The sequence below is a fragment of the Aedes aegypti genome, chromosome 3 (assembly GCF_002204515.2).
Source record: "Aedes aegypti strain LVP_AGWG chromosome 3, AaegL5.0 Primary Assembly, whole genome shotgun sequence".
Lineage (NCBI taxonomy): Eukaryota > Metazoa > Arthropoda > Insecta > Diptera > Culicidae > Aedes > Aedes aegypti.
Genome location: NC_035109.1, coordinates 123,403,483 through 123,980,198, shown reverse-complemented (window position 1 = coordinate 123,980,198; position 576,716 = coordinate 123,403,483). Strand labels below are relative to the sequence as shown.

Genomic DNA, 576,716 nt, shown 5'->3' with positions numbered 1-576,716 from the left:
TATTGCAACAATAGTGACAATGATTTCTATTGCAAATTGCTGCGCTTAAAGATTATTCTAGAATTTATTTTCATTGTTACAAAACACGAAAACATATTTGAGAATCAACACAGAAAGACAGCGGTTAAATGGCTTCAGAGTAATGTTGTAATGTTTTTCAATTTATTTAACTTTGTAAAAGATAAAAAATTGGAAAAGTGTAGCAGTTATAGCCATATCGGTTCCCTATTTGACCATATGTAAAATATTAATAACTTTCACATGTTAAACCTTCTCGAATGTTTTAACATCAATATATAACCACTATATTATTGCGAAACACACAAAACCTATCGAAATGTGAAAACATTCGGATAACCATGTATGGAGAAATAGGGAACTACTATGGCCACAATTGGCACACCCACCTTACATAAATTCTTCAACTCGATTTTTTTTAATCAAAAATGTGTTTTCAAAAAACTTATATAATTTGCAAAACCCCCTCCAGAACCAAATCCTGATTGCGCTACTGAGGTAAATACATAATAGTGTTTTCAAAATATTATTAGACAACTTGTTTAAAAGTGAATGTATGCTTAAAAAATCATATATCTGTTCATCAATTAAAACAAAAGATAAAAAATAGTCCAACTTTCACCGAATAAGAAGGCTGTTTTGTACAATCTTATATAAAAATAGAAACTTCTTGGGCTCGATGGGGGTACATTTATCGGTATGAGCTGGGGTCGTGGGTTCGAACTTCAATCGCCGAGGATCTTTTTGAAAAGTATTTTTTCCTTTTCGATCCTTGTTTAACCCCATTCCTTCGAATTTTCGTTGGACCCGTTGGCAAAACCTAACGGACACCATCTTTGGAAAGCACCTCTAAGAAGGTCACGTTTGAATATTTTGAAACATGGCTGCCACCGCGGACCAAAGGAATGGTGAATTTCTTAATTCACAACTTCCTTCCTTCCAAAAAATGGAATTAAAAACTGTGACTTATTGTGGCAAAATGGTAAGTAAACGTTTCTATGAAATGCGCCCTTTTCCGTTCGCGTTAATATGAGCTGTTAGTTCGACGCTGTAGACAAATTTTCCGAACAGTAAATCGAAGGTTCCTCTAGCCAGGCTGTGAGATTCAAGCGAGGTAACAAAGGGTACTTCCGAATTTGGAGGATTTGGCAGAAAATTTTGTACACCATTAGGGGAATAAATGTTTCATTCCAAATCGTAAAGAAAGGAAATGTTCGCGTTTTGCCGGAAACTCCTAAAAATCGCGTAGTTTTTCCCAAACGTCGTGAAGAGAAGGGGCATACATTTGTGATTTATGACAACTAAACTGAACTTATTAAGTTGTTCGCATGTCAAGTACCCATCAATTCATGAAATATATGTTCACGCCCTTGCTGAGACGTAAAGAACGAATCTTCAAGCATTAAAATTCACTATAATAATGAGGAAAAAACTGATTATAATGTGTATTAGAGTAGTGAATCATAGCACGTATAAATCAACAGCATGGAAAACAGAAAATTTAAGCACAAGCATCAAACATACCTGCTCGCCAACCTCGACAGCAACAGTATTGAATGGCTGACGGATGGCGTAGCGTTGTTTTGCCTCGTTTTTTTTTTGCACTCTCGATCGCTCAAATAAATTAGATGAGCCTCGACGCGGGCCCACATTGGTATAGGATTGATGGCGAGGAACCACGTAGTTGAAGGTCAAACAGATTTTCGTTAAAGCCAGACATCACACGGTGTGACCGGCAAGCGAATTTACCGTGGCGGTAGCCCTCACTGGGGCCTTCCTTAGCCAAGTGGTTAGAGCCCGCGGTAAAACAAAGCAAAGCCATGCTGAAGGTGTCTGGGTTCGATTCCCGGTCGTTCCAAGATCTTTTCGTAATGGAAATTTACTTGACTTCCCTGGGTATAGAGTATTATCGTACCTGCGGATGCAAAAACGGCATCTTTGGTAAAGAAAGCTTACAGGTAATAACTGTGAAGCTGAAAAGCAGGCTCTTTCCCATTTGAGACGTAATGTCAAAAAGAATCCCTCACTATTGGTGGTGCTTGATAGCTCACTGGGTGAGCGGGAGATGAGATGGGCTGTCGAAGGCATTAACAGCCGTTCCAAACCTCAACATCGAAGCAGTGGAAAAACAGCTTACCGAAAAACTTTTTGTCGTTTCTGCATGATTTGACTAAACCATGTGTGGGATTTGGGGGATATCTTGCTGATGACTTCGTCGGAGATGGTTTCGCTCTCTGAACTATTGCTACGTGCCGCTTCTGGTGGCGATTATTTCTCATTTCCTTTTGGGCTCGTGCGCGCGGGCTATCGAACGTCAATCTGCTACGCTTCGGAGGCACGTCTTGTTTGGAAGCGTAGTTCAACATTGGGTTTAAATTACTCTTGGTTTCGTTAAAAGAGCATTGTTGGTTGAACTTAATTAGAAACGAATTAAGCGGAGCCCATCCCAGGTGCAATTTGCTATAGTTGTAGACAATTTTGACTATTATTTTGATACTGCAAGGCACCTTAACCCTTTGTCTGCGTTCTGGGCTCAACATGACCCAGTAACACTTAAAAAGGCATTCGTCTGGCCCACTAAAATTTCAAATACCGATTTTTCACACTTTTCAAAACGCCATATATCAAATATTAAATGGAGAATTCCTACTAAACATGCCAGTTAAAAATCAACTTGCATATTTTTTTTCATGTCCCTAAAACAAAACCCAGTCAAGCACTCCTCATCTTACTCCATTGTAACTTTTTTGGCACAGACGTAAGGTTAACGTTAACGTTAACATTTCTCCTTCGGTCCATCGGTTCTGAAGGGCAATAGAATCCTCGGAAATGGTCACACAATGCGGGTCATCTATCAACCCAAAGCCCTGAGATTTTTTCCGCCATCCGCCAAACTCGTTAAGATGAGGGGGGGGGTCTCTTCTAGTGATGTGATGGTTATTGTATTGTGTCTCTTTCGATTCATTACCGGGTGGGCATCCACTACTTGCCTACCTAAGCCAACCCCACGACTAATGCGGGAAGGGGTTGGGAATGAAAAAAAGCTTAGCGCGGATTGAAATATTGCCTCAATTTGCTATTCGGTGTTACATTGTGTTCTCTTCGTACGATTTTGTCATGTTTCCAGCAAAAAACTCGTTCATGTGATACGAGATGCCCGTGTCTTGATGATGGCAACGATCGGGAACAATGTGTGTTGATTTGGATTCCGGTAATTTATTAGATGATGGGGTGTCGATCACAGCTCGAAAGTTGGCAGACTGCCGAAGTAGCATTTTGTGTCTACACTTTTGTTCGGAGATAACAATCAAAATTACTCAACATGCGAAGATACAAATGAGTTTGTACAGATAGTTCAAAAAGTTTCACGTATAGAAAGCGCTTTTATTAGATACCTATTTTCGATTGATTTGAATTGTTCTAGACTTTTTACAATACGTAGATTTTACACTTCAATCGTTTATTATTTTGTTGAAAGATTTCATTTCCTTTTTGCGTTGATGACTATATGACTTGGAAGAAGACTGTAAAGACCTCATAATAAGTTTGAAGTTTTGAAACATGAAAATAAATAAACAAGAAAATAATTTACAACTCTCAAATTTCGACCTTATATTACGACAATAAGCCATTAAATTACACCTTTTCGTAATTAGCTGGTGTTTGAAGTTCAAATTGATCAATTTCATGATCTTTTTAGTACTATCTGGTCCAATTCTTATTGAAATATTGGCTGTTCAGATTGAGCAGCATTTATCGTTAACAGCAGGAGCGTGGTTGCGCTTGTATGAACCATTTAAACAAATGATAGCGCATTGTTGTCTTCTCGTTTATTCTGGTGAACAGAAAGTCGTTGACAGTCAAAAAGTCATCCTCAGAGGTGACTGTATCCTCTCGACATGACTGCATGGTGGCAGACGTTCCCTGCTCCAAGTAATATGAGACATTGGCTTTTGCTTCGTAAGTTCCATCTTGTCTAAACGTCCTTTTATTTTGCACCAATAGAACGGCCGAAAGCTTTTGCTAATTGCATAATTAAAATGCCATTATGGAAAGTGAAAGCATTTATCTATTTAGCTTCCCCATTTTAGGAATAGCTCACATGGCACGCCATAGCTGAGATGCTTCCACTGTTGCTGTTCAAGTTCATTTTAAGTACTTGGCGGAAGATGACTCTATACATAGCTTCATTAGTATCGCGGACTTCTTCTATATCATCGAACGAATCCTGTAAATATGTTTTCCCAATGAAATTTGTTTATATCATCTCGTTTGAATCCCATAAACCCCACGTGGTATATAAACCAAGCGCATTGGTAAACCAAAGTTGTAATCGAGTATCGATAGTGGAGGTGTTGAAGTTCTACGAATAAATCTGCTATCAACCGTGCCCGTATGCTTGTGTGGAAGTTCAATTTTCCAAAAATAATACAAACCCTTAACGAGTGCACGTGTCACCCACAACAAAATATTTAATTATATTTGGTTAAACATGATTCAACAGCAATACGGAACATATGATACCAGATGCAAATAATGAAGCAGAATCTGCAAAAATGTATTTAAAAAGGAACGAAAAGAAATTTCAAAAAGAAATTCAAACATAAAATTTCTCGATTGAACCCTGACTCTTAGTCCTCTTGGAAATAATTTAAAATTTTGAAGAACCTAAAAAGCCATTTCCAGCATTGAAAAAGGAAAACAAATTGTTACTAATTGCGAAAAAGCTCAAAAACTTGATACCTATGCAGTTTGAAAGCTCGAACAATTTTCATGCTAGATAAAAAATTAACTTTCAAAAATCACATTGAGGGTATTCAAGCCAAATGTAACAAATATGTAAAATGTCTGTATCCACTTAATAACAGAAAATCGAAACTTTGTCTTAAGAACAAGCTTTTGATCTTCAAACAAATTTCCAGGCCAGCCATGTTGTATGCTGTACCAATATGGACCATCTGTTATAATACTAGGAAGAAAGCTCTGCAGAGGATTCAAATTAACATTTGGAAAATAATCGAGAATAGAACTAATGAGTTACATAGACTATCCAATTTTGAAACATGGGAACAAATGTCATATAAAATGGTTAAAAATGTAAAACAAAAATCGTGGAAATCTTGTATTACCACTATAAATGCGAAAACAAGCTTTGTCGGACGACAACATACATTTATCAAACCTATCATCTATAAAACAAACAAAACACCCGTACAAACTCGCCCAATCAGTCATTCCCCAGCTGAATCTCCTTCAATTAGCTTATTTGGCAGATGGTCATGAAACGGACATGCACCAAAGAATGGTGGCCATATATTGGTTTTTGTTCTTACAAACATTTTTTTTTTCGACACATACTGATGAGGTGGGCCGATGAAAGGTGACGGCAAGAGGGTGGTAGTGTCAAAAATCGTCCATTCATTATTCAATACGCATGGGTTTCCATTATCGATGGGAACAGAGAAAAAACGGTAATTTTACTGGGAATTGTCGGCGTCATACAACGATTACAGTCATCGCAATTAAGCTGCTATTCGTAGCCAAATAAATCGGCTCGAACAGGTGAACAAAAGAACTTGCTCTTTGGTTGTTTGCTGGAATAATGAGTGGGCTTTATTTGATGTAAGTAAATTAACTGACTGATTAACGAAACAATAAGGATACATTTTTGAAAGATATTTGATTTGACGGATCTGTCGTACTGTTAACCGGAGGTAAATTGATCACTAGTTTAAGCTGTTTGAAATGTTTTGAGTCAAGCCGTATAAAGAGTTTAAAGCTGGTTTAAAACATATTAAGCCATTATTAGCCGTTTTAAGCTGTTTATGTCGTTTTAGCCATGTTTAGCCAATTTAGCCAATATAATTTTAGCCGTGTAAGTTATTTTGAGCTGGCTTAAACGGCTTAAAATAGCTTGAAATGGATCACAATGGAACTTAATGGCTTTAAATGGCTTAATGTGGCTGAAACTGGCTTACCCAACTAATGATTCAGAGCCAGAAATAAGCATGCATGTTTGATTATTGGTTAATAATGGTTATAACAGCAGAATAAAAAATTTACCTTATAAGGAGCTGAGAAAATGCTATTTATATACAAACTTAAGTCAATGTTCAGCGTTATGCATTGAAATGAACAAAAGTTAAATCACCATTTATTATGCACTTCCCAAGTTCCTCATTTGACTTGTTAATATTGTTTTACTAATGAGCTGAACAAGAAATGTTTCGTCTTATTAAAAAGTTAATATTCCACAAAGCAAATGTATATGTATACATGGATATTCGGAAGACGAAGTAACGTTTTACTTGCTTCGTACTTCAACTATTTCCACAGGTTTAACATAAGCATGATTAAGAGCTGAATGAGTATTTTATAAAATCCCAATTCAGCTTCGGTATATTATAAAAAAAAAAACAGTTGATTCAAAAGAGGCCAAAATTGAGATTAATAATAAAGTTGTTCAGCAATAAATAAGCCTTGCAAAAGAGGTCACACTATATCGTAATTTTCGGAAAGAGGGCAAAAATTTCGAATTTCGTGTTGAGTTTTGAATGCATTTCAAACTTTATATTACAAATATAGAAAAAGTTATCAGATACAATCAAAACTGATGCTTTATTTAAACTTGTCAAATAGCTTTTAGAAAATAAACATGGTCAGCCTCCAGAAATACAGGATTATTTTGAAAAACCAATATAAACATTTGAGCTAAATATTCCGAGTAGGAGCGAAGTCCTGACAAGCAAAACGTAATGTTGACTTGATTGACATAAAAGCTGAAGACAATATCAAAATTTTGTTTCTGGACCTTCTGAACCGCAGCAAAATTTGATGTTCACAGATGTAATTAATAGGTCGCAGCTATTGGTCCAATCTTACAAAATCTAAATTTAACATGCCAATGTTGTTCTGATACTTAAACTTAGATCATTTCCATAGCTCTTAGGCGGCATCCACAAATTACGTAACGCTCTAGGGGGAGGGGGGGAGTAGGCTCAAGTGTTACGGCTCATACAAAAATTTAAAAAAAATCATACAAAAAGCGTTACGGACGGGGGGAGGGGGTCGAAAATTTTCAATTTTAGCGTTACGTAATAAATGGACGCTGCCTTACCTCTTATGCTTCTTCTTCTTCTTCTTCTTCTTCTTGGCATTAACGTCCTCACTGGGATAGAGCCGGCTACTCAGCTTAGTGTTCTTATGAGCACTTCCACAGTTATTAACTGAGAGCTTTTTTACCTAAGTTGCCATTTTCGCATTCGTATATCGTGTGGCAGGTACGATGATACTCTATGCCCAGGGAAGTCAAGGAAACTTCAATTACGAAAAGATCCTGGACCGACCGGGAATCGAACCCAGACACCTTCAGCATGGCTTTGTTTTGTAGCCGCGGATTCTTACCACTCGGCTAAGGAAGGCCCCTATGTCTTATGCCTACCAAGTTAATATCACTTTTAGCTATCCATATAATAATTTGCTATTACTAAGCTCTTTTCGCCTGCTTGGGATGTTGTTCCGTGCAAGAAAAACAAAGATCTCATGAAAAGGGCCCCTTTCATCACATTTTGGGATTCCACAAACTAACGTATTAAATTTGAGTTTTGAACGAGATGGACGGTCCAAACATATGAGGGGCCCAAATTCAAAGTAGTGTAAGTGACATTTTCGGTTGTGAGCTATATACATTGAATAATTCGACTGTTTTCAGCTTACCAATAGTGTTTTGATGTGATTTTTTTCTCAAAAGAGAAAAAATATAACAATTCGTAGAAGAATGGTTCGTTTTTTGGCTTCTATATAATTTCTAAATTCTAAATATAATTCTAAACATTTCTGAAAATCTTTTAAGTCTTTTTTCTCCAATGCTACTTTTGATTATATTTAATACAAGTTTTCAGTTTGTCTGTGGTTGCCACATTCTCTGAAAAAAAACTAGTATTCACAGTTCTGACAAGAATGAATGCCTATTTGGCACCCCCTCCCCCAAATCCGGGCCTGTGCATCAAGATATTCAGGTGCATTATCTTCAGAACCCTTAAATGATATAGATATATTGATACAGAGGACTATTTCCTTAATGTTTAGTAGGTATACGAAAAATTCAAATCATTAAACTAATTATCTGATAAAATATATAATTTATAAAATAAATGAATATCAATTTGAGTTCATGAATCATTCAAATATAAATTTTGAACAAACTGAAACTAATCATGAAATTAGATATAACGTTTCAAACTTATTTTACTTTGTGTAAAAAAACTTTAATTTTGGCCTTCATTTGCATAACTTTCCTCACTATGCACTAAAAATAGCCGACTGAACTCAGCTTGGAACTCTACAACAGCTGAATAATATGCTTGTTCAGTTGTTGATTAGCGTTAAATGTGTTGATTAGACATTGTCGAATAGAGGCTCAAACATGATCAATAAGCAGCTATGAGATGATTATATTTTGCACTGGATTATACATTCATCAATTCTAGGATAGAGCAGATGGCAAGACATACCGCAGACGATTGGAAGGTCTCTAGTTCGTATCCAGTTTCCAGGCGTTTTTTAACATGGTTGTTATACCATGATAAAATTGTGTGCGCAACATTATTGTACCTAGTTTTTAACTTATTTGTTTTTAACTATTTTTTCACAAACCGCGTAAAAGCTGAACTAACTCGGTGAGCCGCGTTGGATAAATGTACGACTCGTGCTGAAAAAATCATCATTTTGCATCTTGTTGCATAAATAACTATTGCTCTATCGCTCGATATTTCCATTGGCTGATAACCTCTTCGACTCATAGAAGTTCAACTGTATAATAAGCATGGTTTATTCAGAAAGAACGATTAAAGATGGCTGTTAGGGTTTCTATTGGTTATGAATATTTCATAAATATTTATTCATATACTTTAGCCTTAGTTTTTAGCATAAGAACAGTATTTATAACGCCGACTAACACAATGCCTGATCACAGGAAGAAACTGTTTCAGTGCTTAAGTAAGAATGTGATAAATAAGTTCCAACCGGAGGCCGAAGTTTGAGGAAACTTTATAAAACTTGGAAATAAATTCATATTTGGGACTTTTTTCACCACCCACCAAAGACTGGCTCAAGCGGTCGAGACACACAGTTTGGTAAACTATGCTTTATAGTCATTTTAAGATGTTTAAGTCGTTTTCAACCGTTTTAAGCTGTGTTAAGTCTTTTAAAGCCATTTTAAGCTGTGTTAAGGTGAAGATGAATCGAAGCCAAACCTCAAATTTTCAAGAGCACAAATCTGGAGAACCGAACACCCGTTTAAGCTGAAAACTTAATAGATTGGTCACCTCCAGGGAGCTTGGTCACCTCCGGATGCTTGGTTCTCTAAATCCGTGCTCTTGAAAATTTGAGGTTTGGCTTCGATTTATCTTCACCTTAAGCCGTTTTATGCCATTTCAAGTTGTTTAAAGCAGACTTTAGCTGACTTATAGGGTTTTTTTTCACCATCGCATAGGTCTTTATTTTTTTTTAATTATATGGGTGTTGATGGCTTAAGCCGAGGTAAAGAAATTGACCCTTCGCCGTTTTAATATATTATATGCAAATTTAATCCATTTTAAGCCGCTTAAGTTATGCTTATTTGTTTCAAACAGTTTTATGCCGTTTCAAGTCATTTTAAGTCTTTTAAATCCGTTTTAAGCTGTTCTAAGCCGTTATAAGTCATTAAATGCCGTTTTAAATCATTAAAGGCTTTTTAAGTCGTTTTAAACTGTTTCAAGCTATTTTAACCATTTTAAGCGTTCTGAGCCATTTTAAGCTGTTTTGAGCTATCTTAAGGTTTTATTTGGGGTCAGTCATTTATCAAAAATGGAACAATAGTTTTCTTCCTAACAGATACAAATTAAAGAAAAATTAATACGTCAGTTTCTTTGTTTTGTCAATTATGATCAGGCTTGGGAACTATGTCGAATTGACAAAAAAACGGTTGACAGGTATACTCTTGAAAAGGCCTAATAAAAGAGCCGAAACGTCGGGAAAAGCATAACATACTGTTTTGATTTTTTCCTCTACTGAGAAAGCCAAAATAAACATAGTTTAAATCTCAAACATCCCTGCTGAATTCATCTGCAATAAAATACGTATAAAACGTTTTGAAACTCACAACTGCCGTTGAACTATGACAACTCTATGTCTGTTTCAAACTATAGACACTTCCATAATGGGTTATGAGTATTATATTATAGTCAATTTATGGACCAATTAATTTGTCATAGTGATTAGGACACCAAACAAGGAATAATTCCAATCGACTGTTAAGTAATAATATAAAAAAATGCTTGATTTTCATTATCAAAGGCATCCAACTACAAGGGGCGCTGTAATCAAAAATTTGTTTGAAATCGATATTTATTTCTAATAGTCTGCAGCAGAAACAGGTCGCATAACATGCAAAATTACTTCGCCCAAGACAAAGCACTGCAGGACAACCTAAATCTCATCTCATCGAGTGCATCCATTCGATAGCCACTCAGTTTACCAGACTTTGCGCCCTCCTCGACTTTGTATCAACTTTTCGCACTTCCAATCCCCTATCGTTCTGTCATAGCAGGAGATACGTCAACAGCAGGAACGCTTCAATCGTGATGATGGGCCAAGGTCAACAAACCGTGAAAATTATTCCGGAGCATACACGACTTACTTTGCCCACCGGTTCACTTTCAGCAGTGTGTACTTACCGTTTTGATACATTTTATGGACAATTATAAAAAACAAATAAATGAATGATCACCTTCAATAGTCTTAACTTAATAATTGTTGAAATTTGAAGCAAGATTTATAAGACCTACACTGCCCATACTCGCAAAACAGTCCCATGTTTGTAGGAAATCCCTTAGAACATGGGACTGTTATGCGAATATGGGCAGTACAGATCCAAGGTCTAAAGCGACAGGTTTCGAAATATTCCTGTTCCAAAATTCAGCACTATCCAGCATTTGAATCTGACGGTATAATTTCAGCGGAAAACAAACCTATCGTCGACAACAGCAAACACTTCATTTGATAACGTTTTCACCACAGACAAACAAACGTAACGATGACGAAATATGCACCGACCCCGCTTCATCCTATCATTTCAAATGCCCAAGGTTTCATATTTCGAAACCAGAGGTGCGCGCATCGTTTTCCTTCGTGATGAACGTTCAGCACTAGCGCCATATGCAGGCTTTGTTGCTTCTTCTTCGGCTGTGTCACTGGGCGTTGCGTGCTAGTCCGTTGTCGAGTGTGGTGCTTCCTTCAAAGATAATTTTTTCCACTGAAAGTGTCAGTGTATTTTTTTTTCTTTCTGACAGATCGTCCCATTTAAGACAGAGACTGCTTCTCATATTAGTGTTCTTATGAGCATTTCCACAGTTATGAGAGCTTTTTGCCGATTGGTTAATTATTGCATGGGTATATCGTGTGGCTGGTACGAAGATGATCTATACCTTAGGAAGTCAAAAAAATTCGAATTCGGAAAGATCCTCGACCAGTGGGATTCGAACCCACGACCACCAGCTAGATCTTGCTGGATAGCTACACATTTATCGCTATGGTTTCCAAATATTTATTGCAACATGGCCACTAAAATGATAATTGTGAGATGTGGGTAATGGATTTTAGAGAATATTTTCTTTCTAAATTTTAAGTGTTAAATCCGTTTGTCTGTGTTTTAATGGTGCCGAACCGAACACTGGAGACTGATTGCAGACACATTTATCGTCATCGTCGCCGTTATTGTCTCTGTCGACACGAGAAGCGGGAAAAAAGTTTACTCAATAATCCTTGCTGGAAGTTTTTGTTTATCGAAAGCTATTATAGGAATACACATCTCTTCGCCCTGGTATGAACGGGACACTAAGAGATGGTTGATAGCTGAAGGATTATGCTATTGATGGCACTTGAATGGATCTCTCTGCATTGGAAAAGCAGCAAACAGCATCCAGTGCTAATGAAACTTCACACAGATCACAACCAGAAGTGACGGTAAAACAGTATTAAGGCTTCTTCTCAGATTATGTTTAGTTGAAGAGAAGCCATGTGTAAGGAGTGTATCGAAAAGTGGTCGCAAACATCAAATCTTAAAGCTAGGTACCGGGTACCCCCTATGGTTTGACCAGTTTTTTTTAGCACATTGACGTATGGCTTGTTCTTCACCTGACTAGGAACATCGGAAGGGTGCCCCAAGGGAATGCCGGATGGGCATCCCATGAAAAAGGGGTAAGGAAGGATGGGCAATAGATGGCTGATAATGCAATAGATGGTTTTTTTTCAGTGGTAGTAAAAATGAAATCCCGAAAGCACCATGGAATATAAACTAAACACAAAAAGTTATGTATTCACATTACGCTTAATTTTGTATCACTACTTTTTCGATCCGGTTTCCTAAATACTTGTAATTTGCGTTTTTTATTATTTTCCTTACGTTTTGACAGTTCTCGACTACCATTCTTCCATGAACTTGTGTTGGAAGTTTGAGAAATTTGAGAATCAAGCGTAGCGCAAACATGGAATACAAACATCAGTATCGCCGCTCGGCGGTCAGTGAGGGAAACTGAATGTTCGAAAGGTTGTTGTCTGTACTTTTTGCCGCTGGCGCCAACTGTTAGCGTTTAAGAACGAAATAAACAGTCGTTACTCTATTTAAATGTTTTTCCAAAAATACTATTAAAAGTGGCTTCCTCCTAGCCTTTGCAGACTTTGGAAGCCGACTAGCAGAAGGCTAGGACGGATCTGTTACAAAAGATAACACCATTTATAAAAGAGGTTAATTCGCCTTCGCTGGGCCAACGATTTCTGCAAGCCGAAAACAGAAGAGATGGTTGTTGTTGGTTGTTGGATGGGTCTTACCCCTGAACTCAGAATCTTTCAGGGAGCCCACCGGTCGTGTAAACATGATGATTCTTGCAGGCTGGTTGAAATGATGGCACGGTTGTGAATGGAGTTTCGATAGTTGGATGGGACTTACCACTGAAGGAGGGGTCTTCGGGAAACCCATCAGTCGTTGGGTTCGGGTTGTAGAATCGTTACGTACGAGAGTAGAGTCTAGTTTCCTTAAGAAAGCAAATTAGGGCCGCCAATGAAGCGGATACTTCCGGGTATGTTAGTTGTTCTTCTGTGGTGTTCGTACAGAGGGCAGTGGCAAGTTGTGTGTTCTGTTGAGTTGTGTACACAGCAAAGATCCCATTCTTGACGTAAAATCCTGCCATCAAAATTGTATATCCGATCCTAAGGCGTGAAAAAACTTGCTGGTCGTGGATCGAGGAGAGCTCTTCCCAGCTAGAGGTATCTCCCTGTGGCTGTGGCATTTGGTGCATTTGGTGTCCCGTACCAGCAAATAAGTCTGCTGCCATATTTCCTTGAATACCACAATGCACAGGGACCCAGGTAAAGGTGACTGTCCCAGGTGTATCGACGGGTGGGACGACCGATCAGACTGTAAGGATGATAGAATGCTGGCGGAATCGGTGAGGATGAGGATTGGATCTCTCACTGGTGAGATGGCTGTATACAAGATGGACGCTGCTTCGGCAGAGAAAACCGAACATTCAGTTGGCAGACTTTGACAGAGTATCAGATCGGCGCTGGAGATACCGATACCTACTCCACGCTGGGAAAGAGAGCCGTCTGTGTAACGGTTTATGTGTTCTGGGTTTTTAGTTCGCACACAGCAAAAAATTCTCAAATTTACATGGCACGTAATTTTTTATGATAACCATGTATTGAGGATTTTGCCCTCCAATAGACTCACACCTAAATAATTTTGTCACACCAAAATATTCTCCCACCATGTTTGCCATATATTGGATGGCGTCGTAGCTAACAAAACCAACAAGTAACGCACATGTAACGCATTATGTTGGATTGTACATTGAATGCAAGGTGCGTGCTTCTATGAAAGTGCCATATAAACTGACGTGTGAGTTTTTATTTTTCCTCGTTGAAGATGTGCACGATAATCTATTCCTCAACTAAACGAACAATAAAACGAGTTGCAACTGAACATTCAACGATAATTAATGTAAACTGTCTCATTGCATTCGATAATGCTTGCAAACTTGAGTGAAACTGAAACATTTCATGATCTTCCATCCAACATTCGCCAATGTTGCATGCTTTCTTGCATCTTGAAAGTGAAATTGCAAACAAGAATTCTCGGTTTACATGATTCTACGCTGAATATTCTTTCAAAAATAATGCACATGGATGGATCGACGGCTTGTCATTCCATGTGCATTATTTATGATTGAATATTCAGCGTGAAAATCATGTAAACCGTGCCGTTTTGCATGCAACATTCTTCGAGAGAAGACGTTTCGCGTTCAATATTAAGGCTTTTGGTAACAATGTTGTATATAATAGATGTGTTTTTAGGTTTTATCATTGAATAATACATGAGAAATGGCTTTGCATGATTGAGGCTAATATTACGTTACGTGTAAATCTAAGATATTTTTGGTGTGCAGGAGTTCCAGTATGGACGTTCTAAGCACCGTGGATTCGTTGCCACTACGGAAAGTCTGTTTAACTGCTCGTCTATGTTTGGAGAGAGTAGCTTCCAACCGCTCGCTCCATGCCAGTGGACTCTAGCCACAGGGGGAATTGGCAATCTCTATCGTTTCCAGCTGTTTTGAAGCGTAAGCAGATGCTTTGCTCGATGGCGGAACGGAAAAATACCAGCGTCTGTACATGCAGCGTTGGGGGGATTAAAAAAAATTGAAGTAAGCCGGAAATAGAGCGAACGTACCTGTTGAAAATCGGTGAGAGGATTTCTAGGAGGTTTTTTTTTGGCTGAAGCAGGTTATATCGAGACCACAAAGTAGACTGTTTTCTACGATAACTTGAGCTACTCTGAAGCGCGTAGAGCGATTATTGAACCTATGTGGCTTGGATATCGTTTAACCCGTATAGGCCTGAGTGAAAGAAAAAATACTAAAACTCTCACCGCTCAGCGAATACTTAACGGATTTCAATTATTTTTTGTCAGTATACTCGTACACATATCTAGTTTCTAAAAGTGGTCAAAGGATCTCTGGAATGTTCCTGCGGTCGAAGTGATTGCGATGGATCACTGGGTCAGGTCTGGTGACAAGGGTTCTGTGCTTCTTGGCCCCTGGCAAATTTCAAGTCACAGATAATTTCCAGAATCGGCTATAATGTGGATCAAGGAGTTTTAAGAAAAAGGCATGAGCGTAAACCTTCTGATAATCGATTAAATTGAATAATTATGTCAACTGCATTTGATAGATCCTACAAATGACCATTTTCGGGTCCCTGGGATGACTCAAATTTATGATAAAGTGCTCAATTTGTATCTTAACATCTGTGTCAAGCTTATGGGAACCCATTTTAGTGAACTATTATGTCCGATCTAAACTTTCAGAGATTTCAAACGGTTTAGTACCTAACAAATCTAGAGCCGGTTCTTCAGGGCATTAAGTCCGATTGGCCGCATTTGGTACACTCTAAACAGTGCAAAACTATTTATTTATAATGTTGAATATCAGAACTTAATGAATTATGCAAATTAAAATGATTGCCATTAAGAATAATTAAAGATAACTTGGCAGGTCCCAAAAATCACCTTTTCTAGTATGACCAATAGCTACCAGCAAGATGTCGTCAGCATATACAAAAATGTGAATATCTGGTATCAAACTTTCAAACACTTCATTCATCGCTACTAGGAACAGCGTTACTACGATGATCGAGCCTTGTGGGACTCCAGTTTCCTCAGCAAAGACGCTAGAGCTGTGGTTCTCTAGTGCAACCCAGGATGATCGATGTAGAAAAAAGTTTTCAAGGAAGGCAATTAAATTCCGGGAGAAACCCCAATTCGTCAGTTATTTTAGTAACAAAGGCGTCCATGTTCTATTGAATACCTTGGAGATATCCAGCGAAACGAGGTCATGCCAGAGGCGGCCGCACCTTTTAACCGCCGGTTAACCATCCTCTCGACCTCCTTCGAGAGGCATTTGGTGGAACGGCATCTTATGTAGATGGCTCGGTAAAACCTTAGTTTATCTTCTTCCTCCGGATGATCGTTGGGGAGCCTTTTTAATGCTCCCAGGGCTTTCCGGCGTGCTCCAACAGTGGATCGGGTGTCATCAGACTACCAGCGGAGAGCTCTCCTTCCTGGTCTGCGGCTGCTTTATGGGATGGTTGGAGCTGCCTTTAGAATGACATAGACATAGGAAGCAGGTCCTTCTAACTCGAGAAGGTGATTGATGTTTGATCGGTAGATTTTCCAGTCCGCGCGATCGTAACACCACCTGGGGCGAATGGTGATCGGCGGTAAGGTGACCGCTGCAAAAATATGAATTGAGTAATGATCGCTACCATGCACGTCGGCGAAAGCTTGCCATAGGAACTTGTAAGCTTTGGAGCGACTTTCCATGGATAAAGCAATGGACCAAGAGACACAGCCGTTGTAGAAGGTTGGTGTCCGAATCTTCTAGGGCGTTGAGTATAGCTGTTCCGCGTGGATCTGCCCTATCTCCACCCCTGATTTGGCCACAATTTGTCGCACGTTCCTGTTTTTCTTCATTGTCTATCTGTATTTTCCGCCGAGAGAGCGGTTCATAGCGGTAGTTGACGCACGATTCACCTCCTGCAGGGCAACAACCCAAGGGGAACTGACGTGTGTCACAAGCGCTTTTTTTTCCCTTCTCAGCAATGGGGGGATAATCTGCTCAACAGACTCCGGACCGAGGTCCGGGAGTGTGGGGTTGGGGACCATTTACTACATGCAAGCAGTAAACAGTACAACACCCCCGACCCACTAAACCATTTCCATTGCCGCCAAACCCTTCATCTCTCCGGGACCACCAAGAAGGCATTGCTTCGGAGAGGGGCTATTGCACATCGCATCTTCCAGGTTAGCTGCGTAGCCATGCAGCAACGAACATCGATGACACGCTTAGGGGGGTCCACCAAGGTAGCATGCTGAAAGCGGGCAGGGTCGACCACTAAGCCCGCGCCCAGCTGCACCGCAGGTATCAAAAACTGATACTGCGGACTTCACAATTTGACCTACTGAAGGCTCAGGCCCTATCAGCTAGCACCAGCTGGGATTGCTGACGAAGGGGCCTCCACCTGCCCCTAACAACCAGAGGCTCGTATCCACCCAGTAGGCCGGCGCCACGACAGCAGCGCTACCAGGATGTTCTCTCCGCGGCCACTTAATCGCTGTAAGGGTCGATTTCGACCGTAGGGCACCGGTATGACCTACGTAGCCAACTGCGAACCCTTGGACCACCTGTTGTTTAGCGTCTGCACTAGTCACTCCTCGAGTCCACACGCCACCTCCTTTGGAGTTCCGAGACGATGTGGGTGATAGCCGATGAAACGGCATTCCAGCCAAACTCGTCTTCACACATCCTCTGGACCAAATTGTCCGGAGTTGTGTCCCCACCGCATGTGGCAAACATGCGGTCACGCATTGTGCGGAAACGCGGGCACACGAACAAAACGTGTTCCGCCGTTTCCTCTAAACCTGCACAAACTGGACATTCGGGAGAACCCGCATGACCGAAACGGTGTAGATACTGTCTAAAGCATCCATGGCCCGAAAGGACCTGTGTTAGTTGGAATGTTAGTTCCCCATGGCGCCTATTGACCCAGATATCTAACCTCGGAATCAACCTGTGAGTCCACACTCCCTTGATGAAACTGTCCCACGCACGCTGCCATTTGACCATAGAGGCCAGTCTGGCAGTCCTGCGTATGCCTCTTGTGCCACGCCTTTCGAAGCACTCTATGTCTTCCATGATAAGGATACCAATAGGCACCATACCGGTGATGACGCAGAGTGCATCGTGTGACACGGAACGGTATGCGCTCGCAACCCTCAGGCACATTAGCCTATAAGTACTCTCTAGCTTGCTACGGTAGCTAACGGTACTCAAAGCCGTGCCCCAAGCCGGGCCACCATACCTCAGTATGGACGAGGCGACACTGGCCAGAAGCTTACGCTTACTGGCGTACACCGCAGAGCTATTGGACATCATCCGGGACAGTGCCACAATAGCTGTGGAGGCTCTCTTGCAGGCATAATCGACATGGCTACCGAAGGTAAGCTTGTCGTCGATCATCACCCCCAAGTGTTTGACGGAGCGCTTCGAAGTGATTGTACAGTCGCCTACACTGATCACCGCTTGCTGCACCGACACTCGGTTGTTGACAACAACAGCCTCAGTTTTGTGGTGAGCCAATTCCAGTTTCCTGGAGCTCATCCACTCCTCCACAATTGCGATCGAGTGGGCTGCAGTCAATTCCACTTCTTCGATCGATTCACCGTAGACCTCCAGCGTAATATCGTCGGCAAAGCCAACGATGACCACACCCGCCAGGAATTTTAATCTCAACACCTCGTCGTACATGACATTCCATAACACCGGACCCAGGATGGAACCTTGCGGGACTCCTGAGGTTATGTGAAAGCACTTCCGATCCACCTCTGTGTCATAGACTATCACCCGATTCTGGAAGTAATTTCCGAGAATCTTGTACAGGTACTCGGGTATCCCCCAGACGCAGGAGCGCATCAGCAATAGCCGCCCAACTGGCACTATTAAATGCGTTTCTTACATCCAGAGTCACTACTGCGCAGTAGCGAATACCCCTCCTCTTACGCTGGAGTGCTATCTCAGCGGTTCTCTTAACCGTCAGAATAGCGTCTACACGGTGGACCTTCCTTTCCGGAAGCCGAACTGGTTACTTGAGAGATCATTTACACCCTCGGTGTACCTCGACAGTCTGTTGAGGATGATCTTCTCGAGCACTTTCCCCACCGTGTCAATCAAGCATATTGGTCTATACGCCGACGGGTCACCGGGTGGTTTCCCCGCCTTTGGCAATAGTACCAGGCTCTGCCTCTTCCACGCATCTGGAAATGCTCCCTCGTCCAGGCATATCTGCATAGCAGATCTGAACATACCGGGAGCCTCCAAGATTGCGACTTTGAGGGCCAGGTTTGGAACTCCGTCTGGACCTGGTGCCTTCCCCATGCTTAGGGATTTTGCAATCCCTACAAGTTCCTCATCGGTTACTCTATCCTCATCGCCAGCCCCAATCCCCGGCTGTCCTACAAAAGGAGGCCATGGGCTAGGGTTGTGGCGCGGAAAAAGCCCCTCGATGATCCCCTCCAGCATCTGTGGAGATTGCTCCGTAGGAGCAATTGCACCTCTTGTCTTCGCCATAACGATCCTGTAGGCATCACCCCACGGGTTCGCGTTGGCACTCTGACAGAGTCCCTCGAAGCAGGCCTTTTTGCTTGCCCTTATCTCGGACTTCAGCGCGACTTTGGCAGCGGTGAACACCGCCCGTCGTTCTTCACGCTCCTGCTCGGTACGTGCTCGCTGCATCCGTCTCCTGGCCCGTAGGCAGGCACGGCGCAGGTTCGCAATAGCTTGAGTCCACCAGTATGTCGGTGGTCTCCCATTCCTAGGGTGGACATTTCTAGGCATGGTCGCATCGCATGCACACGTAAGCACCGCTACCAGTTCGTCCCTGCCTAGGCCGAGTAGGTTACGCTCACGGCGGAGCGCCTCCCTAAGTACTTCATCATTGAAGTACGATGTCTTCCACCTACGAGGGCTTGGCCTTGACCTTGTGTCAAAAGCTCTAGGTTGCTCAGATTGTGATATAAACCATTAATGTTCCACTGAAAGCAGAACTTGGTGGGATCTGGTAGAGTTGGTGTGGGGAACCGGGATCAGAAAGTTTTTAGACTGGGATGATGAAGATGATGTATCTTTGCTGCCCTCAGAATAATAGTTAGGGCGACGATCATTTCCTATGGTAGTGGAACGATTTAGCGAGTCTCTCCCAGGGAGATCTCTGGAGATCTTAACGGCGCCGGCAGGACTGGGTTTGCTGAGGGAATTTCATCGGAACTAGATGAAAGGAACTTTGAATAATCCTTGCTTTCTGGGTTCAAACGCTCGGGGCGCTCAAACTATGAGGTGTCGAGGTATCGGTGGTGGTCACCCAGAAGCAATGAAACTGCCCAACTAACCATAAGCACTAATAATAAGCCCTTAATCAGCATCATAAATGCGTACATGCATTATAATAGCACCACAAATGCTTACACACCTTATAACAGCACTTCCGCTGCATAGAAACCCTATTACAGCATCATTAATGCTTCTAAGCCTGATGCATACGGGCATTAAATAAGCACTATATTGGCTCTATATTCGCATACAGGGCCTGTTTAAATGCCATCCAGTGTTTTGACAGATATACCTCGTGCTTTGTGTTTACATATAGTGGTGAGAGGGAGTCAAACATAAGTCTTCTCACTACTACAATTGCAGGTTTAATGACGGGGAAAAGTGGTGGTTTAAATTGGTCACTTTTCTTTCCAATACTATTCATCTTATGTGGGCGAAGGAGCAAAGGAGCAGAACTTCAACAACTCAACAATACAGGTGTCGCAGGTTCGAGACGCAAAATGAGGAATTTCATCATCATAAAACAAGGATCAATATGTGGCAATTTCAAGTCCTCAAAAGGATGAAAACCACAAAATGAATAAGTCTGATACGGAGAAGTACTATCTCAATCTTTTTATTACATTTTGCATGCTATTCGAGGTTTCCGTTTTCATCCATTTATTTATTTACCTCGTGTACCAGCTGCTTGGCCGCATACGCGAAAGCTCTCTGGCTGTGTACGCGAAAGCACAAAATATTCGACGAAAAACCTGGCGAAAACAACTGACGTTTCTCACGTGGTCTTATATCAGCACTAGTGATGCCGAGAAGCACGGTTATATCTTCGCATTATAATGGCACGCTATTTCGCCTTTTCTGGCATTATAATAGCATCATATGCGTATATAAAACTGACAAGCATCAAATGATTACCTTATATGCGCATATAATGCTGTTACCGTGCCGCATTATCGTGCTTACCCAAGTAACCAGTAAGCAGGTTGGAGTGCCCAGGGTGCCCGGCTCAACTCAGTATTTTAAGATTGTTTTAGGGACATACCTCCTTGAGTACCAAAATGGCCTCTAATATGGCACCTTACTCCCAGGGTTGCCACATATACAGATTTATCTGTATTTCACAGATTTTCTCGAATATTTAGTGACCAAGAATCTGTATATACAGATTACAGATTTTTTGTTAAAATACAAATATGCTGATTCTGTATACAGAATTTGGCCAAAATTATACAGATTTGAATATATTTTTGAGTAAAATGAAAATTTTTATTTTTTTAAAACGTTATATTTTAACCTTTGATGTGACAATTCCGCATTGTAGTTACAAATGATTCGTATTTTCATGAATTTCTTACATAATTTCAACTTCTAGCTCAATTTTGAAGCATACAGATTTAAAATACAGATATACATATTGTTCTAGGATACAGAAATATAGATAATTGAAAGAAAACATACAGATCTAAATGTGGCTACCCTGCTTACTCCCCCTTCACTTTCCGCTCCCTCCTCCTACGCTTCTCACAGTATTTTCGAGTGCGATCACAAAAAATGATTGTTTGAAGTTCGTTTAGAGCCTTGCGAAGAAGATCAGCTCGCCGCTCGGAAAAATACCCCTAGTTATCGTCATCGCCACCGCAAATCTCATCTGGCGAGGAGCTGTTAAAGGATTTCAACCTGTGCGCCGTCAAAACTCAGTAGATCATATCTGTATCCCTATTACTGGCGGACCGAAGCTCAATCGACAAAATGTGAGAATCTATTACAAATGGTCGATAGGACAGAAGGTCGAAAGGACAAAAGGTCGAAGAACAAAAAAAAGGGACAAAAGGTCGAAAATCTTTTTTTTTCAAAGAAGGAAAAATTCCCCTCCAAGTAAATCGTTTTAGACTTTTTGTCCATTCGACCTTCTGTCATTCGACCTTTTGTCCTTTCGACGTTTTGTCTTTCGACCTTTTGTCCATAAATCGGGTACAAAAGAGTTAATTGTGCAATATTTCATAATTTGTATACCACATACTTGCTATAATCTTTTAATTCATCTCGTAGCATAAAACAATATCTGATGTGTTATGTATAGTTGACAATGTGACAATTTGAGAATCCCCATTTTATGCATCCCTTGCCAATACATCAGTTCCATATACCCTATCTCCAAGATCAGAAAGCAAAGAATACGAAAAGAAGGAGCATTATCTGCTATTCGAAGGATATCATACCTACTGCCTTCGTCTGATTTGGTTCATTCCATTTACACCTTCTAGATGGTAAGAACTTCTAGTGAGAGGATGAGCATCGATACAGGCTCCTGAGCTGCTGTTTCGAGGAGCTTACATTCCAGTGTCTGGTTTGAGAAATCAGAAAATCTTGAACCAAGCTTTGGCAATCAACTAATAACTTCCCGATAATGCTATCTATCGATGACATCATCCAAGCTGGCAAAGGCATCGGCCCTTTTCAAGGTCATCAAAGGAATAAAGTGACAAATATTTTGTATTTTATTTTTCACTTCATTCACAACAACCAGTCCAAAATAACAGCACACCCACCGGAGATTTGGTCTTTTGTAATGTTTTCTACTTCAACCCCTCTACCGGCAGCTTCATTTTAACCGCTAAAAAAATATTCAAATCGCGGTACCTTTTTTGATTTTTGATATTTTTACACCATTTTTTTACAAGATCTCAAAAATCTCTTCTAGTTTAAGAATCCGTGTCGATATTAATCGTTGTTGATCTAGTTTTGAAGATATTTCGATGTTCCTTGGGGGACCGACATTCTCCTTATAAAATGTCTTTGGCGGCCATTTTGTTTTTGGTCAGTTTATCAAAAAATAAAATAAAATTTGGACCACAGACAAACAGACGTAACATTTAGAACAAATCGCGATCACAATCAAAGTTGAGAAGACATGTATGCCCAATGCTAAAATCGGTGTGTTTGGCCGACGGGCCAACAGATGGCGGTAGTGTGATAACGTCAAACGCGAACAAAAACGATGCGAGCGCTGCAGGTGGCAACGTAGCTGTTCAATATTCTATAATTGAATAAATTGGCAAACTAAGTATGGTAACCGTCCTTATTATTCAGCATAACTAAAGCTAATAACACAATTTCAAGATGATAGTTCAGACGACCGATCATGCTTACAAACTAACTAACAAACGTACCTACAAAACCATAATAACAATGACGAAACATTCTGAATTTATAAATATGAATAGAACGGTAACAATTTTGATTACAGCCTTTCTATTCGCGGCATTTATTTCCGACAAAACAAAACAAAAAACATTTTTATCACTCTGAAAATATGTTTTCACAAAATATTTTTACGCGGCCCAGCAACAACTGCCGAAACTAATTTTAATCAGCCGAATGAAAAACCGGGGAACGAGGTAAACGTGACACAAAATTCAAAACGCAGCCGCCCGCGAGCACGGCTTGCCTGCACCTTTCAATACTTCCAGCCACTTATCCCTTAATCCCATAATTATCCATTTGGATAACCTTTCAGAATTTTAAAAATGCTCTTAAAAATTTAGAATGCCAGCTTAATTTAACAAAGATTTTCACAGTCAAATAGTCGGCAAAAAAATGTCATGAAATCTCAGAAAATAAAAGTCGAGTAACAGTAAATCTTGCTTCTTTACTAAGCAACCTGGTTATTTCTTAACTAAATCTCGGTTAACATAAAAAAAACATGATTTGCACAGCCGAGTTAATGAAAAACACTAAGCGTGTACCGTTTTGACTCATATTCCGAACACTTAAGGCCAACACTGACTTCAAATGCATCTAATGGGCATAAATAAGCTGATATTTGTGAAAATTTTGATTTCGTGGTGAAGTCTAACGGTTAGCTGTAGGAAGGGCTGATAAAAATGTTTATTTAAACTTGTTCGGTATTGTTTAATCATAAATGCATAGAATAATGTTTTGATTCAAATGCCTAACACTGTGTTCATTCTGTCTCATATTCCGAACAGCACGCATAAATCGTATTCAAATGAATAATTCCGCAAATAAGTTTATCTGAGCTACTTTTACTGACTTCGAACTAAAGAATCATCACTATCCCGAACGTATAAAATATATTTGAAGATGTTAAAACTGAATTGCAATTGGCTGCCATTTCCTGGTTATTTGATGACATATTTCAGCGAAACATTTAAAAAAAATCGCCATATAAAAACCGAGTGTTCGGAATATGAGACTGATCGGAATTTGAGACAAAATGGTATAATGCAAAAGTTTTACATCAAACGTCCTTTTATTCAAACAAAAGTGTCAAAGTCCAGATAGCCGTAACGGTAATCGCGCAGCTATTCAGTAAGACCAAGCTGAGGGTGGTGGGTTCAATTCACACTGGTCGAGGATCTTTTTGGGTTGAACATTTTCTCACCTTCCCAGGGCATAGAGTATCTTTGTACCTGCCACATGATATACGCATGCAAAAATGGTTAATAGGCAAAGAAAGCTCTCAGTTGAGAACTGTGGAAGTTCCTATACGAATACTAAGGCATGCAAGCTCTGTTCCAGTCGGGGTGTAACACAAGAAAAAAAAAATGAAAAAAGTGTGTCTGTGTAGTGAGTTATTACTCCATAGCTACCCAGGCTGATTACCGAGAATCGTTTTTGCAATGCTTCTCGCTTGTCACTGATAGCCGGCCATAATACCATTAACTATACCATCACAATTCAGAATTTAATTCCCAGATAACCGACCGCTCAACCATGATGGAAGCAAGCGTATCGTTTTAGATTCTGCCCTCTCTCTAATGAACGGAAAATGGGAAACTGATATGATTTGGAACCATATCTATCCATCGGTTATGCTATAGCTTGACATACTATCGACGGGTGCCATTTCATAAAGTGTACAGGACAGCATCGTCATCGTTGTGGAAAAACCATTTAGCACGCAATCATTCTGATCTAAATGACACTGCGTAAATGTAATTGTTTTTTTTTCTCTGGTGTTACGTCCCAACCGAGATAGAGCTTGCTTGCAGTTAAACTTTCAAGAACTATGGCATTTAATGGCTGTTTCAATCATTTGCTGACTGACCTAAGGTAGCACAACGAGGAGAATGAGCATATTCTATTAATTTTGAGGATATTCTTTAAACTAAGTTGATTCGGTAGCATCTCTGCTAGTTGCCGTGCACTTTTTGAGTTTTCTCCTGGAAGGAAGACACCGATATGGAATTTCTGTACGTCAAAGTGAGCCGAGATTCTTCTATCACTAACTGTCTCTATGAGCCGGGATCTTAAGCAATGGACAAACATTATAGAAACGCGTAATTAATCAAAACATATTTTCGAGCCTTCCTTAGCCGAGTGGTTAGAGTACGCGGCTACAAAGCAAAGCCATGCTAAAAAAATGTATGAGTTTGATTCCCGATCGGTCCAGGATTTTTTCGTAATGTAAATTTCCTTGATTTACCTTGGCATAGAGTGTCACCGTACCTGCCACACGATATACAAATGCGAAAATGGCAACATTGGCAAAGAAAGCTCTCAGTTAATAATTTGGAAGTGCTCATAAAAACATAGTTGAAAAGCAGGTTCTGTCTCAGTGAGGACGTATTGTCAATTAGAAGAAAAAAAATTGTTCCATTGTATTATCATCTTCTTCTATCTGGCATTACATCCCAACTGGGACAGAGCCCGCTTCTCAGATTAGTGTTCTTATGAGCACTTCCACAGTTATTAACTGAGAGCTTTCATTGCCGATTGACCATTTTTGCATGTGTATATCGTGTGGCAGGTACGAACATACTCTATGCCCTGGGAATCGAGAAAATTTTCCATTACGAAAAGATCCTCGACCAGCATTGGCGTAGGAACAGGGGGGGGGGGGGCAGGGGGGCCAGCCCCCCCCCCCCCCAGAGTCTTCCAGGCCCCCTCCAGAATTTTGAATGAAAATATATATGAAAAAAAAATGTTTACATAATTCTACAGTGAAGTAAAATCTTCTGAATCTATTGATAAACATTCTTCAGTAGTTACGTTCTTTTATTTTGTTCAATAATAGTGGGAAAACCTAGCTTGTCGTTCACAGCATTAGTGTGGAGGTTCTGAATTCGTTGAATTGTGCGACCATCGAAAAATTAATCGTCCTGTTGTCGTTCGACATCTCCGTTTCAAAATACTGTGATACTAAAAAGCGTCAGTATCCTAGAAAATCGGTTCCTTAAATTCGTATTTTCTGAGTAGGGCAAACCATACTATTTCAAATATGCTAGCATAGTGCAGCCTTTTAACTGAATTACGATTTCCTGTGTTCTTGGAGGATGTCCTGATCGAGGTGTCTGGTGATGATGATTGTCCCCATAAGATTTCTTTAAATAAATTCATTGATAAAAAAGGTCTCGGCAAAGAAATTAATAGGCAAAATTACTAAAGGAACTTCTAAGACGTAAAATAGCTGCAATTATTGTCGAAAACCAAGGCCTAATTCAAAACATATCTCGTCAAAAAATTTCAAACTTACATAAGGCTTCAAAAAAAAGTGAAAAAATCGGTCATAATTTTTGATTCCAGCAATATGTTCTTTCTCTGTTTTCGCTTCATTTTTTTAAATAATTTCGTATGAATGAACTTTTTAATTTATCTCTAAACTACGTTTTACCAAGTAAGTTTTCCACAGTCTCAAGAATTTTAGTGATCAAATTCGTTAATGTATATCCAAGAGTGGTTTATACCTTTTGCTTCAAATCTTTTAGAAAGTAGTCAAATAATATTGAGATTTGATACCTTGATAAAGTTCAAACTGTGCCCTAACATTTTTTTCTAAATAATCGTTGATTCTGTCAAACTCCTTCACATAGGGGAATTTACGTATTCCTGGCAGTCCAAACCGATGTCACGCTTCTTTTGCAATTTTCTCGAACACAGCAGACAAATTACGTTTTTGCCTGTTTACATGTATGCGCTGCTCAATCATCTATCAATTCACACCGATTGACTTGTTAAAACCTTCTTGGAAACTTATTTATAACGCTTCGAACAACCAATATCCGTGTGACTAATGTCGGCAACCTATTCTCTTCGGCAGATTTTCCATAAGAACTGTAGGCAAATCTCCAAATCAGTCGCACTTTGAGGCGTGTTCATTTGAATTGATGGCATCTATGGTGAAATTGTTCGTCCAGTCTCGGCAATCTCGTCAACGGGAAGCTGACAAAACAAAGAAACATCTGAATGTTTTCATTGATGTGTTTTGAAGAAAAAATTCTGTGTATCTGGCATTTGAAATATGGTTGCCGATAATAGTTCAATGGTGCCGAAGCCGTAAATGACCCCAGTTTTCCCAAAAAAGTTATAAAAAACTTTTTCGCAAAGTTCATTATAAGTCCTTCAGAAATATTTTTAAAATGCATTGTAAATTGCGTTACAAATTCTCCTTTGTTTGTTTTTTTTTTTTGTAAATTCTACTTCAAATCCCCAGATTCTACAGGAATTATAAAAAAAAATATATACGAAAAGTATTTTTGGAATGTCTTTTGGCTTCGAATCTCCAGAAGAAATTTATTGAAAAATCCCAGGCATATTTTTACTTCCAAAATTAGCAATTTAGCAGAATTACTGGGCAGGCATTAATTAAGAAATTTGTAAAGATCTTCCTTAAAACAATGTTTCAGAAATTGTTTTATAAATTCTACAAAAAATATATATTCTGGAATTGAATTCTTGTACATTTTCAAGGCGGAATTCCTAGAGGGTTTTGGCTTAATTATGAAGATTCTGATGGAGCTCCTTGAGAAATTTGTTTTTTTTTTTTTAAGGTGAAGATGAATCGAAGCCAAACCTCAAATTTTCAAGAGCACGAATCTAGAGAACCATTCAGCGGTTTAAGCTGAAAACTTAATCGATTGGTCACCACCAGCGTGTGACCAATCGATTAAGTTTTTAGCTTAAACCGCTGTCTGGTTCTCTAGATTCGTGCTCTTGAAAATTTGATGTTTGGCTTCGATGCATCTTCACCTTAATATGATTTGAGCGATTTCAATTATCCTGCATTTTATTGTTTATTTATCCAGCCCATTGATTCACCTCTAGAGAAAAAATATAGATAATCACTTATCTCTGGTTTTATCGATCTGATTTAAAATATTGTTGTTTCTCCTTCTTTCACATGACGTATTCTTAGGCACCTTCGTACAAAAATTCGTACTCCAAAAAGCAACATTTTAAAGAACCTAAAAGAGAATTCCATTTCCAGGAGTTTTAAAATTTTTCAGAGTTCTGATACGTATGGCTCCTAATTTCTGAAAATCCATCAGGAATTCCTCAAAGAATTTTCAAAGTTATGCAAAAATTTACTCCAAGTTTTAAGTTATGAATTTTGTTATGAAACATTTTTGCAGAGTTCTTGATAAAAACCGCCAATATTTTCACCTTAAATTTTTACAGTTCTACCACAATAGTTAAAAGTTTTTAGATTAATCTGCCATATTAAAGCTTCGAGAGTTCTGTTTGATCTTCCGACCTTGACGCTTGCTTCTGCGGGAGCGGGTGACGAGGGCAGGATCAAACATGTCGCGCGTCGGTCGAGTAAAGTGAAAAAGTGCCGCGATCGGTTAGTTCTATTTGATCTTCCGACCTTGACGCTTGCTTTTGCGGGAGCGGGTGACGAGGGCAGGATCAAACATATCGCGCGTCGGTCGAATGAAGTGAAAAAGTTCCGCGATCGCCGAGCAAACGAGTTAAGCTGAATGTGGGTTGTTGCTGCTCAGTCAAGGATGACGGATCAATTGGTGAGCTCGTTTCATGCTACTATTTCTAATCTATAAAATATGTATGACTGCACATTTAATCGATACAACGGTAGGACGTAAATATGATTTTTCAACAAACTATGAATGGTTCGTCACTGTGAGTGTCGACATAAACTCTAATTCATGAATTATTTATGTTTAACATTTTTTTTGTTTTCAAATCACCCCTTTCTTTTTATCTTTATTTTTGTAATTATAAAAAAAAACTTTGAATGGTTCGACACTACAAGTGTAGACTTGCGAAAGGTTCACTTTATTCAACAAACTTTGAATGGTTCTCCACTGTAAGTGTCGGCATAAGAATAAGAGTGTTCTATGATGTTCCAGCCAATCGAGTTTTTGTTTCTTTTCAAATAAGTAAAATATAATAACACATGCTTTCGTCCTGACAGCTGTAGGAATGTTACATTTAGATATTTGTTCAACAAACTTTGAATGGTTCGTCACCTCAAGTGTCGGCTTAATTTTCCTTTACATAGAAATTGTTCATATCAAATGAAAATATTATATTTTCATAAAAGCATATTTCTATTTGACAAAAAACTATTTATCGTGGTCTAATCACTTATCAAAGTGAATCCTTTGACCCAACGATCCTCCCCATTAACAAACATCCTTCCCAGAAACCTTTGTGGGGATGCAGAGGCAAACACGGTCTCCAAATAGCAAAGGTTACACACTAACATTCCTTCCCCCAATCCCACCTGACTGCAAGGACGTGGCCGGCGCCGTTATTGACCCTGTATAAATAGAGGCACTGAATTATGCACACTGAAGAAGATTATGGCCAATCCCAGTCGAACTTCTAGTTGATTCTTTGTGCATTTTCACTGACTTCGGTCAATCACGGAATAGCAACCATTGATATGTGTAGTCAGTCTAAGCTAAGCTAATCTGCCATATTAAAGCTTCGGAGTTCATGCGAAACATTTTCTAAAATGTAAGATACAAACACCTTCATAAAAATTACATCTGTTTTAACATAAACCATTGTCTATTATAAAGACGATAAAAATTAACAAGATTTTTTGTAGTTAATCCTACAAAAAACGCCAAAGCTTTTTCTGTGAGTAACATCGTCAGGACGTCAGAAAGTTCCAAAAATTCTACGATTAATTCTTGAGTTTCCCGATAAGAGTTCAATATTTTTCCAAATTCAATTCGAACTTTAATAATAAAAAAAGATAAATCTCTGAACAAATTTCTTGAAAATTTTTTGAATATTCGCACGGAATAGTTTATGAAAGAATAGCTAAACCCATTCCACTAACAACTTTGAAATGATTGAATTGAAAAAAAATATGGGTAAGGAATTCGGGAATTATTATCATATTGATTTTTAGATAAATCTAAAGACACACTTAGACAATTTTCTTTGAAAAAATGCAGATAGATTTGTTGAAAACTTCTCTGAGAAATCACTAAGAACATTTTCCCAGTTAAATCTTATTTCATTATTTATGAAAACCTTGTGGAATATTAGGAGAAATCAAGAGAGAATCAATAATTTTTGCTGTGAATGTTTCAAGCAATCCTCTACAGGATGTCGACTCAATTTGGAAAATAAAATTCCCTGACCTTCCCCGACCTTCCAGTAATTTTTCAGCAACATTTCAGAGTACTGAATTTGGTTTGAAGACGAAATAAAAATACAGTTGTCGGGCTCAGCGCTATATTTTGTTTAGCGCTATATTTTGTTTGTTTGACATATCGCAGTACACTTTCTACGACATTCTAGATTTTGATGTATTACTTCAAGTTTTGAGCAACTACAAGGAAAATTAAGGTCTTTATTTGGACCGTAAAAGGTCGTATAAAGAAAAAGCTTTCGCTCAGTTTAGCAAAGGCTTTCACTTTACTCGAATACAACTGTTAGATAATTTTCTAGAGCGTGTTTTAAAGCTAGTATGATTAAACTGATCACTTGAGTGTTTTCTTTCAAAGCTTGAAGATTCGTATGAAACAAAAAATAGTGAAACCTGAGTAGATACCCAGAAAATCCTGAGTCATCTACTTACTAATCATACTCAGGAAGATTTTTTCAAGAGTCTCAATTTTTTTCACTCAAAATGAATTCATTTTTTTCGAATAGGTACTTCAAATTATTTTTCGAATATTTGTTACAATTTATTTATTTTAATAAAAATTTTGGACTTTCCATATGAATTATGCCTTGGTTTTCTTCCCCGAAGAATTCATCTAAAGATGCTTTAAAAAATCATTCAGGGATTTATTATTGTTCTAATAAAAACTTGTCGTGCCTCCAGCAATGCTGTGAAGAACTACTCCAAGAATTCAATCATCGATTAGCCATATTTAGAGAATTTCTGGATTCTTAAAAATCTTGGAGCAGAGGAAAAGCACTAAAATTTCGACTCACAAGAATTCGGTAAACCTTCGGTAAATGTTACAATTTTAATTTCACCGGAAAAGGCCGATAAAATTGTCAATAAAATTAAATTTATGATAGCGGGGATGATCCAGACATAACAAATCGCAAAGAATCGCAGATTGATCACTTAAGGAGAATTTCAGAAGAATCTCCAGAATATCTGGGGAATTTTTTGTGTTCATTCTGCGATTCTAAACATCAGTATAGGAAAGCTCCTAATGAAAATCCTAAAGTAGCGCTTGGAACCTTATTCATCACATTTTCAAAATTAGAAATTCCGAGGATTTTTTTATAGATAGCAAAATATAGTTTACTTTACCATACATAACAGCGCTTTATCAATAGTTAATAGCTAAGATTTATTACCCATTTCGTCCAACAAATTTATCGTATTCAATAATTTGCAGATAATCAACTCGTTTGATGTTGTAATATAATATTGATAGATAATTTTCCCTGACCTGTAGTGAAATTCCCTGACTTTCCAGGTTTTTCCAGGTAGTCGACACCCTGACTTTAAGAATTTCAGAGAGATTTTTGAACACAATTTTGGTATTTATTGTAATATTTCTTGGAGAAATGTTTAAAACTCTGATGTCTTCTTTTGAGAAATTTGATACAGTTTCTTCGAAAAATTCCAGATTATAAAGCCCAAAGAAACTCCGGGAAAAATCTGTTTAATAATAACTACTTATTCCGTGGGGGTCCCAGCAAAAACTGAGTGAAAACTGGTAAAGGCGTTCTTGCACTGGAAAAGTACGGAAATAGTTCATGAAGAGATCCCCGATACTTGAAAAGTTTGTGCAAGAGCTTCAAGATATTCTTCGTGAGTTATTTGGAAAAATTCTTGAAGGATTTTTTTACTGGATTAGACAAAGAATTGATATTTTCCGTAATTATTATTATTATTATTACTATTATTATTATTAATATTTATTTAGGACACTTTACCAAACGTGTGGAATTCGTGTCGAATTTTCCGTAATGAAAATTGCAATTTACAAGCATTACTGATATTCAGAGATAAAAGCTGATATGAGACAAAAACACAAACAGATAAAATCAACGCAAATTTTTGCTAACTACGAAATTTGCGAAAATCGGTAAATCAAGAATTTTCTAGGCCCCCCCTAGGCCCCCTCCAGGAAAAAAATCCTAGCTACGCCAATGTCGACCAGCGGGATTCGAACCCACGACCCTCAGCATGGTCATGCTGAATAGCTGCGCGTTTACCACTACGGCTATCTGGGCCCCTTCATTGTATTATCAATGCGCTGTACAAATGTATGAAAAACTATATAAAATTGTCATTTTTAGGGTGTCCAATTTTGTAGCTGTTAGCGCACACAGTTTTTTTAAAATTCCTATTCGAATGGAGGAATGACCGGGAAGCTTAACTTTCTCCGTTATGACTTTCCATACAAACAATTAGCATAAAATGGTTTATTTGCTGCCCCAAGAGTAAAACCCCGACAAAAACAAGAACCGCAGTTTATGCAAAAACGTCGATTAGGACGACCCGGGACGGAAGCCACCCGAGAGTGAAATCCATTCTTCTCGGATGGAATCCGGTCGGGTCGTTGTTTACCGTACACTTACGATATGAATAAGATAATGTACCTTCTAATAGACAAACAAAAGCTCACACACACGGGAAATGAGTTGGACCTTCTTGGCAAGCAGTTTTTGGTCTCTATATGAGAAGGGGAAGGTCTGAACTTCAAGGTATAGCTCTCGCTTAACAGACCAAGGAATGGAAAGGAAATCCTGTGCAGTCTGGATGTGGCGTCGGAGAAATAAACGGAGATTGGGATTGGGATCATTTAAGGCTGTTTTTGCTTGTTTTACACATAAATCTGTCTTCGGCGGTGATGCCGTGGACACGATTTCCTAGGAACTGTCATCTAACGGTAGCGTTTTTCCGGAGAATATTAATCGATGTTTGTTCAAAGAAAAAGCTGTGTGATGTCACGAAGTTCTAGTATGTTTGTCATTTGGGCAATGTTATTCGAAACGATTTTCTTAATATATCGCAATGAGTTTTTGAAATAATGTTATCTAGAACATTTTGCGCTGATAACTCATCAAAGTTTCAAAATTTGCTAGATTCACTTTCGTTCAATCGAATATGATCAAATTTTCAGGCAAAATAACAAATGAGTTATCATTATATTTAGAAAATTTTGAATTCTTTGATGTCCATTTGGGCGATTCAAAATTTAACAATGTTTTAAAATCCAATCTCCCATATGGTCGGCGTTAAGTCAAAGGGGACCAAGTACAAAACTTTGGAAAATTGGATTATTCTCTCATTAGATGTGAAATTACCTTACCTCCGTTTCACTTTGATCAGATTTGATGAATGCTGATAAATTGCGAGAGATGTGTAACAAATTTACTTTGGATGATCAATACAAATCGATAAAAGTGTGCAGTCAGAGTGGACCAAGTGCTTATTACCATATCAGCGAAAATGATCAGCGCGCTGTGGATTGCGAGGAAATGAAAAACATTTCAAGAGATTTGCCAGATTTTTCGACATCGAATGATTCTTCTACTAATCTATCAATAGAAATTTATAAATACTACTTAATTCGATGTATTTGATTTTGATTTTCGACCATTTACCATATTTGGATGGGTGGTCAGAAATTGCAACAATTTCTGTGCAGACAGAGTGGACCAAGGTTTGAAAAGCAAAAAACTGATTGATTAATGCATTTTTTTGAGTCACTTTCAGAGTCCGATAGAAGTTTATGGTAGTTCTATGGTGTATGTATGGAACGTGCTAGAACCCGCTTATTGGTCGGTATTCAAGATTTTCACTTGGTCCACTTTGACTGAACACATTTTTGAATATTTCTGGCCTTCAATACCCTGAACCCTGCAAAACCTTAATTTTCAAGCTATTGTTATGCCACTGATTTCTGTATTGACTATATGGATTATTGAAGAATTTACGATACTGGTGTCGAAGTGTCTTGATAATCTGCTTATCTAAGAGATATGCACCCAGTTTGACCATGCAAGCATTGAATGATTGTTATTTTCCAATATATTGTTCAGTCAGAGTGAACCAGCTCACTGAACGGTGATCCTCAACAACTACCGAAAAGCTAAACATCACATATGATTTGCAATTGGATTAGATGGACAAATTGATGTGAAGATTTGCGAAATAGTTACACGTCTTCTCAGTGAGAATCGAACTCACGACTCCCTGATCTCTACACACTCCGAAAAAATCATGCGATTTTACGTCTTTTGGATGCACATAAAAGAAGTGAGCCAAATGACGTGAATTTGTGTGACATTTCAAATACGATGGTGTCTGATTCTGGAAATGACAATCATAGCGGCATCGTTTTCATGTCCTTCATCATGTAAAATTACAGTTTTCTTTCAATGCATCTTTCAGAACCCATTTTTACGTTATTTCATCACTTACATCATGTGTCATTCAGTCATAATGTGAAATACGTCCAGAGTGATTTTCATTATTTTTAAGAGTGAAGTTAGGGCGCGTTACCCCTACGCCATGAGAGGACTCATGAACGCAGAGAACCACTAGAAATCAGGGATTCTCACTGAGAAGACGTGTAACTTTTTCGCAAATCTTCACATCAATTTGTCCATCTAATCCAATTGCAAATTATATGTAATGTTTAGCTTTTCGGTAGTTGTTAAACTTGAACTCGGCTGGTTAGCCGTAAACCACGATTCATAATTAAAAACAAGTATGGTGATCTTTAATTCAGTCAGAGTGGACCAAGTACACATAGTCCATCCAAAAAGCGTTCTATCAGAGGTTTGCATTATGATTTTTTATGATTATCACTACACATTATATTGTTTGAAAGTAACACAAAGATGTGTAGAAATATCGAACCAAAATTTAAACGAGTTCAAAAATTACAGAGCTCTAAACTTTAAACCCATTTTTCTCAAGATATGAAAAATGTCACTTGGTCCACTCTGACTTGACGCCGACCATATGTTCCTTATCATCCTTACGATAAAAAAGTGTTCTGTGAAATTTTCAGCTATTTAGCTGGTGATTTAAAGGTGGTCCGAAGACGATGAAGGTTTATATGGAAATTAATATGGAGAAATTTTAAAAAAAGTGCATACGCGATAGCACTGTAACTTATCAACCCATAGGGAAACGCATTCTTCAAATTTCAATGAACACAGATAAAAATACTTAAATTTCAATGTAGTGTAAAAAGAAGAAGATTGTAAAAGTAAATCAAATGCATCTATTGTTACAGCATCACGTTGAATTTTCAGCTAAAGACGCTTGAATATTACATGATCGTGTTAATTTGAAGTGCATTCGATTGAAAAATAAACGAATTGTCGTTGACATTTCAGTTTATTTTGATGCTCCAAATATGTGCATGTAAATAAACTGAAATTTAAAACATATTTTTAGCTGTGAAGGATATTGCTGAGGAAATAAATTCCCCTTGAGCTAGCTTCGTTTGGATTTTTTGTAAATGTTTGCAGGGCTCTATTCCCATATGAAACTGAATAATACCAAACAAACTCATGAATATATCTCATCTCCTATCCGTTGGATTTAATTGATCTCTTCAGCAAATTTCATTATTAGGGTTTGAAGAATGAGCTTTTACTATAGGATAAAAATTTTGTACTTACACTCAAGTGCTAACGTGTTTGGAACATTTGGAACTTTTTTAAATTTTGAACAGCCCTACTGTACACCATATTTGAGACGGGACTGATGCTGTAGCCTTCTGTAGCCGGTGCAGGGCCGAATATGGGGGCCCTAGAGGAAAAACATGTTTCTATTAGAGACGAACTAGCTGATACTTTTATTCTTATTCCTTTGAAGCAAGTCATGCTAAGTACGATATGCAAGGTTACACCACCAGTTATATACCAAATACAACAAAGTATTGAAGTGTCAAAAGTGTACCTGACCTGGACTCTTGAGAAAAATGTCCAAAATTATCTTGTAATATTACTAAGAACTCTGTAAGAAATCCATAATGCAAAATCCTGCCCACGAATTTTTTAAAATAATTATACGAATTTCGTGCTAATCTCTGTTAAGTTATGTAATCCTGCTAAGGATTCTCTGCGAACTCTCTCTAACATTTTGTGAGAATCCTGCCCAAGTTTTGCTTAAAAATCATGTCAAGAATTCAGTAAGAATCATTTCAAAGATTCAATGAACCTAATACTGCCATAACCCTTCGCAATGCTTTATGTAAACATCTTTCTCAGTTGTGTAAAATTCATGTGAAAAAATGTGTGATCCAATGATTCAGGACAATTGTGAAGGTCGCACACAATGATTCCAAAAGTTCAATTTTCTAACGAATTTATTTGTCAAAACTCGTAATTTAATTAAACGAATTCTTGATGACATTACCTACCTTGATACCTTGATGACTACAGCGTAGCGTCACGCCATTGCCGGGCCTATTGTAGAGCTCCATCTTTGTCGGTCTTGGGCGAAACTTCTTCAGTTGCCCCGAACATATAGGGTGGCCAGGTCCTCTTCCACTGCGTACAGCCAGCGTGTTCGTGGTCTTCCCCGAAGCCACCGTAATCTACCTGTTTCCCTGCTGAAAATTATTTTCGCAATTCTTTCTTCTGACATTCGCACTAAGCAACCAGCCCACTGAAGTCTGTCGTATTTTACACGCTTGATAATATTCGAATCTTTGGACACTTGATACAACTCGTGATTCATGCATCTGCGTCACACACCATTTTCAAGTTTCCCACCGAGTATTGTTCGCAGCACTTAATGCTCGAAAACACCGAGAGCTTTCCGGTCTGTCTCTTTCAACGTCCACGCTTCGTGCCCGTAGAGAGCCACCGGAAGAATCAATGTTTTATACAGTGCGAATTTTGTTTCCGCTTGCAAGCTGCGGGACCTAGGCTGGTTACGTAGTCCGTAAAAGGCCCTATTCACAGCTGCAACACGTCTTTTCACTTCGCGGGAAACATCGGTGTAAGATGTCACAAGTGTTCCAAGGTAAACAAATTGTTCAACAGCTTCAAACACTACCTCAGCACCTACTTCACCATGCCTGACTCTATCTCAAGCTGCAACCATGTTCTTACATTTTGGTAGAATTAATGGTCAGGCCTATCCTCGCTCTCTCTCTCTCTTCAGAGACACGAAGGCCTCTTCCACTGACTTGCGATCGATTCCAATTAGGTCTATATCGTCCGCAAAGCCAAGGAGCATGTGTCATATTGTAATAATAATGCCATTTTTCTGCACACCAGATCTCCTATTAGCACCCTCGAGTGAAATGTTGAACAGTAAATTCGAAAGTGCGTCTCCCTGCTTCGATCCATCTAACGTCACGAACAAGGTTGACACTGCGTTCCGAACACTTGATTTCGAACCATCCAGCGTAGCACGTATCAGCCTAATTAGTTTCGCCGGAAAACCATTTTCAGGCATTATCTGCCAAAGCTCATTTCTTTTCACTGAGTCGTATGCCGCCTTGAAATCAATAAACTGATGGTGAGTCTGCAAGTTATACTCCCAGAATTTGTCTAGCAGGGTGTCTACTCGTTTAGCAAAATGAAATTCCCTGATATTTCCAGGTTTTTTCCAGGTTTTATAAAAATAATTCCAGGTTCAAGAAATACTGTAATTTTATATGTCTAAAACAAATTAATGAACGGAACTTTCAAGTGCATCAGTATGTGTCTTCTTGAAAGTATTTTTTGTACAGATTATGTACCATTAATTTCCATCGGTCGTTTGGATAACTTAGACAGCTTCATGGGCGCTAAATTAAACTTTATTTGGATATGTGGAAATATATCTGCAATCTAAATTAACACAAATAATTCGTAAAACTTTTGGATCCCGGATCCATTTTTTTATGATAGAAACACGGATTATCAAGCCCCTGGGTAATCGCGTTCGACCGTATAACATTTGACTGTGGTAATATGATTAAATTATAAATGTTTGCATTTCATTCGAAAAAGTTCTAAATTAGTCATGATTGTTACGAAATTTCGAATTGATTGTTGTTCAAGTTCCAGTTTACTTTTCGAATTTTTTTTTTCTGATGTTAATTTTAAAAATGAATGAGTTTCTTGAAAATATGAAATTTAGAAACCTCTTTCCAGGAAAAAAGAGATTAAAAAGTAACCAAAAAGAGACCGAAAAGAGACAAAACAGTAATCAAAAACCGAAACCTAAAAGGAACCAGGACAAAATGGTTTAATCAGACCAGACATTTCTCTGAAAATATTTTTAAAACTTTTTTTCAAATATTCTTTTTTTTGCGACATTACGATGACATACCAGCAGATGTGCCAGTAAAGGACAAACATTCATTGATGTATTACGACGACATAACGAAAGGGATGGATTCATATCTATATTTAAGATATTCACTCTCCAAAAATTTTCCTAAGAAATTCCTCCAAATATTTGGTTTTTTATATCTCAAAATAGAACCAAGATTTTTCCAAACATTATCACAAAAAATACCACAAGGCTTTCATCAGAAATTTCTTCACATATTTCAAATATTTTTTGTAAAAAACCCTTAGTCCTCGAGGATTTTATCCGGTGATTCTCCAATTAGTTTTTTCTAGAACATCCTCCAGGACTCCCGTTTAAAACATGTTGTAATATTCAACTATAAATTTCTCCAGATGCCTCCAAGCATTTCTCAGGATTTTCTACAAAATTGTTCTTTAGAATTTTTATTAGATTTTGACTACAAATTTCTCTGAGGATACCTTCAGGATTGCTCCTAGGATTTCTTCTCGGAAATTCTTCTATTAATTCTAAGATATTTTTCAAGGAAGTTTTCAAAACCTTTTTCTCAAGCATTCTTCCAGGAGTTTTCACCAAGGAAATTTGAATGTAATTTCACAGAAAGCTGAGAAATTAAAAAAAAATCCTTGACGTAAATTTATGGGTATCTTCTGTTACAGTTACTTATGTAATTTCTTAGGCCACCCTTGATTAAAGAGGATTTTCAGGAAGACTTACTCTTGAATAACTTTTAGAAGATTTCCAAGATTATTGCTACGATTAGGGTTCCTAGTACCGTTCTCTTTTGACGAGTATCGGTTCTACGGTACTGTCACTCTCAGTACCGGTAGTACCGGTAAAATACCGGTACTGGAAGATTTTTTGAAATCAATATAAAGCCTACAGTATTGGACACAAAAAATTGCAACTTTTTCAAATTCGTCAATAAACACAATTTTTATTCATTTTTAAGAATTATCACACTAACAAAATATGGTGTTAAATGATGAGTTAGCCGTTCTTACTTTATAACTCCGAAAGGATTCAAATACGACGTCCATCGGTTTCGGGTTTTCTAGATCCCCTCTCCACATTCTGTCACGTTTTTCCAAATACATAATACATACACTGTAACACTTCAGTAGACTCCTCCCCTTCCCTAAATGATGGACGCCATTTTTGAATGACCCCTCATGAAATACTAAAAAAATATGTTGAAATTCTAGTTTTGTCTGACTTGATGAACCACATTCATTCAAATCTGTCCTTTAACCATCCACAGTTTACCATTTTCTAGGAAACACGCAGAAAATTCTTGCATGATTGACATAACTTTTCCGATAGTTGCTTTAACATGCCAGGATACAATTGTTACAAGCATATTTTCGGTGGTTCTAAACTGACAGCATGGTTTGCCCATTCACTTTTGCGTTTGTTTCTGTCTTCCATCTCATGATTATTTCAATTATATTATTGTTGAATTAGCTTTCCGCACATTTTTACCTTGAAACGTTATGAGCTGTACCGCGAAAAACCGCTGTTTACCAACAAGCGATGTTGGACTAGATGTAAGTTAATGCGCTCTCACTCTCAAGATAGTGGTTTGAATTCCTGCTCCCATTTTAATTTACATTTTGTCGCGTTTTTGCAATGTCGATAAAGAAGATTCGTGACGGTTTTGACAACACAACATCAACATCAATATCTATGATTGATTCAATTATTTTGTGTAGTTGAACCAATCATACCAAATAGTTAAACCAACCATAGATATTGTTGAATCAATTTTAATGTATGGTTGACTGAAATCCAATGTCAAATATGATTGATCTACCAGCAAATATGATTAACTGGACAATTCTTTTTTCTCAGTGAAGTCTTAAAAGTTGCAGATGTTTTGTGTAATAAGGTATGTGGTGCGGAAAACGTTCAAAATTAATCATTTATTGACTTTTTTCATTAATAAATTAGGATTTGAAAGTGCAACGCGTGTTCAGTTCAATGATTAACTGTCATACGTGTCCATCCGGATCTTTCTCGAATTGTTGCATCGTGAAATGTCAACACATATTTCGCTTAAAACACAATTGTAATACACCGAATTAATGTAATTAATCCGAACAGTTGCCATAATTGAAGCATTTTTAAATGCTTCAATATTCTGCAACCTTTATTATTTTTGTGCCTATTTGTCTAGAAGGCTCGATATTCACAATCAGCAGGTTTATTTGTATTTAAAAATCGATAATTTGTTAATCCTGTTGGTAAGAATGTAAGAATAGGATCTTCTGAATCATTTCTGTCAATAACTTCACCCTCCATTTTTTTAAATGTTCCAAAACATGTTTTTAGCGGAAACAAGAAGCAAATAATGAGCGTGCTTCTAACGTTTTTATGTACGGAGATAAACCATACTTAGTGCTTAAAAGATGATAATTAGAATAAGCAATTATGTAATACGTTCGTTGATCGACCTGAGAGATTCGCCATCAACCCAAATTATGTACCATTTATTGTGAAGGAATTTATTTACTTTCGGTACCGGTACTCCCGGTACCAAAACCCTAGCTACGATAATAAAATAAAAAGAAAAATCATAATATCTCGCAGGATATTGCGCAGGATCTCCTGGAACACAGGACGAAATTACTAGAAAATTGTGTAGGAATAATCATTCCTACAGTCGAAGGATTTCATAGAAAAAATTGCTGTGGTGTTAAATTGTGTGGAACCTTAAAAGAACTTTTCAATATTCCATGGGGATTTTTCGAGAAATTCATTGAAAAATGTTTGGATGAACTCCAGTGATCCTTGGATGAAATGCTGGAGAAATTCCTAGAAAAAAACTCTAAAGAAACTTAATAATGAAACACAGGTCGAATTGAGGAAATTATTTGAAATGTTCTCAATATATTGACTCGAATAACGCCTCGATGAGCTTTTGGATCTATTCTTTGGAATAACCGTAGACGAAATGGCGTTGAAATTCTTGTCAAGTTTTCTTGGGAGAAATTCTGTGGGAAACTTTGGATATCTCTTTGATTAACGACTGTAGAATTCGGTTGGATAGTTAGTGAAAAAATATCTGGAGGAAGTCCTAAGATAGTATTTGTTCAAAGTACTGCCTGAGAAAAAATTCTAGAGGTATCAACGTTGAAATGTTCAAGGATTTCCTGAAGCAAATTATGGAGGAATTGCTGTAAGCATCCTATGAAAAAAATGCTGAAGCAATTTCTTGAAGAATTCATAATAAAATCTCTGGAGAAACCACAAGGATATTTCCTGAGGCTGTTCTCGAGAAATACGAGAAGAAATTTTGCATCTCAGTCATCTGCAAGCAAGATAAGGAAAGAAAAGAGACTTTAGATACTATTTTGATTCAAATAGAGACTTCAGACACCTTTTATCAAAAATAGAGACTTTTTAGAGACTTGCAAAAAAATGGTAAGGTACCGTGGGGCAAGTGGGTAATGGATTTCGCATAGTTGGAATTCTTCAAATTCTAGAGACCTTAAATTAAAACAAATGAGGTCATGCATATTTTTTAGCTTGACTCCCACCAAATATAAGCAGTATACTGAAATTGATTTTTATGTAAAATTGGAGAAAAAAGTACAGAAAAAGTTTTTGAAAAACGTCTCCTTACTTTTCATTTGCCCCACAGGTGGGGCAAGTGAAAAGTTTATCGTTTTGACCAATAAATTCAAAAACTAACAGTTACATTCACGATTTCTATTATCTTTAACATTTGTTAAGGCGTCCCAATGAACAATAACATAAGTAACATGTAAACAAAGAAAATTTTTTTCTTGTTACTTGAATTTTGTTTTGTTCAGTTATGTTTGTTGAAATGATTCGACAAGATTATAACTGCAACATTTCCAATGTTAGTTCTTACATCATGGGACAGCAATTGCATTCCTGCTCTGTAGAATTTTCAACGCTCATTATTTGTTTTTAAGAAAATCGGATATGACGTCGGATAACTCTTCAAGAGAAATCAAACGAAATCCTTCAATAAAGTATTTAGTAACTTTTTATGTGGATACACCTATACCCCATTTTTTATGTTTTGAACTAGCTTTACATAGACATTCCACAAGATTTCCGTATGTTCTCTTGTATTGGAACTTTTCAAACAACGTCTTCCTTTTAATCGGCAGTCCGTAGTAAACATATTAATATCGTAATATTTGGCAACCTTTTTTAGAGAAGTTTCATGATTTGGCCATGATAATAGCATTTAACGCTTTGAGTATAGTGTTTCTTGAATTATCAGCACGTTCTGTTGTTGTATGATAATTGCGAACCTTTTATACTTATAGCTACCTAAAGAGAAAACACAAAATTAAATCTATAATGAGAAACTTTTCACTTGCCCCACGTGATAAGAAAATTGACAGTGTTTCAATTAAGTTATTTTTAGGTCTATGTCGAATTAATTCGAAAACTTTTTTTATTGCAGTTTAAAACTGTCAGAGGGGATAACTTAGAAGTGGTACAGAAAATTATTTTCCGCTACTTTTTTCTACTGAAAATATTAAAATAAGATTGCACGTCGCCAACTTGTTAAGAGATTTCTGAGATTTTTCAGCCATTATTACATAATAGAGCGAAATATTGTTAATCTGTCAATGTTCTCAATGGCCTCAAAGGTTTACGCATGAGTTTAAAACGTTAATTCACGTATTCAGTAAAATATACCAATTATTTTCACTTACCCCATTTACCCACTTGCCCCGCGGTACCTTATCTAAAAAGAAACCAGCCGTAGATATGTTAATCCTTTACCGAATAAATTTAGATACATTAAAAACATCAATCATGTTTTGATTAGCTGATGAAATTCCATACTCGAAAGAATTCTCACTGAACAGCTCATACAGTTTTTGGAGAGCGGCGCAGCCGAATTTTTTTCGAATGAAGATAGTTTTCTGGCAATTAATGATAGCTCTGGGTTATAACGCAAAAATCCTTTGTCGTGAACATATTCTATCATGAATTACTGCTTCAAAATAATTTCCCTGATTGTGATCGAAATTCCCTGAGAATTCCAGGTTTTTTCCAGGTTGAATAAAATTCCCTGATAATTCCAGGTTTTCCAGGTTTTTCCAGGTAGTAGACACCCTGTCTAGGATCATTCGTAAGCTAAACATCTGGTCCGTTGTCGAACGGCTCTCATGAAAATCAGCTCTGTAATTGGCACACTCCAGTCTGTGCCTTTTCTTGTAGATAGGGCGGATGAGGCCATCCGGCTGGTTGGCAATTCTTCGTCCTCCCATACTTTCAGAAGTACTCGGTGGATCGATTGGTAAAGCTGCTCGCTTCCGTGCTTGAGAAGCTCGACCGGGATCTCGTCCTTCCCAGCAGCCTTACAGTTCTTCAGTTCGTTGATAGCCTTTTTAACCTCTCCTATGATCGGTGGGTCCACAGCTTAATCGTCATCATCTATGTTCATCATGTTCCTCGCTACATTTCCATTTTCACAGTTCAATAATTGCTGAAAGTGCTCCTTCCTCCTGGCAGCTACAGCCATTTTATCGGTCAGCAAATTCCCTTCTCGATCATTGCACATGGCGGGCACAGGTACGGTATTGTGCCGCGCACCATTGACCGTTGCGTAGAATCTCCGCATATCATTCCGGTTCATGCTTTCTTGAGCGTCAGCTACCACACTTTCTTCGTGCTGCCTTTTCTTTCTGCGGTGGATTCGTTTTTCTTCGGCTCTCGCTGCCCTGTACCGCTCTCTGTTCTGTCGGGTACCGGCCACAATCATACGGCTTCTGGCGACATTCTTCATGTCTGTCACCTTCTGGCACTCTTCATCGAACCAGTCGTTTCGTCTTCGTCGTAGACCAGTGCCGATCACTTCCAGCGTCGTTGTTGTCACAGCTTCGTGGTTAGGGTCCCATAGGCTGTCGACATCTCCAGTAACGTTGATTCTTCCCAACTGCTCGTCTAGTTGCTGACGGTACTGTGCAGCTACCTCATCAGTCGAAAAGCGTTGTATATTGAAGCGCAGCGTTCTGTTTGTTGTGGAACTCGTGACGCTGGATAACTGCGCCTGAATTTTAGCTACAACGAGATAACGATCCGAGTCGGGCCTCGGAAGGTCCTGACATCCATGACATCTGAGAAATGTCGCCCATCAACCAGCACGTGGTCTATTTGGGAGCAAGCATCGCACTCGGGTGTCGCCAGGTGTGTTTGCGGATATTCTTTCGTGCGAAGTAGGTACTGCTGATTGCCATCCCTCTAGCAGCAGCGAAGGTTACTAGCCGCAGGCCATTATCATTGGTAACGGAATGGAGGCTTTCCGTTCCAATGATGGGTCGGAAGAAATCTTCTTTCCCGATCTGCGCATTTGCGTCGCCGATGAATCTTCGTAGGCCTTATCCAGGCTCTCATAGAACTCATCCTTCATGTCATCGGGCTTATCGTTCTTTAACGCATATATGCTGATCAAGCTGTAGTTGAAGAACTTGCCCCTCATTCTCAACACACAGATTCGGTCGCTTACCGGTTTCCACCGAATAATTCGCTTCATCTGCTTCCTAATCACTATGAAGCCAACTCCACGTTCTGCTCTGTCGCCATCGCTGTAGTAGATGTGGTACTTGAATGAAGTGTTTGCGATGGGGTCCACCGCTCGGAATTCACGTTCTCCGGTTCTCGGCCAGCGTAATTTCTGGATAGCTGCCACATTCACGCCGACATTCCGCAGTTCACGAGCCAGGAGCCCAACACGCGCGGGTTCATTCAAAGTTCTCACGTTCCAAGATCCAATTTTCCAATCGTTGTCCTTTATTCGTTGCCGGGTCTGTTGCCGTAAAATCAATCCGTTTGCTCTACTTTTGCCTCTCTTGGTTGGTGAAGAGTCTTCGATAGGCCACCTAACCAGGGTTGCGCTACCTACATCGTACTAGAGGGGCTGCCTCTTCGGTGCTGACACGATACAGCATTGACCGCTTGTTCTTTACATGATGACCACGGTCATAGCCATCACAACCATCCGCCTTTATCAGGGCTTTGGACCTGTAGCTCTGGTTCTCAATAGTTCCAAGTTCTTTCAGACATGCTACTATGGTGAGTCGTCATGCGCTAGTGGTGTTCCATGTGTGATAAATTTTGAAAAAGATTTATTAAATAAGTCGCCTCTTAAGTCACAATTTCAAAAAAACATGCCTCAACATAACAATGAAAAATTTAAACAATCCTGATTCGCTTTGAAATATTCTTCAATATTAGGGATGATTCCCGTACATTGATTTCAACATTAAACATTAAATTTTGTAAAATTACGTACTGAATTTCTAAGTCACCTTCCTTTATTTTTTTATAACAGTTAAACATAGTTTAAGCGTAAATCAAATTTGTGGTGTTAAACTGAAAGTTAATGTTGAGCATAAAAAAGGAAATATTCAAAAAAAAAAAACTTAAGGACTGTTCATTTTATAAAGTGGACACTTTGACTAAGCTTTATCTTTTTTATTTATTGATAAAATCGTTATTGGTTTTCTGTGCATCGTTTAACTATTACTCTTCAATGTTATGAAAATATAAAATCTTACAAAATGGTTTTGGATAAAAACTTAACAGTTTTTCCAAAAACTCCTAAGAAAAACTGTTCATCGAAGTTAAGCATTATTTTTCGCGTAACAAAAATTCTCATTTTCATGAACAAATTGTGTGTTTACTATTCTACTAAAGGTAGAGCTTAAGAAAAATTAATAATATTCCACCATTCTCTGACACTAGGTTACTCTAGTAATCTATCCTTTATGGCTAAATTTGCTGATACACCATCCTTTTGCTCTCAGCAAAAAAGTAAAGTTAAAAGCGTGATGAAAATTCATTTAGATTACTAAAGAAACTATATTTGTATAAAAGAGAGTCAAATCGTGAGCTTCAACCTGATTCTTAGGTATAAATTTTACTCTTTATGGTCGTTTTTATGAAAAATGCTCATACTTTCAAAATCATGTACGCATATTTATCGATCTACAGCTAATTGTAAGCGTTTTTCTCAAAATATATTCATAGGTAATCACAGAATAACACATTAGGAAAATAATACACGGAAAATAAATCCGTTTTTATTACAGCAGTGTTCCCAATTTAAGGTGAAGATGAATCGAAGCCAAATTTAAAATTTTAGAGAGCACGGATCTGAAGAACCAAATATCCGTTTAAGTTGAAAACTTAATCGATTGGTCAGTAGCTGGTGGTGACCAATTGATTAGGTTTTCAGCTCAAACGGATGTTTGGTTCTTCAGATCCGTGCTCTCGAAAATTTGAAGTTTGGCTTCGATTCATCTTCACCTTAAATGATTGTCATTGTGCTTTGAGAGGTCTTCAAAAAATAAAGTATATGTTTTTTAATGGTGCATAAAATATGACGCAGGGACTTTATAAGCAATGTAAGAAGGCGTTTGTTATTTTTAATATCAATCTATATTAGTACTTCCGTGAGAACGTACTTTGAGCTTAAAAATTCTGCTCATATCAGTTTCATTTAAATTCAAAATATGTTTGTGTAAAAAAAATCATTGGAAAATGATTATATGATATCTGGAAAATTGTTGCTCTAAAATAACTTTTTTTTTTTTCAGCAGGCTTCTGATTGATTATTCTCTCGAAGAACAAGCTTCTTATTAGCCTTTTAATAAAAATTGATTTTGATAACCTTAAAAAATCGACTGTTTTAAACGTTGTGTCTCTTAAGTGTGAAATTAAATTGCTTTGGTGGCTTTTTTATTATAACAATATTGAATAATATTAGTCGGACAATGTACAGAAAACCGATTGTTATTTCATGGATAAAATAAAAAGACCTTGTACATGTGTCCACTTTATAAAATTAACAGTCCTTAATATGAATTACATATAAAAACTTTTTGAAAAGACAAAGCAAAAATTCTATTGAGCATGATTGACGTTGATAGCCTTCCCACATCTTTACTCTTCCACAATACAGTTGTTATGGAAGCGATGTAGGTACGATAGGCAAACAGTTTCAACACTAAATAAATCGCACTCGCTCTTCAAGTGTGTGTAATTAACTTGAGATGGATGGATATGGGTTATGAAAGGGGTCCGCGTGGTCTGTTGGGATTTGAATTCTAAACTTGTAACCAACTCAGTTATTGAGTCACCAAGTGGCTCGGTAGCTTAGTTGGTAAAGCGCTCGTCTAGCATACAAGAGTCCTGGGTTCAAATCCCAGCTGAGCACGTGGATTTTTTTCATAATTTCACCCATAATTTGTCCATCTTTACCACGCGTAATGAGTTAATTAATTTATCTAAACCTGTTTTTTCCTAAGTAAGAACATATTCTACACTGACTGACTACAGTCTGTTTTTTTATGTGTCAAAAATGATTAATTTACTGAAGATGATTTAGCACTAATCAATTTTAAATCACCTTACAATATTCATTCTGAAATCCAAACCCAATAAGAGTAAGTGTTGGGGGCTCCAGAACAGTTGCAATATTATTTTAGTAAGTTACACACACTAGTATCACTGAAAGAATGATCTTGAATGAACAGTGAACAAATTTCGTAGCGGATTCTGCGCTTGTTTCTAATTGCTATTTATTTTTGAATAATGCAATTTTCTAATTTAACATGTCACTATTTACGAAACTAAACTTCTTTATGATATATTGAAGAAACACACATTTTTAATGATATTCTCTGAATACAAAATAAATGTTTAAAAGCTTTTAAATATTTTTTTATTGAATTTTAAGCAAAGGATTTGACGAATTCGTTTCCATTTATTGCAAGACTCTTGGCAAAACAAGTAAAAATGTTTTCAGGAGACTATGTTAGGACTATCTAGTTCAACTTTCATTGATATTTACCAAATATTTTAATGTACTTCAAATATATGAATAATTAACTCGCAACATGATGTTGTTTGGTGGGTACCGATTTTAATTTCATATAGTAGTGGTCCAAATTGCAAATGACTAGTATCCCAAATACCCATGCTGTTAAAGTTGCAAAGTTATACATAGTGACGATCCGATGTATCGCATCATTTGCATCAACTGGTTCCTTATTTTTGCTCGTGACTAATCAAATCGATATGTTAAACTGAATTTATATATGAAGGGTAAGTGTACCAGTTATGGCCATAGTGATTCCTTATTTGGCCATACAGGATAACTTGAATGTCTCCAAATTTTAAAAGGTTTTGTGTGTTTTCGCAGTAAAATAAAAGATATATCTTGATGTTAAAACATTCGAAAAGATTAAAAATGTAAAGGTTATGTAAATTTCACGTATGGCCAAATAGGGAACCACTATGGCCATAACTGGTACACTTTCCCTATCCAATAAAGTAATAAGTAATAATTATCAAAAACGTTAAAAATCATTTAAAAAATTACACCAATGTAACAATAAAACAAAATATGTTTAGGAATCCTTTCGATATATCGAAACAAAAAAAAAGTATGGGAGAAAGTCACACGACTTACCAAAGGTAAAAAAATGTTTTCCAACATTTTTTATCACTATAATAATGCTTGTATATTGAATGATTCGACATATCGAAACCTCTCTAGTTATGCATGTAAAAGACATACATGAAGCTTGAATTACTGTATAACTACAATTAAAGTTGATTTAAAGTGGGACAAGGCCCCTCTAGAGCCAAATAGATGTTATATTGTATAACATTCTAAATCCGCTTTAACTTTAGTTACACAGTAATGGTAGCTTTATGCACAGCGTTTATACGCATGAATTACAGCATAAGCAGCATGGTTACTTGGAAATTTGACGAAAACTTTAATCTTCTACAAACTCGCAACATGAAAACAAAACTGACTGCCCAAATTGGTGGTTTGCCAAGGGCGCCATTAGAACACGCTACGGCTCTGTCTGTGCCTCCCTCCCTGCTATAGACTATTAAAAAGCGTTTCCATTAGCCTTACATGGTTTTGAAATTGAAATATTTGAACATCCTGAAATAATACCTTCGATTAAATTAAACATAAGAATAAAACTGTCAATAACAACTTTATAAGATTTTTTCCAAGCTGTGGAACTATTGTCTTATACAGAACACCTTCTTTTAACGAATAAAACTTCCAGAGCTTGCAACAGTTGTCAATTTATTCCGGCAATTACACTGATGAGCCGTATTCTCTTTCGAGCTCCCCAAAATCATTTCAGTTCCTTTTTAATAATATTCAAGCCACGTTTTGATTGCTGGATGAACTTTCCACTAAGAAGATATTCCGCGCCCAGAAAAACAAGCAAGTATAGTGAAGCAAGGTACCTTATCTTCACAATTGCTAATTGATTATATTCTCATTCTACTTCACCGCAATCTGGTCCAGGATAGACGGTGAATATCCAAAACCTGCTTCCTATGGAAAATGGGATGGGAAAAGAACTAAAGGAAAATCTTCCCAATTTTCCATTCGCTTTCGAAGGCACCGGAAAAAATAACTAGGTGATCTAGGATCACGTGCAGCCGCAGCAATCGGAGCCAGCAGCTGGCGGTTATGAGAAGATGAAAGATGATTTATAGGGATAAAAGTCAACAGGATTTTCCTCGGAAACACCAGTTTCTTTCACCAGATGTTCGCTATTGAGGCATGGGGTACGGAATGGAAACATAAATTTGAATCAGTAAACTTTGGTTTGCAATCCGAGACTTGAATTTTCAATTGTAACTCTGTTTTGTTAGCTTCAATTATAAATAAATTCAAGATTTCGATATTTTTTCTTACTTCACACAAACCCAAAGAGATAGATGGATATTTATTAGTACGTTACATATAGCAAGCCGTGGCAAAATTTCAAAAGCAAAAAATCTCCTTTTGACTGAACCGTGTATCTATGAGACAACTTTCAGCAATAACCAAGCACAAAACACCCGAGGAGGAAAAAATAACTCGTAATAACCTATGCATACCATATTTTGGTATCATACCACATGTTCCCGTGGACACGATTCGGTAGGGAATAATTAATACGAAGAGAGATACGTTCGAATTCACGGTTTATTTTAGACTGATACTTACAACGTAAGTGTGTCCTATTTATACTCCGCTATTCCCTATAGAGCTTGTATGGAACATTCTAGTATCCTATTGTTGCATACAATAATGCATTGTGGGTTAACTGTTATACAATAAAGGCTATTGCGGAATCTTCTGGAACTGACAGAGAATGATACAATGCGAAGGTAAACAATAACAATGCTTTTCAATGTTGTGATCTGGAATGATCGAAATAGTAAGTAAATGCTCTGATGAAACCCTAATGTTTTACTTATGTATTGTTGTTTTCTTTCAGGTATGATGGATGAATGAATGATAGGAAACGGGTAAGTAAAGTGTTAAGCAGAATAGTGCGGATCTCAAAAGTACGATTTGGGGCCTCAGTATGAGGCATGTTCGTCTGCCGGCGCGATGTAATGAAAACACCCCGGCAGCTTGCTGATAGCCTCAACACCACATTTAGGAATTGTTCAGTTGTCAATACCTCATTTTTGTATTATAATGGTATTGTAAAAAAAATGTTTAAAACAATCAAAAATACTTAATTTTGGTATTCGATAGCTGTTGAGGACTGCTGAAGGTATTGAACTACTATTGAAAAATTTCACTTTTACATGAAAATTCATCATGTATTATTTAGGTATTACAATACCTGATCTAATTATTAGCTTGGTGTTTGTTGAATATGCAGAAGATATTATTTGAGGTATTTTACCTCTTATGCAGGGCTCATCCCTCATTCAGGTTGTAAGTATTGGAAATTATCTGGTATGGAATACCTCAGTTTGGTATTCTGTTGTAATTTTCTTCTGCTCGGGCAGGGTATCAAATGCAGTCAAGCCAGAAAATGGATATATCTAAGACCATCGATGAAAAGCTTATTAGACACCGACGCGTCACACTCTCATTCCATCATTCTTCGGCTATCGCCTAATTCATCAATCACCCGGAGCCATTCACGGAGCATTCATTCCGAGTAGCAGGTGGAAAAAGCTGGCTTCTTTAGATTCATTGAACGTTCGGTATTGGATAAGGCTTCACCTGAATGGTCAACGTTTTAAGATGCCTTAGAATAAGCTCACTGATGCCGAAAATGATGAATGGGATACAGTCGACGTTGTGTACTGTTTCGATTTTTATACTATGGTTGATGTTACTATTGTACACAGCGAGGTAGGTGGATTGACCAGGTGCACTAGGACCTGGAGAGCGTGGGTCATAGTTGAGTGTGGAGAGAATCGAGTGAATTGGCGAAAAATTGTTGGCGAGGTAATTGATGTAGAACCAAATAAATAATAATTTACTAAAGAGCAATAATTCGAGTTTTACATTTATTACAAAACAGCTATACTGCCCTTCTACGCCTACTTGTTCTATGTTCTATGTAAACCTTGTGGACCGTGGGACAAATATGCGTAGAACGGCAGTATAGTGTAGGACTGTTTTCAGATATATAACTTTCTAAGTGAAAATTGGTTTCCCCAAAGAATGCATATTACCCCTCTATACCAACAGTTACAAGTAAGAATGCATCCCAATTTTTCACGGCCTTGCTATCAGACACAATGAGATATTGCAATAGATAACAAGCACCCGGCTTTTTCGTGTATTCACAACAGCACAACGGCTCAAGCAGATTGCTAGTGTCGGCAAACAAAAAAGAAGAATATGTAGCATAACATCATTATTTTTGCGGTCCAGTTGATCCAATTTTGATTACACGCCGGGATTATGGTCCGGTTTCGTTTCAATCGCAAATGTTGTATGTACGGCTGGGCACGTGGATTTCACGAATAAATCGCAATCGCTTAATCGCCCCATCAAAATGTTTACCTTTTTTCCAGCTGCTGCCAGCGGCGATGATTAAGTTATGAAATCAAACAGAATTATTGCACACGGCAATGGCGGCGATACTGGAAGCCCAGTGTGTGAAATTTGCTCTCACAATGTGTTGGGGGAGAGCTGATCAATGGTTTCCATTGTGGATAATCCAAAAAATCATAATCGCCTTAATTGGATGTAGTTCTAAACTGTTTCAATCTTTCATCATACATTATCAAATATTGTTTTTGCAATTTCTCATCGTAATAGGCTGTTTTTCATCACGCCAATTTGTCATGAAACGGCCTACTTTCCTGCACTGAAGTAGCAGTGCGGGAATAGTCATTACCTAACTGAAACCAGTGCTGTAATGATTCATTACGCAACGCTTTCTCATTACGTAACTGTTTTGGGTTGCGTAATGAATCATAACACAACAATTTTTCAGAAATTGTGAAATAATGGTGAATGCATTCCGACATAATTTCTGATACCCTCAAGTGGTCTTTTACGAAATTGCAAAAAATGTTGTACGTAACTCGTTGCAGAACTCGATTTTTACAGCACTCGTCGTAATTATCCTACTCGGCAAGCCTCGTAGGATAATTTTACGACTCGTGCTGTAAAAATCATCATTCTGCAACTTGTTCCGTAAACTACTATTCCAGTTCATGGCACAAATTTGATCAGGACTGAAACAATCCACGTAAGCTGAAACACTATGTTATCATAACGTTGATTTACTTTGAGAATACATTGAATCGACTTTTTTAGCCTCCTCTGATTACTGATTGGAAAAAATGAATTTTTAAGATAATCTTGAGTAAATAAACATTTTCTAAAAAGTATTTTATTCCACAAATCTCTCATAGGAACGTTCTATTTTTTTTTTTGTAATAGGTTGATCGTGGAAATATGTACATATTCTGGATAACTAATTTATTTAGACCAAGGCATTTTAGGATTATAAAATAGTTTAATTCTAAAAACATTTTTTAAAAATTCAGATATGATGCAAAAGATTGCTAGAAAGGCCTTCAAAAATTATTCCATAAATTCTTCCAGCTATTTTTCAAGGGATGCAAAGAAAAACTTCTGCAAAATTTTCTTACGAAATCGTTTAGCACCCTTAGCTGTGGTAGTTGACACAGATATTACTCTGTATTTTTTCCCCAGGAATCAATCAATATATGTTTCCACCAAGTCTTCCACCAATTTCTGCAATTGCTACTCTAGGAAATCCTCCAAAGATTCGTACAGGGGTCCTCCCTAACGCTACAAACGTACGCTGATATGTCCAATCATACTTTCATTTATTTTGAAACGAATTGTTTAAACAATTATCCACAATAATTCCCATCAATTGCATCATAAACTACACTGTTAAGTACTCTACATGAATTTTTACAATAATTCGACTTTGAGTTTCTGATGAAGTTACTCCAGAGATTGTTTTAACAATTTCTCCAACATTTCATAAAAGGATTAATCCGGGATTCAAAAATTTATTCAATATTTCACATCAGTTGCTACCGCAGCAAAACTACTAACAGTTCATTAGATCATTTCTACACACTTTTTCAGGGATTCCGTCCGATGTTTCCAATAAATTTCATCAAAAAATCTTGCAGGATTAATCTAAATCAATCTTAAGATTCGATTGCCTTTTTCTCAACTATCTCAGCAATATGTCTATGAAATGCTCCACAAAATCTTCAGGAGTCTAAATAGTTAAGAGTTTTTCTATGTAGCCATCTTGTAAAAACGCCTGAAAAAAAAAGTCTTCTTTGGGAAACTTCTCAAAGAACTTTTGAAGAAAAGTTAAGAAAAATCACTTGAGTAATTCCTACAGGTATCCGTAGAAAAATTCCTGGTTGAAATTTTGAAGGAATCCTAAACGACAATTATGCAGGAGATGCTATAGAAAACACAGCAAAATTACGGGAATCCCGAAGGAAGTTCCCGAAAAATCTATGGGTACATTCTTGGAAGACATAGAACTTTATTGAAAGCTTTATTTATTTTCAAAAGAATTCTCAACGGAATCATCAAGATAATTATTGTGGTTTACATTTAAAAAAATCCTGATTTAATTTCTCAAGGCATCTAATACGAAATGTAGGAATTCCTTAGGGTGGCCGTAAAAATCACTGATTGTATTTCTGATAAAACATTCCGAGAATCATCTGAATGCCTGAATTATTTTTCTGGTGAGAGTCCTGGACTGAATAATGCAAAAACACGGACAGTATTTAAAACAGTGATTATTAGGCTAGAAATTTCAAAAAAGTCTTAGTAGTATTTTCCGAGAAAATATTCCATCAGATTATATCTCTTATCTTACCACACTTTTATTTCCTGATCTTTGTTGATTTTTTGGTTTCTGTTTGGTCTCGTTTTTTGTTCAAACAAGTCCTCTCTTAAATTCTTATGCTTAAGATACTCAGTCACTACCAGTAATGGAGCTATAGAAAAGTACACAAAGTTCCAAAGGGTACGCCATCATAAAACGGATATGGGTACTAGAGGGTTAACGTGAAAAAAGTAGAATTTTAACGTATACACCTATAGGTGACACTTTTTGATCAATCTTCAAAAAATTAAAATTTTTACGCGCTGAAGTGGTAAAGGTTGTTAACCTTTACGTTACCGGCCTCCGACAAGGCATTTTCAGACAGCTGCCATTTCGTCAATCTCCATTCCATTTTTTTGAAACTACCCTCAGTTTACTTTAAAAAGGTTTCAGTTATTTGTCATAAATGGAAAATTCTGTATTCGGAACCATGCCGGAGATATTCCGGGTTGTACTGGGGTCACGAGGGTGCCAAATTTGGAAAATGTGATTATTTTTGTATTTATTTCAGCTACAACACTAAAGTTTTTATGTAAAACGTGAAATAATGGTCGATTGTCATCATTTCAACATAATTTGAATAAGTGGACCGTTCCGGAACATCGTAGCCGGTTCCGCCAGGGCCAGTTTGGGGTCATTTCCGTTTCATGTCCAAAACATACCGTGCGACGTCTCAATCTTCATGGATTCGGGAGAACATGTCAATAAAGGAAGAATTAACTAAATTTCAATAGATTTGGCCACTCCAGAGCACCTGACACAGGTTCCACCAGGGTCTCTTTGAGGACATTTTCGTTTTTTGTCGGAAACATACCGTGCGACGACTCAATCTTCATGAATTCGAAAGAACTTGTCAATAAAAGAAGAAAAACACGATACAAACAGATGTGGCCACTCCAGATGTCCTTGCACAGGTTCCACGAGGGCTTCTTGGAAAACACTTCCGTTTTATGTCCAAAAACATACCGTGCGACATCTCCATCTTCATGAACTCTGAAGAACTTGTCAACACATGAAAAATAAACATGGTGATGGAAGATTTGGCCACTTAAGAGCTTCTGGCACTGGTTTCACGAAGACCTCTTTGAGGACATTTCTGCTTTTTGTCCAAAACATAGCGTGCGACGTCTCAATCTTTGTGAATTGGAGAGTATATGTGGGCTTCGTGGCCGTGCGTTAGTGTTACCAAGCATTTAGCCGCATCGAGTCAAGGAGTGTGGGTTCGATTCCCGCTTCAGTCCGGAAAACTTTTCGTCAGGAATGTATTTCGACTGTGCCACTGGGCGTTGCATGCTAGTCCGTTGTCTAGTGTGATGCTTTCTTCAAAGGACAAATCGTCCACTGAAAGCATTAAAATGTGGGTGTCTTTAAATGTACAATGTCAATAGAAAAAGAATCATTATATTATCAACTGATGTGGCCACTCCATAGGTCCAAGCACAGGTTCCGCAGGGGCATCCTTGGGAACATTTCTGTTTTATATCCAAAACGTTGCACAATAGGTTTTGGACATGAAACTGAAATGTCCCCTAAAAGACCTTGGCAGAACCACACAGTTCGAACGAAACATGTAAATTTCTGAGGTATATAATGCACATAATTGGAGCGTGGAATATCATGGATATTTACATGATATGTCATGTAAACTTCAATTATATGTCATGTAATCTAGCAGGATCCTGAGTGATTACATGACATATAACACATTTTTACATGATTTCAAACTGAAATTTACATGACGTCATGTTAACATCGCATAAATAAAGTTTACATGACGTGTAATCTTCATTATTTTTAACTGTGCAGTACCAGGTGCTTAGGAGTGACCTAATCAGTTGATACTTAGTTCATACTTTAGTAATTGACATGTTCTTTCGAATTCACGAAAATTTACACGTCACACGGTTTGCTTTGGGTATAAAACAGAAATGTCCCCAAGGATGCCCTTGCGAAACTTGTGCTTGGAGCTATGGAATGGCCACATCAGTTGATAATAAGTTGATTCTTTTTCTATTGACATGTACTTTCCAAATCAAACAGATTTAGACGTCGCACGCTATATTTTGGACAAAAAGCGGAAATGTTTTCAAAGAGGTCCTCATGGAACCAGTTCCAGAAGCTCTTAAGTGGCCAAATCTTCCATTACAGTGTTTATTTTGTATGTATTGACAAGTTCTTCAGAATTCATGAAGATTGAGATGTCGCACGGTATGTTTTTGGACATAAAACAGAAATGTGCTCCAAGAAGCCCTCGTAGAATCTGTGCCAGGACATCTGGAGTGGCCACATCTGTTTATAGCGAGGTTTTTCTTCTTTTATTGACATGTTCTCTCGAATACACGAAGATTGAGACGTCACACGGTATGTTTCCGATAAAAAAACGGAAATGTCCTCAAAGAGGCCCTGGTGGAACCTGTGTCAAATGATCTTCTTCTTCTTCTTTCTGGCGTTACGTCCCTACTGGGACAGAGCCTGCTTCTCAGCTTAGTGTTCTTATGAGCACTTCCACAGTTATTAACTGAGAGCTTACTATGCCAATGACCATTTTTGCATGCGTATGTCGTGTGGCAGGTACGAAGATACTCTATGCCCTGGGAAGTCGAGAAAATTTCCAACCCGAAAAGATCCTCGACCGGTGGGATTCGAACCCAGACAACCAGAAATCGCATGAAAGTTCACGTTACAACTCGTTTATTCATACTAATTACATCAAACCCGCAAAACACCGTGGATAAACTCGTCAGTTTGATGAGTTTCCTCGCATAAAACACTTCTTTTCTGAGTTCATTTATACATTTTGTTTCGTCTCGTACACTCGTACAAAGTAAGTCGCATCAATCCGTAGCAGCTGTCAAATCAACATTTGTTATCATAAGTTAAGTCGCATTAGATCACAGGTTGATTCGGTAGAGTATTTATACACTCGCATTGTGTGTTATTATTCATCACATAATATATGCACGCATATCGCCTCCACTTTTGTACGTAGAAGGCCTTTTCGCGACATCTTTTAAGTGAAATTTTGCACATATAAAGCCTCCAGGTGATTTCGTTATACGTACATTTTGGTTGTCTGGGAACCCATGACCCTCAGCTTGGTCTTGCTGAATAGCTGCGCGTTTACCGCTACGGCTATCTGGGCCTCTGTCAAATGATCTGGAGTTGCCAAATCTATTGATATTTAGTTAATTCTTCCTTTTTTGACATGTTCTTTCTAATTCACGAAGAATGATACGTCGTACGGTATGTTTCCGACAAAAAACGGAAATGTCCTCAAAGAGGCCCTGGCGGAACCTCTGTCAGGTGCTCGGGAGTGGCCAAATCTATTGAAATTTAGTTAATTCTTCCTTTATTGACATGTTCTCCCGAATTCATGAAGATTGAGACGTCGCACGGTATGTTTTGGACATGAAACGGAAATGACCCCAAACTGGCCCTGGCGGAACCAGCTACGATGTTCCGGAACAGTCCACTTATTCAAATTATGTTGAAATGATGACAATCGACCATTATTTCACGTTTTACATAAAAACTTTAGTTTTGTAGCTGAAATAAATAAAAAAAAAGCACATTTCCCGAATTTGGCACCCTCGTGACCCCAGTACAACCTGGAATATCTCTGGCATGGTTCCGAATACAGAATTTTCCATTTATGACAAATAACTGAGGGTAGTTTCAAAAAAATCGAATGGAAATTGACGAAATAGCAGCTGCTTGAAAATGCCTTGTCGGAGGCCGGTAACGTAAAGGTTAAGCATCATTTTACTATGAGCATAATCATTATATTTAAATAATTTATTAAATTAAATTAATTATTGAACCTTTTTTAACATTTGTTTAATACCTCACACTTTTCTTGAAAACTTTATTGCGAGGCATCTACTTGCACCCCTCTGCATGCTAAAGGTATCGAGTGAAAGGAAATTATCAGAGTTCTTTATTAATAATTCATATAAGAACATTTAACCTCTTTAACCTGTTCATAGTATTTTTAAACATTCAGAATATTCCTTCAGAATTTACCCAGAAATCTTTAAAAATCCATTCAGCAAAATTACTTCATTTTTTTTTTCAGATAATCCTCCATGGATTTGCCCGGGATTTTAAAAAAATATGCTTTTCAGACATTTTTAAATTATCTTGAGAAGTTATGACAAGTAAATTTTTGAGAAGTTTCCTTTGGATTCTGCAGATTTCTCTTCAGTAATATTCTAATAGATATTCATGGATTAATTATGGGTGGTAAATGACCGGACAATGCGTTCCATTTGTACTTCGAGTACCTGTAGGTATAAAATAGACCCCATTTGTGGTCCTAAGCCTCTTGCCCAGTAAATCCTATCCCTACCTCTCCGTGGTGCGCTAGCTTTCGCCAACGGGTCCAACGAAAAATCGAAGGCACGGCTCCAAACAACTGAAGCACTGAAAAGTACTGTTTTAGTAGCACTGAAAAGTACTGTTTTATTGCTTTAGGTAGTTTTTAAGAAAACTTCCAAGAGCAGAGAGAATTCGTGTACGCACAGCACTAAGGTACGATGCGCACTGATGCGAAACGTCTTAATGCTAATTGTCCCACCCCCAAAGAAATTCATCGACTACAGTGCCATCTATAATCGAAATTGTAATTGATACTTCAAGCTTGTGGAGCCCCTTAGAGTTTACAGATTGCACTCAAATTTTTACAGTAGCTTTTTGAAGTCCAAGAAGGCAAATTTGGGGGAGGTGTGCCCTGAAATTTTTGTATTTCGATCAGTGTTGATAGACTCACACTCAAAATCTCAATCAGTACGCTCTCCCGTGAGAGCAAACTCATTAGAGATCTGCTTCGCAAATCTCACGCTTGAGATGTTGATGCAAAATCAACTCAATCAACTCAAACCGTAAAAAAATGATTCAGTCGCAAAACCCGGCAAAAACTCGTGAAACCCGAATGTTGTTGTTTACGTTAGAAAGGATTAACATAATTTTACCAGACTAACAAGAAATTATTGCCGTGTGTGAGTAAACTGTGGAAATACGAGACAATGAGTTAAAAAGGTGAGCCATATCATCCATGATTTTTTGACTGCTGAGTTGCATGATTGACAACTCACGCATGAAAAATCTCAAGCGTGAGTTGTGAGAAATTGAGTTTTTCACAACACTGATTTCGATCATTATGGGCTTCTCTAACCAACATCACTTGAAAATTTTAATTATCTGCTTGTCCCAGCCGTTTTAACCGTTTTCTTTTTAAGTTTTCCAGTCTTATTAAATCTGACACCAAAACTACCATTCTCATTACAGAAATAACAGAGTCCATCGCAGTATGAATATAGTATGATCTCGAATACGATGGACATAGTAAATTGAGAGGCTAGTTTTATTTGTTATGTGTTAAGTAGAACGTAAATACATTTCAAATTACTTACATTATCCTCACGCCCATAAGGCAAACGAATTCACACCGAATTGCACAATGGGTCTCAATTTCAAACTTCTCTCTGGTTCCATATCCTCTCGTGAGTTACAAACCGCTTTTTCGATACTAGAGATTATACAGATGATTTTGTTGTAGATATAGGAATCGATTTGAATACTGATATTGCTTTTAGTTATTGCTTATAAACGTTTTCCGAACAAATATTCCTTAAAATGACTGTAACCGATTTTAAACACTAGTCGATACCAAACTACAAAACTCATCATGGGAATATGGTATATACCTACGGTTCTACGTACGCAATGCACTTCAGTCACCAGTGAGCAATATGATAACGCTTTGATGCAGCATCAAAAGCGTGGTGAAAACCACGTGTTTACTGACAGTAACACGTGTCTGCAGCATGTCACCGTAGAGGACCGGTAAGATGCATGGAAATACGCTCTATCACTATGTCCTTCCTTTGGCGTTGCAGGCAATTTGTGTTTCTGACATACAATCATGGGTGACATTTATGACGAGATAACACAGCCGTCTGAAAGCAACGATTTGCTCATATGGGCTTAGTGGTTTCATTAGTAATCGAGCAAACGAGGTATTTCATGTACCGAAGTTTTGAACATGGGTTGGGACATATTTCAGACTATTTTTAATTAACATTCAGAAAACACAATTCATTTCTTATATGTGAGTGTTTCTCACACTTACTTTTCATTTGCGATTGGCAAATGATATGTAAGAGTGAAAAACACCTTAATATAAGAAATGAATTGTATGTAATTGGAATGGCAGGTGAATTGAATTCATCTGCTGAAGAGTTTACAATAGATTTAACCTAACCTAAGCAATTGGATATAATATGTAGGATTGTGCTACTTTTCCCCGAATGTCGTTTCCCCGAATGTTGGTTCCCCGAACGCCAGTTCCCCGAATGACCCGTTTCCCAGAATGCCATTTCCTCGAATGCCATTTCCCCGAATGCCATTTCCCCGAATGACCCGTTTCCCCGAAAAGAGTAGCAGCTCAAAAAGGTACTATGATAGTTTTCAGTGGCAGGATGGTGAATTAGAAAGAACGATACGCAACCAAAAGAAGGAGGTATTTTGTCGACTATACACATGTTGCCAAAAATGCTGAGGACGGTAAAACTCGTAAGAACCGCCAATCAAATAAAGAAGGGTGCATATCAGATGACCAGTACATTCACCCCGCTGAAATGTATAAAGTTATGAAAAATATGAGTGCCAAAAAATTTTCGGGGAAGTGGGCTATTCGGGGAAACGGGATATTCGGGGAACTGGCATTCGGGTAAATGGCGTTCGGGGAAACGACATTCGGGGAACCGACATTCGGGGGAAAGTAGCACAACCAATATGTAGATCGTTGGTACTGTAACAGGGTGGGAGCTTCAGAATCATTTTCGAAGTTTGGTTTCGAATCCTTTGCAGAGCTTTCTTTCTGGTATAACCAGGGCGGGTAATCGTCATCGTCAAATGAAAAAAGTCGTCGACGAAACTAAAAAAAGAATCGTCATCGTCGCTCAATGAGCGTTGGATGACGATTTGCTGCAGTGGTCCGCCACAAAGGCTCGGCGTCATGACGAACTAAACAACTAAACCTCCTTCGTTATGGTCGAATCTTCGTTCGGGAGCTCTGAGCCGACTAAAAATATGAACCGTGGCGTCGATAGATTATGAGCCTTTTATGAAAAAAATAAAACAAAAACAAAACAACAAAACTTGTCCGGAATTGAACAAACGATCTCTTAATTGTCAACATCACGCGCTTCCCAACAGAGCTATTGTTGAATCTTGAGGAGTGCGGGTTAAATTGCCAATACAAGCAATTCTGGGATGGCATTCGCCGTTTTGTGCATAGCAAGCGAATATACAATAAACGCCTCCTTCGTTTGAGAAAGGGGAGCGAACGGAATGAAGCCAAAGTGGTTCGTAGACGATTTTGGGTTGACGTTCGTCGTGCATTCTTTCGTCGATGACGAGACGACGACCTGCCAGAGTTATTATACTGGATGACGATGTCTTTTTTTATTTCGTCATCGCACTGTGACGAATCTGACGATTTCCTGCCCTGGGTATAACTAGTCCTTGGTACAGCATACATCATGATCGGCCTGAAAGTTCGTTTAAAGACCAAAAGCTTGTTCTTAGACAAAGATTCGATTTTTGTGATAATAAGTGGATGCAAACATTTTATATATTTGTTACATTTGCTTGAATGGCCTCAATGTGATTTTTGAAAGTTGAATTCTTATCTAGCATGAGCCCAAGATACTTAACTTCATCTGACCAATTTATTGGAACCCCTCTCATCGTGACAACATGTCTACTTGAAGGTTTCAAATAAAGAGCTTTTAGTTTATGTGGGAATATTATTAGTTGAGTTTTGGAAGCATTAGGAGAAATCTTCCATTTTTGCAAGTATGAAGAAAAAATATCCAAACTATTTTGCAATCGACTACAGATGAAACGCAGGCTTCGTCCTTTGGCGGAGAGGCCAGTGTCATCTGCAAACAAAGATTTTTGACATCTTTGGGGTAATTCAAGTAAGTCAGATGTGAAAATATTGTATACTATTGGTCCCAAAATGCTGTCTTGAGGAACACCATCTCTTACAAGAAGTCTTTCAGACTTGGAAGTCTGATAATTGACATGAAATGTACGATTTGGCAGATGGCCTCTGATTCTTCGAACAATGTATGTCGGAAAATATTTTTTTATTTGACTGTCGAATGCTTCTTCTATGTCTAGAAGAGCAAGGCCAGTTGAATAGCCTTCAGATTTGTAGGAACGGTTCAAATTTGTTACACGTAAAAGTTGATTAGTGGTCGAATGTCCATAGCGGAATCCGAACTGTTCATTGGCAAAAATTTAATTTTCGTTGATGTGGACCTTCATTCTGTTCAAAATGACCTTTTCAAAAAGTTTACTGATGGAGGAAAGCAAACTGATTGAACGATAGCAAGAAGCTTCTGCTTGTCTGGTTTTAAAATTGGTACAATCTTAGCATGTTTCCATTTGTCAGGAAAATATGCTAATTGAAAACATTTGTTTAATATATCAACTAAGAATGATAAGCTATTTGCTGGAAGTTTCTTGATGAGGATGTAGAAAATTCCGTCATCGCCAGGAGCTTTCACATTTTTGAATTTTTTTAACCCACCGTCGGTCGCTCTAGTGTACTGAGTACACGCACTTTGCGAAAAGTCGAAAAACATGTTGAAAATCCCTTCAAATTGATCCGGGTGTTGGTCCTATTCCAAGATCTACTCTTCTTCTTGCTTGTAGAGAAGAAATTTTTAGAAAAAATGAACGAAAAGTATTCGAAAACAACGTGTTTTTAACCTAAGTTTTTACGCGTGTACTCAGTACACCAGTGCGACCGCTCGTGTAACTTTTTTTTACCGGGCCCGTCACACGAGCGGTCGCATCGTGTACTGAGTACACGCGGAGCAATTTTGATTGTACATCCAAAGCTAGGCAAGATAGATTATGGATGTCTTCGACAAATTTCTTCAGTCCAACGGTACCAATTGGTTAGTGGACAGAAAACACTTTGGAAACATCCTCATCTTCCTGTGGCCATCGGATTGTGCCCCGGGGGAACCGATGTAGTGGACATTTCGCAATGCAACATCTCGTACACAAATATCTCTGGATCTAGATTTTTTAGCAAGATGGTGTCTTCGGCAAAGTTGTTCAGTAGGTCAAGGGCTAACATGTGATAGGCTGCTTGTTTTGACATTCTGCCACCAGATGGTGCTAGTGAGCATTTAATTTTTCAAACACCGATAACTCAAGATCCAGATTACCTAGAAAGATAATGTCTTCGACAAAGTTGTTTAGTAGGTCAAGGACTAACATATGATAAGCTACCTAACAAGAAAAACTGCCACAAGATGGCGCTAGTGAGCATGCAATATTTCAATCACGAATATCTCAGGATCCCGATATTTTAGAAAGATGGTGTTTTCAGCAAAGTTGTTCAATAGTTCAAGGGCTACCATGTGATGATCTTCTTGATTCAGAATTCTTTCAATAGATGGCGCTAGTGAGCATGATATTTTGCGAATACAGATATCTCAGGATCCTGGTTATCTATAAAGTTGACGTCTTCGACAAAAGTGTTGAATAAAGCCTGTCCACGATAAATTTCGGACACTGATGGCGGGTGTACCACAGAAAGTTCGAGAATTTTACAGAAAGAAGGATTAACATCCTTGTCAACTGTTTATTTTGTAGATATAACTCTTTTATTCTGAAATAAACAATTGTTTTTGTTGAATTATGAGTAACTTTTTTTTGCTGCCATTATTTGGGTGTCCGAAATTTAACGTGGACAGGCTTTAGGTCAAGGTCTAGCATGTAATAAGCCACCCAACTTGAAATTCTACCAACAGATGGCGTATTTTGATCGCGAATATCTCAGGATAACGATATTTTAGCAAGATGGTGATTTCGGCAAAGATGTTTAGTAGATTAAGGACTAAACATGTGATGTGCCGTTTGATTCAAATTTCTTCCACAAAACGACGCTGAAGATGCAATTTTTTCGAACGCAGATAAATTTGGATCCTGATCGCTTAGAAAAATGATCCTGAGATATTTTCATTACTAAGAAATATTACCCCTTCGGCAAGGTTGTTCTAAGATGAAGGCCTAAATGCAAGGAACCTCAAGTTTTAAAATTCTTTCAACTGGTGGCGCTATTCAGCATGCATATTTTGATTGCTAATATCTGAGGATTCCGATTACATCCAAATATAAACTTCTCGGCTCAAAAGTTCAGTAAGTCAACTTGTGATGGGTCACACTTGTTTGGGAATTCTTCCACTAGATGGTGCCACTGAGTATGCTAAATTTTTAACCCAAATATCTAGGATCGTGATTGCTTAATCATGAAAATGACGTCTTCAACTAAGTTGTTTATTCTGTCCACGACTGAAGCATGTTTACCATGTAATAAACCGTGTGATTCGAAAACGGTGCTCTTCAGCATGAAAATCCCATCAGAATATACTTCAGAATTTCAAGGCCGCCTAATGAGCCTATGCATGCAATAAAACGTTTGACTTTTTCTGTGCGCGCTGTTTTAGAGTTGCCCGTGAGAGAGAGCGAGACAGCTCCAACACACGGCGCACAGTAAAAGTGAAAAGAACAAAAGAATTTATGGCACGTACAGAGGCTCATGGGCGCCAGAAAGCTGTTACACAAAAACAAAGATGGATGTGTGTTAGTGCAAAGTGATATGAGATACTCGGTCTCTCATGGCGACTCACGGGATGGCACGCACACTACAACATTGTTCGAATCACCTCGAATGTGATAGTTATTGCCTGTGTTGTTTACAAATCAATTCAAAGTGCTCTTTGTGCTAGTATAACCATATTATGATTATACTAGCACAAAGAGCACTTTGAATTTATTTGTAAACAACCAGTAAGTGAAATTATCGGTCACGGCGATAATCATAAGCCTATCTCTCAAGCTGATTTTCCGGAGGAAAAAGACGTGCCATAATATCAAACCGACCAGTACTGCGAGAGTGTGCTCTCACGAATTTAGATTATCACCAGCAACGAGAAGTTTGCGTCCTACTTTTCTACTAAATATAAAAATAATATTGTTCAATTTGAATCTAGAACTTGAAGTAGAATGAGCCCTATATGTTTAATTTTATTTTGTGCTTATCTATTAATTTACTGGTAGCGAAATGTTTTAACATTTGACAAAACGTGTATGTAAATAATCAGTATCATAAGATGTTCAAAAAATTAAATGCTCACTGGCGCAGGGTTACATAATTCAAAATATAATTGCCAATAACATGTGAGCACTTTCTTTACCTAATAATTTTGATGAAGACGTCAAGTTTTAAAATAATCGGGAACTTGAGAAATCTGAAATCTAGCAGCCCATTGCACTTTAAATTGAATGTGGAAGAATTTTGAGTAGGTATATTTTACACTTAACACGTTGGTCCATGATATACAGAACAACTTCATCAAAGACATCATCTTTGTAATCTAATTTTATTTTCCTAACCAGGATCCTGAAATAATTCAATTCGAAAATTTTGTTTTGTGGAAGAATTCTGAATCAAACTGCATATCACATGTTTAGTACTTGACCTACTAAACATCTTTGCTGAAAACACCATCTTGCTAAAATATCATTATCTTAAGATATTCGCGATCAAAATACAGCATGATCACTACAACAGAACAGAATCACTACAACACAACAGAAAAAAAGTTTCATCGGGATTCAAACTCGTGCCTTCTGTGTGGTAACCTAGAATATTAACGCTACGTCATCTTCACTTCTTGAATGAATGATAAACTTGGAACAAATCATGTGCACCCTGTCTATCGGGGGTTTGTTGGCGATAACGCTATTTTCTGAACAACTAAAGCACACCAAGTCCACCTCAGTTGTTCTCACAGTTTCTGATCCAATTGATTCGTCATTTCATTACGGCTCCTGTGTGGATTAATTAACATATTATGTAACAAGCTAATGTAAGTATTTACTTCATGCCAAAATGTGATTTTCTGATAAACAGTACTTAGTGCGGTGTGGCTGGATGAAATTTCAAAGAAAATAGATCAACGCCAGCGAAACAATTTTTCATTTTAATTAGTCAATTGCTGTCCAATTTCACTGGCCTCTGTTTCTATGAGTTGCTTGGAATGGATAATTTGTAAGAATATAGAAGGACATTGAGAAAATCTTGCTTTATATCAGAGAAATGAATTCCCTCTTTATGGTTCACTCTGGCTGAACAAAATTATAGTTCTACATGTCCTTCCAGAGAAAATTTGTGATCTAGGATTACAAGGGACTTTTCAAATTACTCGATATTTTCATGGTTCTCTGGAGTAAAAAACTCAATTTGGAAAAAAATGGCACTTGGTGCGGTTTAGCAGAACCCCGACCATATGGTCGGCGTTAAGTCAGAGGGGACCAAGTACAAAATCTGTAAAAATTGGATTATTCTTTCAGTAGATGCGAAATTACCTTACCTCCATTTCACTTTGATCAGATTTGATGAATGCTGTAAATTGCGAGAGATATGTAATAAATTTACTTTGGATGATCAATAAAAATCGATAAAAGCGTGCAGTCAGAGTGGACCAAGTGCTTATTGCCATAACAGCAAAAATGATCAGCGCGCTGAGGAATGCAAGAAAATGAAACCATTTCAAGAGATTTGTCAGATTTGTCGACATCGAATGATTCTTCTACTCATCTATCTATATAAATTTATAAATATTACTTAATTTGATGCATTTGGTGTTGATTTTTGGCCATTTGTCAATCTTGATGGGTGGTCAGAAATTGCAACAATTTCTGTGCAGACAGAGCGGACCAAGTGTTTAAAAGCAATAAATTGAATGATTAGAGCTTTTTTTGAGTCGATTCCCAATTCCGATAGAAGTTCAGGGTAGTTCTATGACATATGTATGGCATGTCCTAGAACTCGCTTATTAGACAAGTATATTTTGGTCGGTACTCAAGATTTTCACTTGGTCCACTCTGACTGAACGCACATCTGAATATTTCTGGTCTCCAATGCCCTGACCCTGCAAAACCAAGCTATCAAAATGCCACTAATTTCGGGATTGACGATATGGATTATTGAAGAATTTAAGATACTGGTGTCGAAGGGTCTTGATAATCTGTTTATCTTAGAGGTATGCACCCAGTTTGACCATGCAAGCATTATATGATTGTTATTTTCCTAGAAATTGTTCAGTCAGAGTGAACCAACTCACTGAACGGTGGTCTTTAGTTCAGTCAGAGTGAACCAAGTACACATAGTCCATCAAAAAATCGTTCTATTTGATGTTTAGATTACGATTTTTCATGATTATCATTTCACATAATATTGCTTGAAAGTAGTACAAAGATGTGTAGAGATATTGAACCAAAATTTTAACGAGGCCAAAAATTACAGAGCGATAGACTTTAAGTCCATTTTTCTCAAAATATGAAAAATGTCACTTGGTCCACTCTGACTTAACGCCGACCATATGGTGGTAGAATTTCAAGTTGGGTGGCATAGTACATACTAGACCATGACCTATTCAACACTTTTGTCGAAGACGTCAACTTTATAGGTAACCAGGATCCTGAGATATCTGTGTTCGCAAAATATCATGCTCACTAGCGCCATCTATTGAAAGAACTCCGAATCAAGGAGATCATCACATGGTAGCCCTTGAACTACTAAACAACTTTGCTGAAAACACCATCTTTCTAAAAAATCGGGATCCTGAGATATTTGTGATTAAAATATTGCATGCTCACTAGCGCCATCTTGTGGCACTTTTTCTTGTTAGGTAGCTTATCATATGTTAGTCCTTGACCTACTAAATAACTTTGTCGAAGACATCATCTTTCTAGGTGATCAGGATCTTGAGATATCGGTGTTTGAAAAATTAAATGCTCACTAGCACCATCTGGTGGCAGAATGTCAAAACAAGCAGCCTATCACATGTTAGCCCTTGACCTACTGAACAACTTTGCCGAAGACACCATCTTGCTAAAAAATCTAGATCCTGAGATATTTGTGTACGAGATGTTGCATTGCGAAATGTCCACTACATCGGTTCCCCCGGGGCACAATCCGATGGCCACAGGAAGATGAGGATGTTTCCAAAGTGTTTTCTGTCCACTAACCAATTGGTACCGTTGGACTGAAGAAATTTGTCGAAGACATCCATAATCTATCTTGCCTAGCTTTGGATGTACAATCAAAATTGCTCCGCGTGTACTCAGTACACGATGCGACCGCTGGTGTAACTTTTTTTTGAGCGACTGACGGAAGGTTAATAATAGTTCTCACTTCTTTTAATTCAGTCTCCCAGGAATGTTCGAAAACGTTCTCTTGATTAAGAACGTTTTCGAAATCCTAAGTTACTTGATTTTCTATTGGACTAGTAAGTCCTAAATTAAAAATGTGCGCGCTTTCAAACTGCAAGTTTTTGAGCTTTTTCACAATTAGTTTGTTTTCCTCTTTCAATGCCGATATTGGCTTCTGAGGTATTTTCAAAATTTTAGGTCATTTTCTGAAGGGCTTAGAGCCAGGGTCCAATTGAGAAATTTTATTTTCAAATTTTTGTTACTTAATTGTGTAAATCGTTTTTAGATTTCTTTCTGCAGGTCCTGCCATGTTATTTTCATAGCAGGATCGCGAGTGCGTGACAACTGCCTTCTCATCACGTTTAAGAGACGCATCAAGAGTTTGAGATCATCGTCGATTCAAATTTTACTTCACATTTTAGAATTGCAATGCTCCTGTCTTCAACAATGGAATTTGTTAAAGTTCCAAGAGCATTGTCAATATCAAGTTTTGTTTGTAAAGAATTGTTAACATCAAGATTAGAGTCCATATATGATTCATATATATTCCAGTCGGCTCGAAAATAATTGAAGTGTAGCTGGTTGGATTGAGAATCGCTTCATGGCAGGTGGTCAATAAATGTGTTTATGTATTGTATGTGTGAAGGTTCGGTAAAACAGTAAGTTTAAACAGCCAAGAGTACCCATTTCCTTGATCTTTGTTTAGTAATTTATTGTTAAATTGACACTTCTATTGAGCTGTTCGGTAATCCAATCCGCATGGTTATTAAATTAATTAACTCATTACGCGTGGTAAAGATGGACAAATTATGGGTGAAATTATGAAAAAAATCCACGTGCTCGGCTGGGATTTGAACCCAGGACTCTTGTATGCTAGTCGAGTGCTTTACCAACTAAGCTACCGAGTCACTTGGTGACCCAATAACTGAGTTGGTTACAAGAATAGAATTCAAAGCCCTACAGCTCAATATAAGTGTCAATTTATATAAGAGTGTTACTGCCTTAATTAATTTAATTAATTTAATTTATTATTGTTTTGTTTGAGTTTTGAAAATGTTGTTCATTGTAAATATGTTCTGCAAATTAAATTTGAAATGGTGTACATGTCCTTTTTCTGTAGTTTTAAACGTACTCTTATAATCCCTCCCCTAAATTTAATATAAAAAAGTGAAGTAAACGATGCAGCTTCTCATCCCAATGACCTTCAATTGCAAGCCTGAAACAAAAAAGAACGCCATCTATAGATTAATCCACATCGTAGCAAAAACAGCCTATAGACCTCACATGATCGCCTCCATGTAAGGCTGCGTGTTGAATAGCGTGAAACCTTGACAACATAATGCATCCCATTTCAACTTGATTTATTATTCATAAACTATTTCCTTCGAAAGCGACTCTCCCGGCAAACCTGGAAGGGTGCTAAAACAGCAATGGTTTGGCTATGCTGCGCACGTGGAATTAAAATTGGTACCATCGCTCACCGTCGTCATCATCATCCAGGTGAAGGTGGCCAACGCAACGTGGGTTGGGTATCCGGTGTATAGCTTACGTGATTTCCACTCTCAGAAATAACAAACCCCGTTGAAGCTTTGGAGCTTGGGGTATGCGAAATATCAAAAAAATCTAAAAATACTGCGGAAATGAAATTTTGCGGAATATCATGGAATATGAAGCGGCGATTTTTTTTTTCTTATTTCGTTTCGTTCCATTAAAAAAAAAACAGTGGAATTTTTAAATAGATGACACAGGTCTCTGCACCTAAAGACAAAGCCTGCGTGTCATCTGTAGTAGATTGCAAAAAAGTTTGGATATATTTTTCTTTATACTTGGAAGAATGTGAGATTTCTCCTGTAGCTTCCAAAACTCAATTCATAATATTCCCTTAAAAAGCAAATGCTTTTTAAATCCTTCAAGTTGGTTTGTTGTCACGATAAGAGGGGTTCCAATAAATTGGTCAGATGAAGTTAAGTATCTAGGGCTCATGCTAGATAAAAACTCAAAATTTAAAAAATCATATTGAGGGCATTCAAGCTAAATGTAAGAAATATATAAAATGTCTGTATCCACTTATTAACAGAAAATCGAAAATTTATGTTAAGAACAAGCTTGTGATCTTCAAACAAATTTTCAGGCCAGCCATGTTGTATGCTGTACCAATATGGACTAGCTGTTTTAATACCAGAAAGGAAGCTCTGCAAAGAATTCAAAATAAAATTTTGTCAAAGGTTCAGAAGCTTTCCCCTAATGCTCCTTGATCCTCCCTGATTCCACTAATGAGTTACATAGAATATTCAATGTTGAAACATTGGAACAAATGACGAATATAGTAATTAATTATTTGAGACAAAAATCGTTGCAATCTTCTATTGCCACGATAAATGCATACAATATCTAGGTTAAGTTAAGTTAATTGACCATTTTAATTTCATTCCAAAAAAATTCTGTGCCATATTGGATTTTGTTTCGAACTACACTTAAATTTCCCAATTTTTTTCGTTCCGTAATTATTAGTTTAAGAAATTCGTTGTAACATTTTGATTCGCATCTACATGGACAAATGCATATCGCATACCCTTATTTGAAACAGCATCATGCACTGACGTATTCACACTCTCCTGATTGGAGTGGAATGTATTCCGAATAAAAGGACAGAATACATTGTGGTGAGCTGAGATTCCGGAAACTGGGATGGAATTGAGAGAATTTCAAATCAATCTAGTCCAGTAGGATCGTTGGAAAGAAATTTAACGAGCCGGTGTCGAATTCGTCTTGATGACTAGAGTTAGAAAGCTTGGTAATATAGGACTCAAATAGTAATTGCAATTGGTGGTGTCTCTTGAAAGGCATCGTTCTGCCGGCAGAATGTCAGCTAAAACTTGTGCTTCTGTGTAGGAGGCAGAGTCATTACGTATCCTACGAGGTGGTACAGCTTATGAATAAAATACACACCTGCAGCCAAGGCAACGCTTGAGACACATCCCGCTTGTTATAGGCAAGCTATGGGAGGATAATGAAGACGTGAAATAGATTCAATCACAGACAGTCAGATAGTGATTTTTGAAAGTGAGTTCAATTCACCTGTAAACAAAATATTTTCTCCAGCAAATGAAACTTAGAATGTTGTTAACAAAATGTTAATATAAGCATCTTTTAATTTATCAAATTAGGATGAAAGTGTAGATATAAGATATGAATGTAATAGAATGTAGATATAAGATATGAATGTAATGTTCGAAAGAATACTGATGAGAGATAAAAACACAGACTCTCAGATTAAGATTGTCATAGGAATGAAAACATGTCTTTTGCTCTGGAAGAAGTGCCTCGTCCATTAACTTCTTTTCATAGAAAAATTACCCAAAGAAATAAAATGTTTAACACCGAAACATAAAGTCCACATACCTGTGTCGACCAGGGTTTCCGCTCCCTGCAGCAACTGTAAGCCAGTGCGCGTCGATAACTGTCTATTAACGCTGAGAGACTTCCAGCACTCTAGAGAACATGGAAACCGAAAGCTAGTGAAAACTGCTTCCGTTATTTTGCTTTAGCATCCGGGTCCGTAACCGTAAACCACCAGGAGTCGACTACTCTTAAACGACCGTGTGAGAAAGTTTGTTTCATCAATACTAGGGCGACACATTTTTTCAATTTCTTTTATTAGTATCGTCTCAAGCATTGTATCTATTTCTTATATTCATGTCATGTGTTCTGTGTTTGGAACCACCAGTATCCTGATTTGGATACACTTAACATTTTGTTAACAACATATTACCAGTAAAATTAGTAATATATCAGGGAGGGAGCTTCATTTTTGAAATTTCAATTTGAATCTTTTGTAGAGCTTTCTTTCTGGTATAACAGCTAGTCGTTTTTGGTACAGCACACAACATGGCCGGCCTAAAATAAGTTAGAAGATCAAAAGCTGGGTTTTTAAGACAAATTTTCGATTTGTGTTATTAGAAGATCAATCTGATTCGGTTTGCGTTGTACAAGTAGGAAAAAATATTCGTGTTCAGTTGAGGATGGTGAGTTTGTTTCATGTTTATGATAACACATTTTTTGTTCGGGCAACGTTACGACTCTCGTGTCGTGGCAACGACTTCTCGTGTGGCCTTATTGAAGTTCAAGATCTTTAACATAATCCAGCAAATCCGGAAATATGGACCACTATTGGCGAAACACTTGAACAGAAGATGCTGCCTCTATTTTTTGATAGGAAAATTTGCCTACAGCAAGGAATAAATTGCTAATTTAAAAGCAATTCTCAACATTAATCATTACAATTTTAAAGATTGAGTTTGCTAAAAAAACCTTTTTAAAAAAAAAAAAAAAAAACAGTAAGGAACATTGAATGCATATAGTATAGAATCACGCTTTTTCTGAACTAATTTTCAAATCATCAGAAAATCTGAGTTATGTATTGAATGTATTCTTAGGGATTTTAAGTTAAATTCATGAAAAAAAATCCAATAAATGATTTTTTTTTATTTTGATTTCTAAATTTACTACTGTCATTGATATTTGTTATTTTGTCGATTTGCAGCAAGTGAAAATCACCGCCATAATAGTTTCGAATGTTGCGATTAATAAAATTTAATAAATATTTGATTCCCGTTTTAAATGTACTCCATTATGGAAAGTGAATGAAAGATTTGTTTAGTGGAAGTGTTGGCAACGCAATATGAAACCCAAAACACAAATGCTTGCTGCAGAATTACAATGAAAAAGGTGAGCACCTTCTCTTTACAAGTGTATTTGTGTGAGGCAATGAAATGCGGCATAAGATCGGAGATTTTTTTTGAGAATATTAATCTCATGTATATAGTCATGACCTGAAGCATTTTTCTTCGTATAAATTATACATAAAATCAGGTGATGAGCAATTATATTTCATCGATGCTGCAATTATCAATAATATCATAACAATATGTTAATGACTTTAGAAGAAGCCGTTTTGTGATGACGCACCAAAAGGCCTTAATGAGGTTTGAACCATTTTTAATCTGAACGATGTGCAAATTAGCGGGGTACAAATTAGAAAGTGTTCAGATTAAATGTGGTCAAATCAACGGGGGTACCCAATACAAACAAAAATTGTCGAACTTTTTTTTTTTAATTTTCATCCAGCATAATTATAATTTACCAGCGCACTCCTTGATTTCATTGAGCTTGACAGTGCCACGGATCAACATTTGACGGTACACTGGCATTGTACTGTAGCTGTCATGATCAGGGTTGGGAAAAAATCTGAAATTCACTCTACAGTAGCCAAGCAAAGCCAATCACAGTCAGCGAAGCCAGTGAAACTCACGCCCATCGCTGCTGTAGGCAAAATGCCTTGAAAATAGCAAAACACCCATTGCTAAGGGCAACCCAAAACTACTGTAGAAAAATGTTCTATTTCCCGCTGCATTTCCCGCATTTAGAGCCTTCAATGACACTCATGATTTTGAAAATTCGTGCACCCAACATAGGCTACTTGATGAGATTCACGTTTTTGAACTACTGTACTGGAGAGCCACGTGATTTTCGCGAAAATTCAAGCCTACTACTATTACCATTCCCAGCACTGGTCATGATGCTCCCGGGTTGTGTGCAAGTGACAGTAGTGCTTCGCTCAGAGATGACAACCAGTTTGCTATGATCAACTTTATTTTTATTCTCCAACGCAGTGGATTCTGTATCCTACAAGCTTGAACAACGAGGGAATTTCTAAAGGCCTGCTAGGATGGTTTCCAGCAGTGTTCATGTAACGCTTAAGGATGGTTTGTGTACCGAAAGGAGTTAACAGAAGTTTTCGGTTTTCGTAACTAGCAATACGTTCGTAAACTCTAGTGATATCCTTTAGTAATCTCTGAAAATACCGTGAAAATCCTTTGAATATCTCCGGAGACGATTTAGAATATTTTCAAATGTCTCCTACAACCAGTGATGCATTCGAACGCGTTCAGTTCAAAATGCATCACTGCCTACAACAATCCCGAGGGAAGCTTGTGGAAATTTATTAGAAACTCTGGGCACCTCTTTGATCCGATGGGAACGTCCAATTACAGTATGAAACTCCATAGAAACACCTCGGAAATCCCCTGAGAAGCTTTTTTGAATCCCTGAGATCATCTACTAATTACTTTGGAACCCCTGTAGACTTTTTGTGGATTTCTGGAACCCTCAGTTGATATTTCACAAACACAAAATAATGAATTTCGCGTATGAAAATAATGATTTCGTTTCATTTTGAATATCGTGTTGAGTTGCACGATATACAGAATCGGACATGTAAAAAGCACCATAACCAAAATTAAGGAAATTTGTAGTTCGTCACATAAAAATGGAAAGAATCGGTTGAGAAACGGCAGAAATATAGCTATCTGAAGTTGGCCATTTTGTTTGGGAAAACGGCTTTGGTGCATTTTATATGTTCAATACTGTTATGATCATATTTTGTTACGTAAGTGGCAGTGAATTTTTTTAAATTTAATTATGCTGAGACACGTTTAACGATGAAATGTTTACTGAAACTATTTTGCCATCGGAAAATTTTGAGATGCAACACGTCATTAAAAAACTAATGACTTTTGCCACCCGGAAGTCACCCTAAGACCGGGTTAGCATTTTCTAGTTCTACTCTACTCCACTCCGGACCAGCAACATAGTAAAGATTCCCGCCGAAGCAGCGGAAAGAAATAAACATAAACAACATCATTTCCACCTTAACGATACCGGCAAATACCAGGTAGGTACTCGACGGGCTTATGGTCGTGCCTTCGCGTTGAGGGAACGTGATTTGGCACCTCGCTAGGAAATCACGCAGCATCCGGCCTTTCGCCGGCACAGCCATCATCATCACATCACATCACCCAGCCAGCAGCCGCCAGTCTACTGCTTCCTTTATTTGAGAGGACGTCATTTGCATCTTGGTGGAATAAAATTAAGCCAGTGCCGTGGAAATCTCACGTTCACATCCCTTCACTAAAGGCGCTCGACTGAATCGTTCGTTCTTCATATGTATGTCGGAAGTTGTGAATGTAACTCGCTGTACTGCTGCACTATGGGCCAGAAATCAAAATTTTGCAACAAAACATTTTTTATTAAACAGGTTTTAAGATAAAAATAATATATTTTTGTTGTTTTGGACAATTAAATAAAATAAGGGATCGTTCATAAAAATGTTCATATCTCGTAAAATTCGATAATTAGAGCTAAAGTATGTTCTAAAAATTTACATGTAGTGAATTTATCTACGTTTTTGCCGAAAACACTATTACTCTATAATAAGTAAAAATTGTGTGCGACTGCTAGGGGGAATAATTAAATAAAGAATTAATATCCCGAAAAAGGATCTTTATATCCCGAACAACGTCTCTGAACACATCATACTCCTAATATCAACATTTAATCAATATATTTTCTACTTTTGTTCGATTTCTGGCACACAGTGTGCTGCCCTGGAAAGTTGAACAATGGCGGCGCAAGCATGCCTGCACACAAATCATCAACTGAGTGATAAACGTGAAGTGTGCCGGAATAAATTTGCACACGTTCTCCGTTCGTTTTCTCTGTCCCGGCTGCTGGTCTGCGGGTTTGATCCCCACAACCCAGCAGGTTCCGACAAGAAAAGTGTGACTGCGGTTTTGTTATACCCACACATTCATAAAACCATTCCATGACTCCTGGGGCTGCTGGGAGAACCCATAAAGTCAACAAAGGCCACCGAAAGGATGTTTTGAATTTCGCTTCTCGACGACGAGACGCCGCTGACGAGCACTGTGCCTAGATGACGGAAATTTGTCACCAAGTTTGGTTTTCGAGCGTTGGCAGCGTTTGGCAGCTGGTGCTTTCCGAAATTGGATGAATTGCTAAATAAATTTCACACATTTTCGTATTGCAGCTGATAGCTTCACGTCTATGAATACGTTGAAAAGGCTTTGTTTTGAGTGGAGCAGTGACTCTTGTAGTGCTTGATGAGGCTAAGAGCCTCATGCTGTACTTGAGCTAGCTATATTTGTCATATGTATTGTATGTACACCTGCAGGCTACATAGCACAATGAATACTGCTTCACAAGTCAGCACTAAAAATTAATCTTTTGAACACAACGGAGTGTAAGCAGAAGTTATCATCAGGCATGATATCAAATCAAGTTACTAGCACTACAAAATGTGCATAGAACATGGAATTGTACTGTTCATGCATTTTCCATGTAAAACCAACCTGTTATTGATACCGTTTTGATTCATATTACGGACAGCTTTTTATTCCGGACACTCTTCTTTGTAAGGGAAACATTTCACACGAAATGTTTCAATTTTTGCCGTTCAAAAGTTCGCACTATCGAAGCTAGTTTTAATAAGCATTTTTCATAAATATCGATGAAAATTTTCAATGCCCAACTGCCTTAGACGTCTGTTTAGTGGTTTGGCGATTTCAATCGATTATTTGACTTTTCTATTTATGATTTTCATGAGCTGTCTGGAATTCGAATCAAAGTGTCCGGAAATCAAGGCAAAAGTAAGGTAGCGTCCGGAATAAGAATCATGGGAAGTCCACACATTTCCATTTATTTAAAATTATTCATTTTGCGGAATCAAAGTCTTCACCCACCATTCGAAAGCTAAAGGTTTTCAAGGCTCGATAACGCAAAGGAATCATACAAACTGATTTATTGTAAATGGTTTTTGATATGTAACACTTCACTGAGGCCTTAAGTGTCCGTAATATGAATCAAAACGGTATATGTGTTTTATTCAGTAAGGCACAAAAGCTTCAAAATCCTAGCTTATAATCGATTTGCACTGTTTGGAACTTGCTAGAAGCTTTCCCAACAATTGAGGTGAATATAAACGACGTCACACCAATAAATTTTCAAAAGCACAAATCAATCGTGTGCTAGAATAAGGGCGTAAGTCGCATAATCGATTTCTCTTCATCGATCCTCTCTTTTGTTAATAAAAGTGACAGGTGAGGTATTTTAATACAAGTCTCTAAAAACTCCCTATTTCTGATTCTAAATATCTAACTAGGAATTTCCACAGGGATTACGCAAAAAAATCGAAATCCTATTCCAGGATTGCTTTCAGAAGTTTTCCCTCGATTTTTCCACGAATATAAGTTTTCATTTTCCCAAAGCCTTTCCTTTGGAATGACCACAGAAGCTTCCTTATGACTTTTACTTTTGGAATTACTTTCGGAATTTCCTCTGTAATTTTCTTTAAAATTTCTTAAGGAATTTGCTGTGGAGTTTCCTTCGGAATTTCATTTGGAATTTTCTTCGGAATTTCCTTCGAAATTTCTTTTGGAGTTTCATTCGGAATTTTCTTTGGAGTTTCATTCGGAATTCCCTTTGCAATACATTTGGAATTTCCCTTGGAATTTTTTTTTGAGCTTCCTTCGCAATTTTATCTGGATTTTTAAATTTTAATTTTTTTTCGGGATTTCCTTTGGGGTTTCCTTCGGAATATCTTTAGAAGTTTCCTTCAGAACTTGTTACTCCTGAACAATCCCTGGACTGAGTGACGTGGCCAGAGGGGCACGATCACACGCTATCCCCTAGCTTCTGGTCTAAGCCACGGAAGCTGTCTGGGGTGGGCTACACCCGCCTCTTTTCTCGGGGTCGGCTAATTGACAATAGGGGGTACTGGGGAAAGCTGATCAGGTCGCAAAATCACTTAACACGGTCTTTTCACTTTTTAACGTTTATTCTACTCACGCTGTGTTGGGTGTATGTGTGTGGGAGTGTGTTACGTTGGGCCGGCCTTGACTGGAACTGATGGGATGAACGGGCAATGCTGTTAGGGTATCGTCGGCGGGGGAGGGCACAACCATGTGGTTCTCTTGGGACACAAGGCGATGAATCTCCTCTACAGGAACTAGCACGCAGAACTTGATGATGGCTCCCGGTGAATATTTTAGCGGAACACTGTTGTCCGTGAGGAGGACAATGATAGTAGCCTACGGTTGATTTCCGCGCTGGGGCTTAGTGGTTAGGCCAAAACGTGGCACAAACCAAATGGGTCCTGTTGTAGGGGCAGAGGGTCTTAGAGGGGCCATGTGGGAGATTTCACTGTTGAATGGTTGGTTACCTGAATCTTCTTGATAACAAGTGCAGAACTTGGAAGATGCCTTAGCTTATTTTTAAGCTTAACCGAACTTATCACTTGTATTAGGGATAACTGAGGGATAACTTTAGGATTTTGAGATGTTGACTGCTTGAGCTCACGTTTGATAAAGAATTGCTTCCTAGCTTTTTGATCTCCATGAACCCTCTAGACCCCTTCATACACCCACTACTATACCCAAATCTTATATCCAGTTTCAATGTATTTTGTATGTGGTGTATAAATGTAAGTGTTATACAAAATTCGTTTCCTGTTCTTCAAAACGACCGTTTAATTGCAGAGTACGAGAAGCCTCCTATTCATTGATTGAATCCATTCAGAGTCTTGAGAAAATATATAATTAACTACATATAATACGGTATTGTGAAATTCTTATTGGATTTATGCTTATGGCTACTATTGGACATCACAAACAATAAGTTTGGTTCGTAATGTGCTAAAATACAACTATTGCTCATATCGTTCATTGCGAACAGTAGTATAGTGAGTTACCCTACCACTCACTCTCCTTGCTTCGTTAGGCCATATAGGGTAAACTACCTAAATGGTAACAAACTTACTTTGGAGTTTCCTTCGGGATTTCTTTAGGTTTCCTTCGTAATTTACTTTGGAGTCCTCTGGAATTGTATATAGCATTTCATTTGGAATTACATTCGTAATTTCTTGTGAAACTTTCTTTGGATTTTCTTGAAGCTTAGATTTTTTTTGTATTTTCTACGGAATTTCCTGTAGGGTTTCCTTTGGAATTCCATTTGAAATGCTTGTAATTTTCTTCGGAATTCATTTGGAATTTTCTTTTGGATTTTTTGTTGAGCTGACTTTGCAATTTCATTTAGAATTTTCGTCGTAATTTCTTTCGGGATTTCCTTTCTAATTTTCTTCGGAATTTGCTTTGGACTTTCTTTCGGAAATTCCTTTGGAGTTTCCTTCGGAATTTCTTTAGAAGTTTCCTTCGGAACTCACTTTGGAGTTTATTTAGGTTTCTTTCGAAATTTACTTTGGAGTTTCTTTCAGAATTTCCTATGGAATAAACTTCTTGTCAAATTTTCTTTGGAATTTCAAGGAGCTTTATTTTTTTTTTTTTTTTTTGAATTTTCTTTGCATCTTCTTTTAGAGGAATACACTTTGGAGTTTCATTTGCAATTCCCTTTGGAATTTCCCTTGGATTTTTTTTTTGGAGCTTCCTTCTCAATTTCATTTGGAATTTCTTTCAGGATTTCCTTTATAATTTTCTCAGGAATTTCCCTTGGGTTTTGTCTCGGAATTTTCTTTGGAATTTCCTTATGAATTTCTTTAGAAGTTTCTTTAGGAAATTACTTTGGAGTTTCTTCCGGAATTTCCTTTGGAGCTTCCTTTGGAATTGTAGATAGAATATCATTTGTAATCACATTCGAAATTTATTGTAAAATTATATTTAGAATGTCTTGAAGCTTGGATTTTTTTTGAATTTTCTTCGGGATTTCCTGTGGAGTATCTTTTTGAATTTCTTTTTCATTTTTGTAATTTTCTTTGGAATTTTCTTCAAATTTCCTATGGAGTTACATTCGGAATTTCCTTTGGAATTTTATTTGGATTTTTTTTCGGGATTTCCTTTATAATTTACTTTGGAATTTCCCTTTGAGTTTCGGAATTTCCTTTGAAGCTTCCTTTGGAATTTCTTTAGAAATTTCCTTCGGAACTTATTTTGGAGTTTATTTTGGAATTTCCGTTGTTGTTTCCTTCGCAATTTATCTAGGTTTCCTTCGAAATTTACTTTGGAGTTTCTTTTGGAATTACCTTTGGAGCTTCCTTTGGAATTGTATATAGAATTTCATTGGAAATCACATTCGAAATTTCTTGTGAAATTTTCTCTATAATTTCTTGAAGCTTGGAATTTTTTTCTGAATTTCCGCTGTAAGTTTCTTCGGAATTTCCTGTGCAGTTTCCTTCGGAATTCAATTTGATTTTTTTTTGTGATTTTCTTGGGAATTTCCTTCGAGATTTGCTTCGGGATTTTTTTAAAAATTCCCTTTGGTGTATCATTCGGAATTTCAATTAGAATTCATTTGGAATTTCCCTTAGAATTTTTCTGGAGCTTCCTTCAAAATTTCATTTGCAATTTCCTTTGGAGTTGCATAAAGAATTTCATTTGAATATTGCATATATAATTTCATTTGAAATAACATTCGGAATTTCTTGTAAAATTTTCTTTGGAATTTCTTCCGGAATTTCCTGTGGAGTTTTCTTAGGAATTTTTGTAATTATCCTTTGAAATTTTCTTTGGTGTTTCATTTGGGGTTTCTTCTGGAATTTTGTTGAAGCTTTCTTCGGAATTTAATTTGGACTTTTCTTCAGAATTTTTTTTTTTGAATTTTCTTTGGAATTTCCTTTGGAATTTCTTCCGGAATTTCCTTAAGGAAGTTGTTTAAGGTAGTTTCTTCAGGAGTTTCATTCGGAATTTCCTTAGGAATTTTATTTGGTTTCTTTTATGGTTCCTTCTGAATTGCATTTGGATTTTTCTTCAGAATTGACTCTGGAATTTTTTTCGCGTAATTCTTTCCTTTGTAGTTTTCTTCGGATCCTTAGGAATTAATTTCTTCCGGTATTTCTTGTGGAATTTCCTTCGGAAGGTATTTTCAGGAAATTACTACAGGGAATTCTTTCGATAAGTTGCTTCGGAAAATTCATTCGAAAAGTTTCTTCGGAATTTCCTTTGGATTTTTTTTTTAATTTGGAGTTTCTTCAGGAGCTTTCTTGGGAATATCATTTGGATTTTTTTCAGAATTTTCTTTTGAATTTCCTTCGGGTCTCCTTTGTAATTTCCTTCGGGAATTGCTTTGTGATTTTCTTGTAGAATTTCCTTCGGGAAGTTGTTTAAGGAAGTTCCCTCGGGAATTTTTTTCGGTTAGATCCGGAAAAATCCTTCAAAAAATTTCTTTGGATTTTTTTGAGTTTTCTTTGGAATTTATTGTGGAATTTCCTGTGGAGTTTCCTTTGGAATTGCCTTTAAAAGTTTTGTAATTTTCTTCGAAATTTCATTTTAAATTTTCTTCGACTTTTCCTTGGGATTTTCATTTGGAATTTACTTTAGGGTTTTTTTGGAATATACTTGGGAGTTTCCTTTCGGATTTGACTTTGTAATTTACATCGGAATTTCCTCAGAATTTTCTTTGGAATTTTCTACGGAGATTCCTTTCCATCGAATTTTTTTTGGAATTTCCTTCGGAATTTTCTTTGATATTTATTTTGTAATTTTCTTCGAAATTTCACACTGGCGCCCTGGTGCATAGAATGGTATTCCGAATTCCGATTCTTAAATAATAAAATTGTTTTCCGGATTGTAATTTAACCGTGAAAACTCAATAACATCAATGGCGATTAATTGTTTCAACTAACATATACACGAAAAACCACATACAATTTCGAATCCTTGAAAAAGGCCCAAAAAGTAACGTAACGTTTGAAAAGAAGCCATACAGTTGTTTGAAATCGCCAAACTAAACTGAAAAGCCAGTAAAATTTTCCAAAACAACCATACAGTCGATTTATCAGTAAGATGTCCTGATCGGAAATGTTGGACTAAGATCTGACGAAATTGTTAGAAAAATTACGTGATAAACTCTTGGAAGACTTGGGTTTACTTGAAAAATTTAGAATTACCTCTGGAAGTATTTTTGAAAAATGAATACAGGATTCTCTGAGGTTATTTCTGGAATCAAACTGAGAGAGTCTCGTACGAAATTCACAAAGGTCGTAAAACCAAAATGCAAGTATATGATTTCCTTTAGAGATTTTTCCATTAAAGCAGAAAGATTCCTACATGAGTTCTTAAAAGAAAACTCCTCAAGGGTTTCTGTTCTTGAGTTTTCGAAGAAATTCGTTAATACCTCTAAATTATTCCATGGATGTTTTCAGGAAATATATTTCAAATTCTTCATCATTTGAGGTTTTACATACATACTACAGCAAGTATTTCAGCTATTTCTACAAATATTTCTACAAGGATTCTGTTCAATGTTTTTCATGGAATGCTTCTGGGAAACCCTACATGATTTAATCTAGAGATACATTGATTTTTTTCAATAATTATCTTATAAAATCATCCACAAAAACCTCTCTGATGTTAGGAAGATTTGCAGAGATCCTCGCAAAGGTCCATCAAGAGTTTTCTATCAGAGATTACTTTAAGATAGGTTTTAGCAATACTTTCTGGACTTTTCCATGGATTTCAACTCATGTCTAGCTATGTTTTCTAAAAAAAATCCTAATAAAATTTTAATCTACTGATTCCTTTTTGGATCGTTTTTGTTGTTTTTTAGAATCTTGGATGGTTTTTAGGTCCCCGTTCGGTCTCTTTTCTATTCCAGTTGATCTCTTTTTTTCCAAGCATAAGGTCCCTAAAGATTATATTTCAAAGGTATTTAGTCGATATCAGTTCGGATCCAAATAATACTTGCCGAAATATCATGAGTAAAACTTTTCGTTATTCAAGAAATAAATATGCTTAGAAATATGTCTGGCCAAATATTTTGAAAAAAGGAAAACTTAATACATCATTGTCTCGTTCTATGGTCTCTCCCTTTTTTTCTTTCGATAACAGATCTCTTTTTTTTTTTTTTTCAAGCAAAAAATCCTGTTTTAAGACCCTCATTCGCTATCAGCTCTGCCACCAAGCACATCGATATGCATAAAAGCGATGTGAATGATTGGCGAAATTCAATGAGATGCTCAAAACCCTGCGACCGTCCTACCAGCTGCCCTGTTTGACCATATTGCTCTGCCTACCCCTATTGTAAAATATATTGATCAGTGTTAATTAAATGTGATTAATATTTAATAAAGCTAAAGCTAATATGTCTGTATTTTTAGTAGTAAAATCATATCCGAAGAAATATCCAATAGGATTCTACTAAAAAACCGGTAATCCAAATGCATATACTAAAACGCTATACAATGCCCCTAATAAGATTGAATTATACTAAGTCAGTTTTACCGGCAGGTATACGAATCCTAGGCCCAACCAGCCAAATAGCGATTTAGTGTGGCATGCTCTTCGTGACGCAAAAATAAAAAATGAATTTTGGCGAATGGTGGATCGCGAAGATGCGTCGATCATTGTTCACGAAGAAGATCCATCGCAACACTGGTGGAAAATTGTAAAATTATGGTATTTTCCGAGGTGTTTGATTGATTTTGTAATGGCTTGGCCGATGTGAAGTGAAAAAAATCTGGCGTAGTCATTGTATTAGTGTTGTCGTGTGAGTGGAGTGAAGTGAGAGGTTTCTTCATCTGAAATTTGAATGATGTTGTTTTAACCCGTGTGGGCCTGAGTGAAAGCAAAGCAAATGTTTTTTTGTCGGTGTATCTATTTCTATAAGTGGACAGAGGAACGCGGAAATATTCCTGTGGTCGGAGTTATTCGGGTGGATCACTGGATCAGGTCGGGTGAGTAGGGTACTGTGCGTTGGTGCCCCTGGAGGTAGGCAAATTTCAAGTCACACACGCAAACAAATTTTGTTGTATAATCTACTGAATCCCTGGTAGAACTAAGAACTGCACCAACGATTTTTAACCGACTACAAAAATCTGTTAAGTTTACTATAATCTGGTAAAAATCACTGAGCAATGCAGTTAATTTGACTATGTCCATAGTAGCATCCACTACAAAGCATTGTATTTCATTCCGTGACACCCACCGTACAACACAGTGTAGTCAAAAGTATGATGCTAAACTTCTCAAATCAAGAATGTCTCTAGTCGAAAATACTTCAGTATTTTTGCTGTCACTCAGGCCTATACGGGTTAGTGGGGTTCAATGGTGTTGAATGAATTTTTGTCAGTTGGCATATGAAGTTCGATCGGTGAAACTCTAATTTAGCGCCAGCCGTTCAAAGTTTGCATGAGATTTACTATGGGAAAATTTACTTTTGCAAGCAAAAATCGCCAGAGGTCGCATTGATTCCTATGAAAGATTATGAACATATACATCAATGGACATTATTACTATGAAGAATATTGTCGAAGACTGCAAAGTAATCCGATGCTCGTAAAAAAGTTATCGAGCATTGACTTCTCGAAAATTTTGCCCGATTTTATTATTATTGATATTCTTTTACGTGTTAACCCCTCTACCGGCCGCTTCATTTTTGTCCGCAAGAAAAAAAATCAAATCGCGATAAGTTTTTTGTTTCTCGGTATTTTTGCACCATTTTTTCACAAGGTCTCAAAAAACTCTTCTAGTTTTAGAATCTGTGCCAATATTGATCATTGGTCATCTGGATCCAGAGATATTCCAAAATTCCTTGGGGGACCGACGCGTAACCATAACCCACGTATATATCTCAGGCTACAGAATTTTTAACGTATTCAAATATTCACTATGCGGTACAATACATAAATGAGAGCATGTTGTGAAAACATGAAACAATTTAGTGCAGCCGTCTTTGAGTGATGAGTATTTACGTTGTTGGTACTACGCTGGCTAAATAAAGATCTTAAAAACTTCATAAAACATCATATCGTAATTTTCAGTTATCTCCAAGAATTCTTAACCAATTTGTATAATTTTTTCATAGTAGCTCTTTATTACATGCCATTATATAGCCCATATTTCATTTTTTCGATAAATTGACGTAAAACAAAATGAAAAATGTTGGTCCCCCAAGGAACATTGGAATATCTTTAAAACCAGATCACCAATCATCAATATCGACACGAATTCTCAAACTAGAAGAGTTTTTTGAGAACTTGTGAAAAAATGGTGCAAAAATACCAACAAACAAAAAAGTTATCGTGATTTGAACTTGTTTCTTGTGGTAAAAAACGAAGCTGCCGGTAGAAGGGTTAATCAACGTCACCTTGCTTATCTATTTTCATTGATTAAAATGGTTCACAAGTATCGGATTGTTTCACGGTCTTTGACAATGTTCTTCGTCGTATGAATACCTATCGAGGTCTTTGTTCCGAATTTTTATAAGGGTCCAAGGGCGACCTCTGACGATTTTTCTTTGAAAAATTAAGTTTTCCCATGCTATTTTTTCATCAATAAAAGTTTTCATCGGGATCTAATCATAAAGGACGATGGTGGATTTCCATTTACCCAAATTATGATAAAAAAAATTTATCTTTGTGGGATTGCTGTCAACTGTATGACCCAAGTAACACACATGTCTCATACAAATCTAAATTACTCCTTTATGCCTAGTGAAAATGTTTCATGGTGATAAAACAGATATTTATACTTGTTTATACTTGACTGAAAAAGCGCAGAATGTGGAACTTGTGCAACATGTTTTTTTTGTCAAAATTATGTAAGGACTGTTCATTTTGTAATGTGGACACCTTGTTTATGCTTTACCTTTTTTATTTATTGATAAAATCTTAATCGGGTTTCTGTGCCTCTTCCAGCTATTATTCTTCAATGCTTTGAGAATTTAAAATCTTACAAAATGCTTTTGGTTGAAAAACTATATAGTTTTTTTTTCAAAAACTCCTAAGAAAACCTGTTCATCAAAGCTAAGCAATATTTTTTGCATAACAAAAATCCTTATTTTCATGAACCAATTGTGTGTTGGTGTCCTTTTTAATTCTAATATAGGTAGAGCTTTAAAAAATAACAATACTCCGCCACTCGCTGACACTACATCGCTCTAGAAATTTATCTTTTATGACCAAATTTGCTGAAACACCACCATTTTACTCACAGAAAAAAGTAAAGTAGAAAGCTTGTTTAAAAGTGGTTAAGATTACTAAAGAAACTATATTTAAAAAAAATGAAAGTCAAATCGTGAGTTTTAACCGTGTTTTTTTAGTTTAAATTTAACTCTTTATGGTCGTTTTATTGAAAAATCTCATACTTTTAAAATCATGTACGCATATTTATCGATATACAGCTAATTTTAAACGTTTTTCTCCAAATATTTTGATTGGAAATCTCAGAATAATATATTATGAAAATAATAACTGGAAAATAAATTCGATTTTATCACAGCAGTGTTGCCAATTTTGATGATTGTCATTGTGCTTTGAGAGGTCTTCTGAAAATAATACATTTGTTCTTCTATTGTACTTTAAATGTGCGATGGGGAATAAATAAGCATTTTTTCGAAGGCATAGGTTATTTTTCATAATAATACTTTATTTGTACTTCCGTCAGGACGTACTTTGGAAATGAAAGTTATACTCATATAAGTTACCTTTCAATTTAAAATATTTTTCTCCAAAAAAATCGGTGCAAAAATAATTTCATGATATTTGGTAATTTGTTGCTTCAAAAATGACTTGATATTTTTCAGCAAGCTATTGATTGGTTATGCTTTCGAAGAACAAACCTTTTTCGAAAATAAAAAAATAGATTGTAAAATTTTCCAGAAAATTTCTAACAATCATTGATTTTGATAACCAATTTTTTTTTTTTGTGTTCTGTGTTATTTGACAACACTATCATCCTAATTTGGTAAAACAAATTTAAGATTTAATTAACATTTTGTTAACAACATATTACATTTCATTTGCCGTAGCAGTTCAGTTTTTTTACAGGTGAGTTGATTTCACCTGCTTATAAGAGAAAAAAAAAACATTTTTAATATACTTAACCTAACTTAACCTAAACATATAACGCATTAATCGTGGCAATAGAAGATTGTAACGATTTTTGCCTGAAATTATTAATGAATGTATTTGACATTTGTTCCAATGTTTCAACATTGGATATTCTATGTAACTCATTGGTACTATACCAGGGAGGAAGCCTCAGAATCATTTTCAAAATTTTATTTTGAATTCTCTGCAGAGCTTTCTTCCTGGTATTACAACAGCTAGTCCATATTGGTACAGCATACAACATGGCTGGCCTGAAAATTTGTTTGAATATCAACAGCTTGTTCTTAAGACAAAGTTTTGATTTTCTATTAATAAGGGGATAGAGACATTTTACATATTTATTACATTTGGCTTGAATGCCCTCAATGTGATTTTTGAAAGTTAAATTCTTATCTAGCATGAGCCCTAGATACTTAACTTCATCTGACCAATTTATTGGAACCCCTCTCATCGTGACAACATGTCTACTTGAAGGTTTCAAATAAAGAGCTTTTGGTTTATGTGGGAATATTATAAGTTGAGTTTTGGAAGCATTAGGAGAAATCTTCCATTTTTGCAAGTATGAAGAAAAAATATTCAAACTTTTTTGCAATCGACTACAGATGACACGCAGGCTTCGTCCTTTGGCGGAGAGGCCTGTGTCATCTGCAAACAAAGATTTTTGACATCCCTGAGGTAGCTCAGGTAAGTCAGATGTGAAAATATTGTATAATATTGGTCCCAAAATGCTGCCTTGAGGAACACCAGCTCTTACAGGAAGTCTTTCAGATCTGGAGTTCTGATAATTAACCTGAAGTGTACGATTTAACAGATAACTTTGAATTATTCTAACAATGTATGTTGGAAAATTAAAGATTTTTAATTTTACAATCAAACCTTCATGCCAAACACTGTCGAATGCTTTTTCTATGTCTAGAAGAGCAAGACCAGTAGAATAGCCTTCAGATTTGTTGGAACGGATCAAATTTGTTACACGTAAAAGTTGATGAGTGGTCGAATGTCCATGGCGGAATCCGAACTGTTCATTGGCAAAAATTGAATTTTCGTTGATGTGGGCCATCATTCTGTTCAAAATAACCTTTTCAAAAAGTTTACTGATGGAGGAAAGCAAACTGATTGGACGATAGCTAGAAGCTTCTGCAGGATTTTTGTCTGGTTTTAAAATTGGAACAACCTTAGCATTTTTCCATTTGTCAGGAAAATATGCTAATTGAAAACATTTGTTAAATATATCAACTAAAAATGATAAGCTACTTTCTGGAAGTTTCTTGATGAGGATATAAAAAATTCCATCATCGCCAGGAGCTTTCATGTTTTTGAATTTTTTAATAATAGTTCTCACTTCTTCCAAATCAGTCTCCCAGGCATTTTCGAAAACGTTCTCTTGATTGAGAATATTTTCGAACTCCTGAGTAACTTCATTTTCAATTGGACTAGTAAGTCCTAAATTAAAATTGTGCGCACTTTCAAACTGCATAGCAAGTTTTTGAGCTTTTTCGCAATTAGTTAGTAATAATTTGTTTTCCTCTTTCAATGCCGGTATTGGCTTCTGAGGATTTTTCAAGATTTTCGATAATTTCCAAAAGGGCTTAGAGCCAGGGTCCAATTGAGAAATTTTATTTTCAAAATTTTTGTTTCTTAATTGAGCAAAACGTTTCTTGATTTCTTTCTGCAAATCCTGCCATATAATTTTCATAGCAGGATCGCGAGTGCGTTGAAATTGCCTTCTCCTCACGTTTTTAAGACGGATCAAGAGTTTAAGATCATCGTCTATAATCACGGATTCAAATTTTACTTCACATTTTGGAATTGCAATGCTTCTGGCTTCAACAATGGAATTTGTTAAAGTTTCAAGAGCATTGTCAATATCAAGTTTAGTTTCTAAAGAAATGTTAACATCAAGATTGGAATCAACATACGTTTTATATATATTCCAGTCGGCTCGTAAATAATTGAAAGTGGAGCTGATAGGATTGAGAATCGCTTCTTGGGATATTTGAAATGTAACAGGGACATGATCAGAATCAAAATCAGCATGAGTAATCAGTTGGCTACAAAGATGACTAGAGTCGGTTAAGACCAAATCAATCGTAGATGGATTTCTAGAAGAGGAAAAACATGTGGGGCTATCAGGGTATTGAATTGAGAAATATCCTGAAGAGCACTCATCAAATAAAATTCTGCCGTTGGAATTACTTTGAGAATTATTCCATGACCGATGTTTGGCATTAAAGTCACCAATGACAAAAAATTTTGACTTATTGCGAGTCAATTTACGCAAATCAGTTTGGAGCAAATTAACTTGCTGCCCAGAGCATTGAAAAGGCAAATAGGCAGCTATGAAAGTATATTTACCAAACTGTGTTTCTACAGAAACACCTAAAGTTTCAAAAACTTTAGTTTCAAATGATGAAAACAGTTGATGTTTTATACGCCTATGAATGATGATTGCAACTCCCCCACATGCCCCATCAAGTCGATCATTACGATAAACAAAAAAGTTAGGATCTCTTTTGAGTTTAGATCCAGGTTTTAAATACGTTTCGGTAATAACTGCTATATGCACGTTATTAACCGTAAGAAAATTAAACAGCTCGTCCTCTTTACCATTCAGAGAACGAGCATTCCAATTTAAAATATTTAAATTATTATTTGGATCCATTAGAAAAACGTAATCCAATAACAATTTGATTTGTAAATTTTACACCTACTTGGACTGCTTCAGTCATAGTGGTGGCTTTGAACATTGCATCAATCATTAGATTCAATTGTTCAGTTAGAAAATTAAAATCAGAGGCAGACATGTCATGTGATTTCCCATTGGAATTTCCGGTAGACGAAGAAGCGGAGTTACCTGTGGCGGTAGGGTTTTTTCCATTTGATTTGAAACAAGTAGAATGGGTACCCATGGATCGAACAGGGGAGGAGTTCGAATTTCCTGCTACGATATCGGCAAAGGATTTACCGTGGGTAGATACATTCGAAATAGAAAGATTCGAACGGCTACCCGACGGATTAAAATTAGTTTGTGAATGAGCATGATTATGATCTTCCTGATGGGTATGATTCATGATCAAGCGATCGTTAACTGAAAAATGAGCATTGTTCGATACTCTACCAGGCAAATTCCGGAAACGACCGTTATCGTAACGGATATTATCTTTCATCTGCCTGGCACGAGCCTCAATGACCTTTTTGCGTGAAGGACAATTCCAAAAATTGGACTTATGGTTAGCCCCGCAATTACAACATATGAATTTGGTGGTATCTTCCTTCACTGGACAGACGTCTTTGGCGTGAGAAGAACCTCCGCAAATCATGCATTTAGCATCCATGCGACAATTTTTTGTACCATGACCCCACTTTTGGCACCGACGGCACTGAGTGGGGTTCTGGTAATTTCCTCCAGGTTTCTGGAAATGTTCCCATGTCACACGGACATCAAACAAAAGTTTTGCTTTTTCTAAAGCTTTAATATTATTTAGTTCTTTTTTGTTAAAGTGAACTAAATAAAATTCTTGAGAAAGCCCTTTCCGAACAATGCCAGCTTGGGTTCTCTTTTTCATAATGATTACTTGGACTGGGGAAAATCCAAGTAAATCATTTATTCCATTTTTGATCTCTTCAGGTGATTTATAGTCACTTGAAAGACCTTTCAAGACAACTTTGAACAAACGTTCAGTTTTGTCGTCATAAGTAAAAAATTTGTGCTTCTTCTCTTCAAGATGTTTGAGAAGAAGCTCACGATCTTTAAGAGTTTCCGGCAAAACGCGACAGTCTCCTTTCTTTGCGATTTGGAAGGAAACCTTGATTCCCCTAATGGAGTTCAAGATCTCCTGCCTAAATCCCCCAAATTCGGAACAACTGACCACGATAGGCGGCACTCTTTGCTTCCTCACTTGTATCAAAGAGCCTGGGCTAGAGGCTGCTTCGATTTGGTGTTCGGAAAATTTGTCTAGAGCATCGAACTGATTGCTCATTTCGATACAATTATTCATTTCACCCTTGGAAGAAAGTTCGCATTCCGGGGAAGCGTCCTTTCTTCCATTCTTGCCACGTGTAGTGACAGTTTTAAAACCCACTTTTTTGGAAGGAAGTAGTGAATTCAGAGATTCACCCTTCCTTTTGTTTGTTGTTGATACCATGTTTAATTAATAAACGAAAGAAGACGTGACCTTCGAAAGGTTTTTTCCCAAGACGGTGTCCAAGAAGGATTACCACCGCTAGCTTTCGCCAACGGGTCCAACGAAAAATCGAAGGCACGGGTCCAAACAAGGATCGTAAAGGGATCAATAGTAGAAAAAATAGTACCGAAAAGTACTGTATTAGTAGCACTGAAAAGTACCGTTTTTAATTTTAGCACTGAAAAGTACTGTTTTTGTAGCACTGAAAAGTACTGTTTTATTGCTTTAGGTAGTTTTTAAGAAAACTTCCAAGAGCAGAGAGAATTCGTGTACGCACAGCACGAAGGTACGATGCGCACTGATTTTGATAACCAAAAAATCAACCGTTGAAAGCGTTGTGCCTTACTCGTCTGGAATTTATTAATTGTGGTGGCTTTTTTATCATCACAATATTGTACAACATTAAACGAATGATGTATGTATGTATGTATGTAGATAGCCACCATCCCTAGCTTGAGTCTTGCTCTGCATGCGGTTCCACTGGATAGCAAGGTCAATTTTCATTATTAATTTGTATTCATGATACCGTTGTATGAAGGGCCAAAAGGGGTGTGGCGGACCCGTAAGCAGAGACACTTACGCGAAACCCGCGGGTAAAAAGAGAATCTCCTTCCAACGGTACAATCCAACAATTAGCATAATGAGAATCGCAGTGCTTGTTCAGCTTTCCACGAGATGGTTTGTTATAAGAAGGGCGCGTCAAATCCATTGCAACTGTTGGAGATATGCACCCATCTACGAGGATGTTAAGGCACATTCTCCTAGACTCCGGTTGGCACTCCACTCCATCGTCCAGCTGCAACTTCAATGATGCCCTGATGCACCCCCCCCCCAATTCCCAACATATTATGAATTGGCATATATATAATGAAATGTATATAAAAATGGTAATAATGTTCATGTATGATTTATATAGATGTTCAATTAAATTCAATGAATGTGATAAATTCAACCTCATTCAGCACCATCTAAAATAAGGACAAAATACATTTAGTAGAGATGAACAAAGTGCTGAAAGATGAAGAGCAATGATTAAGGTAAGTATCTCCGATATGCCGACATCACGATGCTCCAAAAAGTTAACCCAATAGAATTGGATTCCTGTAACAAATATGATGTTATATAATTCAATGTAGTAAAACTGTCTCACTCGAAGCTTATTGAGCCTTTTCACTTAAACTTATGTCATAGTACAATTAAAAGAGTGAATATCCCATTATAAAATTTTACTCCAATTAAAACTTTGCTGCATCCGAAGCTGAAAAATAAATCCATCTAATATGGTAGAACATTATAACAAAGACTATCTCCAGTAGCCACGCTTGATCCTATTTTCGATTAGAAAACATCAATAAAGCTAGGAAATGTAGAAATGTAGTAGGATTAAATGATAATTAAAGACAACATGATCATTTGAAATATGACTTCCAAACTCAGATGTAATATGAGTCGCTACATAAATTATATTACGCTAAAGTTCAACCTTTTCGATCTCGTTCAACCTCTCTTGTCATGATTTTTGTGTGAGAATCTAACATGCTTTACCATAATTCGTGCATGATATCTATAATACAACATAATATTGTATAATATGATAAAAACTTATATGATATAATGCAATACACAATGTAATGTGATCTAATATAATATAATATAATATAATACAATATAATATAATATAATATAACATAATATAATATAACATAATATAATATAATATAATATAATATAATATAATATAATATAATATAATATAATATAATATAATATAACATAATATAATATAATATAATATAATATAATATAATACAATATAATATAATATAATATAATATAATATAATATAATATAACATAATATAATATAATATAATATAATATAATATAATATAACATAATATAATATAATATAATATAGTATAACACACTATAATATAATAAAATAAAATTTAATATAATATATGTTATTATATTCCTTGGACGATGACTGCGAATTCTTATGGTGCCCCTTAGAGGTGTCCTCAATGTGTCAACTGGAAACATAATGCATTAACTCTTTTGTTTTCTCTTCTCTAATGTGTATCCATCAATTAAATGAGACATCTAGAAAATCTAGTCTGAAACTTGTTATGGGTCGAATTTTGGTAATATTACCCTATTATTTAATTAATGTGTAGTTGTTCTTCGAGATAATAAGAGAGTTAAATCCTAGTAAATTAAAAGAAAAAAATAAACCACATGGCATGAAAACATTCTATAAAGCTGCAAGATAAAAGGGCGATAATTTGCTCATTGTCGATAATTTTACGTGTCTCTACGATGCTCCTGGAAAATAAATTCCTGTGTATAACAATACCATACAGAGTAAAAAATATTCATCGATCTCTAATAAAACCTAAATAGTCAAAATATAGCGGAAAACGACATTAAAATCCATATATTTGTAGCCTAGAAAAAAAAATGTTGCATTCTATTTTCGCCTTGACCCCGATAACAACGAGTTACAACTGTTAACTAAACTATTTACTAAGAAGCTTATTTTAAATAACCATGGCGAAAGATTCAGTGTCAAAGAATTTTAACACTTGAGCGGGATGAAACACGTGGTGGAGCATTCAGAAGCGTGTCCCGCTCGAGTGTCAAAATCCTCAGATCGATTGAAATCAGTGTTCACCGGTCGTTAGTCTATTATAACGCGTTACACATACACCCAAACCTGCCATGAGATTGGTATCATTGGTATGTGTATCAATCGATCCGAAATGAATGACGCCTCATTTATCTGTTCTAATGGACCGATGCACGAATTCACTATCTGACGTTTGAGCGGTGCCGTGTTATTTACGTGACCATGACAACGAGTGAATTCGGCACCGCTCAAACGTCAAATTAGTGAACTCGTGCATTGGTCCATACAAGAATTCATTCCTACCCATCCGTCCGGCACTCAAGCGTTGTCGTTGCAACCAGAAGACAAATCCGGAGTTCCTCGCGATTTAGGCGATACTAACAAAATGTATAAAATTGAAGAAAATGTTTATGAAATTGTAGCTTGATGGTATATTAGTTGATCTTAAGCTCTTAGCCATGTCCGTTTTCATGATTATGAGTAATTGACGATTCTGAAATTGTAAACAAAATACGGCGACACTACAAACAAAAATAAATAAGGCGATAATGGTTGATGAAAGAAAATAAAAATGTAAACACGCGTGAAGTAACAGGCGATATGGAAATGATATCGATTAGAAGGCATATATGATTTGGCGATACTGACATTCTCTAATACTTTTTCAACGAAACTCAATAAGATTGATGAGAACGAAATAGCAAGAAAAATAGAAAAAAGTTATGTGTGGTATTCATAGGGGATTTAAATCAGGTTTATGAATTGCGAATTATAAATTGACAAGGTTAAAATTGGAGTAAAATCAATTGCACTTGATAATTTTCTCATTGTTACACACTTAGATTTTATTACCGAAGTCGGTAAAATTTTACTGGGTTTTTGAACAGCAGAGTTAAGTCGGTAATTTTTTATGGGTACCGAAAACTCCGCAAACTAGAATATGTTCAGCTGTCAAAAAAGTACCGATGAGGTCAGTAAAAAGTTGTCCAATACTTTGCTGTCTTTTTCGGTAAAGTTTTTTTCTGTTTACTTTAGTTCGCTGATTTTTACAGTTTTTTCAACGGCCCAATCCCTTCAGGATATCCCCAATCTGATCATAATTTTATTGATTTCCACTCTATTTTCATTTTTCGCCTCTGTCGATTGCTCGTGGTTGGAGTCTGGTGTTCAATTGAAACGCATCCCAAACACCGTTTTTACGGCGTCTGGCCTGTTGGAAGTTCACCTAATAATGCAGTCCGATTTAGGCTCTAACAAGTTGGGTCACCGCGAATAGAACTAAAAGCTATGACGAATATCAAATATCTTTCCACCAGAATCGGAGCGGCCTTTCGGAAGTTTGAAATGAAGGGTTTATTATGCTGGAATGACCTGTTAGTGTTGTATTCAATATGGACATACCACGGAAAGGTAACAAATCCTTGCAAGAACAGATGTGCTATCTAAGCTCCTGCTAGTTCGATCAATGCGGTGCGGGTTTCGATGCGCAACGGCTGACCGTTACAATTCTGGTCCGTCGAAAGATATTCCAATACTTACCATGAGCAGCGGCCTGGCAGGATGGAAATATTGAAAAAAAATATCATGGAGAGACATTCTTTAGCAAGAGCTTCTTACTAAAAAAACATTTTCTGCTGGCAGATAACAAACGTGGTTAGGTAATTGTTTTCGTTGCAGTTTAACGAAAACTCGGTACAATTCATTCGATGCTGATAAGTCAGTACTAACATTCTACTGACTTTTCGGCAATCTGTAATTTTACGGTGCTATCAGCACCAGAGTTTACTGTATTCTGTAAATAATGTAAAATGTTACCGAAAAACCAGTACTTTTATTAAGAGAAGCTGGAATCTCAGTACTTTTTATGATTTACTGATCAAAGACCGTAAAATAATTTACCGAACAGCGATGTCGTTTTTAAGTGTGTATTGTTTCGCCCTAATCACGAGTCTCTCTCGAAATATTCTTCTAATGAACTCACTGAGTGCTAGGAACAGCGACGCATACATGAACAAAAACTCGCTCACCACATACGATCCAATTACCGAATTTACAGCGGATAGACAACTACATGCAAAGTCAATGAAAAGCAACCAAAATCACTGTCGTATACTCCACATCGAACGAGAATGATCCGGTGCATGAAAATAATCAAAATATCAAGCATCTCAATTGAAAGGTGTCATAATTCCTGAAACTAAGATATTAAACAAAAACACACACACAAATCTAGTCTACAAATTAACTAGGGTAGATGTACCAATAGTGGAGGTACTAAGCACGATTGAACTTCATTTAAACACCCAAATTCAAGATGCTCAATTAATGTACATGTTAATGTTGTAACGGGAAGTAACGACTATGGAATTAATGAGAAAAATGATTTCATCGCATGATCCACGGCATGTCAGTGAAAAATTATACCTCCATTATTGATACACTGTTCCTTTAGTTGAGGTAAATTTTTAATTTGTGTTCCTATAGTTGCGGTATCCGTTGTTTTCTTATGGAATCCTCCACTATAGGAACACTTTACCGCAACTATTGGTACAAGCAAGTAAAGTTTTAGCAATTTTAGTGATATTGCATCAGTTTAAAAGCAATTTGAACGCTCTTTTCAACTATTCCGTGTGTTATCAAGCCAATACGTCGATAGTCCATTTTACGAGACGTTTTTGAACAGCTGATCGCTTATTTTATGAATGAAATTATGACAGGAGGCGGTGTCGTAACGTGTGAAAGTAACAGCAATATCATCAGTGTTGCCGTTTCGTAAAATGGACTATTGGCATTGTCGGTTCTGTGGTTTATGGAATAAAATCAGTGAAAACGGCACTACCGCAACTATAGGAACACCCACAACTAAGGGAACATTTACCCTACACAATACAGACAAAGCATCCAGGAAAGATCTCACCAAGTTTGAAGTTGATGTGACGTCGATGGTCCATCGTAGCTGCAATCCAATCCGTACAAAATTGGCACTCGTGTGACATTTGGTTTGGTATATTTTTTCCGCTTCGAATTGAATGCACTTCTAGAAACACACGCACACATGAATGTACACTTCCCCTTTCTCCGGCAAAACACTTCCGATCTTTGCTATTCGGATTTGTTCACAATTTCGCCCTTGCGTCCGCACAATGGCATGCAAAAAAAAAACACTTTTTTTATCGAGTAAAAATAGCACTTCCCGAATGATTTCTCCACACAATCACCAAATTCACTGAGTGCGAACCCGCACGTCTGAAGACTATAACATTTGTATATTTGAACACAACGTCAACCGCAAACACGAACCACGTCTTGGCTCGACGCGCACTCAACTCGGACTCTGTACAACATTAAACGAATGATGTACAAAAAACTGATTGAGATTTCATCAATAAATTAAAAAGATATTGTATGTACAAGGTAGGGGCCCAGATAGCCGTAGCGGTAAACGCGCAGCTATTCAGCAAGCTGAGGGTCGTGGGTTCGAATTCCACCAGTCGAGGATCTTTTCGGGTTGGAAATTTTCTCCACTTCCCAGTGCATAGAGTATCTTCGTACCTGCCACACGATATACGTATGCAAAAATGATCATTGGCACAGTAAGCTCTCAGTTAATAACTGTGGAAGTGCTCATAAGAACATTAAGCTGAGAAGCAGGCTCTGTCCCAGTGAGAACGTAATGCCAGAAAGAAGAAGAAGATGTACATGGTGTCCACTTTATAAAATGAACAGTTCTTATTATATAAGTTTAGATATACATAACTATGTTATACATTGTTCAACAAAACATAAACGTTACAAAATGCTGAGAACATTTTATATTGCAGATGTTTTGAAATGTTGGAAATTAAAAATGAACAAGAGCAGACATTGACAAGTCTTATTTTCTAACTGCAGGATTACGATTGTAGTCATTTGCTGTTCACCTATAAATTTATATGCGAATCAAAATTTATGGTGGAAAATGCAATTATGCTTAGAAAAAAACAGTTCGCCTTTATAAATCGTTCAATTAACATTGTGTGACATCAAAACAAGTAAATATATAAGAATAGAGACCATCAGATTCAACATACAAATACGTTATTTCGTATTCAATTACATATATAAGATTCAACATGTAAAACACGTCAATATTATTAAACTATTATAATTACTTTCAAGTTTTGAAAACAAAAATATTATGATTTTGGTTTTTCGCATATTTACTTATATCACAAAATCAAAAAAAAATATGGTGCACTGCAGAGCGAATGTTTCGGGAAAAGACCAAAATCGCGTTTAATTGTCATTGTTCATTGAAGACAGTGCAAAGTATTTCGGGACAGCCAGTCTGTTTGATAAATATTGTTCACAGTATAACACAGGTTTTATGAATTGCTCCACTATGTCAGCATAAATAATGATATTGAACGCAATATTTATCAGTTTCCGGGTATTTCATGCACTCGAAGAAAGTGAATAGAGTGACAGTAACATTTAAAATAGGATTCACTTTGTTAGAGATTGAAAAAAAATGTTTTCTTGCGAGGCGACATACATAAAATTAGACACATTGTCAAGAATATAATACAATTTTCACAATTCAATTGCTTTCAATGGATTTGTGGGAAATATATTTCAGGAGAAGGCGTTATAACAGTTGATATGAAGAAAACAACTTTAGAAACCCACATGAGACATTTATACTTCTAGGGGCAGATTTACCTCCTCACAAAAAGGTTTAAAATCTTTGTAATATCATGTAAGTACCGCAAAACCGGACTTGAAAAAATATATTTTTTCAAAACATTTGCTTGTATGTTGTTAATAAACACCATAGAGAAAAGATCTTGGCCGGCAGTGTGTATCAAAAGTATTACATGTCGCTTTTGCTGCACTTGTTTTATAGAATACTGAAATAACTTATATTAGACTCAAAATAAACATGAAAACATATTTTGTTTATTCAGAACATGTTTGAAAAGATCATGTATTACGATTTATTCTTCTTCTTCTTCTTTTTCTCGGCATTAACGTTTTCATAGGGATAAAGCCTGCTTCTCAGCTTAGTGTTTTTATGAGCACTTCCACAGTTATTAACTTTGAGAGCTTTCTTTGCCAAAGTTGCCATTTTCGCATTCGTATATCATGTTGCAGGTACGATGATACTCTATGCCCAGGGAAGTCAAGGATATTTACATTACGAAAAGATCCTGAATCGACCGGGAATCGAACTCAGATACCTTCAGCCATGCTTTGTAGCCGCGGACTCTAACCACTCGGCTAAGGAAGGCCCCTATATATGTGATATGAATATGACACCTTTGGACCGAAATATGACATAAAATCAAACATATGTTTTGATAAACACGAAAGACGCTCATAGAACATAATATGGTTGTAATAAAGTAAACATAAATAGAACATTTGCAGCAAATGGATGTTTTGTATTACAAAACAAAATGTAAGCCTTTGCAGAACTTTCTCACCCAAGTTCAACATTGAGAGGTGCAACAAAACAAGAAAAACCCATCGGCCGAAACGTCGAGAATGTAAAAAGCATCGTTTTTCGACTTCCAGATTGAGAAAACCATCCGAAAGTATTATTCAAGATCCAGTAGAAATTGCCATTACCATATTTTCAATAACAATGCCTCCAACTAGCACCAATTTGTCACTTTGGTTTCATATTGGAGCAGGTCTGTGGAAGTGGAAATAGTGAATGACATTATTGATTTTAGTGCACGGCTTTCCGAATCACTTGTATCCAGTAGGAATCCAAAACAGTCAACGCATTATGCATCCAACAACACAACTTCTCAGAAAAAAAAAGAATCCCATCAAATCAAAAACATTTCCTCCGAAGCACGTTTCACAAACATGATCCATCAGAACGCTATTGTCGATGTTGAACCAAATCGTGGCTTCCTTATATAAATGGAAAAAAGGATTTTTCACTTGCAAGATATGATACGGAGACATGACGATTGGCGACATCGTGAAAGTTTATATGGAACAAAGTTTATCTGCTGAGAGCAGTTTGGATCTCGATCATAAGAAATGTTATTACGGAATTTATGATTCGCGTGAAACAGTTTATATTGATGTGGAAAAGTATGATTTGTGCCATAAAACGGGTATTTGATCTTTGATTATGTCGCTTTAGTTTATCGATGCACTTCAAACAGAGTCATATCACCAATTAATCTTAATTCGATTAGAAAGCCAATTGGAAGCATCTTTTGCATTACACACGACCAACACGTGTTCAAGCGTTCCAGTTTGTTTGTCTACGTGCTCTTTCCCAGACAGTGTATTAATCAGGTTCTGCGTGGATTCTATCGCCTTTCCGGCATCTTCCGTATCGGAGGAGCACAACTGTGAAAAACGGACAGCGATATTATCTTGGCGTGATCTTTCAAACAAATCATCGACCATGTCTGTTCACGAAAACAAAGCGCCACAAATACAACATGCCGTCTCGTCTTTGCCATCGGATCGGAAAGGGAGTCACGATGCTCTGTGGTGTGCACATCTGGGAAGATGTTTGCTTATTTGTTTGTTTGTTGTAATTTTTATCGGCTGCTGCTGAGCGACGGAGGTGTGGAATGTGTGCAAAAAAGAATTAAACGTTTTTTTTTCTATCTGGCTGCAATCGAAAATCCGGTGCACGATACGATATACAGTTGTTGCGGAGATATGCGGTAGCTGACAGCGCGCTTACGATTTTTTTTGAGTTCGAATGCTAAAAAATGTGGGTTTAAAAGTTATTCCCATTTTAATAGTGTTTCGTCATAAACATTTATGGTTGGGAATGTTGAGATTTCTTGATTTGAACTTGATATCACTTTCCTCTTGGGGGCCCAGATAGCCGTAGCGGTAAACGCGCAGCTATTCAGCATGACCATGCTGAGGGTCGTGGGTTCAAATCCCGCTGGTCGAGGATCTTTTCGTAAAGGAAATTTTCTCGATTCCCAGGGCATAGAGTATCTTTGTACCTGCCACACGATATACACATGCAAAAATGGTCAATCGGCAAAGAAAGCTCTCAGTTAATAACTGTGGAAGTGCTCATAAAAACACTAATCTGAGAAGCAGGCTTTGTCCCAGTTGGGACGTAACGCCAGAAAGAAGGAGAAGAAGAAGATCACTTTCCTCTTATAAATTTATTTTTTCTCGTAATCCTCTATCACCAGAAACACTAGATTGTATATATAAATCTATTCTCAATTTTTTCGAAGAATTTTATTCAGAAACAATTTGAAAGTTTATTTTGAAGACATTTCTCCTGAAATCCAACCAGGAACATTAACAAAAATTGAATTCCTCGAAAGTGGATATGAGTAACTGACACTGAAGAATACTTCAAGTGGTAGTCGAAATACGCGTATCTGTCAAAGATAAGCATTTAGGGCGGAATTAAAAGGTACAAGGTACTCCAATTTACTTTGAGGTGTCTCTGAATAAATTTGCTGAAAACAGAGCTTCTCTATTTTGAGATAAATCATTCGTCAAGATATCACTTTAGTCCAATGGTTCTTACTTTCGATAGGAATAGCTACTACTAAATATATGTTGAAACTTCAATTACGCCTGAATAGCTGCTTTTATTCAAAATAATTCTTAAATAATTGAGATCTAACCCTTTAAAGTTTATCGTTTTGTATGGAAAATGCAGAAATTACGCACAAACAAATTAGGCTGATACAAATATTAAATTTGTTTTATGTCCGAGAGCACTTGAAAGGTACGAGGGGGGGGGGGATAAAAATAAATAAGGAACAAAAAATAAAAATAAAAAAAAAGTTTTTTTTTTCGAATTTTTATTTTTAACGATAGTTGTTAAACTTTTTTCAAACGTCCTCTGGGTTATTATTTTACTTGTTTTTACTTTTAAAATTGAAAAAACCTAACTGATGTCAAAAAATGATGAATCTCTTTTTTTCTCCCCTTCAAAATTTTCGGAATTTCGAAGGGGGGGGGGGGTGACATAAAAGACAATTAATATTTGTATCAGCCTTATTTCAAAGAAAAAAATATGAAAAGCTTATTATGAATTCAGCTTTGTAATACTCTTTGGCAGCCTACCCTTTCAAATAGACGATAAAACCAGAAAAAAAACTACGCTATCCATGGAACAACCGTAGGCAACGGAAAACAATTCTCTTATATTTCCACACAACGATAACATCCTTTTTGGCGCGGTAACTCTGTCTATATTCTTAAAAACCATCCCGCGCGGCAAACATTACACAGAGGCCCTGTCGTGAAACCGAAGAAGATTTCATTTTAATGCCCCGTGTTGCTGCTCTGGGTTTGATTTTCCAAGCAAGTTGTGCAGAGGCCATCAGGGGCCAAAGCTGGGAGCTCGAGTCGTCTTATTCTGCTGATAAGATGATGATGGTTTCAGAAATTGTGTACCATCAATAAACGGTTCGTTTGTTTACAGAGTTTGCAAATTTGCGTAAATCAACCGGGGCCAGGCCCCGGAACGAGGCGTACTTCAATGGGATGCCGTGCTTCAATCGGCGCAAAGCAACCTCAGTAAGTAATAACAAGACGGTGTTTGGTTCTGTTTACGGTTCATTCATAGCGAACCGCGAAGAGCATGTTTATATTCTTAGACACCATCCAAACACTGCCAAATCATCATTTTTCATTACTTCGGAAAATCTATTACCCTTCCAGCTGTAAAGCATTTCAATTAATTTCGATAGCACAATTGTTTGCATTTCTAAATTAATGAAAAAATGAAAAGCATTTACATAATTCTATGAATTTATGAATTCTTAATGGAAAGTTCATGACATAGAAAGCTTAAAAAAGAAAAGGAAAAATAATACACAAGGGCGTAAGCTTTCAAATTATCCTGGAAGCTCTGCCCTTGTGTATGTCACAAACTTACAGGATAATGAGCTCCACTGCGCATGTTTCACCTTTACCTATAAAAATGATGGCAAAGGAGCTTTGATTTTCGAACAGATTGCCATTTTTTTAACTGTAATAATTTTATGGAAAATCTACCTTATCCAACATATTTGATCCTATTTCGAAATGTTTCACTAATCTGGTTGATTTGATTTAATTAGAGCGAAGACAAGGGATTGTGATCTATTCTCAATCCTATCAGCTCCACTTTCATTTATTTTCGAGCCGACTGCAAATAAAACATACATCGATAGTAATCTCAAAACATAAATTATTCCATTGTTGAAGCAAGTGGCATTGTAATACCAAAACGTGAAGTATAATTCGAATCGGTGAATATAGACAATGATCTTAAACTCTTGATCCGTCTGAAAAACGTGAGGAGAAGGCAATTTAACGCATTCGCGATCGTGCTATGAAAATCATATGGCAGGATTTGCAGAAAGAAATTGAAAAACGATTTTCACAATTAGAAAAATAAAATTTTATAAATAAAATTTCTCAATTGGACCCTGGCTCTAAGCCTTTTTGGAAATTATCTACAATTTTGAAAAAAAAAACTCAGAATCCAATACCAGCATTGAAAGTGGAAAACAGATTATTACTAACTGAATGCGAAAAAGCTCAAAAACTTATGCAGTTTTAAAGCGCGCACAATTTTAATTTAGGACTTATTAGTCAAATAGAAAATCAAGTTACCCAGGACTTGGAAAACATTCTCAATCAAGATAACAATTTCGAAAATTCCTGGGAGACTGATTTGGAAGAATAAATTATTATTTAAAAATATAAAAATAGGAAAGCCCCTGGCGATGATGAAAATTTCTATATCCCCATCAAGAAACTTCTACAAAGTAGTTTATCATTCTTAGTTGATGTACTTAACACATGTTTTCAGATGGCATGTATTCTTGACAAATGGAAAAATGCTAAGGTTGTATCAATTTTGAAATCAGGCAAAAATCCTTCAGAAGCTTCTAGATATTGTCTAATAAGTTTGCTTCCCTCCATCAGTAAACTTTTTAAAAAGGTAATTTTCAACAGAATGATGGCCCACATCAATGAAAATTCAATTTTTACCAATGAACAGTTCGGATTTCGCCATAGACATTCGACCACTCATCAACTTTTACGTGTAACCAATTTGATTCGTTCCAACAAATCCGAAGGCTATTCTACTGGTATTGCTCTTCTAGGCATAGAACAAGCATTCGACAGTGTTTGACATTTTCCAACATACATTGTTAGAATAATTCAAAGTTATCTGTCAAATCGTACACTTCAAGTTAATTATCAGAACTCCAGATCTGAAAGACTTCCTGTGAGAGCTGGTGTTCCCCAAGGCAGCATTTTGGGATCAATGTTGTACAATATTTTCACATCTGACTTACCTGAGTTACCTCAGGGATGACAAAAATCCTTGTTTGCGGATGACACAGGCCTCTCCGCCAAAGGACGAAGTCTGCGTGTCATCTGTAGTCGATTGCAAAGAAGTTTGGATATATTTTCTTCATACTTGCAGAAATGGAAGATTTCTCCTAATGCTTCCAAAACTCAACTAATAATATTCCCACATAAACCATAAGCTCTTTATTTGAAACCTTCAAGTAGACATGTTGTCACGATGAGAGGGGTTCCAATAAATTGGTCAGATGAAGTTAAATATCTAGGGCTCATGCTAGCTAGGAACAAGCTATTGATCTTCAAACAAATTTTCAGGCCAGCCATGTTGTATGTTGTACCAATATGGACTAGCTGTTTTAATACCAGGAAGAAAGCTCTGCAGAGGATTCGAAATAAAATATTGAAAATGATTCTTAAGCTTCCTCCCTAGCAAAGTAACAGTGAGTTAAACGGATTTTCCGATTTTAAAACATTGGAACAAATGCCAAATAAAATGATTAGTAATTTTCTATTTCCACGATTAATGCGTTATATATTTAGGTCATGTTGGACTAGGTAAATTGTGAGCATTTTTGTCTCCTATAAGCAGGTGAAATCTACTCATCTGTAAAAATTCTGAACTGCTACGGCAAATGAAATGTAATATACTGTTAACCATATCTTAATAAAATCTTAATTTTGTTTTACCAAATTACAATGATAGTGTTGTCTAGCACAGAACACCTAGATATAAGAAATGAATGTAATATTTGGAATGATAATAATAAAGAATTAAATAAAAACTGAATGAATACGGTAATTTTTGCAACACTCATAGTCGGTTTGAATGATTAGTACACTCAAATTTTGATAAAAATGCATAATCGTGTGGAAAATGACCACAATATTTCACAATTTACCATAGTTTTGCGAGAAGCTTCAACTTTTTAGAATATTAAAATTAACACCAAATTCCTGATCAAAATTTAATGTGTTTTTATGCAAACGGTGAGTACAATCTATTATTGGTACAGAAGTATTGATATTTTGTCTCGACACGAATCCACCCTTCTCGTGTAAAATGTTATTGACTCTCAAACTCTCAAATGAAATTTTAAAAATCATAACTTGGACAATTATATACCGATTTTGAATCTTTTGGTCTCAAACAAACTGATGTATTATGTTTCAGAATAAATGTGGTTGGCCACTTGTTTCCGGAGTTATTCCGGATTCAAATGGGGTATATTCGTTCCGGAAGTGATGGTTCACGTAGATTTTTCAAGATTAGCGATAAGAAAATTATTCATTGGGTGGTTTTTATAATTCAAAAGCTGCCAGAAGGCCGAGTGACATTGTTTCTCGTAGGTTCTGGCCATTTCGGATACCCGTTCACCTGGCGCCGGTTCCTGAATGTACCCAAAGAGGACATTTTCTGAAACTTAATGAATAGTACCGTGTAACGACACATAATTCATGATTTTTTATCCTAAACATCATAGATATAATGCCAAGGAGCAATTTGAGGTTCTGACCACTTCCGGATACCCCGGAACCGGTTCCGGCAGAGCCTCAGAGGGACACTTTAGTAATCTTATTCACTCATATCGTGTGACGCACACAAGAGTAACTTGGGTAAATCATTGCCAAAATTATTTTTTTCTCTGAATTAGGATTAATTTCTAACCATTTCAGGACAATTATCCACATATCAGTGGGTACCTACCTTGATACCTTGATGGCTACAGCGTAGCATCACGCCATTGCCGGGCGTATTGTAGAGCTCCATCTTCGTCGGTCTTGGACGAAACTTCTCCAGTTGCCCCGAACGTTTAGGGTCGCCAGGTCCTCTTCCACTGCGTACAGCCAGCGTATTCGTGGTCTTCCTCGAAGCCGCCGGCCTCTACCTGGTTCCCTGCTGAATATTATTTTCGCAATTCTTCCTTCCGACATTCGCACTAAGTGACCAGCCCACTGAAGTCTGCCGTATTTTACACGATTGATAATATTCGCATCTTTGTACACTTGATACAACTCGTGATTCATGCGTCTGCGCCACACACCATTTTCGAGTTTCCCACCGAGTATTGTCCGCAGCATTTTACGCTCGAAAACACCGAGAGCTTTCTGGTCTGACTCTTTCAACGTCCACGCTTCGTGCCCGTAGAGAGCCACCGGAAGAATCAATGTTTTATACAGGGCGAATTTAGTTTCGGTTTGCAAGCTGCGGGACCTAAGCTGGTTACGTAGTCCGTAAAAGGCCCTATTCGCAGCCGCAACACGTCTTTTCACTTCGCGGGAAACGTCGTTGTCACATGTCACAAGTGTTCCAAGGTAAACAAATTCTTCAACAACTTCAAACACATCCCCATCAAACACTACCTCAGCACTTACACCACCATGCCTGACTCTATCTCTACCTGCAACCATGTACTTCGTCTTGGTAGAGTTGATGGTCAGGCCTATCCTCGCTGTCTCCCTCTTCAGAGGCACGAAGGCCTCTTCCACTGACCTGCGATCGATTCCAATCAGGTCTATATCGTCCGCAAAGCCAAGGAGTATGTGCGACCTTGTGATAATAGTGCCATTTCTTTGCACGCCAGATCTCCTAATAGCACCCTCAAGTGCAATGTTTAACAGTAAATTCGAAAGTGCGTCTCCCTGCTTCAATCCGTCTAACGTCACGAACGAGGTTGACACCTCGTCTGCGATCCGAACACTTGATTTCGAACCATCCAGCGTAGCACGTATCAGCCTAATTAGTTTCGCCGGAAAACCATTTTCGAACATTATCTGCCAAAGCTCATTTCTTTTCACTGAGTCGTACGCCGCCTTGAAATCAATAAACAGATGGTGAGTCTGCAAGTTATACTCCCGGAATTTGTCTAGGATCATTCGCAAGCTAAACATCTGGTCCGTTGTCGAACGGCCCTCACGAAAACCAGCTTGGTATTCGCCGACGAAGGACTCCTCGATCGGTCTCAGTCTGTTAAACAGGATGCGCGACAGAATTTTGTACGCCGAATTCAGCAGGGTAATTCCTCTGTAATTGGCACACTCCAGTCTGTGCCCTTTCTTGTAGATAGGGCGGATGAGGCCATCCAACCAGCCGGTGGGCAATTCTTCGTCCTCCCATACCTTCAGAAGTACTCGGTGGATCGACTGGTAAAGTCGCTAGCGCATGACGGCTCACCATAGTAGCATGTCCGAAAGAACTTGAAACTATTGAGAACCAGAGCTACAGGTCCAAAGCCCTGATAAAGGTGGATGAAGAAATACAACTTTTGTATGTTCAGCAAAGTTGTAGCAAATGATGAGTATAAAAACTTTGTAGAACATAGTAGGCCAATAAAACTAAAAAATAAAACACTTAGGAGCAAAAAACGATTTTTTATTAAAAATACTTAATTATCTCGGCTCTGAAGCAAAACTGAGAAAAAGTTTGTTCGGCAAAGTTGTTTCTATGATCATTTGCTACAACTTTGCTGAACATACCAACTTTCGATTCGTTAAAATAAAAAAAGTTGGCGTATGCGTCACTCTTGCGATCACCGCAAACAAATTTTGTTCCATACATTTTGTAGTACTATAAATTCTGAACATATTCTCGGAATAAAATATGGCTCTAAAATCAATAAATCTTGACGAAAACCTCATGTCCGCCTAAATTAGCTTCCTGGACCAGTGTGCAATGCAATATTGCATTTGGAATTAATGAAATCAAATTTCTTTTTAATGTAATAATAAAATTGACTGGTATGTTTTATTTGAAACGCTTTCTCCATGCCTTTTGAAAAAAAATGTATGTATGCCTCATTTGTACAAAAAATCTGAACGGATTATTTTGACCATCGATATTTTTTAAATGTGAATCGCATCAACAAAACAAGGAGTCAGCCTAAGCCCATCAGTCTTCAAATTTTAATGAAAAAGTAGACGAATATTCATTAGGATGCTTCCATAATTAGGTGTAAATAATTTAGATAAAAATTTTACAGCCGGACAACTCCTATTCCCATGAATATAAAATCATGACATTTATTGGTTAATTCATACAATTTTCACATACAACTTTCAAGTCCATTGAGAATCCTTTAGATACCCGTCATTTCTGATAGTTGGGATCATTAAACTCGATGAAAAGGACTTCCATGCGTATAATACTGCTGATTTTTTTTCAAACAATGGCGTGAATAAACGTTGTTGACTTTTATTGGACCGAGTGTCGTGAAGATATTCTTGCGTTGAAGAATGTTTATTTCTATGAAAATAATGTAAAATTCAAGAATCATTTACGGTACGATATTGACAAACATTCAAAAACAGCCTGAAAGTTTTCTTGGTTGCCTTAAATACATACTTATTTGGCTTTACATCAATTATCTTGATAAAGCCTCGCCAACAATATTTCGCCAATTTCCTCGGTTCATGGCCGCTTCTCTCCATCCTCGACTGTGACCCACGCTCTCCAGGTCCTGGTGCACCTGGTCAATCCACCTAGCTCGCTGCGCCCCACGCCTTCTTGTTCCGACCGGATTCGAAGCGAACACTATCTTTACAAGGTTGTTGTCCGGCATTCTTGCAACATGCCCTGCCCAGCGTATCCTTCCAGCTTTGGCTACCTTCACGATACTGGGTTCGCCGTAGAGTTGAGCGAGCTCGTGGATCATCCTTCGCCGCCACACGCCGTTTTCCTGTACGCCGCCAAAGATCGTCCTTAGCACTCGGCGTTCGAAAACCCCAAGAGCTTGCTAGTCCTCCTCGAGCATAGTCCACGCCTCATGCCCATAGAGGACTACCGGTCTTATGAGCGTTTTGTACATCGTGCATTTGGTGCGGGGGTGAATCTTTCTTGACCGCAGTTTCTTCTGGAGCCCATAGTAGGCACGACTTCCGCTGATGATGCGCCTTCGTATTTCCCGACTAACATTGTTGTCAGCCGTCAACAAAGATCCGAGGTAGACGAAGTCGTCCACCACCTAGAAAGTATCCCCGTCTATCGTCTATCTGTCGCGCTCAGTTCCGCCAACCAGCATGTACTTTGTTTTCGACGCATTCACCATTAGCCCGACTCTTGTTGCTTCGCGTTTTAGGCGGGTGAACAAATCTGCCACCGTTTTAAATTTTCTCCCAATAATATCCATGTCGTCCGCGAAGCAAACAAATTGTCCGGATATCGTGAAAATCGTGCCTCGACTGTTAATTACGGCTCTCCGCATAACACCTTCAAGCGCAATATTGAACAACAGGCACGAAAGTCCATCGCCCTGTCGTAGTCCCCGCCGAGACTCGAACGAACTGGAGTGTTCGCCCGAGATCTTCACGCAGTTTTGCACACCGTCCATCGTTGCTCTGATCAATCTTGTGAGCTTCCCGGGAAAGCTGTTCTCGTCCATGATTTTCCATAGCTCTATGCGGTCGATACTATCATATGCCGCCTTGAAATCGTTGAACAAATGGTGCGTAGGGACCTGGTACTCACGGCATTTCTGGAGGATTTGCCGCACGGAAAAGATCTGGTCCGTTGTCGAGCGGCCGTCGATGAAACCTGCTTGATAACTTCCCACAAACTCGTTTGCTATAGGTGATAGACGACGGAAGAGAATCTGGGATAGCACTTTATAGGCGGCGTTTAGGATGGTGATTGCACGATAATTTTCACACTCCAGTTTGTCGCCCTTTTTGTAGATAGGGCATATAACACCTTGCTTCCACTCCTCCGGTAGCTGTTCCGTTTCCCAGATTCTGACTATCAGCCGATGCAAACAAGCGGCCAACCTGTCCGGGCCCATCTTGATGAGTTCGGCTCCGATACCATCCTTGCCATAGTGCTGCTGATAGAACGTCCGCGTTTCTTGATAACGGTACAGCAACTCCATCTCTTGGCATTCCACCTCTTCCAGGCGGCGCTTTTTGTCCCGGAATAGGCGGTTTTGCTGTTTCCGCTTCAGTCTGTACCGTTCCACGTTTTGCCACGTATGTACCATGCTGCAGCATTGCAGCCCGCGCTACATTCTTCTCCTCTAAAACCTCCTGGCACTCCTCATCGAACCAATCGTTTCTTGAGCTCCGTTCCACATATCCGACAACGCTTTCGGCAGCGTCGTTAATGGCTGCTTTGTCTGTCCTCCAGCAGTCCTCAAGATGGGCCCTATCGAGCTCGCCCTCATCCGGCAACGCTGCCTCAAGATGCTGCGCGTACGCATTGGCGACATCCGGTTGTTTCAGCCACTCGAGATTGTACCGGGGCGGGCGTCGGTACCGTTCATTGTTGATGACGGATAGTTTTGGGCGCAGTTTCACCATCACCAGGTAGTGGTCGGAGTCAATGTTGGCGCCACGATAGGTTCTGACGTCGGTTATGTCGGAGAAGTGCCGTCCATCGATCAAAACGTGGTCGATTTGCGATTCTGTCTGCTGAGGTGATCTCCAGGTGTACCGATACGGGAGGCTGTGCTGGAAATAGGTGCTACGAATGGCCATGTTCTTGGAGGCGGCAAAATCTATCAGTCGTAGGCCGTTCTCGTTCGTCAGCCGGTGGGCGCTGAACTTTCCAATCGTCGGTCTGAACTCCTCCTCCTGGCCAACCTGAGCGTTCAAATCTCCTATGATGATTATTGATTATTGATCGGCCAGCACCCGATCACGCGCCTTTGCATATCACCCATCACTATGAAAGCTGTTCCCAGCTCGCGTGTGTTGCCGCAGCTCTGGTAGATGGTATGATTACCTCTATACGTTCGCACCAATGCTCCTGTCCAGCACACCTCCTGCAGCGCTACGATGTCGAAACCGCGGGTCTTCAGTACATCGGAGAGTATGCGAGTACTTCCAATGAAGTTGAGAGATTTGCAGTTCCACGTACCGAGTTTCCAATCGCTAGTCCATTTTCGTCGCTGTGGTCTTTGCCGATTGTTCCGGTCCGTATTCTCTCGTTGACGTTCCTGTGCTGATGTGTTTTTACAGTTGGCTTGCAGGGCCTGACACCAACCCCCTTGATTTCCGGAGGACCATTCCCCCTAAATGTTCGGAGGGCCATAGTGCGCAGTTTAGCTTAGAGTCCTTCTCTGGCACTCGGACGATGATCAGCCGCCCCTGACATGGGGAACAGACGCTGTTGTGAGCCGCTCCTAACGTGGAGTACAGACGCTCCAGGTTTGCAAAAGCAAACCCCCCCCTTCCCTGTCAGCATACGACCAAAGTTCCCGCTGGGGGTTGGTTACCCGATCTTCCCCAAGGTTACTCGTACCCCGGCCAGTACCACGAGGAGGTAGGGATAGGAGTTGCTGGGCAGGAGGCTAAGGACCGCACAAAGGGGTCTATTTTATTCCTGCAGGTACGCGAGGTACCAATGGTACGCCATGCCCAGCCATTTACCGCGCCTGCCTAAAATACATCTCCAAACTAGATTTCACCAACAAAACTCGTACTTTTGAGCTCATTTTGTTGAAATAATTCAGTAGCGGTAAGACATTTCCGTGAAATTCTAGATTTTTCTATTATTTCCAGATATATAGTGTTTTTTTTTTTTTTTTAATTTGGAAAGCATATCATGTTGAAAGTGTCTGAGTTCGATTCCCGCTCGGTCCAGGATCTTTTCGCAATGTAAATTTCCTTGACTTCCCATAGAGTATCATCGAACTTACCTCATACGAATGTGAAAATGGCAACTTAGGCAAAGAAAGCTCTCAGTTAATAACTGTAGAAGTGCTCATTGAACACTAAGCTGAGAGGCAGGCTCTGTCCCAGTGAGGACGTAATTTCAAGAAGAAGAAGAAGAATTTCAAAAGACATGGTGTTTTGAACCATGGCACCATTGCGTACAAAGCATTACAAAGCATTTCTGTTTATTTCAAAAATTTGCAAAATCTGATTTGGCGAGGTCATGTGCAAAAACTGTGATATACGTTTTTTATAAAATTAACAATTTTGCTTGAGTCAGTTATTCAAATAAAGAAATATGTTTAAATTATAATTTTCTCGGACATCACATTCAAAAAAGGCATTAGGAACATACACTTCAATATATTTAATACGTTATTGAAAAGCGGGCAAACATATTCGAAAAAATATGATAAAAAATTGATAATTTCAAAAGGCTTAAGATTTCAAGTGCGGAATTATGTGAAAGAGTGTTATGCTGTAACTGATAGATAACAAATGTAAGTTTCACACTGTGGTCGAAACTTTGCCGGATATTGCCGTATAAGGTAAATTTTTCAATACTGAAGTTTACGAAAAATTACTAAAAGTTTGTTGTGCAAAATTGCCTTAAAAATAAATAAATAAAATTTTTTTTTTGGAAAATTTTATGCAGAAGCTCTTTTTGTAAACAAAAAGTTCAGTGGAAAATATAAGTTCATTTTGGAAAAAATGTCACATGGAAACAATAATTCTGATTATATAAAATAAAACAATGAAAAAAACATTGAAGACACTGCTTTTTTGAACTCTTTTAACATTTTCTCAAAGTAATATGACGTCTTTTCAATATAGCCACAACATGCGGCATACTGTAAGCTATGTTTAAAAATAGAGGGGGGTCAAATATCTTAATTTTTCAAATTCGAAATTATGGCCACGAATTTGTTCTAGGTGTTCCTCTGTGCGACGGCTCAAAATTCATGATTTCTTCATCCTGAACACCTTTGCTATAATACCAACGACCTTTAGAAGAAATTATTTTATTTATGAAAATAAAAAAAATAAACGAACGTATTAAGAACACAACTGTTTTTTTTTTTCAGATATTGTTTTGGGGATGTTAACTTTAAATCCTTCATTATCATCTGTAGAAAAAATCCTTTGACATTTTCAAAACGTATGATGACAAAATTTAATTGCTCAAAAATGTGTATATTTGCTTTGTTTTGTAGTTTATAAACCAGCATCAAAGGATTGCAAATGATATAGAAGTTCAACAGTTTAAAATTGCTTTATTATGTAAATCTTAGGGACTTCTGACACCAGTTTAACTGATATACTATAAAAAAATATCGTGACATGTCTGTAGATTCATACACCAAGTCTTTTCATCAGTTTTCGGCTCTTCCAATCTAGTGAGGCAGATAATTAATTGAAGAATTTGGAACATGGCAAAACCAGAAAATACCTGCATTATTGTCAGGATTAGCCCGACATTTTTTGTAAAATATATAAGAGTTAATGAAAATCATGAAAAGATTTTTGAAAGTACATTTAAACTTATTTTAGTTGATATAGGCGTTCAGAGATGCTGGAAAGTATTTTATGGTGGGACGCCGAAGGGAATATCTGTCAGACTTTATAAACGAATCAGTTGAAGAATTAATTTGTTTCTTTATGAGGAGAACGTCCAAGCATTTTGGAAATAACTGGATTGAAATTTATATAAAACAATAAGTTGTTTACAGTATTATTTTCTTCTTTACAAGTATTTAAGTGCAATACAGGGTATATTTATGGAAGCTTGTAATTAGGTTCTTGTAAGGACCACAGCGAAGTTTAGATGTCATAAAATTATTTCAGAAATACCTGCTAGGATTTCTCCTTCGATTACTTCATCACTTGTTTGCCAAAAATCGCTCTTGGACTTATCGATATGAATCCGAAGCTATTTCAATGGATTCAATAAAGATGGTTTTCATAGTGAAACTTCCATGAGTCGATAGAATTGCAAAGAGTGCATTGAAGCCTCATCAGAACTATTTCTGGAGTAAACGCATGTTACCACAACTTCATATTGATCCATGACATCATAGCTGTGAAGTTCAGGATGAAAAATCATGAATTTTAGTCCTTAGCATTATATCTATGATGTTCAGGATAAAAATTTGATCATTTTGAGTCGTCGCACGCTACTATTCTTCAAGTTTCAGAAAATGTTCTTTTTGGGTACATTCAGGAACCGGTGCCAGGTGACCTAGTATCCGAAATGGCCAGAATCAACAAGAAACAATGTAATTCGACCTTCTGACAACTTTTTACTTATAGAGAGCACACAATAAGTAATTTTCCTATCGCTAATCTTGAAAAATCTACGTGAACCATCACTTCCGGAACGATTATACCGCATTTGAATCCGGAATAAATCTGGAACCAAGTGGCCAATCCCATTTCTTCTGGAACATAATAAATCATATATTCATATATTCATAATCTGGAACATAATAAATAACACAGCGTAACAAAAATGACATTTTTGCGTGTCTCAAGGATCAAATTATGTGTCTCTAGTAGATTTTGGGTCGCTGAATCTGATGCCATTCTCAGAATTACTCCAGCACGTCACAATTTTTTGCTACAGGTCGCCAAAGTTGCATGAAACACTGGTTTTATTGATGTTTACATGAAATTTAAAGTATGATTTATCGAACTTTGTTGTAATATAATCTACCAAACATGCTAAATAGGACTTGAACTTTCAATTAAGATACAATTTGGCTGAAATTTCACGATTAAATTTAGTTAAAATCGATTTTTTTTCAACATGCTGTTGCAGTCTTCATATAAAATTCTTCGTTTCTCTTATATGGCAAAATACAATACTTTCCTGAACCACCAAAAAATAACATTTTTCCATCAACAATATTATAAACTTTGTTGATAATAATTGTTTTATACATTAAGTTTGAGTTCTGTGACAAATTAAGCAAATACATTGCCGTACAAGCTGGCAAACTTGCATGCAAGCTGGCTGAAACAGTCAAATTTAGCATTTTCAACAGTCAATAACTCAAAAACTAGACGGGCTATGATATTTTTGAAAACGTCAATGGACTTAGCAACCTTTAATTTAGTAAAAAGCGGTTTTTTGGTGCTTGAGACAAAAACGTGTTCCGCAGTGTAATTGAAGAGTATGCGGTTTGTTTGAGACCAAAAGATCCAAAATCGGTCTATAATTGGCCAAGTTATAATTTTTCAAAATCCCTTTTTAATGAAAAGTTAGACGTTGGGGGTTGGAGAGTTAATAAACTAAAAAAAACGTTATTTTGTGTCAGTCAGCGAAGTTTTGCCCCACACTAGATTTGAACTCTTGCCACACCGGGCAAAAGTTCGTTTAAGATAATCAGTTTTAAAACCATTCTTACTGAAAATGGGTAAATATTTTGACACAAGTTTGTACAGCAACATTGTAGCCAATATGTTGAAAGTCCAATGTGTGGTACCGTTTTAATTCATATTACGGACAGCTTTGTATTCCGGACACTACTTTGTATGGGAAACATTTCACACGAATGAGTCATACTTCACTGAGGTCTTAAGTGTCCGTAATATGAATCAAAACGGTATTTATTTCTTTTCAAGAATTTTAGTTTTCTGGAAATATTGACTACACCATTAAGGTTGCAATTTTGCCATACTACATATTAGAGATCATCCAAAAATGACGTCGATCATTTGGGGAAGGGGTGGGGTGGTCTAGGAAAGTGTGACAGTACATGTATAAGCTATTGGAAAAAAGCGTGACAGAGGGGACAGGGGGGGTCTAGAAATCCCTGGACTGGAAAAACGATGGACGTCATATTTGAATCATCCCTTATATCACCTCTAAAAATGCAAGAAAAGCATACTTAGACAAAGTATTACTTGCTGAAATACTTACCACGTTTAATGTTCCCGATCTTGATATTTCCATTCCAAACGCACACCGATCCTTTGACGATGGTTCTGATAACAAATTTCCCGAAATTCAATGAGGGTTAATTCACATGGAACAGGGTTGGTCCAATTCTGACCTTTTGGAGAAGTTGGTTCAAACATGTCTAGCGATGTCCCGGTAGGAGCTATCACAAAACTCTCTGAGAGAAAAATGTGCGCGCTGAATCGCGCTTTCACGAAAACATAAAACTTTTCATGCCGTTCATCGTGCTGAAAAGATATGGCCAAAAAAACTGTTACTAGGTCCGAATTGGACCATGTTCCCCTACGACAATTCATTTATACGATAGCATGGATTCTATCCCGTTAGGCCGAATGTCATTAGACTTAATTCCATTAGGCCGAAAGGGTCGTTAGGCCGAATGGGTCATTAGGCCGAAAATGGCCGATAGTTCTAATGAACCGTAAGGTCGTATGGGTAATTAACAGGGAGAGGTCAGTATAATTTGCATCACTTAGAAGCCGCTGGATCAATTTTCAGGTCGAATGGAATGTTAGTTGTTAGATCAGGAGAGTTTGCATTACCTAGAAATAATCACTATGACATATAACTAGAAAGAACAGCCTTTGATTAAAAGAAGGAAAACACACTAATGAATGTGTTATCCATTTGAAATTGTTGTAAATGGTCAAATGTTATTTCGGCCTAACGACCTGCACCCGATAGCATGACATAGACTGACTAAACATTAGGGTGGTTCAAATTTTAAAAATGTTTAAAAATCCAATCTCCCATATCTTCCTTACCATCTTTACCATAAAAATAGTGTTCTGTAAAATTTTCAGCTTTCTAGGTGGTGATTTGAAGGTGACCCAAAGACAAAGTAGGTTTATATGGAAATTACTATGGAGAAATTTAGAAAAATGTTCCAAACACGTATGTACAGCAATGTAAGTACAAACTTATTATCTCAAAGTGAAAACTCATTCTTCAAACCATAGTGATGAGTTTATTATTAGGGTAGATTGCCAATTGTTACACACCACCCAACTATTGCACACTTGACAATATTTGGGGAAAATTAAACTGAAGGCAATGAATTGAAATCCTAATATTTATGCTAAACATTAATGAATACTTCATCCCAGCTACCAACAGTTTGTTTCTCATTAAAAAGTTCAAAACTATGCACGTAAAGCGAAATTAAACTATCGTGTTCAGCGCTATTCAATTAGCACCCAAATTGTTACGCCATGACTCAAATATTTCCCGTAATGAAATAGCTTCTACCGAAGTCAAATCTAGGTGGATTTCAATTTTTTTTCAACGAAAATGGAGATTTATGTTATGGTTTCATAATGCGATGAGATCTTGCGTTTTCTTTGTAAATATTAAAGCGTTCAATAAATGGCGCACTGCCAGCAGCTGTAGCCTAATTTATTGGCTATGGAGTAAACGCCGCGATGTATGCAATGCCCATTGTTGCAGAAAATAAACAAAACTGACAGAACAAAATGCAGTTTTGCACTCCAACTTGGGGTTCATTCAAATATTACGTAACGCAAAATATGCCAATTTTAGACCCCCTCCCTCCCCCACGTAACAGCTTTTGTATGGAAATTTTTAAATTTTTGTATGAACCGTAACACTATGTCAGACCCCCTCCCTCCCCTGTTGCGTTACGTAATATTTGAACAATCCCTTGCTCTTTCTTTGATAAAATCATTATTTCATCGAATTATCATGCAAACTTTTCGTTATCCATTACTTGTTTTGTTTGGAAAGTCGTCGACACTTACATTAGCGAGTCAACTCCATGCAAAAAGCAAAAATATATATGTGTGCAATAATTGGGCTCAAAGTGTGTAATAATGGGATGCGGATGTTTTTGAAGTGTGCAACAATTGGGTTTTGGCAAAGATTAAGGAATGTGGAAAAAAGTCAATCAAATCAATTAAAAAGCACAAAAATCAATGGAAAATCTGATTGCCGAATATATTTCCTAGTTTTGAGCGAAATTCAGTTTAGGTTTAAGGGATTCTGACGTATTTTACAGCCAAATTATTGACGTTTCTTCCATAACCGTGCAATTATTGGCAATTTACCCTATATTCCAGTACTAGCGTATTTGGAACACTTCTCAAAATTTCTTCATAATAATTGCCATATAAACCTACATGAACCATTTTTCATATTAATGCAAAAGTACGAAATGAATAAAAAAAATCTCTCTCATTAATATGATAGTGCTGGTGAATGTTTTTTCAAATATTGATTAACTTGAGTAAAACCTTTGAAGTGAAATCGTAACTAAATCATTACCATAAAATTATTTTAAGTTGACCTTTGTTACTGCTTCACCTTCGGGTCACACTTATATACTTCCACGAGAGTCCTACTTGACGACGGACGTCAACAATTGGCAAGCATACACGAGAGGATAATATTGTTAACGTGACGTTTTTTTCCGCGCTCCCGAAAGAGTTTGGTGTGCGGAAAACATCGCTTCGCTTGGTCCTCTCAGTTTTCTCCAGCAGCATCCCCAAAAGCAACCGGTGTAAATATCTTTGGACCACTGGAGAGGATTCATCGACTGCGAGTGAGAGCCTCAATAAAACGAGTAAATACCTATTAGGAGAGATCCTTTCGGTGAGTTTTGATGATGTCAGGATGCTGTTCGAATGTGTATGGTATGCTGCGTGGAAAGCTAAATGGCACATTAAGTCAAATTTCTTCTCCTTCAATCGATCTTTGAGAATAGTGCTTGGTAACTCCAGCTCTGCTACGGCAAATTAAATGTAATATGTTGATAACAAAATGTTAATAAAAGCCTAATTTAGTTTTATTGAATTGGGATGGAAGTGTTGCCTAACACAGAACACCTAGATATGAATGTAATTATTAAAATGATACTAATGATGGAATAAAAAATGCATAGTAAACCAGATGAACAAAAAAAGTGGATTAGATTCCAATCTACGTTTTTGTTTCTCTATTGAGATTCTGCTTAGATGATTCGAATACATTAAAAAGAGGTATGGTAACCAGTTGTTGCACAAAATCCCATCCCTTTTTTTCTTACCTTTATGTATCGAATGGCTATTGCAGTATCGAAAAATTTGTTCAACGCTTTGTACCTACCTTACCTTGATACCTTGATGGCTACAGCGCAGTGTCACACGATTGCCGGGCGTATTGTAGAACTCCATCTTCGTCGGTTTTGGGTGAAACTTCTCCAGTTGCCCCGAACGTTTAGGGTCGCCAGGTCCTCTTCCACTGCATACAGCCAGCGTATTCGTGGTCTTCCCCGAAGCCGCCGACCTCTATCTGGTTCCCTGCTTAATATTATTTTCGCAATTATTTCTTCCTACATTCGCACTAAGTGACCAGCCCACTGAAGTCTGCCGTATTTTACACGCTTGATAATATTCGCATCTTTGTACACTTGATACAATTCGTGATTCATGCGTCTGCGCCACACACCATTTTCGAGTTTCCCACCAAGTATTGTCCGCAGCACTTTACGCTCGAAAACACCGAGAGCTTTCCGGTCTGACTCTTTCAACATCCTCGCTTCGTGCCCGTAGAGAGCCACCGGAAGAATCAATGTTTTATACAGGGCGAATTTTGTTTCCGTTTGCAAGCTGCGAGACCTAGGCTGGTTACGTAGTCCGTAAAAGGCCCTATTCGCAGCCGCAACACGTCTTTTCACTTCGCGGGAAACGTCGTTGTCACATGTCACAAGTGTTCCAAGGTAAACAAATTCTTCAACAATTTCAAACACATCCCCATCAAACACTACCTCAGCACCACCATGCCTGACTCTATCTCTACCTGCAACCTGGGAGGGAGGCACCGATACTACACACGAAATATGGCATGATTTTTTTTCAAACTGCAAGAAAACTCCAGCTTGCTAACGACAATCAAGGCAGACTTGATGAAAATCGCTAGTTTTCTTTTGTTGTGTACCTTCGAACTTTTCGGACAAACATGGAAAAAGGGCCAAAGTTTTCTATGCATTCTATTTTCGTTTTTATTAGAAAAAGTAAAATGATGCGTATTCGAATACCTTATATTCAATCAGAATCAAAGGTGCTATCGTGACATTACTTTTGAATAGGCATGAATAGCTTTTCAATCGATTTTTTGTCACATGTGATGAAATGCAAAAATATGGTTTGATCAATTACGCGCTTTTTCCATGTTTGTCCATTGTTTAAGAGCCGGGCTCACCGTGACAGTTCGTGACAGTAGAATCTCGGCTCACTATGACGTACAGAAATTTCGTATCGGTTTCTCCCTCCCAGCCTGCAACCATGTACTTCGTCTTTGTAGAATTAATGGTCAGGCCTCTCCTCGTCTTTGTAGAATTAATGGTCTGTCTCCCTCTTCAGAGGCACGAAGGCCTCTTCCACTGACCTGCGATTGATTCCAATTAGGTCTATATCGTCCGCAAAGCCAAGGAGCATGTGCGACCTTGTGATAATAGTGCCATTTCTCTGCACGCCAGATCTCCTAATAGCACCCTTGAGTGCAATGTTGAAAAGTAAATTCGAAAGTGCGTCTCCCTGCTTCAATCCGTCTAACGTCACGAACAAGGTTGACACCTCGTCTGCGATCCGAACACTTGATTTTGAACCATTCAGCGTAGCACGTATCAGCCTAATTAGTTTCACCGGAAAACCATTTTCAGACATTATCTGCCAAAGCTCATTTTTTTCCACTGAGTCGTACGCCGCCTTGAAATCAATAAACAGATGGTGAGTCTGCAAGTTATACTTCCGGAATTTGTCTAGGATCATTCGCAAGCTAAACATCTGGTCTGTTGTCGAACGGCCATCACAAAAACCAGCTTGGTATGCGCCGACGAAGGACTCATCGAGCGGTCGCAATCTGTTAAACAGGATGCGCGACAGAACTTTGTACGCCGAATTCAGCAGGGTGATTCCTCTGTAATTGGCACACTCCAGTCTGTGCCCTTTCTTGTAGATAGGGCAGATGAGGCCATCCAACCAGCCGGTGGGCAATTCTTCGTCCTCCCATATCTTCAGAAGTACTCGGTGGATCGACTGGTAAAGCTGCTCGCTTCCATGATTGAGAAGCTCGACCGGGATCTCGTCCTTCCCAGCAGCCTTACAGTTATTCAGCTCGCTGATAGCCTTTTTAACCTCTCCTATGGTCGGTGGGTCCACAGCTTGATCGTCGTCATCAATGTTCATCCTGTTCCTCGCTACATTTCCATTTCCACCGTTCAACAATCGCTGAAAGTGCTCCTTCCACCTGGCAGCCACCGCCGTTTTATCGGTCAGCAAATTCCCTTCTCGATCATTGCACATGGCGGGCACTGGTAAAATATTGTGCCGCGCACCATTGACCGTTTCATAGAATCTCCGCATATCATTCCGGTTCATGCTTTCTTGAGCGTCAGCTACCACACTTTCTTCATGCTGCCTTCTCTTTCTGCGGTGGATTCGTTTTTCTTCGGCTCTCGCTGCCCTGTACCGCTCTCTGTTCTGTCGGATACCGGCCACAAGCATACGGCTTCTGGCGACATTCTTCATGTCTGTCACACTCCGGCACTCTTCATCGAACCAGTCGTTTCGTCTTCGTCGTTGACCAGTGCCGATCAATTCCCGCGCCGTTGTTGTCACAGCTTCGTGGATAGGGTCCCACAGGCTGTTGACATCTCCAGCAACGTTGATTCTTCTCAACTGCTCGTCTAGTTGCTGACGGTGCTGCGCAGCTACCGCATCAGTCGACAAGCGTTGTATATTGAAGCGCAGCGTTCTGTTTGTTGTGGAATTCGTGACGCTGGATAACCGCGCCCGAAGCTACAACGAGATAATGATCCGAGTCGATATTAGGGCCTCGGAAGGTCCTGACATCCATGACATCTGAGAAATGTCGCCCATCAACCAGCACGTGGTCTATTTGGAAGCAGGCATAGCCACTCGGTTGTCGCCAGGTGTGTTTGCGGATCTTTCGTGCGGGGGGAGGGGGGGGGGAATCAAACCCATGACCATCCGCATATGAAGCGAGCGTGCAGCCAACTACGCCACGTCGTAAAGTTAATTTAGCACAATTATCTTCAAGATTAAATTTATGAAAACATTGTAGAACATCAAATTTGTCTTGACTCGAAACTAGTCTAAGTTAACCCTAATGAGCATGTTTCAGACTGCGGAAATGAGTGCAACCTAATGATTTTCAGTGTCAAAAAGGTGCAAAATTTTATATAAAACCTTCAATAACTCGAAAACAATACAAAAAAAACACTAGAACAATTGAAAATTGTACAAAATCATCCAACCAAGTAATGATGAAAGAAGTAATTTTTTGGGGGTCCACGAAAAACTCCACTAATGTACATGAAAATATAAAGATATGCAAAAGTTGTCTTAAGCAAAGTTGCTTCTTTTAATATTTCCTACAACTTTCCCGAATAAAGTTTATTTTTAAATTCATTAATACGAAAATTTAAATTTCGTACTCATTTATTTATTTATTTATTTATTTTTTAACTAAAAATTTTAAAAGAGGGAAAAACCCCTTTGAGTGATTTCCTTTTGAAATTCTTCTCAAAAAGGCACAAAACCTCTTTATCTTTTCAAAGTAACATTACAAAATAATAATAATAATAAAATATAAATCTATAGGCTCAGGCGGCATTTATCCATTACGCAGCCAAAAATCTTGAAAAAAGGGCCATGACTCGAAAACTACTTGATGCCATCCTTTAATAAGTTTGTTGAAAATGTTTCCATCAAACCTGAAAAAAGAAAAAAAAAAAGAAAGAAGCAGAATCATACGTAATATAAAGCATCATTTAAAAATCTATAAAGTATTTTTAACGAGGGTAAGAATTTACTTCCCAGAATATCACGAACAGATTGAGGGAGCAAACGATGATATATTTTCAAATTTCTAAAGAAAACAATTCTAGGTATAGCAAAACGCGTACAATGAAAAACAATATGGTCAATATCCTCATAAGCAACACCACAATCACACAAATTAGAATCATTGATATTGATACGATATAAATAACTATTACAAATATAATGATTGGATATAAGCCTTGACAATGTACAAATAAAATTTCTTCCGACAGCAAAATTTTTAAACCAACTAATTCGACAAACATTAGGTAAAATTGAATGACACCATCGTCCTTTATCACTAAAGTCCCATGAAAGCTGCCAATTATTTAAAGAATATTGTTTTAAATCTGCAAAATATTCAGACGAAGAAATTTGTCTGTTGAACATACTGCCACAACGAACCCCTAATTTTGCTAAAGAATCAGCTTGCTCATTACCATAAATATTAGAATGAGCAGGAACCCAAATAAATTTAATAATGTAACCCTGAGAATTCAAATGATATAATTCTTTTTTCAGCAACAACATAATGTGATGAGTTTTAGAATTGAAATTAACGGAATTGAGTGCTTTCAAACAACTTAAACTGTCTGAACATATAATAAAAATATTTGGAGAACATTTTTTAATCAAAGAACAAGTAAAATACAAGGCAGTTAGTTCAGCTATGAAAACTGAGCAAGGAGATTGTAATTTGAAAAAATAAGCAGAATAATAATTATAAACTCCAAAACCAGCAACATTTTGGATTAATGATCCATCAGAAAAGTTCATGTGAATCTAATCCAATAAATTTACGCCGAAAAAATAAAGGAGCGAAGCGAAAATACTCAACACTAGGAATTTGTTTTAATTCTTCATATAACGATAAATCGATAATTGGATGGAACGAGTGAACATTAATATCAAAATTATGATAATTGAATGTAGAAATCTTTTCTAGTTTACAAAAGAAAAACATCCATATTCAATAATAGATCTAATGGTCGTTTTGTAAAGTGTAATTAAATCAGTAGGATGAGCCCCCCACCAAGTACCTGTTATAGTTCTAAGGAAATTTATTCTTTTTGCACAAATTATCTGGATATATTGAATATGTTTTTTCCACAATAATTTTGAATCAAACCATATTTCTAGATATTTATAATCATCAACTTGTTCAATTTCGTGACCATTAAGATATAAATTTATTTTAACAATAGAACGCTTACGAGAAAATAAAATAAATTTAGTTTTAGAAACAGTAAAAGAAAAACCATTATTGTTTGCCCAAATTAAATTTCGTTCTCATTTATTAGGTGGATTAATCACCAGATTAACACTTTCACAAAATAGCAATTATTTAATGGAAAAACTTTCCCGAAGACACCATAGTAAGAAAGAAAAAGTTGCAAAAATGAATCTCCATATAGTGTTAAGAATCACAAACGGGTAGTCCAAGCATTCAAGAGGAATCTCATGTGGCAAACAAACTGAATCTACTAAAAAATTTCGAGCAAAATTGGAAAATCCTTCGGACGTACGTACGTACAATGTCCAAAAACCACCTAGTCGCGATGGACGGCAAAATACGGTATTATGTAAACGGAAGCTCAACACCCAGGTTTCCTCTTTATGGATGATGAGACGTATGTAAAAGCAGACTTCCAGCAGCCTCCGGGGCTCCAGTTTGTCACTGCTCACCATAAATTCGATGTCACTGAGGACGTTAGAATGCAGAAGATGTCAAAGTTTGCCAAAAAATATATGATTTGGCAAGCAATTTGTTCGTGTGCAAAGCAGAGTGTGACAACTGGAATGGTCAATGGGCAGGTGTACCAGAAGGAATGCCTCCAAAAGCATCTACTTCCTCTTCTGAGGTCACACAATGGTGCTACGATTTTTTGGCCGGATTTGTCCTCGTACCATTACTTGAAAGAGGTTTTGAAAGAGAATCTCAACCCCCGAACGCACCGGAACTGCGGCCAGTTGAAAAGTACTGGACCATGATGAAGCGGGCTCTTCGGATGCATCCTAAGTAAGTGAAATCGGAGGTAGATATGAAGAAAAAATGACTGCACGGTAAAAAATGGTCCAAGTGTTGTACAGTACCATCTGACTAGCTTGGAGAGAAAAATCGTGCATTTGGATATGGAATTAAAATTGAATAAAACAAACATGGGAAAATATTGATAACATGTTTTACATGTTTTAAGTTTTACTCCCTGAAAGTTCAAAAATGATTTGTTGAACGTTCGTATTTTGCCAAATATTAGTGTGTGTCACAAGCAAGAACAAATAAGGTTTGAAGGGATACTGATTTGGCAATGTGTATGGACCCCTTCACCCACGGGTATACTTATAAGCATAGCATGAATAAGGGTGGTGAAGACTTGCTAACCAATTTATAATTTATAAGTTAAGAATAAAAAAATGGTTTTGACTGATTTCAAATGCTTGTTCTGACTTATTCTTGTTTATTTTGCAGACTTTCAAAGGACTGTTGTCACTTACACCTCAAGGCGAAGATGCTCCCGGAGCATCACAACTCCATAGGCCTATTCACATGACGTCTCAAATCAGCTGATCGGGAAGCACTTTGACAGTTCTTCTATGAAAATGACAGGCCCGTGTTAGCACCGGCCCTCCACCGATGTAAACAAATGCATAGACGGATCTGTCACATGAAAAGGCCTATTATTGAGTTGAGAGACCTTCTTCCTGAGAGCACGGTCTCATCCCGCCACCAACCAGCTGTTCTCCCACAAGTTTACTTCCAGCTGATGTGCAGCCTGATTGCGTCTATCCTGACACGAGCAAAGCCCATTCATCTGAGAGAACAGCCACCAGCAGAGCATTATCCTCGCCGAAGCCCGAACAGTTGCCGTCAGGACTCGGTGCGATTTGGTCGTGTTTTTTCGTGCACTGAACCCGCGGAAGGTTGTCACGGTCTGTGCTAGGTCAGTGCTATCTAGCACACGAGCAACAACATCAACAGCAGCAGCAGCATCCTTATAGCCCCTCATTGAGTTGCAGCCAGGCAGGCAGCAGTAGCCTCTAGCAGCTGTTGTCGAGCTCCATTGAGCATCATCGGAGAAGCAGCACATCTTGTACGAAGTAATGAGTTTTGGGTCGGTTGAAGGGAACGAAGGCTATCAAATGATCCACCTGCGGGGTCCATTTCCCCACCCTTCAAACCGATGTTGACAAATAGTGGTGAAGCTTGTCTGACTACTACAGTGCACCTTCAGTGAGTCCACAGATCGTTCACCAACGTGCGGAACGTAAATTTTCGAATGGATGAATAAGGAAAAAAGGATAATTGCGGCACATTTCGTTGAATAGATGCTGGTGGACTCCCCGGATACTGTTGCCCTCGCAGGCCTCCTCCGTTTCCCTCGTGGGATTTTGTGATTGCAACATCCAAGGATCAAAGTGAATGTAGACGCTACACTAAGAAAAACAGATAAGCGGGATACACAACAGTGACGAAGGCACGAGAGAAAGCATTACCATAATTTTTCCTTCAGCTGTCTGTGCGGATTTCTACGTTATTTATTAGTCGAAGCGAGTGCAGTGTTTTGGTTGCGATGGTTAGTTCCTGGGAATGGGTCTACCGTGGCTAACAAGGCCAGTAGAATGTAGCCATCGGCTAGTGTTTCACACAGTGTAGCATCAACGTAAAAGGGAGGGTGGCCTCTGGCCAGCCTAACGAAGCTACGAATCCCGTTGTTTGACTGAAGACCGTGCTTTGGCCTGGTGAGTTGGGAGTGCAAATGACGGAGTGACGATAACGCAATTTAGCGCCGGGGTCGAATAGGGTCGGGTCGGGACGGACAGGAGGTCGGTCGTATGTGTCTATGTGCAAGCTTCAGCCTCAGAGAAACGGATCCGGAAGCTGGTAAATAAGCGAAGACGAGCTGAAAGCACCGGATAAAGTGTGTGCTTCCCGTGTCTCCCGGGTGGGGAATTGTTGGCTAAGCGTACCAAGCTGAAACCAAGTGGAAAATATGCGCTGATGCTATTGGTTTCTACTGGTGCTGCAGAAGCGGGAACTTACTACTGTTGGGAAAAGGGAGTGGTGTAAAAATTGTTTGATAAGAATAATATTGGGGCGAGTCAGGCGAATAACAGTGCTTTTGGAGCGGAAATCGAGAAGTGGTGACACGTTGTGATAAGTGCAGTTACGTTTTATTGCCTGGAATAATTGGATCGCATTGGCTATCGGATTAAGGTAGGTTGCTTTAAAGAATAAGATGACACATTTCCTTACACTCGGATGCAATGTCATGGGGCTTAGCACCAAGGAATATGTTCAAAATATATCTTGTATGTCTGATATAGAAGTCCCAATCTTTCTTTTTATAATTCACTTCAATGAAAATTGTAGATGAGGATTTTTGGACTGGTCTCGTTCTTATAGTATGATTATAGACGCAATAGTGCGTTACGGAGACGAAAACATTTATGAAGAATATAAAAGACATTTACAAATCTTTTCAACATTTGCGTCCCTGATCTATTTTTACAACCAAATTTTCGTGATCGTTCGGCTCTAATTTCTATAATTTTCAGCCGATTTCAATGAAATTTTGACACAGCACCACAACACTATTCAAATTTTGTGACCTGTACTTGGAATACCAGTAGTTCGGTCGGTTCCAGAATTATACAGATGACCGTGACATATGTCATTGACATGTGACATTGAGACATTATTTTGTACGGATCAAACAAAACTACAGTGTTTGTTACTATATCATAAACCATTGATATATACTGACTCTATCAACTCATTTGGAATAATTTTGACCAGTTCCGGATTCCCTGAGACAGGTTCCTGGGGCATCAGTTGGGGATTTTTAATTGATCAGTACAAACCATGTCGGGTTGGTCGCATGTCGTCCTGCTTAGTCGCGCTTAGTCGACGACTTTTTTCGAGAAGCTTTTCTCAGATTTTTTTCTTACCGCGCTGTAGGTTATCAATTGTAAATTACAAGCTGTAACAACGCCCTGGAGTAATTTTAAATAATTTCAAATGGATCAGGTGTATAAGTACAAACACGCTCTGGACTATTTTGACTTTATTCCACATAGACCCATGCAAAACCTGAAGCATTTCAATGCCCTGAAGACCTTGTCTCAAATAAATCAGCTGCACCCTGTAGGAGATCCATCGAAAATTACAAGCTTTATCTATGTCCTGGAGTAATTTGATCATGTTCAGCTGCATCCTAACGCCCTGTATGACATCAATTGCAAATTCTTCAGATACACATAATGTGAATTTGTTTGATATAAAGGGATATGATATGATCAATTGCTTGTCTAATTCGAGCCATACTGGTGGAGTGACATTTTATGTAAAAAATAATATTAAATGAGTTGTGCATTCTAATGAATCGTATAGTGGAAATTGGTTTTTGACCATTTATGTATCTGTTGGAGTTATGAAAGGTATGTATGGTGTTTTATATCATTCACCTAAAGCTGATGATGCAACGTTTCTCATGTACCTTGAAGAGGAATGGTTGCCCAGGGTACTTGAACATAATGGTAGAATCACAGTCATTGGTGACTTTAACATCAACTGGTTAGAAAATATGGATAGAAGAGAATTTAAAAATCTAATGGACTCATTATCACTGCATCAGTTTATAAGTTTTCCTACAAGAGTAAACCATAGAAGTAATACAATGATTGACCTTTTGTTTAGTATTTACGATATACCACAAGTGACGGAATTACCATCAGACAAAATATCTGACCATGCAACAATAAGTGTTTTAGTGAGTAGCATAGCTGACAAATCGACACCTATTAGAACTAAAATCAGAAATTGGAAAAAACATTCTAAAGTACGTTTGCAATCCGAGCTCCGTTGGAAATTGAGAGATTTTCATCAATGTAGTAATATTGATGAGTCTGCAAACATGTTGGCTGAAGCGTTAGAAGTTACTGTAAATAATATGGTAGAGCTGAAAGAGATTACTGTTACTGAGACAGCACCGTGGCCCACGAGTTCATTACATGGAATGAAATTGTGTAGGGACGAAGCTCATTTTAAATTTAGAACATCGCGTAGTCAAGAAGATTGGAAAGAATACCAGAGAAAAAGAAATAATTATGTCAATGCAATTCGTTATGCTAAGAAGACGGCTATACAACAGGAGCTAAGAGCAAGTCAAAGTGACTCTAAAAAGTTATGGAAATCTTTGAAAATATTAATAAACCCAGCTAAAGGCACGGATAATGGTGTAAAATTTTCAGATATTGATGAAGATCTTGGTGACAAAGCAAAAGCTGATAAGTTAAATGAATACTTTATTGATAGTGTCAAGAAGATTCACGACAGTATTGTAGAGTGTGGATCCAGTGATACTGGAAACGACAGTCTAAATCCAAATTATAGGTGGTCTACTTTTAAACCAATCGATATGTCATGACTGAGAAATACAGTACTTAATCTGAAAAATGTGGTGGAATCAATAACGTCAGTACATCAGTATTAATTGATGCATTCGAAGCAATCAAACAAGAGTTCCCATCGGGATGGAAAAAATCATTAGTTTTACCACTTCCAAAAGTTCCCAATTCTCAAAAACCCGAAGACAGAAGACCAATAAACATGTTACCAGTATATAAAAAGGTTTTGGAGGTGTTAGTAAAGGAAGACTTGATGGATTTTGTGAACAAATATGACATTTTGTTGCCAGAGCAATCAGGTTTCAGAAAACAACATTCTTGTGAAACGGCTTTGAATTTGCTACTATTCAAATGGAAAAAAGCTCTAGAGGATAAGAAAGTTATTATGACGATATTTTTAGATTTAAAAAGAGCCTTTGAAACAATTGACAGGAAAAAAATGATCAATACTCTAGGAAAACTAGGAATTGGTGGAAAGGTTATTGAATGGTTTAGAAGTTATTTGACTATGAGAATGCAGTGTACTTTATATAGAGGACAAGAATCGGAGTGCAGAAGAGTTGACCCAGGGCTTCCACAAGGTAGCGTGCTAGTAACGTTGGGTAATTTAAATTTGTTTGCTGATGATACAGTATTGTTTGTTATTGCAGACAGCATTGAAGCAGCATATGCGGTAATGAGGGTTGAACTAAATAAGTTAACGAAATGCTTGAAGATCAAGAAGTTAAAGTTAAATGTAACCAAAACTAAGTATATGGTAATAACAAACAAATCTAGGAACGAATATTTGGATACATTGTCTATTGATGGTGAGGTTGTGGAGCAAGTAAAACTGGTGAAATACTTAGGAATAATAGTTGACGAGAAACTTAATTTCAACGAACATATTGACTACATAATACGTAAAGCAGCATCAAAGTATGGGATGTTATGTAAAATCAACAAATATCTGACATTCGATAACAAAATTATGATATATAAAACTTTAATCGCCCCACATTTCGAATACTGCGCTTCGATACTGTTTCTGGCTTCAAAACGACAAATGAGAAGGATGCAAACTGTGCAGAACCGGACAATGAGTTTAATATTAGGATGTGACCGAAAGACTTCAAGTCAACTAATGAGAGAAGTTCTACAATGGATGTCAGTATCAGAGAAAATAACCTTCCGAACACTCACACTTGTTTTTAAGATAAGAAATGGATTGACACCGGCATATTTGACAGAGAACGTGCAATATGGATCAGACGTGCATCGATATGCGACACGAAGAGCAAATGACTTTCAACTACCAAATTTGACAATGACGGGAACACAAAATTCATTATTTTTCAAAGGATTTAGACTTTTCAACTCACTTCCAGATGAAGTAAAGTATGAGACTAATGAGAATCGATTCAAGCGGAAATGTAATCCATTAATAAAAAACCTGATGGAAACTTAAGAAAACAAGACGATGGACATACGCGGGAGCCAGACGAATAAAAAAATGGATAGAAGACGATGCAACATGAGGACACAACGAATAAAATATCAAATTGATAAACCAAATCTTGTAAGCCTCCCCTTTGCAAAAAGCGTATGGGGTGGATGAGGAGTTCGAAAGTTAAAACTCCTATGGGACCATCAAGAAAATTAAAAAAAAAAAATGCAAATTCTAAACGATACCTTAGACCTAGACAAATTTTAACTTATCCTATATAGATCGAATGCATCTTAACGCCCTGATTCAATTAATTCCGACTCCCTGAAATACGGTATGACCTTATTTCACGTAGATTAGGCCCATCTTAACGCTCTGAAGGATACCAATTGAAAATTCGAAGCTTCTATGACGCATTAGAGTCATTCGACAGTATATTATGTAGATCAGGTGCCGCTTATCATCAATGAAAAATTCCATGCTGTAACAAGGCCCTGGAGTAATTTAACATTATCCATCGTAGATCTATTGTATATTGCCCCCTTCATGATATCAACGGAAATTGTTAAGCTATAATAACGTCCTGTGGTAATTTGGTTATGTCTCATTTAGGTCAGCCCTGTAGTACATTAATTTAAAATTCCAGGTAGCATCGACGTCCTGGAAAAATTTGACTTTATTATTTGTAGATCGGGGGCATCTTATCGCCCTGTAGGATATCAATTGAAAATTCCTAGTTTTATGAACGCCTTGGAGCAATATGACCTTAGTCCACATAGATCAGGTGCACCTTAACGCTCTGTTGAGCATCAATCGAAGTTTTCGAGCTGTACAACCCTTTGTCACCAATCAATTCTGATATCCTGGTATCCAGTAGTACATAAACCACCTTTTCGTATGGAGAGTAAAATTATGTTGAAATTTACTTACTTAATTATGAGTGAAACAATATTGATCGAAGTTTGAAGCTAGAAAAATCTTCATTTCATATGTTCTAAAGACAATCAGTTCATATCTTTGTTCATTTTAAAAATTCATTATCAAGAAGCTCCAAAATCATTATTTTAAGGTTTTTTCAAATTTAATGAAACAAGTAAAAATTAAATTTTAATATATTCAAATCAAGAGCAATTGTCCAATGTTTTTGCACAGTCACTTCAAAAGCGAAATTTTTTTATTATGCGATATACTCGAAAATCTCTTGTTTTAATCTTAAAATAACGTACAAACTTTCTAGATTTCCTGCTTTAAGAAATTTTAATCAGGAGCTAATTTTCCGATTTTTTATTTTTTTTTTCAATAGAACCATATATTCCTCCAAGCATGATTCATGTATTACTCAACGTTTGAAACCAATAAAATATTCTTAACATCAAAAGCCATAAAACTCCAAAATAATTATTTATGCAACAAGATGCTAAATGATGATTTTTTCAGCACGAGTTGTACACGTTGTTGTTGTCTAACGAGCTGTCTTGGTAGTGTCATTCTCAAAACACACCCAAGCCGTTCCCATAGAAGACGTTAGCCACAAGGAAGGACGTTTCAAGTAATACTGTTTCATATGGTATGCCCTCTTCAACATCTGATCCAATTTCTCTCGCCGTTCCCTTACGGTACCTATCCATGTAGTATTCATTGCTTTCTTCTCCATGCTCCCTCTTACTTCGAGCAAAATAGACCGATATGCCGATAAACATGTATGTTGTCTAACGAGGCTCACAGAGTTGGATAAATACAACGAGTGCTGAAAAAATCTAGTGCCTTTCTTCTCAAACATCATATTTTGTACAAAATCTCATAAGTGACACATGAATATACATATTGGTTCCCGTGTATTGAGAATGTATTAAAGTGTTTGAGACAATTCCCTTATGAAACGCCCGGCTCCATCCCATCACCCCGAATGCCATCACCCTGAATGCCACTACCCAGAATGTGTCACTACCCCGAAAGCCATCACCCCGAATAGTATGAGATACAGTACAGTATCTTGTTTTGCGGGCAAAAATGCGTCTGTAATGAAAACTGGTAATTAATGACGTGTTAAGTTCGTCGATAAAATGTTCAACATATATTTTTCCTTCTTTTATATGTCAACAAAACTTAGTATGTAGAAGTTATTTGCTGAAAAACTAGCTGCATTTTTATCTTCCAATATTTGAAAAATACATTGTTGAGTCAAACTCGTTAAATACTCATAAGAAATGTTACAATTTCCTCCCCACTCTATATCTAGAATAAGTCTCAAAATGTTATGCATTCAGGGTAATGGCTTTCGGGGTAATGGTGTTCGGGGTAGTGTCATAGAGTCGAAACGCCCTCATGAACGCCTGGGGGAACAAGCGCCCTCTAGGCTATAGCAATGCCCCTTCAAAAGAGGACGACTACCCTAGTAACACACATGTTGTAATCGAGGTGGAATAACTATTATACGACCAGATGTAGTCATATAGCAGTTGATATGCCTTAATAATAACATGTGTGTGACTCGGAACACCGCTAGCGCATGACTGCTCACCATAGTAGCATGTCCGAAAGAACTTGAAACTATTGAGAACCAGAGCTACAGGTCCAAAGCCCTGATAAAGGTGGATGGTTGTGATGGCTATGACCGTGGTCATCATGTCAAGAACAAACGGACGATGCTGTATCGTGTCAGCATCGAGGAGGCAGCCCCTCTAGCACGATGTAGGTAGCGCAACCCTGGTTAGGTGGCCTATCGAAGACTCTTCACCAACCAAGAAAGGCAAAAGTAGAGCAAACGGATTGATATTACGGCAACAGACCCGGCATCGAATAAAGGACAACGATTGGAAAGTTGGATCTTGGAACGTGAGAACTTTGAATGAACCCGCGCGTGTTGGGCTCCTGGCTCGTGAACTGCGGAATGTCGGCGTGAAAGTGGCAACTATCCAGGAAATACGCTGGCCGAGAACCGGAGAACGCGAATTCTGAGCGGTGGACCCCATCGCCAACACTTCATTCAAGTACCTCATCTACTAGGGAGTGTATCGAAAAGTAGTCGCAAACATTCAAAACGGTGTATCTCAAAGCATAGATTATCTTTTCAAATGCTTTTTCCACGCAAATCTTCATTATGTCATCAAGTTTTGGATCAACTAAAACAATATTGAATAATATGCAGTCTTAATATAAATAAAATAAGATTTATAAAGCATAGAAAATAAAATCTTGCACAAAATTACATTTTTGAAGTGTCTTCTGAAGATTCGATGATTTGTTTTGAACAAAATTTATATCAAACAAAATGGGATGAGAAGCTTAATCTATCGGAAAATATGTTTACTACATATAGCACGTGAAACGGATTTCAAAAAAATAAATTATTGCTCTAAAAAACTCAATTATTGAAATAAGGTCGGTTTTTGAAAGTCACTTTTGTATAATCAACTTTTGAAGCGCTGCCATATACAGCGGTAATTCTATAGAGTACCATTTTTTACTTACGTTACTTCATAAATATGCAAATTAACTTTTCCAATCAAAAACAATTTTTTTATTCGTTCCAATCGTTCGATATTACCATTAACGTAGAGAAAGAAAAAATAAAAAAAAACGAGGTCCGACATTTTTTTATTTTTGTGTTTGCTCTCAAATGCTTGTTTATGTATTTTTCAATAAATAGTTTACACCATGTCTTGAGAGTTGTGACACAGAATATATAAGCATAAACAAAAGCCATTTTTTAAGGGGGGTCCGTAGCCTTGAGGTTACGCTTTCGCTTCATAAGCGGAAGGTCATGGATTCAATTCCCAGCCCCTCCAAAAAATAACACGTCCAGCCACCAGAAGACGCCGCACGGAGGACCGTGCATAGGGGAGCACATCCATCCTCCGTCAGTATCAGATGGTGACTGAGACAAATTGAGCCACTTCGCAGGCAGCTAGCCTCAAACGACTCAGGAACACGGCAAAACGAACCACCGCAAGAGCAATGGACTATGGCTCATGGAAATCGATTGGACCAACAGCAGAGCACTCTCCTACCTGCTCGGTGTGAGAGTAAAAAGAGCAGAAGAGAGTGAAAGCAGATGTAAATATAGATTAGTTAAAAATAGAACTGTATCGGTAAGGAAGATACAGATAAAACTGATTCCGGCAGAGCAGTGGCCACGAGCACGGAGTGCCTTAATAAAAAAAAAAACATTTTTTCTCAAAATTTAACACATTTTTTAACACATCAATATTTTCAGAGGTGTGCAAGATTTTCGTCGTCATCTGTTAGTAATTTGAAAAATTATCATACAAAATGCCACTTTATTGAAACAATATCACCGCATCATAATTTTTAAAACAATTGTAAAGCATTTCTGATCAAAAAATTGTTTGTGGGTTCAACCCAATATTTTTGAAACGGTTTTGAATGTTTGCGACTACTTTTCGATACACTCCTTACAGCGGTGGCGACAGAGCAGAACGTGGAGTTGGCTTCATAGTGATTGGAAAGCAGATGAAGCGAGTTATTCGGTGGAAACCGGTAAGCGACCGAATCTGTGTGTTGAGAATGAAGGGCAAGTTCTTCAACTACAGCCTGATCAGCATATACGCGCCAACGAACGATAAGCCCGATGACATGAAGGATGAGTTCTATGAGAGCCTGGATAAGGCCTACGAAGAGTGCCCAAAACAAGACGTCAAGATAGTCATCGGCGATGCAAATGCGCAGATCGGGAAAGTAGATTTCTTCCGACCCGTCATTGGAACGGAAAGCCTTCATTCCGTTACCAATGATAATGGCCTGCGGCTAGTAACCTTCACTGCTGCTAGAGGGATGGCAATCAGCAGTACCTACTTCGCACGAAAGAATATCCGCAAACACACCTGGCGACAACCGAGTGGCGATGCCTGCTCCCAAATAGACCACGTGCTGGTTGATGGGCGAAATTTCTCAGATGTTATGGATGTCAGGACCTTCCAAGGCCCTAATATCGACTCGGATCATTATCTCGTTGTAGCTTCGGGCGCGGTTATCCAGCGTCACGAATTCCACAACAAACAGAACGCTGCGCTTCAATATACAACGCTTGTCGACTGATGGGGTAGCTGCGCAATACCGTCAGCAACTAGACGAGCAGTTGGGAAGAATCAACGTTGCTGGAGACGTCGACAGCCTGTGGGACCCTATCCACGAAGCTGTGCCAACAACGACACGGGATGTGATCGGCACTGGTCAACGACGAAGACGAAACGACTGGTTCGATGAAGAGTGCCAGAGAGTGACAGACATGAAGAATGTCGCCAGAAGCCGTATGCTTGTGGCCGGTACCCGACAGAACAGAGAGCAGAGAGCTGAAGCACAAGAAAGCATGAACCGGAATGATATGCGGAGATTCTATGAAACGGTCAATGGTGCGCGGCACAATACCGTACCAGTGCCCGCCATGTGAAATGATCGAGAAGGGAATTTTCTGAACGATAAAATGGTGGTGGCTGCCAGGTGGAAGAAGCACTTTCAGCAATTGAAGGAGAGGTTAAAAAGGCTATCAGTGAGCTGAAGAACTGTAAGGCTGCTGGGAAGGACGAGATCCCGGTCGAGCTTCTTAAGCACGGAAGTGAGCAGCTGTACCAGTCGATCCACCGAGTACTTCTGAAGGTATGGGAGGGCGAAGAATTGCCCACCGGCTGTTTGGATGGCCTTATCCGCCCTATCTACAAGAAAGGGCACAGATTGGAGTGTGCCAATTACAGAAAAATTACCCTGCTGAATTCAGCGTACAAAATTCTGCCGCGCATCCTGTTTAACAGACATTCGTCGGCGAATACCAAGCTGGTTTTCGTGAGGGCCTTTCGACAACGGACCAGATGTTTAGCTTGCGAATGATGCTAGACGAATTCCGGGAGTATAACTTGCAGACTCACCATCTGTTTATTGATTTCAAGGCCACGTATGACTTAGTGAAAAGAAATGAGCTTTGGCAGATGATGTCTGAATATGGTTTTCCGGCGAAACTAATTAGGCTGATACGTGCTACGCTGGATGGTTCGAAATCAAGTGTTCGGTTCGCAGACGAGGTGTCAAACTCGTTCGTGACGTTAGACGGATCGAAGCAGAAGGACGCACTTTCGAATTTATTTTTCAACATTGCACTTAAGGGTGCTATTAGGAGATCTGTCGGACAGAGAAATTGCACTATTATCACAAGGTCGCACATGCTACTTGGCTTTGCGGACGATATAGACCTAATTGGAATCGATCGCAGGTCAGTGGAAGAGGCTCGTGCCTCTGAAAAGGGAGACAGCGAGGATAGGCCTGACCATTAATTCTACCAAAACGAAGTACATGATTGCAGGTAGAGATGGAGTCAGGCATGGTGGTGCTGAGGTAGTGTTTGATGGGGATGTGTTTGAAGTTGTTGAAGAATTTGTTTACCTAGGAACGCTTGTGACATGTGACAACGACGTTTCCCGCGAAGCGAAAAGACTTGTTGCGGCTACGAATAGGGCCTTTTACGGACTATGTAACCAGCTTAAGGTGGAGATCAATCGAAGCCAAACTTCAAATTTTCAAGAGCACAGATCTGGAGAACTAAACACCAGTTTGAGCTGAAAACTTAATCGATTGGCCACCACCAGCGAGTGACCAATCGATAAAGTTTTCAGCTTAAACGGATGTTTAATTCTCCTGATCCGTGCTCTTGAAAATTTGATATTTCGCTTCGATTCATCTTCACGTTAAGTCTCGCAGCTTGCAAACGGAAACAAAATTCGCCCTGTATAAAACATTGATTCTTCCAGTGGCTCTCTACGGACACGAAGCGTGGACGTTGAAAGAGTCAGACCAAAAAGCTCTCGGTGTTTTCGAGCGTAAAGTGCTGCGGACAATACTTGGTGGGAAACTCGAAAATGGTGTGTGGCGCAGACGCATGAATCACGAGTTGTATCAAGTGTACAAAGATGCGAATATTATCAAGCGTGTAAAATACGGCAGACTTCTGTGGGCTGGTCACTTAGTGCGAATGTCGGATGAAAGAATTGCGAAAATAATATTAAGCAGGGAACCAGGTAGAGGTCGGCGGCTTCGGGGAAGACCACGAATACACTGGCTGTACGCAGTGGAAGAAGACCGGGCGACCCTAAACGTTCGGGGCAACTGGAGAAGTTTCGCTCAAGACCGACGAAGATGGAGCTCTACAATACGCCCGGCAATGGCATGACGCAATGCTGTAGCCATCAAGGTATCAAGGTAGGCATTATGCGCCTTCCGGTCTGCGAACTCTATAACCCGTACAGGCACATAGTTAAGTTGTACTACGTTCTGAGTTCAGTTAGCTCACTAAATAATCTTCAAGAGATCTCCAAATCCAAGTTTGCTTGTACAACCGAAAGCCTTCGCTCAAAGGAGTTATGTTATAAACGAAAGTTCAAATCTTTTGCTACATTGTAAAGTTGGAAAAATCATAGTTTAAGCTTAGTTATCAAAATATTGAAATCATCAACAATAAAACCAGTATTTTATAAAAATTTAGCTATATGTAGTTCAAAACTGTAACGTACTGGAATATTTCTGGAACCGGACTCAGATTCAGCAATCCTAAAATTACAGGACACGCAATATTTGATCCCCAAAAATGGCATTTTTTTTCCGCCATGTTGTTATAGAGGGTACAATTTCGACCTCTTAAACCTGAAGAAGAAAAAAAAATATCAATCCAATCCCGAATCGGACCCATTTCGCATCGGGCCATGGTTATTCACCTCTGATATCACCCGAACCGAATCGTTATTGGGAAACAATTAGGTACGAACAACTAAATTTAATTTCATCTCACGTACTTCCACTTAACCAGCAGCGAAGCCAGAGTTCACCGACGAGTGAATGATTTTATCGTATCTAATTGCCTCCCTCTCGTGGAGGTTGATTTGGAAAAATATAGAACGATTAGGTGCTATTTGTTCAACCGTAGCATATTTGTACAGGGTTATGGAATGGCTTTTCTGAAAGAACCACGTTGTAATTTGTTGAAATGTTTTTGCCTTTTTTGTGCAAAAATGGTGCGCGTTGGAAACAGTAAAAGTACTCGTAAAAACAGTAAGCTCAGAAGCATGATCTGACCCATTTGGAACGTAACACCTTCTTCTCTTCTCTCTGGCGTTACGTCCCCACTGGGACAGAGCCTGCTTCTCAGCTTAGTGTTCTTATGAGCACTTCCACCGTTATTAACTGAGAGCTTTCTTTGCCGATTGACCATTTTTGCATGTGTATATCGTGTGGCAGGTACGAAGATACTCTATGCCCTGGGAAGTCGAGAAAATTTCCAACCTGAAAAGATCCTCGACCGGTGGGATTCGAACCCACGACCCTCAGCTTAGTCATACTGAATAGCTGTGCGTTTACCACTACGGCTATCTGGGCTCCAGAACGTAACACAACGAAGAACAAAAATTAGTCAATTACACAATTACTCAATTTCATAGCTTTTCATAAATGCCTAATTCATCTCTCATTTAAATCCCATTTTGATCTCATAAATTTAAAATCTCAAATACCTCCGAGCACCCACATCGCAATTCATTTATCAATTCGAAAGGTGAAATGTGAAAGTTGTTTCAAATTTGCAAGTTTGCTCAATGTTTGATGTTTTGCCATTCACAATAAATCAATGAACTGGAATGGAGCCCTCAATAGTCAAAAACACCCAAAAAAAATCCAATTTATCAATAAACAACGTTTTTCACTCGGAAAACCGTTTCTCCTTTCATTCACAGAAAAGTTTACGCTTCGATAATTGAGTTTCCCAGAGCATAATTCAGTCAACAAACCCCGGAGCACTCCCAATCGTTCACAGAACTGCAACCCCCGTGCGCCTGTGTTTATAGAAACTAACTAACGTACCACGCCGAAATCGAAACCAAAACCCAATTATTGCACAGCGTCTGCCGCGGAAACCGCCACCCATCAAAGGCTGACATTTTCATCGTGCTAATTAATTATTCATGGGGACCGTTTGGCCGCTGTTAATTTGACCAAAGCGCACGTTTCCTCGTCACAAGTCCGACGATGCGCTGCGTTCCCCGAGCAGAGTGAAATTTTGAAAGTATATTTAGATTGAATTTTGAATCTATGTTGATTTATAGTTTTAATTTGATACAATTTCTTAGAATGTTATAGAAACGACAAGATAGCACAAGTTATTTTAATCTCCTAGAGGTTTCCTTATTTTTCTAAGTATGTTTGAAACACACTTCAATTCCATAATTTTCCGGCATTTGGAACTATATCTCTTCCTTCTTCTTATTATTATTTTTCTTACCTCTACATTTTCTTTCCTATTTTTTCTTCTCTTATTTATTAAACTTTCAAGGCTTGACTCTTTTTTTAATTTATAATGTTTGTCTTCGGTTTGCCAATCCATAACCTTGCTCACTAGATCAACTGGTACCAGTTCTATTGCATTTACGTCAAGAGACTGTGCTGATCACTCCTAAAGCTAAATACAGTAATGTCCCGATTTTGTCAGCCCGATTTTGACTGGATTGGTCATGAAATTTCCTACAGAGAGTCCCATTTGAAATGACATTTCTTCTCAACTGCGTACTGCGATCAGAAAAATATGATTTTCTGGACCATTTCTAGAGAGAAATTTTCCACGCATCGAGATAGGCGAATCATTTTCTTGTCACTAGCCACGGTGTACTATATTAAGAAGGTGATATATTCCGAAAACTGACAGCTACTTGACGACGTCATTTCTATCCACCTTGAACAAATTTGCGGTACGATAGGAGTGACGTCACATGTTTACAATCAAACTTGATATTTACATCACTAGATAACCTGCCTTGTTAATTTTTATGCCGTGGTCAGTAGCAAACCTGGGAGGGAGGCACAGATGCTACACGCAAAATCTGACCCAAAGTTTTTTCAAACTGCAAGAAACTCCAGCTTGTCAACGACAATCAAGGCAGACTTGATGAAAATCGCTTGTTTACTTTTGTAGTGTACCTTCGATCTTTTCGAACAAAAATGAAAACAGGGCCAAAGTTCTCTGTGCATTTCATTTTTGTTTTTGTTGCAAAAGGAAAATGATGCGTATTTGAAAACTTCATATTCAATCAGTATAAAAGGTATTAATGTGACATTTCTTTTAAATGGAATATCAATTAATTTTTCGTCACCACGCGCATGATATAAGCGCGTATTCGTCCATTGTTTAAGATCCGGGCTCACAGTGACATTTCGTGACAGCAGAATCTCGGCTCACCTTGACGTACATAAATTGAGTATCGGTTTCTCCCACCAAACTAGGTTAGGACGTGACAGGTCAAAATACAAAACGAAACCAATTGCCTGTCAAAAAAGACCACTTCGCATTGGTCGTTTTGGCAAAGGACTACTTTCACATCGTTGCGTTGAATTGCAACAGGGCACTTTGTTGCTAGTCCGGCCTAGCAACACGGCCACATAAATTGGATTGTTTATTAAAAGTTTGGATTTTTTTTTATGAAATCGTTTCGATTGAATCAATCTAAATTGGATGTTGAGTTTATCACATATGCTCCTACAATGCTAAAATATATAACAATATTTAATTTAGAGCAATACAATTAATTGTGTTTCCATTTTCTCCAGAAATATAATCGATTTTGAAAATTTACCTGATTTTTTAAAAAGATAGCCTCCTGTATTGCACTAAACGAATGAAGCGTGCAAAAAGCAATCAATTAATGAGCCTTGATTTTTTAATTTGTACACCAGATTTGCTCAAAAAGGATACTGGTAGCACTGGCTTTTGTATCGTCAAGGTTATCGACTGAAAAACAATGGGGAAGTTTTTGTTGAGCTGTCACGTTCTGTCCTAGCCTTCAAGTAGCAAACCAGCCTTGAAGTTGACAGCTCGGTTTGAAGCAATGATTTTCAATCAAGCAACCCACATTGATGCGTTGCGTCAAATGCATGCATTCATTAACCCATATCCGCCCAGCGTCCTAAAAATAGGACAGAAGCCCCGAACGCCCAGCGTCCTATAAATAGGACAGTACTTGTAGTGCAAATATCTTGAAAATAAAGAGGTTTAGAAGAAAACTGTCTTCTGCAAAGTTGATCACAGGACTGCTGACTTCCACTTGGTAACTATTTTAATTCAGAATTAACTCACTAGGTGGCGCACAGACGCCAACAAATGCCGCATTTATAAGCAACATATGAAACAACTTTCCAGCGTACAAATATTTGCTTCGTTTATATCTCAGTCCAGCGATGAGATACAAAATTGGTGTCTTCGACAAAGTTGAACAACTCAATAATACCTATTCGCATAGAACCTTACAAATTTGGAAAACACTCCCAAGATGGCGCTAGTGAGCCAAAACTTTATTTGCTTATATTTTAGTCCAGTTATGAGATACAAAAATGGTGTCTTCGACAAAGTTGAACAACTAAATAATACCTATTCGCATAGAACCTTACAAATTCGGAAAACACTCCCAAGATGGCACTAGTGAGCCAAAACTTTATTTGCTTATATCTTAGCCCAGTTATGAGATGCAAAAATGGTGTCTTCGACAAAGTTGAACAACTAAATAATACATATTCGCATAGAACCTTACAAATTTGGAAAACACTCCCAAGATGGCGCTAGTGAGCCAAAACTTTATTTGCTTATATCTTACTCCAGTTATGAGATACTAAATTTGTGTCTTCGATAAAGTTGACCAACTAAATGAGAACTATTCGCCTAAAACCTTATTTGTTCGGAAAACACTCAAAAGATGGCGCTAATGGTCGAACATTTTGATTGTTTATATCTCAGTTCAGTGATGATATACAACAATACAATATGGTGTCTTCGACAAATGTGTTTAACTGAATGAGATCTAGTCACCCGAAAACTTATTAGTTGGCACTAGATTGCGCTAGTGAGCAGAGATTTTATTTGCTTGTATCTCAGTCCAGTTATTAGATACAAAATTGATGTCTTCGACAAAGTTGATCAACTAAATGAGACATATTCGCCTAAAACCTTTTTAGTTCGTAATACACTCAAAAGATGACGCTAGCGATCGAACATTTTGATTGTTCATATCTCAGTTCAGTGATTAGATACAACATTGGTGTCTTCGACAAATGTGTTCAACTGAATGAGATTTATTCGCCCGAAAACTTATTAGTGCGGAATACATTCACTAGATTGCGCTAGTGGGCAAATATTGTATTTGCTTGTATCTCAGTTCTGTTATGAAATACAAAATTGTTGTCTCCGACAATGTTGAACAACTAAATGATACTTAGTCACATAAAACCTTATAACACTCACAAGATGGCGCTAGTGGGCAAATATTTTATTTCCTAATATCTCAGTCAAGTGATTAGATACAAAGTTTGTGTCATGGACAATGTTGAACAACTAAATGAATCCTATTCGCCTAAAACCATATTAGTTCGGAAAACACTCACAAGGTGGCGCTAGTGGTCAAGTGGTCAGTCCAGCGATGAGACTGAAAAAAATCGAACTCTCGAAATTGGTATCTTTGACAAAAGTGTTCAACTAAATGGGATCTATTCGCCTAGAAACATAGTAGTTTGGAAAATTTTCCCAAGGTGGCGCTAGTAGACAAACATATTATTTGCTTTTATCTCAATCTAGAGATTGGAAACGAAGTTAGTGTTTTTGACAAAGTTGGAGAACTGAATGAGACCTATTCGCCTGGAAACTTATTACTTCGGAAATCACCTAAATGGCACTACTAGGCACACATTTTATTCGCTTATATATCAGTCCACTGATTAAATCCAAAGAAAACTATTCGCCTAAAACCTTCTTAGTTCGAAAGTCATTCTCATGATTGAAGTCCAGTGATGAAAAATTTGGTATCTTCGAAAACGATGATTAACTAAAGGAGATATTTTCGCAAAAAACATATTAGCTGGGAATTGCTATTATGTGCGAAACATCAAGGAAACAACCAATAAGAAATTGGTCTGCCTAGATCAAAACAATGGATACTTACTATCGATTCGAGCAACAATCGCTTATTTCGGATGCAATGCTCCTTACATTTTTAGATGAACCTTGACACCATTTAGATCTTTTGATCTTTTGAAGGGAGTGAAGAAGGAAAAAACCGACAAATTGACTTATCCATCCATGAACTGAACTTCAAGGGTGAAGGGCGGCTGCCAAACAAGAGTAAAATTGAATAGCCGCCAACCTAAGTCCAGAAACAGTTTTATGACTTAAACGTGGAAAAGTAAAAATTATTATTCGCAAAATTACAGGTAATAAATGCGCTTGAAAAATATTGTTCACAAGCAGTTATTTACTACGCGCTACTGCAGTGCGTTGTTGCCAATTTAATCAGAAAATTCTACTTAATTCCCAATATGATTTTTTCGAGAAAATTGATTACGCCTACACCATTGTTTGGTCGTAGTTTTGTATGGTTGTTTACTTTTTAGAACCAGCGACGCGTTGAACTTGCTGAACTCACTCGGACCAAGAATTGTGACATTTGAGCGGGCACGCTTCAGTATGCTCCCCAGGTATTCTGGCCAGCTCTAGTGTCAAAAATCTTGGACCGCGTGGATGGTTCTATCGGTGAATAAGACTATATGCATCAGTGATGCAGTAACATCAACGTTATAGCCGAATAATGTTGGCTTCAAATATTCACATCTGTAAAGCATGTAATAGTTGGAGTCCAATATTTGACTGTCATTGGACTCAAGGACTAGCTTTTGATCAGCACTAACGAAATTCTGATATTGCCAAATATATATTTCGATCACTGTCAGATCCGAGTCCCATTGTATACTAATAACTTTACCCAGAAAAAATATTTTGATAGTTATGTTTCCATTATCAGCTGGCAAGTTTTGTATAATCTTTTAAAAGACTTTTCTGAAACATCTGTAGGTTTTTTTCTAAATCAAAATATTTGATGTAAGATTTTATTTTGTTTTTGGTATAAATGGTTTAAGTGTGCATAATTGTACATGTACATGTATGGAAATGTATGTATGTCTGTATCTTACTTACGTGGTAGAGCAGAAAATTGAATGGAAGTCACTAAATGATTTAGTTCTGGCATGCACCTTTCGCCTCTGAAATTTTTATTCATTATGTTGCAATTTCTTTATCAGGATACGTCCATTAATTACGTCACGCAAAGTTTTGCCATATTCATCCTCCTCAATTTTCCTCTGTTTAACACTTTTTGTATGGATTCCAATTTTTATATGGGTAGTCACGTTTCATTGTAACCCCCTCCTTCCTCTTCTGTACGTGACATAATTTATGAATTACCCCTCACCAGCAGTTTTTTTCCAACTTGTTTACATTGTAATGGGTCGAACTGCATGAAAATATATTTGATTAATCTCGAAATAAACTTATAGAACAGCTAGATATGGACGACACACTTTCAAGATTTTTTTTGGATCCCCACCATAGACTTGAAATTTTTTGGTGAAATAAGGTTTAATTTATGGGAATACGACTATGAATAACAAAAACGGAGCTGAATTCCAATTGTGAGATACCTTGGGCGTTAACGGGTTAAAAACGCTAATGCTGTTCTAAACTTTGAAAATGGACCAATGCACGAGTTCACTATTTGACGTTTGAGCGGTGCCGTGCTATTTACGTGACCATGGCAACGAGTGAATTTGGCACCGCTCAAACGTCAAATTAATGAACTCATGCATCGTTCCATTCTCAAAATTGACGCACCTGATACGTGCTCAATGAGCTACGGAAAATAGCTGAAATAATTGCAGAGGAACTCGTGGGAAAATCAGATGATGAACTCTGGAGGAATTCTTGAACGAACTACGGAAAATAGCAAAAGGAACTATGGAGAAAATCCAAAGGAATTCCCGGTGGAGCTCTGGAGCACCTTGGGAGGAAATGCTGAACAAAATCCAGAAGGTTTGCTGAAAGAACACCAAAGGAATTTCTGGAAGAAGTCAAAATGAATTTCTGTAGGAATTACCGTTGAAGCAACAAATTAAATCCCGAAAGAACTATGAAGGGACTTCCGGACGAAATATTGAAAGAACTCTGGATAAAATCCTAGAGAAACTCCACAGGAATTCCTAAAGGAACTCCTGAGGCGTTCCTGGCGAAACTTCGGATGCGTTTCTGTCGGAACTCTAGGGTAATTTCATGAGGATCTCCTGAGAAATTCCAAAAAAAAAATATGGAGGAAATCCCGGAGGAACTCTAGAAAAAAACCAGGAGGATCTCCAAAGGAACTCCTGGAGGAGTTCTGAGGAATTTCTGAAGGAAATCCGAGGATTTTTCGGAGGAACTATGAAAGAATTTCAGGAGAATCCATGGAGGAAATCCTAATGATCCCGGTGGAGCTCCGAAGGAATTCCCAGCAAACACTTCTGCAAAAATCCTGAAGGAACTCCAGAGGAATGTATAGAGGAACTCTGAAGGATTTCTTGCGGAAACTCCGAAGCTAATCCTGGAGGAACTCTGAAAAAATTCATGGAGGCATGCACGGAGCAAATCTGAAGAAATTTACGGAGGAACTATAGAGAAAAATTGCCTGGGAATTCTTGTGAAAAATTCCCGGAGGAGTTTCGGAAGGAAATGCTCGCATGAATTGCTATGAGAAATCTCTTGAGCAATTCCTGGAGAATATCCCCTGTGGAATTCCCGTAGGAAATCCCCGGAGGTGTTCTTGGGGAATATACCCGAAGGAATTCCTTGTGGAAACTCTAAAAAAAGTTCCTGGGAGAAATCTCCAGAGGAGTTCCTGAAGCAAATATTTGAAAGAATATTTCGTAATTTTAATTGTCTCAGTATGTCTAACAATAAAGGGCCCAAATAGCCGTAGCGGTCAACGCGCAGCTATTCAGCATGACCATGCTGAGGGTCGTGGGCACGAATCCCGCCGGTCGAGGATCTTTTCGTAAAGGAAATTTTCTCGATTCCCTGGGCATAGAGTATCTTCGTACCTGCCACACGATATACACATGCATAAATGGTCAATCGGCAAAGAAAGCTCTCAGTTAATAACTGTGGAAGTGCTCATAAGAACACTAAGCTGAGAAGCAGGCTCTGTCCCAATTGGGACGTAACGCCAGAAAAGAAGAAAAAAGATGTCTAAGAATAAACTTCAAATTATTTAATGCAGCTATAGAAAAAATGTAGATGAAATTCATGGAAGGATATTACTACTTTTATTTCAAGAAATCACTTTAAATATACTGGAGAGCTCTAAAAACAGAGGATTTCTGGAATTAGCACACTTTTCAATACATTATTCGGAAAAGTTTTTGGTATATTGTTACAATTCTCGAAAACTAATGGTAGATATTTGTGAAGAAATCGCTGAAAAATCTCTTTCTCTTTTAACATTTCAATAGTCGCGCTGTTGAATTTTGTACAACACAGGGGAAAAAGCATCGCTTTTCGTTCACAAGATCAGCGTGGCGCTTCTGACGGTGGTCAACCACGCGACGACTGAAAGGTTAAAAAAGATTATCATAAAAAAAGCTGTTGCAAGATTTTTTTCGATTTATTATTGAAAGATTTATCATAAGTGCAGTAATAATTTCAGTTCTTTGAAAAGCAATAGTTTTTTAGCGTTTTTTTTTTTGGTAAGAACTCTTCTCAAATTTCTTATACCTAAACTTTTGTTTTTTATTTATTTTTATTAATTTCATGTCGTCAATCAGAAGTAGACCATTTATTTTTAAGCCCCCTTTTTCGTCCATTTTACACTCGGGTTGCTTCCGACTGTGACTGTATTATTGTTTTGATTTCCCTCCCTGTTTCCCACGCAGCACCGAGAGTTTGCTTTTACTTCATTTGGTTTTTCCACCACATCTCCATCGGTTCGCTCCATCATCATCATGTCGTCGTTTTCACTCGGGTTGATCATCTCATGCTATGCATCATTTTGTGATTGGTTGGTTCGGGAAATTGAAGTGAAGCCGTGCGACGTAACACCACCTCCACCACCACGTTTGGAACGACCTGCAGTCAGAATGAATGACCTTTTTTTTGATGTCGTAGTCTGTCCAAGGATGCCAAATATAAAGGTTTGTCACAGATTTACACAGATTTTTCCTGTTCTTACCTACAGATATCAATGATAACAGATCAAAACATTCTGAGGATTTTTAAGATTCTTTGAATTTATATAATGCAGTTTTTCTCAAATACTTTAAAATATTTAGGTAGGAAATATTAATCATTTAACAAATTCAACAGAAGCATCTTTTTGATGCTTACAAATTTAATACAGTTTATTTTTCTCGACACAGATTTTTACTGAGAAATTAGGATGTGGACTAAAAATGAAAATAAATTTACGAAAATCACAGAAGGAAAACGAAATATATGTGGCAACACTGAGTCTGTCGATGATGTTCGGAAAAGGAAACTGGAAGTGTGAGAATGGCAGACGGGGTGCGGGGACTATTGCGCAATAATTGAAAATAATTAAATTTGATGTCCGCAAACGCAGAAGCGTGCCGTAGCAACACGTTTTTTATGTGTTAGGATTAGGTGCGCTTCGGATTGAAAGAAAAACTTAGCCAATAAGCTGGTGGAAAATTGGAATTCCATAGCTGCGATGGTGGGAAGGTTTCATACATGGCTACATTATGACCACCACAAAGCAATAATGTTTTTTCATCATCAACTTTGTAACGAAGAATTTTATTCAATATAATTTTTATTTAATTAACCCTCTAATACCCAAATTTTCATTTTCGATCTAAATATCATTTTTAGTTACCTAAAATCGTTCAAAACACGTTTTGGGTAATGATTTATTTTTATTTGCAAATCTATGAATTTTGTTTTTTGATTTTTATAATTTTTATTTTTGAACATCCCTATCGTTTTTAATTTTTTCCTGAAGCCTCTTCTAGTTACTGATTTTCGGCAATAATTACTGATTTTTGGCAAGTTTTTACGGGACTTTAAAAATTAATAAATTTTTAACCCGTTAACGCCCAAGGTATCTCACAATTGGAAATCAGCTTTGTTTTGTTATTTATAGTCATATTCCCATAAATTAAACCTTATTTCACCAAAAAATTTCAAGTCTATGGTGGGGATCCAAAAAAATTCTTGAAAGTGTGTCATCCATATCTAGCTGTTCTACAAGTTTATTTTCGAGATTAATCAAATATATTTTCATGCTCTTCGACCCATTGAGGGGCCCAGATAGCCGTAGCGGTAAACGCGCAGCTATTCAGCATGACCAAGCTGAGGGTCGTGGGTTCGAATCCCACCGGTCGAGGATCTTTTCGGGTTGGAAATTTTCTCGACTTCCCAGGGCATAGAGTATCTTCGTACCTGCCACACGATATACACATGCAAAAATGGTCATTGGCATAGTAAGCTCTCAGTAAATAACTGTGGAAGTGCTCATAAGAACACTAAGCTGAGAAGCAGGCTTTGTCCCTATGGGGACGTAACGCCAGAAAGAAGAAGAAGAAGACCCATTACAATGTAAACAAGTTGAGAAAAAAACTGCAGGTTAGGGGTAATTCATAAATTACGTCACGTACAGAAGAGGAAGGAGGGCGTTACAAGAAACGTGACTACCCATATAAAAATTGGAATCTATACAAAAAGTGTGATACAGAGGTAAATTGAGGAGGATGAATATGGAAAAAACTTTGCGTGAAGTAATTTATGGACGTACCTTGATGAATAAATTGCAACATAATGAATAAAAATTTCAGAAGCGAAAGATGCATGCCAGAACTAAATCGATTAGTGACTTCAATTCAATTTTCTACTCTACCACGTAAGTAAGATACAGACATAGGGTAAGTGTTCCCTTAGTTGTGAGTGATCCTATAGTAGCGGTAGTGCCGTTTCCACTGATTTTATTACATTAGCCATAGACCCGACACTGCCAATCGACGTATTGGCTTGTTGATACACGGAATAGTTGAAAAGAGCGTTCAAATTGCTTTTAAACTGATGAAATATCACTAATTAGGTAAAACTTTTTTTACTTGTACCAATAGTTGCGGTAAAATGTTCTTATAATGGAGGATCCCATTAGAAAACAACGGATACCGCAACTATAGGAACACAAATTTAAAATATACCTCAACTAAAGGAACAGTGTATCAATAGTGGAGGTATTATTTTTCACTGACATGCCGTGGATTACTGCAATGAAATCATTTTTCTCATTAAGTCAATGGTCTTTACTTCCCGTTACAACATTAACATGTACATTAATTGCGCTTCTTGAATTTAGACGGTTAAATAAAGTTCTACCGTGTTTAGTACCTCCACTATTGATACAACTACCCTACATACATTTCCATACATGTACATGTACAACTATGCACACTTACACAATTTATACCAAAAACAAAATAAAATCCTACGTCAAATATTCTGATTAAAAAAAAATAAAACCTACAGATGTTTCAGAATAGTCTTCAAGATTCTATTAAACTTGCCAGCTGATAAAGAAGACATAACTATCAAAATATGTTTTCTGGGTCAAGTTATTAGTATACAATGTGGCTCGGATCTGACAGCGATCGAAATATATGTTTGGCAATATCAGAATTTCATTACTCTATACATTACTTCAGTTCATATGACAGTCAAGGACTCCAACTGTTACATGTTTTACAGACGTGAATAATTGAAGCCAACATTATTCGTCTATGACGTTGAAGTTACTGCATCACTGATGCATATGGTCTGAGGTGTCGGCCAGGGTAGACACTGACACGTTAATGCTTCCAGTGGGCATTTATGCCCTTTGAAGGAAGCACCACACTAGACAACGGACTAGCATGCAACACCCAGTGGCACAGTCGGAAAACATTCCTCACGAAAAGTTTACCGGCCTGAGGCGGGAATCGAACTCACACTCCCTAGCACGATGCGGCTAAATGCCTGGTGACACTAACCGCACGGCTACGAAGCCCACACGAATAAAATGTGTAAATGTAGTGCCATTTACGTGATTTCCGAAGTAACAAGTTTCCAGGTGAACAGGTCTTATTTAGTTCTTCAACTTTGTCAAAAACACTAACTTTGTATCCCTTGAATGGATTGAGATATAAGCAAATAAGTTTTCTCAACTACTATGTTTCTGGGCGAATAGATCCCATTTAGTTGAACACTTTTGTCGAAGACACCAATTACGAATTACGAATTGCAAAAAAAAAATTAAATATATGAACACTAGCACCACCATGTGAGTGTTTTCCGAACTAATGTGATTTTAGGCGAATATGATTCATTTAGTTGTTCAACATTGTCCAAGGCACAAACTTTTTATCTAATCGATTGACTGAGATATTAACAAATAAAATCTTTGCCCACTAGCGCCATCTTGTGAGTGTTAGAAGGTTTTATGTGACTAAGAATCATTTAGTTGTTCAACATTGTCGAACGCATCAATTTTGTATCTCATTACAGAACTGAGATACAAGCAAATACAATATTTGCCCACTAGCGCCATCTAGTGAATGTTTTCCGAGCTAATAAGATTTCGGGCGAAAAGATCTCATTCAGTTGAACACATTTGTCGAAGACACCAACGTTGTATATCATCACTGAACTGAGATATAAACAATCAAAATATTCGACCATTAGCGCCATCTTTTGAGTGTTTCCCGAACAAATAAGGAATAGTTCTCATTTAGTTGATCAACTTTGTCGAAGACACCATTTTTGTATCTCATAGCTGGACTAAGATATAAGCAAATAACGTTTTGGCTCACTAGCGCCATCTTGGGAGTGTTTTCCGAATTTATAAGGTTCTATGCGAATAGATATTATTTAGTTGTTCAACTTTGTCGAAGACACCAATTTTGTATCTCATCGCTGGACTGAGATATAAACGAAGCAAATATTTGTACGCTGGAAAGTTGTTTCATATGTTGCTTATAAATGCGACATTTCTTGGCGTCTGTGCGCCACCTGGTGAGTTAATTATGAATTAAAATAGTTACCAAGTGGATGTCAACAGTCCTGTGATCAACTTTGCAGAAGACAGTTTTATCCTAAACCTCTTTATTTTCAAGATATTTGCACTACAAGTACTGTCCTATTTATAGGACGCTGGGCGTTCGGGGCTTCTGTCCTATTTTTAGGACGCTGGGCGGATATGGGTTAATATTTTTCTGGAAATATTTTTATTTTCCGTGTAATTAACGGAAAAACAGGTTTGAAATTATTTAAATGCCGTACAGCTTATTCATATTACACGTTAAATAAACCTTAAGCATTTGTAGGTTATATAAGAATACAATTTTTCGAACAATTTTCAAAAATACAAAAAAGCTTCAAAAGTCATAAAAAAAACTTTCTCATATGCGTGTAATGAGTCAAGGTTTAAGCCGAAAATAAAATCATTTTGATTTCCGAGCTACAAAAAAATACACAAAATTCCAAGTGTAGCCCGTCTAAAGGCGGGTTTGGGTATTAGAGGGTTAAAGGTTGACTGGAGACATTATATATAAAAATAAATAACAATCTTCAGAAATTCAGAACATTCATGAAAGAACATCAACTTTCTAGCTAATCAGGTTCTCGATTTACAGCAGATTGAAGGAAATTTGTTACTAGCGCCACATAGCGGATAAATTCCCAATTAGATTTGTTACTGCCAGATAGCCCTTGATCTGCTCCACAACTTTGGCGAAGACACCAACCTTCTAGCTTATCGGGGTCTTGGGATATCCGTTGAATGGATAATTAAGCTAATTTTGGTACCCCAAGACAGTCCGGAATAACTCCAGAACCAGTTGGACAATATGAGCAAGTTTTCCGAACCATGAACTACAAGAGTTGGTAAGTTCTGAAAATATCAACAAAATTCATCGAGAAACAAAAATATTATGCATATTTCGAATTCAGAGTTTTAATGTTTCAATGTTTTCCGATCAAAAGTTCCCGAAGGCGTTCTTCGAAGGCCTTGTAATTACCATTTTTAAAATATATATAAAACTTGCTTGCTTGCTTTTTTGGTGAGTTACTCTACTGAGGCCGAAGTGCCTAAATCAAAACGTTAAGTTGATGGCGCTTATATCACGGTGCGAATTCTAATGCACATTAAATTAATTGCAAAATGCCAAATGGTAGAAAAATCGCTCAAATAGTCTGGGACTTAGCAACTAAATTAAACTCTACGCGAGCATTTCCACCACAAGTAAGCCACGCAAGGGATACTTATAAAACCATTCATCATTCATCGGCAGACCCACCCGCCCTACCGCACAATGACAGAACCCCAACAGGTGGTGGTTGATTTTCCGGTTACAGTATAGGGAGAGCCAGAAGTGCATGCAAAATCGTCGTGAAAACCGAACGACAGCACAGGAAAAACGTCAGGAATAACTTATTTTACGAGCCAAACACGTGCGCGCATCGGATCACAAATATTAATTAGCAAGTACGTGATGGAACGAAACACTTAGACCAAAAAAATGGTGATTTTTTTTTGTATCCATGGTTAAGGTCGTCACGGACTGCAGCCTACAACTTGAAAGAACATTGTTTTTGTTTGGAGGAAAATCCAAACATCAATCTTCTTCTTGTTCTTCTTCTTCTTGGCATTAACGTCCTCACTGGGACAGAGCCTGCTTCTCAGCTTAGTGTTCTTATGAGCACTTCCACAGTTATTAGCTGAGAACTTTCTTTGCCAAAGTTGCCATTTTCGCATTCGTATATCGTGTGGCAGGTACGATGATACTCTATGCCCAGGGAAGTCAAGGAAATTTCCATTACGAAAAGATGCTGGACCGACCGGGAATCGAACCCGAACACCTTCAGCATGGCTTTGCTTTGTAGCCGCGGACTATAACCACTCCGCTAAGGAAGGCCCTCCAAACATCAATAACTTTTAATAATCCAAAACCAATCTTTGATGCAACCTCCTCACTCAAATACACACAGTTGTCATTAATGCAATTAATCTTATAAAAAGAGGTAGCTTTTCGTAAAATAGAAAATTTGCGATAGTTTAAAAGTTTGAGTTTAAGAAAAGCAAATTTCTGCAACACTGTCGAATGGAAATTTGGTCGAAGGGCTTTAGAAAATTTCATCGAAAAAATATTGTGTGATTGTTGATTCAAAACTCGTACGGTTCAAGAGGTATACCCGAACTATAATTTTTGCACAACGGATGAAAATTTGATCTAAAATTTATTTTGGGTAAACAGACTTTTTATAAGAAGTTAATAACGAAACTATCTAAACGATAATTGTTACCGGCACTTCGCATCGCGGTTAGTGTTTGTACTTGTGTTTATATAGGATAAATTATTCTTGACATTTTTATAACGAGACGGGACTTTTTTATTTCATCCAATTTGTAGATGTTCAAAGGTGATTATTATAAATGTTTTGTGACATAGTACTATTGCTCAACGTTTTATGTTAAAATGTTCTGGTGTATTTATTATTCTTTCAAAATATCACCATTTTTTGGAAAAATTCCTTCTAAAATTTTTCGTTGCTCAGTTATTAAAATACTTGTTGTTGAATTTATTATTCTTTCAAAATGTCATCATTCTTTCTATATTACTGCTTTTTTTTAATTTTTTTAACCTAACTTAACCTAAACATAAAACGCATTAATCGTGGCAATTGAAGATTGCTACGATTTTTGCCTGAAATTATTAATTATTTTATTTGACATTTGTTCCAATGTTTCAATATTGGATATTCTATGTAACTCATTGGTACTATACCAGGGAGGAAGCTTCAGAATCATTTTCAAAATTTTATTTTGAATTCTCTGCAGAGCTTTTTTCCTGGTATTACAACAGCTAGTCCATATTGGTACAGCATACAACATGGCTGGCCTGAAAATTTGTTTGAATATCAAAAGCTTGTTCTTAAGACAAAGTTTTGATTTTCTATTAATAAGGGGATAGATACATTTTACATATTTGTTACATTTGGCTTGAATGCCCTCAATATGATTTTTGAATGTTAAATTCTTATCTAGCATGAGCCCTAGATGCTTAACTTCATCTGACCAATTTATTAGAACCCCTCACATCGTGACAGAATGTCTACTTGAAGGTTTCAAATAAAGAGCTTTTGGTTTATGTGGGAATATTATAAGTTGAGTTTTGGAAGCATTAGGAGAAATCTTCCATTTTTGCAAGTATAATTATATTGAGTGGTTAAAACAGAACATATCAACGCTATAATGAAATGTTTTACTAGAATATATAGATCTACGGGCATCTCCGTCCATTCCTACAGCATGATGGAATATACTAATTTCCTTTAAAATAATTGTTCGTCATCAAAATTCAGCCCAAACATATGAACACAATTCCTTTTGACCGTACAATTATGGCATTTGCTCACAGTGCAGCGAAAACAACACAATCAAAGGAGCCGTGTTTTTACGACGAGCGTCGCGCACACATTGATGCGCACAAGCTTTTTTTTCTCAGTACGACGGATTGAACTTTGTTTACATTCTCAATTGTACGCGACGGTTGAGGAAATTTCGTAAAATTTAGTTATTTATTGAAGTTTTACGGCGTGTGATTGGAATCAGAGTTGGGAAAAGTTCTGAAATTCACACTACAGTAGGCATACGCAGCAAATCACAGTCAGCGGAGCCAGTGAAACTCACGCCTATTGCTGCTGTAGGTAAAATGCCTTGAAAACAGCAAAACACCCGTCGTTAAGGGCAACCCAAAACTACTGTAGAAAAATGTTCTATTTCCCGCATTTACAGCCTTCAATGACACTACTGATTTAGAAAGTTCATGTACCCAACATAGTCTACTTGATGAGATTCACAATTTTGAACTACTGTATTAGAAGAGCCACGTGATTTTCGCCAAAACTCAAGCCTACTACTATTACCATTCCCAACTCTGATTGGAATGAAATCCTTCAGTGAAGAAGTACGAAGATTTTCCATAGTCAAAATAAGTGCCCGGCGAAGTAAGTCGACCACGGTGGCGGGAAGAAACTTGTGTTGGAAAGTGGTGTGGCTCAGTCGATCGCTAAGCATTTCTCTCAAATCGTGTTCGTCCATGCGATTTCGGTGAAAAAGTGAAAAGTGGATAAATGAACTGAAGTTATTTACCGAAATACAGTAGTTTTATTGCATTTTTGGTGTACAAGTATACAAACCATAACAGCTTTCACAAAATTACACTTAGATAATGAATCTATGTTGCAGGTAAGTTTGAATATCCGCCGTAGTGGAACATTTAAAGTTTGATACGACGAATAGTAGCGCTTATGACGAAGTAGAACAAAACCCTACTCAGAGTGGAAGGGAGTAACGAAAGTAATGAAATAACAAGATGGATAGAATCGCTAGCGAGAGACGAGAGAAATGAATAGAAGTTGAATTTTTTTTTTTAACAGAGGGCCATATGTGTGAACCACACAATCGAAACGACATTAAAAAATATGCTAGAATTGTTGAATTAGATGTCGTTAGAATTTCTACATGATGATTGCCGTTGACAGAATATGCAAGCTCATCTTTAGACTCCCTCCAGAAAAATTCTAGCTATGCCAATGTATGAGCCAACAAATCGAAATAATGTATTAGTCGTATTATTCTGTAGGATGAATTTTCTGATCATTTAAACATATATGTAAATGGAATTTTATTTTTGATATGAAGTAGGTTACAGCTATATTAAACTGTTACGAATGTTTAAGGGATAGATTTCCAAATAGAAATATAATAATTTCTGGATATAATTCAAGCGTATGCGCTAGTATAGTGGTTGTTAAGAAGATTTCATTTTAGGAGAAATAGTGAACTTCTCCACAGAATAATTGACATATAAACTATAATAGCGTGTGCATAGTTTAATTTCTTTCGACTCGCTTCAATTTTTAGGTGGATGGCATTTACCATAATTGACAACATTTAACCATCAGTCTAGTGTGCAGCATTTGGTCACAGTTCAATCAAACAGTGTACTACGAGCATTTTTCCCATTAGATCAAAAATATACCACATTTTTGTTTGTCTGCACCTAGATATAGATAGAAGGTCCACCAAGGGGCAAATGTCCGAAGTATGAGGACCAGTAAAATATAACACCTGGACCCTGTGCCCGGTGAGTGAGGGTAACATAAAATTCGGTAATCGCTTTGGCACCGTACCAGAATAAAATCCAAACCAGACACGCGTTCCCGAGTGGAAAACGTTCAAAGGGAGGCTGTGGTCTGGCCAGAATCGTATAAGCCAACGCCGCCGGCAGCAGCACTATATAATCCGGCCACATCCTCCGAGTTGCGGTCGGTCGGGAGCAGCAGACACTAATCATTGCACCGGGGGGCAGTTCTACTGTGGTGTAGCCGAGCCTCTCTGCATGTGCCTTTTTCGTCGTTGGTCGTGACTGTAGGGGGAGATGCCCCAGTACCGGACAGCTAATCCGATAATTTCATTATTCCAAAAACGTTGGTTGCATGCGTTCTAATTACCCATTTATTTATTTTTTTAATTATTAGCTTTGCACGTTTAAATCAATCAATTTAAAAACATAAACACGATTATTGACAATGCACTTTGATTTTAATTCTACTAGGATTAGCCTCCAATACTGAACACAACTTGAAAATGCCTTGAATTCTCTAATATTATCCATCAAAGAATGGGTTTACTCCAGGAATACTAATTATTTAATTCAAAGCAATTGCAACATTGATATGACAGTTTTACTCAACCTGGAAGATGCCAGGCCTGTGATAGACACAACTATCATCCTAATTTGATAAAACTTAATAAGGCTTTCATTAACATTCTGTTAACAACAGATTACATTATTTTTTGCTGTAGAAGTTCAGAATTTTTACAGATGAGTTGATTTCATCTGTTTATGAGAGAAAAAAACGCTTCCAATTAACTTAACCTAACTCAACTTATATTAATAACGCATTAAAATGAAGATGAATCGAAGCCAAACTTCAAATTTTCAAGAGCACGGATCTGGAGAACCAAACACTCGTTTTGAGCTGAAAATCTGATCGATTGGTCACCACCAGTGACCAATCGATTAAGTTTTCAGCTTAAATGGATGTTTGGTTCCCCAGATCCGTGCTCTTGAAAATTTGAAGTTTGGCTTCGATTCATCTTCACCTTAATCGTGTCAATAATAGATTGCAATGTTTTCTCTCTAAAATTATTAATAATTTTATTTGACATTTGTTCCAATATTTCAACATTGGATATTCTATGGAGCTCATCAGTACTATACCAGGTAGAGAGTTTCAGGATCATTTTCAAAATTTTAATTTGAATACTCTGCAGAGCTTTCACCCTAGTATTACAACAGCTAGTCCATATTGGTACAGCATACAACATGGCTGGCCTGAAAGATTGTTTGAAGACCAAACACTTGTTCTTAAGATGAAGTTCCGATTTTCTGCTAATAAGTGGATTAAAAATTTTATATTTTTGTAATATTCAACTTGAACGCTCTCAATGTGATTTTTTTAAGTTAAATTTTTATCTAGCATAATTAACTTCAACTGACCAATTTATTGGAACCCCTTTCATCGTGACAACACTTTTACTTGAAGGTTTTAATTAAAGAGCTTTTAGTTTATGTGGGAATATTCTAAATTGAACTATGAGTGCATAGCGGGAAATCTTCCGTTTTTGCAAATATGAAGAAAAAATATTCAAACTTTTTTGCAGATGACACGCAGACTTCGTCCTTTGGTGGAGAGGCTTGTGTTATCCGCAAAAATTTTTGACATTCTTGATTTTTCGACGATAATCAATATTGTGTGCTGTCCGATACTGAGGCATCCCCCCCTAAATGTTGATATACTCTCGTACCCACATCAACTAGCGTGGTGAACTTGCTGAACGATCCAAAGACTGGCAGGTCATATATGTTGTTTTTTTTCCTTTCCTTGAAAGGTGTCGGAAATTTGGACGTCGACGGGCTGCCTGTTTCTGGCAGCGATTGGATGATTTTCACTTTTTTTCGACCTTTTTAGAGTGCTGAAGTGGCTTTGGCTGTGTTTCTGAAGTGTATGACCGTTCATATCTCCATATGTCTGCTCGACTATGCTTGGGGAGCTATAACCTAATATACTTTAAGATTTAGGACAATGTGTTTCTGAGGCAATCCACTATATTGAAAAAGCAGACGATAGCTGTTCAGTATATCATAATTTATCAAGTTATAACTAGTAATGAGCATTGTATTAAGTGCTGTTACCGTCAAATGGGGTGCAGTTGATCACTTCAAAGCGATTCTGTTTTTTTATCCCTAGTAGGATGCATGTATTATCATTCTAATATTTTTGAAACCTGTACTGGTTAGGTGTTTATCGAATTAAACGAAGGATTTTTTTACGTAATGTTATCATAATAACAAAACCATTTTTCAAAAATCAAACAGTGAATTTTTGATTCCGGGGTGAAGTTGATCATTAAATGCGATAGGTTTCACAAAATAAAGAGATGTGCCATTTACTAAAGTTGGAGTCACTGATTTTGATTTATGTTCTAATTTGCCATAAAGGCATAACTGTCCCATATGGAATTAGTAGGCATTGAAAAAACAGCACTCAAAGTTTGAAGTTTTGCATTTCCGCCCAAATGTTTATAATTTTCTAGTAAATTTTTGAATGCAATATTCATTTAGCTGCACGTCACAGAATACTCAATTTGCTGATAATGATCAGTAAAAAATATAAAGTTGAACATAATTCCAGTTTTGCAGTTGCTATTGGGGTTCAAAGTTCATATAGAGACTGTTATGCCTTTATTTTTCAATATGGGACTGCACCAACTTCATATTTTTCCACAACATTTTCAAACAAAGTGTATACATTTTCATATGCCTAGTGAAGTGCATATTAAAACATGAATGTTGTGATGAAAAAAGGTGTTAGTTCGAAAATCAATATGGGACAGTTATGCTTTTATGGGCAGTAAAAATCTTACAAGTTTTTGGTAAATCGGTCAATTTTAGAATAGAATGTTGTAAATTACAGAATGCCCCACAAAACGCCTAAAAGTATGCCATTTTCTTTGAAATTAGCAATCCCCTAACAAAAAGAACAATGAATTATCATTACGCAAATTTACAACTGGGTTTACAGAACTTGTATCTAATGTATGAAATAGTTTTTTCAATTGGTGTCTTCACGAAGCCTTAAAAATAGTCGAATGTTCGGAGTAGAACGCTTCAACAGTTAGTCAAACATTTCTTAAAAACATGTTTTTTACATGGTATAATTATCTTGTATGGCGAACCAAATATATATAACTATCAAGAGCAGCTATCAGGTTATGCGATATCGCAGAAATTGTGATATTTAAAAACGGATTATAGCTCTCTTGGCAGTTTATACATGTGGGTACAGGAATGATCAACTTCTCCCCACTGATCAACTACACCCCGAATTACGGTACGCTACTTTTCTCCGAATATCGATTTCCCGAATTTTTTTTTCTCTGAATACCACTTTCCCGTATACCTGTTTTCACCGACTACCCTATTTCTCCGAACAGTTTTTGTCTGTCATAATTATTATCACTTCATACATTTCAGGATGATGAACGAACTGGTCATCTGATATGCACATTTTTTTGATTGGCGGTTTTTTCAAGTATCACCTTCGTGAGCATCTTTGGCGTTTTGTGTTTAGTCGGGCGACTACCAAATATCTTCTTCTTTTTTAATCATTTTTCATACTGGTTGAAAATGAAATGTGGTTTTCGATGAAATGGCATTCGGGAAACCGGGAAAATCGGAGAACTGGTGAAAGGGGAAATGACATTCGTAGCACAATCCTATTATATATTTGGTTTCGTAAGACAGAAGTGAACAATCAAAGGTCTTCTCTGAAATCCTTGAGATGTTTGCATTCCACGACCTGGTTGCGATGTCGCACCCGTTCAAGATGCGTTCCTGCTGGCAGCTTCTCTGTTAGCTCTTGTATGAGCATCGGGTTCGCCAGATGAGTGGTTAACCCAGTAGCCTCGAGATGATCGGCTAGCTGTTGGACTACCACTCTGAATCCAATAAAACTCACTAAACGATCCGCTTTTGGTTGTGCTGCATTGCGAACCATCGACAGCAACACGTTGAAAAATTGCTCAGGTCGCTCATATAGCGTCTCGATGATCTTCGAAACCGATTTCGGTAGAAGCAATCTGCTCCTAACTGCCTCCAGCACCTCGCCTTTCAGGCATTCTTTTTGCCGTGCCAGGTTTTCCACGTTAGAAAAGCCGCACGCCTTCGTCGCCGTCTCATAGCTGCTGATAAACATCGGCCATTCCTCCAGATTGCCAGAAAACGTTGGCAACCTTCTGGACAGGGACTGCCGAGCAGAGAACTGCCCCTTTGTCGGCAACCGATGCCGATTTTGTCGACCGGAAGAGCCGATAGCAGTTAGGTCCAAGCTTGGTTGGACAGTCTACGGACCAACTGGCATTAGTAGTGTGGAAGGAGGAATAGTCGGTCACCATACATGCAAGGCCGTAGCAAACCAGGACCTTCACGACCTGCTCAAAAGCCACTATTCGCTGGAGGAGTCCGGCATTTCCGTGGCATTGCTTCCTTAGTCGGAAGGGGACCGAAGAGCGAAGGAGCTATTGAAAAAGACGACGAAGAAAATCGGCGACCGGTTCCAAAACGGGCTTGCTGTGGAAAGAAGACGATGCTGAGTTTTCCGACAGCTTCTTCTTCTTCTTCTTTCTGGCGTTACGTCCCAACTGAGACTAAGCCTGCTTCTCAGCTTAGTGTTCTTATGAGCACTTCCACAGTTTTTAACTGAGAGCTTTCTATGCCAATTGACCATTTTTGCATGTGTATATCGTGTGGCAGGTACGAAGATACTCTATGCCCTGGGAAGTCGAGAAAATTTCCAACCCGAAAAGATCCTCGACCGGTGGGATTCGACCCTCAGCTTGGTCTTGCTGAATAGCTGCGCGTTTACCGCTACGGCTATCTGGGCCCCCGACAGCTACCCGATGGCAATCAAGCGGCTTTCGTGCTTGGAAAATCATCTGAGAAAGGAAACCGAGCTTTACGCCAAAGTTCGCACCATGGTAGCCGAATATCAGGTGAAAGGGTACGCACACGAAGCGACATCGTCGGAGCTGATGGCTTTCGACTGCAATAAGGTGTGGTAGGGTTTCGTTCTACTTCATCATAAGTGCTATTATTCGTCGTATTAAAATTAAAATGCTACACTACGGTGGACATTCAAACTTACCTGCAACAAAGATTCATTTTCCAAGTGTAATTTAGTTAAAGCTGTTATGTTTCGTACAATTATACCCAAAAATGCAATAAAACTACTGTATTTCGATAAATAGCTTCAGTTTAGTTATCCACTTTGCACTTTTTCACCGAAGTCGCATGGACGAATACGATTTGAGAGAAATGCTTGGCGATCGACTGAGTCACACCACTTTATGATACAAGTTTCTTCCCTCCTCTCTGTGTGACTTCGCCGGGCACTTATTTTCACTACGGAAAAGCTTTGTACTTCTTCACTAAAGGATTTCATTCCAATCACACGCCGTAAAACTTCTATTATTCATGAAATATATTGAAATTTCCGCAACGACCGCGTATAATTGAGAATGTAAACAAAGTTCTATTCGTCGCACTGAGAAAGAAAAGCTTGAGCGCATTAAGGCTCCCCCAGACCTAAGCGACTTTTTACGGCGACAGCGACAAAAAATCGTCGCGATTTCGTTGTTGTGTAGCTGCAAACACTCTTCTATGGAACCATCTTGACTGACACGACGCGAATCGCTGCGAAATCGCGTAGCTGTGGCTTAGACGCGCTCATCAAACAGTGCATGCAGCGAAACATCTGCGAAATCGCGACGATTTTTTGTCGCTGTCGCCGTAAAAAGTCGCTTAGGTCTGGGGGAGCCTTTAATGTGTGCGCGGTGGTCGGGTGTAAAAAACGGCTCCTTTGATTGTGTTGCTTTTGCAGCACTGTGAGTAGCTGTAATGATTGTTTGTTCAAAAGGAATTGTTCTTATATGTTTGGGCTGAGTTTTGATGGCGAACAATTCATTTTAGAGGAAATTCATATATTTCATCATGCTGAATGAATGGGGGAAGATGCCCGTAGATCATTATAGTCTAGTAAAATTTTTTATAATAGGGTCTTTTGACCACTCACTATTGTAGTGATAATGCTGCATATGGAAAATTATTTATGATTTAATTGAAACATTTTGTGGATGAAAATATTTGAGAGTGTATTAACGCTAGAATGTCTCGCCGTTAAGCTACGATTACAACGAGCTTTCACTTTTTGGCTAGAGGCAGGCTAGTTGTGTAGATGTATGAGCTTGTAACTTTCACACGCATACTCGTATTTGCCGTGCGTAGAAATGAGATGGAATGTACATAACCGCCGTTATGTCAATGTACATGTATGATTTCTTCGCATCTTCGTCAGCGGTTGGAAGTTGAGGCTGACCGGTTGAAGAGAAGCGTGTACTGGGGATTCTTTGATCGATTTTCTTGGCGAATGGATGTACTGTTCATCGTCCGCTAAAGATTCGGCCGAGATCGGTTACTACAACTATATCACAGTGAGCCGTTAGTTGTGAGACGAATCTGGAAACTGATTGCGACAGAAGTGAAAACAATACGACGAATTGAGAATACGGCAAGTTGAAATTTAAGGTGAAACATCTCGGAGTTCAAAGATGGCCGTCACAATGGCCGACTTGTGACCCTACTCGCGTTTTCAAAGGCACAAAACTGGATAAATAGTACGCAAACGACCCTGATCTTCTTATTTTAAGCTTTCTGCTAGTGCACCCAGGGGCCCAGATAGCCGTAGCGGTAAACGCGCAGCTATTCAGCAAGACCAAGCTGAGGGTCGTGGGTTCGAATCCCACCGGTCGAGGATCTTTTCGGGTTGGAAATTTTCTCGACTTCCCAGGGCATAGAGTATCTTCGTACCTGCCACACGATATACACATGCAAAAATGGTCAATTGGCATAGAAAGCTCTCAGTTTATAACTGTGGAAGTGCTCATAAGAACACTAAGCTGAGAAGCAGGCTTTGTCCCAGTTGGGACGTAACGCCAGAAAGAAGAAGAAGAAGCTAGTGCACAAATCCAAAATAAAAAGTACACTGTTGTTGGATGCTTCCTTCGTGAGATTAGTGACTTTAAAATTTCAGTGCAATCTTAGAAGTTGGATTCCAAACTGTTTCACCTTAATTGCATTATTTCCAATAAGATGATCATGATTTATCAAAATCTTATTGTACAATGCGCCGTTTCGGGGAAAGAATTGTTTGGCATCGGTTTGTATCAGCATCACTGCAATACTGGAAAAAGTTTAATACGATGGATAGTATCACATCACCCTATGTGCCGCTGAATATTGTATTCAACCCAAGGAAGAAGAAGTTTCGCTGGTATGGGACGCCAGCGCCGAAGTTGCTAAAGGGTCCGGACATGCTGACTGCTCCACCGGCGATGATAAGCAAGCTTGGAGAGCGAGAAGTCGGATTCGGTGCGGACATAAACGAGATGTACCATCAGCTGCAGATCCGAGAAGAAGATAAGCGAAAGCAGAGATTACTGTTCCAGAACGATCCGTCGGAGAAGCCGATGGTGTACGTGACGGACGTGGCGACGGTTGGCGTAAGGTTCAGCGAGGACAAGGAGTCTGGTTCTGAACGTGTGTTGGGAATCGTGTGGAACCCATTTAGCGACGAGTTTCCGTTTTCGACCAAGCTTAGAGAAGATTTGGAGCCGTTCCAGTTCGACGCGAAGTTGCCGACGAAGAGAATAGTAATGAGCTTCTTCGACCCGCTAGGACTGTTGACTAGCTTCACGTTCTACCTGAAGCTGCTAATCCAGGACTTGTGGCGTAGTGGTTGCAGCTGGAACCAACCAATCGAATATGAGTGTGCAGAGAAGTGGAAACACTGGATCCGAAGACTACCAGAAATCGAAAAGGTTCTGATCCCCCGCTATTATTTCCGTGGCGGGCAATGTCTAGATTACAGAAATTTGTAGCTGTACGTTTTTGTGGACGCAAGTGAGGACGCAGACGGCTGACCGACCATTGTATTCGATCGTTATGTCGAGATCGAAGGTTGCACCGCTAAATAAAATCTCGATTTTTAATTTAAAGCTGCATGCGGCATTATTGGGAGTGAGACTAGCGAACCAGTAGCGTAGCTAGGGGGGTGCGGTGGGTGCGGTCCGCACCGGGCCCCAAATTCATAGGGGCCCCCAAATTGTGATAAGAATTTCGTTTAATATTATGATATGGATTTCTAGAAAATTAACACGTAAACAAGAAGATAAAAATTCAGTTTGAAGGTGACCTTGATCGGCAATGTGTACACGGCAACGCGGATCTACTCAAATCAGAATTGTTTCAACGCAAAACCGTAGTCCGTAGTTGAGCCCAATAATCCAATTTTGGCTAAATTTCCAAGATTTCCATTAGTTATTTTGCCTTTAAAGCCAAAAGAAAAATTAACTTAAATTTGGTTTGATTCTACGCAAAATTAAGTTCATTCAACCCAAGCTTGAGAATAATGAATTTTACCCAAATTTGACTTATTGGGCCACACTACCCCCATTGAGTAGGTGCAGCTCTCTCTGTTTTTAACAACATTTGTGGGGAAGAGAGAGAATACCGAGAGATTTTGGGTTGAGAGAATAATCGATATACTTAATTTTGGGTAAAGTCAACTCAAAAATTAGGTAAACTGATTTTTCCGTGTAGGGGCCCCATGATCAATGTCATTAGTGATAAGAGTAGCCTAAATACCTATTGAAAATTCATTCTCGATAACTCGGTTTAATTTTGTAATTAAGATGGATCTACCTAACTGTGCGGCTCCCATTATTGTATCTGGAACTGATTTGGAAGTATGTTATAGACCATGTTCTTAAACTATCCGATTTTCATTTCAATCATAGTTGAACAAATAAATCAATTACCATCTTTGGAACATGGTTTGTACACAATGAAGACTGGTAGTAAATATCATTTTAGAAGTTTAGTCTCTATTTTAGGAAAAAATTGTCTTTAAAATCATTTTTTTCCTTATTTTGCTTGCAGTAAAACTTGCTTCAAGAAATTGCAGAGATATCTTCGGAGAATTTTACACAATTTTTCAACGGGTTTTTCAGGATTTTTTTTAAATTCCTCGAGGAAAAATTCAAGAAATTCTTCTAGAAAATCCATGAGCACTACAACGTTTTTCTTGACTATTTTGATTTTCCCAGTTGTAACAACAGAAGATCTTCCAGAGTTTCCTAAAAGTGTAATTTTAAGAAAAAAAAAACAAGTATTCTACAATTCGTAAAGAAATTCACTTGGAGATTTTTTCAGGAAGATCTTCAAGAGTTCCTATGCCAGTTCCTCCAATTTTCTTTTCAGGAATGATATAGATTCTTTAAGGCATTCACCCACATTTTCCCTAGGAATTGCTCCCAAAATACCTCCCGGAATTATCCGAGGGTATATGATTGATACATCTCCAGGAATTCCTCTTTTTTACCTGAGATTCCTCATGAAGCTTCTTCAGAAATTTCTTTAAAGATTTCTTTAACAGTTCTTCCAAACAATTTCTCATGTATTTTTTCAAGTAAAATCTTCATGACTTCTTCAAATGTTCATCTGACGTTCTACACTATAGCTAATACTACAGTAAATAGCCCAAGAGTTCTCTCAGAGATTTTTGTGGGAGTTCATCAAAGGTTACTTTCAAACTACATCGAGTTTCATCAGATGATACTTTGAGATTTACTTCTGAAATATCTCCCGGATTTTTGAAAATTTTCATCGATAATTTCTGTAAAAAAATCGTTGATTTCTTTCTGGAAATATTCCTGAGAAAATGACTGGGGAATTCTTTGAAGAAATCTTTAGAAAATTTATCTATAATTTCCAGAATAATTCCTGAAGGATTCTTAGCAACAATCACTGGAATAATTCCTGAAGGAATTCTCTGGTAGAAATCTGAACGATAATTTTGAAGGAAATTCTAGAAAATCCCTTGAGAAAATAATAGTTGAAATCTCAAAGATGTTGTAAACGAGAATCTTGATGGACATTTAAGAAAAATGTTGGTAACATCATTGGATGCATTCCTTGCGCACTTATGATTTTCTGAAATAATTTTTGAAGAAATTCGTGATGCAATCTCTGAGGTAACTTCTATAGTTAAATTTTTGAAAATCTAAAACGAAATCTTTAGGAAGTCCGTGAAAATCACAAAATGAACTCATGAAGAAATCATTGGAGTTCATTGGGTAATTTATTTTGAGCAAACCTTGGGCAAATTTATCGACCTAATTAATTAATTCATCAAGAACAGACAAGATAAATCTCGACTCAGAAACACAAAATTGAGAAAATGTCCAAACTTTTTTAGAATAACTTATTGAAGCTAAATCATTGCTTTCTAGTGCTACTTCACCAGCTAATATTTCTTCTTCCATGTCAATTCACTGGAATTCCTCTCGAATTTCACTTTTCAGTAAGCTAATGTGTTTCTGAACAAGAGTTATGCAAAGAAGAACTGTAGGCTCATTAATTGACATTTTTGCCATTAAACTACTACAAAACATAACAACATAAGTTCCATCTCTTTAGTCATAATTCTACAGAAGATATTTGTTCAATGTTTATTTCAACAGTTGGTTGCACATTAGCCTCTCAAATTTAGACGGCATTCACCTTAATTTTGAGGGCCCCTAAATCGAACTCCGCACCGGGCCCCAAAAACCCTAGCTACGCCACTGTAGCGAACTCCGTTAGAGAGTTCCTTTCACTAGAAGTGAAGCAGCACGTTATGTGATCCGACTCGAGGACAGTATTGTCAGTGATTCACTCCGACAACCGTTGATACAAACAGTTCGTGGCGTTCCAGATTGGTGAGGGTCATAAACTGACGAGGCTTTCCGAGTGGCAATGGGTGGCGACGAAATTCAACATGGCTGACGCCTTGACGAAGTGGAAGAAAGCGCATAGCCTGCGTTCCGATGAACCATGATTTCGTGCCCCAGACTTCCTCTATCAGGCGGAGGACTGTTAACCAAAGCAATAGAGCGTAACGATGTTTAATAGACCCGCTGCGGTTTTCGAAGTGGAAACGTGCGTCTACAGGTTCGTTTCGAACTGCAGAAGAAAGCGAGATGGGTTGGAGATCGAAACCGTTCCGGCATCAACAAGTGTAAGGAAGGTAATGAAGAAGAACGTGCGGTTCATCACCGTATCATAGAACGTGAAGAGTACCAGAAAGCGGAAACGTAGGGGAACTGGGGTAATATGCCCATAAGGGGCAAAACGCTCCACCCTCGATTTGGACAAACGATGCTTTTAAATGCTTTTTTCCACCCTATATCATAGAAAATGGGTAAAAATACTTCTATTTCTATATTTTTATGCGTTTTTCTCAAGAAAATCGTCAAAAACATATAAAAACGTTTTTTTGCTGTTTTCGTTGCAATTTTGTGCGATTTTCAAGGTCATTTTTAGGTCGATAAATAACCAAATTTTTGAAACTATCGCTGAGAGTCAACTTGTGCACTGTCATAGTTTGTATAGAGCTCAATTATTGAACAATAACATCTGAACAAACTCCCGGATGTATGCAGCCTTTAAACAAGCATGATTGTGTGCGTACGTTTACAGAACGGCTAACGCCGGACTGAAGCGGGGCATTTTACCCCGCAAAACAATACATATGCAGTTAAGCAAGCCTTTCTTTTTTAAATTGATTTATAAACCCCAGAAAATCTGAAATGGATAGCTGTTTCTACTATACACATGTTTGTTTATCCGACCATAATCGAAAAACAGCATAAAATAATGTTTTTCACATCTTTAATCGCTGTTTTCCTTAACGTGGGCATACTACCCCCAGTCCCCCTACCTCTGAAAGTTGGCTCAAGACGATAGTTTCGATGATCAGATCCGGACGATAAGCACGAACCAGCAGCAACCGTGCCGGCAGCAGTACCAAGTGGAGATGTCCAACAGCCCTTACACTGTGAGTCTCTTCCTGGATGCTAATGATGTACTGCGTATGGAAGGAAGCATGGCACAAGGATTGTCACTGCCGTTTGAGTTGCGGTTTCCGATCATTTTGCCCGGTGACAGACAAGCTGCTTGATTTTTATCATCAGCGAGTAGCACACGGAAACGCTGAAACTGCCGTGAACGATAATCGGCAGCGTTTCTACATCCAGAACCTACGAGCGGAGATGAAGCGGGTTGGGAAAGCCTGCATCTGGTGTAAGGTGCAGAAGTGTCGGTCAAAGAATCCGAGAATGGCTCCTTCGCCGGAGTCACGCGTCACGCCGAATCTACCACCATTCAGTCATACTGTCTGACAACAATGGCTGTTTACCTTGAGATCGCTCACAGCCTGATGACTCAAGCGTGTTCGATAGCCATACGTCGGTTCGTGTGCCGTCGATGGCAGATACATTGTGGGCTCGGTCGATATCCGAGTATCTGCCATCGATCAACCAGCGAGCGAAATGGCACTCCGAGTCGCCACCATTAACCTGTAGCGACCTGGTGACATTATCGGCAACCTGGCGACCTGGATCTGTGGCATCGTGACTACGGTCTACCCAGGAACGGATGGCCGAATCCGGCAGGCGAGGGGTAAGTTTAGGAGGCCTGTGACGAAGCTGGCTGTGCTCGAGGTGCAGGAGAGTAAATCCCGCGCAGCTGAGGAACCTTTACCAGAATTACGGGTAGAGGGTTTTTTGACACAGCTGCGTACCATCCCACGGTAAGGCAACATAAGTTTCTCGAAGAGACACGACAACCGCACATCCATTCACCCTGGGCGAAACATAGGCAGCATAGCTGTCAGTGAACATGTACACGGAGAAAACAGAAAACCCATATTTGAGTATTTTTAACTTATTTTTGAGTTATTTTTCTTTTCCTATTTCATTCGCTCCTTTTATTGTTGTCAGAGAGCGAAAAGCAACACAACCCAAAAACCGAACCTTTGTGCGTATCCTCAAATTTGAGTAAGTAGCCTATTACTAGAAGTGGAGTTATTTGATCTACCGTTTGTGAGAATAGAACTTAGCCAGTAGGTGTTTTTTAGAATGGCTGCAAATGAAAACAACTTCTACCTCATCAACTCAAAATTAGGTTAACGCACAAACCCCTCGAATTGTGTGGAATGAACTTACTTTTGAGTACTTCATTTTCTCCGTGTAGGTAAATAAAAACAAAAATATGCGGCAGAAGAAATCAAAAACAAAATGGTAAAAACTATTTAAAGTGTTAGATCGATTTTGTTGAAAGTCGTTGAGTGGAATTATTAGAATAGAATTTACTATTTTTAACGGTATTTTCTGGGAATATATATGAGGGTCCTGATTGATTTATTAGGAATACGCAGTAAGTGGAATGAACATTCATCAGCATTGAGACTAATTAGTTGAAACCATAATTTTCGTTATCGTTAGAAAGCCAGAAATCACGCCGTAGCAATCAACCTGTTAAAAAAGGAGGAAAAACTTTTAATGTTAGTAGCTAAATAAGTGAAATATCCGTAAAAGAATATTGATTTTGTTGTATGTTTTGTTTACTTGTTTAATAAATGTAGTTTCAAGCTGTTGCTTATTCGAACTTCAACAGCACTGCTCTGGAAATTCAGTTTGCATTGGGATGGCCAATAATAATTGTGCCGTTCCTTTGATCGCTCGTGTTGTGAATGATTAAGGCAAAGGCTGTCGGATCTCAAAAAAAAACGTATCGACTACCGTGATTGCTTACAACACTGGTCTCCACAGATATTAGCACAGAGGTCTACATAGAAGTTTTAACAAAATTCACTTTGAAAGTCTACACAGAACCCTTCTTAACGGTCCTAAAAAAGGTCTCCATAACAACCTTTGTTTAAAAGCAGTATAAGGCATTTAATCTTCCTAAAATAAACATCTGTTAGAATCATTAAGTCAATTGAAAACACTAAGCTGTGAAATAGGCCCAGTATTAGTGAAGAAGAATTCACCCAGTTCAATGTGAATAAGTAAATTGTTGATTAAATAATCAGTCCGATTCTACACTGCATTAAATGTTCTGCAGATAAAGGAATCACACTCATTTAGATATCATCTCTAAATGGATGTAATTTCTATCTCTACCAGACACGTCTAGTTCAGTTCCAAAAAAAGGCGAACAGACGGCATGCTTCTGCCGGTGCCCGCGTGGCAATTTTAAACTAAAACCGGGAAACATTCGGCATAATGCCAGCCAGAAAATTAGCCCTAGCATTTGTGTCCGTATTTGAATAACTGTCCTATATGAAAAAAGATGGACATTGGGATACTAAGTCGGGCACAGTTTTTAACTTTTCTCAGCTGAGTTGTTGATTCGAAGTAAAAATTGGATTTTTTATGTTAAAAACCTTTAGATGAGTTACAATATAAGACAGTTATGCTCTTATGGAAAAAATCGTCGTCAATTGAAACATTGCTGAGTAGATGTGTATGTTCTTCCGAACAAACCAAACAAACCATGTCGTGAGCCCGGTTTCAGTTGGCAAAGGGATTTTTCTTTCGTTTGTTCATATTTTCCACTGTAGTTGGTGTTGATTATGTTATTTCCTGCTAAAAACAGAGCAACAAACCGGCACGGCACATAACGTCTGTAGCTATTCCTATACAGCATCGTCCAATACCATGTGCAACAAGTCTCTGCTGAGTAGAACCGTCGTCGTCTTTACAGCCGCGTCAGACCGAATCGAAAGGGGAGATTTGTTTACAAGACTTGAACTTGAGCTGCCATTGCACTGACTAACTCTGAGAGGCAGTAGCACCCGGTCCAAGATTAATTATACGTAGATATACACCATTTATCTGTGCAGTTTGGTAGGTAACTAAGTCGCAGGAGGGTGCATGGGAGCGATATGTGGCGATCTCTGATTGTGATGTAAGATGCCGTTCGTCTTCGCTAAGTGAGATGTAAGGCGTAGTGACCGGCGGCTGTTGGTTGGTAGACCAGAATGAATACAGGATGTAAAAGATACCGTGTTAAAGAGCACTTGATGTAGAGCATTTCACGGTCAATGAGTGTGAACCATGTCAACCGGAAAGATCGAGGAAGTAGTGACAGATCTATTTGTGACCGGTGTGGACGCTTGGTTCTGCGAATGAACTAGACGACCAATTTAGGTTGGCTTTGCTTGGTTAATTTTGCTTTTGCTTAGATTGTTCTCTGTTAGACAGTTTTTGTGTAAGGCTATCAGATTTTGAGATAAATAGTTTTGAATTTCTCGTCAAAAATTACACTTTAGTTAAACCGTTATTACTTATGAACTCGTGATTGGAAAAATTATTCAAAAATATATGTTAAAATTTAAGTTACATCTTATGTTTTGTGAAAATTTAATTCGAATCGATCCATAAATAACTGAGATCTATCTTACCAAAGTTGGTTATTTTGTATGGAAAATCGAAAATGTTGCAAATGTTTTGTCCAATACTGTAGATATTCGAATTCATGTTTAATATATACTTTGCTTCGCATGAAAAATAAAACACATTTTGTTGAAATATATTGTGAATGAATCGATATGAAATCTTTAAAAGTAAAAATCAAGATAATCAAACAGTGATTAAACCAGGATGTGTAATGTGTGGCTTCTATTAGTAATCACCTCAAGGACTTGACATTATTACACCAGTACACACAGCAAATTTGAATCTCTGTTACGCTTTTTTAATACAGTTTTTTTTTTTTTTTTTTATCTTTATTAAGGAGACTTTCAGCCAGTGGCTGGTTCGTCTCCGTTTTTAATACAGTTTAATTTTCTATGAAAATTATCACTCGATGAATCAAATGATTACTTGGTGATTTTAAGTTATTAAAGTGTGCTGTGGACTTACATATATGACAATTTACGGAAACTGAGACTCTCGGCAGTACAACAAACAAAAGTGATCCCTCTGTGTTTTGTTCTTAAAGAGCAGATTTTGAGCCCTTGATACATCGGCTGATAAGTATCGATTGGTCTTAACATATTTAAATTTAATTAAATATGAATTTTCTATTGAAATAATTTTCCAAAATATAATAATTATTTAGACAAAATGTTGCCTATCTCAATCATCATCAATGCCCAACCGCTGTATAGTTGAAATCCGTGATGACCTATTATGGTTTTGTATATTTTTGGTATAATTTTGTATGAAATTTACTGTTTTCGAAACAGGTCTTTGACCTAGTCGTAACCAAAATTTTATTTTCGATTTAAATATTATTTTTCGTTATCGAAAATTGTTCTTACAAGGGAAGGTCACGATGGTGTTACACGGAGTTTTTTGTTAGATTCTACATGTCGAAATATGAAAAACCCCAAAGCCTTTCGGGTGATGGACCAGTGGTGTAGACAGGAGGCGCTCTAAAAGGGGCAATTTTGTACGTATATTATATTATTAGGCTAATTGGAAATTCGCCAAAAATTTTTTTAGTAATTGTTGTGATGGTAATGAACAGAATTAGTATTGATGTATGTTTAAAATGTATTTTTTCCATGCCATAGGCACAATTAGGATGGGTTTCTTGTTGGTATACTATTTCAATAAAACCAAATTTGTTTTGGTGTCCATATTCCAAGTTAGTTACGCCAATGGCATAAAATTACATTAAAAACATACATTAATGTCAATTTTGTTCATTACTATCGTAATAAATACTGAGAAAAATCTTTTTGACAAATTTTCAATTGACTCAATAATATTGTATTCGTTCAAAATCGACCCTTTCTGAGCTCCTCCTTGCTACACCACTGGTCCATCACCCGAAAGGCTTTGGGGTTTTTCATATTTCAAGACGTAGAGTCTAACAAAAATAGTCTGGTTGAAAACCCCGTGTAACACCATCGTGACCTTCCCTTGTTAATACGATTTGGGTAACGAATTATTATTCTTCGCAAATTATTGAAATTCATTTTTTTTTTGTTTCCTTATTTTTATTTTTGAACATCTTCTTCTTTTTCTTATTCTTCTTGGCATTACGTCCCCAATGGGACAGAGCCTACTCCTCAGCTTATTGTTCTCATGAGCACTTTCATAATTATGAACTGAGAGCTTTCTTTGCCAAAGTTGTCATTTGCGCATTCGCATATCATGTGGCAGGTACGATGATACTCTATGTCCAGGGAAGTCAAGGAAGTTTTCATTACAAAAAGATCCTGAACCGACCGGGAATCGAATCCAGGCACCTATGGCATGGCTTTGCTTCGTAGTCACGGACTCTAATCACTCAGCTAACATTTAATTATTTATATGACTTTTTGATAAAATAAAAAGCTGAATTTTGGCAAATCGATTAAACTAGAGACGATCTATCCACCAAAAATAGCACATGCCGTTTTTATCGAAAAATGTACGTTTTATTCCATAGTCAAATCTACTGGTACATTACAACTATTGGTACCGGTACCCTATATGAAAATTTTGTTTGAAGAATATTTTTTCTGTGTAACTAACGGCTAAACAGGTTTGAAATTATTTTCATCCATCAGGCTTTTCTTCTGTGGTAGGTTGATTGCAGAAAAATATAAAAAAAAACATTTTTTGTATTATTTTTTATTTTTCTATTTTGTATTATTACAAGCTACGAACAAATACACAAAATTCAATAGAGTATCCCGTCTAACGGCGGGGTTGAGTAGATGGTTAATAGTCTTTAAGGAATATGTTTTACATAAAAACTTCAGTGTTTTAACTGCAATAAATAAAAAAAAATATCACATTTCCAGAATTTGGCACCCTCGTGATCCCAGTACAACCCGGAATATCTCCGGCATGGTTCCGGATTCAGCATTGTCCATTTATGAGAAAAAATTGAAACCTTTTAAAGTAAACTGACGGTGGTTTAACAAAAATCGAATGAAAATTGACGAAATGACAGCTATTTGAAAATACCTTGTCGGACGTAAACGTAAAGGTTTAACAAAATAAAGGAATAATCAAGAGTTTTCTACATCAATCGAAAGACCCACTTGTCGAAGGAAAATATAGGTTTGAAAAAAAAACACGATTTTAATTTGTATTTTGCCTACGCTGCGAAGCTAGTGCTACTATGAAAACAGATATTAGAAATAGTGAAACCATAGGTACATTTTTTCACCACAAAAATATTCAAATCACGATAACTTCTTGATTCTCATTATTTTTGTACCATTTTTTGACATGATTCATTTTCAAAATCTGTGTCGGTAATGTCTATTGTCATCTTGTTTTGAGGATATTTTAATATTCCTTAGGGGATCGACATTCGCAATTTTTATTTTTGCCGCCATTTGGTTCATAGTCAATTTATCAAAAAAAATGTTAGCTGAACAATGTCGCGTAATAATCATATTAATCAGTTGAGTTGTCTTCAAGATATCTTAAATTCTCATTACTCAAAAGCGGTTGGACCATTTTTTTGTGATTTTTTCACAACAGCCTCTCATCAAAATATTCTTTTGAAAAGCAAATAACCGAATCACAGAGAAATAATGTAGTCAAAATTGGTCCCCCAATGAATTTCCGAATATCTCTGGATCCAGAAGATCAATGGTTAAAATCGACACAGATTCGCAAAGAATAATAAAAGTTTTTTAAGAACTTGTGAAAAATGGTGCAAACATATAGAAAAACAAAAAAGTCATTGCGTTTTGAATATTTTTGTGATGAAAAATTCATGCTTAAACGAGAGGGTTTAAATGCAAAAATATATGTTATTATATATTTTTCATTTTTTTTTCTAAAAAATCAATTCATTTCATCACAAATATATTCAAAATGCAATATTTTTTCAAGGGGCCTTCCTAAGCCGAGTAGTCAGAGTCGGCAGCTACAAAGCAAAGCCATGCCGGATGTGTCTAGGTTCGATTCCTGGCCGATCCAGTACTTTTTGTAGTGGAAATTTCCTTGACTTCCCTGGGCATAGACTATCATCGTACCTGTCACATATACGAATGCGATAAATGGCTATTTTGACAAAGAAAGCTCTCAGTTAATAACTGTGGAAGCTGAGAAGCAGGCTCTGTCCTAATGAGAACGTAAGGCCAAGACGAAGAAGATTTTTTTTTCACGAAACTAATATAAAAAGCTTTCAGATGACGTAGAAATAATGCCATTGGCTTTACTTTTGGATATTATAAGAATATTTGTTCTTAGTTGTGCAGCTATTAAAAGTCAAGGAAATTTCCATCACGAAAAGATCCAGGACCGATCGGGAATCTAACCTGAAGGTGTCTCAGCATGGCTTTGCTTTGCAGCCGCAGACTCTAACCACTCGACTAAGAAAGGCCACCTATTCAGACTTAGTTTTATGCATCATGTAAAGAATATGTCAAATCCAATTTCATTGATCTCTATGTCATTCTGTAAAATGACAAATAGGTACACATGTTTTCTGCCACCGCTTTCAATCAAAACAATGTTCAAAACCATACATTTACCAAACCAGATCTGCAGTCGATGTCGATTCATTACATTACAGCAGGATTGTCGCTGCTGGTGGCCACTGTATAGTCATGTCAGCAACAAACTCCAAATCAATTAGCTGTATCCAATTTCAATCCCCCAGCCAGCGTCAGTGTCAATTAGTTTCTCCTTGCGGTTGAATGAATCGACGTTAGCCGGCGCTGCCGCTCAGCTTTTGCGGTTTCCATCCAACAGCGTTGGATTTAATCTGATCTGCCTGTTCACATCCGCGTGTACAAATCGACGGGTCTAGTCTACTGGTTCATCATCAGCTGCCATAACGCATCGACTGGCGCTAGTGGTCAATCATCCTTAAAATACCGGTACGGATTTGGGATCCACCAGCTCACGGAGGTCCAGTTTCTAAAAAGGTGGCGAAAATCCGATTTTTAACCATGTTTTGAGTTGAAAATCAAAGCCAAACACTCATCCACAATATCAGATAATTAAAGACACATAGGGTGTGCGCATTGTACCTTTGTGCTGTGCGTACACGAATTCTCTCTGCTCTTGGAAGTTTGTTAAAAACTATCTAAAGGTATAAAACAATACTTCTCAGTAATTTTTTTTTTCTACTATTAATCCCTTTACGATCCTTGTTTGAACCCGTGCCTTCGATTTTTCGTTGGACCCGTTGGCGGAAGCTAGCGGTGGTAATTCTTCTTGGACACTGTCTTGGGAAAAAAACCTCTTAGGAGGTCCCATCTTCTTTCGTTTATTCACTAAACATGGTTGCAACTACAAACAAAAGGAAGGGTGAATCTTTGAATTCACAACTTCCTTCCAAAAAAGTGGGATTTAAATCTGTCACTAAACGTAGCAGAAAGGAAGAAAGGACGTTTCTCCGGAATGCGAACTTTCTTCCAAGGGTTAAATGGATAATGTTAGCAATTGCATCGAAATGAGCAATCAGTTCAAATTTTCCGAACACCAAATCGAAGCAGTCTCTAGCCCATGCTGTTAGAGTCAAATGAAGAAGCAAAGAGTGCCGCCTATCGTAATTAGTTGTTCCGAATTTGGTGGATTTAGGCAGGAGATTTTGAACTCCATTACGGGAATCAAGGTTTCCTTCCAAATCGCAAAGAAAGGATACAATATGGCCCATAAAATTTGAGAAAATTGTTTGAACGTGAATATAGCATCCACAACCGTTATTTTCATTGTTTTGTGAGTGAATGAAATTTATGATTACTGTAGTATATTCCGACATAACTTCGACATATCCAGGACAATTTTTGTCATATTTTTCTAACTATCCTTAATAATGTAATAAAGCAAAAAAGATTAAAGGTTTTGTCCGCTTAGATTTAGAAACAGTGTCTGATTGTCATATACTCTGTTGATAAAATTTTCACCTTCGAAAATCACACTTTATCGTTGAAAATTTTAGTTAGTTTGGTATCAGAGGATGAACGAGTTCTTAGAGAATGTGTTTTTTTTTTGTTAAAATTCAATGAAAAATATATACGGAGGTCTATGACAGTTTTTTGAGGATAAAATTTGTTCCTTCGGTTAGAGACAACTTGTATCAATACTAGCTCATAGGTTTTGAGCAAAACAGAGCCGCTTATCACACTAAAATGAAGGTTCAACTACGACTCTCCAAAAAGTGCTGTATGTTTTCGAAAATATGTGTACCCAGGTATGAACCAATTCTATTATTTGATATGGGAGAATGCTGGAGACAAGGTCTGTGAAGAATTTCTCGCCATCATTGATATTTTAGAAGCTTTCATCACAAAGATATTGAACTCGACTAACGCATGATTAAATTTGAATTTAATTAAATTTTTAAACTCATGATCCGTCTTTAAAACGGGAGGAGCAGACAATTCCAACGCACTCTCGATTCAGCTATGAAAATAATATGGTAGGTTCTGCAAAAAGAAAACAAACGGTTTTTTCAATATAGAAACAAAAAAATAAAATTTCCCAATTGGATCATGGCTCTAAGCCCTTTTCAAAATTATCCAGTATTTTTAAAATACCTTAGAAGCCATTAACCCGTATAGGCCTGAGTGAAAGCAAAAGTTCTAAAACCCTCACCGCTCAGCGAATTCTTAATGGATTCAATTTTTTTTTTGATAGTATACTGGCACACATATCTAGTTTCTAGAAGTGGACAGAGGAACGCGGAAATATTCCTGTGGTCGGAGTTATTCAGATGGATCACTGGGTCAGGTCGGGTGAAAAGGGTATGTAATGTGTGTTTGTACCCCTGGAGGTAGGCAAATTTCAAGACACAGATAATTTCCGGAATCTGTTATAATGTGGCCACTACATGACGGAATTTGAAGGAAATCGCATCAGTGTAAACCTTTTGAGCAACGATTGAATTGCATAACTATGAGTTTTGCATTTGATTAATGCTACAAATGACCATTTGTGGGTCCCGGGACGCCTCAAACTTACGGTAAAATGGCCAATTTGTATCTGAACATCTGTGCCAAGCTTGATTTCTACTTTTCGAGCATCGAAACGGTTTAGTATCCAACAAATTTATAGCCGGCTCTTCCTGGCATTACGTCCGAATGGCCACATCCGGTATATCTTAAACGGTTCAAAACTCTTCATTTATAATGTTGAATATTAGATCTCAATGATTTATGCAAATTAAAATGATTGTCATTGCAAATAAATAAAGGTAACTTGGCATGTCCCAAAAAATAGCCTTTTTTTACTCGACTTGACACTGTGACCCACCGGAATAACTCCGGCCACAGTTTCTCTGGCCACTTTTAGAAACCAGATATGTGGGCCAGTGAACTGACAAAAATTCATTTGAATCCGTTAAGAATTCGCTGAGCAGTGAGGGTTTTAGTATTTTTGCATTCACTCAGGCCTGTACGGGTTAAAAGAAACATTAAAAGAGGAAAACAAATTATCACTAACTTATTGTGAACAAGCTCAAAAACTTGCTATGCAATTTGGAAGCGCATAATTTTAGTTGCGGACTCTTTATTCCAATTGAAATTCAAGCAATTCAGGACTTTGAAAGTATTCTCAATTAAGAGAACGTTTTCGAAAATTCCTGGGATTTGGAAGAAGTGAGAAATATTATTCAAAATTTCAAGAATATGAAAACTTCTGGTGATGATGGATTTTTTTACATTCTCATCAAGAACTTCCAGAGCGTAGAATGTCACTTTTAGCTGATATATAACAAATGTTTCAATTGGCATATTTTCCTGATAAATTAAAAAATGCCAAAACTGTACCAATTTTGAAACCAAGAAAAAATCATGCAGAAGCTTTTACCCATCGTTCTACCAGCTTGTTTTTCTCCATCAGTAAACTTTTTGAAAATGTCATTTTAAACAGAATGATGGTACTACTGAACAACTTTTCCGAAAGCGCCATCTTTCTAGGTAGTCAGACTACTGATCTATGCGCAAAACAAAAATGACCACCGCATGTCAGCCCTTGAGCTACTGAACAACTCTTCCGAAGACATCAACCTTCCAAAACATCAGGATCAAGAGATATCATATGTTACAAATATTTGCATTCTTATCCCTCATCGTTCATATAGTGTAAATCAGAAAAAGCGCCCCTACCGGCCAAGTTCTCAACTAAAAAGATGATCCTCTTAATTAAAAATATGATCATACTTTGCACTGAAACTACTGCTATCGAGATATTCAACAACACCCCCAAAGTGATGGAATCCCATAAGCCCTGGGTCTCCTATAACGCTCTAGTGTGTCTTATAGGAGTACGCGTTATAGGAATGCGTTTAATAGAAGATCCGACTGTACAAAAAAAAACAGAGAACTTTAGAGTCACAAAAAAAACAAAGCTATTTCGACATTTTTTAAAATATTTTTCCGTCCTTAAAAATGTAAAAAAAACTTGGTGTAGTAACATTTTTTTAAACAACCCTTTTTTTTAAATATTGGATTTACAATGAATAAATTAAGAAATCGAAAAAAACATATGATAAAAAATCTGATCAATGTATCCTCGGGTAAAATTTTGTAACATTTTCACTTTACTTTTAAAACAATTGATGACAAATTTAGAGGCCTATCTTGTAAATCGAGCAGATATATGTGACTCATCTGTGATCACTGTCGATGAAAGTAAGCATGGATATTTCAGATATCATACGTCGACTCTCATAGAAATCCAGTCACATAGAGTGACAACTGTCAAAAAATTTGAGTGACAGAGCCGAGTCGAGAGATTTTTTCGGTCGACAGTAACTCCAGTCAAGTCATTTTGATCGACTCGACATACAAAATAGACCCATTAATTAATTTATGAATATCGCATATGATTTAGACATATCAAACCCAATCAATTGTATGAAATCGGCACAAAATTTGACATAATGATATCATTATGCGCAAGCAAACAAAAATGAAAATAACATTTTATTAAGGTCTTATGCAAATAGAAATCAGTTCAAAATTAGTTTGCGTTTTGAGTCTCAAATTTCAATGAAATTCTTCTTACTTTTCAAATAAGGTACCGTGGGGCAAGTGGATAATGGAATTCGCATAGTTGAGATTCTTCAAATTCTAGAGACTTTAAATTGAAACAAATGAGGTCGTGTATATTTTTTAGCTTGACTCCCACCAAATATAAGCAGCATGCTGAAATTGATTTTTATGAAAATTTTAAGAAAAAAATACAGAAAAAGTTTTTGAAAAATGTCTCCTTACTTTTCTCTTGCCCCAAAAGTGGGACAAGTGAAAAGCTTACCGTTTTGAACAATAAATTCAAAAACAAACAGTTATATTCACGATTTCTATTAGCTTCAACATTTGTTAAGGCTTCCCAATGAACAATAACATGAATAACATGTAAACAAAAAAATTTTATTCTTTTCACTTGAATTTTCTTCTGTTCAGTTATGTTAGTTGAAATGATTCAACAACATTATAACTAGTTCTTACATTATAGGGCAGCAATTGCATTTCTGCTCTGTAAAATTTCCACCGCTCGTTAATTGTTTTTGAGAAAGTCGGATATGACGTCGGATAAATCTTCGGGAGAAATCAAACGGAATCCTTCAATAACGTATTTAGAATTTTTTTTATGTGGATAGACCTATACCCCATTTTTATGTTTTGAACTAGCTTTACATAGACATTCCACGAGATTTCCGTGTGTTCTCTAATATTGCAGCCTTTCAGTCAACGTCTTCCTTTTAATTGGCTGCCCGAAGTAGACATAGTAATATTGTAATGTTTGGCAACATCTTTTAGAGAAGTTCCATGATTTCTAATAGCTTTCAACGCTTGAGTATAGTGTTTCTTGAATTATCAGCAAGTTATGTTTTTCTATGATAATTGCGAATCATGTTTACTTATGGCTACTTGAAGAGAAAACACAAATTCAATCTCTAATGATAAACTTTTCACTTGCCCCACCTGATAAGAAAATTGACGGTGTTTAAATTTAGTTACTTTTAGGTCTACGTCGAATTAATTCTAAAACTTTTTTTATTGCAGTTTGAAACTGTCACAGAGGACAACTAAGAAGTGGTACAGGAAATTATTTTCCGCAACTTTTTTCCTGAAAATATTAAAATAAGATTGTACGCCGCCAACTTGTTACGGAGTAACAGTTAACAGGTTAACAATTTTTCGCTCTATTATGCAATAATGGCTGAAAAATCTCAGAAATCTCTTACCTATCGTAATGTTCTCAATGGCCTCAAAGGTTTACGCATGAGTTCAAGACGTTAATTCACATATTGAGTAAAATATATCAAATGTTTTCACTTACCTCATTTGCCCACTTGCCCCGCGGTACCTTACAAAGTTATATTTGTGGTAGCTAGAGTTGGATGATTTTAGTTCTGGTTTGTTGTCAATAAATTCTATGTTATTTGTTCTTATTTGAGTATGCATCGACAAGTGGTGCGTGCTTATTTTTGAGAGTGTCTGAGTAATGCCAGCGATAACCTCATACTTAATATATTCAATTCAGAATGTATATATAACTTAATATATTCAATTCAGAATGTATGACTGACAGCCGAACAGGCCGAACGGAATGATGCGGTCGCGTGATACAAAAAGCCAGTTTTGTACAGATTATTTTGGCAGACAGATGTGTCAGTTTTATGTTTTTCTCCATTTGCTTAACTTTTTGAACTCTTATTCGCCAGCTTGGGCATCACCAGAGCGAATTCAATATAACAGTTGTTCTTTGTAGTACCTTGTCCGTATTCCAATCTGCTTTATCGATTAAATCTGATCCGACGATTCCTGTGATGTTGTTTTTTTATCAGTCCAGAGAGAAGTCCATTATTCCTCATCGTTGGTCGATCGTCCTGTTATCCGGGTTCATTACAGCATGTTCGCTCAGAAGAGGGTCAGTTGTCAGTCCGCTTTCAGACGGCCATGGTGTTCGACGGTTGAAGCTCGTGTTGTTTTCAAGCAGACTGACGAAGAGTTTTTTGTTGAGGGGGCTGGGAATCAAACCCATGACGATCCGCTTATGAAGCGAACGTGTAGCCTACTAAGCCACGTAAAAAACTGTAATTTTCCAGCATACATTCTTAGAATAATCCAAAGTTATCTGTCAAATCGTACACTTCGGGTTAATTATCAGAACTCCAAGTCATAAAGACTTCATATAAGAGCTGGTCTGCCGTTATACGCATAATTGTCCCATGTTCCAAAACATGCAATCGAGAAAAACGCGTTCAAAGGATTTAACACATTTAGTCCTCGTATTGACCAGGTGTGTGGTAAATAAAATTAAAACTTTACAATAGTACAAGCGTGTTTATTAGAGTCAAGAGTTTGTATTATAGGAATAAAGTTAATTTAGCTACAAAATTCAAAGGGGGACTGTTATGCCTAGAAATATGGGGTTTTTGGTGAATTTCTACGCATAACAGTCCCACTGAAGTAGTGACCAATTATGTGCTAAGCATACTGCTGAAGATGACCATTCTTACGTAATGATTGTACTGAATGTAGAGGACTTTTATCCTCAAGACTATGTTAAGGCACCTTATGGAGGCTCAAGTGACATATACCTAACGGAACCACGTGTGGGGATGTGAAGAAATACGATTTTATAATTTGGAATGGAAAGCAAAGTTTTCTGTATGTGTGATAATGAGAAAATGTGTGAGTTTCTATATCGACTCTTCCAGCTGCAGGCTTGACAGAAACTCATCTGCGAGTTCAAGATTATTCTGCGAACTCAAAATTCACGACACAAATCTTCAAACGATTTGACATTTTTTTATACTTTGTTTGCAAAATCATGATATTTGATACATCCCAAATTAAGTTTTAAAACCACCAACATATTTACCACTTGCACCGAAGAGCCAATTATCCGGAATAACCCAGTATGTGACCAGATCATCCAAAACTTTTTGAACTATTCTTCATTTGACTTGACTTCATCAAGTTTGATATGTCGCAAGATTGGTCTCATGACCGCCAATATAATGGCCACTTCCTCAGGGGAACAGGGTATCCAAAACAACCTGGCATGTTATCAAGTCATCCAAAAACCTTTGAATTACCCTTCTTTAGCCTTGTTTTGGGAATTTATGAAGTTTGATGTTGCCTGCTAGGTTCCAGAACCGAAAGTTTAGAGGCCATTTCCCCCAGGGAACCGGGAATTCGGAACAATCCGACATGTGGTCAAGTTATTCAAATACATTTGAGCCACCTTTAGACTTGATTTGCAAATTCATGAACATTGATATGTCGCAAGCCAGGTTTCAGATTCGTCAATATAATGGCCAATTCTACCAGTGAACCGATATTCCTAACAACCCAGCATGTGATCAAGCCATCCAAGAACGGACGAACTATTTTTATCTAAATCATGAAGTTGATTTCTCGCAAGCCATGGACTCGAAATTGAAGTGATTGCTGATTCTTCAAGTGGGATTATTTCAGTACTCCCCGTGATGAATCCAAAATTACAGAGAATTTCTGATCGATGATAGTTCCAAACACTAGAAGAATTTTGTGATTGACCCTGAAAATTCAAATGGAATTCATTAAAAAACGGATGGGAAATAATATTTTGATATTGAAAATTTCAATCAAATTTGACGTCAGGCTCGCAAGAATGATGAATGCATCCCGATAATACAAACACATAAAACAGGTTGTGTTCCACATGGGATGCAAAGCCAACATAAGAAGATGTTCAAAACGATTTTCCTGAACACCAGATAATTCAAAACTGACAACTGAAGGTTTTGTTCGAGATCTGCGCAGCGAATTGTATGGTGTGACAGTTTGCGTAGAAATACAGTAGTGGGACAGTTATGCGTGGAAATTCAACAATGGGACAAATTGACTTGGCTTGCTTTTCTTAAAACTATACGTAAAAATAAACTGTTTGATGACCAAAAATCAAAATGCACAAAGAGTAAAATGAGACAATTATGTGTATAACGGCAGTGGTGTTCCTCACGACAGAATTTTGGAACCAATATTATCCCATATTTACCTCACGGATGTCAAAAATCTTCGTTTGCTGATGACACAGGCCACTCTGCTTAAAAAACGAAGCCTGCGTGTCTTCTTCTTCTTTCTGGCGTTACGTCCCAACTGGGACAAAGCCTGCTTCTCAGATTAGTGTTCTTATGAGCACTTCCACAGTTATTAACTGAGAGCTTTTTTTGCCGATTGACCATTTTTTGCATGTGTATATCGTGTAGCAGGTACGAAGATACTCTATGCCCTGGGAATCGAGAAAATTTTCTTTACGAAAAGATCCTCGACCAGCGGAATTCAACCTCACGACCCTCAGCATGGTCATGCTGAATAGCTGCGCGTTTACCGCTACGGCTATCTGGGCCCCATTAGCCTGCGTTTCATCTGTAGTGAATTGCAAAAAAAAGCATGGATATTTTTTCTTCATACTTGCAAAAAAAGGAATGCTTTCAAAACTCAACATATGATATTCACACATAAACCTATTTTTTCTAAATCTGGACCACTTTGCGGTTGTGCACGTGTGCAAGTTAAAATAATGATCAGTGCGTTTTCCCGCCCGATTAACTCACCTAGGGATGCGGTTTTCCCTGGGCAGAAAATACTATAGCGGGATTATACACACTTCAAAACGTTCGGAACGCGTGCGTGAAAGGGTCATCGAAAGATTTACGATACACACTGGAAATTTAAGCGGAAAATGGGGGATCGGTTTGGCTGACTGATTTATTTGGAAACCATTCATGAATGCATGAAGTGCGTACGTTTAAGTGGCGAAACGCCCTGTCCGCGAAAAAACATCTCCGATTTTCCTCATCTCATCGCACGATAGAGGAAGATGGATCAAAATGTCAACTTAGAGACTATTTATTTTAAAAAGTTTTCATCTTGTTTATTTTGACTCATTGCAATCTATTGATGAAATCTTAATTGGTTTTCTGTACATCGTTCAAAATCATAATGTTGGGAATATAAGATCCAATAAAAAAACTTTTGGCTGAAGAACTAGATAAATTTTCCATCAATCCCTAAGAAAACCCGTTGTACAAAATAATGTGTTCATCCTTCTTTTGCAATGTGGCCTAATTTGCAATGAATGGATTGTGTTTATAATCCCACCCGTACTGTAAATATTACAAACTTCTTTAAAATGTTAACTGGACCAGTTTACTCCATTAATGCATTTCGAACCACTTTTCTCTACCTTCCTGTTTGTTAGGTCAAGATGAAAAATCCAGACTCTTCTGCCATATGAAACGAAAGCAACGTCAATTTAAAACATCAATGATGATGTAGCCGGGGAGGGTCGCTACGTCAATCGTGCGTCTCTTGTCGGTTCGGTAGACGTCGGCGTCGGAACACGGTGTCTCTGGTAGAACAACATTAATATAAAAAAATCAGTATCGCTAAAACATCCACCAAATGAAAGCATAGGCTTTCCCCTTTCATTTGAGACCTGTTTGGAAATGTTCTATCGGGGGGTCCTGAACATTTTTTTCAAAACAGTACAATGCCGTTTTTTCAGTACTGATTTTTTAATTATGGTTCACACAGTCATTTTCTTTCATGCTTATCTAGGTAGCCATGAGAAATTTAACTACGAATAGTTAACCAATTAATAAAAAGGATTTAGATTTAGCATTGTACCATTCTATTTAAACCAATTACTTAAATACACGACATATCGATAAAGTAAATACGGATAATAAGTATGGCTTACAAATGCTCACTATTGTACATTACTACAGCTCAAAGAAGCTGTCGATCATATGCTTCGGAGTTCTCCGGAACCTTAACATGATTCCAAGCAAATTGAAAATCGAAATGCACGGTTTCACTGGCTTGTTTCCCGTATTTGCTCAAACCAACTTTTATGTACCTGATCAGAATGATCAAGCGCCTGAAATACATTTTTTCATTTAAAAGAGATAATTTACAGAACAGTACGATAAATTACAATTGCTAGCAAACTTAGATCCCATTACACTTCCAAAACATGCCGATTTTTCAAAAGCTTCTTACAGTTTCATCTGGTGAATCCACATTTGTTGTGGCGTTGGCAACTGATGATCCTCACCTGTGATAAAAGAATTATTTTAAGGTCATCTTTATGAATCCTGCTGATACTTACCCATTCCTCGACATTATTTGGATCAATGTATTATACTTTTTTGTCAATTGGATTTACAACACCTAGTGTCATATGCAAGGAAGGTGGTGGGCAATTTGTTTATCGGGTGATCCATCGAGCAGTGGATAGTAAATACAATTGAAGAACTGCTCCGGCAGTTTATGGTCCGAGCCGAGACTTTTCCATTTCGCGGACGCGTATTTGACAAAGTATTCGTGGATGACCAGCTAAATTGGATAATTCTTTTTTGTGTGGTACAGTATGGGCAAGGAAATGTTGAACTACCTTCCATTATTACGAAAAACAGATTGACGATGTTCAAATCTCCAACAATGGAGCACCAAAACTTATTCAAAAGCAACAGTGTCTTCCACATTTTCTCAATATTGCCATATTTTTCTGGAACGCCAGAAGCAACAGTATTTTTACGCCAGTATCCTTACATCGGCCTTGAGTCCCGATGACGTCGGAATTATAATCGAAAATCGACAGTAAATGATTAAAGGACCATTCTCCATTGCTTGCAGATCGAGCTGCCCAGGCCAACCCCCCATTTTTGTACGTTACATAATCAACTAACCCCTTCTTCTTCTTAGCATTAACGTCCTCACTGGGACAAAGCCTGTTTCTCAGCTTAGTGTTCTTATGAGCACTTCCACAGTTATTAACTGAGAGCTTTCATTGCCAATGTTGCCATTTTCGCATTCGTATCTCGTGTGGCAGGTACGATGATACTCTATGCCCAGGGAAGTCAAGGAACTTTCCTTTACGAATAGATCCTGGACCGACCGGGAATCGAACCCAGACACCTTCAGCATGGCTTTGCTTTGTAACCGCGGACTCTAACCACTCGGCTAAGGAAGGCCCCTGAACGCATTTATATGCATTTACATTTACGTTATTACAGTTTTTGCATTATCGTTAAAATCATAGTGCAAATGTGTTACCTCTAAAAACCCCTGAACTGATTGGCTAGGTCTGCTGATTTTGAAAGCGATGTTTGGGGCGATTGTAACATCCAGACCCCTTAGACAGCTGCTCAACTGCAACGCTCATCTGGAGCTCAAATCATTTTTTTTTTAATCAGAAAAAAGTCATCAGCGAACAAATGGGTTTTTTAGGTTGCACAGATGTTGAATAAGATTCTCAGTTGGGTGGTAAACCGTGTAGATTCGACAACCAATCAATTCAATTGGCACTTCCTTTTTGCATTACTGTGTCTACCACGTTTTTCCTTTAGTTTTGGTGAGATACCTGTTCTCACATCATTACATGCTTAGAGTGGTAGGTTTTAAATTGTATTTATATTTATACAGTGCTATATTCAAAAGTTTGAACTGGTTACTGAACGAATAAACGTGCAAGGTCGACATATTTTTGTAGGACAATACCAGACTGTAATCCTGATGTCGTGAAGAATGTGCTGTTCAATAATATCAACCACTATTGCTGATAACGGTTGCAGACACAAATTCTTTAAACACAATACGTAAATCTTCGAACGATTGTTCTCATGGCTTTTCGGTTTCATGTTTCAGGTCTCCTGACAGAGTGTAGGGTAAATATATATATTTATTATTAGGTGTGAAATTGGGATATATTTATTGTAATTATTAACAGGCATACCTCTAATCAGCAAACCAAAATGTTGACCCAAAACAATGAATTTATAAACTTATCACGCGACACAAGCACCAATTTTTCGCTATACCACCTTAGAACGCGACAACTTAAGCAATGAAGCATTATAACGCAGCGCCGATTTCCCTACCATTGATGCCAATGTAGTTGTTTTTTGCAATCTGTGAAACCATTGGTAATGTAATGATCCATGAGTAAATGTTTTCAAACGCTTTGGTTATTACTAATCGTAAAACGCAATATCTTATGAAAATATATTTGAATTTTAAGACGGTAGCATACAACTGAATCAAAATAATGGTTATTTATTGGAAATTTTTCAAATCTCTAAACATTTTTTTTTATTCAAAATTTTGAATACTATTTACAACCATTTTAGTTTTGCATAAATGAATAAATTTTGATTAAAGATATACAATTTTACTATTTACTGAATTTATAATCAACTGAACAGCAACACTGGAAATCTAAACAAACATTTAAAAAGGGCACATCGACATAGGTAAACAATGTCTTTGTAAGACGCTGTTGAGCCCAATTCAACTCGATCACGCTTACCAATACAACGCTTATAATACTAATCAGGAAGAGCCCATACTAATCTTTCTGATAGTGGTGTTAGTTTGTATGGGCGAACTAAAAAGGGCTCAACAGCAACGTTTCTGAAAAAAGGCTCAAGACCTCTCCAGCCCTTTTCAAATGTTTGTCCAGAAATATTTGTCATGGCCTTCTACGGTTCTATTGAGTTGTCATCATATGGTACAAGCGATTCATTGTATCATACTATTGGTGGAAGAAGATCACCTATGGTACGTAACTCTTACTAAAATAAAAAAAAAATGTTCAGGACCCCCGATAGAACATTTTCAAACCGGTCTCAAATGAAAGGGGAAAGCCTAAGCTTTCATTTGGTGGGTGTTTCATCGATACTGATTTTTTTATATTAATGTTTTCTACCAGAGACACCGTGGGAAGGATGCAAAATAGATGATCGATCGTTAAACCTTGTCATATCTCTGAATGGGAACCTCTCACTTTCAGTAAGAGCCAAACTGTAGGGGAAGATCTCCCAGTACGGGGCAGCTTCCAATACCGAATATCGTCTAAAACCGCAGAAATCATGGTCCAATCAAGATGGGTATTAGACGAAAAGAAAGCTATTTTAAAGAGCAATTTTTATACATCTTTTTCCTGGCAATAACGTCCTCACTGGGACATAGCCTACTTCTTAGCTTAGTGTTTTTATGAGTACTTCCACAATTATTAACTGAGAGCTTTCTTTGCCAAAGTTGCAATTTTCGCATCCGTATTTCGTGTCGCAGATACGATGATGCTCTATACCTAAGGAAGTCAAGGAAATTTCCATTACGAAAAGATCCTGGACCGACCGGGAATTGAACCCAGACACCTTCAGCATGGCTTTGCTTTGTAGCCGCGGACTCTAACTATTCGGCTGAGAAAGGCCCCTGATTTTTAATCATCCTTTTGAAAAAACATAGATATTTGAAAAACGAGAGAAAACTAAACTAAATTAATATGGGTGTTTCCATAACAAATCTCCACAAAAAGCACAATCGTATAATCGACTACCACGGATATTAATTTGGTACTAACACATAAAAATAAAATGCAAAATTTCGAGTTTATACACTAAGATTTTTTTTTTCACCCATGCCGTGCAAAAAAATTCCGTGCAAAAAAAACCGTGGTAATTCTGGAATTTGTGTTAAAATAAACCGTGGTAATTCTAGAATCAGTGGAAAAAGTACCGTGTTAATTCTGAAATCCGTGTGAATAGGAAAAAAAGCCGTGTTAATTCCGAAATCCGTGTAAATAAGTAAAAAAACCGTGTTATTTCCGAATTTTGTGCAAAAAAAGTACCGTGTTAATTCCGAAAGGCGTGTAAAAATAAAGCGTGCAAAAAAAACCGTGTAAAAAAAGACTTTAGTGTATTTTCAAATTGATTCATTTCAAAAATGAAAATATTCATCATAAATAGATAACAGGATAGCACGAATCCATTATTTTTGGAATTATAAATATATCGTTGTAGATGTCCGGTACAAGGGAATCTTCCCCTACATAGTTCGCTTTTCCTGATGGTTGAGAGCGCGCTGACAGCTTCTGCTTAACCGAAACCAGACACCGCCGATTGGCGGTTAGAGGCGAGCAGCAGACAGCGCCGAGAGCGGCTGGAGGAAGCGAATCAGTTTTAATGACCGAAACATATTTCTTTCGACTTGCTTTTTCTGAAGCGATGACGATGGTGGGTGTTTAGTGGGGTGGTGGTGTGCGCGCGTATGGCACTGAAATTAAGCAGAGTTATGCAAGTTGAAGTGCACAATTTCGGCGAGACCACAGGAAATATGAGCCACTCGTGCCCCATGTAATTGAGAGCAATATCGTGCTGCTGCTGGCACTCATAGAAATGCGACCTCGCCGTGGCGATGAGGGACCATGAAAAAGTTAAAATCGCATTTGGCGGAAATGATGACTGTTTCGTCAAGTTTTATTTGATCAAATATTGCATGTAGCTTTTCCGGTATGACTAGTTGGCATAGAAGACCTTCCTTAGCTCAGTTTGCAATCGCTGATTTCGGTTGAATGGATTAGTTTAACCCTAAATAGTCGTAACAGGACATGTTTAGCAATTCAACAAGACAATGCTGAGGATAAATTATTATTATTATGCTTTATGATAGACACTTTACCACGCTGAGGATAAAGAATTCAAATTCAGATACGATCGAGGATCTGAAGGACAGTGCCGTAGCGTACGGTTGGCCAGGTTGGCACCCGCCAAGGGCGCCAGACTTCAGGGAGCGCCAAAATGGGATTTCTGTAGGTATATTTTAAGTAAGGGTGTTCAAAAACTATAGGGAACGAATATTGCGTCATTCTCCCCTTATTATTTAGTACCTCAATTCATAATCAACTAAATATTTTAAGAGCAATTCTGAAGGTATTACAGTGAAACCTCCATGAGTCGATATTGAAGGGACTATCGACTCATGGAAATATCGAGTCATGGAACAGCAATCCTTTGGAAAGCTGCTTCTACGGACCATCATAGTAACCATGGAATTTTGTTTTTAGTATGGTTCCATGAGTCGATATCGAGTCATGGAATATCTACTCATGGAGGTATCACTGTAAATGATTCGTCAATATTTTTTCTTAATTATAGTGATTTTAATCTCATAGGGCTGGTTCATCAGTGTAATTCGTCAATAGAGAATTTCCCGAGAGCCGAACCTATCAATAAAAAATGATCCATTATTTTCGAAAATAGTTCTGCATAGTAATTAAAAATCAGCTTATGCACGGTACCTGCTTTAAAACACCAGTATCTATAAAACAGACACAATACAAATATGTACAGTATGGCCCATGTTAGAGACCTCCTTATATATTTTTCATTAAATTTGAACAAAAAATAAAGGCATATCAAACCCATAAGATGCAAATAATCTCTAAACAATGATCCTGGCAAAGTATTTTACTGTGACCATGAAAAACACGTTCTCTAATAACTCCTCTGTCTTCTGATACCAAACAAACTAAAATTTTCAACAATTAAGAGTGATTTTTGAAGATGGAAAATTTATCACGAGAGTATACGACAGTCAGACGCTGTTATTAAGTTTTAGCGGACAAAACCTGTAAACTTATTTGCTATTTAGGACAGTTAGAAAATTATGATAAAAATTTTTCTAATTAGCTAAGTTATGTCAAAATATATTACAGTAATCACAAATTGCATTCACTCACGAAAACAATGCAAATAACTCTTGTGGATAGTAAATTCACGTTCAAACAATTTCGCATTTTTTTATGGGTCATATCTGTAGATTCTATCAACTGGTAGCTCGAATAGCAGGATTCTACAGAATTGTTGGTAGGATTCTCTTAAAATCCGTAACATAATTCTTACAAAATAATCTTGGGCAGATATGTAATAAACAATATTTAAAAACTCATATCATTAAATAATATCAGACGGGTTCCGGAATGAATTTTGAGTAGGATTTGTTAGTATTACTGAACAGTGGTCTCACATTATCTCAGGCTTTATTGGACAATAATCTAAAAGAAAGTTTTAATTCAATTCTGAACGCAATTAAAACGTATAGAAACATCAGGTAACTGTACATACTACATTGTTGATTATTGACAACATAAGCTATTTATTTCTATCTTGTCATTTTTTTTCAATTAAACTTCTAGAAAGTATTCTGGTAAGATTTTCTTTGAAATATTTTTTTATCTCTTTAAGTATTGCCTGAAAATAAAACTTCCTTTAAATTTCTACACAAATTATTTGCGCTACTTTGAAAAATATTATTTAAATTATTGTACAATTCAAGGAAAAAAAATCGGAAAAAAATTATATTCTGCAAATACTCCAAGGTTTTTTAAGTCTACAAAATATGGCTTATAAATTAAAATAACGTGGTTTTTTAGAAGCTTTATTCTATTAGAAAATGTTTTCAAGTTTACTATAACATATTTGAAATATGTTGTATGCCAGCTTCAATAAGTTTTAGTAATGTAAACTAAAATTTAAGCATTACTTGAGCTTTATCATGACACTTTTTGAGAATTACGATTTACGATTCTTCACCCTAGGCTTTTAAAAAGATATAAATCTTCGAGCTGTTTAGTGGAACACCTATACCGTCAAGCTACCATTCACCGAGCATTTAAGAAAAATCTGCACTTCAAAATATTATATTTTTTTTTTCAAATCATGTAAAGCGAACTAGAATTCCACTACAAAGCGTGCAATAACACCTCAATTTGGGGACAAATCTAAAATTAGTGATGTACACTCCCGTGCAAAAGTTTGGGTTCACCCCCTAAAAAACATACAAAAGTGTTCTGTCCATATATCTGTGAATATACGTCCAATTGAAACTCTTTAAGCCGCATTCGAAAGGCAAAGAGTTATCCTTTTTTTTCTTCTTTGTCGGGTGTTGAATCACTGCGCCCAACTAACTTGAACTATTGTGATATCCCCTTTACTGTATGTATAGTACATACATCATCCAGTGACATGTATGTCACTAAATGATCTATGTACTTCTGAGCTCATGCACACCTTATTATTGAGAAATAATGGTCCTAAGCTGCAGTGTGAGAATTCCCCCAGTCTGGTGCAATTAGCTTAATAAAGCATATAACATTCAGTGCGCATCGTACCTTCGTGCTGTGCGTACACGAATTCTCTCTGCTCTTGGAAGTTTTCTTAAAAACTACCTAAAGCAATAAATCAGTACTTTTCAGTGCTACATAACCAGTACTTTTCAGTGCTAAAATTAAAAACAGTACTTTTCAGTGCTACTAAAACAGTACTTTTCGGTACTACTTCTTCTACTATTGATCCCTTTACGATCCTTGTTTGGACCCGTGCCTTCGATTTTTCGTTGGACCCGTTGGCGAAAGCTAGCGGTGGTAATCCTTCTTGGACACCGTCTTGGGAAAAAACCTTTCGAAGGTCACGTCTTCTTTCGTTTATTCACTAAACATGGTATCAACAACAAACAAAAGGAAGGGTGAATCTCTGAATTCACTACTTCCTTCCAAAAAAGTGGGTTTTAAAACTGTCACTACACGTGGCAAGAATGGAAGAAAGAACGCTTCCCCGGAATGCGAACTTTCTTCCAAGGGTGAAATGAATAATTGTATCGAAATGAGCAATCAGTTCGATGCTCTAGACAAATTTTCCGAACACCAAATCGAAGCAGCCTCTAGCCCAGGCTCTTTGATTCAAGTGAGGAAGCAAAGAGTGCCGCCTATCGTGGTCAGTTGTTCCGAATTTGAGGGATTTAGGCAGGAGATCTTGAACTCCATTAGGGAAATCAAGGTTTCCTTCCAAATCGCAAAGAAAGGAGACTGTCGCGTTTTGCCGGAAACTCTTAAAGATCGTGAACTTCTTCTCAGATATCTTGAAGAGAAGAAGCACAAATTTTTTACTTATGACGACAAAACTGAACGTTTGTTCAAAGTTGTCTTGAAAGGTCTCTCAAGTGACTATAAGTCACCTGAAGAGATCAAAAATGGAATAAATGATTTACTTGGATTTTCCCCAGTCCAAGTAATCATTATGAAAAAGAGAACCCAATCTGGCATTGTTCGGATTGGACTTTCTCGATAATATTATTTAGTTCACTTTAACAAAAAAGAACTAAATAATATTAAAGCTATAGAAAAAGCAAAACTTATGTTCGATGTCCGTGTGACTTGGGAACATTTCCAGAAACCTGGAGGAAATTACCAGAACCCCACTCAGTGCCGTCGGTGCCAAAAGTGGGGTCATGGTACAAAAAATTGTCGCATGGATGCTAAATGCATGATTTGCGGAGGTTCTTCTCACGCCAAAGACGTCTGTCCAGTGAAGGAAGATGCCACCAAATTCATATGCTGTAATTGCGGGGCTAACCATAAGTCCAATTTTTGGAATTGTCCTTCAAGCAAAAGGGTCATTGAGGCTCGTGCCAGGCAGATGAAAGATAATATCCGTTACGATAACGGTCGTTTCCGGAATTTGCCTGGTAGAGTATCGAACAATGCTCATTTTTCAGTTAACGATCGCTTGATCATGAATCATACCCATCAGGTAAATCATAATCATGCTCATTCACAAACTAATTTTAATCCGTCGGGTAGCCGTTCGAATCTTTTAATTTCGAATGTATCTACCCACGGTAAATCCTTTACCGATATCGTAGCAGGAAATTTGAACTCCGCCCCTGTTCGATCCATGGATACTCATTCTACTTGTTTCAAATCAAATGGAAAAAACCCTACCGCCACAGGTAATTCCGCTTCTTCGTCTACCGGAAATTCCAATGGGAAATCACATGACATGTCTGCCTCTGATTTTAATTTTCTAACTGAACAATTGAATCTAATGATTGATGCAATGTTCAAAGCCACCACTATGACTGAAGCAGTCCAAGTAGGTGTAAAATTTACAAATCAAATTGTTATTGGATTACGTTTTTCTAATGGATCCAAATAATAATTTAAATATTTTAAATTGGAATGCTCGTTCTCTGAATGGTAAAGAGGACGAGCTGTTTAATTTTCTTACGGTTAATAACGTGCATATAGCAGTTATTACCGAAACGTATTTAAAACCTGGATCTAAACTCAAAAGAGATCCTAAATTTTTTGTTTATCGTAATGATCGACTTGATGGGGCATGTGGGGGAGTTGCAATCATCATTCATAGGCGTATAAAACATCAACTGTTTTCATCATTTGAAACTAAAGTTTTTGAAACTTTAGGTGTTTCTGTTGAAACACAGTTTGGTAAATATACTTTCATAGCTGCCTATTTGCCTTTTCAATGCTCTGGGCAGCAAGTTAATTTGCTCCAAACTGACTTGCGAAAATTGACTCGCAATAAGTCAAAATTTTTTGTCATTGGTGACTTTAATGCCAAACATCGGTCATGGAATAATTCTCAAAGTAATTCCAACGGCAGAATTTTATTTGATGAGTGCTCTTCAGGATATTTCTCAATTCAATACCCTGATAGCCCTACATGTTTTTCCTCTTCTAGAAATCCATCTACGATTGACTTGGTCTTAACCGACTCTAGTCATCTTTGTAGCCAATTAGTTACTCATGCTGATTTTGATTCTGATCATGTCCCTGTTACATTTCAAATATCCCAAGAAGCGATTCTAAATCCTATCAGCTCCACTTTCAATTATTTACGAGCCGACTGGAATATATATAAAACGTATGTTGACTCTAATCTTGATGTTAACATTTCTTTAGAAACTAAACTTGATATTGACAATGCTCTTGAAACTTTAACAAATTCCATTGTTGAAGCCCGGAGCATTGCAATTCCAAAATGTGAAGTAAAATTTGAATCCGTGATTATAGACGATGATCTTAAACTCTTGATCCGTCTTAAAAACGTGAGGAGAAGGCAATTTCAACGTACTCGCGATCCTGCTATGAAAATTATATGGCAGGATTTGCAGAAAGAAATCAAAAAGCGTTTTGCTCAATTAAGAAACAAAAATTTTGAAAATAAAATTTCTCAATTGGACCCTGGCTCTAAGCCCTTTTGGAAATTATCTAAAATCTTGAAAAAACCTCAGAAGCCAATACCGGCATTGAAAGAGGAAAATAAATTATTACTAACTAATTGCGAAAAAGCTCAAAAACTTGCTATGCAGTTTGAAAGTGCGCACAATTTTAATTTAGGACTTACTAGTCCAATTGAAAATGAAGTTACTCAGGAGTTCGAAAATATTCTTAATCAAGAGAACGTTTTCGAAAATGCCTGGGAGACTGATTTGGAAGAAGTGAGAACTATCATTAAAAAATTCAAAAATATGAAAGCTCCTGGCGATGATGGAATTTTCTACATCCTCATCAAGAAACTTCCAGAAAGTAGCTTATCATTTCTAGTTGATATATTTAACAAATGTTTTCAATTAGCATATTTTCCTGACAAATGGAAAAATGCTAAGGTTGTTCCAATTTTAAAACCAGACAAAAATCCTGCAGAAGCTTCTAGCTATCGTCCAATCAGTTTGCTTTCCTCCATCAGTAAACTTTTTGAAAAGGTTATTTTGAACAGAATGATGGCCCACATCAACGAAAATTCAATTTTTGCCAATGAACAGTTCGGATTCCGCCATGGACATTCGACCACTCATCAACTTTTACGTGTAACAAATTTGATCCGTTCCAACTAATCTGAAGGTTATTCTACTGGTCTTGCTCTTCTAGACATAGAAAAAGCATTCGACAGTGTTTGGCATGAAGGTTTGATCGTAAAATTAAAAAACTTTAATTTTCCAACATACATTGTTAGAATAATTCAAAGTTATCTGTCAAATCGTACACTTCAGGTTAATTATCAGAACTCCAGATCTGAAAGACTTCCTGTAAGAGCTGGTGTTCCTCAAGGCAGCATTTTGGGACCAATATTATACAATATTTTCACATCTGATTTACCTGAGCTACCTCAGGGATGTCAAAAATCTTTGTTTGCGGATGACACAGGCCTCTCCGCCAAAGGACGAAGCCTGCGTGTCATCTGTAGTCGATTGCAAAAAAGTTTGGATATTTTTTCTTCATACTTGCAAAAATGGAAGATTTCTCCTAATGCTTCCAAAACTCAACTAATAATATTCCCACATAAACCAAAAGCTCTTTATTTGAAACCTTCAAGTAGACATGTTGTCACGATGAGAGGGGTTCCAATAAATTGGCCAGATGAAGTTAAGTATCTAGGGCTCATGCTTGATAAGAATTTAACTTTCAAAAATCACATTGAGGGCATTCAAGCCAAATGTAATAAATATGTAAAATGTCTCTATCCCCTTATTAATAGAAAATCAAAACTTTGTCTTAAGAACAAGCTTTTGATATTCAAACAAATTTTCAGGCCAGCCATGTTGTATGCTGTACCAATATGGACTAGCTGTTGTAATACCAGGAAGAAAGCTCTGCAGAGAATTCAAAATAAAATTTTGAAAATGATTCTGAGGCTTCCTCCCTGGTATAGTACCAATGAGTTACATAGAATATCCAATGTTGAAACATTGGAACAAATTTCAAATACAATCATTAATAATTTCAAGCAAAAATCGTTGCAATCTTCTATTGCCACGATTAATGAGTTATATGTTTAGGTTAAGTTAGGTTAAGTATATTTAAAGCGTTTTTTTTTTCTCTTATAAGCAGGTGAAATTAACTCACCTGTAAAAAATCTGAACTGCTACGGCAAATGAAATGTTATATGTTGTTAACAAAATGTTAATAAAATCTTAAATTTGTTTTACCAAATTAGGATGATAGTGTTGTCTTATAACACAGAACACCTAGATATAAGAAATGAATGTAATGTTTGGAATGATACTAATAAAGAAATTAAAAAAAAAAAAAAAAAAAGCATATAACATTGCTGGGGGTTGCGATCCTTATATCGGCAGGCTCTAAGAAGGGCTTACCAAATATCCTGGACCTACGATGGATTTGTGCACTGCAATAGCAGATGAGGTGTTCTGATGTTTCTCGCTCATCGTCACAGAAGCGACAGTTGGAGTTTTGAACAACACCGATCTTTTGTAAATGGTATCTGCTGGGGCAGTGTCCTGTTACTAGACCAGTGTATAAACAGAGATCCCTTTTGCTGATACCTAATAGTGGTTGGGTTTTCTTTGGGTTTATATTTACAAGCCTTTTTGACTGACTCGTATTAGGAGATGCATCCCAGTTTGATGAGGTCTGGCTAACCAGCCAGTTGTTCAGGTCCATTTTTAAGAAACTGTCTGATACTCCGAAGAATGGCTCGGGGCCAGTGAACCTATTAGCAGATCCGTTTCTGGCCAGCTCATCAGCAATTTCGTTTCCCTCTAGACCCGCATGTCCTGGGATCCAATATAGGTTAACTCGATTGCAGAGAGCTAGTTTTTTCAAAGCTAGAATGCATTCCCACACTAGTTTTGAGTTATACGTGTAAGTGTTAAGCGCCTGAAGAGCCGCTTGGCTGTCGGAGAGAATACATATACTTGCGTGTCTGTATTTCCTCTTCAGGCGTAGTAACGCACATTCTAAGATAGCATATATTTCTGCCTGAAATACTGTAGACCACTGTCCTAAGTGAATTGAGGTTTTTGTTCGGGGTCCGTAGACTCCAGAACCTGCCAGATTATTCATTTTGGAACCATCTGTGTAGAATTTAATAGACCCTGGAGGGATGTTGGGTCCACCTTCTTCCCATTCTTGACGAGAAGACATGATCACCTTATAGGGTATGTCATAGTTGACTACCATTTCAATCCTGTCACTACACTTTTCTACAATTGGATTTATAGAAAATTCATTTAATATACTGAGGTGACCCGTAAGATCACCTGATAGTAAGGTTTTTGTTCGTTTCAGCCTCAACGCACTTTTCTCAGCGTCCAGCTTTATGAATTGATCCAGCCGGGGCAGATTAAGCATCGCGTCTAAGGCAGAGGTGGGTGTACTGCGTGCTGCACCAGTAATTGCTATACAGGCAATACGTTGGATTTTGTTTAATTTTGCCCTTGCCGTAGCCTCTTTTGTTTTAGGCCACCAGATAAGAGAAGCATAAGTTGTTCTAGGACGAACAATGGTTTTATAGATCCACATAATCATACTTGGTTTCAAGCCCCATTTCTTACCAACTGCTCTGAAGCATACCCAGAGTGAATTGAGGCCTTTTTGCACCACTGTTTGAAGATGTGAATTCCAATTGAGCTTGGAGTCTAGTATGACACCAAGATATTTGGCTTCCTTTGAGCAAGTCAGTTGTGTTTCGTTTAGGAGAAGGGTTCTCAATTGTACCTTCCTACGTTTTGTGGTTTTGGAAGGATTTATTCCTAGTTGCTCTCGTTGACACCAGGAAAAGGTATGATCAAGAGCTAGCTGCATCCTTTCGAATATAACATTATTAACGAGTTATTCTTACTTCGTATGTATTTTTCCAAAAACTTTTTTTGAATTTTGTATACTCAATTTTTACTTAAAGTTGTGACATTTTTTTAAAAACACACTGAAAAATCATATCTAATTTCCTCAGCTTTGGATCGACCAAAATTTTAAATCGGACGTTAAAATGAATAATGTGAATTTTTGGCGTTTCTTCTAAGAATGTTAAAAAATCGCATTATCAAACAGAATACACATGATTTTGACTACATAAACTAGATTTTTCAAACTCAAACAGACTTTGTGACAAAAACGACTGAATTTCATCAGTTTTATTTTGTTGACAAAAGAATAATTTGTGAAAATTATATGCATATTCTGTTGGAATTTGTAGATGTGCACGGTGAATGGAAACCGCACGGTGACTGGTGTCCTCACGGTAAATAAATTAAAAAAAATCGAATATAGTACAGAACCAAACTCTAGTAGAAATGAATGGCATAATACTAGATTCGAGTTTTAATTCATTTTTTAAAAAAGAATTCTTGAAAAATTGTTGTTTCATGTAAACTTGCAAAAAAAGACCTTTGAATAAGGGGCGCTTAAATGGCGGTTCGCCAAGGGCGCAGAGCCGTAGCTGCTGAAGGGGTATTTTTATTGAGCAATTCTCGCTGAAACCAGTCTGTCATCGACACCCATCGTTAGAATTCCAGTTTTATATCACCAATCGCTTTCGATAAAACTTAAGGGTGATCCTTTCGGTTTTCTCAAATTAGTGAACCCCTCGTACGCCAGCTAGCTAAACAGTTTGCGGAAAAGTCAATTTTTTTTATCAATATTGGGTATTTCATCGCGTGATATGTCTCATATTTCCCTTGGAACACATAGCAAAGTTAGTGGCACACGCTCAAAAAAGAGTTCTGGAAAACGTGAACTGTAAAAAATACACCATGAACTACCACAAACGATCATATAAACATGATCTAGTTCACGGTGCATTTTTGCTTGTTGACGAGTTCACGTCTGCTGTTCACGGATACGAGAACGGATTTTTTTCTGTGCCTAATATAGAGAAAAGATGGCCGCCATTTTGAATTTTGTTTGAAAAATCCTTCTTTACCATTAGCGCACCGCTCGTTTTGATTTTTGAGATCACCATCAGAAAGCTGAGGAAAAACTGCGTAAGATAGGCTACAGAAACTAGGTGAGCAATGGTATTTACCCTATGAAATGAACGATTTTTTAAATCATGTTCTACGATTTTGACGTATATGACGAGTGCAATCAATGCAAACATCATTTTTTGTACAACAAAGAAACAAGTTTTCAATCGTTGCCGTATTGTTTGATTCAGATGAAGAATAAGAGTATTATTTTGAGTGAAAAATCCTGTCGGTCATATTATATTTTGACGTCATCTTGATTTTTAGTAGCATAATAAGTTTTCATTTTTCAAATAAAATTAAAGATGGCGGCAAAATTCAAAATGGCCCCCAAAATGATTTTAACTTCATATGAAAACCATATCCTTTCTATAAACGATGCCACTAAGTTTGCTATGTGTTTCGAGGGAAATATGAGACATATCACGCGGTGAAATATCCAATATTTATCAAAAAATTGGCTTATTCGCAAATTGTTTAGCTAGCTGGCGTACGAGGGGTCATCCAATTTGAGAAAACCAAAAGGACCACCCTTGAGTTTTATCGAAAACTAGCGATCAGTGACATAAAATTGGAATTCTAGCGATGGGTGCCGATAGCGGCCTGGTTTCAGCGCGAATTCCTCATTAACAACTACCAAAAAATTAAACATAACGGAGTATATGTAACTTGTATTAAATAGACAAATTTATGTGAAATTTGCGAAAAAGTGACTCAGGGAGTCGTGAGTTCAATTCTTACACAGAAGACGTGTAACTTTTTCGCAAATCCACTAGATAAAGCGCGTTACCTCAACACCACGAGAGGACTCATGGGCGCAGAAATTAACCTGAATTCAATTTCAACTCAATAATAACGGTTGTTTTTTTGCAAAACGTACCTCTTTTAGTATTTTTATGTAAAATTATCACATTAAAGAAAAAAAAATCGGAAAGAAACAGTTGGCTCTCTGTCTGTGCCAAAAAAAAAGTTTTGACCAATATGCGATAACTTCTGCTCAAAAATAAATAGTTAACAAAGGGGTTATCTTAAAACCACGTTGACATATAGGGGGTGGTGGTTGTAGGCAAAGACCACAGTCCATACAAATTCCATTTTGCATGAGCAAAACACCACGATGGGAAAGGGATGATTTGATGATCAAAATGAAAAAAAAAAATCTACATAGTTTATGGATAGTCCCAAATCAGGATCTTCAAAATTATAAGACCAATTTGCGAAAAAATAAGATCGAATATGGCCACAATAACCAGCAATTACTGAACAAGTAGCAAGTTGTAATTCATAGATACCCTCTAACCGGGGTCGTAATAGAATCGGTCTAAAAAAATTAAGTCTTTAATTATGCTTTTGAAAAAATCACCGTCTTGTTGTGAAAATACTAACTGAGAAACTCGGCAAAGCGACAGAATGGATTAAGAACTTTCCAAAATTGCCAGATAAGTTACCATGTTCTGCCAATAGATGACAACACTGCTTAATTCTCGTCAAAATAGTCAATTACTCTGCGGAAAACTTTTTTGTCTTAAGCACCAAAAAATCACTATTAAATCAATTTAGAGCAGCTGAACCCATTACCGTTTTCAAAAAAAAAATCATAGCACGTCTGGTTTTCAAGATATTGGCCTTTAAAAATTTAGAATTTGACTGTACTTTTGTGGATATCTCAAGATCCTGACCATTTAGAAAGATTGAGTCTTCAGCCAAGTTAGCTACTGCAGAACTTTGCTAAAGACATCTTTATAAATGGTCAGGATCCTGAGATATCCACAAAATAAAAGTATCATGCACATTGCCTGGTGGCCAAGGTTTGTACTTATATCGACGATGAAATGTGAAATTTTGCTATAAACATACAATTTTTCTATTGCGGATTTTTTAGCATTTTATTCACTTAGATAGAAGGTTTTATATTTATTTATATTAATCTACATCAATCAACATGATAAAAGCGCACCAACATTATATGGCCAATTCACTCGGTTCATGGTCGCCTCTCTTCATCCTTGACGACCCACGCTCCCCAGGTCCTGGTGCACCTGGTCAATCCACCCTTGGTTCCACCTAGCCCGCTGCACCTCATATCTTTTTGTTCCAACCGGATTCGAAGAAGCGAGCACCGTCTATACATGGCTTTTGTTCGGCATTCTTGCAAAATGCCCTGCCCAACGTGTCCTTCCAGCTCTAACCACCTTCTGGTTATTGGGTTCGCTGTTGAGTTAGGCGAGCTCGTGGTTCTGCAGATGATGCGCCTTCATATTTCACGACTAACGTTGTTATCGGCCGTCAGCAAGGATTAGAAGTAGAAGAACATGTCAACCACCTTGACGTATCCCCGTCTACCGTGACACTGCTTCCTAGGCGGGCCTAGGCACGCACTGTTCCGCCTACGTTAATGTACTTTGTTATCAACGCATTCACGATGGTGACACTTGGTGCTTCACGTTTCAGACGGGTGAATAAATCTGTCACCATTTCAAATTTTCGGCCAATAACACCCATGTCGTCCGCGAAGCAGACGAATTGTCCGGATCTCGTGAAAATCGTGCACAAAAGTCCATCGCCCTGACGTAGTCCCCGCCGAGACTCGAACCAGACCAGAACCACATAGCAAAATTATAACACATTCCTATCAGCAGCAGTTAAAAATAACAGAAGTTAATAAAACTTTGTTGTCAAGCTGGCTTTGTTCTCAACTTGTTATATTTTTAGTAACACATTTATAACAACATTAGTTATATTTTTGATATCCCGACCAGAACCACATAACAAGAATACAACACATTTTTTTCAGCAGCAGTTAAAAATAACAGAAGTTGATAAAATGTTGTTATCAAGATGGCTTTGTTCTCAACTTTGCATATTTTTAGTAACACATTTATAACAACATTTGTTATATTTTTTGACATCGCATTTATAAGTTTGTTGCAAATAACATCCGATGTCATAAACAGTAACATAGTTTGCAATAATTTTGTTATTTTGTAACATCCTTGAAACACATTCTGTTATAATTTTGATATAACTTTATAGTTGAGATCGATGAAATGTTGTTAGATTTTTTGTTATTTTAACTACTATCGGTACATGTTTCATAACAACTGGTGATATAAAAAGATCATATCAGGGGAACACATTCTGTTATAATCTTGTTTCTTCCGTCTGGTCGGGATCGCATTTATAAGTTTGCTGCAAATAAGATCCGATGTCATAAACAGTAACATAGTTTGCAATAATTGTGTTATATTGTAACATCCTTGCAACACATTCTTAATAATTTTGATATAATTGTAGCAGGGTTTGTAATATTTAAGTTTAATTTGGTGCAAATTTTGTTAGATTTTTTGTTATTTTAACTACTAACGGTACATGTTTTATAACAACTGTTGATCTAAAAAAAAATCATATCAGGGGAACACATTCTGTTATAATCTTGTCTCTTCCTCTTTGGTCGGGAACGAACTGGAGTGTTCGCCAGAGATCTTCACGCAGTTTTGCACACCGTCCATCGTTGCTCTAATCAATCTTGTGAGCTTCCCGGGAAAGCTGTTGTCGTCCATGATCTTCCATAACTCTACACGATCAATACTGTCGTATGCCGCTTTATAATCGATGAACAGATGGTGCATAGGGACATGGTACTCATGGTTGTGCTACTTTTCCCCGAATGTCGGTTCCCCGAATGTCGTTTCCCCGAACGCCATTTACCCGAATGCCAGTTCCCCGAATATCCCGTTTCCCCGAATAGCCCACTTCCCCGAAAATTTTTTGGCACTCATATTTTTCATAACTATACATTTCAGCGGGGTGAATGTACTGGTCATCTGATATGCACCCTTCTTTATTTGATTGGCGGTTCTTACGAGTTTTACCGTTCTCAGCATTTTTGGCAACATGTGTATAGTCGAGAATGACAAAATACCTCCTTCTTTTGGTTGCGTATCGTTCTTTCTAATTCACCATCCTACCACTGAAAACTATCATAGCACCTTTTTGAGCTGCTACACTTTTCGGGGAAACGAGTCATTCGGGGAAATGGCATTCGGGGAAACGGGTCATTCGGGGAACTGACGTTCGGGGATCCGACATTCGGGGAAACGACATTCGGGGAAAAGTAGCACAATCGGTTCTCATGGCATTTATGCCTCACGGAAAAGATCTGGTTTAATGTCGAGCGACCGTTGATGAAACCTGTTTGATAATTTCACACGAACTCGTTTGCTATAGGTGATAGACGACGGAAAATAATCTGGAATAGCACTTTATAGGCGGCGTGATTGCAAGATAATTTTCACACTCCAGTTCATCGCCCTTATTGTAGATGGGGCATATAACGTCTTCCTTCCTCTTTAGCTGTGTCGTCTCCCAGATTCAGAGTATCAGCCGATGCAGACAAGCGGTCAACCTGTCCGGACTCATCTTGATGAGTTCGGCTCCGATACCATCCTTGCCAGCGGCCTTGTTGTTCTTGAGCTGTTGAATGGCATCCTTAACTTCCCCCATCGTGGGAACTGGTTGGTTTCCACTGTCCGCTGTGCTGACGTAGCCATCGCCTTCGCTGTCCTGACCTTCTGTGCCTGTGTTCTCTGCGCCATTCAGGTGTTCATTGTAGTGCTGCTTCCACCTTTCGATAACCTCGCGTCCGTCTGTCAAGATGCTCCCGTCCATAGCCCGGCACATTTCAGCTCGCGGCACGATGCCCTTGCGGGATGTGTTGAGCTTCTGATAGAACTTCCGCGTTTCCACCTTCCATTCCACCTCTTCCAGGAGGCACTTTTTGTCCCGGAATAGGCGGGTTTGCTGTTTCCGCTTCAGTTTGTATCATACCATGCTGCAGCACATTACGCCCAGGTGTTTCAGCTTTCGTTGTGATGCTATGGCATGCCTCCCGATAGTGATCTCACCGTGAATGACTACTTTGCAGTTGCTAATTAGTAGCACCTCCGTTTTGTGGTGGGCTATCTTCAGCTTGACTCCCTTCATCCAATCTTTGACCAGACCAATTGCCTCCGTTGCCAACATTTCTATTTGCTCCACAGCGTTGGTCCCAGTATGAAACCTTGTGGGACTTCAGCCGTTATTCTCAACTCCTTCGGGCGCACGTCAGTTTCATACCTCAGAACACGGTTTTGGAAGTAGCTCTTCAAAATCTGGCACAAGTAGTCGGGAACCCGCATTCTGTGCAGCGCTGTGGCAATGGCCTCCCAGCTAGCGCTGTTGAACGCGTTCTTCACATCTATCGTGACCACGGTACAGCAACGAACTCTTCTACGTTTTTGTTTCAATGCTTTCTCGGCCCTCTCCAGCACTGCCAAAATTGCGTCCACCGTCGACCGTACTTTCCGGAATCCAAACTGCCTTTCTGATAGCTGCTGAGGATAACCTGTTCCTGAGTTTACCGAGTGTATCCAGTAATCATATAGGCCTGTATGATCCTGGATCCCCGGGCGGTTTTTCAGACTTCGTCAACTGTACCAGTTTCTAAATTTTCCATATTTCTAAAAATTCCATATTTCGTCCTGGCATTTGTGCATAACTTTTCTTACCATATCTGGATACGCAAGGGCCGAGTGCCACGTTGGGGATTCCGTCTGGACCCGGGGCCTCCTCGTTCGAGATCTGACGAGCTTCGTCATTTCCTACATCTTCATTACCTTATCGTGTGGCCGGTCAAATGTAGGGTCTTGCTTTGGGAATAGACCCTCTACGATGACTCTCAGTTTGTTAGCACATGTTTCGATCGGCGTCGACGGGTTCTTGATTTTCGCCATTTTCACTCGGTGCACATCCCTCCAAGGATTAGCATCAGCTGCTCGGCACAGCTCTTTGAAGCAGTTAGACTTGCTCAGCTTAATTTCAAGTTTGGAAGCCGTTCTGGCTTGCTGGGACACAGTTCTCCTCTCTTCTCGGAATTCCTCGTGTCTCACTCTCTGATATCGTCTCCTGGCTTTAAGACAAGCGGCGTGCAGAGTGCAAAATGCTTCGTTCCACCAGTATACGGGCCGTCGGTTGTTTGATGGCTTCCGTTTTCTTGGCATTGTTATGTCACACGCCCTGACCATCGCCCTTGTCAGCTCCACCGCATCGAGATCCGGGATATCGCTGTCTGCACGAAGTGCTTCGACGAAAAGGTCCTTGTCGAAGGCCTTCGTCTTCCACTGCTGTACGATAGTCATGTTTCTCGGCGTTACCGCGCAGTCCCATTGGCCAATGGTATAGCGGATTGCCTTATGATCGCTGTGGGTACACTCCTCACTTACCCTCCAGTTCATGTTGCCCGCCAGTGATAGGCTAAACCATGTAAGATCGATGCTCGATGCTCGTCAGTCTTTCCTAAATGTGCTAACCTCCAGCAGCCTTGAACCTCTTGCATTAGTTACCCTGCTACCCCACTACACGCATTGAAGTCTCCTCCAATTAGTACTGGCTTCCGACCGACAAGCTCATCAGTTAATTCCTCTAACACCTGCCTGAATTCGTCGAGCAGCTGCCTACGTAGACACCATTGACTTCCGCGATCACGAATCCTTCTTTGGTGCTAGAAACCACTTTTTGGATGGGGAACCTACTCATCACCTGTATCACTGCTATTCCCGCGCTGTCTGCCACCCAATTGGCATTATCGATACGGCTCAGCTATAATCGCAACGTCGCAATTTGCTTCCGTTGTTGACTGCCACAACCCTAGTAGCACACATGTTATAGTTGAGGCAAAATAACTCTTTTATGAGATCTGGTAACATAAGAGTTATTCTGCCACTATTATAACATGTGTGCTACTAGGGAACAGTTGCTGTGCAGTGTCGCAATGATTCAAGTTGATCTGCGTTACTTCCACTACTGTCGTGATGCGATTGCCTTCTTATACAGGACACTTAAAACCGCCCGTTACATGGGCGCTTGATGTAAGAAGTCCATGCCCTTGAAGCACCTCATCGGTAGCCTCTAGGCTCGGGAGACGAGTCTCAGCGGGCAAATCCAATTTTCACCTTTTCCTCCTCCACTAGTTTGTTGGCTGCGGCCACTGCTAGCCGAATCGTCGCTAACTGTGTGCCATCGTACGAATTTGAAAGTCATGTCCAATATCTGCAACTCCTGTTGCAGATCATCATTGAATGTGATCTCGTCCAGGTATCTGCACTCAACCACTGCCTCCTGAGTCAAGGCTTTTACGCTTGCTTCGTTGGCCAACGACTCAACAATCAACACCTGGTAGACCGAGCTTTTCATCACTGGATCGTTCTTCAGCTCTAAGAGCATTTCTCCTCTCTGAGTACGCCTCGTTCTGACCACGTTCTCTACGAGGTTTTTTAGCTTCGGATCATCTCTGACCTAACGAAGAATCGCTGCGTACGTAGTCAATATCTGGATGAAATAAAAGGAATGGTTAATATCTAGCTGAAGGAAACATCTACTGTAATGTATTACTTCATGATTTGCAATCGGATGTGTATGGACCAGTGTGGCCTTAGCAGACTAGCTTTTCAACAAAACATGCCCAGTCCTCACTGCGGTAGAACTGAAAAGACGCTTTCTAAGCGTAGTTCGAATGCGAGTACGACAGCTGCCCAATCTCATCAGAATAGATCTAAAGGCTCAGGTTGGCAAGGAAGAGAATTTCCCACTGACAGCCCACCAGGTGACGAATAAGAATGGCTCATGACTAATTGATTTATTCGCTTCCAAGAACATGGTCATTCCAGCACAGTCTTCCGCAATTATCCACCTGGATATCACCAGACAGAATTACAAACCAGATTGATGTACGGTACCTTGACGTTATCGATATCAGGAAAAAAAAGACTGCGTGCAAAACTATCCGTTATTAACGGAATAAAAATGATCTTGATGAAGCTGCTTTAGAGGACTGCTGGAGTATAGCGAAAGCAGCCACGATACAATTAAGAGTAACGTAGAGGACGTAGTTCGACGAGGAATTGCAACGCGTGTGGTCATGATACAGAAAGGAACCGACAGAACGCTGAAAAGTGTAGACAAAAGTATGAGCAGATGAAACAGGGATAAGGACTAAAGGCGGAAGCAACACTTCAATGAACACCTGAATAGTACTAAGAGTGCAGACAATAAGGTTTAAAATAATGAAGGCCTTCGTTAGTACTGTGTATGATGGGAGCCAACCAGTCCTCTCATTGAGCTCTTTGAGGGAGTTTAAGTTTGCCACTCATCAGCTCAATAACAATAACAGCCCCAGTCAACATTTTGGCTGGTATATTTTTTGTTATACATCATTATACATGAATCAAATCACTCGTATAAAATGCATGAAAACGCTATATACACACCAAAGTGGAGGCTATATACGCACTTCCCACGAATTTTTCAGACTTTCCATGGTCAACAATACGATGCCACAAAATTCCGATAAAAATTAAAAAAAAAGTTTCCAGCGAGACTCGAAGACCAGACCTTTGGATTCCTAACCCAGTACCATACCACTACACCACAGACCACTTCATGTATGAGGTGTGATTATTTGCCAATATGGAAGGAAGTTTGCTTTGTTGTTCTTTGAAGCCCACCGTCAGAAGAAACCAACCTCGGGTGGTAAATTTCGCTAAGTTATTGCGATTTCATTTGATGCAAGTCTGCATTGATATATGATCTGTCAGTTTATACAACTTGACGCGATTCTAGATTATACTATTTACAGCATGGTTTGTTGTCAACAAAGTTTGTCGACAATGAATCGTAGTGGAGAATTATATACAATTTGTGTTAACATTTATTCATTTTGATTTGGAATATTGTGCGATTCTGATTTTTGACGTATGAATATGAGATTTTTGCCTCACATTCTTATACGATACGTGGTTCACTGGGAGCTGGTATGGATGGTATCGGAGCTTGAATTATAAAGATGGCCGAAGAAGATAAAAACTGTACAGATGGTGTTAACGCCGTACATAGATATCGACCATACTCAGAGCCCTAAGGTGCAGCAAACATCAACGACGACAGGATATGCACGTTATGTCTACTCGATAGCGTAAATAGGATCTTCGTAAGATTTGCGAGAACACTTGTTAAGATTACGATTGTAATGCAGTTCAAAACTTTATTTACACTATATACATTTAATTGATTTATCACACAATTCGCTGCACCTGTCCCGGTCTGTGGGCGAGAGGTGGGACGGTCACGCGGGCACGCGCGGGGTGCACAGAATGACTGTGCTAGACGAAACTGATCTCTATCTATCGGCAGTCAACTACACTGAGGCAAAAAAACTTAATAATTTCTTAAGGAAAAATTATGATTTGGCGCCACAACGATTATTGTTAAAATTTTTAAGTTTTACTTATGATTTTGGTGAAAAATTTCGTTACTAAATTTCATAAGTCAATCAATGAAAATCGATAAAAAACGCAATGATAATTGATTGAGTAAAATGATCAACAGTTAATAATGCTTACCTTTCATTTCAGGCATGCTCAAAACTAGACATGTTTTGTTAACAAGTGACCTGCTTTCGATTAACTTGTACCCAACATCGAAAGAGGAGCAGTTCTTTTAGCGATTGTTATGAAAATTATTTCAAGTAGTGGTTCTTAAATTATTCAAAGCTCTCACTTATGAAACTTATGATCCCAATATCGAAATGGTTAAGCGTTCAGTGAAACCATAATTTGGCGGGTTCATAAGTCATGAATTATGGAAAACCTAAGTATTTTGCCTCAGTGTACAGAACTGATGAGGCCTTCTTGCTATTGCTGGCTACTGTTGAAGAGCATGGAGAGACAGTATAGAAGAGAGAATACTACACTGTCCCGTATACTGTTGATGGATTCGGCAGGCTAGATGTAGGTATTGCTTTCCTCAACATCACACTACAATGCTGTCTGGCCTGTACCAGACCGAATATAGCTTCTATTGCGAAGGGCCGTGGAAAGAGTTACAAAACGAAGATGATTGTTTCACCTCTTTGCGATCTGGTGCTTAATAGTGAGGCTGATCACCAGAAATAGCTACAACGAATGCGTGGATTCGTCTACAGGCGACATCTGCTTGCATAGTGGATTGGATGGTTGAGCATGGTGGTCAAAATTTGAATGTCTGAACGTTGTTCACCTTTGGCGTGAATAGATGGACTTGTAAGATTCAAAAATATTATACGTGAACCCTCTCCGCTTATAACACTCGATGTCTTCTCCCAGGATGATGCAAATCGGAGTCATCCCTATGATCACACATTCTGCCTCCGACGATATTGTTCTATAAGCGCTTGCTACATGACCATAAGCCGGAGCGTGCTCTGTGTAGCTTGTCCCGATTGCGATTGGTTTGCAGAGCTGCACCGCAGGCCGGAACTCCGTAGCTGTGATGGTAAATCCACCAAAATGGCTTTGGTGAGTGATTTTGACGGATAGCGCCGACAATTTTTGTCGCATATGATTCATCGAATGTAGCGCGGTTGTTGCACCATGGCCAGATTCATTTCATTTCGCGTGCACGGAAAGAAATATCAATTGTGATTTAAAAAAAAAACAGTAGCGGAAAATCAACTGATGATCATTGTCGTTCTACTATTATCAAACGTTTTAATAAAAATAAAATGCATTTAAAAGTGCGCAGCAATGGTAAATCGGTCTGATGTATTCTGCGCAGTTCATATTTATTTTCCACACGTTCTCCTATAATTGTTTTTAATCCACTTCGATACCGTCAATCCGCCCCCAAACTGGATGGTGTACACTCAGCTCAACGCAATTTATAATTAAGTATTGAGTTGTATATATTAGTATATATTAGTTGTAGTGCTAGAGGACATCTTGAAAATCCACTGAGATTCTTTCAGCAACCCTTCTGAAATTATTATATGTAGTTATTTCTTTGATCGCTCTGATTTTTCCAATAACCTATTGGGACTTCCTATTGGATTATCCCGGAAACCCATCTTGGGTTATTATGGAAATCCTTTCAGGATTCTGCTGTAAAATTCTGGAATTCTGCCGAAAATGATTTAATGATTGCTGAAGTGGAATGGAATCTATTTTAATAATCTGAGTTTCATCTGGGTTCGGGGATTCTCACAAAATTTCTCGGAATTTCTTCTGGAAATCCAATCGACATTATTATTTAAATACTGATATTTTCATCGTAATCCTTCAGTATTTCTTCCGTGAAACTCTTTGAAAGTTCTTCAAAAATCACTCTGAGATTCTTTCCGAAAAATGTCTAAGATTATACCTATTATTCTGGAATACTCTCGGAAAGACGCCTGAGACTATAATAAAAACATCTATTATTTCACTTCATTTTCTTCCGTGCAAATTCTTGGAATTCTTTCGAAAATTCCTCTGGAATTCTTTTGTAAATCCCAATGGAATTCTCCCAGAAGTCCCTGTGGAATACTTCCGAAAATCCTGCTAAGAAGCTTCCAGATGTCGGGGATTTTTTTTAAATCTTTATTTATGGAAATCATCCGAAAATTCCTCTGTAATTGTTTGGAAATCCTCCTCATATTCTTACACAAATCCTTCTTATATTCTTACAGATTTATTGCTATTGATTTTATTGTTTCTGCCTGAGATAATTTTGTATATCCAGAATTTTTCCGAAAATTCCTTCGTGATTCTTTAGAATTTTTTTTCTAAGATTCTTTGAGAAAAAAAACTCTGTGATTCTTCTGGAAATCCAAAAGGAAGTGTTCTTGATTTTTTTCGTGATTTATCAGTGATTTTCCTTGGATTTTTTTTTTAAATCCTTGGCGGAATTTTCTGAAAATCCCTCATGAGTTCAAATGGAAATCCTCCGAGAAAACTACCGGACAGCCACTGGGACTTTAAAAAAATACCTACGAGATTCTTTGATTACTGATTTCTTTTTCTGAGCGTCTTTTGAAAGTGACTTTTAAATGGTTCTGGAAATTCCATTTGAAATTATTCCGTAAATCTTTCTGGAGCCCTTTTGGACATCGTAATTATTCTGGAAAATATTCATGAAATCTTCTGGATGTCTGTGACTTTTCTTTGAATCTTTCAGAGATTCTTGCGAAATAACTTCTGGGATTATTTTGGATATCACTGTAAAAAACATTCCAAATCCATTCGAAATTCTCCTGAGATTGTTTCAGATATTTACGAGAATCCTTGAAATAATTCCTTTAGAAATCTCCCTGATAATATTTTAGTGATTTCTCTGTGGTTCTTCTGTAAATCGACCAAATCCCAAATCCGGCAATCCTCCTTTAATTCCAAAGCAATTTCCAGAAGAATTTGCAGAAGGATATTTTTAAGAATCCTGGATATTTTTCCCTAAGAAATGTCATTTCTGGAAAAATACCAGTACAATTTACGGTTCCGTAGAATTATTGAATGCTTATTATTCAAGCAGAATTCCAGTCGTGTTTACGGATAAATCTCGGCAGGTTTTACAGAAGAATCCCAGCAGAATTTCTTGAAAAATTCCAGTAAAATTTCTGGAAGAATCTTCGAAAGATGTTTTGAAGCCATCCAGCAGAAAGAAATCTGGGGGTATTTCAGAAGAATTTCGAAACAATAACAGAGTTTTCTTGAAAAAATCAGGATGCTCCCAGATCCTAGAGGTAATTCGGGAAGAATTTCTGCAAGAATCCTCAACAGAAGGATTTGAAGGATCCTCAGAAAGATTTTTGAAAGAATCCCAAAAGGCTTTCCGAAGGAATGCAGAAAGATATCCGGAAGATTTCATACAGGATTTTTGGAAAAGTCCCAGAAAAATTTCAAGAATATTGACGTAAAAATCTCAGTGGCATTTCTAGAATAATTTCAGAAAGATTTTCGTAAGCATTCTCGAAAGTATTCTAAAAGGATTCCGAAAGCATCTCAGGTGATTTCCGGAAGTATACCAGAGGTATTCTCATAATAATCCCAGAAGTATTTCCGAAAAAAACCAGAATTATTTTCGGAGGAATTCTCGAAGAATTTCTATTAGAGTCGTTGTACATTTTTTAGCAAAATCCTCTAAAAATATATCCTCCCTATTGCATCAGGATTTTTGGTACAATCTTCCATTGAATTTCCGAAAGAATCATCGAGAAATTCGAAGAATTCAATTTCCAGGATATCAAAAGTAATCCTTAAGAAGATAAACGAAAAATCACATACAGATTTCTGCAAAAATTCCAATAAGATGTCCAGAAGAATCACATATCCGAAAGAATCTCAAAAATAGTACCGGAATGCTAACGATTTTTTTAGATGAATCCAAAAGCGATATCTGGAAATACTCTGTGATTTCCAGAAGAACTTAGAAAAAAAAAAGATCTCAAGATTTCCAGAAGAATCCCAGAGAGGTTTTGAAGGATTCATAAGTGATTTAAGGAAGAATTCCAAGGGGAAAATTCCAAAGAATTCTAGAGTAATTTCTGGACCAATGTTTTTTTTTATATGCTGCATCAATATTTAATCTAGGTATGTTGAACAGCTCAAGAAAAGCAAAAATTTCTGCTCAAGAAATGGTCAAGAAATTTTCTACAGTGAGCTCCATTTCAATTGACATTTCTTTTCAACTGCGTACTGCGATAAAAGAAAAATGCTCTTCTTGAGCATTTCTTGCAAGAAATTTGCCACGATTACTTTTCTGTTGAAGTGCGTACTTCCCATTACAAGTAATTATTTATAATAAATAAGTATGTATGGAACAGTAACAATTTTAATTTATCGCCATAATTGAACGACAATTTTAATTAGAATGTGCATCCACCACATCATCCCTCTCAGAAGTATTTTGATTCTCAATTTTTTTTTGCGGTGATTCAGAATTGTAATAACATACTAGTTTAATTGCATGTAGTGTCATTCAATATTTAAAATAAGATTCGTTAAGCATGTTGATCCTTCGACATGAACCAACGAGCATTGCTTGAAGTTATGAGATTTTTTTCGATTACTTTGATTACTGATTTATTTGTCTGAGAATCTTCTAAAAGTTGCTTTCAACTGGTTCTGGAAATTCCTTTTGAAATTATTCCGTGAATCTTTCTGCAGTTCTTCTGGACATCGGAATTATTCTGGTAAATATTCATGAAATCTTCTGGATGTCTGTGAATTTCCTTCAAATCTTTCAAAGATTCTTGCAAAATAACTTCTGGGATTCTTTTGAAAATCACTGTAATTTGGATATAGAATTCTTATGGGATTGTTTCAGATATTTACGAAAATCCTCCATGCAGAAATGATTCTTCTGTAAATCGACCTGGAGTTCTTTCGGAAATTCTTCTATAATCCCAAAACAATTCCCAGAAAAAAAAAATCAGAAGGATATTTTTAAGAATTCAAAGAATCTCAATGAAATCTCTGAAAAAATACCAGAACGGTTTACGGTTGAATCTCACTAAAACTTCCGGTAGAATTCTTGAACGATATCCGGAAGAATGACAGTAGTATTTTTGGATGAATCTCAGCAGGTTCTACGGCACAATCCCAGCAAAATTTTATGAAAAATTCCTGCAAAATGTCTGGAAGCATTTTGATAGATATTTTGAAGTCTTCCAGCAGGATAACAGAAAGTAATCTAGGGGTATCTCAGAAAAAAAAATCCGAAAGAATGCTAGGGAGATACTCGAAAGAATAGAGAGTTTTATGAAAAATTTAGGATGCTTTTGGATCCTAGAGGTAATCCGGGAAGAATTTCTGCATGAATCTTCAAAAAATCTAGCAGGAAGGATTTGAAGGATCCTCAGAAAGATTTTCGAAAGAATGCCAGAAGGTTTTCCGAAAGAATAGAAAGTTATCTGAAAAAAATCTAACAGTATTTTTGGAAGAGTCCCAGAAGTATACCAGAGTCATTCTCATAAGAATACCAGAGGTATTGCTGTTTGCGTTTAACGTGCAAACCTTGGTTAACTGAGCATCAAATGTGGCAACACGAAGCAATAAAAGGATACTTAGCAACCATGATCCAAATCACCTACGGCGCAGTAACGATTCTTTCTTCGTTTTTGCTTCGATGCCTTCTCAGCCCTCTCCAGGACCGTCCGAATTGCGTCTACCGTCGACTTTCCCTTCCACATTTTGAACTGCCTTTCTGATGGTCCGTTCTCGCACTGCGTACATTTAGCCACCCTGTTTAGGATGACCCGTTCCAAGAGTTTGCCCAGTGTATCTAGCAAGCATGTAGGCCTATATGATGATGGATCACCGGGTGGTTTTCCTGGCTTCGGTAGCAGCTTCTGGATCTTCCATATTTTTGGGAAGTGATCTCCGTCCAGGCATTTCTGTATCACCTTCCAGAACATTTCCGGGTACGCTAGGATCCCAGCTTAAAGTGCCACTTTACGACATCTACGTTCCTTGCTCTCTGGTAAAGCTTCCTGACTTTAAGGCATGCAGCGCGAAGGGCGTTGAGTGCCTCGTTCCTCCAGTACGCAGAACGTTGATTGTTGCGGGACTCCCGTTTACATGGCATTGTTGTATCACATGCCCTCGCCATCGCTGTTATCAGCCCTGCCACATTCAAGTTCAGGGCATCACTGTCGGTGTCAAGTTCCTCATCGAAGAGCTCTTAATTGAAAGCCTTTCACTGCCGGTCGACAATTGTGTTCTTCTGCACTGCCATAGTGTTCCGCTGGGCAATCCTGTAGCATATCGCCTGGTGATCGCTATGGGTTTACCTTTCGCTTACCCTTCAGTTCATGTTGCCCGCCAGTGATGGGCTACAAAATGTTAAGGCCGACGATTGACCATGTACAAAACGTTCTTATTACCGGTAGTCCTTTACGGTCATAAAACGGGGATTATGCTCGAAGATGACCTGTAAGAACTTGGGGTTTCCCAATGCCGAAAGTTTTGGACCATCGCGCAATGAAAACCGTGGTGTGGCAGTGGAAAATGAACCACGAGCTTGTCCAATTCTACGGTGAATCCAGTATTAAAAAATGGCGAAAGCTGGAATGATACGATGAGTAGGAAATGTTCTAAGAATACCTAAGGTGGTGTCCGCTTCAATTCCGGTTGGTTCATAAAATTATATTGTGAAATTGATATCTGTTCAGAATCTCTCAACCAGAAGTCCAAGGACCCCTGGCTATGAGCTGTTGCTGAAAAGATCATTTTTCAGCGAGTACATTTTCCGTGGAAACCAAGGTCAGCAAACAGGATGTAGAGGTTTAGATGTTAAGTAAATAAATGAATTAAATCGCCAACAATTACATTTACTGCTCAGCCACCCTTAGATCTAGGTGTTAGCTCTTCCTTAATTATGCAAAATAATTAACAAAAGTACTTAATATGTACCCCATATATAAGTCCATTAAACAGGATGCACTTCTTCAAAATGGAATTAAAATGTTGCTCTCAAACAAAGTATTCGCCAAAACCGCACGCTCCTCGTATAAATTTCACTCCCCGAACCCGACAAAACCATCTATATAGATAGATTTAATTCCACACCCATAAATCAGCGTCAGACGTTTTGCAACCGTAATATTTTGGCGCGCGCGTCCGCTCGTGTGCGTGTGCTTCCTGTTGTTGCCGCCGCGCGATGGAAATTTGCTGAAATTTTCAAATCGTTGGGCAGAGGTACGATTTTGATGGTTTAACATTCTGGTGAAATGGGATGTTTTTGGAAAGGTTGAAATGACGTTTGAAAGAAGTATCCATACCTACTAATGAATTCAAATTTCTAGTTGATCTCACTCTTCTTTAAATTTGATGAAAATAATTAACATTCAGTTAATTGAGTAATCCTAGAAATGGAGACCCTGCTAGTAGGATCGCTTGCCAGCGTTTCCGTATATTTAGCTTCACGTACGCCCATAAACTATTGGCAGCCCTCGGACCCCACTCCAGTTGTAGGGAAGAGGGAAGCCCTTTCGTCGTTGAACCACACGTGTGTAATAAATCTGAAATTTTCATCATTGCACTGAACAATTTGCAATACCGCGCCGTAAGTGATTTGCAACATGCACCGAATCGCATTCGCAACACTCCACTCGGAAGTAGATTTATAGCTCGACGAACAGACCAGCAGCTTTTTACTTGTACCTGGGTACCTATACTGTCCATAGAAGCATTACTGTCTCATGTGGACACAAAATGGTATTAAGCAAAAATCACTCAAAGATTGACGATTGTCTATTCTTACAAATGTTAATAGCTTTCTAGTTCAATTCTTAACCCCGGGGGTCCAGATAGCCGAAGCGGTAAACGCGCAGCTATTCAGCAAGACCAAGCTAAGGATCGTGGGTTCGAATCCCACCGGTCGAGGATCTTTTCGGGTTGGAAATTTTCTCGACTTCCCAGGGCATAGAGTATCTTCGTACTTGCCACACGATATACGCATGCAAAAAAATGGTCATTGGCACAGTAAGCTCTCAGTTAATAACTGTGGAAGTGCTTATAAGAACACTACGCTGAGAAGCAGGCTCTGTCCCAGTGGGGACGTAATGCCAGAAAGAAGAAGAAGAAGACAATTATGAACACCATGTTGATTTCGCACCACCACACAGATAGCTCAACTTACCTCAGAAGATATGATATAAACTTAAACGCAATTTACGTTTTGCCGTTACTTTTTTGGTTGAAAGTTATATAGAGACTGCTATGCCTTTATTTTCTACATGGGACTTAACCAACTCGATGAATGTTGCAATCAGTAAGATGTTAGTTAAAAAATCCATATAGAACAGTTATGCTTTTATGGATACTATATTTCATAGCAACCACATTTCCAATGGAATTCTGTGCATTGCATGGTGCTTCGTCGTTACGCCGCGATAGGCACTAGCTACAATTGGAAAATAGTATTGAATTCTATGGGTTTCAGGTGTTCGGTGTCACGGTTCTACAAATAGTTCTGAGAAACATATTAATTGTTTCAATCCTCAGGGACGATGACTACTGCAAGTAAGCACCCAAGTAACTGTAAACACGAGTAATAAGCCCCAAATCAGCATCAGAAATACATCTTCTTCATCTTCTTTCTGGCGTTACGACGCATTTGGGACAGAGTCTGCTACTCAGTTTGAAGTTATTATAAACACTTTCACAGTTATTAATTGATAGCTTTCTTTCAGTTTTGTGCCATTCTGTTATATAATTTCTAGTAGGATGCATGTTTTATCATCCAAATACTTTTAAAACCTGTACTGCTTGCATTTTTATCGAATTATACAAACATAATTTTGACGACATGTTAGTTTTTGATTCCAGGGTGAAGTTGATCAATTACCGCAATAGGTTTATTAAAATAAAGCGATATACTATTCAAAAGCGTACCACTTATTGATAATTCAGTCAATATTAGAGTTGAATGTTGTGAACTACAGAATACACCACATTAAACGCTTAAAGGTATGCAATTTTCCTCTAAATTAGCAACTCGCTCACAAAAAAGACTTGTTTTTCTTCTCTCTGAAAATGAATATTTATCCACAATGCAAATTCAAAACTGGGTTCACAGAACATATCTGGAATGTATGAAACAGTTGATTCAAATGGCCGATTGTATGGAAAAAAACCCTTCAACAGTTCATCAAACATTTCATAAAAAATCTGTTTTAACTTGGTATATATTTTGGAGTGGTTCAGAAAATCGTTTTTGCTCCACACCACTCATTCGATTAAAGATCAAATTCTGAGTGTCCTCCCAAAATTTGAGCTCATTTGGATGAAAACAGAGACTGCACAAGCTCTTGAAAGTTTATATGGGAATTACTATGGGAAAAGCAAGCAATTCATTCAATCGGTCATAGTGTTTGCCCATGTGCTCTTGGGGATTACAGCTACGTTGAAACTGTGAGATACATTCATCAGTTGCAACTTTGCCGAATACTGTTTTCAAATCGGACGCCTCAGTAATTAGTACACGGTTCCCCACACTGCTGCCTCACGTTTCAGGGGGATGTAGAGGTCTGCCACCTTTTCAAATGATCGGCCGACAATGTCCATATCATCCGCGAAGCAAACAAATTGACTGGATCTCGTAAAAATCGTACCCTGGCTGTTGAGCCCGGCTCTCCGCATAACACCTTCTAGCGCAATATTGAAAAACAGTCACGAAAGTCCATCACCTTGTCGTAGTCCCCGGCGGGATCCAAACGAATTGGAATGTTCGTCTGAAACCTTCGCACAATTTTGCACACTCTTCATCGTCGGTCTCATCAGTCTCGTGAGCTTCCCGGGAAAGCTGTTCTCGTCCATGAATGTTCATAGCTGTACGCGGTTGATACTATCGTATGCCGCCTTAAAATCAATGAAGAGGTGATGCGTTGGTACCTGGTATTCACGACATTTTTGGAGAATTTGCCGTACAGTAAAGATCTGGTCCGTTGTCGATCGGCCGTCAACGAAGCCGGCTTGATAATTTCCCACGAACTCGCTTACTATGGGTGACAGACGACGGAAGATAATCTGGGATAATACTTTGTAGGCCGCATTTAGTATGGTGATCGCTATCACAATCTAACTTGTCGCCTTTCTTGGAGATGGGGCATATCACCCCTTCCTTCCACTCCTCCGGAAGCTGTTCTGTTTCCCAGATTCTGCCTATCAGCCGGTGCAAACAAATGTCCAGTCTCTCCGGGCCCATCTCTGTGAGTTCAGCTCCGATACCATCCTTACCAGCAGCTTTATTGTTCTTGAGCTGGTGAATGGCATCCTCAACCTCCCTCAAAGTGGGGGCTGGTTGGTTTCCATCCTCCGCAGTACCGACGAAAGCATTTCCTCCATTGTCCCGATCTTCATTGCCTGTGCTTTCAGCGCAATTCAGATGTTCATCGAAGTGCTGCTTCCACGGCGTTTCGATCACTTCACGCTCGTCCGTCAAAATGCTTCCATCCTTATCCCTGCACATCTCGGCTCGCGCCACGAAGCCGTTGCGGGATGCGTGGGCTTCTGATGGAACTTGCGTGTTTCTTGAGACTGGCACAGTTGTTCCATCTCTTCTAGGCGGCGTTTTTTCTCCCGATAGAGGCGGGTCTGCTGTTGCCGTTTCCGTCTTTAACGCTCCACGTTCTGCCGGGTCCCTTGCTGCAGCATGACCGCCCGCGCTGCGTTCTTCTCGTCCAGAATCTGCCTAAATTCCTCGGACGGATTTCACGCCAACTCGACACGCGATTGGCAGCACCCCTTCAGAATTCAATGAAACTTTCTGGATGTCAAAAGTATGGGAAACTAAGATACTTTGCATATTTTGTATTTTCAAAATCGATCTAGACTAACATTTGAAAAGGGTCAAAGTTTTTTTTTACTTTTTTTATAAACCCGTATAACTCGAAAACGGTAAGACCTACAAAAACGTGTTGTATGGGGGACTGTCGTGAAATTTCCTGAAGTTTTAGAAAAAAATATTGAAAAAATAAAAAAAACATTTTCTACACCGAAAAAACAATGATTCAAAACTTTAAAGTCGATTTAAAAAAACGGCCATTTCAGATTTTGTTCATCCTTAAGCAAAAAGTTTCGTTATTAAATTTACTAAAAGTCGTCCATACATTGCAAATTGGGCATATCTTAAGGAAAAAAGTTTCTCTAACAACGAATTTTTTCAGCCCAATTTTTTTTTTTGATTTTTTTTTTTATTTCGCTTTAAATAGTCTAGTATGCTCATATTTTGAAGTGATAAATGAGTTTTAATCACAAAATAGATTATATTTGTTTTATTAGGAGTAGTTAAAAGAAATAAAACGGAATTATACAGAGTTTTTTTTAATTAAAAACAATTGATCTCGCACCAAATCGCTTATGAGAAAATGAACTCCGTCTAACAATTCGATGGGTTTTTAATGGTTGGAAAGATATCACAATAATATTTTGTTTCTTATTTGGTAAAAGCCAATCTTAACAGGTGTCTGGAAAGGGTCAATATTATGCTCATAAAAAAAAGTCGTGGTTTTTTTTATCATGCATCATTATTTTTATTATTGCTATATATCCTAAAACGTAGTATCTGCATATGAATATTTACATTATTTTTTGGGCTTTACTGAATAAATTGAATATTTTTGGTTCATCCTCTGAATTGGTATACCGTTTGGCTGCAATTTGTGTATCACTAATAGGCATAAAACAATGATATTTTTGGGTACCAGGGACAGTTTTAACCTTATCAAACAATTCCATCTATTCCTCTGACATTTTAACATACTGTTCATTAGATATATAACAGAAATTTAATTTGGTGATACATGTATCAGTTTGTTTCACTGCCCAGTCGAATAGTTCTCGCGGAGTTGCGATTGTGTTGCCATAGTCTTTTACAAGACTTGCTCTTTTTGCCATTCGCTTGAGAGTGCCACCAATAGCGTCACAGGGGCCTTTGCCGTGGGATGTGGCAAAAAACTGCCATTCTGCTACCAATCCACATATTTTCTTTAAATTACATAAGCTGGTATTTTTTTTTTATGATGAGCTGCAGCTCCATCTGACATAAAAATAACTTTTGAAAAATTTAGTTTTTGTTTAACAAAATTTATCAATTTTGAAATAAATAGCTGAACTGCTACTGTATCATGGGTCAACACTTCTGATATTATAATTAAACTAACGTTTTCCAATTTATTATCTTTTTTATGGTAAATCTCGAATGGGTGTATCGTTGCTTGGGAATTATTCCAGTGATATCCTTGAGCAGCTTTTTGTATGATAAAACTATAATTTTCAGAAAAAACCGCCAATTACCAGTATTTCACCTTGTTTTAAGGAGTTTTTTTTTTTGTTTCGTAGAAAAAAAGACTGTTCTTTGCAAATAAAATCATAAGTTATTAGCTTATCAACTTTCTCCACGTAATACGTAACAAATTCTTCAACAGGCTTTATTATAGTTTCTAAATTACAGCGATCGGTGGTGAGCCATTGCTGAAAAACTACATCTTTTTTGTCGCTTTCCTCTAAAAGCGAGATTAGTTCTCCTGTAATATTTTCTTTGGAATTACACTTTTCACATTCTCGAAAAAAACAATCAGTCGTTCTTACTAAAACATCGCATAACAGTTTTTCACAAATTTCTGCCTGAGAGACAATACCTGTTAAGCATTAATTTAACATTTTCGTGGTATGAGCACACACATACATTGTGAATTCCTGTGCTATCGAGAAGCCTACAATGTTTAGGCCTCAACATAGTAAACAAAGTAAAACCAATTTCTACATTTTGGCATCTTTCTTCAAAAATCATGTACGCCTCTTTGAGAGACATCATCAATAGACGCTTTTGAACTTGTTCTTTACTACCATTTCGGTACTCAGAAACAAAGTCATTAACTCCTGGCATAGGCCTACTAATATCATCACTATCAAAGAAATCAATAACAACCTGTTTATCTGTTTCACTGATTCCATGCCCACTTCGAGCCCTTGTGGTACATAGAATGCCCTGTTCATTCACAAGTTGTTTCACCTGGTGCCTCGAACTCCTCGACAATTTTGTTGATCGACCACGACTTAGGAAGAACCGATAATATTTTCAACTGGTCATTTCTGTCAATACCAGGTGAGTTGAATTTTTCTTTCAACTGATTGATGATTTCCTCGAATGCCTCCACCTTGTCGACGTCCATTGCATCCATGCCTAGTATGTCATGACGTACAGCTTTGGTGATCTCCACTGACTTTTTAATTCGATAGTCCAAGCTTCTCATGTTTCTCGACGAGATTGGGGATAAATTCAAAGTTTCAATAATACTGTTGAATTTTTCCACGTTGTAGGGGCCTAGTAATTCATCCGCTGATGGGATGGATGGCAAAGATGAACAGGACGGGACTGCTTCTGAAATATACAATAATGTCGAATTAATATATTGATATGGGTTCTATGTAAACAATCATTGTCGTTTAATGTGCTGCAAAGTAAATTTATCTTACCTAGCATTTAATTGGAGGCCTGCCGCTTGTTGGTGGTTGTGGATTTTGATTCACTTCGCCTCCACCCGAACGTCGTTTTTTCTTAGGCGGACTTCTGTGGAGCCTGATCACTAAGCGACATGACTCACAAATATGCATAGTTTCAACAAGCTGATGACTATATCCCATAGCACGTATGTGTTCGATCATTGTTGGTGACAAGTTTCGCAACTGGCTACGCCTGCACTTAGGATTGTTTATACCGGCGCAACATCTCGAAATTTTAATGCGCGATAAATCTTGTTGACTCTTTAACTTCTTTTCACAAATGACTTAGATAAAATGAAAAAAAAATTATTGACATCAAGCTTAAATAGTTATATGCATAGGTAGAACGACAATTATAAGTTAAATACCTATCTTTCTATACACTCACGCGGTGATTGTTGAGTAACTCAGGTCATTAACGGACATTGTAGGTAGATAACAATACAAACATTATTTCTTATTCATCTGGCTTGTAACGCAGGTACGTTTAGTAGTATTTTCTAGAAGAAAATTTAATGGGGTATGGATCAGGTTGTTCCTTTTCAATGTTTGCAATCTTTCGAACCATGAAAATCCGTCGGATTGTTAGACGGAGTTCATTTTCTCATAGGCAGAGGCGAAATCCATAGATTGCCTTCATTTAAAAAACATAATCACTGCATAATTCCGTTTTTTAACTATTCTCAATAAAAAATACAATTTATTTCTGATTCAAACTCATTTATCACTTGAAAACACGATCATATTTGACGGTTTAGAACAAAATCTTTGAAAAAAAATTCAGTTTTGGACTTGAAAAATTCGTTGTTAGAAAAACTTTTTTCCCTTAGATATGCCCAATTTGCAATGTATGGACGACTTTTAATAAATTTAATTACGAAACTTTTTGCTTAAGGATGATCAAAATCTGAAACGCCATTTTTTTTAAATCGACTCTTAAGTTTTGAATCATATTGTTTTCAGTGTAGAAAATGTGTTTTTATTTTTTCAACATTTTTTTCTAAAACGTCAGGAAATTTCACGACAGCCCCCCACACAACACTTTTTTGTAGGTCTTACCGTTTTCGAGTTATACGGGTTTATAAAAAAAGTAAAAAAAAACTTTGACCCTTTCCAAATGTTAGTCAAGATCGATTTTGAAAAAACAATGTATGTAAAGTATCTTAGTTTCACATAGTCTTCACACCCAGAAAGATTCATTGAATTCTGAAGGGGTGCTGCCAATCCCTTTGTCGAGTTGGCGTGAAATCCGTCCTCGTCAAACCAATCATTCCGTCGACTCCGTCCCACGTACCCGACGTTGCTCTTAGCTGTATTGTTTATGGCTGCCTTTACTGTTCTCCAGCAGTCCTCAAGAGGGGCTTCATCCAGCTCACCCTCTTCCAGTAATGCAGCCTCGTACCGAGCTTCCAATCCGTTGCTTGATTGTTTTACGGCTGGCTTGCAGGGCCTGACACCAACATCCTAGATTTCCGGATTACCATTCCCCCTAAATGTAAGGATGCCCTTAGTTCGCAGTTTAGCTTAGAGTTCTTCTCTGGCACTCGGACGATGATCAGCCGCCCCTGACATGGGGAACAGACGCTGTTGTGAGCCGCTCCTAACATGGAGTACAGACGGTCCAGATATGCTGAAGCAAAAGCTGAAGCAAACTCCCCTTCTCTGTCAGCATATGACCAAAGTTCCCACCGGGGTTTGTTACCAGATCATCCCTAAGGTTACTCTTACCCCGGCCAGTACCACGAGGAGGTAGGGATAGGAGTTTTTGGGCAAGAGGCTGAGGACCACCATAGGCGTACATAGCCATCAGACTTCAGGGGGGGTCATGAAAGATCAGTTAAAACGGGAATTACTTGAGAATAGGATGATATATTGAAAGTAAAGGACAGAGATCAACTATAGTTTGAATAGGTAACATTATGTGTTGTTTTGTATTTATTAAATCTTTTTTTCATATTTTCGATTTAACTATCACTGAAAAGGAGCCATGTCTTGCCATTTTAATTTTGACTGCTACCCTATTAAAATCTAATGATTTCGGTATATTTTTCCAAGATAACGTTTTTTTTTCTCAATCAGATGATATAGGAAGCCGGATCCTCTACTTGGCACTTTTGATTCACTTCGGCAGTGGGGTTTTTGAAAGCTACAGAGCTCATATTTGGCCAAAATATGCGTCGTACTGAAGCGCTTTTTAGTGCAAAGTTTCAGACAATTCGGCCGAGAAAAACTCCTCATGCGAAAGTGAAACATGAAAGTGCTCAAGTGATTCTGCAACCTACATAGAACTCAAATAAAATACAAAGATTTAAAATGAAACTAGGAATCAAGTTCACCAATGCTAATTCTGTTTCAACTAAAATTTAAACAGAAAATGAGTATAAAACTATAATCAACCCTTGAGCATGAGCATAGCTGACCTTACAATCCGTAGTTGCTACTCATCGGGGAAGGGTAGGAATGTTAGTTAGACAACTATTGTTACTAGAGACCGAAGAATCTGTAAGTTGTAGTCATGAAGAGAAAATTGATTTAGTGAAAATTGATAATTGAAAAGGAATAGAATTGATTGAAAATTGATAAGGTAAAGATCTGGGAGTCACCTTTAGATGGTGATGCGATGATATCGCTGCTCGAAATAAGCAAGGTGGATGGTACATTCAATTTAATAATGTACTATTACGATAACTTGTCAACATTTAGACCGCTACACAAAATTGAAGAATAAACAGTCTCAAACTAGAAATGTACGACTAAGTAATATATAACAACAAATTTCTATCATAGGCTTGGAAACCGTTTGGTCATTGAAGCAAACAATCCATTAACAGTATACCGTGCGGGATCTAAATCCGTACACCTAAGAAATAATTCTGAATCTGTCCACTTTTGTATGAAGTTACAATTTTACACCAGTTACACCTACTATTTGAGCCTGCCAAATAGACGAAATAAGTGAAAAACCAATTCTCAGGGAGGTATCAAAGGTATCATTGAACCCTACTGTTAATTCTACAGAAAATCAGCGGAAAACATGTCAAAACAGCAATAGTTGATCCCAAAATCTCGAAGCTTGTTATGAAATTTGGAATCATGCGAATTGACAACATTGGTAAAGAAAGCTCTCAGTTAATAACTGTGGAAGTGTTCATAAGATCACTAGGCTGAGAAGCCGGATCTGTCCCAGTGGTAACGTTAATGCCAAGAAGAATAAGAAGAGGTCATTCACTGAACTTTAGCAACTCCTAGAGTTTATTGAATTTTATGTGATATTTCTAAAATATTGGGAAATCTTATAATCCTTATGATGTATATTTAGAAAGTTCTTCAATGTAATCAACTTCCTCTAAGAGGAGTATACACAACACGCATGTTCCTTCAAATCATTTATAAAGTTTAGATCTGAAAGGATGACGACCGTAAATCTGAAGGCTTATATTTCAGAGAAACCCAGCTATGTCAGTCTATTATCTAGTGTGGAAAAAATCGCCGAAAATAATCATTTACGTGTCGATGTTTCACATTTCATTGATTAGAGTATATTAAATTACTTCCCGTCTAGACACAAGAATTGCAAAATTAAATGATCCTTTGAAACAGTTAGTTTTTCGAAAATTTTAGTACGACTCTCGATTTATCAATATGTATCCAACATCCACCGCAAACAAACCGGAAGCCGCAAGACTAACTTTTCGGAAAAGTGATTTTCCGGGTTTTAGTTCACGTACACCGAAGGGCATGTTTCAGCATGTATGTAAATGTGTTTTTCTGTGACTGGAATATATTGTCGAAGCCGGTCGCTGTCGGTGATGCAGTAAAACTAAATTTACATTGGGATTTTTTCTCTAACTTACCCCATACTCCAACCTTCAAACAGAGTTTGCTCTTGAGCGCTGTCTGTTTACTGTTCTTTGAATGCTGAATATTTCGTGAGCATAAACAGTCATGGTAAAAGCGTTTTGGGCTCGGGTGTCATGGCTTCAAAGAGATTATTCACGTTGTTTGACTATTTTAGGTTTATTGTGATTTTCACACCATTCTCGAGAATCGTGCTCTACTCCCTTTAGAATGCAACGCCATTGATAACAAGTAGAAAACTGCAAGAAAATCAGCCCGAAAAAGCAACGTGGCATCGTTAGCATACGGGCTCGAATGCTATAGGGTTGAAGAACCCATTTTGATCATAGTGCGAATTATAGTCATAGTCGAATTATAGTCATCGCGCACCGTTTCGGCTCATATTCCGAACACTTAAGGCCAACAGTGACTTCAAAAGCATCTGATAGGCATAAATTAGCTGATATTTGTGAAAATTTTAATTTCTTCGCAAAGTCTAACCGTTAGCTGTTGGGTGTACTGATAAAAATGTTTATTTAAACTTGTTTAGTATTGTTGTTACGTAAAAGTATGAAACAACATTTTGACTCAAATGCCGAACACTGCGTTCATTCTGTCTCATATTCCAAACACCTTGATTCAAATTCCGAACAAATCGTATTCAAATGAATAATTTCGCAAACAAATTTATCTGAGCTAGTTTATGTGGTCTCAAGCTAGAGAATCATCACTACTCCTGAGCTATAAAATTGATTGGAAGACGTTAAAATTGAATTGCAATTGACTGCCATTTCCTGATTATTTGTTGACATATTTCAGCGAAACATTTCAACTTTGTCGCCATACAAAAACCGAGTGTTCGGAATATGAGTCTGTTCGGAATTTGTACCTATATTAAAAAACTATATTTTCTTACTTGTTTTTAATTATGAATCGAGTGTAGTGTGCTATTTCAATACCTAAAAAATAATGCGCTCTCGGCTAGGCATCGGATATATATATAGAAAGCGTTTTGTTTGGATGGGCATCTAATTCTTCCGAAAGAGGTGCACTTTGCGAAAAAGGACCACGTGATTATTGAGCTGAAATCAAATTCAGGTTAACTTCTGCGTTCATGAGTCCTCTCATGGCGTAGAGGTAACGCGCCCTAACTAGATATCAGGGAGTCGTGAGTTCGATTCTCACTGAGAAGACGTGTAACTTTTCCGCAAAACTTCACATCAATTTGTCCATTGAATCAAATTGCAAACTATAAAGCCTGTCCACGATAAATTTCGGACACGGATGGCGGGTGTACCACAGAAAGTTCGAGAATTTTACAGAAAGAAGGATTAAAATCCTTGTCAACTGTTTATTTTGTAGATATAACTCTTTTATTCTGAAATAAACAATTGTTTTTGTTGAATTATGAGTAACTTTTTTTTGCTGCCATTATTTGGGTGTCCGAAATTTAACGTGGACAGGCTTTATGTAATGTATAGCTTTTCGGTAGTTGTTATATTTTCTTAGTCTGACAAAAAACCGGTGCTTCCACCCTACGACAGGAAGAGTGATTCTCATCAAGCGGGTGTTTACCGACGAAGTTGAGGCTAAAAGCACACGACCAAAAACGACATGGATGTGGCCAGTGAAAAGTAGTTCCAAGATCACATGCGTCAAGTTTACGGAAGCTGGGGGATAAAAAAAACCCGTATGACGATAACGAGCAGCATGTTCGGTTTCAAAATGTGGCAACACAGCATGGCATCTCCTCGGAAAACTCGGAACATAATGCATCAAGTGGTATCCGGTTTATTCTTGGGAACTTGTTGGATACAAACTTAAGTCAACTTCAATGTACAAAAGTAGGGAAAAAAGTTTATTATCAAGTTTGTGTACCGAGCTAAGCGACATAATGAGTTGGTTTGCTTACTTTTCTGGAAGTCAGCTTGCACGTTAAGTGTAGTGACATAGTCGAGATTCGTACATATGTGTATGATGTAGTCTGATGCAAAGGGATGCTAATGTAATAAAATAGATTTCAAGAATATTGTAGACTTGTGAATATGAATGAGCTACGGAATAGTTGGTCAATAAAAACAATTAATCAACGGTGTTTTAGATTTATTTATTTATTTATCATTAATTAGGCCCAAGTAAAATGAAGCAAATGTCAAAACTGAAAAAGCAGTTTTCTGTTTCTAAATAGCAAAATCGGAGAAAATAAAAACACTAATTTTTTATTTTAGAAAAAAAAACAGCTGTGTGTTTCTATTTTTTTTATTTTGGAAATTTTAACGCTGAGAACTGCTTTTTCAGTTTTGAATTTTGCTTCATATTTACTTAATCAACGGGCTACGTAAAGCCCAAATGATAAAACTTAAATCTAATTGAACACGTTTAAAAATATCCAACAAATGAAAATGTCATCACTGATAGCTTCCACAAACAATAATATAAAAATGGGCCAAACTAGGCAGCTCTCGAAACAAACGAACTTAATCTCCTACGGAGCAAATGGTGAGACAAATTGAAGTCAAACCAAGTAGTAACTCTGTTGAAAACTCGCTGCGTGTCATTGATAGCACCGTGAATGTGTAATTTGCCCGCTGTAGCGGCAGTCGCAACATGGAACTGTTCCTGAGAGCACGACGTTAGACAATTATGTTGATTTTATACAAAATGTACGGATAATCAATACACCTCTGAAGTACGCCCGACAGCAGTATCGCTCTTGGCGTATCTCGACGAACCGAATGTGACTCTAGATTAGACCTGTTCATATTAAAAAAAAATTCTGGAAATCTACCGGTCAAGCAGTATACGGAATTCTCATGCTAAGAACAATGTCTGGTCAAATTTTCAGCTCATTTTATAAAGATTTCAGTATGCTTCAAGTTGAAAATGTGTTTTTGGGCTTATTTCAAGGTTTGAAAAATCATAACTAGCATGTGGAAAATCATAACCACTTGCTATTACCACTATTTGAAAGCAATTTCTATTCTGTTAAAGTTTGTCGAACACGCTAACAAGATTAAATTGAGTTTTAACATTGTTTGATCCTAATTTGTACTCCGCTGTACCCAGAAATTACAGTTTTCTCAATATACATGGTATATAAAACATGTATTGGTATTATTTTTTCAGGCCCTAGTCAACGGGAATCAAACATAATACATTTATGAATTCATTGACCATCAACAGATTACATGTTGCTTAAGGCAATAAATTACACAGCGTAACAAAAATGACATTTTTGCGTGTCTCAAGAATCAAATTATGTGCCTTTAGTAGATTTAGGGCTGCTGAATCTGATGCCGTTCTCAGAAATATTCCAGCACGTCACAATTTTTAGCTGCAGTTCGCCAAAGTCGTATAAAACACTGGTTTCATTGATGTTTACATAAAATTTAAAGTATGATTTATCAAAAAATATTATGATCTAATCTACCAAGCATGCAAAATAGGACTACAACTTTCATTTCAGATATAATTTGATCAAAATTGCACGATTAAATTGAGGTAGGGTCGATGTACCAATAGCCGCATAGCTAAGAACAAATATTCGTATAAAATCGAAAAATATCGCTAGCGTCATTATTTTTACATAATCTGAAAGCTTTTTATCTTGGTTTTGTGGGAAAAATATGAATACTAGGAAAACTCATATGTTTGTATTTTTTTATCGCTTGTGCCACTATAGGAATACATGTGCCTATAGTAGCACTATTTCTAATTTCTGTTCCTATAGTAGCACTAGCATCACGGCGTTGGCAAAATACGTATCAAAACCGTATTTTTACAAAACTTTTATATTTTTCCTGCAAAATGTGGATCAAAAGCTTTCGTTTGATGTAAAAAAAAGTTCTTGATTCATTAATTATTTCGTATAATAAAAAAAAAAGTTTCTTTCAGTAGTGCTACTATAGGAACAATAGGTTTACTCTAGGCGCAAGGGAGCTCAATTTTTAAGCAAAACTAATTATTTCGATCATTTTTTGAACAAAATCAAGCTGTGTATGGTACTTAGCCAAATAGCTCCTGACCTTCATGTCAAAAAATATTTTGAAGAAGTTTATAGCAAACCGGCCGTAAAAAGCCACTAGTGCGACTATAGGGGACTGTCCACTAAGGGAACACTGACCCTATAATCGATTTTTTCAACATGATTTCAGTCTCCATACGAAATTCTTCGGTTTTATTATATGGCAAAATACAAAACTTTTCTAAACCAACAAAAAATAACTTTTGAGCATCGGAAGTATTATGTACATTGATGATGATTATTGTTATACACGTGAAGTTTGAGTTCTGAGGCAAATTAAGCAAATTAATTGCCATACAAGCTGTCAAACTTGCATGCAAGTTGGCTGAAACAGTCAAATTTAGCATTTTCAACAGCCAATATCTCAAAAACTAGACGTGCTCTGATATTTCTGTAAATGACATTGGATTCAGTAACCATTAATTAAGTAAAAAGCGGTATTTTGGTGCTTGAGACAAAATCGTGTTCTGCATTGTTACAATAAATGCCCAAAGATCGAGCACCGCATCGCAACCTGATGATAGTTAAATCATGCATGACACATGTACCGGAAACAAATGAATTGAACAAGTTAGCATTGCTTTTTCTTTCCGAGTGATTGTTTTGATCGCATTTCACTGATCATTTAGAACGATTTGAAAACAATCATTATCATCGACTGAGAAAAGGCAGTGCTAACGTGTTCATTTTTTGTATTCATTGAAGCTCACGGTGGTGCTCTTGGCTCACCCACAGTGGATTTACAAATCAGCTTCATAATTACCTATTTTTTACAATTTATTTTCGTAAGATAAATAATTACTTTGAACGGGATTGACTTTTAGATATGCATTGTCGTCATGTCTAGAAATTAAAAATCCGAAATTTTCATGCAGGCATGTTGTTCAGTGAAAACAATTCCCGAAAAAAGAGATTTTCAAGAACCTCGAGATACAAACCTCAACCAAACTATGTTAAAACTAGCTCCAATCATAAAATTGTGTTCGGCAAAAGTTTGTAGAATTGGATAAACCACTATGTAGAAGTATTTCCGATAAATTTTGATGTTTCGTTCGGTAGTTATGATTTTTCAAAGCTGAAAATAGCCCAAAAACACATAATTGGTTTGAAGCACAACTAAATTTACTCTAAATTGAGTGAAATTTTGGCCAGAAGTTCATTTTGCAATGAAAAATCAAAATATTGGTTGACTGGGGAGTTTCCAGACATTTTTGAAAATATGAATAGGTCTACTCTAGATGGATCAATTGGCAACGACTTTCGTAGCTAGGCAGACGAAAAGGATCCGACCGAGTTTATCGTCGCAGCGCATAAGTCATAAGTACGGACTCGCCTGAAAAAGTATTGCAATACTCAGTTGAATATTGAATCACCCTGAAAAGTTTGGCATCACCTCAAAACAGGAACATTCATGATGCTATATTTCGAGATGCTGATGATCTATAATGGTGCGTTCTTCAGCAAAGTTGTTAAGCGGATCAAGGACATCCGGAAGGCAAACGGTTTGGTTGGCAATTTTGCCGCTAGGTGGCACTAGTGAGCATTTCAAGCAAGTTCTATCTTGTGATCCATATGAGATAAAAATTTCGAGTCTTCGGCAAAGTTCTTCAGAAAGTTAAGGGCATCCTGAAAACAGATTGATGTATGTATTTTTGCTATTACGTTGCATATAAGCCTACTTTATATCAAGCTAATGCACAACATAACTAATTTTGGTGTTGAAAAGTAGCACTTTTCAGTTCTGTTTTGAGTGTAACCAACTTTGCGTCTCTCCATACTCATCATATTACACTAAACAGTTCGGAGATTTATCGTCTCTTTTAGGACATATAGGAAGGAATCCCTGTCATGGCAGTGAAAATGGCTTTCTCACATATACAAACACATTTCTGGAAGTTCACATTATTTCTCAAAATATTTCACTTACCTACACTAAGTTCACTCCCAAATTGCTAACGGGACATCAGAACACTATTACCTTACGATTTCCGTAGTTTTAACACTAGTAGCTGGTGGAAATTTCATGAACCGTGCTAATTTTCAACACGGACGTTTAACTTTGCTACAAATGTTTACACTTATCCGCCTGCGAATGGAGAACACTTTTCGCCGAATTTTGCCACTTTCGTTAAACGTAGAACCTCCAACACAGTTTACTTTCACTACTTGTTAATTCAGACACGAATGCCACTCAGATATGTGGTAAAGTGTCTCTAATAAAGCATAATAATAATAATAACTTGTTAATTAAATAACAATTGCTGGTTGATGAAAACAACTTAAGATTTCACCAAACCGTGCTTAAAACAATCACTTGGTCACAGCATTTCGTTTTTTTTTTATTTTTCTAATTTTACGCCGGCTGCTCGCTTGCAGGGCTGTCAGATACATTGATGGCTGCGTACGACATCAAGCAATCTTATTTAGTCGAAGGGGAAAAGACTCAAATTGAAATAGCGATTGCTGGCAACAACGTCTTATCAATTATAATTTCACAATTACCAACAAATAGGAGAATATTTTTTGTGTACCACTACTTTTATCAGTCGAGGAACGCCAACTACTGGCAACATGGTGTAGGCCTTGCCATCCGGGAAGGTATTCCGTTCGAACGCATCCAAACCGATACCTCTCTGCATCTCGTTGCTGCTCGCCTTCACGCGCCGATCCAGGCAACTGTTGTGTCGATATACGTTCCGCCGAGTTCAGCTCAGTGCCAGACCGCACTGGATGAATTGTTCGACCAGCTGGAAGGTCCGATTTTACTCCTCGGGGACTTCAACGCTCATCACATCGCATGGGGATCGCACCAATCAAGCGCGCTTGGGCGATTCATAGCTGAAACAACCCTGACAAAGCAAATGGTGATCCTGAATGATGGCTTAGCTACCCGCATCGACCCGGCTTCGGGCAACACTTCGGCGATCGATGTGTCCATCTGCTCAGAGAGTCTGGCTCGAAGGTTCACCTGGCGAACCTTATCAGACACAAACAACAGTGACCACTTCCCAATTGCGGTGTCCATACCGGGGTGGTCAAATCAGCAAAAAAACGCGACGAAAATGGCTGTACGATCAGGCTGATTGGGAGTTATACGAACGGCTGATAGCAGAAACCATCCGCCCAGAGGTTGAGTGGAATGTAGGAAGCTTCACTGAAAATCTAATTGCAGCAGCGTCTAAGTCCATCCCACGAACTAGTGGCCGAATCGGACCGAAAGCAGTACCGTGGTGGTGCCCCGAGGCCAAGGCGGCAATTCGTCGGCGACGAAAGTGTCTTCGGTCGCTCTGACGTCTACAGCAGGTCAACCCAGATCAACCCGAAGCGTTAGCGGAATTCCAAGTAGCAAGAGCTGCGGCACGAAAGGCAATCAAAGAAGCGAAGGAGCAATCGTGGGAAAGCTTCGTTGGGAAGATCTCCCCGCAGAGCACGACGTCTGAACTGTGGCGCACGGTTAACACACTGCGTGGAAATCGGCAGAACGCCCAGTTGTTCTCAAACGGACAAATGGATTCACGGACAACCCCGAAGAAGTAGCGGAAGAACTTGCGACGTACTACGGTGAACGATCGGCGACGACTAGCTACCCTCCATCGTTTCAGATGGTGAAAATGGCAGCTGAGAGAGTGTCCATAGATGTTTCACCTAATACCGGCGACGTGTACAACACTGACATTACCCCTGCTGAACTTCTGTGGGCTCTCGACAAAGGGCGAGGTGCTTCAACAGGTACCGATATGATAGGGTATCCGCATCTTCAATGACTTCCTATATCCGTGAAAATGATTCTGCTTGAGCTCCTCAACAAAATCTGGCACAGTGGTGAATTTCCTTCTAGCTGGCGAAACGCTCTGATCATTCCCATCCCAAAACCGTATTGTCAAGATTCTGGGCCGGCTGCCTTTCGTCCAATCTCGCTTACCAGCTGCATGGCAAAGCTTCTGGAGCGAATCGTCAATCGTAGCCTCATAAGCGAACTAGAATCGAATGGGCGCCTCGACAAGCGTCAACACGCTTTCCGTGCGGGGCATGGCACCGATACATACTTCGCCGAACTAGAGAGATCACTACCAACAGTCGATGAGCACTGCTTGGTAGCATCCTTGGACCTATCGAAAGCTTACGATACAACCTGGCGATATGGTATCCTACGCACACTCAAGTCGTGGCGTATTCGAGGTCGCTGCAGAGCTTCCTCTTGGAGCGAAAGTTCCAAGTCTCAGTAGGTGGACATATGTCTGATGAACACGAGCTGGAAAACGGAGTGCCACAAGGTTCTGTGCTCTCAGTGACTTTGTTCCTCGTTGCAATGCAGCCCATCTTCCGGGTATTGCCGAAAGGAGTCGATGTTCTCTTATACGCCGACGACATTCTCCTTATTGTGCGTGAAAAGAAAACATTAAAACTAAACCGAAAATTACAGGGCGCTGTGAAGACTGTAGATAACTGGGCGAAGAGTGTCGGTTTTGCTATATCCGCGGTGAAATCGCACATCTTTTACTGCAGTCCAAATGCGCGCCGAGAGCCGGCACGCGAAATCACCATTGACCGAGTCCCCGTACCGAAGACCAACCGTCTAAGGGTTCTTGGTATCACCCTAGATCGAACGTTGACGTTCAAGCCTCACTGACAAGCAGTGAAAAAAGCATGTGAATCTCGGTTACGAATCCTCCAAATGATTGGATCTAAACTTCCTCGGGGCAACCGATCAACCCTCCTACAAGTTGGGTCGGCCCTTGTCTCCGCGAAATTGACCTATGGCATAGGACTGTTGAGTCGAGGAGGACCAGTAACTCTGCAGATTCTTGCCCCGGCGTATAACAAGATGGTCCGGTTTGCCTCCGGAGCGTTTGTGACCAGTCCGATAAACGCGGTCATGGCTGAATCTGGTACACTACCTTTCGAACTATTGGCAGCACAATCTACAGCCCGAGTGGCCATTCGTATAGTGTCAAAAAGCCGAAACAACAGCAATCTACCGCTAATCCAGCGAACATCAAATCGTATACTCGACCTCACGGGAACAGCTATCCCTGCTATTGATCAACTTCTTAGACAAAGCGATCGGGTGTGGCACGCACGAAAACCATCAGTCGGAAAGAGTGCAGCCTGTTGTACAACAACTACTATCGACCCGTTTTCACCAATCAACCGTTGTATACACCGACGGCTCTAAGTTCGAAAACACAGTTGGTGCTGCTTTTCACACCGCAGGTCTGGCTGGTACCTACAGCCTACCTGAACAATGCAGTGTCTTCTCTGCGGAGGCGTACGCTATTAAAATGGCACTTTCAATCCCTAATATAGGCAGAGAAATGGTGATTCTAACGGATTCTGCGAGCTGTCTACAGGCCCTGGAGACAGGTAAATCTAGGCACCCGTGGATCCAAGAAATAGAAAGAGTAGCGAGTACCAAACCGGTCCGATTCTGCTGGATCCCTGGACATTCAGGCATCAGTGGAAATAGCGAAGCCGACCGCCTAGCCAACGATGCTAGAAGACAGCCGGCCATCGACATTCCTCTTCCAAGTGAGGACGCACTACGAGCCGTTAAACAAACAATACGACGCCAATGGAATGACTAATGGCGCGATATTTGAGAAGTGAAGCTTAGGGAAATTAAACAGGACACACTACGGTGGGCAGATCACGGTAGCGCAGCCGATCAGCGTGTGCTGACACGGCTAAGGATTGGCCATACGAGGCAAACTCATACTTTTCTGTTGAAAAAGGAACCGCCACCAACCTGCGTATGCTGCGGAACAATTATAGATGTGAGACACTTAATTTTGCAGTGCAGACGATACGACAAGGAGAGACAGGAGAACAACATCAGCACGACAAGCCTGAGTGACGCCCTAGCAAACGAAGGAAATAACGTGAAGAAGTTGTTGAAATTCTTGCATGAAGCAGGATTGTATAAACAATTAGGGTAAGTGTACCAGTTATGGAAATAATGGTTCCCTATTTCGCCATAAGTGATTACTTTCATGTCTTAAAATTTTGAAAATTTTTTGTGTTGTAGTAGTTAGATTTAAGATAGATCTTGATTTTAAAACATTCAAAAAGATTTAAAATGTGAAAGTTATCAAAATTTCACATAAGGCCAAATAGGGAACCACTATGGCCATAACTGGTACACTTTCCCTATAACATGTAATAACAAATTCAATCTGACACGAATGCACCCTTCTGGTGTAAAGTGTCATAAATACACAAACAAACAAAACTACTTTTATACAGTTATTAATGGATCCAAAGGAGTTTCACCTTAATACGCCTGTATCTCACGGTTTTTGAACATGGTCATGCATGCTTCTGCTTCTGCAACAATTGGGCGATTAGCATCCGAGTAAAGGGAGATCAGAGAGCCATTCTGATTTAAAAGCAGCTCACCCAGTGTTTGTAAAGGTTGCTGTAGGGTAAAATATCCGGAACCTAACTTCACGTTTCTTCACGTTTCGTGCAGGCAGCTTGGTACATGAGGATTACCTTAAAAAAGTCGAAAATTGTATGCGGCGTTTAGCCTAGTCCTCGTCGAAATCAGATCAATAGAATCTCGATTGAAGCGTGAAAATTTGTGACTGTCATAATTAAGATCAGGCTGTTGTGTCACAGCCTACCTGATTGAAAACTACAGAGTCTATGCATCGAATGGAAGGCCATGTGGATACTCTTAAAATAGGATTGTGCAGTTAGAAATAATTCAATAGAACGGCATTTTTCGTAGTAGCAAAAAATGTTGTATGCAACTCGTTGCAAAACTCGATTTTTTCAGCACTCGTTGTATTTATCCAACTTGGCGAGCATCGTTGGATAAATGTACAACTCGTGCTGAAAAAATCATCATTTTGCATCTTGTTTCATAAATAACTATTTTAAGGTGAAGATGAATCGAAGCCAAACTTCAAATTTTCAAGAGCACAAATCTGAAGAACCGAACACCCGTTTGAGCTGAAAACCTAATCGATTGGTCACCACCAGCTGGAGACCAATCGATTAAGTTTTCAGCTTAAACGGATGTTTGGTTCCCCAGATTTGTGCTCTTGAAAATTTGAAGTTTGGTTTCGATTCATCTTCACCTTAACTTCACACAAGTTCTATCTCATAATTTTGATAAGAAAGAATGTTCAAGTTTTTGGCAAAGTTGTTAGAAGGTCAAGGCTAGGCATGGGCCATGCTGTAAGAGGACCTGCAAGCACTTGGAGTGTCCGAATGAAGGGTGTTTAGGACTTGGCGGTGTGCAGGAGAACGGTGTGCGGCTGCTTGTGTGGGACAAAATTTAGATTCTCGCTCCAGTCCACTTTTTGGATTGCATCTAGGTCCCATAACAACTGTTCAAAATTTCAGCTCAATCGGAGAAACTATAATTTAGCGCCAGCCGTTCAAAGTTTGTATGGAATTTACTATGGGAAAACTTACTTTTACCAAAAAAAAATCGCCATAGGTCGCTCTATAAAAAATCTGAACACAGAGATCGATAGGTATTTTTACAATAAAGAATATTGCCGAAGACCGCTAAATAATCCGACACTTGTGAAAATAATTATTCAATGAAAACCTATTGGCAAGGCGACGTCGATTAACACGTAAAGGAATAACAATAATGACAAAATTGGGCAAAATTTCCGAATATTCTATGCTTAATAACTTTTTTCACAAACATCGGATTGCTTTGCGGTCTTCGGTAATGTTGTTCATCGTAGAAATACCTATCGAGATTTGTGTTCAGAATTTTTATAGAGGACAATGGGCGATCTTTGGCGATTTTTCTTTGAAAAAGTAAGTTTTCCCATACTAAGTCCCATACAATATTTGAACGGCTGGCGCAAAATATAATGTCTCCGATCGAGCTGAAATTTTGCACAGTTGTTATGGGACCTAAATTCAATCCAAAAAGTGGACTGAGGCGAAAATCTAAATTTTTCATATAACCGTGTCCCAGGTGGCTGCGGTGGGCTTCATGGCCGTGCGGTTAGCGGTGTCAGTCGTTTAGGCGTATTGTGCCAAAAAGCGTGGGTTCGATTCCAACTCCAGTCGGTGGGAACTTTTCGTCAAACGAAAAATTCATCACTGGACTACTGGGTGTTCCGTGTTTTCCGGTACCTAATGTTTTTGATTGTTCAGTCTGTGCAGCCTTTAGCTGAAGACGGTGTAAATTGTATTAAAAAAATGAACCACGACCACGCTAGGCTCTACGGCGAACCCAGTATCCAGAGCAAGATGGCTTGATCAGCTGCTACAAGATCTGGAGAGCGTGGGTCAAAATCGAAGTTGGACGGAAACAGCCATGGACCAAGTAAATTGGCGTAACATCAATAACGAAGTTTTACCAAATTAATTGATGTAACATCAACTAAATAAATAACATAATACACAACTAGCTTAAAATTTTTCATTCAAGATGTTCACTATCGCCATCTAGTGACCAAATTACGAGCTAAACTGTTTGTTTTTCGGATTACCTTGTATTCAAGCAATGCATGTCGGAATTTTTTTTCCTACGATATTGGAGTCCTTTACTTTGGTGACCTCCAATATGGAATAGACCAACTGACAATGCGTTTCGATGAGTTTGCAATCACGTATACGATCAGGAGCAATGTACAATGCGGAGAGAAATGAGCTTCGCTCACCAAATTTCATCGAAGTCCAAACCTAGGCGCTTGTCTGGGCACATCTCAGCTGGCGTCGAAGAACCCTTGATATTTGCCATAACTACATGATACGCATCAGCGTTATGTCTAACACTTCTGCTCTAGTAGATACTTTAAAGGTCATTGTCGATCTTGCATCGAAATCAATCAAGAACGCAATGCCTGATAAAGAGTATTGGTATTACTGACGACAATCAGCGGACTTTTGTTACGCAGTGTACGAAAGCTCCACTTGGGTTGTATCAGTCATTAGTCAGCATTTATCATTGCAATTTTTTATGCTATAGATTTATTTGAGCGATCCCAACCATAGCCACTGCCCTAACCATCTTAGGATGAAAAAGTCCAGCAGCGAAAAAATCTGATCGGTGTTTAGTAAATGTCGCCAAATGAGGAGAAGCGGTCTCTCAATACTTTCATTATTATTAATTTATAGTTGTAATAAGCATAAAGTCTGTGCGGTTGATTTAAAGTACTGGAATAAATTATCTGTAACGTTATTCACAGCTATCTATCAATCAAACAGCCAACTACATATAACGTTTATTCGGGAAACGTTCAAAACGAAAAGTACATTTTCTCCAATACAACTTTTCCATCTACCTTTGCAATAAAGCAGTGAAGTTCAGCCCATTATCTCAGCTTGTTTAGCTGATTACGTAGATATCCTTTCATCTAGAAAAGCTCATCTCTCTCATATCCACGTGCCAGCAGCATCGTAATCCCACAAAACAAGCAAACGATGTATACATCCCGTCTAGTAAAATACCTCACTCGTTACGTAGAAAAATAAATGCATACGTAATGAAGCGCATAATTGTCACCTTTTCATACCGAATCGTCAGATCTGAGATGCTCACAGCAGCCCAAGAAAAGGAGAAACCCATTCCTGTCCTTCTCCGGTATCCTTCTTCGACACTCAGTCTCATTAATATAAATGGCCTCGGCAAGCAGGCAACCGAACGAGTTATGCAGCAATTGGCAATCTTGAAGAAAGTAAACTGTTACACTTGAAAAGCTCACATCAGACCTGTCATATCCATACATTTATGGTAACGATCTGGTCCTGGTCTTGTCGGCCGCCGTTCCGACTGCAGCAGGAGAGAAATTCCGGATTCAAGGTGCGACCTTGGTACGGGTTGGAATCTGCATATTAAAACCTGGTCGTCGTCAGCCAGGCTGCAATCGCTCATCATAAATTCTATGCAAACGATTGCACCATATACGTACGTGTGCCATACATCAAAGTCTCTGGTGAATCAACATCGAGCTTCGTACAATGGGAGATGGATTCCGGTGGGTTGTGTTGCATTGGATGTTTTCTTGTTGTCATAGAATCTAAGTAGGGAAAAAAGTGTTTTTGTTGAAAATAAAGCAAACAAAGCCTAACAAGAGTAGACTGGAGATACATTTTAATTCAACAAGTGATTTTAGTTATTTTTCAACATATTTAAACATATTGTGCTAGGCAAAACTATCATCTCTGTTTAGAGAAAAATAATGAAGATTTTATCAGTGCGCATCGTATCTTCGTACTGTGCATACACAAATTCTTTGTGCACTTGGAAGTTTTTGAAACTACCTAAAGCAATAAATCAGTTCTTCTCAGTGCTACAAAAACAGTACTTTTCAGTGCTAAAATAAAAAACGATACTTTTCAGTACTATTTCTTCTACAGTCACCTCACCACATTTTGATCGAAGGTACCATATGGAGAGAAAATTGGGAACACAAATCAACAGGAACACATCGATCATTCCGCATTCCTCACTCCTCATCTTATCTGTTTATCATTCTTCCTTCTTCACTCCTCATTCCTCACTTCTCGCTACTCATTCCTCATTCCTAACTCCTCGTTCTTCATTCCTCAATCCATATTCCTCACTTTTCAGACATCATTCCTCTTTCCTCATTCTTCACACCTCACTTCTCCTTCCTCACTTCTCACTCTTCACACCTCACTCCATATACCACTCACCATTCCATACACTTCTCATTACTCATTCCTCATTCCTTTTTCCTCACTCCTCATTCCTCACTTCTCACTCTTCACATCTCACTCCTCAATCCATATTCCTCGCTCCTCATATGTTGCGCATTATAGCGCGATTTGAATTTGAACATTCTATAACATTATTAAAGTTATTTAGCATCCCTAGAAAATGTGGAACACACTTGACTGTCATATAGCCAAGAATAATAGGCTCACGCTTAGAAGTAAAACTGAATAGCTGTAGTGAGTAGGTGACTGTAAGAACAACATTGTTCCCCGAAAAAAAAAACCCATCAAAAGTGTTAGTATGTTAAATGTTTTATATAATTGATATTAATAAAAACTACTTCTAGCTTTGAAGCTGATCAGAGACGAACGAATAGTGTCTCATTTTCTGCTGGAAGACTCGGTATTTGTCAGCACCTATCTAGACTGCAACATCATTCCTCACTCCTCACTCTTCACACCTCACTTCTCATTCCTCACTATTTACTTCTGATCTTTCACTCCTCATTCCGCACTCCACACTCATAATTCCACATTCATCAATCCTCATTCATCATTCCTCACTACTCATTTCTCATTCCCCACATCTAGTTCCTTATTTCCTACTCCTCATTTCTCATTCCTCACTTCTAACTTCTCATACCTCACTGCTCATTTCTCACTCTTCACACCTCACTCCTCATTCCTTATTCCTCATTCTTCACTCTTCATTCCTCGCTTTTCATACATCATTCCTCATTCTTCACACCTTACTCCTCATTCCTCACTTCTCATTACTTACTCATCATTCCTTATTCCTCACTCCTCATTCCTCACTCTTCACACCTTACTCCTAACAATTCCCCAGGCATAATCTCTAACAATGCTCATTTTTCAGTCAATGATCGCTTGCTTGAGAGCCATACCCATGAGGTAAAGCATTATCATGCTCATTCACAAGCTTATTTTCTCTCGTCGGGTAGCCGTTCAAATCTTTTAATTTTGAATGGATTTACCCAAAGAAAAAATGCCGATATATTTTTTGATTATTTATTTGACAGGCTCAAGCGCACTAAAGCATAACGGAGCTGAGTTCAAATTGTTATTTTTTACAGGAAATATAACATAATACGTAAAATAAAATAATACACATGAAAACTATTGTTTGCGAATACTCTTCTTTGGTGGCGATTGCTCTTGCTCCTTCTACAATTGAGCTTGGCACTGTCAAGAAAGGTCTGGTTTGTACTTTTCTTGGCGGCTTTTCCTTTCTGCTTCACATTTTTCCCAGTGATCCCTTTGCTCTCGCTCTCTTGCCTCTAAACTTCCCTGTGTAATGTAAGCTTTCAATCCATAAAAAAATGTAAATCGGTTGAGCTGTTCAAAAGTTATAATTTTTAAAAAAATAAAAAAATCTTATGCGCTTAAGAGACCTACAATGTGTGCCGAAGAAAAATGACTGAATTTTTATTTTCAAAAGAATATACAGTCGCCTCTCCACATCTCGATATCGAAGGGACTATCGAGATAGGGAGAGATCGAGACATAGAACAATTTTTTAACGAATACTAGATTGAAAATCACCCCGTCGCCAGGAAAATCAAAAACAAACAGATATCATTTCATCTTCGCAAATTGTTTTGAATCTCTAAAATCTAGTCTAGTAACCTTTGATAATAGGCATATCGACATACGGAGAGAAAATTGGGAACGAAAGTCACATCGAGATATGGAGATATCGAGATAAGGAGGATATCGAGATATGGAGAGTAAAAATGTATTCAGAGTGAAGGGACCGAAAAAATCATCGACATAGGGAGAGATATCGAGATGTGGAGAGTCGACTGTATCTCAAAAATTAAAAAAACACACATCGCTGAAAATTTGACAGTAAACGTAAAATTTTCTGAACTTTCAAAAAATAAATGAGAACAGCAATAGCCTCTTTTGTCCCGTGGCCTTCAAAACACAAAAAACGGAAATTTTTGATTTTTCTCATGTAAAAAAAAATGTTTGTGAAATTTTATATATTTCTTGAAAAGTCAAAATCTTTAACTTTCATTCCATTCAAGAAAATTGAGAATTGGTCAAACAGTTTTAAAGTTATAATAAGAAAAATGGCAGAATCATCGCTATTTTTTGGTCACCCTATTTCGGAAATGATCACCCCAAACCAAATATCCTAAAACATGTGTATCCTTATTGCGGATAAGGAACAAAACAGCAAATTTTCACGGAATTCGGTGACCCACTAGATCGGTTTTTCATAGAGTGGCTGCATTCATGCACGCAACTAGAGGCAGTAAGATTTCAATACAATTCTGCATGATTCTAATACAGAAAATGTATTAGATCCTTCAATATACAGAATTTGTAATGGTCGATAATAGGTTGGCTGCGTCATGACTCTCATGGCTGCGTAATGAGTTTGAACTAATACAAAAAGATTTTCCCGTCGTGGTAGGGAATCGAACCGGGAGTCTAAGCCTTAACACCAATCAAATGACGCGCGCCTGCCAACTCGGCTATAACAGTCGCTGTATGAAAACTTGTTCGAAGACAATTATAAATAACACCCAGCTGCTGTTGGCGAAACCGGAGAGTACAAGTAAGTACAATCAGGTCTCCTATCAGACACACAGTTGAGGAGCGTAATAATTATCCGCAGAATATCTGATCTTTGTTAAAAGATAGACCAGTGCTGTCTTCGGCGATGTCTTAGTAGGCAGTACGACCTACCTTGAAGAGTTGAGGATCATCCTTTTAGCTGAGACCTTGGCCAGTAAGAGCGCTTTTTCTAACTAGATTAATATGAACCTTCTCCATCCATTCTTTGTGACGTGACATCCTAACTGTGACAGACCCTGCTTCTCAGCTTAGTGGTATTTTGAGCACTTCCACAGTTATTAACTAAGAGCTGTCCTTGCCATTCGACTATTTTTGTATGTCAATATCGGTGATATTTACTCAAATATTCTATGCCTTTGCAAATCGAAACAATTCCAACCCTCGACCGGTGGGATTCCAACCCACGGCCCTCAACTTGGTCTTGCTGAATAACGGGGCCTATACCGCTACGACTATCTGGGCTACCACAAATATGTTACATATGATTTCCTTCGGATATCCCCATAAATTTCGTAATACAATGTTGACGATTTTCTAACCAAATTACAAAAAATAAAATTTTCCTTGTTGAAAGACGGATAACATAGTGACAGCTCTTTATCACCACAAATTTGAGTGGTTTTGGTTCATCGTGCAAAGTTTGTTTACAAATTAAGATATATCGGTACAAATCATGGCTGATTAGCACATATTTAAAAATTTGTTCGTGTGGGACAAGAAGACCACCTGAGTTAAATGCAACAAATTGGTAATCTATATATATTATTATTTCCTTATCAAAAATGTACATTCTAGAGTAGTAACATTGTAGTTGAACGGAAATTTCACGAAAATATTTCATTTTCATTCCATTTGGCTTTAATAATAATAGTAAAATTGTTCAGAATTTTTTTTTGAATACACTAGATTATTTGTTTTAATTATTGGAAAACATTGATTTAATGCAATATTAGACAAGAAACTTGGACTCTTTTCCCTTAAGATGTACTACTTTTATATATGCAAAGCTGTATGTCAGAAGAAATAAAAAAAAATATTTACAAATATATCGAACAATCGTAAATCATTAATATTGTGTGGGTTTTAAATGAAAGTCAAACCGTATTTTCCAATCATACGGTCTCATAAAATTTCGCAAAACATTCGCATTGGCATTTTTTTTTGTAGTTAATATTTTAAGCGGAGAATTTACACAAATTCAATTAAAGCTTATATTTCATCTATCCGGGATTAAACATTAGAAAATTGATCCGTGCGAAAATATAGGTGGCACGCTTGCCCCATGTCCCCCTAGGTTGTTTGAACGTATAGTTTGCAGTTGTAAATACATATCTTTGGTCATCGCGAAGGCAAACTCAATGATCGGCTTTTTGTGTCGCAACACTACGGAATTCGTGGACCCCCGGACATCGTACTGCATACCGATTTCACAACCCTGTTAACAGATGTTACAGATTATTCAACGATATGTATGACGCCTTTGATTTTAACATTACTAGGACTAGTTTTTGAAAATAGGTTTAAAAACTTTCAAGCAGTTTGTGTGACTTTGTCGAAAGTGTGGAATAAATAAATAAATCAATTAAATTAACAAATGTTTTCAGTTGGCATATTTTCCTGACAAATGGGAAAATGTCAAGGTTGTTGGGTCGATGTACCGATAGCCGCATAGCTAAGAACAAAAATTCGTATAAAATCGAAGAATAACGCTAGCGTCATTCTATTTACATCATCTGAAAGCTTTTTATCTTGGTTTTGTGGGAAAAATATAAAAACTACGAAAACTCAAATGTATGTATTTATTATCGCGTGTGCCACTATAGGAATACAAGTTCCTATAGTAGCACTATTTCTTAATTCTGTTCCTGCTAGTAGCACTAGCATCACGGCGTTGGCAAAATACTTATCAAAACCTTTTTTTTTCAAAGCTTTTATATTTTTCCTACAAATTTCACAACAATTCATCAATTATTTCGTATAATAAAAAAATAGTTTATCTCAGTAGTGCTACTATAGGAACAATAGGTTTATTATAGGCGCAAGGGAGCTCAAATTTTAAGAAAAACTAATTATTTCGATCATTTTTTGAGCAAAGTCATGCTGTGTATCAATGATACTTAGATAAATAGCTCCTGACCTTCATGTCAAAAAATGTTTTGAAAAATATATATAGCAAAACAGCGTAAAAAAGCCATAAAAGCGACTATAGCGGACTGTCCACTAAGGGAACACCGACCCTACCAATTTTTAAGCCGGACAAAAGTCCTGCAGGAGCTTTTAGCTATCGTCAAACCAGTTTGATTTGGCTTTCCTATGTCAGTAAACTTTTTGAAAAGGTCATTTTGAACAAAATGACGGTCCACATCAATGAAAAATCATGTTTTTTACCAATGAACAGTTTGGATTCCGACATGGACATTCGACCACTCACCAACTTTTACGTGTAACAAATTCGATTAGTTCCAAAAATTTGAAGGCTATTCTACTGGTCTTGCTCTTCTAAACATGAAAAAACCATTCGACAGAATTTTGCATGAAGGCTTGATTGTAAAACTAAAAAACTTCAATTTTTCCAAAATACATTGTTAGAATAATCCAAAGTCATCTGTCAAATCGTACATTCAGATTAATTATCTGAACTTCAAGTCTGAAAGACTCCCTGTAAGAGCTGGTGTTCCTCAGCATTTTAAAACCAATATTATACAATATTTTCACAACTGACTTACCTGATTCATCTCAGGAATGTCAAAAACTTTATTTGGGGACGACACAGGCCTCTCCGCCAAAGGACAAAGCTTGCGTGTCATCTGTAGAAGATTGCTACAAAGTTTGGGTATGTTTCCTTCATACTTGCAAAAATGGAAAATTTCTTCTAATGCTTCTGAAACTCAGTTTATAATATGCCCACATAAACCAAAAGCTCTTTATTTTAAACCTTCATGTAAACATGTTGTCATGATAAGAGGGGATCAAATAAATTGGTTAGGTACCGTAATCCGGGGGCAAATTGATCACTGGGGTGAATTTGATCAGGTTGGTACCCAAAAACATTTCCTCCCAAGGATGTTGAAGATTTCGTTTGCACCACAGACATTCCATGTTTTCTAGTGTATAGATGTCTAATGATGATTTTGAATTATTTCATTTTTATTACGGTCAGTTTTGCACAGAAATATTCACAGTTTCTGAATTTGTAAGTAATACAGTTGGAAATGTCTGTGCCAAATAATCCACTGGTGCAATGCCTACATGTTAACTTTGAGTGTTTAAAATGATGTGTAAGCTTAAGTATCAACTACTGAACTTATTTTTGATATCATACAGCGTAGCAAGTAAAGTTTTTTGCCCATAAAACCGTTTAAACTCGAATAATGTGCTAATTTCAATGGAAATTGCCTACATTTAGGCGTATTAGTAAGATTTTCAAAGTTTAATTTTGCAATAAACAGATGAAATACTTGAGTTATAAGAATTTTGACATCATTTCCAGATTCAGGAGACCCAAATTTAGTAGACAGGGAAATTTTTATTTCTAACATCTACTTTGTTATATGGTGATCAATTTCGCCCCAATGTGTCATTTTATTTTTTTGATATTACAACTATTTTTATGATATGTTAAATATTATTTCATGCAAAATCAATTTCATAAACTGAGAAAGATCAATGGAGTACTGGTTTTGTCGAACTCTATTTGACAATATTTGAATTCTGAAGGATAACACAACAATAAGTTGTAAAATAGTGATCAATTTGCCCCCGGTTTACGGTATGTAGGGCTCATGCTAGATGAAAAAATATCTTTCAAACAAGTAGTAAGTATTGTTTTCTGAGGAACAAAATGTTTTTTTTTTCTATTATGCGTTGAAGTAACCGAACATTAATTTAATACTGTTTGTATAGCGAACCCCGCTACTTTGCAGACGACGACATGCCTCGTAAACTCAACAAAAACATTGTGCACGTAACACATTTTGCAAGAATTCAACGTCGCGTAAACGTCTTTAATTATTGAAGTATGCTGAATCGACGAAACATACGTTTACACACTTAATTTCTTGTGATATTCTCACCATGGTCGCTGGTAGCAAGGTAGGAACTAAGCTTTCTATGCAACCAGCATGTGGCAATATGAAACCACCAACCACCGGGAAATGATGGGAAGTTGATTACTGTTTACCTCCGTTTATCAGGAGACTATGCAACAGTATGTTCGTACTGGAAGCTGTTTGAGGTGAGGTTGCATCACATGAATATGATGTAAATACCGCATAACGGCTACTGTAACGGATCCTTCCATTGGACTGTAAGTAAACAAGTTTTCAACGTCGAAGTTTCTGAACAAATTAATTACTCTGCTTGTGAAGGTATTCAGTTTGCTACAGTTTGCTGCTTTTGAAGTGAAATCATTTCTGAAAAAGGAGTAAACAATATATGTGATTTAGATGTGTAAAAATGGGTTTCAGGACATTTCCCAGAGAATCAAAGCTCAGAACGACATTCTCCTAAAATGACACTCCTTAGAATTCCCTAAGGATCAGAATGCACCATTGGCCAGAGTAGGACATTCCCCAGAAAACCATTCTCCAGAATGGGACAATCCCCAGAAACGTTGTTTATACATTTTCAAATAGCAGAAAAAAACAGTTGTATTTATTGATAAATGTCATTAAACTATAAAAGTGTGTATCGAAAAGTATTTATAAAATATTTCTTTCGAGAATTTCGCATAGAAATTTTAATGTAATCAGCTCCTATTTGTTGGAAATTCAACAAAATCAGATGATTTCTCAACAAAATGATTCATCTCTATTTTTTTTAATGAAACCTCATATGAAGTTACGGCTAATTTCAGCAAATTATAGTACAATTGTATGAATAATTATTGTCCCTTTAAACAAAATACAATTTAAAAAGTTTAGACATAACGAATATTACTTCTACACAAAAGGGGTTTAGATTGACCAAAATACCCCAATGTATCTAAGTATCTGGAAATTTGAGTCATCAATTTCACATGACAAATTTTGATATCATTCTTTACGCATGTCTCGTCTCAGTTTCGATGTATTCCCATCACCAACCTCGTTTGAAGTCCACCATCATAGCGCAAGAGTGGATTGGAAGTTTCCAATAAATGTGACAACTTTGATGCTTTCGTTGAAACTGGTAGCAGCAATGACTGAAAGTTCAACAATCTCGCGACTTTCATCCCATTTCAAATGAGACCAATTTGGTGTGACAGTTTTGAGAATCACGTCAATTCGATTGGAAGACGGGAGGATGTCGCCACCTTGGAGTTGACGTAGCAAAAAATATCTCACAACGGGTGGTGACAGATTGTGAATGGAAACTTTCAACCGGGGACCCGGAGTCAAAGTTTTGTGGAAATTTTTTATTTCCAACTAAAGGATATTTTCACGGAATTGGAGACCGTTCTAAAAATAAGAACAAGAATGGAAGGTTACCTTTGGTATAGGCAAGCAATTCAACGTGAGCTAGACAGCGGGAAACTTTTCCATAAGCCTAGTGCAATTTAAAATTTTGTTGCGTTATTTTGGCTTCTTATAGAATTGTGGCATGCAGGGGCGACAAAAAAAACATGCTTATTATACTCATCAACTGAGCTATTATGAGTAATTAAGAAACAACGACTCAATCCTGCAAAAATCTGTTTCTCGAGTACACTGAAACTCGCAATTAAAAAAGAAGTGCTTTTGGTTTACGTGGAAATATTATAAGTTGAGTTTTGTAAAAGTTAGGAGAAATTTTCTATTTTTGCAGATCTGAAGGAAAAATATCCAAACTTTTTTGCAATCCACTACAAATGACACGCAGGTCTCGTCCTTTGGTGGAGAGGCCTGTGTCATCAGCAAACAAAAATTTTTGACATCCCTGAGGTAAGTCAGGTAAGTCATATGTGAAAATATTGCATAATATTGGCCCTAAAATGCTGCCGTGAGCCACATCAGCTCTTACCGGAAGTCTTTCAGACTTGAAGTTCTGTTAATTAACCTGAAGTGTACGATTTGACAGATAACTTTGGATTATTCTAAAAATGTATGTTGGAAAATTATTTTATTTATGTTTAGATCAAGCTTTCATGACAAACACTGTTGAATGCTTTTTCTGTGTCTAGAAGAGCAAGACCAGTAGAATAACCTCCAGATTTGTTGGAACGAACGTTACTGTTTCACGTAAAAGTTGATGAGTGGTCGAATGTCCATGTCGGAGTCCAAACTGTCCATTGGCAAAAATTGAATTTTCGATACTCTATAGTGGATCATCATTCTGTTCAAAATAACCTTTTCAAAAAGTTTACTGATGGAGGAAATGGAGCTGGAAGCTTTTGCTGGATTTTTGTTCGGTTTTAAAATTGGTACAATTGGAGGAAAATATGCCAAATGAAAATATTTGTTATAAATAACGCAATTCCCTGGAAATTTAAAATAAGCAATAGTTCTCACTTCTTCCAAATAAGTCTCCCAGGAATTTTTAAAACGTTCTCTTGATTGACAATGTTTTCGAAGTCCTGAGACTCTTGATTTTCAATTGGACTATAGAGCCCTAAATTGAAATTATGCGCGCTTTCAAACTGTATAGCAAGTGTTTGAGCTTTTTCGCAATTAGTTAGTAATGGGTCACTGCACAAGAATCATCGTCTCTCTTTTACTCTTACATAAAACTTGTTAACAACAAGGCCAGTAAACGTCAAAATCACATACAAATTTAAAACAATGCAGAGCCCTATTATTTGTTTTCATCTTTCAATGCTAGTATTGGCTTCTGAGGTTTTTTTTCAAAATTTTAGATAATTTAAAAAAAAAGCTCACAGCCAGGGTCCAATTGAGAAATTTTATTTTCAATTTTTTTGTTTTTTATTGAGAAAATCGTTTTTTTTCATATTCTTTCCGCAGATAATGCCATATTCATTTTGCGTCTCCTCACGTTTTAAAGACTGATGAGAAGTTTAAGATCATCGTCTGTTATCACGGATTCAAGTTTGACTTCACATTTGGATATTGCAATGTCTTTTGCTTCAACAACGGAATTTGTAAAAGTTTCGAGAGCATTGTCAAGTTTTGTTTGCAAAGAAATGTTAACATCCAGATTACTATCAATGTATGTTTCATATGTTTTCCAATCGGCTCGGAAATAAACAAAGGTGAAGCTGATCGGTTTGAGAATCGCTTCATGGGATATATTTGAAATGTAACAAGGACACGTTCAGATTCAAATTCAGCCAGTTGGCTATAAAATATGCTAGAGTATTCATAAACTAAATCAACCGCAGAAGGATTTCTAGAAAAGGAAACAAAAAACACATCGAGAAATATCCTGAAGAGCACTCACCAAATGAAATTCTACCATTGAAATTACTTTGCGAATTATTCCACAAGCGAGGTTTTTCATTAAAGTCACATATGAAAAAAAATGACTTATTGCGAGTCAATTTCCGCAAGTCATTCTAAAGCAAATTATCTTGCTGCCTAGTGCATTGAAAAGGCAAATATGCAGCTATGAAAGTATAATTTTTGCAATTTCTCATCGTAATAGTCTGTCATGAAACGGCCTACTCTCCTGTACTGAAGTATGCAGCAACTTTCTCATTACGCAACTGGTTTGAGTTGCTTAATGAATCATTACAATTATTTTTTTCAGAAATTGTAAAATAATGGTGAATGCATTCTGATATAATTTCTGATACCCTTAAGTGGTCTAAATCGCAAAAAAATGTTGTACGTAACTCGTTGCAGAACTCGATTTTTACAGCACTCGGCAAGCCTCGTAGGATAGAAAGACCAAGGAACTGGAATATATCTACGAGATGGCAAGGATCAACGGATACAAGGAAAGGACGATAAAGGCCATCATCGACAAAAGTGAAAGACAGCAAATTCGGAATGCTTTGACGACACTTACACCTATCACCGAACCCATGAAGAGGGTCTTCATCCCATACGACGTACGCATCAGCAAACAACTTCGCCCAAAGCTAAGGAATTTCGGAATCGATTTGGTATTTTCCAGCAGAGACAACCAACTTAAGACTTCGTTAGGCTCTACCAAGTGATGTAATTATGTGTAGTATGAATGGTATTACTCTCGTTCGTGAAATTAGTGCTAGTAATGGTACTTTAAAATTAAAAAGTATGTTTATTTAATCAAAATTTAATGAAAAATATGTATACATTAGTTTACACTGATTCGAACAACAAAAATAAACATTATAACTGAAAGAATTTGGAGAAAATTCATTCATTTTTACACATAGGTTATACAGAAATATTGTAGGATTATTCCTAACGATGTTTTCGAAAAATACTCGAAGTTTGAGAATATTAGTTGCATATATTCTTGAATAACAAATTGAAATCTTTTTATTATATTTATGAATATGTTTGTATAATCTGTCTAGAATAATTTATATGCTCAAATAAGATACGATAATATGCATTCTATTGGAGATTTGATTCATTTTGCTCTTTTGCAACTCAGCTTAGATAAACCAGGGAAAGTTTCGTGTGAGTATAATTTCAAAAATTTAAAATAAATTTAGATGGATTAATTTAAATTCTCTATGGTCAATATGACAAATTTAAGCTGGGAATGCAATAAAATAAAGGTAAAAAACATTTGCAGATATTTAAACTTATTAAAATTCTCGTAAGCAGTCTGCCAATAAGTGATAATAATACTTGATTCAATTACACCACCCCATTTTAAAGAGGGGGTAAGTGTACCATGTAGAATATATCTGTATTTATTTATAAAAATCACATACTTTTCATTGTGATTCATTCAATTAGAACTGAAATGCTCACCATGTGTCGAAAAAACTAATAGAATTCGATTTTAGACAGAGAAACAATGGATTTTTGATTGATGGAAAACAATTTCATAATTAATTAATTTTTGCAGCTAACAAGTTTGCTTGAGCTTTAGCGCATTTCTTCGAATGACATTTGGTCGAATGACATTTGGTCGAAAGTACATTTGGTCGAAAGCACATTTGGTCGAATGGACATTTGGTCGAATGGCTTTAGAACATCTATTTTGGAGGAATAATGTATAGTTGAATGGAAATTTGTTTGAAAGTTATTTTGAAATGATTTATTGTACGATCACTTGGTAAAATTGGTTATTGTTTGTTTGTATTCTTTTGAATAACCTGAATCATAAACTGCTGTGGAAAAAAATGAGACATTCTATGCTGTTTTAATTTAAAATTCTATACATCTTATCATTAGTCATTTGAAATTATGCCAAATTCTAGGATTTCAATTTCAAATAATCTTTTCAGTAGTTTTTTATTGTACATTGACTGCAATGCTAAGCTCTAGTGAAACTTTTTTTTTGAATATCACCATTCTTTGAAAAACTGCGCAACAAGTTATTTTGTTACTCAACGATGTGAACATAATGTTTTCTTTATTTTTTTATTCTTTGGAAATGTTATCATTCTTCGTAATGAAGCTCAGCTCATCTGAGAAAGCATTCGAAGAGAGTGCTCGGGATTTTCTTTAAATTCCAGGTCTTACAGCTCACGGACGTGAGTAAGATTTTTGAATGTGGAAATCAGAATCAAAGCGACAGTAAAAATTTGCTTTAAGGAAAGCTTTTACGTCGAAGTGAATGTTAGGTATCGGTATCTCTACTTATGGCCAATTGGATCATTTATCGCATAATCTCCCAAGCAACACACCTTGTCACTACAAAATCACAGCATCTTTTATGTAATAAATGTTAAGAAAAATGACAAGCTTATGCAACGAAATATTTACCAGCTATGTAACGAAAAAAGCTCAGGAGGTGGAGCCAATATGCAACATGTAAAGCCAGTTGTATCAAGTCGCTTTTATGTCCTAATTGCCCAAACAGGTACTACTGTGTAACAGAACGAGCACATAATAAGTTGCCTAATGTCGAACAAAATGTTGCCAAAATACATGCCGTTCATAAATATTATTTGTTTTGATTACAGAATAGTTGCGAGGCAAATCGAAATTATGATGGAAAATGGAAAGAGTAGGAAGCAAAAATAACGAAATCATGTTATTAATACTCTGTATGTTTACTAATGCATTACCGCAAATTTCAATGCAAATCAAATTCTACCGTGAACATTCTAGTGATACTTTTGAATTAACGCGCTTTGTATAAACGAATCATTTCTTGCATAATTTTCAAAATATAGATATGATATATATACACGAGATTGTCCGAATTTATTCCAATATATGGGATATGTTGAATTTATTTTAATTTATTCGTTCAGACTTTATTGGCGTAACAAAATAAACGAGATAATTTTACATTAATTTAAACCTACGGCTGTGTATAAAATTGCCAAATTTAAAAAAATATCGAAACATTGCTTTGTGGTGGAAAGTCATCCACCATTTCACATGCACTACAATCTAAAAAGTTTGGACCTAGATGCCAATATTTCAATACTGTTCGAATTGCAAATTCCGAAATCAGTGTCTGTTAATATTTTGTTTATGTGTATGTTTGATGTATATAAACATTCTTCGTCAAAAAATGGGATTGAAAACCTACATTGAAAGTAATGCAAATATAAGTACATTGAGAATATGGTATACTGAAATTCATTACCAGCAGTGTGAAAAAATCAATCAAATTTCTGTCCTGTTTCATATCAGTCACTCGTAACCGATAGTTATTGTTTGACTCTTACTAAATTTCATTGGAATCGTTTATGATGTTTTGACTTAATTTATTCCGCACTGAAACTAGTCACATCTAAACAAAAATGATACACTGCAACCACAAGATAACTGTTCTGCTACAGTAGAGTAGTATCAAACCGTCGTCATGCACGATGGGATAAAAATTTAAAAAGTGTCCAAGATCACGATTTATCGTTTATTGTGCTTTGATTTTTTTAATTTCAAAATTTATCAACACTTATTGGGGTTGATAAATATATTTTTAGGATTCCTTCAACATTCTGTTTATAAACTGGTTGCAAGGTAATTTTAATAGTCTTTGTAGAGGATTGCTGTAACTCAGCTGCCACTTTCTCAATTGATTGTTAGGTGGGTTAAAACCGTACAGCTGGTGTTTGTTTTCATTGATCTGGAAAACTGGTGAAAAGTGTTTCTTAAATTGTAAAATGAATATAGCGGGAGTGTGTGCCTAATTAGATGAAGTATTTGAAATGATTTGAAGACGTGTGAAAAATAATTTCTACCATTACGATCTGTGTTGACCGCATCAGAGTATCGATCGGGATAATTAAACTGCTCACAAAAACAATTCGCATAAAATCTTTAAGTGAAACGAATTCAAAGTGATCAACATATTTCATGGATTGTTATTAGGTGTTAACGATTATATATGATGAATATAAACATGGAAATTGAGTGCTGAAAGTAATATGCAGTTTAATTTGTGATAGAATCTTTATGCCCGCAGATTGAAATGTATGTATTAACTGGCACGCTACTCTGTTTTTAGAAAGATTTTTCAGATCAGTATCATCCATTTCTTCTGTAGCGCTATGTAGTAATAGGTTTGCCCAAATATTGCTTACAAAACATACTGAATGACACAAAATGTGTTTACCCATTATTGAATTTGGTCGCGATACAACTACTCTGCAATAATTGATTTTCTTGTTACAGTATTATCCACACAGCAACATAAAATATCACTGCATTCCTACAATATTGCAAAATGGTCATTTTGAGACGCCTCTATCACTCACATTTACTAAGGTTTGATCATAACCACAGTAATAACTGTTTTGTAACGAAACAAAATATAACAAGTGTCTCTGTAACTTGAGTGTAATTTTTATGTGACTTTTTTATTTTTTCTAATATGATGGACAAGTCGCAAGTGGGGATTTTTTTTATTATCGGACAATTTGGGCCGGAGGTTCTCCGATTTGCATGAAATTTTCACCAGAGGTAGAGCTCGTGGATACATGACCAAAAGTGAAATTCAAAAAATTCACTATAATGGCCTATTTTCCCGGAAAACTCTAGATGAATTTTCACGATTTCTCTTTATACCTCAAACTTTGAAAATTTATATCTCCTGAACTATGCATCGTAGAACAAAAAATTTTTAGTGAAATCGAAAGGAAATTTTCTCAGCAATCTATTAAAAATATAAAAAGAAAAACATTTCTCGGAAAATTTTTCACCATGGAGAAAATTGTCGGAAAAAATGCGAAAAAACTATCGTCTGTATCATGAAAAAATTTCAAAAAAATATTTTTTGTTTCATCAATCCATACTCTAACTTTCGTCCATAGACGCCAAAGTGGTATCTTTTACCGTTTAGGCGACAGAACTGAAAAACCGATGACCACCCGCACGCTTCCCATAGAAAAATGTGTTCTATTGTGGGCCTCATAACCGTGAGCTAACGGCGGCAGTAATTTACTAGCATTGTAGGGGGAGATCCCCCAGTACCGGACAGCACCCAATACCGGACAAAGTCGAAAAATTGAGAAATCATGATCCAATCAAGATGGTGTATTAGTAGAAAAGGAAGCTATTTTGGAGACTAATGTTTGCGTAGAAAAACACATCCTTGAAATATGCATGTCTTTTTATAAAAGTAGAAAAGTTTGAAAATCTTTAAAAAATTGACGTGTCGCCTTAATTTTGAGCCTATTTAGTAATTATTTTGAATATGAAAAAATACTTTAGATCACGCAAGCATGTTCGAACATAATCCTAATTTGATAGTATGAATGTATTTTGTACCATAATTGAACTAAATATGGACAAATTACGATTTTGGTTAAGCACCTCCTGTCCCCCAGTTTCGGACAGCTTGATTTGTTATATGATATCTTTGTAATTTTTGGACCAGTGTCTCAAAATACATCCATTTTTAATGGATTCCGTCGATCATGGTATCAAACATGCGATGAAAGTAAGAAGAATGAATATTCATAACAACATCGTAAAATGTGATATTTTCCATCATATATGAAAGAGGTTTTTGATGGACATCTTGCGAACTAAGGAAAACTAAAATTGTTCTTGTAAATGTTGCAAATGCATTGAATTGGCAATTATATACTATTCCCATAGTAAACACATTCAATGATGTTAAAATTTACAGAATTCAAGGCATTTTCAGATCGTGTCCGGTATTGGGTGCCACCTTTCAATATCGATCATTTTGGTACTAAAATACATCATCAAAATGCAATGTCAAAATTCATATTTATATTTTCAAATTTATTTTTGTACACTATGAAAATGATGATATTTATCACAAATGGGTAACACGAGCACATAAAACCAACATTTTTCAAATTATGAATTTAGTGGCTTAAGTGTCCGGTACTGGGGGATCTCCCCCTAAGTGTAACGCAGTAAACCATCCTTTCCTTTCCAGTCAGAAGAAGCTTTTCGTCAATCGGAGCACTCTCCTTTGGTCTGTTGGGTGTTTTGTATGTCCTGTATTCGTAACCTTTACTATTGAGGCCAACAGTCTTCAATTGAAAACGATCCTAACATTTAATAATATAGGTAATAGGAACTGACCCTCAGCAAGCATGGGAAAATTCACTCACTCACCCGAACGCCACCGATGAAAAATAGCAACAAATCTGCTGCTATCGAACATTCAGTGATAGCTGAACCGTCCTAGGCGGAGTGTAGCATGAAAGCGTCGAAACCGAAGAGAAGTGAATACCAATACACTTGTATCTGCGTGGCACGAGTTAATGCACTTAGCATCCATTCGCCGAATGCATTGAACTGACTGAGAGGATTCCTACTCACTGAATCATTCCGTGGTGTGGACTGCCAGTCAGTGAACGCTCATTAGCACTCAAACCCGAATGCCATTCGAACGGAATCAGAATGTAAACAATCATTCCTGGACAAACATTTCAAAAGGGCACATCGACATTGGTAAACATTGGCTTTGCAAGCCGCTGTTGAACCCAAATCAACTCTATCACGCTCACCAATACCACTATCAGGAAGAGCTAACACCAATCTTTCTGATAGTGGGCTAAAAAGGGCGACTGATCAGATGCCGTTTTTTGTTTCGCTTAGTGCTCGCCGAAGAAGCAGAATGGGCACTGGAAATTGAAACGTTCGGCTTGGTTAGCTCCCGACTGTGCGTGGAAGCGAGTGTGGGAAATACAATAACTGAATGAGTGTTTCCCATGCTTGACCCTCAGTATCATATAGTTGCCAAACAAAAAGGATATTTATGCATACATAAAGTGCTATTTGTAATTTTCTTGCTTTTTTTCAAATTTTGTTCAATTTATCAAATAATTATTATCAGCTAATTAATTAAAAGCGCTCGAATAAATTTTCAGTTTTGTTTTCTATACAAAGTAATATATTTGATATAAATTCTGATTGTTACTTGGAAGAATATAGTATAGTATTTGCATGTATATAATATCAATCAACTGTATAACACTCAGGGACGCTATCTATTGTTCCATCGATGGCTGCTGTGGAATATTCCACTGCCAGTCAGCGTGCAGCCTCTATAGTTGCCACCAACCCAACAGCGCGCCAAACTGTATTGAGAAGCGTACGCGCGTAATGAATAATTATTGTATGTTTTGTCTGGCCGTATCGTGCGCCTATATAAGGCGCACCCATTGAACTTGTAAGAATGTAGTTTCTTTCGTTTCTCCACCGAATAGGCATGCTGCCTCTCAGTGGTAATAATAAATCTGTTAAAGTGAAGCCGTTCGCTTGATTTGCCGTCCGTTGTATCGTAAAAGACACAACGTAGGAAAGACGTCCTGGCCGGAACAACATATTAACAATATATTCATAAGTTTTCAAAGAAAGTGAATCTTGAGATTTGATCCTTCAAACGTTACCAAAATGATTGATTGTAACAAGAACTTCCCGTGCGGCTTTCATAGAGGCTGTTAGCTTTAATACTAAATAACGTTGCTGATGAAGGGCATACAAAACACCCAATTGACCAATAGAGAGTGGTCCGATTGACGAAAAGCTTCTTCTGACTAGAGAGGAAAGGATGGTTTACTGTGTTACACTTACAATGCGTGTAAATTACTGCCGCCGTTAGCGCACGGTTATGAGGCCCACAATAGAACACATTTTCCTATGGGAAGCGTGCGGGTGGTCATCGGTTTTTCAGTTCTGTCGCCTAAACGGTAAAAGATACCACTTTGGCGTCTATGGACGAAAGTTAGAGTATGGATTGATGAAACAAAAAATATTTTTTTGAAAATTTTTCATGATACAGACGATAGTTTTTCGCATTTTTTCCGACAATTTTCTCCATGGTGAAAAATTTTCCAAGAAATGTTTTTCTTTTTATATTTTTAATAGATTTCTAAGAGAATTTCCTTTCGATTTCACTAAAAAACTTTTGTTCTACGATGCATAGTTCAGGAGATATGAATTTTCAAAGTTTGAGGTATATAGAGAAATCGTGAAAATTCATCTAGAGTTTTCCGGGAAAATAGGCCACTATAATTTTTTTGAATTTCACTTTTGGTCATGTATCCACGAGGTCTACCTCTGGTGAAAATTTCATGCAAAGCGGAGAACCTCCGGCCCAAACCTGTCCGATAATTTAAAAAAATGGTCCGATTGACGAAAAGCTTCTTCTGGCTGGAAAGGAAAGGATGGTTTACTGTGTTACACTTACAATGCGTGTAAATTACTGCCGCCGTTAGCGCACGGTTATGAGGCCCACAATAGAACACATTTTCCTATGGGAAGCGTGCGGGTGGTCATCGGTTTTTCAGTTCTGTCGCCTAAACGGTAAAAGATACCACTTTGGCGTCTATGGACGAAAGTTAGAGTATGGATTGATGAAACAAAAAATATTTTTTTGAAAATTTTTCATGATACAGACGATAGTTTTTTTGCTATTTTTCCGACAATTTTCTCCATGGTGAAAAATTTTCCGAGAAATGTTTTTCTTTTTTTTTTTTTTAATAGATTGCTGAGAAAATTTTCTTTCGATTTCACTAAAAAACTTTTGTTCTACGATGCATAGTTCAGGAGATATGAATTTTCAAAGTTTGAGGTATATAGAAAAATCGTGAAAATTCATCTAGAGTTTTCCGGAAAAATAGGCCACTATAATTTTTTTTAATTTCACTTTTGGTCATATATCCACGAGCTCTACCTCTGGTAAAAATTTCATGCAAATCGGAGAACCTCCGGCCCAAACCTGTCCGATAATTTAAAAAAATGCCCTACTATCCTTTCCACGAAATGTCGGTTCGACGAAATATCATATGCTTTCTGTTGCAACTAAACCTTTTCGACCAAATGTCCATTCGACGAAATGTCCGTTCGACCAAATGTCATAGATTCACGTCATTCGACCAAACGTCATTCGACGAAATGTAATTCGACCAAATGTCATAGATTCTTTGCTTGTGTCAGTGTACGTGTAGAACCAGTTTTGCAATAGTATCTGTGTGAGAATATAACCTAAAACGAAGCAATGGTGTGAAAACATTCAACTTTTTCGAGTATTTATGCTTAATATTGACGAATGATCCACTTACCCCACTGGTACACTTCCCCCACTGTACCTTATTTCAATTGGGATCGATGGCTAGCAGATCCTGGGGCCTTCCTTAGCCGAGTGGTAAGAGTCCGCAAAGCCATGCTGAAGGTGTCTGGGTTCGATTCCCGGTCGGTCCAGAATCTTTTCGTAATGGAAATTTCCTTGCCTTCCCTGGGCATATATTATAATATATAAACCTTTCACACGATAAACGAATGCGAAAATGGCGAATCTATTACATTTGGTCGAATTACATTTGGTCGAATGACATTTAGTCGAATGACGTTTGGTCGAAAGTACATTTGGTCGAACGGACATTTCGTCGAATGGACATTTGGTCGAAAAGGTTTAGTTGCAACAGAAAGCATATGATACTTGGTCAAACTGACATTTCATGGGAAAAATTGTGCTTGAATCTAAATACTATGGAAACAAAGTTTTACGTTTAGTCTACCGTCGAGATTAGCATTTTTTCGCTTAAATAAGAAATTGAAAAAGTATCAGCCATTTTACCTACGATCTATATGCGATTAGAAAAATTTTGATATTCAGTTTGATGGACGCTCTTCCAACGTATAAATCTACCTCTTGCGTGTTTGATGTTTCATGCTGCTTTCTTGTCCAGGTTTGTTCTGAGATTCAAGATAAGCTGATCTTAAATGGAAACAAGCCAACTTTTGTCACCTCAACTGATCTTTCCTTACCCGGTACAAAGAATCAGCACTTTTTTCACTTTTAAATAATCCAAATCTTCTACTGCAAGCTCTGTTATTCACTCGAGGTCATCAACTTTGTCAGCAAAACCATATATTTGCTTGAGGATCGTTATTAAGCTGGAAGTCACAATAAGCTAATTGACCATAGGTAGAGTTACCGACACCTAACATTCACTTCGCCATAAAGGTTTTCTTCAAAGTAAGTTTTTCCTGCCGTATTCATTCTGATTTCCGCATTCAAAAATCTTACCCACGTCCATTGAGCTGCAAGACCCGGAATGCAAAGAAAGATCCCGTGCTCTCTTTCCGAATGCTTCCGTCAGATGAGCTGATCTTCATTACGAAGAACGATGATGTTTTAAAAGAATAATAGATGAAGGAAATATTATGTTCACATCATTGAGTAATAAAATAACTTGTTGAGCAGTTTTTAAGAGAATGATGATATTTTAGAAGAAAAATAAATTCACTAGAGCTCAGTATTTCTGTTAATGACAAAAACTGTTAAATAGTTCATTTGGATAACCATTAAAATTTTTGATTTTGGCATAACTTCAAATTACAAATAAAAAGGTGCATCGAATTTGAAAATAAGACTACAGCAAATGTCCCATTTCTTATTCAACAAAAGTTAATGATTCAGATTATTCAAAAAAATACGTTATCTTATCAATTTTGCAAAACAAATATCAATTTTACCAAATGATCTTCCAATGAACCCTTTTCAAAATAAGCTTTCATCCAAACTTCCGTTCAACTAAACATCATTCGACGAAAATAAGTGTTCTAAAGACATTCGACCAAATGTCCATTCGACTAAATGTCCTTTCGACCAAATGTACTTTCGACCAAATGTCATTCGACCAAACGTCATTCGACCAAATGTCATTCGACGAAATGTCCTAAAGCCGAAAATGGCAACATTGGAACTGAAAGCTCTCAGTTAATAACTGCGGAAGTGCTCATAAGAACACTAAGCTGAGAAGCAACCTCTGTCCTAGTAAGGACGTTAATGCCAAGAAGAAGAAGAAATTTATAATTCTAATAAATTTTCACATATTGTAGAACCAATTGCTTATGATGAAACATATCCTCCGCCTTATGTTCTCCTGGAATTGTCGCCTAATAAATAACAATGTGCAAAACCAACGAGCAAGCTCATGGAGGATCAAATCCTCGTCGGAAATACATACACACTTGAGATTAGGCTATCTTCTACAGCTACAGCAAATCAACAAATATCCCCGGATATGTGAACAACAAATATTCCAAGATATGAGAAAACTCTCGCTGCGTAAACAGATCCGACTTGTTTATGTACCATTTAGTCGTGCAAGCCATTTTCCATTTTATGCCGCGACTGAGCATGACATCCAAAATTTCCCTCCAAAACCGCACACGATATGCAAATTTAAACAAAATACCACACATTCCCTTTCCCCGCACAAAGCGTTTCGAATTTATATCGCTGTCGTCTCGGTTTATGTTACATTCGCACACCATTTTACTGAATCTAGATTTTCTCGCTCTTTTTTCTCCTTTCCAGATGGCTGCCGGGAAGCCGTGAAGCTGAACCAATTGAATCTGATAGACTACCCGTCGTCGTGGATTTCTTCTGAGTTCGCGAGAAAAAGTGCCGGAAAATGCCGAAGTGTGCGCGCGCGAAAAGCTTGAAGTGTTTCGAATTTAACACGATTGATACGCATTCTGTGCAGTAAACGGGCACATTGTGGGTTGGTTCGAATGCAAATCCAATTGAAATTTGCTTATTGTTTTGCACTTAAATGTAATTTTCATGATAAGTACAGAAATGCTATAGTTTTCAAATTGCAAATCGTTGCAAACAGTATTATACTTTCTTTGGTAAAGATTTGCAAAATGAAAATGGCTACGTTATTTTTGTACCTTCATTCACAATAGCTCCTCCAGCGTAGCAAAGTTTTTTATATTAAATATTAAGGTGAACCTAAATTACCTTCCACAACAGCCGAAAATCAATAATCTATTTAAATTTTGCGAAGTTATCACAATTTGCATTTTGGATCAATATGACCTTAAGACACAGAAAGCATAATTTTTTTTTTCGGGACAGACTGAAGGTTAAGTGTTGTGTAGTACCTTGAAAAATGCTAATCGCTACAACACTCAATTACTTGTTCGGTTGAAGATTGTAAATCAACTTGGAAGCAATTCATGCTGCAGATATTGCAACTCTCAAGTGCCGAAAAAAATCTAAACAATGGCGAACAGACACCAGCTAAAGGGCATCATCATATCATTATTACTGTCGGTATTCCCTTGGCAAGCAGCAATATTCCACTTGTGCGCGGGTCGTAAAAGTATCGCAATCAGTTGAACCGACCCAACGAGAGCCCCGTCCTCGATTACGCTTTTCCACATGAGGCGCCCGAATCGAGGCGCCACCCGCCGAAAAGCTTTGCTGAGCTTTGCAGTTTCGCTCGTCGTCGTCGTCGTCGCCCTCAGCCATATTTTACAGCCAATTGAGGCACGTGTTTTGCCCTTGTCAACCAACGACATCAACAGCAGCAGCAGCGGGAGTGTTTTCCCATCGACCGAAGATTTTCGCGAGAAAAACAGCACGGCGATGGAAAGGGGTGGTGGAAAACAACAGGATCAACCGCGACGCCATATTTTGGTAGTGGTTCAACGGTCCCTGTCGAGTGTCGGCGTCGCTGTCCTGGAGCGGGAATTCCACGAATTCGTCAAATTGTTTGTCCTCGAGCAGGACGAGCAGCACGATGATGATGGAGGGCTTCGGCAGCGGATTCAGTTCCGCCGATGGCGAGGTGAGTTGACCAGGTCCTATCTGCCATCCCATAACTCGGTGTAATTTAATTTTACCTGCAATCAACGTGAAGTGGATATTCCTCGCTGAACTTTATTTTGTGATGTGCTGGGTCAGAGAGTGGCTCCTCTAGTTATTGCTGTGAGGATTTTAAAATCAAATGTGAAATGCGGAATAGAAGATATAAGATAGAAGATAGAAGATAGAAGATAGAAGATAGAAGATAGAAGATAGAAGATAGAAGATAGAAGATAGAAGATAGAAGATAGAAGATAGAAGATAGAAGATAGAAGATAGAAGATAGAAGATAGAAGATAGAAGATAGAAGATAGAAGATAGAAGATAGAAGATAGAAGATAGAAGATAGAAGATAGAAGATAGAAGATAGAAGATAGAAGATAGAAGATAGAAGATAGAAGATAGAAGATAGAAGATAGAAGATAGAAGATAGAAGATAGAAGATAGAAGATAGAAGATAGAAGATAGAAGATAGAAGATAGAAGATAGAAGATAGAAGATAGAAGATAGAAGATAGAAGATAGAAGATAGAAGATAGAAGATAGAAGATAGAAGATAGAAGATAGAAGATAGAAGATAGAAGATAGAAGATAGAAGATAGAAGATAGAAGATAGAAGATAGAAGATAGAAGATAGAAGATAGAAGATAGAAGATAGAAGATAGAAGATAGAAGATAGAAGATAGAAGATAGAAGATAGAAGATAGAAGATAGAAGATAGAAGATAGAAGATAGAAGATAGAAGATAGAAGATAGAAGATAGAAGATAGAAGATAGAAGATAGAAGATAGAAGATAGAAGATAGAAGATAGAAGATAGAAGATAGAAGATAGAAGATAGAAGATAGAAGATAGAAGATAGAAGATAGAAGATAGAAGATAGAAGATAGAAGATAGAAGATAGAGAAAAGATAGAAGATAGAAGATAGAAGATAGAAGATAGAAGATAGAAGATAGAAGATAGAAGATAGAAGATAGAAGATAGAAGATAGAAGATAGAAGATAGAAGATAGAAGATAGAAGATAGAAGATAGAAGATAGAAGATAGAAGATAGAAGATAGAAGATAGAAGATAGAAGAGATAGAAGATAGAAGATAGAAGATAGAAGATAGAAGATAGAAGATAGAAGATAGAAGATAGAAGATAGAAGATAGAAGATAGAAGATAGAAGATAGAAGATAGAAATAGAAGATAGAAGATAGAAGATAGAAGATAGAAGATAGAAGATAGAAGATAGAAGATAGAAGATAGAAGATAGAAGATAGAAGATAGAAGATAGAAGATAGAAGATAGAAGATAGAAGATAGAAGATAGAAGATAGAAGATAGAAGATAGAAGATAGAAGATAGAAGATAGAAGATAGAAGATAGAAGATAGAAGATAGAAGATAGAAGATAGAAGATAGAAGATAGAAGATAGAAGATAGAAGATAGAAGATAGAAGATAGAAGATAGAAGATAGAAGATAGAAGATAGAAGATAGAAGATAGAAGATAGAAGATAGAAGATAGAAGATAGAAGATAGAAGATAGAAGATAGAAGATAGAAGATAGAAGATAGAAGATAGAAGATAGAAGATAGAAGATAGAAGATAGAAGATAGAAGATAGAAGATAGAAGATAGAAGATAGAAGATAGAAGATAGAAGATAGAAGATAGAAGATAGAAGATAGAAGATAGAAGATAGAAGATAGAAGATAGAAGATAGAAGATAGAAGAGAAGATAGAAGATAGAAGATAGAAGATAGAAGATAGAAGATTAGAAGATAGAAGATAGAAGATAGAAGATAGAAGATAGAAGATAGAAGATAGACAAGAGATAGAAGATAGAAGTAGAAGATAGAAGATAGAAGATAGAAGATAGAAGATAGAAGATAGAAGATAGAAGATAGAAGATAAGAAGGATAGAAGATAGAAGATAGAAGATAGAAGATAGAAGATAGAAGATAGAGATAGAGATAGAAGATAGAGATAGAAGATAGAAGATAGAAGATAGAGATAGAAGATAGAAGATAGAAGATAGAAGATAGAAGATAGAAGATAGAAGATATATGGTTGAACTACAAGGTAAATAATGTTATTTTGCTGGCTTCAATCAAGCGCTAACCTAATCCACGCCGCAAAAAATACTTCATACATCTTTCCCGTTTACTCGGAATACCCTTTCCTGTAGCTTACCTTTTCCGCAACACCCAATTTTCGTGCTCACTAATGATTAATTCTGCGTTTCAATTTTCCACAGATTTGGCCAGCTTCGAGCGATGGTTGTCCGATCCATCGAACTCCGTAGTGCTGTACGTGTCCGGGGAAGACCAGGATGACCAAACACCAAATGGATACTGTGACGGCCTGTCGGCTCAACTTTCATCCACCTTTGGCAAGCCGGTTCTGTTTTGGCCATGTCCTCGCATGCAGGTAAGTTTTGGAGCATTAACATTGATCTGCGATTCACTGTAAATTTGTTTTCGTGAGTTCGTAAAAAATCTGATCTACTTGGGAACGGATCTGGTGTAGTGGTTAGAACACACGCCTCTCACGCCGAGGACCTGGGATCGAATCCCATCCCCGAGATAGTCACTAAAAAGTGACGACTTCCTTCGGAAGGGAAGTAAAGCCGTTGGTCCCGAGATGAACTAGCCCAGGGCTAAAAATCTCGTTAATAAAGAAAAAAAAAAAAAAAAAATCTGATCTACATGTAACTGTGAAAATGAAACCTCATTTCACATATCATTTACGACTTTAAGTAGCAAGTGGTTTGCAAAATCGACAGCAAGAATTGCTTTGATCTAAGCGGACGTGATATCCAAAATGCGTACAAAAAACAAAAAGATTCAAGCCCACAATTAGGTCGACCGCTATAAAGCTATCCCCAAAATGACACCCACTGAATAAACTAACCACATTAAGGCAGTGACGAAACCCGTCGGTCGTTCTTTTAACAGACTTTCGTTTCTTTTTATTGCTCAACCATTCAACCAGCCTCGTTGTCAGTGTTTTCCCGTTTAATATTCTGGCACAAAATGTCTCCACAGCTGACAACGTCACCAGTGTGACGATAGTGGTAACTCAGGATGAAAATTGGGCTTTGGGGAACATGATAATGACTACAAGAGATTCAAGTATGAACAAGTAAACTAAAACGATTCGGGGGCACTTAACCGTTTGGGGAAATGAGAAAATTGAAGCTTTTAAGGGATGGAGTGAGGCTACGAAGAACAAGCTAAGTTGATTGTGACATGGGATGGAGGAGGATGGACGCTGATAGAAAGTTTCCTTCGAAAATGAATAAACGAAAGGAATATGCTTCTAGAGTCGACCTTCTGACATCGAATCAGTGTTGCCACAAGTACAGATTTATCTGGAAAGGTACAGAATTTTTGATAGTTTTTGGTACAGATTCTGTACGGTACAGATTACAGATTTTCAGGAAAAAGTACAGATCGGTACAAATTTTTGGAATGGGTAATTTTGTGACGCAAAATCAAAAAAAAATCGTGAAATATGGAACTAATTTTCTCAAAACTACAATTGAAAGATACAATTTCCATAGAATTGAATAATAATTATATTACAAGCGAAATTATTTCAACAAAAACAATGTTAACTTCCAAGTTCATTAGGATTAGATTTTTCAATAATTTCTATTGGATGTGGTACAGATTTTTGGAATCTATGGTACAGATAAAAACAGATTTTCGAGCCTTCGGTACAGATAGAAATGTGGCAACACTGCATCGAATACCTTCTTTAGGCGCTCTCGTTCGCAAACATAAGTGAAATGAAGTAAACATACAGCCTTTCAATACACTACATTGAAGGAGAAATTCAAAAACCTGCCAATATTTCACCAACGAATCAAGCGATGCTCCTTCCCTTTCATCATCTCTACATCTCAGACTCTCCAGACTCTAAACGTTTAATTTTTTCCGGTTTATTATATTCGTCCTTCTTACGAGGTGGGCCAATAGCTCTAACATTCGCAATACGGTGCCTTATATTTATGTCTAGCTTTCGGTTACATGCCAAACGCTTTCACCGTTGCTTTCTCTGTGACCTACAGTCAGGTCAGGGGAGAAGTCTGCCGATGCCGATGAGCGCTTGTTATGCTAATGATGTAATCTTTACGAAAGGAAGATCTTAGAAATGCTTCGTTTTCAATTTTCGTATGTATTCTTCTTGCTGGTACCGAGGTAGCTGGAAGTGCTTCTCTGAGCGGTGCGATAAGTTTGGATAGAAATGTTGGAAGCAGATGAAGACTGAATCGAAAGATGATTCTGCTTTCATAGAACATAGATGTTGGGTTATAAAGTAAATGTCGAACATTTTTATTAAGTCCTTCCTCGTCGTAATTTGAGACGCATCAATCTTTTTCGATATTTGGCTTAATAGAATCAAAATGTTGTGTTAGCACAAGCGGAAGGAATATTGATTTAGAACAAACTTTAATGGGATCGATGGTTTTAACTTTCCCCTTCTGCGTTGGGGTTAAATTTTGCCAATAATCATAGTTAAAAAGCTTAAGATAAAGATGAATCGAAGCCGAAATTCAAATATTCAAGAGCACAAATCTGGTCACCACCAGCAAGTGAGCAATCGATCAAGTTTTCAGCTTAAACGGTTGTATGGTTCCACAGATTCGCGCTCTTGAAATTTTAGGTTTGTCTTCGATTCATTGGTTGGTTGGTTTGACTTTATTAACGAGATTTTTTGCCCTGGGCTAGTTCATCTCGGGACCAACGGCTTTACTTCCCTTCCGAAGGAAGTCGTCACTATAACTTTTTACGTGACTATGTCGGGGATGGGATTCCATCCCAGGTCCTCGACGTGAGTTCGATTCATTTTCACCTTAACCTGAGATGTTATTAGCAATTGTTTCACAAGTTGTAACAAGTTTGATAAATAGTAGCGGTTAACGGGAGCCTTGAGTCATCGTTCTCTGATGATAAAACACATTTTTCACCATTGAGGATTGGTGTTTTACTCCACTGACATAATAAACAACCCCCGAACATCTTATGGCAGTAGTTCGTCCCTGGTTTGTATAGATAGGTTTTCTTATACACTTTTATCCCCAGATTTAATCAGAGCTGTAAAAGAAGATGATACACAAACTCCCTCCATTTTTTTTTATTTTAGTGAGGTATCAAAAAGTTCCAATAACTTGGCCTGTAGAAAATTGGCACTGTATGCGATTTACTTGTGTGCAAATCCACTAAACACTAGTCCTCATTTTTGGTGGTAGCCTGGATCCTCCCGGGGGGCTGTGCATCTGCACTTCTATTACGCTCTTGACATTTTCGCGCTCTGTGCTCTTGCACTCTGTACAGTCTGCCAGTGATTTGCTCTTGCATGTTGAGCAGACTGCCTTATCATCTTCCTTCGCTTCTCTGTCTCCTTCCGTCGTCCTTCCTCGTCTTCTCTTCTCGCTTCCTTCTCCTCCTGACTTCCCTCGGCGTCGGAGGTTGTCGCCAGTACCGGTTGGGGAGACATCCGCACGGATGGTGCCCCGACTACCGGCGGCTGTCGCAGGAGAGATCTTCATCTTTATTCTTAGTCAGGCTGACAAGAGTGCCGAGGTCAGTCAAACGATTCCGGTTGGTGGTTGACTTCCGGTTCATTAGCGCCCCGATGACCCGATACCAGGCAGTGCTCTGTACCTGTCGTTTCACTGCTCTTCTCGCCAGTATCTTTGCAAGATAGACGTTACATCCACCACCATATTGTTCGCCAGATTCCAAAGATGCCAACCGATGCAAATACCGTTTGAAGCAACCATTATCTGACAGGAACTGTGTCGAGTTGAAATTCACTTAACCATGTTTCCTGTTTACCCAGGTTGATACATTCGGGATGGAGTCTGTGGGTCCACCTACCTTTCTCAGAGGCATCCCATTCTTGCTGCCACTTAACCAGCGAGCCGATCCTCGCCATTTCCTCACCTGTCTAGTGCCTCTCCGCTGATAACACTCGATATCTTCTCCGAGGGTGATGCAAATCGGAATCATCCCGGTGATCGCACATACTGCCTCCGACGATATTGGTTTGTATGCGCTTGCTACTCTCATGGCCATTGTCCCGTTCGCGTTTGGTTTCCAGTGCTCCACACCAGGTCGGAACTCCGTATTTCAGTACCGACAATGATACGCTAGCCAGAAGACGCCTCTTACTGCTTTTCGGGCCATGAGCGTTCGGCATGATCCTTGTTAGTGCTTTGGTCGTTTTGTCGCCTTCCGCTGTCATGCTATGACATGTCCCCCGACGGTAATCTCAGCGTGCTGAACCGCTTTGCGATTGCTGACTACTAGCACCTCCGTTTTGCGGTGGACTATCTTAAGCTCCATTCATTCAGTTCTCAACCGCTCCCATTGCCATTGCCGCCGTGGCTAGCCCTTCCATTTCCTCCAGCGTTTCGCCTATTACTGTTAGGACGACGTCATCGGCAAAGCCAACGATCTCGACGCCCATGGGTAATTCCACCTCGTCGTACATCCCATTCCCCGTCGTAAATCTCATTCCACAGTGTCGGATCCAGTATGGACCCTTGCGGAACTCCCACCGTTACTCTTAACTCCTTTCGGCCGACGTCGGTTGCATACACCAATACCCGATTATCGAATAAGCTCTGCAGAATCCGGAATAGATAGTCAGGAACCCGCATTTCATGCATGCATTGTAAGCAGGTTAAAGTGACAATAATAGGATTAAGCCGCAGTATTGTGGCGATAGCCTCCCAACTGGCGCTATTGAACACGTTTTCAACGTCAATCGTAACTACGGCGCAGTAACGATTTCCTATACGTTTTTGCTTCGATGCCTTCTCGGCCCTCTCCAGGACCGTCCGAATTGCATCTACCGTCGACTTTCCCTTTTGAAATCCGTTCTCGCATCCGTACATTTAATTACCCTGTTTAGGATGATCCGTTCCAAGAGTTTTCCCAGTGTATCCAGCAAGCATATAGGCCTGTATGATGATGGATCACTGGGTGGTTTCGGTAGCAGCACCAGCTTCTGGATCTTCCATTTATCTGGGAAGTGGCCTTCGTCCAGACATTTCTGCATCATGTTCCGGTATATATCCGAGTACACTATGATCGCTACTTTAAGTGCCACATTCGGTATTCCATCCGGCCGGGGGGCCTTTCTCACCTTCATTGCTTTCGGCGCTGCAACAAGCTCGTCATTGGAGACCTAACGATCTTCGGCGTTTGCTTCTTCCTCGTTGACATACGGTGTGGGTGGCCACGCTGTCAGATCATGCTTTGGGAAGAGACCCTCGACAATAACCCTCAGCTTTTCAGCACACGTTTAAACCGGCATTGAAGGACCCTTGACTTTTGCCATGACCACTAGATAAGCGTCCCCCCACAGGTTGGCGTCAGTTGTTTGGCACAGCTCCTTGTAGCACTCGAACTTGCTCAGCGTTAGCTCGCGTTCGAAAGCTGCTCTGCTTGAAACCTCTTTAACTTCTACGTTCCTTGCTCTCTGGTAGCGCCTCCTGGATTTAAGGCAAGCAACGAGGGGAGCGTTTAGTGCCTCGTACCACCAGTACGCGGGACGTCGATCGTTGCAGAGCTCCCGTTTTCGTGGCATCGTTGTACCACTTGCGATCGCTGTTGTCAGCCCTACCGCATACCCATGCTGTCGATAGAAAGTGCCTCAACGAAGAGATCTTCGTCTTCCACTGCCGGTTGTCACTTGTGTGATCGCTATGGGTTTAGTCTTCACATACCCTCTATTTCATGTTGCCCGCCAGTGATGGGCTACAAAAAGTTAGGTCGATGATGGACTCCCGTCCGTGTTTCCAAAATATGCTTCGTTGCACAATCGTACGTCTATCTTTGCTAGAGCCTCTAGTAGGTTGTAACCTCTGGCATTGATTACCCTGCTACCCCACTCCACGGCTCATGCATTGAAGTCACCTCCAATCAGCACTGGTTTTCGACCAACTAGTTTGTCGGTCAACTTCTCCAACATCCGACTAAATTTGGAGTCTTGGAGGCGCGTAGCAGCAGCAAAAGTAAGTTGCGCTGCTTTTGTGATTTTGGTGATCACTAGGGACAATGGAAATTCGCGATTTCGCGGAAGCCGCGAAATCCGCGAAATTTGGCCTTCTCCGCGAAATTTAGAAAAACCCGCGAAATGCCGCGAATTAAGTAAACATTGAAGAATTTATACGAAAATCCCAGTAAAATCCAGATTTTTACTTAGGAAAATGGTTTATGTATCTTGAAGTCGAAGTTCCATGAAACATGTTATAACCATTTAGTTAAGCTTGACGTCTTTCTGGTTTGCTACTTTCGTTTTAAATTTTGCATTACCACTCTAATTTCAAACTTACAATCTTAGTTTGTAAAATAAAAACTATATTTAATTAAATTCCACGAAATTTGCACATTTCTAGAAAATTTCACTGGAAATGTGAATTTGTATGTAAAATATGGCCAAAAATATGGGATCGCGACAAAGTCGCGAAATTTTGAATTTATCGCCTTGGTCACACGCGAAATTTCAAGAATTTTGCCGCGAATTTCCATTGTCCCTAGTGATCACGTATCCCGCGTTTGAGCTGGCATCCACTTCCTGGATAGGAAACCTACCCGTCATTCGCATCGCCGCTGCACCTGAGCTATCCGTCATCCAATTGGGTAGATACGGTTAAGCTATTATCACACTCTTAGTTTCTGTTTTTCACTGCTTCAAAATTTTCTGGGCGGTGTCGCAGCGATTCAGGTTGTTCAGCGTTACCTCCGTTACTGTTGGGCTCCGATTGCCTTTTGGTACGCAATTCAATCCCTGAAAGAGATAGCAATCTGAATCTCCTTAACTTCAAGAAACAAACATGCGACCTCTAGGAACGGCAATTAAACAAATGACTTCGTATGCATTATGGATAAAAAATGGCCAATGACTCTGAAACGCTATCAAAAGTCTGTTTTTAAATCGATTTTCAATATTTTTGTTTCAAAGAAAGATATGAACTCCAAGAATAAGATCATTTTGGACGCAATGGCACCTGGAACCTTTTTTAGCACCTGGAATGTTTTTTTTTTCAACTGGTATACATAATATTTGACTTCCTCAATTACTCCATGAAATCTCTCAAAGATATGTCCATGAATTTCTATAGTATTTGTCTAAGGGCTATCATTATGATTTTTTTCCAGATTACTCTCCATATATTCTGTTTGGAAGAATGTTTATAAGGTTCGACTTTGGTAACGGACGAAAAAAGGCAACGTGCAAGGACTGTACCACGTTTGAATTTGTGCGAATTGCTTTATGCTAATACTAATGCAAATTAAAACAAGATTTTTCCACGCATTTTTTAATTCGTTTGAAATAATCTTCAGGTTTAGTTGGATGATTTCCCAAATACCCTCTCAATCGATTATGTTAAGGATTTTGTAAATAAAATCTTAATAGAATAGCTGAAAGAATTCATTGATACGCCTAAAACCATGATACGAAAAGAGGGAACTAAATATTCAAGAAACTGGTTCTTAGCGACCAGTATTTTTCAACTTTATTAGCTGCTTTTAGACTGAAAGAGCTGAAAACCGTTGAAAAATATTTATACACTGTTGGATAATTTCCTGCAGATTTGGAAAAATTCTGGTTGAATCTCCGGATAAATTCTTGGATAAAGTTTTCCTAAATGAGTATCAGAATGAATTTTTGAAGTAATACCTGGATCTGGATTAATCAATATCTGGATGATTTTTTGGAGAAATCAGAGGATGAACTTCTGGACAAATCCCTAATGATAATGCAGGAAAAATCTTGGGGGCATTTATGAAATTCCGGAAAATTCTCTGTTACAATTTTTAAAAGAATCTCTGGTAGCACTCTGGACAAATCCCAAATGGAATTCCTGATCTTCTTCTTTCTGGCGTTACATCCCAACTGGGACAGAGCCTGCTTCTCAGCTTAGTGTTCTTATGAGCACTTCCACAGTTATTAACACACCGAGGACGAAGCCTCAAAATCAGTTGGAACGCTAAATTCAACCCACTATATCTCGGCTGTCCTAAGCCCGATTTACAAAATTTTGGCACCTACAGAAATGTATGGGCTTCTAGATTCATGTCAGATTTTTGAAATATTTTTGGGAACTACTGTTTGATTTGTAGTACTTAAAACACCGGAGCAAGTCCTAAAAAAATTTCTAACCGGCGGGAATTTGTAGATAACTTAGAATTTATCGCGATAGCCTATAGATTTTTTTATAGTATGATGATCGTTTTAGTGTAATCTAACAATTGGCATTGAATTTTTGATTGTTAGCCGTTCAAAGAACTACAATATATTCACAAAACTGCGTAGAATACAGAAAAAGTACATTTTCAATTATAACTTGAAATTCATCGCGATGACCCAAACATTTTATGATCTTAAAATATACTCATATGTAAGGCCATCAAATTTGCAGAACACTGATAATAAATTTCTGTTGTGAAAACTACAATATTTTCACAAAATAGTGAAAAATACAGGAAAATACAGGTTTTCTACAGTAATTTCATATATATCGCAATGAATCATCAGTTTTATAATTTTAATCTCTTTGTTTATTCATGAGAAACAAATTTCCTGAAAACCGTTGATCGCTGTTAGTTCAAAGAACTACAATACATTCACAAAACTGCGTAGAATACAGAAAAATATACATTTTCAACTATAACTTGAAATTTATCGCGATGACCCAAACGTTTTATAACCTAAATATGTACTCATATCCAAGGCCATCAAATTTGCAGAACACTGATAATAAATTTCTGTTGGAAAAACTACAATATTTTCACAAAATAGTGAAAAATACAGGAAAATACAGGTTTTCTACAGTAATTTCATATGTATCGCAATGAGTCATCAGTTTTATAATTTTAATCTCTTTGTTTGTTCATGAGAAATAAATTTTCTGAACATCGTTGATCGCTGTTTGTTCAAAGAACTACAATATATTCACAAATTTGCGTAGAATACAGAAAAATATACATTTTCAACTAGAACTTGAAATTCATCGCGATGACCCAAACATTTTATGATCTTAGAATATCCTCATATTTAAGGCCATCAGATTTGCAGAACACTGATAGTAAATTTCTGTTGGAAAAACTACAATATTTTCACAAAATAGTGAAAAATACAGAAAAATACAGGTTTTCTACAGTAATTTCATATTTATCGCAATGACTCACCAGTTTTATAATTTTAAACTCTTTGTGTGTTCACGAGAAACAAATTTCCTAAACATCGTTGATCGCTGTTTGTTCAAAGAACTACAATATATTCACAAAACTGGGTAAAATACAGAAAAAAATACATTTTCAACTATAACTTGAAATTTATTGCTATGACCCAAAAATTTTATGATCTTAAAATATACTCATATTTAAGGCCATCAAATTTGCAGAACACTGATAATGAATTTCTGTTGGAAAAACTACAATATTTTCACAAAATAGTGAAAAATGCAGAAATAACAGGTTTTCTACAATAATTGCATATTTATCGCAATGAGTCATCAGTTTTATAATTTTAATCTCATTATTTGTTCATGAGAAACAAATTTCCTGAACATCGTTGATCACTGTTTGTTTAAAGAACTACAATATATTCACAAATCTGCGTAGAATACAGAAAAAATACATTTTCAACTATAACTTGAAATTTATCGTGATGACCCAAACATTTTATGATCTAAGAATATACTCATACTTAAGGCCATCAAATTTGCAGAACACTGATAATAAATTTCTGTTGGAAAAACTACAATATCTTCACAAAATAGTGAAAAATACAGGAAAATACAGGTTTTCTACAGTAATTTCATATTTATCGCAATGACTCATCAGTTTTAAAATTTTAAACTCTTTGTTTGTTCATGAGAAACAAATTTCCTAAACATCGTTGATCGCTGTTTGTTCAAAGAACTACAATATATTCACAAAACTGCGCAGAATACAGAAAAAATACATTTTCAACTATAACTTGAAATTCATCGCGATGACCCAAACATTTTATGATCTTAAAATATACTCATATTTAAGGCCATCAGATTTGCAGGAAACTGATAATAAATTTCTGTTGGAAAAACTACAATATTTTCACAAAATAATAAAAAATACAGGAAAATACAGGTTTTCTACAGTAATTTCATATTTATCGCAATGACTCATCAGTTTTATAATTTTAAACTCTTTGTTTGTTTATGAGAAACAAATTTCCTGAACATCGTTGATCGCTGTTTGTTCAAAGAACTACAATATATTCACAAAATCTTGTATAATACAGAAAAATCTTAAATTTCTGCTGCAATATATTGATTGCCTCTAGATCAATTAAAAGATTTGAAGTTTTTTTAGTTATGAAAATAAATATATTTACAGAACATTTTTGATGTTTTTTAAAGAAATACAACAATTTCACAAAACTATGAATAATATAGGGAAATTAACAACAGTTTGAAATTCATTGCAATGATACATGTATTCTGTGATTTTAAAATATTGTCATATTTAGGGTTATCAAGTTTTCACAATATAATCGATGACATTTTATTAAAAGAACTACAATATTTTCACAAATTACCATATAATACAAATATATTCTGTTGCTACCGAAGTTTGAAAATTTGATCATCTATATATTTTTCTAAATCGTTGTGTATTTTCAATAAAAATAAATGTGCTCAAAATTATTAGAAGCTGTTTGTTTGTTTGTTCCTTTGGAATATTGTAAAACTTTCTAATTATGAAAACATTACCCAATTACTGAATTGTAGCGGAAATAAATCCGAGGTACATTCGATTTGCATAATCTGCTGATTTAGACATAGCGTGATATATTCTAGCAATATTGACAACTTTCAAATGAAGTCGTCTGACTTTATTTTTATGTGGTAAAAATATTCTTTATATTAAAAACACAAGACACCTTGAGCGGCTATTAAATCAGTAGGTATTTTTTATGTTTCAATAATCGCTCATTCAAAAATTATTATGTATACTAATTCTTTTTGCTGAAGTAGGTATAATTTGACCATAAAAAATAGCAGGATAAATAACGAAATTCTAATTATGTAATGCTTTTTATCCAGTATGTTCGTCACGAAATCTGTTTACCGTGAGCGGAATTGGAACACTTAGATGCAGTAACAGTTTCAATTAAATATGTTTTATGAATGTTTATAAAATAATTTCTATATTAACGCTGATCATCTATACTTGGAGCTACATTGTAACATAAAAAAAGTATTGATCGACTCAATAGTTATTTTAAAATTAACCTTTGAACACCTTACTTCCCTTAAATGAGGGGAATATGTTGCACAGATGGCACTCTATTTCTTTTCCCTGCGAAATAGGAAAACTACGGTGATAGTAAACAGTACGATGTGGTTAAACATTAAAATATCTGTAAGTTTTTCATACCAATAGGTAAACGAAAGTTTTTTATTGCGTTCAACATTCTATTGTGATTGTAGTTCTTTTAAGATTAAAATGATAGTATTTTGAAGCAGATTTTTTAAGATGTGTCATGTTCAAATATTATTAAAGTAAAGCTGGTTGAATCGATTCTTACTATTTAACTTACTACATGGTAGTTAAAAGTATATGCTATTAGTACAAAATAAAAATGGATCTGAAAAAGTGACATGAAAAAAAATGGGTTTTCAATTAAGCCCTAGCTGAGACAGTGATTAGGGTAACTGCATATTTGAAATACTTACCTTTATATTTTTATTCTTAATTCTTATTATAGGTTATTCGATAGATGGCATCAAATATGTTCTTGTTTTTTTATGAGAAAGTTTTGAACCATAAAATATAGGTCATTGCGTGAAATTATTAAATTACAAAAGAGTCCTTAGTTTTGAATAAATTATTTAATGAAAATATGTTAGTTCTTTGAACGAACACGTATCAATTTTCATTTATATTCTTTTCTCGTGAACATGAAAATGGTTTGAATTAATAAAATCAATGCGTCATCGCAATGAATATCAAACTACACTAGATATGAGAAAATTTATAAATTGTAAAATTCATGGGTAATAGCGATTATTTTAAACTATTGCTGACACTTTTTTTTTCTGCCATATGCTACGCAGTTTAATATATATGTTGTAATTCGTTAAATGTACAAATTACAATGAAAAATGTTTGTTAATATAAATTCGAACTTCATTGTTAGATAAGTTCCAAGTTGTGTACAAACAAACGCTAAATTTTTATAGACTAGCTCCAGTGTTTGTAGTACTACAAATCAAACAATAGATTCCAAGCACATTTCTATAACCGCACATGAATCTACAAATAAGGACAAACTAGGGTTGAAGCGATCAACTTTTTTTAACACCGTCATCCATGTAAGTAAAATATCATTAATTGCGTTATTATAAGTAAATTGAAAAATGATGTCATTGCGACAATAATGGATTAGCTACAATTTGTAGTTGTAAGTCTCAAATATGAGAATAGTTTAAACCCACAAAATCTATGGGTCGTTGCGGTGAATATGAAGTAAGATTGTTGAAGGTATTTTTCTGTATTATTTACAATTTTTTGAGAATGGTTTAATGCTTTGGAGAAACTATAAAATTTGCTCTGTTAATTTATGGTTTATAATATGAAAAAATATAATAAAATCATTAAAATGATAACTCCTTGCCACAATTATTATATTGCAACGGAAATCTGATATACTTCTGTTCTTCTTCTTCTTCTTTCTGGCGTCACATCCCAACTGGGACAAAGCCTGCTTCTCAGCTTAGTGTTCTTATGAGCACTTCCAAAGTTATTAACTAATGCCAATTGACCATTTTTGCATGTGTATATCGTGTGGCAGGTACGAAGATACTCTATGCCCTGGGATGTCGAGAAAATTTCCAACCCGAAAAGATCCTCGACCGGTGGGATTCGAACCCACGACCCTCAGCTTGGTCTTGCTGAATAGCTGCGCGTTTACCGCTACGGCTATTTGGGCCCCATTTCTGTTATAATAAATAATAATACAATATTGTGCAAATATTATCAATAAATAGAAATTGTTATATTACCAATTTTGTAAACTGTTTGTCGTGCTTTGAAAACAGAAATAATAACTATTCTATTTTTTATATTTATTATGTTGAGAATATTTCAAATCGTAAAAACAACTATTATGAAAACGCAACCATAGTCAGAAACTGTTCTGTATTATTCGTGATTTTGTGAAAATATTGATAGTTCTTAGAGCAAATAGCCATTATAATTGTTGAGAAAGTTTGTTTTTTTTTAAAACTTAATAACGGTTTCGAATAATAAAATCAATTAGTCATCTTGAATAATATGAAACAAGAAAAGCAATAGTATATTCTTGTATTACATGGTATTTTGTGAAAATATTGAAGTTTTCTAACGAAATTTCATCGGTTAATTTATACATGCTTACGAAAACATTTTATTTAACATTAACAAATCATAAAATCCATGGAACATTGTGATCAATTTCAGGTTTTTATTACGATCTAACTTTTCTGGTATTTTCCACAGTTTTGTGTAAATGTTTTAGTTCTTCAGAAATCACTAAAAATGTTCTGTAGATATATTTACTTTTATATATAATTATGCTCCAAACTCTTAAAATTATATGGTCTGGAGGCAATCAGTTATTTGCATTTGCCTGACAAAACGTCGAAAGGTGGGAATTGGAAGAGAACGAAATGATCTTGGAAGAATTATTCTCTTCCGAAAGAATAAATAATTCGATATTTTTTTTCTTTTCGATGTGTTATTCCTTTCGACGTTTTAACATTCAACGTTTGTTGTTGTGTTCTATCAATTTATATATGAATCTGAAAAATTCTAAACCGTGAAGATTATAAGAAAATGCAGCAATTTTGAAATTACAGGAGAAATTTTAAATGTTTCTGTATGATACATGATTTTCGAGCACATTTATTTTTCTTGAAAATTTACAACAATTTAGAAAATTATACAGATGATAAAATGTTCAAACTTCGGTAGCAACAGAATATTTTTGTATTATACGGTAATTTGTGAAAATATTGTAGTTCTTTCAATAAAATTTCATCTATTATGTTGTGCAAACTTGACAACCCTAAATATGAGAATATTTTAAAATAAAAAAACCCATGGATCATTGCAAAAAAATCAAACTGTTGTTAAGATCGTATTTTTCCTGCATTATTCACAGTTTTGCGAAAAAGTTGTCGTTCTTTGAAAAACATCAAAAATGTTTTAAAATATGTTTATTTTTATATCTCACAATTGAAGCATTGTCTTTAAATTGATAAGGTTTAGAGACAACCAATAAATTGTAGAAGAAATTTCAGAATTTAATACAGAAAATTACAATACAAGATTTTGTGAAAGCATTGTAGTTCTTCGAACAAACAGCTATCAACGATGTTCAGAAAATTTGTTTCTCATGAACATACAAAGAGATCAAAATTATAAAACTGATGAGTCATTGCGATAAATATGAAATTAATGTAGAAAACCTGCATTTTTCTGCATTTTCCAACAGAAATTCATTATCAGTGTTCTGCAAATTTGATGGCCTTAAATATGATTATATTATAAGATCATAAAACGTTTGGGTCATAGCGATGAATTTCAAGTTATAGTTGAAAATGTATTTTTTTCCTGTATTCTACTCAGTTTTGTGAATATATTGTAGTTCTTTGAACAAACAGCGATCAACGATGCTCAGGAAACTTGTTTCTCATGAACAAACAATGAGTTTAAAATTATAAAACTGATGATTCATTGCGATATATATGAAATTACTGCAGAAAACCTGTATTTTCATGTATTTTTCACTATTTTGTGAAAATATTGTAGCTTACCCAAAAGAAATTCATTATCAGTGTTCTGCGAATGTGATGGCCTTAAATATCAGTATATTTTAAGATCATAAAATGTTTGGGTCATCGCGATAAATTTCAAGTTATAGTTGAAAATGTATATTTTTCTGTATTCTACGCAGTTTTGTGAATATATTGTAGTTCTTTGAACAAACAGCGATCAAAAATGTTCAGAAAATTTGTTTCTCATGAACAAACAATGAGATTAAAATTATAAAACTGATGACTCATTGCGATAAATATGAAATTACTGTAGAAAACCTGTATTTTCCTGTATTTTTCACTATTTTGTGAAAATATTGTAGTTTTTCCAACAGAAATTTATTATCAGTGTTCTGCAAATTTGATGGCCTTAAGTATGAGAATATTTTAAGATCATAAAACGTTTGGGTCATCGCGATAAATTTCAAGTTATAATTGAAAATGTATTTTTTTCTGTATTCTACGCAGTTTTGTGAATATATTGTACTTCTTTGAACAAACAGCGATCAACGATTTTCAGGAAATTTGTTTCTCATGAACATACAAAGAGTTTAAAATTATAAAACTGATGAGTCATTGCGATAAATATGAAATTACTGTAGAAAACCTGTATTTTCCTGTATTTTTCACTATTTTGTGAAAATATTGTAGCTTACGCAACAGAAATTCATTATCAGTGTTCTGCGAATGTGATGGCCTTAAATATCAGTATATTTTAAGATCATAAAATGTTTGGGTCATCGCGATAAATTTCAAGTTATAGTTGAAAATGTATATTTTTCTGTATTCTACGCAGTTTTGTGAATGTATTGTAGTTCTTTGAACAAACAGCGATCAACGGTTTTCAGGAAATTTGTTTCTCATGAATAAACAAAGAGATTAAAATTATAAAACTGATCATTCATTGCGATACATATGAAATTACTGTAGAAAACCTGTATTTTCCTGTATTTTTCACTATTTTGTGAAAATATTGTAGTTTTCACAACAGAAATTTGTTATCAGTGTTCTACAAATTTGATGGCCTTACATATGAGTATATTTTAAGATCATAAAATGTTTGGGTCATCGCGATGAATTTCAAGTTATAATTGAAAATGTATTTTTTCTGTATTCTACGCAGTTTTGTGAATATATTGTAGTTCTTTGAACGGCTAACAATCAAAAATTTAATGCCAATTGTTAGATTACACTAAAACGATCATCATACTATAAAAAAATCTATAGGCTATCGCGATAAATTCTAGTTATCTACAAATTTCCGCCGGTTAGAAATTTTTTTAGGACTTGCTCCGGTGTTTTAAGTACTACAAATCAAACAGTAGTTCCCAAAAATATTTCAAAAATCTGACATGAATCTAGAAGCCCATACATTTCTGTAGGTGCTAAAATTTTGTAAATCGGGCTTAGGACAGCCGAGATATAGTGGGTTGAATTTAGCGTTCCAACTGATTTTGAGGCTTCGTCGTCCGTGTAAGTGACGAATATCTTAGGCGGACAAGTGTTAACTGAGAGCTTACTGTGCCAATGGCCATTTTTGCATGCGTATATCGTGTGGCAGGTACGAAGATACTCTATGCCCTGGGAATCGAGAAAATTTCCAACCCGAAAAGATCCTCGACCAGCGGGATTCGAACCCACGACCCTCAGCATGGTCCTGATATAAAGTCTATATAATGTCTGGAGGAATCCAATATTGTAATTATAGTCGTAGTGAACTTTTTGACGGAACCCCGGGTGGAATTCGTGGAAAAAGTCTATGAATAATTCCTGGTATATGCCTGGTGGAGTTCCTAATGGAATCTATGACTGAGTTATTGGTAAAATCCATAGTGGAATTCACAGAGGAATGCCTTGTAAAATTCCCTAGTGAAATTCACAAAAGAATACCTGGTGAAGTTCCTGAAAAAATCACAAGTGCATTTCGTGGACGAATCTCTGGTAGATGGTTTGGTGCTCTGGTAGAATTCTTGAACGACTTCCTTGGGCAATTGCAAGCGGGAATCTTTGATGAAATTCCTGAGGAAATCCATAAATGACTTTCTGGAAGAATTACTGGTGTAATTTTTAGAGACACCTTTGGTGGAAATCATGGAGTTTTTCCTGGAGCCCTGTCGGATCCAGTTTCAAGAATCCAGCAATAGTAGTGCTTTGTAGTCAGCGGTTCTAGATCTTTTTTACTTTTGGACATCATGATTCTTATGCGTTGAATGATGTTTATGTGCTTTTTCTGCTGTTGAAAAATCTTGAAAGTTGAGCGTCAAATCACACAAGCAAAATAAAATCCGGATATTATATGTACCAGTTTCTGCTCACCATGATCTTCAATTCTTTTTTCGATATGAATCCAAAAACACCAAAAGGAAAAATTGCATCACTAGATCTTTATCCCTTCTTCTCTTCCTACAATATGATTGAATGATTACTACCGAACCTATATTTATAAATATGCTGTACCAATGTAACAAACGTAAGCTGATTATTCAAGGATTGTCGTATTACAAGACACATTCTCGATACCACTTCCGAACGTTTTCCTCACTCTACCGATTTAAACAGTATAAATTCACAGCAAACTGTAAGCCCTTTTCTTCCCCAACACACACACACAGAAACACGTGCGGTCAGACGACACTCACTCACTTCGGTTTCCCCTAATCACCCATCCTTATTCTAAAGGCGCTCATGATAGCAACTGTGGAAAAGCGGATCACTTTTCCCATTCTTTTCTCTGCCACATTGTTTGAATAAAGCTTTCCGGCACGTAAGAAGCACTGGAAACATGATACTTACCAACTCTTTTGTGGGTATCGCTTTGGCTCCTGTTTCTGTTTCAAATTTTGCATAATTTAGCAAATTGTCCGCATTCCGAATGGGAACCTCAACCGATGACGGTGGGTGGGTTTTAAGGGCTTTGCACGGTTCATGTTTTTTCTCGGGAGTGGCTTTGCTTTTGGGAAATGTTTTCCGCTCCAATTTTGTTTGCTGATTAAATGTTTCGAAACAACGTTATATTGAAAATTGGCCACGATATTGCAAAAGTTTTCGATGAAGACTTTGCGCAAATGACAGTAGATTAAGGTGAAGATGAATCGAAGCCAAACTTCAAATTTTCAAGAACACGGATCTGAAGAACCAAACATCCGTTTGTGCTGAAAACCTAATCGATTGGTCACCACCAGCTACTGACTAATCGATTAAGTTTTCAGTTTAAACGGATGTTTGATTCTTCAGATCCGTGCTCTTGAAAATTTGAAGTTTGGCTTCGATTCATCTTCACCTTAAGGATTTGCCTGAAAACACAACAAACATTGGCAATCCCTGGCCTTCACTTTTCACTTCGCTCTCAGTGACATTCAGTAGTTCACTGAAGTGCTGCTTCCATCTTTCGATCACCTTACGTTCGTCCGTCAAGATGCTCCCATCCTTATCCCTGTACATCTCGGCTTGGTATTTCGGGATGCGTTGAGCGTCTGATAGAACCATCGTGTTTCCTGATGCCTATCCAAATCCAATAAAAAACAAATCATACTCAAATTCGAGCCATATTTAATTGCTTGTTCTTATTTTGCCATGCTTGAGATCCAAAATGCCAGACGTAAAATTTCCTAGAGACAAATTTCTTATTTTCTTGTTATGTAAGAAGGGCATTCGCATTAAAAAGACTTTCTAAACATTGAATGAACTTTTACATCAAATTTCACTCTCCCTTGAATGTGAAAACAACTTTTAATTGGTAAAGGACGGAAAAGGGTTCATAATAAGATGCCAACTCTGTACAAGAGCAGGTAACAAGAAACTTTTTTCTATGGAACGGCATTTCACCTGGGATCGCCAACGCAACGCAGCGTAATGGTAAACTTTGCGCCGCAGAAAGTTTTCCGGTTTTTCCGGAGGACAACTCAGCCCAAAACATAATCCATATGAATTATTCCCTTGGATAATTAAGCAGATGATTCAACACAGTGCATTTCAGTGAACTGAAAACTGAGATGATGATGAATCGCTGTTGGTCTGTCTTTCTCTCCATAGTGCAGTCATATTAATTGCAAACAAAGCTAACTCCGTCGTTTTCCGCCTTCTCTTCTGTATCGTTTCAGCAAACCGAAAAGTTTGTGCCATCCTTCGAGACGGTGTCATTCGCCGTCAAAAGTATATCACAGCAGTTTAATTGGACCGAGGCAATTCTGTTCGCTGCAGGTAAGTGTGGAGCTCCGAGACGGGGAGGGTATTTTAAGTTGTCTTCACATTTTCTCAGATTTGTTTCTTTTATTCTGTCTAATTTGAATTCATTAGCAAAGTTTTCGAAATCATTTTTGTGATATAAATTGCAAATACTTTATTACGTCCTTTGGGATGATGATTGAAATGCGCGACGTTGGAGTTCTTTTTCAGACGAAAACGTCTTGTGGTACTGACTCAAGGATTCATTTCAGTGTACAAATACCTCACGCAAGTGGAACAGCATAACGCGATGCTGATGTTATGGTGTTAGACTTTAAATTGTACTTCTATTAGACAGTGTTATCAAATCCTGAAAAATGAACGCATTAAACGAATTAAGTATAGGTATGCGTGTTATGAAACGCTTTCAATTTTAATAAGGTTTGAATTCCTCTATCAGTAGTAGTAAAATGTTTATAATAGCTTTATTGAGCTTTACCGGATTAGAAGGATATAGACAGCTGCTACCAACTGCTTTTTTTCCATGAGCTTTTAACGATTCGTGATTGAAGTAACCGTTCGATTACAAAAGAACATGTAGAGCTCCGCTAGCACTTGCACGTTTAGATTATCCGTCCGTTTCAGTTCCATGCAAACTTCTTGCTTAAATTTTGATCTCGCCCTAAAAACCATTGGTAACCAAGTGTCCTGCTTGTTGTAACTGAACAAATCAATGGATTTTTACGTTTTTTAGCTATGGTACGATGGCTTTCGTCTTTCATCATTCATTTGCTCAAAAGCAACGAGCTGCACATTTGATTACCAATGATTTTTAGGGCGAGATCATAAGCTGTGCGAGACTTTTTATTATTAGCCCTATTGCGGAAAGCCCTCATAGCCTTATTGCCTAATGCAGCCTACTGACGCTCAGATGGTTTGACCAACATTGACTCCGCCCCCACAAGTGAGTCAAACCGATTTATGCTGATCCAACCGTTTGACCGGCTGTCAAAGTTTGTTGCAGCAACACGATATTTCTTCGCATGTTTTGAATGATCTCGGCAAGTCTAGTGAATTAGCGATTGTTATTTTTTTTTAAACCTGTGGCTTTGGGGAAGAATATTTCTACGATTTTTTTAACATTAATCGTAGTAAAGAAGAGCAGAACTTTCAAAATTTAAGTACCGTCGATGGGGGTGACAATGGGTCTAGCGGGTGAGATTGGGTCAAAACGGAAAAATATGTTTTGTGAAATATTTCAGCTAATAACGCTGATATTACTAAAATTAATAATTCATATGTTAGGGAACATATTATTACACATAATTCATAACAATATACCTTTTTAGAAATAGTAGTTTTTATGTACTACATCAATAAACTTGCATGTTGAAACTAGATAAAATTTACAACATAAAATTTCTCCTGTACAAAGTATCACTCGTGTACTCTAGCCTCTATCGTTGTATTAGTAGAATGTTGAAGGTCTTTTCAGTACACATCACAGGTATTTTCCGGAATCAAAACATTGAAAACGGAGGTGAGATTGGGTCAAGCAAGAACGATAGTAAATGAAATTCCAAGTCCACTTTTTTGACATTTTACGGTGCCGGGTGTTCTTTCTTTCATTAAGATGTGTTTATTCTTTCCAAATACAGCATCTCTGAAACATCAAACAAGTCTAGTTGAGTATTCCGTGCATTGAATAACAATACAACGCATTTTGACAACTTCTCAAACCAGCAACTGTGTCTCGTGCGCAGCAACATCGTAAATTTGTATCAAAAGGGTGTTTTTTTCGAAATATGATTATTTATCAGTGTTTTCATATTATAGAAATATCTCACGGAAGTACAAATGAGTTGGATCGCTGAAATACTGGGATTATGACGTCAACTTCTGCCTGCAATTTATTGATCGTGGAATATCGCACCGAAATTTAACTATTTGCGAAGGTTTAAAATAATCACTGTTTCAGTACACCTTTGGGGAAACTGAATGGGCTTTATAGCAATGGGGATGAGACTTTGAGGGAAAAAACAACAAAATTTATGTAAACTTGACGATAAATGTTGGATTTCCATATTTTTTTTTCATAGCTCTTCAATTTTCAGTATAATCTTTCTTTTAAGTGGGTTTTTCATACTTGTGAAACATCTTAGATATCTTTTTGTCTTGTTTGCATCGTTTTTTGTCAAGATTTTTCAGTTGTGAATGGTTTTGAAATCATATTCTCAAAAACAAGTTTTTTCAATAACAGTGACCCAATGTCACCCCCTCTATGGGGTGAGATTGGGTCATTTTTCATTCACTTGTGGTGCCGCTGTGAACAAATATTTGTCTTCAATGTTTTGAACAGTTGTTAATGTACCATCAAAGTACATACACACCAAATTTGAAGTTTATTGGAGTTAAATTGCGATAGTTATTCAAAACATAAATCGCACATATCCCTTTTTGACCCATTGTCACCCCCAACGACGGTACCTGAAGAAATGGATATTGATGAGGAATTCTAGTTATAGTCCACACGAAGTATTCCAACAAAACTCAAATTATGAGGGGTCTCTGTCGGGGAGTATTCTGAGCAATCATAGATATGGCTATGAATTTTTTTCCGAACATTATATCCAGAATCTGTAAGTGGTTTCCTCTAGTTTATCCACTTTGAAATTTTTACAGGAATCAATGAGTTGGACAGTAATACATGCTAAGGATACCAGCAAAAAATTTTCCTGAGATTCTACCATGAATTTTATCAATAATTCCTCTAGAAATGTATCCACAGATTTAACCAGAAATTCATCCGAGGAAAATCCTTCATAGGGGGCAACGTGGCGTAGTTGGCTACACGTTCGCTGTATAAGCGGATGGTCACGGGTTCGATTCCCAACAATTCTCAACAAAAACTTCGTCAGTAAGCTCAAGAACAACACGAGCCCACCCGTCTAACATCACGGCTGTCTGAAAGCGAACTCATCAGATCTAAAAATAGATTAGGTAATAAAATAGTGTGAATTTAGGCGTTGTACTCTAGTACAACATTTCAATCGATCCTCGCTCAAGTGATGTCCAATGACGAAATGCGTTTCCCATTAGAATACAGTTAACTATCCCATACTCCATATTAAAGGGACCATCGAGTTAGGGAGGTATCGAGTTACAGAACACAAAACCAGTGCAACTGCGATCCAAGGGACCATCGAGTTAGCCATGAAAACCAACTTTTACTATGGTTCTCTAACTCGATATCGAGATACGGAATATCGAGTAAGGGAGAGTTAACTGTATTAGTAAAATTGAGAATAAAAAAAACCTTTCAGCTATACACGGATAAAAATCTGATTCCCACACCATGTTTTACAAGTCATGAAATTCATAAATTGGTTAGGCCATGATATCAGGACGACAAATCATGGTTCCTGGAGTCATAATCATGATTCTTCATAAACGCAACATTCAGAGCGACATCACAAAGCGGTGCACTTTGCTTCAAGTCATTCGCATCGATCACCCATCATTCATCACGATAGATTGGATTATGTGGTAAAGTGCGTGGCTCTCAATCAGAAGGTTCTTGGTACAAATCTTGCTCTTCCATATTTTGTTTTTTTTTTGTTTTCATTTTATCGGGTTGACTGACAGAAATATAAATAGATTCGAAATGGATGCGTGAATCATGATTTTCAAACATGCGATGCACGATTTCAAGCACTCAGCTGCAACTTGTGTCACATTACGACAATCTGACTCATGATATCGTGAGTCTAAATCATGGTGTATTTTCATGAGATGAAAACACACTGGAATCATGATATCCGGGTGCATAATTATGATTTTGGATTCTGATTTTTACCCGTGTACCTTCAGGTGGCATACTTCCAGAGATTCCTTCAAAGGATCCTCTACAAAATAATGAGGATTTTCTCCACTGATTCCTTCAAAGATCAATCCGAAAAATTCCACAAGTAACTTCTTCAGTAATTCTTCAGAGCTGACTCCATAGCTGCGTACAAGAATTCCTCCAGAGATTGCTATAACAATTTCATTAAAGATTCTCTAGAAGTTAGTTTCAAGGGTTGCATCGCGTAACGCGCGGCATTACGTCATGAATTCTTTCAGATACTTCTCAAGAGATTTCTAAAGTAATTCATCACCAGAAATTCCCCCTAGGAGTTCACCAGAGCTTTTTTCATGGCTTTATCCTAGGATTCCTCCTTAAATTTCACAAGGAGTTGCTTCAGAAATTCCACCAGGATTTTTTTTCTAGAATTTGTTCAAGAAATTCTTTCCGAGAAATTAAGGTGAAGATGAATCGAAGCCAAACCTCAAATTTTCAAGAGCACAAATCTGGAGAACCAAACATCCGTTTTAAATGAAAACTTAATCGATTGGTCACTAGCTGGTGGTGACCAATCGATTAAGTTTTCAACTCAAACGGATGTTTGGTTCTCCAGATTCGTGCTCTTGAAAATTTGAGGTTTGGCTTCGATTCATCGTCACCTCAATAAATGGGTTTCATAAAAAAAAACTCCACCAGAAAACCAGAAAATCCTTCAAAAATGTCTACAGAAGAGATTTACTCCAGGAACTCTTACAATGATTCTACCCAAAATTTATCCAAGGATTCATCAAGGAGTTCCTCCAGGGATTCCACCAAGAATTCCTCCAAGGAAACCTTCAAGGATTGCACGAGAAATACTGCAAAAGAATCCATCAAAACTTCCTACACTGGATAACAGCAAGAATTCCTCTTGAGATTCCGCTTAAAATTGTTTGAGAGGTTCCCCAAGGTTATCCTCCTGAACTCTTCTCGGAAATCTTTAATAAATTCCTTTATTATTCCACTGATGATTCCTTCTTGTATCTCTGAAGAGACCCTACAAGGCATTCGTCCCTGTACTTCTGCAGGAATTATTTCAATAATCTACACATAAATTTCTCCGAGGATTCCTGAAAGAATTTCTCCATCAATTTCTTCCAGTATTTCTTGAAAGATTTTTTTCCAAGAAATCCACTAGGAAAAATCCTTCAGCGAATCCTTAAGGAACTCCTTCAGGGATTGCTTTTATAATTCTTCCATAAATATATTAAGGAATTTCTCCATTGATGTCTCCAGATATCTCCAAGGATTTTTCAAGAAATAGCTCCATGGTTTTTTTTTAAGAAATTTTCCCAAAAATATCTTCCAGGTGTTTCTCTAGGAATTCATCCTGAAAGTATTCAGAGAGATGTTTCGTTCAATCCTCTGAGTAAATATCAGTTGATTCCCTGGAGGAATTTTTGATAACCCTGAAGGTAAATCCTAATAAAACCTTTCAAGTATTTTATGGTAGAACTTCGGGCGAAACTCTGGTAGATTCTTCTGGTGAAAATTCTAGCACAACTTCGGTGATATAACAGTAATTTCTTGAATATATCACGGGTCCAAAAAAAATTTGGTGTGATTTGCTGGAACGTAATATAATAAAACACTGTGTTCTTGCCGTACAATGTTCATTAAAATCTGACTATAAGATTGCGAAAATCAAGTGCATCGAATGAAAAGCACATAAAAAATAATCAAATTGGAAAGTATGGGTTGATTAAGGATTATCATTTAATGTAAAATGTATGAAAGTCATATAATCATAATGGCATGATATAATCGAAAAGAAAACCATATCTCTTAAGGAACTCCTGATAAAATCCTTGAAAGAATCACAGAATCCCTATATAAACTCCTGATGGAATCCTTGGAGGAACTCCTGATGAAAATTCTGTAGGAATTCCTGGTTACTGATGGAAATCCTGATAAATTCCCTATAGCAATTCCTTATGATATCCCTAGAAAAAAACCCTGATGGAATTCCTCGAGGAACTCCTGATATAAGCACTGAAGGAACTCCTGATAGAACTCCTGGTGAAATTCTAGGTAAAATCTCTGAAGGAATCCCTGCAGGGCCTCCAGATGAAATCCTCAGAAGGGCTCTGATGGAATCCCTATTGGTACTTCTGAAAGAATACCTATAAAAACTCATAATGGAATCCCTGGAGGAACTCCTGATAGAATCCTTGGATGAATTTCTGAATATGTTCTTGAAGGAACTTCTGATGGAATCATTGGAGGAACTTTTGATGAAATTTCAAGAAGAACTTATGGTAGAACTCCTGGAGAAACTTCTAATGGAATTGCTAGAGGAGCTCATGTTGGAATCCCTAGAATGAGTTCCAGGTTTGTCAGAGACGAACCAGCCTCGGGCTGAAAGTCTCTCTAATAAAGAAAAAAAAAAGTTCCAGGTTCCAATCCCTGGAAGAACTTCTGATGGAATCTCTGGATGAATTCCTGGAAGAGTTCCTGATGGAATCCCTAGAACATCTGAAGAAATCTCCAGAAGAACACTGATGGAATCCCTAGAGGAAATCGCGATGGAATTTATAGAGGAACTTCCGATAGAATCCCTAAAAGGACTCCTGATAGAAATCCTGAAGGAACTCATGAACGAATGCTTCGTGAAATTCATGATTGAATCTAGAAGAATCTCCTGATGATCTTGTGTTTAATTCCCCAGAATAACTCCTGATCCCTATAGGTACTACTGATGGATTCCTAGAAGTAAATTTTGATAGAGAAATTTCTGGTGGAATACCATGAGAAATTCCAGGTGCATTTTCGGAAGGGATTTCTAAAGGAATTCTTACAGGAATTCCTTGTTAAATCATTGGACCACTCTTGATTAAATTTCTGGAGGAACGCCTGGTAATATCATGAAGTACCAATGAAATCCATAAAAGAATTTTGGTAGGGTTCCAAAAGATATTCCAAGAGTATTACCTACAAGAACTCCTGGTGGAATTCCTGATGGAATCCCTGTAGGAATTCCTGATACAATCCCAGGATGAATTTCTTGTTGAACTTTTGATGCAATCACAGGTAAAACTGCTGATGGATTCCCTGAAAATAATTCTAGAAAAATTACTTGGAGAATATTTAAAGATTCCCTTCCCCCATAATAAAGGTTCCAAGCACTCACACTGGAAGTTACCATTTGATGAAGATCAGCAGTTATATATGTAGAATGATGACATTTTTAGAGAATAACACTGTTCGACAAAAAATTTTTTTTGGCTGGATCAGGGACGCGGTTATATGGGTCTTGAAGTGCAAGAAAAGTGTAGAAAGAGGCCGTTTTCAAATGATTTGCAGCACCCCTGGATTAGTTTTTGACAAAGTTTGAAAATTTTGCATTTTTCATCAAAAAAAGCGTAATAAGCAAAATATCAATATATTTTCAAATTCAATTATTCAACCATTGAATTAGTCAAATCAATATTTTTTAGCCCTAGATCGCTTCAGGGAAACGTGCACCATTTCAGAAGAATATTGGCATCATTTTTATATATGAATTTGGAATGTTAACGATCATTAAACAAGCATATGAGGATGTGCACCATATAAATACTACTTATTTTTCTATTCCACACATCTGGTTCATTATATAATAATTATTGTAGGTTCAAGAAGACGCTTGATTAGGATTTAATTTTTTGTTCCATTTTATAAAGCAATGAGCAATGCAATCCAGTAACATTTGATTTCAACAAGGATACGAATACGGAAAATTGATGTGTCTGTTATGTTTATATGGGCTGGTTGGTCTAATAAACTCTTGGCAGTAATACAAAATTAGGTTGGACACTGACATGTAAGTGGTCTTACATGAGCTAGTCGGTTTATCAGGAGCCGATGGCGAAGTCCGTGAAAAATGTCATAATAATGTTATTTGCGATTTCCAAAGATTTTTAAAGGTACTCATTAAGAATAGATTACTTATCGTGAGGTCCATTTGTTATCAGAATATCCCTAGAAATTACAGACTAACGTAAAATAGCAACCAATAATTCAGTAATCAACAATTCCACATTTTTTGTGACATCATTTGACAGCCACTCAAGCAGGCATGAGATCTTTTTGATTCAGTTTGCGCACAATACTAATAATTTGTGAAAACTGATTTAGTGGTAACATGCCTACTTCTTACTTGTAAGATGATACAATTTCTGGTTAAACCATTTCCGTTTTTTTTTTTTGTTGGTTCTACATTTTACATATTTTTCAGCAATTTTAATCAAATTTTCAAATGGAGCGTTACTTTCTTGTTCAATGAGATGTTCTCTTCAAATGGGTTTAGTTGTAAGCATATTGGAAACATTAAGAAGTCGACCATTAAGGTTAATTTTAAACTCGTCTCCCATATAAGGACAAACGTGTCCATTTATGAGCCCCCATTCCCATATCCTCGAAACGAGTAAAAATGCTTTTCAATTAAGTGAAGAAACAATTTATCCATACATTTGTGATAAACAATTTTGCGAAACTTCTCGTAATTTCTATTTTTCTTTCTTTTAACAAAAAGACATAGAAAAACAAGTGTTTTACTCATTTTGAATATATCGCAATTATTTGTGAAATTCATTCCAAATCTCAAAACTGAAAGTTTGATTAAAATTGCCAAAAAAACATGTGAAATTTAGAACCGAAAAATAAAAAAAAAATATCGGAAATGGTTTAACCAGAAATTGTTTCATCTTACAAGTAAGAAGCAGGCATGTTACCACTAAATCAATTTTCACAAATGATTAGTATTGATTCACAAATGATTTTTGACTGAATCAAAAAGAGCTCATGCCTGCCTGAGCGGCTTTCGCAAAAAATGTGATAATGATAATTACTAAATTATTTGTTGCTATTTTATGTTATTCTGTAATTTTCCTAGGGATATTCCGAGGAAAATGAATGTCACGATAAGTAAACAATTATTAATGAGTACCTATCGAAAGATTTAGAAATTGCAAATAACAATGTTATCACATTTTTTTACAGACATAAACCGACTAGCGCATGTAAGACCACTTACATGTCAGTGTCCAACCTATATATATTTTGTTTTTCTGCTGAGAGTTTATTATACCAACCAGCCCATATATTCACATCACATCACATCACAGACACATCAATTTTCCGTAGTCGTATCCTTGTTGAACTCAAATGTTACTGGATTGCATTGCTCATTGCTTTATTAAATGGAGCAAAGAAATAAATCATAATCATGCGTCTTCTTGAACCTATAATAATTATTATATAATGAACCAGATGTGTGGAATAGAAAAATAAGTAGTATTTATATGGTGCACATCCTCATATGCTTGTTTAATGATCGTTAACATTCCAAATTCATATATAAAAATGATGCCAATATTCTTCTGAAATGGTGCACGTTTCCCTGAAGCGATCTAGGGCTAAAAAATATTGATTTGACTAATTCAATGGTTGAATAATTGAATTTGAAAATATATTGATATTTTGCTTATTACGCTTTTTTTGATGAAAAATGCAAAATTTTCAAACTTTGTCAAAAACTAATCCAGGGGTGCTGCAAATCATTTGAAAACGGCCTTTTTCTACACTTTTCTTGCACTTCAAGACCCATATAACCGCGTGCCTGATCCAGCCAAAAAAAAATTTTTGTCGAACAGTGTAATGAATTCAACAATGGTAGCAATTGTGAGCATTTTTTCCATAGAATAATAATATTATAGAAGAAAACTAAATTCAATAGATCAATATGGTTCCAACTTTGGGCAATAAACGAACACATTTATCTTAAATATTCTACCAAAATTGGGTAAAATGAAACGTCGAGTCCTCCAATTTAAAAATAGCTGTAGAATAAGAACAATCATAAGAAAAAACTCCTATGTACAGCCATTCCATGAAAAACCGATTTAGTGGGTCATTGAATTCCGTGAAAATTTGCTATTTTGTTCCTTATCCGAAACAAGGATACACGTGTTTTTGGATTTTTTGATTAGGGTGACCATTTCCGAAATAGGGTGACCAGAAAAATCGCGATTTTGCAAAATTTTTATTTTATAGAAAAAAATATAACTTTTGAACCGTTCGACCGATTTTCAATCTTTTTGGACGAAATGAGAGCTAAAGATTTTAACTTTTCGGGAAAAATATAAAATTTCAAACAAATGTTTTTTAACATGAAAAAATAACAATAATTTCCGTTTTTTCGAATTTTGCAAGCCTTGGAACCAAAGGGGCTACTGCTGTTCTCATTTTTTCTTTAAAGTTCAAAAAATTTTATGTTTACTGTCAAATTTTAGCTACGTATGTTTTTTAGTTTTCAAGATATATTGTTTTGAAAATTTACAATTTCTTAGAAGACCACTTTAGGGTATCAGAAATTATATCGGAATGCATTCACCATTGAGGGATTCCACGGAGGCATGCAAGTCGATTCTGATCGACCATTTCAAAAATATCTGAAACTTTGCACAGTTTTTCAGTTCCATCTAAATCGTCATTTTCCGATATCAAATCTTCAAGTTGAGTCTCGACTAACTTTTCAAAAGGGTGTATGTGAAAATGGTTCAAAAATATTCAAAAAGCTGCACAGCAAAAACGGTTCGTTCGATTGTTAGACAACTAAAGAAACAAAGTTAGACAACTAAATAAAGATTCCAAAAAAAATAAACACAGTAAAAAATTTTTTTTTTTTGCATTAAAAAACATCAATTTTGTCACAAAAACTCAAATATCTCAAAACCCTATCGGAATACCAACGTAATTTTTTGAAAGAAAACGGTCCATTATATTAGCTATCTACCATAAAAATTTGGTGATGGTAAGCCAATAAACAAAAAAGTTATGACATTTCAAATATTTCACAAATTTGACACTTAGTGAATTTTTTTTTTTTTTCATTGTTAATTTTTTTTAGGACCGCAGTTTGTTGCTGAATTTTTTGTTAAGGGTACCACATGAGGTTAACAAGTTGTTTTCATGATATTTTATTTAATTATTCATAACTATTATAGCATCTATTAGAAAGTTAGACGCGATCCAGTGTTGTGATCTAAAGTCTTGATAGTGTCATATTTTTTATTGTACGTAACTGAAGAAAAATTCTCTCAATAGTGTTGAAACCTTTTGATAAAAGAAACCTATAAGAAATCTAATACTGAAGACAAAAGCTACAAAAAAAGTTTTCTATACAGGTATACGACTAGTTTACCTGCAAAAAGTTTACCTCGTAGAGAACAAGGCGGGTCTATACCCAGGTGATCTAGTATACGTAAAGCAGGTCGGATTTCTCGGCGCTGGTTTTCTCAACAAAGTTAAAATCTGATTACACCTGGGTATAGACCCGCCTTGGTAGAGAATAGACTTTGTTAATCATATTTGGGAGAAAGCGAGTAACTTCAACAACATCAAAAACATGATAGGTACATACCATGAACATACTCACGAAAAAGCTAAAAATATACTACCACTATGGTTATAAAAGATTTAATTGTAAAATGTTTCTTCAGTCAAGCAAACGACACCAAACTAGTCAGTAAAAACTTAAAAGTGATTTTGTTTATTAAAATCTAACGAGCAACATGAGTAGTCGCTTTCTCAACTGTTGCATGCCGTTTGCAGAAAAAAAAGTGTTCGAAAGAGCTACAAAATCTCACCGAAAGTACCATAGATAAACTGAAAGCGGCTGGTTATGCTCTAATGTCTACATTGAATACAAATTTACGCATTTGTACGTCCTGCCGTTTGAACGTTGAAAAACGGGCAATCTGTACATCATCGGTGGATCAGGTTGCAGGAAGTTCGAAAACAACAACAACTGAGGAATTACTAGATGCACCGACAACAACTGAGGAGTTACCAGAAGTACCAAGTGCAGATAGTCTTGCCACGGTACCATCAGCGACATCTGTTTCAACAAATCAATCAAAAGATGAGTGCATCCAGAAGGTCAACATCGAACGCTTCAACGAAGAGATAGCTGGAATAAAAGTGACTCCGATTAAATGGACGAAGATGGGTTACGTCAATTATCCCGAGAAAAAATACCGTGAAATCAACGAAGCTGTACGAAGAAACCTCTTCAAATTAGGACCTGAGGATGTGGAAAATACAGACTACGATGAGGTAATTATGAATATGAAGGAAAGGTTCTCGAATCTAGCCACGACAAGGAAAGAAAAATTATTGATTTTGTCGATGCTGCCAAGCTCGTGGTCTATTCAAGACGCCATTGATGAGTTCAAAACCAATAGAAATACAGCAAAAGAGGCAAAACAATTCAAAAATAACTGTCTTGCAACCAAAAATGCTAGGTCGAGTACTTCATTAACAGATGAGACAAAAGAAAAAATAATTCAATATTTTGAAGACGATGAAGTAAGTAGAGCTATGCCTGGCCAAAAAGATTATGTATCTGTAAAAAAAGATGGAAAGCGTCAAGCAATCCAAAAACGATTAATGATGACTACTTTGAAAGAAGCGTATACACGCTTCAAGGAAATTAACGAAAATATTAAGGTAGGTTTTTCCTCATTTGCAAGCCTTCGTCCAAGGCAATGCAAGCTTCTATCCAATTCAGGAACACATAAGGCCGGAACAAATCTGAAAATCTTCATTTGTCACCTTCCATCAAAATGTATCGAGGGGGGGACAAAAAATAATAAAATGGAATTTCAGGGAAATTCAACATTTTTGTTCTCATATGGGGAAAACCATGTTTTGCTACATATATCCATCAAATCAAAATGTTTGAATAATAATCACGACATTTTTTATTGTACTCAACGTCGATCGTATAACATTTTAAAAAAAACGGCTTTCAAATTGTACTCTAGCTATTAACAATTTCAAGAAGTCTGCGAAAATATCTAGATTGATTCAATTTGGTCCAACATGTATGTTATATTCCCGGTCGGTTCAGGATCTTTTCGTTATGGAAATTTCCTTGACTTCCCTGCTCATAGAGTATAATCGTACCTGCCATACGATATACGAATGCGAAAATGGCAACTTAGGCAAAGAAAGCTCTCAGTCAATAACTGTAGAAGTGCTCATAAGAACACTAAGCTGAGTAGCCGGCTCTGTCGCAGTGGGGACGTTAATGCCACGAAAAAAAGAACGAATTACAAAACTAGCAAAAAAAAAAACACGAAAAATAATGAAAATTAACACTGAAAATAAAATATTTTATTGATTTTCCCCTTCTGACTTTTTGAAAATTTTGAAGGGGGGGGAGACAAAAGTAAAATTTCAAATTTGTTCCGGTCTAATGTTTGTGTGTGCACAACACACGAAAATATTAACCTAATCTTACATAGTTTGAAAAGAATCAATTTATCAAAGGATATTAAAATGTTAACTGGTAGTCTTTTGTGTGAAAATACAACATCAAATTGCTATCTACGATCTTGTTCGGATTGTCCAGATTCTTCATCATTGGAAAATACTTTATTCGCTGAGTTTGAAGAAAATTATATTGATCAGTTATCATTTGAGCAATGGGTGACCACGGATAGGTGTGACCTAGAAACTATTGTAAAACCTGTAGATGAGTTTGTGTCATTTTTTGCTTGAAATTAGAAAGTTTAATTCCTCACGACTTTATTAAAACAGAGCAATCCCGCTTTTTAAAAAAATACGAAAAATACATTACAAGATGGTGAATTTTTAGTCATTTGTGATTTTTCTGAAAACTATAGCTTTGTATTGCAAGATGAAGTGCAGTCCCATCACTGGAACGTACAACAAGCTACAATTCATCCATTCGTTATTTATTTCAATGGAAGTACGCAAATTGAACATTTTAGTTTTATTGTAATTTCCGAAGATTTAAGACACGACTCAGTATCTGTAAATTTGTTCATTGCCAAAATGATTAACTTTTTACGCGTTGATAAGGATAAAGAAATCAGAAAGATATATTTCATGTCTGATGGAGCAGCATCGCAGTACAAAAACCGTAAGAATTTTTCGAGCCTATGTCAATTTAAATCAAAGTACGAAATTGATGCAGAATGGCATTTCTTTGCTACGTCACATGGCAAAGGTCCTTGTGATGCTATTGGAGGAACCATAAAGCGCATGGCCACAAGAGCAAGTTTAGCCAAAGAACGTGAGCATCCAATTAAAACTGCAAAAGAACTATTTGATTGGGCGAATCGCAGAAAAGAAGAAGATTTAACAAAATTATCATTTTGTTTTACTACTACTGAAGAGTACGAATTAACGGCATCAGAGCTCAGCGAGCAATATAATAACGCGAAAACGATCCAAGGAACCCAAAAATTTCACTGTTTCATTCCATTGTCAGAAAATAAAATTAAAGCAAAACTATAATCGAACTGTACTGATAATGATGCAAAAGTGTTCGATATTGTAAAAAAATTGAATAACAATAAATAAATAAATAAGTATTAATAAAATGTTTTCATGATCTCATAACGCATACCCAAATCCAAAACTTTTAAAGTTTATATATAACATTTAGAAACTCATCGATCATACTCTAAAAAAAAATGCGTGGTAAAAAAAAATTTTATTTTCGTGTTAATTCATTTTAATTTATACATATATACATATACATATAATATTTATACATATACATAATATTTATACATATAATATACATAATACTAATGAATACATGAAAACGACTTGTTTAATTCACGCAAGGCCCTTAACAATAAAATCAGCAACAAACTGCGATTCCCGTAATAATTTACACCGAAAAAAAAAATTTTTTTTCTACTAAATGTGAAAATTGTGACATGTTTGAAATGTCATAACTTTTTTGTTTATTGGTTTACCATCACCAAATTTTTATGGTAGATAGCTAATATAATGGACCGTTTTCCCTCAAAAAATTACGTTGGTATTCCGATAGGGTTTTGAGATATTTGAGTTTTTGTGTCAAAAATTATGTTTTTTAATGCAAAAAAATTTTTTTTTTACTGTGTGTATTTTTTTTGGAATCTTTATTTAGTTGTCTAACTTTGTTTCTTTAGTTGTCTAACAATCGAACGAACCGGTTTTGCTGTGCAGCTTTTTGAATATTTTTGAACCATTTTCACATACACCCTTTTGAAAAGTTAGTCGTGACTCAACTTGAAGATTTGATATCGGAAAATGACGACTTAGATGGAACTGGAAAACTGTGCGAAGTTTCAGCTCAATAGAAAAAAATGAATTAAAAAAATTACCAAATTTTGGTGCTGTTGCTTGGAATCACTCCATTAGCGGAAGTGGCAAGTGTGCCACCTTAAGCAAATTGTTCTCTAACTTTGCCTAAAGCTTATAAAATCCACTAATTTAGCCTCATGATGTTAGTTTCACATCTTTTCATAACCACTGTGCCATTTAAAAAGAAAATAATTTCAAAAAGTATTAGTTTTGGAGCTTCTCAAATATCATCCAAAATAACCGATTTTTGGGTGTGTCACCCATATGGGGCAAGACAGCCACCGAATGAACATCGCATGTAATTCTACTTGAAATGAAATTTTATTTATTTCTTATTAATATTACTTACAACGCAGACGCTAATCGATAATTTTAAAAATAATTTTAGGTTTACCGTAATAAGGGGATGCTTTATAACAAGGTTCAAAACATGCGTAATTCCATATTACTCAATTCGTATAACTAAAATAATTATTTTCGTCTCCATTTAATACAATATATGTTTTACCCTTACATTACGGCAAATATGTATAATTTTAAACTACAGGGGTCACCCACTATTATGGGTCATTTCCATTTGAAATGCGTGTGGAACAGAGTAACTAATAATCGTGACAAGGTGACCCATAATAGTGTGAGCAGTGTAGATCAGCACTAAATAACGGTAAAATAGTGATATAGATATGTAAAACGGTACTCAATAAGCCGAAAACCATGTTATTATTGAATATTTTGAGAAAAAATCACTTTGTCAGTTATTCCCCTACTACACTCCAGTAACTACTACTGGTGCCTCATTTTGGTTTATTATTATGATTTTGTTGATGATGTTTACATTTTTATACATTTCACCCCAACAATTTTAGTTTACTAAGTAGGTGGCACACTTGCCCCAATAAGTATACATTTCAACTAAACTGGATTCCGTATGTAAAACTAAATAATGTTTTCGTTCAAATGCCACAATAACTTACACATTTGAATAGTTTAATGATGTACAGTACGTTAGAAAAATCTGTTAATAATTTACCCTTCACCATGCTATTTAGAAACAACGAAACCTTATAAAAATCCACTCCAATTTGGTTGCATTTGCACAAGTTGATGTAAATACGTGAAAAATAGAGCAATTTTCATCATATTTTGATCATTGTATTATGAATTATAGGGAAACATATTGTTAAGCTCAAAGAGAAAATATATATTGTAGTTTTTATAAAAAGCAGAGGTGGCACACTTTCCCCTATGGCACACTTGCCCCAAAGTCCGCTATTTTACAATTTTTGAAAAATTGTTGTGTTATGATTCATTACGCAGCTCAAAACAGTTGCGTAGTGAAAAAGCGTTGCGTAATGAATCATTACAGCTCTGGTTTCAGTTTTGTAATGACTATTCCCGCAGTGCATACTTCAGTGCAGGAAAGTAGGCCGCTTCATGACAGATTGGCGTGATGGAAAACAGTCTATAAGGGCCGGTTTGCTACTGGCAAGAAAAGGAATCGCCTATCTCGATGCGTGGAAAATTTCTCCCCAGAAATGGTCAAGAAAATCACTTTTTTCTGATCACAGTACGCAGTTGAGAAGAAATGTCACTTCAGGGGGCTCTCTGTAAGAAATTTCTTGACCCTTTCAGTCAAGGAATTTCTTTACTTTTCTTGAGCGAAACAGCATACTTAGCTTTACGATGAAAAATTGCAAAAACTTCCTTTTGAAACTGTTTAAATGCATATCAACTGATATAGGACCAGCACTAATCATATAATAGTTAAGGCTCCCTCAAATCTACGCTACTTTTTACGGCGACAGCGACAAATACTCGTCGCGATTTCGTTGTTGTGTCGCTGCAAGCACTCTTCTATGGAACCATCTTGACTGACACGACGCGAATCGCAGCAAAATTGCGTTGCTGTGACTAAGACGCACTCATCAAACAATGCATGCAGCGAAACATTAGAGAAATCGCTACGACTGTTTGTCGCTGTCGCCGTAAAAAGTCGCTCAGATCTGGGGGAGCCTTTAATCTGCCTCAATTATAACATATTATGTACTACTCGGATCTCTATGATGCGCTTTGAACGTCAACTAGATAGGCTCTACAATAGAGTGATGCAAATTTTGAAATGTTTGCTCCCCTATTCTTAAACGATTTTAACTATTGTAAATAGCATCCTCCCAAAGTTTGAAGTGATTCGGAAGAAATTTGACTGTGCACACGCCATTTGAAGTTTATATGGAGATTACTATGGAAAACGCCAATCTTTTGTGTTCAGCCCTCTATCTTTTCGTCATAATATTTTATGGAAAAGTGAACAAATTCTTCTAATGTGAAATCCTCCTAGCTACAACATTGGACCTCAGGATAAATTATTATTCATCATTATAAAGTTGGTTAGCATGTAGCATGCTTCACCATCTGTTTGACAGGCAACAGTGGTACTCCTGGCGGGAGAAATTGGTCAAAGTAATCCAGGCTACTATGTTCTACAGCAAAAAAGCAGTGTTGCTCTGAAAGCAATTGAATGATCATCTCAGCATGATTTAGACTTTGTTATGAATAATAACAAATTACCCTTACGTCCCATCGAAATGTGATCTTCGGCAAAGTTGTAGCTGGAAAGTTTTCACATGAGATGCGTGTTTTCACTTTTTTTAGATTATTATGACGAGCAGTTAGAGGACTGAACACAAAAGGTTTGCCTATTCCATAGTAATTTTCATGTAAACTTCAAATAGCGTGTGCACAACTATTTTTTTTCCGAATCACTTCAAATTTTGAGGGGATCATTTTCATCATAATTGACTTCGCTTAAGCATAGGGGAGCAAAAACTTCAAAATTTGCATCAGTCTACTCTCATTGAAAGTTGAGTCACTTCTGACTTCAATATAGTCTTGAAAGAAACTAACACTCATTCCAATATTTATTATTCACCTATATGAATATGTAAACTGTTATCAGAGTTGGAACCTTCAAAGCAAAATTTCGTTCAATTCTTGACTTGACGAGACGCAATCAGTAAGATTTCAATATCCGTCAATCCTGTTACAATCTCGAAAAAGACGAACGGAAAGTGACCCGATTTGAAATGACACGGTTCCATCATCATCCCATCCTGTGGGGACACCTTGACGAAAACGGATATGGATGATGGATATGGTGAAATCTTTGAAAGTTGAAGATGCTAAACGAGAGGAGTGAATTTCATGTCTTTGTCGCATGGGTGGGGCGCTACGATGACTGGGAACAGGTGGATTTTGATCAGATTAAAATTTTCTGTTCAGAAGGGTATTAGACCTCAGCTGTAAAAGGTTTGAAATTGGATTTGTAATACATACAGTAAAAAATATAAGTGGTAATAGCGACATTTCTCCGATAATCATATGAATTTAAAGGTATTTTTGAACAATAGTCTAAAGATTTGAATTGTTAGTACAATCCATAGAAGTTGTTCAAACTAAAATGTACCTCGCCCAAAAACGCGATAGCAAATTTCGATATATTTTTACTGTGTTTGTTTATTTTCTTCATCCAGCCTACCCAATCCTGAGTAAGGGATATAACATAATATTATGGAAGTTGCCTTCTAGATGTTGGATGAGTGGCATTGCTCATTGCTGATATTAATATATCCAGGAAATTCCATGATGAGAAGGGTTCGATCAATAAATATGCAAATTAACTCTGAGAATTATCAACGTCCCAGATCGATCGTACTAGACTGCTTCAAACCCCTTTCATGAATTTCATTTCAACCCACGAAAAAAAACTATCGTCGTAGCCTTCATAGGTCATTCGTCACCTAATAACCATTTCATTCAGAGCTTTTCCGACAAACTCCCACCGCCAACGCGTCTAATTTTGTTATTCTCAAAATAAACGTCACCAAACCAACAAAAGCCCATGACTTTGAAAACAAAAATGCCACCTGAATTCAACAAGCTTCCACTTTGGCCATGATTGAATCAGAGGAGGGGCAGAACAGCCAGCTGCTTGCCTAGTGCCTTGGTTCAATATCCACCTGTGGCTTTTCAATCGTTCGTTCGTTCGTTCGCCTGAAAAACAGCGACGGGCCGGGTGGAAAGCAATTTCTCCTGATTGAAATTTATTTTTATATCCCTCCAATGTCACGTATTGCCTGGGCTTGACACTATGGGAATTTTGCATACAAACTGATTATCAGAAATGATTTTTTTGTCAGTTTGAAATAATGAGTTTTTTTGTGAAATTTTAAAACTTTATCATTGTGTTTAGAATTTTCCAAAGTTATTCGCCAAATCGTACACTTCAGGTTAATTATCAGAACTCCAAGTCTGAAAAACTTCCTGTACGAGCTGGAGTTCCCCAAAGTAGCAGTTGGAGGCATTATTTATACAATATTTCTACAGTTGACTTACCTGAGTTACCTCTGGGATGTCGAAAATCGTTGTTTGCAGATGACGCAGGTCTCTCCGCTGAAGGACGAAGCCTGCGTGCAATCTGTAGTAGATTGCATACTTCATACTTGCAAAATTGGAAGATTTCTCCTAATGCTTTCAAAACTCCCACATAAAACAAAAGCTCTTTACTTGGAACCTTCAAATAACTTTGTTGTTACAATGAGAGGGGTTTCAAAAAATTTGTCAGATGAAGTTAAGTATCTAGGGCTCATGCTAGATAAAAAAAATATCTTTCAAAAATTCAATGCGCTACCCAGACAACCAGAAGTCGCATAACAGTTTACGAACAAAGTCATTTATACATACAAATTACATCACACCCGCACTACATGGTGAATGAAATCGTTTAATCGATGGGTTTCCCCGCATAAAACGTTATTTTCTGAGTTCATATGTACATTATGTTTCGTCCCGTATACTCGTACAAAGTAAGTCGGATCAATCCGTAGCAACTGCCAAATGAACTTTGTTATCATAAATTAAGTCGCATAAGAGTACAGATTAGTTCGCAATAAAATTGATACACTCGCATTGCATGCTATTTTTCATCATATAATAATGCACGTATATCGCCTCCACTTATGTACGTATAAGGCCTTTTTGCACCATCTTATACGTGTAACTTTCCACATATAAGCATCGCATAACGCAAAAGGTGATTCCGTTGTACGTACATTCTGGTTGTCTGGGTACTTCTAGAGACAATGTGAATGTAGCCCTTATTCACGAATAAAGTTCCCAGAAGTTAAACTCCCGACATTCTTTGGTTGTGTTGCGGAATGGATATCGTTGCGAGATACATTCAAATCTCTCATAGACTCAAATCCACAGCTATCGCCTACCGATAAATTGTCATATCTTGATGCTTCCCTTTCCAAGGATGCCAGAAATCCGTTGAGCGCATTGCTGCAAATTATGCCGTCGTATGAACGGGGTAACGCGCCCTATCTGCCATGCTCCACCAACAATCGCAAGATCACTCACCCACTCCAAAACTACCCACTTCTGCTGTCAGTTCGCCATTTTCTTCGTCGTCTCAAGCAAGCACATCGAATCAGTCCACACACGCTCGACTTTCGTCGACAGCAGAACCACAGACAAACAGACGTAACACTTAGAATGAATCTCATTCAAAATCATAGTCACGAGGACATATACGCCCAATGCTAAAAACGATGTGTTTGGCCGACAGGCCAACAGATGGCGGTAGTGTGTAAACGTCAAACACGAACAAAAACGACGCGAGCACTGCAGGTGGCGGATTGGCCACCTAGGGGAACTGGGGGTAAAATGAACACACTAAGCAATTTTCATGTTTTCTTGCTTATGAAGCTGTCAGATTCTTTTTAAATAGCTTAGAATTGAAGAAGGATGTTTATGCAATGTAACAAGTTCCAATATTGTGATCAAAATAGAATTTTATTAACATTATTATAATTTTGAAAATTTCATTCCACAGAGTCAATGTTCTAAACATGTGGGTAAAATGAACATGTAACGGGGGTAATATGTATACTGGGGGTAAAATGAACATGCAGTGGGGGTAAAATGAACACCATTCAAATTTAACGGGTTGCGGCATGTTTCTCGGCTTCTGGTACATGATCGATGCATATCTCACAGACATTCCGGAATCGATGGAACGTTTAGCTGCGACCATTTGGATGATGGTCCATGTCTGCCTTTGTATTTTCTCCGGAAAACTCTCGGCATCTGAAATAAAATCCGGTAGTAATCGCCCTGCCATGGTGTTCATATTACCCCCATCTCGAGTGGTTCATTTTACCCCCAAAGAATCAACTTATTCAAATCATTTGTTCAAAGAAAGTAGAAGATAAAAGAACTTTAAATTTCCGTCTACTTATCATATATATCATATATGATGTGCTGCGCGGTTTAATAGATTATAGATAATTTTAGTCATAAAAACCTTAAATTCCGCGAGTGAAAATTTACATCATATGAGAAAACGGGGAGGCGTACTTTGTTTTTGTTTACTTTTCCAGCTTTTGACAGTTCTCGATCTCGCTATAGTTGTCGAAATAGTTTCTTAGTCTGAAGATTAAGGATGGTGCTAGGTTTTGCATAGATTTATAGCATAATTACCGTAAAACACAAACCTGTTCATTTTACCCCCCCTGTTCATTTAACCCACAGTTTCCCTACAATATTTTTAAATTGACCGTTAAAAAGGTGGTCGATGGACAATGATGAGAGTGTGACGTCTGTTTGTCTGTGGCAGAACCCTGATCACCATCAGCCAATGCCTCTAAGGAGTGTATTGAAAATAAGCTATTCACCAATTTTTCATTCAAATCATGTAAAAAATTGATATTTTATTCAAACAAAAAACTGATCCTGTATTGTACAAGGTTTAACTTGAACATAAAGAAGACCGGATGAAATTAAAACTATTCTTTTACGAACTTTCGAACTTTTGATCGAACACTCTTCATCAAGTTCCGGACAAGAGTTGCATCACATTTTTTGGACGCTTGAGCCCAAATTTTTTTGAATTCCTGCATGTTCCCAGCTGCTTTACCAGTCTTCTTGAAGACCCTCTTCACGATTGCCCAGTCACGTTCGGTGGGTCGAAGCTGAGGGCAATTTGGTGGATTGATGTTTTTCTCAACAAAATCTATACCGTTTTCCGCAAGCCAATTGAGAGTAGTTTTGGCATAGTGAGCCGACGCTAAATCCGGCCAAAACAGTGGAGGGGTACTATGCTTCTTATATAAAGGCAGCAATCTCTTCTGAAGACACTCAGATCGAAAGATTTCCGCATTTATAGTTCCGGTAGTGTACAAAAATGTCGACTTCAAACCACAGGTACATATTGCTTGCCATACCAGCACTTTTCGACCAAATTTCTCCACTGGAATCGACCTGTCCGCATCGCTTACATCCTCCCCTACGACGGCAGTAAAGTATTGTGGACCCGGAAGGGTTTTTGAGTCCTCCTTTACATAGGTCTCATCGTCCATCAAAACGCATGCCTTCGGACGCTGCAAAAGACGCGAGTACAACTTCCGGGCCCTTGTTGCTGCTCACTTCTTCTGTTCTGTTCTGAGATTTTATGCTTCTTGTAGGTCTTCACATGGTTCCGCTGCTTGATTCGCTGGATCATACCGACACTTGTTCCTGCTTTTTTGGCCAAATCACGTATTGACATCGATTTGTTCTTCATGATCAGAGATACCACTTTCCGGTCCAGTTTTGGGTTGGAAGAACCGGGTTTTCTGCCTCTTCCTGCCCGAGGAGGAACAAATAACTCCCCAATAACTTATGCATACCATTTTTTGGTATCATACCAAAATTAGGTATTGTTCAGTTGTCAATACCTTAATTTGATATTATAATGGTATTGAAAAAAATCTTTAAAACAATTAAAAATACTTCATTGAGGTATTAAACAGCTATTGAGGTCTGCTGGAGGTATTGAACTACAATTGAAAAATTTCATTTTTATATGAAAATCCATCAAGTATTATTGAGGTATTACAATACCTGATCTAGTTATCAGTTTGGTGTTCGTAGAATATGCTTGAGATATTATTTGAGGTATTTTACCTCTTATGCAGGGCTAATTCATACCTCACTCAGGTATGTAGTATTGGAAATTATCTGGTATGGAATACCTCAATTTGGTATTCAGTAGTTATTTTCTTCTGCTCGGGTGGTAGCTCATCCAAAGTATAGTGCTCCCCAAACTTGTTAATGATTCTATTAACCTGGGTTTTATCACTTGCATGATGAATTCCAAAGCGCTTCGCCAATTTTCACATAGTAATACCCTTCTCACTTAGCCATGTGTCAGAACCTTTTTTTTCACTTCCTTTTCAATACGCGACATTTTGGAAACCAAGAATTTGAACCGCGCATACAAGTAAACAAACGAAAGCTGACAGGCAAACGAGCAGCACGCAGTGATGACAACATAAAAAATCATCACAAATACATGCGTACAACGCAAATGTATGTGGATAGCAGGCATTGCAAACTCATCTGAGCGTAGAGATCATCTTTGCATGTTGAAAAGATATTATCCCTAATCCAAGAGCAAATTGAGATGATACAATCTTTCCATCTGGAACATAAAATGATTATCATTGACAGTTTATAAACGTACTTTTGTAAGACCAAGTGTATGGTATCCCACATTTTTGGAATATGATTGTGGAAAAAAAATTTCTAGCTCAGTGAGGAGCTGGACCGGTCCTTGAACTTTTGTCAGTGATTTTCACTCAAACAATGGTAGTTGACAGATATAGTCAGACGAATTCGTCAGCATTCAAGATTCTTTAGAACAATTGACGATAACTGATTAACGAATACTTCTTGTATCTTACACCTATGAATCCATATTGTGCTTCTCCTCAATTGGTTTTAAGCGAGATCAACAATACAATTTGTTTTGTAAAAATTGAATCGAACGATTGTATTAAATTTATTTATATGCTTGTCTAATTTGTGTACATATTACTGACACGGTGCCCCGATAGACCGTTATTATGCAAAAAAATGTCCATCAAATCTGAGCACAGGGCTCGATTTCTGAGGTGATTCTGCACCTCTGGGCCAATTTTTAAAAAAATCCCTAGGAGGAATCTCGAGAAATCTTGATTTGAAGTTTTTGACTTAAAAATTCAATATAATCCTTAATAAAATTTTGCATTAGCACTGAAAAAACCTACAAAAACGCTCAAAAAGTTGGCCAAACTGTTCTCAACTAGCATATAACTGTTACCATTGTTATAATTAGTAATATTTAAAACTGACTTAACATACCAGAGTGGCTTAAGTATGTTTTTAAATGGCTTAATCCAGTTAGCTTAGTTCAATAGAATGAAATCAAAGCAATAAATTCTTATATACAATTGATATTACGTTCGATAATCGTGAAACATTCAATGCTGAATATAAGTAATTTAAAGCTTATTTTTCGATTTCCACACTAAGTGACCAGCCCACCAAAGTCTGCCGTATTTATTTTGCTTAAAAAAATTCTACATACTACTAGTTTTCCACCGAGTTCTGCCCTCACCATTCTGTGTAAAAATATCCTTTTCAATACTCCAGCCAGGATTATAACTACACGGGAAACATGATTGTCATATGTCACAAGTGTTCGAAAATTAACAAAGTCTTTCACAACTTCAAACAAATCCTCAATGAGTATTTACTACTTTAGATCAGCATCACCAAGAATTCCACTCTATATACCTGCAACAATCTTCGTTTTTTTTTTCGGAATTCATCGTCAATCTGTATATTGATTTCTAGATCACGATCGACTCAGTAACGAAATTCTAGCTGCTGCAGGTAATATCAAAGGCTTAAAAATAAAACATAAAGCTGATAGGATGGCAAATACAATGATGTGTAAGAATTGTAGACGAGGAGCCTATTTTTTTTTGGAAAATTACATGGAATGGAAGGAGATGAGTTTCAGAATTTACTGTTCAATATTGCGTTTTGTCGCATATACTCCTTGATTTTGCAGACGATGACTTTATTGAAATCGTCCGCAGTGCAGTAAAGCAGAGTTTGACTATTTTAAAGGTGAACAACTAGGATAAGCTTGTCATATCATGTACTCTACCCAAACGTATATGGTTGCATGTAGACAAGAAAGGAAGTTCAGATTTGTTGGTGCTGAAGCAGTGCTTGATGGAGATGTTCAGTTGTGTTCAGAATAATAGTAGTGTAAGCCGATTTCCATACAAAATGCTCAACTTTGGCATTCTGTTACTTTCTTTCCATAGGAGGCATGAAATTTTGGCAGTAAACTACAAATATAGTCAATTTCATTATCACATAATTTGTTAATTTTCACACAACCGGTTAAAAAGTTAAGCACCAGGCGAAATCGTTCAAAATAATAGTAGTTTTCATTATTTATATATCCGCTGTATTTTGAGTTTTTGAATTTTTCTAAATTTTAAGCCGATTACTCATAGGGAAACAAAGGAACAGCATGCCAAAGTTGAGTATTTTGTATGAAAATCGGCTTTCACTACTATTATTCTGAACACACTTATGACGTATGATAATAATGATAACACACGTGTACTAGCTGTGAATATCTCCTTTTATGGATTATATAACCAGCTTAGGGACCAACTTGCAAGGGGAAATAACATTCCAACACTGTTGCTTGATAAAGGCTTATCTGATTTCATAGATCAATTACTTCGTTAACAACTTCGGCAAAACACCTCGCGACCCTTTATCGCAGAACACTGAAAAGTGTTTCGAAAACTAAATCAGTTTTCAATAAAAATGCAAACAGAACATCGATGAATGCAAGCATGCCTAAATGAATCACGATTGTCAATTTGCCCTGTATAAAACGCTTATTATTGGCTCTATAAGCACATTTATTTGAGAACAGGAGCGAAAACTATTGCGTGATAAAATAGGCAAACTTTAGTGAGCTGGTCATTTAGTGAGAATGCCGGAAGAAAAAGTTACATCATTCAGGTGGAGGTCAGCGGCCCCGTGGAAGACATTCGTGTATGTTCATTCTGATATTGACGTGAGCGTACCAGAGCTACCAAATCATTCTAGTTTTGAAACAAATGATTGATACCTGAGACGAGACTCGCGAAGACGGTCTTCTTTTTCTGTGATTGCTGAGTTTTTTCTTATTCCCCTTTGTTTTTATACCAATTATGCGCATGCTGTTCAAATCCTCACATGAACCTCTCAGCAAAAAATGATTGAGTTTGCATCAAATCGAATCATAAATAGCCGTTTGAGTGAAATGTCATGCCAGCAAACGTAGCAAACATTAGAAATAATTAATCTTCTGCTTAGATTTATCAGAAACTTTGAAAAAAAAAACTGCTCCACCAACTGAGGTTTTAATAACAGTTTACTTTGAACACAATACTTTTCACTTTTTCAGCCATAAAAACGGTGGGCTGCATTTGACGTTTCGTGAGAGGGGAATCTGGGCTGCATATGACGTTGATATTTTTCCTCTTCGCGAGTCTCTCTCAGATTGATACTAGCTCTATACAAGTATAAAAACTATAGAAATCTATGAAAAACAAAATCTTAAGCCACTCTGGTAAGTTTAGTTAGTTGTTAATGTTTAATAATAACAACGGTAACAATTTTATACTAGTTGAGAACAGTTTGGCCAACTTTTTGAGAGTTTTTGTAGTTTTTTTCAGTGCTATTGCAAAATTTTAATGAGGATTATATTGAAATTTTTAATCTTAAACTTCAAATCAAGATTTCTCGAGATTCCTCCTAGGGTTTTTTTTTTAAATTGGTCCAGAGGTGCAAAATAACCTCAGAAATCGAGCCCTGTGCTCAGAATAGATGGACATTTTTTTTGCATAATAACGGTCTGTCGGGGCACCGTGACTGAAGAATGTGTGAAGGGAACATCAGCTCAACCTCAAGCTCATCTAAAAACCAAACGCGGTTTGTAGAGATAAATTAAATGGGTTGAAACATAGAGGAATCATTGAATAATGCATTTCTAGCGGATTTGTAGTATGGTAATCTTTATTATTTGATGTCACGTTGACCCACATATGTTAAACAACAATAATGTTGAATAATCTTGTTAAATCAATTTTCTGGGGAAAACAGCTCGTTGAATCCATTGAGACGACGTTAAGGTATTTCTCATATATCTTGGTTGAACATGGGATGAGGGCAATTTACACAGAATGAACTCGGAATCCCTTCACGGAAGTGTCTGCGTTACCTAATGATAAACGGAAATAATGTTTTGATCTTTTTTAATATGACTTTAACTATAACTATGACTATAACTAATACTCTTCAAATAACCCACAAGTATTAGTACTTGTTGATCCTAGAATTGATTTGCATGATTGACAGTGTCACTGATTGAGAATTTGTTACGCATGGTTTGCTTAGGTTAAAAGATTCTATTGATCACGGCATAAAAATCAACAAGGCAGTCTCTTTACTGATGTAAATATCAAGTTTCATTGTAAACATGTGACGTCACTCCTATCGTACCATATACCTTCCGGACCACTAGATCATTTTTTTCGAAAATTTGTTCGAGGTGGATAGGAATGACGTCGTCAAGTAGCTGTCAGTTTTCGGAATATATCACCTTCTTAATTTTAGTACACCGTGCTATTGATGATCAAAAGAGTCAGAGATCTAGGGGAAAAATCGATCAAAGAGCTCAAAGATAATATCTTGTTATTCTATCCATATCCCACTCAGATGATCAAAAGATGAGATGAAATGTAATGCCTGGTGGATAGCTTATTTTACGATACACTCATTACCCTCGTATCTACCACTCTCGTAGGAAGTTCCCGTAATGTTCCTGCCACTTTGTTGCTGCAAAGATCATCGACAACCTGGGCAGCCGCAGTTCGCCCGAGATCCTGCTTCTCAACTGAGCCTAGTTATGAAAAATCTCGTTCAAAAATTACAGTTACATCGCTTCTCCGATCGCCAAGAAATCGGAGGTGTGGGTAATCCTATCGTCGTTTCGTACCATGCTGTTTTCGTCCGAATAGTTTCTCGCTGCTCGAATTTCGTCGCTGATGCACATTATAACGTCCTGAAGAAGTTTACAAGGAACATACCGTCAAATCTCACCATGGCTGACCCTTAGTTCCACGAACCTGGACCTATTGATACCCTGATCGGCATGGAAATGTAGATGTAATGAGAAACCGATTCTACAGAACACCGTCTTTGGTTGGCTTTCTTATTATACTTTGGTATCAACACCACCCGGACTTGCCTCCATTTAGTTGAAAGATATCCCAGAAGAAAGCTTGATTAGAATGTCACTAGAATAGGGATAATATTTTCCTTGCACTTTTGAAGATGCATAAGATAAATCCCATCTGAACCCGATGTTTTGAAAGATTTGAAATAATTCAAAGCCCATCCAATCTTAGAATGTGTAAAAATATCTGCAACTTCTATATTGGATCTATCAGATCCGTTTAAAGAGTTACTGATATTTTAATTTTTTATCGATTAGTTATAGAGAGGGATCCTGGAAAATGAGTTTTCACCATTAATTCCAAACTTTCTTGTAGAAGGGTTTTTAGGGGAGGAAAAACAAGTAGGGCTATCAAAGAATTGAGAAATATTCCGGAGAACACTCATCAAATAAAATTCTGCCTTTGAAATTGCATTTCGATCTGTTCCACGAGCGATGTTCGACATCAAAGTCACCAAAGACATTTTTTTGTAAGATTCATCTTCATTTTTCCTAATAACTCTAGCTAAGGCATACCGTATCCACTAAACTACAAAGCATCTTGATACAATATTTCAGAAATAATGAAATTTGTTTATTGGAAAGATCAACCTATCAGAACAAGCTATTTTTCTTAATTTTGGCCATCTGCTTACCCATAGTGGGCTCTGCTGTTGATGTGGAGTCCCATCGCCATCGTTAGCGCCGCTGTATCGGTTCAGTGGATTTAACGGAAACTGGGGAAGCGCAACGTAGCGTACATTCGATAAATATACGTAAACGGTGAGAATGTGGGAGAACTCCCGGGCTCGGGTTTTATTTCGCATTTTTTACGGGCTCTTTTAGGAACCGGACACAGGAGATACCTTTCTCTATCAGATGTGTTAGCACGGACACGACACTGTTTTTCTGCCTTTGCAGCTGCTGCTATGTACATCTAATCAGCTTAAAACATTGCGTGCTGTGCTATACTACATATAATTTATCTGTAAATCTATAATTTAAATCACAACATCAAGTTGAAATGCATCGTATGTGATAAAATGAACCTTTTGGTTTATGAATGTAGTAGCCCAACACTGTGTGAAATTCTTTTTTATAGGTAGATGTTTTTTTTTCTATCTTTAGTTACAAGATTTTTAGCCCTTAAGGTGAAGATGAATCGAAGCCAAAGTTCAAATTTTCAAGAGCACCGATCTGGAGAACCGAACATCCGTTCAAGCTGAAAACTTAATCGATTTGTCACTAGCAAAGGTGGTGACCAATCGATTAGGTATTCAGCTCAAACGGATTGTTGGTTCTCCAGATCCGTGAACTTAAAATTTTGAACTTTGGCTTCGATTCATCTTCACCTTAACTAGTTAATCTCGGGACAACCGGGTTTAATTCCCTTCCGAATTCGTCACTATAATTGTTCGGCATACGCAACTATACAGGGGATAGGAAAATTATTGAGATAGGCAAAATGTTGTCTTAATTCAAATGCATATAACTTCTTGAAAAATATGGATGAAATACGACGCTTCTGGAAGCTTTCGACAGAAAATTTGGTCTTTTTTTTACAAGGGGGAAATCAGCAAATAGATCCCCTGAGAAGGTAATTCAGGGAATGCGGGGATGACGCACCAAAACCAGCCCATGCACTGTTCTTGAGCAATTTTTTTTTTCTTTTGTACAGTGCATAAACATTATCCTTGGACTCAGAACCTTATTTCCCCAGAATCACCTTACAGTATTTCTTCGGGGAGGGACCAGTGCATATAGCACAACACATGTAGCAGAAGTTGCCTAGGCAAACTGCTTCTCCTAGCCGACTTAAACAATGTTACTTAGTCGGCGCGCCATAGGCGCAGCAATTCTAACATAATGTGAGTGACAGCCGTAGTTACTGCATTCCAGAACTCGGCATCCGCACACATTCTCTCTATTATATTGTCGGGGACGTGTTCCCTCCGCATGTAGCGAACATTCGACCACTCACAACAATGAAACGAGGGTAATTGAACACGACATGCTCCGCTGTTTCCTCCTCACCAGCACAATACTGCAGGTACTGTCTATAGCAACCATGTCCTGACAGAAACTGCGCCAGGTGGAAGTTCACTTCCCCATGGTTTCTTCCATACCAATCTGACACATTTGCTATTAGCCGATGGGTCCATCTACCCTTAGTGGAGTTATCCCATTCCTGCTGCAAACCTTTCTACATGTGTCGCGTATCCTTTTTACATGTGTCGCGGACTCCTCTGGTACCCTTTTGGTTGAAGCATTGAACATCTTCCTTGATGATGAGCCCGATGGGCGTCATCCCGGCTATGATGAACACGGCTTCTTTAGATACCGTCCGGTATGCACTTGCTACTCTTAAGCTTATTATCCTATACGTGCTTTTCAACCGCTTTAGGTTTCTTCTCGTTCTAAGCGCTTTTGACCAGATTGGTCCTCCATACCTTAGTATGGATAGCACCACGCTTGCCAGTAGCTTGCGTTTGCTGGCAATTACAGCAGAGCTGTTAGACATCATAAGCGCCCGTTGCTCGGACTTGCGGTTGTTGATCACCACCACCTCAGTCTTGTGACGGGCCAGTCCTAGTTTCCAAGACTTCATCCATTCCTCAACTATGGAAATAGAGTGCGCTGCTGTCAACTCTACTTCCTCCATCGATTCTCCATAGACCACTAGGGTGATATCGTCGGCGAAGCCAACAATCTTAACACCCGTCGGAAGGGGCAACCTCAGTACGTCATCGTACATCGCGTTCCATAACAGCGGGCGCTGGATTGAACCTTAAGGTACTCCCGCGGTAATTCGAACGCTTTTCTGCCCCTCCTCTGTGTCATACAGTAGAATGCTACCATCAAAATAGCTTTCTAGAAGCTTACACAACTGCACCGATACCTTGAGGCTGTGAAGCGCGTGTGCTATTGCTTCCCAGCTGAACGCATCCTTCACATCCAGAGTGACAACCGCGCAGTAACGGATGGCGCTCCTTTTATGCTCGATTGCCACCTCAGCTGTCTGAACGACCAACTGGATAGCGTCCAGAGTAGATTAATCTTTCCTGAATCCAAACTGGTTGTTGGACAGGCTATCCACACCTTCCGTATACGCTACTAGCCTGTTGAGAATCAACGTCTTCAACAACTTGCCCGTCGTATCTAGTAGATAGATAGGTCTATACGCCGACGGGACCTGGTGGTTTCCCCACCTTTAGTAGTTGCAATTTCTGTCGCTTCCATACATCCAGGAAGATTCCTCGACCAATGCAGCGTTGAATCGTGGTTCTGAACATGTCCGGATCCATGTTCACTGCCGCTTTTAAGGCAACATTCGGGATACCATCGGGTCCCGGTGCCTTGTTTGACGCGAATGATTTCACGACTTCTGCCAGCTCTTCGTGCGTCGTCACTCTCGCCACTTCTTTTCTTTCAACTGCTGCATACGGAGCTGGACGCCATGGGCTTATGGGATGGTGCAATGTACTGATTATCGATCGCAGCAACTCGGGCGACTTCTCTTGTGGCACTATGGCACCTTTGGTCTTAGGCATAACCACTCTGTAGGCGTCACCCCATGGACTTAAATTGGCACTCTCGCATAGACTATCAAAGCATGCTCGTTTTCGACTCTTGATTTCCCTTTTGAGAGCCAACTTTGTCTCTCTGAATACTGCACCACGTTCTTCTCTTTGTACCTCTGTGCGTGCGCGTTGCATTCTTCGTCTAGCCTGAAGGCAGATTGCTCGAAGATTTGCAATGGATTACCTGCTTTGCTCATGTCCACAGTTGATCAGCAGAAGTTTTCTCATTTCACTTTGTATGGGGAAAGGCATCTAACAGCAAATATCTTGTAAATGAGAACTTTAATCGAAAAAATATTTGGTAGACGTGAAAGCCATAATCATTGCGCACAACCGGTACCAAATATTTTTTCGAAAATAGTTCCCAATTTGGAGAAATAATTCGTTAGATGCGTTTCGCCATATAAATATTTTCCGCGTTACCTTTTAGCGATTTTTCGTGCATAGACACTAGCGCATGTACGTTACTATGTGGCGAGTAGCGAATCAGGTCATGCATGTAACCCATTGATTTGCACCACTAGGGTAACTAATATAATTTGGACATGTATATAATTTGGACAGGCTAGTCGTTCTATGCTCATTTTCAATGAGATGGCGAGGAATATTCTCTCTCTTTCTGGTGTTACGTCCCAACTGGGACAAAGCCTGCTTCTCAGCTTAGTGTTCTTATGAGCACTTCCACAGTTATTAACTGAGAGCTTTCTTTGCCAATTGACCACTTTTGCATGTGTATATCGTGTGGCAGGTACGAAGATACTCTATGCCCTGGGAATCGAGAAAATTTCCTTTACGAAAAGATCCTCGACCAGCGGGATTCGAACCCACGACCCTCAGCATGGTCATGCTGAATAGCTGCGCGTTTACCGCTACGGCTATCTGGGCCCTAGGAGGAATATATGTACGGGAAATCATGTATTGCATTATTAATACACTATGCTACTTATTAATGATGACCATTTTCATAACAATTACAAATTGGCTTCAAAAATATCAAAATTGTAAATTGTATCAACAGAACACCTGTGAAACCTACGAATGCAAGAGGATGTGCATTTCAAGAACATACATTAAATGCAATAATAGCGCTCAAAATTGACATTCATAAAAAGTTTAAAAGTGGCAACATGATAAAATATGTCTAAAATTTAAGCTAAGTTCATCTAAAATCTTAACATGAGTACATGAGGCATAAATCAGGTGATGTCCAAAATAGATTATGGTTTTTGTTCAGTTGATATAATTTGGCCATCTGATGAAACACACTGGAATGTACCATGCATGCATACTTGCAGGCGTTTTTTCGTGAATCTGGTGATATTTGCTTGCATTAAATGAAATTACTGATTATCACTAATATATACATCCAATAAGCGAAAAAAATGCTTAAGTCACTTGTAAACTCTTAACATTTTATGTTATGATCGTCTTTTTAAGAAACCATTGTATGGATATTGAGATAGCGCCCCTGTCCAAATTATATTCACATGAGGGTGTCCAAAATGTATATTTGGTGTCCGTTATGTTATGTGGCTTTAGGACATTTCGTCGAATGACATTTGGTCGAATGACGTTTGGTCGAATGACATTTAGTCGAAAGTACATTTGGTCGAAAGGACATTTGGTCGAATGTACATTTGGTCGAATTGCTTTAGTACATTTATTTTGGTCGAATGACGTTTAGTTGAACGTAAATTTGGTTGAAAGCTTATTTTCAAATGGTTTATTTAAAGATCATTTGGTAAACGTATTCTTTTGAATAATCTGAATCATCAACTGTTGTTGAATAAAAAACAAGACATTTTATGTACTCTTATTTTTAAATGTCATACATCTTTTTTGTAATTTAAAGTTGTGCCAAAATCTAGGATTTCAATGATTATTCAATTGACCTTATTAGAAGTAGTTTTTTTTGTACATTGACTGAAATATTTAGCTCTAGTGAATTCATTATTCTTTCAAAATATCATCATTCTTTGAACAACTGCTCAACAAATTATCTTGCTACTCAACGATGTGAACATTATGTTTATATTATTTATTATTCTTCTGAAATGTTATCGTTCTTCGTAATGAACTGCTGATCTTCATCCGATGGAAACATGCGGAGAGACTACAGTGGGGGACCGAAATCCGTACAGGCTCAAAATTCGTACGCTTCATACAAATAGTAGGTGTTTTGTTTGGAATGGACGAATTTAGATTCATTTTTTAGGTGAACGGATTTCGGTCCCACACACTCGGGATCTTTCTTTGCATTCCGGGTCTTACAGCTTACGGACGTGGGTAAGATTTTTGAATGCGGAAATCAGAATTAAAACGGCAGGAAATTATTTTTATTTTAAGTGAATGTTAGGTTTCAGTATCTTTACTTATTGCCAATTGAATCATTGTGACTTCTATGTATGTAAGGGAAGACGAGTTGACTGAGGACTCTAAAGTTGGCTTCCTTCCATTTATGATCAGCTTATCTCAGGTTGATCAATATGTTGAGAGAGCGTCCATCAAATTGAATAACAAAATTTTGCTAATCGCATAATAGATTGTTGGTAAAATGGCCGATACTTTTTCAATAATTCCATCACTCTTGTATCAGCGACAAAATGTTATTCTCGACAATAGTCAGACTGAACGAAAAACTTTGTTCCATACTATTCAGATTCGATCCCTTCCGCGAAATGTCGGTTCGACCAAATATAATATGCATTTTGTTGAAGCTAAACTTTTTCGACCAAATGTCCATTCGACTAAATGTCCGTTCGACCAAATGCACTTTCGACCAAACGTCATTCGACTAAATGTCATTCGACCAAATGTCTTTCGACCAAATGTCATAGATTCCCGAAATGTATAACAGACAGGCCACTAAAAAACGCTATTTTGGAAGCTAATACTATAGTTTGTAAGCTTTTCTTCCCAGAAACTCAAAATACAATGGGACATTAAGCATATAAGTAACATTACGTAATAAAATATTAGTATCTTATGCAGTTAATCGATCGCCGTTCCCAGACATATCCTTAGCCTGTCCAAAATACATAATTTACCCTAGTACAACGGAGGTCTGATATCACAGCAACTAGCTCTTCGTGATATCACAGCAACTAGCTCTTCATCGTTTAAGTCCAGAGTGTTCCTTTCGCACCTCAAGGCTTTAGTGAATACTTCGCCGCCGAAGCGCGCTGTTTGCCAGTCTCGGGCTTGGGTCGAGTGACATCGCGCTGCCTTTCACCCGCCTGGCATTATACTACGTCGTCGTCACGTCAATTATCGATTCTGCACCATTTCTGCACCATTTGCCAGCTCTACATTTAATGCGTCCAGGGATTCCAACAATAGCTGGCTTCTTTGGTTGGTGCAACGGCTATTCCACTCCACTGCCCATGCATTGAAGTCGCCAGCTATCACTACTGGCTTTCGATTAGCTAGCTCGGCTATCATCCTGTCGACCATGAAGGAAAATTCCTCAATCGACCACTTTGGGGGCGTGTAACAACTGATATATAACACGCCGTTGATTTTTGCTATCACATAACCGTCATTTGAGCTAGAGGCTACTTCTTGGATTGGGTATCATCCTGTCGTCCTTATAGCTGCTAGCTGTTGAGACCTATCCGCCACCAAGTTCCCGTTGTTGGCTGGTATGTGGTATGGGTCCGATAGTAACACCACGTCAGTCTTGGTTTCCGAGACTGACTGCCAAAGCAGCTACTGGGCTGCATCACAGTGGTTTGGAGGCCCTTTCTAAGGTGGATGGCCTTACTGGCTACGTCAATGTCACACTGCACTTTGAAGGCAGTCGAGACCTCCGCTGCATCGGTGACCTCATCCAGATTTTTACACTGGAGAGTCGCTTCAGCAGTAAGGGATCTTCCATCAACCTCGTCGCCAAGTACAGGGGATAGGCAAAATGATTGAGATAGGCAAAATTTTGCCCAAATTCAAATGCTTATAACTTTATGAAAAATGAATGAAATTGGATGCATCTGGAAGCAGTCGACGGCAAATTTGGTCCAGTTTTAGGAACTTCCTTGGCCATGCATATTGGCCACTGGACACCGGAGATGTTCCGGATTTTCTGAGGTCATGTCCAAATGTCATTTTTTCTGTCGCTTGTATTTTTGTGCGGTGTAAAGTTAGATAGATGTTTGCAATTTTCCTAGAAACTAGAACTAATAGGAAGTTGAATGCCACCAGACGGATTAAGATTGGTTGGAAATCTTCAGAAATATGATCATTTCCGTAAAACTGGTTCCGGAAAGCATGGTCAGTCATGTTTGTATTTCCAATCATGTAAATCTTATCCGGAGCTATATCCAAGTGGACATCAACCTTAAAAATGATGTTTCCTGCAGCGTATTCAGAACCATTAGATGCACAGACCACTCTATAGAAGGTTCCAGGTGCCCTGGGGGAAGTGGTCAATTAGGAACATATCCGGAACCATATCAATATGGGCATCAAACTTCATGATTTTCAAAGGTTATGCTTTCCGAAGCATTTCCAGCACCACCGGCTGCCATGACTCTCCTTGGGCTCGTTTTCGGTTTTCTCTGTTTTTTTTTCTTATTTCCAACTCGTATCCACGGGTTGCTGTTGCCTAGCGGAACCACGGAACCGTGGAAGCACTACCTGGTTCGGGTTATCTTTCTTGGTCTTATTCTTGATGTTGACCTCTCCTTTGTTGCCATGTCCTCTTGATCGCGGGGCTTGGTTCGTGCCAGCTTTTCCGCTCTGGAGGACGGCCGCGTAGGTCACTTTACCCCTAGCAACCATACGTCTTTTCGCCACGTGTTTATCCTCAGAAGGTTCTCTCTTTCGTAATATCATCAGATATATTCGCGTTCCCTGTGAAGGAAAACACTTCGGTCTGACACGACTTAGTGTCTCTTTTGCCTTCTACTTTGCCAAGGTAGTGCTTCGTGAAGCCCAAGCAGGATGGTTCGTTGTTGCGTCGTCGGAGAGGTTTTGTTCTCGGTTTCGCGTGTGTTTTCGATGCCGGAGAACTTCTTTTTTCCCTGTTTTCAAGCGTATTGATGGGTAGTGCTTCGTGAAGCCCAAACAGGATTGTTCGTTGTTGCGTCGTCGGATAGGTTTTGTTCTCGATTTCGCGCGTGTTTTCGATGCCGGAGAACTTCTTTTTTCCTTGTTTACGCGCGTTTTGCTGGGAAGGTATTTGGGAAAGCCCAAGCAAGACTATTTGTTTTCGGGACGCCAAGAAGTTTTCTGTTCGCACAGTGTGAGTGCGAAGATATATTTGTGTTCAGTCGAGGATAGATTACCAACTGGTGAGTTCGTTTCATGCTTATGATAACACATTTTTTCTTGAAAGAATAACTTTTATGTAATATTAAAACAAACTTTGTATGGTTCGTCACTATAAGTGTCGGCATTATGCTTGTTTTATACAATTTCAATATACACATATTATTTTTTTTTTTTTGACATTATTAAAAATATCTTTTGAATTGTTCGACATTGTGAATGTTGACGTATTTTCTAAAACTTCTACCATCTCGAGACAAAAATGCACAGTAATACTCATATTTGATTTTCAAACAAACTATGTATGGTTTGTCACCACAAGTGTCGGCATTATCCCTTTTTCATATGATTTAAAATATATACATGTAATTCTCAGTTTTCGCTATTATTAAAAACTTATTTTGAAATGTTCGACATTATAGATGTTGACGTATTTTTTTAATCTTCTACCAAAAACTTCTCGAGACAAAAATACAAAACAAGCTTTAAATATAAGTCGTATATTTCCCCCTTGTCCATGGATCGCATCACCGACCAAAGGTGACTCCCAGATCTTTTCCTCCCTCACTAATAAACACCCTTCCCGTGGTGATTGTGGAGATGCAGAGGTATTCTCGGTCTCTAGAAGCAACAATCATTACACCCTAACATTCCTTCCCCTCCCAACTGACTGTAAGGACTTGGCCGGCGCCATTATTGATCAATAATATTAGATCTGCTAAAATTGCACTTCGAGAGTAAGCGGAAACTCCCATCCCTTATTCATTTGGATCGTAGTGCAATTCTTACCAGTTCCGATCAATCACGGAGTAGCAACCATTGACATGTACAGTCAGTCTATGCTATGCTATGCTATGCTTTTGCCTTCTACTTTGCCAAGTTGTTTGTTGGCTGTCTCGTAGTCCTGCTTTGCAGCTAGAACTGATTGTCACAATTTCAGCAGACTTGTTTTCAAGTCTTTGCTGATATTGCTTCTGCTCTTAACAAACTCAATGATGACATCAAGTTGCTCCCCAGACAACCAAAATGTACGCATAATGAAATCACCTGGAGGCTTTGTACGTGCAACATTTTACTTATAAGATGTCGCGAAAAGGTCTTCTACGTACAAAAATGGAGGCGATATACGTGCATGTAATATGAATAATAGCATACAATGCGAGTGTATAAATTTTCTACCAAACTAACCTGTGATCTTATGCGATTTAACTTATGATAACAAATGTTGATTTGACAGCTGCTACGGATTGATTCGACTTATTTTGTATGAGTGTACGGGACGAAACAACATGTACAAATGAACTCAGAAAGAAAGCGTTTTATGCGAGGAAACTCATCAATCTGACGATTTTATCCACCTTGTTTTGCGGGTTTGATGTAATATGTATGAAGAAACGATTTATTACGTGAAGCTAGGGTAAAAGCACTATATTTCGACCCATTAAACCAGCATATGAGTGGAAAACTCCCAAAAACCCTGCAAAAATGCATAAACTAATATTCAAATTTGGCAGTCGAATAGAGAAACAAATTATTTGTTCATGTATAACTTCTATTAGATGATATTTCATCGCATTTTTTGTATTTTTATAGATTAATGACTTTATCTTTTTGTGCTAGTTTTCGACCCACTGTTTTATTTTTCGACCCATACATGTGCTAGTTTTCGACCTGTACCAGATTGAAACAATATAGCGGGTAAATTGTATGAAAAAAACTTGAAACTGTTGAATATTCTTCGATGATTTTTCTTTTAGAATTAAATTCCAGTGGAAACAGTGAATGCTTCCCATTTCCTTAACGAATTTTATGATAAGCAGTTCATCAATTATTATCTGATAGATCTATGGAATGCTCCTGAATACCATAAATACTGGTTTTGTATCCCTGTCACATCCTTTGAAGATATTGAATGTAAAACGTTTCGTCAATAGTCTAATAGTTTGTTTGTGGATTGCGTGATTAAGTTGTGAACTACGATATCATAATTTGAGAAGAAAATAACCATCATAGTTTTACGTTTTTTTTTTTGCTCAAAATTTACGTGGATCAAACTACATTATATTCTACTGTTGCGATAGGATATAGTACAGCAATGGGATATTGTCATTTAAACATGTAAAACCATTTTGTTTAAAACATTTATTTCATTTCATTATTTAATAGTTCAAGTAAAAACTCAAATTCTTCTCTTAGCTCTCGACTTTGACTGCTTTTTTAGGCTTTGACTTGTATTTTATGGGTCATTTCGGTACGTTGTTTTCTTTTTTTTTTCACTACAAATTTTGCTCGAATCGTTTTGTTTCAGCGTGGTCTTGTTTCTTCATTTCGGATTCTGTCTTCAACTCCTTTCTAAGAATATTGCGATATTATTTATCTTGCTCTATCAATTCACCTGGATGGTTGTCTTTAAAATAGTTTTGCCTTTCAGCAGTATCAAGAAACCCTTCAACATGCTCCAACATTGAGTCACATTTCACTAGCCATCCCTGTCACTGACTGCTGAATATCAACTCTTCAAATTCGGTCTCCTCCTCCATTGTGGTCGGTCCAGGACGAATAACGGACTGATAGATATTTCTTCGCCAATCTTGGATTGAATATGTATATGAAATTTCGGAATTCCATAATCGAGTTCTTGTTGACTACCTTAGATGCTATTTGCTGGATGTCGGCTTCTGCGTAGACTTGTCTGTACTTATCTGGGCGCTATAATATGTTAATCCATATAATTTTGATAAAATTGAAGCAAGATCAGTATTTTTCTTACCGTTTTGGTTAAAAACCGTTGAAGCAAGAAATTCAACTCCACGAAAGAACAACGCCCTCTATGAACGATGTTTACTTTTGATGCAGGGTTGAAAATTAAAACACGTCACCTGCTGAAATCATGGCATGCTTTTTCAACCGGTCGAAAATTGAAACCTGGTGTTTCAATTTTTGAACAATTTCAAACGCGTAATAAAATTTATTTTCGCTTATAGATGCACAAAATTAATTACAATTTGCTTAAATTTTATCAGGTTTCACCAAACTTTATCGATTAGGCATCACTTTGATCAGTTTTTATATTGATTTGAGCCTTTTCAATATGTGACGGATTTTCATCAATGGATTAAAACTCCGTTATATAGATGCAATTTTATTGGATCATGATAGATATAACTGCAATGGCATATTCCAGTGATTTATGAATGTTTGAAAATTTCAAAAGTTAAAATAACGTTTGTTTTATCAATGGGTCGAAAATAAGATCCCTTACCCTACTTGCATTTTAGGGAGGTATTCCCTATTGCGATCCATGGCCACATGTTGCACTGGAGCGGCCAGTGCCTTCCGTCGTTACTATCCATCTAGTATCCATTGCTTTTCTCCATGCTCCCTCTTACTTCGAGCAAAATAGACCGATATGCCGATAAACAAATTGAAAATTAATTATTAGTTTAGCAGTTATCAATGGGGAGCTCAAAACTGCAGTTTTTTCAAAATTTATTCAACTAAGTGAAGTTTAGATGAAATGTTATCAATCAATTGAGTTATACACTGTAACAATCGCTACACAATCCAACACTGTACGTGATGAGTTTCTTGAATCAGCAACTTGGCAAATACACGTGTAAAGAAGATGTCTGGGAGCCGCATGGTAGAATGCTTCTTTGCAGAAGAACAATATTTACGTTGTCCTTTTAAGCGTGTCTGCATTCAAAACCCCCCCCGAAGCTCACATTTCCAACCGTTAGAAGCTGCAAATCAACATCCAACATTGTTATGCTATTGAACCTGACTATACGACTGCAAGTCAGTCGTCTTGTTCATGTCCAACTGATGGCATGAATGAAGTCGATGTCGATGGAGACAAGGAATTGATGCACGTCGTCGTCAACGTTCTATCCCATTGACGATTGCTGACACATCTCGAAATCCATTTGGCTTCATTGTCGAACGTCTCCTCGTCTTTGGGGGCATGGTTGTATGTTTTCCTTGCAATGCAGACAGTTCATGTTCTTGCAACAATCACGGTGCTCCCCAGATAGTTATTATCAGAAAAAAAATCTCCATGATAGCTGTGTTTAACAGACTTCTATAGCTGAATAACGAACTCTTTCACAATATTTTTGTACCATGTTTTCAAAAGTTCTCAAAAAAAAACTCTTCTGCTTTAAGAATCCGTGTCGATCTTAGTCATTGGTGATCTGGTTTTGAAGATATTCCTATGTTCCTTGGGTGACCGACATTTTCCATATAAAATGTCTTTGGGGGTCATTTTATTTTTGGTAAATTTATCAAAAAATAAAATGTGGACTATACGATGCCTAGTAATAAGAAGCTACTCTGAAAAAATCCTACAAATCGATTAAGTATTCTTGGAGATAAACGGGCCAAAGGTTTTTTTTTTTATTTTTCCAGATATGCAGTTGAGCTATCGAAATACACGTTTGAGATTTTTTTTTTCCTGAAAATAACGGTCTGAGTTGCACCGTTCAACAAGTAACTGGAAAATCAATTTCCAGCAACTAACCCGAGCATTGTGAGTCGTGGCATTTCTACCAAGTTGCCTGCAAGTTTATCGAATCATCTACCTTCGAACGTGTGTCGCATCAGATCCCCGGTGAACATTATGGTAGATTTACGGCTTTGCCTTGCACAACGCCGGATTGAACTTGCACCAATCAATTCAATCTAATCTTGCGAATCTGCTGGCTTCTGTGTGGGTTCACGATAAACCTTGATAATGATCTTGTTAGATCCATTTATGCCGGTTGTATAAATACATACCATACGGAACATTCAAAAGAATTATTCGTGCCGATAGTTGCACCTACACGACGTGCACCTTCTTCTATCCAACAAATCTGATATCCAACAAATTAGCTTCTCACCAGCGGTGCCAAGCGCAAATATTTATGAAAGTAATAGCATCGCAAAACAAACAAACACCCCCAACCTTAAGCGCGTGAATCCAAACCTTGCTCTGGGGGAAAAAAGTGTAGATAGCAGGCAAGAGCGCAATGCTCCACGAAAAAAGAATCCGCCGAATTGCTACGCACCAAAAGCGCACATGTAGAGTACAGTTATTCCCCAAACAACGAAGTTCTACGCGGTTTCCATGTATGACGGTCTTGAAGGTTCCCATGTAGGACGGAACCGCGTAGATAGAGAACCGTAGCTTAAGGGATTTTGGTTAGTTGGTGCCAACATGAAATATCTTGTTAACCTTACGACATTTTCTTTATCGTAGGTTATGAAGTACATATATTGAAATTTAAGAATACACTCGTTTGGTTTTCGTATTCATGCACAATTACTCATATTACAGGTTGTCTTGATGCATCCGATAGTCACTAGTCAAATATGCACTTTGAGCCTTCAGTTACCCTATTCATGACACGACATAAAGAATGAGACTTCGCATGATATGTTTCGGCGTGGAAACACAATTGTTCCCAATGACAGGTTGTCTCGGAAACTCTATAATAAAATATGCATTTTTAATCTAAAGTTAACCATGTTAAGCATGATATGTATTGGCGATCAATTCCAATTGTCCAAAATCATAGGTTTCCTCGAGGATATCTCCTGATGGTTTCAAAAGTTGTCACGATAGTTTTGTTGTCACGATAGTATTGAAAATACCTGAAGGTCGTAGACACAAAAGTCAATTTGGACAAATTGAGATGAAAAATTGTGAAAAATAATAGAATCGTTCTGGTGGGCTACGATCCCACGACTCCCAATACGCTAGACTGGGCGCGTTAACCAACTACGCCACAGAACGGGTAACGATTCTGCAGCGCAATCGGCCAACCTGAAACCAAAGACCGTCACGACCCCATTTTCTCCTTCACAACTCTAGATCTCCTTCGGCTCTCGGCACCAACGTTGGCTCAATGAGATGGTTAGTATGGGTCCGGCTTTCGATTTGACTTTTGTTTCTACGACCTTCAGGTATTTTCAAAACACTGTCGGCTGGTTAAGCCGTAATAGACATGACAACCCTAGTTGAGTAAAATTGAGCGGCTATCTCTCTATCGCAAAAGGGGTCGATATGACGAGCATAAAATAAATTGGAAGACGTAAAATTGAATTGCAATTGACTGCCATTTGCAGCTTATTTGATGACATATTTCAATGAAACATTTCAACCGAATCGCCATACAAAAGCCGAGTGTTCGGAATATGAGTCTGTTCGGAATTTGAGACAAAACGGTAACTAATTTGGCTTCGAAAGCATGTTAAAAGATTTGAAATCGGTTGAGTATTTATGAAGTTAAACTAAGATTTTTTTTTTCTTAAAAAGAGAAAAAAAATGGAGAAAACTGTTTTTAACTAAGACTACTTTGAATTTTAGACAAATATGATGTTCAACAAAGTTTTCATAAATTATTTTTAAGATAATGCTGCTTAAAGTAACAAAATTGGATAGAAAACAACGAAGTTATGGTGACTTGACTGAAGGCCATTTTTATAACGTAAAAATTTACCTTCAAGACGATTGCCCCACATCAAAATTTTAATATTTTTGGCTCAAACTTTGAGGTTTGAGTGGTGATTTGAATTCACATGAACACACGAATTTTTGGTTTTGAGAATTTTTGAAAAATAAGCCGCACCATAATGTGTTATTATCACCAATGAATTCACTGGAAATTCATGAAGTTTGATGTGTCGCTTATTAGGGTTTAGTCCAGGTCAATAAGTTGCCAAATCCTTGGGGGCACCAAACCCGTTACTTAGCAAGGTGGTTCCAGAGTAACCTTAGATGTCCTAACATGCCTTGGACATGTTTTATTATATAATAAACAGACACAATGAGATCTAAACTATGGAATTATTATTGTACAAAATTGAATAAATCCTTCTAAAGTAATCCATTAGTCCAACAGAACCCGGAATACCTCCGGTGAACCAATGCAATCCGTATTCTGAACTTCTGAACTAGTAGAGAATCTGGATCGAATGAAGCTAAAATCATTGAAATCGGTTGAAATTTGACGAATTAGAGCTAATTAAAGAGAAAATGAAATGCTGAAAACTATGTTAGTATCGCAAAAGTTAATCCCCCTACAAGCAGCATCATTTTTTCACCACAAAAATATTCAAAACGTGATATATTTTTTCTTGATATTTTTACACCACTTTTTCAAAAGCCCTAAGAAACTCTTTGTTTTTATAGTCTGTTATTGACTGTTATTCATCTCGTTTGGGAGATATTCTGATAATCTGTAACCGGTTGGTTCCAGTTTTTAAATTTTCATGTTCGTATAAGTTTATGTATTTGTGAAAATTCATGTTTTCAAATATATGAACAGTAGATCACACAAAAACAAAGAATCTGTACCGCTGTAAATGGAAACAAAAACGTTGCGTAAAGGTATTTGAATAACTTGCCTAAATGGGACTCCAAAATGGTAGAAAGAAGTGTAGTGCAGTGTAATAAGTTAAACCTCCCACCCATGAAACGTGGACAGTGAATCAATTGTCACCCAACACGCAGCAACAAAGACATTTCACCTCCTATTCTTGTTGCAACAATTTTATTCGGCAACATGAGTTTATCATCACTTGAACAGAATATGACAAAGATCAATCACCACATGCGCAGCGATTGCAATTGAAATTATCGAGTACTTTCTCTGTGTTGGCAGCATCAAACAGTATCCATAAAACAAATTTGGTTTTGTGTTTAAAATAACGGATTAAACGCGAGTTGAAAAGGTTGTAACAATGTTGCGCTCTGTGATTGGCATGACAATTTTGCTTTTGATTGTGTCCTTATCCGCAACAGTTGCGACAAACGATTGTGAGCGAGCTTGCTTTGTGGTTTGTTTTTCGTCTATTTTAATGATAATTTGATTCACTAAACATGGACGATGCTCGAGGAGGACCTGTAAGCACTTGGAGTCTTCGAACGTCGGGTGCTTAGGACGATCTTCGGTGGTGTGCAGGATAACGGTGTATGGCGGCGAAGGATGAATCACGAGCTCGCCCAACTCTACGGCGTACCCAGTATCCAGAAGGTGGCCAAAGCTGGAAGGATACGATAGGCAGAGCATGATGCAAGAATGCCGGACAGCAAGATGGTGTTCGCTTCGGATCCGGTTGGTACAAGCAGGCGTGGAGCGCAGCGAGCTACGTGGGCGGATCAAGTGCGTATCGTTTTGGCGAGCGTGGGGCAGAACCGAGGATGGAGAGATGCGGCCACGAACCGAGTATTGTGGCGTGAAATTATTGATTCAGTGTTATCTGTTTAGATGCTAACTAAATAAATGAATGAATCAGTTGTTTTACAGGACTGATCTTTTTAACTATACAGGTATGTTCCGTTTTTATCAACATGGTCGGCGATTTTCAGTTGACAAAAACAGAACCGTGATTAAAAACGGAATAATTTTCTAAGACAGAATATTTTACAAATCTGAATAGAAGATGGCAGTTTTAGCATGAAAGTATACATTTTTGTCAAATACATGCATAGTTTTGATATTTAGTGCCTGTTCTGAACCTTTCGATTCGTATAGGTTCGTAAAGGAATTTGATTGCAGTCTCCAATCAATAAATGTGATTTTGCAATGAACCCTTACAGTTATAGTTTTACGTTTAGTCAGAATGTCTATAGATGTATTATGGAATATTAAAGCGATAACCACATAAATGTACTATGCACTATGAGATTAGTCATATTTGTATAAATGACGAATGCAGAAGTGTATCAAGCTGATCATTTTTTTTGTAAAGAAAAATTCAACAATTTCTTAGTTTTTTTTCTTTTTTTCTTAACTTTCCTCTTCTTCTTAATTGTACCCCAACAGGGAAGGCCTGCTTTACAGCTAAGTGTTCTTTCAAACACTTAAAAGATCGACTGATAGGTTTCATTGCCACATTTAAACTTGTTTGCATTTGTCAAGAAAATTTCCTACCTGAAAACATTCTCGCCTGGCCGGGATTTGAAATGAATACCTTAACCGATAACACAGTGGATCATTTTTTTCTCAAAGTACAACTATTCACTTTATTTGATGTCATTGAATCTATTTCCGCTTTCAAAAATGATCTTATACGCCTGGCTTTAATATAATAACTGTTAAAGATGCTTTATGTACCGATTTTATCCTAATTGCATGCAAGTTTAACGGATTGCATGTAGTTATGTGATAAATGTACAACATTTATGAGTTTTTGGATGCTAATGATTGCAATGAAGTTTGTAATACTTTCGATACTACAAAAGGGGATTTTTTGATTAATTATAAAACTAAAGTAACTGGTATTTAAAAGAAACAACTCTCGCCTATCACACAGTACCTGGTATGATCGATTTTCTCTTTGAATCAGAACACGAAATTCAATCCATTTTCCCAATATTTTAAAACCAGTCATTTGACCGAGTACCGTTTTGTCTCAAATTCCGAACATACTCATATTCCGAACACTCGGTTTTTGTATGGCGATTTGGTTGAAATGTTTCGTTGAAATATGTCACCAAATAACAAGGAAATGGCTGTCAATTGCAATTCAATTTTAACCTTTACAATATAATTTTTTCCGCGGGAGTAGTGATGAGTCTCGAGTTTGAGACCAGTAGAGCAAGCTGAGATAAATTTATTTGCGAAATTATTCATTTGAAAACGATTATTCGTGCTGTTTGGAATTTGAATCAAGGTGTTCGGAATATGAGACAGCATAAGCACAGTGTTCGGCATTTGAAACAAAATGTTGTTCCATACTTTTACGTTAAAACAATACTAAAACTAATTAAATTGACATTATTATTGGTACACCCCACAGCTAACAGTTTGGCTTTGCGACGAAATCAAAATTTACACAAATATCAGCCAATTTATGCCAATCAGATGCATTTGAAGTCACTGTTGGCCTTAAGTGTTCGGAATATGAGTCAAAACGGTAATTAGCTAAAGAGAAAATCGATGAAGGGAAATCGATCACTGCAGTCACGCCCTTATGATACTAAACGCGAAAACTTTTTTTTGAGTGGAGGCCTGATTGAAAATTTTATTTAATTATTATTAAATCCGGCAATTTCGATCAAATTATGTCTGACACTAAAGTTTGGATCCTATTTTGCAATCTCGATGAATTTAATTAACAAAAAAATTTAAAACAATCATACTTTAAATACCATTCAAACATCAATAGAATCAGAATTTCTATAATTTTGAAGACCTGTTGCGAAAATTTGTGGCATGGTAGTAAATTTCTGTGAGTGACATAAGATTAAATTTTCTTAAATTTATTGGATATAATTTGATCTCTGTCTCAGAGAAAAGGTTATTTTTGTTCCACAGTGTCACATGTTATTTTGAACTTAAAAACATAACTGACGTTCTTATTGTTTATTCAGTAGAACTTATGTTGAAAAGGTTCGTCGAAAACATAGAAATGTTCATACTCAACGAAAAGCATCCTTACATTGACGCTTTTGGTAATAGTTTCAATAAGATAGTTGTTCAGTATTTGTTGCGGAGTTGGCAGCGATATATAATGCTTTAATTATCATCCTTAATTTATCGGTTGGCAGCTATTACATATTTTCCGACAGTCTTAGCTCTATTGAAGCTTTAAAATCAATAAAACCACAAAATGCAACATATTTTATTATTGGAATAAGAAAACTATTGAATACATTAACAATGCGCTCTTTCAGCATCACTTTCATATGGATACCATCGCATTGCCTCATCAATGGTAATGAAAAGGCAGATATTTTAGCCAAAAAAAGTGCCATAGTAGGTGAAATTTTTGAAAGGAAAAATTGATTTTAGGGAGTTTTTTCAAACATGTCGTCAGAAAGCAATTGCTAAATGGCAAAGATCCTGGGATGAAGGATCTATGGGACGTTACTTATACGGTCTTGCACCAAAAATATCAAAAAAATCATGGTTTAAAGATTATAATCTGACTAGGGACTTTATTAAGGTTATTTCTAGACTAATGTCGAATCATTATAGATCTAAGGCTCACCTTAAGCGTATTGGTTTAAGTGATACTAATCATTGTGACTGTGGTGAAGGATTTGAAGATATAGAACACGTTGTTTGGGTTTGTTCTAAATATGAAGTTAAAAGACACGAATTGATTGATTCCCTTCCTGTTTTATGGAAACCACCAAACGCAACAGTCCGTGATATGGAAACCACCAAACGCAACAGTCTCGCAATCCCAATTTCCTAAATCCTATATATAAATTTCTAAAAGCTATTGACTTTCCTATCTAATTTTTGTCATTAACAGTGAATTACTATTACCTGCGACTTGAGTGATTGACGGATGTCTTAAGCCACCACATATCAAACCGATTCCGTTTCCTCAAATTTTCCTCAAGCCACCATTTTGAACTGCACGACGCCTCCAATAATACCATTGAGCTGATCATCACCATCTCATCTGAGCAACTTCACAAATCCATTGAGAAGATGGAGTGACAAAGTCCTACGATGCATCCCAAGCCCCGAGTTTAGAACTTCTAACTTGTCGTGAAAGTATGACAAGATGTAGTAGCTAAACAAAATTAATACAAAAATTGTATATAACGTTATTGAATTGGCCCCTAATACTTTATGGTAAGGGCCTAAATAAAGATAGGTTTGAGGGTTTTATTCCCATAGGAGAAGAGATTTTTTTTCACTCCTACAGGCTTTCCCTCATTCCAAAAAAAGTTAGTTGCATGACTAACTCGATACCAGTTTGTATGAGACTCTTCATAAATCTCTAAATTTAAAGTAGAGAAGAGATGTGTGTCAACTCGAAGATCAGGAACCAAAAAAATTGGAATAAGAAAGGGCATGTTGTGGTAACGTCAGATATCAACAGCTTCTTAAATTTTCAATCATTTCAACCCTACTCACTTTTTCTCGATGGAAACTTATTGCATGGAGATTCCAAAAGTTTCAATAGATTGCTCAGTTCTAGTGATTCTCCTCCTATCCCCCTTGAAACAGGTCTCTTGCTATAATCTGTCAAATTCTATCATGCTTAAGTCAAAAGAGTTAAAAAATAATTAAAGTTTCTTTGTCCAGGATATACCGGGTCGATAACTAGTCTTTTCAAATACGAAATAAACTCGATCTTGTAACGTGTGCCGTTATCCAAAATGGCTGGGAAATGGGCACTCTAGATATCACTTAAATGGGTAAATAGTTTGACACAAATTTGTTTATCAAAATTATAGCCAATATGTTGAAGGTTCACTGTGCGGTTTTTATTTTTTTTCAACTGTTATATTTTTTGTGTAGTATTGATTACTCCATAAAGGTCGAACCTTTGCCTAACCTTACTCCATCCAAAATCCCATAAAGGACCGGTCTCTATGTACGCAGTTTCCATACACGCGGTACCAATTACCGTCCTACATCGGGACATAGCTGTACAGATGTCTAACACCATTTCTTGGTTCAACGGGCCTGGTACCCACATTCGCTCACATATCCCGCCGTCGGAGAATCATAAATCGGTGAAATTAAATATGCATAAAATCGAATTGCCGCCATATATATTTATATCTGGCCAGCAACACACTACTGGCTTGCGCTGTTGCTTGCTCTGTTGGTTCAAGAGTACGTAAAAAAGAAAGTAACCAAACGCACTCAAGTCGGCACAGCAAATAAATGCGGCAGAGTTCATAAACATTTAATTGCACGCTAGAAAATAATCGGACGTCTGGTTCGAGAGCATTGTTTGAATGTTGAAAATTTAGCTGCGCCGTTTATTTGAGTTTTTGGGAAATGGATTGTGAACAGTATTAAAAAAGGATATGTTCTATAAGTTGTTGCATTACCAGCTGCAGTGGTGGAATAACATGTGATTTATTTATAGCACAATAAATGGTCATTAAGTCACATGGAACATATGCAGAGCAAGATATTATGAGGAATAGGGGGACATGGGGCAAGAAGGACACCCGGGGCAATAGTGCCACCTCTAATTTCACGTGATTCAAATCAATTTTGTTGATGTTCAACGCAGGATAAGAATAAATTGAGTACTAATTGAGGGTTGTGTAAATATTACAGTTAAAAATGTATTGTACAAAAAATTAGAAAAATGTATTTAACTAACCAACGCAAAAAATGCGAAATATTATAAGAATTTAAGACTGGAAAACAAGGTTTGACTCCCAATAAATACAAAAAAATATTTGTTTTTCCGCACAGTTTTGATGATTTTCAATTGTTTAATATAGCTGTGAGGAAATTTTTTCGCATAAGTTTTTTTCACATTAAGTTTTACATATATAAAAACAGTATGTCTTATGGGGCAAGAGGGACACCGCAATTTTCTCATATAAAATCACATGAACTTTTATTTTTCTTGTTTAATATTGCATTAAATCAATGCTTCTTACTAAATAAAATCAAAATAAACCATCTTGGACATTCAAAATGGTTTCTGAATTTTTTTACTATTATTGTTACAGTCAAATAAGATGAGAACTAAATTAATTTCGTAAAATTAATTTTTAACTATAAGTCAACTTTTATCCCTCAGTTTTTATCTTTACTTACTCTAGAATTTATCGTTTAGGTGGGGAAATAATAATATACAAAATTTGTGGCATTTTGCTCTGGTGGTCTTCTTGCCCCATACGAGTGGCACTCTTGCCCCGTGCCTCGTTGAAAAACCTTATAAGAAGGGACATTTTCAAAAATCTCAAATCATCATGTAATTCTAATATTTTTGAAATCTATCGATAACATCATTTAGAACAAGAGGTGAGCTTGCCCCTACACTGGAATAATCTTCAAAAATTGTACTAATCAACCATGATTTGAACCTATATATCTTAAGGTGTCCTTCTTGCCCCTAGCCCCCCTACACCCAGCGAAATAAAATAACATCACCCTGCTTCAGGATTCGTTTCAGAATCCTATAACGTTCCTAGATGAATTAGCCTAGGGCTGAAAGCATTAGAGATTGAAAAAATATGCTTCAAGTATTGGCCACACAAATGTTCTATTATTCAACTCTTCATTTTTTTTCTTTCCTTCCAGATTCAAACTGGGCGCTTCCGCTGGCACTGGCCACCAACCTTCACATCCCGTACCGGATCGTTCTGGAAGGCGACGAGCTCAAGCTGCACGAGCGTGACATTGGCGGACGGGGTGAGTGGTTTTTTATTTGCATTCTTGACGAAGGTCAACCTATTCCCGAGGCGAAAACGTTCCTACATTATTATATTAATCCTTTCCGCGCCGGAGAAGCGTGCCACTAATTGAGGTCTGCAATTTGTATGAAATATAGGAGAATCAGTTTATTTATGGAGACTCAATCGATCGAAAAATATAGCTCCATTCCAATTAAATGAAAACAAAAAAAATTAACTGGAACGCAGAATCCCATAAATGTATCATATCCAAAGCCGCCAGAGGCGGAGAATAAAACATTCGACGGGTTTTTCGCTTCGTCATAAACTTGGCAGAAACAATTTCACACTCTATTAAATTTATGATCGGTTTCCGTCTCCATCAGCTGACCGTCAAATCGAGCAAAAAGAATGAAAATTTAAATGTTAAATGTGAAAAGTCATTAGCGCTCGCCCCAAACTATTAAAACGAATTATGGGAGTGTGCAGGGTTGAATTTGAAGAGAGGGCGGAAATAGGTCGTAGGTCCTGATCCTTTGTTATAAAAGACATTTGATGCAGTTTTCTTTTTTTGCAATTCCTGTATTTCCCAATAAACCTAATTTTCTTGTTTTATAATGTGTATGCAAATTTATATCTGTTGTTATGCTGGTTTGTCAACTCTTTGTTTGTTTTTTTATTCTTCATCATCTGTCAGATATTCTGGTCATGCTAGATAATACTCCTTAACATCATCAGAATTCAATGGCATACTCTAGAGCAGCGTGCTCCCTTTACCTCGCCTTGGCGAGAGAGCAAAAAAAATGGTAAGCAGAGAGGCAACGAAAAATGAGCGAGGTAGATGCAGCACAAACATAACAGAGTTAAATTCCATCAAAAAATAGTGCCATCACAAATCCCCGCGGAATATCTTGTTCGGGCGGCACACTCAAGAGTTCTTTTGAAGTTTGAATAAAGGTGAGCATCGCAACAAGATAGAGAAAAACGGCAAAATCGCCTCATCTTCGCATCGTAGAGGGTTGTAGGACAAAAGGTCGAATGGACAAAAGGTCGAATGGAAAAAAAGGTCGAATGGACAAAAGGTCGAATGGATAAAAGGTCGAATGGACAAAAGGTCGAATGGACGAAAGGTCCAAATTGTACCTTTGAAGGGGTTATCGTACATTCAGTTGCTAACATTTTAATCACAAATTCCTCCCTTCGCATCTGAAGTTTTTCCTTCTTTTAGATGATAGCTGTTCTTTAGAACTATCGTTTGGAGCAATAATTTGTGTTAATGCTGTTATTTGCCAAACAAAAGATTCATTTTTTGAATGTCGGTTGTTATTATTTTGATACTCCAAAGCATAAAGTAATTATTATTAGCTTTTTATTTGATACATTTTCAATAGAGATTTGTCCTTCTTTGAAACATTGGCTTTTCTTTTGGAGTTGTACATTATAATGGTTTTATACTGTTGTAGACACTTGTATCGACGGTTATTCCTTCTTTTATAATCGACCGTGCTTCATAGATTTCACTTTTACATCTTGCCTGTATTTTTTTTAAATACAGTCTGTTCTTCATGCTTTACAGAGTTTATAAGCATTTCAATTGCACATCTAACAAAAGATTTTTCCGTCTTTGCTATTTTGGGGCTATGCATTAGAGTTTTATCTGCCTGTTGGTTTCGACTGATTTAAATAAGCATCAGGGAAAAATAATCATCTTCTTTCTGGAATTAGGTCCCAACTAGGATAGAGTCTGCTTCTCAGCTACACTAGCATTTACTGAGAGCTTTTCTGATAATTTGATCATTTTTGCATTTGTGCATCATGCTTTTTATTAGGAGATGATCTGCAACCCGAACCGATGCAACACTTTATCATATGCAGAAGAAAAAGCCAAGGCAAACTGCTTCTCCTAGCCGTCTTGAACATTGTAACAGGGAACCAGCCTCCGCAGAGCGAACCCTCTGCTCTGCAGTCAACTCATGTCGGCACACCATAGGTGCTATACATCCAGTATAATCTGAATGACAGCCGCAGTTACTGCATTCCAGCACTCGGTATCCCAACACATAGCGGATCGAGTGCCATGCTCCTCGATGCACTTAGAGTTACATAATTACCAGGAGAACATAAATGAACTAACGCATCAGAATCGTAGTGTGCTGCGCTAGGTTCACAAAAATTCTGAAAGCGCGCGCTCGGGTAGATTCAACACATGCGCTGCTCGGTGCTACGCTCGCCATCGGTATCCAAGTTGTAAAACAACTGCTCAGTAACGAACAGTCTCTACAGCAATTTTTACCTTATTATACAGGTGTCTAGATGGTCTACATGGTACGCTCGAACACGCGCGATCCGGAAGCTACAATTTCGATTCTCGTTTTAAAATTTTGTCTTCACATCAATTATTGTGCTGTTTTTGAACAACGTATGTGACGAAGCGCATGAGACGCATTGAGGTATTACCCTAAAAAAGCAAGGAACACCAACATAGGTCTCAAAATGTATAGTGCACGGGTGAGCATGAAAGGAATGTGGCTCTTGCACATAAGGCTACAGCACGTACATAGTAACTCTGGATGCACTACGACCTGAAAAGTCTAACAAAATTTCACCCCGAAGAGATCGTAGACCAGCTGAAATTGAACCTCCCTCAGTATGGTCTTTCTGAAAATATGCGCGTTTTCTTCGCGTCTATTTTAGCTCTAGCGCTTGTAATAACTTGCTTTTTTATCTAAAGAATATAGCCTTTTGTTCTTCCTTAATTGTTGTCCATTCGACCTTTTGTCCATTCGACCTTTCGTCCATTCGACCTTTTTTGTCATTCGACCTTTTGTCCATTCGACCTTTTGTCCATTCGACCTTTTGTCCATTCGACCTTTTGTCCCTTCGACCTTTTGTCCATTCGACCTTCTGTCATTCGACCTTTTGTCATTCGACCTTTTGTCCTTCGACCTTTTGTCATAGATTCTAGCGTATGACGGCTCACATGTAGCATGTCCGAAAGAACTTGAAACTATTGAGAACCAGAGCTACAGGTCCAAAGCCCTCATAAAGGTGGATGGTTGTGATGGCTATAACCGTGGTCATCATGTAAAGAACAAACGGACAATGCTGTATCGTGTCAGCACCGAGGAGGCAGCTCCTCTAGTACGATGTAGGTAGCGCAACCCTGGTTAGGTGGCCTATCGAAGACTCTTCACCAACCAAGAAAGGCAAAAGTAGAGCAAACGGATTGATTTTACGGCAACAGACCCGGCCTCAAATAAAGGACAACGATTGAAAAGTTGCATCTTGGAACGTGAGAACTTTGAATGAACCCGCGCGTGTTGGGCTGCTGGCTCGAGAACTGCGGAATGTCGGAGTGAACGTGGCAGCCATCCAGGAAATACGCTGACCGAGAACAGGAGAACGTGAATTCCGAGCGGTGTACCCCATAGCCAACACTTCATTCAAGTACCACATCTACTACAGCTGTGGCGACAGAGCAGAACGTGGAGTTGGCTTCATAGTGATTGGCGAATTATTCGGTGAAACCAGTAAGCGACCGAACCTGTGTATTGAGAATTAAGGACGAGTTCTTCAACTACCGCCTGATCTGCAAATATGTGCCAACGAACGATAAGCCCGATGAAGGACGAGTTCTATGAAAGCCTGAATAAGGCCTACGGAGAGTGCCCAAAACAAGATGTCAAGACAGTCATCGGCGACGCAAGTGCGCAGATCGGGAAAGAAGATTTCTTCCGACCCGTCATTGGAACGGAAAGCCTCCATTCCGTTACCAATGACAATGGCCTGCGGCTAGTAACCTTCGCTGCTGCTAAAGGGATGACAATCAACAGTACCTACTTCGCACGAAAGAATATCCGCAAACACACCTGGCGACACCCGAGTGGTGATGCCTGCTCCCAAATAGACCATGTGCTCGTTGATGAGCGACATTTCTCAGGACCTTACGAAGCCCTAATATCGACTCGGATCATTATCTCGTTGTGGCTAAAATCGGGCGCGGTTATCCAGCGTCACGAGTTCCAGAACAGACAGAACACTGCGCTTCAATATACAACGCTTGTCGATTGATGGGGTAGCTGCACAGTACCGCCAGCAGCTAGACGAGCAGTTGGGAAGAATCAACGTTGCTGGAGACGTCGACAGCCTGTGGGACCCTATCCACGAATCTGTAACAACAACGGCGCGGGAATTGATTGGAACTGGTCAAGGACGAAGACGAAACGACTGGTTCGATGAAGAGTGCCAGAGGGTGACAGACATGAAGAACGTCGCCAGAAGCCGTATGCTTGTGGCCGGTACCCGACAGAACAGAGAGCGGTACAGGGCAGCGAGAGCCGACGAAAAGCGAATCCACCGCAGAAAGAAAAGGCAGCACGAAGAAAGTGTGGTAGCTGAAGCACAAGAAAGCATGAACCGGAATGATATGCGGAGATTCTATGCAACGGTCAATGGTGCGCGGCACAATACCGTACCAGTGCCCGCCATGTGAAATGATCGAGAAGGGAATTTTCTGAACGATAAAACGGCGGTGGCTGCCAGGTGGAAGGAGCACTTTCAGCAATTGTTGAACGGTGAAAATGGAAATGTAGCAAGGAACAGGATAAACATTGATGATGACGATCAAGCTGTGGACCTACCGACAATAGGAGAGGTTAAAAAGGCTATAAGCAAGCTGAAGAACTGTAAGGCTGCTGGGAAGGACGAGATCCCGGTCGAGCTTCTCAATCACAGCTTTATCAGTCGATCCACCGAGTACTTCTGAAGGTATGGGAGGACGAAGAATAGCCCACGGGATTGTTGGATGGCCTGGAATCTACAAGAAAGGGCACAGACTGGAGTGTGCCAATTACAGAGGAATTACCCTGCTGAATTTGGCGTCCAAAATTCTGTCGCGCATCCTGTTTAACAGACTGAGACCGCTCGAGAAGTCCTTCGTCGGCGAACACTAAGCTGGTTTTCGTGAGGGCCGTTCGACAGCAGATCAGATGTTTAGCTTGCGAATAATCTTAGCTAAATTCCGGGAGTATAACTTGCAGACTCACCATCTGTTTATTGATTTCAAGGCAGCGTACGACTCAGTGAAAGGAAATGAGCTGTGGCAAATAATGTGTGAACATAGTTTTCCGGCGAAACTAATTAGGCTGATGCGTGCTACGCTGGATGGTTCGAAATCAAGAGTTCGGATCGCAGACGAGGTGTCAACCTCGTTCGTGACGTTAAACGGGCTGAAGCAGGGAGACGCACTTTCGAATTTACTGTTCAACATTGCACTCAAGGGTGCCATTAGGAGATCTGGCGTGCAGAGAAATGGCACTATTATCACAAAGTCGCACATGCTCTTTGGCTTTACGGACGATATAGACCTGATTGGAATCGATCGCAGGTCAGTAGAAGAGGCATTCGTGTCTCTGAAGAAGGAGACAGTGAGGATAGGCCTGACCATTAATTCTACCAAAACGAAGTACATGGTTGCAGGTAAAGATAGAGTCAGGTATGGTGGTGTAGGTACTGAGGTAGTATCTTATGGGGATGTGAATTTGTTTACCTTGGAACACTTGTGGCATGTGACAACGACGTTTCCCGCGAAGTGAAAAGACGTGTTGCGGCTGCGAATAGGGCCTTTTACGGACTACGTAACCAACTTAGGTCTCACAGCTGGCAAACGGAAACAAAATTCGCCCTGTATAAAACATTGATTTTTCCGGTGGCTCTCTATGGGCACGAAGCGTGGACGTTAAAAGAGGCAGACAGGCAAACTGTCGGTGTTTTCGAGCGTGAAGTGCTGCGGACAATACTCGGTGGGAAACTCGAAAATGGTGTGTGGCGCAGACGCATGAATCACGAGTTGTATCAAGTGTACAAAGATGCGAATATTATCAAGCGTGTAAAATACGGCAGACTTCAGTAGGCTGGTCACTTAGTGCGAATGTCGGATGAAAGAATTGCGAAAATAATATTCAGCAGTAAACCAGGTAGAGGTCGGCAGCTTTGGGGAAGACCAAGAATACGCTGGCTGTACGCAATAGAAGAGGACCTGGCGACCCTAAACGTTAGGGGAAACTGGAGAAGTTTCGCCCAAGACCGACAAAGATGGAGCTCTACAATACGCCCGGAAATGGCGTGACGCTACACTGTAACCATCAAGGTATCAAGGTAGGTATAATCCTTACAACTTTATTTCCATCTCCATTCACCTTATTCTGCCATGGTGTTCCTGAATTCAACACCTTCCATAATATACTAACGGAGATGGTGAATTCAGGAACCGAAGTAAAAAAACATGGCGAATACTGGTGCATGTGATCCAGTACTCGCCACCCCAGGTATACACACAAAAACAATGTTTCGGATTAGTTTTTATATATTTTCCTGCAAAACATAATTTAAAAACTACCGAAAAGCTAAACATTAGATATAATTTGCAATTGGATTAGATGGACAAATTGATGTGAAGATTTGCGAAAAAGTTACACGTCTTCTCAGTGAGAATCGAACTCACGACTCCCCAATCTCTAGTTGGGGCGCGTTACCACTACGCCATGAGAGGACTCATGAACGCAGAAGTTAACCTGAATTCGATTTCAGCTCAATAATCACGTGGTCCTTTTTCGCAAAGTGCACCTCTTTCGGAAGAATTAGATGCCCATCCAAACACAACGCTTTCTATATATATCCAATGCCTAGCCCGAGAGCGCATTGTTTTTTAGGTATAGGAATAGCACAATACACTAGCCATCAACTGCGCTGGCTGAGGTATCTATTGTGTGGTCTTCCAATGAATCGCGACGTTCTCAAACGACTGGTTACGGAACATGAGTCCATTGCTCGATAAATACATGTTTTTAATTATGAATCGTGGTTTACGGCTAACCAGCCGAGTGGAAGTTTAACAACTACCGAAAAGCTAAACATTAGATATAATTTGCAATTGGATTAGATGGACAGAAAACAATTGGATTAGATGGACATTGGAAGCCCACACAATAGATACCTCAGCCAGCGCAGTTGCTGGCTAGTGTAGTGTGCTATTCCTATACCTAAAAAACAATGCGCTCTCGGGCTAGGCATTGGATATATATAGAAAGCGTTGTGTTTGGATGGGCATCTAATTCTTCCGAAAGAGGTGCACTTTGCGAAAAAGGACCACGTGATTATTGAGCTGAAATCGAATTCAGGTTAACTTCTGCGTTCATGAGTCCTCTCATGGCGTAGGGGTAACGCGCCCTAACTAGATATTAGGGAGTCGTGAGTTCGGTTCTCACTGAGAAGACGTGTAACTTTTTCGCTAATATTCACATCAATTTGTCCATCTAATCCAATTGCAAATTATATCTAATGTTTAGCTTTTCGGTAGTTGTTAAACTTCCACTCGGCTGGTTAGCCGTAAACCACGATTCACAATTAAAAACATGCATAATTTTAAGTTATCGTTCATCATATTGACAATATTCATAAGTCCAATGATTGATTTTATAAAAATAGTTTCCCTTAGCGTGACGAATACTGGTACACCCACCCCAACCGTGTTTTGCATTTCAAGCGAATTTACAGTGAAAACGCAGCGATTAATTGCCGTGTTTTGATCAATGCCTTTACACACTGATTTTTCACAGCGATATGCAGATACAGCAACCGTCCAATCAATCACTTCATTATTACTGTGTGACTCTTGAAATTTACCGGAAGAGGGTACTTTTCCGCCATTGGCACGTCCGTTCGGCGTCAAATCCCCTTGAATAAATTATCCTTTCGATGTTCTCTCGCTTGTACTCATCGGAAACGGACTGCCACCCCCACCCTCTCTCTCTCTCTCTCTCTCTCTCTGTCCCAAGTGAACGGTGACCTCAAATTATTCTGTATCGACATCAATTGTTGAACAATAAGGACTTTTCTCAGAATCGACAGTGGAAACATTGATAAATTGGAATGCCATTACTCGGTCGGTCGTGGGAAAGCACGTTCCAATAAACTGGAATACATTTCTAGTGATTTCATTTCAATGACCCTGCGGTTGTTTTGATGGGAAAGGTTGTTGTGTGCCATGGAACTGCATTTCCAATAATTTTGATTTTTTATCTCTACGGAATAGTCACCAAACGAAACAATTTATTAGGTTTTATGGGTTCACTGGCAAAAATATAGTACTAAACGTATCAATCCCATATCACTGTTGTGCAAAAACGAGAACAAACGGAGAATTTTATATCTTAGATCTGCATTTACAAAACTAAATGACAAAGATTATAAAACAAGACCAACCATCCTAGCACTATACGGAAAGGCACGTAGAATGAAAATCACTGGATAAAAAAAACTTTCTCCATTAAACACATCTGTTTCCTTCGAAAGCAAAATATCACGGTCAGCCTGCAAGATGCAGTGACTTGCCCTAGTCTAGTAATGGCGGGGCGGAAAATAATTTAAATGTGTTAAAATCAATTCTTGGCACTTTGGAGGGACGAAATAAGAGGTTTCACTGGTAAAACAAACGAGATACAATCAATGTTTTGCCTTCGATGTGATATTAGTTTTCATTACTTATTTGAAGTTTTGAAATCGAATACACGTTTAACTAAGAGCTGATGTTAACGTAAAACCATTTTAATATTCGTGCATCATGTTTATTGCCAAATTCATCTCAATCCATTCCATTTTGGAATTTTTGTATGTTCCTAAGGTTTTGCTTCTTCCACATCCTTCGGAAAATTTTCATAATTGCAGATATGGAGGAATATCAAATTGAAGGCAAGGAAATTATTTTATGCTTGCAGTTGTCCATTCCTGGAATTAAAGAAGCTCGATTGAAGTCGGAGATTAACATGCATAACTAATTGATAACTTAGTGCGGGGGTAATTATCTTATGATAGCTTTGGTATGGTGATTTAATAATTTATTAAATTGATTTGCATAATATTTACAACTAATTTGCATAACAATTTCAACTCATCAATCATTGATCTCTGGCTTTTTCATCGTTCAGCGCATTCTCCCTCTATATGTGACAATCTACGTTAAGCGACCACAGCACGCGTAATCGAACATCGCAGATTGCTACCGAAATTGGGTCAAATGTTAATTTCCTTTTTAAGTGCAAAAATCCCAAATTGTATATTCATCGACACCATTCCTCGGATTATGGGACTACCTGCCGTGAGTGAGAATAATACATGCAATCATTTCAAATTAAAATATTTGAATGTTTAATTCATTTAATTCATAAAAAAAAAACTTTCTCTCTTTTTTATATTTTTTCCTTCGGTTTATGGCCAACAGGTCGAATGACAAAACGTCAAAATATATTAGGTCAAAACAACAAAAGGTCTAAAATGATTCGCTTGATGGGAATTGTTTACTTCTTTCGAAATAGATTTTTCGATCTTTGATACATTCTATTTTGTTCTTAGACCTTTTGGTTTTCGTCTTTTTTGTCACAGATTCTTTTCCAAGATACATAAAACTTGCTTGTAGCAAGCATTGTTGCTAGAAATTTTTCAAAAATCCAGAGAAAATATTGCTTTAAAAATGCTGCTAAATATAGGGTAGATGTACCAATAGTGGAGGTACTAAGTACTGTTGAACTTCATTTAACCGCCTAAATTCATGAAGCGCATTTTATGCACAAGTTAATGTTGTAACGGTAAGTAACGACCATTGACTTAATGAGAAAAAATATTTTTTGCAATTCCGTTGCAAATCAATAAACTTTTCATTGAGAAGTTGATCAACATAACGGCCTACTTTTCCTACCAAATAAAACAGTTCTGAAAAGTGCTACTTTTCAGCACTCTTTTCAGTACTGAAAAGTAGCACTTTTCAGTACTGTTTTGGTAGGCGTCAACCGAACAACCCAGTGTCCTAGTCTCTTCATTCCATGCTTATTGTACACGGCGTGTGAGTCGAGACGAGTCGTTCTCACCTCGGGTGACGTGATGCGACTAATGTTTATCAAATGGAAGCGAGTCGACACCTCACCGACTCGTCTTGCCTTACATGCCGCACAGAAAAAGAACAATTGCATCTAATTCTTGGGTTTGTTCTATGTCTGGCGTGAGGTGAGAATTGTCTGTGTGCTATAGCGAGGTGACAATTCTCGACTCGAGCGAAGTGACTTTCCATTTGGTTTACACGGCGAGTCACTTCACTAGAGTCTACATCCGTTGTGCGATCAGGCACCGACACAGGTTGGCGATACTGATGTGGGGTCGGATCGTCCAGCATTTGTAGTCACTGTGCTTTCTTACCTGTTCATTCCTCTAATGGACCGATGCACGAGTTTACCATTTGACGTTTGAGCGGTGCCGTGTTATTTACGTGACCATGGCAACGAGTGAATTCGGCACCGCTGAAACGTCAAATTAGTGAACTCGTGCATTGATCCATAGGGAATATAGATCTGCATGATACTGATGGGAACGAGAAGAATGGACCGATGCACGAGTTCATCAATTTGACGTTTGAGCGGTGCCGAATTCACTAGTTTCCATGGTCACATAAATAACACGGCACCGCTGAGACGTCAAATAGTGAACTCGTGCATTGGTCCATTGTGACATTCATTGGTACTACTGTGTCACAGCCTACGTGATTGAAAAATACTGAATTGAAACTACGCATGGCTGTATGCCCATGTGGGTTCTCTTGCAATGTTTGTTGCATTTAGAGTTCATCGAGTTGAAACGGCATTTTTCGAAATAGCAAAAAATGTTGTATGCAACTCGTTGCAAAACTCGATTTTTTCAGCACTCGTTGTATTTATCCAACTCGGCGAGCCTCGTTGGATAAATGTACAACTCGTGCTGAAAAAATCATCATTTTGCAACTTGTTGCATAAATAACTATAATCACACTAATCCACGGCATGTCAGTAAAATATAATACCTCCACATTCCATCCATTGACATTTAATCAGTTTTAAAGCAAAATGTGCGTTCAATCTTTTCAACTGTGCCGTGTATCAACAAGCCAATACGTCGATTGGCAGTGTCGGTTCTGTGGCTAATGTAATAAAATCAGTGAAAACGGCACTACTGCAACTATAGGAACACCCACAACTAAGGGAACACTTACCCTATGTGTTTTAATTTGAAACATAAAATTGTTTTTTCTTCAAATATTCTGTTACTTTCAAGCTTCTTTTCTATCCTTAGACGTTTTGAATCGAGATAGTCTAGAAAACTGTTAACTAATATTATCAGTATTATTTCGATACAGTGATCTTAACCTTTCCGGGTAGGCTAAGTAAAAGCATATTTAGCTTTTGTGAGATCTAACAAATAGCTGCGACCTATTTATTAGATCTAAGAACATCAAATTAAGCTCAAAGAAGCTCCAGGAAGAAAACGTTAATATTTACTTCAGATTTTTTTTATGTCTAATGTCAATGAAGTCAATATCAGGTTTCGATTGTCAGAACTTTGATTCCACTCGAGTGGAATCAAAGTTCTGACAATCGAAACTCAGGTTTCCATACACAACGTCTGATTTAAAGGGGTTCCAAATCATAAATCAGTGTTGGCATAATTTTCAAACAATTATTATTTTTGTGTTCTCTTTTAGAAACGTTTAGAAATCTTAACAATATCTTGCGTTCATTTCTCTATCAGATAGAATAAGCTAGATTATTTGAAATTAAATAGTCCTTAACTTCATTTGATTTGTGGAAACGGCTTTGGGGTTTGAGTATGTTTGCAGTATACTTGCATTTTTATTAATAACTGCCCTTAATTTATTTTAATATCATTAATATGTGGAAGAAAACACGTCAAGTTAGATTTTTAAATGAATCTGACAAGGTAAATTTTTAAATGAATCTGAAAAACAGCCTTTTAAGCAAAACATAACGTTAAGATACATGAATGCTTGTAATACTCCCAATGCTTAAAATTGTTTAATGCTTCTAATGTTTCCAATGCTTTTAATAATTGTTATAATTTTAATGATTTAATGCTCTTATAAGCGGTTTCTTCACCACCGCTTAAGGTAATTATAGAACGAAGCCATACCTCAAATTTTCAAGAGCACAAGACTTGAGAACCAAACAGCGCTCTGCGTTGAAAATCTATCCCATTGGTCACCACCAGTAAGCAAGCAATTTGATTGGTTTTCAACGCGAACTGTTGTCAGATTCTCTCGTCTTGTGCACTTGAAAATTCAAAGTTTGGCTTCGTTTTATAATCACCTAAAGCCTTAAATCTCGTTCAACTATATGGGTGAACGTAGTTAACGGCTTGAGCGAGAATGAAAAAGGCTTTCGATGCTTTTATTGTTTTCAATGCTTTTAATGCTTCTAATGCTTTTAATGTTTTTGATGCTTTCAATGCCTTTGCGTTTGAAAGCAATTGATTTCAAAAACCGAACTATGTCAATCAGGCAAATTTTAAAGTTTTTTCACAGTGAAAAACAAGACTTTAAATGAAAGCAGCACTTCTCTGATAATGATAATTCTATTTAAGAAACATTGTCGGCTTCCATATCGATTTCACCCCTAAAAAATCAACAAATTTTTAATAGCTTAGGGTTATTATGACTTTGTCAACATTGGAATTAAAACAGTAGTTGAATTGAATATGACATAAATTTGTTATTATGGCAATCGGAGAAGTTGAATCATAATGAGCTGATATCTATATTATACATCAATTCACGGTGCTCTTGGACAAGTTTTACGGCAGGCCAAGGTGCCGCGGCGCAGTTTAATAAATACTGGGCTATACCATTTCTTGTTAAAATGTTATATAACAAACTCAAACGATATGACTGCTGCATATCTACATAATAAATAGGAAACAAATATACCCTGCGGTGGCACAGTGATTTTTTTGCCGATTTTGTGATAGAAACAGAATAGCGTCTAAACCAGTGATTCCCAAAGTGGGCGAATTCGCCCCCCGGGGGGCGATTTTCAGTTCCAAGGGGGCGAAAATTTGTAAATCTGAATTTGGGGGCGAAAAAGCTAGAAAGGGGGCGAAAGTTCTAGAATGGAAGCATTAAAAAAAACATTTTGAGCATTGTTAAAAACACTGTTCTAAGGCTCAACAATCGATCATTTGTCGAAAAGCATTTTTTCCCCAATGGATCAATAAAAAAAGAACATTTGTTTATCATAATTGGTAATAGAAATGGACGAAGAATGCGATCAAAACTGTAGAATTTTAGTTCTTTCTGGAGAAAATTGTTGTTTTAAATTTGGCAAATGACCGATTCAAAATAGAAACTGAATTGAAGAATATGTCTACTCTGAGACATCTGAAGAATTTAGATTCTTCCGTTTATTTAAATCCAATTTATTTATCTTTATGAGTACGTAGGTTCCTCTGAACATGCTTGTTTTTATTTTATGATAACCACAACTTGAGAATTATTCAAATAAATGGTTTTTGTTATGGATTCTGTCAACTCTTCTGAATGATTCTATGATTAGATTACATTGAAAGTATTTTAGAATAATGAGACATGTGAAAACTTAAGGTATTTTTTTTTAATTAATATAAGCATCGAAAAAAAAGTTCCATGCCTTTTTTGTAGGAAATGATTATAATAAGGCTGCAAATTAATTTATTGGTGGCATCCAATTTTTCATGGATTTGTTTAACGGCACTCATTTTGATATCTTGGTTACACGCATTTTAATCAACATTTATACAGTGATACCTCCATGAGTCGATGTTCCATGATTCGATATCGACTCATGGAACCATACCAAAAACAAAATTTCATGGTTACTATGATGGTCCCTACAAGCAGCTTCACAAAGGATTGCTGTTCCATGACTCGATATTTCCATGAGTCGATGGTCCCTTCAATATCGACTCATGGAGGTTTCACTGTAGTACAATTAATTTTAAAAATAAATTCAAGAGCATTTGACAGACAGAAATCAAGTTCTAATGATAAAACCACTGAATGTCAAAGGCATAATAACAAACCTGAAGATATGACTTGGGGACATCGAATTACAAGCATAAGTTCTGATAAAAACTGAGTTGTATTGAATTCAAAAAAAAACCCCTTCTTAATGTTGTATTGCAGTGATTTCCATATTTCTTTTTCAAAATTGAATGATTTTTTTCATTTCAATTTGGCATTGACCCATTTTTAGAATAGTCATATTTCCAAAATAACATAAATTACCCAAAAATTTTAAAACTCTCTACAGCTTTAGAAACATAAAAATAAATCAAAATTTATCAAAAAAATAAAGAACCATAAAAAACTGATCAGTTGATCATTTTCATAAATTTTGGTTATGTAAATTCATAGGAATATCTCGGTTAGATTTGTTGATACCAGAACTCGATGCATGTGACAGTTGCATGCAATTTTTATCGATATACAAGTCGTGGACATTTTTTGGCATATATGAATGCTTCAAAATCCCAAATAATTGACAATTTTATCACACTTAAAATGCAATACCTTTTTAATTTGATTAATTTTCTGTACGTAATGTTCGAATCAGGGGGGCGATTCCAAAAAAATATTGGTCTCAAGGGGGCGAAAGTCTAAAAAGTTTGGGAAACACTGGTCTAAACCGTTGGTTTTAGTGAAAAAGTTTGTTCAGAAAAGTTTCTTGATTTGTAAAAGCGCTTCTTTTGATACTAGCGGCCAGGTGATTAAATCACCTAAAAGTGAGATAAAAAAAATTTTTTACCTGTTCGCTATAGACGGTCGGTGTCTTCAGCAAAGTTGTAGCACGTGTTAATTCAAGACACTTTGTCTAACACACCAAATTTCTATCTCTTATACATTACAAGATATGTAATTTTATCTTAAAATGACGCTTAAAAATCAAAATTTTAGTATAACTTTTTTCTACTATTTTTGACATTTTTTGTGTCTTCTACAAAATTGTTCAACTACTAAAACTACATGTTTTGCTGAACATTTCAACTTGCTATCTCTTATGGTAAAATAGTTATTTTTAAATAATCGATTTTTATGGGGTTTTTTTGGACTAGTAGCATTAGTTTGGGCGCAGATTGACGCATATAGCGATTTGCGAATCTGAAAGGACTATTTTTTCACTTTCAAATGACACTAAGAACTTTTGGCCAGAAGCGGTCTATTGATTTTTATGTTTAAACTAGTTAAACCATAAAAATGCATTTTATAGCTCCTACTCGGAGCATCGGTCTGTTTTGCCGGTAAACAAATTAAACAAACAAATGAAAATGATAAATCATGATAATAAGGATAGGTACAACTAATTTGTAATCAAATCTATACCTGTATTTGTTGAACCAGACATTTTTCAACAGTTCTCACTGAATTCACAGAGTTTCTAGCAGTTATAACAGAATTCAATAATATGCACTGAATTTAAGGTGAAACTCCTTTGAATCCGTAAACTTCCGTTTCAAAGCAGTGGTACACAAAATATATTCTCTTACTAGTTGGTAATAGTGTAATTACAATTAATAAGATTCCGTTGCCAGTAATCCCAGCATCAGTTCCAGTCTTTTCAATTTCAACTGAATAATACTGCTTGACATCATGCCTAACCATCAACATTCCTGACGGCACTGCAAGCGTGCAGCCGACTTGATATAAGAAAAATAAAAAAAGCGGAAAGTTGAGAACGGGTGATTTTTTTGAGCACGGTTCTGTAAAGTTTTATGTTGTACCCATCAGAAATCAATGAGAAGGTATCTTTCAATAAATAATTAATGAAAGTAAACTGAGTACGGAGTTCTACGTGTAGCGGAAATGATAACATTGGGCAAAAAGTATTTTTCGTTAGCGGGTGAGTAAGTATAAACAAACGAGAGAATGTTCGTCGCTCGTGTTGAAAATTAGCACGATTTGTGAAATTAGGCTAGTTATGAGTTACTTTAACTACAACAATGATAACATAACAGTGTTCTGATGTACAGTTAGCAGTGAATGGGAGTGAATAATATTAGGTAAGTGAAATATTTTGAGAAAAAAAATGTGAACCGCCGGCAAATGTGTTTGTATGTGTGAGGAGGCCATTTTCCCTGCCATGACAGGGGTTCCTTTCTATATGTCCTTAAAGTTCTGATTCATGTCCAATCGGCGTTCACTGTTACAGTTTTATATCAAATCAGCAAATACTTTGTCTGTATAAGTATAAGTGAAATTTACATTCACTATAGAAGTGTCAGCACACATATTATTCTCGATAGTTTTTTTTTTTTAATTTTGTTCCTACATCATAGAATAATTTGTATAACACGAAGAGGATTTTCATTAGCTATGTCGCGTATCGCAAGATTTTGAAAGGAACGAAGACATTACATGGTAGCGCCACAAATGAAAGTTGCGTAACAAACGAAATGGCTCGATTATTTGAAAATAACTATTTTATCAAAAGAGATAGCAAGTTGCAATGTTCAGCAAAAACATGTAGTTTTGGTAGTTGAACAATTTTGTAGAAGACACAAAAAATGTCAAAAATCGTAGAAAAAAGTTATACTAAAATTTTGATTTTTAAGGGTCATTTCAAGATAAAATTACATATCTTGTAATGTATAAAAGATAGAAATTTGGTGGGTTAGACAAGGTTCTTGAATTAACAGTTGCTACAACTTTGCTGAAGACACCGACCGTCTATCTCGAACAGGTAAAAAAAATATTTTTTTATCTCACTTTTTGGTGATTTAATCACCTGGCCGCTAGTATCAAAAGAAGCGCTTGTACAAATCAAGAAACTTCTCTGAATAAACTTTTTCACTAAAACCAACAGTTTAGACGCTATTCTATCTCGATCACAAAATCGGCAAAAAAAATCACTGTGGTGGTAGGTCATTGGGCATAATGTCGTTTGGCACAATGCGCCTGAAACCAAGGACTTCTTAAGATGACATTCGTTTTTACGTTTCTGTTGAATCCCTATCCCCGACATCAGGCTTAATTTGGATTCAATTGATACAAATGACACTTTATTCAACAATCATATGCTCTTGAATAAATTAAAACATACTAGGAAAGTTATTGCCAATAGTAATTTATTATTTATCTAGAAATCACGCTTCTTACAAATATAATTTCTTCTTTCGCTATTGGAATATTTTTTGCTTTGGAGATTTTAATATATTAAGCACGAATTCTTCTTCCAAACATTGGATGTTCTTTCTAAACTTGATGTAATCGTTATAATAGATATAAATTGTTGATTTAAAATATAAATAAATTTTGCCTTCTTTTAAAGAAAAGAGGAATCGATTACTGTAGTTACTTAGATGATTCTGAACGCAATTTTATTTATTTATTTGGGTTTACATCATCTGACTTCTAGGTCTACATGATAAAAAAAATTGACAATATTAAACTAGTTAAGACTACGCAAACGACATTTAAAGACTTCACTGCTAACATTAAAATCGAAAAGATAGTACACAGAATTAAAAATTTCGCACATGGCACTTATTGGTTCATGTTTTCCATAAGCTGTCCGGTGGAAAGGAAGTCGTAAAAAGTTTCGGTACCGCAGAACTCTTGAGGTTCGTTAAAATATTTGGGGCATCGATTTCCCCTTTGAGCAGCTTAGCTACAAATACGGCGTGAGTGTTCCGTCGTCTTTTGGTTAAGGACTCCATGCCCAGTAGCAAGCAACGGTTTTCGTACGGGGGAAGGTGTTCGTCCAATGAAGACGACGAAGTGCAAATCTGATGAACTTCTTCTGTACCGCTTCAATTCTGTTCGACCAAATATCGGTGTAGGGGCTCCAGATAATTGCAGCTGCCTCGAGCACTGCCCGCACCAACGAATAGTAGAGGCTCTCAGACAGTACGGATCATCAAAGTCTTTTGTAGTTCGCATGATAAATCCGAGATTTTTGTTGGCTTTAGCTATGATGGCGCTATAGTGATCTTGAAATGTCATACCGCAATCCAGCAAAACACCAAGATCTTTAACAATCGATTCACGCTTGATGGGTTCGTTCAACAACGTGTAACTGTAGATCAACCCAGTAAACACACCATCGTATATGATGGGATATAAGAGTACAAATGTGGAGGCGATATACGCACATCTTGCACGCAGCCTTATGGCGCATGTACGTATATCGCCTCCACATTTGTACTCTTATGCGCTATCGTATACGAGTTTGTGTTTACTGAGAATGGTGACTTCTTTCTAGTGAAACTGATTACATAGCATTTTGAAACACTAACACCAAGTCGGTTTGCAGTACACCAGTCGGAGAAAATATCGATAAGTTGTTGTAGGTATCTGCAGTCATCAGCTGTTCGGACATCTAAATAGATTTTGACGTCATCAGCATAAACAATTTTGCATCCTTTAGGAAGTACTAAGCACACATCATTGAAGAAGATCGAAAAAAGAAGCGGTCCAACGTTGCTACCCTGTGGAACTCCAGAGGTACTGTAAAAGCTCCACGACTCAGCATTTCCAAGTTTCACAGACAGTGAACGATTGGAAAGGTAAGATTCCAACCATTGCACAAATTTGTCGGAGGCACCTAAACGGCTGAACTTAGCCAATAGTACGCGATCAAAGGCGGCTTTGATGTCAGTATAAACTGTGTCGATCTGTGCTCCGTTCTCCATGTGGCGCAAGCAGAAGGAGCTAAACTCAATTAAGTTGGTGTTGATCGAACGACCAGGATAAAATCCGTGCTGATCAGTTGAAATATAATGCGCAACTGAACGCTGCATAGACTGGCCAATGAAAATTTCAAAAAGTTTCGACCCCGCGCAGAGCGAGGTGATTCCACGATAGTTGGTAACAAGACTGCGGTTGCCGTTTTTGAATACGGGGAAAATAACAGACCGTTTCCAATCCTCCGGAAAAACGCCTTGAAAGAGGGACTGATTGATGATTGTCTGCAACGGCTTCATTAACGAGTTAGCGCAGTTTCGAAGTACACTAGAAGGTATTCCATCGGACCCAGGGGAGTTGGACGGTTTAAGTTGATTAATAGCTAATTGGACTTCTTGTTTCGAAAAGCTGGTAATGTTGATGTCACAAACACCAACTGGAACACACTTGAGAGCTTCATCGATCTGCTGACCATTGAGGTTGCTAGTCTTAAAGACGCTGGAAAAGTGTTTCGCAAATAAATTGCATGTTTCACTAAGAGATGACGACGTCGTATCACCATACACCATTTGAGCTGGTAGGCCAGATTCTTTGCGTTTCTCGTTAACGAATGACCAGAACCGTTTCGGATTGCTTTTCAAATCGTTCTGTTTTTGACGTACGTATTCTGAATAGAGGTATCGGTTATAATTCCTGTAGCGATTGCTGGCTCTTGAAAAATTTCGTTTCGTCAATTCATTTCGGTCGTGGCAATATCTTTTTAAAGCAGCCCTTCTACGTTTTAGCATTCGCAGTCGAGAGTTTGACCAAACTGGCCTCTGTTTCTTTCGAATCTTAGGTACAAACTGGACTAGCAGATTATTCACGCACTGATTGAAAAGTTCCACAGTTCTATTAACATTGGATAATTCCAAGAAAGACCAGTCGACAGCCATCAAGGCCGCATTGAGACCAGCATAATCAGTACGACGAAAATCAAGTTTCTCATCATCCACTATTTCTGTGAAGCGAACAAGTGGAGGACATTTCAAACTGACCGAAACAGGAGGAAGGAACTCGTCAGCATCGACTAGCATGTCAGCAGCCAGCATAACTTCGCACTGATTTAATGCGCTACTATTGACAAACAACAAATCCAAGGTACGATTCATTCGGTTAGGTAAGTTACTCATCTGGGTCATATCGAGTATCGCCATACCATCAATAAGTGCAGTATTTGTCACACTGAATGTAGAGGCATCGGAATCTACACAAACCGTACCGGAATCCGAAATCTTCCAAAGCAAACCCGGTTGATTATAATCGCCGAACATGAGGAGAAAATCTTGAGGCTGCAGTTTCTCTGAAATTTCACAGACACAGTTCACATGGTGTACAATGAGTGAAACGGAGCAGGATTCATCTGGAGGAATGTATACAACGCCAAAAAACATTTTCCTTGAGCCACCATTAAGGCTAACCCAGAGCTGTTCCAATCCGCAGTTATCCTCAACAATCAATTCTGAAGAGCTGAAGCGGTTAGAGACTGCAATAAGTACTCCACCACCACGCATCTTGCCTGTAGCAACAGGATCACGATCAAGGCGATAAATACTGTATTCGCTCCCAAACAGTTGACAGGAATGGAAATGGTCGTTCAGCCACGTCTCGGTGAGGATCACGACGTCTTGTTCAGAATCGCAGACAGATGTGTAGAAATGGTCGATCTTTGTACGTAGCCCCGTACATTCTGGTAGTAAATGCTGATACCGTCAACGTTCACGTGGTCCTGGGGGAAGGTCTCATTTGAGTGCGGTGCAATATCAAGCGCTTCGGCAGAGCATATACTCTTAATTTTACCTGGCGAAACAGGGTTCTCAACTGTTTCATGATCCATATCGAAGCTGGAACAGTAGGCTGACATCCCATCGACGGGATTTAAGGAGTACTGGAATACAAATCCACTTAAGTGCTGTGTAGTATCAAACACCTCGGCAGGACATATACTATTTATTATTTTACCTGACAAAGCAGGGTTCACCACTGCTACTGATAAACTGTTTTCCAACGATGGATGATCTGCCACGGCTTGTACACCGTTGATTAGCCCTGATTGCTATATGGAATAATCGATCCGTTGACGCAGACGCTGTAAACGTTTCTGATATATTGGGCAATTTGTACCACATGTCGAATGACATACATCCAATTGTTCCTCAGGTGACACCTTTAGTTCCCGGTTTCTCAGATCACATTTGACACATTTCAAAAAATCGGACATACACTCGTGTGCTTCATGCGGTTCACCGCACTTAGGACATCATACGGGTTTACTGCAGGTGGAAGCTATGTGACCGTATTCAGAGCAATGAAAGCATCTGTTCAAATTGATTGCCTCCGTCACTTGACATTTGTCCCAATCGATAATAACGCGCCGCATTCTCACAAGCAAGTCAAATGTACTTGCGTCAACTTCAAGAACTGCGTACATTGTGCTGATCTTCCCTCTTTCACTTTTATTCAACCGAATCACTTTTAGTTTCGCAGATTCGGGGATTCTATTCTGTCTTCTCAACATACCGAGCAACTGTGTATCCACAAGGTCTTCAGAGAAACCAGAAATTTTACTCTAGGCCTTAGAGCTTCCTGCAGACTAATTTCGTATGCGGTTGCAAGTTTATCGCTTGCGGCCCGTTGCATTTTTAATGCAATAGCACTATTTTCACAGCGGACTTCAACTTCACCGTTTTCGCGGCATCGAATATATTTTACAGCAAACTGCGATGGGTTCAGCTTCGCTCGAATATCTTTTTTTGTTGCTTCGGAAGTTTCTTGGGAAGTAACGGAAGGATTTTCAGACACGGACATATTCAAAACGGCTTTATGCTAAATGACTTTATGACAATCGGGGTACAATCTTCCGTGCCATATGAACGTGTGATCTGAATAGAACTTCTGTTTTTCTGGCCAGACTTGGCAAGCTGCCACTATGGGTAAAAATCAATCCAGTGGTACGATGCGAACAACGTGGTTTTGGTACCCATAGACCACAATCCTTCCAACAGCCCAGAACTCCACCCTATCAAACGGTATTGGGTCATGGTCCATGGAAAACGAGCAACAGTTAAAATCGAACTGGAGTACGGCGACAAATAAGGTCGAACTTTTTTTTTCTTCAAATATATGAATTGGTCGGTATTCAGACATAATGAACCAAGTGTTTTTTTATGGATTCAGGAAAACGTACGTCAGGCATTCGAAATGTCGAAATATTGGCATCATTCGCTGTAATAGTGTAACTTATCTATTTCACAATATATCTGTATCAAAACAGCATCGGAAAAATCAGAATTGATGGAGTCCTTGAAGTATCTTTAGAACACCAAAATATCATCTAGTCCGGTCTGTCTGAACACCGACCAATTAAGCTACCAAAAGAAAAAAAAAATGGTTTCCGTATTATGAAATTTGACTGAAAAATACTACTTTTTTTGTCAGCCAATTTTTGAGCGTTCCAGTCCTTAGATATGATTGTCTCAATCCAATGACTATTTTTTGTCATTGCGAGCTTATTTATGTGACTTCACCGTAATTCAAATTAGAAGAACGACTATATTCACAGTTTATTTTTTTTTTCTTTAGGATACGCATATTCCCCCGCCCTTTCTTATTAATTAGCATATGTTCTTTTTCTTATTTCCAAGAATTTCACATGACCATTGGAGTGGTTCAAAAATCGTTTTTGCTCCCCACCGCTCATTCGATTAAAGATCAAATTCTGAGTGTCCTCACAAAATTTGAACTCATTCGGATGAAAACTGAGACTGCACAAGCCCTTCAAAGTTTATATGAGAATAACTATGGGAAGTGTTTTCCCATGTGCTTTTGGGGATTGGAGCTACGTTGATACTGTTAGATGCATTCATCAGCTACAACTTTGCCGAAGACCGTTTTCAAATCGGACGACTCAGTAACTAGTTATTGATTTATATCCAAATGAAAATTCTTCTACAGCTCATTTATCTTTTGAACAGACAACATTGCTGCATCTGGCGCGATAGATAGCAGCACACACAAATCATGGCTACAATGTTTTACTGCATATATCCAGTGATTCCTGTAGATCAGCCCAATTATTATAGCCAAAGTTTTATAACTCATATAAAAATCAATAACAAATTACTGAGACGTCCGATTTTTTAACTTTGAAAACTATGAAAAAAAAATTAAAAAAAAAGCAAAAATGTCAGTGCAATTTTAATATTTTGGTGATACAAGTGATGCTGCCGGCAAAAGGGTTAATTCCTAGAATCACATTTGAGTCTCAATCCACATGCTTTCATCTAAAACATAATTGCCTCAACGCACTTCAAGGAATCATTTGCTTGGTGCGGGTTTTCGTTCGAAGTACGCCCGCGCTAATGATTTTTTTTTATTGGCGACCGACGAAATCATTATCATCGTAGATAAAAGTTATCTTAATTGGACAACACTGTGGTTCTTTCGAAAAATCACAGCTCGAACATCTTTATCACCATCGACCATCGCACTCCGCCATCAGCTCATTTCCAGGAAGGTCAAGGCAATGTTGCTTATGAAAATGTTATTTCACAGCTCACTAATTTCTTGTCAGTTTTCCATCCAGATTGATGCCAGAGACCTATCGAATACACTGAAAGAAATATCAACTCAAATGTAAATGATTCCGTTCCTTGTTGTATCAAATCTGAAAGATTATAGAATTCTTCTAATTCTTCATATATTTGTTTTCTAGTTTCAACAAATTTTGACATTCTTCTAGTATGCGAATATCTACCTAGATATTCGGAATATTTTCCGATCTGTTCTGAATAAATTGCCAAAAATACTATTGGTACATTGTTATCATTGAAAGAGAACATAACCAAATAGAGCCTCTATTTTTCAAAACCATTTCCCATGTTCTTACTGATATGTTACGATTTTAGTTTAATTGATAACAAAGGTCGCCAACCTTTTGGAAAACCATAATTATCTTAGTTCCTATGGAAAATACACTTGAGTAAACCATAATTGGTGTGGAGGCAGAATCCAACAAACTTCCAACGATCCGGCACGAATGAGCATCAGTTCGGACGAAAAAAGTGTGTGTTAGTTATTCTATGAATAAAAACCCCCGAAACGGGATAAACATACACAGACAATTAGATTAACTGACCGACATCACAGTCACTGTCGAAAAGCTGCTACCATGTAGTGAGAACGAACCACGGAGTGGCTCTTATTTACTGCTATAAAAGGACAGTTTGTCTCATCATCCCATGGGGGATAAAGAATGATGCTTTCTCAAGTGTGAGATGTTTTTCTGGAAACGAGACTTCTTTGCGAGAATGGATGTGAAATATTCATGGGCTGGCTTTCAAGACCAATTACGTGGGATTGTTTTTTTTTTCTCAATTTTGGCAGGGATGAACTTCGGTCAGTGGGGAGCTAATTCTGCATTTTTTTTTACGATTCACCTATGTGTAGATGCCTATGGGTACCATCCGTAGCTACAAAGCAAAGCCATGCTGTGTTCGATTCCCGGTCTGTCCAGGATCTTTTCAGTATACAGTATCATCGAGCTTGCCACAAATTATGCGAATGTGAAAATGGCACCTCAGGCAAAAAAAACTCTCAGTTACTAACTTAGAAGTGCTCATTGAACTCTTCGCTGAAAAGCAGGCTTCGTTCCAGCTGGGACATAAACCAGAAATTAACCATTTTAATGTCTTGCTACTGGAAAGTCATAATCCCCATTCTAAACATGTATTTAAATTTTGATCTGCTACTATACAACCTCTTGGTTGAATTCGTCAGCAAATTTCTCCACCATCATCAAATTCACACCTCGTAGCTAATCCCATCAGGCCCGCCTTCGCCTCGGCAGATGAAAATCCAAATCAGCGTCAACCGAAAATTCTAATTTTCCGCTTCCTCTGCTTTCAGTGATAATCGTCTGCTCGTCAATCAACTCACCGCAAACAATTAACGCAATCAATCAGCTGAAGATGCTCCGCCGGACGAAGATTCTCCTGCTGGACACGATTGGGACCATCTTCAACAGCAACAACGCCCTCTACCAGGGAATCGTCCGCGACGGAATATGGACCGAGGACGGGCTAACGAACCGCAACCTGCTGGTGCTGACGATTCTGACCGAACACTTCAAGCTGGTCCTGCGGCGGGTGCACGGAGTTGACCTCGGGGACTATCGGCACATTAGCGAGCGGTTGCTCAAGATTCGACTAGACGTCGATGACGATGGCAACGGACTCGCCGATGACAACGATGACAGTCTGAGCGGAGATAGTGTTGCTACAGGGCAGCCTTCTAACCGCTCACTAAGAGGAGGTAATTATTTTATTGAGTTTGAAGATAGAGACGCGAATAACTGCCATTTCATTACAGTCAGTGTTTGACGTTGATGAGGTTTTAATGTTGTGGAGATAATCTTTTTCAGTGTGAAGCTTTGCTGAATAGATATAGGAAATTCTTTAGTACTTCGTTCCATAAAACGTATTCCAAAGTTTTAAAGCATATGGTCTCGGAATCTAATAACGCATTGGTCCAATTTTATGTTTGCGCCACGATAGTCCAACAACCAGAATGTACGTATAACAAAATCACCTTTTTCGTTATACGATGCTTATATGTGAAAAAAAAAACATGTATTTAGTCAAATGGCCTTATACGTCTCCTTATTTATAAAAGTAGAGGCGATATATGAGCATACATGATGATGAAATTACAATGCATATTAGGGTGGTTCAAAATATCGTTTTAGCTCCACACCGTCCATTCGTCGAAATCAGAGTATCCTTCAAAAAATTGAACTAATTTGGTCAAAACTTAGGCTGCAAAAGCCCTTTAAAGTTTGCATGGGAAATATTATGGGAAAAGTAAGTAATTCATCAAAACAGTTATAATATTTTCCCATTTGCCCTCGGGGGTAAGAACTACTTTAATGCTCTTAGATATAATTATCCGCTACAACTTTGTCGAAGACCGTTTCCAAATCGGAAGTCATCAGCATACGGAACGAAACAAAATGCACAGATGAATTCAGAACAGAGCGTTTTATGCGAGAAAACTCATCAGTCAAACGATTTTATGCTCCTTTTTGTGCGAGTTTGATGTGAGTTGTACAAGTAAACGACTGTTTACCTATATTCTTATGCGACTTTAGGTTGATAATATATGAGAAATGTCTTCCATCAATCCAAACGTGGTCGATTTGTGATACAGTCTGCTGTGGTGACCCCCTGGTGTAGCGATATGGGAGGCCGTGCTGGAAGTAGGTACAGTGTCCATTCGATTTTGGCAACATGTCCTAAATTTCATGTTGCCAAAATCGAACTGCCTTTTTATGGTGCATTATCTCGAGCAAATTTGAGTTACAAAAAGATAACAAGTTGAGTTATCCAATACCGAACTACCGTTCTACGCATATTTGTTCCACGGTCCATCAGTGGATAAAAATCCATGGTTCATATTTTGTCATATGTTTTCCCAATCGAGATTGGGTAATTCTGATTCTATTTTTGAAGGGATGTTAAGATCGTTTATTAAGCTTTAATATATAAGATTGCATGTATTGGACTGATAACTGATTGGACTGAGGTTCCTCCCAATATTTTCAATTTTTGAACTTCTTTTGACATATGCGGTCCTGATCTACAGTTGTTGAGCCTCAACAATTGAGATTTTTGAATATTGAGTTTGATTTCTGAATAAATGCTGAAAAAAAATTTACGCTAGATCCGTGTCAAATTCACTATCATTCAGAACAATTATACTGATATCGTCCGCGAAGGCCACAATTTTGATAAAAATGTTATCAATCAGGACTCCATTAATACTATTGTATATCATTCTAACGAGGGGCTCTATATAGAATACGAAGGGCGCCATGCTCAAGGGGCAACCTTCCCTTACGATTGACGTAATTTTAATGGGGTTTGTTAAAAATCCGTTAAAGAGGATTCTTCACGATGCAGTATAGTACAAGTTTTGTATGCATTTGTCTCGGAAAATCATACTTTTTTTTTTTTAAGACACCCACACGTTAATGCTTCCAGTGGGCATTTTGCCCTTTGAAGAAAGCACCACACTAGTCAACGGACTAGCATGCAACGCCCAATGGTACAGTCGGAGAACGTTTCTTACGAAAAGTTTTCCGGCCTGCAGCGGGAATCGAACCCACACTCTTTAGCACGATGCGGCTAAATGCCTGGTGACACTAACCGCACGGCTACGAAGCCCACCCGGTGGGATCCACAAAAAAGGTATAGAAAGGCAGCGAATCAAATCCAATTCCATACAAACGTTAGAGAAGGGTCCACGAGGTATTGAGCCTTTTTTACTGAAACGTTGCTGTTGAGCGTTTTTTAGCCCGCTCACGAAAACTAACACCAACATCAGTAAGATTAGTGTTGATTCTTCCTGGTATGCATTTCATGCTTATTCAAAAGTAATGCCACGAGATCACCTTTTATTTGGATTGAACATAAAGTATTGAAACACGCAAATTTTTACTCTATTCCAATAAAAAAAAATGCACAGAAGACTTTGGCCATTTTCACATGTTCGTCCGGAAAAATCGAAGGGCACAACAAAAGAACACCAGCAATTTTCCTCAAGCCTGCCTTGATTGTCGTTGGTGAGCTGGAGTTATCTTGCAGTCTGGATTAGGGCTGTGCACAATATGCATTTATCGGTATCGGTGATATCATTTTGATTCAATATCGGTATCGGCGATATATCGGATTTGAAATTATCGGTATTGAACCGATATCCGGTAATTTTTAAAAGATGGGTGTAAAAGCAAAATCGATAATTTTCCACATCAACTTTTGCATTATGTAGTGCATTTCTTGAATTATGTGATTACGACATGCAATTCTCAGAGGACATCTATAATTCCATTGAATCAGTTTCATTTCTTCAATATAATCAATGAAAATAGTTTTGATTATCGGATCGGCAATTGTTTTATCGATATCGAAAAATATCGGGTCATGAGATATCGAATATCGTATCGATGATATAGGCCCGATAAAATCGATATTATCGATAATATCGATATTTGCACAGCCCTAGTCTGGATAAGTGTTGTTTCATATTTCGTGTGTAGTATCTCCCAGGTTTGATCCACCGTAAACAAGAATAGGGGTGAATAACGAGATTCGGGAAATGTTTTGTTAAAAGTCAGTCATTTTTCCGTAATTAATGTTTTAAATTTGCTCATCACAGGGCTGTGTCGTACTTACCAAGCTAAGAGAGATAGATGGCTGGAGAAGCAGAAATACTGAAGTACTTATAGGATAACATTTTGCTAAAATTTCTAGACATAGTTTAGTAGGACTCTCTGACGAAATCCAAGTTAAAATCCCCGGGATAATTACTATAGGATTTCGTGCAGGAATCACTAAAATTGTAGCCGATGATATTCCTGTATCGTTAATTGAATTGAACGCCTAACGAACTTCTGGAAAAACCTCTGTAAATTTACGAAAGCAATTATTCGACGATTTCCTGGAAGGAATTGCTGGAGTAAATTCTAGATGAAGTACTGAAGAAATCTTTGGAGAAGCTTTTAAAAAACTTCTGAAGTAATCCTACGTAGGCATGCTCTCTCCCTCCTGGACTGTCTCCATTGGCGTAGGAACAGGGGGCCTGGTCCCCTCCAGAAGCATCTAGGCCCCCCCAGAATTTTTGATGATAATGAAAAAAAAAAACAATTCAATATTAAGCAAAATCTACTGAATCAATGTACATGACTCTTGTCATTGGTAAAATCTCTTCAATAGCTACGTTACTTTATGTTGTACAGCTATAGTGAGAAAACCTCGCTTGTCTTACACAGCATCAGCGTGGCGGTGAATCGCGCGACAACCGAAAGCGTAACCGTCCGGCTGTCGATCGATTGGTTACTGTTAGAACTAGCTTCTTGTTGTTGTTCTCATGTTTTAGGAGGAAACCCTGCTCGAGGTGTCCGGTGATCAACATCAACTTGTATAATGTCAGAAAAAAAAAATAAAAAATAGATGAAATAACTAAATGGATTTCTTAGAAAATACATAGTAAGAATTTTTATCGAAAAATAAGGTTTAATTTTCAAGGAATTTCGGCATGCCCAAGTTTTCTTGAGATGAATGGCAGACATTTAACCTTGCGTGAAAAATATGTAACAAAATCGACAATAGCTTTTTATTGCAGCAATAAATTCTCTCTTTGAATTTGATTCAATTTTTCAAGTATATTAGCGTGAACAAATTTATTGCTTTAACTATATTCTTCCAAAAAATCTTATTATTTCATTATATTTTCAAACAGATTTTTAGCAAACTTTTCCATAAAACTTTTTGATTTTCTTTATAGAAATTTAGTTCCTGAAATTCCTTAACGAATATTGAAAGATGGTTTCAGAACTTTTGCAAATCGCTTGGAAATTAGTCGAATAATATTATGGGACTTTTTCATACTTTCAAAGCGAATTGAATTCATCCCGGTGGATATCCGTTCCTTCTATGTCTACTTAATCTTAATCTTTCAAAGGTTCGTAGAAAACTTCCTAAGAAGATTCTGATGGACCTTCTTGAGAAATTTGTTTTATTTGTAAATTCATTAGAGAGGTTCCTGTAATTTACTTCTAGAGAAAAGATTATAAATTATTCCATTGCCCATCATTTATTCTACCTGCTTCAACATTTTGTTGTTCTCCTTCCTCCGCATGACACTTGAGGAACTTCGTACAAAAATCTATCCATACTTCAAAAGCAATATTTTAAAGAATCTTTAAAAAGGTAAATTATAGAAGTTTTGAAAAATTGTAAATTTCTTATACGTATGGTTGTAAAATGGTTGGTCATATGGTAAAATTATCGTATGGTCGTATCGTAAAATCCATCAGTTTAAATTCAATAAAACCGTACATTACGAATTTTACCACAATACATCTCCGAATGTTCTCAACAAATGCCAGCTATATGTTCGCGTTAAACTTATACAGTACTACAAAATAATCAATAATAGCAGTTTGGAATTTCTAAAGGGAAGAAAAAATAATGCTACATCACTATGTTTACCATAGTATCATGAAACCTCAGAGTTCATACACAATATTATTAAAGATTTTAGATACGATTACTTTCAGTAAAAGTTTCATCCATCTTAACAGCAATGATTTTCTATTATAAAAGACGAAGAGAAAAAAACAAGAATGTTTGTAGTAAATCCTACAAGGACCACTTAATCTTTTCTGTGAAGTACATACATTGCCAACAAGATTCAGAAATTCTACGATTTATTTATATTTGACGACATGTAAATTTGTGTTTGTATTTAAGCTGCAATTATTCAACAACAAAAAATACCAACAAAGTTCTTTAGAAATCTGATATGGAGTGATTCATGAGGAATTTGTAAAGCAATCCCTAAAAAATAGTAAGACATTCTTGGATTTGATTTTTGCACAAAAAAAATGGAGAATGGATACATTTTAAATTATTATTTAAGGAAGAATACTGAGATTACCATTTACAATTCGCAAAAAAAGTAGTTTTTTTGGAACCTAAAAAATAACTTGATGAAACTTCTGGAGAATTTTTTTTTTGGGAAGTTCAGAAAGTAATTGTAAAATCGTAGTAAATCTGGTGTAAAATTTCTTCTAAAAATTCTCAAAAGAATGGTTAGTGCGGTTTAAAGATAAAAACCTCTGGAAAATACTTAGACAAATCACTGGTAAATTTTTTGGAAGAAGATATCCTTGAACAAATTACTTGAGGAATCTTTGAGTATTTTTGCGAAAGAGTTTTGGAAAGAACATTTGACCGTATTTCGCTACGAATTTAATAGAAATGTTAGAATTCTTTAAACATTTCTTAGTTAGGTATTAGAAACAAAGTAAAAATATATTTTCGAGAGACTTTTTAAGCAATTCGAGATGTTGCTCCTTGATTTAAGATAAACCTCAAAAATAATTATCTGTGCAAAAAAAAGCAGATAGTTCTGCGGAGGAATTCTTTGAAAAATCATGAATAAAATTTTCTTTATTGATTTTTCTTAAATTCCTCATGAAATTCTTGTATAATATTACGAGGAATTCTTACAGTAACACCTGGAAGAATATATGTTTTTTCAGGAAGTCTAGATATTTTTTTCTGCAATGTTTTCAAACAATCCTGTAACTTCAGGAAGAACTTCAAAATCAAAGTTGGAAAAACTTTCGGCATACTCTCTGATGAATTCGTGGACTGAATTCTTACTTGGTGATCTTGAAGACATTTTTGGTGAGACTCTCAGAATTTTTTGTACTATTTTTTTGAGAAATTACCTAGCTGTAAATCCTGAAAATCCTAAACAAATTATTAATGAGTACAGGAGGATACTTTAAACTATCAATTAGAATTTATATATTATAAGTACGTAAAGGACCTTCAAGGAGAAATTATTTTAAAAACACTAATGCATGGCGGAATCTTTCAAAAGAATTTTTAAGCAATTCGATAGAGATTGTTCAAGAAATTTTCGGGTGAGATCAGAATGTCTGGGAATGATTTTCCGTGGGAATCCTAGGACGAACTAAGTGAAAACTGATAAAGGAGATTTTGGAGAAATCACTGAAAAGTACGAAAATAATTCATGAAGAAATTCCCGTAGGAATTCTCAGAGAAATCTGCTGAATACCTGAAAAGTTCGTAGAAGAATTACAAAGGACATTCATTGCTAGTTTTTTTTTGCTAGATTTCTTGAAGGATTTTGGCTGGGTTACAAAAAACATTAATCTTTTTCGTAGCGAAAATTGAAATTTACAAATATGCCTGATGTGCAACGAAATGAGACAAAATAACAAATAAATAAAATCAACACAAATCTGTTAAAACTACGAAATTTTTGAAAACCGATATTGTTGCGACCAACATTACTTCTGTAAAACAACTATTTGCTAGGCCCCCCCCTAGGCCCCCTCCAGAAAAAAAATCTAGCTAAACCAATGACTGTCTCCAGAGAGGAATGCCTAAAATTGAATGAATTGGTGAAAGTATTACCGTAAAAGTTACCACCACTCGATAAATTCTTGAAGAATGTTTGAAGGAATTGTTTGAGTAACATAGGTAAGAATCTCTGAAAGAACTTCTGGAAGAATACCTTTGGATGATCCTGAAAAGATCTATGGAGGATTTCCTCGAGGCATGGGGTACAAGACTTGATCCTGTATTCAAATAATAACAATATATTAATAATTGTATCAACAATATTATCAAGTGTGCATGGATTTGTTATGCTTTGTGCTTGTCAAAACATATAGATTTCTTACTTAAACTAGCCATCATGATGATGACAATGCCATTGCCAATCCTGACATAGTTACAAATTTAGGCATAATAGGCAGTATTCACAGATTTTCTTCTTCTTCTTCTAGCTTAGGTGTCCTCAGGAAGAAAATAGGAATAATGGTCATGAGAACAACATACATTGAGCTATTTGTATAAACTGGAGTAGTTTTGGTGACGGGTTTGAGCAGTCATATGAAGTCTAAGTGTTTGGCAATATAAGCGGACAAAGGTAAAGATAAAAACAGATATATTGAGGGATCGATTTATACCAGAATCCATCCGCGAGATACCTAACAAGATTTCGTCACAGTTAGTGGATTTGAGTTGTAATTAAACTACCATATTTCATCCAATCGAAGTTTTAACAACTTATAAAAACCTAAAAAAAATCACATTAGATAGAAGATGCAGTGGTACCTAAATCCGCTATCCGTTGACCACAATTGTCGTGTTTGGACCATCTGACTTGAATGAATGGAATTTCCGACGTCCTATCTATCGCTCTTGGGTTGTTCCATTTCAATCCTGGTATGGTCTAATGAAACCACAGTGTTCAGAGCAAATGAACTTCGGAGATCATCAGACCGTGGGCGGCTTTTTTACGCTACAATTTTTTAAACAAGCTCTATCTTCATTTGCCAGATCTCTCAATTTCTCGGTTGTCTAATAGCGCGATTCAAATTTTTAAAGTGTCTGAAAATCCAATCTCCCATATGCTTCTTACCATCCTTACCATAAAAATAGTGTTCTGTGAAATTTCCAGCTTTCTAGGTGGTGCGGTAAACGCGCAGCTATTCAGCAAGACCAAGCTGAGGGTCGTGGGTTCGAATCACACCGGTCGAGGATTTTTTCGGGTTGGAAATTTTCTCGACTTCCCAGGGCATAGAGTATCTTCGTACCTGCCACACGATATACACATGCAAAAATGGTCATTGGCATAGTAAGCTCTCAGTTAATAACTGTGGAAGAGCTCATAAGAACAATAAGCTGAGAAGCAGGCTCTGTCCCAGTGGGGACGTAACGCCAGAAAGAAGAAGAAGAAGAAGGTGGTGATTTAAAGGTGGCCCATAGACAATGTATATGGAAATTACTATGGATTACTATGGAGAAATGTTCTAAACATGCTAGTACTGTTATGTAAGTAGAAACTTATTATCCCATATTGGAAACTCATTCTTTAAACCTTAATGAAGGATGTTGCTGAAGAAACAAATCCCTTTTGAGCTAATTTTGTTTGGGATATTTGTACATGTTTGCAGGGCTGAAATCACATATTAAGCTAAATAACAGCAAACAAACTCATGAATATTTTGTCTGCTATCCATCGTGTTTAGAACATATCCCAAAAACTCTCCATAGTAATTTCCATATAAACTTACATTGCCTTTGGGCCACCTTTAAATCACCACCTAGAAAGCTGAAAATTTCACAGAACACTATTTCTATGGTAGGAACATATGAGAGGTTTGATTTGAAATATTTTTAAATTTTGAACCGCCCTAGTGTCTAATCGACCGCTCTCCTCATCTGTTTGAACTCGATTTTCGTCACACGACCAGCAGTTTCGACTTTAATCTGGAAAATCGCCTAAAAATCCGATGAGAGGTATTATCTCTAGTGTTCTGGATATGCACGCTAGAGGTTTGCTACCTTCGACAAAGTATTTCTGAATAAGTTGAACTACATGTCGAGCGCTTTGGGTTTGATCTAGATAACTTGTTACTAATTTAAATCAGTTTATATATAAACGTCTTAGATAAAAACTTCGTTCTGTCATGTAGTCCAATGAGACATTGTTTACGTTTTTGACGTAGGACTACGTCTTTGTTTTCTATAATGGGGTGCACTTTAAAAGTACGGAAAATGAGACATGTAACGAAATTAGGGGAGATTTTGAACATTAATAACTCAGTTGTTTATGATCCAATTATTTTGATTTTAGTATCATTCGATCAGAAATGTATCTACGCATTGTTAGTAATATATCCGATAAGTAAATTTTGTTGTTCAATTATTGAAAATTTGGTAAATGTTGACCCCTTTCTTATCCAACCAATCACGTTCGAGCATTTTTCGACGGTATTGCTGCCCACTATAAAAGCAAACGGGTCCCTGCTTCTTCCCTCAGTCTTCTTTTTGCGGTCGGACTGTGAACACGATCGGGCGAGTCATTCTCGCTTTGCTTTTGCACTCGCGTCACAGTCCAATTTGTGTCGTCGGAAGAGGAAGACGCAAGATTGATTTGCGGTGGCGATGACGATGGCTTGGGCGCTTCTCCGAGCGGCGGACGTCCAAGCCATCGTCATCGCCGCCGCAAATTTATCCGCGCTCCCAGATTTCGACTCGTGATAAATTCAGCATCGTTAGGAGCCAAATACCAGAAGCCCCCAGAGTTGCTGATCCGAGGAGCTGCTGCTAATGGAGCGTCGGACTAGTGAAATCGCTCAAGATTTCAAGAGTGAGCATCGTTTCCAGATTTCGACTTGTGCCCGGGGATCCAATACCCGTTGCTGTTGTGCGCCATCCACGTCACGAGCCATTCAGCTGGTTCGTCGTATAAGCAAATTCCCCGTTTGACCATGGCAATCAACTGATAACATACCGTAGTGCTATTTATCTGTGACCGTATCGAGGCTAAGACAACAATCGGCCCTTGTCAGGGCCATCAAATTTGTGGAAAAGAGTTGATGGAATAATATTTCCGACCTTATTACATCTTATATTCCTCAATCAATCTCGCAGCTTCGTACAAAATTTAATTTGTTATGAACAATTGATGGCACGACAATTTGAGACTATTCTTGGAAGCTGCTGCTGTGCCGTCGGGGTGAGTGCTCAACATTTCACAACGATTGTAAACTAGAGTGGCATTTCCAACAGTGTCTTAGGTTTTCCATATTTTCTGGGAGCACATCGATTATGAAAATTATCAAATGTAACAAAATTGCGACATATTTAGAACGGTTTTTAAGAGAAATTCTGATTGAACAATTTTCATCATTTTGGCACTCATTAATCAGAAATTCACTTTCATACTAAAGAAAAGTATTTATTATCAATAGCTAACTATAGAATATATAGTAAATGTCAACCCTTCCAACTATTCATGTTCGATCAATTTCTCACGCATTATCATTTTCCGCAATTTTTAAGAAATTCTAAGCCCAACACATTATTGGCACTTATCCATTTTCCAGATTGGTCGACTAGAAAAGAAGAGCACGAATGGGAGGAGTATCATCTGCTAATCTAAGGGTTTAAAGCATGCTTCCTTCGCCGGATTCGGGTTCATTCCATTTTGCGCTTTCGAACTAGTAAGAGCTCCTCCGAACCTGCTTAGCGAAGAGCGCCTCGTATCCAGAAGCCTACTGAGCTGTTGATCAGCATCTGGTTTATGAGATTTCGGCTCGTGATAAACTCATCTGTGGTGCAGTCAAGAATCAAGCCCGTTAGGCATCATTACTACCGTGCTGCATCAATACCCGGACGCTGAGACATATGTTCAAACTCCGTTTTAAACCACTTTTCATCGAATTAGAATTGAGTTCATTAATGCTACACGTAGTTTTATAACAGAACTTGATGAGGAAATTGAATTATAATATAAAAATTATGATAATACCATGAAAATCATCGAAATAATCAAGCTTGTCTTGTCCTTAAATCCGGACACCAGAAGCATTACTTGTTCATAAATCCGGACATTTGTGAATCAAAATCCGGACAGCGCCTTTGGAATATGGAATACTGCATCAAGATCCATAATAAGTGCATATTCATTTAATTTTATGTCACATTTATAAATAATACATGCATGAATGTGATCTATAATGCTTACGTTAATGAAATGGTTGTAAATTTTTGGCTCAATTACCTCAACTGCATCCGAACATATGGGGTTGGGCGCTTGTAGTTAGCACCTCTGAAATATTTAAGCCACACTGCTTTTCTGAGCATAAAACTGCATTTCAATCACTGATAACACCTGAATGATTATGTTTGTAACATTTCTTTTAGATTTATCCTATAATTATTCACTCACAGAACTAAAACACAATGCTTTATAACGGTGTCCGGATTTAAAACCACCTGTCGACAATCCCGGACAGTCTCTTTTACACCGCTATTTGCATATTTACACGAACTTCACGATTGTAGTGCTTCCGAATATGTGTATTTATGTTTATTTTACTTTTATATTCAAAATACGTTGTGAAGAATGTAATTTAAACACATGACCGTCAGCTGAATGTAAACGCACGTTCTTCACCACTTCTACCGAAATTATTCACAATGCAAAAAAAAAAACTCGTCCGATCCGAAAGACGTTTTTGTTTTGATTATTATTGATTATTAGGCGATGGTTACTAGATTACGAATGATTGTAGAGTGATCAGCAAGAATGAAAGTAAATATTATAAATAAAATTTACCACTGTAATACTTAATTTCATCATTAATGATTATATTTTACCTGAGTGTCCGGATATTGGTACCGTCCGGATTTTGATTCACCACGGTACTAATATTAGACAAATCGAGCATCCGGCTTGTGGTATCGCTCAAGATTTCAAACTTAAGCTACGTTTTCAGATTCCGACTTCAGCCGTGTGATCTAATACCTGTTGCTGATGTATGCCATCTACACCACGAAACATTCAACTGGTTCGTCTTATAAGCAGAGAATTTATACAAATTTCTACACTTGCGTTGGGGATTCTTCATTTAACCATGGCAATCAACTGATAAAATCCTGTAGTGCGATTCATCTATGACAGCATCCGAGCAAACAAAGCCTTTGGCTCTTTTCAGAACCACCAAATGTGTGTAAGAGAGTTAACAGAGTAATATTTTCGACTCTATTTATCACATTGCCAAGCAATGAATAATATTTCTCTCAAACCATAAGATCAACAAAGCGATGACTGAAGCTTTCATTATAATCCTCGAATAACTTTGCTGTTATAATCCATTGCTGTTAAATATTATTTAATTAGAATTACTTAGATTTTGCTTCAGCATGCTGAACAAGCCTCAATCACTACCGTTCTTTCCAATGCTACCATATATTTCATAGGAGGTTACTAATATAATTTCAAAATGATCATACAACCTGAAGTGGAATTCCACATTTTCATAGATAAACATGACGAATTCATTGGATAGAGATAATGTATATTTGGGACATGATTAAACGTACACTTGGCTGCATCGTTATGTGCATAAATGTTTACGAAAGTTTCGAGCACTGAAAACAGTATGAAGTCATTCTGTCTCTTATTTCGAACACCTTGATTAAAATTCCGAACAGCTCAAATAATTCGTATTCAAATGAATAATTTCGCAAATAAATTTATCTGAACTAGTTTTACTACCCTCAAACTAGAGAATTATTACACCTCTCCAAGTATAAAATAGATTAAAAGAAATTAAAATTCCATTCTAAGTGACTGTCATTTCTTGGCAATTTGATGACATATTTCAGCGAAACATTTCAAGACACTCGCCACACAAAAACCGAGTGTTCGGAATAAGAGTCTGTTCAAAATTTGAGACAAAACGGTAGCACTACTAAGAAAATAATCAAGCAGAGCATTGAGAATTTCGAAATAAACAATTAAAGGAAATCAATATTTTGCTACTCGCTTAAAATTTAAACTTTAAACACTTTCCACAAAGCCATTATAGAATTATACTAAGATACACTTTATACTTTTCCCTCCCCCCGACAGCAATCGACGGCCACCGAGAATCGCTCGAAAGCCTAATTAATTCAACAAACTTGACCTCATCGGGCTGTGATTTTAATTATTTCCTCACCGACACCGATTCGAGCAACTTGGACCAGCTTCAGGACCTGGCCGCAAACCAATTACGCTGTCAAGCGACTCTGGACAGCTATTGCGACATTGACAACATCGATGCTGCCGTTGAAGGCACTTATCTCAATTCGGTGACCAACATGAGCAGTGATGAGCTTTTCGACGGAAATGGTAATCATGGGTGGAATGCAAGTTTGGGGGCCGGAATTGATCGGCGGAAAAAGGATGCCGAGCTGTTTTGTGCAATGTTGAGTGACAGATACAGAAATTTGGTGCTAATGGGAGACGAGACTTCGGATAGTTTTAACGGGTCCCAACTGGTGACCACTAGTGGACGTAGCTTAATTTTTAGTGAAAATTTCTACCTGTATGATTACATCTTAGCAATTGAGCATGACCAACGGTATCAACATTCACATCACCATCATCAGTATCAGTTCGATTTCATAGTGTTTGACCTGAAGAACATATCGCACCACCGGACTACGATAGTGTGGCGACCATTTTTGATCCTGAGGCAGGATCAATTGAATCGGCAGAAGTTTAGCATGCATCCGGTGCTTCCAGGATACAGTGACTGGATGATTGAAGGCACGATTGAATCGTTTTGGATCTGCGGAGTGCTGTGCTGGAGTGTGATAGCAGTTGTGGTGCTGATAATCGTGTCGATTATATTCGCAAGCGTTGTGTTCAGCATCGCAGTTAGGTAAGTGGAAAATCATTTCATTATTGAATGCTAGGTTATTCATCCACAAATAAGAACTGCGGCGAACTAAAACATGATTAGTAGTCAACTTCAAAGTACACTCCCGTGCAAAAGTTTGGGTTCACCCCATTAAAAAAATACAAAAGTGTTTTGTCCATATCACGTTTAATTGAAGCTCTCTATGCGCGTTCGAATAGCAATGAGTTATTCTTACTTCGTATGTATTTTTCAAAACAATTTTTTTCGCATTTTGTGTATTAATTTTTACTTAAAGTTGTGACATTTTAATGTGTCATTGAATTGTAAACTTCTATTCTTTGAAGAAAAACCGCGAAATTTTGGCGGAAAAATCTAAAAACTATTAAAAATCAAGTCATCGAGCAAAAGTTTGGGTTCACCCCTTAGTATGATAGTGTGGGTTTAATGATTCTTGATCCAATGTTTCATATGTGGTATTCCAGTTGGCAAGAAAATAATTGAAAGTGGGGCTGATAGGACTGAGATCGCTTAATGGGATGTTTGATTGTAACAGGGACATGATCAGGATCAAAATCAGCGTGAGTACCCTAGCGCAGCTTAAGATCATATTGCAAACTAATTTTGATGCTGTGATGTCGCAGATTTGTACTGCATAGTTTTTTTTTTACAAGCAACTGAATTAACTTTTGAATCCTAAGTTATATTGTACCCGTAAAGATCATTACTATTACTAAACATGTTTTAGATAAAGTGCCTTCTGAAATCCCAAATATTCAACTACAAGTATTTTATTTGCCATTTAGAACATCCCGAAATAACCGAGTGAAGCCAAACTTTTCTCCGCCTTCAACTCTGACGGCTGCCACAGCTATTATTGCTCTACCGACTGGGGAAATGAAATTTTGGTTCATCCGACAAATATCCATCCTAAACGAAAAAAAAATCAGCTATGGGAAGACAACAAACACACCTACACGAAATGAAATGACTTGAAGCATAGCAGCAAACTTGCGCCCAACTTTGCACGCACCACTTTCAGTCAGGACACAATGGTCCGGCTACATATAAAAAATGGGCCAACCAAAAATTAATTAAAAAAAAGGTTTTTTTTATTGTTTTAAAATATATTTAAAATGCATGTTATACTGTTATGATCCCTGATTAAAATTATAACTGATTGAAATTATAACTGATTGAAATTATAACTTTAAATTTATTTCAATTTGGCTACAGTTTTTAATGATCAAATTCGATCAAACTCAAACGAAATTTATATTTTCAAGTAAATTAGTTTGCATATTTTAATAAAATTATGTTTCAAGGCTAAGATGCATCGTAGCCAAACTTCTAATTTTCAAGAGCACAAATCAAGAGAACCAGACAACCGTTTGTGCTGAAAGCTTAACGCACTGTTCACTCGCTGGTGGTGATCAATCGATCAAATTTTCAGCGCAAACGGTTATCTGGTTCTCAAGTTTGTGCTCTTGAAAATTAGAAGTTTGGCTTCGATGCATTTACACCTTGATATACGGATTGAAAAGTTTTATGTAACGTAAATAGTCACTTCTGATTCGATATTTGGCCAAACTTTACTTTCCCGCCCATTGTGCAGGAGGAGGATGTTCTTTATTTAGGACTTCTTCATCCACGCTCACGCACCATCACTGGATGGCAACCACATCCCGGGGGTCGATAAGTGAGGCAAAAAACTGTCCATCGATTCGGTTGTTCCCCAGTAACGGTGCCGATGGACGATCCGAATTGGGAATATAATAGACCGTAAAAAAGTTTATGATCAGTTTTCCCAGTGGATGAAGTTTGGAATTGTTGTATCGATTGGCAGTAAATAACAGCTCCGGGAGATAAACGGAATGAAACCTACTGGATGCTATGAGATAAACTTCCGATTGATGTGGATTGGCTTAAAGAATCACTATAGATGATTTGTTTGATAAACATGATTAATACCATTTTAACGGTGATTTATGTGTTATGCTTGAGATGAGAAATTGCTCAAAATTTCATCACGTCAATCAGTAATGAAATAGTCTACTTTTCAGCTCTGAATAATGCATTGTCATGAAAGTAATTCGCAACAACATACATATACAACTTTTTTCATTGGGCAACTCTATTGAATCATTAACCATGCATTTTCAAATATTGCAAAATTAGGTAAACGCATCTCGATGTTACTTCTAATACACTTCAGTGGTCTTTTACTAAATAAAAAAAGAGTGTTTTTTTTTTGCAATTTCTCATCGTAATAGACTGTTTTTCAGTACTGAAATATATCGTATCGTGAAAATAAGTACGCAACTGATTTCAATTGTGAAGTGACCATTTCAGAACGCTTTTTTCATTGTTTTGAGTTACAGTCACCCCACAGTTATGGATAGCACACAGATATGGATCAGAGTTGCATCAAAACGGGAATATCTCATCAAATAAAGTTGGAATCATACATCTGTGCAGCATCGCAATCAATTATAATATGTTTATGCATATTTTTTCCGTCCGTATTGAATAAAATGTCAACCGTATTCCCAGAAGCGTTGATTCATAACCATTGGCCATTGAATACCATACCACAGTTATGAATCAATGATAAGACGATTCCGAAACAAACTCCAAAACGTATGCTTTTACTAGCACACCATTCGTTTACCTCACAGATAAATTGATTTTATAGTGTTTTGATCCATAACATGAGTCGATTTGATCCATAATAAGGATCCTCCTCTCCCACTGATCCACATCTGTGGGGTGGACATCGTTTGAAATTTCTTTCTAAATCAACACATTTTTTCGTAAAAAATCGGGTTGAGGTGTATTTTCAAAAACAACTTTATTCTGCAGTACCGTCCTGGCAATTTTGTTTTGTACAGCATCACCATTATTTTTAATCACATTTTGTTCTGAAAAATGACCCTTAGTTGATCCATAACTGTGGGGTGATTGTATTGAACAACCATGTTTCAAATCGCAAAATAATGATGAATGCATCCCAATATGATGTCTGATACCCTCAAGTGGCCTTATACGAAATTGCAAAGAATGTTTTACGCGATACGTTTCAGAACTAGATTTTTCCTGTCGGGAATATTCAACACGGCAAGCTTCGTTAAATGTTTGCGCGACTCGTGATGTAAAAATCAACATTCTGCAAATTCGATTCCCTTTAAAATAGGGATGTGCGCTTAACTAATATACAATTGACTCTTGTCTAGTGAATTTATCGAAATCATAATATACTTTCTTCCAACATTATGATTTGTGAGTGAACATAACGTAAATCTTGTTCATCTATTGTTGAATTCATTTCAACTTTTCATTTAGGAATCAAGGTGTCAATCAATGAATACTAATATGCCAATATGGCCACTTTAGGGCTGCTAGCGGCTAAGTGTCTTAAAATATGAACTTTAGAGACCACATACCTGAAAAACGAGATCGTAACGAGACTGAACAGAAACCACGTTTTAATATGAATTCCTCAGAGAAGATAATCAGTGTTCCATCAAGGGGTCGTATTTCTAAAACATTCTGTGGGGATTCATCGTGATGCTACACCAAATATTACTCTATATATTTAATGATCTTCTGAGAATGTAATTCAGGTATTTGCTTAAAATTTCCTTCAGTTATAAATTCGAAGATTTTTTTTTTTGCAGTTTATTGAATGATTCCTTCACAATCTGACCAAGAAATTTTCCCAGATTATCGTTCGAGATACCTTGAAGAATTCATCCAGAAATTTGTCCAAAGGTATTGTTTTTTTTTTTCAGAGATTCATTTCTCGAGAAAGCGATCTTTGTCGGAACTCAACCAGCGATTTTTTTTCCAGAGAAACCAGAAATAACTACAAAGCATAAATTGGAAAACATTGCACTTGAAGACGCTCCATTGAACTCCATGATTTCTGCCATCACGAAAAACTCGCTTTTCACCTTCACAAAAGCACTATTCGACACGTGTAGAAGGTTTGAATTACCAGTTTGATTCATATTACGGACACTTAAGCCCTCTTCGAAGTGTGAGCTATCTAAAAGCATAAACTAAATCAATCTATATGATATCTCAGCGTTATTATGCTATCAGGACACTTACATCTCGAATGGTAGGTGTAGATTTGAATTCCACAATCTCAATAAATTTAAATAAATAGAAATGTGTGTCTTCTTCATGATTCTTATTCCAGACACCACCTCACTTTTGCTTCTTATACCGGATGCTTTGATTCGAATTCCGGACAGCTCGTGAAAAGCAAACTTGGATAAGACGAATCGTTAAATAATCACTACCAACCGTTAGAAAAACGTCAAAACTAGTTGAGCATTGTAAATTTTCTTGGATTGCTATGTAAAAATCTCATTAAAAAAGTTCCAAATTTTGAGCTTTTGAACGGCAAATTTTAAAACATTTCAATTGAAACCTTTCCCATACAAAGTTGAATGTCCGTGATTTGAATCAGAACGGTATTCCATTAGTTATAATTGTGAAATGTTAATTCCGTGAAAATTTTATAATTGCATCAGATTTGCAAATTTGCAAGCCGAATTGAAATCATACTTGGAGACAAGAAAATAAAACCACACACGTCCACGAATACGATAGTATCGGCCGAATCATTTTTTGTTCAGCCAAACTTGAGATAGCATGGAAGCGAAACAAAACCTGACAGCAAATTTCAAACGCAGCCATCCGCGCTCACAGCCTGCTGCGATTTTTTCACTCACTGAGGAATTCTTTTGGTTATCTAACGGGTTATGCCGAAAATTTCCAAAAGAAGTTCTCAAAGATTTCATTTGGTATTGCTCCAAGAACGTCTCCAAGGGTATGTCTAGGAAATTTTCCATAAATAATATGAGAGAACGCCTAAAAAAAAACCGAAGGAGGATGGATGGAGGATACCATGCATTAATAGTGAGTTTTCTAGTTGAATGACAGAAATTTCTTAAAAATGCGAATGTTACTGAGTTTTAAAATCAACGGCGAGGTTTCCAATTCAGGCAGTGTTTGGGATTACGTTAAACTTTCTTGAACACTTATGAAAAACTGTGGTTGAGGCCAGCAGTGTTTTTACCATTTTTTCGTTGTTGTTTGGTATGGTCACTTAAAATGTTGTTTATAATAACATCCCCATCAACACTTCCTCAGCACCTACACCACCAAACCTAACTCTATCTCTCCCTGCAACCATGAACTTCGTTCTGGAAGAATTAATGATCAGGCCTATCATCGCTATCTCCCTTTTCAGAGGCACGATGGCCACCTCCACTGACCTGCGATCGTTTCCAATAAGGTCGATATCGTCCGCAAAGCCAAGGAGCATGAACGACCATGTGTTGATAGGACCATTTCTCTGCACGCCAAATCTCCTAAAAGCATCCTCGAGTGCAATGTTGAACAGAAAATTCTAAAGTGTGCCTCCAGCTTCAATCTGTCTATCGTCACCAGAGAATGGCAGAAAACTCGGAGCGGTGCAAAATATGCATGTGCTGCACCCGACTTTTGCGTGCGTCTCCTGTTTTTGTTGAGTGACACAAAAGAAGGTGCGAGTATTGCCGCAACTGTGTGTGAGACAAAAGATAGCTCCAGCTCTACTCTTTAAAACTCTTGGAGTAAAGCACAATGTGCTTCGTTTGGTGCTTTTCATTGGAAACATAATTGAGAACGAATGTTACTGACGGTGGTGTCGAATCGTTTTTGCTTGCTCTACACTTCAAAATCATTTTAGGGTTATGGCCGGGAATGGCCATTTCCGACACCCACCTACCCCCTCGTAACGAATTTTGTACGAATATTTTTCAAATTTTGTATGAGCTGTACCATCTTAAGGATACCCCCCCCTCCCCTTCAGCGTTATGAAATTTGTGAATGGGCCCTTACATAGAAAGCACGTGAATTTGAAACTAGGACGTAGGGCATTTCTTGTAATGTTCGGAAATTATTTTGTAATTAGAGGCCGTTTATTAATTAAGGAGTTATGTGTAGGGTGAGTCATGTTAAGGGGGCAGGAAGTTGTTTGTTACGTGCTAGACAAATTATTTTTAATTTCATACAACAAATCTTCCCTCGGGATAGGGGGTGTCAAAATACCGACAAAACTCTTGACACTTCCGTGGAAAAGCAATTCTCGACTTCGTTTTCCTTGTAAAAAATCTTACCGCCTTTGCTCTTCCCGCATTTCATATTTGCGTTTCAAACGCACACAGCAATAACATATGTCAAATTCGTTTTTGAACCTAGGTTTCAACCCCAACCCGATTCAGGTTCGACCGAACTACAATTTGCTTGAAGTTGGTTTGTTTATGTGTTGACCACCGATCCAGTTCCTAAAAACAAAAACGACAATAAACACAACGATCACGTGAAAGTTTTGTCAGATATATTGCTGTGTGCGTTTGAAATGCGGGAACGCCAAACGCGGTAAGATTTTCAACAAAGATTCTTTGATTCTTTGATTTTCTTTGCTTGGTTGGCGGTGATATCGATCATGGTTGCTAAGAGTTCTTTGATAACTTTGTATAACCGCATTCGATGCGCAATTAGAGAGATTTGCACGTCAAACGCAAACAGCAATATTGAATCTAAACAATCGTTTGTTAAGGAAATTGTCAAAACTCCTGGTCAACACGAAAAGTATACCGAAGTCGTCGAAATTATCGAAGTAGGATAAGTAATCCATTAGTTGTGGGTGTTCCTATAGTTTTGGTAACGCCATTCTCACTGATTTTATTGCATAAACCACAGAATTGACACTGTCAATCGACATATTGGCTTGTTGATACACGAAATAGTTGAAAACAGCGTGCAAATTACTTGAACGTTGATGAAATATCACTAAAATTGGTGAAACTTTTCTTACTTGTACCAATAGTTGCGGTAAAGTGTTCCTATAGTGGAGGATCCCATAAGGAAACAACGGATACCGCAACTATAGGAACGCAAATTAAAAATATACAGTGTAGGTACTATTTTTCACTGATATGCCGTTGGCTACTGCGATGAAATCATTTTTCTCATTAAGTCGTTTCTTTCCGTTACAATATTAATATGTTCATTGATTGCGCTTCTTGAATTTAAGCGGTTAAATGAAGATCAATCGTACTAAGTACCTCCACTATTGGTACATCTACCTTGTGTGTGAGGCGAAATCATGTATGATTTATGAAGTAAACAAACGTTCGTGTGGTTTGTTTGAGAGTGGCGTCCATCCGTACTCCGTCATCAAAGCAAATTTATGCTATGTGAGAGAGCCTTGCCTAATGCTCAGAGCGATTCTTAGCAACGGCACATGGGAGTTTAAGCACACAAAAAAGAATGGGTGCAACACAATCCATATTGCACTAGCACGTCTCTTTCAAATTGAACGTGCTGTCTCCCGGCAGCGCGTGCTGCACCGAAAGAGTTTTGAGTCACACCCTATCCCTGATAGTCACAAACGAGGTTGACACCTCATCTGAAATCCGAACACTTGATTGCCAACCATCCAACGTAGCACGTACCAGCCTAATTAGTTTCATTTTTTTTTTTCACTGAGTCGTACACCGCCTTGAAATCAATAAACAGATGGTGGGTCTGCGAGTTATGCTCCCGGAATAAATTTAGAATCAATTGCTAGGTGGGGTCGGACCTGGCGTAGTGATTAGAACACACGCCTCTCACGAATCCCATCCCGTGAAATAGTCGGCGGCGACTTCCTTCGGAAGGGAAGTAACGCCGTTGGACGAACTAGTCCAGGGCAAAAAATCTCGTTAATAAAGATAGAAACAAAATGCTAGGTATACAACTAATCCGTTGTCGAGCAGCCCTCACGAAAACTGGCTTGGTGTTCGCCGATGAAGAACTCCTCGAGCGATTTGAATCTGTAAAACAGCATGCGAGGAAGCATTTTTACGCCGAACTCAGCAGGGTAATTCCTGGGAAGGGAACACAAAATCTTTTCAATCGAATTTTTTGGCTGCGCCGCTATCAAAACGCTGTACTTTTAGTTTATAGTTATTTTTTATTTACTCAACATTAAACATGTTTGAACAGTACAGTTCTCAGTTCTTGTATGTTTTCGTTCATGTGAGGTGTGTATGTTTAATACCTTTCCCCTTACATGCGTATGTTTAATACCTTTCCCCTTACTGGCTGACAGCTGAGACGGTAATGCATGTGTATGCTATGATCGCAATATTAGTGTGTGCGTGATGTGGCCGTCAGTCTTCCAATCGCCTCCTGAGTCAGTCAGTGTTAGATCTCCGGTGAAGTAAGTCACATTCCGGGTGATTCTTCCACACTGTTATAAGATGGCTAACAGTCTCCCAATTTGGGATTGTCGAGTATTTACATTGGCGATCCTGCCAGGAGCTTAGTATTGACTTTGCTTATTGGTAGGCCAGGTGTGCAGAATCACTCGGAATGGCGGATCAATTGAAGGAGCGGTTCAGAAAAATGGTGCTACAGCTAGCAAAGTGTGATTGAGTGTATAAGGTGCAGTGTGCAACGAAAACGACCGATGGAAAAGTGTATGAGAAAACCTGTGGTGCGTAGAGAAAACCACCCTGGTAGAGTAAATGGAAGCGTAATGTAAACCTTCCAAACAAAAATTGGGTGTGTAATGAAAACCACCCGGGAAAAAAATAGGGTGCGTAATGAAAACCACCCGGGGAAAAATAGGGTGTGTAATGAAAACAACCCGGGAAAAAAATAGGATGTGTAATGAAAACCACCCGAGGAAAAATAGGGTGCGTAATGAAAACCACCCGGAAAAAAAATAGGGTGTGTAATGAAAACCACCCGGGGAAAAATAGGGTGTATAATGAAGACCAACCGAAAAAAATAGGGTGTGTAATGAAAACCTCCCAAGGAAAAATAGGGTGTGTAATAAAAACCACCTGAAAAAGGGGTGCGTAATGAAAACCACCCGGGAAAATAAATATTGTGGGTAATGTAAACCACCAGATAAAAATAGGATGCGTTATAAAAACCACCCGGGAAAAATGGGGTGTAATAATAAACCACCCGGGAAAAAAAATATATGGAGTGTGATGAAAAACACCTGATAAGAGAGTGTGTAATGAAAACCACCCAGAAAAAAAGTAGTGAAAACCACCGGATGCAAAACAGGGTGTGTAATGACAAACCCTCGGAAAATAGGGTTTGTAAAGAAAACGACCTGAAAAAAATAGGGTATGTAGTGAAAACCACCTGATAAAATAAGGTGTGTATTGGAAACCCTCTGAAAAAAAGGTGTGTAATGGATACTATTCGAAAATAATAGGGTATGTTGTGGGGCCCAGATAGCCGTAGCGGTAAACGCGCAGCTATTCAGCATGACCAAGCTGAGGGTCGTGGGTTCGAATCCCGCTGCTCGAGGATCTTTTCGTAAAGGAATTTTTTTTCGATTCCCAGGGCATAGTGTATCTTCGTACCTACCACAGGATATACACATGCAAAAATGGTCAATAGACAAAGAAAGCTCTCAGTTAATAACTGTGGAAGTGCTCATAAGAACACTAAGCTAAGAAGCAGGCTTTGTCCTAGTTGGGACGTAATGCCAGAAAGAAGAAGAAGGGTATGTACTACAAGATAACCCGGAACGAAATAGGATGTGTATGTAATAGAAACCACTCGGGAAAATAGGGTTTATAATGAAAACCTACCTGAGAATAATTGGGTGTGGTAATGACCTCCTGAGAGAAATAATGCAAATCATGAAAAAAATGGTGTGTAAAGGATACCACCTGAAAAAATATGGTGTGTAATGGAAGCCATCTAAAAATGGATGTGTAATGAAAGCCTCTAAAGAAAATGGTATGTCGGGACAATCCCCAGAGACAGGTAATGAAAATTGTCTGAGAAAAGTCGATAATGTTATCTGATGCGTAATGAGAATCGTGTAGATAGAGTGAAATGATATGTCGGGACAACAGGAAAGGTTGGAATCTGTAGTGTTTAAGAAAACCCTCCCAGAAGTTTATTTTGTTCATCTAGAGTGTTAACGAAATTCGATCTCAGAAACTGGCTAAGTAAACAATACATATAAAACGGATCAGAAATACGGAACAGTGATCTTTGGGGACTGGCCTGGTGTAGTGGTTAGAGCACATATCTCTCATACCAAAAATCTAGGATTGTATTCCAACCCCGGTATAGTCACTTATGACGTTAAGGTTACAGTTATTATTATTTTTATTGAAGAGACTACCAGCTGAGATAACTAAGGTTACATGATCGACTTACTTCGGAAGTGAAATTAAGGCATTAAGCTCGAGATAAATAAGGCCAGAGTTATCACGTTAATGAAAAGAGAAGCAAGTAATATTTTGTTGAATTTTGAATTGAATGGATTATAAAAGATGAGTATCTAGAAATTTACGAGAAATTGTTGTGATCCTGAAAGTTGGTTAGAGTTCGGTTTTTATTTGATACTACCATAGTTAATCTTGAATAAGTTGCAGATACAACGAAAGATCGATTCTCAAGTTAAGATCATTCGAGTACAAGTATTTGATGACAGCTCGGGCATCTGGAGATGTAACTCGTGAAAATATTTTTAAGGATGAAGTGATTGTCCAATTAGGAGAGCCGGCCATGGAGTCAGACAACTTCCCATTTAACGGCGAGAATGTTTAAATATATTTCAACGGCTGCTGATGTGAATACTCTACTACTACCTATTGAATATGGAATATTACAACATCAATAACAGGTGAACATAAAAATGGAAAATACACGTCTGTCACGTGAATGACCATCGCCACGTTGAAGTTGTGCACGAAAAGTGTTGGTTTTTATCCCTCATATGTTGTACAGAATACAAAAGCGCGACCAAAAAGTGTTGAAAGTTTGTGTTAACTATAGAGCTCAAAGTTAATAGCAGTTCGGAGATGAACCAGTTAAAAGCGTGAAAATCTCCTTAAGAATGTATAATAATGGGAACTATGTATCTGAAAAGAAAAGTAGTCGCCTTCCTCCATGCGTGGGAAATTCCTTGCAAGAAATGGTCAAGAAAATCAATTTTTATTAAATCACAGTACGCCGTTAAGAAAGTATGGCGCTTCACACGTTACTCGCTGTAGAAAATTTTTTGAACATTTCTCCCAAGTAACAATTTTAGCGCTATAAGCCAAGATTATTTGCTTTGTGCTGTATAACAGTTGAATTGAAGTAACGAACGCAGCAAAAAAAAAATGAAAGCTGTCAAAAATAGAACAAACAGCGTTAATACAGCTGTAACGCAAACGTTTTGCAGCTGCATATCTAAGCTGAAAAAAATGTCATCGGTTATCGCTTTGGTGCTTTCACTCAGCTGTAACTCAACACCGTAAAATATAGCAACCTATTGATGTGGAATGAAACTCTCCATCATTAATCCGGCTGCTTTTATACAATATGATTTGTTATGCTGCTGAATATATAATTAAAAAGCGCTTTGTTGTCAGTTATACAGAGAGCATACAGCAGTAAGCTGTAAAACAACAACTTGTGGCGCATCTACACAGCTTTCTGGATGTAAACATTGCGTTTTGAAGCTTCACACCCCTTTTTACAGCCTGATGATGTGGTATAAGCATGGCTATAACATCTTTTAAGATCATTATAAAATATTGTATGTATTGTTTTCCATGTAGAAGAAAACGGTGTATTTTCTTTGCCTTTCGATATAGACTGCGGTGGCAGGTACTTTAATTGTGTAACGTTGGGAACAATAAATTCAGATACTTATGACATTAATTCCGGAAGCTGTGAAACAGCTTGAAATAATATTTAATCGATAATGCAGCGAAACTGTATAAAAATTATTAAACAGTTGCGAAATGGTTGAGAAAGCGCCTTCCGAAGATGTTACCAGGCTACTTGTCGTATAACTGAAGAGACAGAGCAATTATAGGTATGAATAAGACCTGCCAACACAGCTTAAAAATAGCTGAGTAGATTCGCCAGTTTTGTTGGTAAAAGGATCGCATAGAAGCTTTTGTTCGTATGTACAGCGCCTTCACTCAGCATAAAGCCGTAAAAATAGAGCTTAGAGAATGTTTACATTTGCACTAAATGTTAGTTGGGCTGTCAGGGAAACTCACTTTTCATAGGCGAAACAGCATTTATAGTGTTGTACTTTAAATGGAAGTTTACAGTCAAATACTCCAAATATCGATGCATTGCTTGAGTTCAGATCATTTTGACCAAGAAACATTTTCCAATGCCAAAACAAAAGTTGTGGAGATTTTAAAGATATTGTTTTTGGAAGATAATTTGTTTAATGAAGAAAGATAGAAGAACCTATCAAAATATACAATAAAAGGATATCGTGAAAGAGGTAAAACAAATAAATCAGAACATAACTATATAATTAATTGCATTGGAATATAAATGTTGGTAACACTAGAACGGCGCCAATGATTTTTTTTTTAGAGAAGAAGGAGAATGTGAGGTGTGTATGTTTAATACCTTTCCCCTTACATGCGTATGTTTAATACCTTTCCCCTTACTGGCTGACAGCTGAGACGGTAATGCATGTGTATGCTATGATCGCAATATTAGTGTGTGCGTGATGTGGCCGTCAGTCTTCCAATCGCCTCCTGAGTCAGTCAGTGTTAGATCTCCGGTGAAGTAAGTCACATTCCGGGTGATTCTTCCACACTGTTATAAGATGGCTAACAGTCTCCCAATTTGGGATTGTCGAGTATTTACAGTTCATGGTTGAGAATATTACCTTTTTTACAAACTTTTTTGCACCTGTTTTCTACAAAAATAATAAATACAACAAATTATAACAGGTACGAAAAATAGTAACTTTAATCGTTTTTCCGATGAAAACTTGAATATTTATGAATGCTGTTTCAAATAATTATAATTTATTATTTTTAAAACAAGTACTGGCATTTAACTATCGATTGCAGTTGATAGTTTGCCGAAAGATTTATTTTGAATGGATGTATATTTTTTCATATAATCGAAAGTCGGTTTTCTGTTTTGGGGTAACTTTGATAATCGAACAAAATTGAATGAATTACATAACATTTATAGGGCATTGCGAACCTCTAGGCGTTTAACGTTTCACGTTAATTTCTGACTAAGATTACAAAAAATTTCCCAGTTTGTGCAAATGCTTTTCGCTAAGAGATTTGAGACCATATTCAAGTTCTATGATAACTAGGCTGTCAAAGATAACTGATCAACTACATCAAATATCAAATAGCTCAAAACCTTCAATACTATATAATTTTCCATTCCCTCGTTAGAATATTTTCAAATTTACGGAGAAAATGACTGAATCTTTATCTTTCGAATGGTAGGTGCTGAATTCTTGAATTCTTGATCTTGATGTCGGAAGTTCATTTTATTTTCTTTTAACTATTTTGCAACAAATCAGCAATTTCGATATAACTTAAAGATGTTCCAAACAGACTCCGCCTGTTGCGCTTTTTGCGTTGCTATTCAGTCTAATTGTAAGTCATATTTTCAACAATTGATAACTCTGATTAGTTTCAAGAGATGGTGTTATTCTTGAGTTGAAACAAACTGTGCTGCTTGGGATGGTAAGCCGTCATACGCCAATGATGTGGATAAGGTTTACACTTAAAATAAACATAACCAATGAGATTTTGAGCCAAATGTTATTTTCACAATTAAGCATAAGCATTGATGATCGTACAATTCGTAGTTGCTACTCCGTGATTGACCGGAATAATCAAAATTGCACAGGGAACCAACAGAAGTAGCTTGGGAGTAGCATACATCTTCAATGTTCAATTTTGCGGGCTCAAAACTTAGTAATGTCAATAACGGCGCCGGCCACGTCCTTGCGCTCATAGGGGAAGGGAAGGAATGTTAGTGTGATGTCCATTGCTACTAGAGACCGAGATCACCTCTGCATCTCCATGGTATTCACAGGAAGGAGTTTTGTTAGTGGGAGGATTCAAAAACTACATGATTATTATTCACCTTGGTAAGTGATGTGACTCATGTGTTAAGTTATCTGTTAAGTTATTCAAAGGTAATTGTTTTAGTAATTGCAAAATAAAATAACGTACATATTACGTTTATCTTAAAAACTTCATAAATCAAGAATAAGAGCTTATGTCGACACTTCTAGTGACGAACTGTCCATAGTTTTGTGATTAAAATCGCCACGATACAATTGTGTGTTATCACAAGTATGAAACGATCTCATCAGTTGCTAATTTATCCTTGACTGATGTCACGTTCTGGGCATCAACGAATTAATTTTGCGCACTGCCCAGTAAGGTGTGAAACCGGGTAAAAAAACATATTTCACTCCGGCGTCACGAGAAACCGATTCTGAAAACATTTCAATCCGAAGACGCGAAAACAGAATCCGCTTACTTGGGCTTCACGCAGCACACCAAATTGTCAATGAGTTGAATTATCATTTTAAGCCGAATGTTTGTTTTTTTTTTTAATAATTATTCAAAAAATCCATTTAGTACACTGCATTATTTTAACTCTTTACTGCTTGCACTAGAAAGTCTGCAGTTATTTCGTTTGGAAATATTACAGATATATTTTAGATGAGCATCAATACAATTTTTGTTAAGTTATCCTGCTTACTTTCTTTCTGCCATAACGTCCTAAGTGAGCCAGAGCCTTCTTTTCTGCTTAGTGTTCATTTAAACACTTCCAAAGTTGTTGGCTTCCTTTGTCAAACAAATTTACCAATTCAATTCGTAGCAAGCACGAATATTTCGTATGCCCTGAGAAGTCAAATTAATGTCCATTAAAAAAAGATCCTCAATCGGTGAGACTCGATCCCACAACCCTCAGAATTTCTAGCTGTATGTTTATCGCTGCGGCTATGTGTGCCGTTTCATGCAAACTATCTATCCAACAACAGAAAAGATTCCACGTAAGAAAATGTCTTAGGTGGCTGAAACACCGTCTCTTCAAGAGCGGATTTGATTCACACTGAGTGGGTAAGCCGCGAAAATCTGCAACAATTGCAACAACGGTTTTCACTCACCTTTTACTCCAGTGTTCAATAGCAAACACACTTCTCTTCAGATTTGAATAGAACACGTTTTATGCTGTTAAGTGATTAATGAATAATTTAAGACGATAAACCGCTTACAGCAGACGCTGAGCCAATCGCTGTCTTGGTATGCAGCACTTCTGGGATGAAAATGAAGAATTGATAATGATAAAATAATGCAGCTTTAGCGTGGGATAAGAACCAATCCAGAAGATGTTTTCGCTACAGATGTGATTTTCCTAACGAATGGCACAATGCATCACTTCATGTCAGTCGAAAAGATGAGACATTTTTTTAGATATTTGACTTCATATGCAGAGCGTTTCCATACCGTATTCAGCTGGTAAATATTTAAACCTACCTGGTATGGAATACCCTAGCTTGTTTTTCTGCACCAACTTTTTTCTGTTCGGAGTTTGACCCAAATTTTAATTCGTAACATCACATCCTCTTTATGAGAAACAAGTTGTCCTTCAATGTTCCATCGAGTTCTACGCTCGGCAAAAAAAATATCGAAACCCATCTCTGGAGGATGAGGAACTTAAACCCAACGAATCATTTCCTCGCTTGCACACATGAGGATCATAACTTGATAACGATAATTTTTCTTCACCATCTCAACATGTATGGTGGGAAGGAGGTTCCGGAGATGTTGAAGCCACCCATTCGGCATGTGTCTCGTACGGAGGAACTTTCCAATTATCTTCTTGCCCCATATTTGCGCTGTCAATAATGGGAGATAAATGTTTTCCAGAAGTGCCCGACCATACCCAGCATGTGGGACTATTATAATCGAAATAACATCTACTGCACATAGAAGAGAAAAATGTACTTTCTTCCACCGGCACTCCAATGATTTAATGCTGACGAAATGTGGGTCATCAGTATTGGAAATATGAGGGAGATGAAGCGTGGGAAAAGTTATTCTTCTTTTGTGCTTGTTGATAATTTAAAATTGTTTTTGTCTCAGAATAATATCGAAGAGATTTTACACACAATATACGACACATTTTTCATTCGAAAAGGTGACGCAGCAACGCCAAGTTCAAAATAACATACCCAGATTTAATGTAAACCAAACCAAATCAAATTTAAATCCAATCCAAATCTAATCCAAATCCAATCCAAATCCAATCCAAATCCAATCCAAATCCAATCCAAATCCAATCCAAATCCAATCCAAATCCAATCCAAATCCAATCCAAATCCAATCCAAATCCAATCCAAATCCAATCCAAATCCAATCCAAATCCAATCCAAATCCAATCCAAATCCAATCCAAATCCAATCCAAATCCAATCCAAATCCAATCCAAATCCAATCCAAATCCAATCCAAATCCAATCCAAATCCAATCCAAATCCAATCCAAATCCAATCCAAATCCAATCCAAATCCAATCCAAATCCAATCCAAATCCAATCCAAATCCAATCCAAATCCAATCCAAATCCAATCCAAATCCAATCCAAATCCAATCCAAATCCAATCCAAATCCAATCCAAATCCAATCCAAATCCAATCCAAATCCAATCCAAATCCAATCCAAATCCAATCCAAATCCAATCCAAATCCAATCCAAATCCAATCCAAATCCAATCCAAATCCAATCCAAATCCAATCCAAATCCAATCCAAATCCAATCCAAATCCAATCCAAATCCAATCCAAATCCAATCCAAATCCAATCCAAATCCAATCCAAATCCAATCCAAATCCAATCCAAATCCAATCCAAATCCAATCCAAATCCAATCCAAATCCAATCCAAATCCAATCCAAATCCAATCCAAATCCAATCCAAATCCAATCCAAATCCAATCCAAATCCAATCCAAATCCAATCCAAATCCAATCCAAATCCAATCCAAATCCAATCCAAATCCAATCCAAATCCAATCCAAATCCAATCCAAATCCAATCCAAATCCAATCCAAATCCAATCCAAATCCAATCCAAATCCAATCCAAATCCAATCCAAATCCAATCCAAATCCAATCCAAATCCAATCCAAATCCAATCCAAATCCAATCCAAATCCAATCCAAATCCAATCCAAATCCAATCCAAATCCAATCCAAATCCAATCCAAATCCAATCCAAATCCAATCCAAATCCAATCCAAATCCAATCCAAATCCAATCCAAATCCAATCCAAATCCAATCCAAATCCAATCCAAATCCAATCCAAATCCAATCCAAATCCAATCCAAATCCAATCCAAATCCAATCCAAATCCAATCCAAATCCAATCCAAATCCAATCCAAATCCAATCCAAATCCAATCCAAATCCAATCCAAATCCAATCCAAATCCAATCCAAATCCAATCCAAATCCAATCCAAATCCAATCCAAATCCAATCCAAATCCAATCCAATCCAAATCCAATCCAAATCCAATCCAAATCCAATCCAAATCCAATCCAAATCCAATCCAAATCCAATCCAAATCCAATCCAAATCCAATCCAATCAATCCAATCTAAATCCAATGGAAATTCAAATCCGATTTGAATTTCCACAACTTCTATGTGGTTGAATGTCACAAATTCAATTTAAACTAATTCTTTAAAACACCAAATGGACAATGTCTAACAACAAATCCCACGCGCTGTCACGTCGTTGCTCAGTTGGTTTAGATTGCTCCCATTCACATGTAGATGACACTTTTATTCGTCCTTCCAAATGTTGTAAAAGAACGGAAAACCCATCACTGAAACAAAGTAAAAAAGCAAAGTTCATTCCTACTGCGAGCAAAGCATCGCACAGCACCTGCAGCTCCACTCTCCAAGCAAGACCAGTAAATTTTCTCACGCGGATAAAGTTTTCCTTTGCTTGAACCGACCTTTTCCAATCATTTGTTTCCGGGAAGTGCTGGAGGAAGTGGCGGCGTTTCACTTGGAATGAGTCCAAGAACTTTCTCCGCCGACCGTTTGATTGGTAGGACGTTCGATTGAACGAAATTCTAGCGAAAGTCGAACTTGATTTTTCCGTACCATGGTCTGAAAGTGACGGCCAGAGGCTTTTGTTAACTGGTTGCTTCAGTATCGGGTCGCTACGCTTCAGCTAGAACTCTGGAAAGTACTGTTTAAGTGGTGATGTAATCCAATACCGCTCACTGAAAATCAATTCTCTGGCTACGACACTGAAACTAGCTCAACGCGGTAGATACACGTGTTTCCGAGCAGCTAGGATCGCTGTAGAAGGTCAGACGGAAAATAAAAGTTGGCAAAGTTTAATTCACGTTGCTGAGGCGGTCTTCGGGAGGACTCTGCAACGGAAAAAGGTTGGACAGCATAACTCAGGTGCAAAAGAGCAACAGGAAGTCAATCAGCTAGTTGAGAAATTAGTTGCTTCTGAGTTTAAAAACTGCTGCACTGCTGGACTGTGGAAGGAGTAATTTGATATACATGCGTTGGACGTTGTTTGTTCGATAGTTATGAGGAAATGCGAACTGCTTGTTCTACAAATCCATCAAAATATCACAAATCATATTTATATTGAGGTGAAAGATTTCTGAAGAGAATCCGGATATGATTCGGAGAAGCAACCTGAAAGGATTCTGCAGAGACCCTGAAAATATTCTGAAGAGAGTTCTGAAGGGATTCTGATGAGTAACCTGAAGGGAATCTGATGAGAATCCTGAAGTGATTCTAATAAAAATCTTGAAGAGATTCTGAAAAGAATTCTGATAGGATTCTGAAGAGAATCCTGATGGGATTCTGAAAAGAATCCTTATAGGATTCTGAAGAGAATCTTGATAGGATTCTAAAGAGAATCCTGGTAGGGTTCTGAAAATAATCCAGGAAAGGATTCTGAAGACGTTCCTGGAAGGATTCTGAAGAGAATCTTGAAAGGGCACGCTATGTCTAAACTAGCAGATTATGCAAATCGAATGTACCTCGGATTTTTTTCCTCTAGAGTTCAGTATTTGGGTTAAATTTTCATAATCGGAAGGTTTCAAAATATTCCATCGGTGAAATTTTTCCCATACATTTCTGAAGATATTCCTGAAGAAATTCTGAAGAGAATCCTGAAAGGATTCGGAAAAAATCCATGAAGAGATCCTATGGATATTCCTGGAGGGATTCTGAATAGGATCCAGGAGGCATTTTGAAGAGAATCCAGAGGGATTCTTAAGAGAATTCAGAAGGGATTATGAAGAGAATCCTGATAGGATAATGAAGAGAATTCTGAAGGGTTTTTGAAGAGAAATCTGGAGGGAATCCTTAAGAAGTATGAAGAAAATCTGAAAAGATTCTAAAGAGAGAATTCTGATGGGAATCTGAAGGGGCTCCTGATAGGATTTTTAAGAGCATCCTGATAGAATTCTGGAGAGAATCCTGATATGATTCTGAAGAGAATCCTGATAGGATTCTGAAGAGAATCCTGATAGTATTCTGAAGACAATCCTGGAAGGATTTTGAAGAGAACCCTGGTAAGATTCTGAAGAGAATCCTGGTAGGATTGTGAGGCGAATCTTGGTAGGTTTCTGAAGAGAATCTTGAAAGGACCCGTAAGTATTCAGAAGGGATTTTGTAAAGCATCTTGAAAGGATTCTGCAAAAAATTCTGAATGGATTCTAAAAAGATTTCTGTAGGAATTCTGAAGAGAATCCTGAAGGGATTCTGAAGAGAATTGTTTAGAAATTCTGAAGAGAATCGTTCAGAGATTCTTAAAAGAATCCTAAAGTGATTCTTAAGAGAATCCTAAAGTGATTCTGAAAATATTACTGAAGGAATTCTGAAGAGATCCATGAAAGGATTCTGAAGAAAATCCTGAAAGGGTTCTCAAGAGAACCTTGGAGGGATTCTGAAGAGAATCCTAATAGGATTCGGAAAAGAATCATGAAGGGATTCTATAAAGATTCCTGAAGGGATTATGAATAAGATCCAGTAGGCATTTCGAAGAGAATCCACAGGGGTTCTGAAGCGAATTCAGAAGAGAATTCTGAAGAGAATCCTTGAGGAGGCTGAAAAAATCTGAAGGGATTCTGAAGAGAATTCTTAAGGGATTCTAGAAGGAAACCCTTCAGGCTAAAATGAAGAATGGAGAGATTCTTAAAAAAAATCCTGAAGGAATTTTGAAGAAAATCCTGATGGAATTCTGAACAAAAACTGAAGGGATTCGGAAGAGAATTCTGATGCGATTCTGAAAAGAATCCTGAAGGGATTTTGATGCGAATCCTGGAGGATTTTTGATGAGAAACCGGAGAGGATTCTGAAGGATAACAGAAGGGATTCTGAAAAAAAAAATCTTGAAAGGATACTGAAGAGAATCCTGATGGGATTCCAAAGCGAATCCTAAAAGGATTTTGAAGAGAAACCTGAAGGGATTTCGAAGAAAATCGAGAAGTGATTCTGAATAAAATCTTGAAGCAATTCTGAAAAGAATCCAGAAGGGGTTCTGAAGTGAACTCTGAAGGGATTCTGAAGAAAATCTTGAAGTGATTCTGAAGAGAACTCTGAAAGGATTCTGAAGAGAATGCTGAAGGGATTCTGAAGAGATTTTTTAACGGATTCATAAGGGAATCCTGAAGGGATTCTTTAAAAAAAATAATGAAGGGAAGAATGACGGGATTCTGAGAGAAATCTTAAGAGAATCCTGGAGCGATTCTGAAAAGAATATTGAAGCAATTTTGAATATAATCCTGAAGGGGTTTTGATGAGAATCTAGAAGGAATTTTGATGAAAATCTTGAAAGGATCCTGAGGAAAATAGTGAAGAGATTCTGAAGCAAATCTTGAAGGGATTTTGAAGAGAAATCTAAAGGGATTTTGATGATTATTCTGAAGGGGCTCTATAGAAAATCCTGAAGAGATTTTGAACAGAATCCTGAAGTGATTCTGGAAAGAACCCTGAAGGGATTTTGAACAGAATCCTAAAGGAATTTTAAAGAAAATCGTGAAGGGATTTTGAAGAGAATCCTATAGCGGTTCCGAAGAAAATCTGTATAAATTTTAAAGAGAATCCTGAACAAATTCTGAAGAGAATCTTGAAGGGATTCTGAAAAGAATCCTGAAGAGACCTAAAGAGAACCCTAATAGGATTTTGAAGAGAATCCTGAAGGGATTTTGATGAGAATCCTGAGAAGATATTGAAAAATTCCTGAAAGGATTCTGAAAAGAATCTTGAAAGGATACTGAAGATAATCCTGAAGGGGTTCTGAAGAGAATGTTGAAGGGATACTGAAGATAATCCTGATGGGATTCAAAACTGAACCGTGAAGGAATTCTGTAAATAATTTTAAGGGGATTCTGAGGAGCAATCTAAAGGAATTGTTAAGATATTACTGAAAAGGCTCTAAAGAGAATCCTGAAGAATTCAGTCTAGATTTTTCCAAGGAGTACCGCAGAAATGGATTTTTTCTTAAGATTATTTTGGAAATTATAAAAATTCCTCCAAAAATTCTTTAAGAAATTTTCCAAGAAAGTTCTAACTCCTTCAAAATATTATCCAGTGATTCTTCCATAGACCTCCTTGGGACATCCTCCAAGATTCCCGGTCAAAACATCTTCTAAAATTTAATCAATAACTTTTCCTGAAATGCCTCCAGGAATTTCTGGGACTTCCTATGATTTTTTTTTTAAGATTTCATCTAGAAATTTATCTAAAAATACCTTCAGCATATGCTCCAGAGATTTTCTCTAAGATTCCTTCAAAAGTTCCTCCACTAATTCTATGTGTTTGCCTAAAATAAATCCGTGAGGTATTTCTGAATAAAATCCAAAAGTAACCTCTGATAAACCTGTGTAAGTTTTAAAGTCATCCTTAATAGTAGATGCATTAACCTAAGAATGCTCGATCAAATAATGAAAAATAACAATTAAAGGTAATAATTAGTTAAATCAGTTTTGTGACAACAGCGCCGTTAGCGTTCTACTACTAATATTTCTATTTCCTTAATAAACCCAGACCTCTGGAAGAACTCCTGGAGTTTTAAAAGATTTCGTAGAACAAAAATTCATGGCTTGAAACCGGCAGAATAGATTTGATTTAGAAATTTGTCGAAATTTGCTGTAAGTTTGAACTACTGTAGCAAAATATTTCTATTTTGAGCCTTAATTAACGTGTCTGAATTGGCTAAGCACAAGTTCAGCAGTCCCGAAAATATTTATAATACATATTGAAAAAAAAACTCAAAACAACATATTACAATTTTTGTTACACAAGGGTAAGCATCCCAACAAAGCTTTTACAACCAGAAGGTTCCAAAATATTCTTTGTTGGTTGTGTTTCACATTAAATGCCTAAACATGTCACATATAAAATCCACGGAAATATTTTCGGTAACAGAATATTTTTAAGAGTAAGAGTTACATAAAAGTTCAATAATAACCGAGATTTAGATAAGACTCCTAATAACTGTGATTCGTCACCACTGTAACGTTGAAAATATATGGTGAAGATGGATTTAAACTGTAAAATTGCAAGATCACAAACCACTGTTTTGGTTTGAAATAAAAAAAATAATGACTGGTCGCAACCAACGACCATATTTTCAGCGCGATCGATTGATCTGTTTTTTTTTTTTTAATTTATGTTCGTGCATCTTCTAGTTATGGCTTGGTTTAGTTTAATTAAAAGCGTATTTTAAAACAAAAAGTTGAAACATTTCAACATTTTTCCTTCATGATGGCTTACCTGACATGATCAATTTTTCTTCATCGATATTTTCTTTCGCTAATAATTTCGCAAAATTAAAGAATTTCGTAATATTGAAAATTAAAAAATCAATGTCGATTTGATGGTTTTAATACAAATTATCAAAACAGTCGCGGGGCACCTGCCAAGTCTTCGCGGAGCACGATATGGAAACCGTAGATATTTTCGATATGTTTTGAGAAACATTTAAAAATATATTTGAAAAAAAATGTTAGGGTCTTCTAACAAGGAATTTTTGAGTTCTTGGGAGGAAACGTGGATGAATTAAAAAAAAAAACAACATGAACAGGTGGAGGAATTCTTGCAAGGTTTCTTGAATCTTCCCATAGGCTATTTCTTTCCTAAACTCTTAAATAAATCGTTGTGTAAATCCTCGGGAGGAATTCTGTGTAAATTTTTCGACCCATACAAAATGACACTTCCGTTCACTTTCGTTTTTCTAACTTTCGTGGTGATTATCCTGGGATGTTTATATACGCAAACATGTCGGAACCCTTGACAAACAAAACGGAGAAAGAATCATTCAAATCCGTTAACCCGTTCGTAGGCCATTTCGTGACATACAAACACCATTCCATTTTTATTTATATAGAAGATAGATAAGTTAGTTTTGCAATCATATTTCTGGAAAACTACCATGTATTACATCTAATATACTTTTTCGAATCAATATGAACTATGAGGACTAAGAATGTATTACTTTGAAATTGCATTATGGCTGCTAAAACGGATGACTAGCTACTTCATTTTAAGATAGAGACCATAAAATGGCAGTGGGAATTTGATGAAATCATATTCAACAACTAACAAAGAACTATTGTGATGAAAATTATATGCAGAAAAAACACGTTTCCATTTTATCACGCTTCGGTATATAACGCCAATTTTTTTTTTTTTTATCCGTGATATAATCCAGAAATAACAGTATTTTGTTTTAAATTTCTTGTATCATTTCCGAACGTATACTACTGAAGCACTAGGGCAGCGATTTTTTGCATAAAAAATAACTTTATCATTCTTCTTATATTTTCCCCATATAAAAGAGGTTGAAATCTTTCTGTTGACGCTTAAAGATCTCTGTTAAGGCTTTTCGTTATTATTATATGATTTTTTTATTGCTTAAGTAGTCCAATATTTGCACCGGCACTCTACATCTTCTATGATACATACATCGTTATTGATGTTCCTAATAAGTTATACCAAGACTTCAGAACTAGCGATACATTAGATCAATGCCAGCTGGCATAGTTTTCTCAATAACGAGATACGTCCAACCACGTTCCATGAGCAATCATGGGAAAATTCACTCACTCATCCGAACGCTTTCGATAAAAAAAAAATAGCAGAGTATTAGCTGCCTCCGTTTAGTGACAGCCGAACGCGAAACGCCGAATTGAGATAAAACCAAAAATCAAAAGACTCACAGAACAGAGAAAGAGAGCCAATCCGCTCTTAACTGGGAGACACGAAATAACGCGTTCGCCATTCAATCACTGAATGCATTCCGCTGCATGTACGGATTCTACGCTCACTGAATCATTCCACCGAGTGTAGTTCCAGTCAGTGAGCGCTCATCAGCAGTCAAACACGAATACCACTCGAGCGGAATCGGAATGTATAAATCGCAATCGGATGCCTTCGGCACAAGGAGACGGTAGAGAATCGTTCAGTTGCCATTTTTGCCTATCTTGTCGCTCGGTGAAGAAATAGAAAGCACATTGTAAATTGTAACACTCAGCTTGGTTAGAGAAACGGAAACATCACTCTTGGTTGTGTGCTGTGCCTGCATCATTTCACATTATATTATTGCCTACGAAGAACCATTCGCGTTTCCCACACTCCACTTGATAACATTTCGAAACCCACTTGAGTTGACAAACCTTTCGAACCCAAATCATTCCACACCTCGCCAACATGTGGCGTGGGAAGTTAAAACCAAAACATAAAGTAACAAACTGTAATAGAACACCCGGCAATGCATCGCCACGCATTGCAAGGCATTGCACTTAACTGACCTACATCTGGTTCTCGCTAACGATCGTCACTCACCCGTAGCTCACTGGCACAGCGCAACTCTATCCATCTCTCTTTGATATATTCTGTCTCTATCGATATGCATAATCAATACATGTAACTTAGCTCGTAAGATTTGACAAAATAAAGAAAGATTCAACAACGAACCTCCAACGTATTTACATGGCGACGCGTGCAGGTGCTAAGTCTTCAAAGACTTAGAACAGTTTACAAGAGCAAGTACAAGTGCGAACGTTCAAATACAGCAAATATTTTGAACAATCAAATAGTGAAATCAAGTGAAAATTAAAAGGACTATGGGCAAGCACCAGTCCAAAGAGAATAATGAAAACGGCGACATTCAATTAACGGTGATACAAGACCAGCAGCAACAACACAGCGCCGACCACGAGGAACAGACCCTGTTGCTGTGGCTAATCCTGGTCACAGTGCTTATCCATTTAGCAATAAAGCTGTATAAAATGTACAAAAAGCGTGAAAAAAGTATTGCAGTGAAAGCAGCCCGCTCGGTAGCAGCGATTGTTTAAAGCCTGGAGAAACCACTCGGCAAAGTCACCTTGAAGCCGCACATCATTATCATCTTTAAAACTAATCACAAATGCCCGGAGCGCACCAGCTCGGCGAGGCCAACCGGTAGCTGAAGGACAACAGCATCTACAAAAATACAAATCACAAAAGCCCGGGGCAACAGCTCGGCGAGGCCACCCTGTAGCCGATATTCATCAGCATCTTTAAAAATCATATCACAAAAGCCCGGGGCAACAGCTCGGCGAGGCCACCCTGTAGCCGATATTCATCAGCATCTTTAAAAATCATATCACAAAAGCCCGGGGCAACAGCTCGGCGAGGCCACCCTGTAGCCGATATTCATCAGCATCTTTAAAATCATATCACAAAAACCTGGGGCAACAGCTCGGCGAGGCCAACCCAGCTGCGTATCAAACCGATGCAGGGCACGACGACGACGCAGCTGAGTAACGAGAACGACACCGGTAAAGAGTGAGTACTGCAAGTCAGAGCGAAATTAACCGATAATTGGGTCGATTTTTTTTTTTTGTATCGTGTAGTGATCCGTGAAACTAGAATTAGAAAAACATTTGTAGCTCTCCGCAATAATGTGTTTGTATCATTCATAAAACACAATACAAGAAATGCATGAAAAATATGATAGACTAAAAACCATTTATAATGAATTGAAAGCCAAAGTAAGCGTCAGGTCTTCTAAAAGAATCCTTTTAAAACAGAAAAATCTCGCCGATTCCCTAATTAATAAATTAACGGGCGCTGCTCAAATTGAGAACTCAAAGGAAAATAGTATTTTGTTAGAAAAAGCGAAGAAAGTGCATTTGGCAATTCTTTCGCTAGTAGAGATAAAATCAAAATCACAAGTTACTTCCTTCAAGGGTGCAGCAACAGCACTAATATTTGCAATAAAAGTAAAAAATAAAGCAAAGATGTCAGCGATAGAATTAATTAGGACGATCCCGTTGCTAATTCCAACATACCAAGGTGATGGTGAAAAGTTGACGAGCACAGTAGCCGCTCTGAAAGCGTGCAAGTCACTTATAGATAATACAAACCAAGCGATTGCCCTTCAGGTAATCCTTTCTCGCTTGGAAGGAAAGGCTAGGGCCGCAGTGGGAGATGCTCCCCAAAATATAGACGAAATTATAGCAAAACTTGAAGAGAAGTGCAAAATAAAAATAGCACCAGAAACAGTTGTTGCTAAATTGAACGCAACAAAACAGGTCGGAGAAATTGGCAAATTTACAGAAACAATAGAAAAATTGACTTTAGACCTGGAACGCGCTTACATAAGCGAAAACGTTCCAGTTGACACAGCTACAAGAATGTCTGTAAAAGCAGGCGTAAAAGCTCTTGCAGCTGGAGTTAAAAATTCAGAAACCAGACTTCTTCTAAAAGCTGGTCAATTCTCCACCCTTACTGCCGCGGTGGAAAAAGTAACCGAGAACGAAACAACGGAAAAACCTACAAATAGTGTCTTACATTTCCGACAGAATTCCCGGAATAACCCACATAACGATGGTCGCTCTACGAATAACTACCACAGAGGCCGTGGAAACGGAAACCGTCCCGCTAATTACGGACGAAATGGTAGATATCAATCGAACGACTCATCGAACTATCGACGAAATAATAATGGTAATGGTTACCATAGGCAAAACAACCAAAACTACGGCCGTAATCAACGTGGCAGATTCCATAATCAAGCTCCACGTGTTTTCTATGCCCAATCGGGAAACCAACCAGCTCCTCAACCGGGCCAAGTTGGGAGCCAAGGAGCATACCAAGGCCAACCCATTACCCAGCAACAGCAGACTCAACCACAGGGCCAGATTATACATCACATAACTCGTCAATGAAAAATGGAAAATGCTTGCAAATTAATACAACTTGCAGCAATTTTATTTATCTAAAGTTAAATTTTTCAGAAACAGAATCAACTCTGTTAGTAGATTCCGGTGCCGAAGTTTCTATTTTTAAAGTTAATTCGCTAAAACAATCCTGTTTGATAAATTCTTCAGAAAAATGTCAGATAACCGGCATAAATAACCTCTCTACAGAAACTATCGGAACCGCTTCAATAGATATTTCGTTTCCAAATGGTATATCACTACAACATAAATTTCAATTGGTCGATCAAAACTTTCCTATACCGACAGACGGAATTCTCGGCAGAGATTTCTTTACAAAATATCATTGTTCCATAAATTACGACACCTGGTTTTTAACAGTCATTACCAACGGAGAAACGCAAGAAATTCCAATTGAAGATAACTTGAACGGAGATTTTATCCTACCACCAAGATGCGAAATTTATAAACACGTTTACACTGAAGAAATCAATGACAACTATGTTCTACTATCGAAGGAACTCAAACCTGGAGTTTATTGTGCTAACGCAATAGTAAGCTCCCAAAGTCATGTTGTGAAATTAATCAACACGAATGATGAAACCATACGCATTGATAGAAATTTCGAAAGAACTTATATACCGCTTAAACATTACCACATTCTCAGTTATGACAAATCCCATGTTAAAGAACGAAACCAGAAACTTTTTGATGAGCTGAAACTAAAAAATACACCAGAAAATTTTAAACAAAAACTTCTAAATCTTTGCGGAAGATTTAATGACATATTTGCTCTTGAAGGAGATACACTGTCGAGTAATAATTTTTATAAACAAAACATAAATTTGTCTGATAACGTACCGGTATATATTAAAAATTATCGGTCACCAGAAATTCATCGACAAGAAATTGATACACAAGTCGATAAACTTTTAAATGATAATATAATACAAGCTTCAGTATCGCCATACAACTCCCCCATACTTCTTGTACCAAAAAAGTCCACAACAGACACCAAGAAATGGCGTTTGGTCGTAGATTTTCGGCAACTAAATAAAAAGATAGTAGCCGATAAATTCCCTTTACCTAGAATAGACGACATTCTCGATCAACTAGGTAGAGCCAAATACTTCAGCACTTTAGACTTGATGTCCGGTTTTCATCAAGTTGAACTCGATGACAATTCTAAACGGTATACAGCCTTCTCCACGACTTCTGGTCATTTTGAATTCAACCGTCTACCATTCGGTTTGAACATTTCACCAAATAGTTTTCAGAGAATGATGACCATTGCTCTGAGCGGATTGCCTCCTGAGAGTGCATTCCTTTACATAGACGACATCATAGTAGTCGGATGCTCAGTTGACCATCATTTAGCTAACCTTGAACAAGTTTTCGAAAAATTGCGGAAATTTAATCTGAAATTGAACCCTTCCAAATGTAATTTTTTCTGCGCTGATGTTACCTATTTAGGACATCACATTTCTGAACAAGGTATCCAACCCGATAAAAGTAAATACTCTTCTATTCTGAACTATCCCGAGCCAAAAACCGCAGACGAAGTAAAAAGATTTGTCGCGTTCTGTAATTACTACAGGCGTTTTATTCCTTACTTCGCGGATATAGCCGCTCCATTAAATGCTTTATCGCGTAAAAATGCAAAATTTGTCTGGGACGAACACTGTAAACAAGCTTTCATTTCACTCAAAAATAAACTTTTATCCCCTCAAATATTGAAGTTCCCCGATTTTAACAAAACATTTATTCTCAGCACAGACGCATCCAAACTAGCATGCGGTGCTGTATTGTCACAAAATCATGGTGATATTGACCTACCAGTGGCATACGCCAGCCGATCATTAACGAAAGGCGAGAGCAACAAGTCCACCATAGAACAAGAACTAACAGCAATCCACTGGGCTATTTTATATTTTAGACCATATCTTTATGGTAGAAAATTCGTGGTCAGAACTGACCACCGCCCGCTAGTATACTTGTTCTCCATGACAAATCCCTCATCGAAACTTACTCGAATGAGAGTAGATTTAGAGGAGTTCGTTTTCGACGTTGAATACGTGAAAGGAAAGGAAAACGTTGGGCCCGACGCACTATCTCGTATCAGCATAGATTCGGAACAACTCAAAAATCTTCAAATACTAAGAGTTCAAACAAGATCCATGACTCGAACACCTCAACAAAGTCCAAGAATTCAGACTGCTAATAAGACTGATCACCTTATGGCATATGATTCTATAAATAATATTGATGCATTTAATATGCTCAAACTGAAATTTTCAAGTGAAAATAACCACCTATATGCGACAATTTATTCAAAAAATGTGAAAGGGGTTATTGCGCAAGCTCAATTTCCCTATGCATTGAAAAAACTTAATCTAACAAGGTACCTTAAAACAATCAACGACATGGCCAAAGACGTTGAAATCGATAAGCTAGCAATTGCTCGAAATGACGAAATTTTCAAGATGTTGACACCTGAAAGTTTTAAAGTCATGTGTAACGAAACACTGACTAACGTTCAGTTAATTCTTTACACCCCAGCACAAATATTAAAAGAGGAGCATGAAATCATGAAAATCATCGAAGAAAACCACGTGACACCCTTAGGAGGACATGTAGGTATAAACAAACTTCTTCAAAAGTTGAGACGTAGTTATTACTGGACTAATATGAAATCCGATATAACAAAATACGTTAAATCCTGTCTTTTCTGTAAGCAGAACAAGCACACGATTAAAACAAAAGAACACTTTACACATACATCGACACCAGAAAGAACATTCCAAACAATCTCAATGGACACAATAGGACCATTTACGAGATCCAACAAAGGTAATCGCTATGCATTGACTATCCAATGCGAATTATCTAAATATGTCATAGTTACCCCTTTAGTCGATAAGCAGGCGAACACGCTAGCTAAAGCGTTCGTCGAAAATTTAATTCTAAAATATGGATGCCCGTCTGTTATCAAAACAGACATGGGTACTGAATATAGGAATGAGTTATTTCATAATATCTGCAACTTGCTTCAAATTAAACAAAATTTCTCCACTGCATACCATCCAGAAACAATAGGAAGTTTAGAACGTAACCACCGATGTCTTAACGAATACTTGAGACAATTTATTAACGAGCAACATGATGATTGGGATTCATGGTTGCCCTATTATACATTTTACTACAATACTACACCACACACCGAACACAAATTTTCACCATTCGAATTAGTATATGGGAGACAGTTCCAGTTTGCAAGTAATTTAACCGAAAATATAGACCCAGTATATAACACAGATTCATATTTTACTGAGATGAAATACCGAATTCAAACAGCATGTACAAAAGCAAAAATCTTATTGGATAAATCTAAAACTTCAAGAAATGTAACCCAAGCACAAAAATCAAACCCATTAGAAACAAAAATCGGAGACACAGTTTGGTTGAAAATAGAAAATAGACGGAAACTTGATCCCGTGTATTCAGGACCATTTAAAATAATAAACATAGATCACCCGAATGTAACAATCGAACATTTTATATCAAAAGAACAACAAGAAGTGCATAAAAATAGGATTATTAAGTAGAAGTAAAAGTGAAAAAAAAATAAATATATATATATATCATCGAAATTGTATAATCTATTTCATTATTAACGAATAGTTAACTACATTAACCATTCTTTTCATAAGGGGGTAGGTGTGCTGTGCCTGCATCATTTCACATTATATTATTGCCTACGAAGAACCATTCGCGTTTCCCACACTCCACTTGATAACATTTCGAAACCCACTTGAGTTGACAAACCTTTCGAACCCAAATCATTCCACACCTCGCCAACATGTGGCGTGGGAAGTTAAAACCAAAACATAAAGTAACAAACTGTAATAGAACACCCGGCAATGCATCGCCACGCATTGCAAGGCATTGCACTTAACTGACCTACATCTGGTTCTCGCTAACGATCGTCACTCACCCGTAGCTCACTGGCACAGCGCAACTCTATCCATCTCTCTTTGATATATTCTGTCTCTATCGATATGCATAATCAATACATGTAACTTAGCTCGTAAGATTTGACAAAATAAAGAAAGATTCAACAACGAACCTCCAACGTATTTACAGTTGCGTGTGGGAGTGAACGAGAGAAACGCAATAATTGATTAAGTGTTTCCCATGCTTGTCTATGAGTTCCGTTTTGATTCATATTACGGACACATAAGGCATCAGTGGCATATAACTCATCAAAAAGTATATATAATATTAATCATTCTGTATGATTCCTTCGTGTTATTAAGCCTTCAAACCACCTAACTTTCGAATGGTAGGTGAAGATTATGATTCTGCAATATGACTAATTTTAAATAAATAGAAATGTGTGGTATTTCACTGATTCTTATTCCAGATGCTTTCTTACATTTGCCCCATATTCCTTAGACACTTTGATTCAAATTCCGGACAGCTCAAAAAATCATAAATAGAATAGTCGAGTCAACAATTGGGATAGTCAAACCATTAAAAAGACGTCTAAGGCAATGGGACATTACAAATTTGCATAGATATCAATGAGAAAAGCTTATAACACGAGCCTCGAAAGTGAGAACTTTTGAACGCCACAAAATGAAACGTTTCGTGTGAAATGTTTCCCATACAATGTAGAGTGTCCGGAATTAAAAGCTGACCGTAATATGAATCAAAACGGTATATGTGAGTCTAGTATTATCGAATTACTCAAAATGGTATGTTACAAACTAGATATGTTTCAGAACCACTAATATAGCGGAAACTTCGTCCGTGGAAACCACTTATTCGAAACACGTTGAAAACGAACCAGAACATCGTACAAAATCTATTTCAACATATTTGCTTTTTCTATGATTTTTTGATAAATCTAAACTGAGAAACTCAAATCCAATCGTAAAATGAGTGTAGAAAAAGTTGTATGTGATACAAATTGTGCGTTTATTGTATTCAAGTTCATGATTTCTTTTTTCAATTCTTCAGTTCTTAACTGCTCAAATGATCTTTTTTATTCCATTGAGTGGGAATTTAGAACATTAAAAACTTCTTTGCTCTCCTGTTCCTTTAACGATATCAATCCAAATTGTCTACTTTCCTCTGACAAAATCCTATCTTCACGGTCTGGAAATCGCATTCAGAACAGAATCACCAATACAAAATGCTCATTTCGCATCACAAAAGAAATTTTCCTCGGAAGGAATTAATTCCAAAGATTCTTCCAATTCAATTTCTGAGCACATAGACATCTTCCTTTTGGTGGACATGCCCCGAATGGATTCAATGCAATCAATATTTTTGACAACCTGTTGTGCTTCGTAAGACCATCTTTTCAACCGCTCTCTACGGAACTTTTCATTTCATACATTTCATCAGCGCAAAAAAAATCCGCCGGCGAGCACAAAAGTATTACACTTCAGCTGAAGCATTTGACCAAATAAACCGGAAAGATTATTCGCTTTCGAGTTTGCGGCTTCCCTTCGCACAATTCGTCTTGACGCTTTTCATTCGCTCAGTTCGTCCACTCGAGAAGGGAGTGCTTTTTCTTTGGCGAGCAAATAATAATTCCGTATTTTGGGTGCTTTCATATTTTCTAAGCTGTTCCAACGAAGCTCTTATCTTCACACTTCTGGAGCAAACGCAGAATTCGTTTATGGAAGATGAGTAAGGGAAACCTCATAATATGATTGAGTTTTTTTAAGGTATATTTGATATTTGCACAAATCCTGCACATGTACATTTTCAACCAAACAATGAGAAATTCACTATTTTTTAATTCCTCAAATTTTAAATTTGTCATGAATAAAACTACAGAATCAAAAGCTATGTCTTTTTGAATTTGTGATTGCATCTAATTCTTTTGTTATCTTTAACAAGATTAGCAGCTGTCATAATTCTATATAAAAGGAAAAATAAAACATTCTGCGTGCAATATGCCCAAAATTCACAACAAGATGACGACGGTAGAAAACCGTCTGCTTCCAAATTATCAGATATGACAGAGATGAATCTGATACATCTGATTGTAGCGCCATTTCTGAAACTTTTACGCCAAACCCAACCAAACTGAATTTCTATTCATCCTCTCAGGTGGATACTGATTACCGTTTTAGATTATTTCGCGAGATACACCTGCTAGTCACCCCATCGTGGCCACTTAATTAGTAGCTAATTGCTAAGAAGATTACTCGTTCAAAAACATTCACCTCGTTTTTTGTACCGTTACTGAGCTTTTCCAATGATTCACTTTCCCAACATCCTTCCCTTGCCACATCGCAAGCAAAAGAAATACCTCTTTAAAACTGTACAACCCATTTCACACAAAACTTCTGCCTGTTTTACAGGTTTCGTGTTGGATAATCATACCTATAGCTAACACGTTTCGTGTTCAACCACGTTTACCGAACAAGTGGATAAACATTGAACATAGATGCCAAACGCAAACGAAGAACACCCTCCAACTGTTTTGATTCAAACCCCAGACTGGTCTACTTTGAAAAGTCGAGATTGTATGGATACTATTTCACATAAATTGTTTTAAAAAATCCGTTCAAAAGTTCGTACTTTTGAGGTTTCTTTTAATAAGCATTTTCCATCGATGTGTATAAAAATTTTGAAGGCATTAGATGTCCTTTTTACTTGATGAATTTGATTTATTATTTTACTTTTCTTTTTATTAAAACTGTAGGCAAAAAAATTGAACATATCGGAAAACTAAAACGTTTCATTGTTTATGAAAATATTTATGAGCATTAGAAGGTATTAGTTTTCGAATGTGTTCAATTTTCTTTCCAACAAAACATTTGATAACTTTAAAAAAATCGAATATTTGAGATATTTTTACAAAAGTGTTCCCGTAGGCATTTTTTTCATTGACAAAACATTGAAAACAATAAAATATATTATTGAAACATTTTTGCCGTTTGTTTTTTTTTTATTCTTCGATTATTTTGGAGATTATCGTATCGATATGTGCTATAGAGGGTATTTTTTCTGAACTCGAAAAAATCACGGGATTCAGGATTTTTCGAAATCCCTGGAAAATTGATTTTTTTCTAAAACGACTATAGAACGAACGAAGTAATTTTGAAGCAATGTTTAGTTTTATCCAACAGTTTCATCATGACTAAACCTGATTTTGAGAGGTTAGGTTGAATTACTATTAAGATGCAGATGTATAGAAGCCAACCCTTAAATTTTCGAGAGCAAAAATCAAGAGAACTATACAACCATTCATGCCGAAAATTTAATCTATTTGTCACACGCTGATGCTGACCAATCGATTAAGTTTTCAGCATGAACGGTTGTCTCGTTCTCTAGATTTGTACTCTTGAAAACTAGAGGTTTGGCTTAGATGCATCTTCACCTTAAAAAAACACAATGCTCTCTTAAATTTAATTTATCAATATTTCCAATATATAGCTATCTGCAGTCGAAGTTAATGGTCATTTATTATGATAAAGGATTTAAGGAGTGGTCCATTAATTACGTAACGGTTTATGGGGGGACGGGGGTTTCGAGTTTTCTTACGCGTCATACAAATTATTTTTATTTTCGTTCAAAATATCTTACTATGGGGGGAGGGGGAGTCGAAAAACCGCCAAAATTGTCTTACGTAATTAATGGACAGCCCCACCCGCTCAATTTCCGTGACCCACCAATGAAATATGGTTAACATGACTCGTGCAAAATGTAAACTTTTAATGCTCGTGATTGATCGAGCAATAAAAGTTTGATTAAGTTTGATTAATAAGAAACTTTGACTGAAATGCTCGAGTTTAACAAGGAGAATCTGAAAAATTTTAACCCAGTTTTGTTTTCTAAATCATTGTGCATAACCCGCTTTAAATTATATCGAATCAAGCCACAGCTAAAATTTTCAAGAGTACAAATTTAGAGAACAGTACTCGTTGACTGCGACCAATCGATTGAATTTTCATTTAACCCTTCAGTCGTTGCGCGGTTTGTCACCGTCAGAACCACCACGCTGATACTGTGTACGATAAGCGAGGATTTTTCATCACTGTTGTACAAAATACAACAGCGCGATGACTGAAGTGTTAAAACCACTGCATTGGTCTCTAGATTTGTGCTCTTAGGGTAGTTAGGGTAGGGTTTAATTCAACTTCACCTTACGATGCTTATGATAGTATTAAAAAGATGTAGTACAGTAATTTAGTCTGTGTGACTTCAAAGACGGTGGAAAGAAAATAAAAAATTTGTTTTTTTTTTTTCAATTAGGATACAAAAATTAAAATTATTGAGAGATTGACCAATACAAATCTGGTTTTCGTGTAAATCATAGGGTCAATTCAAGCTTATTAAAAAAAAATCCAAATTTTAAACAGAGTGGTGATGCAGAACGGGTGCTTTGTACAACAATGTTATTTAAAGAAAAAGTACTCCGCACGCCAAAAAAAAAAACAAGAAGCCCTAGCAGTACAGCATAAGAAGCGAAGAAAATAAAATCCCAAAGATTGAAGAAAAATATTGAATTTCGGAAAGACTGGGATCTGAGTTATTTAACTTGGATGAATTCACAATGAATTACACAAAACAGGATAATAACATTTACTATTAAAATGGTAGTGGTAAACGACAGTTAGATAAGCGACCTTAATATAAAAATCATGACAAGGGATTGATATATCCTTTTTATTGAAACACAAATAACCTTCAACGCAATCCTAATAAAATTAAACAGTATGCTGTAAACTTCAAACAATGTTATTTGTTCTCTAGAATCAATGTTAAGTGACATATAGTAACCGTTATCTGAAATTTTTCACTCGAGGCTCAAAAATCAGTTACAGGAATATTTCGAATTTCTAAAAAGAAATACTTCTGATTTAGAACGAAACACATAATAAAAATAAGTTAAATGTGAAAAGGAATTTAATTGAGTTTTACTTGTTAACAGAAAAACTGCGAAAATTAGGTGCATGAAGTTTGTTTTTCATGATTTAAATAAAACGTTGACTGTAGATTACTAAGCAACAATCCCAACTTTTTGCATTCAGAACCTATCACAGATTGTTTGGATAAAGCAAACTGCCAGCTAATCTTTCCACCGTATTTATCCAAGCGAAAGTGACAACCGTAACCTTCCGTTCGCCACGCCATCTATCCCTCCAACCATTCGATTGCTCCGTGTGTCGGCTTCCGTTCTCATCTGTTTCATGCTTCTTTTTTTTTCTTTTTCTTCTTCCCGCACCGACAGGAACTATCTGCTGAAGAATCGACTCTCCAAGGGACCAAACAAAATCGTCCTCTCACCGTCGGATTTCGTGTTTCCGGTCGACATGAGAAGGGTAAGTGAATCTCGGCGTGCTCACCGAACCGAACTGACACGGATGTAATTTGGTGCCCTGTTTGGTAACCGAGTGGGGTTGTTTTTGTTTTTGAACGTGTCGCAGCAAATGGGAAAAAATAACTCAGTGCAGTGTCGTAGCAAGTAGTTAAGTAAAAGTTTGTTTTTGAGACAAAGTTTCGATTTTCTCCTAATAAGTGGATAAACATTTTATTTGTGCTGTGCATTTGGCTTGAATGTCCTCAATTTGCTGTTTGAAAGTTAAATTTTTAGCTGACAGAAGCCCTAGATACTTAACTTCATCTGACCAATTTCTTGGAACTTCTTTCACTGTGACAACATGTCTTGAAGATTTCAAATGGATAGCTATTGGTTTATGTGGGTATATTGTTAGTTGAGTTTTGGAAGCATTAGGAAAAATCTTCCATTTTTGCAAGTACCGTAATCCGGGGTAACATTGATCAGTTTTTGAGATATTTCTTAAATGTTTCATTTGAAAATCCAAATGTCGCAAGTTTTTTAATTTCAAAACAAGTACTGATACCCACCGCTCGTGTCTGTATACTGAATTTTTGTTTTCAAAAGATTTAAGTATGTTTAAATAAATGTTTAAAGTGATTTTTTGATTTGGCTGATATGGGGTAACATTGATCAACCCATGTAAACAACATTCGGTTATATTGAAAAAGTCGTTACTTACTTAAATCATGGCCCCTGAAGCCGAAAATGAAAACCAAACTCTTTCAAGTCATTTACTTTTTGAGTTATTTCAAAAATAAAAATACCTCGAACCGCGGAATACGCCTAAAGGTAGGCAATTTCCTAAGGAAATTCTACATTCTTAACAGTAATTCGTAAATGTTGCATAATTGAACATTCTTATGAATGTTTTGACAACGGAATCGTTTTTGGCGATGTATTTTTCAGTAAGAATCACATTTTCCTTGCTCATATCGCTTACATAACTTATGTGAGATAGTGTCATCCTTAACCATTGAAATCGTTGTTTCAAATATACGCATGCAGTAAATAGAATTTTCGAAAACATATTAATTTTCATTAGCTCATGAATATAAGAAGAAGAAGCGCAATTCATGCTTTGGAAATATTTCATCAACAAATGATGATACGAACTTTTTACGAGATGGTTCATTCCGATCAATTTTACCCCGCTGATCAATGATACCCCGGATTACGGTATGCAGAATTTTTTTTTTTGCGATCTAATACAGATGACACACAGGCTTCGTTCTTCGGCGGAGAGGCCTGTGTCATCAACAAACAAAGAATTTTGACATCCCTGAGGTAAGTCAGGTAAGTCAGATGTAAAAATATTGTACAATTTTGGTCCCACAATGCTGCCTTGAGGAACATCTGATCTTACAGGAAGTGTTTCAGACTTGAAGTTCTGATAATAACCCTGAAGTGTGTGATTTGACAGATAACTTTGTATTATTCTAACAATGAATGTTGGAAATTTTTTTTTTAATTTTACAATCAAGCTTTGCCAATTTCTCCATGAGTGATGTTTGAAATAGAAGTCATGAATAACTTTTTTTTACTTCGGAAGCAAATAGCCTTGCTTACCAGTGCATTGATTATCAAATAAGCAGCTATAAAAATAAGTAAATTTACCAAGCTTTGTTTCAACAGTTGCACCCATGTTTCAAAAACTTTGGTTTCAAATGACGAAAAAAGTTGATGTTTTATACGCCTATTATTGATAATCGCTGCTCCATCCAGGCGATCATTTCTCTTTGGTGTTTGGATCTACTCTAGGTTCCAACATTAAGTAATATCTGCTGTATGTATGTTTATAAGCTGTTAGAAAAGTAATCAGCTCGTCATCTTTACCTGGGAGGGGGGCTCAGATACTACACACGAAATATAAAACAACACTTTTCCAAATTGCAAGATAACTCCCGCTCACCAACGACAATCAAGGCAGGCTTGGGAAAAATCACTAGTTTTCTTTTCTTGTGTACCTTCGATATTTCTGGACTAACTTGAAAAAAGGGCCATAGTTTTATGTGCATTTAATTTTAATTTTGATTGGATGCGTGTTTCAATACTTTATATTCGATCAAATTAAGAGGTGCTATCGTGGCATTGCTTTTGGGTGTGCAGGAATTTATTTTCAACCGATTGTTGTCATCTTTATTGAAATGCAAAAATATGTTCTGATCTATTACGCTCTTTTATCATGTTTGTCCATTCTTTAAGATCTGGGCTCACAATGACTGTTCGTGACTGCAGAATCTCGGCTCCCTATGACGTACATAAATTTTGTTTCGATTTCTCCCTCCCAGATCATTACCATTCAAAGAACGAGCATTCCAATTTAAAATGTTCAAAAATTAGAAACACGTAATCCAAGAACTATTTCATTAGTAAATTTCACACCAACTTGGACAGCTTTAACCATGACGAAAACTTGACATACTAAACATACATTACCCACCCATAAGTTTTACTGTAGCTGCTTGTATTTCGAAACTATGCATCTCCATCTAAATTCAAACAGATACAGAAACGTTCACGTTGTCAAATCTTGATCAAAGCTTACTCACAAATCAGTCCCATTTTGGTCCTTCTGGGAACACTTACACGAACCCATGTCTCATATTCAATACCTTTCCCCCACCCACAGGTTGACGAAGGTATCGAGGCGATGCTGTGCTGTTGGCTACAGCAGCTGCAGGAGTTTGGAGGACCCGAGGTGGAAAAGCCGGACCTCCTCAAAGGATCGATTGGATCTCTGAAAAATCTGGGTCTTCCACCGCCACCGAAAACGGGCTCTGGTAGTGACACTTTAGTGCGACACAACACCACCGTTGCCGGAGCTCTGGAGCTTAAAGCTCGTTATAACGTAAGTATGCGACCGAATCTGTCCTGGTGTTTATCCCAAACTTTATATAAACGGTACATTCATCTGTTACTTACCGTCCTAAATGATACATCTCCGGCACTATTTGTCTTTCTCGGGGCTATCTGCTGTGCTCTAGATTCGCTTCGTTAAGAAGCTATTTTAATCAATTATGTATCAAAAGCTAGACTCCCATTTATCCTTTCTCGCCACCCTTGTAGCTTTTTTCGGTCCCTAGTGAACCCTTTTTCCATATAATAGACCGCGCTTGGGTTGATTGGTGGGGTGCGTTTGAACCTGGGGATGTCCAACTGGTTGTCGCCGCGCACTCAACCATGCAAATAGGGTGGCTCATAACGTTAAGTCATGCCCCTTCAATCTATCAATTGTGAAGAATAAAGAAGAGCTAACCGATTTCGAGTTTTGAATGTAGAAAATTGACCAAATACTCCCACACCACGGTTATGGTTATCGATCAATTAGTGTCGAATCCAGCCTATTAAATTCAAAAACACAGAAAACATCAAGTTTTAATATAAAAGTACGAGTTGTACCGATTCCAATTGCAACTTCAGTTACTTAACCTTTTTTGTGTGCCATATTTTCTCAATATTACATAATAATCAGATGCTGAAAACACAATTCTTCTTTCTGGCGTTACGTCCCAACTGGGACAAAGACTGCTACTCAGATTAGTGTTCTTATGAACACTTCCACAGTTATTAACTGAGAGCTTTCTTTGCCGATTGACCATTTTTGCATGTGTATATCGTGTGGCAGGTACGAAAATACTCTATGCCCTGGGAATCGAGAAAATTTCCTTTACAAAAAGATCCTCGACCAGCGGGATTTGAACCCACGACCCTCAGCATGGTCATGCTGAAAAGCTGCGCGTTTACCGCTACGGCTATCTGGGCCGCTTGAAAACACTATTATGGATCATTTTTACATTACGGATCGAATTGTGAAATATTATGAATTACCAGGATTTTTGCGCTCAATTTATTTGTATTGCAGTGATTTGATGAAAGTTTATGAAAGTTGATGAAATGTGTCACATCATAAAGCAAAGAACAATAGAGTTAGAATTGGAAAGTGATTCCAAGCAACAGCACCAAAATTTGGTAAATTTTTTAATTCATTTTTTTCTATTGAGCTGAAACTTTGCACAGTTTTCCAGTTCCATCTAAATCGTCATTTTCCGATATCAAATCTTCAAGTTGAGTCACGACTAACTTTTCAAAAGGGTGTATGTGAAAATGGTTCAAAAATATTCAAAAAGCTGCACAGCAAAAACAGTTCGTTCGATTGTTAGACAACTAAAGAAACAAAGTTAGACAACTAAAAAAAGATTCCAAAAAAATACACACAGTAAAAAAAAAATTTTTTTGCATTAAAAAACATAATTTTTGACACAAAAACTCAAATATCTCAAAACCCTATCGGAATACCAACGTAATATTTTGAGGGAAAACGGTCCATTATATTAGCTATCTACCATAAAAATTTAGTGATGGTAAACCAATAAACAAAAAAGTTATGACATTTCAAACATGTCACAATTTTCACATTTAGTAGAAAAAAAAAATTTTTTTCGGTGTAAATTATTACGGGAACCGCAGTTTGTTGCTGATTTTATTGTTAAGGGCCTTGCGTGAATTAAACAAGTCGTTTTCATGTATTCATTAGTATTATGTATATTATATGTATAAATATTATGTATATGTATAAATATTATATGTATATGTATATGTACAAATTAAAATGAATTAACAGATTACACGAAAATATTTTTTTTTTACCAGGATAATTTTTTTAGAGTATGACCGATGAGTTTCTAAATGTTATATATAAACTTTAAAAGTTTTGGATTTGGGTTTGCGTTATGAGATCATGAAAACATTTTATTAATACTTATTTATTTATTTATTGTTATTCAATTTTTTTACAATATCGAACACTTTTGCATCATTATCAGTACAGTTCGAGTATAGTTTTGCTTTAATTTTATTTTCTGACAATGGAATGAAACAGTGAAATTTTTGGGTTCCTTGGATCGTTTTCGCGTTATTATATTGCTCGCTGAGCTCTGATGCCGTTAATTCGTACTCTTCAGTAGTAGTAAAACAAAATGATAATTTTGTTAAATCTTCTTCTTTTCTGCGATTCGCCCAATCAAATAGTTCTTTTGCAGTTTTCATTGGATGCTCACGTTGTTTGGCTAAACTTGCTCTTGTGGCCATGCGCTTTATGGTTCCTCCAATAGCATCACAAGGACCTTTGCCATGTGACGTAGCAAAGAAATGCCATTCTGCATCAATTCCGTACTTTGATTTAAATTGACATAGGCTCGAAAAATTCTTACGGTTTTTGAACTGCGATGCTGCTCCATCAGACATGAAATATATCTTTCTGAATTCTTTATCCTTATCAACGCGTAAAAAGTTAATCATTTTGGCAATGAACAAATTTACAGATACTGAGTCGTGTCTTAAACCATTGAAATAAATAACGAATGGATTAATTGTAGCTTGTTGTACGTTCCAGTGATGGGACTGCACTTCATCTTGCAATACAAAGCTATAGTTTTCAGAAAAATCACAAATGACTAAAAATTCATCATCTTGTAATGTATTTTTCGTATTTTTTAAAAAGCGGGATTGCTCTGTTTTAATAAAGTCGTGAGGAATTAAACTTTCTAATTTCAAGCAAAAAAATGACACAAACTCATCTACAGATTTTACAATAGTTTCTAGGTCACACCTATCCGTGGTCACCCATTGCTCAAATGATAACTGATCAATATAATTTTCTTCAAACTCAGCGAATAAAGTATTTTCCAATGATGAAGAATCTGGACAATCCGAACAAGATCGTAGATAGCAATTTGATGTTGTATTTTCACACAAAAGACTACCAGTTAACATTTTAATATCCTTTGATAAATTGATTCTTTTCAAACTATGTAAGATTAGGTTAATATTTTCGTGTGTTGTGCACACACAAACATAATGTGTTCCTGAATTGGATAGAAGCTTGCATTGCCTTGGACGAAGGCTTGCAAATGAGGAAAAACCTACCTTAATATTTTCGTTAATTTCCTTGAAGCGTGTATACGCTTCTTTCAAAGTAGTCATCATTAATCTTTTTTGGATTGCTTGACGCTTCCCATCTTTTTTTACAGATACATAATCTTTTTGGCCAGGCATAGCTCTACTTACTTCATAGTCTTCAAAATATTGAATTATTTTTTCTTTTGTCTCATCTGTTAATGAAGTACTCGACCTAGCATTTTTGGTTGCAAGACAGTTATTTTTGAATTGTTTTGCCTCTTTTGCTGTATTTCTATTGGTTTTGAACTCATCAATGGCGTCTTGAATAGACCACGAGCTTGGCAGCATCGACAAAATCAATAATTTTTCTTTCCTTGTCGTGGCTAGATTCGAGAACCTTTCCTTCATATTCATAATTACCTCATCGTAGTCTGTATTTTCCACATCCTCAGGTCCTAATTTGAAGAGGTTTCTTCGTACAGCTTCGTTGATTTCACGGTATTTTTTCTCGGGATAATTGACGTAACCCATCTTCGTCCATTTAATCGGAGTCACTTTTATTCCAGCTATCCCTTCGTTGAAGCGTTCGATGTTGACCTTCTGGATGCACTCATCTTCTGATTGATTTGTTGAAACAGATGTCGCTGATGGTACCGTGGCAAGACTATCTGCACTTGGTACTTCTGATAACTCTTCAGTTGTTGTCGGTGCATCTAGTAATTCCTCAGTTGTTGTTGTTTTCGAACTTCCTGCAACCTGATCCACCGATGATGTACAGATTGCCCGTTTGTCAACGTTTAAACGGCAGGACGTACAAATGCGTAAATTTGTATTCAATGTAGACATTGGAGCACAACCAGCCGCTTTCAGTTTATCTATGGTGCTTTCGGAGAGATTTCGTAGCTCTTTCAAACACTTTTTTTCTGCAAACGGCCTGCATCGTTAGATTTTAATAAACAAAATCACTTTTAAGTTTTTACTGACTAGTTTGGTGTCGTTTGCTTGACTGAAGAAAAATTTTACAATTAAATCTTTTATAACTATAGTGGTAGTATATTTTTAGCTTTTTCGTGAGTATGTTCATGGTATGTACCTATCATGTTTTTGATGTTGTTGAAGTTACTCGCTTTCTACCAAATATGATTAACAAAGTCTATTCTCTACCAAGGCGGGTCTATACCCAGGTGTAATCAGATTTTAACTTAGTGGAGAAAACCAGCGCCGAGAAAACCGACCCGCTTTACGTATACTAGATCACCTGGGTATAGACCCGCCTTGTTCTCTACGAGGTAAACTTTTTGCAGGTAAACTAGTCGTATATCTGTATAGAAAACTTTTTTTGTAGCTTTTGTCTTCAATATTAGATTTCTTATAGGTTTCTTTTATCAAAAGGTTTCAACACTATTGAGAGAATTTTTCTTCAGTTACGTACAATAAAAAATATGACACTATCAAGACTTTAGATCACAACACTGGATCGCGTCTAACTTTCTAATAGATGCTATAATAATTATGAATAATTAAATAAAATATCATGAAAACAACTTGTTAACCTCATGTGGTACCCTTAACAAAAAATTCAGCAACAAACTGCGGTCCTAAAAAAAATTAACAATGAAAAAAAAATTTTCACGAAGTGTCAAATTTGTGAAATTTTTGAAATGTCATAACTTTTTTGTTTATTGGCTTACCATCACCATTTTTATGGTAGATAGCTAATATAATGGACCGTTTTCCCTCAAAAAATTACGTTGGTATTCCGATAGGGTTTTGAGATATTTGAGTTTTTGTGACAAAAATTATGTTTTTTAATGCAAAAAAAAAATTGTTTTTACTGTGTGTATTTTTTTGGAATCTTTATTTAGTTGTCTAACTTTGTTTCTTTAGTTGTCTAACAATCGAACGAACCGTTTTTGCTGTGCAGCTTTTTGAATATTTTTGAACCATTTTCACATACACCCTTTTGAAAAGTTAGTCGTGACTCAACTTGAAGATTTGATATCGGAAAATGACGATTTAGATGGAACTGAAAAACTGTGCAAAGTTTCAGATATTTTTGAAATGGTCGATCAGAATCGACTTGCATGCCTCCGTGGAATCCCTCAACAAGGATAAAATGTCGTTTGATGGACAGTAGGGAAAGAAATGAAGGGTAAATCAACAAATAATCGCTGGATTTGCTTTTCAGACAGTATAAACTTACAGGAAACCCCGCATAGACCGTTCAGCCATAATAACTGTCCTAATGTTCAAGCATATTTAATCTCTAAATAAGTTGCAGCACTGACTGTTGGTTTATTAAAAGATTTTTTTTTTTTTTGCTGATGCTGAACTATAGTAATTGAAAACTGAACTACTTTTCAATACAGAAAGCATTCCAACCATTAGCGTTTGTTTAAATGTGAAATTTACAACGCTTATTTTTAAGTCTTTTATCCTTAGTATTTTTGACTAAAATTGTCAAATCCAATGCTGCAGTTGTCAGAAATCTACTTTGCATGGTAGTGATCCATAATTGTGGCAAACAACAGATTACTAGTTTGAACTGATTCAGTATTTAAAATCAAGAGTAACGAAAAATGTTGTCCAAAGAAGAATTTATACTGAATCAAATAAAACAAGCAATTTTTAAGCCAAAATATTTGAATTCTTCCACCTGCGGGAGCTTATTAATACTGATTACACTTCTCACAGAAGACGACGATAATACCAAGCCGGCCTAGGTTGACCGAGATCTCGAAAAAAAATCGTTTTTACAATGCTTTAGGAATGTTTAAGGTATTGCTTGAGGAAATACAAACACAGGATATAGGAATTCAACGAAGGATTTCTCCAGGGATTCATCATAGATCATCATAAATCAACACTTCATAATCACAACACCATTTTCATTTACCATATGAAGCAAAACCTTGTATTTGATCACAGTCTAAACATGACTGATAAATGTTTGTAGAGCATAGCATAGCATAGCACAGACTGACTGTACATGTCAATGGTTACAACTCTGTGATTGATCAGAACTGTTAAAAATTGCACTTAAATCCAAATGAATAAAGGATGGGGTTTTTTGCTTATTCTCGAAGTGAAATTTTAGTAGCTCCCATATTGTTGATCAATAACGGCGCCGGTCAAGTCCTTAGAGTCGAATCTATGACATTTGGTCGAAAGACATTTGGTCAAATGAATCTATGACATTTAGTCGAATGACGTTAAGTCGAATGACATTTGGTCGAAAGTACATTTGGTCGAACGGACATTTCGTCGAATGGACATTTGGTCGAAAAGGTTTAGTTGCAACAGAAAGCATAGGATATGTGCTCGAACCGACATTTCGTATGGAAACAAAGTTTTTCGTTTAGTCTGACTATCGTCGAGAGCAGGGATCTGAATCTATGACATTTGGTCGAAAGACATTTGGTCGAATGACATTTAGTCGAATGACGTTTAGTCGAAAGTACATTTGGTCGAACGGACATTTCGTCGAATGGACATTTGGTCGAAAAGGTTTAGTTGCAACAGAAAGCATATAATATTTGGTCGAACTGACATTTCATGGAAAAAATTGTGCTCGAATCTAAATACTATGGAAACAAAGTTTTACGTTCAGTCTGACTACCGTCGAGAGTAGCATTTTTTTCGCTTTAACAAGAAATTGAAAAAGTATCATCTATTTTACCTACGATCTATATGCGATTAGCAAAATTTTGATATTCAGTTTGATGGACGCTCTTTCAACGTATTAATCTACCTCTTGCGTGTTTGATGTTTCATGCTGCTTCCTTGTCCAGGTATGTTCTGAGATTCAAGATAAGCTGATTTGAAATGGAAACAAGCCAACTTTTGTCACCTCAGTCAACTGATCTTCCCTTACGCGGTACAAAGAATCAGCACTTTTTTTTTCATTTTCAATAATCCAAATCTTCTACTGCAAACTCTGTTATTCACTCGAGGTCATCAACTTTGTCAGCAAAACCATATATTTGCTTGAGGATTGTTATTAAGCTGGAAGTCACACTAAGCTAATTGACCATAGGTAGAGTTACCGACACCTAACATTCACTTCGCCATAAAGGTTTTCTTCAAAGCAAGTTTTTCCTGCCGTTTTAATTCTGATTTCCGCATTCAAAAATCTTACCCACGTCCATTGAGCTGCAAGACCCGGAATGCAAAAAAAAAGATCACGAGCTCTCTCTCCGAATGCTTCCATCAGATGAGCTGATCTTCATTACGAAGAACGATGATATTTCATAAGAATTATTATAGAAGAAAATATGTTCACATCATTGAGTAATAAAATAACTTGTTGAGCAGTTTTTAAAAGAATGATGATATTTTAGAAGAATAATAAATTCACTAGAGCTCAGTATTTCAGTTAATGACAAAAAACTGTTCAATAGTTCATTTGGATAATCATTGAAATTTTTGATTTTGGCATAACTTCAAATTACAAATAAAAAGGTGTATCAAATTTGAAAATAAGACTACAGTAAATGTCCCATTTCTTATTCAACAAAAGTTAATGATTCAGATTATTCAAAAAAATACGTTATCTTATCAACTTTGCACAACAAATATCAATTTTACCAAATGATCTTCCAATAAACCATTTCAAAATAAGCTTTCATCCAAACTTCCGTTCAACTACACATCATTCGACGAAAATAAGTGTTTTAAAGACATTCGACCAAATGTCCATTCGACTAAATGTCCTTTCGACCATATGTACTTTCGACCAAATGTCAGTCGACCAAACGTCATTCGACCAAATGTCATTCGACGAAATGTCCTAAAGCCCAGGGGGTCGAATGACATTTGGTCGAATGACGTTTGGTCGAATGACATTTGGTCGAAAGTACATTTGGTCGAAAGGACATTTGGTCGAATGGACATTTGGTCGAATTGCTTTGAAAAAATATATATTGGTCGAATGACGTTTAGTTTAAGATGCAGGTTTTTTGTACATTGCCTGAAATATTTAAATCTTTGAAAATTTCATCATTCTTTGCAAAACTACTAAACAAGTTATTTTATTGCTAAACGATGCGAACATAATGTTTTTATTATTTATTATTCTTTTAAAATGTTATCGTTCTTCGTAATGAACTGCTGATCTTCATCTGATGGAAGCATTCGGAGAGAGTACTCGGTATCTTTCTTTGAATTCCGTGTCTTGCAGCTTACGGACGTGGGTAAGATTTTTAATGCGAAAATTAGGAATAAAATGGAAGGAAAAATTTGCTTTCAGGAAACCCTTTATGGCGAAGTGATGGTGTCGGTAACTCTACTAATTGCCAATTGGCTTATTGTGACTTCCAGCTTAATAACATTCCTCAAGCAAATATATGGCTTTGCTGACAGTGTTTATGACCTCGAATGAAGAACAGAGTTTACAGTAAAAGCTTTGAATTATAAAAAAATAAAATTGTGCTAATGTATCGGGAAAGGGAAGAGTTGACTGAGGCGATAAAAGTTGGATTGCGCATATGGAGAAACTTAAATGTAATTGGAGTACCGTGTACCTTTTAATTCCGCTCCCAAATGCTTATCTTTGATAGATACGCGTATTTCGACTACCACTTGCAGACTTCTTCAGTGTCAGTTACTCGTATGCACTGGACACGAGTGGATACGACACAGTGGATACGAGTAACTGACACTGAAGAAGACTGCAAGTGGTAGTCGAAATATGCGTATCTGTCAAAGATAAGCATTTAGGAGCGGAATTAAAAGGTACACGGTACTCCATCTACTTTTAAGTTTCTCTATTGAGATTCTGCTCAGAGGAATCGAACATTAATAAGAATTGCGCATATGGATTACTAGTAAAATAACTGATACTTTTTCAATAATTCAATCACTTTTTTATTAGCGACAACTCTCAACGGTAGTCAGACTAAACGTGAACCCTCGTTTTCAAACTATTTAGATTCGACCACTATCTTTTCCACGAAAGTCGGTTCGGCCAAATATCATCTGCTTTCTGTTGCAACTAAACATTTTCGACCAAATGTCCATTCGACCAAATGTACTTTCGACCAAATGTCATTCGACTAAATGTCATTCGACCAAATGTCATAGATTCATTCAATTTGATGAACGCTCTCCCAACATATTGATCAACTTCTTGCGTTTTGACGTTTCATGCTACTTTTTCGTTCAGGCATGTTCTGAGATTCGAAATAAGCTGATCTTAAATGGAAGCAAGCCAACTTTTGTCGCCTTAGTCAACTCGTTTTTCCTTATCCGATACGTAGAATTAGCCTAATTTTCATTTTTAATAATCCAAGGGTTCTACTGCAAACTCTGTTATTTACCCGAGGTCATAAACACTGTCAACAAAGCCATTTATTTGTTTGAGGAATGTTATCAAGCTGGAATTCACAATAAGCCAATTGGTCATAGGTAGAGTTATCGATTACTATCATTGACTTCGCCATAAAGGTTTTACCTCAAGCAAATTTTTCTTGCCGTTTTAATTCTGATTTCCGCATTGAGGATCTTACCCAAGTCCGTAAGCTGCAAGACCCGGAAATCAAAGAAAGATCCCGAACATTCTCTCCGAATGCTTCCATCAGATGAAGATCAGCAGCTCATAACGAAAAATGATGGCATTTCAAAAGAATAATAAGCAATAAAAACGATATGTTCATATCGTTGAGTAATAAAATAACTTGTTGAGCAATGATGATATTTTCAAAGAATAATAAATTCACTACAGCCAAATATTTTAGCCAATGTACAAAAAAACTCCTTCTAAAAAGTTCATTTGAATAACCATCGAAATATTAGATTTTGGTATACTTTCAAATTTCAAATAAAAAGATGTATGAGATTCAAAAGATTCAAGATTCAAGCAAGACTACATAAAATGTCTCATTTTTTATTCAACAATAGTTATTGATTCAGATTATTGAAAAGAACACGTAATCCTACCAACTTTGCAAAACTTTGAAAACAATAATCAATTTTACCAAATGATCTTTCAATATAGTATTTGAAAATAAGCTTTCAACAAGTTTTCGTTCAACTAAACGTCATTCGACCAAAATAAATGTTCCAAAACAATTCGACCAAATGTCCTTTCGACCAAATGTACTTTTGAATAAACGTCATTCGACCAAATGTCATTCGACGAAATGTCCTAAAGCCTTAGAGTCAGTTGGGAAGGGGAAGGAACGATATTGTGTTGTGATCGTTGCTTCTAGAGACCGAGAATTCCTCTGCATCTCCGCAATCATCACGGGAAAGGCGCATCTAGTAAGGGAGGAAAAAGATCTGGGAGTCATCTTTGGTCGGTAATGCGATCCATGGATAAGGAGGGGAAATACGACTCTTACTCAAAGCTAGTTTTGAATACTTGTAACGTGGTGTAAATATATTGAAAGAAGTTAAAAAATAAGTCGACTTTCATAAGTTCAACATTTCAATGGTTATTTTTAACGAATCTAAGACATTTGGTCGAATGGCATTTAGTCGAATGACGTTTGGTCGAAGGTAGATTGGATTGAACATTTCGTCCAATGGACATTTGGTCGAAAAGGTTAAGTTGCAACAGAAAGCATATTTAGTCGAACCAACATTATGTGGAAAGGATAGTGGTCGAAACTAAATAGTATGAAAAAACATTGAATTTAAAAAAATATCAGCTATTTTACCAACAATCTATATGCGATTAGCAAAATTATTCAATTTGATGGACGCTCTCCCAATATATTAATCAACCTCTTGCGTTTATGACGTTTCATTGTGCTATTTCGTTCAGTCATGTTCTGCGATTCGAGATAAGCTGATCTGAAATGGAAGCAAGCTATCTTTTGTCGCCTAAGTCAACTCGTTTTTCCTTTCCCGATATATAGAATTGGCAACACTGTCAGCAAAGCCATATTTTTGCTTGAGGAATGTTATTAAGCTGGAAGTCACAATAAGCCAATAAATCATAAGTATAGTTACCGACACCTAACATTCACTTCGCCATAAAGGTTTTCCTTAAAGCAAGTTTTTCCTGCCGTTTTAATTCTGATTACCGCTTCCAAAATTCTTACCCACATCCGTAAGCTGCAAAACCCAGAATTCAAAGAAAGATCCCGAGCACTATCTTCAAATGCTTCCATCAGATAAAGATCAGTAGATCATTACAAAGAACAACGGCATTTCAAAAGAATAATTAATAATAAAAACATTATGTTCAACCTAATTCCCGTTCAACTAAACGCCATTCGATCAAAATAAATTTTCCAAAGCAATTCGACCAAATGTCCTTTCGACCAAATGTCATTCGACCAAACATCATTCAACCAAACGTCATTCGACCAAATGTCATTCGACGAAATGTTCTAAAGCCAATTTTAGGAATGACGAAAACTGCATGTCATACAGTCATACCTCGATACAACGTAACCTCGATAAAACGTTACCCCTTTATAACGTAACTCGATATAACGTTATTTTGAACTCGATATAACGTAGCTTTTTTAGGCTCCCATTTATGTTTTCAATTTTTATTAAGAACATGGTTCATGAACTGCAATAAACACTTTTCTAGATTCAAACACCAACCAATACTAAATCAAAGCAATGCAAGCCTTTACTATCACTGAATACAGTCATAAATCGATATCGAGTGAGCTATAAGCTAATGTTAAAACGACAATTGGTCATTGCTTGCATTTACGCTCCCACTGGAACCAAGCCTACTACTCACTTCAATTTTCTATGAAAACTTTAATAACTATTGATTAAGATTTTGCATTCAAAACTACAAGATCAAAATCAGATTAGATTTGTATGTCGCCGATCCATTCAACGTATATTTGATTCAAAAAAAAAAAATATTGACCATGCTTAAGGAAATATAAGGCTGTTGCTTTATGAATTCTTACAGATATCCTTCAAATGGTTTCTTCAAGAATTTTATGTTTTTCCTGAAATTTCTCCACGGATATCAACTAGAATTAATTTGAGGATGCCTCCAGAGATTCCGCCAATAATTTCTCCATGGACTCATCTTAAACTCTCCTGGTATTCATGTATAAAACTTAAAACATATTCTTTAAATAATTCCGACTGGCATAATCCAGAAATTCCACTAATTAACGCTCCTGATTTATTCAAGTTTATAAATTTCTAAGATTTTCTTCAGTAATGATGCCAAGGATTCCACCAGATTTTTTAAGCGATTTTATAGATTCCTCTATGAGTTTCTAGGAACATTTAATCAATATTGACTTGATGGCCGATTTTCAAAATTTTGAATACCGTTTTGATTCATATTACGGACACTTAAGGCCTCAGTGAAGCATAACCCAGCATAGAGCATACCAAATAAATCATTCTGTATGATTTCTTAGCGTTATCGAGCGTTGGAAACCATTAACTTTCGAATGGTGGGTAAAGAATACACTTCTGCAACTTGAATAATTTTAAATAAATCAAAATGTGTGGCCTTTTCATGATTCTTATTCCGGACGCTTCCTCACTTTTGCCTCGTATTCCGGACACTTTGATTGGAATTCCGGACATCTAATGACAATCATTAATAGAACAGTCGAATCATAAATTAAAATCGTCAAACCACTAAAGAGATGTCTAAAATAGTTGGGCATTATAAATTTGCATAAATATCTATGGAAAAAAGCTTATTAAAACGAGCCTCGAAAGTGACAACTTTTGAATGGCAAAAATTGAAACATTTCGTGTGAAATGTTTCCCATACAAAGTAGAGTGTCCGGAATTTAAAGCTGTCCGTAATATGAATCAAAACGGTATTTGTCAAAATTAATACGTTCTGATGATACAATAAGAATTTTGAAATGTTTCTGAACCATAATGATTACAAGGATAACTTCTCTAGAAGTAGCCATTTTCAAATTATATCGAGTTTAATGCAAAAAATATTATTTAAATATTTATATAAGCAATTTTTATTAGTTATTCGCGATTCTCCATCAAGGAAAATTAGTAAGTGGAAAGAAATGAGGTCTTTACTCTCGAAAACGTATTATTATTGATGGAGAATCACGAACAACTAATCAAAATGGCCTATATTAATATTTAAATTGTATTTATTGCATTAATCTCGATATAATTCAAAAATGACTACTTCTAGAGAAATAATTCATATTATCATTATGGTTCAGAACCATTTCAAGGTTCCTATTATATAGGAATACTTCAGAACATAACAATGGAAGAATTTTCAAAATCCGATAGTCCGTTCTCAAGCCACTCCATATTTATTTACATAGATTCCTCAATCATGAAACTCTGTCCCAAACATCTGTTTACTATCAAGACACTATGGTGAAAATTTAAAAAAATATTAGATATGGGGTATTTGTGTAATTTAAAATTTAAGTCTGATTATTTCATGAAAAAACATAAAATATATTTTCAGTGTATATTTTTTTACATTTTTAATCAATCAACAGTTTCGGGGTTAGAATTTTTAAATAAGTTGCATGCAAAAATTTATAGGCCGTTTCCATAGTTAATTCTCGAGTCAAAATGATCGATTGATCTATGAAAAACACTTATTGTATCATACAAAAAATATGTGCTAAATTAACTGCAAATCTAAGATTGTGGAGTTCTGTGACTAATCGATTTGACATGGAATTCGTCATATGATACCTTATATTTCTCCGGAGTCTAGAGATTCATAAATAATTTCAGCAACTTTTCATGAATTCTTCCAGTGGCCCTTTTGGAGAACAATCCAGTTTGAATTCTTGGACTGCTCTACAAACTAATCCAAAGAATCATACAGGTATTCGTCCAAAAACCAAAACATTTTTTTTTTTTGCATTTCTCCAGCAATTTCATTACGATTTTCTGAAGAACTTTCTTCAAATATTTATGCAAAAATTATTATATGTACTACTTAAGTTTCTTCAAGGATTCTCGGGTTTTCAAACCCGAAACCCGACCCGAACCTGAACCCGACGGGTTCGGGTTTGAAAAATTGAAATTTTTCGGGTTCGGGTTTGGGTCGGGTTTGAAGGCTAGAAAATTATCGGGTACGGGTCGGGTTCGGGCTTACAAAAAGTCGGGTTTGAGTCGGGTTTAGGTCGGGTTTGGTGAGAATTGTGAACAGTGTAACAACCCAAAAGCTTCCCTATGCATCAGAAACGATGAATTTATCATCTTTTCAAACCCAGATTTTTCTTTAAAAAATATTTTGGGTTCGGGTTGGGTCCGGGTTTGCTTTTCAATTATTGCCTCGGGTTCGGGTCGGGTCCGGCGTCCGGGTTTGAAGAAATAAAACAAGTCGGGTACGGGTCGGGATCGGGTTTGAAAAATGACGGATTTCACGCCAACTCGACACGCGATTGGCAGCACCCCTTCAGAATTCAATGAAACTTTCTGGATGTCAAAAGTATGTGAAACTAAGATACTTTGCATATTTTGTTTCTTCAAAATCGATCTAGACTAACATTTGGAAAGGGTCAAAGTTTTTTTTACTTATTTTTTTATAAACCCGTATAACTCAAAAACGGTAAGACCTACAAAAAAGTGTTGTATGGGGGACTGTCGTGAAATTTCCTCACGTTGAAAAAATAAAAAACATTTTCAACACTGAAAAAAAAATTCAAAACTTTAAAGCCGATTTAAAAAAAAAAACGGCCATTTCAAATTTTGATCATCCTTAAATTTAAAAAATTCGATGTTAGAAAAACTTTTTTCCCTAAAATATGCCCAATTTGCAATGTATGGACGAATTTTAGTAAATTTAATTACGAAACTTTTTTGCTTAAGGATGATCAAAATCTGAAATGGCCGTTTTTTTTTTTAAATCGACTTTAAAGTTTTGAATATTTTTTTTTCAGTGTAGAAAATGTGTTTTTTTCAATTTTTTTTTCTCTGAAACGTCAGGAAATTTCACGACAGTCCCTCATACAACACTTTTTTGTAGGTCTTATCATTTTCGAGTTATACGGGTTTATAAAAAAAGTAAAAAAAAACTTTGACCCTTTCCAAATGTTAGTCTAGATCGATTTTGAAAAAAACAAAGTATGTAAAGTATCTTAGTTTCACATAGTCATCACTCCCAGAAAGTTTCATTGAATTCTGAAGGGGTACTGCCAATCCCTTTGTCGAGTTGGCGTGAAATCCGTTAAATGTGATACCCGACCAGCTCTACTAGGGCAAACGCTCCCTTAGTGGAGGTAGTGTGGTTTGGCATGTTTCATATAAATAAATAATTATGTGACATTTTTTTTATGGTGCACGATGCAAAAATTATACAAGTAATCGAAAAATATTCATGAATTTTAACCATAAAACTATTTAAAACAATTGTTTGCTTAATATTTTTGCTCCTTTGCACCTATAGTGGTGCATCAGTACACATATTGGAGGGTCCCATAAGAAATCGATGGTTTGCGCCACTAAAGGAACCATTCTTAAAACATACCTCCACTAAAGGAACAGTGTTCCTATTATTGGTGCAAGGCTTTTTGCAGGGAAATTTAAAATGTATCGTGATTTTTATACATTTGAGCGATAGAAGGATTTGAGATCTATCGAATGATACTTTAAAATCATATATTTCATGGTTTATTACCATGTTTTAGCAGTTCACTTGCCCTAAATTAACCAATTTGAAGAATGTAAGATTTTTAAGATTTTTACAGTTCATATTTTTCCTCATGTAAAAATTGACCACCCTAATAACAGCTCAAACATCCCCATCATTTTTATCTGATCGTTTTTTTTTTGCTTTCTAGGGAGATTTGGTTCAACTGAAGGAAATTCCTCCCAGCTCCGGGTCGTCGTCATCCCAGGAGCTCAAAACAAAGGCGATGGATCTGCTCGTAATGGCGCACGGTTTACGGCACGAGAATATTAATCCGCTAATAGGTGAGTTATTATTGAGGATTATTGTTTCCGTGATTTATATTCCATGAGCAAGCGGCGGTCGCTCCGATGATACACATTTGTCATCGCTTGAAATTAGACGGAGGTTGGGGTGAATGTAAACAGAGCGTATCTTGAGCGACACAAACAGAATCGGCCACGATTGCATACATTTTCTAGATACGAATGTGCATACAATATAAAAAAAGGTTTAAATTAATGCCTTAAAACGGTGGTCACAGTCAGATAGACCCAACTTTTGTGGACCAAATAAATATATTCGACTTACTTCCGATGTAGTTATGTAGGAAGAGCACTAATTTTCGACCCATCCATGCAATTTCGACCTACTTTGTCTGAGAACCCGAATGTTGGCACAGAATTCTTTTCGATCGAATATTAGTTTTTTCCCCCTAAGCCTTTCTGTATTTGTAATAGCATTTGATGCGAGAATAGATTATTATTACTCAATAAGAATCAACTACAAATTTTATTATTAACTTTTTTTTTCAGGTTTATGGTTTCTAGAGCGTTGGGACAATAATCAAGGTCCATCTCGTCCCCTTAATGCTACAACTAGATAACTCGACAATCAAAATTTTGGGATGTGCCACTTTGAAAATATGACCGTTTTACAAGATGATGGTTATGCGCAGAGAATATGATTGGAAAATAAACTTCAAGTTATGTATATTGAATCACACGCTTATGAGCTGTAGATATTTTTCAGATCTAATTGAGAATAATATTTTGACATATTGAAGTCAAAAATTTCAAATTTCGAGTTATCAAGGGGACGATCTGATTCCTCAACATTTAGTAAACTAGGTATCACACAAATTAATTAGTAATTGAAAAGTAAACAAGACATAACATTGACATCATCGATGAACAAACAATCAGCGGCTGAGATTGGATTGATTTCCATTAAAATAATTTCGAAGAACCACTCAAGCCACCCAAATCAAATGCCAATATCTGCACAATGTATGGTGTCATATCATCATCGGTCAGGACCTAGATTAACACCCGCACAATGTGTCTGCAACATGAGAAAACCACTTCAAACAGCTGGAAATCACCAGTTTGCTCCAAATATACATATAATCATCAGCCATTTAACATGCTGCTTGCTGCCTATGATATCGCCCATCGTCACAGTGCAGCAATACATACTATCAACAACACTGTCCTACATCATCAGCATCAACAGCGGCAGCAACGGATAATACAGGGAAAGTCCTGATGCACAGTGGACTAAATTTAAGAAAATCATGGCAGAAATACAGCATTCTCAAAATATTACTATTTTAGCCATGACTAGTGTTTATGAATATGATTTAAGGATATATTTTTTATGCTTTCATAAAACAGAATTCTAACATAAATGCCATACATTTTGAGGCTCTCTTTTTCAAAAAAAAACTAATTTTTGAGCGAACTTAGGCAAGAGGAATCTAGTGTAATATATTTTCCTTTTCAAATTCTCGTATATTTTCTTACCTATCTGATATTGTGAACGAATTATTAACTTAGTTTTTCAACATAAAACTATATTTTGAAATAGAATTTTTGACAGTCCATTGAAAAAATGGACCTCTGTGCAGTGCGTGGGTGCTCTCAGCGCACAATAACATTCATTATTCGATTGTGAGCCGCCGGCTGTTGACAGTGCGTTGATGTGAGTCTGTTTGTTTGGCTTGTCTATGTGAGCCTGTTTGTCGCCCCCTTAGTATTTCTAATTAATGAGATTTACGCCTCTCGCAGAGCCGGTGATCGGGTAAGCAACCCCAGCCCAATTAAACGGTATATATCGACGATGCAGGGCCTTCCTTGGCCTAGTCGTGAAGTGTGGGGCTTCAAAAGCCATGCTGAAGGTATCTGGGTTCGATTACCGGGCGGTCCAGGATCTTTTCGTAATGGAAGTTCTATCAACTTCTCTGGTAATAGATTATAACAGCGAAACGGCTCTAAAAACACTTAACTGAGAAGCAGGCCCTGTTCAGCTGGAGACGTAATGCCAAGAAAACAAGAAGAAACAACGATAACATAGTTGCTGCTTTTCATGCTGCATTTAACTGTGTCGAAGGCTCCGTTGTACTTCAGCACTGAAGAACGGAGGCTGGAGATATTGGTGTAATGTTATCAATGTTGATCAAGATAAACAAGGTTTACTTAGGCATGTTTATTATAGTCACACAAAACCGTACAGGAAAACGGCTTGAAGCCATAATTGATTGGAATGTGTTGCTAGAATCAACATTTCAACAACAGTGTGCATTGTACTCTCGTGCTGAGCATACACAATTTCATTCTGCAATAAATCAGTACTTCTCAGTGCTACACAAACAGTACTTTTCAGCGGTAGAAACAAGTACTTTTCAGAAATATTTTTCTACTATCGATCCCTTTACGATCCTTGTTTGGACCCGAGGAAATTACCAGAACCCCACTCAGTGCCGTCGGTGCCAAAATTGGGGTCATGGTACAAAAAATTGTCGCATGGATGCTAAATGCATGATTTGCGGAGGTTCTTCTCACGCCAAGGACGTCTGTCCAGTGAAGGAAGATACCGATAAGTTCTTATGTGCCAATTGCAAGGGCAATCATAAGTCAAGTTTTTGGGCTTGCCCTTCGCGCAAGAGAGTCGTTGAGGCTCGTGCCAGGCAGATGAAAGATAATATCCGTTACGATAACTGTAGTTTCCGGAATTTGCCTGGTAGAGTATCGAACAATGCTCATCTTTCAGTTAACGATCGCTTGATCATGAATCATACCCATCAGGAAGATCATAATCATGCTCATTCACAAACTAATTTTAATCCGTCGAGTATCCGTCCGAATGTTTCAATTTCGAAAGTATCCCACGGAAAATCCTTTGCCGATATCGTAGCAGGTAATTTGAACTCCTCCCCTATTCGTACTATGAGTACCCATTCTACTTGTTTCAAATGAAATGGAAAAAGCCCTACCGCCACAGGTAACTCCTACTCCGCTTCTTCGGCTACCGAAAATTCTAATGGGAAATCATCAGATAATGTACCCAATTCAAGTGATATGTCTGCCTCTGATTGATGCAGTGTTCAAAGCCACCACAATGACTGAAGCAGTCCAAGTTGGTGTAAAATTTACTAACCAAATTTTTATTGGCTCACGTTTTTCTAATGGATCCAATTAATAATTTAAATATTTTAAATTGGAATGCTCGTTCTTTGAATGGTAAAGAGGACGAGCTGTTTAATTTTTTTACAGGTAATAACGTGCATATAGCAGTTCTTACCGAAACGTATTTAAAACCTGGATCTAAACTCAAAAGAGATCCTAACTCTTTTGTTTATCGTAATGATCGACTTGATGGGGCATGTGGGGGAGTTGCAATCATCATGCATAGGCGTATAAAACATCAACTGTTTTCGTCATTTGAAACTAATGTTTTTGAAACTTTAGGTGTTTTTGTTGAAACACAGCTTGGTAAATATACTTTCATAGCTGCCTATTTGCCTTTCCAATGCTCTGGACAACAAGTCATTGGTGACTTTAATGCCAAACATTGGTCATGGAATAATTCTCAAAGTAATTCCCACAGCAGAATGTTATTTGATGAGTGCTCTTCAGGATATTTCTCAATTCAATACCCTGATAGCCCTACATGTTTTTCCTCTTCTAGAAATCCATCTACGATTGATTTGGTCTTAACCGACTCTAGTCATCTTTGTAGCCAATTAGTTACTCATGCTGATTTTGAGTCTGTTCATGTTCCTGTTACATTTCAAATATCGCATGAAGCAATTTTCAATCCTATCAGCTCCACTTTAAATTATTTTCGAGCTGACTGGAATATATATGAATCGTATATTGACTCTAATCTTGATGTTAACATTTCTTTACAAACAAAACTTGATAAACCGCTCTTGAAACTTTAACAAATTCCATTGTTGAAGCCAGGAGCATCACAATTCCAAAATGTGAAGTAAAATTTAAATCCGTTATTATAGACGATGATCTTAAACTCTTGATTCGCCTGAAAAACGTTAGGAGAAGGCAATTTCAACGCACTCGCGATCCTGCTATGAAAATTATATGGCAGGATTTGCAGAAAGAAATCAATTAAGAAACAAAAATTTTGAAAATAAGATTTCTCAATTGGGCCCTAGCTCTAAACCCTTTTGGAAATTATCTAAAATTTTGAAAATTCTTCAGAAGCCAATACCGGCATTGAAAGAGGAGAACAAATTATTACTAACTAATTGCGAAAAAGCTCAAAAACTTGCTATGCAGTTTGAAAGCGCGAAAAATTAAGGACTTACTAGTCCAATTGAAAATCGAGTTACTCAGGACTTCGAAAATATTATCACGATTGTGCGATATTTGCCAGAAAACCATTCGCCAGAAAACTATTCGCCAGAATAACATCCACCAGAAAGTACCATATGCCAGAAAACCATTTGCCAGAAAGTACCATTCGCCAGAATGTACCATTCCCCAGAATGGACCATCCCCTAGATTTTTTTTCCAGATGAATCATGTTGTAGGAAAAAATAATCGAGCCAGAGCGATAAAAAAAATGTGAGATTGTTTTTGTTAGTTAGGAAAAGTGTACCAGTTATGGCTATAGTGGTTCCCTATTTGGCCATCATAACCTGTTCTTTAAAGTTTTGTTGTTTCTTAAGTGCTAGTTCATTGGATATTTACAAGATTTCGATAATTGTGCAGTCTGTTCTGTGAAGTAATTAATGCGTCCACTCGCAAACCAAAGTTACATTTACTATAACAACTTTAAGGAGCTTTCTGACAAATATGACAGTTGTAAAATTAACAAGAACATCCTATATATGAAGAATGGAGAATTCTTATTTGCCCCAAACCATATGAAGTAGTGATAGGCAATGACTCTTGTTTGAATACTTTTGCATGTACTGAAATTTAGGTGACTAAAAATCTTTTGGTCTATTTTTACCCGAAAATTAAACTCTCGAATATCATTTCCCGAACGCGAGTTATCCGAATAACACTTTTCCCCGCAATCTATTCTCCCGAATGACCCAAAATTTGTATGGATCGTGGTATTAGGATAGAACCACCCCATCCCCCCTTGAACGACCACGTGGTTTATGACCGGCACCAAAATAGATGCAGTTCAGAATGAATAAGAAACAGTCTTAAGAGTCATCTTAAGAGTGGTAAACTAGAAAGAACGATAAAGAAAACAAGAAAAAATGCTGAGTTAGGAGAAACTTCAAAGAACCGCTGATCACAAAAGAAGGGTGCATATCATATGAACGGTTCATCACCCTGAACTATACAATAAGTTATGGTAATTATGAGTGCCAAACATTGAGAAAACGGAGTATTCAAGGAACTGGCATTTGCGGAACTGGTGTTCGGGGAAAGGACATTCGAAGTATCGATACTCGGGAGAAAGTAGCACAGCTCCAATAAACTGCCCATTGAAAAACAAAAATTATCTGGTAGTTGTACAAGAAATTCTGTAAAATACAATATTCTGAGGAAAAATAGCTTGCAGTGATAGGAAATACAATTTTCTCGAAGTTAAAACAAGGTAAAACAGCTTATAATATTGTATAAAAATCTCATAGGCAAAAATCTCGCAAGAGATGTAGAATAACAGTGTTTGTCTCCACTCTGTGCACTAGCAGAAAGCTTAATGTGAGAAGAACGAGATTGTTACCGCACTATTAGTTCAATTTAGTGCTCTTGAAGATATGAAAAGTGTCACCGTCGTATATTGTAACGGCCTTCTTTGGATTCCGAGATATTTCACCATGCATAAGGTTGATCAAAATTGAAAAGAAAAATAATTCTGGGGAATGGTACTTTCTGGCGAATGGTACATTCTGGCAAAAGGTTTTCTGGTAAATGGTACATTCTGGCGAATGGTTTTCTGGCACATGTCATTCTGGCGAATAGTTTTCTGGCGAATGGTTTTCTGGCAAATATGATTGTGCGATATTTGCCAGAAAACCATTCGCCAGAAAACTATTCGCCAGAATGACATCCGCCAGAAAGTACCATATGCCAGAAAACCATTTGCCAGAAAGTACCGCTAGTGAGCATAAAATTTTGCGGATGCTGCAGGATCTTGACTTTTTAGACAGGCACCTTCAGCAAAGTTGTTCAGAAGCTCAGAAACTTTCATTATTTTACAAAATCTCGAACTTCAAGGATAAAACAAAGATATAATTTGAACTACTGAACAACTCTGCCGAAGACGCCATCTTTCTAAGTGGTCAGGATCCTGAAATCTGCTTAGCTTAGCTTAGCTTAGCTTAGACTGACTACACATATCAATGGTTGCTATTCCGTGATTGACCGAAGTCAGTGAAAATGCACAAAGAATCAACTAGAAGTTCGGCTGGGATTGGCCATAATCTTCTTCAGTGTGCATAATTCAGTGCCTCTATTTATACATGGTCAATAACGGCGCCGGCCACGTCCTTGCAGTCAGGTGGGATTGAGGGAAGGAATGTTAGTGTGTAATCTTTGCTATTTGGAGACCGTGTTTGCCTCTGCATCTCCACAAAGGTTACTGGGAGGGATGTTTGTTAATGGGAAGGATCGTTGGGTCACAGGATTCACTTTGATAAGCGATTAGACCATGATAAATAATTATTTGTGAGATATAAACATGCTTATATGTAAATATAATATTTTCATTTGATATGAACAACATCTATGTAGAGAAAAAATATGCCGACACTTGATGTGACGAACGTTTCAAAGTTTGTTGAATAAAGTGAACCTTTTGGAAGTCTACACTTGAAGTGTCGAACCATTCAAAGTTTTTTTTTAATTACAAAAATAAAGGTAAAAAGAAGAAAGTGTTTTGAATAAAAAAAAATTTAGACATAAATAATTTATGAATCAGAGTTTATGTCGACACTCACAGTGACGAACCATTCATATTTTTTTGAAAAATCATATTTACGTCTCACCGTTGTAACGATTAAGGGTGCAATCATACATATTTTATAGATTAGAAACAGTAGCATAAAACGAGCTCACCAATTGATCCGTCATCCTTGAGCAGCAACAATCCTCTTTGAACTTCACTCGTTTAATAGGCTATATAAAAGCACTCAGAGAAAATAGGCGTGCAACCCGTGAGGGAAAACAACTGACGACTGCTCGGGCTTTCTTGACGCACTGCCCAGGAGCAAGCGTCAATGTCGGAAGATCAAAAAGAACTAATCGAAAGCGGCACTTTTTCACTTTACTCGATCGACGCGCGACATGTTTGATCCTGCCCTCATCGCCGGCCCCCGCAAGCGCAAGCGTCAAGGTCGGAAGATCAAACACAACTCCATGCCATGGAATCGGAAGACCACACACTACAAACGCGAACCTCTTTTCGCACTCGCGCCACGCGGACCGAAAACAATTGGTCTTGATTCCATCGCTCGCCCTGCAAGAGCATGCTATGGAATCGAAAGACCAGACACTACTCTGGTCAGGATCCTGAAATCTGCGATACAAAAGTCTCATGCTCACTAGCGCCGCCTAGTGGCAAAATCCCGAATTTCTTGTCTAAAATAATGATAGCCCTTGAGCGACAGAACAACTTTGCCGAAGACGTCATCTTTCTAAGTGGTCAGACTCCTGGGATATTCGCAAAACCAAGGGTGTTGTACAGAGTACAACGCGCAACTACTCGCGTTACAAAAATTCGCGCGACGACCGAAAGGTTAAGGGCATTCAAGCCAAATCCCCTAATTAATAGAAAATCAAAACTTTGTCTTAAGAACAAGCTTTTGATATTCAAACAAATTTTCAGGCCAGCCATGTTGTATGCTGTACCAATATGGACTAGCTGTTGTAATACCAGGAAGAAAGCTCTGCAGAGAATTCAAAATAAAATTTTGAAAATGATTCTGAAGCTTCCTCCCTGGTATAGTAGCAATGTTGAAACATTGGAACAAATGTCAAATAAAATAATTAATCATTTCAGGCAAAAATCGTTACAATCTTCAATTGCCACGATTAATGCGTTATATGTTTAGGTTAAGTTAGGTTAAGTAAATTGAAAACGTGTTTTTTTTTTCTTATAAGCAGGTGAAATCAAGTCCCCTGTAAAAAATCTGAACTGCTACGGCAAATGAAATGTAATATGTTGTTAACAAAGTGTTAATAAAATCTGAAATTTTTTTTTACCAAATTAGGATGATAGAGTTGTCTTATAACACAGAACACCTACATATAAGAAATGAATAGAATGTTTGGAATGATACTGAAAAGAAATTAAAAAAATAGTTATGCAGTCAATTTTTCCTTACTCAATTTTTCGTATCTCGATATCGAGTTAGAGAGCCATATTAAAAGTAGGTTTTTGCCATTTCGCATCGTAATAGGCTGTTTTTCATCACGTCAATTTGTCATGAAACGGCTTACTTTCCTGCACTGAAGTATGAAATAGTCATTACGCAACTGAAACCAGTGCTGTAATGACTCATTACGCAACGCTTTCTCATTACGCAACTGTTTTGAGTAGCGTAATGAATCATAACACAACAGCCTCGTAGGATAAGTTTACGACTCGTACTGTAAAAATCATCATTCTGAAACTTGTTGCGTAAACTACTAATTCATGGCTAACTCGACGGTTGAACATTTCTCTGAATGTAACACAATTTAAGATTTGAATGTGCATTGAATTCGTATTGGACTTGAATTGGATTTCGGTAAACTTCACTAGTCGCTGGGTTCACAGTTATAACCATTGGATTGAATTTGAATCTAAATCAAATTAAAATCCCATTATTTTCAATTCAATTGTTCGTTAATCATAGAAAGCAAACAATGCCTCTGCGTTGCCGTGGTATTGGATTCTGAAGCTGCGGTCGAACATGCCTCTGCCCCGCACTAACAAGACTAATTTGCAGCACTACTTAGCACCTTTATTATCCTTCGTTTACGTGCTCGTAAAAGCGTTAACTATGCTGTCGGCAACACATTCCTCTCCAAAAGGCACTTTGCCTACCAAGTCGTTGGGCGTTGTGCTGAAGTGTGTGGGATCAGTAATCGGGTCTCTTCCGTGTTTGGCTTTTGTTCCTCCGACATAATAATGTACCTCTCAAGTGTCGACAAAACCATTACACCGAAACCGAGTGCAACAAAGGCCCCAAGATGAAATACTACACTTGTACTAGGCACTGCGGGCGCTCTTCCCGGTTATATGAGACGCTAACTGTAGGGAGATTCCACTTGTCAAGCGAAGCGCTGAGTGTGAGTTGGTATTCATTCTCTGCCTCTGCGTTACCTAACAACCTATTTATTCTGCACCATGGCGCTGTCGTCGTCTTCGTCGTCGAAATACTTAGCCACTTGGTTAGTGGGCATGTGATGAATAGCATGAGCATACATTTTTCAATGATTTAGTGCAGCAAACGAGCTCTGACGATACCATCTTCTTCATGGCATTACGTATCCACTGTAGCAGAACCTGCTACTAAGCTTAGTGTTCTATGAGTCCTTCCACAGTTATAAATCAAGAGTTTTCTTGCCACAGTTGCCATTTTGAATTCTTCATTTTTCTCCATTTCCATCCTGGACCGACCGAAAATCGAACCCAGACACCTTCAGCATGTAGCCGTAGACGTTACCAATAGGCCATAGAAGGTCCCATACCTACCTTTGGCAAATGAAATCGTAATTTAATGAAGGCGGAAGAGAAAGACTGAGGCAAAAGTCGCTGCATTCGGCTGCTGAGGCTGCCACCGTCTTGAACTTGATGTAATTATGCATCCCATCGTTGAGATGGGACGAGAAAAGGTAAACGCTTGACAAATGTCCACGCTATTGACGGTTTTGTTTTACTCGGAAATGAACTGAAGAGGAACAATTATTGCCAGTAGCGTACCTGTTTCTCAGAAATGAGATCACCCTACCAACAATGGTCTCAATGATTGAAGTGCTGTTAATGTTGAATAGAATAGAACTCTAGTGAATACTAATGAACCATATATTTACTCACCCTAGATATCAGCCAGCAGATTTTCAATTTTTTTTCTAAATAACTACAAATAGCTTCCTCGATTGCATTGTTCATCAGTAAATTCGGAAGTGCATCTAAAGGAGGCTAACACCGCGCCTACAATTTGAAAATTTTATTTCGAACCATACAACGCTGCAGCGATGAACATATTAGATTAATTAGTTTCGCTGGAAAACCATTTTCAGACTTTATCTGCCTCAGCTCATTTCTTTTTACTGACTCGTATATAGCCTTGAAATCAAAAGAACTAGTTATGGCGTTATGGCCACAGCTTAATGAAAAAGGTCCCACAAGCTCTGATGACATCTCCAGAAATGATGATTTCTCACAACTGCTTGTCTAGAGCTGAAGGCAGTACATTGCAGATAGTTCATTCGTTGGCCAGCTTCAAACGGTGCCTTTTCTAGGCTCTCGTAGAACGAATTGACGACATAAATGTATTAACTTTAAGGCAACTTATTATTATTTATCTTTATTTGAGTGGCTTTTCGCCCTTGGCGGCAACTATTTAATACAATACATTTTTATGAAGCTTCATGCGTATAGCTCTTGTTTATTTATCTTTAAAAACTATTAGTTATGCTTGTTGATCCAAAGTCCTGACATCAACGGAGTTCTTGGATAGCCTAAGACCACACACGTTTCACACACTTTACAGTCCCGTAATCTTTGGCGAACGAGGCGGACGTAAGAGCGCTTATTCAGGAAGCAGTTGTTGGGTGCAGATATGTGGTAGAGATAACAACCGCGAACAAAGTGAGTGAGGAGCTGCGTAAGCAATGATGCCTTGGAGAGCAATCCATGGCAATCCGCTTGAGGAAGTCGTACTACAGCACACTGTCAGCGACGATTCGGCTACCAGTTGACACGGCGAACAACTTGGTGGAGAAAGGCAAGATGAGAATCGGCAGGGCATATCGACTGAGACTCGCCACACGAACTGATAGGCCACCGATGCGATGCTTCAAGTGTATGGACTTCGGACACCCAGTGGCTAGCTGTAAAGGTCCGGACATATCAGGTATCAGAAGGCCGGCTCCAAAAGCACGTTCCCCACCAGTTGGAAGATTTGTGCCATCACCATATTTGAGCCTATTTCATCATCTACCCTATGGGAGAGGAAAGGGAAGGGAAAGATGGGAGGAAATAGGAGTGGGGTCCCTTGAAGAGGGAAGATCGCATAAGCGAATTGAGAGCATGTAGCTCCATACCACAATGGGTTCGAACGGCGCCCTAAAAAGGGCACTGCAAAAAGGATGAGCGTAAAGAGATCCTATAGCTCATTACCACAGCAGGTTAAACAAAACAGAATGTCCTGAAGATTCAGGCTTCTGAGTTCAGTTTCACGTAATTGGAATCGCATTTGTGCAAAAACTGGACAGTTACATATCAGGTGATACGAAGTTCCATAATCGGAGTCACAACTATCACACACTAATGAGTCAGCACGCTCAATATTTGCCATGTGATAGTTGAGTCGGCAAAGGCCTGTCAATGCTCTGACCAAGAGACTGCAATTCTACTTTGATAGATTCGATAAATACTTCGCCACTTTTGGGGATGGCTCAGTAATGTACAATTTTGTTTGACGACACGACTCTAAACTATTTCAATATTGCTTGTGCTGAGTTGCCGCCCAAGAATTGATCTGAAGCTTCACCCAGCACTTGGTTGGTTCAGGGCCAATGAAGTCATGCGGTGCTCCATCGCGAGCTAGCTCATCAGCCAATTCATTTCCAGCGATGAAAGAATGGCCAGGTACCCATACAAGGTTTACAGAGTTGACTGAATTCAGTTCCTCAATTTGAGTTCGACATGCGATAACAAGCTTTGACTTTGAGTTGGCCGAAGCAAGAGCTTTTACAGTAGCCTGACTATCTGAACAGAAGTATATGACTTTACCCATTACGCGCTGTTGAAGTGCTGATTGCACTCCACACATAAGAGCAACTATTTCCGCCTGAAAAACGGTGCAGTTTCTACCAAGTGAGTAAAACTGATTCAGCCTTAGATCACGAGAATATACACCTGCACCAGCTCTACCTTCAAGAAGGGAGCCATCAGTGTAACATACTATATTGTTTGATATACTTCTTTCCAAATAGCCAGACGTCCACTCTTCCCGTGAAGGGAATTGTGTGGTAAATGTCCTGTAAGGAAAGTGACAAGCAATTGTGAGATCACTTGGAGCAAGGACAATTTTGTCCCATTTCACCAAAAGTGGTAACAACGAAGTGTGTGTAGATCTACGATTCACTGGATTTTTCTCCAGTAGATCCAGTACCCATAAACGGTAAGAGCAAGAAAGTGCTTCTTGTTTAAGATGTATGTGTAGTGGCGCAACGTTGAAAAGGGCCTCGAGCGCTGCAGTGGGAGTTGTAGAGAACGCACCAGACATCGCCATCAAGCACATCCTTTGGAGATGGCCCAATTTTGATTGGTTTATTCTCACTTCGGCCTTTCGCCACCACACGAGACATCCATATGCCAATATTGGTCGAACAACTGTTGTGTAAATCCATTTGATATACTTGGGTTTGAGACCCCAAGTTTTACCAAAGGTTCGCCGGCATTGACCGAAGGCCATGCAAGCTTTTTTGACTCTGAAATCAATGTTAGATGTCCAAGAAAGTTTGGAATCTAGAACGACTCCGACATACTTTACCTGATCAGTTACATTAATCTCAGTGCTAAAAAGACGTAAAGGTCGAATTCCATCGCGGTTTCGTCTTTCCGTAAAAAGAAGAATAGATGTTTTATTCGGGTTAACCGAAAGGCCATATTGGCGACACCTCTCTCGACTACCTGAAGAGCACTTTGCATCTGGTCGAATAGGGTGCTTATGTACATACCAACTATCAAAGCTAGATAGTCGTCGGCAAAGCCATAAGTTGGATAACCGCTATTATTGAGTTGCCTCAATAGCGTATCTGCTACGGGATTCCACAAAAGTGGTGACAAGACTCCTCCTTGGGGGCATCCGCAAACATTAAGTTTTCGAATCGCTGCTTGACGCAATGTCGAGAAGAGATGTAGGTTTTTGAGCATTTGATGAATCCAATTGGTAATCATTGTAGGTAGCCCATAGCGGCTTCCAATATGGCATCGAAAGACACGTTATCAAAGGCACCCTCAATATCCAATAAAACACCCAAGCAGGATTGCTTCTGAGCGAATGCTTTCTCGATATCGTATACAACTTTGTGTAAAAGAGTCACAGTGGACTTTCCAGTTTGGTAAGCATGTTGATTCACATGAAGAGGCATGTTTGCCAAATAAACATCACGGATGTGATGATCGATAATGCGTTCCAGACATTTCAGAAGAAAAGAGGTCAGACTGATTGGTCTAAAACTCTTCGTTTCCTCATACGACGCACGTCCTCCTTTTGGGATAAACTTTACAGTAATATCACGCTAGGATCTGGGAATATACCCGGTAGCAAAACTGCTTATAAGAAGCATCTTCAAAACATGTTTGATAAACTCAAATCCCTTCTGGAGCAGAACAGGATAAATCCTATCTGCTCCTGGAGATTTGAAAGGAGCAAAACTGTTAAGTGCCCATTGAATCGATTCAGTAGTTACGATACTGCGAGCCGAAGCCAGAGACTCATAACTACATGAAAAGACATTTGATTCATCCTTAGATGCTAAGTCCACACATCCGGGGAAGTGTGTATTGAATAAACATTTTAAAACTTCTTCGTGAGAAGAAGTGAAGTCACCATTAGGTAAGCGAATTTCGTTCACTTGGAAATCCCTAGATTTTGCAAGGATTTTGTTCAGCTCAAACTGGAAACATATGTACAAAGGTTTTTCCAGCCGGATCGTTCAACATAACGAAGAGCCTTCTGTTCCAACTCCTTCTACACTGTTTCCTGAGCCTAATCAGATCGGAACTCCACCATGGGGTCCTTCTTGTAGTCTTCACAGACCGCAGAGGACATGCTTCTTCAAAAACTTCCATAATGTAGGATGTTGTAGTATCAACGGCATCATCCAAATCACTTGGATTTCCAATGAATGGAGAATATCCATGAAATTTGGTCGCAACCAATTCAGTGTAGTGTTCCCAGTTTGTTTACCGGGGATTCCTAAAACGCAAAGTCTGCGCAGTTACATTTGAATATTCAAAGAAGATGTAGCGATGATCAGATAATGATTCCTCATCTGATACATGCCAATTCGTCAACTTGTGACTGATTCTATTCAAGCAGAGCGTTATGTCTAACACTTCTTCTCTATAAGATACCATGAAGGTTGGGCGATTGTCAGCTTTGCTGATGACGTCGTCCTAACAGCAATATGCGAAACGGTGGAGGAAGTGGAAGTGCTTGCCACGGAGGCAATGGGCACGGTTGAGAACTGGATGAATGGAGCCATACTGATGACGGAGGTGCTACTAGTCAGCAATCGCAAAGCGGTTCAACACGCTAAGATTTCCGTCGGGGGACATGTCATAGCATCATATGATATATATGATATGTAGCGGTCGCTCAGACACCTGGGTGTGATGATAGACAACCGGTAAAACCTCAACAACCATGTGAGAAGGTGGCAAAAACACTTACAAGGATCATGGTCAGTGAATCAGAAGGAGACGTCTTCTGGCTAGCGTATCATCATCAATACTGAGATACGGAGTTTCGGCCTGGGGCGCCGTAGCGCAATTGAGACAAGTTCAACAGAACATTCCGCCTAATGGCCATGGGAGTAGCAAGCGCTTACAGAACAATATCGTCAGAGGCAGTAAGTGTGATCACCGGGATGATTCCGATTTGCATCACCCTGCAAGAAAACATCGAGTGTTATCAGCGGAAAGACATTAGGCAGGTGAAGAAATTGGCGAGGATCTACTTGTCATGGGATGTCTCTAATAAAGTTAGGTGGACTCACAGACTCATCTTAAATGTATCGACCTGGGTAAACAGGGAGCATGGCGAAATTAACTTCCACCTGATACAGTTCCTGTTTGGTCGCAGTTGCTTCCAACAGTACTTGCATCGGTTCGGCCACGCGCTGTGACCGTTCTGTCCCGTATGTGAGAGTAAACGCTGGATCATGTTGTCTTCGATTGCCCGAGGTTCAACATGGAACGAAGCGCGGCGGCGGCTGCTTTTAAACTGGACTTCAATGCAGACAGAATGGTAAGCAAAATAATGAGCGATTCTAACCTGTGGAATCTGGCGAACAATATGGTGTTGGATATAACGTCTATCTTGCAGAGAAACTGGCGGGAAGGGCAGCAAAGCGAGAGACAGAGAGTAGTGCCTGGCATCGGGTCGTCGTGGCGCTAATGAACTGAAAGTCAACCCCCAACCGGAATCGTTTGACCAACCTGGGCTCTCGAGTCAGCCTGGCGAAGAAAGACAACGAAGATCTACCATGCGATAGCCGCCGGTAGTCGGGCACCATCAATGCGGAAGTCTCCTCAACCGGTACTCCGACGCCAAAGAAAGTCAGAAGGAGAAGGAAGCGAGAAGGGGAGAAGAGAGTGAACCACGGATGGAAACAGAGGAGCGGAGGAAGGTGAAAAGGCAGTCTGCTCAACATGCAAGAGCAATCCATTGGCAGACTGCGCATCATGCAAGAGCACAGAGAGGGAAAACGTCAAGAGCGTAATAGAAGTACAGATGCACGCTGCATTCCTTCGGTAGGCGGCATTTACCCGTCAAACCGGTGGTATAATACGCAGCACCTACCATTTCCTTCAGCTTGGAACCATCATTATACCATGACCCCACAGTTATGGATCAAATAGTGTGGAGTCCAACCTTTAAAATTCAATAAAACGACATGGAAAACGTGAAATTGTAATTTAAATGCATGAATTGAATCGTTTCAAATTGGAACTTCGGTTAGTAAACTGTTTTGAGTGTAATATTTACATATGATTGCATAGAAATTAAAAATTGTATCGGTTTCTGAAAACCATATTATGGATCAATTTTCATATTATGGATCAAATTGTGACATATTACGGATCAGTGCGCAAAATCAAGAGATTTTCAATTCAATGCATCTGTATTGCATGTTTGGCGAAAGTTAACAATGTGTCACATATGACTGCAAAAAATAGCAGTAGAAGACAAATAGTATAACATGGGAAAAATATGTTTTACGTCACTGTTTATGTTTTGAGCGAGTTATCCGATGTTAAACGCCAAAGTGATCCGTAACTGTGTGGGCATGGTAGATGATGGACGATTGGTGAAAGCGGGTTGAGAATAACTATTGGACGACTGGGCAAACTTTTTCCGGTAGGTCACCAACTCGAACTCTTCGGTCGCTTTTACATGTAAGGCTATCGACAGCGGGAAGCTATGTTCCCGTAAGATCGTCTAGTCCAGTGATTCCTAAAGTGGGCGAATTCGCCCCCCTGGGGGCGATTTTCAAGCTCAAGGGGGCAAAAATTAAAAAAAAAAACAGAATTTGGGGGGCGAAAAAGCTAACATGGGAGCATTTGAAAATAATTACTCATAACCTTTGGAGGACACACATCTGAAGGTTAATCAATTCCAAACTAAAATAATTCCAGGACTACTTTACTTTAGATCTTTATATCTCTAATCATGGTCTTTTTAAAATTATTATAGACAACATTGCATGGTTGTCAAACACAAAATATTTGTGTTTTTCATTGAGCTTTTTAAATATCATGTGAGTTTTAAGAATGGTCAGCATTTGAGATTTTCACGAGATTTAGCAGATGCCCAATATATATAAGGATCTTTTTTTGTATGTGAACTTTAAGGTTTGGAACTTAATATTTCTGGCATCCAGCTTTTCACAAAAAAAAATCTACAGTACCATTTGTGATGTTTTTAATCATTATATAAACAAATTTTGGAAAATTTTGCATACAAAAATCACGTTCCAGCGATGCCAAAGACAAAAAAACTCTATTTATAAATAGATTTGAAGAAATTTCAGAGATGCATTGGATTTATACCTCCAGAACGTCCGGAAAATTCGAGTTTTTCTTGGTGTTAGGAAAACACCCTCTTGATAAATTGAATTGATTTTCATGGTTTTTGGATTGGATAAAGAAAAGCGTTAGAAACGTCAGGCATTTATTACTCACAATTTCTGAAAATTATTCCAGTAATTTCAGAAATAGCAGATAAATCACAATTCAAAAACTTCAAGCTTTCAAAAACGAACAATTGCGAACAAAATCTTTGCAGTTCACCCGAATATGACATATTCATGTACAAATAAATGCGTTTGTTTGGAAAACATTGCATTTGGTTCAGTTTTGGAGAACTTCGTCCCCAACTACGTCACAAGGCGCCTATGAATACATTACATTTGTAAAGTTGAAACTAGACCAAACTTTTACCGACTAAATCAGTAGCCTGTAATGTACGCAAGATATTTTTAAAATCCATATTATAATTTACAGCCCAGGTTACCGATATTTACGAACATATTTTTAAATACATAAAAGTTATTGTATTATGATTCTTTGGATATGCGAGTCGAAGTCATTTTATGTCCTTATTAAAATATTTGAATCACATATCACATAGGGGGGCGATTCCAGAATAATATTGGCCTCAAGGGGGTGAAAGTTGAAAAAGTTTGGGAAGCACTGATCTAGTCGGTGTGATGCACGGTGCATTAAAGGGAGGTTGATGCTGTCGCGATTTTTTGCTAAGATTTGATTTGCCGTTCGAGCTGTGAACTGCACTGCCAGAAGTTCGAATGGTAGGTTTCTCACCTCGGTCATGATCGATAGTATCGGGCTGGTCATAAACGCTCCGGAAGTAAAATAAACCATCCTGTTGTTGGGCAAGGATCTGCAGAGTTGCTGGCCCTGCTCGGCTCACTAGCACTATTCGATAGATAAGCTTCGCAGTAACGAACGCTTCCTTCACCAATTGGCAGTGAGGTCTGAACGTTAATGTTCGATCCAAGGTAATTCCCATGATCTTCAGCCGGTTGGACTACGGGACGGTGGTTCGATCGATGGTGATCTCATTCGCTCTCGGCGCGCAGTCGGACTGCAGTAGAAACTATGCGTCTTTGTCGCATCTATGGTGAAACCTTCGCTCTTCGATCATTTGTCGACTGCTTTTACGACTGCCTGAAGTTTTCTATGTAGCGCTTCATGTTTCGCTCCAAGTACAATTAGAAAGATGTCGTCGGCGTACAGTATAATTTCGACTCCGGGTGGTAAAATTCGAAAAATGGGTTGCGATGCACGAGAAACAACTTCACAGATAGCACTGAACCCTGTGGCAACCCATTCTCCAACTAGTGTTCGCGGGATAGCTGTCCTCTTATAACCACCTGAAAAGTTCGCTCCGAGAGGAAGCTTTACAGTATGTTGATCATCCGACCTCGTATCCGTCACGATTCCATGGTACGTAATATGCCGTGTCGCCAATCGTATCGTACGAATTCGTACAAATCCAGGAAAGCTATCAAGCAGTGTTCATCGACAGTTAGCAGCGATATCTCCAGCTCGGCGAAGTAGGTGTCGGTGCCACGTCCCGCACGAAAGGCATGCTGACGCTTGTCAAGTTCTGAATACTGGCAGTTAGGTTTCGGGATTGGAACATTGATAGCATTCCACCAGCTGACGGGAAACTCGCAGATACGCCAGAATTTATTGAAAGCGTTATTTTTACTGACAGAGGGAGACGTTGAGGAAGAGGGTATCCTATTGAATTTGCACCAGTTTAGGCACCTCGCCCTTTGTCGAGAAGTTCGACTAGGGTTATATCGATGTTGTACCACAGGACTGAAACGGCTGTCATCTACGAACAACTTGAATGAAGCCAAAAAGTTGGTGCTGGAGATGGTGCTGATTTGACAGCTTGCGTAAAACGGTGCATTAAGCACTAAACACACGCGTTTCGTAAGCGGCGTGAATGCATTATATGCATTTCAATTGTTTTTCTGGTGTTTAATTCGTACTCGACTGCTCAGTTTGCCGTGACTATAAGTTACTACAATCTCCCAACTATTTTGGCACAAAATCTCCGTTAGTTGTACGTAGGATATTTTGCTCGTGCGAAATATGTCGCTTACGCGCGGGGTTTCCTGTGCACAGAGCTTATATTTTGTTTACTCAGCACTAGCGCCACGCATGAGGTGGCTAGATTCAAGAACTAGTGCTTTCTTTAGGGGGTTGTGTTGTACACCTCAACGGTTTTAGGCGAAAAATCTGTGGGCTCCCGTTTAACTGTCAATTTCGCCATCTGGAAAGATGGAGGATAGCTTGAAGTCGCCGATCTCTCGTTGCAATGCGTCGCCAGTTCTTCCGATGCTTCTTCAGCCCGTTCGCTTTCTTCAGTATAACCGGTCGCAGCTGCCGGCTGCCGCGCATTACGTAGACCGTCCGCCACAATTCGGTTGTCGTACTACTGGGTGATATGTTCGACATAAGAATCTTTCCATGCTTGATTGATCGCCTTTTTCGCCGATCCTCTAGCTTTCTGGAAGCTTACCAATGCTTCAGGTTAGTTCGGATCGAACTGCTGGAAACGTTGGAGGGAGCGCAGACACTTTCAACATCGTGTAATTGCCGCCTTCTGGGCTCCACCATGGTACCGATTTTGGCCCGATTCGTCCGTTGATTCGCGAGACGGACTTCTTCGCTGCTGCTACCAGCTTTTCCGTAAAGTTCCCCTCGTTCCACTTGACATCTAAGTGGATGGTTTCCGCTGTTATACGTTCATACAGCTTGGTCATAGAGCCACCTTTGTCGTATCGTTTTATGATTGTACCACCCGGGTATGGACACATCAATCGGGAAGTGATCGCTGTTGTATTTGTCTGCCAAGGTCCACCTGGTGAACCTCCATGCCAGACTTTTAGAGCATATTATAACGTTGATTGATGAGGTTTTGCTCGTTGCCGGGTCAATACGAGTATGAGAGCCGTCGCTCAGGATCAACAGTTGTTTATCCAGAGTTGTTTCGGCAATCTACCGGCCAAACGCTTTCTGGTGAGACCCTCACGCGAGCTGGTGCGCGTTAAAACCCCCAGAAAAAGAACCTGACATTCTACCTGCTCAAAAAGGTTGCCGAATGCGGTGTGACATTGAGCTGGGATACAACGATCATCTGGATAGATGCGAAGATGCTTTCAGCGAAGAGGTGCAAGGTGTTGTCGATCTGTACACGCTCGAGGGTGATGCCTTCCCGGAAACCAAGACCTACTCCGTGTTGCCAGTGGTGCGTGATGTTCGATGCCAGCAGCATCGTGTATTGTTTGCCAACAAAGTCTTGGGAGATGGCATGCTGTCCGACTTTGGTCTCCTGAAGTGCAACCATGCATGGTTCGAGGTTGGCAATGATGAGTGTTTTCGCTAATGTTGGCCCTTAGACCACGGATGTTCAATTGAACCAACCACCAGAACGACTATCGATGGCGGAACGAATTTCAGATGATGAGGTTGATGATTTTCGCGTGGGCATGTCAACTGTAGGAGAAGAGAGTGCCACAGTAAATTCTGCTGATGATTGTAAGTGAATGAAACCTGCCTGTAGGACGCCACTGTCGAAACCATTACACTAGATCTATCAATACCAACAACAGCCGGCCATGGGGAAGAGCGTTGTGTTTCCGGAAGGACCTTCTCTGGGATATGGGAATGCAAGATAACCTGGAAAAATATCAGGCGCGGCGGCATTTATTCGTGGTTGCTGTATATGAGAACTGATCATCTTGCCCCACATTGCTGAAACTACTACACGATTACTTCCAGAACTACCGGCAACAGTCCCACTGGGCACTGGGGAAAGACTTTGTGTAGTGTCTCCGGTGATTTGATTTTTGTATGCGAAGAGTTTGGTTGCTACTGAAGCTGATTGATCGGTATGTCATTTTGGCGGTGCGAGATTCTGGGAACCTGAAAGGATTTCAGGAGCGGCAGTACCTGTTTGAGCCATTGTCGAAACTACCACACGATTTATTCCGAAATTACCGGGAGAGACTTTGTGTAGTATCGTTGGAGGGTTGGTTGTTGGTAGCGAGGCGATTGGTTGATTTTGGTTGATGCCGATTAAATTTTGCAATGGGTCTGGAAAAATTGCAGGCGTAGCAGTATCTGTTTGCGTTTGAAAAAAGAATTGACTGACCTGTGGGACGTCTTGTCACACAGTGCCTGCCATTGTCGAAACTCCTACACGACTGCTTCCAGAAATACCGGCAATAGCCTGCACTGAGGAAAAACCTTGTGTAGTATCGTCGGCGTTCTCGTTGTTGCTTGCGTTGCTGTTGATTGATTTTGGTAAAAAGTGATTGATGTTTCGGTGGATTTGCGATATCATGGTGTGATCTAGTGTTCAATCGGCTACGGAGGAGAATGTATCATCAACGGGTTGGCGTAAGACGTCCCGGATGACTTCTTCAGCCTGCCGTACTTGCGTCGGAAGAGATTCTACACTTTCTCTGCTTCCGAACCAATTTACAGTCGGGTCTCCTATTAAACGCATTCCTATAACGTGCACTCCTATTACGCTCACTCCTATAAGACACACCAGAACGTTATAGGAGACCCAGGGCTTATGGGATTTCATCACTTTGGGGGCGTTGTTGAATATCTTGTATGCTAAAAGAGATAACACAGTACTGTCTTCGGCGAAGTTTCAGTGCTAAGTACGATCTACCTTTAGGAGTTGAGGATCATCCGTTTAGTTGAGAACATGGCCGGTAGGGGCGCTTCGGCAAAGTGGTCAGGCTATTGAGCTATGCGCAAAACAAAAATTCCATGCCCACTAGCGCCGCCTGGTGGCGTAATTCCGTATCAGAATGAGCTTGTAGCTGCAGAATGAGCCCTTGAGCTACTGAACAACTCTTCCGAAGACACCAAGCTTCCAAAAAATCAGGATCTACATATATCATATATTACGAAATTTTGCATTCTTATCCCTCATGGTTCATATAGTGCAATTCAGAAAAAGCGCCCCTACCGGCCAAGTTCTCAACTAAACGGATGATCCTCAACTCCTAAAGGTAGGTCGTACTTAGCACTGAAACTTCGCCGAAGACAGTACTGTGCTATCTCTTTTAGCATACGAGATATTCAACAACACCCCAAAGTGATGAAGTCCCATAAGCCCTAGATCTCCTATAACGCAGATTCATATTACGCCCCCCAACCATGTATCTAATAGGAGACCTGACTGTATTTCGTTATCCATATTCGTACAAGGGGTGCATAGGTTCTGGGAGTAGAACTATCGAAGACGCTAGTTAGGGTGCGTTAGGGATCTAGGAATTGTTAGGTGTTAGGAGTGGTTAGAGAGTGCCGAAGTACTCCATTTGTGTGAGGTCGTGTGTACAGGTTGCGGTCTTCTTTGGTGGAGGTGGACTGGTGTCTGGCGAGGTGGCCAGTTAGGGGCAGTTGAATTTTAGAGGTCTTCCTCGCTTCGTCTTCTGAATGACCGGAGAGTTGTTCCTTGACCGCGTCATTGGACCAGCCATCGAGTAGGCCATTCGTTGTTCTCCGCTGTCGCGGGGCTTTACTTAATAAAAAAAATTATTAGCACTTGTGATCTACTCTACCATTATTGAAGCTTCAAATTTGCTATATTGATGTAGTTTCAATTCATCAATTTTTTTTAACCTTGTGGAGCAGTGTTGTTATCCAACGATATGCATGTTAATCATATATTGTACCTATAAAAGTCTTACTAGTTGCTTCATAAATTTAACACTTCATTCGTCGCGCTGTTGTATTTTGTACAACACTGATGAAAAAAACCTCGCTTTTCGATCACAACAGCAGCGTGGTGGTACTGACGGTGGACAACCACGCGACGACTGGAAGGTTTAGGACCGTATTATCAAAAACCTAGTGAAGATATACTTTAAGGAACTTATTATCAGAAGACACAATGTGTTTGTTTGACAAATTGAGACAGGAATTTGCGAAAAAATACGCGTTCTAGTGAGACTTGAACTCACGACTCCGTGTACGCTAGATCGGCGCTTTAACCAACTAAGCTACAGAACACCTTATGATTCTGCGGAATAGAAAGCCAAACTGAATCCGAGTACAAACTATAAACACGTATAAAACAATCACGGTCGATACCTTCTCCTATGTATATAAACATGTCTCTTTTCGCAAATCCATGTCTTTTTCGAACTTAGATGCCAAACCCCACAACCTTGTGAAGATATTGATTATTTATCAAAACGATCGCTAATCGGAATTTGGGTTGTTAAAAAGTGATCGTAAACAGAACCGTCGAGTAAAAAGTATAATTGTATTTAATTTACTGTTTGGATATAGTTGGAAGTTTCACGATTATGACGCTGATCGACGATTTTGAATAGATGTAAAAAGGTGATCTATACAAAAATCACAGCTGAAAAATATGTACAATGGTGACCATTCCATTCCAGCAGGAAGCTAGTGATCTGCAATCCACCGGGTAACAACTTAAGTTGACTTTCCCACTAGCAGTACCATCAGGGACGTCAAAATGCTACAAAAAACACTTGACTCCGGAAAACGCTGAACACGAGTTTACTATCGTCCAGTGGCACTTACATACCGGTTGCCTTACCCCTGCCAGCCCTCCGAAGTTCACCTCGCATTCTTTCAACCACTAGACCAGTGATCACTAAACTACGGTCCGCGAGACATGTTTGAAATTTGAATAATTGTTAGGAATCAATAAAAAAAACGGATTTATTCATAATCCTATGGAAAGCTCAAAATCAATCTAAGTTAGACCCTGTAATTTCGCAATCTTGAAACTTTCTCAAGTCGGAGCTGTTTGCCCAAACAAGAATCATGAACGATGCAGGGGTTTCATATTCTAGTTAATATTAAAAGAATGAACTTCTATTCGAAACCGTTTTAACCAATTCTCAAATATCTTGCGGCCCTCGCTATGATTTGAGAGCATTGTAGTGAACCAGATAAACATATAGATTGAGAACCACTACACTAGACACTGGTTCCATTCGGTTGCCCAGTAGTGGTCCTTTGGTGATGGTGATCCCCACTACACAGCAACTAGTCACTAAGAGACTAGGAGTTTGTTGAAGTAGATACGACTGGTGTTGACTAGGACGAACAGCACAATCTGATTATATCTCTCATCACATTCGCCGACTGGAAACTGTGAACTGGTTTTCCCTGGGCTGCAGTGAACTGAACACATTTCGGTGCCCCCACCCCCCAACGGCCAGTGCTGCGAAAAATTAGTCCGTAAAGTGCTGGTGGAACCATTTTGCTCTTTGGTTTTTTATGCTCTCCCCATCATTGAGTATGGTGGTCTTGCTCCCGTGAACCACCAAATTACCGCTGTCGGTCCATGGAGTGCGGTGTGCTTGAGCGAAATCCACCGACACGAATGCTGGGAAAGCAATTTTTCTTTTTTAATTGAATTTGTATTGAATGTTGGTTGGTTTGCTTTCTGATGGCTTTAAATTTATTAAAAGTTGTCGAAAACACCAAGTTGCAGGTGAATTTCTTAGTTTATTTTGTATTCCCACATATGGCCTAAATGCCCTCGTGGCAATAATTTTTGAAAGTTAAATTCTTATCTAGCATGATCCCTAGATATTTAACTTCATCTGATTAATTTATTGGAAGCCTTCTCATCGAGCCAACACATCTACTTGAAGGTTTCAAATAAAGAGCTTTTGGTTTATGTGGGAATATTATTAGTTGAGTTTTAGAAGCATTAGGAGAAATCTTCCATTTTTGCAAGTATGAAGAAAAAATATCCAAACTTTTTTGCAATCTACTACAGATGGCACGCAGGCTTCGTCATCCGCAAACAAGGATTTTTGACATCCCTGAGGTAACTCAGGTTAGTCAGATGAAAAAAAAACCTATATAATATTGTCCCGAAACGCTGCCTTGGGGAACACCAGCTCTTACAGGAGGTCTTTCAGATCTGGAGTTCTGATAATTAACCTGAAGTGTACGATTTGACAGATAACTTTGAATTATTCTTACAATTTACGTTGGAAGTTTTTTAATTTTACGATCAAGACTTCATGCCAAACACTGTCGAATGGTTTTTCGATGTCAAGTAGAGCAAGACAAGTAGAATAGCCTTCAGATTTGTTGGAATGGATCAAATTTGTTACACGTAAAAGTTGATGAGTGGTCGAATGTCCATGGCGGAATCCGAAATGTTCATTGGCAAAAATTGAATTTTTGTTGATGTGGACCATCATTCAGTTCAAAATGACCTTTTCAAAAAGTTTACTGATGGAAGAAAGCAAACTGATCGGACGATAGCTAGAAGCTTCTGCAGAATTTATGTCTGGTTTTAAAATTGGAACAACCTAGCATTTTTCCATTTGTCAGGAAAATATGCAAATTGAAAACATTTGTTAAATATATCAATTAAGAATAGTAAGCTACTTTCTGGAAGTTTCTTGATGGAATATAGAATATTCCATCATCGCCAGGAGCTTTCATGTTTTTGAATTTGTTAATTTGTTTGAACTTCTTCCAAAACAGTCTCCCAGGAATTTTCGAAAATGTTCTCTTCATTGAGAATATTTTCGAAGTCCTGAGTAACTTGATTTTCAATTGGACTAGTGGATCCTAAATTGAAATTGTGTGCGCTTTCAAACTGAATAGCAAGTTTTTGAGCTTTTTCGCAATTAGTTAGTAATAATTTGTTTTCCTCTTTCAATGCCGGTATTGGCTTCTAAGTTTTTTTTTTCAAAATTTTAGATAAATTTTATTTTCAAAATTTTTGTTTCTTGATTTCTTTCTGCAAATCCTGCCACATGATTTCAAGGCAGGATCGCGAGTGCGTTGAAATTGCCTTCTCCTCACGTTTTTAAGACGGATCAAGAGTTTAAGATCATCGTCTATAATCACGGATTCAAATTTTACATCACATTTTGGAATTGCAATGCTCCTGGCTTCAACAATGGAATTTGTTAAAGTTTCAAGAGCATTGTCAATATCAAGTTTTGTTTGTAAAGTAATGTTAACATCAAGATTAGAATCAATATATGTCTCATATATATTCCAGTCAGCTCGAAAATAATTGAAAGTGGAGCTGATAGGATTAAGAATCGCTTCATGGGATACTTGAAATGTAACAGGGACATGATCGGAATCGAAATCAGCATGAGTAACTAATTGGTTTCAAAGATGACTAGGGTATCCGTCCTATTATGGAGGACTTAAGCACGGTGTTAAATTTAAAATCGTATTGCAGTGTCCAAAATCTAAATATTAAGTTATTTTGCAATGTTAAGTGTTAATACTATCCTTTATCTGGTGTATAGTGAAGTAAAAAAGTAATTTTTGGAATCATACATATATTTTTTTGACATAAATCTGAAGCTCTTCCTCTGTCCTATTATTGCGGTATTTTGTCCTATTATTGCGGTAGGGCCGTCCTATTATTGCGGTATACCAAAAATCATAGATTTTATTACATTCAATATACATTCAATACCACACAATGTTCGAGCATTGAAATTATGCTTCCTCCATGTTAATGACACTGCACGGTACTGTCAGTTTGTGTGCCTTTGGACCTATCTATGAGGAAAACTAATTTTTACTTTATGTCACGATTCGAAAACAAATCAACAGAATCGAATGATTTTCTGCCGGTTTCGTCTCCTCTTTCGTCGTAGGTGGACTATGTTAAAGTGAATAAACAAGGTTCTTCCATCTGAGACCACTAGTCGCTATAAAATTAATTAATTTGTTGACTTTAGTATATCCTACAATTTTGATGCTTTTAAAAATATTTCCCACTAGCAATACAATTTTAAAGGATTGCTTCCTTTTGATCATCTTATACCTTAGTTGTTCAACGTATTTTTGGCATGTGTTCCGATTTTCAGTCAGTTTACGTGATTTTTTGATAAAACATTGCGTTTATTTGTAGAATATTTGTAAATAAGAGGAACTACAGGGTAAAAATAAACTTAAACTTTTAGTTTGACTAAATAAATGTATGAATAACTCAAAATAATGTCCCTAGTTAGTATCCCAATAATATAATTAATGTTTCCAGCAATTACAATTAAAAATGACTATTGAAATATCGAATTTTTGAATGAGATTTACAGATACCGCAATAATAGGCATAAAGCTATTTTCATTGTCCTATTATTGCGGTATATGCTTTTTCTCAAAAATATAGAACTTTTATTCAAAATTCAATATCTATCATGTAACTACATATATACTGAACTGATATACCCGATACATATAATTGTTTTGGTTCTAAACATAAAAATTTAAACTTATGAAAACCCGCCCGTAGATAGAGAGACTGGTTAAAAATATTGGCTTTTCTTGATGTATCATTTAAAACTGTTCTTTCAACGATCAAAATCGTTTAATTTTTAAAGCATTCATCTGGTACAGCTTGGGAATACTATAAGCTTTCATCATCATCAATAATATCCATAGAAAATAGAGTTTTTGATTAATAATGAGGGTTTAATTCTTATACCGCAATAATAGGGAATACCGCAATAATGGGCAAATTACCCTAGAGTCGGTTAAGACCAAATCAATCGTAGATGGATTTCTAGAAGAGGAAAAACATGTAGGGCTATCAGGGTATCGAATTGAGAAATATCCTGAAGAGCACTCATCGAATAAAAATCTGCCGTTGGAATTACTTTGAGAATTATTCCATGACCGATGTTTGGCATTAAAGTTACCAATAGCATAGGATAGACTGACTGTACATGTCAATGGTTGCTACTCCGTGATTGATCGGAACTGGTAACTATGATCCAAATGAATAAGGGATGGGAGTTTCCGCTTACTCTCGAAGTGCAATTTTAGCATATCTTATATTATTGATCAATAAAGGCGCCGGCCAAGTCCTTACAGTCAGTTGGGATGGGGAAGGAATGTTAGGGTGTAATGATTGTTGCTTCTAGAGACCGAGAATACCTCTGCATCTCCACAATCACCACGGGGATGGTGTTTATTAGTGAGGAAGGAAAAGATCTATGAGTCACCTCTGGTCGATGATGCGATCCATGGACAAGGGGGAATATACGACTTATATTTAAAGCTAGTTTTGTATTTTTGTCTCGAGAAGTTTTTGGTAGAAGCTATAAAAATACGTCAACATCTATAATGTCGAACAATTCAAAAGATGTTTTTATTAATGATGAAAACTGAAAATTACATGTATATATTTTAAATTATATGAAACAGGAATAATGCCGACACTTGTAGTGACGAACTATAAATAGTTTGTTTGAAAATTACATATTAGTATTACTGTGCATTTTGTCTCGATATGTTAAAAGTTTTAAAAAATACAATACATATATGTATGAAATTGTATAAGAAAAAAGCACAATGCCGACACTTATAGTGACGAACCATACAAAGTTTGTTTTAATATTACTTAAAAGTTACGCTTTCAAGAAAAAATGTGTTATCACAAGCATTAAACGAACTCACCAGTTGGTAATCCATCCTCGATTGAACACAAAACTGACACTGACAGCAAAACTTCTTGGAGTCCCGAAAACAAACCGTCTTGCTTGTGCCTTCCCAAATACCTACCCAGCAAGACGCTCCAAAACAGAAAAAAAAATCTTCGGCGACGAAACCACGCGCGAAACCGTGAGCAAAACCTATCTAAAGACGCAAAATCGAACCGTCCTGCTTGGGCTTCACGTAGAACTACCCGATGTTTGGCATTGAAGTTACCAATGACAAAAAATGTTGACTTATTGCGAATCAGTTTGAAGCAAATTATCTTGCTGTCCAGAGCATTGGAAAGGCAAATAGGCAGCTATGAAAGGATATTTACAAAGCTGTGTTTTAACAGAAACACATATAGTTTCAAAAACTTCAGTTTCAAATGACGAAAACAGTTGACGAACAGTTCGCGACTTTTTACGCCTATGAATGATGATTGCAGCTCCCCAACATGCCCCATCAAGTCGATCATTACGATAAACAAAAAAGTTAGGATCTCTTTTGAGTTTTGATCCAGGTTTCAAATACGTTTCAGTAATAACTGCTATATGCACGATATTGACTGTAAGAAAGTTAAACAGCTCATCCTCTTTACCATTCAATGAACGAGCATTCCAATTTAAAATATTTAAATTATTATTTAATGGATCCATTAGAAAAACGTAATCCAATAACAATTTGATTAGTAAATTTTACATCGACTTGGACTACTTCAGTCATAGTGGTGGCTTTGAACATTGCATCAATCATTTGATTCAATGGTTCAGTTAGAAAATTAAAATCACTTGAAGTGGGTACATTGTCTGATGATTTTCCGTTAGAATTTTCGGTATACGAAGAGGCGGAGTAGAAGTTTCCTGTGACGGCAGGTTTTTTTTTCATTTTTTTAAAAGACACGGACACGTTAATGCTTCCAGTGGGCATATTTTGCCCTTTGAAGGAAGCACCACACTAGACAACGGACTAGCATGCAACGCCCAGTGGCACAGTCGGAAAACGTTCCTCACGAAAAATTTTCCTGCCTGAAGCGGGAATCGAACCCACACTTCTTGACACAATGCGGCTAAATGCTTGGTGACTCTAACCGCACGGCTACGAAGCCCATTTGAAATAATTAGAACGCGTACTCGTAGCATGAAAAGGGGAAGAGTTTAAATTACCTGCTACGATATCGACAAAGGATTTTATTTGGGTAGATACATTCGAACGGCTACCGACGGATTAAAATTAGTTGGTAAATGAGCATGATTATGATCTTCCTGATGGGTATGATTCTTAATCAAGTGATCGTTAACTGAAAAATGAGCATTGTTCAAAACTCTACCAGGGAAATTCCGGAAACGACCGTTATCGTAACAGACATTATCGTTCATCTGCTTGGCACGAGCCTCGACGACACGTCTACGCGAAGGGCAGCCCACAAATTAGACTTATGATTGCCCCCGCAATTTGCGCATATGAACTTATCGGTATCTTGCTTCACAAGACAGACGTCTTTAGCGTGAGAAGAACCTCCACAAATCATGAATTTAGCTTCCATGCGGCAATATTTTGTACCATGACCTCACTTTTGGTACTGACGGCATTGAGTGGAGTTCTGCAAATTTCCTCCAGGTTTCTGAAAATGTTCCCATGTCACACGGACATCGAACATAAGTTTTGCTTTTTCTAAAGCTTTAATTGAAGTGAACTAAATAAAATTCTTGAGAAAGCCCTTTCCAAAAAATGCCAGATTGGGTTCTCTTTTTCATAATGATTACTTGGACTGGGGAAAATTCAAGTAAATCATTTATTACATTTTTGATCTCTTCAGATGACTTATAGTCACTTGAGAGATTTTTCAAAACGACCTTGAACAATCGTTCAGTTTTGTCGTCAAAAATAAAAAAATATGCTACTTTTTTCAAGATGAGTGATGTTTGTTTCGCGATCTTTAAAGGCTCCCCCAAATCTCCGCGACTTTTTACGGCAACAGCGACAAAAAATCGTCGCGATTTCGTTAATGTGTCGCTGCAAGCACTCTTCTATGAAACCTTAGCCGTGTGGCTTAGATGCGCTTATCAAACAGTGCATGCAGCGAAACATCAGCGAAATCGCGACGATTTTTTGTCGCTGTCACCGTAAAAAGTCGCTTAAATCTGGGGGAGCCTTCAGAGTTTCCGGCAAAACGCGACAGTCTTCTTTCTTTGCGATTTGGAAGGAAACCTTGATTCCCCTAATGGAGTTCAAGAACTCCTGCCTAAATCTCCCAAATTCGGAACAACTGACTACGATAGGCGGCCCTCTTTGCTTTCACACTTGAATCAAAGAGCCTGGGCTAGAGGCTGCTTCGATTTGGTGTTCGGAAAATTTGTCTAGAGTATCGAACTGATTGCTCATTTCGATGCAATTACCAAAATTATCCAACATTATTGGAAGAAAGTTCGCATTCCGAAGAAACGTCATTTCTTCCATTCTTGCCACGTTTAGTAAAAGTTTTAAATCCCACTTTTTGAAAGGAAGTTGTGAATTGAGAGATTCACCCTTTGTTTTATTCCTTGTAGTTGCAACCATGTTTAGTGATAAAAAAACGAGAGAAGACGTGACCTCCTAAGAGGTTTTTTCTCAAGACGGTGTCCAAGAAGAATTACCACCGCTAGCTTTCGCCAACGGGTCCAACGAAAAATCGAAGGCACGGGTCCCAATTAGGATCGTAAAAGGATCACTGTAGTAAAAATAGTACTGAAAAGTACTGTTTTAGTAACACTGAAAAGTGCCGTTTTTTATTTTAGCACTGAAAAGCACTGTTTTTGTAGCAATGAGAATTACTGTTTTATTGCTTCAGGTAGTTTAAAAAAAAAATCCAAGAGCAGAGAGAATTCGTATACGCACAGCACGATGTACAATCCACACTGACATGAGATTAAATGATTCCCTGAATTATCTATATACAATTATTTCCCACCAACAGTCTACCTCTTCAATGGTAAAGTTCAAAAGTTTTTCGACAACCCACTGGAGCGTGGAAACTATTACTTCCATTCCAGATTCATATGTTTCACGTCTGACATTTTGCAAACATCATCACCCCTATATTCCGACATTACTCATCTACAGTTGGAATTTGAAATGAAATTCGGATAACTTTCTCTGTCGATGTGCGGTGCAAGTTTCTCCGAATCACATGACACGCAACCATACAGTCATACTGCTGTTCGGTCTCATATATCATGGGTGCAAGCAACATTTGCATCTGATGGCGGAGGCTTCTGACCGATTCTGACATAGTCCTATTCAGTTGCAAACTTCTTCTTTCTTACGTTACGTCCCCACTGGGACAGAGCCTGCTTATCAGCTAAGTGTTCTAATGATCACTACCACAGTAATTAACTGTGAGCTTTCTTTTGCCAATTTAATTTTTACTGCATTTGTGTATCGTATGACAGGCACGAAGATTCTCTATGCCTCGAGAATTCCGTTACAAAAAGATCCTCGAACGGCGGGATTCGAACCCACGACCCTCACAGCTTGGTCTTGCTGAATAGCTGCGCGTTTACCGCTACGGCTACCAGGGTCCCAAACCAGATAGCAAACCAAGCCGCACACATTGCGCTGGATATTATTCTACGATCTGAATAACGACGATATGTGGCCGAGCAAAGTTATTAGTTCGGCACCCCATTCATAGCGAGGAACGTCAGCAAAGCCATTCAAAGTCACAATACGGCAGAATACTTATCAACTGACGACGACGAGGACGACGAGGACGGTTGCATGCCAGCAGATATATGCTGCTCTGGTAATGCATCAACCGAACATATGCCACCTACACATATTCCAAATGGACGAACCATTTGCGCCGCCAGGCTCATAAGATTCAAGGGTAGCACATGGGGGAGTCAAAGTTGCCAAATGTGGTTTAGATTGATGCTGACCATGGCTTGTGCTAGATGCTGCATTTGGTAGAACTTCACCTTCAGCTATATTATCAACGTTTACCTCGGTGGAATAGTGCTATTGCAATCAAATCGTAATCGTTAGAGAACTGTGAGGCAAATGGAAATGGCGTATTTTAATGTTTGTGGAAAATATGAAATATGACGATCCGGGGGACCATAATTAGGTAATAAAATCTGTAGCATAGGTAGGTCAATAGGAAAATATGGACTAATACAACAGGAATATACAATTGTATGAACATGATCATGGATAGTACAATTCGTAGTTGCTACTCCGTGTTGGAGCTATTGAGTTTCACAGGAATTTAATGAATGGGCCATGATATAAGCATACCATTCTCAATGTGCACAAATCAAGAGCTCAAGTTTTAATAGTCAATAACGGCGCCGGCTACGTCCTTCTGATCATCGGGGAAGGGAAGGAATGTTAGTCAGACAACCATTATTACTAGAGACCGAAGAATCTCCTGCGTCTCCACAGTTGTCATGGAAAGGATATTGGATTAGTGGGATAAGGTAAGGATCTGAGAGTCATCTATGGTTGGTGATGCGATCCATGATACATTCACACCTAACTGAAATCACGATATAATTCGATAACCGCATTGTGCGACGAACAAGTTTTTGTCGCCCACCCCGAAGGAGAAAGTGATGCGATCAAAGCAACCTATGGTTCCTGGTTCTTATAAGTCCATCAGAAATTCCTCAACAAATGCAAATGTTTGCACTAAAACTCATAAAAATCTTACATTTTCGCGTTAAACTTCTACAGTAATAAAAAATGGTCGATAATAAACATTTCAAAAAAGGTTTGTTTGGAATTTCTGGAGGTAGGAAATACGGGTTCTACATCAAAATTTCCATTCATTTTAACACCAAAAATTTTCTATTATAAAAGACGTGGATATTTTTTTTATAGTTAATCCTACAAGGACTTCAGCCTTCTGTGAGGAGAAGTGTTGGATCCGTTGAATCTATTGCATGCTCCTTGTGGGCGAGCGACGGAATCCGGATCCATTGTATCCAGTTTGCGCTGCGCGGAAGAAAAAACAAAGTGTATCGGTAAAAAAAACAAACGCGTCAGTAGTGTTGGATCCGTTGAATCTGTTGCATGCTCTTTGTGGGCGAGCGACGGAATCCGGATCCATTATGTCCGGTTCGCGTTGCGCGGAAGAAAAAACGATATGTGCCGGTGAAAAACAAAAAAAAAACGCGTCTGTAGAATTTGGTACGTTGAACCTGTTGTATGCTCCTGTCGAACGAGCAACGAAATCAGTATCGTGTCTGGTTTGGATAGTGCGGTCATTCGTGTATATGCTCACGTATTCATTTCGAATTATCCAAACTCTCAGTGTTTTCTTGTGGAAGTGCAGAGGACTCCTCGGCTTCTGTAAAGCAAGTAACACGTCAACATTTCCTTCCCATTCCCAAATTGACCTGCATTCAGATGCAGCCGGCGCCGGTATTGTTTATTATAATAATAAGAGGACCAGTATTTACACATTGAGGATGATACTGATCCCGAGTAGCGTCTGTTGGTTCCCTGTGTAAGTACAGCTGTTCTTGCAATAACGGAGTAGCAACTGCGGGCGGTCAATCATGCTCATCATGCTCAAGGACTTCAGCTTTTCTGTGTGGTACATTGTCAACAATTCTTAGAAATTCTACGGTTTAATTCTTGAATTTTACGACAGTAATTTTTTTTCCGAATTATATTTAACCCGCAATTATTCAAAAAATACCAACAAGGTTCTTTCAAACCTTTTTTTGAATGTGATTTTTAGAAATCTGATATGGAGTGATTTGTAGAGGAATTTTTAAAGCAATGAGCATGAGCATGAGCATAGATGACCGTACAATTCGTAGTTGCTACTCCGTGATTGACCAGAACAATCGAAGTTGCACAGGGAATTAATGAATGGGGCTTGGGATTAGCTTACCATTCTTCAATGTGCACAAATCGAGAGCTCAAAATTTAAAAGTCAATAACGGCGCCGGCCACGTCCTTACGGTCATCGGGGAAGGGAAGGAAAGTTAGTTAGACAACCGTTGCTACTAGAGACCGAGTATACCTCTGCATCTCCACAATTGTCATGGAAAGGATATTGGATTAGTGAGATAAGGTAAAGATCTGGGAGTCACCAGTGGTTGGTGATGGGATCCATGATATAATCACGCCTAATCGGATTCGCGATATAATTCGATAATCGTATTGTACGCCGAACAAGTGTTCATCACTCGCCCACGCAAGAGCAAGCAACGCGATCAATAGATCAAAAACTACTAACAATCCACGGCGCTTCGTCATTTCATTATACGACCGACGCGCGACATATTTGATCTTGCCCTCATCGCCAGCCCTGCAGGAGCAAGCGTCAAGGTCGGGAGATCAAACACAACTAACCGATCACTTCACTTTTTCACTTACCTCGACCGACGCGCGACATGTTTGATCCTGCCCTCATCGCTCGCCCCCGCAGAAGTAAGCGTCAAGGTCGGAAGATCAAACACAACTAACCGATCACTTTACTTTTTCACTTATCTCGACCGACGCGCGACATGTTTGATCCTGTCCTCATCACTCGCCCCCGCAGGAGTTAGTGTCAAGGTCGGAAGATCAAACACAACTAACCGATCACTTCACTTTTTCACTTACCTCGACCAATGCGCGACATGTTTGATCCTGCCCTCTTCGCCAGCCCCGCAGGAGCTAGCGTCAAGGTCGGAAGATCACACACATCTCAGGAGTGATTTGTAGAGGAATTTTTAAAGCAATCCCTAAAAACTATTGAGTATTACTGGAGTAGTTTTTTAACAAAAAGAAGGGCAAGTTGACATGTTATTAATGAAAGAAGCCTGAGATCACCATTCGCAAAAATGAAGTTATTTCTATAACCTAAAAGAATACTTGATGGAACTTCTGGAGATTTTCAAGGATGAGTTGCAAAATCTGGAGAAAAATTTCTTCAAAAATAAAAACTCGTTAGTGTGGTTGAAAGCGGGAAAATCTCTGGAAAATGCTTAGATGAATCTCAGGTAATTAATTCGGAATAATCTTGGGGAAACAATATTACAATTCTCTAAGAAATCCTTGTACAAATTACTCGGAAAATCTTTGAGTATTTTCGCGGAAGAGTTTTTGAAAGAACAGTTGAACGTGTTCCGTTAGGAACTTTATAGAAATGTTGGAATTCTTAAAACTTTTCTCAGTTAGGCATTTTTGAAAAAAATAAAAAAAACACATAGTTTTGAAAGAGTTTTGAAGAAATGCGAGATGTTGCTCCTTGATTTTAGATAAATGTGAAAAAATACAGATAGATTTGCGAAGAAATTCTCTGAGAAATCATGAATAACATTTTCGCAATTGATTTTTTTAAATGGAACAGTCATTTAACTTTTTTTGCAGGAAGTCTGGATAATTTTTGCTGTGATTTTTTCAATCAATCCTGTAGATAAACTTTGAAAAGAACTTCAAAAGCAAATCAGGAAAAACTGGAAACTGTAAATTGTAAAACTCTCAAGAATTCGTGAAATAAATCCTTGTTAGGTGATTTAGAAGATTTTTTGGTAAGACTCCTAGAATATGATGTACTATTTTTAGGAGAAATCTTTAAAAATTCCTGAAAATCCTAAACAAGTTATTAATAAACACAGGGGGATACTTAAACTAACAATTGGAATTCATATGTAATAAGTACGTAGAGGACCTTCCAGGAGTAATGAATTGAATAATTTCTAATGCGTTCTCAGGCGGAATTTCTCAAGAGATTTTTTAAGCAATTCGATAGATGCTTCGAGAAATTTTCTGGTGAGATCAGAAAGTCTCAGGACGATCTCAGTGAAAGCTGGTAAAGGAGTTCTTGGAGAAAGCACCAAAAAGTTAATTCTCGCATAACTTATGATCTCGCCTTGAAAGCCATTGGTAACCGAGTATGTAGCTCCTTGTTTCTAAGCTAAGCAAATGAATGGACCAGGATGAAAACTATCACCATTGGGAGATAAAAGAGGATCTCCTCTTCGTCGCAGCATTGTTGAGTAACGTATAAATCCACTCGTTTGCTGAGTAACAACAAGCTAAACACTCGGCTACCAATGGCTTTTAGGCGAGATCACAAGTTATGCGAGAATTCATAATGAAATTCCCGTAGGAATTTTCAGAGGAATCTTTTCAAAGCACATGATTCAGTACCTGAAAAGATCTGTACATCATATCTGAGACGGGACTGATATGCATCTAAAATGACGTGATATTACAAATATATATTTAGCTGTGTGAACCCAAACTTCTGCACGAGAATGTAGAAATTGAGACAAGCCTTAAGGCGAAGTAGGCCGTCATTGAAATTTGTACGAGTCGTTGATGATTGTTGCTAATTCATCTCACGATTTCGAATCAAAGAAAATCAGTTGATTTTGCACTGACACACCTGAGAAAGTATCAGCATATTTTATGCATGTTAGCGCGTACAGTGATACTTTTTCAAGTCAATATAAACTATCAAGGCTGAGTATTATCACTTTGAAAGGCAAGCTGAAAAGTCATCATTGTTGCCAAAACGAATGACGGGCTACTTAGCCTTAAAGCGAAGTAGGCCGTCATTGAAATTTGTACTCGTCGATGATGATTGTTGTCAAGTCACCTCACGATTTCGAAGTGAAAAAAATCAGTTGGATTTGCACAATAGTGTCTATATCTCGGCCATTTTGCTCGTCTCGGGATGCGGGACAATAATCTAAGCATGTCCCGGGAAATCCCGGAATCAGTAAAATTTTAAATAAAGCTAGTTTTTTTGTTGCAATATAAATACAAATTCAACAAAACAATGTTTTTTCAATGAAATAAATCTTTCCAGGATAATTAACATATAATAAATCATAGATATTATGTTAATTATTACAAATCACATTTCATATATGACTTTCTTATTCTGATAAAGTAACTTAACAGAAATCAATCATTAGCTTGAATAATTTCGGGTTTGCTACAGATTTTTTTTTAATTCTCTGTAGCAGTTATGAATGGGAGTATGGTAAAAAATTATGTTTAAATGTCATCAAAACTTTTGAACAATATAAACGATTAGAGAGCATTTAAAGTATTATAGAATATCATGCTAAAAGTTGATTACTGCAAATTATTGCCTGAAGGTTAGGTGTACTTTCAAATATGCTTTCTCAACCTAGGCTTATAAAAACGGCTAATGCTGAAGAGAAAAGCATTAAAATTTTGCAAAAAGATAAACAAAAAATATGTTTAACTTGATGCATCGATCTTTTCATTAAAATAATTATTCTTTTATTCTCTTTTTCATTATGCTTATCTTTTTTTATCAAATAAGGCTTTATAGTGATTGTTCTTACTCATTGTTGTCATTGTGTCATTGTTTTCATGGAAGTTTGGTGGTTTTAATCAAATTCTACGCACATTTCGGGAATCCCGGGATTCCCGGGATGTCTGAACAAATATCCCGGGAAACGGGTCAAATCCCGGGATTTTTGTCCCGGGATGTCCCGGAATGGACACTCTAATTTGCACTGATTTAGCTGAAAAAGTATCAATAAACTTTCCACATGTGAGCATGTATAGTGATACTTTTTTGAACCAATATTTATCATATGGACTGAGTTTTTTCAATTCGGAATTGCAAGCTGCAATATCAACATGGTTGCCAAAACAAATGACGGGTTACTTAGTCTTAAGAGTCATTAGGTGGAATTTGATCCTAAGCCCATGACTGAGATAACTGTGTATTCATGTGTCATCACATACAAGAATACCTGCAATTCTTAGAAGAATTGCTTGAAAAATCTAAACAAAAATGTCTGGAGGAATATCCAGAGAAGCAGCTTTATCAAATTTGTAAACCAAATAGTTTGAAAAAAAAAGATCGATCAAGCTACGCACATGGCAGGACATTTAAGAATTTGATGGATGTTGAAAATGGAAATATAACACTGGGGCAGAATCGAAAAAACGCGGAAACAACCTGTAGTTCTTCGGAATGAAGAGATAGACGTTTGATGTCTTCTGTGAAAATGAACCTTTCAATGACGCCGATGTTTTGAGATGAAGTCATATTTTTTAGTGTTATTTGCATGAATGACTCATATGCCATTCCGGTCAAATAGCAGTTTAGGTGTATGGTTTCTTCGGCAAAGTTGATCGTTATTTTATGCTGAAAATAATTGCTGAAGACTTCAAATTTTTGGGATTGGGATTGGGAAAACATAAGCTCAAGCTTCTTACCGCTCAAAGTTCGTGCTAAGTAATTTGCATTTGTGAATGATCTCATACCGAACAGAGAGAAATTAAAGGCATATAACATCGGGCACATAAACGAGACATTTTGTGACAAATGCGGTTTATCTGACACCAACGAACATCGTATCAAGCAATGCCCTAAAGCCAAAATGATCTGGAACTGGTGCTCAAATGTAGTTAGACAAAATATGAATATTTATTTCTATGATGTTGAAGATATTCTGCAGTTTAAAATTCCAAAATCATCGAAGCAGTTTAAAGCTGCTCTTTGGTTGACAGCTAAAGCGATCGGATTCAATTTGAGGGTTCATGAACCAAATTTGTTTACGTTCAGGGAAGAAATTCGAGAATTGAGTTGGAATAACAGAAATGTTTTCAACGCAGAATTTGTAAGGTTTTTAAATATTTGTTGATGATACTATGGTAGTAGAAGTAAGTAGAATAAGAAACAAGAAATGTAACACGAACAAATATCAGATTTTAATAAATATAATTTGAAAAAAAAAACTGAAAAATTGGCAACATCAGGACATAGTGTCAATTCTTTTTTCAATCTTGAAATCTTAGTGTTACATTTATTGACATCTTCAGAGATGATATTTCATACAAAAACTATGCTCTATCTTTCTTCCTCTTTTAGGCTTCACGTTACCAATGATGAAAAGTCTGTTTCTAAATGTAGTATTCTAAGCCTTAGACTTCAGAGCTAAGAAGCCACTCTAGTCCACATCGCACAACTTTCCTCAACAGTAGCGAGCAAACATGATAGCTCGCAAGATTCCTTTCACCATGTTTGGCAAAGTGCAATCAGGCTATCATGCTACTTTTCCACTTTTGGTTATGGTTCATATGAAGCCAAGTGTTTGATTAACGTCAATTCCTTATAGACATATTTTTCTTCTACCGCAAGTGATGACTACGTGCATATTGGATGTACACTAATAAAAAAAAAACCTTATAACTTTTAGTCATTTAGTCTCTGAATAATTCATAAAATGTAAATGACTCTATCAACAAGTTCACATTAGGAGTATTCTTACAAGTACCTAACTTCTGCTATGTATGTGTCATGAAACATATCATTTTACGATTTTTGTCAGTGTATACATCTAAGCTTCTCTATTCATGCCAACGATGAATGAGCGCCTAGCTAGAACTTCATTTTGCCGAACCTGCACTTTTTGTCGTAAAAAGCGATCGATCACCTCCAACAGCAAGCAAGCAAGCAGCAGTTTTGATGATGATTGGCGACGTTTGCTCGGGAAAAGCGACCAAATTTGCTCTCTTCGTTAACGGAATATAAATTGCACCCAATCACTGAGGAGAGAAACGTTTAACAAACCGATATGGGAGATTGGAAAGTGCAGTTTCATCAGAATGAAAACGTGTTTAATCAACTTAGTGGTAGTGTTACCTTTCCTGTGGTGTAAATCTTTCACGATTCTTATGAATAAAATGAACACGACTTGCACATTGCTCGAAATTTGATCAATATGTTTAATTTAATCGACTCAGTAGAGTTTTTTTTCTGGTATTACAAGGGCTAGTTCATATTGGTACATTACACAACATGGCTGGCCTAAAAATTTATTTGAAGATAAAAAGCTTGTTTGAAACAAATTTACAATTTTCTGTTAATAAGTTAATACTGGCATTTCATTTATCACATTTGGTTACTATACGCTCATCGTGACTTCTGAAAGTTAAATTTACACTACCCACCATAAGTATGGAATCGCGTTTTGCAACACTCATACTGAATATTGCAGCACCTTGAAAAGTTTAGCATCACCTAAAATGAATATTATCTCGTGATTCTAAAGTACTATATCAATGTATTTTTGAGGTTATCCTCATAAATACGTCTAGCTCCTGCGATTTTTATTTTTTTGAAAAAACTTTTATCACTGGTTTTTGGGTTATGCTAAACTTATAAGTGCTGCAATACTCAGTATTGCAACGATTCCATATATATGGTGGGTAGTGTATATCTAGCCAATTAATTGAAACTCATCTTATCGTGACGACATGTGTACATGAAGGTTTCAAATTGGTTTATGTTGGAATAATATAAGTTGAATTTTGGATACATTAGGAGAAATCTCCCATTTTGGCAAGTATGAAGAAAAATCTACTACAGAAGACACGCAGGCGGATTTTTGACACCCCTATAGTAACTCAGGTGATATAGACATGAAAATATTAAGTTTTTTTTCCAAAATGCTGCATTCAGAAACCTAGCTCCAACGAGATGTCTCTCAGAATTGGAATTCTGATTTAATTAACCTGATGTGTATGATTTGACCGATGACTTTGAAGTATTTTAACAATGTATGTTAGAAAATTAAAGTTTTTTTAATTTGACGATTAAAATCTTCATGTACAACACTGTCGAAAGCTTTTTCAATGTCTAGAAAAGCAAGAGCGGTAGAATAGCCTTCAGATTTGTTGGAACGAATTCGCTCCACGTAAAAGTTAAGGAGTGGTCGAATGCACATGTTGGAATCCGAACTGTTCACTGACAAAAATTGAATCCATCATTATGTTCGTTATTTTTCAAAAAGTCTGAATTCCAAGATGTTTCACTAAAAACTCAATCTTAAGCAATTTAATTTCTGAAATAATCTTCAAATGTTATTTAGTAAAACAACAAAGAAGCTCAAAGATTTGTCAAAGGTGAAGCAAACAATGGAAATGAATGAAATGCTAAGTGCATTCACCGCACCAAAAATTTTACTTAAAATGTTAAAAATAAAAACAAAGGTGCTCATCTCATTTGGAAGAAAACATTGCTGAAAATAAACCAATGAAACATTGGGTCCTTGTAGTGGTTCACTGGTCCGATTACTACAACTCTTCCTTCTTTCAAATTCAAATGCAACACCCAGAAGGCAACTTTTTGAAACAATCCAACCACCACAAAACCGAAAGCATTTAAACCTAAATCACGTATACAATGGCAAATCCAGCTTTAGATCCTGTTCCACGAATATTCCAGTCCCCTAATATCAAATCATACGGGTCACAGCACTGCAACCAAACGAAACGAAAACAGAACCCACAAGTCAATCTCGAAATTCCATTGAATAGGGAGCCTGGTTTCCCACATGTACCCTGGAGCGATAGGGGTCCAGATAGCCAAGGCGGTGAATGGGCAGCTATTCAACAAGGCCGGTAGTGGGTTCGATTCTCACCGGTCAAAGATTCGTAATGGAAATTGTCTCGAATTATCATGGCATAGAGTATCTTTGTGCCTGCCACACGATATTCAAATGCAAAAATTACCAATTTGCAAAGAATTTCTCATAAAAACACTGAGCGGAAAAGCAGGCTCTCTCCAAGTTGGGACGTAATACCAAAAAGAAGAAGAACAAGAACCCTGAAGCAATCGGTAGTCAGTACGGTGATTATAAAAATCAATCGAATCTACTCGTCTGGTGCCTTCCTAGGCTCAGTTCAGCTGTAGATACGTTGCGTGGACCATATCGCAAATGGTGAAGCTCAAAATTCGGTCAATCCAGGATTTTCCGATTCCCCTGGGTGTAGACTGGAATTACTTCTAGTGCGAAAATGTTATTTTCGAACACATTGTCGAAGAAAGTGACTCTATTTCCGCACGGATGTGATGGCAACAAGCAGTTTCACCATATTCATTTCTCATTCACCATTTGCAAAATGAGTCTAGAACTCGTTAGAATTAAACTGGATGCGAATTTAAAACAGGATACAACAGAGATTTTCATTCAAATAGATTATGTCCTTACTGTTTTCAACACGTATATCTCCAGATGAATATTTAAAATGTAAGTTCCAAAAATTGTCATCAAAATTGTATGGTAAGTTCAAGTATGTAGAAGCTCCAACCTTCTAATGTCAGGATTTATTTTTTGCACCAAAAAAAATAAATTTTGATCGCTCTTTCTTTGTTTCCCGAAATGGTAGCACAAAAGTTTTAAAAATGAAATTCTTTAAAATTATTACCTGGTTTTAGAGATATGTGTTCCGACTCCTTAACAAGTTTGTTGATTGCTTTTATATATATTATTTTCATGGGTTTTGTTTAGGCTTTTGGAACCGAGAGTATCGGTACCGTAAATACCGGTAATACCGACCAACTTTAAGTACCAAAATACCGAAACTGAGAATCATTAAGTTCCGGTATTTTCGGTATTCTAATCTAATCTAAGCACTTACACAGCCAATTTTGAAAAGCATCCTGGAAATACCTAAAATTATTCAGGTATTTTCTTGTCTGCATTAATATATGCAGAATATCAGCGATATGATACAAATATTAAAATGGCCAGGCCCACTGTGCAGACTTTTGGGATGAAGATAATTGAAAAAAATCATGACGATCAGGTTATTCACGCATGAATAAACTGATAGCCAAAATATTTTCAACTAATTAAAGGATAAAACGGGGACAACCGTACCAACCGTTTCAATTCAGGGTTATAGGTAAAGTCGTTGGGAGTGGCGTTACTAAGAAAGTTAATGCACACTCCTTGTTGTTCTCCTGGGTTGGGACATAGGCATTTCCTCCTCATGTCCAGGCCCTAGAGCCTTAGTTTAAGCGCCTTTGCTCGCTCTCTGAAACGAGATAAAAATTTGTTTTGCCCCTTTCCCGTTATATACAAATCGCAACTGTCTCCCATAAATTTAAAAACAAATGCGCAAAACAATCAAAGTATAGAAGAACAAATAAAATTTAAAATGGAAATCTCTCACCAAATTCCTCAAGTAGCGTTTACAATCTGAAGGCATTGGTGCAGCTACAGAAGCCTTCTGATGAAGTTTAAACTGCAGCACCAGCAGCTGAACCTTTCTTGATAGGTAATTTCGGTCCCTTCTGTGATTAGCTTCACTTCAACACTGAATTCAAATTCCAAGTAACTGCAACCGCGAGCCTTCGCAATCTTCATGACATTCAGCTTCAAAATTTACAGCCCATCTTTCATTTTTCGCTCACACTCATAACTGAGGACGGGAAAATCATGTGCTTTCCTTTCAACTTCTGTCGCACACTGCATTGACAATTTCCGAACAGAGAAACTTATCGTACACGATTTACTACTTTTTTACTTGAGAAACGCCTAACTTCACTACAACTTCATGGTTGTACGCAACCCGATTTTGCTTACGATGATCGGCCGATTAGAAATTATCAGAGAACTAACAAAATCGTGACAGAAAACGATACTCAGCCAACCTTGCGCACAGCTTGCTGCGATCCATCTCTTAAGTACCGTAAAATGGGGTGTTAAGGACTAGTGGGGTTTTAAGGGATTAAACTTCTCCATCAAGTTTGACAAGTCACAAAAACGTCGTAAGTCGATATATCAGTCATCTGAAATGCTTCATTTGTTCGGAGGATTGTGAGCTGCATTATGTGATAACGGATGTCTATTGAAATAAAGTATTGTGGAATCTAGATGTTGAAAACAATCTAAAATATTTTTGTTCGAATTTTATAGGCTAAATACATTTACCTACAAAACTAAGAGACAAGATTGAGAAAAATATGAGAGTAACTTAAAAGATAAGTAGATTTAATTAAAATCATAACAATGACAAAAACTTTTGAAAATTTTATATAGATTTCGACTTTTAATAATTTCTATGGAAAAAGTCTCTTTTTGAAAACAAGTGGGGTGTTAAAGGATTATATTTTCTACTTTTTCCAAGTTACTGAACTCATTAAATTTATGCCGTAATATATTTCAATATACTTTTGGCTTGATCTGTGAAGCAAAACTGCATTGTAAAAGTTAACGGGTTCATTTTGTTTGTTACTGAATATCACCAAAAACGTCTAATCTCGAAAAATCGGTAAAACTGGTAGGAAAATCTTGATAACAACGTATTAAAGTAAATATGGGATTTTTCTTGATACTACAAACAACTTTCCTTAAATCAATATTGAAGTAATCATCGAATGAGAGAGGTATCGCGTTACAGAACACAACACCAGTGCAACTGCGATCCAAGGGACCATCGAGTTAGCCATGGAAACCAACTTATACTATGGTTCTCTTACTCGATATCGAGTAGGGGAGAGTTGTCTGAATTTTTAAAACTTGTTCGATCACACTTGTAAAATGTTTTGAAAGTTCGAATGATTCTTTTATTTAGAAATGGTTTTGAAGAAATTGATTCGTGGTAAACAATAGTAATATTTTGTCATTTTTAGGCTCTTTTTGAGAAACTTCGTGGCCTCGTCGGGCACTAAGCGCATTGTGTTATAGAGTGTGCGTTAAATTTCCGCTCCATACTGGAATACTTTTCTTCAGTATTTTTTCGACCATGCTACTGAATGTTGCATGCAACTACGTTATTTAGTGTAGTATATTATACATAGGTCAAATTGGCCATTTTAATAGGGAAATAAAACTAAAAGCTTGTTGAAATTATCCTTATATGATAGGTTATTTACGAAGTTGCTCTGCAAAGCATATAGGATTCGTAAACTGCAAATGAGATTATAACCCAGTTTCAAATAAGTATAAAAATCAATTCAAGACGATTTGACGATGTATTGATTGTTCCCACAAAGGACAAATAACTATGAAAGATTTGGTAGGTAAAATAAAACGGTTTGCGTTTGCAGGAGTTCCAAATTCAATAATATTGATGTATTATCTGATTAAGGTTGAACATAACCTATGAAATTGAATGAAAGCGTCAAAGTTATTGACCAAAAGGATTATGTTTTGTTGTTGGAAATAGGGTGTCAATGCTAGTGATGGACCCCTTAGTAGTTGAAATTCATTCTCGACGCCTTTCCGCAATTATATCTCAGGCAGATATACGTTTTGTGGAGTCTAATAACAAGTTCAATGTCTTTACTTTACAGTACACCCATGCAACATACAAAATCATACGATTTTCCCAGAGAAATATACATCTGGAAAACTGTTGTCCGAATGCCTATTATGGACCCTCCCGGGGTCCATAATAGGATTGTTTACAAATTTGATGTTGCGGATTATGGACCCTCCATTTGATTCCAATGTAATCCGGCTCGCTGCCGACGTGCCTATTGTGGACCCACCTGGAAATGCGTATTGTGCACCCTCTTGTGTGGTTTCATTCACAAAACTGTTCAAATAGCTGTATTTATGCGCCTCAAACCAAATATTTTGCCTGAAACTGCTGACTAACAATGCAATCGAAGTTCCCCCGGTGGATTTTCATAGGAATAAGGTTGCTTTGAGTGCTAATTTTATGTTTTTCTGTAGGGGGCCCATAATACGCAAAGGGTCCATAACCGGCATCGACTCCCTATATGGTTTTATTTACGAAACTCAAATTCCTTAACACCCCATTTTGCATTTCCGTCAAAAATCACACATTCTCATGATTATTGAAGAGATCTGTCGTAGGATCCTCAAAATTGTATTTGACATTTGATATGCACGACAAGAGGTAGGGGTAGGGCTGTTCTTTGTTGAATTATTGACATACTAGAAGTTGCTTGAAATTCGTGTTGAAATTTTTTTTCATCCCTTAACACCCCATTCTACGGTACCGGTATTTTCGGTATTAATGAAAAACCGAATAATCGTTTGAACCAATTATTTTTTTCATAATAAATGGAACGTAAGATTTGTACAGTTCGTTGATTTCGATCCTCTCAGGTCGATCAAGGAACGTATTAATACTTAAAGGCTTATTCTAATTATCATCTTTTCAGCACTAAGGATGGTTTATCTTCGTACATTAAAACGTAGGAGCACGCTCATTGCTTCATTCTTATTTCCGTCAACCCTCCAATATCCAAGCTTGCATTTAAAATTTAGAATTTTGTGTATTTTTAGTTGCTCAAAAATCAAAATGATATTATTTTTGACTTTTACTTTGGATTAAAACGCGCATAGGGGAAAGTGGGGCTGTTCGGCTATTTTAAGGAAAAGTCGATAAAAGTGCTGAAAATATTATGAAATCTTCGGAATGTTGCCTGATTTCCTACAATTTTCAGATCAATACACTAGATTCGTATGATTTCCGTTGTCTTATAAAGTCTATGTATGAACGAGTGATTTTTCAAGTCGATTTTTTCCCGATGGGGTAAAATGAGCAATTATGAAATTATCCCATATAATCTAAAAACACAATTATTGTTTTCATCACATTTGAATGTAAAAGTATTTATAAATAGCATGTCTATCGCTTCATTTCCTGGAAAGCTTTGGAGTTGCATATTATTTCAGATTGAAATTCAAAATAATATGCAGTTTTCAATAAGTGCTCATACCACCCCATCGGCCAAACCGCCCCGAATATAGGGGTATTCGAATGAAAGTTTTTTGCGACAGTTAAAACTAGAGGTGGACAAAAAGAATCGGAGCCGTTCAAAAGATCCAGATCACTCAAAAGAATGAGTGATTCGTGGCTCTTTTGTGGCGGGAATCGGTTCATTCAATCAGCAAGAATTAAAAAACGAATCAATTCTTCTCCCCATTCTTCGTTCGTTTCTCGGCCTTATTATTACGCTTGACACGTGCCTTGCTTTGCGCGTCACGCCAAACATACCGTTTTGACTCATATTCCGAACACTTAAGGCCAATAGTGACTTCAAATGCATCTGATTGGCATAAATTGGCAGATATTTGTGCAAATTTTAATTTTCTCGCAAAGCCTAACTGTTAGCTGTTGGGTGTACCGATAATAATGTTGATTTTATTAGTTTAAGTGTTGTTTTTACGTTAAAGTATGGAACAACATTTTGATTCAAATGCCGAACACTGTGTTCATTCTGTCTCATATTCCGAACACCTTGATTCAAATTCCGAACAGCACGAATAAATCGTATTCAAATGAATAATTTCGCAAATAAATTTACTTGAGCTTGTTCTTCTGGTCTGAAACTAGAGAATCATCACTACTCCCGCGGTATAAATTATATTGGAGACGTTAAAAATGAATTGCAATTGACTGCCATTTCCTTGATATTTAGTGACATATTTCAGCGAAACATTTCAACCAAATCGCCATACAAAAACCGAGTGTTCGGAATATGAGTCTGTTCGGAATTTGAGACAAAACGGTACAAGCACAGTAACAGAAAACTGTTTTCTGCTGCTCCGTGCTCTAAGCGCTCTCAGCAAAGATAAATAAATAAATTTGCCCCGCCCATTTGCATACAGTCAGATGAAAGATAGAGAAAAAAAGTGCCCACCTGAATTGCCCATTGCACGGTGACGCCATCAGAAAATCGCTCTCTTTCCCTCCTTCGGGAAATCTGAAAACAACGGTGCCAGTACCCGTCAAAGTTGACAGGTACTGGCAACATTGTTTCCAAGTTTTGTTAAAGCGTGAAAGAGAGAGAATTTCGCCGAGAAATGTCTAATGGCAAAGCACGATTGCTTCTTTCTTTTGGTTCGGGAAGGGAAAATCGGTCTAGTGTTAAATAAACAGTTCAAAATATCCAGTTTCCAGATATGGAGAGCAAATCGTTACGAAACGCACATATCCATGCACGTTTGTTCTATATATGGAGACGTCAATGTGACGGCCTTCAGAGTCAAAATCAATTTGGCATTCACTTTTTACATTCAAGTACTTTTTGGTTTAATTTTTCCAACCAGCAAATACCCCACCATCGAGTCATTGCATGTAGCGCAAACCCAAGGATTGAATCCCCCCTATATTTGGTTCTGCTCTGTCCGATCTTTCAACTTGAAGACTTCTAAAAACATATTTTTGAAATGTTTAATATTCTTGAAGATAACTTTACCGATCTTTATGATTTTTTGATAAGAGAAACTCCTTAATACCTGTTTTATGTAGTCCATTTTTTATTTATTTTTCGATAAATTGAGTAAAAATAAAATGGCGATTAAAATAGCTCCATATGAAAAATGTCCTAAAACAGAAGAGATTTTTAGAATTGGTGAAAAAATAGTAGAAATTCGCTATTCAAATATTGTTTTATGGCAAAAAATGCTACTGTCAGTAAGAGGGTTACCATATTGACTTTGATTGCTATGCGATGGTATTTGGACATTTAAATCTCACTTTTCCTAAAAACTCCCGTTCATTAACAAATTGACGATAGAAGTTTAAACTGTGTCCAGTTCAACTTTACTGGAGCGCAGTTCTCATTAATAAAGTTGATTTCTTCGTCGATATAGATTTTTAAACAGGTTTATGTCATAGCAAAACTTTCTCAAGGATTCAATGTTATGGCATTTTTTTTTTTTTCAATCTGAGTACCAGGATCTTAATGAAATATTAAGGACAAATGTGATGAATACCATAGCTGCAATACTACAATATTTTCCAATATAGCCTTATACTTTTGAAGAAAGTCAAACCCAAGTTTTAGTGCAGAAGTGAATTTAGATCAATTTTTCTATGTTTAGTTACTGTTGAAATTTGGATCTAGTACCAAACCTGCACGGCAACAGGAGAAGAACATGGAGGAGACGGAGTGCGAGGAGATGGAACAGCTGTGCTGGTCTGAAGAAACACGTTAGTTCTATAAGGAGCTCAACGAATCCCGCAACAACTTCGTGTCGCGAGCCAATATGTGCAGGGATAAGAAAGGGAGCATTTTGATAGACGAGCGTGTGGTGATCGAAAGGTGGAAGCAGCACTTCGACGAACACCTGAATGGCGCTGAGAGCACTGAAAATGACGAACTGCGTGCGATGGAAACCAACCAGCCCCCACTTCGAGGGAGGTTAAGGATGCCATTCACCAGCTCAAGAACAATAAAGCTGCTGGTAAGGATGGTATCGGAGTTGAACTTATGGAGATCGGCCCTGAGAGGCTGGCCATTTGTCTGCACCGGCTGATTGGCACAATCTGGTGAATAGAACAGGTATCGGAGGAGTGGAAGGAAAGGGTAATATGCCCCATCTACAAGAAAAGTGACAAGTTAGATTGTGAGAACTTTCGAGCGATTACCATTCTAAATGCGGCCTACAAAATATTATCCCCGATCATCTTCCGTCGTCTGTCACCTGTAGTAAACGAGTTTGTGGGAAGTTATCAAGCCGACTTCGTTAACGGCCGATCGACAACGGACCACATCTTTACTGTACGGCAAGGAGATACCTTGGATCCTTGCTGACGGCTGACAATAACGTTAGCCGTGAAATACGAAGGCGCATCATCAGTGAAAGTCGGGCCTACTATGGCCTCCAAAAGAAGCTGCGATTCACGAATAGAAATATTATTATGTATCCGGTAGAAATCAAGACCAACATTTATTTATAATTATTGTTTTCTCGGGCCCCGTGCGTCGCAGCTAATATGTGAATAATGCGCTGTGTTCATAAAAATCGTAAGAATGCAGCGCCACACTAAGAAACTGATTTCAAAATCGCGCTAGTTGAGGCGCGTCGCGAGTCTCACTGGCGCGATCCGGTTTGGTGGCGGTGCGACAATAGTAGTAGAACGCTAATGGCGTAATGGTCAGAAAACTGATTTCAATGTTTATTACCTTTAATTATGGTTTTTCATTGTTTGTTCTATACCATGATGTTGTTTTGGTTCCTAAAATTAATCTGATACTTTGAGGCCCGGTACTCACGCTGTCAGTTCGTGGCAAACTAGATGTTGGTAACACGAACAGCAGCGACATTAGCATTCTTCGGTTAATGCTTCTACTGATTCACGTCACGTTCACAGATTCACGCCCGCACCAAATGTACCATGTACGAAACGCTCATAAGACCAGTAGTCCTCTACGGGCATCAAACGTGGACGATGCGCGAAGAGGACCTGCAAGCATTTGGAGTCTTCAAACGCTCGCCCAACTCTACACCTAACCCGGTATCTAAAAGGTGGCCAAAACTGGAAGGATACGATAGGCAGTGCATATTGCAAGAATGCCGAACTGCAACCCTGCAAAGATGGTGTTCGCTTCGGATCCGGTTGGTACAAGAAGGCGTGGAGCGCAGTGAGCTAGGTGGACGTATCAAGTGCGCATCGATTTGGCGAGCGTGGGGCAGAACCGAGGATGGAGAAATGCGGCCACGAACCGAGTATTGTGGCGTGAAATCAGGTCCGTTCCACTCGGGCTCAGATTTGGTACCACTTCTAGTACTGCATTTGGTCCCTCGGTAGTGCAAAAGATACCCAAGTTTGACAGACCGCAGTACACTTTTCACGGCATTCTAGATTACCTGCACGGGTAGAAATCAGAATCCAAAAACAAGATTATGACTCATGATATCATGATTCCAGCGTGTTTTCGTCTTATGATATCATGAGCCAGATTGCCGTAACGCAACACACGCGTTAGGTTTTTGTAGCTGATTGCTCGGAATCATGATTCAAATGCCAAAAATGCTGAGTCGCGCATCCGTTTATGATCGACAAATTAAAAAAAAAAAAGTTAAAAATAACATACATTGAGATTGGAGTCAAGAACCTTCCGATTGTGAGCCACGTACTCTACCACTCAACCACTTTGTCATCTTGAATTGAGAGTGATCGATACGAATGAGATGAAGCAAAGTGCACCGCTTAGTGTTTTCACACTGGATGTTACGCTTATGAGGAATCATGATTATGACTCCAGGAACCATGATTTGTGATCATGATATTATGACCTAACCAATTTATGAATTTCATGATTTGTAAATCATGGTGTGGGGATCAGATTTTTATCCGTGTGATGAGACATAAAATTTTGGGCAACTGCAAGGGACATGGAGGTCTTTATTAAGTCTTTGGTGAAATTGTTGATTCAGTGTTATCTGTTTACATGTTAACTAAATAAATGAATGAACGAATAATATAAAAAAACAACAAATTTGCTTTATTTTCACGTTTTTGAAAATATCCTAGGATTTTCCGGGAAATGGCAACGGGAAATCAAATTACGAGAAAATTGGAAACTATCTACTATGAAGTGAACGATTTTCTAAACCCTGTTGTATGATTTTGTTGTATATGACAAGTGCAATCAATATAAACATCTGTTTTTACAACAAAGTAAAAGATTTTCAATTGTTGGTTCTTTTTTCGAGCCAAGTGAAGGATAGAAGTATCATTTTGAGTGGAAAAATTTGCTGGCCATTTTGGATTTCTTCGATGCTATTGGTTTCAAGCAGTTGAATGAGTTTATATAACGTATTGGTACTCAACAGGTTGAATTTTTAGACCGCTGCTGAATACTGGTTACACTTTCTTTTCTTCTTTTTATTCTTCTTCATCCTGGCATTACGTCCTTACTGGATTACCGACAAAAACATATAGCACCATTCCTTCACAAGCTCTTTAAAAATCTTCTATCTTGATCAATGGTCAACTGTTTCTGAAGATATTCGGATGTTCCTTGGAGGAACGACATTGCCCATCAAAAAATACTATGACCGCCAATTTATTTGTGAAGAATTTATCGAAAAACAAAATGTGAGCTATGTGGGAGAAATTTCCAGGGAAGTTCCTGAAAAAAAAATCAAAGTAGCTTACCGGGTAGAAATGTAAATGATCGTAGTAGCTTTTCGTGGTCAGAGTGTAGATTTCCTTGCGCATATAAGCTGACGTTTCCCGCTGATTTTTTATATCTGAAGTAATTGATCATCAGAGCTTGCCAACCTTCACTGAAATCATCAGCAGTTGAAATTAGACAGAATCTAAGACAAGACGTGTCAGAACAAAAACGAAACCAATTGCCTGTCAAAAAAGACCTCATCTGATTGGTCGTTTTGGCAAAGGCCTACTTAATTAGGAGCAATATAGTGGAAATTTTTGTCAAATTTCTATAAAAATATCGCCAGTGTTGAATGGAAACCTGATATTAAAATAATCTAGCATCCTCTATTGCACTGAATGAAAAACGCGTGCAAGAAACATCCATATTATGAGCCTTGATATTTGAATTAGTTCACAAGATTTGCGTAAAAAGGGTACTGGTAGCACTGGCTTTTGTATCGTCAAGGTTATCGACTGAAAAAAACGGGGCAGTCTTAGTTGAGCTGTCACGTCCTGTCCTAGGACAGAATAAGCGATTATTATGGCAGAAATAGAATGCGAAAACTCAACTCTATAGCAGCATCGTCGTGTATTTTTGGTATTTTGCGTTCCCTTCGTACATACGTACATGGCCGCACGCCATCTATTTGTGGGAAGAAAAAACTCGTTTGGAATTAGGGTGCGCCAAAATGGATCAAACTTGTCAACAATGTAAAAATAGTTGTCTGCGAGGGGTTCTGCGAAGGAGTCGCGAGTCTCACTGGCGCGATCCGGTTTGATGGCGGTGCGACAATAAATCAACAAAACCGATGGAGACACCCGTTGAATCAATCAAATTAGAAGAAGCAAAAGTATCATATCAGCATTGAACGCTTCATCACCTTCACCGCCTAAAGATGTTCAACCGTTGTCATCAACGAAAATTATAACTAATTCGTCGATTGCCAAACAGCACTCAGAAATAAAAATAGTCTCAGAATTACTAAAGTTTATGCATTAATGACTATTTTCTATCCGCCTCTCTTTCATTCTGCTGTGGATTTTTACACTAACTGTCATTTCGACTGGGTTGAAGCTTAGCGATGCGTCAACTCAGGCGAATTGACAAATAGGAATAAAATTCCCTGCAGGATGACAGAGAGGCAGATATAAAATAGTCATAAATTACTAACATTTAGTCATTCTGTGACTACCCGTGTTTCTGAGTGAGCTCGAGACCAGAACTACACCTAACGAAACTTTCAAGCTATACCTGTCCAACATTGCTACCGATGTTACCGAAGAAGAGATTGAACGAATGGTAAACGAAGACCTTTGTGTGCATGAAATACATGCAATCAGCTGTTTGAAACCAACGTGGAGAGCTGTGTCGAGGATGGATTTCATTTCATTCAAGGTGGAAGTCGATGGGAAATACCGTACCAAGGCTTTGAATTCAACGAACTGGCCAAAGGGTATACGATATCGAGAGTTCAAGGATTACGCCGCAACCACGTGGCGACCCACACGTTGAGACTGTACTACTAGTTGTTTTGTATATGTTTTGGAGTATGTTGCCTAGGAATTTCTGTTAAAATGTCTTGAATGTAAATCGTGTTTATCAGGTGTAAACTTCGATTTCGTGTTTTTTAATTAGTTATAAATATAAGGTATCAGTCTGTGCAGTATTATACTGAAGATGTAGTAAATAAATAAAAAAAGAACAGCTATATACAGATAAAATATCTACAATCGCCAAACAGTTGAAAAATGAAGAAAAAGGTTGTTAAATATAACAACGCCTTATTGTAATATCAACTCAATGTAGCATTTTTAACTGTGTTGGTTTTTATCGGCATCCAGTAAACATTTTTTGCATATTTTCCCATGTAAGTTCTAGCCTTTTTTATTAGTTGGAGCTGCATGACAACTCATTTGTCAACACTAAACCCATTCGTTGCAAATTTGACCTCTATTTTTGTCAAAAATTAGACGGAATAGGATATTTTGCTCGTTTTCAAACTTTTTTGAGTATTACGTGGGCTTTGTGGCCGAGCGGTTAGTGTTACCAAGCATTTAGCCGCATCGAGTCAAGAAGTGTGGGTTTGATTCCCGCTTCAGTACGGAAAACTTTTCGTCAGGAACGTATTTCGACTGTGCCACTGGGCGTTGCATGCTAATCCGTTGTCTAGTGTGGTGCTTCCTTCAAAGAACAAATCGTCCACTGGAAGCATTAAAACGTGTCGGTGTCTGCCTGTATAAGTTTTATTAAAATATTTTTTGGCAGGTCCCTTCCCGCAGTTATTTTTTTGGAAGTCATCCTTAAGTTCATGCTTTAGTCTTGACGTTTTCTTATAGTTGAAAACTTGTTCTTTCATATGCAAATAATTTGATCTGCATCTCTTAGCGTCTTGTTCAGTTACAAGTATGTGGAATAAGCTCAAAACTACTAACGTACACCGGGGCAAGAAGAAACGCAAAGTTTGTAGTATGATGCCAATAAATAATTGCAAATTTTTCTTCTCATAAAGATTGTTTCAACTGTAAACTAAGTATTACTGTAATTGAATTTATCATCATTATTAAATTTCACTTTGATACCACACTATTTCATCTTACCCCAGCCGTTTCAACTTACCCCGGTGTACCTTACTCAAACTTAGCAAGATGCCGTATTCTGCAAAGTAGTATATTTTAATGATATATAAAAGTTCCTGGAACATTCTTAAACTTCAAAATCAAAAATGCAAAAGTTATGTTGTAACACCTTTAATGGGTTTTTATCAGAAATATATTATATCTTGAAAAGTCATGAAGTTGTGAACCTGGTGTCTTCGACAAAATTGTCCAAAACAGCATTTTCTACAAATTTTATGAAGATTTCAACCATGTATAATGAGAAGATCAAAATATGCATTTTCTATCTCAATTTAAGGGGGATATACAAAATGCTGAACACATGAAAAGAAGCGCATTTACTTACGGAAAAACTTTCTAAATGCACTGAAACGCTAGGAAACATTATGAGGGCGCTAATAAGACGAAAACTATGTGACGTTATTTCAAAAATTTACACATAATATTTATATACATACAATAAATAACATTAGATATGTTTTTACTAAATAATAATCGCGTTTAAATCGTAAACAGCCATGTTTGTGATTGCTTAACTAAACTAATGTTAGTCTCTCCTAGCGCTAAACCATCCAAGCATGGGAAAATTCACTCACTCATCCGAACGCTACCGATAAAATATCTGCAAAGTATCTGCTGCCACCGAATGTTCAATGACTGCCGAACGCTACTAGGGTGAGCGCAATCCCGACGAATCGTAAACGATTGAGATAAACCGAAAATGAAAAGATATACGGAGCGGAGAGAGCACCTATCCTCTCTTAAATTGGAGACACGAAAGAACGCGTTCGCCATTCAATCACTGAAAGCTTCCTGCGAAATGTACAGATTTTGCGTTCACTGAAACATTTCGCCTTGTGTATTACCGTTTTGATTCATATTACGGACAATTAAGGCCTCAGGGAAGTATAGCACAGTATAGAGCATACAAAATAAATCATTCTGTATGATTCCTCAGCGTTATCGAGCGCCGGAAACCCTTAACTTTCGAATCGTGGGTAAAGAATACGCTTCCGCAACTTGAATAATTTTAAACAAGTCGAAATGTATGGCCTTTTGATGATTCTTATTCCGGACGCTGCCTCACTTTTGCCTCATATTCCGGACACTTTGATTCGAATTCCGGACATCTCATGAAAATAATTAATAAAACAGTCTAATCATCAAATGAAATCGTTAAACCACTAAAGACGCGTCTAAGGCAGTTGTGAATTATAAATTTTCATAGATATTTATGGAAATAGTTTATTGAAACGAGCCTCGAAATTGTGAACATTCGAACGGCAAAGATTGAAACATTTCGTGTGAAATGTTTCCCATACAAAGTAGAGTGTCCGGAATTAAAAGCTGTCCGTAATATGAATCAAAACGGTACCAGTCAGTGAACGCTCTTCAGCTCTCAAATACGAATGCCACTCGTGCGGAATCGGAATGTAAAGAATCATTCGTTACAGCAATCGGATGCCTTCGGCACAAGGAGTCGGTAGTGAATCATTCTGTTGCCCTTTTTGTCTAAACTTGTCGCTCGGCGAACAAGAAGAAAGCGCATTGGAAATTGAAACACTCAGCTTGGTCGGAGAAACGGTAATCTCGCTCTTGACCGCTTGTGGATGTGAGCGAGAGAAATGCAATATTCGAGTGAATGTTTCCCATGCTTGAAACCATCCCGAACTATCTTAGTTAAATTTAAAATTAGATCACAAGTCTTTCAAAAAAAAAATAGCACGGACACCGTTTTCAACCATTGTAACTTAGCACTGGAAAACGAGACAAGCATGATCGAGTGAGACAGCCGAGAAATATTCCTACACGATGCACTTAATTGCCTGGCGATACAAACCGCACGGCCACAAAGCCCACCATTCTAGAATTAGATATTTTAGACAAAAGCTTGGAGCACTTCGTGATTGTCCTAAAATAAATTTCTAGCTAATTTATAATTTTAGGAAAAGTCTACTTTTAACTAAACCAGCTAACGACCAATTTTTCCCTTTTATTTCTAGGTTGGCTGAACGAGCCTACCCGAACGGCTTTGGTATACGAACACTGTTCCCGTGGTTCGTTGCAGGACGTGCTCATCATGGACGAAATTAAGCTCGACTGGTCGTTTCGATTGAGCTTACTAACGGACTTGGTTCGTGGAATGCGATACCTTCACGGGTCACCGATTCGAGTTCATGGGACGCTCTCGTCGCGAAACTGCGTAGTGGACGCCCGGTGGGTGCTAAAAATCACCGACTACGGCATGCTGAACTTCTACGACGCCCAAGGTATTACGCCCCCGCCAAAAAGTGCCAAAGATCTGCTCTGGACGGCACCGGAAGCACTTCGAGCCACCAAGGGCTATCCCAAGGGAGGGACGCAGGCCGCCGATGTGTACGCTTTCGGAATCATCATGCAGGAAGTGGTCGTCCGAGGGGAACCGTTCTGTATGCTGTCCCTTTCACCGGAAGAAATTATAGCGAAAATCAAAAAACCTCCACCCCTTATACGTCCATCGGTGTCCAAGGGAGCCGCCCCTCCGGAGGCCATCAATATCATGCGGCAATGTTGGGCGGAAAGCCCCGAAATGCGACCTGATTTCGTAATGTATGAAACGCTGTTAAAATGACCCAGAATGAAAAAAAATGCAAATTCCTGCCATTAATTTCGAGAATAACCATAAAATGGGATGCTGATGATTCGTTGGTTTTTGAAGGATCGAAATTGTACACTCCAAAAATAAAAGAATAAAAGTTAATTGGATTCATTTAACTTCGACATATTCAAGCGAGTTAAATCACTCAAATGTGTGCGTTAGCTTATTTCTACTGATTTGTACAAACGATACGATACGGATACGGATACGATACGGAATCTGCCATTTTTTAAACGAAAGGAGACTCGTTTACGCCTCTTCACGTGTCATCAGATTTTTCTCACACTTCTTTTCCCAACAATTACGATGAAGGATACCGAAAACCGTTCCGCTCTATAACACATACATATTGTTTCAATCTTGTTCGATGTTGAGAAAATTTTGTTATAACTTTTTTTTTATGTTAAGTACTAACCATCCAAAATAATAACAAATGAGAAAAATGTGCTTACTGAGTAACAACATGTGTTATAACTATGGTATAATCCATTGGGATTTCATGATAATTTCTGAAATTGGTCGTCATTGTAACTGGTTCTCTCTATAGACGCAGGAAGAAGACTGACTTTTGTTCAATTATTGACAAACTAGAAGTTGCTCAAAACTTAAAGTTGAACTGGGTTTTTATCACTTAACATCCCATTTTACGGTAAACATTTTTTCATCATAAATTAATTCTTTTCATCTGCATGCATTTGTGTATATTCAATCCCCATAGTTTGACTTCAAAGGCAAATTCCATCCGGGCAATGTAACCGATTCATATAATTCATCTTATGTATAATTTGTATTCTGATTCCCCTTCGACAACCTTGTCCAATCATTTCCGCTCCACAGGATCTGTGAACGTTTCAAGCAATTAAATCACGGTCGGAAGGTCAACTTTGTGGACACCATGTTTCAAATGTTGGAAAAGTACTCCAACAACCTGGAAGAGCTGATCCGGGAGCGAACCGAGCAGCTCGATATGGAACGCAAAAAGACTGAACAACTGCTTAACAGGATGCTTCCGAGGTAGGTGTAATAGGATGTAAAAAGGACAATAATTTTGCGATGCACACATCAAAATGATACCGATCCTACGCAACCGAGCATACCAACCCCATTGAAATGATGCTGTATTGTACATTGTACTCTGTCGCCCACTGAGTTGTTACACAATGTGTCATACGCAATTCAGGAATGTCGAAGCAGCAAACAGAAACAGAAGTATGTCTGCCGATGAAATTGTAAATCTACCTACACAGTCGTGTACCCCATAGTACAATTGATTTTATTTTAAGTGATAGATATTTCGCATCCCAAGTAGCAGTAACACTATACTTACGATAGTTACTACAGTCGAAGTTCGTTATAACGACAACTCTTATAGCGACAAAAGCCCTCTATAGTGACATTTTTCGGTCCCTTCCAAAAAATTTTGATGTTATAACCATTCTCTATAATGGCATTTCTCTATTACGTCGGTCCCTTGCGATATCGTTATAACAAGCTTCCACTGTATTTAATAGGGCCGACGTGGAAGATTTCCATCATGGACTGTAGCCAGGTCAAATTTTGGTCGAATTCTTCTATTTCTTTGTTAAAGCTGTCTCGCCATGAGCCTCTGGGTCTACCTCTGTTGCGATGTCCTGCTTGATTCCAGTCTAACGCTTGCTTGCAGATTTAGTTTCCACAATTGGGAAGAGTTCGATCGACACTCCTCCACTTACCAAATTTCTGTTGTTTTCGGCGTCTGGTGACATCGGCGATGGAGCTAAGGTGGCCCAAAGACAATGTTGGTTTATATGGGAATTACTATGGAGAAATTTTGAGATATGTTCCAAACACGCTAGTACTGTAATGTAAGTACGATTTTATTATCCCGTAGCAAAAACTAATTCTTCAAACCATAATAAAGAAGTTTGCTGAAGAAAGAAATTCAATCTGACGGATAGCAGAAGAGATATTTATGAGTTTGTTTGCTATTATTTAGCTTAATATGGGATTATAGCCCTGCAAACATGTACAAAAATCGCAAACAAGATTAGCTCAAAAGGGATTTGTTTCTTCAGCAACATTCTCCATTAAGGTTTGAAAAATGAGTTTCTACTTACATTACAGTACTAGCGTGTTTGGAACATTTCTCAAAATTTCTTCATAGTAATTTCCATATAAACCTACCAGTTGGGGCCCAGATAGCCGTAGCGGTAAACGCGCAGCTATTCAGCATGACCATGCTGAGGGTCGTGGGTTCGAATCCCGCTGGTCGAGGATCTTTTCGGGTTGGAAATTTTCTCGATTCCCAGGGCATAGAGTATCTTCGTACCTGCCACACGATATACGCATGCAAAAATGGTCATTGGCACAGTAAGCTCTCAGTTAATAACTGTGGAAGTGCTCATAAGAACACTAAGCTGAGAAGCAGGCTCTGTCCCAGTTGGGACGTAACGCCAGAAAGAAGAAGATATAAACCTACATTGCACGGGTAGAAATCAAAATTCAAAAACAAGATTATGAATCATGATATCATGATTCCAGCGTGTTTTCGTCTTATGAAAATACACCATGATTTGGACTCATGATATCATGAGTCAGATTGCCGTAACGCAACACACGCGTTAGGTTTTTGTAGCTGATTGCTCGGAATCATGATTCAAATGCCACAAATTCTGAGTCGCGCATCCGTTTATGATCGACAAAATAAAAAAAAGTTAAAAATAGCATGCATTGAGATTCGATCCAAGAAACTTCCGAATGTGAGCCACGTACTCTACCACTCAACCGCTTCGTCATCTTGAATTGAGAGTGATCGATACGAATGTGATGAAGCAAAGTGCGCCGCTTAGTGTTTTCACACTGGATGTTACGCTTATGAGGAATCATGATTATGACTCCAGGAACCATGATTTGCGATCCTGATATTATGACCTAACCAATTTATGAATTTCATGATTTGTAAATCATGGTGTGGGGATCAGATTTTTATCCGTGTGTCTTTGAGCCACCTTTAAATCACCACCTAGAAAGCTGAGAATTTCACAGAACACTATTTTTATGGTAAGGATGGTAAAAAGCATAAGGGAGATTGGATTTTCAAACATTTTTAAAATTTGAATCGCCCTAATGTAACACATATCCAAATGTGGATCCAGAATTTCTTGTCTATCTCTTCATTCCAAAGAACCGCAGGTTGTATCCGCGTTTTTTTTTTCGATTCTGCCCCAGTGTGCGCCATAAGGCTTCCGAACAACTTTGCTGAAAGCCGCAACTTTGTAGAAAGTAAGGATTCTGATATATTGCATCATATATAATATAGTGTTTAGGGGATGCTAAACTTTTTTTTGGGTAGTGTATATAATTCTGAATATTACATTTTAGTGTTTCAAATAACTTTCGATATGATATTTTTTAAAACTCAGAATACAATGAACTAGGAAAATGTATGTATGTACATCTATTGATTCCAAAGATCTTCAAGCCATGTAATTAAAATCCCATAATAGTCAAGTTTTTAGCAAACCCTCAACTTTCTACATCATTATATGCATTTACTGAGATATTTTTGAACTACATACTAGCATCTTTACTCCAATCATGAGCCGAAGCGCAGTTCTACTAATATCAATATTTCTCTACCATTTTCGCAGCTCCGTCGCCGAACGCCTCAAGCTGGGGCTCGCCGTCGAGCCGGAAGAGTTCTCCGAAGTAACAATCTACTTCAGCGATATCGTTGGTTTCACAACGATATCCGCCCACTGTACGCCCGTCCAAGTGGTGGACCTGCTGAACGACCTCTATACCTGCTTCGATGCCACCATAAACGCCTACAACGTGTACAAGGTGGAAACCATCGGAGACGCATACATGGTTGTGGGAGGCCTACCCGTCCGAACGCCAGACCATGCGGAGCAAATTGCTACCATGGCGTTGGATCTGCTGCACCAGAGTGGCAATTTCAAGGTTCGCCACCTACCGGGTGTTCCACTGCAGCTTCGCATCGGATTACACACAGGTAAGAACCAGCACCACGCTATGTCCAGATGGGGTTATTATGCAACTTTCATGTACCTCGGATTTTCTTTCACAGGAAGTTGCTCTTGATCATATAAAACAAGCAAGTGAAAACTGTAAAATATTCTATGTACCTTGAATTTTTTTAGAAAATGTTTTTTAAATTTTACCTTCCAGTCGTCACGCGGTTTTCCGTAATCAGAAACACCATGCCGCTGTTGTAAACAAAAAGCAAGTTTTTTTTCTGTAATAAAATAAATCCAGGGCATATGAAAGTTGCATAGTAACTCCCTTTTGGCATAGCGTCATAACAGTTTGAATGACTACAATATGGGAGCCCTTTTTATTATTCCGACGAAACGAATTTATTTGTTTAACCGACCATCAACAGGTCCATGCTGTGCCGGTGTCGTCGGTTTGACAATGCCCCGATACTGTCTGTTTGGCGACACGGTCAACACGGCCTCCCGAATGGAGTCAACAGGTACGGAGTTAAGCCGCCTGGATGGTGTAACGATTTGCGGGGCCCTGTCTAACACGATTTGGAAAGTTTACAAATCTGACCTTTCTGAACATTGTAGAACATTGCCCCAGATCGCGATGCCATCCATCCAGCACCAGCTGCCATAAATCACTCACCGCCATTATTCATCCCACTCTCATCATTCTCGTCATCATCGTAAAATTCTGCACGCACTCCATCTTTCTACCGCCGCCATTGAGTTATACACTGTCATTGCCAGACATGTCGGACGCGTAGGTCTCGGCCAAATATTTCCCCAGTTGGGTGTGTAAACAATTTTTCATCCCAATGTGTCTACCCATGGTTCGGATATGATTGTCTCGGTGAAACAAAGTCTTCATTTTCGCTGACTATGATGGAGGCACAGAGTGGTATCAAATTGTTGGAAAATGGCAAGTACATCATCTTATTCAGGGGCCTCAATAGTCGTAGTGATCGCGCAGCTATTCAGCAAGACCAAGCTGAGGGTCGTGTGTTCGAATCCCGCCGGACGAGGACCTTTTCGGGTTAGAAATCTATTCCATTTTCCCTGGCAGTATCATAGTACCTGCCACGCGATATACGAATGCGAAAAAATGGCAACTTTGGCAAAGAAAGCTCTCAGTCAATGACTACGGAAGTGCTCATAAAAACACTATGCTTGGAAGCAGTCTCTGTCTCAGTTAAGACGTAACGCCAGCAAGAAAATTAAGAGTACGTAGCAACTACTTATGTAGATTCCTCAGATTTTCGGTTGCACCATTCATGATTTCATAAAAAGAGTGACTTTTTACATATTACTGGTATTTACACGGAAAAAATCTGTTCCCGTTATCATTAATCAAAAATCATGAAAAGAAAATATCTCATGAAACCATGAATTCAGTTCATGATATCATGACGAAACACACAAAATATCATGAACAAAAACAAAAATTTCCATGAATAATGGACCTATGCACGTGTTCACTAATTGACACTAATTGACAGTTAAGTGAAATATAAATTGTAAATATTTAGCTTCGAAATAATGCCATAGTTATGAAAATTGCGCAAGCGGGGTAAAACCGCCACCCCTAATAGGCTGTTTATTTTGTTTTCGAACGCTAACAGTTGGCGCCAGCGGCAAAAATTACAAACAACAACCTTTCGAACGATCAGTTTCTCTAACCGGCCGCCGAGCGGCGATACTGATGTTTGTATTCCACTCATTGATCGCGCTACGCTGGATTCTCAAATTTCTCAAACTTTCAACACAAGCACATGGAAGAATGGTAGTCGGAGAACTGTCAAAACGTATGGAAAATAACGAAAATCGTAAAATACTTGCAATTAGGAAACTGGATCGAAAAAGTAGTGATTAGAAATAAAGTGTAAAGTGAATACATAACTTTTTGTGTTTAGTTCATCTGCAATGGTGCTTTCTTTGCTTCAGGATTTCGATTTTACTACCACTGGAAAAGAGCCATCTATTGCCTTTTCAGTTTTAAATATCGCCCTGATTGTGCGATATTTGCCAGAAAACCATTCGCCAGAATAACATAAGAAAGTACAGTGACCCCACGCAGTTGAATCACTCACAATTTATGAATCAGCTGACTGCAAAAGACAAAATTATTATCAAACTTGTCACAAAACATCACAGAATTATTTTTACTGATAAGAAACTATGTGTAAAAATAATTCTGTGATGTTTTGTGACAAGTTTGATAATAATTTTGTCTTTTGAAATCAGCTGATTCATAAATTGTGGGTGATTCAACTGCGTGGGGTCACTGTACCATATGCCAGAATGCACCTTTCGCCAGAAAACCATTCGCCAGAATATACCATTCCTAAGAATAGATAATCCCCTGGATTTTTTTTTTTCAGAAAGTTTGTTGTAGAAATAACCGAGCCATAGCGTTAACAAATGTGATGAGATTATATTTGTTGGTGTTATTTGTTAACGCTCTGGCTCGGTTATTTATAGTATTCAAATCCTTGGACTAGGTATAAATGACTTCCTCACAACTTCAAAAAAAAAAAACATCTTCTCGGGCATTCAATGATCAACATCAATAATTTTAACTTATTAAATATGAATTGTATAGATAGCGCTCAATCCGGAAGGAACGTAGAACTAGAAGAAAGAAGAACACGCAATAGAATAACAGTTCCATTTTTTAAAATCTGTAACACTTTATATGAAAGAAACTGCTTACTGACAGGGATGAGAAATGTACTGTAGCAAACATTTACCACCTCGACATTTACATATTTCTACACGACCATCAAAATCCGAAGCAAACCATTAGGTGAATTCCGGCGCACATTTTCTTCGAAGAGAAGAAATTTTCTTCCATAACACACTAGCAAGAAAATTTTCTTTTCTTCGAAGAAAATACGCGCCGGAATTCGCCTACATGACCGTTCAAAACAAAAAAATGTCACGGCTCTTCAAAACTGTAATCTTCTTCTTCGCAACGTTTTTTCAAACCCGAATGCGAAATGACTCGATCGAGCACAGTGCACAGCCCAACCCAAGTAACCATAAGCACTAATAATAAGCCCTAAATCAGCATCATAGACGCGTACATGCATTATAATAGCACCACAAATGCTTACACACCTTATAGCAGCACTTCCGCTGCATAGAAACCCTATTACAGCATCATTAATGTTTCTAAGCCTGATGCATACAGGCATTAAATAAGCACTATATTGGCTTTATATTCGAATACAGGGCATGTTTAAATGCCATCCAGTGTTTTGACAGATATACCACGTGCTTTGTGTTTGCATATAGTGGTAAGAGGGAGTCAAACATAAATCTTCTCACTACCACAATTGCAGGTTTTATGACGGGGAAAAGTGATGGTTTAAATTGGTCACTTTTCTTTCCAATACTATTCATCTTATGTGGCCGTAGGAGCAAAGGAGCAGGACAACAACTCAACAATACGGGTGTTGCAGGTTCGAGACGTAAATGAGAAATTTCATCATCATAAAACGAGGATCAAAATGTGGCAATTGCAAGTCCTCGATAGGATGAAAACTACCAAAACAAATATGTCTGATACGGAAAAGTACTATCTGTATCATTTTATTACATTTTTGCATACTATTAGAGGTTTCCGTTCTCATTCATTCATTTATTTACCTCGTGTACCAGTTGCTTGGCCGCATACGCGAAAGCTCTCTGGCTGCGTACGCGAAAGCACAAAATATTCGCCCTAAAAACCTGGTGAAAACAACTGACGTTTCTCACGTGGTCTTATATCAGCATTAGTGGTGCAGAGAAGCACGGTTATACTTGGGAAGTAACCAGTAAGCACGATAATGCGGCACGGTAACAGCAAGATATAACCGTGCTTCTCTACACCACTAATGCTGATATAAGACCACGTGAGAAACGTCAGTTGTTTTCGCAGCATCAGGCTTAGAAACATTAATGATGCTGTAATAGGGTTTCTATGCAGCGGAAGTGCTGCTATAAGGTGTGTAAGCATTTGTGGTGCTATTATAATGCATGTACGCGTCTATGATGCTGATTTAGGGCTTATTATTAGTGCTTATGGTTACTTGGGTAGTTCATTATATATTTTCGAGATTTCGATATACGTTGCAACTATTTGTGCCATCTGTTCGATCAAATAATTAATGCCTTTCTCATAAACCAAAGTAAGTTACTATATCATTTTTTTGGAGCTTTCAGACAAATAAGATAATAATAAGAATTACTATTTGCCCCAAACTATAGCAATTAGCGATATGCATCAACCCATTTTTTTGAATACTTTTTCATCTACTGTAATTTAGGTGACTAATATCACTAAAAAAGATTGTGCTACTTTTACCCGCATGTCGTTCCCTCCTATGTAATTTCCGCGAACGCCAGTTAGCCGAATGTCACTTTTATTTATTTATTTATTTATTTATTTCGTCAATCATTTGTAGACTACATAGTTACATAGTTTATTATATTCTAAGATTTCCTAGTGAGTTAAAATATGATTTCAATTTGGTCCGGGGCATACTTAGATCAATCATTTCACAGTGCTCATTGTAAACAGACATCATTTGATTTAGAGGACTAAATTTGGCGTAGTTTGTACGATAACGATCTAAAGTAAACAAATTTCTGTGACGCAATTGTCGATTAGGAGCATAAAAGTTTAATCTGGATAATAGCTTTGTTGAGTTAATACGTTGTGAAACGATATCGTTAACAAATGCGACCATGGCATATTCTCGTCGCTGTTTTAATGTCTGAATGTTTATCAACATGCATCGTGCTTTATATGACGGAAGAGGAAATACAGTCCATCCTAATTTGCGGAGTGCGTATAGTAAAAACTGCTTTTGAATCGACTCTATTCGTTCTTTATGTGTTTACAAATATGGAGACCAGACAACACTACAATACTCTAATATGGATCTCACATAAGCAACGTAAAGGGTTTTGATCGTATAAGGGTCTTGAAAATGATATCCGAAACGTTTTATGAAGTTAAGCATATTGCCCGCTTTATGAGTTATTGTGTTGTAATGTTCAACGAACGTTAATTTGGAATCCAAAATTACACCTAGATCTCTAATTTTATCACATTTTTCAACATGTTGGTTTCCTAACCTTATTGTTAAATTCGGAGTGTTTCGTTTTCTGCTATAAGTTATTAGATTACATTTTTCAACATTCAACTTCAATAAACTTTTAAAACACCAGGTATTAAATAAAAGTATTTCATTATGAAATGTTTCATAATCGTCGTCTTTCTTGATTTCTAGAAACAATTTCATGTCATCTGCATGTATAAGAATCCGTATTTTTTTTAGAATAAAAGATACGTCGTTAACATATAAAATAAAAAGGAGAGGTCCTAAGTGGGAGCCTTGAGGAACACCTGATGTGACTTGAATTGGTTTGGATTTTTTGTCATTAAATCTTACTATTTGCTGCCGGTCAGTTAGATATTATTCAATCCATGTGAGAAGCTTTTTCTCGATACCTATTTTACTCAGTTTGAAAATTAACATTGAAATGTCAAGTCTATCAAATGCTTTACTAAAATCAGTATAGAGAGCCTCTACGTGGTTACCTATATCCATTGCCATTAGGGAATAATCAACAAACGCCAGGAGGTTTGTAGTAGTTGAACGGCCTTTAAAGAAGCCATGTTGTGAATTGAATTAGTTATTCTGTGTTTAATTTGACCAAAAATACATTTGTTAATAATTGATTCGAACAGTTTTGGAATGCATGAAATGATGGCAATCCCACGATAGTTCCTGATATCAGATTTTTTGCCTGATTTGTAAATGGGTACCAAGAAAGACTTTTTCCATTTCTTTGGAAATTCACCAGATTCAAGTGACATATTGAAAAGCCAGAATAGTGGAGTTGTAAGTTCTACCGCTAATTTTTTTTATAAATAATGGTGGGATTCCATCTGGCCCTGATCCTTTAGTAGCATCTAAATCATTCAGACCTGTCGTAATGTCTTGAACATGAATTTGATTTACTCCAACATCCCTAGAAATCTCCGGAAGGTATGAAAAATATCCAAAATCACGATCATTATCAGAGAAGCTCGTGTAAGTTTCTTGAAAAAAAAGTTGCAAAAAGGTTACAAATATCTTCTGAGTTATTTCCTGCTTTGTCGTCTAATGTCATTTTTGATGGGAAATTGTTTGAATTAATCTTTGATTTGACATAGTTGAAGAAATTCTTTGGACATGACTTGACTTCATTTTCGGTTTTTATGTTATAATCTGTAAGTGCATTAGAAATAGTTAAATTTAGTTGATCACAAATACTCAGATACTTTTCTAAATTTGCTTGACTATTATGTGCCTTGTAGGTTTTGTGTGCTTTTTGTTTGCGATTTTTCAAATTAATGATTTGCTTATTGAACCAGACTGGATTTTTTGAGCCAAAACCTCGTCTTTTACGTTTGAGTGGAACTTCCTCCTGAATTACCGCCGACAAAATTTTGTAGAAGTTTTGTACGGCACTTTCAATATTTACTTCTTCTTTCAGATTGGATTACCAGTTTACTCTATTTATTTTGTACCTGATATTGTCATAATTAGCCATATTGTAATCAAAAACATACTCATAACTACAGTCGTTGGGATTAAGGTTACTATGTACAAATATGGAATATTCGATCGCTTCATTTTTCCATAACGGAGAAACAGATTCCACAACACAAAAATCCTCACATATATTCGTTAGAAGTAAATCTAAGAAACAATTCTGTTGGTTTTTGACATGATTAATTTGGTTGAGTCCAAGGAATGCAGTTTTCTCAAATATAAATTGCAATGTTTCATTTTCACCAACAACTGGAAGAAGAATGCTCTCATTATCATAATCTGGAAAAAATCTACATTTCGTTGATTGAAGTCACCATAAACATGAATTTTATATTCAGGAGGAAAGTATGAAACGATTTCTTCGGCTGCTTCATACGACGACTTAGTAGCTCGATCAGGAGGAAAGTAAACTGACGCAAATATATGAGTCTCTCCAATGATCTCTGTTTTTACCCAAACGTGCTCAAAATCCTTAAATTTTGGTGAAGCAATAAGCTCAGAATTGAATTTTGAACTAACAATCCATTCCCTCTAATGAGCCGAAATTTGTATGGATCGTGGTATTTGGATAGACTCTCTACCCTCTCTACCCCCATAAACGGGCACGTGGTTTATGGACAGCTCGAACCGAGATGCAGCTCAAACTGGGTAAAAAACCGGGGCAGGGTATTCACGGAACTGATGTTCAGGGAAACAAAATCTGGGGAACGGATATTTGGGAGGAAGTAGCACAACCCTAAAAAATGCAGCACTCGTAGATAAATTACCTGGTAGTTGTACAAGAAAATTCTGTATAATACAATATTCTTATAAAGAACAGCAGATGGTTAAATAAAAGGCAATTTTCTCGTACTAAAAATTTGGTAAAACAGCATAGAATATTGCATTAAAACTTCAAAGGCAAAAATCTGGCAAGAGATGTAGAATAACGGTGTTTTATTGTCTTCGATCTGCGCACCAGCAGAAACCTTAAAACGAGATTGTTGGCGTAGTATAAGATCAACTTAGTGCTCTTGAAGATGGGTTCCTGGATGTAACACTATGAATTGATTGATCATAATCAATAAGAAAAACAATTGTGGGGAATGATACTTTCTGGCTAATGGTACATTCTGGCAAATGGTTTTCTGGTAAACGCTACATTCTGGCGAATGGTTTTCCGACAGATGTCATTCTGGCGAATAATTTTCTGGCGAATAGTTTTCTGGCAAATATCGAACAGTCATTAATACCAAATCAAATGTTTAAACCATTTTAAAAGTATAAACTGCGTTGTACATTACTGTTCAAGTAAAAGCACATAAAAAATACAAGCCAAATCCGCATATTTTTGAAAATATGGGTATTTTAAGGTTATGATAAGTATATACAGTCGACTCTCCACAACTCGATATTCTATAACTCGATATACTCTATAACTCGATGGATTTTTCGGTCCCTTCAAATTTCCATACATCGTACTCTCCATAAGTCGATATTTCTATAACTCGATATCTCCACTAGTCGATGTCTCGTGAGAGGTAAATTTCCCTCCATAACTCGATATCTATTTAAAAATCATTCTTACTTGAAGATACTTGGTCTAATTCTTGGTTGGAGGTGAATAGATACATGTAAGTTGTAATAAAAGTATTTAGAACATGAAAATAAAAAGAATATATTGTCAATAAAATAACGTGATTTTTCGAGCATTTCAAAAAAAAGTGGTCAAATAATAGTTTGTAAAATATTATCAACAAAATTATATTTCTTTCTCACAGAAGGGATTATATGTGTATTGGAAATTGAGAAATTTGTTCCTTCGATTTTGTGATTTTTTGTGTCGGTATATTCTATAACTCGATAATTCTATAAGTCGATGGTCCCTTGAATATCGAGTTATAGAGAATCGACTGTATCTAAGTTTTTTGAGTTGATTAACCCTAAAAATGATTCAATACTCACGGTAATCAATGTAGAATTCATAAAACATTATACTTTTTAGAATCACAGGGAACTGATAATTTTCTTCACAAAATTGTATACGACAATCGTGGTGATCGATTTTACCCCGTGGGTTGGTGGCTTTGCCCGTCGCTAAAAATCGTGATAAGACATCACTTTTTCAAGCTTCAAGAAATAAATAAATTTTTACAAATACAACGCCTGTGGTATTTTTTTATCATGCCCAAGGCTTTAAAAAGCGACATACTGCGTCGAAAAAAGATTTATTGACTCTTGATTTTGACGTATGAATTAAATTGCTTAGGCGGGTGGACTTACCCCGTCTTCCCCTACTCTGGGCGTTGGCGCATCTGTCAGTTATGTCAGTTAGAATCAGTTTCAAAATTGTCTGCGTCTGTGGCGATCGGACGTATCAGTGTTGTTCGTAAGAATTAACAAATGTGAAATTTCTTCATTATAAACTATAAATTGTTTTTTTCTTTAAGATTTCGCTAAGTGCTAATGTGGTGTACTAGGCAGGGATTTCGACCGAACAGACGGTGAGTGGCAACAGTAGAAGGGATCCAAAAAATGGCCGACTTCCAATCTACTCGCAGTTTTTTGGGCACACGGCAGCCGATCCATCCAATGGATCGAGTTGCAAATGCTACTCGCCGCTTGCTTACTTACAGCAAGCGATTTGCACTCCTATTCATGAGTAGGAACCTAGTATTTTTATTTTCCCTTTTCGTTTTTGCTTTTGCTTCTGCAAACCTGGAGCGTCTGTACTCCTTGTTAGGAGCGGCTGATCATCGTCCGTGTGCCAGAGAAGGACTCTAAGCTAACTTCAATATGGCCCTCTGAACATTTAGGGGGAATGGTCCTCCGGAAATCTACGGGGTTGGTGTCAGGCCCCCGTAAAAAATCAAGCAACGAATAATCAACGAGAGAATACGAACCGGGACAATCGGCGAAGACCACAGCGACGTAAAGGGACTTAGCGATTGGGGATGCTCGGTACGTGGAACTGTAAATCTCTCAACTTCATCGGAAGTACACGCATACCCGCCGACGTGCTGAAGGACCGCGGAGTCGGCATCGTAGCGTTGCAGGAAGTGTGTTTGAAAGGATCAATAATGCGAACGTTCAGAGGTAACCATACCATCTCCCAGAGCTGCGGCAACACACACGAGTTAGGAACAGCTTTTATAGTGATGGGCAGGCATTGCAGAATTCCCTCTTTGAGTATGAACAAGCACGATCAAAGCAAGCAAAGAAAAACATCCCATCTGTTGTGGTCCACAATCGTCAATGTATCGCAAGTTGTAACAAGTCTGATAAATGGAAGCAGCGAACGAGGGCCCCAGAGAGAGAGAGAGCGATGATAAAAATCTATTTTTCTCGCTTGTTTACCGTTGGGGGTAGGAGTGTTTTTCTTTACTGGCACGATAAACAATCCATCAATCAATAGCAATAGTGTCCCCAGGTTTGGAGCATGTTTAGAGGGGTTTTATCGTGCACAACTATCCCCCCAACTTAATCAAAGTTGTAGCAGTATACGATAAACAGTCTCTCATAATGTGCAGCATATTATGATAGATACAGAGAGCGATACGTGAGAGATTCTCTCAATTTTCTCAGGATTCAATGTGTGTGATGGGTGATATACAGAGGAGCGTGATCGGGTGGTGGCCGATCAATGAGAGAATCTGCCAGTTGAGGCTCAAATGCCGGTTCTTCAATTTCAGCATCATAAACGAACACAGCCCTCGCTCTGGAAGCACTAATGATGATAAAGACGCTTTTTAGATGCAGCTCGAACGTGAGTTCGACAGCTGCTCAAGCCACGACGTCAAAATCATCATAGGAGATCTAAACGCTAAGGTTGGCCAGGAAGAGAAGTTTAGACCGATTATTGGAAAGCTCAGCGCCCACCGGCTGTCGAACGAAAACGACTTACGACTAATTGATTTCGCCACCTCCAAGAATATGGCCATTCGTAGCACCTACTTCCAGCACAGCTTCGCATACCAATACACCTGGAGATCACCACAGCAGACAGAATCACAAATCGACCACGTTTTGATTGATGGACGGCACTTCTCCGACATTATCAACGTCAGGACCTATCGTGGTCTTACCATCGACTCTGACCACTATCTGATGATGGTTAAACTGCGCCCAAAACACTCCGTCGTTAACAACGTACGGTACCGACGGCCGCCCCGGTATGACCTTGAGCGGCTTAAGCAACCGGATGTCGCCAATGCGTACGCGTAGCACCTCAAGGCTGCATTACAGGAAGAGGGTGAGCTGGATGAACCCCCTCTTGAGGACTGCTGCGGGAGAAAAAAACGCCACCTGGAGGAGATGGAACAGCTGTGCCGGTCTCAAGAAACACGTAAGTTCTATCAGAAGCTCAACGCATCCCGCAACGGCTTCATGCCGCGAGTCGAGATGGGCAGGGATAAGGATGGGAGCATTTTGACGGACGAGCGTGAGATGATCGAAAGGTGGAAGCAGCACTTCGACGAACACCTGAATGGTGCTGAGAGCACAGGCAATGAAGGACGACACATCGGAGGAAAGGCCTTCGTCAGTACTGCGGACGATGGAAAGCAACAAGTCCCCAGGGAGGCTAAGAATGTCATTCACCAGCTCAAGAACAATAAAGCTGCTGGTAAGGATGGTATCGGAGCTGAACTCATAAAGATGTGTGCGGAAAGGCTGGCCATTTGTCCACACCGGCTGATAGGCAATCTGGGAAACAGAACAGCTACCGGAGGAGTGGAAGGAAGGGGCAATATGTCCCATCTACAAGAAAGGCGACAAGTTAGATTGTGAAAACTTTCGTGCGATCACCATTCTAAATGCGGCCTACAAAGCATTATCCCAGATCATCTCCCATCATTTTTCAACAGTAGTTAACGAATTCGTGAGAAGTTATCAAGCCAGCTTCGTTGACAGCCGATCGACAACGGACCAGATCTTTACTATACAGCAAATCCTTCAAAAATGTCGTGAATACCAGGTCCCAACGCATCATTTGTTCATCGATTTCATAGAGCTATGGAAAATCATGGACGAGAACAGTTTTTCCGAGAAGCTCACGAGACTGATAAGAGCGATGATGGAACATGTGCAAAATTGTGTGTTCGTTTAGATCCCGCCGGGGACTACGACAAGGTGATGGACTTTCGTGCATGTTGTTCAATATTGCGCAAGAAGGTGTTATGCAGAGAGCCATGCCTTACATCCGTGGTACGATTTTTACGGGAACCAGTCAATTTGTTTGCTTCGCGGATGATATGGACATTGTCGGCCGAACATTCGAAAAGGTGGTAGACCTGTACACCAGCCTGAAACGCAGGGCAGCAAAAGTTGGACTGGTGGTGAATGCGACCAAAACAAAGTACATGCTTATAGGCGGGGCCGAGCGCGACAAGGATCGCCTAGGTAGCAGTGTTACAATAAACGGGGATACGTTCGGGGTGTTCGACGTGTTCATCTACCTTGGAGCCTTGCTGACGGCTCTTGATAATATTAACCACGAAGGCGCATAATCAACGGAAGTCGGGCCAACGGAGGCTTTCGCAAGAAGCTGCGATCAAAAAAAATCACCCTTGCACCAAATGTACCATATACAAGACGCTTATATGACTGGTAGTCCCTTACGTGGACGATGCTGAAGGAGGACCTTTAAGCACTTGGAGTCTTCGAAGGTCAGGTGCTTAGGACAATCTTTGGCAGTGTGCAGGAAAACGGTATGTGGCGGCGAAGTATGAACCACAAGCTCACTCAATTCGACGGCGAACCCATTATCCAAAAAGTGGTCAAAGCTTGCAGGATACGATGGGCAGGGCATGTTGCAAGAATGCCGGACAGCAATCCTGCAAATATGGTGTTCGCTCCAAATCCGATTGGTACAAGAAGGCGTGGAGCGAAACGAGCTAGGTGGGCAGATTAAGTGCACAGCGATTTGGCGAGCATGGGGCAGAACCGAGGATGGAGAGATACGGCAACGAACCGAGTATTGTGGCCTGAAATTGTTGGTTCAGTGTTATGTGGACTTTCGTGCCTGATGTTCAATATCACGTTAGATGGTGTTATGCGGAGTCCGGAATTACAGACTGGGTACGGTTTTCAATAGATTCAGTCAATTTGCTTGCTTCGCGAATAATATGGATATTGTCAACCGTACATTTGAAAAGATTGCTGACTTGTACACCCGCCTGAAACGCGAGGCAGCAAAAGTTAGACTGGTGATGAATGCGTCCAAGACAAAGTACATGCTAGCAGGTGAACCGAGCGACAGGGCTCGTGTTGCTATGTCAACACTGGGTTTTTAGAGCAGATCAAAGACTTGTTGATTTTAATGATCAGCTTAACACATTTATTCAATATAATATTACAGATTGATTTCTACAATATTTTTACTCACAATCCTCAGTAATTCATCCACACTTATTGTTGACTCCAGATAATGATAACTAATTAAATTAAGACCCAGACCTAAATATTTCGTTTCGAACTATGACCCGATCCAATCGGCTTCTATCTTCAAGATACAATTTTCTTTTCCTTTTGACTCTCGATTGGCCTATTATTATGAAATGCCTCACATAAGGTGGCCAACCGCTTCTATCGCGTCAACAGCTCGCCTAGGTGTTACGATAGACAGGGATACGTTCGAGATGGTCGACAAGGTCGTCTACCTTGGATCCTTGCTAAGGGCTAATAATAACATTAGCCATGAATTACGAAGGCGCATCATCAGTGGACGTCGGGCCTACTATGGCCTCCGCAAGAAGCTGTGGTCAAAAAATATTCACCCCGCATCAAATGTACCATGTACTTATAAGACGATTATAAGACCGGTAGTCCTCTACGGGCATGACACGTGAACGATGCTGGAGAAGGACCTGCCAGCACTTATACCGTTTTGATTCATATTACGGACACTTAAGGCCTCAGTGAAGTATAACCCAGCTTGGACCATACAAAATAATCATTCTGTATGATTTTTTTTTGCGTTATCGAGCGTCGGAAGCCCTTAACTTTCGGATGGTGGGTAAAGAATACGCGTCCGCAACTTGAATAATTTTAAATAAATCAAAACGTGTGGCTTTTTCATGATTCTTATTCCGGACGCTCCCTCACTTTTGCCTCATATTCCGGACGCTTTGATTCGAATTACGGACAGCTCATGATAATCATTAATGGAACAGTCAAATCATCAATTGAAATCGTTCAACCACTTAAGAGACGTCTAAGGTAGTTGGGCATTATAAATTTGCAATGATATTCATGGAAAAAACCTAATAAAACGAGTCTCGAAAATGAGAACTTTTGGACGGCGAAAATTGAAACATTTCGTGTGAAATGTTTCCCATACAAACGAGAGTGTCCGGAATTTGAAGCTGTCCGTAATATGAATCAAAACGGTAGTCTTCGAAGGATGAATCATGAAACAGCTTCTGCCTCGATGTGTGACATTCATTCTATATCAACTATCAATTCAGTAGTTTATGTCTGCGTAAAAGTGGGTTATTTGTTTGTTTATTGTACACTTTTATTGTAAACTTGTTATGCCACACTAACCTGAAATTTGGCCACTGTGATGCGAACGATTGTTTTTCCATTCACGCTTGCCAGTTAGCTTCTGCCTTCGTAGAAAGCTGCGGCTCTCGAGCGGAATGGTCAAACATCGAACGTTCCTAAACAATCAATCGCAGCGGGTATTCCGAGGAAATGCGTCCTAACCTTTCCCAATAGCTCACAGTGATGACTATGAGTGGGACAGATGGCTAGCAGAAAAGTCCGAATGTAGGTCGCATATTCCCACCAACCATCACATCCATCGCTTGTTGAGTGGATGCTGTTAAGACAACAGAGCTCGCAAATTCCTACGAAGTGAAAAAGATTCGTTTCTGGGTGAACGACCCTCGAAGTGGTTCGGAAAATTCATAACAGTTAATAAACTGGGCACAAGATTACCAATCCAAAGAAAATTGCCAGTAGTCATGTTGAGTGATACGAAGTGTGGAAAACTGGAAATAACTGGTTTATTTCTTTTCAAGGCCATGTTCTTCGGATGGAAAATTTGAAATAGGTGAAAATCCGTAAAAAAATGTTCCTCTGAACTGTACTTAGATGAATGGAGCCTAGGGCTAGCTTACAGGAAAGCGGGAGAAACAAAGCTATTAGAAAAAGGTAATTTGAATTGTAATTGTGAGGCTGTACAGGTAAGTGGAAGAAACTAAGCAAATACTGAGCGAAAACTGCAACTACAGGCAAGTCATGCCGAACGTTTCCGAAGTATTACGTATAACAAGTTTTCCACCATTTATCAAAAAGGAAATCAGATTTTGGAAATCAGTTTGACATGTTACCTACACAGATCGATTGGGACCAGGAAGTCAATACATACATCCACGGACGTAGCAAGGGAGAGGCATGGTCAGGCGTTCAACTAACTAATACGGTGACTATTCACCACCGCTTAAGGTTTAACCTAGTTTAGCTATATGGGTAAACGTGCTTATTCAATTATTGCGAGAGATTTTACGACAAATCTTTCCTGATAGTACCTTGGATTCCTCTAGCAAGTCCTCATCAATACATAATAGAATTATTTCCGAAAATCACAAGGAATTATCTCATGATTTTTTTTTCTGAAATCCTAGCAAAAATATCCTGGTAATTTTTTTGAGATTCCTTTAAAATGAAAATAAAGGCACTTTTAGTATTTTTTTTTTCTGAATATTCTTTAAGAAATTTCTTCATTAATTCATCGTTGAACTTTCTCTAGGAGTATCTGGAGGAATTATTTGAATTATGTTCATGCGAATTGAAAAAAAACTCATAAGGAATTAGTGCAGATGTACCAATAGTGTAGGTACTAAGCACGATTGAATTTTATTTAATCGCCTAAATTCAAGAAGCTCAATTTATGTACTTGTTAAGGCGAAGTAGGCCGTCATTGAAATTTGTACGCGTCGTTGATGATTGTTGCTAATTTATCTCACAAATCCGATTTGAAGAAAATCAGTTGGTTTTGCACTGACACAGCTGAAAAAGTATCAGTATACTTCATGCATGTTAGCGCGTAAAGTGATACTTTTTCAGATCAATATAAACTATCACGACTTAGTATTATCACTTTGAAATTGCAAGCTGAAAAGTCATCACGGCTGCCAAAACGCATGACGGGATACTTAGCCTTAAGGCGAAGTAGGCCGTCATTGAAATTTGTACGCGTCGTTGATGATTGTTGCTAATTCATCTCACGATTTCGAATCAAAGAAAATCAGTTGGTTTTGCACTGACACAGCTGAAAAAGTATCAGCATACTTTATGCATGTTAGCGCGTACAGTGATACTTTTTTAAGTCAATATTAATTATCAATACTGAGTTTTATCACTTTGAAATGCATGCTGAAAAGTCATCATTGTTGCCAAAACGAATGACGGGCTACTTAGCCTTAATGTTGTAACGGGAAGTAACGACCATTGACTTAATGAGAAAAATGATTTCATCGCAGTAATCCACGGCATGTCAGTGAAAAATAATATCTCCACTATTATTGCAATTTTAGAGATAACTTTCCGTTTCACGGTTGAACAGAAAGCTATCGCAGCTGTCACATCACTGATTTTCACAAAGCATCATCGATCGCATGCGGTGATACTTTGGAAACCATGATGACTGTTGGTTTCGGCTGTTTTTCAAAACGTTGGACTCTAATAGCATACTTTGATTAGACGTTTTCTTTCAATGATACAATGATTATCAAGTCTGCGGTAGAACTTTGACAGCTGCGGTAGAACTTGGCGGCTACCGCCGAACGGAACATTTAAACGCAATAGTAAACTGTTCTTTTAGTTGCAGTATATTTTTAATTAGTGTTTCTACAGTTACAACGGATACCGCCGTTGTTTTCTCATGGAATCCTCCACTATAGGAACACTTTACCGCAACTATTGGTACAAGTAAGAAAAGTTTTAGCAATTTAGTGATATTTCATAAGTTTTAAGGCAATTTTAACGCTATTTTCAACTATTCCGTGTATCAACAAGCCAATACGTCGATTGTGTCGGAAAATTTGTTCGCAAAATATTAAAAGCCTTAATCTAAAGATCTAATATTACAGCACAATGTGAAAATAGCCTATATACGAGAGCAAATTATTGTTTGGGAAAATTGTGTAAGACTCTAACGTAAAAAAATCTTCCCACAGCATAACTCAAATAACAACACATTTTTAAAAGAAAATAATGTAGTGAAACATTTGAGCGACTCAATATTAATTTTAATGTTTTAAGTGTACGTCAAAAACACCGTCTATTAATGAAAGAAGGAAAAAATTGGGATTGATTTTTTTCCAGCATATCTTGAAAAAAGATTATTTGCTTGCAAAAAAAAAATATGTTGAATATTGGCAGATTCTAAAGTAATTATTATTCTAACAGAACGTCTTGCAAGAATTGATAAAACAGCATAATATTTAAATTACCGTTATTTCGGGTGAAATTGATCACTTTTCAAGGTTTTTCGTGTCTGATTTCAATAATGTTGACGATGCCAAACAACTGAATGCAGGAAAACAAGTATGAAGTAAGCCTCATTGACTCAAGTAACGAAATTTTCTAACAAATGTAATTTTAGCGCTAAAAAACATGTCTAAAATAAAAAATCGGGCGATCTCATTTCGGGGTGAAATTGATCACTTATCAATGCCATTATTGTTAGTTTTCAAAACAACTTTACATAATAAATTTGAGCTCCCTGAATCCGAATATGCTTGCCAAATTGTTAACAATACAATATTTATAGAAATAATGAATATTTAAGTTCCAAGAATAACGCAGAAAACGGCTAAATGTATGCAATTTTCTAAGAAATTTCCTGATATGTACCAGAAATTCAATAATTTCAACCAAATCAACGAATTGGTACGAGTTTTGGTTATGAAATCCAGTTTGGGGATATATCTTAAGTATCCTCACAAACTTTCAGGTTTATACCATGTCCAAATCCTTGTCTAGAACTAGAAGTTTATTGGTGATTGTCAACACTGCACCGTACAAGATTTTGAAATTTTACATTATTTTAACCTTCCAGTCGTCGCGCGGTTTGCCACCGTCATAACCACCACGCTGCTGTTGTGAACGAAAAGCGAAGTTTTTTCAACAGTGTTGTACAAAATACAACAGCGCGACGACTGAAGGTTAATAGAAATGAACATTTTTGAACGCAAAAAATTACACAACGCACAATTTCGACATACTTACGACAAACAACGTTCATTCACTGCAGGTTACATTGATATGTGTGCTCCATTAGGAAGAAATAAAATCGAGTACTTTAATAAATAATAAAATTTAAAACAGTAGAAATCTATATAAATAAATATAAAGAACAGCTTATTTTCAAAAGAAGGCAAAATTTATTATAAAACCAATAGAAGATTGGACGCCAACAATTATTGCGGCATAATAAAACCAAAAAACATAAAAAAATTGCGTTCCGAATCATCGGTTCCCCGAATGCCAGTTCCCCGGTGCAGTTTAAATAGGTGCTATAATAGTCTTCAGTGACTAGATTTGGACTGGACAAGAAAGAACGATAGGCAATCAAAAGAAGAAGGTATTCTGCATTCTCGGCTATACACATGTTGGCATAAATGCTGAGGACGGTAAAATTCGAAAAAACCGTTAATTAAATAAAGAAGGGTGCATATTAGATGATTACGACAAATATGAGTGCCAAAAACTTTTCGGGGAAATGGGCTAATTGGGGACACGGAATATTCAGGGAACAACTGGCATTCGGGGAACTGACGTTCAGGGAATATATAAACCAGTTGACAAAATTAAAGATGTACTATTTACAAAAACTAAACACAAAATATCTAAAGACAAAAACATAAATGTAGTATATGAGATTCCTTGTGATGCATGTGAAAAATCGTACGTTGGTGAAACAAGTCAATTTTTGTGTAAACGTCTAAGTCAACATAAGTATAATGTAAAAACAAAAAACATATCTGGTACAGGATTGTCACAACACACTATAGAAGAAGGACATATTTTCGACTTTGACAAGACAAAAATACTTGACAAAGTTACAAATAGCTACACTAGATTAATAACAGAAACTTTTCACATTAAGATACGAGGCGATGATAATGTTGTAAACAAACAGAAAGACTCTGCGTACAACTCTATTATAACTAAGCTTAAATCTATTACCACCACATGACCAGAAGATATTTGTATGTATGTTGTATGTAGAAATTTATGTATTATGATGTTTGTAAAAGTTGTGGCCGTCCAACTGTAAACAAACGGCTAGAAGATTGTAAAGTGTTAATTTTATGTTTTTGATGTGTTCTAAATGTTAAAAAATATATTTTAGAGTCCGCAGAAGATGGTCGTAGGCCAGTAAAACGACCGAAACGTCCGGACAATCTGGCAATTTATTTGTACGTTAATTCTCGCCGAAAACAAATCGATGATTCACTGACACACGGAAACGACATTCGGAGGAAAGTAGCACAACTCATCGAAGTAACTGCAGTAATCGATTTCTCTTTTCGACAATAACTTGAGTAGATCAATGTTATCGATTGCCGCCCTTTTGTCAGTTGGAAACAAAAAAATATATAAATATATAGCTCCAAAGAACAACCTATGTATAAAAGAAGGTGAAATTTATATAAATTTTAAATCAACAGTCTTTATACCTATAACTATGATAACATCATATTTAGAAGAAGAAAACAAAACATTCAATAACAATGTTTGAAAGAAGGGTAAATATGTACTAAATATATCAAAACCTTCAGTACAAAATTGGTTCCAATAGTGAAACTCAAAAGAAGAATCAATATTTAAAAGAATGGTAATTTCTGGATTAATAATAAAAAATGTTGACAACAACTTTCCTAATATGCATTAGTTTATTCAAGAACATATGATTGTTGAATAAAGTGTCATTTTGTACCAATTGGCTGTGGAACAAACAAAAACAAAACAAGCCTGATGTCATCAGAAAGATTTAATAGAAACGTAAAAACGAATGTCATCTTAAAAAATTCTTGGTTTCAGACTCATTATGCCAAACGACTATTATTCCAAACGACATTATGCCAAATGACCATTATGCCAAACGGCTTTATGCCAAACGACTTTATGCCAAATGACCTACCACCGTTTTTAAATAAATCCTGAGAGAAATGCTTAAATTCTTAATGAGAATCATTGTGAAATCATCTCAGAAGATATGTCCTAAGGGATTTGTGCAGGAGTTTTAACGAAACTTCCGAATGCATTTCAGTAAAAATCTACGGATAAATTCCACAAAGGGGGGTCTGTAGCCTTGAGGTTACGCTTTCGCTTCATAAGCGGAAGGTCATGGGTTCGATTCCCAGCCCCTCCACAAAAAACCCGTCCAGCCACCAGACTCACGGAGGACCGTGCTTTGGGGAGCACATCCATCCTCCGTCAGTATCAGATGGTGACTGAGACAAACTAACCCTCTTCGCAGGCAGCTAGCCTCACTAACAAACAACAGAGCTCTCTCCTACCTGCTCGGTGTGAGAGTAAAAGAGTAGGAGAGAGTGAAAATAAGATGTAAATATAGATAAGTTGTAAATAGATCTGTATCGGTAAAGAAGAAGCTACAGATCAACTGATTCCGGCACAGTAGTGGCCACGAGCACAAAGTGCCTTAAAAAAAGAAAAAAAAATCCATAAAAAAAAGAGATCAATAGAAGAATCTTTGATAGAATATTCTGTATTCTTAATAATTCTTAACAGAATATGTACATTGCAAAATTTTCTCAAAACATCATTGAAAACTGCATACAGTGATGGAAAGTGGCGAACATTTCTGCTGAGCTGGAACAATAAAAAAAAACATACGCTCCCGAGCGTTAGAGCGCTGGTTTACTCGCATCTGTCGTGCTCCTGAGTAGCCGAAGCTGAAGTGATTCGCGATCGTGTTCAGAGCTGTTCAGAGTCATATTGTGCTTTTGGGAAAAAAGCTGCTTCCCCTTCGAGATTGGTTTCCAAGGGTTTTTGACTAGTTTACTATCGATTTGATGGTTATACAATTAATTTGTCTGTAAAAACCATAATAAACCACATCTTGCTCGGTTACTCGCGATTAAACGTTCCCGAGCCGACGGGTGCGCACTTGCTCACACCTAGCCAGTTCGCGAGGCTGTGATGTTTGTTATGCGTTAGTATACACTGGTGAGTTGCTTCGTGATGCGAACTTTTCCACCACTGAACTGCAAAAATTATCTGAAAAAATATCCGGCTAATAGGGTGGAAATCCTTCATAGTTTGACGTTTTGTGGAAAAGTTTGTATGATAATCCGTTTTCGCGCAAAAATCGTGAATGAACTTTTGAGATCGCTTAACTACCACCACCCCCTCGATGATAATCCTAGCTCCGTCCAGGGTGAAAATCTTCTCAATTTTCACCCTGAGCTACGTCAACTTTGCGGCCTTTCGGAGTTATAACTTCCACTCAGCAGCCAAACTATAGTGTACCTACCGGGTGGATGACTCGAATCCGATTCTACTTCCAGTCTCATCAATCATATTTCCAATCGTTTTCGTCCCGCATATCCGCTATTTCATTCGACAGATGACGTGAAATCGTGTATTTTCGGTGCATTTAGCAATTTAAGCCTCCCGAATTGGGTGAACGGATCAATCTGCTTGCGGAAACATCTTCGAATGTTAATACCGAAATCGTAAATCCTACGCAATATCATCTACTGAAGTGGCAATTAGAGCCAATTAATATTCAAAACCATCAATGTGACCGTGAAAAAGAGGACTCGGAATCAACCATGTAAAAACAACTTTTTCCCGCTTCAAGCACTTCCGCAATCCACATTTGTTTTGGATCCCACGATCAATCGGATGAATGCATGCGCAATAGGGTGCCCTTAAAATAAGTGTCAACAAAGTTGACTCACTCACCACCTAAGTGATAGATAATTATGAATTCGCACCAATCATTGTGTATAGAATCTGAGGGGCCTTCCTTAGCCGCGAGTGGTTAGAGTCCACGGCTACAAAGCAAAACCATGCTGAAGGTGTCTGGGTTCGATTCCCAGTCGGTCCAGGATCTTTTCGTAATGTAAATTTCCTTGACTTCCCTGGGTATAGAGTATCATTGTACCTGCCACACGATATACGAATGCGAAAATGGCAACTTTGGTAAAGAATACTCTCTGTTAAGAACTGTGGAAGTGCTCATTGAACACTAAGCTGAGAAGCAGGCTCTGTCCCAGTGAGGACGTTAATGCAAAGAAGAAGAAGAAGAAGAAGAAGAAGAATGTGGAACTATGATTGCACGATTTTGTTTTTAAATTTTAGTCATTGTTCGACTCATATGAGCACACATTTGTAAACACGCCAAAAACACCATTAATAAATACGATACGTGCATCTTTTGGTCATTCTTAAATTAAATTTTTATACATGAAATTTTTGCTTCTTACCGTATTTTATCATTTGAAAAGTGAACAAGCAACTTTTTCACATTTTTATTCTTTGGATAACCCTAATGAGCAATAGTGCCTAACTCGTCATAGGGCTAACTGTCCCCCCTTAGCAGAGCCCGCGTCGATGAAGCGTAACATTCATCCTTATCTATTGCCCGGTATCCAATTTTATCTGAGGGGCTACACGCTTGTTCGCAGTGGCATAAATCACGCAGCCGGAAGTAATTGACAAGATAAAATTAATTATCGATCCGCCAGTCCGCATATTGTCAGGCACTCGAGCCATTGTTAGCACGAATTTAATCACTTTGCTACAATGTACGGGCTGTCAGTGGATGGATCATATATCGTCGTTTTTTGATTTTTTTTTTCAGACTGAGCGTTTGAAAATAGCTATTTTGAAATCCACGAAACTCCTAATTACCTCTTCGCTTCATCATTAGCTAAAAATAAGTTTATATTTCTCATTGGATCTACAAAAATGACTTGTTTTTTCATCTTTCGTGACATCTTATCCTTTTATCCATAGCTTCAGACAAGTATTGGAAATAGTGAATGGTTTTATGCTGCGACTCTATTGATTGAATCAAGCGTTTTTTAACCCGCATGTTCCTATGGTTGGAGATATTCTGGTGGATTACTGGGTCAGGTCGGGTAAAAAAGGGCTATTTTGTCAAGCCAAGTTGTCTTTATTTATTTGCAATGGCAATCATTTTAATTTGCATGAATCATTAAGATCTGATATCAGTGCGCATCGTACCTTCGTGCTGTGCGTACACGAATTCTCTCTGCTCTTGGAAGTTTTCTTAAAAACTACTTAGAGTAAAGTGGGGCAAAAGTTCGAGTGGGGTAAGAGTTTCTTTTTGAGATTTCTAGCTCAATTCAAAACAAATCTTATAAATGTCATGGTGGTTCGAATGCTATTCAAGTAAGAGACTTTCAATCCAAATATCATAAAAATCGATTGAGATTTGGAAAAGTTATGGCTATTTGTTGTTTTTCGACGTGAATATTGTAATTTTTGGTCAAACTTTCGTTGCATGGAACCAATTGAAGATAAAATCTTTTTCAATATTTTATGTAAGGGCGTTTCTAGGCCTATCATAAGGTTGCTTTGAGGTGTATTAGTTTTTACATAAATGCTTGAAAACAATTTTTGGCCCATAGTGGGGCAAAAGTTCGACCCATGTATAAAATCACGGAAAAATTTGCAAATTGCCTAAAATCCACATATTATCTTCAAATTTAGTTAAATTTGTCTGATCGTGTGAAAACTGTCACTAAAATTTTACATTTCCACTTAGTTTTGCGAAAAACTGCTATTTTTGGGTATATTACAATTAACCCAGTTTTGGGCAATTTTTTGATCAAAATTTAGTGTGTATTTTTCGTCAAACTTAAGTTAACGGCTGGTTTAAAGTATGCCTGTCATAAAAGGATCGATATTTTGTGTTTTAGCCAGCGAACTTTTGCCCCACACTAGATTCGAACTCTTGCCCCACCGGTGGGGCAAAAGTTCGAATAAGACAATCAATTTTGAAACTGTTATAACTAAAAATGGGTAAATATTTTGACATAAGTTTGTTCAGCAAAATTATAGCCAATATGTTGAAGGTTCGCTGTATGGTATTTGTTTTGTTTTAACTGCTATTGTTTTCCTGGAAACTTTGATTATACCACTAAGATCGAACTTTTGCCCCACCTTACTCTATCAACTTCACTGTCCCCACCATGTCACAGCAAAATCTCATATAACCATTACTTCACGATTAATTGCCACATTCCCACGCATTTCTCACTTCACCAACGCCATATCAATAAATTGGACGCGCAATCAAACAGCTTTACAATTCCGCTGAATTGGTCTCCCCCTACAGGATCCTCGTGGCGCATTCACATGTCCCAGCAGACGTGCAACCTGTTGGAGCAGGCCGGAGGATACATTATCGAACCACGTGGGCCCATCGAAATCAAGGGAAAGGGCAAAATGCACACCTACTGGTTACTGGGAAAGAAGGGCTTCGACAAAGTGCTTCCAACGCCACCGCCAATTGGGTGAGTACTGCGGAGACTGCGATTGAAAATTCATTATTTTAAGTGGGATTTAAATCTTTTCCATTATTTCATGCTGTCACCCGATAGGGAATCACACGGGTAAGCGCTCGGAAGCTAGTTAATATTGATAGCCTTTTAATGTACATGGAGATAATAATTAATACGCGGTGCCCTCCAGACCGTTAAAAAACTCTCCATCAAATCTGTGTTCATCTGTCGTTTTCTATGACTACGCTACATGTCAGGGAAAAATAAAAAAAATCGTATGACTCGTTTTAAAGTAATGAATTTTTGATGTTGTAAATCCATCAGAAATCAGACATAATAAAATGGTTTGTCATTTGTCAGGAAAAAATATACCACAGAAACTTGACTTTAAGTTGCTTTTATTAGTTATTTTAATAAGAAGATCAACAAATGAAAGCTTTTTTTAAGCAGGTGAAATCAACTCACCTGTAGCTGCAAACTGCAACTTTGCCATAGACAACGACTCGTAAGCATAGGTTTGATGGAACTATTTTTTTCTGGTATTAACGATCTAGGGAACACTGTGTAATATTTTTCATGTTTTTCCCCTAGCCTGGACATTGCAATCCTGCGGAAGTCACTCTTTCAATCAGAACAGAACAACCAACAGCAGTTTGTCGTAGCTTCCGGTAGCCACAACGGTTCCACTGCTAATCACTCATCTAGTCACTCTCCATCAGTGGCAGGAGAATCGATAGACGTCAAAGTTGAAATCACGCCTCCCGTAGGATGTGACAATCCGCATCTAGCTCAATCATTCTCAGTGGATTCGAATTCGAGCAACGCCAACAACTGCACTCTCAACATGACAGATTTCCAGTCCAAAACCGCACTGCCGAGCCCTCAGGCAAGAAAACTGTCCGAAATCGTAACCGATACAGCATTCCTTAGCGCCAACTCCAGCTTCAACCGATTGAATCCATCGCCAACGGGCACGACCTCAACCAGATTAATCAAACGAATCGAAGAGCTAATGGACCTCAGCTCCCCATACAACTACTACAAGTGTCTAAGCCCCAGTGAAAGCAATCTATCTCAGTGTATGGATAATCGCTACCACGGCTACCAAATCAACCGTCTAGACTGCTCTAGCAAGCCCGGATCAACGCGTTTTCTCCGGCGTCAATTCAGTCTGGACAAAGACGACGTATCCCCATCGATGCACACCAGTCAAAAGGCTACGCTAGATACCGTCTCATCCATATCGATCGACCGAGAACAACTGGCCCGGATGGGAACTCTATCGTCGATTCCCTCCATCTCATCCACGACTTCCATCTCGCTAGGTTCCAAGCAGCAACGTGCCATCCACAAGCAGCAATCCGCTAGCGTTGCCCAAGATCTGGAGAAGATCGAAGAAATTCCCATATCCCCGCAGTCGTTCCTGCTGAACCACACCACAACCAGTAGCAATAGCACATCGAGTCTGACTTCGGATGTGAACGACAAGACGCGAACGCGATCTTCCATCCAGAACGGCAAAGAGCTCTGCCTGAGTATCGAAGCGCTAGGGCTGAGGTGAGCGTAACTGGACCAGTTGCGGTGTGGCCACGCTCGATTGTACAGCAGTTTGGAACGATGAGACGTAGGTCAATCGAATGGCGAATACAAGTCTGATTTTTTATAAGTAATATTATTTAGGGGGATTTTGGTTTTCACTATTATTCATATTCGTTTGTATTAACACAGACGTAACCACCAATGACATAAATTCTACGATTCTACCACCAGTTTCATTATGCTAAACGTTTCACTGTTTTTAGCCATATTTTCGACACGTTACATTCTATAATGAAACATTTGTGTCAGATGAATACAGTTTCTACACACTGTCAATTTCTTCATCCACCGCAAATTCTTGACTGTATTACGACCAATGGATCAATGCATGAGTTCCTTAATTTGACGTTTGAGCGGTGCCAAATTCATTCGTTTCCACGATCACATAAATAACACGGCACCGGCTCAAACTTCAAATAATTTCACTACATGCTCGTGCATCGGTCCCATTGAGAGGGGTGCAGTTGACCCAAAGACAAAATAAAGACCTCCATGTCCCTTGCAGTTGCCCACAATTTTATGGCTCATAAGGTAATCTAGAATTCCGTGGAAAGTGTACTGCGATCTGACAAACTTGGGTACCTTTTGCAGTACCGAGGGACCAAATGCAGTACTAGAAGTGGTACCCAATCTGAATCCGATTGGGACGGACCTAGTTGACCCTTACATTGCAGACGCTACTTATGGATCGTCCATGGATTACGTTGATCGAGAATTGGCACACAGCATAGTAAATTTACTAGCTTGTCAACACGAGTTGAATGATGATTTGAAATATCATTTTGTGTGGTTATCAAAAGCTTTTTTTTTTTTTTTAAATTTCTTTATTAGTATCATTCTAAACATTACATTCATTTCTTATATCTAGGTGTTCTGTGTTATTTGACAACACTATCATCCTAATTTGGTAAAACAAATTTAAGATTTAATTAACATTTTGTTAACAACATATTACATTTCATTTGCCGTAGCAGTTCAGTTATTTTTTACAGGTGAGTTGATGTCACCTGCTTATAAGAGAAAAAAAAATGTTTTTAATATACTTAACCTAACTTAACCTAAACATATAACGCATTAATCGTGGCAATAGAAGATTGTAACGATTTTTGCCTGAAATTATTAATGATTGTATTTGACATTTGTTCCAATGTTTCAACATTGGATATTCTATGTAACTCATTGGTACTATACCAGGGAGGAAGCCTCAGAATCATTTTCAAAATTTTATTTTGAATTCTCTGCAGAGCTTTCTTCCTGGTATTACAACAGCTAGTCCATATTGGTACAGCATACAACATGGCTGGCCTGAAAATTTGTTTGAATATCAACAGCTTGTTCTTAAGACAAAGTTTTGATTTTCTATTAATAAGGGGATAGAGACATTTAACATATTTATTACATTTGGCTTGAATGCCCTCAATGTGATTTTTGAAAGTTAAATTCTTATCTAGCATGAGCCCTAGATACTTAACTTCATCTGACCAATTTATTGGAACCCCTCTCATCGTGACAACATGTCTACTTGAAGGTTTCAAATAAAGAGCTTTTGGTTTATGTGGGAATATTATTAGTTGAGTTTTGGAAGCATTAGGAGAAATCTTCCATTTTTGCAAGTATGAAGAAAAAATATCCAAACTTTTTTGCAATCGACTACAGATGACACGCAGGCTTCGTCCTTTGGCGGAGAGGCCTGTGTCATCCGCAAACAAAGATTTTTGACATCCCTGAGGTAGCTCAGGTAAGTCAGATGTGAAAATATTGTATAATATTGGTCCCAAAATGCTGCCTTGAGGAACACCAGCTCTTACAGGAAGTCTTTCAGATCTGGAGTTCTGATAATTAACCTGAAGTGTACGATTTGACAGATAACTTTGAATTATTCTAACAATGTATGTTGGAAAATGAAAGTTTTTTAATTTTACAATCAAACCGTCATGCCAAACACTGTCGAATGCTTTTTCTATGTCTAGAAGAGCAAGACCAGTAGAATAGCCTTCAGATTTGTTGGAACGGATCAAATTTGTTACACGTAAAAGTTGATGAGTGGTCGAATGTCCATGGCGGAATCCGAACTGTTCATTGGCAAAAATTGAATTTTCGTTGATGTGGGCCATCATTCTGTTCAAAATAACCTTTTCAAAAAGTTTACTGATGGAGGAAAGCAAACTGATTGGACGATAGCTAGAAGCTTCTGCAGGATTTTTGTCTGGTTTTAAAATTGGAACAACCTTAGCATTTTTCCTTTGTCAGGAAAATATGCTAATTGAAAACATTTGTTAAATATATCAACTAAAAATGATAAGCTACTTTCTGGAAGTTTCTTGATGAGGATGTAGAAAATTCCATCATCGCCAGGAGCTTTCATGTTTTTGAATTTTTTAATAATAGTTCTCACTTCTTCCAAATCAGTCTCCCAGGCATTTTCGAAAACGTTCTCTTGATTGAGAATATTTTCGAACTCCTGAGTAACTTGATTTTCAATTGGACTAGTAAGTCCTAGATTAAAATTGTGCGCACTTTTAAACTGCATAGCAAGTTTTTGAGCTTTTTCGCAATTAGTTAGTAATAATTTGTTTTCCTCTTTCAATGCCGGTATTGGCTTCTGAGGTTTTTTCAAGATTTTCGATAATTTCCAAAAGGGCTTAGAGCCAGGGTCCAATTGAGAAATTTTATTTTCAAAATTTTTGTTTCTTAATTGAGCAAAACGTTTCTTGATTTCTTTCTGCAAATCCTGCCATATAATTTTCATAGCAGGATCGTGAGTGCGTTGAAATTGCCTTCTCCTCACGTTTTTAAGACGGATCAAGAGTTTAAGATCATCGTCTATAATCACGGATTCAAATTTTACTTCACATTTTGGAATTGCAATGCTCCGGGCTTCAACAATGGAATTTGTTAAAGTTTCAAGAGCATTGTCAATATCAAGTTTAGTTTCTAAAGAAATGTTAACATCAAGATTGGAGTCAACATACGTTTTATATATATTCCAGTCGGCTCGTAAATAATTGAAAGTGGAGCTGATAGGATTGAGAATCGCTTCTTGAGATATTTGAAATGTAACAGGGACATGATCAGAATCAAAATCAGCATGAGTAATCAGTTGGCTACAAAGATGACTAGAGTCGGTTAAGACCAAATCAATCGTAGATGGATTTCTAGAAGAGGAAAAACATGTGGGGCTATCAGGGTATTGAATTGAGAAATATCCTGTAGAGCACTCATCAAATAAAATTCTGCCGTTGGAATTACTTTGAGAATTATTCCATGATCGATGTTTGGCATTAAAGTCACCAATGACAAAAAATTTTGACTTATTGCGAGTCAATTTACGCAAGTCAGTTTGGAGCAAATTAACTTGCTGCCCAGAGCATTGAAAAGGCAAATAGGCAGCTATGAAAGTATATTTACCAAACTGTGTTTCAACAGAAACACCTAAAGTTTCAAAAACTTTAGTTTCAAATGATGAAAACAGTTGATGTTTTATACGCCTATGAATGATGATTGCAACTCCCCCACATGCCCCATCAAGTCGATCATTACGATAAACAAAAAAGTTAGGATCTCTTTTGAGTTTATATCCAGGTTTTAAATACGTTTCGGTAATAACTGCTATATGCACGTTATTAACCGTAAGAAAATTAAATAGCTCGTCCTCTTTACCATTCAGAGAACGAGCATTCCAATTTAAAATATTTAAATTATTATTTGGATCCATTAGAAAAACGTAATCCAATAACAATTTGATTTGTAAATTTTACACCTACTTGGACTGCTTCAGTCATAGTGGTGGCTTTGAACATTGCATCAATCATTAGATTCAATTGTTCAGTTAGAAAATTAAAATCAGAGGCAGACATGTCATGTGATTTCCCATTGGAATTTCCGGTAGACGAAGAAGCGGAGTTACCTGTGGCGGTAGGGTTTTTTCCATTTGATTTGAAACAAGTAGAATGGGTACCCATGGATCGAACAGGGGAGGAGTTCGAATTTCCTGCTACGATATCGGCAAAGGATTTACCGTGGGTAGATACATTCGAAATAGAAAGATTCGAACGGCTACCCGACGGAATAAAATTAGTTTGTGAATGAGCATGATTATGATCTTCCTGATGGGTATGATTCATGATCAAGCGATCGTTAACTGAAAAATGAGCATTGTTCGATACTCTACCAGGCAAATTCCGGAAACGACCGTTATCGTAACGGATATTATCTTTCATCTGCCTGGCACGAGCCTCAATGACCTTTTTGCGTGAAGGACAATTCCAAAAATTGGACTTATGGTTAGCCCCGCAATTACAACATATGAATTTGGTGGTATCTTCCTTCACTGGACAGACGTCTTTGGCGTGAGAAGAACCTCCGCAAATCATGCATTTAGCATCCATGCGACAATTTTTTGTACCATGACCCCACTTTTGGCACCGACGGCACTGAGTGGGGTTCTGGTAATTTCCTCCAGGTTTCTGGAAATGTTCCCATGTCACACGGACATCAAACAAAATTTTTGCTTTTTCTAAAGCTTTAATATTATTTAGTTCTTTTTTGTTAAAGTGAACTAAATAAAATTCTTGAGAAAGCCCTTTCCGAACAATGCCAGATTGGGTTCTCTTTTTCATAATGATTACTTGGACTGGGGAAAATCCAAGTAAATCATTTATTCCATTTTTGATCTCTTCAGGTGATTTATAGTCACTTGAGAGACCTTTCAAGACAACTTTGAACAAACGTTCAGTTTTGTCGTCATAAGTAAAAAATTTATGCTTCTTCTCTTCAAGATGTTTGAGAAGAAGCTCACGATCTTTAAGAGTTTCCGGCAAAACGCGACAGTCTCCTTTCTTTGCGATTTGGAAGGAAACCTTGATTCCCCTAATGGAGTTCAAGATCTCCTGCCTAAATCCCCCAAATTCGGAACAACTGACCACGATAGGCGGCACTCTTTGCTTCCTCACTTGAATCAAAGAGCCTGGGCTAGAGGCTGCTTCGATTTGGTGTTCGGAAAATTTGTCTAGAGCATCGAACTGATTGCTCATTTCGATACAATTATTCATTTCACCCTTGGAAGAAACTTCGCATTCCGGGGAAGCGTCCTTTCTTCCATTTTTGCCACGTGTAGTGACAGTTTTAAAACCCACTTTTTTGGAAGGAAGTAGTGAATTCAGAGATTCACCCTTCCTTTTGTTTGTTGTTGATACCATGTTTAATTAATAAACGAAAGAAGACGTGACCTTCGAAAGGTTTTTTCCCTAGACGGTGTCCAAGAAGGATTACCACCGCTAGCTTTCGCCAATGGGTCCAACGAAAAATCGAAGGCACGGGTCCAAACAAGGATCGTAAAGGGATCAATAGTAGAAAAAATAGTACTGAAAAGTACTGTTTTAGTAGCACTGAAAAGTACCGTTTTTAATTTTAACACTGAAAAGTACTGTTTTTGTAGCACTGAAAAGTACTGTTTTATTGCTTTAGGTAGTTTTTAAGAAAACTTCCAAGAGCAGAGAGAATTCGTGTACGCACAGCACGAAGGTACGATGCGCACTGGTTATCAAAAGCTGGTTCTCCTTACATAATGCCCTAGTTTAGGAATCTGTATCTCAGCTTCTGATTGTCCAAATTGGATAAAATTTTATTGACGAACTATAAATAACCTAAAAATTGTTTTCCATGCAAATATTTGAAAAAATCCATTCCGAGAAAAATCAAAATATGACCTAAATACGAATCATTTGAGGGGACCTCTGTAGTGGGACTGATATGCGATAACTTTTCGTTGGGAAAATCCGATTTAATCCTTTTTTTTATTTTTCCAAACAAGTAGTGTTGTCTAGGTAATTCAGCTAAAGGATCATTGGAACATATATAGGAAATTGATATCAACTCAATTCTGATTAAAATGCAAATAAGACGGACTTACGATTTACGGTGTCTTTGAAAGCTTCTTGATATCAAAAGACCATCGTGTGATCATGAATTTCATGGTCAATCCTCCCAAACTATTAGACATAGAAAAAAATGATGGTCTACAAAATTCATGTTTTCAATAATCTACAATATTGTAGAACATTTTATTGTGCCATCTTTTGAAATAAAAAGTTTGAGAGTGAATTTCAAAAGCTATGAAATTTGGCGCATAGGACGCTTTTGCATATAACGCGCCTTGAACAAACAATCAAATGTTTAGAAGACACCAAAACGCTATCTCTCATAATTATCAAGTTATTGATTTGTTCCACTTAATTTCGTACGACTGCGCGAAATTGCAAAATATGTTGCACGCCACTCATTTCAGAACTCAATTTTACAGTACTGTACGACAATCAGTGATCAGAGATGATAACACATGACAACTTTCAATTTCGGCTACGCCCATCATCTCACCGAGACTCGAAAAAAAAAATCAAAATTGGAAGTCAATTTAAAAACTGGTCATTTTTTATACAAATGGAATTTTGTCTCAATATAGGTTATTACGTTTACAATTAACCATCCATATATCGCGAGATGGGCACTTTTAGGAAGAAAATGTTTGTCTAACAAAAAGTTTTTCTTGTCCCTAATGCATTTTTAGCGTATTATTTTCAAATAAAACTAAACAAGTGCAAGTCACAATCATCTCAGACTTCAATGAAGCTCAATAAGCGATACAATTTTGTCTAATCGCTTTAGTTTAAATAATCGAGAATGCAATATGAAAATTGTCGGATTTGTGACACACAGAAAAAAAAAGATTTTCAAAACTTAAACTCGATTTAAAAAAATCCTTTTTTATTTTATGAAATTTTGTCTCAAGATAGGTAACACAATTTTTATAACAAAAAAATTTCCTTGTCTTAATGTGAAACAGTTTGGAATCTAACTTCCAAGTTACCACTAAAACTTCAAAAACTCTAATCTGACGAACGAAGCATTCAACGACAGTGTACTTTTTATTTTGGCTTTGTGCACTGGTAGCAAGTTTAATACGAAGATCAGGAATGTTTGCCAACTATTTCTTCAGTTTAGTGCCATCTTTGAATTTCGACATGTTTCATCTTTAATGAATTTCCCTTAAAGTGCTCTTCTTTCGATGTATAGATGGTTTGTAGTAAACATAACTATATATCTTGAAACAATGGTCAGTATGAATGAAATGTTGTAAAGTTGAGTTTACTACATTCTCGGTAGTAAGTGCAACTGGTAGTTAGCTTCAGATGTTGCTACTCATGCTTAGAGAATGTAAAGGATTAATTTACTTTTGAGTGAAAACTGTGGAAAAACAATGTCAGCTCTGATATTTCTAAAGATATTTCAGAAAAAAAATCTGGAATTTCAAAAAGAATTAAGAGATAAGGTAATTGTAGGAATTTTGAATTTTCGCGTAAATTTTGGCATTGAATATGACAAGTTTGTTTTTTCTTATGAATTCTTGGAAGTCTGTGAGAATTCAGGCATTAATAAAGTAATACTGAACTTAACGTGAGTATTGTGACATCCTAAATTCTTGGATTTCCTTTGGAATTCCGGAATTTTTTAATAAATTCTAGGATCCCGATAGACATTTGAGATTTGCTATAATAATTCTGGGATTATGTAAGGCATTCTGAGATAAATGTGGAAATATTAAAAACTCGGTATTCGATTCGGTTATGAAATAGTTTTGTTATCTTTGAGAAGGTATTTCTGTAAGAATTTATGAGAATTCGGAATCTATGAGATTTTCAGATTTCGCATCAGAATCTTGGTAATAAAATGCAAAAAAATCTAGTAATTTTACAATTTTATGTTGCTGTAATCTTAAGATCTTTTCATAGGATACATATTTCTAGCTAAATTCCAAAATTCTCAGAAAAATCTTTGAAGTCAAATCATTATAAAATTCAAATGCTTCAAATTTTTACTCATACCAAAAGTGAAGTAAACTTTATGGATTTTGTTTTTGAGTAGATGCCACATGTAGTAAAGTTGAACACTTTTTATCCATGCCACCCAATATTTCATTAAAATAAAAAAATACTTTTTTTTAAATCGACTTCAAATTTTGGACACATTTTTTTTCAGCTTATGGGGTACCATCTATTGTAGCAAGCTATACACCGGTAGCAATTGTCTTTGCTGTCGAAACAATATGATCAAGACTATTTATATTCAATCATACTCCTGTCTGAAGGGCCAAAACGAATGGCGGACCCGTAAGCAGAGACACTTACGCGACACCCGCAAGGGACAGAGAATCCATTTCCAGAAGTAAGTTCACACAAACAGTCATACAATCAAGCCCTTGCTTGCCAAAGGGTTCTGGTATTTAGCGCCGTACTAATTCATTCCTTTTTCTTTCTTTTTTTTTTGAATAAAAACACTGTGGCAACTATGCGATATGAAATTTCGGTAAAGACTTCTTTTGAAATTTCTTTTTGAATTTTTTAACAAGAACCTCATACTGTATATATCTGAGTCAAAACTTGGGCGAATTCCTGTGATTTTAAATTATGTAATTTGTAAAGAAATTTTTTGAGAATTCGGAGAAATGTCTGTAAAAATAATTGACAAAATGTTTTTTCCAAGAATTCATCTACTTCTCGATGGATTCTGTCAGATAGAGCTCCAAATCGCATCTTTTTCCCAAAAACAAACTTCTCCAGGTGTTTACTTAATTCTTCAAGCAAATATTTCAATGTAAATAATTGACATCGTCCAATAATTTAATCAAGAGATCCTTTTGAAGTTGCAGAAATTATTTCAATAAAGTTCATAAGAATTAGGAAAATCTTGGTCCGAATCCTGATGAATTATCCAACAGAAAAATTCTTGAGAGATAGCTTAACTAAAACGAGACATTGCTGGACAGAAAAAAACTAAGCATTGGCATCGAATTTATCATAAATTTATTTGAACTATTCCCTTTTCCGGCTGAGAGTTTCACTGCAACTGGAAAATAACTTGAAATAGACGGGAATTCGCCGACTTTGACAACAACAATAATATTTTTTCTCCATGTTGAAGCGACCATCTTGTTCGAGAGGAATCGAGATACAAAACACATGTTTTTCAATTTTAAATTTTCATTATTTTGATATAATACATTCAAAATAGTAAATTGAACGTGAGAAATAATACAATTTTACCACTTTTACCTATGATACACCTTTAAATGGTCTGCAAAAAATGAAAATTTGATCACCCATAAACGGGCAGTAAACTCTAATTTTACTATAAATATTATCATAATGTTCAAATTCATAACATTTATTAAAATTTGTTGGACATTTGGAACTTTTCATGCAAATAACGAGTTAGAGAGGTAACCACACATAGGAAACTTAAACAGATAGCATCGAGCTAGGAACATTGAGTTAGAGTGGTATCGACTTACAGAGGTATCAAAGCATGCTAGATTGGAGGGACCGCGCATTCCATTGAATAGGAGGAAATATCGAGATACAGTATATCAAGTAAGGAATAGTTGACTGTAATAACAAATGCTGTTGTAAATTTGGTTATTCATAAACATGATTATAACACTATTTATGAGGTTTTAAAGCACTGAGTCAGTTTTATTTCTCATTGAGAAAAAAACAATTCGTTAATGAAAAATAACACTGTGAGTTATATATTTGTTTAATTTCAAACATAGTGAATCATATATTTTTATTAAATGTATAACAAATTTTGTTTCAATTTTGTTATACTTGCAGATGAACTTTTGTTAAAATTTTTGTTATAAATAATACAAAATTTGATGAATAATCATGCTAACTGGGTAACAACATCTGACAACAATTATATTGTGATCGGGAAGCTAATTAAAAAGGTCATACAAAACGACTCAAAATGCGACTAGAGCTTCTTCTCCGCCACCTAAGCGTTAAACTACACGAAATTAATTGCATACTAAGAACGTCCAAATGATAAAACTATTGAGTTGTAAACACTTCAACCTATATCGTTTGCGGGTGAGCTCTTCTCCCCGCAAGCAACCGAATCGGATGGCATAAATTCCAATTATTATATACAGTGGCATTTTTCCGTACAGTTGTTTGATTTGTTTACGTTATCCCGGTTCTATTGAATTTCCCACGCCAAATCATACGGTCAGTGTTTGTTGTTACCATGTGAAATGGTAGCGAAATGAGAACGCCATACCGCACTGCATTCGAAGTAGGAATTTGAACGAACTTAATCGAACTGAAAATTGCTCCATTCGGTGGCTTTTGCCTGCCGGTACATAACCCTACTCGGTGAATGATCAAAGACCCAAAGTGGTTTGTTGAAAAATACCTTATACCTTTAGAGACAGCCGTCAGTACTTCACTTTGAATGTTTATTTTATCTGCCAATGCTATTATCTTAGATTTTTGTTTATGCAGCAGTTATTCCAGAGTATTTTGATCCATATCTGTGCACTCTATATGGCTATTTTTCATGGTGGTCTACCTATTTAAGATCGAATAGAAAACTCAACTAGAACTGGACGAGAATCATTTATCGCTTGCAAAGTTTGCAGAACTTCAAAAACCTAATATTTGGTCTTTTGGTGGCCAAAGTACAGTTAGTGACAAAAATCAGTTACCAAATACTGTTTTCTCATACATAATGTCCAAGTTTGGAGTTATGTAGCTTCTAGTAGTCCAAATTGGCTGAAATTTGAATGACGATCTATTAATAAGTTCAAATTTTGCATGTAGCTGATACGTTACTATAAATTTATTTTCCGAAGAGTCGTTCAAAAACAAAGGTAAGTAACCGAAAGATATTTTAATTTAAAACAAAAACTGTAAGTTGTGGGTATTTAGTGTGACCTGCAAATTTGCGTAACTACCTAAACTGAACAATTTTACTCAGAGAACCAGAATGTACGTATAACGAAATAATCTGTTTCGTCATACGATGGATACATGTGCAAAGATTCCAAATGAGATGTTGTCCTAAGCCCTCATACGTACAAAAGCGGAAGCGATGTAAATGCTAATTGTATATTGTGTAAATTGGCATAAAATGTGAGGTTATAGATTGTATTGCAAACTAATCTGTTTTCTTATGCGACTTAATTTATGATACAGAGCCCCAAACTTGGGCATAGTGTATGGGAAAACAGCATTTGGTTACTAACTTTTGTAACTGACTGTAGGGTAGGTGTACTAGTTATGGACATAGTGATTTCCTATTTCGCCATACGTGATTACTTTCATGGCTTCAAATTTTGAAAATATTTTTGTGTTGTAGTAGTTAGATTTAAGATAGATCATGATGTTAAAACATTCAAAAAGATTTAAAATGTGAAAGTTATCCAAATTTCACATATGGCCAAATAGGGAACCACTATGGCCATAACTGGTACACTTTCCCTATTTATGTTTGATAACATAAGTCAAGTACTGTTGTTTTAAAACAAATTGCCTCTTAAAAACTACGATCTGTTTTTGTTGTCTTCCGTCTCACTTTTTTGACTATGAACGCATGTTAGTCCCATATTTGCTGGATTTCCTCTTCACATGGGACAATTATGCGTTTATGGGCAGCTTTCGCCTCGAAGAAAATTCAAAAATATTGTAATTTGCTTGGTTGTTTCCAAGATCGAGCAATTTGAAGCACTCTAGTATTGTCCCGGACTTTCAAGGGATTAAGCATATACAAACACGAATACAAAACAGAATCTTGTTGGTCAAAACCAATATTAAAAATTCCTAAAAGAAAATCAAATTTCAAAACAAATAAAAAACAGTGGAACGTTGAAAGCATTGGTGGAATCCTATATTTTTTTCCAAAGAGCCAACAGAAAAGTAAACAAACAAATCAACAAAAACAGCAAGCAAACAAAAACCTATCACGAGAAGTGCGACTGAAGAAATCGATATCGAAACCCGTACCATCCTCCATTTGACGGGTGCGTCTCTTCTCATATGAAATCGACCTTCCCGGAATCATCGTCGTCATCAGTCCACCGGTCGATAGGCGATGGATGGATTGATGATTGGTGAGCTTCCGTCCAAAATAACTATACATACAGCTACAGACAATGTTATTCCAACCGACGATGGCGGGGAAACCACTGCTGATAATGTAAAATAGAACGCAAATATTTGTGTATTCTATGCGAAAGAATGCTAAACCGTGATACCACGAACCAGCCCCCAGTTTTATCCATCAGAGGCCATACCAAATGGAAAATATTAGACACTAGTATATAGCAACTAAATAGTACTTGAAAGCAATTTGACAATCCCAAATACCAACGCAGTCATTTTTTTCTTAAGAGATTGAATGTAATTAGGATATTAAGGAAAGAAAAAGCTGGAAGAACGAAATAGCATGGATGATAATTAAAGAAACATTATCATAGGAAAGGTTATGTCCGAAATATCGTGATTTCATTTGGTTACGTCCATCAGAATATGCCGAAGTAACGTCAATGTGATAGATGTTTTTAGCTTTAGAATGAAACATAGACTACAAGAGATATCTGTATGAGCATTTTATATGTATTGAGGGAAGGATTCAAAAAATGCTGGTGCACTTGTTATAATATTATGGGTCACTTACTATTTTGCAACATTTCCATGAAGTGAACAACTAAAAACTAAACATTACCGTAGAACATTTCCTGCGCTATGAAATGACACATCCGTAATCCGCGGGTTATTTGAAACAAAAGAACTCAGCGAGATTTGAATTCACGATTCCTAAATCTTCAGACCAGAGCGCTTCCAACAACGCGATGAGAGGGTCCAAAAATATAAAAGGAAACATGAATTTAGTTTCAAATCAATCAAATCAATAAGTTCGAATACACATTAAAAATGTGTTGAAAAAATGAAAATACAAAATATTCTTTTCTAAGGCAATGTTTATTGAGAACGTTTAGGGCATATACTTTGTTGAAAAAGGGGATTAAGGTCCGGGGAGCTGGGAGGCCACAAAGTCTTATCATGAAAATCAGTCAAATTCTCTCGACAACACGCTTGGCGATATTCACCATGTGCGCCGGTGCACCGTCCTGTTGAAAGACTTAATGATCCTTTACTTGAAGGCCCCGAAGTACCAGGGCCACAACCTTCTCCAGAACCTCGGTACGGATGCTGATGCCTGTCGGCGCCCACAGCCGATCATTTTGGATATTGTACGGCTGTTGCAATACAAAAAAATTCACATCAGAAAACACGAACTCCTGATCTGCGTGCCGCGAAAGTATCAGTTTGGCTCTGTCCAGCCTGTTTTTCGACGTAGCCTCTGTTGCTCCGTGAACCGTGCGTTTCTTGTATGGCTTGTGCCCAGGTCCTTCGTCATGATGGTGTGAGCAGTTCCGATCGACACATCGAGGTCAGCAGCGGTCTTCTGGATCGAGTGGTTCGTTTTTCGGCGAACCCGCTCCCTCACCACCTTGATGGCTGCTGGCGTCCTCTCCGAAGGCGGCCGTCCGGTTCTCATTATTTTTACATTTGGGCATTTTTTTTAATTATCGGACAGGTTTGGGCCGGAGGTTCTCCGATTTGGATGAAATTTTCACCAGAGGTAGAGCTCGTTGATACATGACCAAAAATTCAAATTCAAAAAAAGTATAGTTGCCTATTTTCCCGGAAAACTCTGGATGAATTTTCACGATTTCCCTATATTCCTCCAACTTTAATAAATCATTACTACTGAACTATGCATCGTAGAACAAACGTCTTTTAGTGAAATCGAAAGGAAATTTTCTCAGAAATCTATTAAAAATATAAAAAGAAAAACATTTCCCAGAAAATTTTTCACCATGGAGAAAATTGTCGGAAAAATAGCGGAAAAACTATTGTCTGTATCATGAAAATTTTTCGAAAAAATATTTTTTATTTCATCAATCCATACTCTAACTTTCGTCCATAGACGCCAAAGTGGTATCTTTTACCGTTTAGGCGACAGAACTGAAAAACCGATGACTACCCGCACGCTTCCCATAGGAAAATGTGTTCTATTGTGGGCCTCATAACCGTGCGCTAACGGCGGCAGTAATTTACACGCATTGTAAGTATAACGCAGTAAACAATCCTTCCCTTTCCAGTCAGAAGAAGCTTTTCTTCAATCGGAGCACTCTCCATTAGGGCTGTGCAAATATCGATAGTATCGATAATATCGATATTATCGGGCCAATATTATCGATACGATATCCGATATCTCTTGGGCCGATATTTTTCGATATTGATAAAATTATTCTCGGTCCGATAACAATCCCGATAATCAGAGCAACATTTATTTATGATATTACGTAATCGAAAATGGTTCGATAAAATTTTAGATATCCGTTGGGTTTGGCAAAGTATCACTACAAATTCAAATAATAGACTCCATAATGCAACAGTGGGAGTCAAAGTAAGCCGAAATTGTCGGTTTTACTTTTAAACATCTCTTCTGAAAATTATCGGTTATCGGTTCGATATCGATAATGCTAAATCCGATATATCGCCGATACCGATATTGAATCAACATGTTATCGCCGATACCGATAAAACCACATAGTGCACAGCCCTACTCTCCATTGGTCTGTTGGGTGTTTTGTATGTCCTTTATACGTAACCTTTACTATTGATACTAACTAGACGATGTCATCTGCGAACAGAGACAGCGCGCCGCCTCCTGGGAGTGCGGGCATATCGGAGGTGAACAGGTTAAATAGCAGGGGCCCGAGGATACTGCCTACTGTTGTTTTGCTCAACAGAGGCAAGAAGTCGGCGATAAAATGCCCTTTCGAAAAGCTTTGATTACGCTGAGAGAAGGCTGATGGGGCGATAGCTTTTGGGGGAGGAAGGATCTTTGCCAGGTTTCCTGATGGGGACGACTTAAGCTGACTTCCAGGACGATAGGAAGTAGCTAAGCCGGAGACACTGGTTGAAGATTACCGCAAGGTCTTCATAGAACTGGACACTCAAGTGCTTGAGTTCCTAGTTCATGATGTTATCGAAACCTGGGGCCTTCATGTTTTTGGAAGATTTTAAATAGGTCGAGAGTTCGTCAGCTGTGATCTCCAATTCCTCCGAGAAGTCGTTGGGAATCTGATGGTGGTTGTTTGCATGCTCATTAACAGCAGCTTCATGATTAAGTGAGCTGACGAAATGTCGACCTATTTTGGCTACCTTCTCAGCAGGTGTTATCAAGCGATCTGCGGGGCTATTGTTATCTAGTGGAAATGCGGTGGAATGGGTCTAGGCCTGTTTTTTAAATTTTCGTGAGCTTCTAGAACGGCTGAGCACAGTCTGGGAGAGCGCGGATCTTATTTGCAAAAAAATGGTTTCTGAGGTCCAACATTCTGGCCTTGATAATTTTGTTCATCCGATTGACATCGGATTTTAGGACAGGCAGCTCAGTTCGCTGGTACTGCCTGGGGATGGTGTTACGAAGCCTGATCAAATCTTTAAACTCTATCAATTGGTACATTGTTGCTCACCTGACTGGTTGCCGACACGTGTCGTTCTCTGGCCTGAGAGATCGCCTCTTCGATGGCCTGCAGCTGCCGTTCGATGTCATCGGATGACTTGGGTCGCACCTCGTAGTCGACGTGGGTGTCGATACACTGCCGGAAGTGGTCCCAGTTGACACGATGATTGTTGCGCCGAGTCGTGAGATGCCGGTTGACTGAGGACCCAACCTCAGCCACCACCGGATAGTGGTCTGAGCTGAGTTTCTGGTAGACGACCGGTTGGGAGATGCTTACCATGTTTGTGATGAACAGGTCGATGATGACATGGGCCCCGGATCTGCTCAACCGGGTGGGAGTATCCGGGCCCAAGATGTTGTAGTTACCTTCCTCCAAGCCTTGCTGCAGGATGACTCCGTTTCGGTTTTTTCGGGGGATCCCCCAGGCTTCGTGCTTCGCCTTGAGGTCACCAGCGATGATGCACCGCCCGCGCCGCCAAGTTAGCTTGATGATGTTCTGCCGTAGGGCCGTCGTTGAGGTTCGCTTGCGTTGGGTAGTATGCAGCGATGATGGTGATCGGGCCGTCCTAAGCTTGCGCTTCTACAGCCTTCTACGGCCTCGATGAGTTTGAGCTGCAGACTCGGCAGCAGGCGGTAGTTCATGAGCCGGTCCGATCTAGCCGCACAAGTCGATAGTTGGGAATGGAGACGCTCATCTCAGGCTTGATGATGGTGATGTCGATGATTTTCTGTTCGAGAAAGTCGACGAACTCGATGGCTTTGTTCCGGAGGGAACAAGCGTTCCAGTTTGCGATCCTCCATCCAGGAGGTGGCGCATTCTGCACCGGTGGAGCAGCAGTCGCGAGGCGATGCTGAACGGAGGGGGCCGTCTGGTGGGATTTCTGCCGATGGGTTCGTGGAGGCGGTGGCAGATTGGGCACCTGGTAGCGGGGAGTCGGAAAGTGCTCCTCAGTCAGCGGTGAGGGTGGGCGGCGCTGTCGTCCCTGCTTTTTGGCGGATCGCCAGGAACTCCGTTCGTTTAGGGCAATTACGGCTGCTGCCCTCGTGATTGGATCCGTAGTTGACACACTTCGGTTCAATGCCCTCCTCCATCGGCTAGCATGTCATCGTGGTGTGCGCACCGGCACATTTGCCACAGCGGGGCTTCATGTGGCATGTGGCAGTTTATCGTCCCGTGACCGAATGCGAGGCAGTTGCCGCACTGCGTCACGTCTCTCTTCTTTTGGCGGCCGCTAGTTCCGACCGCAGCGCTGAGATGTCCGTCGTCGCCTTGAACAGGAGGGCAACCTTCGCCTTCTGGGGGACTTGGTCCACTGGCAGGGAGGCAAACTGGTTGTTTGCCAGCAACCTGTTGTTGTAAACCGCCGGGTTGGCATCTTCGTTACGCGCGCGCTTTGGCGCACTCGTGTGCCCGTCGTCGGCCTGCGGGGCAGGGATCGAGGCGGAATCCGCCATCTGCTTACGGTTGCGACCCATCGCAAATGCTACGGGCCGCGATTGGTCTTCTGCTGCTTGCAGGAAAGCTTTCTGGCTAGCTACCCCAAGGAGGTAGGTTTGCGCAGGAGAGCAGTCTCGGGAACGGGAAATCGCGAAAAAGTGCACTTCGCACACGAAAGAAAACGAAATAGAACTCGGACTTTGGGCAAATCGAAAAACACGTCCTCGCTAAATGGTAGTCCAAAACAGAATGTCGACATCATGCGCGTCGGTTAGACTATACACGAGTCTAAAGCTGACACCAATACCAACATAAAGAATGCACATGGTGCGCACCTACACAATGATGAAAAGTTGTATTCGAACTTATTGAACACCCTATAGCTATCGTTCTCAACTCAATCGCAAATCTCAAATAACAAAATGCTCCTTTTGGGACGATTTTTTTTTTGTTAAGCTTTGTGTAGTCTGTTTAGAAGGCTATACACTAGACTGGTCCAGCTCAGTATGGGAGAAAAATAAAGTTGTATGATTCCACGGGGCACCCCCCAGGATTATTTCTTGGGGTTAGAGGAAGCCTTTCTGAAAAATTCAGCTCATTTGGTCGTTCCATGAGCTGGCGCATTTGAATTGAAGTTAATATGGGATTTTCAGCTTAAACATATGAGCAACAGCACATCATCTACTGTTTGGTTCAGGAAAATTAATGATCGCGTTCAATTGGACCCAGAATGTCAAAAACACTACTTGATGTAATAGCGAAGAATATTGTAGAAGATTGTACCATGATCAAAATTAATAAAGGTTGTGTTTTAACCATCTGAAGTTTATCATGCAATATTGCTTGTATTTCTTCAACATAGCTTGGAGGTAGCCACTAAGCGTATCATAGCCACCTATGACGCTGGGCGAGCTGGCACATGTCGCATGCATATATGTAACTGTACGGGAGTGCTGATCTAAGCCTAACTTTTAACAACTGAAAGGTTAATGAGAATGAGATTAAATCCAGATACAACCTTCTGCAATTATGTTCATTAGGGTATCAACTAGTGTATTTGTCATTCTGGGCTTATTTGAACGTGAACAATTAGTATACGGAACGAAACAGTGACATAGGATCAATTTTCAATATATTTGAGACGAATATCCCATACAAACTTCAAATCGAATGCGCCAGCTGGTGGAGCAACCAATTGAGTTGAAATTTTGAGAGAGCGTTTCTCTTACCCTAATGCTCATATCTAGGGGGTGCCTCGTTGAGTTTTACAACTTTTTTGTTTAAGGGCCAGTCTAATATACACATCTTCAATCAGCAGTTGAAAGTTGAATGCAGCCTAAAGCTATGAAGGATATCCATCCTTTTGATTCAATTTGATTTCTGAATAACAGATTCATTGACTGGATGGAAAATTCAAGATTGGGATTATTGGTATGTTGTCAATAAATTGCTTTATTTTTAGGGGAAAGGTATTCAATATCGGCGGATAGAAATATGTTTTCCAAATTAAGTGTAATTGTAGTAACATTGTGCTTAAAGATTATGTAGCCGGCGGGACTTGAACCCACAATTTCTATTCTGTACACGGACGCATTACCAATTATACTACAGCTACGCTACGGAAAACTGAAGTATTTGGCTAATGATCTTTGTAGCATCCCCAAGCCCCACAATCTTATTAGTCCAATATACCACACTTATCCCTCACCATAGATAGATATGGTGAGGGATAAGTGTGGTATAGGATATTATATAGGATGATATAAGAATTAATCCCTGGAGAAATCGATACGAGATGATTTTGTGGAATTTTCGTTCAAGATATAGCTTTGAAATGTTCTCAGTGAACTTATTGGCTTGGTGTAATGCTCAGAAGAGACATTGAATGTCTGAAAGAATTTAAAAAGGTCTTGAAGGAGTTTTTAAAGGTTTTTCGGATCAGTCGTAGGTTGCATATCATCAAGGATGCACAAGGAAATTTCTAGGAATATAGATGTTCGAAAGGGATCGTTGCACGACTTTATAAAGTCATTGACAGCAAAGTCCTGAGAGAGTTATCAGGATTTATTTCTAAAATTTTGATCTTAATAGATTTGCAAAGATATCTAAAGTAAAAAACAGAACAATTCCTTCTATTTAATAGAACATGTTGTCACAATTTCATGGATAAATATGTCTCAAGATATAGTTTTTAAATTGTATGTTGATATTTCAGAGACATTATTGGATGAAATCAAGGATAAACTTATGGAAGAATTTTAAGAGTCAGAAAACTACAGTCAGGTTCCCTATTACACATGGTTGGGGGGGAGGGGGTGTTTTAGGAATCCGCGTTGTAGGAGACCCAGCTATCCACCTTTTTTCAAGGATGAACCTGCCTACGGAAGAAAATCCCTAAATAAAAAAATAGAGAAGAGAGCCAGTTACTGTACAACTTTTTCGAATATTTTTCTAGGGGGTCAGACTCCAAAGATATCTTCAAAACGAAAATTTCATGCTCACTAGCATCGCCTGGTGGCAAAATCTCGAAACAATGATAGCTTTCGAACTACTGAGAAACTTTTCCGAAGACTCCATCTTTCTAAGTGGTCAGGTTACTAAGATATCCGCAAAATTTTGAATCAACTGGCTCAACCAATGATGGTGGTCATGAACCTGAGATATCTGCAAAAAAAAGGTTACATGCATAATAGCGCCACTGGTGACTCAATTCCGTATCTGAATGACCAACGCATGTCAGCCTTTGAGCTACTGAACAACTTTTGCGTTTATCGAATAATATCGCGAATCCGGCAAGCGTGAAAACATCATGGATCGCATCACTAACTAAAGGTGACTCCCAGATTTTTACCACTATCCCACTAAGCCAATATCCTCCCAATGACAACTGTGGAGATGCAGAAGCTTCTTCGGACACTAGTAACAATGGTTGTCTAACTAACATTCCCTTCCATCCCCGATGACCGTAAATACGTGGCCGGCACCGTTATTAGCTTTTGCATGTTGAGCTCTCGATTTGTGTGCACAATGAGAATGGTAAGCTAAACCCAAGCCCCATTCATTAAATCTCTGTGCATCTTCGAATGCTCTGGTCAATCACTCAGTATCAACTACGAATTGAACGGTCATGTATGCTCATGCTCATGCTTTCGAATAAATTTTTGGAATCATTGTTAAAGAAATACAATGAACAATAAAGAAAGATCCCAGAAGGAATTTCTCACCGATACGTAGAGTAATTCCTTTTCAGACGGATTCATTTGAAGATAATTTATCAGATGCTTGGCAGAAACCTTCGGAGTTTCGCAAAACGATTTTTTGACAGACCCAATGTAGACTGTTAAATCCTTGGAATGGTATATGGTAAAACTTTTGTCAGAAGTCTGATTTTTAGTTGGAATCTAAAAAAAATGTTCAGAAAGTTTATCGTGATGCAATTTTACATTCATGTTTACGTGAAAAACAAAGAAATGTCAATTAAAACATTTACCTTTGTAGCAAACCAGTTAATTTTATTTATTTTTTGCCGGCCAGGGGCCACGGTCCTCCTGCCTCTCTCTTCTCTCTGATTACGGCCATGTTTGGGGCCCCAAATGGTTCCGAAAAATCGATGATCTGATACAAACGTTACAATTATTCACCCTTATGTAGCAGGCAGATGGTCCGATGAGTAGCTGGATCTACTGTCAGTTTTCCTGATTTAGGCATCTGTACCAGCTTCTGCAGTACTTCAGGAAACTTTCATCAATCTAAAAAACAGTTCCAAAATTATGCAACCCATAATAGTATATCAGTGCACCAAAAATCGCAATATTCGCAGTATGGCAAGTGTTACTATGCTTCACCAATAAGCTGGCTCATTTGTTTCAACATTTACATCTAATGATGTTTCAACATGCTTTGCCCCGATTAAGAATAGTGAAACCGTTATATAGATATCTTCATAAATTTTGTACAGCTATCGATTGCTTGCGATGAATGAAAATGCTTTAAAAGCATCAAAAAAGGTTAATTGTGATGAGTACAGTTTTGAATGTCGTTCTGCGTAAATGTCTAGTCAGTGTTAGTATACCCAACGACGAAAAAGGCATGTGGTTAAACTCATCCAAATCATTAATCAATTCTGTAATTCTAATCCTGTACCTAACACGAAATCATTCAAATCATTTAACATCAAATACAACAAACTCGTCATGTACACATATGCCACCCCATAGCCATTAATTAAGTGCTTATTAATGAAATCATACTGACAAATACTTGATGGTAGGCTTTTGAGTACATATGCGTGCATGGGGGGATTGCTTCTCAATTAATGTTTCATTCAGATTTCTTTTCATAGAACAATCTCCAAATGTATCATTCTTAGCCACACCGCCAAACTAGAATTTATAACCGCTACGTAAATTTGCAAATGTCACCATTATGAGTCTCTCTTAAAAGAAAAACGCTCCCTTTCTTTTAAAGCGTGTGTATTCTAACATTTAGAACTTCCCTGTAAAGTATAGTCAAGAAGACCTGAAATGTGCTTCTTGATTACTTATAAATTAAATCGTTATCGTTGTCAATGATCCTAAAAAAACACAAACGAAAAGGTGTGATGTTCCCTGAAAGTAATAAAAGTACCCTTCAAACATTATACAAACTGTTGATTTTCCCTTCGAGCTACAACCTGAATAATTGTTAAATCTAGCTCCTAGGATCCGGTGCGGAAACTGTTGAATTTCTACTAAGAATAATTATAATTATGTTCCAACACTACGAAAAGTTTGTACGAAAGCTTTACACACAGTTGTAGGAGATAGTTTGTTGAAGTACTCCGTAAGACCTTTAACACTGATAAACGGGGTGGTGCATTGCTGTTGAAAAATTTCCTTTCGAAAATGCAACCTCACTGAATGTCGTCCCGTTTTTAAATGTGAGTGCAACGTTGTATACCTTTTGTACAGTAGGTTCCTATAGTGGAAATATTCCAGTAGACAAGTAGAAAAAATAAAATTGAATATAAATACCGATATATCATCTCGTGCTGTGTAGAGTATATTTATATGGATGTATTTACTTTTGTGATCCTACAACAAACCGAGTCAAATCAAAACGAAAAGGTTAAATAAAGTAAACCGCTGCTGCAGCGTACTTGACTAAATGGAAGTTTTTACTTTCGGAGTGAACAATATCACAGCTGGTATACTGCCGTGAATCACTAGTCAGTCCCATCTGTAAGAAGTAGGCATTGAGAAAATGGACTGTGAAGTTTCCATACTCGTTTTCCATACGAATATTCAAAAAATTCTAATGGACTAGAACTTATTCAAATCATAATGAAACTTTCACAATATACTTTTCACTCCGATATCTTTCCAGGAAAATATAAAAATGACCAAAACACTTGCGATTCACGGCAGTGTGGTTGAGATATATTGAAATTGATGAAGGAAAATCCAAATTTTTGCTTTATACGGAAAGTAACTTTAACGCTTTTTTAAACTTATGTTTGAGGCATGTAGAGTGGGAATAGCATTCAGGTAAACAGAAAGTACGTGTACAACAGAATTGTTTTCTTTTTTCGTTACACGTGTAGGCGAAATACAGTATCGAACTTAGTTTTCAATTTCACCCACAGTAAGCAAGGCTCACCCGTTCCTCGGCTGCGGCCCACACTTGCCAGATCTTGCAGCACCTGCTCAGCCCACCATGCCCGCTGTGCTTCTCGCCTTCTTGTTCCTGCCGGATAAGAAGCGAACACCATTTTTGCAGTGTTTTTGTTCGGCATTCTTACAACATGCCCCGCCCAATGCATTCTTCCAGCTTTTGCTGCCTTCATGATGCCAGGTTCGCGGTTGAGTACAGTGAGCTCGTGGTTCATCTTTCGCCGCTGCACACCGCCAAAGATCGTCCTAAGCACTCGATATTCGAAGACTCCGAGTGCTTTCAAGTCCTCCTCGAGCATCGTTCACATTTTATGCCCGTAAAGAACCACCGGTCTAATCAGCGTTTTGTACATTGTACATTTGATGCAGGGACGAATCTTTTTTACCACAAGTTCTTCTGGAGCTTATAGTAGGCACGACTTCCACAGTTGATGCGTCTCCATATTTCAGGCTAACATTATTATCCGCCGCCAGCAAGGATCCGAGGTAAGTGGATGAAAAACCCAATTTAGTACTATACCATTTAATTCTACTAGAGTTTGTATCTTTTGAAAAATACGCGTATTTCGACCTCAACTGTAAGGCTGTCTTCAGTGTAAATGAATCCATCTACCACCTCGAATCGTAAGGCGGCATCCATTCATTACGTAACGCTATAATTGAAATTTTTAAACCACCTCCCCCCCCTCCGTAACGTTTTTGGTATGGAAAATTTGAAATTTTTGTATGAGCCGTAACGCTTGAGCCTACAGCCCCCCCTCGAGCGTTACGTAATTTGTGAACGGCGCCTAACGCTGGTTCCTTGTCGAGCCCTGTCACGTTCGGTTCCGCCCACGTACTTTGTTTTCGACGCATTCATCACCAGTCCGACTCTTGTTTCTTCACGTTTCAGGTGGGTGTACATTTCGGCCACCATTTCAGATGTCCTACCGATTATATCCATGTCATAAGCAAATCAAACAAATTGACTGGACCTTGTGAAAATCGTGCCTCGGCTGTTAAGCCCGGCTCTCCGCATGGCACCCTCTAGCGCAATGTTGAACAACAGGCACGAAAGTCCATCACCTTGTCTTAGCCCCCGACGGGACTCGGACGAACTGGAGTGTTGGCCCGAAATCTTTACGCAGTTCTGCACACCGTCCATTGTCGCTCTAATCAGTCTTGTGAGCTTCACGGGAAAGCTGTTCTCGTCCATGATTCTTTATAGCTCTATGCGGCCGCTTTCAAATCAATAAACAGGTGATGCGTTGGGACCTGATATTCCCGGTATTTTTGGAGGATTTGCCGTACTGTAAAATCTGGTGCGTCAGTGCCGTCCACGAAACCGGCTTGATAATTTCCCACGAGCTGATTTGCTATTGGTGATAGACGACAGAAGATGATTTGAGATAATAATTTGTAGGTGGCATTTAGAATAGTAATCGCTTGTTCTTTTTTTCATTATAGCTTGTCGCCCTATTTGTAGATAGGGCATATAACTCCTTGCTTTCACTCCACTGGTAGCTGTTCTGTCTTCCAGATTCTGACTATCAGCCGATGCAGACAAGCGACCAACTTCTCCGGGCCCATCTTAATGAGTTAAGCTCCGATACCCTCCATCTCAGCTGCCTTGTTATTCTTGAGATGTTGAACGACATCCTTCTTCCCTTAAAGTGGAAGCTGGATGATTGCTATTGTCCAACATTCCGACGTAGTCATTTCTTCCACTGCCTTGAACCTCCGTGCATGTGCTCTCAGCGCCATTCAAGTGTTTGTCGTAGTGCTCACCTTTCGATCACGTCGAGTCCGTCCGACAAAATATTCTCATCTTTATCCCTGCACATTTCGGCTCGCGACACAAAGCCTCTGCGGGTTGCGTTGAGTTTTTGAAAGAAGTTTCGCGTTTCTTGGGTGCGGTGCAACAGCTCCATTTCTTCGCATTTCGTCTCCTCCAGACGGCGTTCCACGTTCTGTCGAGTACCTTGCTGCAGCATTACTGCCCGCGCTGTGTTCTTCTCCTCCATAATCATTCCACACGACGAGGTGAACCAATCGTTCCGTCGACTCCGTTCAACGTACCCAACAATGTTCTCGCCAGCGACGGTGATGGCTGCATTTATTGTTCTTTAGCAGAGGGGTTCCGGCGAGCGAATCTTCTTCTGGCAACGTTTATTCGAGATGCTGGCAGGGTGTCTACTACTTAGAAAAACCTGGAAAATCTGGAATTCGCAGGGAATTTCAGCTACACTCAGGGAATTATTTCGAAACAGTTATACATGATAGAATATTTCCTTTTGTAATACAAAATCAATTCAATTGAACAAACATTTTGACTGCGCCGCCAATAAAACGCTGCTTGGGATAATCAGTCGTTTAAACTAGAGGGTCTTGTTTTCCGGACTCGAAAAAATCCCGGGATTCAGGATTTTATTTTTAAAAATCCCGGGATTTCCCGGGATCCCGGGACAAAAATCAAATGCTTCCAAAACGTCTATAAAACAGTCAGAGCGGGTTTTGAAGCAATGTTTTGTTTTATAGAGTAGTTCCATAATAACCGAACCTGTTTTTGAAGGTTAAGTTGAATTCTTATAGTAAAAAAAACAATGCAATCTTAGAATCAATTCATCAATATTTCACCTATTTGCAATCGAAGTCAATGGTCATTTATTAAAGTTAAAATGAAACGAAAATCAATTGTGATGCATAAGGTATAGGTATAGGTGATACTCATCACTCTTAAATTTTACCAAGAAATCTTTTAAAATCTACTCTCATGATTATGCAACTTATTACTTTGTTGCGTCATATGGAAACTTCATGCTTTTGAATTTCCACCGTGGCATAACGGCCACGTTAGACCAGGAAAATTGAAACAGTTACAAGAAGATAATAGAAAAATTAACCACCAAATCAATTGTAGACAAACGAACAACCAACAAACCTGTTATAGTTTATTGAAAATAATGTAACTAACATACCCGAGAAACACAAGTTTAAGCATAAGTGGCCTTAACTCTCAACAAACTCTTATAGAGTGAGCTTAATGCAGTAACTAAAATACATTCTTGTATTAACAGTGAATCCTGGTGCAACATTCTAGAGGCTCCAGAGAAACCTTCAGAGACTATTATGCGACTATTTCTCCAAAGATTCCTTCTGGAATATTTTCAGGAACTCAACAAGGATGTCACCAGCATTTTTTCAATCGATGCTCAGAGGATTTTTTTTTTTCAGAATTTTGTCCAAAAAACGGTACTACCTCCAGTAACTTTCACAGAGATTACTCTGAAAAAAATCCCATAATTTTCTCTAGTTGTTTTTTTCCACTGATTCTTTTACCAATTTCTCCAAACCAACAAGTTTACTAAAACCAGTGTTACTTCTAGGACAAAAAAGTTCTTCTACAAAGGTTTATTCAAGAGCCTAAAAAAATATTCTCGATATTCTCCAAGAAACGCAACAATAATTCCTATTACTTTTTTCGTTTAATTCAGGCATTTTAGGGGCCGTCCATAAATGACGTAGCATTTTTTCACTGATTTTTTACATCCCCCTCCTCCCTCGTAGCTTTTCGTCACAAATGCTGGTACTCCCCCCTGGAAAATACGTAGCATATCGAGCACACCCCCCCCCACCTATATTTTTTTAATTTGTTTTCCTTAGTGACTGGGTTGAAACAAAAAATTGGAATTGAAAAGTTCAATACAAAGTTTGATATTAATAACTGACTGAAATGAAAGGATAATCTATTCTAACAGTTTGACATACAGTAGCGCTCAAAAGTAATTTGGAAAAGTTTTAAATAAACATTTTCCTTGGTTTTGGTTTCCAGTTTCTTATAGACTAAATTATATTACTATTGCTGTTCTTACCATAAAAAACAAGTTTACTATAACAAATGTGAAAAAAAATGATTGGATTGATGAAGCTCGTTACTGTCGAGTTATGGTCCAATATATTTTATAATATATTGAACAAAAATTTCGTTATATTAGAGGATTGGTTTTTTTTAAATTATTCGTTGTTAGGAAATAGATTTCAATGAAGATGATCAAAAAAATAGATTAATTTGAAATGAATCATCGTTAATATTATTCCATTTCAAATCATTTTAGCAAACAGTGTCCAGATACATAAAAGATTACACTTGAAATATTTTGAATGTTTAGAAAATTATACAAATACAATAATCTCTATTAATATTTCAGTTGATTTTCATTATCGTTTCCATACTGAAATAATCTTACACAACCTATAATGAAACCGTTAAATAATAAAAATTCTTCAAATTTCCGAGTTATTAATAAAATTTAATGATAGGGCAATTTGGTTAACACTCGAATCTATTATCCTCATTAATATTCAGGCTATTCCATCAAGAGCATTGATATATCAACACAAATGATAAGTTGATTGGGTGGAGATCTCCTGCAACATTGAAGGCATAATTCACGGAATAAATATCTTGCTTTAAATGTAATATTTGCCAAGAAGAGCATATTTCATTTTCTTGAAGAAATAAAGCCCCAACAGAAAATATGGATAAAACTAAAACGGCTGACTTTATGTCATGTTAACAAATGGCAAAAAAAAAATGTACTCCAAGTAGTTATAGCATTGATTTTTATTCAATTCATTAAACTTATTTTGTTTATTTATAAATTTATTAATTTAGACGCGAATTTAATATAATACTCACATAATTATTTAAAGCTTCAAAACATCTGTTTGATTGCATTTATCAAGAAAATCTAAAGTTTCATAGATATTTTTTCAATCTTGTCATATGAATGTTTTGAAGCTTAATCATAATTTTATAACCCAAGTTTATAAGCAAAAAAAGAAGGTTCCACAAAAAAATTGTATGCAATTTTTTTCAGCGCCTTTCTTTTTTACGGACTAGATTCAAAATGCTACGTCCACTAGCTAGGACCCCTCCCTCCCCCTCGTCACACTTCGTCACAAATTCGTGAAGACCCCCCTCCCCCCTAAAAAGCTACGTCATTTATGGACGACCCCTTACAAGGATTTCTTTAGTAACTAATTCACAATTACTCTCCGGAATTATTCAAAGAATTCCTTGATAAATTCCACGTAGGATTAAGTGCCTCTAGAAATTTCTGCAGCATTTCGTCGAAATATTATTGGTGCAGTTCAAACATCTCACTAATATTTTCAAATATCTAAGTATTCCTCAAAACTTCATACAAGGTTCCAAGAGAAATTGCATCAAGGAAAAATCCAGGAGATCTTTTTGAGATCCTCGTTGAAATTCATCAAGACATGCTTAGAACTCACACAAGTTTCATCAGAAATTACTCTAGTATTTTCGTTAGAAATGCCTTTTAAATTTTCCAAAAAAAAATCCGAAAAATGTCCATGACATTTCCCTGGAAGCATACCTGTAACTGGAAACATTCTTTGAAGATTTGCTTGGAAAAAGGAGAAGAATCAATGGATAAATTTCTGGAGAACTTGGCACTTCCTTAAAAAATATCCGCAACGATCGAGATTCCCGATGGAGTCTTCTAAGTAATGTTTGCCATGATGAATAATCAACCGATATAAAAAAAGAAAAAGACAATTTACACCGTCTTCGGCACATTGGCTGCACAGACTGAACAATTACTAACATTAGGCAACGGACAACACGAAACACCCAGTAGCCCAACGATGAATATTTCGTTTGACGAAAAGTTTCCACCGATTGGAGCGGGAATTGAACCCACGCCTCGTAGCACAATACGCCTAGACAACTGACGCCGCTAACCACAAGGCAACGAAGCCCACGAAGCCCAGAATATGATGATATTGGTAAACGCGCAGCTATTCAGCAAGACCAAGCTGAGGGTCGAGGGTTCGAATCCCACCGGTCGAGGATTTTTTTGGGGTTGGAAATTTTCTCGACTTCCCTGCGCATAGAGTATCTTCGTACCTGCCACACGATATACGCATGCAAAAATGGGTTATTGGTACAGTAAGCTCTCAGTTAATAACTGTGGAAGTGCTCATAAGAACACTAAGCTGAGAAGCAGGCTCTCTCCCAGTGGGGACGTAATGCCAGAAAAAGAAGATGATGATATTTTGAGCTAAAACTATGGTTCGTATTAAGAAAACTGTAGAATACAATCCGTGGTAGATGTAGGAGTGTAGTTTTGATAAAAAAAGCGTGTTTGAATTCTTGAAGGTACTAAACGTTTCTTGAGAGAATTACATAAAGCGTTCGTAAAAAATACTAAACAAACTCCTGAAGAGGTCTTTGGAGTAAAATGTGAAAGAAATTTACAGTTAAGCGAGCAGTAATATTTGTAATGTCACGAGGAACTGAAAAAAGTCTCACAAATGTTTTTTTAGATTAATGTCTTTTCAAATGAAGAATTAAACTCTCATGCCGTGGTTCCTGTTAGGTTTAGGTATAATTCATAGATGGTCACTTTTTTATTCATTTTTGTTTTTTTAGGTAAGAGTTCTCTAAGTTCTTGTTTCCAATACTACATATCTGTCGCTACCAGCCCTGGCTTCCTCAAGAAAACACCTACACTGAACCGAGTAATCATGTAAGATTTATCTGAAAACACATATAGTTTTTTTCCATATAGCTTTTCACATAACGCTTATCAATTTATCACATAAACTTGTGCGATTCCATTTTGATTAGATTCATCTGATAAAACACATACATTTCATGCAAACTCAAAATAAAAACCATTGGATTTTGCTGATGAATGCTATGTGAAATTCAGATAATAAATATTAGTATTGTTAGTGATTTCTACATGATAGTATAATAAGTTTTTGATGATTTGATTTCAGGTTTTTAGTAGAATTAAGAAAACAATATCATTATAATTGAAATACTGTTTATTTGATTTATTATCTGCGTTGTCCTAAAGGTTCTATTGAGTTTGACCTAGGTTTTAATCGAAAGTATAATGTTTCCATGTTATACAGTTAACTCTCCCTTACTCGATATTCTGTATCTCGATATCGAGTTAGAGAACCATAGTAAAAGTTGATTTTCATGGCTAACTCGATGGTCCCTTGGAATGCAGTTGCACTGCTTTTGTGTTCTGTAACTCGATACCTCCCTAACTCGATGGTCCCTTCAATATCGAGTAAGGGAGAGATGACTGTACATCATAATTTGTGAACAAGTGATGCATTAAGCACGTTGGATAGCCAACCACTTTAATTGGTATAACTTGGAAAATCACATCCTATACGATTTTAAACACCTTCGTACGTTCTGAGTATTCTGTTCCTTCTGTACTTGTTTCGTCATTTGCAACTTCCAATCAAAGTGATGTCTCCTGTAAATTCAAATCTGAAATTAATGAGCTTTTATTTGTATTCAATTAATAAATATTTAACTTACCGCCGTGCGGGGTGACATTGGGCCTAGGGGGTGACTTTGACCGCCTCTTTCGATGCATCTAATAGCTAGTAGGAACGTCAAAAAACTAATCTATGACCATTTATTGGCTATTTATAACGTATTCTTGAATCTTGACACATTGTTTTCATTATTCTGGCATTAGCTTGCTGTAAAAACCTTGGCCCAAAGTCACCCTTATGGCCCAATGTCACCCCGCCTTACGGTACCCTTCTTTCATATATTTGCTAACTATTCTAAAATTCCAATATATGTCGCTTTAAATTAAAACTTACTTTAATCCACCACAATTATATCTTGAGAGCCAAACTCCGCCAACACGAAAGTACCAACAAAAATAAGACAGACTTTTCACATCGGCTAATAACACTGCGGAACACGTTTTTGTCTCCAGCACCAAAATACCGCTATTCACTTAATTAAGGGTTGCTGAATCCATTGCCGTTTTCAGAAATATCATAGCACGTCCAGTTTTTGAGATATTGACTGTTGAAAATGCAAAAAATGACTATTTCAGCCAACTTGCATGCAAGTTTCCCAGCTTGTAAGGTAATATATTGGCATAATTTGCCACTAAATTCAAATTTTATGTGTATAACAATACTTATCATCAAAGGTTGTATTATTTTCGATATGGAAAAGATTTTTTTTGATGGTTTAGAGAATTGTTGTATTTTGCCATATAGAAGAAACGAAGAATTTTGCATGGAGACTGCAAGCATGTTGAAAAAATCGGTTTAATCGAAATTAAATCGCGCAATTTCAATCAAGTTATGTCTGAAATGAAAGTTCAAGGTCTATTTTGCATGTTTGGTGCATTAGATTACAAAAAAGTATGATAAATTGTACTTTAAATTTCATGTAAACATTAATAAAAGCAGTGTTTTGTACAACTTTGGCGACCTGTAGCTAAAAATTGTGACGTGCTGGAACATTTCTGAGAACGACATCAGATTCAGCAGCCCCAAATCTACTAGAGACACATAATTTGGTTCTTGAGACACGCAAACATGTCATTTTTGTTACGCTGTGTAACATAACATTCATCGGATTACATACATGACTTTTGTTCATATACAATCCACAGTGTTGGTAAATGAATGGTCAACAACAATTAGAAGAGATAAAAATATATGTTTTTATAGGAGTGAAAAATATGTTGAAGCTTATTGTAAGATTTTTTTGCTGAGGTGTTTCGAAGCCAAACCTATATTTAAAAATTAAATTGTAGTCACCTAAATTTACCCATTCGTCAATCATTTGAGTATTTTGGAGAATGTCTTGAACTAGGAATTATTTTTAAAACCTGGACATATCAGGGAATTTAATTTCTATAAATGAGTAGAAACCCTGGCTGGGCGCATTTTTACCATTACCAGGTAGTGGTCGGAGTCGATGTAAGCGCCACGATGGGTCCTTACGCCGATAATGTCGGAGAAGTGCCGTTCATCAATCAGAACGTGGACGATTTGTGATTCTGTTTCTTGTTATGATTTCCAGGTGTATCGGTACAGAAAGCTGAGCTGGAAGTAGGTGCTACAAATGGTCATATTCTTGGAGGTGGCGAAATCAATCAGTCGTCGGTCTGAACTACACCTTCTCAGGTTGGCCGAGCGTTTCACTTCCTATGATAATCGAGTTCAGTTCGACTACGAGTGTTGGGGTATCTCAAAGGGCACCGCAGATTGTAGGATGAAGCGTCCATCTAGCGAATCGAGAGTCGTGAGTTCGATCCCCACCGGAGCACGTGGTTTCTTTTTTCGCAGTTTTAATTTCAATTTATACATTTTACACGTGTTTCGTCGTGTACATGTAAACTTCAATTATCAATTGTTTAGGTTACAAGCAAAAGAATAATCCCTTAAGTTATTGATTTAGAATCACCTCAAGTCTTTCAGATCTTTTGACTTATTTAGATAGTTGCTGTCACCTCATAGATGTTAGGTTATCTTTTAAATTTAATTACAAACATGTTTTCCTAGGCCCTCATAATTCGGCGCTGATGCACGCATGCTGATGCAGTCCTGCAAAAAGACACCTATAACAAATAATCAACTCAACATAGTGTTTTGCTGTAGTCGTCTGAGCTTCTTCAGGTCGTAGCAGGTTATCGTTCAGTCATCACCCCAATAAAAACCAATAGATATTTAATGGTCTCGTTAAATCACTATCATCACAAAGCTCAACTTGTCCAACGGTGTCGACACGCCAAGAGGGTGGCGATTATTTCACAGCTCCGTAATGTTTGACACTTCACGGCACGGATCATCAAAATGATTCGAATCACATAAACTTGCCGAACACGCCCCCACTTAGTTCCAATCCGCTTGGAATATGAAACCGTGCAATGCACGTGTTTTCTTTTCCTTGCGAGTTTATATCCAACGATTGTCATCACTCCCCTCACCACAAACTGAGTTCATATGGACAAACATAAACACCGAAGCGTGAATAGGGAGGAAAACACATTCTGCTGTGAAAATGCTAACGAAGAGAGGCCCCACTGATCATCGCCGACAGTCGATCTGATTTGGGGTGCTAATAGAATGTGAAAAGGTGGAAATTGATTCGAACACGCGATTGGCTGACGTTTTACTTCCGCGAGCTTTCCTACTGTGACACATTCAATATGTGTTTACCTAACTTTTCGATCGGGCACATTCATAGTCGAGTTTACGATTTTTATTTTCAATTTACCCTTCCTATTTGATAAAGGAGATTAGTAACGCTTTTATGGAAAATACGATACCAATTTTACAGGAAAATAAGTACTACGAAATTTAATATTTTTTTAATGATTTTTTCAAAGATTAATTTATTTTATGTCGTCAATCAGAAGTAGACCATTTTGTTACAATTTTAAGCTTAATATTATATAGTTTAAAACGTTATTTTCTTAATCTATTTGGAATTTTCATTTGACATAATTTTTTGTTTTGGTTCCGATTTCGTCATAGTAAAGTCAATGGTTTCGCAATGTGTATTGTAAACATACATAATTTGATTTAAAGGCTCAAATTTGGCGTAATTTGTGCGGTGATGGTTTGTATAAAAAATACTACGACTTCGCAGTTGTCTTGAAGGAGCATAAAAAATTCAATTTTGACAAAAGTGTAATAGAGTGTTTGAATATTAATGAGCATACATCGTGCTTCATAAGATGGTAGAGGGAACGTTGTCCAAGCTAATTTTCGAAGTGCAAACAACAGAAATTGTTTGTGAACCCAATCTATACGATTTTCATGGGTTAATGAAAATGATGACCAAACTATGCTACAGTATTCTAAAATTGAACGCACATAGGTTATGTAAGTATAATGTTTTTATAGTGTATGGATGATATCATCTTGTTTGCCGTATTGATAATTGTATTAAAGTGATCTATAAAAGTAACTTTGGAATTTAAAATCACTCCTAAATCTCTTATTCTTACGCATTTTCTTCTAGTTGATTCCCTAGATAGACTGTTGTGTTAGGTATACTACGCTTTCTGCTAAAGGATATAGAATTACATTTTTTCACGTTCAATTGGAGAAGGCTTTTATTGCACCATTTGTAAAACATATCAATTTCATTTTGAAAAGTATGTATATCTTCATCGTTTGCTATTTCAAGAAACAGTTTCATGTCATCAGCATATATGCGAGCTTTCACTTTTTTAAGAATGAAGGAAATGTCGTTGACGTATAAAATAAAGAATAATGGCCCTAAATGAGACCCTTGAATAACTCCCGGTGTAACTTTAATTGGAATAGATTTTACTCCTTTGAATCTAACTATTTGTTAGCGATTAGTAAGATAAGACTCTACCCATTTAAGAAGGTCCGGTTGAAATCCTATTTTTTTTTCTAACTTAAAAAGCAACATTGGTATGGTATGTCAATGCGATTGAAAGCTTTACTGAAATCTGTATAGAGAGCTTCCACGTGATTACCATTATCCATGGCTGTCAAAGAATAATTAATAAAACAAAAAAAAAAAAAAAAAACATGCTGAGTATGAGTTTTCAACATATTTAATAGATTTTTATTTATTATTGCTTCGAAAATCTTAGGAATACAAGAGACAACGGCTATCCCACGATAATTACGTATGTCAGATATTTTGCCACTTTTAAAGATTGGCACTAAAAAGAGCTTTTACATGTTTCAGGGAAACTACCTGATTGCAGAGACATATTGTGGAGTCAAAATAGCGGAGATGCAAGTTCGATTGATAACATTTTCAAAAATACAGGAGGAATCCCGTCAGGTCCAGCACCTTTGGAGACATCTAGACTTTTTTGTGCATCTACAATATCATACACTTTGATTCGATTGACGCAAATGTCTTTTGATATTTCCGGAAGAAATGAAAAATATTCACGATCTCGATTATTTTCCGAATATGTAGTGTAAACGTCTTGAAAAAATGTTGCAAAAAGATTGCAACTGTCTTCAGGGCTCACACCAATTTTATCATCAAGGTGCATTTCAGATGGAAAATTTGCAGATTTGGTTTTTGTTTTAACGGAAACATTCAATGCTGAATATTCTTAATTTATAGCTTATTTTTCGACTATCACACTAAGTGACCAGCCTACCAAAGTCTGCCGTATTTATTTTGATTAATAAAATTTGCTTCTCAGTACATCTGGTACAACTCTGGATGCTTACGTCTAGTTTTCCACCGAGTACAATAGTACTTTACGTAAAAATATCCTGTTTTACATTCTCAGCCTCAACAGGATGATAACTAGGGTAGGTGTACCAGTTTTGGCTACCCTAAGGAAAAATATTGTTTAAACATAAATCAAACGACATATGGTTACTGTCAATACATCAAACAAAAGCTCTCAATCCATGCTCAGCAGGTATAATATAAAAACTTTGTTTTTGTATTAAAAATGGTTGTGGCGAAAACTGGACCACTTGCACCAGTATTCGCCACGATTTTAATTTCGGTTCCTGAATTCGCCACTTACGTTGATTTCTTATGGAGGGTGGCGAATCAGTAACACCATGGCGAAAAATAGATGCAAAGGAGCAAAAATTTAAAAAAAATGATTTTTTTCTATTATTTTCTGTGAAAATTTTGCGGTTTCCAAGAATGATTCCGTATTATCTTAAAGCAATTTTGTGAACACTAAACAATTGGCAACCATATATGTCGTAAAACGGTATATAATCTGGGGTGGCGAATAACTGGTACATGGCGAATACCGGTACACCGTCCCTACATGGGAAACATGATTGTCATATGTCACAAGTGTTCGAAGATTAACAAAGTCTTTAACAACTTCAAACAAAACCCCAATAAGTATTTCTTTAGTATCAATATCACTAGCACTTCCGCTTTTACTTACCATTTACTTTATTTAATTTTTAGGGATTCATCCTCAATTTGTTTATTGATAGGTGTAGGTCGCGTTTAACTCAGTAATGAAAATCTAGCTGTTGCAGGTAAAGGCTTAAAAATAAGACTTAAAGCAGATTAAGCTGGCAAACAAATCAAGTGTAAGAATTGTGGACGAGGAGCCTATTTTTTGTAAAATTATATGTAATGAAATGAGATGAGTTTCCGAATTTACTGTTCAACATTGCGTTTTATCGCAAATACTCCTTGATTTTTCAGACGATGACTTTGTTAGAGTCGATCGCAGTGCGGTAAAGCAAGTTTTCACTATTTTACAAATGAACGACTAGGATAAGCTTGTAATGCCATTAACTCTACCCAAACGTATATGGTTGCATGTAGAGAAAGAAGCAGATTCAGATGTGTTGGTAATGAAGCAGTGCTTGATGGAGATGTAGATAATTTTGTTGAAGAGCCATATAACACTTGTGACGTATGATAATAATCTTTCCCGTGTAATAAAAACACGTTTACTAGTTGTGAATATCTCCTTTCACGGATTAAGTAACCAGCTTAGAGATCCGCAACTTGCAAAGGGAAACGACATTTCTACACTATTGCTTGATAAAGGCTTATCTGACTCCATAGATCCATTCCCAATTATAGCTGAATAAAATCTTGGTAAGCTAAAATGCGGTTTATACATCCTCTTTGCAGCTGAATAAACCGTAGTTCGGCTACCAATGTTACCTGGGTAAAAAAAGAGCAGCGATGCATGCCTAAATGAAACATCATTGTCAATTTGTCCTGTACGAAGCGCTTATTCTTGGCTATAAGCATATTTATTTGAGAACAGGTGCGGAAACTATTGAGCGAATAAAATAGGAAAACTTCAGTGAGCTCGTCATTTAGTGCGAATGCCGTAAGAAAAAGTTGCATTATTCTGGTGGAGGTCAGCGGCTCCGTGGAAAACATCCGCGTATGTTCATTCTGATATTGACGTGAGCGTACCAGAGCAACCAAATCATTCCAGATTTGAAACAAACAGTTGATACTAGCTCTAGTCGACTTTAAAACAATTCACATGGCTAGAAGATAATTGTGCTACACTTATTCTCAGAACCTTTTTTGTTTTCCAAATAACAACATTGTTAATTGTTAATTTATTTAATTAGTCTTTCAATTGGTTCAACATAGAAAACAAAAATTAATTAAATTTAAACTAGTGAACTATGAAAAATCATACTTTAGTCACTCCGGAAAGTAAAGTCAGTTGTAAATTTCTAATTATAACAACGATAACAATTTTATGCTAATAGAGAACAGTCAACTTTTTAGCGTTTTTGTAGATTTTTTCAGTGCTATTGCAAAATTTTAATAAGGATTATTGTACGAGTCAGTCGGCTGTAATTTGCTGGGCCGAAGGATTTTCTTCGTCGTAACCAAACGGCAATTAAAAGGTCAGCGGTATGGCTAATGTTGGGGGCAAACTCTTTCTTCGCTATCTGCGCTCTTCAACCAGACCACAAGTTTAGCACTAAGCAGTCACTAAATAAGGTTATCGAACCGAGTTCTGCTTTCCCACTTTCTAACTAAAGTCGCGGATAAGCACTTACTTTCGGAATTGGATTAACGATTCGATTTTGTGGATTTACGCGCGCCGTATATTATCAACCTATCGGGTTGAGCGGTTGGATTGAACTGACTAATAAATATTGATCAGAGCGATCGATGACCCTGATCGCTCGGATATCTACATGTACGTTTGCGTCTACGTGGTCATTTAGTGAGTGACCACACTAATTACTCACGAGTTCTCTTGCATCTCTACATCTAACTGAGTATATAGACAATGCATTGGTATTACAATTATTAGGGTGATACACATTGAGGGCTTTGAATACTTATGTTACATAGATCTTCTACAATTATATTGAAACTTTTAGTCAAAAATTTCAAACCAAGATTTTTCTGAGATTCCTTCTAAAGATTTTTTTAAAAATTGGTCTAGAGGTGCAGAGTGAGGTCTCCGAGCCCTGTGCTCAGATTTGATGGACAATTTTTTTGCATAATAACGGTCTGTCGGGGCACCGTGTGCCTGTAACGCTCCTTCCAAGGAGCGCTGATAAAAATCCTTCAAAAGTTCCTTCCTCCAAGAGATTTTTTTTTTTTTTCAATATTATTTTTACAAATTTCAAGGAGAAATCCCTTAAATATTACTGCAATTTCTCCTGCTTCTTCAATTGTTTTCCAAAGATTCTGGACAAATACTTTGAAGGGAATTTCCAAGAATGTTTAAAAAACATTTCTACGAATTCCCTAAAACAATTATACATGAAATTATCGATAGTATTTTTTCAACTAATGGAAAAAAAACGTTTCATACAATTTATATAATATGAGATTTTTGACAATTGCTTTTGAACTAAACATTCAATAAATCAATAAACCAAAACACATATATCCATCGATATATTTTTTGGTTTATTGCTTCTGCTACTACCCATGGACTCATATCCAACCCTCACTGTCACATATTCCGTCAGACAAAGTCCTGTCACCCGCTGAAGGAGTTGTTGTCAATTATGTTTAACATACGACAAGCATCCTCGGCGATCAGTGATTGCCGGCATTAGACGCGGGTTGGTGAACGTCGTCTTTGTGTGATGGTGACTACCGCCCATCCTAAGCTGGTGCAGGTGTGGGGGCAGCAAAATGACTTGGTCATTTTCTCTATTATTTGCCTAAGCGCTCCCCTTGCTCCTTCTGTTGCGTCGACGACTAACGCCAAACTCTAGGACTCTAGAATGCTTTCTTCCTTCCTCGCAGCCAGTAATGAATCGGGTGAATGGGTAAACATGTCAGCCGTATTGTGCAAAGATTTTCAGATGTTCTTTCCTCGATAAGACGAAACGAATGTCGTCGCCTCGGTTCGAAATAAATAAGTCATATTAACACGTCGTCCCCGGAAAGGGGAAGGACATCGGAACCACCGATTGGCAGTTTAGTGGGCACTTGAAAGTTCCGCCGATGAATCTATATAAACGGCGGTCAAACGGTCAGGAAGCGCCAGAACTAACTGCGCTTCGAAGGGTGATTCCACATCTGAAGGTTTTCGCGAAGGTTACTCGGAGTAACGACAAAAATGGCGTCAGCCATGCTTTGTAAAGTTTGTGGTGATCGAAGTTCCGGTAAGCACTACGGATCTATTTGCTGTGATGGGTGCTCCTGCTTTTTTAAACGCAGCATAAGGAAACGGGCGTTTTACACTTGTATCTGTGAGTAGGACGCATTTGGACATAACTGCGACTGCGACTTTCTAATGTTTGACTTTACACGAAACCAGCTGGACAGGGCGGTTGTTCGGTGGATAAGGCTAGAAGAAACTGGTGTCCGTTTTGTAGACTACAAAAGTGCTTCTTAGTAGGGATGAATGCAGCGGCCGTACAGGAAGAACGTGGTCCGAGGAAAAGTCGGAAACTACATCCGCGCATGATGCTGAAAAGGCCTGTGTTGTTGAAGTTGTCTACGGAGTTGTCAGATAAAGGTAAGTAATTGGCATGGATAGCCTAATATGAGGGTAATGCCAACCAACACTATAGGATATCCCAGAAAGTATGGACACGACTTTGATAACAAAAAACAGAATATTTTCTTAAACAAATAAATATTTTTATATTTTTCTTGGAGTACCTATCTATATAAATAAAAATTGAATGGTGTTTGTATGTCACGAAATGGCTTACGAACGAGTCAACGGATTTGAATGATTCCTTTTCCATTTTGTTCGTCAAGAGTTCCGACGTTTTTGTGTGTATAACAATCCCAGTATATTCACCGGGAGAGTTGGAAAAATGAGCGTGAACGAAACTGTCATTTTGTATGGGACGATCCATACCGTTTTTCAATAGCCTACTAGATGGCAAGACGAAGTTTGCCGGACCACTAGTTTCAAATAATATAACTTTGTACTATGATTTTTTTGATTTTAGAAAATCAATTCTTATCAAGCCAGCATAGACCCTACTTTTGTGTTTTGCTGGAACTCAACTATTAATGAATGTTTTTATCAAAATCCTTTGATGTGGTGAGTTTAATTCATTGTAACTAAGATCTAAGTATCTTTGCTAGAAAACATTTCACAAAATGTTGAAATTCTAAAAAATTACTAGTTTTTTTTTCCTACATGATATTATTTCATAAAACCATAGCTTTCCACGTATTTTCAATATAAATAAAAATAACCCTTAAAAAATCTCCAGGATAAATTCAACAGGCATTTTTTTAGTAATGACCCCAGAGTTACTTAAGGCATTTTTTAGTCTAGGGTTTTCCAACCGATTGTCCACGGACCACTAGTGAGCCATGAAGACTTGATAGGGGCCACTGCAATTGTTGACAACATATTTCCAATTCCGCTTTGTCAAATATAGTTTCACAGTCAGCTATAACAGGATAGTTCGGAGGTATCCATGGCATGATCCAAGCAAACGTTTTGAATTCATCCAAACAATAGATTTTTCCAGATATTTTTGTTAAATTCCTTGCAAAAAATCAGTAGACTTCTTTGGCAAACTTTGGGCAAAATTCAAGATAGTTTCTTTTGCAATCACGGAATCCTATAAAAGTTATCAGGATACTGTACTGCAGGTTTTCTTGGGTTTCTTCATCACCCAGGAAAAAATCTCTGAAATATTTGTAGCAAATTTTCAATTTTGAATACATTTTGGGGAGTATCTTCAAAGAATTTGCGACCAGGTCCTCGGAGAGTTCCAGTTATATCGGATTCGTTCGAAGAACCATCGCATAGACACAAAAATACCTTTAAATTCCATGCAGTTAACCTAAATTGTATGGCACATAAGATAACATATCAGTTGCTATCCATCTCCCAACCGTACATCACGCGTTCGATTCTTTTGTGCTCTTTTTTCGCTTCAATCATGCCGGTGACGAGGAAGAATTGGGTCCTAAAATGTTTAATCAAATCTTGTTTTTATTCAATAACACCAAAGAGCACCTTACTGCAACTACTTTAGCAATTTTTTCCGCTCAAATAACGGCTATATCATGTTTAAACTTTAATTTAAAAATTGGGTCCATAAATGAACCTTGACACTTAAGATCATGTTTGACGTTCGCTTAGTCGACAAAAACACCACAGGGGTTTTAGTTCGACCACTGGGGTTGTTCCTATCTGACATTTCGGAAGGGACACGGAAAACAAAATACACCCAAAATTTGAGTTTAAGCCAAGGGGTGTGACAAAATTTAAAAAATGTTTTTTGGGCTCAAACCAACGGAAAACATTAGAAAATTGAGTAAACATGTGTTATTGGCCCAAACTTAAGCGTTTGGCACTAAAATAGGGACAGGGCTTTAGGACCCTATTGTATTGTGCTAGACACATCTGTTCTTCCAAAGCGACCCAGTATTGCCGATCTAAAGCAGTTTCTCGATGGTGAACTAAAGTTGGACATGACGTTAGTGAAGAGCATCCAAACTCATAACGTCAAGAATGTGGTTTATTTGATTGTGCATTGTGAAGAAGTAGCTGCCAGGATTGCTACAAATCATCACATGAAGCACTACATGTCTTGCGACGGGAAGCGACAAACGATCCCATTGCCCATTTACATCGACAGTAGCGCTGTAGATGTCCGCCTTCATGATCTCCCGGAGGAGATCGACAACAACACTATCACCCGCCATATGCAGCAGTATGGTGAAGTGATTTCAATACGGAACGATGTCTGGAGAAGTTATTTTCCGGGCCTTAGCAACGGTATACGTGTGATACGAATGAAGCTGACTCAAGCCATCCCATCGTACATTACTATTTCCGAAGAAGTGACCTATGTTTCTCACTTCTCGCAATTGAAGACCTGCCCAAACTGTGGCCGTAAGGAGCATCCAAAACTAAGGTGCTCCGAAGCCGCCGCTCCTACATCATCAAACCCACAATCATTGCGTCCGATTAAACTAAACGAGCACCAAAACCAACCTGCACTTCTTGAGGAACAATGGCCATCTCTCTCCAAGCCGGAGACAATTGGTACAAACATCCCGAAAAAACAAACACACCACAAGCTGGAGCCAAAGCGTCAGCGTTCAATGGATTCGGGCCAAGACACCGCAAGCAACCATATACCCAAGCGAGTAGCACCCCATGTATCTGTTTCAACTTCAAATGAAAGCGATAGCAGCGTAGTCGTTTCTGATGCCTCTCCTATGCGGGCACGAAATGGGAGACGACGTGGTTCATTTTCGCACATCGATGACCCTGTTCTTCGTCAGCAATATATAGAAGAGGAAGCTCAGAGAATAGAAGAGTTATATAGGCAAGGTTATAGGATTTAATTATTATGTAATTAAATTATTATGAATATCGGCTCCGTTATGCCTAGTGCGCTTGAGCCTATAAAATAAATAAATAAGAAAAAAAAAGATAATATATCAGAATCTAGAATGCTGTGAAAAGTGTACTGCGATCTGTCGAACTTGGATACCAATGGATCATTGAAGATGGTTTTTGCGGTACTCACCGTATCAAAATAAAGGCGACACCGTATATAGGATTTAACATTGTGACAGTGTTGCTATTCTGTCAAACGCATAAGACTATGGTGGCGCCATCTATGCTTTTTATAGCGGCCGTTTTGGTTATTTGAAAGATCCATTGCAGTTCCAAGGGATCAAACTAGAAGCGGTACCCATTTTGAGCGCGACTACTATTTCTTAATGGATCATTGAAGGTAATTTTTTCAGCGCTCATCGCAAGAAAATTTGTTACTAGCACGCCTAGCAAATAAATTTTAAAAAAGATTGTTCACCTCCAGATAGTTATCAATCTGCTATATATTTGCCCAAGACACCAACCTTCCACCTGACAAGGATTTTGAGCAACAATATTGTTGCATATTATTGCCAATTTGCTACGGACAGGCGCCCAATCAGGTTTTGAATAGCCATTCCAAATCTGATCAGTGTTTTTATGTTGTCAGCTTTAGGCTATGGCATAATCCATAACTGTTTGAGTAATATATTGGTAATAATTTCTGGTAAATATAATAATAGGGGTAGCCCTTAATCTGCTAAATATCTTTACCGAAGACATCAACTCCTTATAACAACAACTTTTATTGCGACAACAGCTCTCTATAGCGACATTTTTCGGCCTCTTGAAGTATATTTCAGTGTTTTAATCATTCTCTATAACCACTTTTCTCTTTTACGACGGTCCATTGCGATGCCGTTATAAAAAGGCTGTAATAAGGATCTTGAAGTAGAGATGATTGAAGATTTCTGTTAACTAGCGCCACCTAGCGGATGAATTCAAAATCAGACTCTTCAACGCCAGATATTCCTTGATCTGCTGAACAGCTTAACCGAAAAGACAAAAGTTGAAAAACATTTATCACTAGCACCACCTAGTGGATAAATAGCCCACAATCTGCGGAACAACTTTGCCGAACACACCAACCTTATAGCTGGTAAGGATCTTGATGTAGAGAACATTGAAGATTTATCTTATTTAGTGCCACCTAGTGGATAAATTTCCAATCAGACTCTTCACCGCCAGATAGCCCTTGATCCACTGCATGACTTTGCCCTAGATACCAACTTTCTAGCTGATAAGGATCGTGAGATACGGACAATTGAAGAAAATTAGTCACTAGCGCCACCTAGCGGAAAAATTTTCGATCAGGATCTTCTCCAGATAGCTCTTGATTTGCTGAACAACTTTGCCGAAGACAAAACCTTCTAGCTTGTAAGGATCTTGAGATACAGATGGTTGAATAAAATTTGTCGCAAGCGCCGCCTAGCGGATTTTTCTTCGCTAGATAACCCTTTTTCTGCTGAAGAATTTTGCCGAAGACAAAACCTTCTAGCTCATTTAGATGTTGAGATATTCATTAGAAGCCAATTTTGAACCCCTCGTGTTCACGCTTTTTCCGTTACCTACAAAAGGGGAGGGTTCAGGGGGGATGTCTCACCCAACTAACCGCATTCACTTCAAATCTTATTTCACATTAATTGACCTACTAGTCTCCGAATAGGCGCCATTTTAAAATTCAAGATTCGTCTCGGACTTTTAAGGGTTAAAGAACTACATGGGCATTTTCATGATTCATTTTGGCATGGGTGATTTGTTTGGCCGAATAGGGTCCTAAAATGCTTAATGAAATCTTGTTTTTATTTAATACCATGAAAGAGCATGTTACTGCAACTACTATAGCAAGTTTTCACGATCACGGATATATCGTATGTAAACTTTAATTTTAAAATTTAGTCCATCAATGAACCTTGACACTTTTAATCATGTTTGCCGCTTAATCCACAAAAACACCCAGTGTGTTCCTATCTGACATTTCTGAAGGGACACGAAAAACAAAATACACCCAAAATTTCAGTTTAAGCCAAGGGGTGTGACAAAATCTAAAATAAAAACATGAAAAAATGTTTTTTGTACTTAAACGAACGAAAAACATTGAAAAATTGAGTAAACATGTGCTGTCGGCCTAAAGCTAAGCGATTGGCATTGAAATTGGAACAGGGCTTAAGGATCCTCTAAAACTGTGCAAAAAGAAGCATGGGGTCAAATATAAAATCAGTAAATTTGAAAAAAAAAACCTTGTCCAAATGAATCTAAAGTGCCAAGAATAGCTTCCGGTTCCCTTTTTGTTTAGACATTACTCCTGATAATTTTGCAAACATTTTGTCATGAATGCCATTATGGATTCCTCCTCGGATCATTCTTTTAAAGAATTTCTTAGGATATTCGTTAATCAATATATCCATGAATTAACCTAAAAGTTTGTCCAGAGATGCCTCCTTTCCTACCTTTCAGAGATCATTAAGGATATTCTTTTTATGGTTTCAGGTCATTAGAGCGAAGTAAGCCAAAGTTCGTTTGATCGAATGAGTCGTTAGGCCGAAGCTTATCGTGAAAAAAGGTCCAGTATAAGTGAATGACTAGAACATTTCGTCGAAATATTATTTAGTAATCCTTGATCGAAAAAAATTTCGGTTCAACAATATGAAACCGAACTAGATTTTTTTTTCACAACGGATGATCTTAAGTTTATTTTAGAAAAACATATTTTTTCATAGAATTCAATAACGAATCTATCTACATAGGGAGCCGGATCCTATTCTTGGCACTTTTGATTCACTTCGGCAGCGGGTTTTTTTAAAGCTACAGAGCTCATATTTGGCCACATTATGTTTCGTATTGAAACGCTTCGTTTTGCAAAGTTTCAGAAAATTCGGCCGAGGAAAACCCCCCATGCCAATGTAAATCATGGATGTGCCCAAGTAGCTCTGCACCCTACCTACACTTTACAATGTGGTTAATTTATGTGCTAGTGTCTATATTGGATAAATTATTCTTGAAAATGTCCTTATTCTCATTTTACCCGAAGTTCAAAAATAAATGTGTTTATTTATTGCTCATCGTTGTAAATACAATGATCTATTAAATTCATTATTCTTTCATAATATCATCATTATTTGGATTAAAAAATCGAGCATATATAAGTAAAATTAAAATATCAATCATATTATTTGTTTGGTTGAGAGCTACGTTTTGTATTTAGAATTCGATATAATCAAAAATACCTAATTGAGGTACATATTCGAAAGCTATTGAGATCTATTTAAGATGTTGAACTACTTTTGAAAAATTTAACCACATTTAATCTGAACACTTTTTAATCTGTACCCCGCTAATTTGCACATCGTTCAGATTAAAAATAGTTCAAACGTCATTTAGCTCATGGAACGCAGTAACGTGGAATGAAACGCTGTGGAACGGAACGCAGAATCAAAACAAAACAGTGAAAGAGGTTACCAAAAACACGTTTCTAAGGTGACTAAATGTTCAAATTAAAAATGAACCCCGATGGTTTGAATGAGGTACCGTCCAAATTAACGGGGGTATGCGGTAGCTTATTCAATTATTAGTTTAGTGTTTGAAGAATATGCATGAGATATTATCTGAGTTATTAAGCACTTTTGCCGAACTCTTTCATGTATTCGCACTTTATTGTGGTATGGATTATCTAAGTTTTGTATTCTGCAGCAATTTTCTCCAGTTAATGTACAAATCAACTCAATATAACTCATGAGTGCCACACTGAAGTTCAACTTTGCCGAAGGCACTACACTTCTAACTCAACTCAGTATTAAGATATTGTATGAGTTTGAAACATGTTATGCTCATTAGCGTCTCCTAGTGGCAACCGAGTGGCAGTTATCGAGAATACCTGTCTGCTACCTGATATGTACTCATAGATATATGAGTTTCAATTTGTCAATGCTTACAAGTGGCTCCTAGTGGTAAAATAACGAAAGCTAGTTCGTACAAATGAACAACATTGCTGAAGCAAGCAGCGTATAGCTCTTGATTCAATGAACAACTTTGCTGAAAAAATCATACTTCCCAATCTTTAGAATTATGAAACATCATAACTAACTTATGTGCTCCATAAAGCAATATTTTCTGATCTAGTGCCATCATGCGGTGGAATTCCCAATTAATCGAGGTGTAGCTATAGTAGCCCTACTCGGGGCCCAGATAGTCGTAGCGGTTAACACGCAGCTATTCCTCAGGACCAAGCTATGCACACTCACAAAAAAAATCATGTGATTTTACGTCTTCTAGATGTTTATGTGCAAGAAGCGAGTGAAATGACGTAAATTCGTGCCACATTTTGAATACCATAACGTCTGATTTGGGAAATGCCGATCATAGTAACATCATTTTAGTGTTCTTTAACATGTAAAATTATATGTTTTGTTCAATACATCTTCAAGAACACGGTTTTGTGTCGTTTTATCATTTACATCAAGTGCCATTCAGTCATATTGTGAATTACGTCCAGAGTCATTTTCATATTTTAAAGATCGTGGTTCATATGTTCGAATCCCACTTATTGAGGATCTTTTCGGGTTGTAAACTTTTTCGACTCCCAGGGCATCGAATATCTTTGTACTTGTCAAACGTATAGGTGTTTTATGTGTTTTGGACAGAGCGTTACGCGTATATAATTTGGCCACCTCCATTTGATTTTGCCGTAAATGGCCAAATTATATACGCGTAACGGTCTGTCCAAAATACTTTCATCACCCTACACATGTAAGAATGGTCAATTGGAAAGGGCAAGTGCTCATAAGAACACTTAGCTGAGAAGCAGGTTCTGTCCCAGTTGGGACGTAACGCCATTAAGAAAAAGAAGTAGCCCTAGTCATGTTGCAAATATTTAGCAAAGAAAGTATAGTTTTATGTAGAACTGTTTCTTAGACACTCGTCGAGTCCAGTCGAGTACACGACTCTGAAAACGGCCTTACAGTTGGGGAAATACGCGTGTCTGTCAAAGGATATAAACTATAGTGTAATTAAATGGCATACCGGGTACCCCCGTTGGTTTGACCACATTTAATCTGAACACTTTTTAATCTGTACCCCGCTAATTTGCACATCGTTCAGATTAAAAATGGTTCAAACGTCATTTAGCGAATGGAACGGAGTAAAGTGAAATGGAACGCTGTGGAACGGAACGCAGAATCAAAACAAAACAGTGAAAGAGGTTACCAGAAACACGTTTCTAGGGTGACTACACACTTAAATTATTTCACCGACCTCAGTAAAACTTTTCGCCGAGAACCCAACAGCTGAGAATTCGGTAATTTTCAATGCCGAATCTCGGTACTTATTTTACCGAGATTTCGGCAATCCAAATGATTTACCGAGATCTCGGCGAGCGTTACCGAGATTCGGTAAACGTTTACTGAGATCTCGGTAAAAGTTTTACCGAGAATCGTCAAATTATTACCGAGATACCAGGTGTTGGGTTCTCGGCGAATCCGTTCAATTGTGTAGATGTTCAAATTTAAAATAAACCCCGATGGTTTGCATGAGGTACCGTTCCAATTAGCAGGGGTGCACGGTAGTACTTAATTCGGTTTTTATGACCATGCAAAATTAAGGTAATGGTGGGTTTTTTTAGTTACTGGAACATGCTTGACGAAATAGTTCTGATTAGAATAATGTTTTCTATCAGATAATTATTAATTACATTTGAAAATATTACAGAATCTATCCCAACGCAAATCTTGGTTCAAGTACTGGCGGCATGTATCCGACAAGCTCGAGCAAACGAAAGCTTCGCCAGCTTCAGTCGAGAGCAACAGAATAAAATCCTTCAACACGTTTGGTTCGAATGTTTCATCCTAAGAGTCGCCAACTGGTCCATCGATATATCCTCAATCGTGGAAAGGTTTGTTAAATGTACAATCCATTGAATTAATGCGTACCTCAACACATTTCATCCAATTAAGCAGATGTGCCGATGAACAACTTCGAACAATCGTTCAGCACACAAAAGAGTTACAAGTGGACTTAATCGAACTTTCTCTTCTGGAAACGATGATACTTTGTCGGAAAGGTAAGCACCGGAATTTTATTGAATAACATTCGATACGGAGGCCACGTTGTGATTGAAATCGTGATTAACGGAAATATGTCCACCAATCCAGCATTATTTTAAAAACATGAATAAAAATACTTAAATTAGCGTGCAAAAAAACTATCAGATACCATATTTAACAGCACCTTATTTTCATATGGCTTGTCTAATATCAACGTTTAACGTACTCAATTTAATATGAATGTAGATATGCAGAAAGTGACCAGACGTCCCGGATTGTGCGGGACAGCCCCGGATTCAAGACTCTTGTCCCGCATTCTTCTTATTATGGAGGACCCTGGGAGGGAGAAACCGATACAAAATTTCTCTACGTCAAAGTGAGCCGAGATTTTGCTGTCACGAACTGTCACTGTGAGCCCGGATCTTAAACAATGGACAAACATGATAAAAGTGCGTAATTAATCAAAGCACATTTTTGCTTTTCATCAATGGTTACAAAAATCTAATGAGGATCAATTCATGCACATTCAAAACTAACGTCACTTGAGCACCCTTTATTCTAATGGAATATAATGTATTGGAATGCGCATATTTTTACTGTATTCAATGAAAATAAAAAATAAACGCATAGAAAACTGTGACCCTTTTCCAATGTTTGTCTAGAAAAATCAAAGATACACAACAAATGAAAACTAGCGATTTTCACCGAGCCTGCCTTGATTGTCGTTGGCAAACTGGAGTTAACTTGCGGTTTAGAAAAACTTTGTATCGAATTTCGTGTGTAGTATCTGTGCCTCCCTCCCAGGTAGGACCTATGCATGGTGTTAAAAGTTAAATCGTATGTCTGTGTCCAAAACCTAAATATTGTCGTATTTTGCAATTCGAAGTGTTGAAACTATCCTTTATCAATATCGGGAGTATAGTGAAGTAAAAAAAATAAATTTTGAAACTAAACTTACATTATTTCAAATGAATTTATGATATTGCTGTTTGCATTTGAGGCGCAAATCTTGACGAAATGTCCTCCAAATGCGTTAACACAAACCAATCAAAGGACTCCTAGCAACGATTATCTAAATCACCGCTGACCTAGATAGAAAAGCCTATCTTTGACATCGCATTTCTTGTGGAAAATTTTACCGCGTTTGGTGTTCCCGCATTTGATATTTGCGTTTCAAACGCACACAGCAATATATTATGAATCATGTGAATATACAGTATTGAACAAAACATTTGCAACTTTTTCGATTTTCCACACAAAATGACCAACTTCGGAAAGCTAGATCTCAGTTATTTATGGACCGATTCCAATGAAACTTTCACAGAACATCAGATATAACTTGAATTTTAACAAATATGTTTGAATAATTTTTCCAATCACGAGTTTACAAGTAATAACGGTTTGACTGAAGCGTAATTTTCGACGAAAAAATCAAAAGTTTTAATCGCAAAATCTGATAGCCCTACACAAAAACTGTCGTTATAAAACTTATTCATCTCGTCAAAATCTACAACTTTGCTGAAGATACCATGAAGCTATTCCTTCAATATGTTTAGTTATGTCAATTATAAAAAATCGTCAAAAATTCACTTTAGTAAAACCGTTACTGCTTTTCAACTTGTGATTGGAAAAATCACTCAAAAATATATGTTAATATTCAAGTTATGTTTGATATTCTGAGAAAATTTCATTCAAATCGGTCCATAAATGATTGAGATATAGTTTATCAAAGTTGGTCATTTTGTATGGAAAATCGAAAAAGTTGCAAATGTTTTGTCCACTACTGTACCTTCAAAACAGCCAAAAACGCCAATAACATTTACTTCCCTCGTTGAAATATTCTCAAATTCACGGAGCAGATGCTCGAATACTATCATCTTTGAAAGGTAGGTTCCGAGTCGGAGGATATTTTTGTTTTGTTAATAACGATTGCAAACACACCTTGAAGCACTTTCCCAGCAGAAACTTTTCCTGTTGGCCAAATCAAGCAGAAAATCTTCCTAAACAATCATTTAATCTCACTTTTCTCCCCAGAATACGGTTTGAGTGCTAAGGAAGTTCAACAACTGGAAAGCACATCCGAGACGGCACTGATCGCCTTAGGCCACTACAGCATGCAACAGATGAGCATCGTTGGCGTTCCACCTCCCTCGTCGCCAATATTGGGTTATCCGACTAAAGCAGTCGCCACCATGGCCAGTTCTGCTCTCCAACTTCTGTCCCCACCAGCATCAGCAGCATCCAGCATCTCTGGGACCAGTTGCACTGCACTTTCGTCCTCATCGTTGTTACCCTTTTCGTGCTATCGACTGGGCCGGCTACTGCTGGGGTTAAGAGGTTTATCTATGCACTGCTACGAATCTTCGGTACGTGCCATGTTTCATGGGGTCACCGGCGACGGTCTAATGGAGCACTTTATAATCAAATTATAGGCGAAATGGTGGGTTTCGCATAAATGTCGTCGTCAGAGCGAAAGCATGCTGGGCGGGGTTTGTTAAATGGTGAACTCAGTGTTTTAAAAACTTTTAAGTAGGTGAGAATTTCCGAAGACGAAATTTTTGGTTCTATCATTCAATTAACGGTCAACGGTTCATTGAAGTAACGCCATTACTTCTTCATCTTCCTATTCTTTTTCTTGACATATTGGTGCCCCCACTGCAGTGCACTGGGACAGAGCCAGCTTATGAGCCTAGTGTTCAAAGAGCAATTCCATAGTTGTTAATTGAAAGCTGTCTTTCCCAAAGTTGCCTTTTTTCGCATTCGGCATTTTCGCATTTTCAATTAACGGCGAGGCTAAAGATTTGATCCTTTTTCATTTCGGAGTCCTGGCAGGCGTGAAGTTATTTTGTGCTAAGCATTTATAGTTCTATAATAAATATGTTGCAAAATATAAGAAAAGGCGATAATTTTAAACCCGAAACAAGAGGTTAAAAGACTACAAAACTATTATTTATTCCAAAGTTTACTAAATGTTTGTTAGACATATTTGGTGAGATATCACGATCATATTTTATTTTTGTAGAAAAAAATGAAAATGGAATTTCGAACTATTAAAACATACAGTTTGCGCTCATAACATGAATATCTTAAATAGTTTCCCGTATTTGGCACATTTCATATATTGAGCGAAGGGGAGTAGTGTTTGATCCTTTGGCCGTGTCACTTGTTCTTGCGAGGGCGAGCGATGTATTGCTGTGTGCGTTTAAAATGCAAATATCAACGGGAACACTAAACGCGGTATAATTTTTAACAAGGAAGGCGAAGTCAAAGATTTATTTTCTTTGCTAGGTTGGCGGTGATATGAAGCATGGTTGCTAAGTATCCTTTGGTTACTTTGTGTTGCCGTATTTGACGCCCAGTTAGGTTGGATTTGCACGTCAAACGCAAACAGCAATTCTATAATTTTGCGAATCCCGTTAGGCGAGAAAATATCATGGATCGCATAGACCAAAGATGACTCACAGATCTTTACCTTATCCCACTAACCAAATATCCTTTTCATGACAACTATGGAGATACAGAGGTATACTCGGTCTCTAGAAACAACGGTAGTCACACTAACATCCCTTCCCTTTCCCAATGACCGTAAGGACGTAGCCGGCGCCTTTAAAAAATTGAGCTCTCGATTTGTGCACATTGAGGAATGGTAAGCTAATCTCGAGCCTCATTCTTTAAATTTCTGTGCAACTTCGATTTTTCTGGTCAATCACGGAGTACCAACTACGAATTGTACGGTCATCTATGCTCATCCTCAAGCATAGACTGTTCTTATAGTTAGATTTTTATTTATTTATTTTTTTTGTTTTTTTTTTGTATGATATTTATTTGGAGCTGCCTAACTTGTCAAGGCCGAACCCGCGGTCTAGCTTTCACCAAGTTTCCTCTCTACCAGGACCAATACTCAGACAGACTAGGCCCACATGAACACTGTTTCTTTTCTTAGTATTGTGACGTGGTAGTTTTAGAAAAAAATCCCATATTCCCTGTTTTCCTTACAATGGAAGAGTTTTAAAATCACCCAATCCCTTGTTTTATAAAAGTTATGCGTTATGTTCTTCTCAATGAATAACAATAACGGTTGCCACGAGATGAACAGTGTACTGTGATCAAACAACGTTATTTGAACTTGAACACGGCTCTCGTGAGCACAAGCTTTGAACAGAACATGAACAGAACGCGTTCAAATGCATCTCTGCCGTGGGGCAGAGTTAGATTTTTATAAGACAATATTTTGTAAAGCCTTTTCAATACATTTTTGTATTTTGCTACTTGATTAATTCTTTCAAGCCTTGCTGAGACAACAATCATTGCTTTGAATGCTGCTAATATTTCAACATACCGTAAGGACGCCATTCACCGCTCATTTAACCGCATTTTAACACATTAAATTCTGTCAAATATAGGTTTTTCGATATTTTTCGCAACTTTTTGCACTAGACGCAAGATAAAACATTTGTTTTTGTAGGAAAGAAGTTGAAATGTGAACAACGTATAATGGTACCGAATAACATGTATGCCAATGATACATGTGTAGGGTGCCATTCACCGCTCATCCTAAGTATGAGGTTCTATATACACAACTAGTTGGAATTAATTTACTTTCATTAGCTGGTTGTTATCTTTGTACTATAGCACAACAACATATTAAAGCGTGACAGCTAAGAAGCATTTTTCGATCTGCCATAATAAAATCATTGTTCGACTCATGATAACCGCCTTAAACAGCCTAAAATTATTTTTTATGAATAGTATATAATATTAAATCATATGAATTTCATTCTGATACAATCCATTCTGATATACTAATACATGTTGACTTTTATTGCGAAAATTTGTTCAGATTTTTCAAAATAATTCAATGAGCGGTGAATGGAGCATGAACGGCGTCCTTACGGTACATTTAGTTTTTACAAACACTGGATTTTTTTTCGAGATATGATCGTAAAATGATTACCGTAAGGACGCCATTCACCGCTCATTTAACAGCATTTCAACATGTTTAGTTCTGCCAAAAATAGGCTATTTCCCCAATGTTTTGCACTAGACGCAAGATAAAACATTTGTTTTTGTAGGAAAAAAGTTGAAATGTGAAAAATGTGTAATGGTACCGAATGACATGTAAGCCAATGGTACAGGATTAGGGCCCCATTTACCGCTCATCCTAAGTATGAGGCCCTATATACAGCACTAGTAAGAATTGATTTAATGTCATTAGCTGGTTGTACTTGTTCTTTGTACTAGAGTACGACTACATATTAACAGTGGCAAACTTTCAATATTTTGCATATAAATGTTTCCTAAAAAATTTGCATATTAATGTAATAGCATTATAGGAAATTATAGCAGCCACAGCATTATAGGAAACGTAATTAATACATGTCATAAATGATTCGATTTAAACAATTTCTTCAAACACATACCTATCAAACACTGACTCATCACCAATACCACTAGGCTTATGTCTTTACCTGTGACCATGTACTTCGTTTTGGTAGAATTGTTGGTCAGGACTCTTCTCACTGTTGAAGTGTTTAATATTAGCGTGAACATATTACGCATTCAATAGTTGTTTTAATTAATAGTGTAATTCCGCTTAACGGAAACCAACACTATCAAGTGTAATGACTAACTGATTCACTTATACGAATGCAGACGAAGGTCTGATCGATCATAATAATAAACCTACGAGTCAGTAGATTCTGAAACCTAGCTGAGTACAGATCGCCTTTTTATTTCATTCCATCACAGTTCTCGCGCTTTATCTTTAGCCTCGGTTCAAGTCAGTTGTAGTTAAAACGTGAAATCTTTCTCTTTTCTCGGACTTATCAGTTGGCGACGAGGGTAAAAGTGTATAGTGAAAGTGCTGGGGAAATAGTGAATTTCTTCAACACCGACGGAGTGACGGACGTCATTACGCAGCAGTAGCAGCAGCAGCAGAAAATTTCGTGGAGTCCCCTTGTGAGCGTGATTTTCCGACGGCCACCATCGCTGCGATTGGTAATTGATTGTCCGCTTCCTCGCACCGTGCAGTGGTGACACTTCATTCCGGTGTGACAGTGATAATTGTTCACCGGGATCGGCCATCGCTGTGCACCCTTCCGTGCTTCTGGCATTCCAATAAAACCATCAAGGCTGTCGTATTGAACCAGTTTGATCGACCTCTGGATCGACCGATTCTTCGTTTATCCGCCTTGGCCATTTCTGGTTTGTAAACCTTCACGTCAACTGACGGCTTGCGTGGTTGCCGAAGGGCGAAGACCGCTAACAGCAAACCCTTATCTCTACCCTTGTCGGCAAAGGCTGAAGGACATTCCGGAAACAATTGTTCTTTTCGGTAGTTGCAACCATTTTCCTTAGATTTTTTTGGTAAATTAAAATGGCCCAAACCAACATCAACAGTACAATAGAACCTTTTCGTAAGGGCAATTCGTTTGGGGATTGGATTGAACGTTTAGGGTTCTTTTTTAACATGAATAAAGTTCCCGACGAAGAAAAGCGGGATCATTTCATTACCTTAAGTGGCCCTACAATTTTTAGGGAACTCAAATTGCTATACCCTAATAGCAATTTAGCTGAAGTTCCTTATAAGGAAATGGTTGACAAATTGAAAGCACGTCTTGATAAGACCGAGTCCGACCTTGTACAAAGATTAAAATTTAATGTAAGAGTGCAGCAGCCGGATGAATCTTTAGAGGATTTCGTGCTGTCTGTCAAACTCCAAGCAGAATTCTACAATTTTGAGAACTTCAAACAGATGGCCATACGCGACCGTATTGTTGCTGGCGTCCGGGACAAATCTCTGCAACAAAGATTGCAGGGTGTCTACTCGTTTACCGAAATGAAATTCCCTGATATTTCCAGGTTTTTCCAGGTTTTACAAAAAAAATCCAGGTTCCAGAAATACTCTAATTTTATATGTCTATGATTTTTTTCACCCCCACTTAGGTCTTAAATCTAGTTTTATTATATGGGTTTAACGTGGTTTACGGCTCAAGCGAAGGTAAAGAAAAAAGCCCTAAAACAAATAAATTACAAGTTTTAAAATATTTTCAATTTAATAGCTATTTATACACTTCTGAACATTATTTAAAGCATGCTGATGCGATTCCAATATCCAATATTACAATATGAACATGCTAACAATACCAAAGCTTAAATTTTATTCAAATTAATTGTATTTTCCAATGATGATGTATTATATTTCGTTTGTTAGAGCTCCGTGAACTGAACGAAACTTTCAAGTACATCAGTATGTTACTTCTTGAAAGTATTTTTAGTACAGATGAATGGTACATATCATTTCCATCGGTCGTTTAGATAACTAAGACAACTTCATGGGCGCAAAAGTAAAACTTTATTTGGATTTGTGGTAATATTTTAAAATAAATACTAAGTTTATCGATGTATTAGCAAGCAATCATACAGTTCTGATCTGCATAAAAGCCAAATTCTTTAAAATATCTTAACATTAACACGGTCATCTGCTACATATTTAAGTAGATATACATATACCCATCTATATTAATACAAATAATCCGTAAAACTTTTGGATCCCGATCCATTTTTTTTTGCGGAAATAGAAACACGAATTATCAAGCCCCTGGGTAATCGCGTTCGACCGTACAGTGAATCCACAATTAAGAATCACCCACAATTTATGAATCAGCCTTCAAAAGACAAAATAACAGTAAAAAATAGCACAAAACATCACGGAAACATTTTCACTTATAATTTATTTTGAGTAAAATTGTTTACGTGATGTTTTGTGTTGATTTTTGTTGTTATTTTGTCATTTAAAGTCAGCTGATTCATAAATTGTGGGCGATTCTTAATTGTGGATCCACTGTATAACATATCACTGTGGTAATTAAAATAAATGTTGAATTTTCGCATTTCATTCGGAAAAGTTCTAAATTATTCATGATTGTTACGAAATTTTCAATTTAACACTTAAGTCGTCGCGCTGTTGTATTTTGTACAACACCGCTGAAAAAACCTCGCTTTTCGTTCACAACAGCAGCACGGTGGTTCTGTCGGTAGCAAACCGCGCGACGACTGGAAGGTTAAAGTTGTACAAATTCCAGAATTCTTTTCGAAAATAGTTTGTTCTAAAACCGAATATTTTCCGATAATTTTAAAAATTGTGCATGAAGCAGGGCTGGTGGTGACTGAGTTTCTTGAAAACAGGAAATTTAGAAACCTCTTTCCAGAAAAAAGACACTAAAAAGTAATCAAAAAGAGACGAAACAGTAATCAAAAAGCAAAACGAGACCTAACAGGAACCAGTTTGATCAGACCACATATTTCTCTGAGAATATTTAAAACTTTTTTTTTTCAAATTTCTCGTGACATTACGACGACATACCAACAAATCTGGCATATGCCAGTAAATGACAAACATGTATTATGACGACATTACGATGGGGATTGATTGATATCTTTTTTTGAGATTTTCACTCTCCAAGAATTTCCTAAGGAATTCCTCCAAATATTTTGTTTTGGGTATCTCAAAATAGAATCAAGATTTTTCCAAAAAAAATATCACATACAATACCTCAGGGCTTCCATCAGAAATTCCTATATTTATTACCATTATTTCAGATATTTTTCGAAAAGCCTTTAGTCCTCTAGGATTTTATCCAGTGATTCTCCAATCAGTTTTTCTACAAACATCCTTCAAGACTTTCGTTTAAAACATGTTATAATATTCAACTAGAAACTTCTCCAGATGATTTAAAATTCTCAAGAATTTCTACAACATTGTTCTTTAGATTTTTGTTTAAAGATTTTAACATCAAATTTCTCTGAGGATACCTTCAGGAATTTCTCCAGAGATTGCTCCTAAGATTTCTTCGGAAATTCCTCCATTAATTCTAAAAGATTTCTCAAGGAAGTTTTCGCAACTTTATTCTCGAACATTCTTCCAGGGGTTTTCTTCGTGGAAATTTGAATGAAATTTTCCAGTATGCTGAGAAATTGTTGAGAAAAATTCGTGACGTATTCCTAAAGCAAATTTTAGGGTACTTTCTGTTACAGTTACTTATGTAATTTCTTAGGTCATCTTTGATGGCAAAAGTTTTTAGAAAGAGTCACTCTTGAAGAACTATTAGAAGATTTCCAAAATTATTGCTAAATTATTGCTAAGATAATTGAAAAATATAAAAGAAAAAATCAAATCTCGCAGGATATTATGAAGGAACTCCTGAAAAAACAGGACGAAATTCCTAAAAAAAATGTGAAGGAATTATTGTTACTACAATCGTAGGATCTCATGAAAAAATGTTGGAGTGTTAACTGGTGTGGAACCTTAAATGAACTTTTCAATATTCCATGGGAATTTTTTGAGAATTCATTCAAAACGTTTGGATGAACTCCAAAATTCCTTGGAAAAAACGCTGGAGAAAATACTAGAAAAAAAATCTAAAGAAACTTAATAATGAAAACAGGTCGAATATAAGGAATTATTTGTAATGTTCTTAATAGATTCATTCGAATAACTCCTCGAAGAACTTTGGAGCTATTCTTTGGAATAACCGTAGATAAAATGGCGTTGAAATTCTTGTCGGGTTTTCTTGGAAGAAATTCTGTGGGAAACTTTGGATATCTCTTAGATTAACGACTGTAGAATTCGGTTGAAAAGTTAGTGAAAAAGTATCTGGAAGAAGTCCTAGGATAGACTTTGTTCACAGGGAATACCCTGAGAAAATTACTAGAGGTAGTAACGTTGAAATGCTCAATCCTGAAGCAATTTCTGGAGAAATTCCTGTAAGCATCCTACGAAAAAATGCTGAAGAAATTGGTAGAGGAAGGATGAAATCTCTGGAGCAACCACAAGGATAATTCCTGAAACTGTTCTCGAGAAATATGAGAAGAAATTTTGTATCTTAATTATCTGCAAGCAAGATAATGGAAAAAGAGACTTTAGAGACTATTTTGGTTAAAATAGAGACTTCAGACCCCTTTCACGGTGTGCTGGAACACACATATTATCGAACTCGCATGAACCTCCGATCTTTTTTCACTAAAAGTTAGCCTTTATAGTCAAGAAAAGCTTGCGGAATATTAAAAATCTTTCATCGGCAAAAAATTGAAAAAAGTCGATTTTTGTATTTTTACCCTTCTCCCATATATGAGTTCATAGGAGAATATTAGAGTTACACTAATTTTGATGCATTGCAATAGCTCAAAGACTTATTTGATATACCTTGATCACGAATCGATTACAAGACGTTTCAAATTTAGCATAATTTCTACCTACATTCACACAAGGTGACCAGCCCATGGTGGTATGCCGTTTATTAACGACATCGCATTTTTACATAAATTTATTAAGGTAAACATACTACAACTTATCAAGTTTCAATCAATGTTTCCTATTCTACAGAATAATTGAAATCATTGGAGTTCGTTATTGAACATGAACCTTTTTTAAAATGACAGACAATTGTATAATTACATGCAACCATTAAAATAAACCGCCATACAATTATATATGGCAATGTACTGTTTAAATTTTGTATGGTGTGTTCACATCTAGCTGGTCTTGTTATTCACATTTGTTTTGATTGAAAGATGGAGGAAGATTCTACGTAAACCTGTATACGGTATGTCTACATCCAAAACAAGAACGCATACAAATATTGTAAAATATCGTTACATATACAGGGTTTATACAAAAAATGTAAGATGTGAAAAAAAAAACTATGATAGTCTTATATTTCTTGTATGAGTAACAATATTATATAATACTTGTAAAGTTGTCATGCAGATTTAAATGGAAATCTTGCAGCCGCTGGTTGGGTGCGTTTGCTAAAACCTCACATCATTAACGTATCCCTAGTTACATTCATATACTTAAAACTAAATACATACCATCAAACGGGGTAACTTTGATAGTTTTTTTTAGAGAAAATCTAAATATTTTATTTCTTATTTGTAAAACAAGCACTGGTTTGTTAGTTATCGATTGCACATGAAAGATTGCATAACGGTTCGATCTTAATGAATCTATAGTTTTTCATATAATCGAAAGTCAGTTTTTGGTAATGGGGTAACATTGATAATGAGTAGATAAGCACATGAAAATCCAAAACAAACTATTGTTTGACATCATCACAGTTTGAATTGGATTGGAGAATGTTACCCTTCCAGTCGT

General features: G+C 37.6%; 1 protein-coding gene across 2 annotated transcripts; it reads left to right on the top strand.

Moving 5' to 3' along the window:
* Positions 1–125,903: 125,903 nt before the first annotated feature.
* Positions 125,904–518,351, top strand: LOC5577087. 2 transcript variants are annotated; one of them, XM_021851308.1, is made up of 18 exons: positions 125,904–127,422; positions 263,996–264,182; positions 264,437–265,256; positions 267,513–267,685; positions 286,226–286,325; positions 337,332–337,442; positions 361,899–362,303; positions 375,021–375,816; positions 412,103–412,193; positions 414,843–415,061; positions 430,840–430,972; positions 487,655–488,240; positions 489,127–489,303; positions 491,919–492,283; positions 492,674–492,766; positions 516,195–516,372; positions 516,460–516,471; positions 516,952–518,351. In XM_021851308.1, exons 3-18 carry the CDS (start codon positions 264,848–264,850, stop codon positions 517,919–517,921), a joined length of 4,818 nt encoding a protein of 1,605 aa, XP_021707000.1. In that variant the 5' UTR covers positions 125,904–127,422; positions 263,996–264,182; positions 264,437–264,847; the 3' UTR covers positions 517,922–518,351. The 2 variants fall into 2 exon arrangements, with proteins under 2 accessions (XP_021707000.1, XP_021706999.1); XM_021851307.1 differs by having other exon boundaries at positions 263,996–265,256.
* Positions 518,352–576,716: the final 58,365 nt, after the last annotated feature.

Bases quoted from the DNA above. Each gene is read 5' to 3' on its own strand.
- LOC5577087 (XM_021851308.1), top strand. From the start codon at position 264,848: ATGAGGCGCCCGAATCGAGGCGCCACCCGCCGAAAAGCTTTGCTGAGC. The intron at 375,817-412,102 runs GTAAGTGGAAAA...CCGCACCGACAG, and splicing joins GTGTTCAGCATCGCAGTTAG to GAACTATCTGCTGAAGAATC. The intron at 415,062-430,839 runs GTAAGTATGCGA...TTTGCTTTCTAG, and splicing joins AGCTTAAAGCTCGTTATAAC to GGAGATTTGGTTCAACTGAA.